The sequence below is a fragment of the Oreochromis niloticus genome, linkage group LG6, assembly GCF_001858045.2.
Source record: "Oreochromis niloticus isolate F11D_XX linkage group LG6, O_niloticus_UMD_NMBU, whole genome shotgun sequence".
NCBI classification, from domain to species: Eukaryota; Metazoa; Chordata; class Actinopteri; order Cichliformes; family Cichlidae; genus Oreochromis; species Oreochromis niloticus.
Window position 1 is genome coordinate 23350339 of NC_031971.2, and position 513336 is coordinate 23863674.

At 40.3% G+C, this 513336-nt stretch overlaps 13 protein-coding genes and 4 long non-coding RNA genes across 66 annotated transcripts; 9 read left to right on the forward strand and 8 right to left on the reverse strand.

Annotated features, from left to right (window-relative positions):
* Nucleotides 1–563: 563 nt before the first annotated feature.
* adgrl3.1 (adhesion G protein-coupled receptor L3.1) lies at nucleotides 564–115928 on the reverse strand. The gene is given in 27 exon segments (XM_025907760.1): nucleotides 564–3251; nucleotides 4282–4584; nucleotides 5081–5098; nucleotides 5715–5843; nucleotides 9039–9132; nucleotides 10299–10478; nucleotides 11884–12052; nucleotides 15981–16072; nucleotides 17131–17197; nucleotides 19787–20007; nucleotides 23524–23733; nucleotides 24722–24898; nucleotides 27670–27875; nucleotides 28039–28161; nucleotides 32163–32346; nucleotides 38847–38885; nucleotides 40465–40650; nucleotides 41808–41911; nucleotides 42236–42515; nucleotides 42518–42648; nucleotides 54039–54827; nucleotides 55949–55963; nucleotides 62401–62510; nucleotides 78414–78627; nucleotides 85413–85580; nucleotides 102373–102454; nucleotides 115277–115928. Coding segments are annotated over 25 exon segments (4740 nt in total). The 5' UTR covers nucleotides 85468–85580; nucleotides 102373–102454; nucleotides 115277–115928; the 3' UTR covers nucleotides 564–2607.
* LOC112847068 (uncharacterized) lies at nucleotides 24906–26996 on the forward strand. The gene is made up of 2 exons (XR_003220390.1): nucleotides 24906–26313; nucleotides 26665–26996. It is a non-coding gene; the product is annotated as an uncharacterized LOC112847068 (long non-coding RNA).
* A 203-nt stretch (nucleotides 115929–116131) lies between the features above and the next one.
* si:dkey-92j12.5 (multiple PDZ domain protein) lies at nucleotides 116132–160431 on the forward strand. Of its 3 annotated transcripts, none has more exons than XM_005456815.4 (44): nucleotides 116132–117595; nucleotides 118336–118429; nucleotides 119144–119310; nucleotides 120581–120796; nucleotides 121101–121169; nucleotides 121331–121453; nucleotides 121914–121997; nucleotides 122148–122255; nucleotides 123015–123117; nucleotides 123229–123320; nucleotides 123431–123644; nucleotides 123961–124035; nucleotides 124616–124695; nucleotides 124918–125064; nucleotides 127495–127680; nucleotides 127871–128032; nucleotides 128496–128705; nucleotides 130597–130767; nucleotides 133038–133152; nucleotides 135138–135336; nucleotides 141653–141958; nucleotides 143579–143761; nucleotides 144254–144431; nucleotides 145693–145803; nucleotides 146157–146222; nucleotides 146706–146777; nucleotides 147241–147334; nucleotides 148260–148468; nucleotides 148894–148985; nucleotides 149065–149194; nucleotides 150108–150200; nucleotides 150743–150817; nucleotides 150909–151259; nucleotides 151497–151580; nucleotides 153788–153981; nucleotides 154718–154865; nucleotides 154959–155030; nucleotides 155162–155285; nucleotides 155410–155450; nucleotides 155694–155816; nucleotides 156552–156656; nucleotides 157740–157843; nucleotides 158002–158125; nucleotides 158800–160431. In XM_005456815.4, the coding sequence occupies exons 2-44, from the start codon at nucleotides 118417–118419 to the stop codon at nucleotides 158944–158946; spliced, it is 5760 nt and encodes a 1919-aa protein (XP_005456872.1). In that variant the 5' UTR covers nucleotides 116132–117595; nucleotides 118336–118416; the 3' UTR covers nucleotides 158947–160431. The 3 variants fall into 3 exon arrangements, with proteins under 3 accessions (XP_005456872.1, XP_019215368.1, XP_013131189.1); XM_019359823.2 differs by having other exon boundaries at nucleotides 155189–155285; XM_013275735.3 differs by lacking the exon at nucleotides 146706–146777.
* Nucleotides 144365–150183, reverse strand: LOC102076801 (uncharacterized). The gene is made up of 4 exons (XR_266771.4): nucleotides 150088–150183; nucleotides 147784–147889; nucleotides 145407–145473; nucleotides 144365–144449 (listed from the first exon to the last, which is right to left on the reverse strand). It is a non-coding gene; the product is annotated as an uncharacterized LOC102076801 (long non-coding RNA).
* A 3344-nt stretch (nucleotides 160432–163775) lies between the features above and the next one.
* On the reverse strand, nucleotides 163776–169546 carry tyrp1b (tyrosinase-related protein 1b). The gene is made up of 9 exons (XM_003452161.4): nucleotides 169439–169546; nucleotides 168211–168566; nucleotides 167835–167943; nucleotides 166822–167035; nucleotides 166304–166508; nucleotides 164894–165061; nucleotides 164406–164585; nucleotides 164177–164323; nucleotides 163776–164093 (listed from the first exon to the last, which is right to left on the reverse strand). The coding sequence occupies exons 1-9, from the start codon at nucleotides 169450–169452 to the stop codon at nucleotides 163888–163890; spliced, it is 1599 nt and encodes a 532-aa protein (XP_003452209.1). The 5' UTR covers nucleotides 169453–169546; the 3' UTR covers nucleotides 163776–163887.
* On the forward strand, nucleotides 168389–174152 carry LOC112847122 (uncharacterized). The gene is made up of 3 exons (XR_003220483.1): nucleotides 168389–168521; nucleotides 172544–172673; nucleotides 172796–174152. It is a non-coding gene; the product is annotated as an uncharacterized LOC112847122 (long non-coding RNA).
* Nucleotides 171092–178946, reverse strand: si:dkeyp-118a3.2 (uncharacterized). Of its 2 annotated transcripts, XM_019359845.2 has the most exons (6): nucleotides 178741–178946; nucleotides 177225–178379; nucleotides 176209–176511; nucleotides 175276–175393; nucleotides 174430–174540; nucleotides 171092–171585 (listed from the first exon to the last, which is right to left on the reverse strand). In XM_019359845.2, the coding sequence occupies exons 1-6, from the start codon at nucleotides 178787–178789 to the stop codon at nucleotides 171411–171413; spliced, it is 1911 nt and encodes a 636-aa protein (XP_019215390.1). In that variant the 5' UTR covers nucleotides 178790–178946; the 3' UTR covers nucleotides 171092–171410. The 2 variants fall into 2 exon arrangements, with proteins under 2 accessions (XP_019215390.1, XP_025763798.1); XM_025908013.1 differs by lacking the exon at nucleotides 174430–174540.
* Nucleotides 178947–220879: 41933 nt separating this feature from the next.
* Nucleotides 220880–370144, forward strand: ptprdb (protein tyrosine phosphatase receptor type Db). 23 transcript variants are annotated; one of them, XM_019359824.2, is made up of 45 exons: nucleotides 220880–220992; nucleotides 242813–242838; nucleotides 261287–261362; nucleotides 262514–262558; nucleotides 299826–299972; nucleotides 311379–311524; nucleotides 314077–314218; nucleotides 320917–321105; nucleotides 322424–322432; nucleotides 324994–325011; nucleotides 326743–326853; nucleotides 327843–327854; nucleotides 328312–328581; nucleotides 330139–330248; nucleotides 331121–331318; nucleotides 333045–333170; nucleotides 333326–333473; nucleotides 333556–333704; nucleotides 335028–335172; nucleotides 335986–336288; nucleotides 337421–337614; nucleotides 339563–339589; nucleotides 340264–340381; nucleotides 340661–341248; nucleotides 341639–341733; nucleotides 342360–342616; nucleotides 345895–345988; nucleotides 346712–346936; nucleotides 347035–347195; nucleotides 349219–349230; nucleotides 349539–349651; nucleotides 349740–349781; nucleotides 350284–350381; nucleotides 352413–352536; nucleotides 354722–354897; nucleotides 356661–356684; nucleotides 358340–358459; nucleotides 358890–359044; nucleotides 360553–360838; nucleotides 363198–363376; nucleotides 363461–363587; nucleotides 365056–365181; nucleotides 365273–365427; nucleotides 366487–366622; nucleotides 366709–370144. In XM_019359824.2, exons 5-45 carry the CDS (start codon nucleotides 299891–299893, stop codon nucleotides 366775–366777), a joined length of 5859 nt encoding a protein of 1952 aa, XP_019215369.1. In that variant the 5' UTR covers nucleotides 220880–220992; nucleotides 242813–242838; nucleotides 261287–261362; nucleotides 262514–262558; nucleotides 299826–299890; the 3' UTR covers nucleotides 366778–370144. The 23 variants fall into 23 exon arrangements, with proteins under 23 accessions (XP_019215369.1, XP_019215373.1, XP_019215376.1 ...); XM_019359828.2 differs by lacking the exon at nucleotides 356661–356684; XM_019359831.2 differs by lacking the exon at nucleotides 349740–349781.
* Nucleotides 370145–370463: 319 nt separating this feature from the next.
* On the forward strand, nucleotides 370464–376314 carry LOC112847069 (uncharacterized). Its single transcript, XR_003220392.1, has 2 exons — nucleotides 370464–371370; nucleotides 374293–376314. It is a non-coding gene; the product is annotated as an uncharacterized LOC112847069 (long non-coding RNA).
* On the reverse strand, nucleotides 376114–406967 carry kdm4c (lysine (K)-specific demethylase 4C). Of its 7 annotated transcripts, none has more exons than XM_005456807.2 (22): nucleotides 406757–406964; nucleotides 404999–405165; nucleotides 404575–404750; nucleotides 403653–403767; nucleotides 402193–402386; nucleotides 399034–399083; nucleotides 397267–397370; nucleotides 396855–396992; nucleotides 396567–396760; nucleotides 395708–395928; nucleotides 393490–395528; nucleotides 393269–393380; nucleotides 391921–392102; nucleotides 391281–391524; nucleotides 389801–389877; nucleotides 389383–389438; nucleotides 389142–389250; nucleotides 382662–382856; nucleotides 379906–380076; nucleotides 378968–379087; nucleotides 377130–377222; nucleotides 376114–376986 (listed from the first exon to the last, which is right to left on the reverse strand). In XM_005456807.2, the coding sequence occupies exons 2-22, from the start codon at nucleotides 405140–405142 to the stop codon at nucleotides 376819–376821; spliced, it is 4902 nt and encodes a 1633-aa protein (XP_005456864.1). In that variant the 5' UTR covers nucleotides 405143–405165; nucleotides 406757–406964; the 3' UTR covers nucleotides 376114–376818. The 7 variants fall into 7 exon arrangements, 5 of the variants coding, with proteins under 5 accessions (XP_005456864.1, XP_005456865.1, XP_005456863.1 ...); XM_005456808.2 differs by having other exon boundaries at nucleotides 377145–377222; nucleotides 395708–395931; XM_005456806.2 differs by having other exon boundaries at nucleotides 395708–395931; nucleotides 406757–406963.
* A 1150-nt stretch (nucleotides 406968–408117) lies between these two features.
* ecpas (Ecm29 proteasome adaptor and scaffold) lies at nucleotides 408118–425450 on the forward strand. Of its 3 annotated transcripts, none has more exons than XM_005456810.4 (49): nucleotides 408118–408370; nucleotides 409429–409559; nucleotides 409833–409949; nucleotides 410255–410373; nucleotides 410499–410648; nucleotides 410766–410943; nucleotides 411798–411937; nucleotides 412174–412252; nucleotides 412364–412483; nucleotides 412647–412732; nucleotides 412829–412904; nucleotides 413005–413054; nucleotides 413154–413220; nucleotides 413369–413491; nucleotides 413603–413706; nucleotides 413895–414018; nucleotides 414112–414192; nucleotides 414840–415056; nucleotides 415339–415430; nucleotides 415606–415740; nucleotides 415844–416015; nucleotides 416235–416407; nucleotides 416593–416694; nucleotides 416972–417095; nucleotides 417406–417551; nucleotides 417804–417858; nucleotides 417962–418076; nucleotides 418690–418758; nucleotides 418924–419041; nucleotides 419123–419290; nucleotides 419417–419496; nucleotides 419632–419737; nucleotides 419857–419904; nucleotides 420006–420124; nucleotides 420585–420735; nucleotides 420821–420886; nucleotides 421001–421090; nucleotides 421241–421307; nucleotides 421400–421491; nucleotides 421581–421647; nucleotides 421773–421970; nucleotides 422184–422395; nucleotides 422478–422521; nucleotides 422606–422798; nucleotides 422905–423061; nucleotides 423399–423504; nucleotides 423625–423713; nucleotides 423799–423870; nucleotides 424595–425450. In XM_005456810.4, the coding sequence occupies exons 1-49, from the start codon at nucleotides 408349–408351 to the stop codon at nucleotides 424732–424734; spliced, it is 5550 nt and encodes a 1849-aa protein (XP_005456867.1). In that variant the 5' UTR covers nucleotides 408118–408348; the 3' UTR covers nucleotides 424735–425450. The 3 variants fall into 3 exon arrangements, with proteins under 3 accessions (XP_005456867.1, XP_003452194.1, XP_019215392.1); XM_003452146.5 differs by lacking the exon at nucleotides 408118–408370 and adding an exon at nucleotides 408582–408696; XM_019359847.2 differs by lacking the exon at nucleotides 408118–408370 and adding an exon at nucleotides 408784–408802.
* A 556-nt stretch (nucleotides 425451–426006) lies between these two features.
* Nucleotides 426007–435645, reverse strand: smc2 (structural maintenance of chromosomes 2). Its single transcript, XM_003452140.4, has 25 exons — nucleotides 435313–435645; nucleotides 434596–434745; nucleotides 434379–434501; nucleotides 434249–434287; nucleotides 434053–434163; nucleotides 433915–433959; nucleotides 433562–433795; nucleotides 433211–433360; nucleotides 432878–433111; nucleotides 432526–432685; nucleotides 432287–432404; nucleotides 431371–431509; nucleotides 431148–431267; nucleotides 430788–430992; nucleotides 430495–430630; nucleotides 430159–430283; nucleotides 429871–430064; nucleotides 429577–429720; nucleotides 428599–428673; nucleotides 428273–428392; nucleotides 427947–428147; nucleotides 427735–427851; nucleotides 426822–426982; nucleotides 426587–426734; nucleotides 426007–426445 (listed from the first exon to the last, which is right to left on the reverse strand). The coding sequence occupies exons 1-25, from the start codon at nucleotides 435478–435480 to the stop codon at nucleotides 426269–426271; spliced, it is 3594 nt and encodes a 1197-aa protein (XP_003452188.2). The 5' UTR covers nucleotides 435481–435645; the 3' UTR covers nucleotides 426007–426268.
* A 2023-nt stretch (nucleotides 435646–437668) lies between these two features.
* Nucleotides 437669–449711, reverse strand: exoc1l (exocyst complex component 1 like). Of its 4 annotated transcripts, none has more exons than XM_013275699.2 (4): nucleotides 449690–449711; nucleotides 439874–439996; nucleotides 439466–439641; nucleotides 437669–438367 (listed from the first exon to the last, which is right to left on the reverse strand). In XM_013275699.2, the coding sequence occupies exons 2-4, from the start codon at nucleotides 439992–439994 to the stop codon at nucleotides 438098–438100; spliced, it is 567 nt and encodes a 188-aa protein (XP_013131153.1). In that variant the 5' UTR covers nucleotides 439995–439996; nucleotides 449690–449711; the 3' UTR covers nucleotides 437669–438097. The 4 variants fall into 4 exon arrangements, with proteins under 4 accessions (XP_013131153.1, XP_025763550.1, XP_013131151.1 ...); XM_025907765.1 differs by lacking the exon at nucleotides 449690–449711 and adding an exon at nucleotides 446035–446097; XM_013275697.3 differs by lacking the exon at nucleotides 449690–449711 and adding an exon at nucleotides 446617–446742 and having other exon boundaries at nucleotides 437673–438367.
* On the forward strand, nucleotides 446182–463089 carry clockb (clock circadian regulator b). Of its 8 annotated transcripts, none has more exons than XM_005456801.4 (24): nucleotides 446182–446325; nucleotides 448114–448204; nucleotides 448699–448843; nucleotides 449153–449241; nucleotides 449788–449847; nucleotides 450161–450309; nucleotides 450944–451035; nucleotides 451247–451336; nucleotides 451515–451635; nucleotides 451986–452099; nucleotides 452354–452472; nucleotides 452585–452667; nucleotides 453086–453192; nucleotides 453297–453444; nucleotides 453656–453731; nucleotides 454079–454223; nucleotides 454389–454492; nucleotides 456072–456206; nucleotides 456509–456667; nucleotides 457329–457529; nucleotides 458208–458413; nucleotides 458536–458668; nucleotides 459254–459388; nucleotides 459658–463089. In XM_005456801.4, exons 4-24 carry the CDS (start codon nucleotides 449225–449227, stop codon nucleotides 459925–459927), a joined length of 2664 nt encoding a protein of 887 aa, XP_005456858.1. In that variant the 5' UTR covers nucleotides 446182–446325; nucleotides 448114–448204; nucleotides 448699–448843; nucleotides 449153–449224; the 3' UTR covers nucleotides 459928–463089. The 8 variants fall into 8 exon arrangements, with proteins under 8 accessions (XP_005456858.1, XP_005456862.1, XP_003452181.1 ...); XM_005456805.4 differs by having other exon boundaries at nucleotides 448702–448843; XM_003452133.5 differs by having other exon boundaries at nucleotides 446184–446285.
* Nucleotides 463090–464607: 1518 nt separating this feature from the next.
* kitb (KIT proto-oncogene, receptor tyrosine kinase b) lies at nucleotides 464608–483989 on the reverse strand. 3 transcript variants are annotated; one of them, XM_005456798.4, is made up of 21 exons: nucleotides 483729–483988; nucleotides 480676–480951; nucleotides 480299–480583; nucleotides 478436–478575; nucleotides 477136–477304; nucleotides 476752–476941; nucleotides 476543–476658; nucleotides 476135–476249; nucleotides 475131–475318; nucleotides 474581–474687; nucleotides 473735–473861; nucleotides 473532–473636; nucleotides 472857–472967; nucleotides 472117–472255; nucleotides 471958–472022; nucleotides 471725–471816; nucleotides 469369–469491; nucleotides 468868–468979; nucleotides 468550–468649; nucleotides 467757–467862; nucleotides 464608–467600 (listed from the first exon to the last, which is right to left on the reverse strand). In XM_005456798.4, exons 1-21 carry the CDS (start codon nucleotides 483781–483783, stop codon nucleotides 467457–467459), a joined length of 2865 nt encoding a protein of 954 aa, XP_005456855.1. In that variant the 5' UTR covers nucleotides 483784–483988; the 3' UTR covers nucleotides 464608–467456. The 3 variants fall into 3 exon arrangements, with proteins under 3 accessions (XP_005456855.1, XP_005456854.1, XP_005456856.1); XM_005456797.4 differs by having other exon boundaries at nucleotides 471958–472025; nucleotides 483729–483987; XM_005456799.4 differs by having other exon boundaries at nucleotides 467462–467617; nucleotides 471958–472025; nucleotides 483729–483989.
* A 9766-nt stretch (nucleotides 483990–493755) lies between these two features.
* fip1l1b (FIP1 like 1b (S. cerevisiae)) lies at nucleotides 493756–505897 on the forward strand. Of its 5 annotated transcripts, none has more exons than XM_005456794.4 (16): nucleotides 493756–494044; nucleotides 494413–494467; nucleotides 496381–496447; nucleotides 496556–496668; nucleotides 497366–497430; nucleotides 497549–497659; nucleotides 498651–498781; nucleotides 499461–499579; nucleotides 499941–499994; nucleotides 501334–501433; nucleotides 502189–502345; nucleotides 502483–502564; nucleotides 503151–503206; nucleotides 503358–503547; nucleotides 503908–504054; nucleotides 505233–505897. In XM_005456794.4, exons 1-16 carry the CDS (start codon nucleotides 493966–493968, stop codon nucleotides 505372–505374), a joined length of 1668 nt encoding a protein of 555 aa, XP_005456851.1. In that variant the 5' UTR covers nucleotides 493756–493965; the 3' UTR covers nucleotides 505375–505897. The 5 variants fall into 5 exon arrangements, with proteins under 5 accessions (XP_005456851.1, XP_013131186.1, XP_019215393.1 ...); XM_019359848.2 differs by having other exon boundaries at nucleotides 493757–494044; nucleotides 505230–505897; XM_005456793.4 differs by having other exon boundaries at nucleotides 493757–494044; nucleotides 503154–503206; nucleotides 505230–505897.
* Nucleotides 505898–507622: 1725 nt separating this feature from the next.
* LOC100705881 (uncharacterized) lies at nucleotides 507623–510256 on the forward strand. The gene is made up of 6 exons (XM_003452142.4): nucleotides 507623–507894; nucleotides 509053–509195; nucleotides 509318–509379; nucleotides 509492–509605; nucleotides 509747–509845; nucleotides 509932–510256. Exons 1-6 carry the CDS (start codon nucleotides 507790–507792, stop codon nucleotides 510057–510059), a joined length of 651 nt encoding a protein of 216 aa, XP_003452190.1. The 5' UTR covers nucleotides 507623–507789; the 3' UTR covers nucleotides 510060–510256.
* Nucleotides 510257–513336: the final 3080 nt, after the last annotated feature.

The following is a 513336-nucleotide window of genomic DNA, read 5'->3' on the forward strand; positions in this document are numbered from 1 at the left end:
AAATAAACTTGGAGGAAAGCTGGACCAATTTAAAATATTAACTGATTCCCACTTTGATAGACAGAGAGAAAAAAATGTGCAGCAGTGAGTTTCTGCTGGTGGCGTGACCACCGTGGGTTACTTGCAGAGGTTCATATCACACTTAGTTTTTGTGAAAGTAATTATTCATCAATCACATTACCCTTGAGGTTCAGTCCTTTATATGTATAGAATATGTAAATATATGTTAATCTCCAAACAATGGAGGACTAATGTATTCACTGACAGAAAGAATTCTTCAAAAATAAATTGCCTAATATGATTCTGTAAACTTCCCACACACTCAGCTATGGCACGCAAAAGCTTTAACTGGCAGAAGCTGTTCTGACAGATCTATAGGAAAGGGCAGAATTTCACCTCAGAACTAGACCCAAATGCATGCAGCGAGATGTTTGCATACTCATAGTCTCACCAAATGGTCAGAAACACACATCTGAAATGAAAACAGTGATGGGTTTAACTCTGTGTTTGTGTTTAATTTCAGCATAATCACTGAAAACACTCAAGAGGCAGAAACCCGCAAAGCTATGTCAGTAATTTATTTGTTGGCAAACAACTTTCACTGTTACAACAAATATTAGTTATGAGATCATTCAACGTGGAACCCATACAAAAAGAATAAATAATTAGCAGTAATATTGTAATAATAATCAAGATCATAATAATTTAAAAAAAGAAATGAAAAACCAAAAAAAATAAAAAATAAAAAAACAAACCCAGTGCCACTTTATTTACTCCTGCCAGTTTTCTTTCCTCCAAGCTTGTTTTGCTGTATTTAAACCAATAAACAGATAAATAAATAATTTCTCTCTTGGGGACATGGCGGGGTTTGTGGAATACATGTGCAAGCTACACTTCATACACTTATTCATTTTTCCTGCTAAATAAGTAAACATTGGCTTTCCACATTGGACAGTGCTGTTCTGTGCAGACTTTTCACATTTTCAGTACGCAAATATGGTGTAGCCATGACATTTCATTGGTAAGACTGACCCCTTTGTAAAATAGTAGATTCTCTGAGCATTCTTCTGTACAATAAGATCTCAAACAGCACTGTAAGGTATTATCAATTGCTAGAATATTTGGCAGAGGATATGTTTTTAAAAACTATTCTTGTGCTACTTCGTAAATCTGGCGTCTTTGTCATTTTTCACACCCAGGCCCCTCGTGCAGGGTCAAAATGAGATGAGATCCTCTTCCATCAAAAGTCTAAAATGTAGCATTTCCATAGTAATCACTTCCTTCGTCGCCTAACTACTTCAGTTTCCTGCTTGGTTTAAATCTACACAAGTGGCAAAGTATATAGTAACAACTAATTTGCAAAATGTACGTGACAGTGGTGTTGCTATAAAAAGGACCAGGATGAAGTGTGCGTAGGGTATATGCGTATTAATTAAGGAGTGCTTGACCGCCTCTGCATTACGAAAGAGTGACATGAAAGATTGTTTCTTGCTCGTTCTGCAGTCCTCTCGTGAACAGAACATATCATTGCATTTCAGAACGTTTTCACACACAAAAGGTTTGCAACTTAGGATTAGAAAATAAAAGACTTGGTCATATGCAACATTTGTATCTGTATCTGGATTCTGTACAATACATAGAAACAGTTTGTGATTTCTTCATAATCCTTTGATAACTGAAAACTTTTACAGAAGAAAGGAGAAGAAACAGAACTCGTTCTTTTTTTTCACTTCAGTCTGTTGTAATATGATCTTCCTTCTTTGTTTTCAGTGAAATACACAGTAGCCGCTGTCACTACGACTTGCAGGAATGTTACACCAGCCCAGACACAACTCCAGTTTAGCAGATACGAACAGGAAGAGAATTTCGAACATCAGTTTGATATGGTTACAGTTCAGTCGCCCAAATAATATCAGTGGTTCTTTTTCTTTTTTTCTTTTTTTTACTTTTTTTTGGGTGATTGTTAGTGAGGGCATTATCATACATCCTTCACTTGATTGGCAGGTAGCGGTGCTTCTTTGGGGCCAGTTTATGCTGTGAACACCAGAGTCTGACGTCCTGCTCTACCCTTTATTGTCGTGGAGACGTCATCCAACGTATGCGTCTTTAAGAGTTAGACAGATAGACAGACATACAGACAAACAGACAGGCAGCTCTTTTCACCCAGGGCTGGGGGCCTTGGCCCTGTTGTGGTGGTAGTGGAGACTATATGCTATAATCTGCTAGAGGTCCATATTGGTAAACTTGTAGGGCTACGGTCAATCCGAAGATTCCAAATAAAAGTAACAGGTACGGTAAAATTACAGAATCCCTCCCCGTTCCTTTTCTGTTCTGAGTTCAAACATTCCATTCTGGCTTGATGTTCACAAAAAGTCTTTTAGAGCTGCCCTCTCAGTCTGCACCTTTTATGACAGTACATTCAGTCCCTGCTTTTAACTGGCCAGTGATGTCTCAATCATATTGTCATGGGCCGCCGTTAATGTTACACGCAGTACCTCAATCCAGGGTCGGGCCAGCTCAGTCTGTCAGTCAACAACACAGAATGTTTTCACTGAAAGGTTGAAAGTGTAAAGGTGGGCTGGGGAGGGACAGAAGTCTCGACTGCCTCTATAGACTGGTAACCAGGTGAGAAGGGTCTACAGGCGGCTCCTCGGGTGATGAATCGGACTCATCCTTGCTCCCAGAGACCATATATCCATCACTGCCACCACGGCCCATGTGGTAGTAGCTCTGCAGCTCGTGAAGGTGATTCCTGGAGCCCAAGTTTGGCATGCTCTTATAATAGACATCATCCAGTTCAGGAGCAGTAGCACTCTTACAGGGCTGTAGCTCCCCGGAGCTGTCTTCCTCTCCGTCTGTTAAACCATTCATCTGCCCATCTGGGAGGTCCGTCAGCACTGGCATGCTGGTGTAGAGTGAGTCTCTGTGGTTTGGTGAGTGCGTGTGCTCATCAGTGTGCTCGTTTGTCAGCAGGGGAAAAAAGCTCTCGCTGGTCTCTTGAGGAATGCGCCGTGGCCGGGAGAAACTGTGAGGAGGCGGCGGCGGCGGGGGGTGGCTGTCTGGCGGAGGAGGCCGTGGCGGCAGGAGAGGTGCATTGGACTCCTCTCTGATAATCTCCAAACCCAGGTTCTCCTCATGGGGGAAGGCTACAGGGTTGTCTAGTACCATGGGGCCATTGTCCTCTTTACTGCCTCCCACACATCCACCAACTCCACTGCTGCTGCTGCTGCTGCTGCCCCCTGCCAGGCTCCCTGGAAGAACCAGGCAAGAATCATATTACACCACACATCTCAACATATTAGCCCACTGACGTTAAATCATTTTGAACAAAAAGCACTGCCACTGCTACCCAAGGCAGAAACTTTAACGTTACTAGTAAAACATGTATTCAATTTTTTTGAAGTCCCCAATGTAATTTTCAGAAATTAAAAACAGATTAAATTAGTGCTGTCAGCGTTAATGATGCTGGATGGCGCTAACGCGTTAACGAGCTAACCGCTCTAACGCGTTGACGCCGTGCAGCCCCACACACGGGGCAATCCACGTTAACTTGCTAACGGAGATTTAACGTCATTTTAACGAGATTAACGCTGACAGCACTACATTAAATTAGTCCTGCTATGTGTCACCTGACCCAAAGATGGCGATTTAAAGGATGTCAGCTCCTTGATGTCATTGTCCAGGTTGTCTGGCTTTCGAAATTACAGTTTTACTTGAGCTCACCAGTGCCATTTTCAACAGTGCCATTTTCACCAGCATCATATGTCTGCTATCCAGTAAAAAAACAAAAAACCCAAAAAACTACTGTCTGCTAGATCTGCCCACTACCAAATGTCAGACAGGCAAAGTCCAAAAAAGAAAAAATGATCAACTTCAGGTGAATCTGCGCTTCACAATACCTGCCAAAAGTGTAAAAGTTTTGTATTAACATATCAGCTGTGATAATATGTCGCAGTTGTTTAAGCTGTCTGCGAATGGTTAGAAATAATAATTATTGTAGATTTTAATATGTTACTCTCCACTTCTATTGTGCTGTTTTGCTGAGTTTACCTGAACCCTCAGAAGGAAGGGTCACTGCAAATCATTATAAACGACAGGCTTTTACTTAATTCAGTTTAATAATCACCTGTCTGCATAAATCATTGTAACCAGATAACACATTTATAATTACTCTAAGACTATTTGTGTTATAGTGAGTTAACAAGCAGTGCCACTTAATAAATTGAAATATTTACATCTGTTTATCAAAACCTTAAATTATATAAATGAAACCACATTCACCTCCATTGGCCATGCTGCTGTTCACCAGTTTGTTCATGAGGTTGTGATTGCGCTCTGTGGTTGCTCTCTCATGATTGTTGAGGTAAGATGGGATATAGTTGGACGTCAGCTCCTTGAGGATCTTCTTCTCTAGAGTTGTCTCCTTGTGGTTGCTGTGGGTGCCGTAGCCGGCGCTACGGTCGAGGATCTGGACACAGTCGCTCAAGTACTCACTGCTCGCCATGCTGTAGTTGTTGGCATGGTTACCATTAAGAGGGAGTGTATCCATAACACTGGAGTCTCTTGCGTTGTTCAGGATGCCCTCTGAGAAGCAAATAATTTTAAAAAGTGCTAATTATTAAGATGTAAGAAAAAAAATAACTCCCAAGTGGTTTTTTACAAATGAAAGATTTTAATTATTGTTTCACATCGTAGTGGGTGCTGTGAATTGAGGATTAAAAAATAGCAATGATAAATTTCTTGGAAAGAAAAATGCTTCAAGCGTCCATAATTCATTAAGGAGAATCTTCATAAGTACTCTTCTTTTTCAATTGCTGCTAGCGCTACAACAATACAAAAAGAAAAGTTAAAATTTCACTGAAAAATGTTTTAAGTAGAACTTCTGGTAATTATACAGGAGTTATTATCACATCTCATCTCCGTGCTTGTCGCCTAATACTATAGATACTGTATATCGACTGGAAAACTTTTTTGGGGAAAAAAAGTTTTGCATAGGTTGGATTTAAAACATTACATTGCTTTAAAGTCAAGAAAACAATTATGTAGCTGAAGTAGTTGGGAGTAATAATGTAGCCCATACTTGTGTCTCGGTATGGTGCTAATGGACAGCATGAGGGAGAGAGAGAGAAGAGAAACACAGATGTGAATTTAGACATTGACAGAAACACATTTCAGCCACCATTACATCAACAATTGCTCAACAACTAAAGGCAAGTTGACAAATTTTAAACACAAAAAATCTTACATAATGATTACAGAACAAAATATTTGTGCTTTGTTATAAAGACAGAGAAAGAAACATTAAAGCACAGCATAGGAATCACATTTAAAATGCTATATATGTAGATATTAAGGATACGCAGACACATGCTGTTGCACAAGCAACACATGGCCAAACTGACACATGCATGTAAAAATAAAAATAAAAGTAAATCTAACATTCATATAAAATGTAATATATAAGGAATATGGTTCCCAAGTAGCTTATTTAAGATATAGCAAATCTGCAAATAGTAATATAGATACAGGTTTATACGTATATTTCAGTGTCATTGATAATCTCACTTGGGAACCATAACATGCATGCATCAAAATAGAAAGCACCTTTTAAACTGAAAGAACCATGCAAACTAAATCAATAAATAGATAAAATAAAGCAACTCTATGCTACATTTAAAAATGTTGTATGTTCATAAATGGAACATCAGCCACACCTTGGGTGTTGTACATGCCCACAGCTGGGTTGTTATAGACTGCCGAGTCCCCCAGGAGCGTGTTATAAGGATTGTTAGTACCATGGGGACGAAGGAGAGCATTAGTTATAAGATGATTAGCCATGGCTCCTGGTACAGGCAGATAGAGAAAGAGAGAGGAAAAGCAATAGCCAAGTCGAGAGAGAAGGAGAGAGGAAAAGCAACAGCCAAGTCAAGAGAGAAAAAGAGAGAAGCACTCAGGAGAAAAAAACCCAAAAAAAACCCAGAGTGGAGATAGAGGTTAAAGGAGAGAACATGTAGCCATTGCAGAGTGGAAGTAAGGAAGAAGGAAAAAGAAGGGAGAGCGAGATGGAGAGTGAGTGTGTGGAAGAAAGAGGGAGAGAAGAGGACAAGTAAATCAAACAAGCTAACAGTTCGGGGAGAAAGGCAAGAAAAAGCTTGACAAGTCATTCTTGCAGCCATTGCATACAGGCTGAGGGAGGGAAAGGGAGAAGGAGACAGAGAGAGAGACAAAGAGAGAGTGCCATAGCTTGGAGCAGACTGTGCTGCAGTTCAATACGCTTGAGCAGAGAAGCATGACTACAGGACAGTTAATGGACAAAGGGGCCACAGAAAGTGTTTTCAGTGCATTTTCTGAGAGACTGCTCATATACACATTAAGACAATGCAAAAAATACAGGCAACAAATGAGCACGACAGCTCTTATGCATTCATCCTCATGATGCTATCGACGCTGTATGAAGCAGGCTGTGCTACCGCTGTCTGTGCATATCATCATATCATAGCTTTAAAACAGAGAGGGGAAAAACGGATATGTTCTAATATCTCTGTGGTTTCTGCATAAACTCAAAGCAAAACATAAGAAATAATTATCTTTATCATAGTTTCCTTTTCCTTTTAGCACGTTAGCAGCACCACTAATGAGGTGCAGCGATGTTATACACATGACCAACCACTGTGTATGTGACGACCTAGTGGTGAGTCTGCATCATGCAGTTTTTGTTTTTGCTTTTCTTTTCTGCTCTTTCTAGCAGCTTCAAATGCAATCCTGCTAATATTATACAGTTGTCACTGACTGTGTGGGATCTGAACTTATGGTTATGTAAACTAGCTACATCTACCATTATACGGATGCATCCCGTACCCAGTAAAATCATGTCTAAAGGCTAGTAAATCTATGAAAAATATAGGGGCACAGCAATTTTTCACTTCCCTAAGGCATTTTTTTCTCATTTCTACACAATGTAAACTATAAACTTATGATTCCTATGCCATTATAACCCAGCACTCAAGAACTACATAAGTCAAATATTGTCATAACATTCAAAAAAAGGGAATATATGCATTCTAGATCCTTTCCAATGTATGACTACACAAATTATTCTACAAAACTACAAATTATAGCGGCGTAAGAAATTGTAAGCTCTGACACATCAATCTGCTGCAAAATGGTAAAGGTGGAGGGAAATTTGTCATAGCTGGACACACTAAAATGAAAATCACGTTAAGGACCTGTTATCTTTAATTACTTGAACTGATCCCTCCTTTTCTCGGCGCTGCCAAAAGTCAGGTACGTGAATACATGAGTTATTTACTGGTTGATTATGTGACGTGATGTCATTAGTCCCAAGCTTCTGGAACTATCGTTGATCTTAGTGTTGCGGATGTTGTCTGTAGATTTCCAGTACTTATATATATATTTTGCCTCACTTTAACCTTCCGAGATTCTGGCTTACATAAGGCGTTTAGTTGGCCATGACAAAAAATTTAGGTTGCTTGAAAATGTGTGTATAGCATCTCCTAATGTTGTTACTGCACAAATGAACCAAAGAGAAAATGATTTCCTTTTTTTTCTCCTTCTGGTCAAGGATCCAAACAATCAATGTGGCATGTAGCTCAGTGATGTGCCTATTTTACAGCAGACTCTGTGAAAGCGTTGCCACATACACTAAGTAATATAACTACAGCTTCTTTAGTCTGACTCTGTTAGCGTAAGCTGGTACCGTCAGTGTTTAAGTGAAAAAGGTATTAGCTGATAGATAATTATCTTTTACTGCTAGGGTTCCAGATTTGCAACCCCCCCTCCCTTTTCTCTTTTTTAGATTAAGTAAAAACAAAATTTTTAATTAGAGAGTGTTTGTGTTTCACTAAAATGAAATACAGCCACATACTAACAACCGACTCCTATGTTCCTGAGCATACCACAGAACCTTTTTTTTTCGGTCACTGCTGTGTAGGTCTCTCTTCTTCATTATAGCTTAAATGACCTGGGCATAACAAGAAGTCGGTCTCTTATCTGACAATCCAATTTATTCCATTCCACCGTTATCCAATAAGTCAAAGTATGTAGTTATTTCAAAATCTACTGGCTAAGTAGCTCCGTGCGGCATTCTTTAAAGTGTGAGGGAAGGAGGAGGTGTGGGAGTCTTAAGCCCTGCCTCACTAAGTGTGTGATAATTCAAGCGCTGACACGCACCATGTCTGCTTTAGTATCAATCTGTCATGCTAACAGCTTATTAGTGGCCTGAAGAAAGTGAGGGCCACACCTCAGCTTAGAGTCTAACAAATGGCAGCATGTGTTCTCTTGCGTGTGTGTGTGCACGTATTTCAAACTGTGTGGCCATTTGGGTATCTATGCCCTCATTACCCTAGCCCTCGGATAGCCATACCCATTGAGTTCATTCCTACAGTCCATTACACTGTCCTACTCTGAAGGGACTGCAATACACAGCTCTAAATAAAGCAGGGATACACTGAACTAGGCTTATTCATTTAAAAGGTTTGAGACTACAATAGCGTACAGATTCTCAGGTGCAAAAGTTTCGCTCTACTTAAAATGAAATAGGATGCTATGTGATGTGTGGTGCTGTGAATTCATCTAAAAATGCAACACTAATCTGTATAGCATACTGTATTATAATAAAGGTGTTATTGGTGTTTAGTTTAAGGCTTAAAGGATTCAAACCTACAGCAGTTAAAGAAACATCTGTCCTTGCAAAAAGAAGATTGGTGCTACAGCACAGTTAGCGCTTCACTCTGTAGATTTATTATTGTGACAATAAAGTAGTTTCAGTTTTGACAGGAGCCTGCCCCTACCTCTCCTTCCTGCGAAAAAGCAGCTTTTGAAGCAGCAAAAATAAGTAAGTGATATTTACACTCTATCCTGCTAATCTTCCCATCTTCAAGAACAAAATACCATTATCAGTAGTCTGGACCGCAGCTACTTTGCTAAATGACAGCGTATGCTGCCTGTGCCTCCTGCTATTAATAAAGCAGATAGGGTGACAGTGATGAGGATGCAAATTGTAGGTATCCCGTGGTTACCTCTGTTGAGCGTAGCAGAGCTGTTGATGTCTCCAGTGATGAAGGAGGACTCCTGTTTCCTCACAGTGTCATTCCACATCCGCCTGATACGACTCTATACACATGAGAAAAGAAGCGAAAAAGAAAGAAAAGGGTAGAGATGGTATGGGCAAATTCGTAGAGGGGTAACAATAAAATGCAAGGGAAAAGAAATCAAAGGAAGAGCCAGGAACAGATCAAGGGAGAAAGGACACGACAACAAAGAAGGGAGAGAAATATAGTGAGAAAGTGTAATATATGGGAGGCGATTGGCAAAAAAAAAGGATCAAATTAGTGCAGGAGAGGCAGTAAATGGGAAAAAAAACCAAAGCAACATCCGACAAAAGAGAAACAGGCGGGGAAAAATAATCATACATCAGTGTCTTTTGTACTCCATATACATTTTTTTAAGCAACATTGTCTGTCACAGTCAGGGTTTTGGATCTCACACTTTCAACAAAACATCCATATTTTAAGTAGAGATGCACCGAATGTAATTTTACTGGACTATTGCATTTTTTTTGCATGTTTTCTAACCTTTCTTTCATGGAGAATTTCCATTTTTGCTCATAATAAAACATTGACTGTTTAAAAAACTTTTCTATGTTTTCCAGTACGACACCAGGTTACTGAACCTACTATCACTCCCACTCCAACAAACGCATAATCAAGTGCTCCAGGTTACTGGACACAATATTGAGCTTCTTCATTTACTGGCAAACAGTGCCAACAACAGTATATGATGCCAACTGAGCTGAGCAGATCGTGTCAGAGTTGGAGCTAATAAATGCTAAACAAAAGTTACTCTGACTTTGCTCTTATTGCAGAAAAGAGAGTTCTGAAATTACTAATGGATTGGCAGAACTATGAGAAAGAGGAAATGGCAGATGGCTACACTGGTAGATTACTGGCAACTGAGTTAGCAGTATGAGGAAGCCAGATACATTTACAGCTTATAAGATATTACATTTTGCTTCTCAGAAGAAATATATCTGCACAGCAATTACAGTTGTTTTTGTTGTCTAAGGTGCACTATCGGCTGTGGTGGATGGCAACGAAATCGGTTATACCCTTGCTCGGATATACTAGCCGATTGATCGGTGCATCTCTAATTGAAAGCCCTAAAATAAACTGAATGGCATTCCAACTTAAAGTCGCATTTAATGTGTTTGCCTAAAATATGAGATGAGTTGAAAGTGAACAGCGATGACCCAAAACCCTCATGGCGTTATCTGGCCTCACCTGAGAATCTGCTGTGCTGTAGCGTCCAGGTGTGCAGGCAGGTAAGCTCACCTGTGAGCCTGTGGAGTAGCGGCCCGGGGTCCGCGAGGTGGTGGTTTTACTGGAGGAGGAAATAGAAGTCTCCACGCTCTTCCCGCTGCAGCAGTGGGTGCGCAGACATTTGCCGTACTCTTTACGCACCTGGACCCCAGATGGTGGGAGGAGGAAAAAAGCGGCAGAAACTGTAAATGCACTCTCAGCCAGCGCGTACAAAAGAGGGGGAATTGATTGATGTTTTCACTTTGACGTTGCACATAATGATGCATATTTTCAAGATGACATGCCGGGAAAGAAGAGACAAACTCTTCTTCTACTCAACTTCCTTGTGCAAACACTAAACCCATAAATTTAGACATTAGAAGATTAGCTCCATAAACTTTCCCCCATCAACATTCTCCCCAAGCTGCCACATATTCATCTAAAATGGACATATTCCTTAGGGGGACATGTGATGCACTTGTACACACAGAACATCTGCATTTAGATCCCAATCAAGTTAGAACAAATACGACTGTAATTGCTTTTTAACAAGCTCGTTGGACTGGCAGGCATATATTGCCACATGCTCTGTTTGAACAGCTGTGTGGTGAGTTGCTCCATGCATCTTGGGAGAAACCAAGTTGGGTCGCAGCCAAAGAAAACCTCATCATTGTTCTGAGGACATCTCTCTGGATACCTGATCCCGTGACCTAGCACATACCTAAGTATACTGTGCACACAGACACACACACACACACACACACTGCACTTGTTTACTGGTCATGCACTTGAAACTAAAAATTGTCTGTGGGATGGCAGCCAGATGAGAGTATTAAGCATTTGATGAATCTTCTTTCCATATCCTACTCCTCTTCTGGAGTCCCAGGCACTGACAGTGTGTGGGAGACTGTAAAAATATCCCGGTGTGTGTAGGCTCTTCCTGGAAGCCACACATAACTCAAGTATAAAAAAAGTACACACATGTGCTCACAAATGCCAGTAATCCTTTAGGCCAACTAAACCCAAAAAATATACTGAAGAGTTTGTTTTTTTTTTAATTATAGAGGACTCGAAAGGCGAACCGTGTGTTAATGTGAGTCATAAAATCATAAAACTCACTTGAGGAAATTACCTGAAGCTTCAGCCAATTAGACTTCAAAACACTCATGCATGTCCTCATCCTGTGTCCAATATTTAAAACAATTAGAGCTGAATATTATCAAAGTGTATAACATGCTATTTCAGGTGCGATGACCCTGCCTGATGATGGAAAACTTTCTTTGCTGCTGCGAGAACAAGTCACACCGTAAGACAAGCAACTCAGTTTGTTACCTGCTGCCTCAAGGCAAGACAGACAGTGACAGCGAAAGAGAGTGTTAGGTAGCAAGAATGAAAAAGTGAGAGAATTGAGCAGTAGGGATACTGAATGACCAATCAAACCTCTGTGACAGCTCTGCAGATATTTTTGGTGTCCCTGCTGATCGTTTCTAGCTCGCATGTGTGCCTCTGTGTGTGTTTGTATGTCTGTCTGTCACTCTGGCAGCTTCTGTCTAGCTTTGTGCCTCACCTTTTTCTGCAGTATGCAGTGGAAGATGAAGATAAACATGCCCTGCAGAGAGTTGAAGATGGTGAAAAGGTAGGCCATGATCACGGTGCTCTCGTTGATGTACATTAGCCCGAACGCCCAGGTCAGACCAAGCAGACACAGCAGAGCTATGGCCCCAATCACCCAGGACCTACGTGAGAAGAGAAACAGTGGAAAATGAGAAATGCTCATCTTGTTACTCTGTGTCATTATCAAATGAAATTCAAACACGAGAAGTTTGTCTTTTCCCCCCGTGGTGAAAAAACTAATCAGTCAAGGCTGACGCATGAGGGACCATGAGGGGTTAGAAAGGGTTCATTATGAGCCCCAACACTGTAGGAGTAGACTGGAGAAAACAGCGGGAGTTTTGCTTAAAAGAATTAAAGCCTTATAAAAGGGTTTAGAGGAGGCAGTGCGAGTGGATCTTTTCATTTAGATCCAATCTCCAGAGAGCGAGGAGAGGTTATAAGCGAGCTGACGTCAGCCACGGGTATCACGAAGAAAAGCATTCTTCACCGAGCACACTTTTCCCAAGCTGCAGCCAAACTTTCTCAGTCAAAGTATATGACAGGAGGTAAAAATCATTTTCAGGCAGAAGTAGGTCCTGAAGTCTGTTAGCGCACTTGTGACTATAACAGTTTAACGGGAGTAGATTTGATAAGAGTTTTTAAGGCTGCAAACCTTCATTTCAAATAAAGGCTATGAAGAAGTGAGTCATAAAGGCCAAATGTCAGAGAAACCTGGTCATGTGGAGGCATGTGTATGCATCGTAAGTCCTGGTCTGAGAATGTGTGTGTGCGCGTGTGCACGTGTATGTGTGTGTGTCCACGTGAGTGTCTTCATCGGGCAGTAAGCAGAGGGACATTACAGCCATTATAAATGACATTTCCCACTAAAGGTCATAGGTTTGGGTCTGCCAGAGCCGAGATGATAGCTGTTAATTTGATTGGCTGACTGGGCAGTGATCACCTCTAACGCAAGTGATAGAGACAAAGAAAATGGGCAAGGAAAGAAAGAGCGGGAATGGAGAGAGAGAGAGAGCGAAAAAACACAGCGGGAGAGATATTAGGAGAGTCATGAGGAAGGAAGACAGACAGAGGAGGAGAGTAAGTGAGTGAGACTAAGGTGATTGATTCGATGTTTCCCTCTGTGGCACCATTCAGGCGAGACAGAACCTCCAATAAAGCTCGTCTGACGACCCTCTTCAATAAAGGGTATACTCATCTCTCTTTTCCATCCCACCATTTCACCTCTTCCTCCTGTGTTCCCTTGAGTCATGGTTTCTCTCTCAGCTCTGTTTCCATGAATTCACATCTCACCTTTATAATATTTCAATAGCACATTAGGTCTATAGGTCACAGGACCTCACAAATCACACATGAACAAGAAATCCATTTTACAAGACAGGTTCACGGTTAATTTGGGTGTGTGGATAAACTACAGGAAGACTCCACAGACACATGAATAACAAGCAAACCAAACAAAATGTCTCTAGGAAGACAACACTGATTGGAGAGTGGCCTTACCAGAGCCAGTCCACAACAAAGATAACTTATGATGGCTTGGAGTTAGAGAGACAAAGAAAACAAAAGGAAGAAAAAAATAAGACAAAAAGAGCATGATGGTGATTAACGAATAAATGAACCACAATAAGACATGACTAATGAAGTGAAATAGATTAAAATCTAGACAGCCTTCAGTGTTCTCAGAAAGACTAAGGAAAGTCATTAAGAAGAGGGGGGAAAGATCCAAAGCATCGTGTTTTAAACGATTCTTTGATTTCCATCTTTCATCAGGTTTTTTTCATTAGAGTACTTTCCCCTGAACTGCACTAAAGCAAAGATCAGCTGGCTTCGCCTTTGCTTCTGAAACACTTCCTGCTTGAAGTCCTACTTAAAAACTGCCTCCATGAAAGATACATTGGCAGTAATATTTAAATGATATGAGAACCGAGTCATTTTTGGGATTTACATTATAAATTCTGAGCTCGGATAGGCGTTGAACTCTGAGCCAAGGCATATTGTTTGAATTAGACTGAGCCTTTTTTGTCTTGAGCTGGACTCGAACAAGAAAATGACACAATCCCGATTAGTTAGCTTGGTAGAAAGAGTTTCAGTATTTAATGGAAGTGAAGTCATATTTCAGTGGCACTCTCTAAGGGTCTCATGAATAATAGGGACATGCCTGAGAATAATGATTTGAAGAATTTAGAGGGTAGCATCTCAAAATTATGTAAGATAAAGGTGAAAGGCGCTCCATGCGACAGGGTAGCATAAAAATGTAGAATTAATTGAATAGTTTGACTTTTTGGGAAATGTGCTCACTTTCTTGCAGAGATGAATGTGAACATTGATGCCACTCTTGCGTTTGTGCAGCCATGATGAAGTTGGAGCCAGCAGCTAATGAGCTTAGTGTAAAAACAATACTCCTGTTTCTGTCCAAAGGTAACATTCTAATGCTCACTAATTACCATGTTATAGCCTTTTGCTGACTCCATAAACAAAACAAACTGTGAAACCAACAATGCGAGAGGATGAGATTGTGTCTCTCTTGGCTGAGGAATAGTATTGCACCTTACCTCCATAAGTTGTGTTTATGCTTCCACTTATATATAAATTATACAAACAACAAAACATGAAAAATAATAAGCTGTAACTGAACTAAAGGTATCAACCTTTTGTTACCACTGGGCAGCGCCAGGCTTAGTGTTTCCACCCTATTCGAGTCTTATGTTAAGCTAAGCTAACCATCTGCAGCAACAGTACTGCGCAAAAGTTTAGAGTTATGCCTTGTTTTTTTGTATTTTGCAAGGAAATAGGAAGAAGTCGAATAGTTGAAGTGATTTAATGAAACGTGTGCAAACACACATACAGTATAAAAGGCGAAAACAAAGTTTGTACAAAGTGAAGTGAAGAGTTCAGGCTTTAACATAGCCTGAACTCTCTTATGCAAGTTTTCTTGTCATTTCTTCAATTAGTCTTCAGGAATAGTTCTCCAGACTTCTTGAATGACATTGACTCTTTTCTGTTCTCTGTCAAGATGATCACACACGGCTTCGATAATGTTGAGGTCCGGGCTCTGGGGAGGCCAATCCATCACTGACAGCATTCATTATGTGTTTCTCTATCCAGGTATACTTTTAATGCATTGACAGTATCTTTGGGATTATTGTCATGGTGTAAACTGAAGCTGTTTCCTATCAGGAGTTTTCCAGATGGTGGATCAAAATCAGGTCATACTGTAGAAACTCACTGTTGTACTTTTCTGCGAACCTCCTCAGAAAATATTGATAAAGATTAGAACAAAAAATGTGAAATTTTGATTCACCACACCTTAAGACCTGTTGCCGGTGATTTTCAGTCCAGTTATTGTTTAATGTTTCGAATTTCTGCCTTTTCTCTGTTTCCTTTCCTTATTACTTGCTTCTTGAAAACTATCCTTGCACCGAAACCATTTCTGATAATGCTTTAAATAATAATAGACGGATCAAATGAACGACCAGGTGTATTTTTGACTTGACTTTACTATTTATTTGCTGTAGATAGTTTTTCTAGGTGTGCTACTTCTTTTGTTCAGCCCTTGTCCAGTTTCCTGTTTCATGACACACTGCACACCATTGGGAGTCTTTGGGAATCATCTTGGGAATGCCAGTTCATTCCTTGAATTAGTCTGTTTATGCTCAAACGATTCATAAGTCAATGTTAAAAAAAAACAACATTTCACTGAAAATGGTGAGGTACGAGGACTGGATTGAAAATGGGTGTAAAAGCATTGGAAGAACTCTGGAAAGCCTGGAGAACTATTGCTCAAGACCCCTTAAAAATGGCAAGAAAGTCTGGCTTTCTCACTTTTTTCTATAAAGAAAAAAGTGTGGTTTCACAATACTGTTGTGTCTTTTTCACAATACTGCTTATAGATTGTACTGTACAGACATCTGTCTTCTATTAGTCCTCTCCCTTTTGCAAAAAAAAAAAAAGCACAGTTCCCAAATGTCAAACTATTCCTTCTGCTTTATTCACACAAGCATGCATGATCACAAATCAGATGCACAAGTGTAGTAGCAGGATTGAAGAACTTACTTGATGTTGTCCAGACACCCAGAGTCTGGTTTGAGAATGGCCGTATGATGGAACATCTTATAAAGAGCGATGCCGAGGAAGATTACATTCAGCTGAAACACACAGACATAAAATCACACAAGTTAATTTTCTGCAGCAAGTAGCCTAATTAAAGACACAATGTCACCACAGCCATTCACTCACACAATTCTTTATTTGCCTCTTCAACAGTAATTGGCTTAGGGACACCATATCAGGCCCTCAATCAACAAGCCTTTATGTTCTCAAAATACAGCAGCTTGAACATCAGGGAAAATTTCAGCAGTTCGGGATCATTGTTACAATGGTAACCCAATTCTCATAGATGTGTTCTGTTCTATTGGAGTACTAATGCATAAAGAGGGTGGTTTAATAATGACTGTCTGAAGCGATACACTGGGTCTCAGAGGCTGTATACATTACCACTAGGTGTGGTGTCATAACAGTGCAGTCCCACCTGAACTGCTCCCCACATGCAGGTCCTGCAAGATCTGTGATAGCCTGCCTGACATTTCAAAAATGAGTACAGTGGATTGGTTCACAGGCTACTGGGAATATGTCTCATTGCTTTAAATGTCTTTGTATGTGTGTCTGCCTAATCATCAAACTCTATTCCTGTCGTACTTTACTTGTTCAAGATAGGATCCCTGTTCCTGCTCCTCTGAACATTTCGATGACTGATGAAACATCAATCATTGGCATTGCTCAAACTCCCCGGGAGACTCTGTTCTCCAGTTTAATGTTCAATTTGGTGGCAAAGCAATAAAACAGCTAGATCAGGAGGAAAAACAGCACACAAATGAGTGCCTAATAGCAACATAACCTTGCTGAGTTTTTATCATAATCTGTGTGACGCACGGCGGCTTGCGCTCCATATCCCCTTCGAAGATTTCCAGGTTGCAGGAATACGTGCCCGCCTGAGAGTTAATCCATGAATGGGAGTTATTAAGTTGACATATAGAGTTGCTTCCACTTTTACTTGCACTTCTGAGGAGCTCAGGCAAGCCTTGTAGGAGATTAACAAATACCTTAATGTGAGCCATCACTGCTGCACGAACATCTATAGATCTACCTACTCAGAGATGAAGTGCTATGTCAAGGGTGTGTGAGTATGCACGTGTGTCCATCTTACCATAATGATGAGTGTAGCAGGGCCTATGAAGCTCCAGATAAAGTAAGTATCCAATCGCAGCCAGCACCTAGAGACAGGGAGAGATGGAGACAGAGAGAGACATCATGCACGAGGGACGCTGGGAAGAATAAAAGGGTTAAAAAAACATCTTCTTTAGATGGATGTAGAGTAGCAATCAGAGGATAGGACATGCATCACGGTTGCACACATATAATCACTGAGAGGACGCAAGCTGGAGAAAAAAAAAGGAGCAGATTATGACACGCAGTATATCAAATGCATCACGACAGAGCGAGGACAAAACGGAACTGGGGTGGATGTAAAAAGTGAAAGAGATGAAGAACAGGAAGAAAGGTGTTGCAGGATGGAGGAAAATAGCATATACACACACCTCGAACATACATCACACACAGAGGGGGGAGACAGCGAGGGATAAGCACCTGTGATAAATAAAGCTTTACTTCTCCCTAAGGGCACAGATATATGACATAGCCACATCCTGCAGTCGCAAAAATATGACATGACTGTGTTCATTTGAATACTGAGTTATGGATGCAGACCTCATACGAGGCTATTTATGGAGTCTGCGGATGGCTGTGTTGAGGTTAAAGGAGAAAGGAGGGACACAAGTGCATGCACATGCAGTGTGTATATGCACACAAGCACACTATCAGAAGACACGCATGAACATATAACCACAAACACACACACACTCACACACGTACGCGCAGGCAATCATTTTGGACCACAAGGTTAGGATTGGTTGTAAAAGATATACTGCTGTATGCAAAATTATATAACCCCAAAACACCTTGACTCATCAACTGCAGCAAGCAGGGGAAGGAGAAGAAGAAAAAAAGAGTGCCCTCCACTGAGGTCAGACCCAACTAGTTGCCGAAAAAGGTGCCAGAGAAAAACGGCTGGAGCAAAATGGCCAACTGATTCATGACCAGCTGCTTTTGAATTATTAATCTTTCAATTTCCACCACATTAGAGAACCCTCCATTATGGGTCCCTGACTGTGTCACAGTATCCTCCATTAGGGCTCCTTTGCTAACTCGTAGCCACCTTCATTACGGTACATGAATGAGACTCAGTGCCACTGGCTACTGTGAAGAAGAACAGCCTGTGTTATGTGACAAGGTGACACAGCAGGAATGGCAGATGATATTTTCAAAGGTTTTGTCTCAATGTGTTATGTCAAAAATGATACACAGTGTCATTTTCAAGCCTGGGCTGATAAATGGATCGTGTAAGTTCGTTTCTGCTTTTTAAAAATTTCCAATTTCAATTACTTTTCAGATCGACAAGGCCCATGGGGCACGAGGACATGACGAGCAAGAGCATTAATGGCCTGGATGCAACATTACAAAAGTAAATATTGATATATTCATGCATTTATTTTTGGTTATGTGCACCTTTTACATATAAGCTCTGCTTCATTGTCCCAAAATATTTCACATCATTTTGCATTTGAACTCGCAGCAGTTGTCTCAGGTCCTTTACGACACTCTGTTTGTGATTATTCACCCAAAGCTTGGCACTGAGACTCTCATGTTTTAATGATCATCAGGCAATGAAATATTGATCTAAGTGGCATGAGGACTGGTGTGGCTTGATGGTTAAACACTGCTAAATTCAACCCTTCTGTCGTCTTTCAGAGCTGGTCGAGTAGAGTGTAGCTTGTGGAAAGCTGCAATGTCAGAACGACAAAAGGTCCCCGAATGACCAGCGACTGGGAGCATTTTAGAAGGTGAATCATTTATATCTATAACCACACGTCATTTTTCACCCTCAACACGGAGCGACTCATTTATAAGCAGCTGAGGGATGAAACACCTCTAAAACTGTAGCCTTTCAGTGCAAAGTCCACATTGTTAGTGTTTAGTCTTATGGTTTGAACAGGTTATGAACATGACTGTGTCTAATATATATTATATAAGCAATATACATTTCATACGTATATGTATTTAATAATTAGACTGGCCTCTTTTCAGAGTCAAAGCATGAATGGAGTGTGTAGGTGAAACTGTTACGTTCACTCTCTTTGAATCTGTAGTTTGTCTATTATGCCTGTAATGAGACGCTGGCTGTCCTTTCTTGGATTCATCCTTTTTCTAGGGTTAGACAAGTCGAGCATGCATGAATACGTTACCTTGTGCTTTTAATGTATGTGCTTATCTTCCACTACTCTTCTCCAGAGAAGCTGCTTTTATTTTAACGCGCAAGCGCAAGCCAGTGTGGATGTGTGAACATCCTGACACACAACTCCATCTTTTCCTATCCCATCGCTCCATTCTCACACTTAAAGCAGTTTTTTTTCTCCCTCGGCATACTCCACTGTACACCCCCTCCTTCTGTCCCGCCTGTTAAATCCTTCCATATTCACACATTGTTGCTGCCGTGCTCATGCAGGCACTCTGTGGTGCATCCTCCCCCTGCGTGTCCCCAATACTTCTCTACCACTCTCCATCCTTCTCTGCCTCTCTCTCTCCACTCGTTCTCTCTGTATTGACTCTTCAGAAGTGCCACAGCTTGTTGAGTCCACTGTGGCAAACGCAGCCAAAATGACAGCAGGCACTTCAGCCTCCCTCCCTTTCCCTCCCTTGCCCCGTCATCCATCCTTCCTTCACGCATTCTTCAGCAGCATCCTTACACTCGGTCGGTGCCGTAGCTCCTGTAGTCCACGGCAGCGGAGACGGCCACTATGACAGCAGGTACTCCATATCCTGCCAGGTAGAAGTACTTAGTCCTGGAGTGTTCGCTCTCAAACACCTCTACCAGCATGATGTAGAGCTGTACCCCTTCCAGGAACATCCAGGTGAACGCTGCCAAGAAGAAGAAATGGAGCAGGGCCGCAAAGACTGCGCAGACAATCTGGTGAGGCAAATAAAGGATTGAGAGGGTTTAAAAATACAGTAACATTAAACTCAGGAAATATTTATTCTGCTGGACACTTGCACTGATGAGGCAGAAAAAAAAGATGCAAACAGTACAGGCAGTAAGGGTATGAGTCAGATTTAGAAAGCAATAATGTATCATATTCAGTTAAGGAAGAAAATGTAAGTGATTAAATATTGGACAGCCACTGCTTGAACAGGCAAGACAGGGGATAGAATAAGGCAACGTGAAATAGAAGTCACAATCATAGTGTGCTATGACAGAAATTTCAGGTGGCAGAATGACAAAAAAAAGTAAAAAATCACTTCAAAATAGCAATATTATTCGAGACCCCCCTCACACTTCACTCACAGTCTACAATCTACAAGTCATCCAGGAAGATAAATGAGAAAATATAAGTGACATGTTAGCGCCGCAGCCCGCGCTGATTGACCACATTTCAAAGAGATGTAGCGAAGCACTTTCAAAGGGGGCTGACAATGAGTTGTTGAGGAGGGCGAATTACTTGCCAGCGCTGTTGAAAATACAATATGATTTTTGTCAATGCCAAGGATGAACAAAATAAGTGGAACTGCTGCAAAAATGACTCAGCATCTTGGTTTGAAAGAGACAAAACAAAAATCACATAAAATTTGACAGATTTCGGAGCTCAGAAAAGGAAAAAAAAGCCCATAACTAACTTCGGTTTGGATGCTGAATAGTTGTGAAAACATACGGCTTTTTTACGCTTTTACTAATGCAGAACTAAATGTTTTACATAAGATAAACACTGTGCTTGTTAACGTACTTCCTAGAGAATTGCAATTATCAAACACAAAACACAAATTAGAGCGTTTTGCACCTACCTGAACCAACTCTGCGTTTATACACTGAAAGTGAGTAAATCTATTTTAAATGACGTGCCAGTGAACAGTGACGGATGAAAGAGATGTAAAAGTCTTTGAGTGATAGATGATAACATACTTAGAAAACCCTGTGAGAGACTCTGCTCATTCCAAAAAAGAGAAGAAAAAAAAACCCACAGAGGTGCAAAGAATGTGAATAAAAAAACAAAAGCCAGGGATCAAACCTAAAAAGACATTAATAATTTTGGCAATTCGATGGCAAAGAAAGAGTGTTGATTAGGAAAAAGAAAGGTGAAAAACGAATGGGCGCTGAAACTTGGTCAATCATGCCAATGTTCTAATCTAAAGAGTCACTCCTAAATCACTCAGTGGAAGCGCTAACAGACAGACTTTTATAATGGAGGGGTTTGCAACGACAGACAATTACCTAATGTCTGAGAGACAATGAGTTTAGGGGGTGAGGGAGTCACTCATTTCCATTTCTAATGATCGCAGAGTGTAGCTTTCACAGGCAAAGGCACACACATGCATGCACACACAGGTAAAAAAAAAAGAAAAAAAAAAGGTGGCTGCTTATGCAAAGTCATTTAGTTTTCCTGCTGGAATTACTGGCTTAACCGGCTTCGAGCTAAGTGACGCTGAAGATGTTAATGGAGGTCACGAATAGTCACCGGTAATTAACGGGAGAACAACACGCAAATACAGCAGCACACATACTAAAAACTCACAAAAACAAAACAACATGATCCCTCCCACGCAAACACACAGACAAAGAGAAACGCACAAGCGCCACGATCAAAACGCGCTCTCCATCCAATTTGCTTTGTCTCTTCATTTACAGTGAGAAGGTTTTCTCACTGAAAGCTCAGCAGGATGCAAATGCTTGAAGGTGTTCTGAGGCTTCTTGTATACTATGGGGGAGGTAAAGGATACAGCCTTGAGCCCTAACTTACAGAGAGAAGTGGTGAAAAAGCTCATGCTTTCCTGTGTGTTGATTATTATCTCCGCACAAGGACACCTAAATAATAAAGGCGAGAATCTCCTCTCAGAATCTGTCCCATAAGATTTGTGTGCAAAACGTCTGTACCCAAGTGAGGTTTAAAGTTCTAATCCATGACTGGCGTACTGAATGCGGACCATATGGATTATACATCTTGGGCTATGATTGGAATGCACACCATGTGGATCCCCCACTGTTGAGCCAAAAAACTGCACTGCACTGAATTCCTTCAGGGATAGAGTTTGATTGGTTGCTTAAGTGATACGTAAAGAAAATGCTTCGCAAATTGTGTCTCATGACTTTAAAAAGCCTCCACGCTCTCGAGGGAAGGGCTATTTGTTCTGAGTGTCACAAGGACTGGTGCAGTTAATGATGCATTTGTTGTTCTGAAAATGCACATTTCTATTCCGCATGCAGAAAAACACAATAGTGTTGCAAATGACACTACATTTGACAAACGTACCACTGCGACCAATTAGGCTAGAGTTACCATTACGCCTGCGGAGAGTAGAACCATTCTTAAAATAGTATATAGAGCATATTCAATAAGTTAGTACTTTGGCCCACAAAGATGTGACTTCATGAAAAGCTTCTATATAAATGTTTACCTGCATCGCAGGAAAATGTTCAAAATAATTCCCAGCTTTGCTCTAGATGTTTCACTTGGACTAGTCTGTCTCTGAGCCTGGTCGAGAGCAGATAACTTATAAATAGTCGGTGATGCTTAGGTTTAATCTTACTAAATACATCTATAATAATGGCATATTTAGTAATTAAATATTATTAATTACTAAATTAATTAAAATTAAATATATTAAAATTATAATATATTCTATTTTATATTGTACATAAAATCTGCTTCACTCAGTCTCAGGGGTATTTGACAAAAACGAATTGCCTACTTATAAGGAGGAAAAATAAAGAAAATACATAACACCACTTGACCAGAACTTTCAGTGTCAAGAGTAAACTTTTCAAAATAGCCATCTTTAATGGTCTTTATTTTACCTTGCATTTGTACAAGGTAACTCTACTGTTGGGTACTGATGCATACAGACTGAGGTCACAGCTGAAATCCAACAGCACTGAGGTGTTAATCAAAAGCAGTCTGAACTCATATTCACAAATCGGCCTCATATGAGCTGCATAAGGTTTAACACATTGTATGGCTGATCTTTGTGGGCGCTCTTTGCATTGTAAATCATGGCTGACTATGAATGGATTGCAAAGCAGGCAAATTAGGTTCTTTTTACATACGCACAAGTACGTACATGATTTTGATGACGGGATTACTTAACATGTTGAAGAAAAAATAAATACTTTTAATGATGCAAAACCATTACATAGAATAGTAAGAATGTTGTTTTGTTTCACAATCGCTATGAGAAACTACGGCTTTGATTTATTCCAAAGATCACTGTTACTGTACCACATCTCCTGTTTTATTCAGTAGTAGCACAAGTGTGGTAAACCACTGACACAAAGTTAATAAACAGTCTGATGATTTGTGGTATTGGCCAGTGGATAGTTATGCCAACATGTGCCGTGGATTTGTCTGAATTTATGGTCAAAGTAATATTCTTCCATACGCCACGTATACTGCACACACTCGCATAAGCTCACACAGGGGAACTGGACCCTTCTTACCGGCTGGTCGGCCTTGTTGATCCCATACAGAAACAGAGACTCAGCGATGAAGAGGCTTATGCAGAGGTTCTTGTGAATGGTGTTGCGATCGCTCTGAAGCCCTCTGAAGAAGCAGAAGGTGAAGATGCAGATAAGCAGGCAAACCAGTGACAACAGGATGCCCACCCACGTGATGACATCCAGGAGCACGTCATGCATGCTGTCTGTTTTCTGTGAAATGTGCAAACAGAGAGACAAGTTTAAGTTGACAATTCAATAATAACAATGTAATTTACAGCTACTATAGCTATGCATAGCCTTGGTATGCTAACATCATATATGAGTCATACTGTTGTAAGATGAAACAAACTGTAGGAGCAGACAGTTAAACCCCACCACCCCTGGCTTATGTGAGTCTGGCTGTGTGTCGTTGAGCGTTCAGGGCCACAGCGTTACGCTGTGTTGCACAGGTGTGCTGGCTCTATCCATCAGTGTCCTGCAAGCTGGCAGGTAGAGCAATGTTCAAGCTAGCGCTGTTGTGATGGATCTACTGCTCAGACCCTCACACTGCGTTCACACAGAGAAGCCGAGCTGGCTCTGACCATGACCCCTTTGGAAGTAACACACATCCTAGCCCACGGGGAGGGAATAGGTGTCACGCAATATCCAGAGTTACAAGGGCTGATTTGTGTAAAGAAACTTGGTCTTAACATAACAAAAGAGAGAGAGAGACAAAAAGTACTTATCCCACACACGGCGGGAGAATAATGCTTTTATTAACCACCCACTAAGGCTCATGGATATCTAAAAAAACCAAAACAAAACCAAAATCTGAAAAAAAAAAACATGTTTTCACTATCTGATCAGTCAAGCATCACTTTTAAAATGAAAATAAGACCTGAAGCTTATTTTTGTATCTGCTTTAGTAATCCAGAACTGTGAGATACTAATGTTTGAAGTACATTTTTTTCCCCTCAAATCAATGTCATCATGCAGCTTGACAAATCAATTGTAAAGATTTTCCCTGCCAACGTGGTTATTCAGACTCCAAAGATTCATAATCTACTTTTCAGATGTTGTGATCTTTCTCTCTTCTTTTCTTCCTCTCTTTCTATTTTCAGAATATGTTGACCAGCCACTGCTAATCAAATAATAAATAACTGACCCCCAGATATCGCCCACCCCCTTCTGGCATGCACAAGCAGAGAAAAATGCCTACCTTGACCTCCACGTGGGCCATGAGCACTGCAAAGCTGGTAAGGTGGGTGCAGGAGCAGCTGGTGTGTGTACGATTGGTGGCCAGCAGACGACAGTCCTGCGTAGACCAGAATCCCGTCATGGTGCGCTTGGAGTAGCTCCAGAATGAACAGTTGGGATTGAAATTCTTTTCTGAATGCTGGAAGAAGAGAGAGAGAGAGAAAGAGAGGCAGAGTGTGATTGAGAGAAACCCAGACAGACAGGAAGAAACTGAGAGACAAAAAAGCAGGAGGGTTGGGAGAACACGGGGACACGGAATAGATACTCGGTCATGGGGAGGTGGGAGGCAGAAAGCATGGAGTGGTCGGTGAGCCAAAAAAAAGTGAGAAACTGGTGGGAGGAATTGGTGGAAAAAGGATGTAGAGGAAGAAACACAGAGACAGAGTCAAATACACACAGCAACAAAACAACAAACAGAAGGGACAGAATGTGAGATTGCAGCAACAAATAAACATAGAGGCATGAGAGGAGGTGACAGAGCTGCGTCCATGCTTGTTGTGTGAGATTCTGGAGTGTAGGAGCTGTTTGTGTTGTGTAAACTGATGAAGCTGTGCGCGTTGGGTTGGTAACGCTACTCTCAAAAAGAGCAAGAGAAACAGTGAGGATTTTTGTTTTTTACTGCCAACAAGCTGGATCACCAACTGGATAAGTATTTGCTTTTTGGATGTGAAACACAAAATAAAACTGTGTTACTGACCACCCTAATTCATACTTATGAAATTCTTATAAAGTTATGTGGAATTCAGTCTGCAGTAATTGCTAATGTTATGATTTGGTCATTTGGGGCAAGTCAAAGCGAGTCGAGCCAAGTTAGTACACAAGTGATCAAAAATGGCTGCAAGACATTTCGATGTTTGAACATCATTCTGCAATGACACAGAAACAACATTTTAATATTTGAGCCTTTCCAGGGCTTCTATACGTCATTTCTTTTCATGTTTTTGTCTGAATCAGGCCCGAGTTTCATGCCTTATGTCTTTAGCTCTGGTTACTATAGTATTACTGCTACTATATATTGTCATTAAATGCAGGAAGTTTGGACCCAAATGCATACTGCAGAGGCGAACTAGAGGTTAACAAAAAACTAGCCTTTATTCAAACTATTTTAGTCATATAGTCAGGGCTGGATCAGCTAACCCTGAGTCACAGACCCAGGAACATGCAATATACAATGATTTAATACAGAAGAAGTCTGAAAACAACAAGTTTTCTTCAGTTCTTTTTAGACTTCCCTCACTTTCTGTGGAATTATCCACTAAACTAAACTAAAGTTCCAAGTTAAGAATGAAAATCAGTCCTAAATATACATTATATATATTAGGTACATGCTTGTACCGAACTAGATCTCTTTTTGCGTTCATAACTGCCTTAACTCTTTGCACAGATTCAACAAGGAGCTGGTACATCACTCTGAGATTTTGGTCCATGCTGACATCACAGCATCATCCAGTCGCTGCAGATTTGTCATCTGCACATCCATTATTCAAAGCTCTGAAAGGCGCTGGAGTAAAATCTGGTGATTGTGGATTGTCGTGTTCAAGAAATTAGTTTGAGGTGATTTGAGTTTTGTAACAAAGCGTGTTATCCTGCTGGAAGCAGTGATCAAAAGATGGGTACACTGTGGTCATGAAGGGATGGATGTAGTCAGCAACAACACTCAGTTAGGCTGTGGCATTAAAAATGATGCTCAACTGGAGCTAAGGGGGCCCAAAGTGTGACAAGAAATGATCCCCCACACAATTACATCACCGCTAGCCTTAACCATTGATACGAGGCAGGATGCATTTTATGTTGCTTACACTAACCCTTACCATCTAAATGTACTGGCAGAAATTGACATTTGGCAATATTTTCACAGTGTTCCTTTATCCAATTTTTCCTGTGCCTGTGTTTTTGTGTTCTCAGCTGACAGGTGTGGTGTTCTTCTGCTGCTGTAGCAGCAGGACATTTTCACCCAGAGAACTGCTGCTTACTGGATATTTTCTCCTTTTTGGACCTTTGTCTGTGAACCCTAGTGATGTGGGGAAATCCCAGTAGATCAGCAGCTTCTGAAATTCTCAGACCAGCCCGCCCGGCACCAACAGCCATGCCACGTTCAATGTCTAAGTCATTTTTCTTCTTCTTCATTTTGATGTTCAGTTTGAACTGCAGCAGACCGGCTTGATCAAACCGTGTAACTGGCTATTTGCGTTAATGAGCAGCTAAACAAGTGGTCCTAATAAAGCATCCAGGGAATATTTTTGATTCCTCTTTTAAAGCCTAACCTGAACTTATCCATTTTATACTCTTGTTACCTGTGCCTTTCAGCAAGTATGTTATTGACCTCACCTACTTGCTGAGTGGTTGTTGTTCCTCATTGCTCATCTTTTCACTCTTCACTTTCCTCTTACCCCAACTGGTAAAGGCAGACAGCCGCCCACCCTAAGTCTGGTTCTGTCGCAGGTTTCTTCCTGCTAAAAATATTTCTTTTTTTTCTCCCATGTTGGAGAACTGCAGGGTTTCTCTGCAAATATTGTCAGTCTCGACCTTAAAATGACCTATAATGACGTATGATATGATTTGGCATTACATGAATAAAGTAGAATTGACTGGAAATAAATCTTTTCTTTTTTTTTAATTGCTAAAGCCTGTAGATTGAAGCAAACATTACTCAAATAGGAGTAAGTAGTCAATTTTCTGGTAAGTGTTTCCAGCTGTGGACTCTTAGCGAGAATTTACAGCACCAGAACACTATACATGTGAAACGTTGATGGTGTAAACTACATTTCTCATATTGTTTCCTATAAAGCAACACTTTTTGGCACAACGATAGATTTCTATGGAACAGAGGACTTAACAATTTAAACTTTTGGCTACAAATGTTCAATTTCTAGCTGCTTTTGGTCTTTTGTGAGATTTTTTTTTACTCACCTGTAGATGTTTGACAGTGAAGACCACAGGCTCTGACAGGTAAACCTTATTGCTCTCCTTGTTAATGGATGCGGTGATGACCGGGGAGTTGACGATAACAGAGTAATTAGGATAGATGGCATCGCTGCTCAGTCTGACGCTGGCGTTCTCCGTGGACAGGTAGGAGCCCAAGTTCTTGTACAAGACAAACACCATCCTGATCTCACCTGTACGAAAGGGACACGAATAGTGCACTCGATAATTGTTGTAAAGCAATGATGACAGAAATTTGACACTTCAAGTGGGTGAGAAAAGAAGATTGAGAGGCACAGAGAGAGAGAGATCAGTGAGAGTAAGTGCAAGGAGGAAAACATGCGATTTCTCTGCTACCATTTCTGCCATGCTGTTTGAGAGTGCTGGCTGACAGCTGGATGGAGTTTCCGTGTTGTTCCGACTGAGGGAATGTCAGGTCTGCGAGGTTCCCATCCGTGCTCAGCCTGGCTACTTCCAGCACTGAAATACGTACACACAAACACACATGCACACAAAACACGCACGCCCTAATGGTAAGTTATAGCATAGCGCATTACATCAGATTTGTTTTGCAGACTCTTGTAATAACCATGTTTTCTCACTAAGTGCTTCACAGCACAGCACTGGCATGAGTCCCGAAACAGTTTCAAGCTTCTCCTAAACAAAGAAAATGAAAAAGCTGACAGATATCAAAGTGAAATAATGTAAATTTTTTTCCCCGCTAAAAAAGGTAACAATGTCTCCAGGCAACTGCTCCAACACTTTGAGGTAGATTATCCAGCCTCCTCTGCATTGTAGGAATTATTTCAGCGTCCAGGTTCGTTAGCACATTCCTGATTACAGCTGTGTAATGTATTAGATAAAGTTTCTAATTAAGAACTAATTATACCTTTGGTGTGTTGCTATCTTGTGTTTCTGAGCAAGTTGGTGATTTAGACTGATGCTTTCATGGTAAAAGAAAAAAAAAAAACCCTACCGCCCTGATCAAATAAACGACACAAGGACATCTCTGATGGAGATGAGGGTAAAAATGGGAGGCAGAGTGGGATAAAAGGTGGAAAAGAGAGACAGACGAAGAAGTCGTGGAGGAGTGGTTTAGAAAGGTAAAAAAGAGGGTAATCAGAGGAGCCGAATGGATGAGATAAGCAGATACACTTAAAGGAGAGGACTGGAGTCGAGATAGAAAGAAGACTATGTTCTCTCTCAGGCATACGATAGATAAGGCTTTACAGGCAAGAGATACTAACATATAGAAATGAGCAAATGGAGGATGAGTGAGGAAGATGGACATAAGCATAGACGTGGGTATGCATAAAGAAAGAGAAACATTGGCTGAGACCCCCCCCCCCCCCCCCACACGCACACTTCCACATGAGCTACATCGACCCACCCACACGCATGCATACACATGTACACACGCATCCACACCCACACACATCAGCGGGGTATCAAAACACGCTGAGTCTAATCTAATTAAAGCATCCTTGTCAAGACAATCCTCCTCCTAAGAAACACACTTGTTCATTATCGTTATCACACGCGCACGCTGTTACCGCTGCGTTATCCTTTCAAATCACTGTTTTGGTTCTAATAATAACACTATTTATTCATCTGCTTAATACTGTGGCTCATAGTCGCACACACACAATCTAACACAATAATATCACTTACAGTAGCTGCTGTGGCTCCTTTAAAATGCGTCAAATAATTTATTCTTGTCACTCACTCTCATCTCAAAGACTTGAGAAAAGAAAAAAAAAAAGGAGGAGGGAGCTTAAAAAGTGCACGGGAGAGAGCGGAGGAGAGAAGACTCAGAGAGAGCAGTGAGGATGAAGGGAGAGAACGAGAGAAATGACAGGCTGGTTATGAATAAAGGGGAGAGATAATCATGGTGGATCTGCCCACTGGATTAGCTGCGAGGGAAGATTAACAACACAAAAAAAGCAGAAGAATGTGGAGACAAAATTTCGCAGGAAAAAGATCACTTCCTGTTTTTTAAGTTCCTCGGAGAGGCAGTAGCCTACATCTCCACGACTGTTTACGTAATCACATTTATTTAGTGTGATCAGGAGAGAAAAGAAACACTGGAGGAGATGCAAGTTTGAAATGATGCAAGGTGAAACTGTGTAGGATGTCAGTTGTTGAAATGGACTGTTGTACTTAAACTTAAGCGAGAACATAAAGTCGTGTTGTAAGGAGTGACTTTGAGGAATCCTAACGGTCTTTGATTGGAAATGCAGTGATTTTATCACCATTATCTGTGACTGAAATAGCTGTAATTTCATTGCCTACTGATGTGAAAGTGAGCAAAAAGACCCCTCAGAGCATCATTTGACATTCCACCACCGCCGCCGCCCTCAAGCACGCGCTCATCCAGTCTTCCTTCTTATTTCGTTATCATCTTTATTTCTTCCTCCTCCATGGCTTTTTATCTCTAACTGAGTAACATACAAGCTCAGTGAATGTTGGTAATGGGGGAATGGCGCGGAGGAAATGTTAAAAAAAATTAAATTGGGTGGAGGGGCGGGGGAGTGTAAACAAGAGGATAACCAAGGGAAACATAACAGATTGCAACTCGCCGATCTGAGCAAAGATGAAACGATGCCTCCAAGTACATATTCCATGTAAAGAAATGAAAATCAAATAAAATTTTTACTCTCCATTAAAACGCGCTTATTCCAAGGTTCGATAATGAGATTAGTGAAAAAAATATGACAGAAAAGGAGAAGAGAAAGGGGGAAAGTGATGGACACAATGCTAGAATAACTATTGGCTATAATAAGCCAATATTTTTCAATGAGATTTTCACGTTGATGTCTTCACCATGACCTAAAACTAGCATGCAAAGCTTTATGTATTCTGTTGTATATGCTGCTCTGTGTCAAATATTTAGACATATTGCAAAGGAAATGTATACTAGGAGCTTTGTCAGTCCAACAGGTATAAGATTGTAGTGCCCTTTTGTGCACAGAATTGTAATTGCTTTGCTTGAATTAATAATATCTGTACACAGTCTACTTACAGTATTAAGAGGATTAAGCACTATAACAGTGGGATCAGTGTAACAGGTTGTTATGCTCAGTCCAGTCACATAGTCACATATTAGTGATACCATTTTGAGTCTTCAAGGAGTCCCTCAACACTCAGTGTCCCAAAATTCAGATACAAAATTCAGTGTTGTTTCAGCACTTTTTTTTTAGCATAACGGCTGCTATCCTAGAAAAAGAAAGTGTGCACTGTTGTTTCCCCTTTTTATCACTGCAGAAAGCAGTACTTCAGAATTCATATACTATGCGATATGTTTATGTTTAGCACATTTATCGACTGTAAAGCCTGCCATGGTTTTTTGTTTGTTTTCTGTGATAGGACATTTACAAAATAGAAACTTAATGTTATTAGATTTACATTTTTTTCCTGTGACTGTATTAATTCACATCAACATTCACTTGTGCAAGTATTCATGTAATCTTTTGTCTCAAACCTCTAAGAAATAACCCATTATTTGTTAACATCAGTCAGCCACAACATCAAAACCTGGCTGTAAACAGAGAGGTGAAGTGAATAATCTGTCACCTTGTTAAAATACTACTCTGGCTATTCTGCTCTGGTATTAGCAAGGCATTTTTGCTCTAAGAACCTTGGGCCCTGATAATTAGATTGATCTTATTTTTATATGTACAACTACTGTTACAAAGGAAATGTTCTGCAGTGGCCATGATACTCCATGATACACAGAAAGACAGTGCAACACAACAAATCACAAAAACTGCTCAGCAACAGCTTGATGATGTGACGCAGAGCTGAAGTCATTGTCAAACTTCCCAAATCACAATGCAACTGAGCATCACAGCAATCCACAGGACCCAACGGACGTGCTGCGAACATCGCAGAGGGGCTGTAACCATGCCCCGAAGGGGCAGAACTGTTTTGGCAGTATAAGAGCAAACAAGGATGTGGTTTTTATGTTGTGGCTGAACAGTGTACGTCCATTAAACGAAGGAAGATGCCATCTTTTGACATGTGAAGCTAGATACTAAGCCTTGCCTCTAATTTGTATTATGAAACATAGATCTCAGACATTGGGTTTGATAATGCCTGCTGTCAATGTTGCCTCTTACTATGATATTACATCATGTTCTTAGATCTTCAGCAGACTGAGCTCTTTCATGTTATTATAAGTTCTGTAAGAGGAAAAAACAAAAAAGAAAGAAAAACAGCGAAATCTAACAATTTCTTTCTAAAAAAAAGTTATTTCTTCTCTTACTTTGTATTTAGGCAAAGACGATGAACAAATGCTTTTGTTCCAGTCGAATCCTGCTTTGACCTTGTCCAAGCACCAAAACCTAAGACTTGACTGGCTCCCTCAACTCTTATGATCCACTGTAAGAGCTGGAGGCTGGACTAAAGGCTATCTCAATCGTCAGCACTCACAAGGTCCAACTGAGTTTAGAGGACAGGAAGGATCCTAACAATGTACTCACGGATGTAGTCAGTAGTCTCCTGCACAGTGTCAGTCTTCAGGAGGTTGTCAGCCAACATAAAAGCCCCGGTCTCCACGGTGTCGAGGAGCAGGGTAGCCGAGTGAAGCTGCTCACTGGTGGGCAGTTCTCGCCACGCTTTCTCCGCTCGTGGATGCAACAAATTATTCACGGTCTCCACCATGGCCTGGGGCAGCAGCAGAGACACAGAGGTCACAAAGAGGAAACGAACATATTTACCACTTATTTATTAAAGGAATGCAAATCCACTCGTAGTGCAAATAACACTGCTACACACCAACTACCGAAGTCAGCTGAATGCATCAGCGAGAATGCAGTTGATTTTCATTTATCATGTTAATAAATCATGATAATCAAGACCAAAAAACGGTTAGCAATGCAAATGTGGCATTCCCATGCAGACACAACAAAGACAAAAACAGTTATTAAATCTAAAGTACATCTTCAAAGTTGAAGTCTACACTTTTTAATGTTTATTACACCCTTTTCTTCTCTTTGTATGAGGATGCTGTGATAGGAAAGCCATCACAGATGTTATGAAAATCAAGCTAAGCTAATTAGCTGATTGCAATCACCATGTGTCGACACCCCCAAACCTGGTTCACTTTCTTTCTCCCTTTCTGTATTTTCTTTTTTTCAGCCAAAGTCTTATCTTCAAGTTTGAAAACTTGTGCTTGAGGGTCTGAGAAGAAATTAGAGTTTTATCAGATAATGCCTGCTGGGTCATATCCAGCCGTGCAGAACGGGTTTGAATCCAAAAATATTACCAAATTAAACGGAAAAGTGTTGGCTCACATAGATGAAATGTTCCCCATAAAACAATGCTTATTTTGTCTCCAGCTCATACTTTTTTTTTGTTATGCTTTTAAGAGTTCACCTCCTTATTTTCAGACATGAACGCCACACATACAGTGCAGACACGCACACACATCTTAGCAGACTCTGGGAGAGATAAAGAAACAAAAGAGAAAAGAGAGCTGGAGCAGAGGTGGACAGGAAGGGGAGGGCCATGTGAGAGTGATAAAACAGTCCAGTGAGTCCATGGTGACAGGCCTCCACTGGGAACAAGAGAGGCGGAAAAGCGACTACGGGTACTATCAAACACACACACCTCACACTCCGGTCTGTCTCTTTATTTTCTCTTTCGCTCGCTCTGTAAACCAGCCTTTCTGCAAAGAAACTCCAATCCCTCGCTCTGCCTTCACTCTTTCAATGCTCCTCTCTCTTGAGAAGCGTGGATGGCAAAGTGGGAAAAGTAACACAGGTGCGATTATACAAGCTAAGGGGGGACTTCAGCGGGGAATTGCAAGGGCAGGGAGGAAGAGTGAAAGACATCAGTTTATTGGCATTCACACATCCAGCGTTTGACTTCCTTTTTGTCCCTTTCACTCAGGGTTAAGGAGAAGTGAGGGAGCAGGAAGGAGGAGAGGAGACAGAAGCAGTAAACGATGTGTTTTGTGTGCGCGGTGGATAGGTAAAGCCTAAAGGAACAGTGGAGATGATGACTCATGCGAGTGTTGATGGCATGCGCTACAAAACACTTGCCTTTTTGAATTAAAACTAATCCTACCTGTTTCTTTATCCACGTGTAGTTACAGTATATCTCACGCAAGAAAAACTGGTGCTTAGCCAACAAACTAATATGATAATATTATGTCCTCTTTTAGCACTAGCAGTTAATTAGCTGGGATGCATATTGAATGAGTTTGGGAGGGCTACATGTAAACAAAAACTAATTAATCCACTGCTTCAGCAAACAACCAGAATAAGCAGGAGAGAATATGCAGCACACACGCAAAACATACAAACCAGTATCCCCCCCACCCCAAAAAAAGTTGGTTCGCTGTGTAAAACGCAAATAAAAACAGAATGTAATAATTTGCAGATCACTTCAAATCTGTATTTAATTTAAAGTAACACAAAGAGAGCATGTTAAATATTGGAGCTGAAAACATTTCATGATGTTCTTTTTAAAAAAAATAAACACTCATTTTGAATGTCAACAACTAGTAAAAAAAATGGACGAGAGCAAAAGAAGACAGGAAATGTGAAACATCTTGCAGCTGATCAGGTTTATGAGTAACATGATTAGGCGAAAAAAAGTGCCCTAGAGAATAAGACATGATGTATTAAGACTGATTTTTTTTAAGGGAAGGCCTATTTCAGCAAAACAAAAACTTAAAAAATACAACAAAGGAGGATCTGAATTGTGAGGTAGCTGAAATCATTTATCAAGCAAGACAGGGAAACGTTTTATTTTCAAAGCAGGTGCTGCTTTTGTCATTTCCCAAATGTATACAGTGTTAAGAACAAGCGATTTAACAATGGTAAATTGGTGACATCAACTAAAAATTGAACCTATATATAATAAAAAATAAATAATTTTTTTAGACTCAACCATTGTTACGTTGTCTTGTACTGTGTTTGATGAAATAAACAGTTTTTATGATGCAAATCATTTGATTCACATCGTGCACGTCATCTGTGTAAACCAGCAAATGCATTTCTATATCCACTCACTGATCTCACTGGTACTTTGACAAGAAGCTACAAGCTTCAGTTCCTTTCAAAGAGAAATGTCTTAGTTATTTTGCCCATTAATTCCCATTAGTTATGAAATCCACATTTAAGACATTAAAGTATTAAAATCTGGTAACAACCAGATGGGGAAAAACACCAGCAGTCAACTAAATGACTGATTATAATCAAGCTAATGCCGAGACGATTAACTCGTTGTGAGCAAGTAGTTCAATAATCAATTAATCATTCGAGCCATTTTTTGAAGCAAAAGATTCTTTGGTTTCAGCTTCTCAGTTTTTCACACTTGTACACTTCTCTAACATTTTAAAATGTTATTAGTTTGATTAATCTTAAAATTGTTGGATACTTGAAAATGTCGACAGATAGACCCTTCAACCGTCACTCAGTGATTAGATTCTTCTTGTTGGAGAGCATATCTAAAACGGCAGTGACAACAATTTTGAAAAGTGCATTGTGCAAAAAATCAGATGCACTTCTATTTACACTAAGCATTGTGGTCCAAGCTAACGCAGGAAGTTTTCCTCTCCCAAGTTTATTCTTCCCGCTCCATCTGACTTCTTTTTAGGGATACATGATCTGCAACAAACTACCTTAGCATATCCACAGAAACGATATTTGAAAATTCATGCATCAATCCATCCATTTTCTTATTTAATAACTTTGTTAGTTATTTCTGTGATTGATTTTATACTTTGCTATTTACTTTTGCCTATTTGTATTATTTTCTATCGCATCTGTCGTTGGGTAACAGGCCGGGCGAGCACAGAGAGAACAACCAGTCACACTCACATTCACACCAATTTAGAATCACAGATTAACTTTAGGATATCTTTGGACTGTGGATGAAAGCCAGACTAGCTGGAGAGAACCCATGGAGGCACAGGTGAAAACATACCGTCCCCACAGAAAGGCCCCAGCTTGGATTTAAACCCATTACATTCTTGCTGTGAGGCGACGGTGCTAACCACCACACTGCTGTGCTGCCCCGACAGCAAAACTATGCAATGAAATTTGTTTACAATCAGAATTTCATGTGATCTGTGCTTTATGAGAAAAGGATTTTTAACTTCTTCAGCTGTCTTAAAGTCACACTGAGTGTGGGAACGTGTATGTGCATATCTCATAAATATATGGTGTAGCAACATGTTAAAAAGGGACTGAGATACATGCTGCATGTAACGTATGTGTTCTCATGGCTGTGTGTTCAGTTGAGTGTGTGCACAAGTAGCTAAGAGAAGACTTGTAGTGCATCATTCTGCTCCACTTGCTGTACAGTAGCCGAACAGGCAAAGAGAGATGCTCAGAGGAGAGGATGTCCTGTAGACATGGCAGATATGAATGCAATGGTGCAGCTTTTCATTCATTCACACTACTGGTGCTTCTCCCAAGCGCTCACTTTGATGTGTTTCAGATAACCCCATTTTTCTACTCTCATTAAACTTTCCATTGCTTTTTATTGAACTTTTGATTATCGTGCATTTTCAATTTCATATAATTTTTTTTTCAATGAAATTTAATTCGCTGGCACTGAGATTATATCTGAAGAGGAGAAAGATAGGTGGGGAGAAGAAGGGGTATGATTTCCTTGAGGTCCAGACATCTCAGCATCAGAAAGTCAGAGATGGAATATATGTTTGGGTGCGCGCGTGTGCGTGTGTGTGCGCGCGCCTGTAAGCTCTGGTGCCGTTGGGTGACATTTCTATCCGCACAAGTATAAGGACTTGAGGGCTAAAATAGAGACAGGTTTTTTTTTAGGGGTCTTCAAAGAGGGGAGAGACTCTGCAGAGACAGATAAGAGTGTCATTCGTTTGTGTGTGTATGAGTGAATGTGTGCGTGTGTGAGGCCACGTATTTGCCGGGTAGGCGAGTGCATGTGTGCACACATATACACAGCACGCGTGCACGTACTCACATGCACACACCAGTAAATGGGGCAGAAGTGAAATGCTTTGAAGCGTTGGGGTAATCCAGCGTAAACAGCAGCAGCAAGACATCTAGAGCTGGGTTGGTCTCCTACTCCGAGCTACACAAGGGGATCGCGGGCACACGCTCGAGCGCGTGCGCGTGGATGTACAGTATGTGTACACTCACGCACGGTAACATGTAACCTGAAAGAGTTAGGACGTCTTGAAGCACGGAAAGATGTGAGACTGGAGAAAAGAATGGAATTTTTTTTTTTCCCTTTTACTCGCTTGGATGAGCTCTGAGAAGGTGCATGTTTTGAAAATGTTTTCATCAGAGAAGCAGGCTTATCTGTCAGTTGTTGTTTGAGTTTGTCTTCCCTGACAGGATGAGTTTGCAGCTAAATCAGGCTTTAAATTCACAGCATGCCATGTTCTGACCTGCCATCCATAAATGGAGGGCAAATTAGACATTGTCATTGAGCATCGCTGTCTTCTCACTGCCCCCTTTATTGTTTGGGGTTGTTTTTTTTTCGCTTTTCCTCACATTGCTGTTTCTGTAACTCTCTTCTCTTTTTCTGTTTAATTTCTGGTCCCTCCTTCCCTGTTTCTCATTTCCCTTCTACCTTACAGACTCTACCCCCCTCCATCAATCCACCCTAAAGCATCAAAGCCTCTCCACACCACCAACTTCATCATGAATAAATTGCCAATTTAGTATACATGAAACGAGTCCCCAGCTCCCCAAACGAAGTGAGAGAGGAGGGGAGATGGAGTGTGAGAGGGAGAGCGAAGGAGAGAGAGCGACAGAGAGAGAAAGAAAAGGAGAGAGAGAATTCAATTATTTTTTGTCTCTATTAAGAACCCAAACCTCCTGCCCACTCTCCTCACTTGGCAATTAGTGCTGTAGATAATTAACGAGAAGAGGGCAGCACCACACCACATCCCTAATCACGCGCATTTCTATCTGGCAGAGTAAGGGACTGTTGGTATAATTTTGTTTCACATTACTAAGGCTAATTATATAATCGATCACTCCCAGCCCCCTGCAGAACCCAAAGTGTGTGGTGGTTTTGATTTTAACCTGTAACAAGTTGTCTAAATGGTGCCGCTCTCTGAAACGTGGCACTTGTATTGGATTAAGGAGACACATCAAAAAGTCTGACGGTTGTGATGTGACAGCACAAGATCATTGTTGAAAATATATTTATATATTGCGTGTGCGTGCATGTGTGAGTTGTGTGTGTCAGCTTGCATATAGTCCTAAACCATGTTCTGTGATGTGACATTGCTGACTGGTGCTGACGTTAAGACTTTTCAGGGGGAGAGTGGGAAAAAAAGCCTGCATCAGGAGAAAAAGAGCTACCCCATCACTAGTGTGTGTGTGTGTGTGTGTGTGTGTGTGCGTGTGTGTGCGTCAGGGGTGCCGACAGAGAAAACGAGAGACTGCAGTCTATCTAGTCTACAGCTCATTGATGAGGAAGGTGGGGTCCTTTTGATGTTCTGAATAGTGATTTTAGCTGACCAGAAACATGCCTAAATGATGTTAGATTGTTGTGTTAGCAGTGTCGGCCCATGGCGTCAACACGTACAAACATCAATACAAGCAGACCAGCAAGGATGAAACATAAATGAATACTGAGCCACAAACATAAAGCCTCTATTATTTCTAAGGCAGCGAGGCCGTGATCAACAAATATGCAACAGCATATCCATCATACTCAGTTCTTTCTTTCTGATGCACCAACACAGAGGGCATTTCATTGAATGGAGATGGATAGGGAGTCGTTTGGTTTCAGGCGGGCCTGTTTACAATTCTGCAGACAGAACTGCAAAATAGATGAGCTATTATTGATATTGATCATGGCCTCTTATCAGTACTATCGATTCTGACTGCAAGAAAAAAAAAATTAAAGCTGAAAACAAAAGAATGTCAGCAAACCCTTTGAGGAGACTAAAACTTTACCGGGAGACACAAGTGGATATTCTCCCCTGTTAAAATGACCGCCCTCTTCAAAGGGTTGGGTTGCAAACCATAAGACAAATGCTGCAGCGTAGAATTCGAATTCTACGCAGAGCATTGTAATGTGTGATCACACGTACACACGCAAACACAAAAGCTCGCTTGCTGGATTACATGCTGAGTGTTAAAAAGAAAAGAAAAGAAAAACACGTGGGACTTTGGTGTGGCAAAGTAATCAACCATACCAGGAAACGGAAATACCTGTGCGAAAAACCTGCAGGACCTTTCTCTCTTCTGAAGCTGCAAATTCAAACAATTCAGCTGTTAGCGATATAACACCTCTCAATCATACACACGCGCAGACACACAAAGACAGTTACACCCACTTCATTACCACTGCACGAAAAAGGCTTTGATGGCTAAAATATATTGTTATTCTCCTCATTCGCCTCCTTTTGTCATTCCTTATACTCTAATTGTCTTTCATGCTTTTTTTCCCTCTATTCTTCTTCTCCCCTTTTCTTCCAGATTGTCTTAATAATTTCCTCTGTTCCTCCATTTCTTTCCCCCCCCCCAACCCTACTCATTCTGTGCATCTACTGTCAAGTGAATTGATGGCATTAATTACTGTGCCACTTGTGCGTCATTGGTCATATTTGATTTCCAAACAAAAATTTGCATAATATGCTAGCGTATTACTCAGTTAGATTTATACGTAATTGGCCCATTATTGAAATCAGGAGGAACACTTTTCTTTTTCAATGGAGGGCTTTTTTCCTCTCTACATATCTAACAGTTAACAGGCCATTTGGTCAACAGCAAAACACAGATTAATTGATTCCACTTACACGTGCTCCAGTATGTATCGACTTCCCACATGTTAATGAATTACTTAGAGGAAGGAGAAGAGATTTAAAGTGTGTGATAGTGAGACAATAAGAGGTAAACGGGGAAAAAGAGAAGACAACGCCGACAGAGGGACTCGGATGCTAAAGCTAAATAAAAAAGGCAGTGGCTGCCAAAGCGGTGGCAGCAGCTGTCAGTCTGGTGGCTAAACCCCGCCTATCACCGTTGACCTCAGCAGAGACAATCAAGAAACAGTCCAGCATCCACTCAGTCAGTCAATTAGCCAGCCAAGCCAGCCAGTCAACCATTCCCCTGTGATTTAACACACTTTAATTGAATGCCTACATGCCTGCACTAAATTTATCTACAGCCATAACAAAAAAGATCCTTTGCATACTTGGAATCGAGTTTCCATTAACGTAATCCCAAAGTGAGCGCTCGAGCCTAATTGTCAACAACGTCTTCGGAGTTGTAGCTCAAAGACTGAAGTTCATTAGAACAACGAGCTACGGCGTAAAACATGTCCGTATGTTTTAATGAGAATAACTCCTCGTGGCCTGAGACGGACTTTTATTAAATTTGGGTCCTGCTCCGAAAAGAGTTCAGGAACTATGCCAAAGACTAAAAGCAGTTATCTATCAGCCATAATGTCGAGCAAAACTTGTTACAAAGAGCCACACACAGAAGAAGATAAAATACTGTCTAAAAGCAGCTATTTATCATTTTGAAATCTACAGCTTTATGTATGGCTCTTCATCAAACTGTGCACGGAGAGACTTTCCTAACCCCTGAGAATGAGCGTAAGGCAAAAATACTAACAACTGCTGCTTTTCATCTTACTGTTAACATCAAAGAGTCCCTCTATCTACTCCCCTCTCTCTCTCTCCTCCCGCTCTCAATTCTCTTTTCTCTTAATTTACTTGCATTTAAACTGCAAAACCCCTCTATCCTAACGCTTGCAAGAAAACGTCGATTTTACTCACTCGCTCGCCCTACATTTACCTCTTTTACCTCTCATTTCTCAAGACAGTACCTTGGTGAGGCTGCGGGCAGCACTGTCCTTGCCCCCAGGGGTGAGATTTCTGAGTTGGACGTCCAGCAGTTCGACTAGTTGGACCATGGCCCGCACTGTAGATGGCACATCGCCAGGATGCAGAAGTCCTTTGGTCTGCTCTGCCAGTTCCCTGGCTACAATTGCTGCCGTCTCGCCCGACCGAAGCTGCGTGTCAGAGTGGATGACAGGGTATGGGAAAGTCACAATGTGCAAGAAGAGATGGATGGCAGTAAAGAAAAAAAAAACAAATAAAACAAAAAGGTGAGAAGTGAAGGGAAAGTTTGAGAAAGTAGAAAAAGTTTGTGAGGGCATTACAAGTACAACAGTAAGACGGAGGAAAAGGCAACAACGGATGGAGAAATAACAGGAGGGGAGAGGACGGATCGGGAGGTAAGAGATGTATATGCAAAAGAGTGTGTTGTGGAAGTTTTTCCACTTAAATAAAGCCTGCAGATGAGCGGTGAGCGGTAGCTAACATTCTTTAATCAAAACACTCAGAACAGAAAACCAAGCTTGGTGGAGAGCCTGCATGACCGCGGGGCAGGGTCAGCAGAGTCTCACTGAGAGTGGTGTGGCTCTCAGTTAAATACCTTCTCCAGGAACAAAAGGCAGTACACAGCTGTTTCACACCTTAAGGTTTACACCCCCTTTCTACCTCCCAGAGTCCTTGAAGAGACAAAAGACTCTCCCTCCTGTGGAGTTGTCTGCTTCCCCCAACTTCCTAAATAGACCCCCACCATTTGTCTTACTGTATGGGTGTCAGACATGTTAAAATCAGTGGCACCAAGGCATTATACAATAAAATAAAGTGATTAGTACATAAGTGAAAGAAATTCCATTACAATCGGAAGTTGAAAAAGACACAAGGAATAAAAAAAATAATACACTTGTAATATACTAACTAAGCATTATGATATAGAGAGAACTCCTATTTTAGCAGCTCAGATTTTCTCTGTTTTATCATAAAAAATGGGACAGCAAAAGTATAAGTAAGTATCAAACGCATTTTCCATAAAAAAAATGATGCACTGTATGTAAATAAGCCTATCATGAGGTCTGCTACCCTTTTAAGATAAGAGCCCACTGTGAATTAGGGATGCTATTGAGCATTTCCTCTTTCCTACAGCTATGGCATATCCCTCAAATCTCTAACAGGAGTTAGGGTTAACAAATGAGGATGGATACATAGCCTAAATCCTTCCCTGTGACCAGTGCCCCTTCATGCATGAGAAACATTGCTCCAGAACTATGTTCATCATGCGCTAATCTTAAACTGGGGCTTGATAGGAGCCACGAGGTCTGGGGGTAGCTTTCAGACTTACTTTCTGCATGATGTGGTTGACCCAAGGTGACGTGCAATTGCTGAGGTCAGGGCCTTGGGTATCCCAGTGGCCCAAATGAGCTACGCACACGTATGTAGCCACGCCTGCAAGATAAACAAAGGGAAGATAATATGACAGCGCTGACATTCACCAGGAGAAAGGAAGACTCTTGAGCTCTCTAGGGTTCGCTAAGCATTTTGTGTTTGCCTGTGTGTGTGTAATTGGTGGATCATTACTGATGTGTGTATTAACTGACCCAAACACGAATATTTGTCCTGACAAAGTGTTGTGTATGTGTGTGTGTGTTATATCATTTTTCCAATAATTACTTGGTAGGAGAAAACAACAAATAAAAGTAATATGTAGATTCACACACACTGTTACCATGTATAACAGTTTATGCCATATAAACTATTTAGCCTCCTTACCCAGTGTCCCTACAGGGCACGGCTGTTTGGCCATTTGGCCCTGCTGTGTGCGAGGCCATGATATGTCGGCTGTCACTACTGGATTACAGAAGTCTTGAGGAGGGAGGATTGGGGGCTGTGGGGGTGCTGGAGGGACTTTCACTGGAGGGGATCGACCCCCCACTTTCTGATTGGTGTCAGGAATCTGATTGCTGTCAGACGATGAACCTCCAGGAGGAACCAGAATGGGCTGGCGGACAGTGGTAGTCGTTCGATACCGCTGACCAGGGGATGTTGTCAGTAGAGGCCTTGGAGTGGTGTAGGAGGGGGGAGACCGTGTGGTGGTGGCGGCACGGCTGGTAGATGAAGAGGAACCTCCCCACCAATTGGTCCCCCTCCTCGGTTTGGGGGGATTATGGGAGGTGGGCGAAAGTCTAACAGGAGAGAGAAGACTCTGGTTAAACTCACAAACACACAAAGCCTGAGTTCTTAAACGAAAAGCCAGAAGCAAAAATATGTGCTGTGCACATTTGTGGATCCCCACAGTATTAGATTACAGGTGGTTTTATGAGCCCTGGACGCTAGGGCTTACACCTTCAAGGTTCATCCTTGGGATAAAAAACATAAGATGTACAGTGTTAAAAGACCCATCCGCATTAGCACCAAATGATTCGAGCAATCAAATAAGCATAAATAATGTAGCAACGGACACAAACACATTGCAGGGATTTGTTTACACGGCGCCAAATAGCTTTGACAGGGAGTAGCTCATGTTTCTGATGACTTCCCAATGTTAGTGTTTCATCCTTGTCAGTGTGGTCATGCGCCAGATCTTTGTGGGGTCGTTTCCTACTATCGAGTCCTATTTATTACCATCAATTGCAGGACATGTTTCTAAACAGTTCAGCCAACAACACTTATAACAGAACAAACTTGAACGTGTGTGGCAAAGTTGGGTTTGTGAAAAAGTTTCAGTGTATAAACTGCAAATCTCCAGCTCAAAGCAAGACCAGTGATTGGTTCTTCCCTGCATCGGTGTTTCCTATGGGGAAACTAATGGTTCTTGCTGCTTAAGCTGGCAGAAAAAACATTCTTTCAGTGGCATGCATGATTCATAGCACTATGACATCACAAGAGGTAGGAAGGCCACTTAAATGCATACGGCACACTCTTCTATTGTCAATATTTAATTGTAAAGAGGTTCAATTATTCACATTGACCCTGTTTAGGAGACAGAAATAAAGAATGAATGGATGAGATGATGGGAAGCGTACAGTATGTTGGTGACGTGTCGGTGCCATCGTGGAAGCAGAGGCTGTACCAGTCCATCTCACTCTCTTTGCAAAATCAGTCTTGCATGATTAAAAAAACGATATGAAGAAATGAACAATTTTATAATTTGATTTACAGTTAAATACTGTACACTGGAGGAGACTAATCTCTAAAGCTTAATTGTTACTTGCCTTTTAAAAAAGCACAGATTAGCCTCATCTGCCGCACATTTACTATACAGCTGAGCATATTTATATATGTAAAATATACACAAGAGCACTTTTTAGAAAATTGTAATTAAAGACATCTGTTTATTAAGTTTACATAGTCCACATTATGTGAGTTGCCTTGTCTCCAAACTACACTGTAATAATTTAATAATATTGCACTTTTGCACCTGGTATTTTTAGATTCAGCTACAACTTAGTTACTAAACAAAAATCAATAAAAATCTAAAAATGTGTTCTGACTTCACCCTGCTATTGAAATCCCAAAGTGTGTGATGCGCAAACACACACAGCACAGATCACAAGGCAACTCAAATATGAACTCTTCAATTTCACGTTATGCTACTTTCTTCAACACAAATATGTATTTTCTAATCTTTCTCCTCTGAGTCAGCTTGTGGACTTTTTTTAACACACAAAGCAATGACAACCAAAAACCTGTTTAGAGAAGACTGAGCTGCACGCGCCTTCAAACATTTCGTGTTTCTGATTTCTGCTTAACAGGGTTCTTTAAAAAGTTTCAGTATATTAGTAATAATATAACAATAAGCTTAAAAACTGCCTTCGCGTTAAAATGATTGATTTTACAATTTTCAGGAGACTTGTGTTTCTCATTGGCTTGCCTTAGGTCATAATACGTATTACACGGTGGTCACTGACACTGAAGGGTTGCAGATGTTTCACTGAAGAAAGGAGTGCAAGTCTGACATGAGCCTAAATGTAACTCCACACGTGTGTGTGTGTGTGACAGGTGTTGAGCTCTTATTGATTTTAATTTCACATTAATTTTCCACTGATTTGAATTAGACAGTGAACTTAGGTGATAAACGTAATAACAAGTGAAACAACCCATTAAGTTATAAATGGACTGTGCAAAAAATTAGCTTTACTGTTTGCATTGTTTTAATAAATGTTGTCTATTTTAATTTGTTCCTTGTTTTTGGGTAGGGGGCTTGTTGGGTAGATGGGAGTGGAGAATAAAGTGCGAGTGTGTGGGTTGTTGTTGAATGGAGTGGGTGTTTATATTGTTTCCTGTGAACTAAAGTTGTCCCTTCCTGTGGATCTTTTTTCTTTCTCACTTTAATTAAAAGACATCGGGCTGTGCTTCTCTCCATCATCCCGTCTTTCTCCCTTTCTGTCTGTCTGCTTGACTGACAGCCATCTTACATCCCGCTCCTCCTGTACGTTCTGTTCTGTTCCTTCACAACTCAATGGAGTGTTTCCGTACCTAAACTGCGCTGCTCCCCGTTCCTGAATCACTGCCGCCCTGCCTCATGCATTCTCCACGGAACATTGCCATCAATCATGCGTGGCGGCAGTGGCCTAGGGACTAGCTGTCAATCTGCGTGTGTTTGTATGAGTGTGTGTACTTATGAAGCAGAGACTGAGTATGTGTGTGTGCCTATCTGGACTCAAACGGGAAGCTCCATTAGGGCCTCTGCCACAACAATAGAAGAGTAATGGTGTGTGTGCATGTGTGTGTGTGCGTGACTGAGGTGGATGTCTGCTGTCATTCCAGTACAGGGCAGCAAACACACTGGCTGGCAGCTCCGGGTGAGGTAACACAAAAGTCTGCAAGCATCATAGGCAAGGGGCCACAGCACATCGCTCTCTATCTCTCTTGCTTCCTTCCTTCCTTCCTTCCTTCCTCAGCTGTTCTTTTAACATTTTTCACCCGATCTTATCTCTCACTCATAACTTTCTTCCACTTTCTGAGACATCTTGTAGCCTTTCTCAGCACTACTTTAAATGTGCACTGCACTATGTTTTCTTATTTTTTTATTTTGTCCTTCTTTTCCTTGTTGTTTTGCAGCATTTTGGCTAAAAACGACATTCTAATGCGATGAATTCATCACCGCTATCACTCAGGATGCTGTGTAAGAGGCCATAGGGAACTATAGGAGCATGACATAACAGGCCCATGAAACATTTATGAAGAAAGAAGGCTAGAGGTTGCAGTTGTGGGGACTGACATATCTCCCCGTATTTAAACCGAGGAAACCTTGAGGAAATGTGCTATGACAACTTCATGATGTCAGCTAACCTAAACACTGTGCTCTTTGCCAAAACTGGTGCCACAAAAACACTCCGACAAATTTAGTACAAGCTCGTCACTTAAGGATTTTGCACTTATCTAAGCCTTGCACATGCTTGTGGGTGACATATTTTAACACGTATATATTTTTAGGGCAAACCTCAGTCACTACCTTACCTGCCTTTGCATACCAAGATGAAAAATGGCCACATCGTGCAAAAGAAACGAGATTTTCTTTAGCATCTTAAACTGACCAATTTGCTGAAGCCTGGTCTGCAATCGCTCCTTTTTAAATTGAATTAGCTTTCTTTAAATCATTCATTCAAATAATACATATTTGTGCAACAATGCGATTACAGTTGCGCTGATGAATAAGATCAAATAATTGCCGAGCTCTAATCTCATTCAATTCTACTGTGCAAACTCCATCTGATGAGGAAGCGTAATATAACTGAAAGCAACAGATCAGTTACTAATGGACCCAGCGGGCTCGTAGTTGTGCTCTCTGTTGCTTCCTCGGACAAGAATAAACACTTAATCTCAGAAGTGCCTGAAGTGCATCTACACTTTCACGTCAATTGCCAAACTTCATCTGAAGAACATTTGGTATTCTATTCTATTTTATTCCATTCTATTTGTTTTTCTGACCTGTAGCAAGCCCAGGGGAAGGTGAGACAGAGACAATGGCAGGGTGGCAGTAAACTTGTTCCTGAAGTTGTCATCTGTCACCACACTGGAGGGGCCACAGAGATGCTGTCAGTCAGCCTGGGATGCTAGCACATGATCATCTGACATGCAGACAGGCACTGTGTTTGTGTGTGTGAGTGTGTTTGTGTGCGCCGTGATGTTTTTCTGTGTGGGTAAGACTGCCTGTCTCTGCCTCTGCTCTGTTGCCGAGAATGCTCTTGTTGACTTCTCACTTGGTAAACAGAGGGATCGTAAATCCACAACACAAAAGGTAGAAGGCAGGGAGGAGAGAGGAGAGGGAAAACGAACTTCCCCTGGCAAGTTTCCCACACTGTCAGAAAAAAAATGGCAGACAGGCGGCAAGAAGGAGAGGCAGAGTGAAACGGAAGCAAAGAGGGACTTGAATTAAGGGAGAAGTTTTGCAGAACTAGAATGAAGTGTCTATTACATTATCGAGAGTGTGAGACGATTTAGCGAAAATTTACTGAATCCGTGCGCTCACACATGCAAACACTATTCTGAGCAGTGGGGAAGGATGAATCTGCAGGGGTAAAGGCAAAACGATAGTCTGACTAGGGGCCCTAACGCTTTCTAGGCTTGATGGTAGCACACACACTCAATGGAACTGCATACAGCGATAACATGCCACCCCTATGGCTGAAGAGCACACACACACACACACACACACGTAATTTTTCCTCAGTTTTGTGCCAACACATACACACTTGAACAGAAATGTACTTTTTCCCCACTTTTCACTCACTTTTGTGCAATGCAACACACACACACACACACACACACACACACACACACAAAACCAGAGCTTGTGGCGAGTGGCTCAAGTCTGCTGATAAGACAGAATGGAGCACTTCAAAGCAGTGATACTTTCAAGATTAAAAACAAAAAACACACACACACAAAAACAACCCCCACTAATAGAGCCTCACTCAAAATGGCTGCCAGGGACCAGCACCACGTTCCACAGCTAATGTTTCACATGCAGACACATCCCTGCTCAGCCCTGTTGGCTTTCCAGTTGCATAATCATGTCATCCCTCTGCTGAGCTCTAAGGCACCTGCAGCAAGTTTTCCAATTACATGCTTCTTTCTTAATCAGAGGAAGCTCCCTTGTTCAAAGCAAAAAGCTAATGGGACAGACCAAATTGTCTTTTTTTAACCCTTTTTTTTAAAGTTTTAAAATATAAAGAATCATCAGCACATTCCTTTAAAGCCTCGATTGCTCCTTTTCCAGGGAGGCTATAAACTTATGTCAGTTATATGAGAACTGCAATGAATATTTATCTATAAGGCATCTAGTAAAATACTATGAATATATCTGAATGGGAGTGGTTTGCTTTGCCTCATATCTTTCAAAATTAAGGGCAACCCTGGCTGGCTTGCAAAGGTGAACCCAGGCGCAGTTCAACTGGGCATGTTGGGCATGATATGCATGTAGCGTGATTGCTATCCAAGCCCAAACATAGATCTGCAATGCTTCCTCGATATTGCTGTATTGTTGGTTCATTACAAATATGAGCCACAAAACACATAAAGTTGTGAAACTTGTACTCTAAATGCGGATTTTTCGGCCCTGCATTTGTGTTTGTCAAAGAAAGAGAAAACAAGCACAAGACAGGAATTCATACGCTGAGCCAAGCTGATGGAGATTTGGGCCTAGATCTTTGAGGCCAGTGTGAAAGCAGGCCAGCAGTGAGGTTGGGAGAGGCACCGGTCTTTCTAAGGCATAATACACGACAACCGGTCTCAGTACCCCGTTTTTTGACCTGCACATTTAATGTCAAAATGTCAAAAGTAAAATCCTAATACGTGTATGGGGACAGCGCTCTGATAACTGCTATTGTTTCTGTTTACTTTCTGCTGGGCTGTGGGTTTCCCTTCCACTCTATTGTCCAAGCTAGGCCTGCTTAATTTGGCATCTGCTCTTTGGCAGGAGGGAAGCAGTGCTGAGGCCAAATGCACGCAGAGGGCCTGGCAGAGGCTATCCAATCGATAAGGACACACTCCAGGCAAGGAACAGGTGCAGCAGACTCTCTGAAGCAGAGCTCGGTCTCTGCTGAGATGGCTGTGCTGTAATCTTTTTGGGAGTGAGGGAGATAGGCAGCGATTGAGGAACCGGTGAAAGATGCAGGTGTAGAAGACAAGAGTGGACAAATTCCTGAAAGTTACTATCTAATAAAGCATTTGATATTGGTGTACAAGAACGGTATTATGAAGAGAGCGTAGAAATAATCAGTTTACAATGTACTATCAAAAACTACATAGACATAAGTAACAGTTATATTCAGTAAAAATGACATACCTGAAAATGCTTTGATGCTACGACTTTTCACTTGAAAGCTGCATTATAAATTACTTTTACAAGATATTAAATTCTAAAGTTGTCCCTATCTAAACAATCATAAAACAAACTAAGTAACCTCCCTTCACTTTTGCAGAGCCGTGTTATCGTGTGATGTGAATAACTAAAGGACCTAACACAAAGAGAGTTTGCACACAGACTCTCTCTCACACACACAAACAGCTTGCTTTGATGGGCCAAAAATGTTCTGAGGGTTAGTCTAATCAGTGACCTGGTGGAAGATGGTCTCCACTTCAACCAGTAAGTATTTTTCTTTCTCCCCTTAAGCTGGCTTCCAACATTTCCTGCACTGCTAAGCACTGCAGCTTGATTGCAATCTGGTGTCAAGGAGGAGAGGAGAGGAGGGAAGAGGAAGAAGGAAGAAGAGAGAGGCGAGGAGAGGAGAGGAAACGAGAGGAGAAGAAAGGAAAGGAAACGAGAGGAGAGGAGAGGAAAAAGGTGGGGAAGGGATTAAGACAATAGATACTCAGTGCTTGACTTCCTTAGGAAATGTAACTATGCAATTTCAGCCATTAAGAGTTCAAAGGTGAACCTTTACATTTTGTTAACCTGACAATATTGAAAGCAAGGTCATCTTTATATACCAGAAGTAGTCCAGTGTTTAATTACTCTCAAGGACAGATCATTTTGACTCTCTGGTGTATATTTCATTATATTTTCATAAGAATGTTACTTATGAAAACATTTTCAGAGTTTTATTTTATTTTCTCCTTAGCCATTGCTTAAAGCAACGTGCCAATGTGAGAATTGTATTTTTATTAGTAAAACACTTGGAAGTAACTGTCAAACAATATGTTGTCTTTTTGTCTTCTAATTAACTTTTTTTTTCTGCTCTCCAGTTGCCAGAACAAAAAACAATCCACCAGGATTACTCCAAAAAGTTTCACGCAATGTTTCTTTTTTTAAAACCAATTTCAGTGTGTTGCATCTACCCCATAGAATATGCAATCAGACTGTCAGACATGAAATTAGGACCTCGGGTAGATCACAATCCTAAAGAGCTGTGAGTTAGCACTAGAAAGAGTATATATAGCACTTGTGAGAGTGCAGTAAGGTGGAGAAAAACCCCCACACAAGACAAAATGAGAAGAGAGTGAAGACAAGTAAAACAAAGACAGAGAAGGCAGTGCTTCTTAGTTTTAGCCATGTTTTTCCCTCCTACTCTGTAGATGCAGATAACATGAATAATTTTGTGACTTTGTTGGGAAAACTTTTTAAAGTGTGGCAAGGCAGACTGGAGGTGATAAATTATTCAAATGTTTCATCGGAGCCATGCCGCTTGCGTAGGGCAAGTCTCTATAATATGCATGTAAGAAGACGTGATGAAACAACTCCATAAACAGTAGAGAATGAGAGAACGTTTGGGGATTGTGAGGGAGGAGAAAAGGGTGATGCAGAGACAAGTGACTTTGACTTTACATAGGCATTCAGTAGGACTCTATAATATATAGATCTAAAGGACTCTCAATGAAATAGCTCTGTGTGATGTGGGAACTGGTTGGGAGCAGAAAAGGAGGACAGATTAGGCGCTAGATAAGGAAGACAGAGTGAAAAACAGGGGAAAAAATCCACTGACTGAAAGAGAAAGATGTATGAGCAGGACGGAGGAAATGTTAAGATTCCTGTCATTGTGAGGGCATGTGTTTGTGTGAGAGGCAGGGAGAGGAAGAATGTCGATTTAACAGAGAGAAATTCAAACATAACAATAAATGCAGAGGGTGCAGTTTACTTTCTCGTTAGGTACCAAGGGAGAAAAAAAAATGCATTTCAAATAGAAAAATTTCTGCTCCGTGTTACATCAATGACACGACAGAGACGACCTGCACATCATATGTTAGCCCGAGCTGAAATAAACCTGCTTATTTGTTTCTCCCCTGCGATCCCCTTTAAATCCTTCAATGTGAAACTAGACCCGATATTTTCAGCACCGGGGTAAATAAACATGACCTTTAAATACCTCAAACTTTGTATCTGTTAATTTAGGTTGTCAAAAATGTTTAGATCTGATATCCATTGTTGCATTGTTCACGTGTTCGGTGTGGACATTACTGGTGAAGGAAGCTGTGTTGAACGGCAATCTTTCCAAATGCAAATAAATAAATAAATAAAATCAAACATGGTTATATATGGGGATTATATTTCACATAATACAGATCTTTCTCTTGTACCTCCCTGTGATCCTTCCCAGTGAATCAAATCAAACACCCAAACTGCTGCATAGCTAACAGAAGCTAGCATCTAGCTAGAATACGTGGCTGATGTTGACTTCAACACTTAAAGGGAAACCTCCTCACCACCTTTCTGTGGCTTTTGACCAAATATATTTGTCAGAGTTCATGCTTCTTTTGTCTTTAGGGTGTAGTGAAACGGCGAGGCTGAAAGAAAAATAGGCTAAAGACGTGTCTTTGCTGTTGCTTTGTCCGAACAGGTGAATATAACAGCTATCAATCACTGGAGGAGAACATCAACAACCGCCAAATCGCCTGAAAACGCAGCTGTCTTTTTCTTATTCGTGACTGAGGTCATTAATACATCATCGGTGTTTGTGCAATTGTTCTCCCTGCCAGTAGAGGGAGCAAAACAAATCCACACTGCATGTTTAGCTGCTAGGTTGTTTTGCTAGTGTACAATGACCTCTGACTACACAGTAGCCTAATTCAGCATGCTAAAATAATATGATTGCAATATATTATTATTTTTTTAACCACAGCCTAATACAAGTCGGTTTATCTTTTCCATTTTTACTTTAAATAAGAGTACATTTACATGAGTTCAGTCTTTCAGCATGCCGTCCCTGCCCTGTTGTTCACATTGAAATGTGTGTTCCAAAAGCAAACAGTGCAAGCGCTTCAGACTGAATTCTTTTAAACCATTTGCCTTTTGTCATCCGGACGCAACAAAGTAATTGGTTCTCTCTGCGTTGTACCCCAATTACACTCAGCTCTCAGTGGCCTACCTCATCCTTCTCTCCGAGCATGGCCCATTTCCTGCCTCATTTTATATCTTAAGAAGTCCATATGAGCCGAAACAAAAACAAGGCGCGCATTAAGCCACATCAGTAATGAGTGGAAACCCTCAGAATGGCTCTTTTTCTTTGGTCTGTTTCCTGGACTGACTAAGAGACATGTGATCATACTCACAGCAGTATATGCTGAATGCATTTAGTTAGTGAATAAAATGGTCGAATACCTTCTCTAGTTTTGGAAGGCATGAAGGGCAAAACACTGTGCCAAAATGCAACAAAATAAAAATTTAATGAGCTATTGCCTCGCTTTAGGAAGAATGAGAGACTCGTGCAGTTAAGCCAGTTAAATTATTTCTTGTCTTCACTGAGTGACGGAGTGAAGCGAGGAGGAAAGTAAAAGTGTGGAGCAGCATTGATTGTATGTATTTATCCCCCGCTGGTCAGCAGTCTGGCTTGTTGCTGTGCACTGGAGGTCATTCTTCACATTGAATCCCCATTGATCTCCTCTTTAGAGCCTCCTGAGACACCCCGAGCTCTATTATGAGAGTGTTCACACTCACCAATAAACGCGAATGCACGCTCATGAATAGAGAAATAAACCCGTACTGTAAGTACATTAGCACATGGGTATGGATATTATTATGCATGTCTAAACACACACATAAGCATATTTTTACACCATGGCCCCCCTCCACATACAGCACACTGATCGGTAGAAACCAAGTTTAATGCTGCCTCTCTCTATAATTTCTTGTACTGTGCCTCCTAACTGCTTGTAAGAGCATGCGTTAATTCAGACATCATTTAATAAGACACGCAGCCAGACTGCCTTGACCACTCCATAGAAAGGTGCTGAAAGGCAATTACGCTGGGCAAATAGCCCTTCAGGCTCCAGGGGCCTAAGCCCTTCCATCCAGAGGGAAGGAAGAAGGGAGGGTGTACTCTAACCTCACACCAGAGTTATATGAGTCACCCTTGGTTAGATAGACAGAATTCCTAGTGCTTTTAAACAGATACAGCAATTCTATTTAAAACACGTGCTGCTTGTTAACCCTAATGAGTCACCTTATCAGCTGGATTTATGACCCTGTATCGAAGTACTTTGACCTTTATTTGACCTGATCCATGGATGACCCCGCCCCCTACGCTTAATCGTGTAAAGAATTTTGATTTGCATCTGTTATTTCTGACACAAAAACACAAAAATGAACCAGGTTTGCGGTGCTCAAAGAATTGAAAAGCTGCACTGGCTAGAAAAAGTGTCCTTTTGTGTACTCCAGTGTCAGGCTGTAATCATCTGCTGCTGTAATACAAACAACCTGTCTCTCAAGACATATACCTATTAAAATTTAAACTGCTTTCCTCTTTTAAAAGTAATAGTTTGCTTTGCGCTTTAGCACCGACACAGGGAAATTGCAGATTTTAGTCAGTTTGCATGGTGAGAACATTTGGTAGCAGATACATATGAATGGATAAAAAGCAAACAAAAAAGTGCATGTAACAGCTTAAAATGTGTTCAGATTGTCATCCTATATGGATGTGAAAGCACCATCAGTTCCCCCGCCTTCCAGATACTCCTGGCTCCACTCGAGAGGAATGCATTATGATTTGTTAAGCAGCTGGGGAAACTAAAGAGAAAGCTGGCAAGTGGTACATTAAAAGCCAAGAGGCATTTACGGTATTACATCATTGGAGATAGTATTCTTCTGAAGGTAGAGATCAAGGTAGCCTTTATGATATCTTTCTCATTTACGTGTAGAGGAATCTACTGCCATCTGACATCAACAGCTTCAGTGGCAGTGGTATATGTAGGACCAGCTGTAAAAGTTTTTCTTTTTTGACTTCTGAAAACATGCAGATATCACAAGTGGGGTGGTGGGGGAACAGTCGTAATTGAGAATCATGACAGCACAGATGGTGCTTTTCTTTTTCTTCCTCTTCAAGTTATTTTGAAGAATTAATTATTGGAGGCAGATTACTGCCTATAAGTATTCCTTATGTCACAAGAAAAATGATTTTTTTTCTTTAATGTTAACATTAAAAAAGCCAAGGTAGTTCACTCGAAGATTTAAAAGAAATCACATCACGGGCTGGTCATCACTTTCAGTACCAAAGACATTCTCTAACCGCCATAATTTTCTTCTGGCTCACACATATAGTAACGTGAAATTGGAAATCATTAAGAGAAGATGATAAAACGAGGTGGAGTGATGAGAAAGAGGTAGAGAAGGGAATCTTAGACTTTGGCTTGGACCTACCATTGTTGCCGAAGTCGAGCGAGTACTTGACCACGTGGTAGTTATTCCACACATACAGCAGGTTGTCTCTAGGGTTATAATCCACTGCAGCTATGTACTGGTAGGAATTAGGGAAGGGTATGTTAACCGTCATTTCTTTCCCCTTATCAGTGTTGTACATGTAGTCAATCTTGTTCCCCGTGCCTTCGTTGTCATCATCTTCGTAGACGGTTTTGACAACATAAAGGACTCCGCAGATCATGAACGCATTGGAGGCAGAGCGCTTGTCGTAGCTCGTGTCCCAGGAGCCTTCGATGCGCAGGGTGTAGGGATTGAGCTGGCTCACCACGATGCGCCCATTGTTCTGCTCCGTTGCGTAGATCACCCACAGACCGTTCTCATCCACCGCCAGGTCAATGTCCGACTTGCCCCCCCAGCGGTAGGGCGACGTGTCGTGGTAGTTGGCGTTGGCAATAATCGCCTCACCGCTCTTGATGCGCGTGCGCAGGTCAAACTTTACGATGTTGCGGGTCCGCTCCTTGTTGAAGAACAGCGCACCGTCATACACGACAAAGCCAGTGCCGTCCACGCGATGCGGCAGTTTGTATGTGGTGGTGGGACGGCCTGCGATGAAGTCCTCCTTCGATGAATACTCAGTCAGCGTGTCCGTGCGGTATGGTGTCCAGGGCATGTAGTAGATCTTGTCAGAGGCCTGCAGCGGGTCTTTGCACCAAGCACCAGACTGATGGTCCGATTCAAAGAGATGTTCGCTTTGGTAAACTCCCCGAAGAATGCCGGGGCACAGAAACACTGAGGAACAAAAGAAAACATTTTCACATTAGATAAGTTTAAATTACACGGCTGATGTAAAATGTCAACTGTTCTCAGTAGAGTTCCTGACAGAGCTTTTGAAATGTTTGCCTCCATTCATACGTGTTTCTAAAAAAACATAACAGAGTATTTTAACTTAACCACCGGTGAGTGATGATGACATGATAGGCTTACTGTGTTGTGATTTGGATGTTGTATAGTCACTGTCATTGTTAAGCACAGCAACAGTATGCCTTCTATTCAACAGATAATACGATGCTCTCACAGCGAAAAGATGAAGAGAAAATGGCACATTTTGTTCTACTTCCACCCTTTCCCTCTATTCCCATTTCTCCCTCCCTCCTCAGCTCCTCATTAGTCTCACAGCTCTTTCTTCCTTTCTCTCCCTTTCTATTTCTGTCAGGAACAACCAACTGTAGAACCAAACACATCTTTTATCGTCTGCTGTTTTTGCACTTGTTACAATAATTCTTTTCCCACTCCACGCTCACTATTCTCCTCTTGGAATACTGGGGTCATGTTTTATGAGGGATGTGGGAGAACTAGTAAATTCTGGGAAGCCAGTGCGACAAGAGTCATTGGAACCTTTGTAATTCAACTGGAATGTTGTCACATAAGCATATATATATATATCTACAGAGCAGATCCACATAGAGTTGCCAGATGTGCACTGTGGTTTTCCCATTTTCTCAAATAATATAATTCCAGATCCCACGCATAAGGCTCTGACTGTTGATTGAATTTTCACTGGCTATCTGTTTTCATTTCATGAGGGAAGCATTTTAAATATTAAACGTCCACGTAACTCTCTGATCATTGGCTCGTCACAAAAACGTGCTCGGCCCATTGGAGAGTTCGTTAAGAAGCATTCTACACATACCGCAGAATAACGTGAGCGGAGTGTGTCTAATGAGAACCAGTAGTTCTAAATTGCTTCTATATGCTGAGATCAAGCTGTCTTAATATAGCAGCAGTGACAATGAAGAGATGTCATGCTGCCACGAGGTACAAAACACTTCAAGCGCTGGCATCAAAAAGTGACGCCCAATCCCGGATTTTGAGCGTGTGCGAATGTGGGCGTGCTTGCTTCACAGACTTACCTTTTTGTTCTACTTCTGCACCAGCCATAGGCAAAAGATTTGAAGAAAAAAAGAAAGCACAAGAGCGAGAAAGAAAGAGATAGAGACAAGAGACAAAAATAGATTAATGATGCAATAATAAGGAAATCATGATAATACAATCTCAGATCTCCATAATCGGCCTCATATTTCATTCTAACCTTGTGAGAGTGCCAGGATGCTCTCCATGTGTGATTGGTAATAACATTACATAAGCGTCTGAGGAGACTGCACTGCAATGGGGAAGCTATTTGACAGTATTCAACTCACATATGTTGCACACGCGCATGTGGGCAGACAGAGATGCACATGTCAGGCAGACACAGAACGAGGGAGGGAAGACAAAATGAGAGCAAACACACAGGAGCATGGCACAACACGCTCAAGCACACATGTTCACGCTGTCCGCGGTGGTCCTCAACCCGATGCAGGACAAAATAGAGCAATGCAAAATGACCTGAGATAATGAGCTCTTTAATGTATGCTAATAGCGGCGGCGCAATGAAAACCAGAAAATTTATTTGATTACTGGGATTGCTTTTCAGTGGACCAGCCAAAACTGCCACATTAAAATGCTTTCTGGTGCACAGTGGGTGAGCTAATGCTTGGTGTATGTCATGTCATCTTGTGTGCCTCTGAAAATGAGAGTGAAGGCATCTCTTGGGCAAGCAGGAGCATACTAAAAGAGCTGGCTTGCTTCAATCCCAACACCAGTTCCCAGTCTATTACATTCAAAGCATTATCCTTAAAAATCTGCGAGGATTGTTCATGTTGCCCGGCAATGAAATGTGCACAATTGCCTGGAACCTCTTAAACATATGAATTCCATTCCACCTTGGTCCCAGAGGGACTGAGAGGAATGTGAACACGGCAGAAACTTAATCCTGCAGGCAGTGCCCTTGTGTCTTTCAAGACTTAGAGACCTGCTGAATGGAACTAGTCCCATGAGAAAGGTGTGTGTGTGGGTGTATGTGTGGGTGTGGGTAGGGGAGAGGAAGGCAGAGTCTTCAAAGGAAAAAACATTTGGAAGAACTTCCAGACCTCACATGTTTACATATATCACAGATGCACTACATACTGCACGCTGCATGTCTTAATTCTTTACTACATTAAACCCCAAACTTATCCTCAACCACAAGGCATACACAAACACATGTGGCACACAGAACACACACACACACACCTTCATACACAGGCAACCATTAAATCCTAAGCTCATGAAAAATGCATGGTAACTTGCGCGGCTTAGCACAACTCCCGATAAATAAGCAATCTCCGAAAGAAGATCATGTTAAACCTAAAACAAGTGTGTACATCCGTGTGTGCACGTGTGTGTGTGTGTGTGTCCCTGCGAGGTAAGATATAAAAAGGTTCGTCACAAGAAAACAGTTCCCTTGTGAGAAAATCTTGGAAAGAAAGCAGATAGTCTGTCTAGGCAGAGGGGTGTGCGCGATAGAACGACACACACACATCGGCATCCGTACATATAAATAACACAAAGAAAGGCATCGCAGTGGAGAAGACGAGGATTAATGACACCAAACAATGAGGCCTTCACATTACCTCAGGCTCTTACGGAGCCTCGCAGACACAGAGGAAAACACACAGAGTTCAAGGTTGCCAGCAACTAATAGATTTCAAATGAAAAAGTGTGGCAGCAACAAGTAAACCAAATGGCACACAAAATGTCAGACAAATGTCATTCAATTTGTACTGCTGCTCGTTGTTTCACCAGATTAATGGATATCTCTGTTGGTGAGCTCATTGCAGGGTTGTTCTGCGGTATCTCTCTTTTAATCTTGAGGACAAGGGTAAGAAATGAAAGTTTGTCATAACAGTCATTGATTTTTTTTTTTCCTCTCCAGTGCAGACGGTCTGACAGAGCGAATATAGGGTGGTCGGATATTTATTGAAACCTCAAGGTTTTCTCAAGGGCAGCTCGAGCATGCAAGATGATGCAAGAGATGAAAAGTCTTTTGTGCTACTGCTAATTAAACTGCTGAGTGTAGCTAAAAGAGAAAGAGGAGGGAAAAATATGGACTTATGACAACTTGCCAGAAACGCGTCCTTGTTTCCAAGAAAACGTCAACAAGAAAGCATCTTCTCTCACGCTGTGTTATTCATAATTGAATTCTGCAGAGGTAGCGGCGTGTTTTTATCTATCCAGTATCTTTGACTGATCATTTGCAAAAACCACTAGGACTGCACTATTGAATATTTAGCTATGCAGCTACTGTGAAAAAAACCCCAACTAATTTATTCCTAGCATGGCTTTGAATGAATATCAGCAATAACGCAAACTGCAACGGTGTGTTGTGAGGATGTGTCGCCTGACTAGTTTGATTTAATAAAAATCATGTAATTATTCATTAATATCTTCAGTAAAATGGTCTGAAAAAATCTGTAATTATACGAACAACTTTTACACCCATACCTTGCATGCCTTTCGTTTTAGTTCATTTCTCTGTTTTCTATTTTTATTTCTCATACACACACACACACACACACAGAGAAGCTGTGTTAACCTAACTGTGCTGCTGTGTAAAGATAATTAGCATTTTTATTGAAAATGTATGGTTTATTAAGTAGGTATTCGTCTAGGAGGAAAGACAGTGTGTGCTCACAAGTGTGTGTAATGTGTGTGTATGCGTGGGGGGCGCCGACATGCCCGTGTGTGTGTTTCTACAGACAACGAGTGGCGACAGCAGCCTTACCGCTATCATCTGTGATCTCCAATCAGCTCAGCCGGCTAAAGCCCAAGGTCGTTTATGGGCGCAGACGTTTTCTACTTTCTTTCTCTTTTTCATTATTCTATTCTTTTTCTCCTGTCCTCTCATCCTCACCTGCTATTCTATTGCATTATTTCATCCTGTTCTTTCACCCCTCCCACTCGCCTCGTTCATTCTCACCCAGTACCTCCTCTGTATCTCTCCTACTTCCCCCAAACCAAACCCTGTCCACCTCTCACCCTGTGTCTTTTATCAGTTAATTCATTCTTTCTGTTCCCTGTCTGCTGGCCTCGTCTAACCTATTTCTCTATTTCTCTCTCTATCTCTGTTTCAGCTGTCGCTCTGCCGTCTCTCCTTCTGTCTCATTGGTTCCTTTCCCATCTTCCCTTGCTCTCTCCGGGAAACAAAAAAAAATGCCTGCATATGTGCCCACATAAACACACACACACGCATATACTGTACATGCATGTACAGAGAGAGACACAAACACACAAGCACTTTCCCCCCACAAAACATGCACATATACACACACGCCCACACAAGGAAGCACACACAGACGCACACAAACAGGGCTTCTCATGTCACTGTGATGAAGTTATTCCAAGGGTCCAATCTGACAGAAGTCTTTAATTGGACAGACAAGAAGGTGATTTTATCTTTTAATTAGCTTTCCTATTGAGCCAAGTTCTATTGTCTAAAATAGACTGCATGGGTATTGCATAACATATCACTGGCTTTTCTGATTAATACACTAAATGTGGGAGTAGGCTAATTGCTTCATAACAGCAGCCGGGAGAGCCAGGGTATACCACATAAAGATGAGGAAACGGATAGACATAATCCTAAGTGTTCCTGGCTTTTTTAACGGACGAACATGAATGAAACAATACGTATCATGTGTCTGCTCTTCAGCAGCACACATTTGCTGAGATTGAATCTGTCCACGCACCAGAGTTGCCTTGGAGAAGCACTTTGTACAGCGGTGTGCTAATGTATGGATATTTATAGTCTGCCTGCAGTGCGATGAGCAAGTATACACAGGTGGCTAATTACTGCCAAAGCTAGCTGGCTAGTTTGGCACACGACTGCCACACACTCGTACCACAGAGAGTCGGAGAGAGAAAGAGACAGCACTTGATTGTAGCTTTGGACAAGAGCCAAAAACCTACAGTGCAGTGAAGAGAGATGAGGAGTTGCGAGGGGTAGCGCAAGCCAAAAAAAATCCTCGGGAAAAAAAAAAAAATTAAATAAAAGCAGGCGAGATGGAGGAGCAAAATTTCCCTGAAAACTGAACCGCACATAATTAAATTACCTGTTTTACAACCCACTTTGAGAATTGTTTACTATATCTATGCAGAGCGAAACGCACCTACTCTACTCGATTGGCAGCGCTCAGGCAAAGTATGCCTGCGCTTTAAAGTCGATCGGCTCATTTCCTTTCCATGCGGCTGGCCTGTGATAAGCAACACCTGGCCTTACAGGTGACTGCAAGGGTTCAGGTGGTTACACTCAACAGACAGCACCGCCACCAGCGCGCTCGACGTCAGGGGAGATCTGCTCGAGTGGATCCCTTGACGTTATAGTTATTTGAGCGCACAAAAGCCAAGCCTGCTTATAAATGATGACATATTAAAAATGCAGCTGGTATTCATTTCAGAACAAATTTCATTACACTATCATATAGTGAATCTATCATAGAAGCCCCTCCTCTATTGATCCATCTTGATTTACAACACTTTGCAGATATTTCATCACTTATTGTCTAACAAAATGCATCTTTCACGACGATGCCGCTGGCAGCATTGATTTGCGGTGTCAAACGCGCCAGTGTGAATGTTGACGACTGAAACTCCAGCCCAAATGTCAGGAGTGCCTTCTTCTAAGTTACAAGCAATATTATGACTTTTAAAAAAGAATTGATTTTATAAATATTTGATCCATTCCGTGTGAAGGTTATGTGAAAGGTTTCACTTTTTTTATACATCACATTTTTCCCCTGTTGGACTTTTCCCATGGCTAAGCACACACGCGAGCAAGGCAGTGTATCACACAGCTACCTGATCCAGCCTGAACTCTTCAATCAGTACACAGCAGATGCTAATGTACTGTCAAAAGCTCTCTCTCTCTCTCTCTCCTTCACTGTCTTTTTCTCCAATGCATCACCTCCCTCTCTCCATCCCGCCCTCTGTTAGCTGAGCTCGCTAATGACTTTGATTTCAGATACTGTGTATTTTCGTGGGGACACTGTTACCCTGACTGACCCATTGTTTATCAGATCCAAAAACACAACTCGTCTCCTTTTGCACTCTGTCGTTTTTTGAATCACTATTCTTTACACTGACAAATCCATTAAATAAGGAGCGCTGTATTTTCAAGCAGGTGTGCGGTTATATCAAATAAAAACACGGAACATGCAGACAAGTCTTGAATGAATGAGAGACGAGTGAAAACACACACTGCTACAGAGTCTTTTTTGATGCCTGCGTGTGTGTGCTGTGCGTGCGTGGTGGGGCATTAAGCAGGTATCAGGTTGTGTTTCCATCTGCTCCAGAGAGGGCTCTGATAGTCCTATTATTTAATCTGCTGGTCATTCTAGACGCCAGGCAAGAGCCGTTTAGCCAGACATAATTGAATGCTTCAGTGTGGGAGATCACCTTGGCCGTCTGTATGGACTGCGGTGCCAAGGCCGTAGACAAATCTAAAGTGCATCTGTTATTTCTTACTTTAGGAGGGCTTTTGCATAAAGCGTGTGTGGGTTATGAGGGCAAAGTTAAACTTCTTTACATCTCTTTGGAAATTGACCTTTTGATACAAAGAATGCAGAAATAAGCTTTTCAGTTCCAACTCTGTATGTCCTCTTGACTGTATTGCTTAGAACTGTTCTACCACAGTCATGTTTATAGCTTTACAAGCCAGACATGTATCACAGTCAGGTAAAAAAAAATAAAATTAATCTCCAATCCAATCTGACGGCAATGTTTGAAAATATCAAGCGGAATTTTCTAACTGATAAAGTAATATTTTGGCATCGTTACTTTGTTCACCTGAAATTTTTACTTGATGATTAACATATCTCTTCTCATTTCATTGGAGGTGCAATGTCATTTTGACGCATTCCCTTTTCATCTTTTATGCTTTACCTAACTTCTGTCGGGTTTTGTGGCTTTCACATATGCAACTGCAGCCTGAACAAAGTACCTGTTGATGCCTGTTGTGATGGGAAAATGACTGAGGGGCTAGTATTCGCATGAGATTTAACTTTTTCATTAAACAGACACAACCACCTGCATTCTAACTTTGCTGGAATGTAGTGAAAAATAAACATCAAGGACAAAAAAAAATCTAATCCACTAAGTCATCACGCTGATCCCTTATGCATTTGTTCTGAAGCGAGTTGTAACCCACATTCTAGTGGAAAAGATTTTTAAAAAGCCACTTTAAAAAGCCCTCTCAGTCTCTTACCACCTGGTCAAAGGTCACATCACCATCTGTAATCATCTGAGACTGCCCTTGTTTCTCATCCTTGCTACCTTTGACTTTCCCGGAGGGGGGGAGAGGCATAATATTATAACTTCCATGTAAAGTTACTGTGGCACCAAGCTGCTGAAGTTTTTGCTGCCTGGCATAACAAAAACTGCAATTTATTCATATACTGAAGAGTGGTGGAATATTTTTTTTAAAAAGAAAGAGAGAGAGAGTACTTACTGTAAGGAACGCACTCATACTGGACTTCAAGGTATTTGTATGTGCCGGGGCAGGGATCGGGAAAGACGTCGGGGCCGGCCACCACAGCACACTGCGTACGGTTGTTGCATCTACATAGACAGATAGATGGGATAGATGGATAGCGTCAGTTGAAAACATCCACAAATCAATTGAAAGACCTGTAACATGATACAATTCAGCAGCACCACAAACTACATTTTCCAAAATGATCGCGCAGCTGAATCAGCCTTCTGTAAAAGGTTTAAAACAAAAACGGAACACCACAGCCATCGAGGAGCCGGGATTTATTGCAGGGCTGTTGTACTGGGGTTGCATCATTTTTTTTTTTCAGCTGGATCCCAAGCACGCTACGCCGCAAAACGCATATCCTGATATCATGTGATATAATGTAGAGCGAGATCTATTTTATCCGCCGAGTCATCCTGACACTCGAGAGTCTTCTCTGCTTAAGGACTCTTCATGTTGACACTAGAGCAGACGATACGGCCTTACCCGGTACCTGAAGTGAACATAACAGTAATGGATTCACCGAGTTCACTTGTACACAAAGGTGGCCCACAATGGATACAGAAGAGCTGTGGCACAAGGACACTTCTGTGTTGAATGTATGTGGGTGTCTGTGTGCACCTGCACGAGTGTGTGAAGCAATAACCTATGCCTTTAAGATTATTTTGCCCCAGACTTTAGATAATTAATTCTAATTACCAGGGGGCCCTCTCCTCTGACACACAAAAAGTAAGTATTACTCACTCTTATTAACACAGGTTGTGCAAGGCAGCACACGATGTAGTATATACCCTGTGTGTCTTTTAGGGTTTCTGCTTACACGCGTGTATATGAGCAGCTGTGAAAATGCATACATGACATTTACGTGTCAGTTTCACTGAACATTTCATAGCTGCTCCTCACAACCACAAAAGATTTGCTGGTGCATGACTGAAGCGCATATGTTACGATGATGCATGCGTGTAATAACATAAAACGCGCACTTTATCTTAGTTGTACTTCCAAGTTTAAATGAGCTACAAAAGCGCACGACTGAAACATATTTCTTATACAAGAATAGCAACAACAGACAAATGAGAAAAAGCTATTTTTAAAATGTCGATGACCATCTCTTTCATATTAATTAGCACAACTTCTCTCTCCCTCTGTGCACACCTGTCATACAGAAGACATTTACATTCAAAACATTCATATTCTCCCATTGAGATATTTTTAATGAGCATACAGAACCCCTCAAGTCTCTTTTCCTACAATACCATTCAACAATTTGCATAATGAAATATTCATAGGAGCTAATTTAATTATTAGTTCAATATTCACATGTAACACAGAGAACTAATGTAGCCTAGAAAGAACTAACTCCCCTTAATTTTTTGGAGCTTGGCGTCTCTCGCTGACCAGCGTGTCTCTGATCACGTGAGGGTTTATTGGAATTTGTAATGGTTTCAAACTCTTTGTGTTGTGAAGTCTGTCATATTCTAACAATACCCACCCATCTTCTCTCCCTCCTCTCTTTTTTCTCGCCTCTGTGCTTTTTAATTTCTTGCCCTGGTACCTTCATCATCGGTCACCTGTCATCAGTGAGAGCTGTGGGCCGAGGGGGGGCGGGGGACACAAAACTGACACAGTGCCACAACTTTCCTCACAGCACCCACCAAAGGTCACGAATGGCTGGCACTCACTGGTGAATCAGAGCACAAAACTCCCTTTAACGACCTCACATAACTTTCTAAAGTTAAAAAAAAAACAACAACAACTAGCCGCTAGTTATGATGTCTTCACACTGAAGAGACACAGTGGCTGAGAAAGCTCAATATAAGAAAAGTGATGGAGCCAGCCAGGAATTGCTGTGAATTTAAGCTTATTTGCTAACAGCACAAATGAATAGCCAACTTTAATAGCTTCAAAAAGTCACAAAACACATCTATCTTCTTATCATGTGGGCTACTTAGAGCTTGTGTCTGGAAATATTTGCAGTGGTAGAGATGTCAACTTGATGAATGTTTTCTTAGTTATGTTGTGTTTCGAGTGTTTGCATGTGTTATCGTGGGCTGCGGCGCTTTGAACTCTCCGAGTCACTGAAGTGACAACCCGTCTGAAAAAAAGAGTAAAATATTCCAGTAAATGTTTATGTTTCATGTCTAAGTCCTGTAAGATTTCCATATCTCACACGATGATTTACACATGGAAGTGACATCACGTTTGATCACCTGTAGAATTATTTTGTGCCAGAAAGTGCAAAAAAGTAAACCGTAATATGAGACACAAAGATTATAGAAAACACATAATAGTGAAAACATTAAAATCGAACAAGTCTTTTTTTCTGTTTCTTGTACATATTATTAAAACTAACAACTGAAATCAATATATATATATGTATTTTATTACACTATATAGTGTGATAAATTACATTAAATCATGTATGCCTGATCCAGGGAATCCAGGGCTGAAGAAAACAACAGATAAAAATGAGTTTGAGGGAAAAGTGAGAGAAATGTTAGTCTTTGCAGTAGCCATGGGTATGTGTAATTGTCAATATATTTCTGCTTCATGTAAAAAAAATGGCTCAGGGCTCTCGTGGCTGAATCATGAGCACTGAAGGTTATTGACTATTATTTTAAATAAAAGCTATCAAGCAAAGATTTGGCATAATCTTCTCTTGCGAGCTATATCTCTCTGCTATCACTCCTTCTTTCTCTGTCTATTTTTGTCTGCACTACCTTTTTTCTTCCTCCCCACACTCTCTAAGCCAAGATAATAAACCAATTTCTTTTTTCAGCCTTTGTCCTCATCCTTCCCGCCTAGGAATTATTCCTCACTGTTCCTCCTTCTTTGTCTCTCATTCCGACTGCCTGTTTTTTTCCGTCTGTTTATCTGTCTTAAACCCACTTAGCAGCAGTTTCCTAAGTCACACCCAGATATATGTGGTAGGCTGCTTATTGCTGCTGCCGTTCTCTCTTTTTCTCTCCTCTCTCCCCGCTTAATACCTTTCTCATCCCCGCCTCCCTCAGGGCGTCATCTCCAGCCTCCCCCTGTTTCTCCCTCGATCCTTCCATCCTTAGTAAAGCCTCTGCTGACGTCACCGTTCTGTCTGAGGCAGTAGTCTGAGTCAGGTCCAAAAAAGACTCCCTTATGTTCCCAGTACCTCCATCTCATTCTTTATTTGTCAACGTTACTTTCATTTCCTCACTGCCAACATGTTTATCCAGAAGCCTAACAAAACACGAGAACATCAGCAAAAATTTACAATTCATGTCCTCTCTGCATTGTGACCCATGATTAATGGAGGAGATGCAGAACGTGCGCGCGCACACACACACACGCACCTTTACAATTTTTTTTTTTTTCCCAAACACCAAAATGGCTCTATATATTTTTTTTCTCTGTGTTTTTCTTAGAGTTGGCAGAAAAGCTCCTTTTTTAATTAGCATGACCACATCAAAACAAGGCAGTGGCCTGGATACCGCCTGGCCCGCTGGCTTTCTTCCTTGCAACGTGCAACACACACATGCACACAAACAAACTATTCACTAACAAAGCCGAGCTGTGGCAGGCAGGGAAAGAGAAAGCTGCTATGCTGCAGTGGGTGCTGCTGTTGTTCTTGTCTCTGATGTTTTTCACTTTGTTTGGCAGACCTCCCTTCACTCCATCTCTGTCTCTATCCCTCATATAACTGACTGATGATTTGATGAGGCTGACGCTGCCTGTTGGAGCGTGTGTGTGGGGTATGCTTATGCATATGTGCAAGCACATGTATGTCTGTGAGCAGATGCAAAATGGAATAAATATTTGAGTGTTTGTCTGCGAGTGTGTGCGCGTTTGAGCATGTGTGTGTGTGTGTGTGTGCTAGAATGCAGATGTGTTGAAGAACTATATAATTACAGAACAAGAGAGAGCTGGGAACTAATCCTCGTGAGTTGAAAGAAGTGTCTGAGAGTGAGTGACGCATAAAGCTTCTCCAAAGTCCTCTGGAATCAGTGTTCGAATACAGTGAAACCACTCCAGAGCACTCTGTGAGTGAACATGCTTAACACACACAAACGTTCTGAATATTAATCTAAAAAAAAACATCAACTGTGTTCACTAAGCATAAAAAAACAATTAAATGAACTTGAAGATACTTGAACTGGACTAATATAGACATACATGTATAGTACTTAAGCAACCAGTCATTTCTATATGTTTTTCTAAGAAAATGGGAAATAGAAACTGACTTTCTACTATTCGAACAATCTTGAAACTTAATACTTTGTATGACCGCCTTTATTTTTCAACACAGCCTGAAATTTCTTAGACAAGCGTTCTTTAGCATTAGTTTTCCAGGTTCCTTGAAGGACCTTCCGAGCTCATATTTGGATGTTGGCTGCCTTTTGTTTCATTCTCTGTCAAGATGATTCTTCACTGCTTCAATAATGTTCTGGGAAAGCCAATCCGACTGTTCCACTGTGTGTTTTTCTATCCAGGTATGCTTTTGCTGCATTGGCAGTGTGTTTGGGATCATTGTGATGCTGAAAAATGAAGTTGTTGCCAATCAGTTGCTTTCCAGATGGTATTTCATATCTGCATTCATGATTCAATCAGCTTTGACAAGATCCCCAACACCAATGGCTGAAATACAGCTCCAAACCACGACAAAGACTCCACCTTGTTTTACAGATGGCTGTAGACACTACTTTCTTCATCTCCTCCATACATATTGATGATGACTTGAGCCAGAAATTTCATATTTAGATTCTGCCCTCCACAAAACCTGTTGCCACTCATTTTCGTCCATTTCTTGTTTAAGCTTGTTGTCTTTTTGACCACGTCACTTCCACTGAGACTATTTCTAAAGACCCTTCAGTTAACAGTCGTTTTTTTCCTGTGTCTTAAGGACGTTTTCTAGTTTTTTAGGGATGACACGTCTTCTTTTGTTCTCCACTTGTTCAAATTCCTCATTTTTTTAAGGCTGCACATCATGCTGAGATATGCCAGCGTTTCAGCTAAAAGCTCTTTGGGAATCACCTTGTTGGTTTAAAAATGCTACTTTATGTCTTTTTCATAGACTCAGTTAAAGAAATGCAAATACGTTTCTGGTGATAGATCATTAGTGAAAAAGTGACATTATATACCATTTAAAACTGCTTCTTTGCTAACTTGTCTGTTATGTGTAGACACAACCCTGGTTAGGTGAGTTAGGTGCCTTTTTTATCCTTGAATAATTCATAGGTCAGTGTTATGTGGCTTAACCAGTAAAGCACCCATTCCTCTGAAAATGGTCAAGTACAAGGATTAGGATTATTACAAGGAAGAGAATATTGGAAAGAGCCAAACATTCACAAATAATGACGACATATTACAGGTACCTTGTGTTTCTGAGGGGCCATTTTAGGTTTAAGAGATCAGTATGATGATAAGACTCATGTATCCCTCCATGCCTCTGGCTAAGGCACACATAATGCCCAAAGCTGGAGCTCTCACAATGGATGTCTAAGTGTTAATGTAACATTTGTTTGCAGCTGTGTTGCCATCGAGGAAAAGTGCTCATTTGCAGCCACTTCAAAGCCATACAATTTTCTCAAAGAAAAGAATACAGTAAGGTGGTGTATCTTAAGCGCTCAAAAGCACAATTATGTGCCAAGAATAAAACATATTTATGTGAGTTAGCAAAATATGACATAAACTCTTCTCTCTATCATCACGTTTGAAAATGAATACCACTCAAAAGTGGTGGCTCAGGGAGGTTGGACATAGATAAGTCTCAAATGGATGATTCTGTGTCAGCATTGGCCTTGCAAGGTTCAGGGATTTAAAACAGGAGATGGCGTGTTAATGTAATTTCGACCCATTAAATGCCAAATTTAATAAAATTGGTAAAAATATCACCGTTACCACCAGTGCTGTGTTTCATCACAGTTGTTTACAGCACAGGGTGTGACTGGGTGCAGCACCTTTTTAAGGAGCAGGCTTTATTTCAGAAACTTTAATAGGGCCTTTTTTTAGCATCCATTTTTCCCTAATGCAACTATAGACACAACTCGAACTCTCAGTGATGACACTAAAACTATTACGTAATACAGAAAAAACGATTAAATGATGAGTAATATAAAGTTATGTTAATTTCTAATTGTTTATATTTACATGCATGCAAATGATTGTTGGAGGATTTTGCAACATGTTTGCATTATTGAGCATCTTTCCTTCTTTCTTTTCACACCTGCAGAGGCACTGAGGGTTTAGAATACTGAGACATCTCATGGTAGAGCTGCCTAGGAGTGCTGTGCAAAGCTTGGAGCATGCAACACGGACTCATGGTCTGCATAATGTCACCATCTTATTTTTGTCAGCTTGTTCACCCACACTGTGACGTAACTTGCAGAAAGACTGGATTTTTTTTTTTTTCGTTTTTGACAGCTGGACAGCTACACAAACCCAGAATCTGGCAGTTAGTGGATCCAATGATACAAGAGTCTGATATGGCTCAACATAAAAATATAGAAAAAATATAGAAATCTACCAAGAATGGTCCAGTTCCTGTAGCAAAGGAAGCGGCATTTTGTTCTTAAATACCCCATCAAGTTTATCTATTGCTATGATTTGTAACACTGGTTACTCTTGCAATGAATCAGATATATTTTTTGTGAGCTTTTAAAATATAAAGAAATTCAACTGAAATCTACAAAGTAGCAAAAATTAACCGGTGTGAGTTGAGTAGTCTTGTGTTTGTGAAAGTAAGGGGGGGAAAAAAGCCCAGAAGATGATTTCAGAGTGCTCTTCATCTCCTGTGCGAGTTCAGGAAAACCCATTTGACAGCAGATAGAGCCCATTCACTATATCTCACAACAGGATAAAAACCTGTTAGGCTGACCACTCACTCTGCCCCCCTCACACATCACATATGAGATTCCTCTTCTACTGGCCTCATTTCTACTTTATTAGCTCCCTGATGTGGTTATACACACATACACAGGCCTGTTTGGAGATGGACAAATGGAGTGATGGGAAAGGATGCCTAAAAGGACAAACACAAAAGGCAGGAAGTGTGGAAGGGTGCACAGGAAATGTGATTTAATATGTAATTGAAAAATGATGCGAGTGTTGTGAGTGACAGAGGTAAGGGAGCAAAAGAAGGCGCCTATATATGTGTTAGTGCAAGCCTGCGCACATGTGTACCATGGGGTATCGTGAAGCAGATGCAGCACATCCTCTGCCAGCCCCACCACACCACACTTATGAAGAAATGACAGATCTGCCTCTCTCTTTGTCTCTCTCCCACACACATAGACACAAACATTCCTCGGCAGTCCCCAAATGTGTTTCTGTCAGCTCTCGAACAGCCTGTCAAACAAGCCACAGGTAAAATAACGTTGTTTTCCCCACTGGGAAAAAACTTTGAAATGTGCTACATTATTAATATTTGGTTGGAGGATGCCACTCTCTCCTGTTTTCTCCCATATCTGTGTGTCATGTGATATTTTTAACTTTACAATATTCAATGCACAGCATAATATGGGATGTTGTTATTACTGTATGTTGAATGTGTGTAGCTCCTGTAAATGCAAAGCACCGCCTTGTTTACCTGTCATTGTCATCCATGCACAATAGGATATAATATGAAATGTATCCTGATAAAAAATGATAATCTGAAAATGTCTCATTTTAATTACTTAAGTATTATAGACTTTATTTACACATACTATTATACACTTCTACCAGATAAAGCTCTTCTTATCTTAGAAACAGGTTTTGTTCCTAAAAATTAAACCTAATTTAAATTTCAGTTCACTTATTACCGTTTTAATTTCAGCCCCTTGAGCAGTTTTGATCTTAGGAAGATTAGATATTAACTCTGCCATTTGAAAACAGCATGCACTTGGATTTGCAAATTTGAGTTTTTTGTACCACTTAAGGAGAATGAAAACAGATAACTGTGTTATTTGCATAAAAAAGAAATGCAGCATTTGATAAGTATCACAAAGATCAAGAAGAGCAGTGGTCCTAACGTCGACCCCTGGGGCACGCCTCTTTGATACAGGAAGAAAAGAGGAAGAAGATCCAGCAAAGTGGGCCTACTGTGTTCTATCTGACAAGTAATTTTAAAAACAACTGACAGCATTCCCAGAAAAGTCATTATTATGTAGTTTATCCACCAAAGTGGCATAGTCAACTGTGTCAAAAGCCTTCAGCAAATAAAGAAAAGCAGAAATGTTGTATGTTCCGCAGTCCATTGCCTCAATAATGTAATTTACCTCTTAAATAGCAGTGGCTATTGTGCTGTGCTGTTTTCTAAAACTTAGTAGTTAATATTTTCAGTATTTCTGCTATAGGCCTGCAATACACTGGCAACCTGCCTAGGGTGTACCACTGTTCTAGCTGCACAGGCTCTAATACACAAAACCCTGAACTAAATGGATGCATGGATGGATAATAGTTCTGCTATAATATCCGTAGCTAACTTGAGAAAATCTAGATCCAGTTTTTCAGGACTTGCAGTCTTATTAGCATTCAATTGCTTTAAAGCTCTACAGATCTGTTACATCGAAAGGAGAAAAGCTGAAAGACTGAGCTATAGATTCAATAAAAAGTGCCTGAGAGTGAGCCTTTTCTTCAACATCCTGTTTTAATTCTGGATGTAAAGTGTACTTGAACATTAAATACAATTTAGATTCTCAGTGCAATCCAACAACCTGCATTCAAGTCAGCAAAATCAACCACTGACACACTTCTGTGAACAGATAAAACATTCTTTAAAAATCAGCTACAGCAGTTGTAAGCTTGCTCTCATACAGAGAGCCATTTGTATGCAAATGACAAATGGCACACACATTTGTGAGCCTGCATAATGCCTGTGACATTGTTAAGATAATATATGATTTAAGAAATGATGACAACACTATCAGATTTCAGTATGGCAGGTAGAGATGTCATATATTGGATTTTTCCATTTCTTTTATGTCAGAAAAAAAGAAATGAGTATAACTCCAAGTGGAACGAGACTGAATGTGTAATGCATGTTAATTCATTGTTTAGAAAAGGGCCTAGTTTGGAGGTGTATGATATATGTTATGTGTGTGGATAACAAATGATTATTACAACTAAAAGACTGCTTAATAATAATAGCAATGATGATAATGTATGTCTTATCATAAACAGAGGCAAACAAACCCCTTTACCCTTCTAGCTTCTGAGCAGGCTGACTGCCAAGTATAGTTTTTGAGCTCCACCGTCTCTCCTTTCCTCTTCCACCGGTAGCCATGGCAACTTCCACGTCGTCCGATTCCAGGACACACTCGGAGAGTCTTTCTCCCGTTTCCACCTAGTAACATTCCTTAGCTGATATCCCTATGTCTCTCCCTACCTTGCCCTCTCTAAATTTAAATGTGACACCTCCAACTTCACATTTTAATCCAAACCACCTGCTTACACGAACCCCAAATCCTCCTAAAAGCTAAAAGATGAGCGCGTTTCAGACAGATGTGCTGTCTTCTTGATTGGTGAGATGCAGAGGAGCGTGGAAGACACCATCACCATCAAGACGACAGAGCAATGCTACATCAAGCAACTGACTAGTAGAATTTAGTCAGCCTCACCTCATAAAAAAATATGGGATGCTGTGCTTGTGCAGGGGAGACGAGGGCTGTTCCTTGTGTCCTGGTTTGGATTTGCGCTTCACTGTCAGCGTCAAAGTATCAAGTCAGTCAGGTAGTCAGTCACTGTCTACAGCACACCAGCATGTCTGAGGCACTGATTCACGTGCCGTGCTACTCTCTGGATGTGCCAGACTTTGTGTGGAAGAGAGAAAAAGAGAAAGCGTGTGGTGTCTCAGACCATTCTCAGGCAGCCATGCAGCTTTGGTGCTCAGTGAAGCATGATAACGAAGGTTAGCAGAGCCATGGTGAAAGGAGAACAGGGTCAGATGGTGGAGACTTTGACATGTGGAAATACAGAGGTTTTGGGAAAAGAGAACAGTTGTCAGTTTGGGTGAAAGTATATTTGCGTGGGTAGACGGAGAGGAATATATAAAGAACAATAGAAAGAACAAGATCATTGTTAAGATTATAAAGGACCCCGTGTGTTCACTCCTGTCACATATCTGAGGGAAAGTTTCTGTCAGTGTTTCAGTGTGCCAGAATCAGTCAGTCTTTAAGTTGGACTTTTCCTATTCGTCTATCTGTGTTTGCGTGTGCGTACGTATGTGTGTGGGTCCTAATTACCACACTGAGCAAGGGTGACAGTTGGGCCCCCAGGGTGCCGCAGGGCATCTCCTGTAGCCGTGGTGACTATGTTAGGGTGGTAGCACAAGCACAGACACTTGCATACACCAACATGCACACACACACATACACATTAAGTAGGACATTTCCAGATATGACCTCATTCAGTGGGAAGCAGGGTACAGTTAATGGAGGGAGGAGAGAAGAAGAGCGAACAGATCGAGACAGAGTAAGTCAGAGATAGATATAATAACAAGATATAATTGTTAATATCCTGGTGAGTCCACCTCTGCAAGATATCTCACACCCAGAGAAGAAACACAGTCACAGCCTCAGTTTCTGTGGTGAAAAACTTTAATTTAGCATTTTGTTTTTGGACTTCACGGCTTTAGATTAATGTAATGTTTGGAGCATTTATTTATCTGCCCCTCTGTCACTATCTGCTCCACCTCTCTCTTCTTATCCTTCAGCTTTTACAGAGATGGATTATATTCAAATGGAGAAGTAACATGAAGTGCAGGTATGCCTGGAAAAAAGTGCCAGACTGCATAGCATAGTTTGCTGGTTAGACAGTCTGAGACTGCAGCACACAGCTAACACTAGACTGCAGTCTGCGATTCAAGTGGTTTTCTATAATTCAGAGAGTCAAAGGAAAAGAACTTCAGAGGCTCCTTTAGAGTCTCCCACGTGTGTAGTTCAAGCTTGCTAGTGCATGCTCAATAACACATACGGACTCGTATGCAAATGCATACAGCTAAAGATGAACACACTCAGACATGTTCACACACAACCACATATTCAGTACATATGCACACAAATACATTCACATGCTACACTACTAGCCTGGAGCTTTGAAGGCTTAGATGCAGTTCTAAAGAGAAGAAGAAGTTGAGCAGGCTTACGAACTAAGAAGAAACTCTCTATTTCTTTCTGAGCGCAGTATGTGTATGGGCAAGAGAGAGCGTGAGTATGCATTTAAGAGCTGCCACGTGCATTCACATATGCATGTGCGCGCCTTCATCTGCATGTTAGTACGCAGCGGTGGTGTTAATATGTGTTTTTACAGCCATAGTGCACCTAGAATCTTTGGGGACGCACTGAAGGATTAATCTGCAGACCTGGGTTGTCACTCTGGCCGTCAACCCTAGCATCCTGGTTCGAAACAGGGAGAAAATATAGAATTCACTATAAAATACCGGAACCATGCAACCCATAAGGCCTTGCATTTTAGCCTCAACCTCATCTCTCCCCAGAGTTGAGGAAAGAAAAAAGCAAATGGAAAAACAGGAAAGCCAGTGAAAGCTAAAACAGATGGTGAGTGAGAAAGGAAAAGTGACAGTGAGGGTGGGAAACAGGGGGTGAGAAGCAATTTGAGGAATGAGGAGAGAGTAGAAAAAAAATACTAAGAATGGAGTGACAAAAATTGAGATATCAAGAGGGTGACAGATGGGAGAATAATAAATGAAGCATGTTGTTATTTAACACATCCAAAAGAGACGGGGAACAGAGGAGAAGGGAGAACAACTCCCCACCCTTGTCTCTCTTGTCAAAGTGCTTTCCCTTTGTGTTGAGAGGCGTCTTCAATAGGAATGGAAAAGGAGAGAAAACGAGAGCAATCGAGAAAAAGAGAGGTGAGAGCGGGAAAAAAAAGGCTGAAGGGCCAACAAGGTGACAAGGTGGGAAAGGTGGTATGGAGGTATCGAGGGAAAGTCTGTTTGAAGTCCAGAAGTAATTTTCTATCACGATAGCTGTGGCAGAGGCAACAAAACAGAGTTTGTGTGGCCGTGTGTAACGTCCACACGTTCTTCACACTATCGACACTTGCAGCCTCAAGAGCGCGAATGCATGTGTGTGAGATTAAGAGGGAAAATCTGAGAGAATGTGCTGAAAGGTACTTGGTCCAATTCTGTAGCATCTCCAGAGAACTCATCAAGTCATTTTTATGTGAATAAATCGCTATCCCCGAAGGCATTTCGGCATTTTGGCTTGCAGCTCTCTCCCAGTGTAGAACTGCACAGTCAACCATCAAATGTCTCCTCATATAAGTCACTAGTGACACATATGCATGCAACCCAGCCACACCCTAGCAGTAACCGGTACTGTGAAATTCATCCTGACATTTAGGAAACTAAGTATGAAGTGCAGTGCCAGTGGGGTGAGTCTAACAAAGAATTAAAAACTGAATTATACTCACAATGCCTTAATTTAATATCAAAGGTAAAACCTAAAAAAAGAAATAATTAAGCTGCAGAGACCTTAAAACAAAGGATTTTCAGTAGTCATTTTCAAATAAAGGTGCCTCTGTTCAAAACCTGATAAAACAGAGTGAGTCATTGAACTGAGGCCACTGTATCACTAAAACAGATTAAGCGTAACTTTCATGGCCACGGCTTCGTTTCCCCTTCAACCCAGTGTATCCCAATGGGGAGATAATCTGGGAAATGCAGCGGTATCAGGTCCTTTCTAGGTTGCCTGAGAAGCCTTGTGAGACCCTCTGGAGATATGAGGCTTTGATATCAAGACCAATTATGTGGTATAGGCGCACACATCCACGCACACAAACATTAGCGCACACACACACATGCGCACATTCACCAACACATACACACACTCATACATACACACTCATTGGCCTTGGAGAGTGGTGGGAGGAAAACAAAGAGAGAATGTGATACTGAGGAAACACTGGGCAGGCGGAACATGCTCTGATTTTATCAGCCAGTTGAGCGGAGCTTGAAAGCCAGAGACGATACAGACATAGAGGGAATGAGAGAGTGGAAACAAGACAGGCTGAAACAGACTGAAGAAAATGGATGTGAGAGTATGGGGAAGAGTTGAAAGTATATACATACACACATCCACGGTCAAACTCCCAGTGAAGCCTTCAATACCCGTTAACGTGCAAAAACGCATACAACGAACATGTGCATGAGCGCACACTAAAAGATTCACTGTCAGCATTTATGCCAAACATGGACACACATACTGTATGCAAGAGCATATCCGAGCTTTGCAGAGTATTGTGCAAGTAGACACAAAGGCCCACTCGCGGCATCTTGGAACTCGCAAACCGTTCACCACAAATATATGTGATAAACAGTTGTTTCCGGTCTGAGTCACCTCCACAGAGGATCCCTCAAGATTAAGTATGGCCTCTGGCTCTGCTAATTGGAGCTTAAAGTCTGGTGTAGCCCCTGGGCAGTGTATGCTGTGTGTGGTAGAAGCCATGTGTGTGTGTGCGGGCTTCCGTATAAATTATGGATGGAAAGGGCTGTAGGAAAGTGGCCACACAAGCTTCAGCTGCCAGAGCGAGAAGAGAGACCAAGCTAGGCCAAAGCAGTCGCAATCAGAGCACCACCACATGACACAGACAGGTGGTTTGATAGAGAAACAGAGCAGGGAGACGGATGGGGAAAGATGACAGCAATATTGAGATGGAAAAAAAGATGAGAGAAAATAATAGGACAGCAAGAAAGAGAACTGAAAGTGAGATTAACACAGGACCTGGAAAATCCAGATACTAATGGTGACATTAATGAATTATTTATAGCCAGACATTCTCATTACAGAGCACGGTGCTTTCCCTTTATTGCTATTTTTGTCATGCTATCATTTGCCAACTAGCTTTAACTAACTACCTGCCAAATACAAAATATATGTAAAGTGCAGAGACTACAACAGCATTAAAAACCATTTCCAGTAACCCTAAATCACAAGCTGGGTTCTCTTTTCTATTCTGCTACTCACCAACTAAATGTTAGGATAATCAGAGGAAAGTACCTGAACATGTTAGATAAAAGATGTTAGCTAAAACAGCACTCACTCATGTTAATAAAAGTATAGTCTCAAGTGAGGAGGAGATATGGAAATCTATTATTATTTTGCAGCCTAAATATTAAATATTGTATTTTTCGCAAAGACAGAAAAAGTGGAAAAATCAGTTGCTAAAATTCTAAAGTAAAGAAAATTTGCTTTACTATGTAAGCCTTAATTTGTGAGCTCCATGTATTATGACATAAAATGCTGTATGACATAATATATCATTATAATGTTTTTTTTAAACTATCCATATATTATAGCCTGTTGTTCAATGATAATTTTCCACGGAGCAGACGCTGAGATTGCTGTGTTCCTTTCAGCACCCTCAGAGGAGGAGGCAGGCACACCGGAGAGATGTGCAGGAGAAGTGTCACCTGAGTCGCTTCCATTGTCTGATAAGACTACACTGCTTTCTATAAATAATCCGTCACAATTGTCCTTTTCCCCCATTACAGTTTAGCAGTTCTGTCATTTTATGCTGCTGTTGTTTGGTGTAAACTTCTTGAAAGTGGGTAAATTCATAGTTAATTCAGAACTTGATATATAGTGTGGTGTGGGAAAAACACATGGGGGGATTTCGAGCATCTCAGTTGGATTAGAGCCACTCCAAAGTCTTCATTTTGTTTTATCTTCAGCCATTCAGAGGTGGACTTGCTGGTGTGGTTTGGATCATTTTCCTGCTGCAGAACCCAAGTGCGCTTAAGCTTGAGGTCACAAGCAGATTGCCGGACATTCTCCTTCAGGATGTTTTGGTAGACAGCAGAATTCATGGTTCCATTAACTACAGCAAGTCTTCCAGGTCCTGAGGCAGCAAAGCAGCCCCAGACCATCACACTACCACCACCATATTTTACTGTTGGTACGAACTTCCTTTTCTGACATGCTGTGTTAGTTTCATGCCACATGTAACAGGACTCAAACCTTCCAAAAAAGTTCAGCGTTTCTCTCTTCAGTCCACAGAGTATTTTCAAAGATGTCTTGGGGAGCATTAAGATTTTTTCTGGCAAATGTGAGGCGAGTCTTTGTGTAACTGTTTCCTCCTTGAACTCTCCAATGGGTGGTATTTTTTTCCCAGTTACTTTCTTATTGTTGAATAATAAACCCTGACCTTTTGTGACCTCTTGGATGAGTGTTCACTGCGCTTTGGGGGTCTTTTGGGTTGACCAGCGACTCCTGGGAAGGTTCACCACTGTTCCATATTTTCGCCATTTGTGGATAATGGCTCTCATTGTGGTTTGCTGGAGTCCCAAAGCCTTAAATATTGCTTGGTAACCCTTTCCAGACTGATAGATGTCAGTGACTTTGTTTCTTGTCTCTTGCGATTGTGACATGTTGTGTTGCATTTCTCAGCCTGCTTCAGTTTGTCAGACAGGTTCTGTTTAAGTGATTACAGGCAGTAATCAGGCCTTAAAGTGGGAGGGAAACTTACTTAGCTTTGTAAAAGACGTGGTTAATCACAGTTCATTCATGATTTAACAAAGTGGGGGCAATCACTTTTTCACACAGGGCCATTTAGGTTTGCATGTTTTACCCCTTAATGATAAAGTCCTTCATTTAAAAACTGCATTTTGTGTTTACTTTTGTTATCTTTGTGTAATATGTACATTTGTTGATCTGATGATCTGAAACATTTAAGTGTGACAAACATACAAAAAATCGGAAATCAGGAAGGGGGCAAACACTTTTTCATACCATGGTACTTAATGAGGATCAATACACCTGCTAAAGATAGGATCTCTGGGGTTTAGAGTAAGTAAAGCCATTCAGACTGTTCCTGTCTCGGCTCTGTCTTTGTGTCATGAGTCAGCCTTCAACATTGCACCAAAAGGATACCATGGGACGAACTTAATTAACAAAGCAACACAAAGAATTAATTATGTTCACTGTGGTTGTCAGTTTTGGTTTTACAGTTCTTCGAAAATGTTCCGCTCAGACACATCACACATTCACTCAAACACGTACATACAAACTGACCTGAGTGACATGATCTTGTATGCATCAGGCAGGTAGCACCGCGTGTTTTCCATCTGGACGGGGTCCGAGTCGCAGATCTTGTCATCAGTGCGGCCGTAGTTGGCACTTTCAATCATGATGACATCTGTGCCTGGGCAGCGTAACTCAATGGGGTAGGACTCACAGGACAGCTCCCTGCGGACTACTGCCATGGGGATGGGGGCACGGCCATAAACTGGACAGAAAAACACATGTATTGATGTTAAGCTGTTGTTTGGTGAAATACTCCACACGTCTTGGTAGAGCCATCTTTAATTTACTTGGACTGCAAGGCCTAAATTATTCAAGAATAGACTGTGTTCAACTAAAATTGCATTTGTACCCTTGTCATATAGACGTAATTATTCAGACCATATGAAAACAATAGCATAACAAAAGACTTCTTATAAGGGCACGTCCACTGTCGCGAGTGAACTGACTTGGTAATTAGTGCTTTGCAGTTAGCAGTTTTGGACATCGTTCTAGATAGAGAGTAATTGCCTGGCAATTTCAACAGATATTGAGTGCTGCAGATAATATTCAAAGATGGCAATGCCTAATTATTCTCACAAGTTGCAAATGTGATGCAAACATCCACTAGGCTGTACTGTAATAGGGAACATGTCATTAATTTCAATGAGTCTGAAGTTACCGAACATTCCCGATATTTTTTTACTTCACTGGCGGACGCTTTTGTGCCACACAACTCCCTTTCATCTTAAAACAAAATGAGCAAAAATAAGAAGAAAGGCAAACTCTTCTCATCAAAAGTATTCTTAACAGTGTCATGATTTTGGATTCTTCTTGTTATCGCGATTCCATCACTTCTTTTATTTTAATCCTTGCTTCCTGTGGATTCCAGTTAGTCCCCGCCAGCCAGCCCCCAGTGCCTGACGCACACAAATATTAAAAAAAAAAAAAAAAGTTTTCTGCTTGCTTATAAGCATTCAATCAGATCTGAAGTTTGTATTCCTAAAAGAATGAGTTTTCCTGCATTTGGACTTTTCTCCCCTTTCTCTCATTCTTTACTGTACTTTCATGTTCTTTATTTTCATGCTATTACATAGAAGTTGCAGTGACAATAGTGGTGCAGTTCTGGGTGTTAGTGTAGCATGGATTATTCTTGGTTCATGAGTGCAGCAATCCCTTAGAGCAACTGTTATCAGCCCTGAACGTATTATCAGTTGAGGTGCTCAATTGTATTGCCCATGTTTGAATCCACCTACCCCTTCCATAATAATAATGCAGATTTTATTACACTGTCCATCTAGACCATCTGAGAATTTTTGCTATACGGGGTGCAATATACATATTATGCATTTCCCACTTGAATAAACTAATAACATTTATTAAATCTACACAAAACTAATGTAGAAGGTTGCCAGACCCAGCGCTCTTTTTGGAAGACCATATCCTGTCAAATCATTTCTTAAAAGCAGAGAAACAAGCACATGTATACACACATGAATGTACGGACACAAAAGCAATTAAAAAGACACGGACTTACAACATCTGTGTAAAGCGAGGCAACGCTCCCTGTCATGGTAACCATAGTAACCCCGTCCTCCCTCCCTTGGCTCTCTCATTGGTTAGAGAAGCGTCATGGTTACACAAATGCAGCAAAGAATCTGAATGAGCTCAATGACACTGTGCCCGGGCTCAACTTAATACTGCCCTTCACCACATCACAGACGCACAAGCACGGAAGCACACACACACACACACACACACACACACACACACACACACACACACACACACACACACACACTCATGCATACAAATGCTCGGAGTGATGGAATGTAGAGGTGGAAATTCACAGCAAGCCAATATCAGTGTGGTGTTGGTACCTGAGGGAAAAACATTGATAATGGCAGGAGCTAGCTTAGAGATAAGACTGATATATAAGTGGCATTTACTGAAAATGTCTTCTCTAATGAACAGACACATGCACACACACGTATGTATACCACTGCAGGCTATGATTAGACCTTAAGCACACATTCAGACAGGATGTGTGTCTCCAAAGTAGCTGAGGATTTAACAGGGCATCATGCAGTTTTGTCTGTGTAAGCAGGGGGTCTTAGTGCACTGGGTCATTACTGTGTGAAAGTAAGTGTCAGTTTATTAGTTTTTCAATGGCTGCATCATGACTCTGTGAGCATGAATATAAATTCTGAAGTGAGGGTTAATTGGAGCATGCGGGGATCAATAAACAGCATTGTAAGGCAGCTGTCTAGACTAGCTTTGGATCAGATGTCTTACAGTGTTGCCTTACAGGGTCCCCTTTGGGCATAAAGCAAGCATTATGACACAAACTCACACACACACTATTCAAATGAGGGGTCTATCTGTATTCCCATTAAAAGCCACTCTGCCTTCGTAAGCAGGAGTAAATGAACTGACTCGTACATGCCATCCCGTCTCGTCTGTCACATTTTAATTTATCTTATTATATCAGCTGCCTCACCTATAAAGCTGCTGTGCTTAACCTGTCTCCAAAGGAGTCCCTCTACACATATTTCTGTCACCTGATACACATGCATTCACTCACACACACACAGTATGCGCACATATTTAGCTGTCTGTCTTTGACTACATGTAATAATGTGTGAGCTGGCAAGTCCATGTTAATGTGTCTGTCATTAGTTGTGTAAGTGGTGACAGAAACTTGGCAGCAACAGACAGTACGGACAATCTTATTCAGACACTCTCATTGCCTCGGGGGGCTGAAACAAAAGGATATTGATTTTTACATTTGGGCCAAGAACAAGAGAGTGGCGAAAGAGGTGGATAGATGGAAAGAAGGAATGGGTGAAAGGAAAGAGGAGAAAGATTTAAAAGGTGATCTCTCACTTGAACTGCCAAAGCATTTGGCCAATGCTGGTGTCTTAAATGTGGGGTGCTTTGAGTTAGAGGGAAAACAACTTATTTTAAGTGCATAAGATATTCTAAAGGTTAAGGCTAGCAATGCAATATATATATATATATAGATATATTTATATATCTATATATATAAATATATCTATCTATATATATATATCTATATCTTAGCTTGATAATTGTCAACCACCTAGGGGGTGTATCCCATTTTGACCGCAGTAACTCCCAGCCATATTTGGCACAGACGTTCCTGTATACTATGTCAGCTGCTTGGTTATGGCGTCCCATGTACGTCCTGCCTGCTAGCATCTCGCACCCTGTTATGTGCTGGATTGTCTCGGGGCATCTTTGCACAGCCTGCACCTGGGATCTTGCCTGGTGTGGTAGACCCCAGCCTCTATCAATCTTGCGCTTAGAGCTTGTGTCTGTGCTGCCACAATTAGTGCCTCCGTGCTGTCTTTCAGTCCAGCTTTGTCTAGCCATTTAGGACTTTTTTGATATCACACCTTTCTTTTACCTGCCAGTGAGACAATGGCATGCAGTAGCGTGTCCATCCATGATGCTTCCCCTTCTTACGCCTCTTCTTTCTTGGGTTTCTGCTGCCTGAGGTATTCACTAAGCCAGATCAGTTGTGGCCATCTGTCTGTGTGCTAATGGATCTTTGTTCTTTCTTTCCTGGATAGTGTTTCTGACACTCACTAGTCCTCAGCCTCCTTCTTTCCGCTTAGTGTACTCTTCTGGGGTTCCATGGCGATCAGGCCTTTTCAGCCTCCGGTTAGCCATTCCGGGTACACCTCATCCATTAGCAGCTGGTTAATTTGTGCTTCCAGGGGCTCACAAAGTGAAGTAAATCCTTGAGCCGGTAGGTATGGATCATGTCAGAGTCTGGTGCTGTCTGACTCTTTATATTTCCTGGATGGTGACTGGTGAACCCAGAAGACAGACGGATACAGACTGGTTACCTAAATGGAGATGACATATATGATGACACTGCCGCGGACTGCCAATGATTCATCCCCTGCTAATCCCAACCAGCCACACCTTTACCTGGAAAGCGCAAGAGTATAACTTGGATGGTTCATTGGAGAACACTTCGGGTTTATTCTCCCGACTTCTGGTATAACTGTTCAAGCTAATTGCTTTAAAAGGTATACCAGAGGCCATCACACTTCATCACTCCTTTCTGCAGATAGTTGGCTAACGTCCCTTTGTTCTGCCTTGATCTTGGCCACAAGTCTTTTTCTCCATGGAAGATACCGCTCCTTGTGGCTGTTGTTAATCTTATAGAGTTATATGTTTCATATGTTGCTGTGGTATAGATCAGCTGGTTGGTTTCGTTGATTGTTGCAGTAGGGGTCGTGCGTAATGTCGCATTCACATCTTCTAGTAGACTTTCAGAAGGTACTTCATTTAATCAGCTACAGAGGGTCCAGGTTCCCAGCTTAGCCATGGTCTTCTGTTTCAGGTCAGCTGCCCTTGCATTTAATCTGCCAGTTGTTTTCAGGAGTGTGGAGATGATGACATTCCCCCCTCGGACCTGACGTCTTTGTGTTGTAGGTCACTCAATGTGTTATACCTCAGTCTCTAGTTGCAACAGCAGCTGCTTCTTGCAGATGTTGATGATGTTGCAGCTAATGATTCGAAGCATACCGCGTCATCTGTCAAATATGGTGGAGGCAGTGTTATGGCATGAGCATGTATGACTGCCAGTCGAATTGGGTCACTACCGTTTACTGATAATGTGATAGCTTATAGAAGTAGCAGGGTGAATTCTGAAGTGCACAGGCCTAGACTCTCTGCTCAGAATAAGCCAAATTCTGCAAAACTGATTAGACAGAGCTTCACAGTGCAAATGGATACCCCAGGCATACTGCATAAGTGACACACAAGTTCCTTAAAGGAAAGAAACAGGATGTTCTTCAGTCAGTCACCTCATCCCCGTCCAATAGAGCATATAAAAAACCCATTAAAAAATCCAAAAAACAAACAAACAAAAAAACAAAACAAAAATGATTCCCAGATTCATGTTTACATTTCTTTTTGTTTGAACTTACAATCCTAAAATAATATAGTTCTGTGGTGAAGACTGAGTGGTTGCTGTTGTGTGCCCAGCTGGTGTCCTTGTTTCAGGTGTACAGGTTTCCTCACAAAGCAAAAGGAACATACTTTGCATATGTCAACTCATTCTTTAGACATCGATGCAAATATATTTAACTGAAACTCATCTCTTCCTGCAAAACCAAGCCCTTGGTGTTTATCTGCCTGACTATAAGCACTCCCTGTGTGCCTTTTAATTGCATCCATTAGTATTTAGGTGGGATCTCTGGCATCGTAGGTGCAAGTATATACTAGACGGTGTGTGTGTGTGTGGTCCGGGAATCACTTGCTGTAGAGACCTACATCTATTTAAAATGTGGATACGTATGTGTGTTTGTGCGTGAGTGCATGTTACAACGTTACACAATGTGAGTGACAGGACCTATTAATAGGACCGAGTTCAAATGGGCCAGAGCTCCCTCTCAGGGTCTTTTAAGCCTATGGTCATGTAGGAGAGGAGGAAATATGAAGTTGACCTACTGGATTGCACCTGCACTGTACATTTTGTATGTGTAAAAAGTTTCTGTGTGTGTGCAATAAAATGGTGCCCTAAGTTTTTATTCTTATTTTTGGTTTTATTGTTATTCTTTCTTATGCTCATATTTCCATGGTGTCCTCATGGTCTCGCCATCTTGCCCATCTCTGTCTGGTCTATGTGTTTATGCCTTTGTCCTCCTGGTTTCCACTTACCGTCTTATTTTGGTAATTGCTTTTTCTTGTGTGTCTCCTGTGCCTTTGCCTCTTCACTCCTTTATGATTGTCTCCGCTGTCCTGATTAGTTTCACTCTTGTTTTATATATCTTCACTTGTCTCTTTTTCATGCATTCATTATTTCAAGTCTGGACAATCTTAATTCATTATTATCAGGTGTCAGGGAATAGACAACGTTTCCTCTGTATTAGCATCTCTTCATTTGCTCCCTGTTAAATCCAGAACTGAATTTAAAATCTTTCTCCTCACATACAAACTCTCGAATAATCAGACCCCATCATATGTTAAAGACTCATAGTATCATATTATCCTAACAGAGGGCTTCACTCTCAGACAGTGTTTACTTCTGGTTCCTAGACTTTTTAAAAGTAGAATGGGAGGCAAAGCCTTCAGCTATCAGGTCCCTCTCTTGTCAAACTAACTCCCAGTTTGGATTTGGGAGACCAACGCTTTCTACTCTATTCATCACTTTCATTTTTGATAAGCTTATAGTATGGTTCTGCTGGGGGTTTCTTCCAGTTAAGAGGGAGTTTCTCGTTCCCACCATCACAAACTAATTGCTCATATGGGCTCCTTTGATTGTTAAGGTTCTCTCAGGAATACTGCAAGGTCTTTACCTTATAATATAAAGTGCCTTGAGGCATCTGTTGCTGTCATGTGGTGCTTTATAAGTAAACTTGAATTGAATTGAACAGTTCCCACCTTGCTTTGTAATCAGGCCATTGCTGTATGTAGTCTTGTGCATCCCTTTGTTGGCTTGTCTGTTTATCCACTGTGTGTCGGCCTCCTGTATCCCATCTGTGTTATTTCAAGACTCATTTGTATCCTTGCTTTTTTGTGCCTGCTGAGTAACAGCTCTTTGCAACAAATGCTATTTCTTTTTTGTAAGAAGTCCAGCAATAAGCCTTTATTTTAGCAGACAATTGTGACTGTTATAAAATTAACTAACATTACCTATAGCTCTTATCAATACAATTATTAAAAACACAGACTATAGCTTAAAATACTCAACATCTGTTTTATTTTAAGTTCTCCAGTGAGCCCAGTAAGCCACAGTAGTGCCTTATCAATTCAGTAATCAGGTGTTTTTCCTTCTGTAATATGACCAAAACTAGTCCCCTAATTTTTTTTTCTTGCTTTTGCCAAATGGACTTTAGTCACATAGATATCTGACTGAAAATCTTTAATGTAGCAATAGTAATAATTGAGCAATACAACACATTTAAATTAACAAATTAAATGTTGTTGTTTTTTTGGTTAGGGCAGTGCAATGAGTAATGTGTCCCTTACCAATGGCTATGGGGGAAAAGAAGGTTGAGATCAAGAGCAGGCATCTGGTCCACATGACGTCTGAGGATGACCTGGAAGTAGACATAGAGGTACTTCCTGCTGAGCCCAGACGGTCTTGTGGCGAGCTGTTTATAAGTCACAGCTCAGTCTTCCTGTCACCATACAGACCTGAGATTTGACACACAGAGAGAATCTGCTCATTTGGTTTGCCATAAGTATACACATTAGGATGCTTCATATAGGTCACAATACACAGATTTATTAACTATTCCAAAATTTTATCTGTTTCTTATCTTTTTTTCTTTCTAACAACAAATAAACAAGAAAACAACAACTGAGAAAGTTTATCCAGCAAATAAACAGATTTTCCTCAAAACATTCCTCAAAGAAAGAGAGGACTAAATGACAAACACTTGTACCTCAATCATCTTTTCAGAAAAATTTAAAAAAAGTGAAAGAAGACCAATTTTATGTGGATTTGCCTGCTAGGTAAGTAAATGATATTCTGCAGACACACAGAGAGGACCTACAAGCACATAAAACCACAAGATTATGGTAAAAATTGAAATTGATCATTTAATCATGAATGTATAAAAACACTTTGATAACATTTATTCTATAGCTTATTATTGTTAATCTCTGGATCTCTTCCACAGCATGTCTTTGTCCTGTCATCCTCCCCTCACCCCCAACTGGTCACAGAGATGGCCGCCCCTCCCTGAGCCTGGTTCTGCAAACCAGTTTCTTCCTTATAAAATTGAGTTTTTCCTTCCTACTGTCTCCAAAGCATTTGCTGATACAGGGTCATATGATTGCTGGGATTTTCTCTTTATTGTTTTATTACAATGGAAAGCGGCTTGCGGCAACTGTTGTTGTTATTTGGTGCTGTATAATTAAACTGAATTGAATTCAATTAAATTAAATAGCTTGGGGAGTTAAAAACTTCTGTCCCATATGTGATTATTTTTAAGATCCACAAATTCATATATTCTTCATTAGGTCATAATAAATATTTCTTCGAGTTCTCAAACTATCTCATCTGCTTTAAAAGATTCTAAAGGAATTAAAATCACATTTTTAAGCTCCAAAAAAAAAGCGATTACAGTATGTTAAACACAACAAGAACTGGATATTTTGTGCAAATCCATATCGTTAGCTTCATAGCATAATTGCCTAAGTCACTTTGACCAGACAATGACTTAGGCACTTATGCTATGAAGCTAACGATATTTCACATGGCAACAAACCAGATCCCAATTAATTCATACACAACACAAATCTTGGAAAATGCAAGACTACTGTTATATGCTGACCTTGTCTAAAAGAAATAGTAAAATAATACAATGGTGCTTAATGTTTGCATAATGATGCTTTTATTAGGATTCACTTCACTTGGTATTACACATCAGCATCAAAGTGTGAAATGTATTGATGTCCCAACCTAATTGTTCATTTCATGGTCCATCAGCAACAAACAATTAATACGGGGATGGTCTCTGAGATAAGTTATAGCAGTGACAGACTGGTAAGCGTCGTTTCTCCGTCTTTTTTCTGAACAGATTAAAAAGACCAGCACACTGTTCAATCACTTGCTCACCCGCCCACTCACTCTTATCTCAACTCAACTTTGTTTTTTTGCACTGCAAAATTCACTTTTTAAACAGGAAAAGCTGCAACATTTACATTTAATTTGCAGAATTATGTGCTTATGTCAAGTTTAAAGTGTGCATGACGTAAAGGATAATAAAATCTTCACAAATCATCCTTTTCAAACAAACATCGATTTTCAGGGAAGTAGTTCAAAGGTAGCAAAAGCCATCTTTGTGCCTAAATGTTCACTGTTCTCAAGGGAACTCATACTCAGCTCCAGAAAAACAAGCACATTAAGTTTGTAAGTGGGAGGGAGAGAGCGAGAGGGGCTGGAGAAATTTGCAACAGCCGGGGACAGATGGAGCAAAGCAGACAGCCACAGCCATGGGAGATACATCATGTGTAACAGAGATTATTGATCAGTGTGACCATATCATTTTTGTCCAGCAGAGACTGAGACAATAGCCAGCTATTTCCATCATGCCATGCTGTGAAGGCAATATCTGCTTTGGCACAATCCTCTGCCTTTGATATTTCTTATAACTAATGTTATCAAAAGCCTTTTAATTTATAGAAAATGCCAGAATCACACAGGCCCTTTTTTACCAGAATCAGACAACATATGTATAACGTATCTTCAGAGCATCTGAAATGACAAAAAGCCTCATTGCAGACCTGCAAACGGGACAGACAGCCACCCAGAGGCACATGCACACTGCAGAAACGAAATCTCTGAGAACAGAGCAGAAACACACAGACGATAAGGCCTGTGTAGTCATCTGGCATTTTATTGGTTCTGTTCTTTTTTGTATGTCAAAATAAATCCTTTAAATTGAAAATTCACTAAAACTAATGATAAAAACACAAGCCAAACCTAATTTAGTGAAGTCTGAAAAGTTGTAGAAAATTCAATTTGCATTCCAGCATAAAGTAGTCAAGCATTTTATCCAATCAGATTACTTTTATGGAGCATAATTCTTTAGCTCTGGATAATGGCAGAGACTTTAAATTTCCCTTTGATAAGCCTGTAAAAACTTAACAGACTTATCGACGCACTTAACTACAAACTGGGTTTTTTTTGCATTCAGAAGAAACTAATTGTAAACTGTAAGAAATCCTCTGGATGTGCTTCACAGTTACTGAAGCCGTGTTTTGGGGGGGGGGGGTTGTCGTTGTTTTTTTTGTGATTTCTAGTTTGCGATACAAAAAAATCATTTTAAAAGTATATAAAATGTATTGGTCAGCTGACAATAGCTGGCAAAACATAACTAATTTAAGTAAGAAAAGTCAAAGTTTGAATAATTTTCGTTTCTCACAACTGTCTGTTATAATCGACTTAATCCTTCTACTTAAAAAAAATCCTTCAATTTCTTTTTTTTATCTGCAAACCTATTCAGCTTTCTAAATACCAAGCGGTGCAACTGACTTCATTGGAGTGTGATTGCATATCTGTTAACAGTTCTTGACAAATCCCTAATGGCACTAAAGTGATAGACTCACAATAGACTCCTCTGTGTTATTCTTTCCTCCACTTAAACGACCGAACAAGCTGCCCCATTTTGATTGATTGGCCCCTAACTCAGTTGAACATGAGCAATCTGACCAGCTGTCCCCAGCTAGACAGAGAAGGCATACACTGACATATGGCCGGACGCCACCAGCCACAGCATTCCGCTGTTTCATAATTCAAAAGCTATTCCATCACCCCGTATGCTCCACCAGCATCTCACCCATCAGTTAATTAACCCTCTCATTTCCTCCATGCACACGGTGGCTACACAGACAATGGCTGCGTGTCAGTCAAGTTATGTTCATAATTCAACAGGGCTGCATGCTCCCATATGTTCAGATAATGACAAAAAAAAACTGTTCCCTCTACAAAGTCTGACAATAGCATAGACAATAGTGATTGCCCAAAGCATTGCCCTGTTTTCCTAACCTGTTTCCTTTAATTATCCTAATGTGTTGATTGGTTAATATATAATGAGCAAACAGACAGTAATGGTGCTAATTATCAGAACATATGTGTTGCGTTTACACTCTGTATTCATCAGCGCACATAAGGTTTTGCAAGCATCATAGGCCCCACCTGAACCTGCTCACTGCTAAAATGATGAAAATAATCAAATCTTTTTTCTTTTTTTTTTAAATGAGCTCAATATTTCCAATCCTGAACTAGTTATATCTCACTGGAGATGCTCTCTAGAAGATAAACAGCATCTGCATAAAACTGAGCAAAACATCAACAAAGAAACGAGATCAGACTGGATCCAAGTCTTTGGATGTACCTGCCGTTTCTATCCATCTCTGCTTAGTCATATCCGCTCAGCAGACACCTGCTAATTATGCTACAAATATAAACACACACTACATTTTTCAGCCTTGGCTATTTTGCCACCGCAGTTTTCCCAACATCTTGAAGAAAAAAATAGATTTATAATTTATGTTATAACCGCATCGTTAATGCAGTTAACAGTCTCAACAACACTGTATTATTTACTGTATCAATAGACAATCTTCTCCACATTAGTCTTACATGTATGTGTGACATGGCCTCGATGTCCCATATTTTTCTGCCCTGAATCTTCATTTCCTACAGGGCCGGCATTAACATAGCTGTCGCCAAAGCCGCCACACTCACACAGTCTATATTGCATGCATCCATGAACTAATTGATGTTGGGCTGATTCTGTGCACAAGGCAGCCTGACCCTACTGAGTGTGTGTGTGTGTGTGTGTGTGTGTGTGTGTGTGTGTGTGTGTGTGTGTTAAGTCCCCTAACGAGAGTCCTGCCTGTCACAGCACTCCTCATTCGGGGATTCTCTCTATCGCTAATGAATGCTGACCGGACTGGGCTACCTTGTCAACACGCGTCACAAGCACATGCACGCGCCTTCATACACACATTTTCACACACACATGCTTATCACTAGGAGACCAGATGCGCTACTCCCTCAGCCTCCAGGCAGAGTCTCAAATGTGTCCATGTTGCACTTGTAGTTTATCCTGTGAGCATGCCTTAAAGAATACCGTGTTGAAGCATGAGTATATGTGCATCATATTAGGCTAGCAGATAAGTGGTTGCAGTAGTTATATAAAACAAACCATAGAGAGCAAATGAATATTCGTTTAGATACTGTACTAAAATCAGTATTTTGTAATCTATCTTTATCTGTAGTTTTGCATTCACCATAATTAGAATAAAAGAAAATGGTTCAAAAATGGCTTTTAAAGAAAACATGCTCACTATTACTGAAGATATAAATAAAGAAAGAATAGGAGAAAAATGTAAATGCATGCATAGCCTGCTGAGGTTTTCTTCTTGTACTTATCTATCTATCTATCTATCTATCTATACATATATATATATATATATATATATATATATATATATATATATATATACATATATATGTATTTGGTGTGCTATAACAGCAGAGGAAGAGGACAACTTGTTTTTTTTCTCCTTTTTTCTTCACTTAGTTTTTCTTCACCTGTTCTTTTCTTTCCTCTTTTTAGTTTCTTCATTTGTTCATTCTTTGCTCTGTTGGAGAGAAGTCTGAGCGGAACAAAGCTCAGGGGGCTATGCACCATGTTCAGTAAAATGGCATGTGTCCGCCAAGCTACGGTAAATTACCTCCAGTTGGCTTGCTAGGGTAACCACCATGGACCATTTCTACGTGTGTGTGTCTGTGTGTGTGATGGAAAGGGTTGGAATAAGGTTGTGTGGGTGATAGAGTGTGAGTGGGTATAGGTAGTGTTTCAAATTATCATCAGCACAGGTAGACAGGCTGGGAGAATTTTGATTAGAGTGACCATGCACACACACACACACACACACACGCACATTTAGGTAGCTAATTTGGCAGTGTGGAGCTGAAGAGATGACTAATCAGGATAGAACCTGGTGGGAGTCTGGCCTGTGGCCTATAATGAGAGACATAAGAAACAAGCACACACATTCAAGCAACAGGCGCGTGTATACACACTCATAGCAATTATGCACTGTGCAAACAGACAAAAGACATTCACATGCAGCAGGCACGCACACATTCAAACACAGACCAGCATGAGTGATTGTGAATAGAAGGTCCTCCCTCATAATTGCTTGGTGCTGATGAAGCCTAAGATACTGATTAGCAGAGAGTGGCCCCTCAGTGTGACCAGAGGCTCAGGAAAAACATACTGTCAACTCCCAATAATGTGAATGTCTTGACGTCTCAACCACAACATGTATTCCTACTGTTGCATGTGTATGCATGTTTAGAGAAAGGGGGAGTTCACATACAAGCCCCCTCGGACCACATTAAAATCACAATTAAAATCAAGTCAGTGTCTCGTTGAGTTTAAATCTGGCCACCACAAACATGTGACAAACAGTCATGTCAGCTCATGTCTATTTTTTAAATCTATACATTTGACCACTGCAGCAAGATGCAGTATGGTTACTACCACTGGACATTTGTTTTTAGCATGCACAGTACATACATGCAGTCGAGCGCACACATGTCAGTACTCGGATGAAGGGAGGCTTCACTGTAGGAATGTGCACAATTGTCACCAGTGCCCCGAAGACAAGTGGCCTAGCTAGCAATTTATACAGTGCCAGTTGTAAATCCTTTGTATGTCAGTAGCCAAGAGCTGCAGAGTGCTTCAGCGTCGCCTTAAAGGTATAGGTCACCCCTACATCAGTATGGGTCACTGTGGTCTCAATTTGACATCCTCAGTGAAGTTGAACAACAGCTGTTTAGTACGATTTTTTTTTAATTCTCTATTTTTTTTTTAATTTATTTATTTTTTTTATAGCAGCAGGGGACTCTATTAATTTAACTGCAACATTTACTCTGTTTTAACATGTCACGATCAGGGATAATAGCCTGTGGCAGAGCAGATCATGGCTAATTCAAGCCACCTTTATATTTTGCATGAGAAAAAAACATGCAAAGAAGGCTGGACCGCCCTGACAGACTAGTTTCCTCTGTTGCTGTTCAAAGAAGATTCAAGATTTTTCCCACAAGTACATTTTTATTTTTTAAAAGCTACATTTTCTTTTCAAATTATTTTCACTCATAAGAGTTCAAAGCTTTGGGCTAAGCACCTCATCCTCTCCATCCATGTTAGACATGCTATGCCCGTCAGAAAATTGCGTCTAGGGAGTCTCTGGCTTTGACCGGACCACTGCAGTTTCCGCATGGCTGCCTCTGGCTGCTCTGAGAACGCTCACAGAAATCTGATGCACCAAAACCAGCCTGAAAATCCACCACCAATGACCTCGTCTGTAAGGCACAGGCGTTTTGATTCTGTCTGCCTGGCAGCTAGATACCACACTCTGTTCTGCTCTGCTTTGCTCTGAACTTTCTAATGCTCCAATCTAATCAACTCTATATGCCCTCCCTCCCTCATGAGACAAGACGGGCTAAGGTGGAGACGTGCAAGCAAGAATTGAGATAGGAGGAGAAGCGGAGAAGCGGGGAGGGGTGGAGAGAGGAAAAAGACGAAGGATTAAAGAGGAGGGAAGAAGATGGAGGAGGAGATTCGTGAAGAAGGTGAGGAAGGAAAACGGCTAAGAGAAATAGAGATAGAAAGATGGGATAAAGCGGGAGTGACACAGGGATGGAGACACAGAGGATGGCAGGAGGCAGTGAGAGAGAGGGAGTGCCAAAAGCGATCATAGCGATTTGAGCAGAATCTTAAAGCAAGTTAATAACGTAAGGCATTTATCTTTTTTCTCCTCCTTAGACTCTGCCCTAAAATATTTGAGGTTTCATAAAACACAGCTCTCTGACACTAGATAGTGATATAAAAAGTTCAACTGTCAAATGTAAAAAGAGACATAAAATTCAAACAGCACCAGTTCTGAAAGAAAAAAACACAATAACTATGGGTGAAAACTAGACATCACCTTTTTTAGACCAGCTTTTCAAAGAATTTCAAAGAAACACAATATCATGCCATGAAAAAATATTATTTTAGAAAAAAAAATGACTTAAGCATGCTAAATCTAATCAATTACAGTAGTAAATTAAGGCTAGCTAAGGCAAAGTAGACTTTTTCGACATGCTTTATCACTTTAAAATATTTAATTTCAAGACAGTAATCATTATGAGACAGATACTGATGCTGTGACATCTATAATGTTACGGGGGGAAGGTAACTAGCTAGCCTAGTTACAACAAAGTCTTTTTGGACTCTCGAGAACAGGAATGTCAAAGTCATCTTACATCGGGGGTCAAATACAAGCTATTTGGATGTTAAGTGGGGCGAACCAAAGAAACTCGCTTTTACATCAGTCTAACAGTCTTTAATTACACATTAACTACCCATTGTACGAAACAGACATTTCTATTGTATATAGTGAAAAAACAGGAACTTTTCTGTCATCTAATCATTTATTTATTACTTAATTACTTTGGTGTAATAAGAATAGCTATGGGGGAGGTCTTTGTGAGCAGGAAAAGTTATAAAACTTAGTCAAAGTCCTAAATTTATCCTCTATCCTTTACATTTTCCAATGCCACCCATTGGCCAGATTTCAGGGCCTTGTGTTTCACACCCATGCTGTATAAGATTTGTTTATAATGTCTCTGGGAGATATGTTCTTTACAGATTTTCTCTTACTGTAAAAGCTATTTAAAGTTTCATAATTAAGTAACAACTGTACAGTAAATAGCTAGGTCCTGATATGTTCCAATGAGATAAAATGCTACCCATATACTGTCTGTAAAAGATCATAATAACAAGTAATATAGCTTGTAACTTCCACTTTCTGGGCTTCTGGCTTTCTTAGGAGGCATTTGCTTTGAGTTTCTTCTCCGTAAACTAAATTTCATGAGTTTAACATCATTTTTCTGAAAACTTTCCATGTGTTTGTATTGAAAAAGTTAAGATGACAGATATAGATCAATTTTTACCTTTCTTAAGGTTTCTATTATAGCAAAATATATTTCTTTGAGTTTTGAGTTTTTTCACATGTCACGTATACATTGCCATATTTGATGTGATACACCACCAGTTGCTTGCCATTTTTGGATGAAATACTCACTAACTACTAGTCAAGAGGTAGTAAAAGCATGAAGATATGGAAAAGTGAAAATTGTGTCTCTTTTCCTTGGAACGGCAACAGTCTCCATTTCCGGTTTTTGTAGGACTTTTCACAGCTTCGCTACAGCTCAGAAAGCAGATGGATGGTGTTTATAGACAAGTCCATCACTTCCTTTCAAACCACGATTTCAGCAATCACAAGGAGGATTTCGTCTTACCATAGGGGGGAATACACATTTTTCCTTAGCAATAGGTGGTTGCCGGAGGGCCACTGATCAATCCGTAGGCCTGTATGACTGGAGGGCTTTAGCAATTGTTTTCCCAGTGACTCCCATCAACCTCTTGCCACCACTCTCAGCCATTCGGGGAAAACTCATTTTTCTAGAACGATTGGTGGTTGTCAGTTGGATGCTCACCACTCTCTAGGCCTAAATGACTGGAGTCTTATTCACTTGACCCTACATTGTCACCATGACTGTCACACATCTAAAATAGCAGACAAGTTAAGGTCACATGGTTAGTGTTCACATGTCCACATAACCTTAAAAAAGGGACATCAGAGCACCATGAAGCACTTTCCTTGTAAGAAAAACATAGGGTAGAACAGATCGAGGGTTTAGGTTGGGATAAGTTGGACACATAGCATCCTGGGATTCCCAGGTAGATCCAGATGTGGTTTAAAAAACCACATTTACAGGCAATCTGTGGGCTTGCCATCACTGTAAGTGATCACTCTATTAAGACTGCTGAGTATGGGAACTGCTAACCCCTGCAAACTAGTGTATTCTCACATATGTGGAACTGCAGCTTGTATGCTGAAAAATATTAAACAGCCCACTTGGCGGTGTCGAGATTCACCAGATTAGTCATGAAGAGCCAGTTTACTCAGTTCTCGACAGCTTTTAGCGCCTGTTAGTTTTGATTTACAGAAAAAAAAAAAATTAATAGCTTTTATGCTTTTACAGTTATTTCACTCATTATTTCCGCTCTCATCGTAATACTTTAGCTTTCAGATGAGTTAGAGTTTCGCTCATCCAATGCTAAGAATACGCAGAATCAAAACAATTATCAGTGAAAACTGATTTCATAACTTATCTGCTTTATACAACCCACAGATTAATGTGGAATACTATTTGACTCCCACCTCATACCAGCAAATTAGGTTAGTTCACTGAAATACTCAAAACACTCAAAATATATCAAAGTACTCAATGCATAGAGCAGAAGTCCAGTTTATGGTTGGCCTACTTTTAGGCTTAGCTAATGAAAAAAACAAAAATATAAATAAATCCATACCCCAAAAATGGCTGTGCCCCATGCAAATATCCAAATAACAAGCACACAGTCCCGTGCACACACGCACATGTAGCCATTCAATTCTGCATGGCATTACAGCTGAGTTCCCCCATAAGAGGGGAGTTAATAGTGTACAAAACTGCCTCTGATACAATCAATTATGTCAACTACAGACACAGTGATGCTGATTCCAGCGCCACTGATGTTGTTTTCCTCCCTTTGATTCATCTGTCTTCTCCTTCATACTACCTTTTTTTGCTCCCCCATTGCCGTCTCCCTCTCCTACTCCCTGTCACTGCTCTAAACCCAGTACTGTCACAACGGATCCATCAAAGGCTTGCCTTAAAGCCAGAGGCAGCGCGCGGCAGAGTTTGTGTATGCGTGTGATTGTGTTTGCGGGTGAAGAAGAGAGAGAGAGGGGAAGGGAGAAAGTTGTCCTGTACAGTACCGAGAACAGCCACCTCAGCAGTGAGTGATGCTGCATTAAAGCGGAGGCAGACAAACAGCCAGCAAACGACTCTCGTGACCTAGATTTAAACCCCCATGAACGAGCTGGGCTTGGTTAGCAAGAGAAAATGCTCAAAACCTCATCTTACATTTGAGCTTTATTATCCATTTGTCAATTACTTTTCTTCAATTCTGTTCTCTCCATCCATTTATTTTCATGCCCTACTGCTATTCTCCATCCAGCCTTGTTTACTTCTTTGCTTGCACTCTGTCTCTATGCTTTTTTTTCTTCTTGCTTACATGCTTGCATGTCCTTTCTATCCTCTGCCATCCACTTGCCCGCGTTGCTCTATGAACATTTAATATTCTCATCATCCTCAGGTGCTCTACACCCACTGTTTTCCATTTTAAACTACTGTAAGCTCACATGAAAGAGGCTGGTAGGACCAAAATAATGAGACTCCTGCTACTCTAATTTTAGACCCCAATACTCTTTCAGAAACACGTGCGTTCAAGTATTTCAAAGATTTGTTCAGAATCAGCAAACTCAGCAAACTCTGTGGTTTCCACTGATTCAGTTAGGAGGGGAAAAAAGTGATTTTTGCATAAGACATTAGGACCAAACCTTTGCTCTTGCATTATAGAGCAGATATGAACTGTGTATATCAGAGTCTTGAAATATTTATTCAAAAAGGCCTTTCTGGGGTGCTTACAGTGCTGTTCATAAATTAAAAATGCATAAGCACCAACACTGGTATATAAATATAAAAGGAGGCACTTAATGTTGGATTGTCTGACTGCTGAGAAAATGGCATCGGAAGCACAGAAAGATCTACCTAAGAGAAAAAGTACATCCGTTTGCAGACTGTCACCTTGACTTATGTGTAGGAAAATGCGCCTGGTGGACACAGATAGAAATTTCTCCCTTCACATATCACGGAACACATTAAACATTACAGTCTTTTTGAGTCACTATGACTGCAATGCTGCTCAGAGCCGTGATGCGTATAAAATGTCTCATGACAGATGTCCACACTGATAGGGGAGTATTTGTCAGCAAACACTTTTGTTAGATATTACATTTTCACTTCTCCCTGGAAACAAAAAAAAATAAAATCTAAACTGAGGAAGAGATTCTCTTCAAAGTTTACTGGGATTGAGGAAGCACAGTGGTGGTTATTCAGTGCTAGAACATCACCTGGAACATTATTGCATAAAAATCAAGACTTATTACTGTTCTCTGCAGGACTGAGGCTGAGCTTTAGTTTTCAGTTTGCAGGGCAAAATGGTTTGCCGCTGCATTCGATTTGAGTCCTAACCCTCATCAGTTTCACAGAGGAAGCTATAATAATCCTTCATGTTATCAAACATATGTTAAAGACCTATTCTGGAGTAAATCTGCACCCACGTGAATTGCATCTGCCATTTTTACAATGACATTCGATTCAATGAAATGCAACCAGTGTTTCGTGATTGCACGGCGACGTGGATATTTTTTGCACTGACACAAACCACAGCTGTTGCATTTTTGATAAGCTGCATCCATCACTTCTCCAAAATAGCATAAAACCGATGATACAATGAGCTCCAGCAGGATGTATGGGTGGTGATTTTGAAGCAATCAATGGGGACAGCAAAGGTAAACACAGTGCTAAATGTCAGCTATGGTGATTGCGCTGCCACAATATCACCTCGGGCGGGAGACCCAAATAACCAAAATCAATAATCTAATCATTTCATATTCAAATCACGCAGGGTAGAGGTCTGGATCTTATTGCAGTTTCATATCCCTGGTGTGCTGATATATTCCAATCAACAAACCAGAGCAAGCAGATGCATTTAAAATAGAATAATTCAATGAGGCTGGTGGGTGGTTCGCAATGTCTGAAATAAATGTCTATTATTTTCACTAGGCAGTGTTGAAACACATGTAATATGCAAATCTACACGTACATATACTTTAGTTGTTATCGCTGCAATGTAATAGACACATTTGAGTATGTGCAATTACACTGTCCGGACACAATGTAACGCCCATTTATGTTAAAAAAAAAATTACACATTAGTAAGTACAAAGTGACAGAATAAGTTATTTTATAGCGTTACAAAGTTCAAATAAAAGAAACCCAGGGTCTGCAAAACTATTCTCACTTGTTTCATCAATGCTTTATTGTGCCAGTAAGAAATATTTGATCAAAAATTAATCTTATGCCGCTCAGATCTTATATTCCGGTTGTAGCTAGAGGTCTTCAGCATCGATTCCCTTTCATAACTGTAGTCATTCTGGATAGATCCACGTTCCTAAAACATGAACTGAATGTGAGGATTACACGTGGATCCTTGTGAGGTCTGCGTCTTTCTTTACAATAACTGAATACACACACGCACATTCACCGCATTTAATCCTCTATGATAATGGATATATCTGTAGATTTGAAATGTGAAACACTGGCACAGCAACAGGTCTGCTTTTAAACTATTAACTAGAACAGTAAGATTTTAATCTCTGACCAATGCGTCTTTTCCAGCTGTTGCTTTCAAAACGCATTAGAGTGAAATAAAGCGTATTTCATGGTTTAGATGTCTGTGTGTGTGTGTGTTTAACCGTTGTCGTGCTCCCAGAGGTATCAAACAAGTCTGCTTGCATGAACAGAGTTACGATAACGCGTGTTTTTGTTGGAATCCATGCTGATGCATCCAAATAGAACAACAAATCTCTACAGTATACGATAGGGATAATTGAACTGGTAAACACACACATGGAAGGAAAACATCTGTGAGTGCATCTGCTCATCATCATACCAAGCCCGTTGGAAATCTGCATTCTCAATATAGTCTACTTTATAGAGTTTATTGACTCATAAGCAAAACATCCCAAATAGGAGAAGACACAGTAGGGAAGAAACAGTGATAGTAACTGCCATAACTTGTTTTGTTTCTTCGCACAAATAAGACGCCTTATCCTTCCTGGAATACGGTGGCCTTAAATAGCTGCCTTTTTTTCCAAGTTGTTGACTGAGAGCATCTCTGTGGGCTATTCCCTGTTGTCAAGTGTGTGTGTGTGCATGTACTTCTGTGTTGCACGGGGTGTGCTGGGGGTTGTACCAATCCACTCAGGTGGCAATGTATTTGTGCTTGTAAGGGGTATACATGTGGGTCTTTGTGCATTTACGTCAAAACCGCATGTGTATTTGATTATTGTGTAGGTGTGTGTGTGTGTTTGCTCCCCAGGTGCACTCGCTTGATCTTAGGAGGGATGAAAGAGTGCATGAAGGAAAGAATGATACTTTAAGCACAGTAAACAGGATGCAGAGCCACCAGACAGCAGCAAATATCAGACAGCAAACGCTAAGTCCAACAGAATTTCTCCAGACTGTCAGATGTGAATACACCAAATCAGCAAAGAAACTGTAAACACTCAAAGCTGAAATAATGGCTGAAAATGTACCACATTTGTAAGCTATCAAGCCACGCGCTTCATTTAGCCCGGCTCATTGACTGGGAAAGAACACGTTCATGTTTGCCTCAATGGCTGAGCAGGAAAGAAGGGTGGACCACATTCACGCATTAACTCAGTCACACCTGGGAGCTCGTTCAGCACAGCCACACAGTCTCACACTACTGGAGTTGGAGAAACAGTTAAAGGTTAATGCCCATAGGTCGCAGCCCTGATGGTAGTTGTTGAGGGATTTAAACTGCCGGGATTTTTCCAGCTACTGTACCCATACAGATTTTAAACCGTGACCTTTCAGTCACAAGCTCATTTCCTCTGAGCCTATCTGTCACCGCGGGTCAATACATGGCTGGTGAGGATAAATGCAGAGATGGTGTAGACATGGTCATGCAGTCTTTTATCATTTTTTTGTAACATTTTCTTCTTTGTTAATAGATAAATGGGACTGCAACTAATGATGATTCATTATCAAATTACAATACGTTTTCTGTTAAAGAAAAGCAGATTTATAATTTCTCACAGTATGAAAATACATGCTGAATAATGCTGAGTAATTCATTGCATTCAACGAAAACACTTCATACGTGCAAAACGAAAAAAAAAATATGCCTAATTATTGGATGATTTGCTCATTTGATCCATTTACAAATAATAATTAGATTTAATTTTGCTTGTTTTAGCATTTTTAGAAGAAGGAAACAAAAATGTGTTTATCTAATCTTACATTATCTTGATGAAATTCAATAATATATATTACCCCGTAGCCCCATTAGAGAGAAAGAACTCCTCATCTCCCAGGTCTAGTGCTTCAGAGACATCTGTGTCACACACAGCCCTGTGTATATTTTTCCGAGTATGCACTGGATGCGTGGGCTTGCGTGTGTCTGTTTGTGTGCAATGTGTACACAGAATAAGGCTGAGTCTAATTGCGCAAGTCCATCTGCTGATTTTGGAAACATGGCCTCTATCTAACAGACACAAACGGTACAGACAAAAACACACAAGCACAGACAACACACACACGCGCGCGCACGCCACAAGTGCCTGTCTCAAAGCCTCGACTTGGACCCTGGATAATTTGCACCCATTTTATGGCAGCTGTGTGGACCGCATTGACTGGCATGGTTTACAATATGGACCCTATTGTCTTTGAATAAAGGCCTCTCAACACAAGGCAAAGGTCACGTTATAAGACAATGAGCCTGCATTCACTGGGGTGGCAGCAAGGGAGAGTGTGTGTGTGTGTGTGTGTGTGTGTGTGTGCATACGGATCTGTGTAAGAGAGATTGAGAGAAAAAGAGAGAACAGAGGCTAATTTGTGTAAGTGGTGTTACAGCTAGAATTTGAATTATCTTTGTATTTTTCCCAAATTCGTTTTTTTCTTCAATCATAAACTTTCCAGAATATATTTTCTGTGTCAGGTTTACAGGTGCAAAGCTTGTCAAGACTGTCACTTTTCTTAAATTCAGTTTCACACTTGATATTTAAGTTTTGTTAACTTTGTAATGAGTGACTATATTGTGCATGACTGCACCATATCTCGCATTCATCTGCTCGTTTATCCAAGCGTACTGTTTGTGTACTGCTATGATGTGTTACTCAGTATACATGTAATGACTGTTTAACCAATGACACTTCACGGATTTCGTTTCAATCTGCACTCTCATTAGAAATGCGGTGAATGAAGGTTGTGTGTTTGTTCGTGTGGACCAGGAAACACCTGTTTGACGCAGAGAAAAAAAAAGCACATCCTCCATACGAAGAATGATATATCCCATTTCCTGTTGTTCTTTCTTTTTTACTTATTGTCTCAGTGAAATAAAGACAAAATGCGGCCTTGTGATCACAGAATTAGATTTCAAAGCAAGCGTTCAGAGTCATGTGAGAGTCGAGGAAGGAAAGCATGCAGAGTCACAAAGACCAGACAGGAAGGGCATTGAGGTGGTCACACTCACAAATGCTGCCTACACAATCAAAACTCAAACGGGCATGCACACAGTAACATTAATAATTACACAAATGAAAAATTTTAACATATTAAAATGGACTCAAATGTTTTTGTTGGGTTTTTTTGTGCTAAATGACCCACAAAATTTCTAAACTGGCTTACTGATTTATGCAAATGTTATCTTGGCTTGTCTTTTATTTCACATCCATGCAGTCGGAAACTTCAGTGAAATGAGAGATTAAACTTAACAATGTGACACAGAGACCCTAAAGACTAAATAAGGGAAGCAGAAGGAGTTTGAGAGAGAGACTGTCCTCAGTCTCATTACTCTGAGCCAATTCAATCAATAACAAATAGGATCTCACATGTAAACATGACCTCAGGGCTTTTTTTACAGCAAGGATGCAATATATTTTTTCTCTGAGTAAAAAAAAAGAAAATGTAAAAACTGATGGCAACCAGGATACTCCGATAAGCTGTCAGTACCCAGGAACTGCACCCTCCTCGATTACCAATAAACTGAATGTGCAATTCATCAGCCCAACTCTAGGAGACAGTATTTCTAATTAAAAGGAAGCTCGTAAATTCGACATTTTACAGGTCCTGCTCAGCTTGTAAATACACTGTAAATAACCCATGTTGAGTGGCTTCATGGGCAGATGAAGGTCTGGATTTGTGGCAAACTCCAGCTGATGCCTTCAATGAACACCAGGCTGATTGCAGTTAATTCAAATTCACTTTTATTCCCAGTGGGCTAACGGAACCCACTATCTTTACATATCTAAATCTATTCCTGTTACATTCACTGCATATTGCATGTTGTTCTGTATTCTTTTTGAAGCTTAGTTAAATCTGATTGGATTAGCAGTTTCAGAGGACACATTTGTTGGGCCAATTAGAGCACTTCCTGGCACAGATGGAACCATGAGACCTCCGGGGAGAACACTGGGTCATATTTGGGTTCTAAAAAAGCATAATGCATACTGTAGAGTCGGCAAAAACAACGCACCAGGTGTGTGTACATACTTGCGTGACTATACCCGTGGCTTAAAAAAGCCTGCTGTAAACAAGAAGGAATTCTGAGTCAACATCCCTGGTTAACCACTGTTTAAAAATTATTACAGTGTGAAATAGTGTGCATTCAATCTTGATGCACAAATACAGACACACGTGCCATTTTCTTACCTGTTACTGGTGTACTTTGCTTTGTCAAAGTGAAATGAAACTGCTGAGAATCACATCTCAGTGCCAGCCGGATGTTCCAGTTCTGCAGACACGGGAGAGAGAAGAGGGAGGGACACAAAGGGAGTAAGGAGGAAAGAGGAAGAGAGAGAGAGAGAAAACGGTGGGGGTTATTCGAGCTCAGTGAACTGAAATCCCTGTCATTTTTTACAATAGAGACAGATAGCTATAATATGTGGTGAATGTGGGGTTCAATGTGAATAATGGCCCCCCTCCAGATTGTGTGAATAGCCATAACCCACTCAACACAAGAACCAGACAGTTCACAAGCCACTTTTACTTCTGATTGCTTGTTTAGTATTTGTGTGTCCTTGTATGTGCATACACGTGCACACGTGTGTGTGCGTGTGTGCTCTGTCTCATAATGACCTCTTAAGTGTCAGGGTATCAAAGTCTATAATGGTCTGTCTATGCGCTCGCTGGCAGTTTACAGCTAAAAAGCTCTCTCATGCCATGATAACTGGTTTATATGGGTGGCATTTCACAGCCAAATGCCAGAGACACTTTTCAGAAAGGGAAATTGTTAGCTCTGTTTCCAGAATTCAGAGAGGCAGTTATGCATGGTTAGTGTTACGTATCTTTTTGTAAATTTGTTTTTTGTTCCTTTTTGTATTTGTCACTGCATCTTTCTTTGTATTTTTGTTTTCACGTCTTTCTCTCTCACACTCTCTCTTTCGTTATTATTATTAAGATTAGAACAACCTTTTTCTTTTTCCCTTTTCTCTCTCCCTTTCTCTTGCTCTCCACCTTCATCTCCACCTATAATCCCAACTTCTTTCGAGATAAACTTTGTACCAATATAACCAACCTCAGTGTGTGTGTGTGTGTGTGTATTTGTGTGTGTGTGTTATTACTCTGTGTACAGTGTCTGAAATCGCACATGGTTTATGCATGGGGAGGCTGATAAAACGAAAAGCAACAGTGTATATACTGTTTTGACTTGAATTTTCTTTTAGACAGTCTTTATCTGTGCGCATTTTCACTGTCATGCAAGACATTTGTCAGCCGCATTAACACACACCCATGCAACGTGTGAAACCTCTGTGGAGCGCTCAGGCAGGGCTGTGGAACTGGGTCTATCAGCCAGTAAAGCAGGCCATGAGCAATGTCTCTATGGTTGGGTGGGCAAAGACAACAAAAGATGGATTCACTGTTCTCTATTAATGTAGTTGCATGTGTCTCTATGTATTCATGTGACTAAAGTGCATGAATAGTGCTACAGACAACAGAGAACTAGTGACATTAATTTTGGTTTTAAGCTCCTTCGACTATCCAGCACCCTCATTCGTATCTCTGTGAACATGGTTAGTCATAAGGAGATGATCAAGAATGGTGGAATCGGCAAATAAGGAGTGGTGGAAGAGGGATCAAAAAGAATTGGTGAAAGACCATATTTGTGTAAGCAGCAAAACAGGGGAAGGGATTTTTTCATTACAACTCATAAACAGCAGCAAGTGCAAAAGAGGAAAAAGAAACAAAGATATAGCCAGCGCAATAGTGAGAGCACACAACACCGGTACACCACCAGTTTGTCGCATCCCTACAGAGGAAGTCTTAAATAAAGTCTAATTTAAGTTTCCATGAAACACACAGGGAAAACTACAACTAGATAAAGTAGATTTTTGGTATATTTTTTCCTTGCAATCACACTAACCCTGTAAACACTGGAATTACATTGACACTGAATGTAATTTACTTCCTATTTCCAGTGCCATTATAAGAAGTAATGTTCCCTTATTTAATTTGGAAAGTAGGTATGTTTAGTATGTGTTTGCTGATGGGCCCGTAGTAGAGCAGGTACCTGAATCAACACGTAGGATAACTATACCAAAATTCAAAAAATGCAACAGTTGCTTTCTGTAGCAGTTACCTTAGGCACCGTAAGTACAGAGGCTGCAATTTTTACGAAACTAATGCGGGCAGCATATGGCTACAAGCATTGTATTCTATCGCTGTATGCTGAAAAAGAAGGGCTGCCACAAGGACAAGAAAAACTGCAGATAGCAGAGGAAAAACAACATAGAAGACTGAGACTAATGCAGCTGTTGTGATAGCTCCATCAAGAATTGAGTATGGAAGTGCTTTGCGTTCAAGGCGGATGACCAAGGTGTGATAAGCTAATTCATTCACAAAAAGAACTGTACAAACAATACTATTGTGCTTTTCAAACCAAGGGTAGAAATGATTCCACTTTAGGGAAGCACCTAAATTGAAAATTGGGGAAGCATCTGGCATCTAGATCTTGGCAAAGAATTGAATCTGACTGGGAATCAGTTCATATTAACAACATCCAAAACATTATCTTTCTTACGCGATCCTGAAATAGCTCTTTTATTTTAACTTTTTTTTCTTGAGACAGAGAGAAAGAGAGACAGAGCTGGCATCACCCTAAAGCCAAACATGTTCCAAAGGCTAAGTGTTAGCTAACCTCAAATGTTTAAGCTAATGTAACGATGCTAACTTTATACCTCAGAGTAACAGGCCTAACCTAGGCCAATATAGGGCAGTTGAAAAATTTCTAGTTTCTCTCTTTAGTTGCTGGTGAGTGTTTCAAGAAAAGAGGGAACAGGAAAAGATTTAAAACAGTCTGAGTACACTTAAGGTGATAAATGCAGGACTTTGATCAAATGAATGTAAGAGGGGCCTCAGATAGAGAACAGTTGTAGCTATAGCTTCAGGCTAAGCAGGGGAACTGATCAAGAGGACTCTGGGGATGGGGTGAATGAACAATGGATGGATGAGGGGTTTTTTTAAGGTCTCAAGGCTCAATGTCTTTCTAAAAAAAAAAAAACAGAGTAGATTCTACATGATAGATGATCCCCATTTTCCCACAGTAAAACAATTGTGTTTTCTATTATGAGAGGCAGTGGCTGTATTGATGTCCAGTGTCATCCCCATTATTCATCAGCTCTCTGTATGTAATTAGGATGATGCTACAGTATGCTTTCATGATGGTTTTTTTCATGTATTACGCTCTGTAATTATGCTTTAAGCGACCAATTGCATCATAACACAATGGAAATTGTGCTGATGCCTGTTGGCGGAGATTTATGGCAAATCCAAGCCATCCAAGGCCTTTCTTTAAAGGGCGGAGTCCCCTATATATTCATTTTAAAACCGCAATTCTCTTCCTGTCCTTCAGCAGACTCTCTATAAGCACGGGGAATGTGGAGCAATAGTGTATATGGTTTACCCAGGCGTAAAATTAAAGACTCTTCTCTATGTGGCCCACATAAATCTTTGAAAGAGGGAGGGAAAGAAAGAAAGGGAATCAGGAACGTAGGTGTACATGATAAATAAAACTGGTTGATTTGTCCAGATACTGTGAACCGCTGAACTGTAATCAACTTTGCTTAACTCTGGACAATGAGATATTTCAATACATGATTGCACAGACACATCCAGACATTTCAGCACACGCATGCACCACATATATCATTTTAACCATTATACATAGTTTAGAGTAATTCCCAGACATATGTTTTCACGCAGAGATTGGTTTTATAAGACCAAATATAATTTATCAAACACTTCCTTTACTCTAAATATCCTCTCACACTCTTCTAGGTCCGTGTACTGAATGCCATCTCATTTATCACACGTACAGTCTGAGTGAGAACCAATCAGAGTGTTCAAAATGCATGTAAGCACACTTAAAGAGACTAAGAGTACAATGTCTCACATGGTTAGAAAATAGACATGCGGTGCATGGAAGTTATTGCTCCAGGCCAGTAAGTCGTAGTGGTAGTCATCTGTCTTTCGCGACACTACCATGTATCATGTAAAACTGAGACATGGCAAAAAAAGCGTGGTGGTTATATGTCAGATGAGTAGCACTGAACTGGATAAATTATTTTAGGGTCATAAGACATGTGTGTAAGTAACCAAGTAGATTTAAGCTCAGTTCTTGATTATTTTCTTCTTTTTTAGAATCAACCAGTTAAAAAGGATTCAACCTTGGACAGAGTAAAAGGCTATAATCACATTCCGCCCGCTCAATAACACTGGGACTGAGACAAAATGCCGCAAATAATGTAAACATATATTATCAAGGCATTGATCATTGCTACATCTGCTAATATCTTTGTTCCATCAAGAATGACTATCTAGTCACCCTTGCCCTTCTTCAGCCTATCATACTACACCACCAGCTAAGCTCCAGATCAATACTCCCTGGCATTCATTCACACTCTCAAAGACTTGGAATGAATATGCTATTCGATATCAATCATGATCACAACTGTGCCAATGAACAAGCACAAGAAATGACGGTTTTGTCTTTCCTTTTCCCTTTTTCTTATTTACCATCAATGACCAGTCCCATCAAAGTGCTTCAAGTCAGATCTTTCAGCCTGGTTTATGCTGAAAGGAACCAGATGAACAGGGAGTGGAAGATCTATGTAATGCAGTTAAAGTAAAAGCTCAGTAAGCAGGAAATTTAAGAGGGGCCTGGGGATGATGGTATTACAGCAGACGCTGATTGTGGACAATCTGCTGAAGAAGGAAAAGATATGGAAAATATCACTGCATGCAGTATTGTAGATATAAGAGACTGGCAACTCTTGAAAAGGATGAACTGCAGCTATTTAACAATATGAAATCATTTAAATGTGTAATAAAGTGTAAATGTTACTTGTAACAGTAAATAGTGCTCAAAAAACAATGAAAGCAGAATTCCCCTTCCATTGTCTTAGCACCTGAGTCAATGAAGGGAACCAACCAAGTCCTTTATTTGCACCACTGAATAAGCCTTTAAACAATCCTGCATTTCAAACGCTGCTGTAGTTTCCTCCATTGATAAGAAATACTGTGTTATATGATGGCGCTGAGAGATTTAGGCCCCCAGCATTGTGATGACCTCATTGTTCATTGCCCCATAATTCAAATCTATCCGCTGTGTTGCATCACATTGTGTATGACTCATTTCCATGCAACCTATTCTCTAAACAACCACGGCCTCCTCAGCACGCTATAGTCAACCACTCAAACAACAAAGCAGAGAAGTTCCCATCAATACTGTGGCGACTGGCTTAACACTTAACGCACACAACAGCGCAATGTTTAAATGAACTGAACTAGGAAGAGAAGGGGAGGTGATGGGTGCTATTGTAAATGATTTCCTGCAGAGACCAAAATAATCGGCAGACCTTTGAGTGGGCTTCTTACAATCACTCTGGCCTTGTACACTGATTCTCCGCTCGGCTCCCTAATGGCACCGTGTGTGTCACTAAATATACAGCTGCAGGCAATGTCTATGGACGTCTCTGTGTGAGTGTGTGAGCTTATGCATGCGTGTGTTTGCATACAAACGTAAACGTACGTGTGTTTGAGAGAACCAGAGAAAGTGGTTGGAGCTGATGTGTACAATATTAATGTGTGTTCAGAGTATCTGCAGGAAGAAATTCATGTGTATGTGTGCATTTCTGTTGAGTGGTGACAGCTCTGAGTGGTGCACAGGGAGGTGAAGCACACAGACGAAATGTGTGAAGATACGTAGACTGGAAGGACAAGCTCTCGCTTTGTAGAATAATAATAACAACTTCATAGTGAATGCAAGCTTTTAAAAATCGGTGGGGTGTGGACACATTTAAAAAGCAACAGCTTAGTCATAGACATTTATTGCAAGCTATCGACTTGTTTGACATGACCAAAGGTTTTAGCATCTTTCACTCAGTTCTTCCAGATAATGTCGATACTGTTTTTTAAAATAATTTACCACACAACAGATATCATTACATAGAAAAAGTAAATACATCCACGTCTGAAAGATGTTTAAGGGTTTGATTACATCATAAATATCCTATAAAACTCAATTTCATCTTTGCAAGCCATGCTGATTTCTCCATTGTCCTGTTCAACTTCAACTTTCAGACATATCTTCAGTCTTTGATATAATGCAGAATTCATAGTTGAACTACTTACTGCAATCTAATAAGGACAAACAATTCTGTCTGTCCAGAGAACATAGTTGTAAACTGCCTTTCCAGTTTGGGAAAACCATAAAATAATGAATATACAGGCAAAATATGACCGTCAACACACCCGCTTTGACATCAATAGTTACTTGGAGAGCCTAAGTTTCTTTCAGCATAAACACTCCACCGCTGGGACCTATTTGTTAGGGCTGCAGTACACAGGACAAACTCTAACATCGCTATAGATGAGCTTCCTGACAGCAAAAGTGAGTGATGACACTATAACAAAGATAACACCAGACTCTACATGTTAGAGGTCGGTCGACTTGGGATCTAACCCGAAATCTTGATTCTGATCCTGAACCTTGTGTGATAAATCTAGATATGTCTATGTCTATGCATTTTAAAAGTAAATTTAATATGTCAAGTTTATGTTTAATTTGTCTGAAAGCATCATCTTCATATTATTTTATGTATTAATACTGTTTCAAGTGTTTGCTTGTCTAAATACGTTCAAAAAGTCAACAACTTTCAAGGGCTGTGCTTATCTTTTCAAAGAACTGTAGTTTGCCGGCTTATATCAAATTTGGAGAGTAAAGCAGAAAAAGCCCAAAGACATAAACACAAACATTAATTCTCTTTATTCTTCTAGTCTTTGAGTTACTAAATTTCCAGTCATTGTAAACACACTTTTCAGACTGTTACCCATAATAATGGTGCACAAACCGAATAAATGTACCATGAACAGCCTCCTCTCTCCTCTTCAAGACAGCAGTATAGTGTGCAACCAATAAAACCATGTTAAATAAAACTCAATTATGACAACATAAAAGTTGGGTCTCAAATAAATTTTACACTGACTCAACAAACAAGACAAAAAAGTCAACTGGTCAGAAAAATGTATATACATCTGGCTTTGAAGAAACATAACTGTAAAATCTGACATTGATTTTACCCACTTAAGCACCTGAAATTGATTGGTTAAAAGGAAAGATGGTGCAGTGCAAGCCATCAGCCTGTTTAGATTATTTTAACGATGATGGAAAGCGTAGGCTATTTTATGTAATATTCAATCTCTTTAGGAGTTTTTATGTTTGGAAGGTTGGAAGGTAGGGGAGAGCCAGAAAACATCACCACAACACAAATTTATATTATCATAATAAATGGCTGAGGGGTGATCATTCTTAAAATTGATTTACACTGATTGATTTCTCAATTATTTTTATCCCACATGAGCCTTTTCACAACCCAAGGTCCTTGGGCTTGTTTGTCTGTTATAAAATTGTTGATTAAAAACAAAATGCAATCAAACCTTAAGGATGGTTCAGGGGTGCATCAAAGAACGTATCATTTTTTATCCATATGTCGACGAGTGACCCTGCTGTGTCTCTGAAAGTTATCAACTTAATAAAAACTGAAAATTAAAAGAAAAGCAGCAACATCGTGGTTCTTGAACATGAATCATACTGGATGTTTTTCAGCATATTCTAGTCTCATTTTAAATGGAACACCCATAAAGCTTTCTAACTAATGATTCTACCATAATGCATATTTAATGTATGAAAATAGCTGGAAACTGCCAGAAAATAGTCAAAATATCAATGTTTGGCATTTTTCTTGAAAAATATCTTAGATAATATGTTAATTTTCCTTTACTGAGGGGTAGCCTTTCTCAAAACTGATTTACACTGATTGATTTCTCAGTAACTTATCCCGTGTGAGACATTTCATAGCCTATGGTCCTTGGGTTTGTTTGTCTGTTAAAAAGAAACTTGGATTAAAAACAAAATGCAATCAAACCTTTAAATTGGTTCAGAGGTGCAACAGAGAACATCAGATTTTTTATCAACGTGTCTACTGACCCTCCTCTGTCTCTGAAAGTTGCTAACTCAATAAAAATTTAAATAATAAAAGCAATAATATCAGGTGATTTTTTTTTACCCTGGAACATAAATCAAACTGGCTCTTTTGCAACACGTTGGGGTCTCATTTTATATGCAGCTTTCATAAAGCTTCCTCACTAATGATTCCACCAAAGTTACATATTTTATGTATGAAAATAGAGATTGGAAACTGCAAGAAAATGGTCAAAACACTGATTCTGGTTTCCTGATATTCACTGACCTGATTTTAAGTGACCGCCACATACTGGAAACCCGCATTTATTAATTCACTATCATATTAGCAAAGAGAATCAAAGAGAAACTGAATTTAAAAAACTAGATAATAATGCTTATTAATTTTCATTTACTGAGGGGTAATCATTCTCAAAGCTGATTTACACTGAGTGATTTCTCAATTACTTTTAAACCATGTGAGGCATTTCACAACCTAAGGTCCTTGGGCTTGTTTGTCTGTTATCAAAAAAAAAAAGAAAAAAAGCTGTTGATTAAAATTAAAAATGCAATCAAAGTTTTAAGGGATGCTTCGAAGAATCATGCCTGAATCCCTGAATATCCGGGTGTCTACTACTGAGGGTCCTGTGAAAGCCCTTAACTCAATAAAAAAAATTTTTTGCTTTGTTGTTTTATTTAAAAAAGGAAAACAAAAGAATTAACATTGGGTGAAAATTTCCTCCTGAACATGGATCACACTTTCTCCCTGTCAATATGTTCTGGTCTCACTTTCTCTGCAACATCCATAAAAAGTATTGCCAGATGATTCCATCAATATTTCTTCTTTCACGTATTATTTCCAAGTATTCACTGACGTTATTTCAGCTGACTGAAACTTAATAAAAATCAGAATTTATCAATTCACTATCAAATTAGCAAAAACGAAAACACATTTTCCTGAATTTAAAAGCTAGATCTAAATAGTGTTTGGCATTTTATTTTCATATTAAGTCAATCAAAATATTGCTTAATAATTTTTCCTGTACGGAGGTGTAATCATTCTCAAAACGCATTTGCACCGACTGATTTCTCAACTGCTTTCATTCCACGTAAGATGTTTCACAACCTAAGTTCCTTGATCTTGTTTGATTTGTCTGTTTGAAAAATCTTTGATTAAAAACAAAGCAATCAAGCCTTTAAAATAGTTCAGGGGTGCTTCAAAGAACATATTGTCTATTCTGCTATAGACTCTCCTTTGTCTTTCAAAGCTCCTAATTAAATAAAAAAAATATAGTTCTTTTGAAAAGTAAAAAAAACTTTTCAAAAGTAAACAAAAGTGATAACATAAGGTGAATTTTTCTCATGACCATAGATCATGCTTGTTTATTGTACATGCTTTAGTCTCATTGTATACTTGGATAACTTGGATAAAGATTCCTATCTATTGAGCCCACTGATATTATTTATTTCATGTATTATTTCCAAGTATTCATTCACTCACCTTATTTCAACTGACCAAACCTTACAAAAAGCCCAAAATCATTATTTCACTATCAAATCAGCAAAAAGAAAACACAATGTGCAGAATTCAAAAGCTATTTTTTTTTAATTATTTTTGTTCAATAGAAAAATCTAAACAAAAAATAATACGTATTAATTCTAATTTAATTCTGGTTTTCTTCACAAACTTTACAAATATATCCTCTATATCTGAATTATCAATATATCCTCACCCCAGTGAGTTACAGTGAACCATGTGCATCATCTGTTTGTAGCCTGCGCTTTACAATCACTAGATGATTCTGCATCATAGTGCTGATGCTGTTTAATGGTATGATTATAATAGAGTGCTCAACAATGCAAAAACCACTGAGCAGAATGACAAAATGTATCACTTTCAGCGCCATACTAACACACTATATAACACATAATAACACACTGTATAAGCAAGCAGGCCAACAGTGTGCCTTTTTTCAGCCTGAAGGTACAGGCAGATAATAAGCCGTGGTGGTTCAAACAGAACATATTCCAAGAGTTTTTTAGGTAAAATAAGACATTTATATCTGCGGGACTATTCTAGGAGATCATAGCAGCAGCGAGTCAGTGAATGCTCTGAGATCTGACAGTCAGTCGTCTGCTATTAGCTTTCCCGTTTTCAGAGCACATATCTAATCAGAGCTCAAAGTAACTATGTGGGCCCGTCTCATGGTGAAACTCTGTTAGGGTTCAATGTTATGTGAGGTGTGTTTCACATATTAAGAGAGCTGGTAGTCTGGTGCAAAATGCAGAAAACTAGGGTTATTGTTTGAGGGAAGGAAAGGGTAGGAGGAAGGATGTGTTAACACATGGCCAGAGGTTTAGATGGCAGAGGAAGGCAAGCAAGGACCTAGTCTCATTGTTTTAAAATGGGAGATGTCGTATAGTGCAGGAAAGGGCTTTTGAATTAGGTTAAGCTCAGCACACAAAGTGGGGCTGAAACCAGGAATGTGAATCATCATCACGTTATGAAACAGAGCGCTGAAAGTCTATGGTTCTGTTATCATTGAAAATAATGTTTTATTATTACAGCGTTAGGATTTGTTGTTATTTTTTACAGCTTAAGCCAGGAAAGCGACAGTTTATTTCTGCAGGAAGGCTGGCTGTCAACCTCACTGAGCATAATAAACATCACCTTCTATCTACAAGGCTCTCTAACACAAACCTTTACTTTGCCATGCATAAATTAACTAAATAGCGAGCCGAATCCAAGAACCTGATTCTTTTTTGCAGAATCACTTGTTAAAACGCTTCTGGGGAAATCAGTATCTTATTCTGCATGCCTACTAAATGGAATTAATTGCACAAGTGCTTAAGTTAGACTCTCTATTAACCCTTGACAATATAAATAGAGACTTTAGTAAGCAAGCATGCTAACACTTATTACAAAACTGATTATATGCCTGCTTGTCTTAATAATCCCATGTGTATTTGTGTGTCTTGTTGTCTGTCTGCAACAGATTATATTGTCTGCCAAGTTGTGTTTTCATTTCTCGAGGTTTCCATATGAGCAGAAGATGCTTAACATACGATCCCTTATTTAAATTACAGGCTGCTTCCATTACAGGGTGAGACACTGTTATTGGAGCCTTCCAAATCTAAATCAAATATTGTGTTACGGTAACAGTGCCAAACAAAGAAAGTGAGGCCCTGGTCATTCAAGCAGAACAAACCAAATTAGCACAACCCTCCTAATTCATTCCATGTTTTCCCCAGCAAGGAGCTTTGTATGTCTTGTGCATCTAAACAGAAAGGAATCTGTGACCTAATTAAAAGAAGACAGATAGACCCACAGTCAGCAGAATGCTTGATTGCTGCGGTTGCACATTAAACAGCTTCAGGTGCTTCACAACATCAGTGCTGCGTGAGTGCCATTACTGAACGTGACCTAAGATGCTCTTTGACACATCTCGCATTCACAGTGTGATGTGGCTCTCTCTCCAGAGAGGCAGACTGAGACCGTCAGAAAAGTAAACCAAAAGCATCCCCCGCAGCAGGTGTGATTTTGGACAGGTAAACACTACTGAGTCCCCATCTTTCTGCACTGTTTTACAACTAATCTGAAAACAAACAATGAAAGCTTAGCAGACACCGACAATAAACTGCAATATTTGAAAAGAAAGCTATATTCTTACAACAGTTTGATGAATATTTACTGTAAAACAAATAATCACTTTAGTCTATAAAAGCAAAGCAAAGAACTGTGATAACACTTGGATATAAGCAGAAATATTAATGATATCCACAACATTCACAGTTCTTGAGCGTCCTGGAGACAGACCTTTCCTTTAACAGATAGAATGGCAAAAATTTCTTCACTGTAGACAGATGCACATCATCCAACGCTGACTATTGCTCACCTGCTTGGTGGATTCTGTTGAGACACCTATCTCAGCCGCAGCACTGACTCAACACAGCGTCAACCAGCAACCTACACTTTATCCACCCTTTGTTTAAACACTGAGATCCACACAAAGAGTTTACACTGAATCTCTTTGCTGATGACCATTTGGGTGCTGAAAGTCAAAAGGGCGAGCCTACAGCTACCCAAGCAGACACAGAACGCAAATGACTATTAAGGCTGTTTTAACTGTCAGACACCTGCAAGTATTTGGGAGGCAGACAACTTACAATGAACCATGTTGTTTATTATCAGTGTGGCTTTTTTTTCTTTTAAGGGTTAGGCTATGTTACTACTTCATTTTTCTTAGGGAGAGTACATGTCTGCGGTCACACGAATCTGACACAAGTTAATATTTATATATATTTTTTAAATGTATTTTTTCAGCGTGAGGTCAACATCGAAGGATTCTGCCGCCTTCACAGTTTCACATCAAGGTCATCTGCAACCCCGGACGCCTCTTCTGTAAATAAGAGCCAAGGCTTTCACTCATATATCCGCATGATTGACGTATCCTGAGGTGCACTGGCCTGCTGGATATTCCTTCTCTTACAAAGCCAATGGATTTACTCTGGATTTCAGACTGCGGTTGATCAAACCAGCACAGCCCCCAAATAAGCTCTAGCTGTACTCAAATGACAACCACATAAAATAGGAGAGGAAATACTGATGAGGTGAACACTTGGTCTGTCTGTCATCTATCATGCCAGAGCATGTGATTTGTCATTGCGCCCTGCAGTGAGGCAGGTACTTGCGGCTACAGAATAATAATTATGTGTACACCCTGGCCGAGAAGCCGTCATGGGATAATGTGATTGCATTGATTATATTCCGGAGCGGTTACGGGTATCACTGCTTATTACTTCGCTTCAGCGACGTCTCACATCCCAGCGACGCCCATGCAGCCACAAGCCTCTGGACCATCATCTGTACAAATGCTGGCACTATATTACATTTTACCCAATCGTCCATTAAGGCCAGTTTCCGCGCCCCGTAAGTACAATAATGGCAGGCCACATTCCCATGGGCACCAGTAACATCCAAAGTCAGCGCTTTCAGAGCATTTCAGTGACACGGGTTGACATAAAGCCAAGACGTTTACCAGTGATGTCTGGAAAAAATTCCCATCATTTGTGTCGGTACACAGAGCGGGCTCTTACCTTATCGCCAGTCGCAGCAGTATAGGCGCATGTATAGCTTACACATCCAGCGCAGAGAAGAGTCGGGAATAACCTTTCTTCTTCTTCTCCTTCTTCGCTCTATACAGTCACCAGAACGCAATTCTTGTGTACAAACGTATCTTCCTAGTCGATAAATTTCAGTGGCTGGTTTGTACCTCGACTCCGGCTCTAGTTAATTCTCGCGGCTGCAGAATGACATTGGCAAGTGTTCCTGAAAGAGGGAATGGAAATAAAGAAGCCGAGGGTGTAACAAACCAATAGCTGCGTGCTTAGTATCCCGATCAGCGCTCGCACAGTAGGAGGTATCACGTCCGTCCGTCCGTCCAAACGCACTGAGTCCAGCGGAGCGCCGGAGGAGGACAGAGGCGTATCTCTGTCTCTCCCGCTCTCTATCCGTCTGTCTGTATCCCTTCCTCCCTCCCTCCCTCTCTCTTTTTTATCTTTCTCGGCTGCCTTTATGTTCAGAGTGACTTCTGCTGAAGTCCACGGGCGCAGAGCGCAGCGGAGCAGAGGACCGTGGTCGGCGCAGAGAGAGAGAGGGGTCAGAAATGACAAACCAATTTGGAGGCGCGGTGAATGCTCGGTTGATCAGAGCGCAGCCCGGCGCGAGGAGCGTTGCGTTGCAGGCGGGCGGGGAGCAGGGTGGATGGAGGGCTGGGGAGAGGGTGATGATTCTTGCCTTGGGGATGCAGGGAGAGAAATAGGGAGACGTGAACTAGGGTGTGCGGTGGAAAACAAGGAACTGGATCTGACTCCTAAATATCTGGACCTAGAGCTCCACCTGCCGTGTGAGAACACGTAAGCGTTCCCACAAATTCCACATTGATAGCTAATCAAGAGGGACAAAGGGGGAAACCACAGGGCTGGTTTCTGCTAATCGCACCCTGGAACCCATTAAATGATTTTGCTCCGGTGACCTACATAAGTTATCCATATGCCTGCAGAAAGTCAGGCTGTGAGTTGGGGGGTTTACAGATCAGTCTGAACGGGTTTTCCCTGTAGCGGAAAACCTGACATTTTTTGGCACAGCAAAAACTTATTAAAATGAACTACAAATAAATTTGTAAATGTATTAAATTAAAATAAAAACAACTTTATTAATTGAAGCAAATATGGTTAATGTCCACGGCCTGCTTAACAAAGGCGCATAGGCCCACATAAACTGCGAAATAAATACGCCAATTTGTTTCCAACAACGTCAACCATCATTTTCTCAAAGTGCCCTACTGAAATGTGCTGAAAGCAACGACAAAGATGTATATTAGATTCTTTGCATAAGGAAAAGTAGTAGCATAAAAATGTAAATACATTACTAAATTAAGGTAACATTAAATTAAAGTAACGCATTATCGTAACATTTCTATATGAATGAAAAGCGCGACAGAAAAACAGCTACGAGATGAAAACGTGGTTAAAGTAGTAAAGTAGATACTATAGGTTTGGGGGGAAAGCCTGTGGTTTGGTTCTTCTAACAAATTTACTGTATGTAACATCATGATGTTATTAATAAGCGTGTGATAACGATTTCAAGCTCCCCATAAACAGATTTACGTAGCCTACAGGGACAGGACACAGATACTGAGGGTTCTTGAGATGATGACAGGAAGTCAAAAGGAGGAAAACGGCGTTCAAAAACGCTGTTTCCGGTCATTTTTGGCGAGATATCTCATTGGATCTGTTAAAAACTGAAAAACAGCCTCACACACATCCAGAATGTAACTGAGGCCACATACCGCTTTGTTTCTGCGATGCCAAAAAAAGTGTGTTGTATTTGAAAATCCTGTTATGTCATATAGAAGTCATCACTTAATAATTAAACAAAAAATTAAAACTTGTTAGCTTGTGTAAAATCTTCATCTTAGAAGTAACCAGAAGCTAAAGCTGTCAAAGAAAGTCTAATAAAGCTAATAGCGTAGAAAGTAGCAGAAAACATAAATACTCAAATTTGTACTGAGTGCCTAACTTAATTACTTCCCACCTGTGGCTACGGGATTACTGATGGCTAGCTCTTTATCAGTAGGGATGAGCCCTGTGCGCCTGAAGATCAGAGGGTGTGACATGCGCACTGCACGGAGCGCTCACAAGCTGCGGACACAATGCAGGAAAATAAAGCCCAGAGCTCGCTTCTTGACATTTTCCCGTCTCTCAATAAGCTGTTATGACTTATTCTATTAGGACAGACTCATTTCTTCTACTCGGCAAAGGCAAATCTGCCCCGTGTACTCTCGAAAGTGGTGTGTGTGCTGTGCTTGGAGCTCAGTGGGGACCTGTTGATCGTCCACAGGCGCTGCAATGGAGGTGAGATGAAGCTTTCTGCACATGGCGTTTCAGTGCTATGGATTAGAAATTTAAAAATAAATAAATAAATAGAAATTACCAGTCTTTTCGATTAAACATCAGGTGAACTGCTAATGGGGACGTGTAATTCTACTGTAAACCATTAATCTCTAATATATTTTAGTAATATTTGGAAGCTGTCAGCATTGCTTTAATATCAGCAGGGACAAGCTAAAGATTTAATTACCGTGCCGTGAAGGGTATGTATTACTGCGCATACCCCTCTTGCCTATCAATGGCTTCTAATTAGATTTAAGATGAGTCGTTGTCATTTCTAGTCGATCGTTTTGCAAATCAAATCATGCCACTGGTATCATGCTTCGAAGCCATACAGACTGCCCCCCCTCCTCCCCTCCTCAAGTCAGAATGATGGAGGCTATGTGTCGCTGTTAATTAGCATCATTGGTCGATAAAGCCTTTTGGAAAAGATTTAAATCCCGCTAAAGAGCATTAGGTGACAAGCAAGGCGCTTGCAAACAAGCATGGCACGGGCCTACAAGACGTAGGGTAAAAATGATACATGGTGCTGAACAGGTGTAAAAAGACACTATGAAGTAATATTACATTGTTACAGGATTCATAATTTACTAAACTTTATTGAAATCATCTTATGCATTCATCCCTTCCAGTTTCATTAAAAATGTGAAAAAGAACGTATTAAAAAATCTGCACAATCACCTTTGTTTTTATTCATCTTGCAGTTTTCAAACAGACAAGTATGACATTTAACTGAGGGAAGAAGTGGGAGGAAATTTTCACTCATACTGATCCGTGAGGCAACGATGGAAATCATAGGTAAGTGAATTCAAACAGCTGAAGATGTAGAGCACTCTCAGTTACCGCTGTCAGACTGCACACCACTGCCCTCATCAAGGTCTTACAATCAAGGTGTCAGGCATGTCTGCTTCAGCCAGAAGGTAAGGGAACAGTTACACGTGCAGGTGGCGAAAGAACTCACAATCTGGTCAGTAGTCAAAACTTTGCGGTGAAGAGTTACGGGGTTTTAACCTTCTGCCAAGTACAATTACTGCAGTTGTGGCTTGTGGTCATCAGCTGCTACTCAGCTAAATAAACAAGGGCAGTATGACCTGATGAAACGCTTCATCGTTTTGCGTTCGCTCTGCGGTGTTGTCGAACGCCTCCTTTAGTATGATGAAGTATAGGTTTTTGGTTTTTTTTTGTGTGTGTGTAATCACTTTACTTCAGTTTCTGCCTCCATATCAAGCCACAGATTTTAAATCAAAATAACTCACACTGTGGCAGCCTTGGTTCATGGATTTTTCTTTTTTCAGACAAGCACTCGAACCTCGAAAGCACAGTTGTTTTTATTGTTTACTCTTTTACTTTCCCACCGGTACTAGTAAGTGTTGACATTTAATAGCTTAATATCAAATACCTGGCTTTGTGTCACGGTCTCAGCAGCTGCCACAGCATGCGAAAACTAATGCAAAGCCAAATGGGATAAATCCTGTTTCTGAATGACACAAATAATCTACAATTTCTTCGCAGATACCCAGTGTGCCTTGGCGGCGGTGGAGAGACTGCAAGCCAAATTGAAGGAAAGAGGAGAGGCCCCCACTCAGGAGAAACTATCCCTGCTGAAGACTGTCCTGCAGAGCCCACTGTTCCTTCATATACTGAGCTTACAGCAAGCTCAACAGAAGCCTGCGGCGAAGGTATAGCGAAAAGCCAGAATGTGTGGGCGTTTGGTACGTTTGAATGGTGAGGAAGGAGCCCGGAATCATTCCCAAAATACTGAATGCAGGAACCAGACTGGATGAGTAATCAGCTTACCTAAGCTTACCACTAAAGCCCTGAGAAAGAGGGAGAGAGGGGAGGAGGAGGGAAGAAGTGGATATATCATGTTGAAGAGTTTACAGAAGTCGTCTGTAACATTGTCATAAGTTTTGAGCTGATGTGTGTGTCTGTTTGTGTGTGTGTGTGTGTGTGTGTGTGTTTGAGTTGTGAGGTATGCAGCTCTGGATGCTACTCATCCAAGAGTTTTTATGCATACAATCCTGCACTTCCATGGCGCATGTATCTGCGTACTCATTTGGTGTCTACCAGTTGTGACATCCTCTAATAGGCAAAGTTTAAACACACAGGGAATATTAGATTGCCATGTGGTTTGGGCTTGTAGCGTTCTGGCATCTTTGCATTCTGGGAAGCGCGGCACTGGAGTGTGTCAAAGATCTCTAGATATTTTTAACAGGACAGACGCTGACATGGTTTTTATTAGTTGGGATTCTTTGCACATTTCTTTTTTTATGCATAGCATTTGGAATGTGAGGGTAAAGTTTCCTGTTGGTATATTTTTTTAAAGCGTTCTCTGTTTAACGCTCTTTCTGCCATTTCAACAGGTGTCAAAATTGTTAGGCTGGAATACAAATCACAAATAGGCACCCACTGAAACTTGCTTTTAAACTCTGAAACAGAAAACCTTGCAGACAAAAGAGAACACTTTTGTGGTTATGTGGTATTGAAAAGAAGCCTTTATCTCAGATCCTTAAGTTTCCACTCTGCAATCTTTTCCCTCTCTGCTCCATTTTACATCTTTCTGTATTTTTTTCCCTTTCAGTTAACACACATTAACCCCACCCCCACCCAACCCATTCTTCTCTCTCCCTCTTCTCCTTCTCACATCTTTCTCCATTGTCTCACATTGGCCTCCTTTCTCAATTGCTCTATGCTTTTTAATTTGCCTCCATCGCTCTCTTACCATCACCCTGTTCCTCTCTGACTGCACGTCTCCATTCTTCAACTTGTGTCAACCCCGTTACCCATCTTCTTGTCACCCATCTTTTTTTCCTTCTTTCCCTTGTATCCTTCTCTTATATATCCTCTCTCCATGCACTCCACCCAATCCATCTCTTCTATATGCATTCTCTTCTGTTGCTTCATGCATTCAATTTAAACCCTTCCTTCCTGTTCTGTAAATCTAACCAGGGGAAGGGCATTTCCAAGTCCGTGTCCATGAACTGTGGCCCATGCCAGGGTGAAGCACTGGGCACAAAGACGCTGAGCCACAGTGACTCGTACACATGGGCCGTGGAGAACAGAAGGCCCAGCTCTGGCAGGGACGGCAGCATCTCCTCTCATGGCTCACAGGAGTTGTCCTTCTCAGACATCTACCCAGATAACAATGTTCCAACTGAATCTCAGGTATATAAAAATAGCCACGATAAAAGAGAGGTCACTCAGGAGTAGTTTAGCATTAGGGAGTCTTTTATTTTCAACATGCACAGACTACGAATCAATCAAATAATTTCTTTTATTCTGTTGTAAAAATGAGCACATTACTATTTGAAATGTCACATTTCACATTAGAGAATATCTCTTTGCATTTTGTACGTCAGGCCCAGTTGGCTATCATCAAATGAGAGTCTTATCTGATCATAAGAAGACTTCTCAGTTCACTTAATATAATTCCAGTTTGCTTTTATTTAACACGCGGCATTTCTTTTAGTACTGCACTCCACCTCGGATCTCCCGTACCATGTCAATGGGGAGAAACCTTTCTGCTTTTGCACACGAGGTACAGAAAGTCATAATACTTTTGTATCTCTTATGTATGTAAAAAATAACTGAATGAAACACCTAATACTCTTCTCCTTTTTCAAGCATTTAATGAGAAATTATTTATTCACTCCCCCTTTTCTGTCTCCCTCCCACTTATTGTAACCTGTGCCCTGTTAGAGGCGTCATGTGGAGATGATAGAGCTGACCAATGATGGGAAAGGACTTGGTTTTGGCATCATAGGAGGACGGAGCACAGGAGTCATGGTCAAGACCATTCTCCCTGGAGGAGCTGCTGGAAGGGTAAGTGAGCCTGTGACTGAATCACATAGCTAAAGTTTACATAGCCATTTACACAAAAAAATTCCTTTTTCTTTCCTTTCTTGTTTTTATTTTCACCATTACTTAGATGAGAAGACTAATCAAATGGAGAGTCAAGCTTTGGTTAGCCTACTCATAATTCAAGTCACTGACCTGGAAAGAAGCATAGAAAGAACCATAAATACCACCTTAGAGTTGTATGCAAATACATAAAACTGTAAGGTATAAAAAGATTAGAAAGAGGAGAAGCAGAGGGGAACCGCTAGCTTGGATCTTGTTCGATAATACAAATGAATCCTCTTATGATCAATTAATGAACTATTAGTCCTTTATGTCTCATTTATCTAATTTGTACACAAATAAAATGGTTCAATCAGCACAGTGTTGGATCCGTGTTTTTAGCCAAGCATTGTTATCAAAACAAGTTTCTTGTGCTCATCAGGATAAGCGCCTGCACAGCGGAGATCAGATCCTGCGCATTGGCGATACGGATTTGGCGGGCATGAACAGCGAGCAGGTGGCACAGGTGAGGCGTAATTTCAAATTATAATAACGCTTCGTGAAATTGGTGATTAAATCATTGTTTAATCTGTTTTTGCGGTTTCTCTGTTTGAGAATACGTGACTTTTAACTGGTTTTTCATTTCATCTTATTCATTTATGCTTGCCTGGCCTAGGTGCTGCGAAATGCTGGTACCAGGGTGAAATTGCTCATTGCTCGGGATAGTCCTAAGGACAACCACTGTTCCTCCCCTGTCTTTAACCAGGAAAACTTGGATGGCATGGTGGGTGTGTGTGTATGTGTGTGTGTGGAAGAGAAGGGGTGGGAGGGGAGGGGTATCAAAAATATTACAGTGTAATTCAAATCTAATTGATTACTCAGTGATTTAAATGGGGAATCAAATATTCTTCCAGCCCAAATATCTTTATGCATCTGTGCCAGGGAGGCTGATGTTTTCGGATATTCTGTCCCTTCTTCCTTTAGTACGTGGACTCAAGGAAGACCTGAATAGGCATATAATAGATGTAATGGTCAAAGGGCAGTTTCTCCGTGTCTTCTCATGTCCATCCCAAATTGATGATTGTAATGTGTTCGGAAAATCTGTAATTTCTTTACGTCATGCACAAATTTTTATAATTCAATTCTGAACTGATTTAAAATAGGTCATCTGGCTATAGCTCAAAAATTAATATGCTAATTCTGACAAAATATCACTCACATGTGCAATAGGGTAAAATGATGATGAGATTTGAATGTATTACCAAAGGGCTGAAAGTGAACGTCACTTTGATATAAAAATGCTCTTTGAAAACACTTTTCCTGTCTGCTGTGCTGTAACTTAGGAACAGAAGATGAGGTTGTGACCATATCATGACACTAATCTTTGGTGCCCACCTATTAAACTCCTTTAAATATCACGCTATATATTAGGCTGTATAAGTCTGGACAGACGTGGTTGCAAATGTCATCTTGACTGGTTGGTGAAGGCATACAACTGCAAGGTGGTAATTATGGGTTTTTTTTCTTCTGGACTTCTTTCCAGGTCAGTGACTTGAATGATGACTATGAGTTCAGTGTGCAGTTCACTAAGAACAATCGGGGCCTGGGATTCACTATCTCTAGCTATGTGGGTGACCTAAACTCAGGTAAGTTTCATCTTTATCCAATAAAAAATAAAAATACAGTGCCACATTTATGCAATCACTTCTCAGTTTCATTTCAGATTTTATATATTTCATATATTGTTCTTTCCTCAGTATACAGTGCCGGCGTGATGGTGAAGAGCATAGTAAAAGGCAGCACTGCTGATCAAGATGGACGCATACACGTTGGAGACATCATCTTGTCTGTGAGCTTCTCTTTCTCTCTCTCTTTTAACCTACACTGACATTAAATCTACTTGTAGTTGTGTACATCTATACGGTCTACTCCATCCACATCTTTTGTCACCTGACTCAGGTCGATGGGGTGAGCCTGCAGGGCTGCAGTGAACAGCGTGCCATGGAAGTGCTGAGGAGGACAGGTCCATTGGTCAGACTTAAGTTGCTGAGAAAAGCCGTCCGTCTTAGTAACATCCTGCCTCCAGTTCCTCCTCTGCAGCGCCTCAGACACTCCCACAGCTTCCATGAAGGGAATCCCTACAAATGGGGCCTCAACAAGATTCAGGAGACAGGTGATTTGTGAAGGGGAAACACATTGGCTCAGTGGTGTCATGGTCGAATCATTTTTGTTGTACCCGAGAAACTCAAGAACGTGTTGATTATTAATCTATAATTCAAAGGATCATTGATTATCTTGTGCTACCTTCATAGTTGAGTTAAACTGTGACCTAATTAACTTTGTAATATTGGATCGGAATATGATATTGAATCTCTGTACTGATGTTGAACTTGCTTGCTTGATTGCTGGGGAAAAACAGACCTTTTCTTTTGTGTGTTTGTGTGTTATGTCTGTTTGGATCCCTGCACGTGTGCTCAAACGTCTCCCAGGCATTTGCTCTCTGCGTGAAATCTCCAGGAGAGCAGCATACGCCAGCAGACGACCCAGACACGATTCCAAAAACAGTAAGCTCCGCTTCCCATACTGCACTGCAGTCTGGAACTAGATCATGGGACTTGGTGTGATATGCTGATTGGACTCAGGGAACAGCAATGTGCCAGTGAAGCGTGCTCTTTGATGGGAGTCTATTTATAGTATTGTGCAATCATGTGTTTATCCAACTCATTCAGCTAATTCCAGATGATTTGTCTCTCACCCCGCCTGTATATATGGCTTTATTTAGACAAGAATTTTTGGGCTTGATTAGAGAGCACAGTTAAATAAGCCCTGATTGCTGTGAGGCTTTATTAGATGAATGAGAAAACATTGGTTTGCCAAGAAATCACAAGATGGTGCATGTGAATATGCACATCCTATGTGCCTGAGCTGTGGGTGTATGTTGACATCCTGCTTTGCCACAAGGAGAATGATGCTGTCATCTCTCTATAATACAGCCAAGTGGATTCTTTCATATAGGATCCCATTATTTATTGATTGAGTCATCTGGGGGCTTGGGGTGATTTGAATTGGTGTGTATGTGCCTGGGTTCATATATCTCTACATATGTGGTGTGAGGCAGATTTTCTGTGTGTGCACATTTTACAGATGTGAAACTGACTCCAGCTGAGGAGGAAAACCTGAGAAAGAGGTGGCAGCAAGCAGTGGGGCCGCGATATGAAGTGGTTGTAAGTGTCACTGTAATGCTGAGTAACTCTCACGTGAATAAATTGAATATAAAAACGTGTATTTTATGTTTGTGAATATTTGTGCATCAGTACAAAGAAAAACAACCATTGAAAAATCACAGTTTTTTTGATGTAACAATGCTCAAACGTCTTCTCCGTCAGACTTACCCACTAAACGTAGCTTTCTTTGTTTCTATTTTCCCCAATCTCCACTTGTTTTAGGTGTGCCAGCTGGAGCGATTCAGTGAGACAAGCGGTCTGGGCATCAGTCTGGAGGCTCGGGCAGGGCATCACTATCTGTGTTCCATCTTACCTGAGGGGCCCGTCGGCCAAAGTGGCAAGATCTTCATAGGAGACCAGATATTAGAGGTAACTCTGATACTTCAGGCCCTTTCAGCCTCCGTATGTGGAACTCATCATTTTCTCATTTGATAACAATATGAGATTATGCAAACTAGGTTATAATACGATCTGTGTGGAACTGATTGATTTGTCACATCTGTGAGTTATTTTTGGATTACTTATTATATAAGGTTCCATCATTGATATGTTTTCATATCATATGGTTTCATACCACAGATAATCTTCCATTTAAAAAAATAATATGACCAAGTTATTGAGCTTATAAACTCATCACAAAAGTGTTTATAAAAGTCAAATCTTGACAACCATTTTCCCACCGACTTCTGTTGGTCCGGAAGTATCGTGAAACCATAGCTATCACCACCTGGTGACCCTCATATAGAATGCAGGCTTTAGGCACTTCTGCAATGGTTTAATTTTTCAAACCAATAAGCTTCGTCCATGTTTTTTACCAAGGCTTCTGGTGAAGCCTCTGGTGAAGCCTTCTGGTGATTGGCTGACCAGCCAATCACCAGTCAGAACAGAGAGCACTGTAAATGTTGCTGCGCTGGTCGATTGTTTCATTTCTACACATTGTTAATAAAATGGTAATGATAACATACACTCACCAGCTGTTTTATAAGGTCACGGTGTGTAGTATGGATGTAGTGAATTGCATTACTTTTAAAAGTGTTTTCTGAAAATCGTGGGCAAGACATTAGGAATACCACCACCTTCTTTTATGGCCGCTATGGCTCAGCTGGATTGGAGAGAAGCGACACAGAACCACATGTTGTCAGTTTCACTAAGGATATTTATTGCTCAACCACAAGATATAAAATCAAAAAATGACTTGGAAACAAACTACAGGGACAACATGGTCTATAGGTGTTTCCAGATCAGCAAAAGAAAATAGAAAGTAAACACAATCAACTCTCTGCCCAAAATAAAATACAGGTCAACCACATCTTTTTCTCTAATGTCTCTAAACAAAAGGACAACTAAAGTGTGTGTGTGTGTGTGTGTGCGTGTGTGTGTGTGTGTGTGTGTGTGTGTGAAACCTGTCTCAGCCTCAGGCAGTAACAAGCACCTTGAACATTAACGGTACCTAGTATCTGCATCCAACCTTAAACTGTATCATTCGAGTTTCTGCTTGTATCATACATAAACTAAATCAAAAAGCATTGAAGGCCACCTGCTCACATTATATTGCCGTTCACATCTATGGCAAATACTTCAGCAACCACGTGGATGCCCTGATTGCTGGGTTGGACTGGCAGGCTCCTGTCCAATCAGCAGCAAGTGCAACCAGGCACTAGACTAACACTAGTATCAGTGCCACAGTGTTTTTCACTGTCAGCTGCTGCCACTTGCATTTTATCCTCATCAGGTTACTGCTAAATAGATCAATTAAAAAAGCATGTATTAAATGTAATCTACAGTAGGATTCAAGAAGGATTTCAGCAATGTCATCCATTAAGAAAAGTGAAGAAATGTTTAACTGATGGACCTATACTGGCTAAAATCTAATCAATATAACTTATTAACTCCTTTCTCCTTAAGATAAATGTCACAGTCTAACTTCACTACTCTTTCTTTGCATGTTGCCATAGTAAAACATGCCATCAGACCTTCACTGATGAGGGTTTTTTGTTTTTGTCTTTCATTACTCACACACCCACATAAATCTGGATCAACATAGAGTTGATTGATCAGCTGCCTGAAACTTTTGAGTTTCCCATCTCAGGGTTAATTAACTCAGACTTGGACTTGGGGAAACCTGCAATCTGGAACAAATTGGGGGGGAAGGCAAACACATTAAAAAAAAGAAAAAAGGAATGAATCTAGGAATTAAAACAAAAATGTAAACCCAAACACGACACATCCACTTCTTTGGGGACAGGTTCACTCACATGTATCACTCATTGTGATGAGCAGTCGGATGAACTCTTGGATGAATTATAGCTGCTTTACTCGCTTTAAAGACACACTCCAGATTGTCTTTCATATCTTTGTGGGGACAAACCGACATCTGTGACGCAGCTCGACCCTTTGATCTCCTTCACATGGCTTAAGTGATGCCAAAGCCATTGTTCATCTCTGTTTTTAAATGAGCTTCACCCGGTTGGGTTATTGCTTCCAGCTTTAATTGTTTCTGCTGTGACTCGATGTACTGCAGCCAGCAATTTCTCCTTGATCCACAAAACAGAATTTTCAGCCAAGTATGCTCACACACATTCAGAGAGAAACGGAGTTAGGGATATACACAAACGTCAGATGATTTGCAGCCAGCGCTTTATGGGAAAACATTTTCACACACAGCATCTTTAACCTTGGGTACACAGCACAGTAAAGAGCACATTTTTTTAAAAGCTACAAACACGACTCAACCAATCCCTGACTACGAGAACGTGTATTTTTGAAATAATGTGTAATTTTTATGTATCTTGCTGGCAGGTGAATGGAATTCCTCTTATCGGAGAGACGCACAAGGAGGTGGTCAGTATTTTGAAGGAGCTGCCAGTGCACGTATACCTTGCGTGCGCTCGCATTATACCCCCTTCAGTTCCCAACAGTGATGAGGAAGACGATGATGATGTCTGTCTCAGCCTGAAAGAGCTGCTGGCTGGGTTCAATGATAAGGTAGGGACAGCCTGAAGAGGTGGTAAACTGAGAGGAGTAGATTTAATATTGAAATCCTTTAGCTTGAAAACAGCATGAATAACAGTAGATCAGCATGTAAAAAGAAACTCTGAAATACCGCTGATGTGCTCTACTGCTGTAAATCATTCTACATTTTGTGTTCTCTCTCTCTTCTTTCTGTTTGTTCCAGTTGGACCAGGGTTGTGTCATTCCCTGTCCTACAGCTGAGGACATCACCAAGCGTGGCGTGCCCCCCATGTCACCTCCTTTGGCCATGTGGGAGAGAGAGGCTCAGGTGGTCGAGCTGGAGAAAGGAGAGTCGGGCCTGGGCTTCAGTATCCTGGACTATCAGGTCAGAGACATGCCTCTGAGCCTTTCTACAAATAGAACTGGCTGTAATAGGCTGCAGTCTAAGAATATCAGTGTTCGAGTTTCTCAGTGAATACTAAGAAAATGGAAGAGTTGACTTCTGTATCCTGTAGGGAAGATTTTTGTATTTTGTGTTTTTGTACTCTAAATCACCGTCATATTGAAGTGCCCTGACGGTTTCTATTTAAATGTTAGATAATGAAACCTTTTTACACAACAAAAAATCAATCCTTTCAAAAGCTTTCAAGCTATAAAGAAAAAGCAACTGTAGCTGGTTTCCCTTCTGTGAAGCTAACCAATGCTTTTGCTTTTCATGTGTTAATTAAGCCCTCGTCACTTTGTTTACCTGCATTCACGCCTCATCTTCTCATTCTCATTTTTCTCGTTTTAACTTGAATTTTCTGTGCATATTTAAGCAAATCTTTCTTCTTTCTGTTTAACTCTAGGATCCAGAAGATGCCTCTAAAACAGTTCTGGTAATCCGGTCTTTGGTGCCTGGAGGTGTAGCCGATCGGGACGGTCGCCTCCTTCCTGGGGACCGGCTCATGTTTGTCAATGAAACTGACCTAGAAGGCTCCAGCCTGGATTATGCTGTGCATGTCCTAAAGTCCACAGGCTATGGCGCTGTCCGCATTGGTGTTGCCAAACCCCTGCCGGTATGTGCAGATAAATCATGAGGTTTTATGATTTTTATCACTGTACAGTATACATAAAAATTCAAGTACACCCCTGTGCCCTGTAAAACAGTAAATGATTAATGAAATATAGGGCATTTAATCTTAAGTATATTTAAAAGCATATCAATTGAAAAGACTACAAACGGCAAACTTAGTGAAAGAAAAGTGTGATCATTTTCAGCAAGCTGATTATATATATGATTTAAACATAAAGCTAAACGCAGGAGCAAGGTTAAATACTACCTGCCAAAACTAAAGCTTTTTGAATTTAATCCTGGGTTATAATGTCTAGTTCAACATGACACTGCATGGAAAGCAATAGTCTGTTCTCAGGATTGCCTCATATTTGTGCCCACGTTGTGTTTATGCCCAGGATGATATACAAAACACATAAAAATATGTAAAATAAGTAAAACGCCTAACTAAGGTTTTACTGTTGGGCCTCTCAAAGTAGTCAACCTGTTTTTATATATACTGTGCATAATGTTTGATACCCTATCATTTGATATAAAAATGACAGCAATATTGGAAGATTTTAAAATTTTGATTCGTAAAAATGTTTCGTAATATTGCATTGGAGCTAACTTGTATGCTGAATGCTGTGATAAAGTAAAAAGTAAACTGTGAATGAATAAACGGTTTATTAGAACATCACCTACAGCTAATCCTGCAAATACTAACAGTACTTTATTATACATTATTTATCATAACGGTCTAAATATACTGAAGTTTACTTAACAGTGTGCCATGTAAGATGTTGCCTTCCATAATAAATGGTATGGTACATCTTACATGGCATATACACTATATAGACAAAAAGTATTGGGCCACCTATACATTATGGCTAATTTATATTCAGAGTCTTTAGTGTAGCCTACACAGGTGGCCGCATGTTTGTGTATGATGGTCCATTATACGAAAAGTGAAGGGACCAATCATAATCATTGCATGCCGCATCCACGCATGGTGTATTTACATCTTTAGAGAGGATGTTAGGAGGTTTGTGTTTGCGATGTACCTGCATAGATTAAACACAGAAGCATCACACCTACAGGAGCCACTTGACCATGGAAACCCATGCATGAAGCTTCCAGCGCGTAGTTTTTGTGCTGATGTTAATGAACAAGCTGGTTTGGAACTCTGGCATTACTAAGTCAGCTGAACCTTGGTGACTTTTACACAATATGAGTCTCAATACCTGGCAAACCCACTCTGTAACTGTGTATAGCGTTCCACTTTGCAGTAATACCACTTACAGTTGATCGTGGAATAGCTAGGAGGGCACAAAATTCACAAACTGACTTGTTGCAATGGTGGCATCTCATTACAGTTCCACACTCAAATTCATTGAGCTCTTTACGTTCTCAAATGTTTGTGAGGCTGCTGCATGGTTAGGTGCTTGTATTCTGAGTCATACTCATTATCACACATTGCACATTCAAAACATACTTTCAGTTCAAGAGATATTTTATTTTACTGTTATGACTTCATTAAATCTTTATCAGTTTGGTGATGTATAATAAAATGTATTATAATTTGCAGAGATATGCAAGATCATTACTTGCATGTATGTTTTCTCTTAATAAGCACATTATTTCTTCTCCTTTTTGTTGTGGACTGTGGCTTAGTAACAAGGAACAGAGAATCTAGTTACAGGCCTTCTGAATTTTTAATGCTGCTGAGAGATAAACACAATGCTCGACCACTCTACAGATGGAGAGAAGGGGAGAGGAGTACAGGGTGTCTAATTTATAGTCACCCCCTTTAGCCTGTTTGCTTCGATGCAAATTTACTTTCAAAGCAACACAGCTACTTTTGCCTTTATTTTCTCAAAGTCCTAAATTTCAACTTTTGAATATTGTATTCTCAGCTGGAACTGTGCGGTGGCTTAACTCCCATCTCAGAGAGGAGCACACAGGCTTCCTGCGACGACAATGACAGCCACACTCAGGTCAGCCTGGTAGCTGAAGCAGCCGAGGCTAACGTCAACGCCACCGCTTCAAACTCAGAGGACAACAGCACCAGTCAGCTGTGTTACACGGTATGTTCAGCTAAACAAAATTAGCACCAGTCATGAAATGATATTTCTGCCATTGGGCAGTACTTGATAAATACTTTTTGCACACTTTATGAGGTAGAAAAATAATACAGAGGTAGAATTTGTCTATATTTGGGCTGTTTGTACATTTATTTATTTGTCAGCAGAAAGCAGAACAGGTTGTCTTGGTATTCTGTGTACCGTACATAGATCTGGATTAAATACAATTTTAAATAAAGTTTAAAATGTATTATTTGGTCCTTGATCTTAATAATATTTTGTATAATCATAAGCAAAATCCTCTCAGGATGCTTGTCAATGAGTATTTGCATATTTGCAGTATTTGCATAGTGTTTGCATATTTGCAGTGACACATACAGCGAAACTGCGGTGGTCTGGATCTTGTAATCTGTCACAGAGGAAACATTGCTCATTACCATGCAAACCTGAGATTCTGTGGGTAGCCATTTTAGCTGCTCTGAAGGAGATTACCATGTCAGTGTGTGTTCGCTTCATTCACATTCTATAGTGGGGAGATTAGACCTGGCTGTATCAGTATTACTGGGTTGGGGATAGAGAAAAGTACTCGGTGTCACAGAGTTGTTCCTGCATTGTGGCCTCAGCTCAGTCCTATTGAGCTGGCCTTTTGTACTCTACTTTGCTTAATTACCAACAATTGCCTCTCAATGAAAAGTGCTTACTGCTTGCACAGCTTTGGCACATGGTCGAACACAAGGACATACAGTTTTGTCTCACGCTCACGCATACACACACAAGAGACTCGGAGCAAGTGTCAGTGTTTTCATCAAAGATGGGCTTGTTGCAAAAGGTAGCCTCAGAACTTCAGTGCTGCTTTTACTTTCTGTAAAGATTCAAAGAAGATGTCTTTGTTGCCGTTTTTCTTTGTGAAGTGCCCGAGGGGACATTAAAACTCGAACTTCCTGCGTGTTTTACATTTAAGAGTAACTCCAAAGGCCTCAACCACAGAGAGTTACAGTAAAAGCTCTTTGAAATAATTACTGTGTCATACAAGAATGCTGGTAGTGGTAATGATAATTTCACATTTCAGTGCCAGGTTATCTTTGCAACACAATTCCTTGTTGAAGTGTTGCTGTTGTTGGCTGTGAAGGGTCCATTTCATTTCTTCTCTGACAAGTCATAAGTCATATTAAGTGTCTTTACTGAACTGAGTCCCATTAAAGGTGCTACATATACTCACAGACGCTATATTCGGTAAACCTTTCTAGTACCAGGTTGGATTGGTGGTTACCCTGTGGTCATCAAGGATGGACATGATTAGTGATAATACTCAGGCAGGCTGTGAGTTTTAAATGATGCTTAATTGGTACTAAAAATACCCCATACAGTTAGATCTCAATTAATCAAGGCAGGGTGGACCTTTTGTGATGTTTATGCCAAATTCTGACCCTGCCATCTGAATGTCGAAGCAAAAATCGAGACTCATTAGACCAGGAAACATGTTTCCAGTCTTCTGTTGGTGAACCTATGTGAACTGAACTCTCAGTTTCCTGTTCTTGGCTGACAGGAGGGGTACCCAGTGTGGCCTTCTGCTGCAGAAGCCCATCTTCTCAAAGGTTTAAAATGTTGTCCATTCATGTTTTTTTGCATACTTTGGTTGAAATAGGTGGTTATTTGAGTTGCTTTGTCCTTCCTATCAGCTTGGCCATTCTCCTTTGACCTCTCCTATTGACAAGGCATTTTCACACGGAGAACTGCCACTCTCCTATATTTATATTTCATATTATTTTATATTTTTTATATGTATATTTTCTCATTGTCTGACCATTATCTGTAAACCCTAGAGATGCTATGTGGGAAAACCCCAGTAGAAGCAGTTTCCTAAATACCTGTCTGATACCAACAATCATGACAGATTCAGATGATTCGATAATTGTGTGACTATGTCATTAACACCACCAGCAGGTCACTTTTCACCCATTTACTGGATGAATCACCCACAAAAATTTGGTGTCTAGGACAAAACATTCACCAAACACCTGCAGAATTATTGACCTTTCGATCAGCCTGCACTTCACTTTGTGTTTAGTTGTTTTAAAAGATGTTAGACTGCTAGTGTGCCAAACTGGAACACTGAAAAGTTGGTGAATATAAATCTGTTAACACTGTCGTTGTTAGCGTGGAACTCAAAGTGGAGCTGTGCTGCATTATTGTTCACTAGCATGAAAACACACTTTTATGCTCTCACTCACCCATGCCCCCTTGTCACTCTCTCTCTCTCTCTGGAACACCAGCTGCATCATCGCTTCACCAACATGGACGATGACGACATGCAGCAGCCGCCACCTCTGCCCCCCCGCACCAGCTTTGAGAGGACAATCACTGTTGTGCGGGGCAATCGTAGCCTTGGTATGTTCTCCGTCTTTCTCATGGTGGTGGTGTCTTGGTGTGTGTACCTCGCAGGCATGGCGATAATGACACTAATAGGAGGCGGTGATGACGACTGCCCTGAAGAGGAATGATGAAGCAATGTGTTCCTCATTCCTGAGAAAAATATGATCCGTGTGTGTACCGCATGTGTGTGTTTTTGGGGTAAGAAGCAATGAAGTGACATAAAAGAGAATGAAAACGTAACATTAATTTAAAAAATGACATATTAATTTGATTGTTGATCCTAATATATGATTATATTTTTTATACTCCAGTATTGAGACTGCATTGTCTTAACTGCTCCAAGAGAAATGTTTGGCTCTTCAAACACAGGAGGCGAACAAAGAGTGCAAGGCAGTCCTGCTCTATGCAAAGTATAAGGAAACAAAGTCATTTGTATTCTCCAAACGTGCTCTAATAAGGCACCACACTATGTGTGTGTGTGTGTGTGTGTGTGTGTGTGTGTGTGAAAGTTTGAAATTATGCAAATGTTCACAGGTAGAGAATATCAAGGTCATAACCTACAGTCTGTGTCTGTGTGTTGCACCACTGTATTCTTTGGTTTTTATCTGTTTAAAAATATTGTAGATCCTCTTACTGAGATATTTATTGAAGTTCTGTCTTCTGGATATCCAAGAATGGAGGGTTTGCATATTTAGTTTGTTTCTGGTTTTGTGAATTTACATATGTTTGATCTGAGGCAAAAGCCTCAGCATAGACAGGGTTACAGTGTTTATCCATAAGGCTTGAATATGGGCTTATTTTTATGAGCAATGGTAATGTAGTGCAACATTTTTTGTGCTACTTTACCATTTTCCAATAGGTGCCATGTGCAATGCGATCCATGACTATGACTTTTTACCCAAGTGAGACATGCACATACCGTATATGGCTGCTTTGTGCTAGAGTTTGGATATTCTTTAGAGCGGGTTGTCAAAGAAAAAGGTTTGATGGTGTGAAAAGGGTTTTTTTCTTGCCTTGCTCATCTAAAACATGACTATAAACAGCCAATTTAGTAGTTGCTTATTCCTGGCGTGAACCAGTTGGTGTGAATTTGTTTGACTTACTTTTTGAAGAGGTTTAGATTTCCATGTAGAATATTTCATTTGGATTTAACCGTAACGTATTTTAAGCATTGTTTTGGCAGAGTTTGTAATGTTTAAATCTGTCTGGTTAGAGTGTCATAGTATTCAGCACATTTAAAACATTCACCATAATTTCTTTGAATGTCTTTAAAACATGTGTCTTCTGTTTGTCCTGTCAAAATCGGTAGCTATGTCTTCTGTTGACTGTATTCCATGCACTATGATTGTATTGTAATTTGAATGTAATAAGAAAAAGACAATAAACTATTTATATGATCAAAAATAAGCACAAAGTCATTTCTTTGACGAATTTCAAATTATGTACGACCATAGTGTTGTGGATTGTAGTTAGATAGCACTGTAGTATGCCAGCAGCTATAGACCAGACTGCCTAATTCGTTGCAGGCTGGCTGGCTTCCCTTTCTGTGGTTTGTGTACGTGCGTGCGTGAGGCGTGCGTGTGCGTGGACGCCTGATTTACCTGCTTCTGTCTGTTTGCATTAATGAAGTGTTTGTGTAATCCTCCTAGTGTCCAAATTGATAATGCCAAAGTCGGGTGTTTATGTGACAGGCATGTGTTACTCCTCAGTCACCTGTGCCCTCTGCCCTCTGTGGATGTGAGTGCGCATGACGCTTTTTGTGCACCTTTTGTGGGTGTGACTGTGAGGGAAGATGTTGTGTAAATGTCAAGCATTTGTAGCCATGTTTGTGTGCTAATCTGCCTAGTGTCTGTCTTGATTATGCTGATTATACCACTGTCAGGTGTTTGTTTGGGCAACTGTCTCTGTGTTTGGCATGCATTCAAAGCAGCCTTAGCCAGCCCTCCGTTCACCTGTGTTTTTGTGTGCTTGTGTGTGTGTGTTAATGTGCGTGTTGGCAGGGATGACAGTGAGTGCTATCAAGGATGGTTCAGGCATGCTGGTGCGCAGTGTGGTCCAGGGGGGGGCTGTTAGCCAGGATGGCAGGCTCGGGGTGGGGGACGCCATCTTGGCCATCAATGGAGAATCTACCTCCAACCTGACCAGCGCCAAGGCCAGGGCCATGCTCCGCAGGCACTCTGTCATAGGTCCAGAAATGAGGTAAGGAGACAGTCACATCCCCGCAGCCCCCCAGAAAACATGGTCAAGCTCAACAAAAGTGCTAAAGCACTCTAGGGCTTTTTTTTACTGTACATAACAGAGCCCCTTTTTTTTCTCAGTAATCCTTAATCCCTAAACAAACACACTGTTTGACTGGCTGTGCAGTACTGTTTACATCCTTTACAGTGTTTCAAGTGCTGCTTGAACCTTTGGATTTCTTCTACTTAGTGCACATATTTAGTAATTGTGCTTGCAAAATTATTTTGACGATTGTGGCTCGAGTAAAGTATATTAAGAAACTAATTACATTTCTGAAGGTCTCTTGACAAAAAAACACAGCAGACATGATCTTACAGCAGAAATATCACAGGTGCAAATGAAAAAATGAACTACTTGTATCAAGCTGTCTCAGTTTCTTGCTCCAGGTGGGGTGTTTGGTATTTTGTGGTACAGTGACCTACTGGGACATTTTAATAAAAACAAAGAGCCATTGTTCTTGTGAAATGCCAAATTATCTCGTTTTAAAGAGCACTCACAAAAATATATTCAATATGGCTAATTAGACCTCTATTCAAGTTAAAACTGGGATAAGTCACTGCAAAAGAACCTCTGAAAATTAGGAAGATGTAGCTTCTCAACCTTAATGTAGCAAAACTGTCAGATCAGTATGATATTAGTCAAGAACATGGTCTAGTACACATGCCCACACAGTCCTCTGTGCAGGTCATCCACGAGAACTAAAAACACCTGAGTGGACAGTACTACTCTTTTTTACCCCTAAAAACCACTCACCTAAAGTATACACAAAACCTAAGAAACACAGACACTGCTGTTCTGCTTATTTCTTTCACTAACAGAAATAAGCTTCTGCAGTTTTCTCGCAGACTTTAATAAGACTGAAAGTGTATTGCAACTACAGCTGGTGTCATCTTGTAGACTTCAGGTAGCAGGTTTAACACACTTTCACACAGGCTTCATTTGTCAGGTTTGGGAGCTACATCCTTGTTTTATAATGTCTATAAATAATTTTTAAAAAAACAGGAAAAAATCAATAACTCTGTGTTTACTTTTTCACACTTTTTTACGTTTTATTTTAAAACCTAAAGCTAACCATGGCAGCTGACTTTCCTTGATTTCAGCTGTGTTATTTTTTTTACATTACATTCAGTACAGCTTTTTGAGATTACTTTTTATTTCATTTTACTCCAAATTACAAAAACTGTATTTTTTGAATTGCTTATTTCGATGTTTTAATATTTTTGCAGAGTGTAAAAAGCACAAAAAAAGTCTTGATGCTTGCTCAATCATCCAGGTAAAGAAATGTCAAAAAGTTGATACGTCCAGATGAACAGAATCAACTTTCTGGGATGTACAAAAAAAGGAAGTGTTCAGACCTCTTTGCTTTTTTCATACTTGTCCGGTAGATTTAATTTTGATTTTAAAAAATACCATAAATCATAATGACCATAAACTACAATGACCAAAAAATCTGTTTTTAGAACTGTACATTTTTTAAATTACATTTGAATTTTTCTACATTTACAAAGTCTTTTCTATCACATCCAAATTGCGGTCAGGTACAGCAGATTATTTTTGCTTTATCCTAAAGTTGTGTCAGTGTCATACAGATAAAAGGAATCCCAAAGTCACTCAAACAAAGCTTCAGAAGTCCTTTGTGGAGAACAGGCTTTTATAATATAGCAGCAAGATTGAAGCCACTCTTGATTAAAAAGCATACAACCTCCCACAAGGGATATTTAGAGGACTAAAGGAACAAGATTCTCCGGGATGATTCTCTTGCACATTTCTAAGCACCATCTCTGTTGGGCACTAGACACTGCTTATTGCTTATCACCTGTCTAAAACCAGTGACAAGGCAACACGCTGTGTGTGCTTCTCAGCTAAATACAGAGATGTTCCAAATGTAAATGACCTGAGTTTAGGGCAGTGATTCATCTTTCTGCTCAACAATGATCTGAAACAGACAGCCATGATAGCACTAGTGTGGTTTCAGGTCAGGTCAAGGACAGTCTTTAAGTTTAGCCTAAAACCACTTCAATATCTGTGGAGAAAGTTCAAGGCGACCGAAGGAGCTTGAGAAATCTGCCAGAAAAAATGGGATAACTGCCCAGACCCAGCTGTGTAGCAGTCCAGCGCACAACTAAGACTTACCCTAAAATCTGAAATACTTGAGGCTATAAACTGCTGCCAAAGGGATTCCTTCATATTTCTAAATTAAAGATCAGAAAATGTTTGTGTAAGATTTTAGTTTTTGATCTTCCATTTGCAAAAATGTCTAAAATATGTTTTATAGTTTTATCATTGTCGGTTATTGAGTATGTAGTGTATGCATACACAACAGAGAGGTTCCAAGTGTAAGTGATCTTAGTTTGGTGCAATGACTTACCTTTCTGCACAACAATGAACGGAGGCATACAGCGAGGCAGCATTAGAGTGGCTTCAGGTCAAGTAAAGGGCAGTCGTTGAGTCATCAAACCAAAGTTCTGGCTCAGACCACGTATGCATTTGTGTGGAAAAATGAAGATGACTGAAAGAGCTTGAGAACCCTGTCAGGAAGATTGGGATAACTGCCCAGATCAAGCTGTGTAGCAAACGAGCTGACTAAAGACTTACCCAAAAACACTTGAGGCTGTAATTGCTGCCAAAGGGATGCCTTCATAGTTCTAAATTAAAGATCAGAATACTTTAATATTTTTCACTTTTTGATTTTCAGTTTGCAAAAATGTCTAAAATATATCTTGATGCATGCTCAGTCATCCAGGTAAGTAAATCCAAAAAGGTTGATTCTGTGTTTTCAATGTTGGTCTTCAAGCAACTTCTTTAAGTTGCTTGAAGACGTTTCACCTCTCATCTGAGAAGCTTCTTCAGTTCTTCTCCAGAGCTGAAGAAGCTTCTTCAAGCAACTTAAAGAAGTCCAGACACTTTTCTTTCCAAGCTCCTTAGACTACGATGACCTGGATGACTGAGAACCTTCACAGACTTACTGATATGCTCCATCCAATATAAGTTTTATGTCATAGCTGCCCGTAATTAACAATATTTTTAATTACCACAATGTTTCTGTAAAGCTTAATCCACCATTCAATATTATTTTTGATTAAGATGCCAAATTACATTTATTTACTTGCATTTCTAAAGAGAAAACATGTGATGGTTCAATTGATACATTTCTGACTGAAGTCCAGATGTTCTCAGATTTTGGTATAAAAATGTGTGTTCAGCTGGTTATTTGCCAAATAAATAACAATATAATTATTAGTTTTAAACACTTTCTGAATTATTTGTGTTTGCTTGTTTTGTGATAGGTGGTTTAATACATTCGTTAAACAAGGCAGATACACAATTTAAGTTTTGGGGTTTCTTAAAGTTTTTCAGGCACCACTAAAAAAATAAAACTGTTTGTTTACTTAAAACTTGTGGTCCAAGGCCTCAGGCAATTACCAAAACTATAAAGTGAGTGTTTTTCCCAACTGAATACACCCTAGCGGGTTACAGTAGTTACTTAATGCAATTATTTATATTGCATTTATATGCACTTTCCGTGCTGTCATAGTTTAAAGACATTTTTGTTTGAGAAACAAGAAAACCAAAGGTATTAGTTTGGAGAGAACGAGGAACGGTCTTTTGGGAATGTTGAGAACAACCAACTGCTGAAAAAGTAACTGAATACCACTCGTATTTGTTAGATCTGCCCGTGCAAAATGTGACAACCTGCATCTGCAGTGTGTACAAGCATGTCATCAATATCGTCATCTCCGCAGTCACAACCATGACTTTGACCGCATCATCACCTATAAATGATCTCGTCTCACTTTGGATCTCCATTACCACCTTGTTTTTTTGACACTGCAGTCATCGCTGACTGAGGCAGTGCAGTCATGTTAGATTAGATTAGGTGATGAAATTTTAAAGATTGCCTAAGGGGAAATTGGATAAATTATTACTTGTTCTAACATCAGCAGTTATGGCTCCACATTGGCAATGCTTGTTTGGCTGATTGGAGATGTGCTCCACCCCCACCACCCCACTGCCCTGCAGAACACCCACTCACTTTCTCCCAGCCCCAGTGTCTCTCTCTCTCTTTCTCTCTCCCTCCCTCCCTCTCTCTCTTCCGCTCTGTGTTGCATTTATGGGCACACACATACAAACATTAACACACATACCAGCCTTTCAATGGTCTAACCTCCAAAAACACCTTTTCCTGCTATGGGAAATATCTCTGAATAATTCATCACTCATCTCACCTTGAACAGTGTGCTTCTGAATAAAAGAACGTTTTAAAGAGCCTCTCATAGATGCGCACACAATACACACGCGGACGAATACACACACGCGTTTTGCCTTTCTCTATCATATACACACAAAAACACTCATCAGTATACACATACCGTGTGCTCACACTGCCTCCTCCTAAACAGCACTTCAGATAAACTAAGAGCGAGTGGAGGCAGATGAGTTGCTTTGGCAGCCTCAGAATAAGACACATAGATGGGTGAGGGCTTGTCACCATCAAACTGCCTTCTTTCAGACAAGACAGGCTGTCCACATGGCTCAGTCACAACAGCTTAGTGTAGACTACCGTATTCAATCTACCACCCTGAATGAAACATAGAAATTGGCTTTTTCAGCAGATTCAAAAAGCATGTCTGCTAGTAGCATCACACCGTGTAAAAGAAGAAAAATAAAAGTGGGAGGAGGGGGCTGAATGATGTCCTTGACATCTTTTACAGCATGGCTTAGGCAGATCTGGGATTATGTAAAACAAAAACGCTGAGAAGATTTTTCCATTTTTCAGATGGAAAGGGACACATCCGTATTTTCAGAGCTCTAAATATCGTTTGACCGACAACTTCAGTTTTTGTTGTGGATTAGAGGTTGTTTGTAAAAGAAAAAAAATATATTCATGTATGACATACAAAAAGGGTTTATTATTAGTTGCTTAGCTATTATTTGGTATTTGTCCATCAATATAGCTTAATTTGTCTTCAGTTCAATGTTAAATTGTCAACAAGTAAAACTGTCTGAATAATAGTGGGGGTTTTGTTGTTAGTGCTGTTGCCTCACAGCAAGCAGGTCTGGGGTTTGAATACACTGGCTAGCTGGGCCTGTTTGTGGGGAGTTTGCATGTCTCCAGTTGCCTCCCACAGTCTAAAGCCATGTGTGGGTTTAGGTTAATTGGCAATTCTAAATTAGCTGCAGGTGAATGTAAGTATGAATGCTTGTCCGTCTTTCCACGTTAGCTTCTATCTATGATAAACTGGTGACCTGTCCACGAGGAACCCCACTTTTACCCTATGACAGCCAGGATAGTATCCAGGCTAATTGATGGATCTTTTGACAAAACAGACAGCTTACAAGAAAGCAAAATTTCTGAAAACACCCCCTAACCCTCTACTGGTTAGCCTAAATTGATCAGACATGTCTCCATGCTTGTAGGCAAGCTAGCTGGCTAATAGGCCAAGCTACTTGACAGCAGAAGTGGTTTATTTGCATTCTGAGAGAAGTGAGTGATTTCATGAAGACTGCCGTGATTTGTCAGTTTCTGTTTGGCAAAGGATGAAACAGCGAGTAATGTTTGACTGGCAAAATCATCTCTATATGTATTATTGTAAAATAATTTTACCATTTATAGCACATTTCTTTGCAGTTTTATTGGCTATGGTTTGTGTGTCTTGCTTAAGACCTCTGAGCAATCACAGATTTATTTTCCAGCTTTAAGGATGCATCCTTAAAGCTGGATCCTTAAATCCTGGATCCTTAAATCCTGCATCCTTAAAGCTGGAAAATAAACTAAAGATTTCTGGAAGTCACCACTTCTAGCTTCTTTATAAACTTAAAACAAAAAATAATCTATAACTTAATCTCTTTTAATAACTTAACTAACTGACACATTTTGTTTTATCTGTTATCTTTTGTGTGGATTTTGGACACACTGCTTTCCCCCTGCATGAGCTTTATGCTTAGCTAAGCTGGAGGTTGCTTAAAAATCCTCTTTATAGAAATGAAAATGTTACTAAACTCATCTTATCTTGATAAGACAGTGAATAAAAGTCATTTTAAAAACTTGCCATTACTTCAGAGGATAAAATGCAATTATTGCCTTATTCAATTGATATTTAATTTATGATTTATAGACGTTTCTCACTACTGGGACTGTTTTTTTGCTCATTCTTTGGTGAAGAAGTAAAGCAAATGTGCTGCTGAGAAAACAGTGTTGGTAAAACTCAAGTAAATAATGTTTATAATGCTTTCACCCCGTTCCCACACTTCTTTTCCCACATTCCCCTGCCCCCAGTATAACCTATGTCCCAGCCCACCAGGTGGATGAACACCGTACTCGACTGTGTTTGCCCCCTCTGGCATCAGTTGCAACAGACAGCCCCTCTTCCTCACCCACTCTAGCGACTGCTTCTCCGGAGCCAGCAGCAGACCCGGCCGGATCCTCGAGTCACCCGGCTTTGTCTATGCTCAAGCTTTCTTCCTCACTCAAGTTTAAAGCTACAACTCCGGATCCAACTTCAATCAGATCTTCTGCATCCTTCAGAACTCCCCATAAAGACCCGGTCACAGTTCCAACCATCACCCCAGCCTCAGACTCGAGGTAATATAAGAGCCAGAGGTCTTAGCCTATTATTTACGGTCACCTAATCCCTTCCCAGGTCCCAGAGTGCAAGATAAACCTGTCTAAAGGTTTATTAGACTTCAAGGCTCCAGTTTTATTACAAGTTGAAACATTTGCTGCAGGGAATTCAGACTAAGAAATAGCTATACATTCTTAATGCTTTAACCATAGGCTTTTGATTGCTGTAGCAGCTATGGTTTTATTACTGTAACACATCATTCAGTTACCCAGCTGCTTAAGTCATGCTAATGATCTGAATTATGATCTGACACTTTAATTAACCGTATCCATGAGGAAACAATTGTTTTCAGAATGCAGCCAGCTCGGTGTGAGTCTCCTCCAGCACGTATTTTCTCTTCTCCATTCTTCTGTGTTGTAAAGGCAAAAGCTTCTCTCACTGTTGAATCTCTGAGTTATATTTAGCTGTTCGCTTATGGATCTCAGTGCTGACTGTCAGCGAAAATGAATTGTTTCGCTTCTGTCTGTCCCTGCTTTCACTCTGTCTTCGTACCTCTGCCTTTCTCCTCCCTCCCTCACTCCCATTTTTCTCTGCAGCCTTTTCTTCGCTCTTATCTTTCAATGTGTTGTCTTTGTTTCTTTCTCTGTGTGTGCTTACATCTGTCTTTCATTTCTTTCGCACTCTCAGTCATCTTGCGCTGGTGTTTTTCTCTTCACCTCATTTTCCCTCTCCTCCCTGCCTGGCTCCTATCCCCCTTCTCCTCGCTCCTCTTTCAGCCCTGGTGGAACCATTTGTTCTGCCCTCTTCTGTAACTTAACTGGCTATAGGCTCCTGCTGTGCAGATAGCACCACTATCACTCACATCCATGGGCTTATTACAGCCCTCCACCGTTAAACATATTCATGAAAAATTCTCTGCTTTTGTACCTTTTTCTTCCACCCTTGCAGTATATGTGTGTGCGTGTGTGTGTGCATATATATATATGTGTATATATATATATGTATATATATATATATATATATATATATATGTGAATACATTTAGTACATTTTAGTATAACTATATATATATATATATAGTAAAGTAGTAGTAGTAAACTATATGTATATGGTTATATATATAGCAAACATAGAGTCACTACCTCATGATCAAATACAAATACAAGTGACAAGTGACTCACCAGTTCTGCTTGTGTGATGTTATTAGATTATTAATTTGCGATTGTTGGATTGGGAATTATCTTAAACTTAAAGATTTTTTTCTCCAAGCAGACTAAAAGCAAAGAACATTTAAATTTATATAACACAACACAAAAATGTTGATTCTCACTTCCGAAAGTTACCCAAGCACTTTTCGGAATAAATAAGCTAAATAATTCATTCAATGACAAATTAAGTGCCAGTTTTCTGTAAATCCATGTTATACCAATAGATGACTAATCAACAGTCACAGTAAACATAAATGTAATAGAAACATTTGCAATTAGAAAATGTCGGTAATGTATGTAAATAAAATATGTCTCTTTTTAAAAGAGATGATTTAAAATTTAGATGATTTAAGTCATTGTAGCACAAAAATAATCATTCAAAAACATACATTAAAACCCGTTATATAAAGTAATCTTTTTGTTCATCCCCAGCTGGCAGATAGCAAAATCTCTACCTCTGAAGAGCAAAGATGGAGATATTACAGCAGAGAAAAGGGTCAATGTTAATACAGGTGGAACAGCATCAAAGCCAGACGTGGAGATAAAGGTGGATGGTGCAGAAGAAGGAAAGGAGGAGGAGCTTCTTTCTACAGTGTCTTGGGACCAGCCTAAAAGGTTAGTGAATTTGTCATCTAATAATTATCATGAGATATTATTCAGATTTTCCTGGTGTGTTCAGGCAACTTCAGGTCATGATCACAGCAGCGCTAATGGTGCACAGCAGACTCTACATGCTCATATTTCTTGGGTTTAGAGAAAGCGACTACAGTACAGAATTTCATTTTCAGCTTGCATTTATTGCATTAAAGAATGCGTCCCACTTGGATACAAAAATTGCACTGCGTAAAAAAGAAGAAGAAAGAAAATCATTAAAAAAAAAACAACTATTCTGTGTTTCCCTATAAGTTTTATTTTATTGTTTGACTAAATCACTGAATCTCCATCTGCAACACTAAGCAGCAGATTGTGATTGTGAGACTGAAAAAACCAAAAATACACATTGGATAAATTATGCAGCACTGTTTTTAAAATACGTAAAGTAATGTTAGAACAATCTCAGCTCTGCAGTGTGCGGTGATGTTTCTTGCATTACACTCTGTGTTTCAGTGTGCGACTAACGCGAGCACCAGGTCAGTCCCTAGGTATCAGCATAATGGGAGGTAGAGGCATGGGCCGAAGACTGAGCAGCGGTGAGATGATGAGGGGAGTCTTCATCAAGAACATCAGCCCAGACAGCCCGGCAGCACGTAATGGGACCCTACGGGCTGGAGACAGGATACTGGAGGTACGCGAATGCCTGGAACTGACATGTGTGTTGGTGTGTAGCAGAGAAGGAGGCGCAGTTATCAGAAATTGCAGGAAAGAGGTCTCTGTGTGTGTGTGTGTGTTTGAGTACCCGGTGGTGTCTGTGTGTGGTAGAGAGAGAAGGTATTGTGCACACTGCATAAGCATGTATTTATATAATACATACTGTGTATGTGGTACTGGAATTCAATATTGTTTGTGGTCTCTGCTGTATTAAAAGGTGCCAATTTGATTGTAATATGACACACTAATGGCCAATTTGTTGTTTAAATGCCCATAAAATGTTATTCGCAGCAGCCCATTATTTGTTATTGGTCAAAGATTGAAGGTTCAGCTCCACTGTCATTATATAATACAGGACTGCACAATAAAATGCAGTTATACCCCCTCCGCCATAACATACTTGGTTATTCATGCAGTTATCCAATCAGGTAATCATGTAGCAGCAGTACAATGCATAAAATCATGCAAATGGAGGTCAGGAGCTTCAGTTAATGTTCACATCGCACATCAGATGGGGAAACACAGTCAAATTGACTTTGACTGTGGCTTGATTGATGGTGCCAGATGGGCTGGTTTGAATATTTCTGAAACTGCTGATCTCCTGGGATTTCTGTGCATGACAGTCTCTAGAGTTCATCGCGAATGGTGTGAAATATTTTTTCTGAAAAAGCATTCAATGAGCACTTCTGTGGACAGAAAGGCTTTGTTGATGTGAGAGGTCAGAAAAGAGCAGTCAGACTGATTGCAGGGAACAGAAAGACAGAAAAACAGTAGCTTAAATAAAAATTCTCTGTCCTTAAAGAAAAACACACATTGTAAGCACAATAGCATCAGAATGCACAACATGTCATGTTGAGGCAGATGGGCTGCAGCAGCAGAAGACTAATGTCAGGTTCCACTCCTGTCAGCCAAGAACAGAAATCTGAAGCTGCAGCGGCGGGCACACACTCACCAGAGTGAAGTGAAGACTGGGAAAACATGCCATTCTGCTGTATTAGGTTTGAGCTGTGTGTACAACACTGCAAGATAAAAGAAATTGTCAACTGTCAGAAATTTTGATATATAATTTTTCACTAGCTGTCTCTTCGAAAAAGACAGCCGACAGCATTGCAAATAAATGGGCATGGCTATTTTAAGGCAACTTGGATTTTAGATGATCAATGTGTTCTTTAAAAACAGATCTACACTGATCTGATCTGAAAATTGTATTTACGCGCATTTCTGTTGATGTTGCTAAGGTATGTGGTGTGGACCTGAGAAGTGCCAGCCATGAGCAAGCAGTGGAGGCCATCCGCAGAGCTGGAGACACTGTGACCTTTCTAGTGCAGTCTGGACAAGACAGATCTCAGGTACAGCGCCTCAGAAAACAACCAAAAATAGCAGATTTTTGGTGGCTTTATGCATCCTGCAGAGTCTGTATATTCTGACATGCATGCATGAATTTGAGTCTCCTGAGGTTCAGATTCTTTCACATTGAATCTCAACACTCAGTAAAGCGAAGGTGCAATGCATATTCTATTGGAAAGCCCCACCAGAAGTTGCAGCAGCGTTGTGCATGGGCGTTGCATTATTATGTCTTGTGGACACAATGCATATTAGGTAAAAATGCATTTGACTGACAGAATAAATAATTATTCAGCATTACGTGTATAGTTCTATAGAAAATCATATGCCTACTCTGCATCTTGTGTTTCGCCCACAGTCTCCTGCTCTCATCAACCATGAAAGACTAACTCCAACACTGCTGTCCAACTCACACAGCAGCAGGGTAACGCCGCTCTACTTCATATTTTAAGCTTCGCATTAAGGTTTTTCCTGTTTCAATGGCATACATAAATCTTATTTCAAATTTACACCAGCCTTGATATAATAGTGCTTTCCACTACTTTTCTAGTATAGACAATCATGTCCATTAGAATATGAAGTACTGCTCGTTGGAGCTAAAGAGCAGTAGCTACTTTTCATGTTTTTTAAAGGTTGCGACCACATCTTTAGTTTTCGCTGGGAGAGAACACAAGCTGTGAAGTTCTCACTTTGTGTTCCTACACAGTTACTGATATTTGGCTGTGTGTTGCTTTAGTGTATAGAAAATGTTTCGTGCACACCATATTATATATAGATAGATGAGTCATTAACACCTACACAGCAATCCAAAAAAGAATGGGGAAGCTTTAAAGAGCTTTTGTTTGAGACAGGGATTTCTTTTTTCATAGATATAGAGCTATGTCTGTGTTTCCCCACATGATACTAGGAAGCAGAGAACCTTGGTGGTCTGTTCCTTAGTCCTTCCCCTGCAAACCCCTTCATTCCCACCCCGTTTAAGGTTGGTGCACTGTGTGTGTATGTGTGTGTGTGTTACCACAAGTGTGCCACACTGTAAAAGCATTTTTGCATTTGCATCAAACCCACTTCCAGAAACTTAATTAACATGCATTTTTGTACATAGAACCCTTGTAGTCCCTCGCAGCTACCTTGTTTGTTTAAACCCTTTGTTTTTTGCCTTTGATGGAGATGCATGACTCTAAATAGAGTCAGTGCATTCTTTTGAAGTTATTTTTCCATCCACTTGTAAGTTAGTTGCAAAATAATGCATGATTCTGGTCATCTTTCATGTTATTTTTAGCTGACATTAAAACAGCGTTCATTAATTCATCCTCTTCATCAGTTATTTCCCAGTGCTTTATCAAGCGCACTGAACAAGCCTCAGGGGTAGTCCAACTTATGCCTGAAGGACCCCTGAGGCATCTCAAACTCTGCTTGTTCAATAATGCAAAATTTATCCCAAGGTACCTTCACCAGCATCCGATAGAATGGATCAGAGATGCCCTACGAATTTCACAACACCAGTCGCAGTTGAAGATGCTGACGACTCTGGCAGAAGTAAGACTCCATCATCAAGATGCCTCACACACACACATACATATATATATATATATATATGAATCCTCAAAAGCCCCATGGAACTAGAGCCTATGTACCAAACCCATCCATTATAGATTTTAATAGTGATAAACATTTTCTGACACTCACAGATGTTGAATTGTCAAATTCTGGGACATACTTTAAGCCATATGACACTTAAACCATCTTCATTTCAAGCCAGTTTGCATAAATAATGTACCAAGAACAGATTAAAGCGTAAGAAAAAACTTTTTAAAAATATTATTCCTGTATAGCATCATTTGAAAGAGAAACATCCCTCTGTATGAATACATTTTAGTTTCCAAATAATGTTTTTTCTGTCTATTTTTTGGCAGGAAAAAAAAAACCTGTATTCAAATTGCATCTATTGTTTTATTTCTTACGACCGTAACTATGAGACATATTACCTCGCCTGGATCAGGGTTATCAGGATCCCACTCTGGAGCTGGCTCTATTGTGTTTCAGCTTCAGGGTGATCATACTCCTCAGCCTCCCTTGTTATACTGCTTTATACTGTTGATTAGTAAAACAGTGTAAAACAATTGGAAGGAAACTGTGCGTCTCTTGCACATGGATGCAAGCAAACAAAATATGAATCCATTCATTAAAGCGTTGCCCCATGATGCTACAAGTGGTTTGAAATGCTTTGTATGCATATATAAATCACAGTCGTGCCACTATATTCCTTTTTCCTTGCACAGTTGTGCACACAAGGCGCATACTATCATGCTGTATATAGGCATTATACAAAAACACCCTCAACAAGTCCCTTGTCTCCATGTCTCCATGTGTCACTCATTACGTGTAGTTTGCCACACTTGTTTCTTGGCTTAACAATCATATCATTCTCCTAACAATTTTCTGTCTGCTAACTGTGTCCTAGAAAAGATGCTTCAGCGTTATGGCAGTCTGTCTGGAAAGCTCCAAATGATTGAGCTAGAGAAGGACCCTGCAGCTCACGGCCTGGGAATCAGCCTCACGGGCAACAAGGATGGCTCTAGGGCCCGTATGGGTGTCTATGTGGCAGATATAGACGCTCTAGGCCCCGCTGGTTTAGATGGGAGGATACAGATCGGGGATGAGCTTCTAGAGGTAAGGAAGACAGGCTATGGGAACAATACGGGAGAATGAGTGAGTAGGGATTAACAGATTAATGGTGTGAGATTGAAGACTCCAAGAATGGCTTGAGCCATTGGAGAGAGACAAAATAGTGAAGTCAAAAATTAAAGCAGGAGAAGAATAGAAGGGAGTTGGAGACATGGATGAGAGCGTTGAGCACCTGCACAGTAGATTTATCATGCAAATTACCATTTGAATGATAGTTGGTGCTGGGCTGGATTTTTGTAATGAACAACCGTGTAATAGAGATGAGGAGGAGAGTAGTGGGAGAGGAGCAGCTGATGAGTCGGCGGGGGAGGAGAGGTTAGAAGGAGATGACAGAAAGGAAGATTAATGTGGAGGTGAATAGGGGGGAAAAGGCGTTGAATAGGAACTACATGACGCTGTGTTTCTTCTAGATTAACGGTCAGATTTTGTACGGCCGGAGTCACCAGAATGCCTCCGCCATCATCAGTAATGCTCCATGTAAAGTCAAGATCATTCTCATCAGGTAACATGATTGCTTTTTGGTTTTACACACTAAAGGTTTTTGTAACCTGCTTCTAGAATAATTGCTGTTGTTTTACCAGAAATAAAGCAGCTCTAGGTGAAACGGTCCAGGGACTCAGGAAAGACTGTGAGGACACGATCGACTCCCAGTCTGACACTGGAGGCTGTGGACAAATCTCCAGTGACATTGAACACATTATTCTACCTCAGGTACAGTACATCCAGTAGGTCTCTGCAAACCACTGTCAGTTGTCTATACTGCACTTGCACATTTTTGTGTATCAAAGGCAGCCTGTAGAGTGATAGCAGGTACTTTTGTATCAAAATCTTGATAGATAGACGAGTACCTGTGTAATTGTACAAAATGAACAACATGTAACTTTAATCACAAAAACACATTTTGCAGACATGCTGTTATTGGTTTCACTAGTCTCATATTTCCATCTCTGTACCAGTATTCGCCTCCATCCATCTCTCATACCCAATAGTACTGCCATCCTCTAACTCCCTTCTCAAGTTCATTCATAAACTTCAACTGGTTCAGAATTCTGCCGCTTGGAGCATCACCAGATCTCCCTGCATTAGTCATGTCACGCCTGTCCTTCAGCAGCTTCACCGGCTCCCGGTTAAATGTCGTATTGATTTCAAGATTCCGCTCCTCACCTTTAAGGCAATCCATAACCTCGCTGCGCAGTACCTCTCTGAACTCCTCACTGTCCCTTCTGCCCTTTTGACTACACTGGGATCTACAACCTTCAGTTCCTTTGCTCCTCGCCTCTGGAATCCCCTCCCACCAGACATCTGTAACACTGACTCTCTTAACACTTTTAAATCCCATCTTAAATGTGCCGGTTTAGCAAAGTTGGATGAGCAGGCGACCACATGCCGCATGGCTGAGGTCGGCCGGCCCAGGTTCGAGTCCGGCCTGCGGCCCTTTGCTGCTTTTTTTCCTCCACTTTCCTGTCGCTCTTCACTGTCTGTCTAATAAAGCCAAAAAATCCCATCTTAAAGCGCACCTCTTAAAACTGGCACAGTCATTTTTTACATATGAGTATTATTATTTGTTTTTGATAAGAGGTAAGTGTTTAAGTTTTTTTTCTTACATTGTTGCTTCTCATTCCAGGATTATGCAGGTCTTGGCCTTTGCTTGGAAGAGGACAACTCTAAGGGAGGACTGGTGGTCACGTCCCTGATCCAGCACGGCACTGCCAGCAAAGTATGACATCATCAACATCATATGCCCATATATCATCTATACTATCTATACTATTTATAAGTATCTATACTATGTAAGCCTTTTAAGTAATTTAATCACTTTCAGTTTTCTTTTTGGTTCTCTCTGAGTAAATTTACTCGGTAATTTTTAAATGAATAAAAATGCTGTTATTAATAAATATGTATTATTCCTTTTTTACCCACAAAACGTATAATCGATTGCAATTTTGGCCTTCACCAGGGCAGAACTCGCCTGTCTCATAACATATTTGAATTATAAAGGGTTGCACAAGTCTGATGTGATGGTTCTGCCATCTTGGCATTATGAATATTATGTGAAACAGATGATGGTTGCCATTTTTTCAAGTGATGTCATCATGTACTAATACGTTTTCATGTCCGGCCTAAGGGAACAGTTATTCATATATTTGTCCAGAGGGTGTGTTTGATTTTTAATCACACTCCCCCACCATCTTTCTTCTACACACTCAGTTTCATACATTTTGCTTATCTTACATATTTTATTCATGCCTCTTTATGCAGGATGGCAGGATAAAGATTGGAGACAGAATCGTAGCAGTGGGTGATGAACCCGTGGCTGGACTGTCAGTAAAAAAGGTGCAAGCACACACGCGGGCTGTGAAATATATGCTCTTCAAGGTCAAGTTGATTTAATGATTTATGACTCAGCTGTCTTTTTTGTATTCAGGTGTCCAGTTTGATTCTCAAACACCGGGTCACTGTCAAGCTCTCCATCAACCGTTCCAAGAGTCTCTCCTCCTCCTCCTCTTCTTCTCTCCCTCTCCCTGCATCACTCTCCAGTCCCCGCTCACTCACTCCAGTGTCCTCTCTAAGCCTTCCTGTCGCCTCCTCCTCCTCTTCGTCTCTAAAACCCATGCAGACCTCTCCAGTGGAACAGTCTGATTGGCCAGGATCAGCTCCCACAACTTCCGACCCTGTCAGCTGTCCAATTGTTGCAGGAAAGGAAACTACCATAGAGATTTATAAAGGAAACGTAGGCCTGGGTCTCAGCATTGTAGGTGGATGTGACACTTTGCTGGTGAGAACAGCTAAATGATTTTTAACATAAAGATCTCGTTATTCATTATTTGTCATTGTGACATGAAGGGAAATTTATGTAATTTGTTTATGTTTGCAAATGAAAAATCCACAGATGGAAGCAAAGTTTGTACTCGAATTAGGCCAAAAAGTTGTGCATTTGTTTGTTTGTTTGTTGTTTCAATATTCAGTTGTGGAGTTGTGTAATGATGGAAGTGGTTTCTGGTTTTTACACCAGGGGGCAGTAATAATCCATGAAGTGAACGATGGAGGAGCAGCACAGAGAGATGGTAGACTGCAGGCTGGAGATCAGATATTAGAGGTATAACATTGATACATGTGCACACAACCACCAAAACAAACAGCGGTGCATGTGAATAAATTATTTCTAACCGCACAGCATTTATTTTTATTTCTGTTGTTTGTTTTTGCAATATTTTTCAGTATGAAGAACCCAGCAGTGATGCATCTGTGTTCTTTTTTATTTATGCACTATTTTTTTCCAATTCAGAAACTAATTTTTTCAGAACTCAAACTCAGATTGCTTTGCCAGATATAACAGAATCAAGCTTCAGTTTATAGTGAAAACCAGAAAGTCACAGAAATGAAACAAACAAACAAAAAAAACCTGAAAAAAAGAAATCTGCCTTAAAAATTGTTTACTCACATGATTAAAAAGCGAGGGGTTTAATGTTTACTACTGGTTACAAGCTCAAAAACCTGTTTTATAGAGAATGTGGTTCCCAGCGGTTAAAAATAAAGACCCCCAACTAGTGCATCCTCAGGGTTTTATATAAGGTCCACTACTTTTTGCTTCTTATGTAAATGACATTTTCCACTGGGCTGTGGAACACTAATAATACCATCTTGGATGCTACTGATCCCCCTAAAACCTTCTCGAGGGGACTGCTTTCAGCCATTTCAGAATATCAGTCTTTAATTTAATGTTTATACTAAACTCCAAAATGAAAAAAACTATATATATAAAAACTATAGAGAACAGATTGTCCTACTAAACTCATGAACATCTTGCTCAAAAACTGGATTCTGGGTAAATTAGATTCTTATACCACTACGCTACCTTCTAGTTTTTTTAAAAAACAGACAAATGATGATATTCAGTGTGCAGCATATTGTGCACGAATAACTATAAAGATATCATCTATGCAAAGATATTTAACATCTTTGGTGTTGTTTAGAGGTCATTTTCCTGTAACAGCTCATTGGAGAGATCATCACACAAACAGTGAATTGGAAAACTGGCTACCAGCACTGTATGCATCACTACTAAACAAACTGCAGTACAACTCGAGAAACACTAACAGAGATACTTGTTGAACTAAGAAACTGTAAAGCTCTGGTAGCTTCTGTCATCTCTCCTAGTTAAATAGAGCAACTAAAATAAATAAATACAAAATTCTAATAATAATCGTCCATTTATCTACCAACTTATCCAACTTAGAATTTGCAAAGAGGCTTGAGCCAGTCTCAGCTGTCATAGAATTAAAGAGGGAGTACAGAGAGGATAAGCAGGATTTCTCCAGGCAACTTCAGGGATACGAACTGCATATGAAAGGTTTACTTTAATATGGGCACATCACCATGGCTGCAGGCCTAACCTGCTACAGTTTAGGTTATGTTCACGATAAAGTCACCACCAAGAAAATAGTGTCACCATTCCTGGAATTTCCATTTAGACTAAAAAGCATTGAAGTCTTTATTTCTATGCAGCTTTACTCCTCCTTCCAATTTTACAACAATTTTATTGTTATATAAAGATTAATATATGATCCTAAAACAGAGCACCTAGAGCATTTGTATTTTTATAACTATACACTATGATAATATCTGCAATCCATCAGATTCGCCTGTGATTTAATGATAGCGCTATCATACTGATATGTCTGTTCACTTACATAATTGGCATTTTTCCTTTCAGTTTCAAATAGTCTAGACATTAAAGCACACACATTCACAAAGTGTTTTTAATGATGCACTTCTATTCAGTGCTTTTTCTCACATACACTAACACTGAGTGCAGCAGCTCTGTTGCTTTCAGTCTGTGTGTTTTATCTTACTATGTAAAATCAGTTGCTTTTCTACCAGCAGACTCTTCTATATTTCTGATTGGTCATCTATTACTACCAATATAACACAGCCTTACCTACATTGATAGACCACGGGTTAGCTTGTTGAGTTCATAACCACCTTCATGTGACTGCTTAGCTTAATGGCAGTGTTAGGGTAAGTGAAGCTGCGTAAGGAAAAGATACCCTGGGTATGCTGAGCAAACAGCTAGAAATAGAAAAACAACCACACTATCACCAGTTAATTTAACAATCATTTCTGAACTGTGAGAGAGAAACTGACATAGGTACAAATGCCACACCCCAGACCTTCTTTCTGTCAGTGTTAACTACTGCACAGCCTGATAATAATCTGTCTCTTTTTGTGTTTAGTGTTTTGTATCCACAGAATGTATTTTCATACATCTTTCCCCCTGTTTCTCTCACTGTCACTGTCTTCTAGGTAAATGGCATAGATATGCGGCAGGCCAGTCATGACGAAGCTATTGCCGTGCTACGGCTCACCACCCAGCGTGTCCAGCTGTGCGTCTTCAGGCACCAGGAATCCTACAGGGAGGAGGACCTGTGGGATGTGTTCAGTTTGGAGCTGAGGCCTCGTCCTGGAGAAGGACTGGGCTTCACTACTGTGGGGAAGAGGTACAGTCAGGATGCTTTTGAAACCTCCAACTTGGTATGTTCACAGCAGGTTTTAGCCCGTGTTATCTAACACTGTGCTTTAAAGTACAACAAAGACAAAATCAAATTTTGTTCAGAACCATCCTGTTCGCAACCTAGGTGATGTCACTTGCTGAAAGAGCCTGAAGCTGATGAAGTTGTAAATATATCGGCTTCAAATATAACATATGGCAAGTGGGAGTACTCCTCCTCGCAACCTTTAAAGATGAGAAATAGGTTAAAAATAAATAAATGCGACTATATTAGTGAGTGATTAGTCTTGTTGCCTATTTTTAACACAATTTTATTCTTAATCAACTTTTGTTTGTAAGCTGTAGTGAGGCTGCTTAGTTAGTTTAAATTGCAGAATTCCTGTTCCTTTTACGTATAATTCCGAAAATTATATCCTAAAAAAAACAAAAACCCCTTAATAGACCCTAGTAGATTGACTATTTTCATGGCAAACTCCTTTTACATGTTCTGTAACTACTTCACAGATCTCTCCAGCATTCAATAATTACCATAAAGGTTAGATAGGGTCTCACTGCAAAGAAGTCGCAAGACGCATCATTTCCAAAGAGCTCGGGTGCCAATTTTCTCACAGCTTTATGTATTTGCACAATCAGGTGTGACATTATGCAAAACAGGCGGTGCACAGGTCACATTATTTATAAGCCTGGGGCAGGCACAGCTTTTGACCTCTGTTTTCTTCCAACAGTAATGACACTGGCATCTTTGTGTCAGATATCATCAGAGGAGGTGTAGCAGATTCGGATGGCAGGTTGTTGCTAGGTGACCAGATTCTGTCAATCAATGGGGAAGACGTGCGTGCAGCATCACAGGAGCGTGCACAGACGCTTCTGCAGGTCTGCCGTATTCACAGTTTATAAACAAATGCACATATAGGTAGGCATTTTTGTGGCCTCATCAATATGTGCGATGTGTCACTTTGCTCTCAGAATTGCAGTGGAGGAGTCCACCTGGAGGTGGCTCGTTTTAAAGCCGGGGTGCAGTACACACTGCGGAGTCAGGTAAACTGTTTCTCTTGGCTACGTATTTCTTTAGTGATATGATTCCTAGTGAAATTATAGTTCAGACTGTAGTTTGTAGGTCAACTATTGTGTTTATACACTATTTTAACAATATTACTCTGTGAACGTAGGAGTACCTTAAGTTGTGTTTTATCCAGAGCGAAGACTCTGACTGCTCCACACTTACACCCTCAAGTGTATGCGATGCTTCTTTTGGCCACCAGAGGGAGACAGATAACAAAATAGGGAGCTACAGTGAGTGTCAGCTAAGTTCACGAGTATCCTCTGAGTTACAATGTCGAGTCCAACAATTTGCTTTGAATGGAAAATATACTCTTGCATCTTTCTATCCATAGTTATGTGTCATTTTCTTCTGCAGCATTCAAAGACTCTGACATCAGAAAAGTGATAATAAAAAAGGTAAAACACTCTTATAGTAATAAAAGCAATGTCTTTTTTGGCCCCATACTGTACTGGAGAAACTGAGTAGTGATAATTCAACTTATTTTTAGAAGTTACAAATTAGTATAAATTAGTTATATACTGAAAACAACCTGCTTCCTGACTGGATATCATGCTCGTGTAACGGGTGTTTATTTTATGCTCGAATCTGCCATTTGAAAAGGTTGCAAATGTGTGTGTTTGTGTGTCTGTGCGCTCCAGGGTCCATACGACTCCTTGGGCATCAGCGTAGCTGGAGGAGTGGGCAGTCCCCATGGCAACCTTCCTCTTTTTATTGCTACCATGGATACCAATGGACTGGCTGCCAAAACACAGAAATTACAGGTGGGGAGTGACCATGTACATACACCAGTGCGTGCATGCATGTGTGTCTCATGTATGCTTCACATTGTGACTAGTCGCATGTGGACTGGGCCTTAAATAAGGAAAATTGCACTTTCTTACTCTTACTGTGTCCCTTAGAGGCTGAAACATCTGCAAAAAGCTGTAAACTTAGACTCTCTGGTATGCATTGATAAATTTAAGGGCATCATAAAAAATAATGTGAAGGAGGCACAAGATGCCTTTTTCTTAAGAGGTGACTGTTGTTTTACTGTGTATTCTTCTGTAATCGCAGAGACATTTAGAATCTGAAGAGGCCGTTTTTCCTGGTTAACTAAAGGTTACCAAAATGAAGTTTTCCAACACTGAGACAAATATATGGACTGCCTTAACTGTGTTACATGTTTATTGGAAAAGAGGTCGATATTTTTACATCATTTTCTTCCTGAAATACATCTCATAAAACGAATATAAAGGTTGGAATAGATCGGGATGCAAGGGGCAGAGGACATAAATGTTTCTCCATGATCAAATTTCAGACACATGTAACATAAAATGCATTCTAGACATAAATATAGAAAATGGAGTGACATACCAAAAGTAAACCTTTATTAAATCCTGAAGAAAAAAAAGATAGTGACAGAAAAGAAAAGGAGACTTTGCAGGCAAAATGGAGAAGGGGGGATAGTGTTAAGTCTAGGACAAATGTGTGTTTGTGTTTGTGTGTGCATCATCTAGACGGGAGACAGGATCCTCAGTATCAATGATGTTTCCACTGAGGGAATGACTCATGTCCATGCTGAAGCCCTGCTCAAGAACACCACTGGAACCATCATTTTGCAGGTACTGTCACAGTGAGACATCCAGTAACTGATATGTAATGCCTGTAAGGCAGTAAGTTTCTGTGCGATAACGTCAGCAGGTTTTAGTTCTGTTTTGTCAGAGAAACACAGTAATGGTTCACAGCCAGCTCCCCGTAGGGCTTTTTATCATCTTCCATATTTCCCCAAGACATAATTTTACATACAGACAACTAAAAAAAAAAAGTCTTTAACAAAAAGGAGGCCCTTCATTATCAGGATTTTGCACAGTCAGTGTATGTTAATTTCAAGACAACAGTGTTTATGACATTGATTTCACACCATCTCCTCTAAAAAGACTTGTGCTGTAAGGGAAAAAACTTTATTTGTATCTATGGAAGCGCATGTCGCTTGTTTTTGGCAAGTAATTTGTGTTTAAAATAAACATCAAAAGGTTTTAGACTTGTATCACTCCTACTCTGCTAATATTTGGATGGGCATAAGACCGCTGTTGCATCAATAAGATATTTGATCATTGTCCAACTATAGAAATGTTAACTTTTTGTAGAAATCCTGATTAATCTGTTGTTAGCAAAACTTCTTCTGGATAAATACACGTTGTTGGTTTGCAATGCATCGGTTTTGCAGATTTGTTTGAGAAGCTTGTATTTTTAGTAGACATGTACTATACACTAGCTCAAATGTTACACATGTTCTGTTATGATGACTTCTCCTGTGTTGGTTTCATTGTTCCTTCATTGTCTTTTATTGAAGTGAAACTGACACCACATGTAGGCTGGTCTGCCAGATTACCTATTCAGCACAAATGGGCATTTTCAAAGTGATGCTCTGCATACTCCTAAAAGAAAGCTGTGAAGAAAAGCACTCCTGTCTTGCTGATGTCAGTCAGGAGAAACTCACTGTTCTCCAGAGTAATCGCATACAAGTCAAAAATAATGAGATATATTTTTAATTACATGTTACTGTCACTATTTGTAGATGTTATGTTATTCCTTGGATTCAGGCTGTCCTGCTTACTTTGGTCTCTTCGTGTAGTCCTAAATGGCTAGAACCTTTACACTTTGCACTCATAACATGCTGTTTGTGTGGATCTATGTTTGTCAAGGTGGCTGCAGCTTCTCAGGGATGCAGCACACAGGGTAACAGCGATGTGCATGCATGGTCATTAGGCCAGCCGAGCAGCCTGCCCTGCTTTCACAACAGCCTCTGGTAAGAAGTGGTTTGCTTTCTCCACTTTAATTAATGAAAAAAGACAAAAGCAGGCCTCAAACTTTACTAAACAGTTGGTGCAACGCTTATTTTTAAATGCATGCACATCGGTGCGCTCAGAAGCCGACATCCATTGTTTCGCATCGTATTCTTCACAGCGCTCGCATGTATAAGACCATCACTCTGGAGAGAGGCTCCTCAGGTCTCGGCTTCAGCATTGTAGGAGGTTTTGGCAGCCCTCACGGAGACCTGCCTATCTACATCAAAACTGTCTTTGACAAGGTGAGAAAGCATCTGCCAGGTCTCCTTTTGTTGTGAAAACTGAAGAGTTTTAATGTTAGGAAAGACAGTTTAGCAGCAGTCTGTATGTCACTCACTGAGTCACTCCCTCACATCTTCTTATAGCGTTTTCTCTGTTCAAAACAAAACTTTCTCCGATCATCAGCAATTCGGGTAAAAAAGCAGGCAGCAGGCAGTTTCACCGTTTGTGGTTTCGCTCTATATATGTTGTTGTTTTGTGACTACCTATGTAAGCCACATAGGAGACAGAGATTCTTGTGTGGTTTTAAGTTATAGTGCCTTTTTTTGTAATTCAACACATAAAAGTAGCAATTTGTCCCTAACTGCAATGCTCAATGTAAGAAACAAAGCAAAAAGGCCCCAGTTATAACTTGTTAAATAGCTTTTGTTTCGTAACAGGTGGTAAACTCTTAGTGCCATGCTGTAGTAAAGCATTCTGTTTTAATGCCACCTGTTGCATTATGTCAGTTTTTACCTGATTGCTTTCCTTTGTTTTGTTTCTTGATTCCATTTCTGAGCATCTGTTGCGACCAATTCCTTTGTGATCATTACCAACGTTCATTTAATCTCACATTCATTCTTTTCCCTAACATATGTGTTGCCATATTAGTGTTTAAAAGCTCTTGTTTATATATAATGATGACTTTGTACTTCAGGGTGCAGCCATTGAGGATGGCAGGCTGAAACGTGGCGATCAGATAATTGCTGTTAATGGACACTGCCTGGAAGGTGTGAGCCATGCTGAAGCTGTGGACATTCTGAAAAAGACCAAAGGAACTGTCGTCCTCACCGTGCTCTCATGAGACAACTGCCCACTGCACCTCAATTTCATGACATCTTCCTAAAACAGCTCTGGAGGGCTGTGGTTGTTTCCTATAAAGCTGTAGAGTGATTCTCCTCTTGTAGAGGACACTCTACATGTCAAAACAATACATATAAATATAAGAAGAGTATTTATTTTAAGTCTAAATTTACTTGCATTTAAGTTGTGAACTCTACCTCCAACTGCAAACACAGCTTTGTTGTATTTACACTCAGTATTTAAAAATATAGCAGAGCATGTCCAGTTAAATCCAGTTAAGCAGCCGGGTATTGGGCCGCCAAGGCCTCCATCTTGGGCTTTGTGGATTGGATGCCTGAGTCCAGTCTGAGTCCTTTCAGAATGACCACTAAGCTCAGTCATTCTGGAGGGACTCAGAGTAGAGACGCTACTCCTCCAGTCCAGAAGACCTAGAATGCCCTCTTGGTGAGGCGTTTTGTGGCATGTCTAACTGGCAGGAGACCCCAAGGGTGGACGCAGGACACACTAGAGAGATTTTATGCCTCAGGTGGCTTAGGTAAGCCCCAAGAAGAGCTGGAGAAGGAAATAGCTAAGGAGCCCCTGAGACCCTGACCCAGATGAGCGGAAGAAAATGGATGGATGGATAGTTCAGCATTGCTGTGCATTATTTTTCATGTAAACACACTCATCAATACGTTACGTGTTCATACTAATATATAAAATTGAAGCCTCAATTGACAGCAGCCTAGTGCTGGATTTTGATTATTACTTTAACAAACAAACAACTCCTAAGACTCAAAATATGCCAACTGCTTCTGCCAATCTTTTGTATGGCAATAGGTTTGAAAGACTGTCGTACTTTTCTTTTCATTGTTGTGTTCGAATAATTAAAAATGTGTCATGATTTCATGAATAATGAATGTCTTAAGCGGCATGTTGATAATTAGCAATGATGACGACCTTGTGTTAAACGGGACAAAGAATAGGAAAAACTGCATTTTGCTGCATCTGTTAGAAGCAGCTGCTGAGTATCGACTGTTATTTACCAGTGTAGTATTAATCAGTGTTTTCATAGTCTTTAACTTTAGCAGCTGTTTTTTTAGGACTTGATTGTTGATGTTAACAGTTCAGTGTGAAATTAGACACCGTCTCCGTTTTATATGAATTTATTTACCTGACTTCACACGGCTGTGATACTTATGTTTTCGTCACTGTAATTAATTTCATTAATATGAGAAGTCACTTCACACTTACATACACGCATGCACGCACACACTCGTTTTCATATCTTAGTGAGGACATCTAATTGACATAATGTTTTCCCTAGCTGCTTACTTTAACCCTAACCATCAAAAATGAATGCCTAACCCTGACCATTTGCGTTGGTCCTCACAAAGATATATAAACATGGTACACACGCACTGGTATTGTGTAACCAAATGTTCTGTAAGTGATCTTATTAAATGTTATTTGTTAAAATTTTGTATCCAAAACCTTTTGAAGTTCAGGACCTTGTGTTTCTGTTTTTCTTACCTTCTGATTTATCTCCGGATGCAATGTGTCAGTGAAACAGACGTTTTATATGATGAGTTTTTTTCCATCGTTTTTTTTAAACGAATAGCAACAAGTTATATTTTGTGATTTCTCTCACCGAGTAGGATAAACCTTTTTTTTTTCAGTTTTCAGATTTCACACATGCACGCCACACACCAGTATCTGAGAAAATCTCTGAACTGTTAAACAAGTACAACTGAGCTGAAAGTCACATTTTTAATGGATAGAAGAAGCAAGAGTCTTCTTTTCTTTTATACTTTATTTTTTGGCATATTTTTTGCATGTTTCCAAACCAGTGAACTGAATTTCGCCTTGGAGGTGTTTTCCTGTAGCGGTTATGCTCTTTGTCTTTATCCCTCTCTCGCACTTTTTCTCCGTCTTTGTCTGCCATGAGTACATATGCGGCATCACTCACGTTTAGTCAAGGTGACAGGATGAAGTGCGTGTCGTGCTTGGAATGACAGGCAGCTCTGAATTACGGAGGAGTCGTGAGGAGAGGAGAGAAGAAGGGGGATCAGCTAGATTAGAGAAAAGGCAACATTTTATAGAAGGTTAAGAAAATCAGTCTAAAGTTTGGACAAAGACATTTTAAACCTGAGGTCCGACAATCACAGAGGAAGTGGAAACCTGTGACTTTTTTTTAAAGGAAAATCCTCAGTACTTTCACTTTAATTACCAGAGTTACTGGTGACAACTTGATAAACAATACATTTGCACACAAATGTCTCATTTAGGAAATAGGAGGCATCTAGGGAGATCCTGTCTGGAGCCTCGGCATTAATCAAAGCCATCTGTTCACATTGCAAGCTTTATTGAAACCCAGCCATCGCGGTCTGCTTTATCCTTCTCCAGATGAACAATTGCTTCCCTGTTGGCACAAGGAGAAATGGAGAAATGGTGTAATGCTTTTTTTTCCTTTTTTTTTGCATTTCACTTGGATGTTTGCTGTAATATAAGAATAATAAATGTCATATTTGGTATTTTTTTTCATATCCACAAACATTTGACCTCTGTGGATTTCCAGTTCCGTACAAATAACTGACAGGGAAGCAGATGAAATTACATCTGTTTTTCTTCTTTTTCATTAAGAGGAAGCAAAAGGACTTAAATGCTGTTTTTTTCTCTTTTCAAAACCAGCCTCAAATTTCATGACAAACATTTTAAAGGGGAAGAGGTCCAGCCACAGGGAACAGGACATTTTTTCCTATCCTTAGTCATACACCATGTAGCACAGTAACTTCTTTGGCTGCAGAAACTGCAATGCATTTTTTTCTGCAGGTGACTTTCATGAGAGCATGCTTGAAAGGCACTAATGAGCCTCTGTCTCTGGAGGATAGCAGTGGCCAAATGATTGTTCTATGTGTGACTGTCACATCGATCCATATTCATAAACGTAGGGGACTGTGTTTTTTTGCTGTCAGTGTAACCTGGTGATACAGAAAGTACAGCCAACTTATGATGGGTCCAAAAAGTCTTCTTCTCCATCCTTTCCCATGAGGTCCTTTTTCAAGATATCAGCATGCACTGCAAAAATACCGGTCCTTTGAAATTCACTCCAGTCAGTGCTGAGTGTTAAAATCTTGATTCCCATAAAGCAAGATGTCCCAAAATATCCCAACAGGAAGAGTTAGGTGCCACTAAGTCCACGTCATTCCCAACAAATGAGCGAAAGACCTGGGCTGAGTTGGCATTTGGCACACAGACGCAAAAAAGCGTGCACGGTGGTGTGGCTTAGTGATATTCAGTGACATAGCCTAGAGCAAGAGATAGTTAGACCTAATCATGAAACCGCAGGCAAACACTGGATGACGTCATCCGATTAGGAGTTTGAAAACCGACCGAACAATGCTAATGAATAATGCTATTAATTTTACATACGGATGTTAAAATACAAGGGTTTCCTCTACATATCATATCTACACACATCTGTGCTTGGATTAATTTAGCAATAAATTCATCCAGAAATAAAGTAAATTTCAAGTGATGAAAGTTCCGTAGTCTACTGTGTAGTTATTACAGAAATCTTTTTAACGCTTATTCAATAAACCACTGAATTTCTAACGATTCACAAAAGCTTATTTATGAAATTCTTTTTGATACTCTGAATAAAAAAAAAAAAACATGTTCGTTTTTAAATGTCCGTTGATCACCCTCGGCTTAAACATCCTCAAATTTGAGGACACTGTGGTTAAGTGTTTGTTTTAGGGTGGGGAGTTTCTGCTGAAAATGCAGCCTTACATCAAAAAGATGAGACAGCATCTCCACCCTCCACTTCCATGACGTCCTTGCTGTAGGTACGAGCTTGAAGACTTTCTGTAAGCCTCCAAAGATGCAACGTAGGATCATAAATTGTGCATACTGTGCGCCTTCGTGGTAATTAGGCATGCAGTGACAGGTGGCCGCATTTTGTGACAGACAGGACAGGAATATTTATTTATTCAAGGCGAACGATATTATGTATGTAAAACTATCACACACACACAAAAGCCACAGTTATAAAAATAAAAGTAATAAATCTGTGCCAAAAGGGCAAACTAGTCTTACAACTCGAGGGTACTCGAACCCTGCTTTTTTATAGCTTATAGGTGTGGACAGTCTAGCAGTTTTATGGTGTCATGAAGATTTAAAATTCCACAGTGCGCTTAAAGTCATATTAAATTATGTCTTTGATATTCCCTACATGCTGTTTAAAAAAAAATCGGTCCAAATTTAGGATACGAGTGTAAATGAAGAAAAAAATCGATTTCCTCCTTTCGCAGTAATCCTTTAGATCCACTTGAGGGCGGTACATCTGCGGTTTTGAACACATGGAAATTTGCATGGGCTTGATTTGAGAAGTAACATTACGAGTGGTGTGATTTGCCAGTTGGCCTGAGGCTTGAGACAAGCAAATTTATGCCTGCGACAAAAAGGCCTGCAGTGGTGTTTTCACAAAATACTGCTTGTTCACACAAAAACGGAGTGAGTTATTTAAAAAGAAAAAAGGAATAGGAGCATAATCATATAGAAAGAGATCATTTCATCTGCACGGATAAATATATATTTGTCAGCTGAAAATGGGCAGCGAGGTGGAGTCACTAAATAGTGTAGCTCTGACATGTAGCTTTGGAGGGTTCAGTCCCAGTAGCTGCTCCTATGCTTGCTGTGTACTTATCTGAGCACTGGATATCAGCTCTTGCAGTTATTATAATCTTGGCTGCAGTCTGAAAATCTGCTGGATGTGCTCAACAAAAGATCCGCCAGACCCTCTCCGCCTTTCAATTCATAGATACAGACACACTCACAATTACGCCTGGGTTCAAAACCAGTTCACCTTTATTAGAAGAAATGGGGGAATCATTTTAAAAAAAGGAAAACAAGACAAATTTATGTATGTAAATGTTGGGTCCTCTCAAGATAATTGAAAATGTTAGACAACAGACTGTGATTTGTCCAGCCTGCGGTCTTCCTCTGAGTAGCGTCGGTAGGTTTCTGCCAGCAGCGGCTCCAGGGCCTCGGCAGAGTTGTAAGAGTGAGAACGCATGGCGCAGGCTATGATGATACCAACCACCACCACAACCAACACTGCAGCAATAACGGCTACGCTGATGATCTCAGAGAGGGTGAAGGTACGAGCTATGAAGGAAAAGAGCGGACGGTTATCAGGAATTCCTGGATTTTGTGGATCTGCACAAGCTTACACGTTCTCTGCTCCTCACCCGGCCACTGGACCTCATATGAGTATCCCAGGTTTTCTGGGGCAGGCACAAACATCTCAGCATTGGTGACAGGCGGCCAGAAAGGAACCATGTTGAACCTGCGGTTGTGTCCAATGGGAGCGTTCTCATCGGGGTAAACAGTGTCACCTGGAGAGAGTGAAGAATATGTCAATCCATTTATTCATTCTCCAAAGTGAATTTGGTTGTTTGAATATTCGCAAAGGTGTACCCGGTTGATGCCTGCGGAGCCACTCGTCAAAGATTGCATCGGTAAAGGTGTGAAGCAAGACAAAGATGGGATCATTGGGCGACAGGTGAGTCTGTCCACCCGTCCCGTTGAGGAAGAGGTGGGCCAGATTGTGAAGACTGCGGATCACCGGGTCGTACATCCCCTGGGGGGCGCTGTAGCCTTGAAATTATGGAACAGAAAAAAAGGAGAAAAAAAGGAAAACATTTAATGAAGACTCTGATTTACCAAAATTAGGAACAACAAATGTTGTGTTGGAGCTAACCATATGTGCATGTGGGTGGAGGATTGAGTGAGTGTTTTTCTGGCTTTGTGTTTCATCTATACACTCACACAGTATTCAGCAGCTTTATTTTCTGAGCTCAGCCCAAGTGAAACTGAATATTTCTTTGGATTGGGTTGATGGGAGGATGCTAAATCTTAGCTACCACTTTGGCTCTGACCTATGAGTCATGTTGAATGTGGATCACCTTCGATGGTGTTCCTGAAGCTCTCGGAGGAGGTGGAGTAGTAAGGAGGGGTATCAAAGGTGTTGATCTCCAGACAGTCCAGCACATCCTTGGGCTCCGGCAGCCTCTGCACCATGGGCCGCGCCACGTTGCCTGCTGGATTCCTCCTGATGGGACTGCTCTCTGTGCCTTGGAGATGAAGAAGGGACTCAATAAAACTGGGTTTAGTGAAATATAATTAGTTTAAAATAATAAAGATAACTTCTGATTACTGGCACACTAAGACCTAAGATCAGGCACAAAACAGAGGTCCCTACAGACATGGCTTGATTGAAAATGTATTATTTAACCACCTTCTAACTGTGTGGGGGAAACTCTACTAGTTTGATCAGCCTTAAACATGACAGGATGGCAGTTTTCTTTTTTAATTATTCAATAAAAGTCAACAGTAGTGAGTGGGAGCTTTGTGACTGAACAGAAGTTTTTTTTTCTTTTTTTGTCTCTCTTGCATGCATGATCTCTTTCTCTTTTTTCAGGCTTTCTCTCCTACACACAAGCACATAAACAGAAGGCTACATAACCGAGTTGTCTGTCTGTTTGAAGATTATTCCCTCAGATCAAAGGAACCAGTAGACTGTTAGATTCCTGTCTTCAACAAGCACATGCACAAATGAGGCAACCCCCTTAACCCATTTAAGGAGATGTTGCTTGTTGACGCAGGAAATACCAGGCCTGTCATGACTCTCTGGAGGGAATAACAAGATAGATCACTCACATGTTGGCCACTCACGTGTTCAACCTGTTACCAAACACTTCTTTTTCTTATGACCTCTTTTTATAAGTTTGTTGTTGAGGCTCCACGGGGAAAGATGATTGACGTTCCCAATTACTTGCCTATTCCAGATGAAAACCAAATCCTTTATAAATTAGGTGCATTTGAACACTGAAAGAAAGGTAGTGAATTAGGCTTGTAATCTGGTGCCAGTGCGGAATGAGAGCCAATCCCTGCAAATCTGATCACCTAAAGTCTAGGTTACGCAGTGTTATCTTATTACTGAATAAGAATTCCCTTATTCTAGGTTAAATCTTGTGACCAATCAGGAATTAACACTGAAAAACTAGGCTGATTGAATAAAAACAAAAAAATCTTTCAAACCGCAGTATTTAGAGATGTGTAGTACTTCAGTTACACACGGCAACAGAGAAGGCAATACTTAACAACTAGAGCAGTTTCAAACAAACTGAAGTAATAGCGAGCAATATCGAATTTAGCACAACAGCTGTGAGCTATTATTTATAGCAGCCTATGTTCTACATGCTCTCTTTATGAGCTCTTTGCCCTCTTTTCTGATGCAGCTGAGACGATGCCGTATATCAGCAGCGCTCGGCTGCGCGGCGAGGTATAGTGTGTGTTTCCGTGACTGTCTTTACTGTTGCAGATGGTGCCCAGAGTGTCGTAGTCATCCACACTCTCGCAGATGACCCTCCACTGTGAGAACACAGAGTTGGGGCTGATGGAGCTCATATCAAATGTGCTCCTGGCTCCCAGCAGGTCATCTGTGCAGATGTCGCATTCGCTGCCTCCAATGGCGAAGTTCCAGTAGGGCAGGGCAAAGGTGGGGTTGCCCAGCATGTCCTGTGAAGATCGAACAAGGGAAGGAGGCAGGTGTTCAGGGAAGGACTGTCTGTAAATGAACTGCTTTCTTGAATTGTTTATTTTTTGTCCCCTTCCTATATATTCCTGCTTTTGTTTTGCCTTTTTTATTTCCTCCTTGCATTAACCCATTCTCCTTCAGGCTAGCTTTTCACTCAGTGTCAGATCTTTTTTTTTTCCATCACCACTCCTCCTATCCTAACCTCCTCATCCATTTCTTTATCAGCCCAAAAGCTTGCTGTCTCTCCTCTTTTCCACTACCGCCCCTCTTTCTCCCTGCCTTCTCTCTGCTCACCTGCATGTCTCTCTCCAGTTGCAGCAGATGAAAACGATGCCAGGTGACAAAACCTGGGCCCTCGTGGGAGAAGTCTACACCTCCAAAGCTGGTCTGGCCTGGCCCCAGGTACGTCTTACTGACAGAGTAGTAGTGACTCCAAACAAAGTAATTATAAATGGTGATGTTCTCAAACTGTGGGGTGTTGCCATCAGGCCCAAACAACTCCTGGTACCTAAAGATAAAGGGTGAATGTCACGTTGTATTTTTTCCTCCACATTGCTCTGTCTGAATCCTCCAAACTCACCCTGATTGATTTGAAGTAAGAGAATGCGTGGCCTTAGATGAACTATGCATATATTATGCTCTGCTGTTGCATAAAGCTTTGCAATCTTAGTAGATCTACAAAGTGCTTTTCACAATTTTGTTTTCACTGATCCATTCACACACTGCTTCAGAACTTGGGGATGGTACTGGTGAATAACTCACTAATAGATATATAGATATTAATACACATTTTATTCTCTGTAGCTGGAATTCATTATGTGGCATGTAACTAAGAATCTTGAGCATGACCATTAGTAACAAGGGGAATTTTAATTGTTTTAACTGTCTGATCCAGAGGTTAAGAGATTTTCTTTGAGCTGCAGTCAAGAATGGCTTCAAAAATTAATCTATTGCAGTCCTCAGCTGATTTAGAAGGAGGTTATTCACAGATTCAGAAGACTGTATTTCCCTTTACTCATGCCAAAAGTGATCATTTGCTCAACTTTCTACAGCTTTTAAAGAAAGTTGCCATGAGAAATTCTCTGATTTTACAAATAATTTCAAAATCACAGCATGTGGTTCAGCCACAGATACTGGATATATATTTCTTTCAGCTGCCAGACTCAGCTGAGTCTGAGCGTGCAGGTCTTTGGGCAAAACATGCTGTGTTTTACACGTGTTGACCAGAGAATCACAGAGTAAAAATCAACCCTTTAAAATCATCTACTTATACTCAGCTTGATTATCATGTTATTTTTCCAATGTACCGTCTTGTACAGATGACGAGGTCAGGGTGGACAGTCCTTTTAGCTTGATCCAGAGCATTTACAAACGCCTGCTTCTCAGCTGTGCTCATCTGCATGATGTTTCTCCTTACTGGGGGGAGGTTAATGGGGTGGAGGAAGACAGGGAGCAAAAAAGAGAGACAATGAAGTGTTGTTAAAGTGTGGGGGGAACGAAGGAAGAGTAGAGGAAAGAAAGTGCTATTAAAAATTAACACTTTTTTTCCTGCTCCTAGCAATAAATGCTGCCTTCATTCCCCAGGCTGATGTAGACCTGTGAAATCTTGAAGGACACGGTAGAAGATAGAAATTTTAAGTCGTCATGAATTTTTAGGTCTTAAAAAAGCATCTGCTCTCTTACCCACAGAGATCCTCTGATCACAGTTTGGTCCAGTTAGCCCATGTCTGCATCGCCCACAGTTGTAGCCAGTGAAATTCCCATTACAGCGGCAAGTGCGATTGAAGAATCTCAGCGGCCACCTCTCTCTGTCATCGCGCCCGGCATAAGGGTACTGAGGTCCATGGCGCCGACTGTCAGCCTCAATGGTCACACACTGGCCTCTTCCTGTGCTGGAGCCACACTCGTCTCCTGCCACCCCTGTAGGGGATGGACAGCACTGGCCGCTCTGCAGCCCCTCAGGAGTGACACATTCCCTCGGGAACTGGGCCAAGGTGAGCGTGGTGCACAAGGTCCACACCAAACCCACACTCCACAAGCTGACAAAGTAGAGAATGAGGTGAAGTAAGGAGTTTTTTAGGGCCATGCAGTAATTTATATGTGAGAACAAGGTTAGAACAAAGTGTGTGGAAATCTTTTACATGTTGAGAATTGCTGTTATACAGCCCTCCTTCTTTTTTTAAAGGACTTGTCTTGTTCACGGTTGTGAAGGACCAGTGACCATCCCAGAACACATTTAGCAAGATGAAGATAAAAAAAACATCCCTACATACACGCCACATCCACTGAAATTAAGCTCCAGAACAACTTACTCAGTATGTGTTCTCTTGTTAAAGCCAATTGTCTTAACATTATTCCAAAACTTCAGTTCTTACACATCCCTGCAGGCAGCACAAGTCATTATTTATAATTCACAAAGCCATTAGCTTTCAACTCTTACAAGTTCAGAAATGCTTTCAACAATAGACAGCAAGCAATGATTTGCTTGAACCTTTTTTCTTTTTTCTTCCTTTTTTTTGCAGTTAGATTTGCTTGCCTTTTGTGCCTTTTGAAGTTTGTTGATTAGAAATGAATGAAGGAGTGGCTAATAATTTGCAGGAGCAATTATTTAACAAGAAATGCTACCAATATAAAAGGGGGAATAGCTCCACATGTTTGAGCATATTAAAAGTATTTGAATGCACGACTTAACGAGTCGGTGCATCACCTGCTGGGTTCTGTGGAAATCTGCTCTGTAACATCATATGAGACAAAACTTCACTTCTTCTGCAAAGATGTAGCGCATTAGTCCAATATACACTTTTAATTTGTAAAGGTGCTAAAGCAGTAAGTAATACCGCAGAGTTGTAAGACTTTTTGGATTCTACAGTTCATTTGGTGAAAAAGGAATAAGTATCATTTGTTCCCCTACCTCTGACTGTACATGCTGCTCCTCTGTTTGCAGAACTGAAGTCTCCCCCAAGAATCAGCCCGTTGCCCTTCTCTGTCTTAAATAGCTATTGAGCACATGAGCAGGCCTTTGTGCAGCTTGTGCAAGGAGAAACACACACACACACACACACACACACACACACACACACCGTACACATGTGTACACTTGAGGGTACTTGAGTTTTTTCAAAAACTCATTCATGAACCTTGTGATCATGGACCAAATGACGCCAGACTGTGGATACTCACACAACTATTGTTGACATTCATGCTGAAGTCTTACAAGAGAAAATTTCTGGGGTTTTAGCCAAGTTCTACATTTATGTAAATCATGGACGTAACTAGAAGTTAGTTCCATAATTGTGTTTTGTTTTTGTTTGTTTTCATTTTGTTTCTGTATACTCCAAAAGACGATTTTAAAGTAAGCAATCAAGAAGTGATTGAAGTACAGACTGTCAGCTTTAATTCCAGCAGTTTTACAGTATTTTTACACTAGCACTTTAGGAGATTCAGCCAATTTTATGCACAGTCCCTCGTTTTCAAAGGCTTAAAAATAATTGGACAATTGACTGACAAGTGGTTTCATGGTGACACAAGGCCTGGTCCCTTGTTATTTCACGATAAATGAAGCAAACATAATATCTGAAGTTGAGTCAATGTCCTAAGTTTGTATTTTTGTCACTTTTCTCTGTAGACAGGGAGGTATGTATTAGGCTGAAAATAAAATCTAAATAAATCTAACAGAGAGACAGCAAAAACTTTAGGAGTGGCCAAATCAACAATCTGGTGCATTCTAAAAAGGATGAATGCATTGGCCAACACAGCTAACCCAAGAGGCCTGAAAGACCATGCCTAAAGTGGATGATGACAGAATTATTTCAACTGTTAAGAAAAACAACTTTAAAAAATCTAACCAAGATGAGAACACTCTCAAAATGTTAGTGATATCATTGTTAACGTCCACAAACATGAAACACAGAGGGTTTACAACAAGGTGCAAACCACCGGTTACACTCAAGAACATGAAGGTCAGATAAGAGTTTTTTAGAAATCCTCTAAAAGAGTCTGCACAGTTCTGAGGAAAAAAAGGTCAGATGATTAACTTGCAGAAGAATGACGGGGAGAGAAAAATATGATAGGGGCAGGGTTGTGGTGTGTGGTTGCCAGTGGAACCCGGCACTGGAGTCAATGATTACTGATGATGTGACTACAGATAGAAATAGCAAAACTGGATTGGACAGAGCTTCACAATGCAAATGAATAAATAAGGTGTGTAGAGACAAAAATACAATAATCGAGCCTTTGTCAGACAATTTATGGACCTAGTTGCCTCTTTGGACACTTAATTTTGTTCTACTCAAAGCAAAACTTATGATACACAAGTCAAGACTTATGCAGAATAAAAATCAAATCCATTTTTAAAAAATCGTTTTACATTTTAAAGACTTTTCAGATGAGGCACATGTTGCAGCCAGCATTCTCAGACTTCAGACTTGCTGATAAAATGGGATGATTGCTCGTGGCAGTTCAGCAGCTTTGTACAGCATGAGCGATGTGGCCACTTTGAAAACCGTTGCTCAACAATTCCAGTGCAGCCTAAAGTGTTTATAGACATCAAACCACTAGACAGCAGTAGATACATAAAAGGTTTATCACATTTGCACACTTGCACATGTACACAGTATTTTCAAACACACATTTCTCTGTTCACTCAGTCACACAGTCATATATGCCAAAATTGTTAGGGGGGTTTTTTTCTTCAAATTTACACATGCAAAAACACAAATAAGTAATATGCACTAAGTGTAAGATGATTATACAGTAGTTAATACACTTGGGAATGTGAGACAGTCACTACTGGGTTTGGTTAGGGTGTGAAAGTTTTAGGTAATTCACTGGCTTTCTCTGTGTGCTCATTGAGCTTAGCATGAATGAGGAAACAGTTGGACCCCCTAGAGAAAGGAAGTCCTGAGGTCTTGTGAGGAATTTGGTCCTGGCCCAATATTGGCCCACTCATCTGTAGAGCTGGGCGGGAGGCCTGACATAGCTATTGCATGCTCATCTCCTTGCTGGTCATTTATTTTGGCCAGGGTTGAAGACATATTAGCTGGGTCAACTGCAGCAATCCTGGTGGAAAGGACAAAAGATCAGTTGGCAGTGATTAGACCAGCTGAAACAGAAAAAAAAGGAGAAAATACACAGCTGTTTGACAACAGGAACAACTCACATGGAGTACAATGGTATAATATTAGGGTAGTGCTAGCAGGAAAATGGGATAAATTTCACACAAATGAGAAAATCTATTTTGCTTTACACAAAAACAAAGACAGGCACCTTTCAAGCGATGAAATTGAAACACAGTTTCAAATGGCTTGTTCGTAATGGTTGTCAAACTGCTGTTAAGTATGCTGCTCTAAGCGAATGCTAATATTCTCACTGGAAGGTCTGTTTATTTAATGATTTCCACACCAGATGGAGAAGCTTACGAACTGTGCTGAAATGAGATACCTGGGAGCTAATGACACACCTAGATACAAACAGATCACTTGACATTATTGAATAATTGCAGGGAATACCGTCCTGGCTGAAATTTTTAATATGTCCTAGTAGACTACCCCTCAAGGACAACAATGCGGCTGTCCTAAGAGCAGTTCCATTATGTTGCCTGGGTGCTGAATATTTGCACATTTCCCAGAATCCCTAATGAGTTTAATGTTCACACAGCTGCTTTGGGTTTTGTGTTGGGCTCGGGTGAGGTTTACGTTGGTTATTGTCAAATGGATATTAAGACATTTCGGTCCTCTTGTCTCTGACTTTCAAGGTGATGTGCATCATGCATTTAAGTGTGGCAGGCAAACATTCAGTATGGATGGGAAGACTGAATAAGAGAGTGGGGCCTGTTAGGCCGAACCAGCTAAGCTAAAGGTGATCGTGTTAAAACTACCAGATGGAGGTGGGAGCTGGATTTGGTTTACAGTTTAAAGCTCACTGAAAAATAATCTTAGAGCACTGTGGAGTTAGATTTTTTTGTCAAGCTGTTTGCTTGAAGTTCCAAGGATAATAAAGTAAGATCTTTTTTCTGCAGCTATGAGTTCAGCTAAGCACCCTCTGAATTGTGCATCAAAGACAGATGCCGTCCTTCCAAGTGAAACCTCATGGACGCCAAGTTCAGTGCAATACCAAAGAGTTTGTAAATCCCGGCATCTTTTGTTCAGGTACAGTTGTTTACAGCTGCCTTGACTCTTGAAATACTTTTTTGGGGGGAAACATTTATTGCTAAAGAAGAGTTTAAAAAAAAAAAGTATTTTAAAAAGTGAATTTTGTTTTCTATTAACAGGAATTTCGGTTCTTCTGATGACGACTGGATTGTCACTGCTGCTGCAAAGACTCTTAACAAGGACACATTTCAAAATTACTGTGTCGACTGTTTAATAATTCAGTGTTGCTTTGTTATTGTCTGTGCAAGGCAGGCATCACATTTCTACTTGTGTCTTATAGACATTCACTCGCTGAAGCAGCACACAAACCGTCATCTGTGATGTTATACACAGACTCTCAATCTCTAAATCTCTGATTTTTTAGTATTTTTTGTTTACAGTTGATTTTCACCACATGCATATTTTTCACATGGTCTCTCACTGCAAGCACACAACTGTAGCTTAATTACTGATCCCAGCCCGCCAGTCTGATTAGCAAAAGCAGTGGTATTAGCCAGTAATGCTCTTGGTTCACGGGACTCACATTCTCATGTGACATTTTGAGCAGAATCCCGGGGCTATTACACTATAAAAGCGCCAAGAGGGAATCAGCTGAGAAGCACACAACTGGTGGCTCCTATGAGCCACAAGTTTGCAGGTCAGTACATGATATTTAGTCAGGTCACAATGGAAAAGTCTGACTACTAGTGTAAGTGGCAAAGAGACTGAAAAACTGTCAGAGTAAGTGTAGCCGAGGAAAGAAAGACAAAAGAAAGAGAAAGAACTCTCATACGATATAGGTTAATCTGTGATGAAGCCCAGCGAAGGCTGCCAATAAAATTTAAGCTTTGTTGCGTTCGATTATTTTTAAAGTTTAAAGTTAAGATTCCATTTTAATTCAACATCTGTGAAGGTTGTTTGCGCTTTCTGCTTGCTTGTCGGTCCTAAAATAGTTTAAGAGATGTCACTTTGTATAAATGCACTGCTCAAAAAAGTTAAGGGATCACTTAATGCATGCCATGCCCATGGAGTCTGGTCAGTAGCCCACTGGAGATCATTTTGTAGGGTGCTCCTATCATGCAAAAGAGCAGATATCAGTCATGCTACTGGGTCGAAGCCCTGCAAAGCTGTTCTCGTGTAATGGTCAGTATCTCTTCCTCAGTTCTGAGACTGTACAGGGAGACACAGTAAACCTTCTTATGGCGGCAAGCATGGATGTGTCCTGAATTGACTGCTGGTACTGTCTCATAGTAGCAGTAACAAGGACACTAACAAAAAGCAAAACTAGGAAAAAGGGAGGAAGGAGGGATAAGAAGAGAGCAAATCTTAGAAAGCCATTCTGTTTTTAGGGAGTCTTGTTATTGCCTCTGCAGCACGCCTGTTGTCATTTTCATTTGCACCAAAGCGGGTGAATTGGATTCACAATGGTTTATGACTTCTAACAAGACAGATTGATGTCCCTGAAGTTTAACTGGCTCTGTGTTATACTGTGAAAATGAAGCATTACCTTAATGTTCTTTTGAGCAGTGTAAGAAAAATAAAAAGGTTGGGAAGAGAGAAAAAAGGTTTTGAATGTGACTTTGCAGTCAGCAGATCTCAAGTCAAATAAACACCTGTGGAAGATTGTGTGTTAGGTTGTGTTAGATTGCAAGATGACACAATTCTGGCAGCATTTTATGACTCTTAATGTTGTCCCTTTCCTTTATTTTTGCAGATCCTCTCATGTGTGCTGTACGCATCTATAACACTGCAAGAAACACTGGTGAGAACATACTGTTGAGGGTCACCATTGCCCGCAGGCAGTGTATCATCACTGTAGTCATCTCCTGTAGTTGCCTCTGGTTCTACACACTCTTCCTCACATGCACGCTGTCGGGGCAGGCTGCTGCACGCACACAAACACATAAACAATATCCCTTTATCACTATTATTGCTCTTCTTGCTTACTCTTGACCTTCTACAAATTAACTGCACGTTGCAATGAGTCATGTAGAGAAATAAAAAAGTAGCCAAGTATATAACTGAAGCAAGACTATTCTCTTTTGTGAACAGAGGAGGAAATTCTGACCCAACACTGGATACAGCGGTCTGATTTCATCATGTATCAGTGTTGAAATGTTACCTTGAGCGCAGGCAACATCTAAAGCAATCATGTGCCAGTTCTGCTCCGAGTCCCATCTAGCACTTTTGTTGTTACAGGTAGCAATCAAATGGTTTGTTTCGGATATCAGAGAAGAAGAAGTGGAAGGTGGCTGACACTAGTGCAAATGCAACAAATATTAGTTGCATTCATGTTCACAAAAGTAATTAAAAAAGGGGGAAAGTCTGCTTTACAAATACGGAGTCAGACAGATATTCATGCAATGGTATTGTACAAATTTGTGTTGTAAAAGAAATGTGCTTTAAAATGGGGCTGTTTGATGTGTAGTCTAACCTAATCAAAGCATAATAATGGAAGGCAGGCTTTAAAGGAATACTGCTGGCTAGAGGTTAACAAGCAAAGCATTTTTGCTAACAAGCAAAGATTAGAGCTGTAATTTTAGGAACTCAGGGGCTATAAAAGAACTGTTTTGAATCAATGTTCCTGTAGATCAAGTGCACAGAAGCTGGTGCAACTTACTTGTTTTTGTGACAACGTTTGACGATATAGATAATGATGACAGCCGTCTGCAAAACCAGGAAAACTGCAGCAGTAACAACTCCGATTTTCCATGGTTCCAAGCCTAATCCAGTTGATTCTAAACAGATACAATAAGGCAGAGAGAGATAAATTGCAGGGCAGAGCAGGTGGAAGCATTAGATTTAATAAAAAGTTTGACATACTTGTGGCTGATGGGCAGCCACAAGTATGTCAACGTGTCCAGCAAATGTACAAACAGGAAGCTCTTATATGAAATATGTGCAGTCTAATTACACATAATGGTTTTTCATAGAAGAAAAGACCTTTTGTTTTTTGCTACCGCTACGTCATTTTAAACAATCTGCCAGTAAAATTGTGCCAGCCCAAACTGGCATGTGTGTAATGGCACTGGCTCCTACAAAAAATATGAAGCAAATACAAGAGGCAGAAAACAGCATGTTGTAGCCTGTGTGACAGGATGGTCCAAACTTGCTGGTGTTCCCCCACCAGTTAGGGTATAGTTAGCCTGCTCAATTGCTCAGTGAAATGGAAAAACATCAAGCTGGCCATCTGCATATTTTGCTGGCAGAATCATGATAATGATCTGTTTTCTTCTTTTTTATTCTGCCCAAGTTTTTAATGTGGAAAAAAAAATCTCCTGTTGAATATTTCCCAAAGTATTTATAGCCTAGGATGTGTTTCTAAAAGTGTTTGAGAACTACAGCAAATCTAATATATGACTTTTAGAGGGAAAAGTTACAGCTGCTATTGCGAGACTGCTGTGAAAATACACACACAGACAAAAAGGTGCAACAAAGTCTAGAGAGGTCAGTCCCGGGGCAAACGCAAAGACCACATTGCAATCACCAATCAATCTACCATGCATGTCTTTGGGCTATGTAAAATATACTATACTGTACGTTTAGCTTTTACCTGGATCTTTAACTAGCTCATTGGTCTCCCCCAGTGTCTCTCCTTCAGTCCTGGGGTGTTTGGCTAGATCATCATTCATAAAATTATCCAGTGTAGGATGGGCATCAGCTGAGTCATACGGGAAAAGGTCATTGGTCGGGTTGATGATCTCATTGCCGTTAAATTTCTCATCATCTAGGTTTCTTTCTTCAGTCTCCACATCAATGAGGAATAAATCGGCAGTGGAAGCCTGGTTCTCAGGGCTCTGCAATATGGTGGTTTCAGCACCATCATCAGGTTCTGGGCCAGAGATCCCCACCACATCTAGAAGTAAGGTTTGGTATGTGACACACACATGAAAATGAAGACTAGAGGCCTAGACTAAGATTTTGTCAAGTGGAGCAATGGAATGTAGATTAAAGTACAGATGTGCCGTAGCTAAAAGATGCTGTTGGGTCATGATTTGTATGGATTTGTAGCAGAAAGTGTGTTTTCTTTTTTGCATATGTCTCAATGACCAATGACCATAAAGGAATGGAGGATTAGACTGATAAAGGATTCATGTTTATATCAATGTACTCAGAGTAGAAATGTCAGTTTTCTACCAAAAGATTTTTCTGAGCAAAAACAACAGGACTAGCCAGTGTTAAATATTCTTATTTACATTATAGGGGTTTTCAGACATAGTCTGGTAACCAGCCTTTTTTTATTGCATTAAAAGCTGTTATAGTCCTAATTTAAGGTCTTTAGGTATGCTGTGATGCACACAATGCAATGCTCAACCAAATCTGCTGAGTCTTATGCAAATGCAATTTTAAAGACCATTGCAGTTTTTGTGACCCAAATTATGAGCTGGTTCTAGATATTCTACATTTCAGATATTTAACAGAGACAGATGAACTAAGAGTAAAGTTAATATGACAGATAAAACTTACTCTGTCTAAAAGATGAAAGATTATAGACTGAAACCTTATTTCTTAGTGTAGGTTACACTTCACTTCCTGTGCATTTTCTACATTTTTGCAACTCCACCTCACCTTGATCCTTTTTTGTAGTGTCAATTGAAGTCTCCGAAGCAAGCTGCTCCTCTTCTGCTTCTTTTTGGCCGTCTCTTTTATTCACCAGCACCTCGGATTCCCCCTTGATCACACTCTCTCCATCTCTGTCATCTACTTTTGCTTCCCCCACAGTTGTACCTCCTAATTCTACCTCTACTGAAGCTCCTTCCTCCACTAAATGACCTTGTTCTTGTTTTTCTTCTGGTCCATCTGGCTCTTTAGCTATGTTTACATCTTCCTCCTCAAGTACTGGCTCTCTGACTGCAGTTTGTGTGGCTTCTATCTGATAACTGTCCGAAAGCAGCGCTATTGTCTCACCTGCTGTTTTGTCTAGCTGAGTTTCCTCCTCATCTCCTATCTGTTCCACATCAGCCTCTCCAAGATTGAGTTCAGGCTCTCTGTGTACTGCCACCTCCTCAACATCCAGAGTTTCCTTTGTCTCCTGTATTTCTGTTAGTGTTGCACCTTTTTCTTCTGAGAGCACAGCCTGATCTTTGTTGTCCTCCTGAATTTTCTCCATTACAGCTGAATCCTCTCCTGTCTCGTCTAAAGTGGCTCCAACTCCCTCTACAACCTCATCACTGAATTCAGTTCCTAGAGTCTCATCAATAACCCTCACAGTGTCTGCTTCTCTGACTCCAGTTTCTACACCTGCTGTGGTTTTCTCCACAGATCCAGCCACTGTTTCATGCTTTTCGTTGACAACTCCTCTATCAGATACATCTTCAGATGCATCCACCCCTGCTTCATCCTGCTTCTCTTCAACACCAGCATCTTCTTCACTGATGCCCATATTTTCATCCTCCACTTTCTGCTCCAGCACTTCTGCCTCAAAGTCAGCTTCTTCCTCAGCTGCTTTCTGGACTGTGCCCGGATCCACTTTTGCATCACTCCCTCCATCCGCTCGTCCCAGAGCTACCTCCACCACCTTCTCCAGCAGCTGTTTCAGCACTTCCTCTGCCCTACGACCCTCCACCTGCTCTGAGGCTTCCTGCACAGCTTGCTGCACCTCCTTCAGGCTAGGAGGGGACAGTACTGCAGGTGCCACCCCTGCAGAGGTTAGCTCTGGTTCCTGTGGTGAGGTCCGTCCATAGTGGGTGCCCTCAGAGGAGGACTGGATAGAGGTCATCAGACCTGAGGACACAGTGAACAAACGGGAATATAGTACGTTTAATGACATTTAATTTTTATTGATAGTGATGAATATTGATAATTTAGCATACCTAAGGACTAGTTATGACATCTTTGTATATAATATGCATTACATCACATGTAATGAACATATAAAGTATATGTGGTAGCATTATCTCAGATTGCCAGTGGATCAATCTAAACAGATCTATTTATACTTGTTACTTCACTTTGTCATACTATTATTTATTCATTTTGTAGATTATAGTTAAATAAACTAGTGGTTTGGAATCAGTAAGCAGTTGTGACTCGTTCATCAGAACATCACTGTATACATAATCACACCTATGTATTACCTCCCTACCTTGTATTATTAAAACCACTAGGAATCCTTTCAAAGCGCAGTACTCCATGGGTACTCCAAATGTGTACTCCAAAGCAATCACAGTAATTTCCAGGAAGATCCGTTTAATGTCTTTTGTTTCTAGAAATCTTGCTCAAAATGCCAAGTGTGAGTGTGTACACCACCACAAGACATACACTGAGACTCCGGATGGTTGGACAGCAAATACCCGATGGAGTGTGATCCCAGCAGGTGACGAAGAAATGAGGGAGGGTGGAAAACAAACATCGCCATGTTAAATATTGTCACCTCAAGGTTTCTCTGTACCACCAGGTGTCCCTATGGTGTCGTTAGATGAAGTAGCACCGCAGCGCTAAATGGTTTCGAGACTCTTACAAGGGTTGTGGTGACGCATGGACGGCATGTCACACACACAGTGAACTCTGGAGGAGCAATTATAAGGACAGTGTGAGTGATGCAACCATTTAGGCCTGAAACAGTGCTAGAGAAAGCAGATCTGAGTTGTAGCCCAAAAGACTACAAACAAAATTTCACAATATTTTAAAATATTTAATGAGTTAGTTTACAGAGTAAAAAGAATCCCTTGTTGTTACCAGGTTTTTTATTATATAAAGCGTTTGTTTCTACTAAGATATAGCCCACTTCTCTGTTATCAGTCCAATGTGCACAGCTAGGATGTAGAACAGCACAGTGATGCCTTATGGTTTCCTATTGTTGCATCTAGGGTGTTTCTAGTCAGTCTCTTGATTGCATGATTAGTGTGGAAATCCAAGGAAATTGGAAGCAGGTGTTTCATTAATTGGGTTGTTTCTGTGAATGCACATAGTGTATGGCTAGAGGCAATGAAAAATCCCTAGGTGGGTTTTTTTTTTGCTGCAGTTTATTTATATTCATGTCTAGGTTAGCATCACAGAGGCACTCCAAGAGCACCAAACACCCACTTGAATAGTTTTGTTTTTTATATGGATACAGTCATTGAAGTAAGCATGCATATCCATATTGTAAGAGTACAATAGCCAAATAAAGTAACCAAACATTGTTCTGTTGCTACACCTAGTTTATCACATGCTAGCTCCATATATCTAGGGCTGCTTAGGCTGTCCACCTCTATATTACAGACAGCAATATCTGAGGACTTTTTGGATGGTTGGATGCATGTAAAGCTTGACTGTGGTGATCATCAGCCATTTGTATCTTTCTATTCATGCATGCATCCTAATGACTTTGCTTGCCCCTGAATTTCTCTATTGGCATTAGGAGATTCAGATTTATGTCTTTGAGTAAAGAGACAAATAATCTACAGTGACCAACTAATTTATCGGATGACCGTCAAATTTTGCTAATGCTTGAATTTGTTCAAGCATTAAATGCTTGCAAACTTTGCTTTGCAAACTATAAATGCAAAACTGTCAAACTTCCTGATTGTAGCATGCTGATGTCAGTGTCATAGCTCAAAAAAACAGCACACAGCACTAAGTCTGTGAAGTTTGTTAGTTTAAAACTGAGATCAATCATTAGTAAATAGTAATCTTAGCTGAAGAAATTAGACCAATGTACTGCCTAGGAAGACAGAAACATGACCAAAAAAACCCAGCAAATCCAAGTCAATGAGATTTTGGTGAAGAAACTTTCTGCTGCTCTCTTGACCCTGTGACGAGGGTCACCACAGCAGTTTTACACCAGATCCCCTCGCTCACACAACCCAAAAGGGGATTTGCATCTCTGGCTGGAACTGAACCGGCAACTTTTGCTTTCCAGGCAAATGTGTAAACACCACACTATGGAGCATATTCAGTGTGGTTTGGATTACATGACATCGTATGCACTTTCCATCTTTACACTTTAAAATAAGCTGAGTAATTTCATTAGCACAATTTATCGTCATGCTAGATTTTCGCTATCATCTCAACTTTGGTAGCATGACTAGAGCCATTCACTAAACATAAATACCTCTATTCATTCACCCCCACGTCAGTGTGTACTGGAATATAACATTTTTTTACCCCACCCCCGACGCAACCACACACACCACCACCACCACCCCCATTCCTCGACCTCTGTAAGAAAAAGTAGTGTCTTTGAAAGCTCATACCATAGCTGCATTGTGATCGGCCTAATAATAGCAGGACTTCTGGGAAACTTTAATGTATCTTGGTTTTCAATGAATCATCTGATCCTGACCAAAGGCTACACTGATTCTTTCACCACAGGACCAGCATGGCAAAATGATAAATTCCCGTCATCAAACCAGCAAGATTCCTTCATCTACCAGTTTATTATCTTTCAGACTCATCAGTCTATTGGTCTGTTCCGAGTTATGAAACCAAATATGGATATAATCATGTTTTTTTTTAAAAAACAAAACATCAATTTTATTATAAGATTGTGTCAGTGTAATTCTCTGTAGTTCTTTGTGTTGCTTTTGAAGCCACATGTAGTGCTGCGCAGTGCTCCCTGCTTCATTTTGATTTTCTTGACAATTCACTGCCAAATCTGCACTTCTGCATATTAAAGACACTCTGTGTCAAAACAAACCAGAGATAGAAACTGAGACTTGGTTGCTTCAGAGGAGCAACAAGACATAACTCAATTGTTTTGTTCTCTGCTTCCTTTGTTTCATGCTTTTAAAGTCTCTTCAACTTTTACTTTCTGATCTCGCTCGCTCTCATTCGTGACTCCAGGAGATTTGGTCTGAAAGGTTAATACAGTCACATGAGCTTCACATTGTGCTTTGTGCTACCAGGCAGTAGCACCTCATACTTAGCTTGTGACTGAGTCTGGGAGAGGGGAATTATTACCAAGATGCATACTGTATGCATCCTCACACATATTTCTGATACGTTTGATGATAGCTTAAAATAAGACAAATAAATGCGGACAAGACACAGGTGAAAGCAATCACCTAAAATGAAACCAAACAATATAGAAAAGGGTAACAAGCAAAAGCTAACTCACACACGAAACAAGAGGAACACAAACTTGTCTTGCTAAACCACAAGAAAAACAATGCAAAAACATGGGACCATGACAAGGCTAAAAATGAAATTAGATCTTTATTGATGTAAATGATCAGTGACCCATAGTTGACACTGTCCCTATTTATGCAACGGATTTCCCCGAAGGTGAATAAAATAGACCTTATTCTATTATTTTATCTTATTCCCATCATCTAACCAAAGGGAAACTCTAGAAAGTGCGCGGCCTCTGAAGCTGCTCTGTGTTTAGGGCTGAGGGCAGCAGCACCTTGTGCAGTGCTGTGAGTGCATAAGAGCTGCTGTCTGTATTTTGCATGTCAGTGTTGGAATTTCACAGGCGGTCTCTATGAAGAAAGGGCAGTGGAGGTGAGGAACCAACGTTAACCTCTACCTACACTTACATGACCTATTTGTTAGCAGCAGAAATACTAGAAAACAATCACTTTAAGCACATAGCACGCAGTTTTATGTGGTTCTATATTGATTTGAACAGAAAAGACTTACAGATTTCAATCATTCACAGATGTATTTTAATTTTGCACCAAAAAAGTTAACAAAAATGCTCAAGAAGCTTTTTGTTTAAGAAAACAGTGTTTTGGGCTCGAGTCATTGACACTTCTATAAAATATCAGAACATAAGGTCATTATTGTCAGGCCTACATTTTCAGATAGATGTAGCTCCACTCTAGGCTGTATCATTCTTATGCAAGAAAACAGCAGCAGCACTGTAGACTCCCTAATGAGTGTCAAGCACATAGAAGGAAAACAATGAATTTACTAGTTTTGAGACATTTGCCACATGTAGGCGATCCATGATCAATTTTTTTTTTAAATTCTTGTCTTTCTTCTTTATGTCTGCTAGTGGTGTGTGTGTTTTACACATATTTTATGTCATCGTGGGAAAGGATTTGTCCTCCTTTATTTCCTGGAGTGATGCACTTAGTTACTCTTCTTCAAAATATGTGGTCAGGGTCAAAGAAAATATTTTTTTTAAATGGAATGCACTTGCCCTTAAGCAGGCAGAATAACTGAAAACAATGAAGTGAAATTAAGACAAAAAAGAGCCCATGATTTTTCATTTATTACACCATTAAGCTACACCGTCTAAGCATATAGTCGACTCCTGCATCATCCGTTCCAGCCCATGGAAGACAAACTAAACACCAAAGAAACGGATAACATGTGAAATGACCAGTATCAAATAAATCTGAATTATTATATTATTAGAATATTTACAGTTGCTTTTACATGTCATAAACAGCTCAAGTAAGTAACGTTAAAGTTGATCTTAGTAAAATTTGCCTCTTCACCCGACATTGGACATTAAAACACCAGTTATACAAAAGGCAACAATGTGTTGAACTTAAAAAGACTCAAGATGTTTGGGAAATATAAGTTTTGATTTGTTTTCTTGTGTGAATATATTTTCCACATTGCATCAGGGAATTCGCTGAAGCGGAGTGCCAGTAGGACCACACCGAGACTAAGATGCTCATTCAGAGCAGGGCATCATGCTTGAATCATAGGTTAGTGTATCATAGGTTAGTCGTAGTTAATCTTCCATATGATTTTTCACTCGGTCTGGAAGTACTTAACATACCGAGTACAGATCTGGAGATAAACAAAGATTTTGTAGTCTAAATAGAACAATGTTTTTGACTGACATTGCAGGGAATTGTTTGAATTTCTAAGTCATTCGCGACACAGGGAGGCGTTCCATTTCATCAAATCTTTTCCTCTTCTATCTTTTCTCTGCCTTTTCTCCATTCTCTCTCTCTCCGTCTCTTCCCTCTGTTTCGCTGTCTGTAGTTTCAGGAATTTTTCAAAAGGATGTTCACCAAATATCTAGGACATCTTTTTGGGTCACCATTAAAATGATCCTCCAAACTTGTAAAGCATGTGGGGAAGTTACCTTTTTTTTTTCTTTTTGCATATATGGAGATCTGAGCCTTCCTGCCGACACAAACAACAACAACATCAACCAGTACCAACAACAGAAATAATGTATGCTCTCATTATTATTCCTATTTAGAGTTCTAATTTATTCGGCCTTAGTGGGGAACAGCAGTTTCAAAGGAAAAACCATGAAGAGTGGCTTGTTGATAACGCACGAAAGTTAAGTCAAATTATTCAGCCTTCCCCTCTGTTTTTTCCCCCTCTCGTTTTCTCTCACACATGAAAACACAAGCACACACTTTACATGCACACATCACTCAGCATCCCCACTTCAAGCGGTGACAATTTACAATTAATTAGAGAATCCATATTTTCTTGCTTGTTTATGCTTTTGCAAACACTCTATGATCTGCAGCTCAAAGCAGAGCAGCGAAGACAGAAGCCCGAAACCTTCCCCCGTCAGCTCCATATGCTTGGAACGTGCTTTATCACCCAAAGATTGACAGCCGAATATGAACTGCCAAATAAAACATCCCAGTCACTCCCCCTCATAAATGTACACCCAACAGCAGAGTAGAGCCCCACTAGTGATTAAGTCATCACTCATTTTGCTTTCATTTTCATTTGTTGTCTTATTTCTGAGAGGGGGATCTCTGACTGGAGCTCACTCTCGAATGTGGTTTACACTCGTGGTTAAGACATCTCACCCAAAGTGCTCACACATGTATCTTCAGTGCGAGCACTTTGGATAAGAGAGAACCGCAGGGAGGAAGAGGGAGTACATTTTCAACTGCTTTCAGCCAGTGCTCTCATATGCTCACACCATTGTCTGCCAACATACAACAGAGTTTCTTTCTCTTTCTGTGATGTTAAAAAAAGAAAAACAATACCTCCCTGCACACTTCTGCTTCTCCTTCTAAATGGAACACTTATATAAGGCACCATTGTGGATTACATAAATATCTCAAAGTTATCAATATTTCATCCTCTGTGCGTTTGATGTGTTTAGTAATTGGATATTTATGTTGTGGGCTTCCTCTCTCAAACTCCCCATTGCACTTTGGTATTTGTGCACGTGTGTGTATGTATAGTACATCTCTAGCTGCACTGTATAGGTGTGTGTTTGTTTTCATGTATAATGCATGTGTGTGCCTGCATGCCAACATGCACCAGCAAGCATATATTTGTTGTTGTTGTTGTTGTGTGTGTTATTTCCTCCTTTTGCTTTTGGAGTTTTCTTGGAAAGAAGGTTGACTTAGTGGTGAATTCATTGAAAAGAACAACTGCAAAGTGTGTGAGTGTACAGATGTTTGTGCATCTGTTTCTATGGCACTCTGAACTCTTTGTAATTTTAGACAGGTAAAGTCAAGGAGGCCACCCGGCAAGGCAAAGCAAAGCCTGCGAGAGAGCGTGCCTCTCTCTCTCTATTGGTGTGTGTGTGTGTGTTTTCTTTTTCTTTTTTTCTGCTCACGCTGGGATGGTCAAGTAGAGGAGAGGACTGGGAGGTTTGTCTGTCTCACTGTGATGTCTCCCGGGGGCAGAGAAAGCTGGTTGTTCTTCTTTGATGAAGACAGAGAACAAGGACAGAAGAAAAGAAAGGGGAGGAGAAAAGGAGGAGAAGCACTAGCATGGGACTCCTTAGTGGGAACTTGAGTCTAATTAATGTTTCACAATCTTGACAGCTAATGTGACAAAAGAACTGTCTGTGTTTAGAAAGTATCTGACAAACCATTTAAGGACTGATCTAGGTACAGCGTAACACCGAGTGGTGGCTGGCAACCGAATGAAATATCAGAAGGAAAAAAGGGGAGGGAGGAGCGCTGCGCGGCGTTATTATGTGTACATGAAGCATATGCACATGGAGACTAGGCAAGTAAGGGCCGACGTATCTAGATGTAATTCCCCTTTGTCACCAAGCGAGGGAGCTGTTGGGTTTGATTTCAGATATCCCAAAGGAATAGCAGGACTAGCCTGCCAAGACAAAAAGGAAAAGAAAAAAAAACAGAGATGGGAACAGAGAAGGGAGGGAGGGAGAAACAGTGAGACAGAGAGGGAGAGGAAGCAAAAAGGAGACTGACTAGTACCTTCACAGTCCATTACATCACTGTTCTCTATGAGAATACTCCTCTCTAGCTTACGTCAGTGGGAAAGACTCCAATCACACTTCTGGTACAGGAGCAACACCTTCATCATGCCACAAATCCAGTCCTAGACTGCTGAAGCTACAGACCTAACACTGGAGGAGATGTATGGCACACCTTCTATGCTTGTGAGATTTCGTGCTTTGACATTCAAAATCCATAAAGATGTTAAGGATAGTGTCGCTTAAAGGACTGCATTAAGCGGGGTTGGTAAACATAAGAGCAAATGCAGCTCCTCATAGCTATTCTGGTGTTGACAGCTTTACTGCTCATCAGACTAACAGCACCTCTGCCCCACTGCTGATGTGCCTGCTTACCTGCCTGCCTCCTCAGCAGTTCAGCAAAAACTTGTCTCAAAGTACCAGAGAGAAAGGGAGAGGAAAAAAGAGGCAGCACCAGAGTGCACAAGTGAGAGTTGATATGCAAAGGGGAATGTGATGGCACATATAGGCATTATTATGAGCACAGGTGTGACACATGCATGTAAATGTGGTTGGGGGAGTGATACAGCCCCCGTATGTGTGAGCTAATGATTCCAAACACTCTTCCTTTGTGAAAGGAGCTTAGTGCCTGGAGGTCCCAGATAACCTGTTTGTGTGTTTTTTGCTGTGGCTGCGGATATTCCGGTCTTATCATCAATCATTAGACTTTCTCACTGGCTGTTTGAATCAAGTTTACCCTGCTGTGAACACATTTAGTGTAACAGGATCTGTGTGGGTGTGTGTGTGTGTGTGTATGTGGGTTTGAGTGAGTGCGCACATGTGTGAAGGTCCTGCTGTGAACGCAAGTACAGCAGCACTCAGCACTGGACATCACAGCAGGCAGCACCTGAGAGAGATTGAGAAAGTGTGTGGATGCATGTGTGTGAGTGCGTGTGGTTGGAAAGGGCTGCTTTATGAAAAGGTGAAGGGTGGGGAAAGAGGATAGGAGAAGGGAATGAGAGTGCATTCACCGCTGAGAACCTAACAGAGCTGTGCGGTAATACTTGAGTTGCATATGGTGCATCGTTCCACAGGCACACATGAATACACACACACCTACAGTCACAGTCCAGGTGCAGTGGCTGGTGTCTGCTTGTGATGAACCATCTACTCCCAGGCAAAAATAGGTCAGACAGCCTCAAGGCCTCTAGAGTAAGGAAAGCCGGCCCTTTCTGCAGCTCTGTCCACGTCATGCACGCTCCCACACACATTACATCAGGATGCACAAAGTGTAAATTATACTCAGCTTACAAGTATACAAAATTAACTTGCTCCCTCATTTGGATGCAAAGTCCATAACTGCACTCATGCTGTCCTTGTGTCCTTTCACTGTCTCCATCACTGTCTCTGCAGGCGGATAAGGAATCATCGTCATCTGCACACACACGCACGCGTGTATATCAGTGTGCATTTACTATTTGCTTGCCACCTGTCAGGTCTAAATGTAAGTACAAATACAGTAAGTACTGTGACAATTTCATCACAAGGCAATACAATACATATAAGCACAGCTTTACCTGTCAAGTACCTGTCACTGCTGCAAACATAATATTATTACTTATTAATATTCCAGTGGGAGAGGGATTTGTTGTGCTAAATTACAGGCTTTTGGCTGAAATTGGCAGTAAAAAAAATACAATTAACATAAAAATACTGTGTTATCATTAAACATGTGAAATAATACGTCACACCAGGAGACCTGGTTTGCAATGATTTGCATTAAAGAATGTGGTTATACAAACTAATGACACGAGTAAGTATACAATTTGCATGCAAGTATATGAGTGAAAAGAATCTAGCCATACTTCACATGCAAACTCGCAGTGGGGCAAACACACCCGTGCTTTGGAACAACCATTTAAACCTGACAGCCTACAGAATGGCTGAATGAAAATAAAACAATACAAAATGATAAAAATGATTTTCTTATCAGCATGTTTGCTGATAAAGTAAAAACCATGAAACCTGGAAGAAAACAACTCTACTCGGTGTCAGGATTCATATTTGAAAATACCTGTGAACAGACAAATTGCAAGTGTATCAAGTATAATATGTTGGTTGCAATTATTTTTTGTTTTTTTTCTCATGTATTTTTCCATCCACCCATTTTTTAACCACTAACTAGAAAGAGGTAGGGACAGGTCGACCTGGACAGGTCACCAGTCTATCACAAGCCTAACACAGAGAGACACTCTGGAATTAACAGCATTGACAATTACCAAAATAAGTTTTTCTAAGTTTTGGTAGTGGTTAATTCAGCAGTATGCACTTAAATCAAACATGTTAATGTTAAAATATATTTATTGTTGTTTTTCCATCAACTTTCAAATCTGCAGTTGAGAAAACCCCCAAAAAATCAAAATACAAAAATGCAGCAAATTGTTGTTGTTATTTATTAAAATGCAAAATTACAGTTATTTGCTTACGTTCTTGAAGAGAACAATTTATTTTATTGGTTGAATATTACGCTTGGTTAGTTTCCAACTTCTCTGAGAAGTCCAGTGTGCCGGCTCAACAGTGGTAACCACTGCAACACATTATCATGCTTTCATGTTATTATCTAATCCAAAAATACATTTTTAACTTTAAGTCAATAACTTGGGGTTTAAACTGATAATTTTAGAAACTTAACCCCTTAATGTCAAGTGTATCATATTTAATACGAATAGTTTTGTGACTTGTACATCATCCGTGGGAGTTTTAAACACATTTTTAAGCAATAATACATACAATTTATTGTTTTGTTTTTTTAAATAATAAATTGCAAAAAAGGCAGATGTATCAAATATGATACAAATAAAAAAAATGCAATAATGCATCCTTTCAAATATTTGATGGTTCAGGCTTAAAGGGATTAAACTGTGATTTAATCTCTACCTATACAGAAAACAAATAAATCAACTGTGTACTGATGTTCACCAAGTTTAGCTTCATTTTAATTTCAAAATAATCAACAACACTCTGTTTACACAAGAATTTCTGTAACACCCACATTTCGACCTGCTGAAAGAAGTCAGCGACATTAGTCAACAACAGTTATATCATGGTTTTAATGTGGTGTCTACTGGCTCGACACAGGCAAACTAACACAAACACACAGAAAGTGCCAAACCCCCTCTCTTTCTTTCCCTAGTCTCTGTATCTGGAATTGGGATTAGCACTTCCGGGCGAGGTATGGGAATGAGGCTTACCTGCAAGTGGGAGCCTAGTGCTCAGTCCCTCAGCAGAAGAGAAGGAGATTAGCCCAGCACGTAAACATTCTGGGATTACTCACTACCAAGGATTAATGGATGCATGCATGTTTTATGTTATGAAATTTATATACTCTTGAAGCAAGGGCCTTCTCCCTCCATGTTCATGCTGCTTACTTGCACTGAGATTACCCCAGCAGAGAGGTGGGGTACTTAGAGCCTTTCCAATGTGGAAACTAACGGCAGGAGGATTAGTCAGCAAATCTAAATCGACACATGACAAACCGTTGCGATATCGCTCCTCCGTTCCTTATTTGAGTTGTGCTATTTTGTTTACTCACAGGTTGTGCCCATGTCAGTCAGTTTGTGGCTATTTGTTTGTTAGAATCAATACTGCTATTTTTTATTCTGTTTACTTGTAAGTTCTGCCCAGTCAGTGAGTCGGTGGCTATTTGTTTGTCCAGAATCAATATTTTTGTTACATCCTCACCTGCTAAGCAAAGCAGCTGCCATCACCGGGAAAAGACCTTATGTAACCACTCATGGAGTCCGCCAAAATGAACAGATGAGTTACTGTAGACAAAAACACATTTGTGTTTATGTGTGTGTGTGTGTTTGTGTATGCATGTGCTCGCATGCATATCGCCAAGGTTTGCTCTCATTTCTGCAAGAGCCAAATCAGGGAAGGGCAGTGTTTCGATGTGCCTCATTTGAAGTACAACTTGGAAATGTAATTGGTCTCCCGACACGTGCAATTGCACACAAACACACATATGCTTGGTCTTTAACTTGCTCATTCTGTTTTCCATGCCTTTGAACCCATCAGAATGCATTAGCCAGAGAACAAAGACTGTGTACTTTGGGTGATGTTGATTAGTCAATTACACAACAGGGAGCATGATAAGAAAACTCTGGTGGATCTCATGAATATAATGCCTCATTATATCCTCTACCAACTATTTCTCTTCAGAGGGATTCCCATACTTTTACACAGTACAACCTGTGTTTGGATAGTACTGTAAGTGTCAAGTCATGCTTTATTTACGCACGTAGTCCGACATCACAATTAACAAACTTGCCCCAGGCGGCTTTGCAATCAACAGTATAGTAATATGACTGCATGGGCAATAAGACTGACAAAATATAGGTAAATTATAAACAAGTATGAAAGGTATAACCCGGACAGCAGCATCTTTCAATGCTCCTTAGTTGTATTATTATTATTATTAATCAAAACAAGGTTTCTCGCAATCAAAATCTCAAAGCATTATAATTGCTTACTGAAATTTCCTCTCGTAGGAGAAGAAGAAAGGAAAATAGTTTCCTTTCTGCAACAGCGGCTCAGTCAAGAGCAACCTAATAAAATTGTACAATAAAATACAATATGAGCTCATCTTTCCTGCAAATCTGTTTTTGGTCCCTGGATACATATCTCTTGACTATCTGTCAAATATTAGGTCAGGCATTTCAGAGGAGCCTTCTTGTTTTTCCTTATTCTCCAGCTTACTGAGGGAGACATGAAGGAGCATCTTCTCCCTGCTTCAGGTTTCAAAGAAGTGTTACAGCTATGCACTGGAAACAAAGCAAATGTTTTCATCTCGACTTTTAAGAGAACCTACTTGCTATTTATATCCCGTCACGAGCAGAGGAAAGATGACAGCTCTCTCGTTTGCTGCTTTCTTTCTCTCTAAAATTCCTCTGATGAAAAAAGTAATCAGTCACTTTCTCTCCTCACAACAGCCCTTGCTGTTGCATAGCGTTGGCACGACGCGTGTGTCAGTGCGCGTGTTGTATCTGCGCTTGTAAATGTGTGTGTGTGTGTGTCTGTGTGTGTTCTACTTGGATGACAACTTCGGCATATCAAAGGCAGATCACACGTGTAACTTTGTGAAATACACAAATGCGTGTTTGACATTACATTTCAAATAAAGTGTCATTAGAATAATATTGGCTAACAAAATGAGTGTTTTCTGAGACACTAGGCGTGAGGAGGATTAAAGTAGCAATTCTGCTGTTATGCTAAGAAGGGTGGGGAAACACAGAAGCTCAAAGGAGGAAACAGGGAAGTGAGGACAGAAACGAGGACAGAAATATAAAGTCTGACAGGTGGCTGACTTTTTCTGCAGTGTTCCTCCCTGAAACAAATAATAGGGCACCGCATAAAGAAAGACATTTTTTTAAAATTGGTCATATAATCTTGTAAATCTTTTGTTGCAATGTTTATTTTTTACATTACAAAAAATGATGTCGGCTACAGGTTTTACCAGTATCTCTGCATCTTTTCAAATACATACCCTGCTGATAAGATGGTATAGCTAAAGATAATGTAGTTTTAGGAAAATGTGAGCTTTCACTGTTTTATTTTGAAGTTGAAGGGCCACAGATACAAACACTTCCATGAGCACAAACCAAGAGTAGCCTGTTGCGAAAGTCCTTGTACCCAGTGCTTCTTAAAATGTGGTAGGTGTCACAGTTCAGCTTTGTACCGTATATCATCCTTTCCACCTACATATGTCCTCACCTCAGTTGTCCTTACCTACCTGGCACAGCGCCCTCACATGGGGAACCTAATTCCCCAAGTACCTCCCCTGTTTATATACTGTTCTCTACTTGCCTGCTAATTTTCTAGACTTTCATAGTGTTTCTGTTTATTGCATTTTTCATTAAACCACTTAAGAGCCATACCACTTCCTCCCTGCTGGGGTTATCCATACTTGGGACCTAGTCCTTGCTTTACTAAATGTCAAGGGGATGGAGGCACTGGGGTATCTAAACCTATTGTTACTTAATAACATGGTTCCTATAGCTGTGATTGTACATGACTGAATAAGAAGGCTTTGTTGACAGCTCCTTCACTGTACTTAAAACATGTTTTTATGGCTAAAATTACATTTTCAACTATTTATCAGTATTCGAATTATGTAAAACATTAAGTACAGGTGGCATTCTTGATAAAGATCACATTCTTGATAATATTATTCACACCTTAAATTCTTTTAACTTGTTTTTCTACTAAGTTTTACAATGTTCCTATTAGTTTTGACTGGACCTCTTCTAAGGCAAATGAAAAGAAAAATTCAAGATAGAAGGATAATCTCTGCAACAGTTACAACAATTAATAATGATTTTCCGGCCATTGAGTGTAACACATCCTCGTATAATGGGATTAATTTAATTACACTGTTTTCTGGTTGTTGCCTTGCCTCAGGGCTCCCTAACTGTTAAGTTCTCTCGCTCTATCTCCCCTCGAGGAGCTCTGTAGACTTAAAGATCACAGACCCTGAGGAGGATTTTAATGGGTGCAAAATGAGCATTTCTTTAGGCAACAACTCAACTTTCTCCCACTCAGAAACTTTCCTGGAGCATTACCTCCAACCCACCAAGTACTTCTTCACTGTTGCTTACTCTCTTTGTTTCATGCACAGTCCTCCCACTGATGCCCACATCCTGTCTTTAATAGTAAGTGGAGAAGAGCTGGGAGTTCTTCTCATTTGAAGTACCTCAAAGACCATCTGCTGCTTAATTATCTTTAGGGTTTTGTGGTGTTTTATACTTCTCATAGACCCTTCACTGTAGAGGCAGTAATGCAATATACTGTACATACAGTTTAGAAACTAGCCTGAAATAATATTGTTAGAGAGTGTCCTCTTTCAAAACTACAAACATGAAAGAACCCCTCTGGTCATGCAGACACGCCTGTAGTATTAAACATGATTGGCTAAATAATGTCACTGTGGTGTAGCATAGCTTTATAGCATCTGAGTGGAGACATAGATGAACAAGTATACTTAAGCCTCCAGCTAATGTTGGAGATGTTAGAGTTGTTAGATGTAGCGTTAGAGGCAAGGACCCATTTGCATATACACCTATTAGCCTCGGTACAATAACCTTAATCTAATATTATGCGGGTTCACCTTGTGCAGCCGAAGGCAATTGTAACTCACTGGGGCATATAGATGGAGTCTCTGGGGACACCCGTGGTGTGTGCCACAGAGATGTTCAATCGGGACTGAGATCTGCAAGTCTGGAGGCCATTTTCCTGAGATGCTTTTATAGCATGGCTTTCCAATAAATATACAATAACCATAAAATGTTTTCTCACATTACAAGACTGTAAAAACACAATCAGAAAATAAAGCATATATATATAAAATATAGCAAATATAGCAAATATACAATTTCATGACTATGAGATTTTTATTTAATAGGTAAATGAGAACCAGAAGAATTTAATAATCCCTATGGAAATTATGTCAATCTACAGGCATTAAAGAAGTGAAAAAAAACTTTAAACAAATTGATTAATAAAAAAGTAAAATAAATATAGGTTTTGTAATTGTACGTAATTTTTTTTTTGTTAGATAACACATATCTTGTTTAATTATGAAGTTTACATAAAAAAATTCTTACAATTGGAAACAGCTATAGTTACTGTAATTTCAAACTGTACCTTTTAGTAGCATTATTGACCAAAATTATTAAAATTACACACAGGTTATTGTAATGGGTAATGGAAAGGGTACTATATGTGGACAGTACAGCCTAATGAATGCCACGAACCAAGGTTATAGTGCAAAACTTCGCATATTAACTAGATGATAAATACTTCTATCTTCATCTTTTAGTAGTTGTAATATTGTGGCTGGTTGACATAGCTCTGTGCATACTAAAAGAGGCAAAGGTGAAGAGGTACAATAAATCTAAGCCATTTGAAGGCATGGAGGCCTGTGATCCAGAGGTCAGGCCACAGAAAATAATGGAGCGACAGATAAATCTCCATACAAATCTGGCATGGGAGAAATAAGTTTAAAAAAACACACACACAAAAAACAGGGGTTGTTAATACACATTTGCAGATTTCCTATTTATAAATCATATTTCACAGAAATAAACTGAAATATTTTTTAGACAAGTCTGCATACAGATCTTCAGACATTTCTGTTGCATTAATAGCTCCAATGAGTTGGGATCAATAGCCATGAATTCTTCAATATGTAACTTAGCTTAGCAACAGTGCGTGCACATGGCGTGAGTGAGATATTGGTCACCTAAGACTTATCAACAAAACACTAGTAACTGCAACACATATACTATAACAGTGAAAAGCCTAAAAGCCCTCCCTTCATTTAAAAAAAGTTACATAGCTAAAAGTAGAATTTTCTGTATTCCATATTTCACCACCCATGATATCAAACTGGCCACAACACACACAGTTTACACTTGTAAGCTGAGGTGCACAATCACATTTACAAATAAGAAACAACAGTAGTAACTGAATTGTTTCTTGAAAGCCATTAATGAGTCCTAGCATGGAGGACAAGATTGGTTCTAACAGTAAATGCCATTTGTTTTTACATACTGTAAATAGGTGAGCTGTCACATACAGTCGTCCTATCTTTACTGTTAAAATCACATTTGCTACACAGCAGGTGTCCTCCCCCATCTGCAGAAGGTTGTTGCTTTCCAAAGGAGTTTCCCATTTCTTCAGTCATTTCTCCTAATCCACTCACATGCATTTTTTTTTTATTTAGTCTGGACACTTATGGCCTCATAATGGTGTCTGTTACACCGGCACCCCTACAGCTCTCTGTGCATGTGCTTTATTCCATATGATATCTGCTAAAGCACAGCTGCTAACTTTCTCTCTGTTGGCACTTTTTTAGTTTCTCTTTCTGATCTGCTGGAAATGAAGGCATTCTCAATTCCAGTAAAAGAAAGTTGAAGACACTGAAAATATGCAAAACATAGCATAATTTACTCTCAAAAAGTGATAACATAGATCAATCATTTGAGATCCTCAGTGGTGCTGCTTTTGCTTTTTAGCCCAACTTTCACTGATTTTTACTGTGCATAAAAACTCAGACAGCAACAGCACAGAAGCAATTAAACAACAACAAACTTGATCTACTGATGATCTGCTGGAGAGCTGAAGCATTTCACATTGTTTAATGCCGTTAGCCAGTGTGCAAGAGAGTACACATGCTAAAAATAAGCCCTCTAGCTTGTTGGCTCTGCTAATCCTGCTGTCCTGTTTCATTCATTAATTGCCTGTCCTTCAAAAAGATTAACAAGAGATCAAAATCAAAGACTGCTCTGCTCTGCTTGTTCTTCCTCTCATGTTAGACTGAGGGCAGACAGTGCATTGACTCGCTGTATCTCATCTTGAGCTACAATCAGTGTACAGGACCATGCTACTAACTACAGTAGATATTTCTGCAACACATTACACAGGCATCTTTACCACAGCATCATGGCAGTTGCTTTTAGAAATACTTCCCATTAACTTTAGCACTTTTTTTTTGCGTTCATTAATTTTTAAAAGCTAAAACCAAAAAACTACATAATATACACCAAAAATAGACATGTGGTTAATAGGCCATGTTTATAATGTTGGCGTCATTATTATCCTTGGCAGAGATCATCTTTTATGTGCTATAATTTTCAGTTTGCAACAATACAACTATTCTACTCCACTGAGATGCAGACAGGAGCAGCAGGACAGCATTGATGCACAGCAGCTAACTTAAAACATAAAACTTTTCAAGGCACAGCTTTGCACGTATTTATACCTTTGTAAATATTATACATTTCTTTCACTGTATGGTGATTATATTGGACTTTACCATTACAGAGCTGTGGCAAGAGCATGTAGCCTTCACTGGTTGTGTTTCAGTCCAACATACTGTTGTCAGGCAACAGAAGACAAATATGTAAATAAGCTGATGATAATAACTTTGGCCATATCTGTTAAGACTAAATATCCTCTTCTGCATAAGGGGTCTTGTAGCCACCAACAGAACATTTGGTGTGACATCCTTGTGGCTGACACATTTTAGACTAAGTTTGAAGAGGCATCTCTATCAAGTAAATAGCAATGACAGACTTCTGAGTCTTACCATAAGAGGTACGAGGTCTGTTCAGCAGCCAGAGCAGGTGCTATACACAGGATTCTAACCAGAAAGGTTTGTTTAGAGACAGTCTTCCTGATTTATAGAGGAGAGACACAACGTTATCTCCCAAAACAATAAAAAAAAGAGTTGATTTTGCATAATATTCCTCCTTAAAATAAATGAACTACATTCATAGAATCAGGCTCAGATGAATCTGTCATCTCTTATAAAGAGCTATGTGTGTGTTTCAACATTTGTTGTTGTCTAATTTTTATCTGAACTGTCTGACTGATTCTGATTTTAAAAAAAATATAATTTAGTGCGAAGTTTAGATAAAATTACATTCACGTTTATGTTGACAAAAGGAGCCACAACCATGAATTTTATTCCTTATTAGACCCGAGCGGCTTCTTAAAAAAACAAAACACTGACTGTTTTAATCATGCGCTTGATCTTGTTCTCGTTTAGTGGTATTTCCTGAAAAACCTAATTATTTGGATTTTTTAAAATTATCCTAGAATTAACAAAAATTGAAAGAAATCATTACTTCCTTCAGAGAGCAGCTACTCTCAGTAAATGTTAATCCCACACAGCTTGATTATCTTGTTTGAGAAATAAAGCAATTATCAGAGAAGTCTGACTCATGGTGCAGTTCACCAGTGAAAATCTACAGATGACACCATGAAAGCATGTGCTTTTCCAAATAGACTACTTAAATTATTTACATCAAAACAATCCTCTCTAAAGCTAAGACCACTACTCATTTGTTTATTAGAATAATAGACAAATAATTAATAATGATGTTGTTGCTGTTATGTCTAAATGTCCTATTATTGATGGAGGTAAACAAAAATAAACCCTGGCTTCTTTCTAGGCTCTGTTGAGCCTTGTATTCCTTCAACTCAGTAGTTATGGCTTCATGAGTCAAATTTTAACTAAATACACCAGGACATAGTTCATGTCTACTATGTTGTCTAGACAAAATTGGGACTGTGTCACCATGGCAACCAACAAAAAAAGTTGTAGTCTTTTGTTATAAACTTACCCAGTATCATAACCAAGGCATGTTTAGTGCCTAAACCTAATCAAATGTCTTTTTAAGGCCTAAAAATAAGATAATATAAAATGATGTGTGAATATCTGTAACATGTATGGGTCAAACTTGTCTTGGGTGTAAGTGGTGAAATGATTTGCTCCACCATCCACTGACCCCTCCATCCTAGAAAATGTGAACCTTTTCACCTTTTAAAAGTGGAAGATATTGATTTCGTGTACATGGACATGAATCAGTACAAATGAGACTGGACAGATGAAAAATCTTGTTCAAGGACATGAAAATGACATTGGAAAATTCATGTTTAGGAACATGTTACATTTGTGCCCAGAAACACAAATCAGTGGATTAGCGGTTGTGACTATTTCACAAACAGAGACTGCTTGCCCCATCTTATCTTAAACCCTCATTATCCCCATTGAGCTTTTGGCTCTAAGAGTGCAGGCTTAATTGTGCTGTATCCAAAGGTACAGTGTAGGAAGAGCCTTCAGCTATCAGGCTCCTATCCTGCAAAACCAGCGCTCAGTTTGGGTTTGCAAGAGACAGTCTCTCCCCCTCTAATTTTAAGATTAGGCTAAAACTTTCCTTTTTGCTTTTAGGTAATGCTGAATCAGGTGACAATGAACCATCCCTTAATTCTCTTGCTATAGGCTCAGTCTGCTGGGAGACCTGCAGTAATGTACTGAGCACACTGCACTCCCCTCCTTTACGCTCCCCATGCCACCTCATGCAGCTCTTTAACTTTTGTCTATGCTTTCTATGCATACTCGTTGCATGTCTTTAATATTGTAGCATATTTAGCTTATAAAATTGAGAGCACAGAGATGAGTGCAGTGAGAAAAGATGGGATCAACTCAACTGAAGGTAAACTGGTTGCCTGAGAGGTTTTCTTGCTTCCAGGTCCAGGTTTGCCATGAATTTCAGAATTCCCTTTTGCCTTCTATTACAGCCCATTCAGAGGATAATTCCAAGTCTGCAATTGTTGTGCAATGTCCAGGCAGTGTTGCAGATCAGAGTTTCCTTTAGTTCGACTTTGACTGTGACCCTTTGCTATTCTGAGTGAATCCTTTCTGGTTTTAATTAGACGGCATTAACTAAATATCTGCAATCCTCCTATCATGTTATTACATTGCCAGTTTTTGGAGAAATTTAAAGGCAAAATATCAAATAGAACTTTACTAATGGCTTTGCAATAGCAATAAATTACTGGTGACATCTGAAAAAAGATGAGAGGGTAACTAATCATGACAAGATAATAATAATCATGAACACAGTGAAACTTGCTGTCCTCAAGAGAAAGCCTTTCTCATTCTTCCCACTCAGCATGTGTGTGTTGATTTGCTTCTTCAACTTGGCAACCACACGAAACATTTGCATGTTTATACACTATATTTGGTTATTTGAAATGTATCCTTTACTATTTGGTAGCAAAATCCTGGTGTCTGGCCTGGGTTGCACACTTTTAGTGATGTAATGTTTAAAACATTTCCTTTCATTCAATCCACAGTCAGATCTTTAGAAAGAGAGTAGATGTTACTGGTACGTCACCTACTTTCAAAATGCACAGAGGAGAGGTTAAAGTCTGATGTGGTTAAATATTCAGCATCACTTGTAGTGTAAAGAACAATTTTCTTATTTGACAAAGATGTGTGAAGCATGAGTTCACACTCATTCTGACTTCTTTCTGCCAAACTATTACTGTGTCATGTATTGTTTTGTAAATCTGTGCCAGATTTGGGAAAAACAAATCCTCTTGGATTTCCTCAGAGCATAAAAATTGAGGCCTGAAAACAATATTAAACATTAAATCACATCAGTGGACTATTAAAAGTAAAGCATTGCATGATTCTGTTTTACTGTAAATTTTTGTAGTTATCTGGATAGAGCAAGAATTATATGACCTACTGCTAACCATATTTTTCACAAGAATATCAGCGCTTATATTAGCTTTTCCCTCTTCAATGCAATGGAATTATAATTTTAGTACTACTTTGCTGTTGGCAATCCAAGACCATTTAACTAATCGAAGATTTAATGGCAGCTGTAATGTAGGACTGCTAAACTAATCCGTGTTAGGCATATTCAGCAATGATTTCAGCTATATCGTGGCTGCAGAAGTGACAGTAGCTAAGATAAACCTTTCCAAACTGTTAAAAGCTAAGAAAAGCTTGTAATGCTTGTAATCCTTGACAAGTAATACCAGCACAGTACACCAAAACTGGAGATGTTAAAAACATGCTTTCACACATCAGCAGCGATACGTGCATAAATTATTTGGCAGGAAATGCTTCAACACAGTTGCAATGTGATTATCATGGCGTACAGAAGTAAGAAGTAAACACAGATCATTAATCTTTTTTTTATTTATTTACTAGCACAAATAAAAAATTAAAAAAAACAACAGCAGCACTGAGTGTCATCAACTTCTGTTTGTGGCTTTTAATCAAGCTCATTTTCCCTTATAGTAAATGGAGTAAGCTGGTTTTCTTCACTGCTAAAATTCCCCTTGAAGTGTGTCTCCTCGTGCACCTCTGGAATGCTCCTGCCACTGATACTGAACCCTGTGTTGAAGGTCTGACCTGGGAGAAATGTGCCAAACGTAATGCACAAGAAAATTAAGCAAGCACTGGCCACAGGCAACAGAACAATGTAGGCTCTTTCACTTAAACATTGATCATCTTTGACATAAACAGTCAGTGGGACCCAGATGTTGATGTTTAGGTGCATGGTGAAGTTGGAGATGTTGCAAGCTGCCAAAATGGACCTTGGATGTCTGCTTTTTGTCAGTATAGTCATGAAAACTTTTACCCCTCACACAACAGATGCACTTTCTAAGATAGATAAGTAGATAGATGCAGCTTTTGGTGGCATGTAGCTACACAGTATTAGGGAGGGGGTTTATTGTTATGGCTGATCATATTTGTTGTATTAATTACTGTTCTATAAGTTTGCGGGTGCCTTGTTGTTGTAAGAGCTTTCAAACATTTCTGCTCTGGCAGTTGGGACAGGTGTGATTAACAACACTTTCGTCAATTTCATTTTTTCAATAACCCTTGTTGCACTGATTAATTACATTCCATACATTGTGATCACTCATTCTCTTATGGGGGCATTAATCTCAAGAGACTTACTCCCTACATTTATTATACTGAGTATTTTCTCCTCTATCTCAAAATGGCTGGAAAACCATTCTCTATCACTGTGATCAGTGAGGCCTAAAAAGAGTAAGCCTTCTTCTTCAAAGTCCCAAAGGTTTTGTTCATCCATTAAACCAAACAAGTGGGTGCTTTGTAAATGTTAGTGAATGCTGTGCTACTCATCTAAAGTTGTGTTTCCTATCCACCTCTTCTTGCTTGAACTTTCTAGTAGTTATGTATACATGCAAATCTGAAACTACAGTTGTGGTCAGAAGTTTGCACACCCTCATTATGGACATGACTGCCATGGTCATTTCGGGCTTTTAATTATTTATTTTATTCATTTGCTGAAGGTTCTACAATATCTAATGTTGACCAGGCTGAGGCATATTAACTTAGTGGTCATCACTGACCACAAAAACAAAATTGCTTGACGCTACTGATTGGACTGAACAATACTGAGAACAACTGTCAACGTCCGGAAGAAAAGCCTATCTGTCACTCTCAGATGAGAGGAAATTGGTTGCAGGACGTTCAAGAACAACCCAGGAAACACCAAGACGCAAACCTATCATTAACTGGAACGCCAGAGTCACTGTCCACAGTGAAGCGAATTTTACATATCCATTCAGCAAGTAAGAAGTCCCTGCTTAAAAAGTGACACCTTCAAGCTCAAATAAAATTTGCAGCTGGTCACATGGACACACCAAATGCCTTCTGTAGAAATGTTTTATACTAATTCCAAACTGCCATGGTACGGCTGTGTGGCAGGCAGGATGAGGACCCAAATGCAGGACTCAAAAAGAATTAGCTAAGAAAGCCAGCTTTATTTTTGCTGTAAGAAATAACACCAGATACAAGAAAAACTCAAACTAGAAACTGGAAGACTGAGAAACCAGAAACACAGAGACACTCACACAGCTACATGAAGTAGTGTGATGGTACAACGCAACGGACAGAGGAAAACACAGGGATAACAAGAGAATCAGACACAGCTGGGATTAATCTGACACAACGAGACGGGGAGGAAGCAAAACTGAATATACTGAACACAGGACAAGGAACTATCAAAATAAAACAGGAACATGACACATTCACAAATAGGCAGACTTGACAGTGAGACAGAAACATGACTGACTAGTGGAACAGAGGGAACATGAGACACAGAGATGTGGAACACAGGAAAGGCATAGCAACAGAAAACTAGAAATAGGAACTATAAATATCACACAAGTAAAACACAATAAAGAAAACCAAAACCATAAAAAACAACATATCAAATAATATAACTTAAACTGGAATTACACATACTGGGTCACAGACCCAGAACCGTGACACAAATATACTTCACAACTAGTTTTGAAGTGGGTAAAGCTTGTGGAATGGCCTTCCCAAAGCCCCAATCTCAACCCTATTAAAAATTTGTGGACATCTGGTCAAGGTGCATTTAGTGACATTTAACCAAATATTATTGGGAATAAAAAATTAAGCCTGTGTGTATACTTTTGACCCTATTTGGATCATAGAAACAACAACAAAAACCCCCCACAAATTATCTTTATCCATGCTCATGACGAGTGTATGTAAACTTCTGACCAGAGCTATATGAGCCACAGAGTGTTTGTTTTCTGCTCACTTTGAAGACCATGTGCACTAAAGTGCAAGTCATTGTTCTTGCAAATTCTTACTGGACAATTTACACTTGAATTTTCATGGATGAAACTTGTAAACACAGGTGCAGTGCTAGGTGTCCCACATTCCAGTGTAACGCATTACTGTAATCAGTGCTGGTGTCATTACTTTAAAAAGTTGCTTCTCTTACAAGTAATGACTTTTCATAAAAGGAATTACTTGCCAGCAAAAGTTATTTGTATTACTCCATAAAATGACCTGAAATGCATTGTCTTATAAACATCACTTAACAATAAAAACATGGGCTCCAGTCCCACACACCAACACAAAAGCTACACAACAGCAAAAGTAGTACATTTTTCAGTAATGTAGTAACATTATGCAGGACAAGAGCATGATGGTAAAGTACAAACTTTGACCAGGACAGAAACAACTGCAATATACTGCTAATGCAGCTTTGGCTCTTTGCAAGCATCTGTGCAGATGGCATGCTAAGACAAAGCTAGCAAAGAACCCAGAGTGATGTTAAAGCTCAGTGTTTGCTTTGCTAATCCAAGCAGCAAGACCCTGAATTTCAACAGGTAACCAAAGCAATGGTGAGCAGTCAGACTTGTGGCACTGAAGCCCCCATTTCTACCTCTTCATGTTTCTAAAAACAGAATCATGATAGCAACCACTTTGACATCTCTTTGGGCTGGTTTTATACGTTTTTGTGTTCAAACTTTAAAAGACAGATGTTGTGTGTCCTCATTAGGATACAGGTTTGTGTTGTGGAACTGTAGCCCAAGATTTAAGTTGTTAACTGGTAATTATGTGACAGTGCATTTCACAGCATGTTAGGGACCAGCGTGAAGGTAATGTCATGAGAAGTGTAACTAATGACTTTCGCCAATGACTAATTAAGTAATGTACTGCTAACACATGTAGTAGTACATTACTTATAAGAAAAGTAACAAGTAATGTGTAATATGTTACTTTTATTGAGTAGTAAAAGTACGGCAGAGGTGTGGTTGTTAAATGGATTTTTCCACTTTTCCAGGTGTGCAAATTCAAACCCATCATTTTAAAATTGTTTAAATGAATTTATCAACAACAGTCTCTTCTGTCTCTACACTAATCTAAACTGCCACAGACTCTTTCACATTTTTCACCACATCTACAGTAACTGTGAGCCACAACGCTTAAAACATTACTGATTAGAATACTTGCATGGTGTTTATTATTCATTACGTATAAGCAAGGCTTGTGTTGGTCTACATAAATTATTGTTCGTGTATTTGGTGTGAGATGTGAGATTTTTAACAGCTAGACCATGCAGTGTTGGCTACTGAAACGTACCTCCTGTCAGTCCGTTTAGTTCAACTGCTTCTGTCTTGTGATTTCTGCTGTGCATTTAACCTGAGTGTCCCGTTTTCGGTGGCAAGCAGCAAAGATTTAACTCCTCTCAAACATTTCATCTTCATGTCACCCACGGAAAATAAGACTTCAGCGTAAAACAGCTGTAGGAAACACTCTCCAATAGCAATTTTATGATGATTTTTGTGGTACCGTGCTTTATTTATTCTTTATGAAAAATGTATTTCTTCCAGAACTTGTATGAATTAACCGGAGTATAATATCAAAACAGACACAAACTGGCGTCACTGTGACTTGAAAAGAAATATATCCCCTTCTGAGCCTGTGCAGGGAGTCCGTGGTAGGCACAAGCTGGTTGCACATAACTATAAAGTTGAAGATATGCAGTAATGGTAGACCCAAACATTCAGTATGATGAGGTATAGTGTTAATATGCTGAGTAATCCTGATTGATCAGTAGGATTTTCCTCTCTTACAAGCATTTCCCATATGCTTTTCACATGTCTGGACAGAGGCAGGACATGGAGTCAAAGAAGTCCTCTTTAAAACTTCAATCAGAGAGCAACTGGAAAGAGCTGTAATCATAGGGAGTTAGTCTTTGGTCCCTAAAAGCTGGTGTCCAGTAACCAACTGTGAGCGGCAATGACAGGAAAAGTAGAATGAACCAAACTGGCTGTTGGCTTCTGATTATTCCATTTTCAGCAGAGGTGTAACTTTTAGGTGACTTGTATAACCCAGTGCAGATGTCATATGTGATGTAGTTTGAGTTTCTTGATTGAAAGTCATTTTTATCTGAGCAGCTTTGTTTAGAAAAACAGAGAGTGAGAGTATGGCAGTCTTAGCTTGATGCTGTGACTGTAACCACAGAGTGACGAAAGTGGTCTATGCACCATGCAAGTATTTGCATAGTATTAGCTGTGCAAACTGCATTTATTGGGGAAGTTTTGAGCATGGAAGGCACAAGTTAAGAAGATCAAGAAGTGTAAGGCATCAACACTACAGGTTTGGTAAAGGATTTTTATTTTCATTTTTCAATAATCTAACATAGTTTGGATTGTTTTGGCATCATACTGCATTTAACAGTTATCACTAAGGAAAATGTATGCTACTTAGTAATGAGAATGTTTGGATATCAGTTCTTTATGTAAGTGAAATTAAAAAGCTGTCTTCAGTCTTCAGATTTGATCAGTTTCAGTTAGACATCAATCCCAAAAATTCATTAAAATGAGCACATAAAAAATAGGATAGATTCAGAATTTGTGAAAGAGAAATGTGATTAATATTTACAACTGTACCAAAAACATCCATCAAAAGAACATGCTGCTCTGGGTGACATTAACTTTATAATCATATGTTTCATGTTTTTGTCCAGAGACCTTCAGGATGAACAACACTACTCTTGGAAACAGCGCTTCACTCTTCTTAAGAGATCATCTAATAGTGATATGCAAATTAACCAGCATGATCATCCGACTCCCTGTCAATATCTACATGGTGCATGTAATAATATCAAGAGGCTGGATCACATCAGAGTTCTACACTCTGAAAAAGGCTATTTTTGAACTTGTCATCTGTCTTCAAGATACTTTAGGATTATTTGACTTGTTTTTCTCAAACATATATCTGACTGGCATGAAACATTTCTTCCTGGGATTCACAGTCGTTGGCCGTCCATATGTTCTGACGTTGATCTGTGTGGAGTGTTATCTGGCAACAGTTAAACCTGTGGTTTTCTTGCGGTTTAAGCCACTGAGGTACAAACTATTCTTGTCTGGGATAGTCTGGTTTTTGACATTGGTTTCTTGCTTTGGCAGTGCATTTGTGGCTTTCGTGTTTCCCCCAACTTCTGTAGTGCTGGTTGCAATGTGCTGTGCAGTACAAATTTACTGTTGTGTTTGTACTCTTCTGATCCTCAAACAGCCTGGTCCGGGAGAGGGGATCAGGCAGGAGCAGGGGATGAACAGCAAGAAACAGAAGGCTTTTAGGACAATCTTGGTAACGACAGTATCCGTTATCCTCGCTTATTTCCCATTGATGATTCTCATAATTTTAAATTTTTTCGTGGAAGTCAAAATGCTTATTGTTGTTCTCAATCTGTGCTACATATTCACGTTCTTTTCGGGCTTTGCCCATTCTTTTCTGTTCCTACAAAGGTCTGGTAAGCTGCCATGCATCACTTGTCCATGACATGCCAGTCTGGGTGTCAACTCGATGCTTGTGGAGTTTACACATTACATTGTTGCTAATCACCAGGTACAAGATGAAATATGAAAAATCTGAACATGTCATTATAAAAACTTTCAATAACATAGCAGACTTAAGATTACAAGATACATGCAAAACTGTAACGGCTTCCTTAAATCAGTAAAACAGCTGGACAGCTCTGTCTGCACACAGTAAAACTGATTTTTAGCTGAATTCTTCACTAGTTGAAAGATGATAAACAACTGTTACAGAAGTTAAACTTCTCAAACCACTTAGACTAATTTAAAAAAGGTTTAAATAATTGGTGTAGGGGTGCAGTTGGGGGAAACGGTACATTTAGAAAGTCACTTCATAATTTCTATCTTAACCTTCAGTAGATTTGTTTTCTTTCTACACAGGCTGTGATAAGATGACCTGTGCAGTTGCTGGTTCTCAGATTTACTGCTATGTGTGGATTTAGCCATCTGCATTCTACATAAGCAGAGGCCACATGAGCCATAACCATCGCAATCTAACCCTTAGCTAGTATGAAGCTGATGTTACGAAAGAGCACAATAAACTTAAGTGCAAACATCTAGATGGAAATTCTATTGAAACACATCTTTGCACTTATTAGGGCAGTTATTTTAAGCATTATCTAAATTAATGTTACTCTTTGTGAAATACAGGGTATATCAAAAAGAATCACCTGATTTCAAAGTGCTTTATTTCCACAGCTTCCACAGCCACCAGTAATGATCAAAACACGTACTGTTAGAACGATGAGATTTTCATGTGGTTGCCTAGCATACATGTAACAATAGCAGTCACTGCAGTTACTCCAGACGTGCTCACAAAAGTCTGGGACAAGTTTGACTATCATATGAACATGTGGCTGTACAGAAACAAGAAAACTTAGCGTTTGAAATGACCTTACACTTCCCAATAAAGGTGACTATTTTATGCCTCCTCCTCCTTTCAATAGAGCTACCTTGATGGTAAAGTGACTGGACCTTTACTGACATCTGCATTAATAAAGACATGACAGAGATGAGAAAAGGATGTGTGCTGGCAGGCCAGCATTTTGTATTAAACTACCTATAAGCTTTAATAATGACAGGTACCCACTGTATTTTTTGTGTAATTGTGACAGGGTTTTGGATATTGTCATATTTATTCTATAGATAATTGAAACTATAAACGTAAATCACATACATGTTAATTTCGTAGCGATCCAACATGTTCAAAGACTCACTAACTGTCATGTACTCTAAATACTGTATCTCTGCTTCAGTGTTTAAGCTTCTTTATTCTGCTCTACTTTTTCTCATCTATTCATTTTGCATTTTGAATGGTTCTACAACTTGAGCCTTGTTTAGTTTTAAGGCTGGATGAATCATGTTAGCGGTATGAGCAACACATTCACAACTGATCATTTGATTACAAACACTTAAAACAATATAACAATTTGAGAAAATAGCCCTTTGTAACTTAAAGTGGGAGGAAAAACCGCTCAGCGACATCACTGACATTACACATTATACTGACATTACATTCATTATGGCATGCAGTATAATGAATGCCTGAATGAATGTCATTTGAAGAGTCATTAGCAATCAACCGATTCTGTCATTTATGTATGATGATGCGTTTTTATAATACATATTACGTGTGAGGTTTGCATCTTAAAAGAGTGGTTCAAATATACTTCTGTCGCAGTGTTAAAGGTTTACAGATGTTAAGACACAGCTCAGTTAATGATGATTATGATTATGTGACTGTTGTGTTGTTACAAGCTAATGAAAAGATGCTACTGTAAATCTGTTGTCACATGAAGGACGCATTCAAAGCCGCCGGTCTGTTATTACAGAGAGCTGCCTGGTTCTTTCTCTGTAACTCAGCTGAGTGCAGTTTCTGATGACTAAGACTGAGAGAGACTGTTCACTCGAGACCCTGCTCGCAACCCTCCACCACCACTACCACCACCACCACCACCACCACAGCCACCTGCTTGTCATGAACGAAGTCTTTGTGATTGACACGACTCCCTCATCTGCCTTCTCCTCACGTCCGGTAAACACCGTGGCCAAAAAGCAGTGACCTAGTCTCTTTGATGAAAGCAGATGATAAACTTGATAGTAAAGTGTTTCCAGGGATGGCATTTTCATTTTAATTTTGAGTTGGAAATCATCTCAATTAAATCGGCTCCCAGCGCCAAATTACAACTGCTGTCATTGACTCACAGTTCTCCTTGAAAACATGGGAAATGTCTCAATGTCATTTTCACGCCCTTGCTCTTCTTTGAAAGCTTCTATTCTGTACTTGGCAACAACACAATGTATTTTACTCTTTCAGACAGGATACAGAATTGCAAACATACCAATAAGCTATATGTCAAGCTATGCACCGTGCATCACGAAGTATCAAGCCACACTGACAAGGTGTGAGATATAGCTTCAAACCAATATTAACAAAAACATCATAAGTTTCTCATATTGTTCGTCATCATGTGCGCATTGTGTAGGAATAAAGGAACCAGTTCATTTGATTTAACTGACAATCATTAATACTCTGTATGCTTGACATTTTCAACCTTTACTACTGATAAATATTAGAAATAAAACATACTGTATCTTCCCGGTTGTACTATTTATTTAAATCCAGTTTTTTCTTAGTGTTAGTAATTCAAACGGTGGCAATATAGTACTTGTAGGTGTGTAGATGTACGTATTATTACCACATACCCAGGTCGTTTGTATTAGGCTGTGTATTTGGTATTCAAGTGGTAAAGAAATGCAAGGCAGTCACTTGGTTTTGTGTTTCTTGCGTTGTTTTGTTGCTTTATTTTTGGAAGGAAACTAAAGGCTTTAAGTGCAGCTGCAGGCTGGCCTGTTGGCAGCTGTATGCTAATGGCTTGCCTTGTTTGTGACTTTGAAATCAAAGCAAGTCTTATTCTGGTCAGTGCTGGCCTTAAGGCTGTCAGTTTTACGAATGTAGTGGGAAAAGAAGCAAACGGAATAAAACAAATGTAGTTGCAAACCAAATGGAGATTCCTGCCAACACTCGGGAAACTATACGCCAGGTATATGCGAAAACCTTGCGTTTAATTCAGGTACAGAGGTTCCAGTCATAAATGTTTAGGCAGTGTGAGTACATCATGCAAAAACAAGACATTTAGAGCATAAGACTCCAAAACAAAAATAATGACAAAATCCCATGACGGCTGATGCAGATGAAGTGATTGTCACTGCATTTTTCTCTAATCAAGTGAGTTCTGTCACTCTTTCTTTGCATCTCACACTTCCTTACGCTACCTTCCTTCCTGTCCCGATTCTTTACCTTTCACTTTCTTTTTGAGAGCTTTTTAGTCCTCCTTTAGTTTTCTTTTTCTATCTCTGAATCAACTCCCCTTCCATCTTCCACTTTCTCTACCTTCCTCTGTTCCCTATCTTTCATCCCTCCTTCCCTTCCACTCCTTGTAGGCTGTGATATGTAAATGCGCAGACAGCTGCTCTCATTCCCCGAGTTTTGATTCAGCCGTTGGCGTAATTAACAGCTCTGCGAACTGTGACTCATCCCGAACTAGGTGAGAGCAGCTCTGTCAGCCAATAAGCGCATTCTTTTTCCCTCTCTGTGCTCTCTTCTTTATGTCACTCTCACTTTCTCACATGCAGAGACACATAAACTCACAATGCAAAGTATTATTCATTTATTGGACACTTGCACAGGCATCGCCAGAACTAATCGTCTGGGGTCATCTCCCAGCAGCTGACTGGTGCATTGTTTTCCTGCTCTCTCTTTTTCCCCTAAACATCCTGTTATCTTCTTTCTCATCTTCCTCTTCCTCGCCGTTCTCTTTTCGGCTACACCTTGCAGTAACTTCTCTGCTCTCTGGCTCTCTTCTTTTCCCCAAGCCTACTTATCTCTTTAATGGGGATATCAATTAACATTGGAAACTGGGACCTCAAGGCCCCTTAGAGAATTAATGCATAACATCTTAAACCACAGAGACAGGCTCCAAAGCGCTTGCTCTCCTGCACATTTTCTTTTTTCCCTTCTTTCCATTTTTTATATGATGCTTTGCTTCTGCAAAAGAAATAATATTTCTGCGAGCACTCATTCTGGCTTGGTTTATACAGTAGCTGAAAGTTTTGTGTCACATTTTCATAATTTGGCAGGGGTCGGCGAGCAAGATGGAACACCTATCTCAGTGTGTTGCAAACATATACTGTGTTTCAACAACATGGCAGGTGTTGAAATTGAACTATGGTAATGGCCTAGAATGCATGAGCGCAGTGAAGGCAAAAATATTTTATAATTATATTTTTAATATAAAATTACTTGAAGAACAGAATAAATATTTTCATTTTGTTCCTAGTAGGACTTCATTGATACAAAGTTTAATTTAAGGTGTTTATGATTTTTTTTTCTTTTTTATCGAGGCAATTTCCCCTGCGGCTGTAAACACACGTGGTAAAAATACTCCTGAGTTGGACAAAATAGCTTAGGCTTCAGTCACACGATTGCAGAGAGGCTGCTGGTTGTCACAAAGTGAAATTAGTTGCAAAGAGGGTGCTCCACAAAAAAAAACAAAAAAAAAAAAACACCTTTTGAATGGTTTGGTTGTTGGCAGATAGTAGTCACACTTTTCACAGTTTCACTCCCACTTGGAGAGTGGTTGACAGGTGTTTGCAGACGTCTCCTATGAAAACTACAGGACACCACAGCACTCTGCTAGCAACCAAAGCAATCACAAGGAGGTTTTTGGTGCAGAACCGTATGTCTCTTTGTAAATAGTTTCACCTCGTGACTGCCAGAAACCTCTGGCAACCATTCATCAATGTGTTGCTACATTTTCCTAGCGAATGGTGGTTGCTAGATGGTCACTGACCCTTGTCTAGGCTTGTCTGACTAGGGTCTTAGATTTTAGTGATCTATAGCTTAAAATGTAACGCAATGCAAGGCTGAATGGGGAGCTTTCAAGATAATAGATCCAGTCTGACAGAGTTCAGTAGGATTCCTTTAACTGCTGAAATAGATGCCAAAGAAATAGATGATCAAAAATGATCTACTGGAGAAGCTTGTTGCAGATTAACGTTGCAGATCCTGTTTATCTTTGCATGGTCAAATAGTTTTAAACCAAACAATGTTATTTTCTTCAATTTAACCACTTCATTTTAGTGCTTACACCTAACAATACAGTGACAGAAAAGGTAAGAGATAGGTCAAAGTAAAAACAAGGTTTGCAGGTTGATATTCTTCCTCGTGCCGGAAAATTATGCTAAAGCGCTGTCGTGGTGCATCGGAAAATGACTCTAAGGGCCTTGCATTAAAATAGTGAGAACAGGATTCTGAAGAAGATAGTATGTGATGAATGAGCGATGAGAATGGAAAGTGCAATTTTAAACAAAAAGTACGTTTGTGGGGTTTTATTTGGGGTGGTTGTTTTTTTGAGGGGGGAGCGGGTTAATGTACACAAAGACATGTGTACATGTATATTTATATAAATAATATAATGAATTTATTATTTCAATGGAAATAATAAATTCATTATATTGATGATACTGATAGTGGGTCAGCCATTGCACCGAAATTCAGAGAAAGGACACTAGAGAGAGGCCTGTGGTTGGCTCAGCAATCAACACCAGAACACTGCAAACTCAACAAAGAGAGCATTAAAAAAGGATATTTATTAAAGCCTATTCACTCTAACAGTTTTTATATTTTTTCCCATACATTATGACTAATTATGCCTATAAAAGAAGGAGGCTCATGGTATGAAGAAACCATGCTCTGAAACCCACCATAAACCCGGGCCTTCACACCAAGACTTTACATAAACACCACATTCTGTTCTCTGTGCATCTGCTGGAAAAGTAAGAATCTAACTAAATAAATTAATAAGTCACCGTGACATGAAACCACCATCAAACTTTACATTTGTTCTCACCGGGTATTATGATGAGAGAAGCGGGTGAAAACAGATAAAAATATTCTTTAGGTGACTCCCAGGAAGATACGGTAGTGTCACACCGTGCCAGCTTTTTTTTTTCTTTACTTGCAGACATGTTGACATGTCATAGCAGGGAAGTCGAAGGTGTATTTTACAGTATTTCAGTTAAGGAAGATCCTGCATTCATGCATGCTGGTTTACTGCCATGCCGTACTGCGATACTTAATGGAACTGAGTCAGCAGTAGTGTTATTAATTCCACCCGCGCTTTTCCTGCTGTGACAAGTCAAAATGTCTGCTGTGATAAATTTCCACACGAGGGCCATGGAACTGAAGCAGCTGATGAAATGTATTATTTACTCCCGTGAATCTTGTCCTGTGACATGTCTGTCAGTTTGATTTGTGTTGTGACCTCAAGTTAAGACACAGAACAGGCAGTGGACAAATGCTTTAGCGCTGAGGTGGACTAATTTCTGAGTAGGCACTTTGTCACGTTGTTTACATAACCTAGCTACCAACTTATTTTGAAGCTAGATAGCTTAAACTCAGTATTACTGGCTTTTGTTTTGTCTTTGGGACCAAAAAAGATATTATCTATAACAGCCAACCACAATAAAACCACTTGCCTAATACTGGGAAGTTCCCCAGTGTTCATCCAGGGGAAGAAGAGCTAGCTGCAGAAGATTGCAACCCTACAGGACAAGGCCTAGAATAACCCTGCATCTTGGAGTGACATTTTTGATTATCTTTTTACCAATTACAAAACAAAAGAAACAAAAAAATCCAGGAAAAATTAGTCATAGTTTGTTTAGACAACATATTTTTATCATTGCTAAAGATGCATCTTTTTGATCTAAGCTAACTGGCCATCTTCTCAATACATGAAATCTCTGGGTGTCTGTCCCTGTTATTTTAATTCCCATTTTCCTGCTTTTTTCTCCCACTCTACCTGTCTCTCTCAGTTCTAGTTTCGGGATATTCCATCCTTGGGCGGGGCTGCCTTACCTTCTTATCTAGTCTACAGACGTGCTTCCCGTATACTCATCACTCCTCCGGATGAAAAGCCAGCTGAAACCTTCACTCTTTGCCACATCATTGTCACCCTTGTGATGTTTTTCTCCAGTGTGTGGGCTTTGGCTGGATTCAAGTTTCTTGCAACTGGAAGAAATCCTTCAAAACCCTCTGCTTCAAGTTGGACTTACCTGCAGACCAAAACCTTGCAATCCCTCATCAATACTCACCTTGGAAAGCTCACCCGTACGACCACTCTCTGCCACTTCAGTCTTCCCGAACAGTCGCCTGACTCCCCTATGTGCAATTCAATAAAAGGACTCGAGTAAGAACTCGAGCCAGTTCCAACATACACAATTCAATCCCCAGACTTACTGAAACATCACTAACCCGTGATCTCCTCTCTCACAGAGCTCTGCCGCTACACTGCTCAGCCCCTTCCTGTGCTGCAAACGCTCACCTGCATCATACTTGCCTGTATACAGACAGTATTCCTTGCTTGTGTCGGTAGAAGAGTTAAACTTGTGTTGGTCTTCATGGTTTTACTATTGAGTTCAATCATTCTTGTGATTATGACACCAACTCCTACACAATCAGGAGTTGAGAAACCAAGTTTGGCACCCAGGTACATCTTAGGGCCCTGAAGCTTCTTATATACATCAGATATTATGACATCGGCAGGTTGAATAGCAACCACTTAGCAACAAGTCAAAATTGCCCGTTTCTCAGCATTTATAAACCTTTAAACCTTATGAAAGCAATCTTATCATTCTTTTAATTTCACAGCAATAACACCTAATTTATATCCACAAAAGCTGAATTATATATGATATAATGTCATCTAGCAACCACCTAGTAACGGGCTAAAATCTTATGCACCTACTTCACCTTATAAAAGCATAATATAATTTTAATTTCATGGCCACACTGCAAAAAATAGGCCAAATAATATGGAAGCCCGTTTCCACCACTAAAAAAAACAGTATCCATAATTCGAAATTTCGAGTTATCTTTCTCTAAATTTCAAGATAAGTCGAAATTTCGAGAAAGATAACTCGAAATTTTGACTTATTGTCTCAAAATTTTGAGAAAAGTAACTTGAAATTTTGACTTGTTGTCTCAAAATTTTAAGAAAAGTAACTCAAAATTTCGAGTTAGCGCTGCCAATGAATGTCATTTTGTTGTTACCGGGAAGGATATCGTGCAGAGGAATGCACACTCAAAACCGAATCACGAGCTACCAACGTATAGCAACAAATTAGCGCTTTCGAGAATACGTTTGCTGATAGTAACGACATGTGATTCAGCTTATAACACAAAGATTTCATCATTTGTGAAGCCACCCTGAAAATACTCAGCAATTTGTGCATTCATGACTGGCTGTAATACTGGTAGCTTAACTGTAGCATTTGTAGCTGAGGCCTTCAGCTTCTGGGTAACAAGGAAATGATGTCATTCAAGTAAATTGCTGATTGGCAGCGCTAACTCAAAATTTCGAGTTACTTTTCTCAAAATTTTGAGTTAATAAGTCAAAATTTCAAGTTAATAATTTGACATTTTTTTTAGTGGCGGAAGCGGGCTTCTATAAAATAATACTGTAGCATGTGCATGGAGTTTTAGGAACATTAAAAGATATAGACTAAAGGCTTGTATTGCTTATAATAACAAGGACAGAAGACAAATTGCTGCTACTCTAAGCTACATATCACTTTAGAATGTTTAAATAGTCTTTCTAACATAAATAAATGGATGAATATTCTCCTCACTATTGTTAACAGAAATCCTCAGAACTACATATACAATTATCAGTATTACTCTAACATTAGTTTACACCGAAAATATAAAACGTAAAATAAATATTTCTAACTAGTGTGTGTAATGAAAGCTGTGTTAAGAAACCTTGTATGTGTGGAAATTAGAAATGTATCTGTATTTACCACACTCACTGAAATGGCAGGTGCCTTTATACTCTTATGACCTTCCCAAATCCTATTTTTTATTTCTGTTTGAATCTCAGTTAGTTTAAACTCAGTTAGCTTCTAATAAATTGTAATAATTTTAACTTGCTTATTGTTAGATTTTTTAGTTATATTTCATGTGCTCCACACACACACACACAGTTGGGGTATTTATTAATCAAGTTCTTTGCAGTAAATTTCAGTACACAAGAAACAAAATACCCTAAATCTTATTAATCTTTGGTTTAGTTGAAAAGAAAGTACAGTCCGCAATCTTCAGGATTACTTATGGTGTTAAGGTGCTCCCTCCTCTTCCTCAGCTGAAAGAAGATATCGTAAATATTTATTTTAATCTTCTATATCCAACAGATTGACTTGGCCTTACAGTTTAAGGTCACATTAAGCTTTTATTTTCCGCTGACTCAGTAACTAAGGTCTTAAGGTAAACAGTGAAATGACATAATCAATATCTAAATGGAGTAACAGTTGAGAGGTGATGAACTGTAGTGGCAGCGCAGGATACGGGCTCATATTAATGGCATTATCGATTTTCAGATTCATCTAGAGATGTTCTTAAAACTCACCCCCACTTCACCTTCTTACGCATAAACAACCTCTGGCATTATAGGTTTGGACTAATTGTCTGAGATATTAAATGTTTGCCAAAGCAAAATTTCCTCCCACCAAATATTTCATATTTAAAAAAAATAACAAATGCCAAAAAAAAAGAAGAAGAAAAAGAAAAAAGAAAATATATACCTATAAAACTTTAGCAAAACACACAACGAAAACTTTTTACTTAAACCATCCAACCACAAAAGGCTCGGTCCCATTCATATCCATTACACTCCGAATTGGATCAATAGTGACAGGATCTGCTTATTCCTCAAAGGATGTCAGCAGGAGAGACCCTAATCTATACAAAAAATGTCTGGCCACCAGTGTAAGCTGGAAGGGTAACATATAAATATATAAGGGTGCTTATCTCGCTGATATGTGTGTGATTACGTGCTTGATGTTACTGTGAATACAACATAAGCCAGAGGTTTATCAGATGGGAGGGGTGCCCGTTTCTCTGTGTGTGTGTGTGCATATTTGCTCGCGTGCGTGAGAATGTGCACATGCGTTGTCTCTTTTCCCCTTTTATGGCGTTTGAAACATTTTTTTCTTACTTAAACCATGTTGCTTTGGTACCCCCTGAGCTTTCAAACCCCTGGGTGGTCGATATGGCCTAGTTTTTGAATTTCCTGCTGCACACGGAGAGGTACACAAACAACTGGCACACATACAATGCACCGTCAGCCCCACTCGCACAGCACAGATACACGCACACAGCAATACAGACGTTGTAAGTGAATCGACAGAACATGTATGACAGGGCTTTGTTCTTTCCTTTTTGGATTCCACGGAGGACAAGAAAAGCATCTGAAGAGGGAACGGGAAGATGGAGGAAGGGAGGAGGTGAATGTAGAGGAAGGGGAGGAGATGAGGAGGGAAGAAAAAGGAGAAGGAAGAAAAGGGGAATAAAGTATAATAATGTGTCACAGTATATGGAGCCGAGCCAAGGCACACACTGTGAATAATCTGTGGTGGGTTTCTGCTGAGCCGGTTGTTGTAGCATTAAAAATATAATGCCAAATATGTCCCAGTGTCTGGCTTGCCTTAATGATGACAGCCCAGGGGATGGATAATTAAGGCAGAGGAATGGGGAGTTTGCCTCTATACAGCTTTAATAGTCTTCCAATGAGTCCTATTCAAAGGTATTGTGGAGAAAATTGAAATTTTGACCCTATTTATGCTACTTTATAGAAAAAAAAACAATCTATAACAGAATATTCTTCACTGAGCAGATTAAATTGTTTTAAGAGTGTTTTGTATGTACAAAACGTACATACTGGTTTATGTAACCCAAAAGGTGAAATTGCTCTTGTCCTATTTTTATACAAAAAATATAGTACATGCACACTCATCGCATACTCATCTAAACCTGAAACATGGGCAACGAATTACCGCTTATTATTTGGGTATTTCATGAAAGAGAATGAAGATGGACCGATGGATTGGAGTGCAACAGTAGGCGCATAGCAATAAGATTCTTCACCTTGAAATCCAGGTTTAGACCTAAATCTACTGAAGAGTTGAGTCCCAGAGTGTCTTAAATAAACCGCTCTGAAGCCAACACAGCTTTATCAAGGAAGAGAAGGAGTCTTAGACTCTAAATCCAAAAAGTAAAAGCTTTTAATGTGCACTTCTGCCCTTCTGTACGACTTCCATTGTGTGTCTTTTCAAGGAGAAATTAAGATGACTTCATTGATTAGCCAAGTATGTAATCAATCACTTGACTCTTTGATTCACTTACAGTGAATATATCTTAGCACTATTGTCTCTCTTGGTAAAGTTTAATTTAATTAAAAACAGAGCACTGTACATATGCTGTGGAACCTACAGAGCTCTAATTACAGAATATAATCATTTTCACACTCCTGCTTATCGTACAATGCAAAAAACATGTTTAAAAAAGCAGAATAATGGAGACATACACTGACAGTTTTCATTCAAAAGAGAGCACTCAGATGTTTTAATCACCTTATGCACACACATCCCTTTCAAAACCCCTCCTAACCCAAGAGCTGAGCCCAGGAGAGTCCCTTATCTCAGCTCTTTCTCCCCTTTTCGTAGACATACTGAATCATCTCACAACAACACTGCTTTTAAAAAAACACCTATCAGAATGAAGCCAAATTACAGTGTAATGTAAAAAAAAATACTATAAGTAGAATACTCGGAAGAAGAAACTAAGAGTCAAAGCAAATCAGAATGGTATCTGCCCCAAAAAACATTATAAATTGGCAGAACATCTCTCTACTACCCAGGATGAAAAGAAGCAAACAGCAGAGACAGCTCCTGAACAAGTGCAGGCTCAGTGAGCACAATTTGGCAATAGCAAAGCCAAAAACATCATGACAACCAATAGAAATATGTCACCGTCAGACAGGTAAAGTGGAGACACAGATACAATTTCTGCTCAAAGAACACTTTTATTAACAAGTTCAACTGTGACTTCAGAATTCAAACAGCTAAGGTCTCAAAAGTATGAATACTTCTAATGGAGCCTCATATCTTCTTGCACATATGTATGTAGGTATGCATCCACACGATAGACCCTCAGGGATGTTGAATGCACAGTAAAGTACGACTGAATTGAAATGAAATGGATTGAGCTTGAATAAAAGGAACCAAATTGTTATTATTTGGATATTGATGGATGGATGGATGGATGGATGGATGGATGGATGGATGGATGGATGGATGGATGGATGGATGGGCCATACCGTTAAGGCAAAGAAAAAAAAGCAACAGTACAATGTATCCACATACTCAACCTATACGTAAGAATACAGAGAGTTATACAAGTACAAAGCTGACTCGCACATACACGCGCGCACACACACAAACACGCACATTTCATCCCACATGCTCTGTAAATAGAGAACAGGATGTTGCAGACATTTGGGTGTATGAACAAACAAGTGATGCTCCTTGTAAGAGAGTAAGAACGCAAGGAAGGAAGGACAGATGAGAGCGAGTGGTAGAGAGGCACACAGAATCAAGACAGAGAGAGAAACAGGAAAAGCAAGCTGGGGTAGGTGGACAGATGAAGTGGTGAGTCAGGAATGAGATATGAAAAGAACAAGAATCAGCACTTGGAATAATTCTCCTCCTCCTCATTTCTCCTCTCCCATTCTTTCTTTAGCCAGGAAAAGTAGGATGAGAGGGTCATGGATCTCATCCTGGACCCAACTCTTCCTCTTCCTCTTCTTCTTTCCATTTTCTCTCCATTCTCTCTCTCTCTCTCCTTTTTCTGTTTTTTATTCATTTCATCCTTATTTACATTGCCACTCTACTACTGTGACTAGCAGCTGTCACAGTGCATTCTTATAAAAAAGAAACAGAAAAAAAAGAATGTTCACGAGATATAGCAGGAGACAAATCATCTGCGGGCACATTTTTTAAAAAAAAAAAATATGAAAGTGTAATTCAAAAGTCAAATAAAAAAATAGTGCTAGTACAATAAAATACATAACAGCGGTTGGTACTGTTGTCTCACACCAAAAAAGAATCTGTTTGAAAATGAAATAATACACCTACACATATTTTTGTAGCTTTTACATCCTGCTATCATTGTTATACCCCTGTAATAATTCTGCAGTTTTTGACCACAGTACAAAGATCTGTTTGTTCTCTGGGGATCCCGCCTTTGGCTGTGGAACAACAGTCAAGCCCAGAGGGAGATATAAAGTGTCACCTGTGGGGTGGAGATGACAGTCAGATAAATGAAACACATTTGTTTCTGATGAATGAACATTTCTGATGTCCAAGAATGTTGATCCTGCTAGACTAGCAGACATTTTTACATGGGGCATTTCTGGAAGTAATCACTTTAAGCTTGTATGAAGGTGTGAATAATGGGTGTGAATAATTTAAGCATATATAGCATTTGATATACATTGTGGCTGTGACACCATATGTTTGCTTTCTTGCATTTGTCATGTACACACAGGATTTCCTTCATGTAAAATGTGTAGTTGTGGCCCTCAAGCGGTCTTAAAATCATCTGGTCAGCTGGTCTTAGGACGGGGTAAATACAACCTCTGATGAACATCAACACATGATATATTACACTGTGTCGTTATTTATTTAGTGAAAATTAAGGCAAAATGTGTGTGTAAAATGAAGTGCCCCCGTTATAGATTTTGGTGGATTTAAGAGGGTAAGTAGCAGTCAGATGCTGTACTGATCATCTGAATTGATCACCAGCAAAGTTTGGGTAGTTTGCTGGTCTGGAGCATTCGACTGTGTGTTAACACAATGCCAAGGATGAAAAACATCAGCAATGGTCCTAGAAATTGTTGCTGCCCGTCGATCTGAGAAGGGTTATAAGGCCATTTCCAAACAATTTCAAGTCCATCATTCTACAGTGAGAGTGACTGTTCACAAAACACTCAGTATAGCTGACAATCTTCCCAGGAGTGGACATCCCAGCAAATTCACCCCAAGGTTTTACGCAGCAATGCTCAGAGAAATTGCAAAAACCCAAACGCTACATCTCAGACTCTACAGGTCTCAGTTAGCAAGTGAAATGTCAAAGTTCATGACAGTACAATTAGAAAGACTACGCACGTATGGTTTGTTTGGAGAGGCTGCCAGGAGAAAGACTCTTCTCTCTAAACAAAACGCGGCAGCATTGCTTACGCTTGCAAAGATGCATGTGACCAAACCACTAAACTTCTGGAACAATGTCCTTTGGACAGACGAGACCAAAGTGGAGATGCTTGGCCATAGTGCACAGCTCCACAAATGTGAGGCCATCTGCCTGACAGATAAAACTTGGCGGAAAGTGGGTCACAAAACAGGACAATGGTTCCAAGCACAGCAGCAAATCAGTGACAGCTGAAAAAGCATCAAGGTGTTTCAATGGCCCAGTCAAAGTCCAGAACTCGACCTTATTGACAAGCGGTGGCAGGGCCCTATGAGAACTGGGCATAGATGAATGCCCACAAGCCTCAATAAACTGAAGCAATGTTGTCAAGACGTGTGGGCCAAAATTTCTCCACAGCAATGTGAGAGACTGATAGTCATACAGAAACCCATTATTTCAAGTTATTGCTGCTAAAGGTGGTTCTACAAACCATAGGATGCACTCTATTCCCCCCCACACACACTGCTTCTGAATTTCGGCTTAGTTTTTGTTGATTAAATAAACGTAACGTGTGATAACCTGATAAGACTCAGATAATTTTTTCCCTTTTGTGTCCTGATAGATAAAGTCTTAGAACAGAAAGAGGGTGTACTGTCTGTTTCACATTATTACATACTGTATATGTAAATATTTGAAACAGTGCATTTGTGATTTGTGTTTTACTTTTTTAAAACTTTTTTTTGAGACCAGAACTGTCATCAACTGAGGTACAAAAGGTTTACTAAAAGGTCCCAGATTTCTCTAAAGCAACATTTGTACCTTGAAGAACATGAATTGTGTATAAAATATAGTTATTACTACTCTTTCGCTCTCTGTCTTTCTCCCTTTTTGTGTTATCCAAGTCAGACTTTCTGTGTAAGGGAAATAATTGGCAGGCTGTATAATTATTGCTAATCTGTGTGTGTGTCTGTGCGTGTGTGTGTGTGTTTGGCAAGACCATCAGCCCCTTGTGGTTAGAGCGTGCATATTGACTATTACTATTATTATTATTACTATTTTATTCTTGTAGCATTTTTAGTGCAACCCTAAACATGCCCGAGTCGAATTGGAAATAATGTTCTAAGACCTTCCATCAGCTCCTGTGATATCATTTCTGGAGCAAAGATGTTCTGTGCTCATATTTCGACCTACTAGAGAAACTTTCAAGTGGTGAATTTTTATAATTCACTTCCGTGGGCTCGTCTCTCTCTCTCGTTCTCTCTCTCTCCCTCTCTCGCTCTCTCTTTCTCTCTCTCTCTCCCCTCCGGAGCTTATCTCTGTGCGCATCGTCAGCATCAGTTTGAAGTCAAATCTGACAGCCGCTGCCTTTCCCGGTCCTTTAACGGTCTCTTTTACTCTCTGGTGGTCATCCCGCCTCGTTTAAGAGGTACAGCCCCGGATTACAAAGCTATACGTGTGTAATTATTGATCTACTTTTCGGGTGGGTAGGTGGGGGGAGATTGACCTCGATTGCCGCCCGGGATGTGGGAATCTGGCTGACGTGCTTTTTTGTCAATGTGGTCTTACCTTTTCTCTTTGCAGTTCAGTCGGGACTGTGGGACCGCATCTGATCGCTGTCTTCAACTTGGGGCGAAGAAAGACACGGGAAACTCCTCGGGATTCTCCATACACCGTGCGCTGATCTGGATATTGTGGTGAGTACACTTTGGCCGGAATTGTTGCTTGATTTTTTTTTTTTCCCTTCCTCATTTTTTGCGGAAAACATCCCAAAGTGCCCCTTCTGGTTCGCTGTAATGGTCCATATCGGCAGTGTGTTTAAACACCGAGTACTTTTTTTCTTTTTCTTTTTCGTTTATTCTTTTAATGATCACCATCAGATACTTCAAGAAGTGTTTTATGAATTGTCTTTTTGTGCCAAAAGCGGAAAACGAGCGTGTGCAGCGCAGCTCCTCCGCTGCTCCCTCTACATTTTAACTTCTCGCTTATTATGCATGGGACTTAAACGTGGCTATTTGTGACAATTAGAAGTGGTGTCAGTATTCCACTCACGGACGGCGGTGAGAGTAAAATACAGCCGGCCGGGTGAGGGAGTTGAGGGGTGGGGGGGAGAGATTAGGTGAGATGAGTGAGGAGTGTGAGAAGAAAGGAACGCAGGGATCCCTCAGGGAAAGCGCTGCTTCCCTCCTCTTTATGAGGGGGATTTTATTAGTCTTTTTATTCCCTACAATGATGACATTATCTGATAGTGTTCTGAAGCCTCTACTTAATATGCTATTATTGTCAGTGCCATTACTACTCATTATATATATAGTGACATCCTACAGTACAACTGCCTGTGCTGTAGGCACAAATCTATGAGGCCATTTTCTGCTTTTATTGTCCTGTTTATCAATTAAGCTTGTCTATAATGGAAATATCACACTTCCTCCAACATAAAACATTACTCTCCCACACACCATCCGTTAGCATCTCACCTCCCACATAGCCACACTTGCTGTCCACAGCCGATTATCTGGTGATGTGCCACCATTTGCACTAATAGAGAGTCCCTACTTAATGTAATGACAACTCTATCTGTCAGGCCATGCACAACAGAGGGCTGCTTAAAGGCTCATAAGCGGTGTCATCAAGGCCAGATTGAGAGGCCATAAAGACACAGAAGACAAGACAAAGTGCCTTCAGAGGTTGTCTGAGTAGTTTTGTGATGTGGTTTATTGTCCGAGTACAGTATGGGGCTGTCATTGTGAAGCATGCACCCCAGAATGTGTGTGCCCCGATGTGTGTGCGTCTTAGTGGCTGTTTGTGTGAGCCGGATCTGCTCAGTCATGTGTGTGCAAGGAAAGAATAAGTGAGCATAAAGAAAAGAGGGAAAGAGAGAAGGGGAGAGAGGGGGAGAGATTATGCTAACTCGAAGTATTGAAGGAAAAAGGAAAACCCATGTAAGCAGTTTTTCTTTTTAGCCTATATATATTTATATATTTAGCTGTCAGGGTCTTCACTGAAACACACTTGGTTCTTTTGGCTTTGACATGCTTGTCACCAGCTTGAGGTTTATATGAAAGAAGGCCACTGCTTATTTTAGCTATACAACCTGCAAGCATAAACAAGAAGAGGCTAAGAGGATTGACCAAACAAGAGCATAGATTTAAACACATGTGAACGCAGCTTGTAACTCAGGTGACACGAGTGGAAAGTGCCGGGGTTCACTTGCTTTTACGCTGCACTGGCCGAAAAGCCGAGGTGAAAACGCACGAAGGCCACCGTCTCGCCGCCGGTCGGCGGGCTCAGGATATTTAATAATCAGAATTTATTTCGTGTTGTCTAGCTACATTTACCGTAACAGTAATAATGTATCAAAGAAAATTCATTTCAGTGGGAAAGTGTCCTCTGTCGTACCTCCTCAATTTGCCTCCTGCACTCTGTTTAGATGAGTTTCAGTTCTGGGATTCACACAGATGTTTCAGTGGAGATTTTGAACCTCATTGTAGACGTGGACAGGCAATCATGCAACGAGCCAAACATTTAGCCTTTATAACCCCCATCAGTTTTTTTTTCGTCAGGTGAAAATGAGATGTAGTCTCAGATGATGTGCTGATATGCTGCCGCTGATGGCAGTCAAGATGATGATGATGATGGCAGTCCTATTGTGGTGCTTCTTAATGATAGCTATAATGCTGACCAGTTGATTATCGCTAACGCTGAAGGAGGTAGGTATATTACATCACGGTTATGATGCTGTGATGGTAATGCACTACATCCTAAAACAGAAGAAGATTAAAAGCACTTCATTTCCCACAGTGCTTTTCATTTTGAGATATGTGCAAGTTCCAGTGTCTTTGAGCAGAGGCAAACACCAGGTTAAAGGAAGAAGTTAAGTATCTTGACAGCAGGACAAATGTCCCTGCTTGTATTTGGTGTCGTTATTAAGATGGTGGGCTGAGAGAACCACCACAGTTTTTTAGAACATGACAACCCATGCAAAATGGTAGAGGCATACAAAGCAAATCCTGATTTTTTCCATGTGACAGATTGGGTATGTTTTTCTTTTTTTCCTTTCCTCCGGATGTTGTTTGTTCTCTCAGATGCACACTTACTAAATCACACATAACAGTGCATGCACACTCAAATGTACTTATGCGCATTATCTAATTTTCAGCGTGGACAAATATGACGATGAGGAATGAAGAATTTAACACCAAAAACTAATTGATGCGGGCCCGCAGTCACATTTGGCTACATACTTAGGTAAAACCTCATTGTGTCTTTTGCTTATCCTCCACCCATTCTGTCAAACAGAACACGGCCTTGGGCTTAAAAATATCTGAGTACAAACACAGTCATACTCACACGGACACACACAGTTTTTGCAGGGACAGCCCTGGCGAGCTGGCACCAAACCAAAGAGGTGGTGATAACGAGGCTGAAGTTAGTTAGGATTTTAGCTGCGCCTGAACCTCCTAACACCCTTTCTAAATCTGATTCATCCCAAAATGAGATGTTTTTCCAAGAGAAGGAGATGAAAATACTCTCTCTCCCTCTGTTTTTCCTCTCCCTCTCTTCTTCCCTTGCCAGTTGAGCTCATCCTCCACCCCCCCCCCCCCCCCCACCCCCCAATCCACCCAGCCTTCTATTACTCTCATACTCTCACACACTATCTGTTTCACACCCCGTTCCTCCCTCCCGTTCTCTCACATCTCTCTCCTCCCCTGGCACCTCGATGTGTTTCTCTTTAATTGAGATGCATTTCAATGTGGTGCAAATTAGCTTTCTACAGCTCCAGCCTAAACTTGCAACGTATGTAAGCGTGTGCCCGTGCATGTATGCATGCATGTGCATGTGCGCGTGCGTGTGTGTCAAAAAATTCCCACGGTTAAAAGTGAAGGCGTTATACCTTCCTATTCATTTCTCCATTGTGTCTACTGATGCCTCATCTCTCCCACAAATTTACATTTTTAGTACAGCGCTAATAACGTTCGCTGGTTTGGAATGCTTTAGTTTGTCTCTTTTGGCTGGAAGAATTCACTTGGCCACCCTCTATGGATTTGAATTCTGATCTGTGCCTCTGAGAGATGACAGTGCATGGCAGCTCATTAGGGAGAGGGATGGAAGTCAGGAGGGTCAGGAAGGTTATAGAGACATGTTTCAGTTATCCACTGCTTGTCTTCCTCTTTCCTGATCTGATCGAGCGCTGTTTTGCTAAAGGGGAAAGCTGCTTGGTGATATTCCGTACACATTGCACCATGAGGGCAGTGGTACAGTGTGCGTCATTTAACACGGTAGTGGACTGATAGACTGTTAAAAATGTTTTTCAGTAAGAAAAAGAAGGAAATTTGTGCATTTTAAGAAAATTATAGAAAATTAGAGGAGTGTTTTGCAGCCTGGGGATTCACAATCCAAAAGGTCAGAAGATAAATATCAGGGGTAGGGGGGCTTAGTGTAAGGTGATTAACAAGATTACAAGATTAGTAACACACATTTTGATATTGCAAATTCAGCTGACCTTTTCTGACTTCTCAGAAATGTTCTATTCTAACCTGTGTTGTGACCATATGAACTTTTCACATCTTTAAAACTCTTCAGACTCTCCTTTAACATATACTCACTGGCTGAAATGATTGCCCTGCCTGACACTATGTCCCAGGTACGTCTAGCATCAAAACATTAACCTTGTTTAAGTTAAATGATTTTTTTTAATCCCAAATGAGAGTAATGAAAGAAAAATAACATTTTCAAAATAAAAGCCTCATGTAGGACTTGCATGCTTAATACCATTCCTTGCAACATTCAGCTCTGCTATACAACTCCTGCTACTATAACACTCTTTAAAACACTATCTAAGACTGTTATCTAGCTAAGAGATAATGTCTTTTACTGAAAATGTGAATGACAGAGGTGCTTTGAAAAAAGGATTTCCCATCTTACGCTAAAGAGAATCGAGAACCAGGCTTTTCCCAGTGGCCTCTGGTGTGTGCACATCTCTGTTTATATGCACATGTGTAGGTGAGAGGTATATGACTGTGAACATGGTGGGGTGCACTTTGTGTGTGCCGATGTATGTGCACATGCATGTGTGTATGTGCTGGAGCAAGAGAAGTCATTAGGGAGAGTGATGCTGACAGTGGGGTGACCTTGGGGCTCCCAGTCTTCCTCCTGTCGATGAAGGGGATGACTTAGTGCCTCCCTCCCCACCCATGATGGCTCATTTATTATCATTAGGCACACAGTCAAAAGATGCTGCTCAGACCCTCAAGACAGAGAGGTACGTCTGTGCATGTGTGTGCGTGTGCTTGTCTGTGCGTGCATGTTTATGTCACTGAGAGTGAGAGACAACAGGATGGAGACAGAACAGGAAGCCTTATCTCTTATAACTGCTGCATGTCTGAGCATGTGTTTGTCAGCCTGTGCTTGTCACAGGTACGCTTGCCTTCGCGTTAGCTTGTGAACATGTGTTTATCCGTATCTTGACGGCAGACGCGTTGCCTGTCAGTCCACATCTGGCCGTGTGCTTCACTTCTCTGCCTGCGCACCACGCAGTATAAATAAGGGTCTGTGCCATAACCCTAACCTTACGTCACCTTAGCCAGCCAGCGAGCAACATCAGTGGTATATGGCTACATCAGGGCGGCCTCGCTGCTATCGTTTCTCAGCGTGATGGATGGAGACTTCTGCAGGCCAGTCAATACCCAATCTGAGCCCCACTGTCCTGATTTAAGATACAGCAGCACCCAGGTGACACACTCAGAAGCATGCCACTTTAATCACTCTGAACATCAACTCTACACTGCCAAGATTGGTGTGTGGGTGGGTTAGTGTACGTGCATAAGTGTGTGTGTGTGTTTTTGTGTTAGTATCTCACTCAGTCCAGCAGTACTGTAATCACACAACGATCGGCAAGTGCTTGCACTTCTGACAGAGTTAACATTTCTTTAGAATGTAAAGGGAGTGACATAAATAACGTATACGAGGTGGGATTTATGCTGCGTGTAGCTTGAAAGGTAGGATAAAACATATATTATATAACGGGGGGTAAAAATTGCACCAAGCCTTATATGAGGTGAACATACCCATCTGTAACCCCCATCACCCATAAAATATACTTCTAACAGCTTTGAAAAGGACTAAATGTATCTATTGTCTTTATTTGATTCACTGGAGTCATAACAATGTTGGAGTGTGATGTCGTACTACTATATAAGAAAAAGTAGGCAGGGGGGAGATAACTAGACACAGAAGAGACCTGAGAGCACAGTCTGGGTTAACGGTTAACGTTGATTTTAATGTTGATTTCTTGAGAAATCATCTTAATTTTCAACATTCAACCCAGAACTCGACTTTCCCCTGATCGAGTACCTTAACAAGCCTGTGAAAGCATTACTTATTCTTTAGCTGCTAGGAGCGAAGGTGTTATATGAAATGAAAAGGTGAACATCTAACTGATGTATTCATCTGTACCTATTCACTATGTGCTTACACACCACTCTGCGTTCAATCATTAGTTATTATTAATCTCTGGCTCTCTTCTTCAGAGTGTTTTTCATCCTGTCTTCCTCCCATCACCCCCAACCGGTCGCGACAGATGGCCACCCCCTCCCTGAGCCTGGTTCTGTCAGAGGTTTCTTCCTGTTAAAAGGGAGTTTTTCCTTCCTACTGTTGCCAAGTGTTTGCTCAAATGAGGTCGCTTGATTGCTGGGTTTTCTCTCTATTATCTTTACCTTACAATATGGCGCCATATAAATAAAACCGAACTGAATTGTCTCTGAACATTTTGCACGGGCAGTGAGTTTAGTTTACATTTAATATGTCCTTGCTATTTTATTAACGAAACTTAATTCATGTAATTCAGTTAATTTGTTTTTTTAGTCTAATGCATCTCACATTAATTCTGCTTTAAGGTAAAACGTACTATTAGTGAAAAAGGTGGGCAACTTAAATTCAGCATCCTCGATGTGTAACGGTGTTTCAGTTTACGAGCGCACCGTGCAGGGGAAAAAGCTTCAGTGTGTGCAGTAATCAAGGGAAGATTGTGTTTGCATGAGTAAGCGGCTGGATATCACTGCTTTATCAGAGTAATCTGTTTGCACTGGTTCAAATTGTTCCCTCTTGACATGTCATCATTCACATACTATACATGCACAAAGCATACTTAGTTGTGTATACAAAAACATGCTTGCACACGCACACACACACACACACACACGCAAACACAGCCCCTCCCATCCAGCCCCTCCGATTTGGCTGTTAGTCTAATTTATGAGGTGCCGTTAATTTGGCCTAAACGCTCGTTGCGAGACCTCCCTCCACTCTCATCCCTTCATCTCTGTATCCCTCCTTCTCTTCCTCCCTCTCATCAGTCACCCGGCAGAGTAAATCAGAGGGGTGGTATTGCACAGCAGGCAATACATAGACTGGACACCTTGACTAATATACCGCTGTCCTTCTCCCTTCCTCTCTCTCCCCGAGTCTATCGAACTTCTCCATCCCTCCCTTTCTCCATGTCTCCTGGCCGCTGTCTAAATCAAATTTGGCTCTTCTCCTTTTCTCTTTTCCCCCCTCTGCTCTCCTTTTAGATTTGCTTCCTCCTTATTTCTGTCTACACTTCTTTTACCTCCCCTGTGCACTTTCTCTTCGCTCGTGTCCTTTTCCCTCCCCCATACTTCTTTCGTCCACCACTCTTCCTCCACTCTCTTTCTTCGCTCTCTTACCTTGCTTCTCCTCTTCCCCCATTCTCATGCTCGTGTTAGGTGTAAATTTAGAACAGAAGGCATGAGGGAATGCTATGTGTGTTTGTGTGTGCCTACGTGTGTATGTGTGTGAGCGTGAGAGAAACTCTACATGAAAGCTTTTCAGACTCGCCATAAAGCGTTCAGATGGGGCTGATTAAAATCCTAAAGCCTTGGTTTTCATCCACATTTAGGATTCACATGAAATCGAATATACACACTCACGTGCACTCACTTATACACACGTGCACATGCAACTGCACATTAACACGCACAAAACGCATGCACACACAAGTTTCCCTTCTCATTATCTTCCTTTTATTACCCTCTCTTGCTGCCTACTTGTCTTTTTTTCCCTCTCTCGCTCTGTCAAACACAAACACACTAGTGGAAGGTGTTCCCTTCCGATGCAGTGGAAGCGAACAGAAACAACATCAGGCATCCGAGTCTCCCTCATCACTTTACGTCACATTGTTCTTTCTAATTCCATACATTGCACACACTTGGGAGTAAACCTGCGCTCCGTTCAGCCGCTCGGCACACCTATACATCACTGTCCATCTTTCCACCTTTCACCCCCTCCCTCCATCTCAATTGCTCCTGGTTTTGTGTCTATTTATTTTCCTTCTTTTCTCTTCTCATTTCTCACCCTCGCTCTCTCATGCACGCCTATCTATTGGCCCAATCTTTGTCCTTTCTCATCTCTTTTCTTCAAAGTTCCGGAGCACAGAGGGTTTTAGCTGTTTTTCAGTAAATGTAACAACATCTAGCCTTCTGTTCTGTTCAACACTCCCCCCAACCCTCCACCCCCCTGCCCCCTTTTCACAATCTCTACCAGCCCCTCTCTCCTCTTTCTGTCACTTCTACCTCTCTCAGCAGTCTGCTAGTGCACACTTACAGTCGCAAGATAAAACATGCTACCTCTGCCTTATCCCTCTGTGTATTACATAAATCCACCATGGGTATCATTAAGCAAGGCCACCTCCAAACAGTACCTCATTCCATATAAAGCTCAGACTCTTTGGACCAAATTGACTTGAACTGGATTAATTAGAACAGAATAGAATATTTTTTTAAGAATAATACAAAAAACATATATATTTTTAGATCATGTTTACTTAACAAGTAGGAGTAGGTTTATTGCAGTAGCAACAACTAACACTTAAGGTTCATGTATGACCGCTGGGATCCAGTGATGCTCCAGCTAATGCGCTAAAAATGTAAAAGAAGCTAACAGCTGCAGTGAATTTCAACTTCTTGCCTGTATTTTAAGCAAAGTTAAAACAGACCGACCCTCACATCAGTACTCTAAAACATAATTTAAATCATAGTCGGAATGTTCCAGGTACCTGTACAGCCTTGCCAACATTTTGCTTTAGCAGTCATTAATACAGCTTAGCTTGGCTCGTTGCAATCCTGAGAATGTTTCGGTCTTTTTTTTCCTAACTAAAATTTAACTGCACTAACTGCTCTAAAGTGAAAGTGAACCAAACTCCCTGGTCCGAAATCTAACATAAGACTTAAAAGGAGAGTGGAGGCTCACATCGTTGAGTCAGTAATACAAGTTGCTACAGAAGAGCTTACTTAAGCAGTTGCTGGCACAAAAATTTGGCTGTTAATTAAAAATGATATACTGAATGTAGCGAGAGCAATTCTGAAAAGTTAAAAAAAAAATCTGTGAAAACAAAATATTAGGTGTGTTTGTTTTGACTTTTAATAAGTTAGCTAAAAGTTAGGAAATGCATGCAAATGTACACTATCTCCATCTTCAATAAAGCACTTATTTGCTGCTTTTATACATTAGAACTGTTTCAGTAAATGAGAGATTATTAGGTAAGATGATCATTCGACTAAACATTTATAACCATATATCTATGACAAGCCAGTATCATCTAGAATAGAATAGAGATGTTCTGCATGCTTTATACTGTGCAGAAGAGCAAAGATAATCAAGTGTTGCTTTCATTTGCTTGTTTGAATTATATTGTGTGCTTCCTCATAGAACTGACTTATGAAATTTTATTCACCAGTAAATATATTCAGGTCTTGTTCATAAGATTCAGTGTCATAAATCAGGGGTTATCTGCTTCTGGTAGTGCTGGCTGCCTGCTAACGCAGTCAGGTAAGAGCAGAATGATGAATTATTATTATTGTATAAAAATATTTTCTCTAACTTGACCCCAACTTGATTGTTAGAGATCACTGGACCCACTCAAGTGTGAAGCATTAAAGAAAAGGCAGCTATTTTAATGTGGTAACGCATGGATTTGCATGTGTTAAACACAAGCGTCGAACTCCCCAGTCACTATGGGTCAACACTTTCAACTTAAATAATTGTCAAATTCATAGACAGACACAGAACCTGCAAATCAAGTATGAATCAGATGTGTTTTCTTGTGTGAATCCATTATGTGGCTGTAACTCTGCGAGATCTCTGGGAGGCAGGCCAAGTGTCTCTGGCTGAGTCGCCTCCATTCGCTGTATGTCTGTTCAGTCAGCCACACAGAAGACAGATAGAACTACCAGTCTGCTCACCCCTCCAGTCACATCAATGTAATCAGACCTCAGCAGCCATAAACCACCGGCTATGGACACTCTGCCCAGCCCGCTGTCACACACACACACACACATAGAAACACAATCTCAAGTACACAGAAACCAATGCAAGTGTAGACTCATGCACAAGGACAGATCTGTGTGCGTAAACAGAAATGAAAGCACACAGACGAGAGATGCATGTACGCAAATCTGTACATGCTGACACATACATGCGCAGACTCGCAGCTTTGAGTGAATCATCGAGAGCTGAGTGGTGGGCCTCCATAAGTTTGAGCTTTTTGCCCAAGGAGCTTAGTCCAAGACATTCCTCTCTGCTTGGGCAGGAAGGATGTCTTCTGACCCAAAGGGAATTTTAATCATACTGCTAAGTGCCACACTCTGCGTGTCTATGTGTGTGTGCGTGTGTGTGTGTAAGGATGGACTACTGTCTGCTCTGTGTGAGTTACAGTAAGTGAAAGCGTGTGTCTTTATCTCCCTCCCGCACTGTCTCTTCCCTTCCATCACTCCTTTAGCACTTCCATCAGTGTCTGTTTCCCCCTCACCACCGCCTGCGTCTCAGGCCATTTTGTGTCTGTTTGTCTTTTTGTTATCTTGTATCTTTTGTTCTCCTTCTCAACAAACTACCGTTCAATGTCTCCCTCGCCCATCTCACTGTCTTTCTTCACTCTCTCTCTACCTCTCCAGCTTTGTGGTGTGAACAATGGTGGATGACTGTGCTTTAGGAGATTTACTGCTGGATCCTCTCTCTGTCAGGTGTCGAGACGAAAGGAAAGCGATGACGAGGGGGGGGCTGAGGGGCCGGGTGGGTTGGTGGGGGGAGCAGATGGAAGATAGAGCAGTACACAGGGAGATGAAGAAGGCCGAGAGGGGAGGGAAATGGAATCAGAGGATGACGGCAAAGAAAAGGATGAGACAGAGAAGATTATGCAGGGGAGCATAGAATGAGATAGAATAAGAAAAATGTGAACAGAGTATAGAATAGAAGGAGAGGCTACACTATGCTTTTTAAAAGAGTCTCTGAATATAGTTTGACAGATCAGCCCTGTTTCTCCCTTACTTTCCCTCCTTTTCTCACTTTAGCCGCCTAAACATTAACACATCGCAGACATTGGGGCACAAAGGAATTCATTCTGTCAGTTTCAGGTGAAACATGCATTCGCACGCTGACCAGAAAGCAATTTGTGTTCTTTGATAAGCATAAAGATTTCCCCATGTCTCATTTTTATTTAAAACCAACCCTCTCAACAGTCAAGCCCCGAGGGCCTTGTGAGGGGCAGAAGTTGAAGCTAAATGGTCACTGTGAATGTTTTTCACCCACTAATAGACTAGTTACACACTATACTGACCCCAAAGAGGAAACACGGATACATCTTTAAAGATCTGGCTGACTGCCATAATGAAAAACAGAACATATATTCACAGATTCACATAAGCATCCATTACTCCTGCTGCACATATGAAGACTATCCACTGATGCCATCATTGTGTAATTCTAACATTGTAACTTACTTACAGGATGAAATAACCATAGCTTTATTGGATTAGGTCATACATTTTATTTTAAAGATGACGTCACCTACCATCACCTTGTGAGCTCTCAAACGGTGATCATATGTGAATGAAAAGCTACAGCACTTAGTTATAGGGTTACACTTCATCCATCGACTGTGCAGGTGTATCACACCGACACCTGCTAATTAGTGCTAAGTAACATAAATACTAACATTTTACTCACCTAAACTGAAGCATGCGGGATATTACATCAGTTCAGTTAAACATACTGTAATTATGTTTTCAGATTTATAAATATATAACAAGTGTGTCATGAAGAAATTTCTCATATAGTGCAACTTATCCTGCAAATCCAAAAATAACTCTACATCATAACAACACAACGTTCTGCATTGGAATGGGTGAGCGGCTACAGGTACCAGTGAGAAAATGAGATGCAAACAAGGAAGTCACCACTGACGCCTGATTATACAACAAGGCAGGCAATTTATCCTGTTTTGAGGACAGATTTTACATCTCTGCAAAGGTAAAACATCAGAAGATATTTGCTCCTTCTGGATGTTTGTAGAGATAAGCAGTAGGACTATTATACAGCTATAAGCTCAGTGCAACAGATTTGCAGATCATACAGCACTCTGTAGGACTGAGTCTTCAGTACATTGGAAACACATGATTATTTGTGCACCAGTGGTAATAGTTGTGTTTTCAGGTGGCTTAATCTGTGATCACACCTGGATGCATTTATTGTGAAGTGTGTTCACTGACTTGGAGTGATGTTTGCACTATTTAGTCCTGTCAGGGACCACACACTCTGTAAGCACACTCTGCTTAGACTGACAACTATTTTCCAAGGAGTAATAATAATAATTCACTTATTATGGAATGACTTTATTTAGTAAAGAAATGCGTACCAAGTGTTCAGATCTCGTCTGCATATTAAGAACCAGACAGGATTGAGTTATACAATATTATATAATTATCCATATTTCTAGCTTGGATAATATAGTTATCTAATGGTCCTTGGACCTCAAGGACTTTTTCTCTTCCGTGATATCATCTCAAGACTGGAGCTGCATTAGCTCAGCACTGCTTTCTTAAAAGTGGTTGAAAGCACAATTCCTTAAGATTATGACCTGCTTGCTCTTTTATTCCTTTTCCAAGATAATAAAGTGTCCAGTGCTGTTTGGCTGCTTGTCAGCAGGATAAGAATAAACTACACGGCCAAATTTTAAAAATCTTGGTGAAAAGGTGGAACTCGGGCACTGAAGTACTCATTAACTTTTGGCACACCTCCAAATCCTTTATGTGAACAATAGGAAGCAGGACATTGTCCTTGGATCACTCTCTGAGTGCCGTTGTTGTTACTTTAATTCCTGTGCAGAGGCACTGGTACGACTGATACCATTTGCGTTTGTCTTTTAGCAAGATGATTCAAAAACTATCACTCTGTATTTCATGAAAATGGTTTAGAGACGTGGAGGATAGGCAAAAAAGGAAACCCGTTACATTTTGGTGTAGATCCAGATCACTTTCTTTAAAACTGTGGAATAATAGTTAGAGCTGCACTTACTTTCTGCCTAGTTTCAATCAAATATGTTATATTTGACTCCACTTATAAACACGTTACCTAAAAAAACTTCAATCCAAGCTTGGCATCCACATACGAGGAGGTTTAATCCAGCACCAATTTGAATAACTGAACAAATAGCACTACTTGTTAAGCAGTAATTCTATTTTAGGTTTCTTTTTAACATCTTAAAACTCATTTTAACGTTTAAAACCATTAACAGCATGCACTTATTTCACAGTCAAAGTCTAAAATACCTTTTTTTGCATTTTTTTAGAGACAGCAAAACAATAACAGTCATGAAGCCACATTTAAACAGACAGATGTTTGACACACATTCATCACAAATGTGTGCATGCATGAATGACCACCATAGTGTGCTTTGAAGAAAACTAGAAAACCAAAGAAAGGACATGCACTGCGATAGAGAGAAAACAGAAACAGAAATGCTTTGAGGCACCCATCTGTCATAGAGAAAGAGGAGAGGCAAGCTGAGAGACAGACAGTGACTGCGAATGGTGGTGGTGGTGGTGGTGGTGGTGGTAGGGCAGGGAGGGGGGTTCACAAACTGAAAAACAGCATGTGAGTGTACAGACGTGGACTGTGAGACAGACAAAAAAAGAGAGAGACAAGGAGAAATGAAGAGATGGAGAGGAGACAGAGACAGGAAGAGGGAGTGAAAGACAGTCAGCCTGAGAGAGTGACAGAGTGCAGTCCTGAGAGGGAGAGTGTGTGGGTGAATGTGAGAGCAGCGCTAGCTAACTCGTCTGTCAATCTAAATCTGTGATTGACACCTCGGGGTCCAACATTCCCCACGTAGCCTGCTGGCTCTTCCTGTCAGGATGTAGGGCATGGGGTCACGCGCACACATGCGACATATAAACGAAGGATCACATACCTACTGTGAGCTTTGTGATTGGCACACACACACACACACATCCATAACTGAAATGTGATGTAAATGTGCATATGTATGACTGTGACACGCATGCACTTCCACCATACACACACACACATACGCTTGCAGGCGGAGGGCTGGTAGAGGTGAGGTCTCCTGCGAGGTTCAGTCTTGCTGACTGGGTCTTAACTCTTGACACATGACCTCTGACCTTTACACCGTCAGCAACGCTGCTTTTCTCCAGATCTCTCTCTTTTCACCAGATTGTGTGTGTGCGATTAGCCAGGCTCTATTTGTGTTTTTATATTTAAGATCATTATACAGCCATTATGTTATTTATTATTCAGCTTCCTGCCCTTGTGTTTTCCTTCTGCCTCACTTTCTCTCACAATATCCTTCTCTCTCTCTCTCTCTTTCGTGCCAGGAAACGACGATTCTATTAACGTGCATGAAACTACTTTAACTACTCGCAGCGTAGTACGAAGAAGATAACAAGGTGTCAAACTGGGTGAAATTGCTGTACATTTGAATATGATTCTGCACGTCCTTCCAAGTACACTCAGGGTGTTTTCTTTTTTGTCCTGTGTTTTTTTTTTCTAAGTCCTTTCTTACAGCCTGAAAGTCAAATGGAAACTTCTTTTGTGCATGCATACAATTAAGTGCATACATAAAAGATATTTTCAAAACAAAAGACACATTTATGCATATTTAATGAGATTCACACTGCTATAGATAAAAAAAAAACCACAATCATATTGAAAAAAGGTTCAAGGTCAAATTTGAATAAGAACTGAGGACTTAAAACCTAATGGTGGATAAGTTTTACCACAGACTCCGACCTTACTGAAATTCAGTGACATAACTCTGCTGAAATGACATGACACGTTTTTTTAAAAATCTGTGCGGCGGCATTGTCGATGGTGTGAAAACGACTGATTTCTCCAAGCGTCTTTTGGTTCACGGATAAAAATGAGACGAACCAAGTGTTATACGTTGCATTTTGTGTCTGTATAGCTTTCGTGTCCCTTTAGTAAATGTCACATGTGATTTACATGCACATACACACAAACAGTAATAAGAGGAGGTGTCCATCTGGCAGTCTGTGTATGTGTGCGTTTAAGTTTGTGTGTATGAGTGTGCACCAGTAGGGGTTTGTGACTAATGGGGTCATTATTGATGCTGAGTCAAGATTACTGCTGATAGCAATGGTTGGATGCCGACCTAACGAGTATACAAATACACACATAAATGCACACACACACACACACACAGTTCCCTCCCTCTGTCTCTCGCTCACAAACACACACCCACATTTTCATTTTTTCAGGTTCTCGGAGGTGCACTTATGCACATAAACCTTCCACCTCAGCTAATAAACTTACTCACCCAGACATCCCCCTCGCAACCTCTCGAGACCCCCTTTGTTCTTGCACACACACACACACACACACACACACACACACACACACACATGCACACACATACAAATATTCGCATGCTTACACATTTAGACATGCACATCACGCTCTGCATAACCAGACAGGCAGCAAGTGTTTTGTGCACTAATCAGTCACTTCATTATTTTTCCTAGTTTTCCAAGTGCAATATCCATACTCAGCCCCATTCCGTGCATACGCTAACATACAGTGTAGCCGAAAGGAAACTGTGTTTGTTACCAAACAGCTGCGTGTAATGTCCACTCTGCTAAGTGTGCCCTGGCAGATATGCTGTGACAGTTAACCGTGTGCAGGTAATGGGTGAAAGATTAGAGATGGAAAATTTAATCTCAGAGAATCGGAGCGGTGCAGAAAAAAAAAGAAGAAAGAAAGAAAAAATCATTACTATGAAGAATGTGAACAAAATCAAATGGGAGCACTTGTTGTGTAGAGTTCAGCGGTGTGGTTAGAGGATATCTTTAAGTTTTGTGGTTTGGTAACTGTTTGCAATATCATGCATGAAATATGAGTTTTTGGATGCCCCCTTTGAATGTAATAGAATTCAAGGATATTCTTAAAGAAGATGAAGTGAGATGTTATGAAAAGACTCTGCTAGATGCTGTCTTTGTGCATGTGTGTGAGTATTGGTGTCCATCCAAGAGTGATAATCTTGACTCAAACCTCACCCTCAAATATACTGCTCAAAAACATTAAGGGAACACTTACATCATACATTGGATCTTGAATGAAATATTCAACCTGAAAATCTTTACTGGCATGCATTGTGTAACCTTTTGAGAACAAAATGATGTAAGAGTAGTCAGTGGAGGTGATAGCAGAGTTTAAAATCGCACCAAAAATAAAGTTTCAATTGTTCCCTTAATTTGTTTTAGGAGCATAAACATAAATGTTTGAGCACTTACAAGGCTCATTCACCTATTCCTCTATGCCTGAGCACTTTTAACCCAACTCACACTCCAGAAGAAACTAAGAAGTCAGTACTTGCCCAAGGATAATTCAATATGCAGACTAGAGGAGTCGGGGATTGAACCACCAGCCTTCCAACTAGTAGACAACTCCCTCCATCTCCCGAGCCACGGCCACATGTGTGCCTCTCTCTGTGTGCTACGGCAATTTTCGTTGTTCCTGAAAGCCTCTGTAGTTTCTAAATCAAGACTTTTATGAAGTTCTGCTGCCCTGAGCAGACCATTAACATTTCATATCACCCTGGCTCACTCCCTGTGTTGCTCCCATGGGCATGTAGCTGAAATTCCCTCTTTGTATAATCCCTACAGACTTTAAAAGCAGACCACGGTGACCACACTTTTATTATCGGACCTCAGCTGTGTTTTTTCCAGTTTTTTTCAGGGGTTTTTTTTATGAAAAAGATGACAATCAGTGTTAAGCATTGACCCCAAGCACAATCTTTTTTACATGGACTGCACTCTAGTAAATGCTCATTTTGACAAACTGATTTGCATAAAGCCTATGGAAAAAGAGGTGTTTTTTTTTTTTAATCAGAGTAGAGCCGTAGGAAGAATTTTTTTCTCTTAAGTTTCATCACTTTGCCAGACTTTATAGTCTTTTTTCTCTCACTATGTCCTCACTTTCTTAACATTCACCACTCACTTGACAGTTCTGAAGCACAGCTTGCCTTAAGTATCGGGGTTCAGCATGTAAGCTCATCTCATTATCCCCGTTTGTGTGTGTGTATGTGTTTGTGGGTGTGTGTGTGTGTGCGCGCGCTTCATGTATGAGTGTATAACTGACTGTGAGAGTGTGAGTGAGTGATGGGTGTGTAAGCCTCCCTCTCTTGCGCTCTGTTTGAAATAAAGCGACAGATAATCGCAGGGCTCTGGTGAAGCGAGCTCATCTGAGCGCCAATCGATACGGGTGCCATAGCTTCAAAGCAACCCTTCAAAGAGGAGAGAAATAGCCATATGCTCTTCGCGTTGCTGTGTGTGTGTGTGTGTGTGTGTGTGTGTGTGTGTGTGTGTGTGTGTGTGTGTGTGTGTGTGTGTGCCAGAGAGCCAGAGCAAATGTGTGGGGAGAGAGAGAGTGAGATCGGGAGTGAGAGAACAAAAGGAGGAGATGAAATCAGGGAGTCTCTGTGTGTGCAGATGAAGCTGTTTTCATTTGGTAGCAAACATTATCATATCACAGTTGACACGCAAAGTGGTTGTGATGCAACTGATGTCACTATTTAAATTGGACAAAATCATTGTTTCGTTAGCTGGTAATCTCCTGATATTATGGCTCTGTCATCTTTTATTCAGCAAACCGGCAGCAGCTGTGGCCTTTGTTGAGGAAATGGGCTAGGAGGAGAGAGACACACTCTCTGTCTCTGTCTCACACACACACACACACACCGAGGCGAAGTTTAAAGACTGGAAGATTGTGCGTGTCGCGTAAGCGAAGAAGTGAATAAACTATACACTGTACCGAGAGACAGTGGGAACTGAACGCTTGCAGGAAGGAAGAGTGTGAGGACGAGAGAATGACAGTGAGAAAGGGAGACGGAGGTGTACAGAGATGTGTTCGTAAGTGAGACTAAAAGAGGGAAAGGGGGGAGAGAGAGATCCCCGAACCACGCTGTGTTTAGCAGTGCCATCTCACCTTCCGGAAAGTGAAAATGAGAATGTATTTTTGACTCGTCGGTGGAAAAAAAAAAAAAAAAAAGTCTAGAAGTTTGTGCTTGGGAGTGAGTGTTACAAAAAATGTGTTTTCTGTGCACTCAGACATGTGTAATTCTATTAAGTGTGTGTGCGTTTGTGTGTGTGTGTGTGTGTGTGTGTGTGTGCAAGTTGAGAAAACAAGAGAATGTATGTGTATACAGCATGTGTGTGTGTCAGCATGTCTAATTAGCTGAGACATGCAGGTGTAAAACAGTAATTAATGGCACAACTGACTGACTTCATTATCTCCACATGAGCTTCTCATCCTGGCTCAACACACACGCGCGAGCACGCGCACGCACACATACAGAAACATTACAACATGCTTCTGAATGTACAGTAGTGTGAGAGAATGTGTGTTTTACTACAAAATAGCAGCGCTGTGTTGACTAGATGAAGTGGACACAATCATTGCACACGTCGCCGTCCGGACACTCAGACACTCATTTAGTTTGCAAATGGACTCATTACTAATGAATCACAAGCTGCTTTAGAGCAGGCTGAGCACACAGTAATGGTTTGGCCATCCTCCAGAATTTAGACACTACAGCGCACACATACACTCAGACACACACAAACACACACACTTGCATTGACAGAGATTGAGAGTGAGTGTCCAAAAGCGCCAATTACCTTCACATCCAATGTAAGAGAACAAGCTGGAAAGCTAATTATAAGTCCCCCACATGTAGATGGAAACCGTTCAAGCTCTCTCTTACACACACACACAGACACACACACTTAGGCCCGTGATATGTGACCAGCAATAGCATTTTCTTGTTTTCGTCTGTGGTTGTTAGCGTTTACAATGAGCTTGTTATGGGAAATATGGTTGTGACATTGGATCATTAGCATAAGTCATGATACAACCTCTGAGCCCAACTAGCTTTATTGAATCATCAATAAGACTGTATAATTTAGTGATTCCAGTTTTAGCCAGATTGATTTACACTTCAGTACCCTGCCAGGCTTGAATGGGATCAAATGAAATTAGATGCCACAAAATGCACCATGTTGTCACTCAGTAAGTGGAATAAATATGTTTTTTATTTATCATTGAAGTACTATCAATCTTTTCTCATGGTGGTCTGCCAAGACATAAATATTGCTGATGGTCTCTCTCTCTCTTTGTGTCTCTACCCTCTCTGGTGAGTGAGTGATATGGCAGTGATTGGACAGAGTAATTGGTCCTAATGAACATGTCAACAGACTGTTTCTTTCTCTTTCCATTAAACACAACTGGATTAGATTTACTGTGCTTACTCTAACAGCTTAAAGACTCCATCAGTAGGCCACTTTCCACATGCACACACAGACACACACACACACACACACAGAATGGCTTAGCTCAGTAGATCAATGGCCCCTTGGTCAATGTCTCCTTAGGGAGGGTTATCTATCTGCTCCTCACTAATGAAACACTCTGATCGTGAGTGTGTGTGTGTGTGGGTTTGAATGTCTGCATGCACTCATTGGTAAGATTGATTTTAAATTATATGGATATGGAGTCATGTAGCTTAGTCTTAGGTTAATTACAGAGTGCACCATCATGTATATGTGTGTATGTTGTCAACGTTCTTATGAATATTTAATTTAATTTAAGGAAAACAACATTAGTACCAGTACCAACGTAAAATTACCTTTGATTTTCTAACCCTGTTTCACTGGTAAGCACTCAAGATGAAAACTGTAATATACAAATATAAGGACTATTTCTTACGGTTTACATTTCAGCCACACTTCTTTTTTTGTTGTTGTTGTTGTTACTCTTTACTCAGTGGCCATGTTTTAAATATGCCATGCTGCTACCTGGTTAGGCTCCCTCTTGCCTTCTGAACGTTCTTAAGTCTCTGTGTCATAGATTCAGCAACGTGCTGGAAACAGTTGGTCCATGCTGACATGAGAGCATCACACAGTTGCTGTTGATTTGTTGGCTGCACATCCATGATAGAAGTCTCCTGCTGAATTGAGATCTGGTGTCTTTGGAGGCCATTTGGGTATGGTGAACTGTTCAAGTGTCCTATTCAAGAAACCAGTTTGACATTTGGTGCATTATCCTGCTGGAAGCAACCATCAAAAGAAGGGGTACATAGTCCTATATGGTCAGCAACAATACTCAGGTAGACTTTTGGCAGTTAAACGATGCTGATTTGGTACTAAAAGGCACAACATGTGCAAAGAAAATTTCCCTGACACGATTACACCACCACCGCAACCCTGAATCTTTGGTACAGGGCTGGATGAATCCATGCTTTCATGTTGTGGATGCCAATTTTTGACCCTAACATCTGAATTTTGCTACAGAAATTAGTCCAGGTAACATTTTTCCAGGTTTCTACTGCCCAATTTTGGTGCATTCATGTGAATTGAAGGCTCAATTTCTTGCTCTTAGCTGACAGGAGTGGCGCCCAGTGTGGTCTTCTGCTGCTTAGGTTCTCTGCTTCAATGTTTGATGCAGAAATGCACACTTTTGTTGTGGTTATTTGAATTAGTGTGGTCTGCCTATGAGCCCGAAGCAGTCGGGCCATTCTCCTCTGGCCTCTGGCATCAACAAGCCATTTTTCACCTAAAGAACTGCCACTCATTGGATATTTTCTATTTTTCCTGTAAACCCCAGAGATGTTGGTGTGGGAAAATCCCAGTAGAAAAGCAGTTTCTGAAATATTCAGAACAGCTAGTCTCACGGCAACAGCCATGCCACGTTCAAAATGACTTCATCTTTCTTCCTCCTTCTTTGAACTTTAGCATCATGTGATTAGATATTTGTGTTAATGAGCAGCTAAACACCTGCACCTACTGTAATGACTGACTGTAAATATGACTGTAAATATATGTATATGTAGATATATATATATGTATTTATATATGTACACTTGCAGACATTCATATATATATATATATATATGAAGAAAGTTTCCAATACAGTTATTGGAAACTTTCTTTTCAGCTTTATGTTCAATCTTTCTTGGAGTTGTACTCTTTTGTACAGTTGGGCTAAAGATTCATTACACAACTTCTCTTCATATTAAGTGAATAAAATGAAACCTGGGTTCTATTTTAGTAATCTATTTTAATGTTGCAAACTCAGCTAGAAGTTTGGTCAACCTTTATAATATCTATGTCAGCATTTCTTACTTTAGCATCTGCTTGTTACAGTTTTTTAATTAGGAAGCAGTTTTCTTGGTCAGTCTTTGTTTATTTTGTTTGGGTTTCTTTCTTTTTTTTCTTTTTTAGGCATGTCACTGTGTTTTAGCAGTGTGAATGTGTGTGCTATCTCTCTCCAAAGCTTCATGAATTGCAGCCAGGAGAATGTGACAGTGTGAAGTAGAGAAAGTCAGTATTTGGCAATGGATAAGAGAGAAGAACAATACCTAGCAAAGTAGTATTTTCTGCTTTAAACTCAGGTTTGAAGAAAGGGAAGAAGAATATAATGCCTTACAATTTTTTTTCTTTGTTTAAATTCTGTTTAAATTTGAGCAGTCCCATCAAAAGCAAACTTAAGAGCAGCTTCTTTTATTTTTTATTTTTTGAAGAAAACAACTGTCAAGTGACATTCGGAGCAGCAGAAATGGTTTCACTTTGTTTCCTCTTGTAAATCTTCTCCATATTCTTAGTCAAACCTGTCAAAGCACAGCTGCTCGACAAATAAAGTTTTAAATAAAATCACAGTCATTTTATCGTATTTTTAATTTCATGTAATCTATCAGTGTAAAACACTGATTAAGTGATGTCATTAAAAAAATACTCAAAACTGAACTCAAGAGGTAATTGTGCTTTTGATAACTATGTCCAAATGAATTTCATTGGACTTCTTGGAAATTGTTGAAATGACTCTTTACATCCTCACGAAGAATTATTTTTCAAAATGCATGCAGGCCAGTCAACTATAAATACTCAGTACTGTATGTGTTGCCGAAGGCAAGGGAATGAAATTGCAGAGAAATGCACAACAGCACTGCTTGTGAAATTAAATCACCTCTTCAAAAAATGTCTGTAGTTTTATCTCAGATGTTCTCTTGTAAAGTGGAAAGTTGTTGCACCCTATGGTAATCTAATTTCAGTCTCTCTTTTTTTCCCCTCTCGTCTCCCCTCTTGTCCCTCCCTCTCTCCTTCTGCCTCTCCCCTGTTTCGCTCCTTTTCTTTGCAGTTTGAAGTGCTGAAGTGCTTCTTAAGGTAAGAGTGTCTCATTTCGTGTTTTCCTTTTCTTGTTCAGTACTTTTCTTCGTCTGATTTTCTACCCATAAAACACAGCATGCCATCAGCACTTGGCACAGTGTGTGTTTCACGGAACAGTCTGCGTCCTCAAAATTTATTTGGCTCAGTATTCTGCTCACTGAAACACAATGAAATTGTGTTAAGATAACAAAGAGACACTCTGGGTAGCACTCCCACTGCACTCAGCTGGTATAGCCATGGTCTGAAATGTACAGAGCAGAATCAGCAGCCAGGATTACACTTTCCATTGGGATTTTATAGCACGTGTGATATATTTTCATCCTTGTATTAGGCAATAAATATTTTTAAATCAACATATAATGAGAAGCTGTTTGGCAATTCCAGACACAAACTATAATAAAACACGGTAAGTCCTCTTCTGTGGTGTCTTACGACTGAATCTGAACCCGTCTGCAAATCAACAAGAGCAAAAAATAAATAAATAAATAAAAATACCTTACAGTTTTTAAGAGGCAATGCCAATATTGTTGTTTATTTGTAGACTACAGGTTTCAGCTTTAGTAAATCTCAAACTTATTACTTTCAGGCTGCAATGTTCTGTAATAATATCAGCAGACTCACAATACTTTCAAAAGAAAATTAAATGTGCCACAATGCCATACAGCTGGGTTTGACCTTGTGTTTGAGCATAAAAGATGTCTCTGTAATATCTGCAATGTCACTGTTATGTGGAGTTCTGGTAAGAGGACACCAAGCACAGGCACTCAGGCAGCATGAATAGGAAAAATAACTTTAATAAACTAACTAGCGAAAGCAACAAAAGCTGGAATGGACAAAAAACCTGTAAAGGCCAGACGGCGTTGATAACAAAGACAAATGGCAAAGTAATCAGAAGACTAGAGATGCAACGCTCAACTGGGATGCAACTGGAATCAGATAGCTTCCAGTGTTCTTGGCCTGGAAGGGCACGTTACCTTTTCATGTATGCAATACACGTGAACAGCAGCGCCACAGCCACATGCTAACATCTTGTTAGTGTGGAAGCTCCTCACTTTGAGTGGAGACAGTATGGAAAGTTTCAAATAAGCCATAGGGGGACTACCATGAAAATGTTTGTAATAACAAACTTAATAAGACACTGAAATGACTATCATCCAGCTGAATGTGAACATTTTAAAGATGCTAACGAAGGCAAAGTTGCTAAAGCTAAAGCTATCCCGAGCTCAGCCAGCAGCCTCAGTCTGAGCAGTGAAAGGATGAAAGCAGAGATGATGGGACAGGTGAAAAAGACAAAATGGTTAATATTCTGTTATCTTTTGAACTTAAAATCATAAGCATACCGAAAATGGATGCAAGTAAATGATGCTCCTGTTTGGTAAGATAAAATACAGGTAAAGATGATTGTACAACAACTCAAATATTTCTACCCCTTTTCTAAGAGCAGAACTCTTTTTTTTCAGCTGTTTAAGTGAGAGAAAATCCAGTGACTCACTAAAGTTCAGGGTAAAAGTTCAGTTATTTTATTATGAAAATAAATTTTTGCATTGAAGAAAAGTTTGCTTTTGCTTGCATATCCTGTCAATTATGTTTCTTTAAAAGAAAACATTAATCGACAAATTTCAGTATTGGCAGGTCACACTTACAAAAAAAAGAATCTGAATCAGCCAAGAAAATTGCAATTAGAGCATTTTTACAGAATCTGACACATGAGGAGTAAGTAAATCATACATCGTGCAATTTCTCCTTTTTTTCACTCTGTTGAACAACATGGTAAAAATGAGTAATAATAGGTTAACTAAAATAAAGTCACCATGCATGAGTTCTGTACAGAGTGCACATGTACATTCACTTTCAGCTAAAGTAAGCAGCGTGTGCTGGGTAAACTACAGTTCAAAGGAATTCTTTCTCTGTGATAGAGCAGAAATCATATTGGGAAAGTTATTCATAGTTACAGAAAATGGACAAAGCAGCATTTTACAAAAAAAAAACATCATTTGAAAGATGTTGAAAGAATTTTTAGGTTTAACAGTGAAAAGAACAAAAGGTTGTTAAAGGTTTATCCTTTGATTTTGAATGCTTAACACTGGAGCATGTCAGTAACAGTGGAATAAAATGCTAATAATCATGGCAGGCTTTGTCACATCTACTTCAGAAGGACAAGCAGAGAGGGATGCCAATCCACCAAAGAGTTTAAGAAGGTTTTTTACCAAAGGTGCAATGTTAATCTTTGGTACAAACCTTAATTATTTGTGTATGTGTGTGTGTGTGTGCTTGCGTTTTATTGTTACCCGAGGTTGTGTGAAAAAGCACGTGTGTGTGTGTGCATGTGTGCTTGGGAGGGCATATGCCTACATCTTAGTCTCTGTGTCTTCCTTGTGTTTGTGTCTGGTTCAGTGTTTTGAGTGGGCTCTGCTGGGACTTTGTGTGGAGCCTCATTAGTGGCTAAGGTTTGGCTGGCGTGCTGCTACTGAAGATACTCGGGGCACAAAGTCATATGTTACTCTACTGCTGGCCCATCTGCCACATTGGCCCTCACTTGATACTCTTGAGTTTTGTTTAATTTTTTTGTGCACGTAAATCTTTGTAAGCAAAAATTCACCAGGCAGTGTACTTAAGTACAGTTATGAGGTATTTGTGCTTTACATGTATTTAAAAAAAATACAGTTCAAAAGGAAAAAGTGCTCCTTACGCACTATTAAATGCGAAAAATATAATAAAATATGATTATTATGGAACAAATGTTTTGAACATTTGATACTGGATTTCCTAAAACAAAACTGGGACAACCATGTACCCCTCTGCTATGTCAGCCCTCCTATGTTAAAAAGTAAGATAATAAACATCTGTGTTAATAATTCCTTGTCCTGCCAAGAAGCATATTATAAAACTGCTATGAATTTAGTCAGTAGTCTACAACTCAAGCTGTATTTCTTAAGTCAGTGTTTGTTTTCAGTAACCTAGCACCTTTAAAATTAAGCTATTAACTATTATATGCCATACATGCACTGAAGTGTAAATAATTATGATAGGATTACTTTGATGAGAGACTAATAAACATCATGCAAATGATTTTTCTTTTAATTGTAGACATAATTATATAGATATTTGTTTGCATTTTTCATAAAGGTGTTTGTTTTTTTTACAGTATTTCTATTAAACACTGCTATTATGTGCAAAACCAACCGCTTTGGGTCAGTTTAATACACTGTCCTCCCTAATCATGATGTAATAGGAAAGATATTGCACTATATTCATAAGGATGACCCACAGCAAAATCGGGGCTAGTAAGCGTCAACCATTTACCAAGACAAGAGGTGTTGTTTAAAATAAATTTAAAAGGCTTAATGATCTGCAATACTACTGGAAAACCAATATTTAGTTTTTCTCAGTTGATCAGAACTGATACCGAAAGGAAACAATGTGTCTATTGATCTTAGTGACAGCATAAAGACAAAAGGTTACATTGTACGATAAGAGAAGTTGAATCATAATGTATTTATCCATGACTTCTTGCATTAAAAAAAAATAAAGGTGAAGTAGGCAACATGTTTTGCCTCATTGGCTAAAAAAACATCTATATTAACTTTTCAGTATATTAGAACTTAAGTGGTCCTTGAGAGAACGAGACTCTTGGCAGTTAATGAGGTTTTCATGAAATAATTAATGGCTTTTTGTGCATTAAGTCATTTTTGATTTTGTGATCATTCATGTACCTACACACAGCACCTGTTAAATATTTTATTTACAGCTTTGTTTTTTTTTAAGGGAAAAAAATGTCTGAGGGCTTCAATCAATTTGATCCAAATGAGTGTTTGCCTTGGTGTTAAATGATACAACCAATAAAAAATTAATTTACATTTACGTTGGGTTAGAAGATCCAGATATTTGAGCCAAATCAATGATTTTGGAAGGTCACAGTCCTGGGTCAAAACCAGTGCTTAGACCTTAACCTCTAAGTTTTATGTGTCATGCCTAACTTACGCTTTTGAAGTGTGTTTTTGTCTCTTTCCTCCTTCCTCATTTATTTTCTCCATATTTCTCGATTTGTATCTCTGCTGTCATATCAAGTTTTCGCCTGTTTTTTTTTCTGTCATCAGTAATTCATCTCTTCATAATCTCATTTGTGTTTTTATTCTTCAGACAGAAACTTGTACCCAGCAATATTCAACTGTAAAATCATCACATTAATGTAGAATTTATGGAGGCATAATGTTTTCTCTAGCACACTGAAATCATTTACTATTAGCATTAAATATAAAATAGACTACATCTAAGAACCTGACAGTTATGCGTATATACAGTTCTGGGTATACTGGGCAATCCAGATGCATCTCTGGATTGCCCAGTATACCCAGAATCAATTAAATTAATCCATTAATTTCCACCTGCATTTAGTTGCATAGAGTTGTAGCTAAACGTTGGCAGAGACAGTGGACAATCAATATTTTGTTTCAAAATTATCTGTCTTTGAGGAGCACAATCATGTTGGTATATTGATTAAATTAGCCCATGCACAGATTGTTAATATTATGCATGTGTTTGAGAACATACACACCTGCAGGAGCTGTGCTGCCATGGAAACCCATGCCATCAAGCTCCTGGTTCACAGTTTTATGCTGATGTTAATGCCAGAGCGGGTTAAAAACTCGGCAGAGCATTAGGAGCTCTGTAGAGCACTGGAGACTCTCCAAAGTCTCCACAATGCACTTCAGTTCTGAAACTCTGTAACTTTACATGGTTTGCCACTTTGCGACTTTGATTTGTTTCAGTTGTATGCATATTTATGTAGTTTTCTGAGCGCCAATCTATAAAACCCATGTTATATTTCACTGTCACTTATACTGTCAGTTAAAGCTCTGGAAGTTTAAGTCAGATTCAGGGAGGCAAAGAGATCCACTTCCCAGCTAGACCAGCAAACCTGAAATAACAGAGAGGGCAAAATGCAAGCTAGCACTTTAACTTAAACCCACTGCTGTCTGCTATTAAACCTGCTAAGGGAGGAAGAGTAGTGACCCTGCTATTTCCAAAATTCCCTCATATTTATTTTTTCTTGTGTTCGGACCAGAAGGACTGTTCAACTCCCCTAACGGAAGTCGAAGGAGCTTGGAAAGAAAGCAACTGGTTTCTTGAAGATGTTCAACCTCTCATCCAAGAGGTCTTCACGAAACTCAAAGAAGTCTAGTTGCTTTCTTTCCAAGCTGCTTAGAATACCATGACCTGGATGACTGAGAACCTACACAGACATATTCCCCTAACTAAAGTTGTACGCATTGATAAAAATAATTATTTTCTACAGAAAAAAGTAATTTTTAAACTTATCAAAGCATTTATATATTAACTTTGACCACAGCAATTTCAATCTAAGCACATAATTGTGTTATGTTGTGAAATTGCTGCCAGTAAATCTAGTAGTTTTCATCCCTCCGCGCGGCAGGTAAGAGGGAAAAAAAGGTTAAAAAAAGAAAGAAAAGCCAAATCATGAATTTGGATGTCAACAGATAGTACAGAAATTTGAATAATTCTATTTGATTTTAAAGTAAAAGGTTTCTCCAGTAGGTCTGGCCATGAATTTGAAGTGACAGGTAAGTAAGCTCACATAAAGATAAACACAGATAGACATGAGCAGACAGAATGGCCTCTGCATGAACCAGTCCAATTTACAATTTCGCTCTAAATGTACAACAGCTCTAAACAAGTGAAGTTGTGTAATATGTTGTTTTCGTGATAAGATTCATTTACAGCCCTAGCTTTAATAGCGGCGCTCAGCAGGAGAAAGGTTAATTATCACATCCTGCTACAGACAGGACACCTCCTCCTGTCAAGCGCACACACATAACACTCTGAACCACACAAACAAGCGAGCCATCAAACAAAACTCTCTCTCAGTGTGTAACTGCCATATAAAGATGTAATCCAGCATCTGTTTGTCCTCATTTCCTTCATCATTTAGTCGAGGCCCTTTTTTTTTGTATTTTTCTTCACTCATCCCTTCTTCTAATCCCACCACACGTACTGTATGCGTGGTGATATGCCTGGACTGATGGCACAAATTTCAGTCATGTTGTTCATAAGGAAGAAACGGAGAAAAGTCCTCTCAGATCACGCTCCTTCGCTTTGATACAATGTGTGACTTGGGTAGGTTTCTCAGATCAAAAATGAAATTACAGATGGGTAGACAGAGGTGTTCAGTGGGTGTGAAGCAGTGAACCATAAAAAATGATTGCTGCTGTGTTGTCTGGAAGAAGCCAAACAATTTAGAATGAAAAAAAAAATCTGAAAGTGACAGCTGAAAAGAAACCACCGTGAAGTAGTAAATCTTTTTTCTGCTAAAAGTGGACAACAATCAGTTCGGTTTAAATTGCGAACCTATTTACAACATATCTGCATTCCTCATGACATCCACTCATTCTTCAAACCATTTTCTGTTTTTACTCAAACATTTCCGCCCTTTATCTTTGCTCTCCGTACTTTTCTTGTCTTTTATCCTCCTATTTGTGCACATATGCACCACCTCCTCCCCCCTCTCTCCATCCTCATTTCATTGCCGGTCTAGACATCTTCAGCAGCAGGTGTTAGGGCTGGGAGGGAAAAAAAAGAGGGTGAGAAAAGAGGGAGGCAGGGAAGGAAGGAGGCTAGGAGAAGGCAGGAGAGGAGTCAAGGGGATAGGGAAGAGTGATCGAGAGCAGAGAGGTAACTAGATCAGCCACAGAGGCATATGATGGAAAGGAAAGGAAAGAGTTAAGATAGGATTGGAGCAGGGAGGCAAGAGTGGAGGTGTAAAGGGAAAGAAGAGCTTTGACTAAATCAGGTAGGTGCCATGCTGAAGAAAGAGGTGCGGAAGAGGCTATTTTAATTCAGGGTAGAAATCAGGTGCTTGAGGTGGGATGCCAAAGAAAAGAGGTAGGAGGGGAGATGTGGAGCAAAGGAGTAAATGAGGTAAAGAGAAAATAAGTGCGGAGGAAGGGAGAATAGTAGAAAGAAAGCAGAATGTGAAGGCAAAAAAGTCCCAGGAAAACATTAGGGCAATGTTGAAAAGAGGAGGGAGCATGGATGGATGGATGGATGATGTGTAGGAGAGAGGATAGGAACACTGTTGTGCTTTTACGGGAGGACACCGGCTGCTAGGAAGTGAGGTGGGTAATAAGGCCATAGCTCATTCCTGTGGAGGTGTCTGCGAGTGTGAATGTCTCCAACAGTCTATGTGTGCAGAAGTTATGTGTCTGTGTGCTTACGTTGCGAAGAAGGAGCAGGCTCGATCCTATTAGTGACTACTTCTCACCAGATGACTTATATTCACCTCGTTTTTCACCAACTGGTTGACAGCAGATGCTTGAGAAGAAGAAAAAAAAACACATGTAAGCACATACACACAAGCAGAATTGTGCAGCTACAGGAGCAGTGACACGTGAAATCTGCTCCTCCTTACTGATGTGAAGGCCATCAGTGCAGAGGAAAAACAGCTTATGCCGGTGGGCGGGGTTGGGGGGATAAAAAGAATTACCTTAGATAACAGAAACAACAGTAATAATAATAGCAGTAAAATAATAATAGATTTTATTTATAGGTGTGTTTAAAGACCTGCAAGGTAACACTGCAAACCAACAAATTTAGCCTGCACTACCTAGTACTGTCATAAAATAGACAATTTAAACAATACAACATGATTGACATTTCTGTGCATGAAAGTACCAGAGAACTTCAGGAACATGACATGCTCAAATCCAGCGTTTAATTTAAAAAGCTAAGACTGCAGGCATGACAGTAAGGGAGATGCAAATGGCAATTAAGAAATATTTTATTATTTGCATTTATATAGTGCTTTTCTAGTCTAATTGATCCCTCAAAGTGCTTTAGACTGTAAGTTGCATTTAATCATACATTCATACTGTGCTTCTCTGGAAGCCAGAGAAATCTAGGTGACCCATGCGAGCACGGGTTCACATAGAAACGCCTCAGCCAACCAGGAGATTCAAATCTGTAACCTTCTTCCTGTGAGGTGACAATACTAACCATTGCATAATCATTCCACTCAAGGGTGGGTGACGTTAGCAGGGCAAGTGAATGTATGAGTGGAGAAGTGTTAAATGCAGTGTTGTATAATGCAAGAAATTGAAAACTGTAGCAGCAAATCTAATTGGGTGCCTCATAAAGGAGAGGTGCACAGCAGCCGAGCTCCCAGGACTTTTTTAGAGCAGTGACACATTGGGCCCAGGTATTGCCAGTGTTGCTGTTTGGGAAAAAGCCACACCTCCTCTGCAGTGTCTACAACGCCAGCTGCCAGACAGACTGCCACAAATGTCACTTGCTGAGCAGTTCTTAAACTTACCTTCTCTCGTGTCCTTTCTTTCTCATATCTTGCTCCAAATCTGAGAGTGCAGTTAACACAACATTTTGTTTCATTCTGTAACATACAGTTTAAGCTACCAGACAGAATTACTATCAAGCTGCACAGAAACAGTTTGGTGCTATTTAGTGAGCTGTTTGAAAGTTTGCATTTGAAAAAAACCTACTACTTAAAAAATAAATACTTTTTTTTTTTTTAATGGTTTTGTGCTCACAATTGTTTAGGCTCACTGTAGTGGTAACTAGCTCCTAAAGCACAACTTTATTGACATGAACCATCATCATCCATCATTATAGTTACATCATGGATGAGTGACAGGGATGAGAAAGTTTGTTTTTAAAAAAAAAACCAACTGTGTAGAGTGGCATTACTTATGATTATTTATGATTCGTAGCATTTTGTATTACTCTGCCTAGTGGAATACAAAATTTAATCACATTGCTCATTGACTGAAGGTATAAGAAATGCCCAATTTTAACCACGTGGTTATATTATTAAAGTTAGATACAAAAACAATGATGGTTTAACAAACAGGCTGCCTTTAAAAAAGTATCTACTGACTGACAGGAGCTACACTGCAAAAACTCAAAATCTTACCAAGTATATTTGTCTAATTTATAGTCAAAAAATATCTCGTCACACTTAAAATTACTTACTTTTTCTGCTTTTTCGTAAAACATTAAATCCTAACAACAACAATAATTACATTTTGTCAATAAAGATATTATTTTGACTAAAGTTCTTGCACATGCTGGTTTACTAACTATTACAGAAACATGAAAATGATTTAGGTAGTTATCAGTAATTTGGTACTAAACCTGTTTTGCACTGTATGTATAACATGTTTCCGTGATGCCTAAACTTCAGTCACTCCTACTTACAGCATTAATGCACTGCTAGTACAAAAACATTTTGATTATTGTCGTCTACGCTGTGGGCTGTAATCGAAAGTGTGACAAAAATATAGTATGCTCCTGGATAAGACAAACGAGTAGAAGTGCTGAAGAAGTTATCATAAGAAAATAGGTACAAGCAAACTGTGGCTTAATTATTGAATTTTAAAATACAGTGCCTTCAGTACTCATAACTGAAAAAGTAGCCTTATTACTGGACGTTATTGCTAAAAATACTTATAGGAGAAAAGGTAAACTATGTGAATCGAGCTGTGTTTTCCCTTTGGTTTGTTTATGTTTTAAATAAGGGAAATGTGATTTTCTTTCCCTGTTCATTTCCCCCTGTTTGTATGTGTTTAAAAAAAGGCAGTTGTAAAGTGTTTATAAATCATTTCTTATCTGAGAAGGTGGGAAATTAAAAACACCATCCTCTTCATGCTGTCCAAGCCCCTTGGTAGAGCACAGTCTATCTGAAGCATGGAAATAGAGCATCTTCTATTGAACTAACAACCTTGTGCACTTACACTGGGTGTCTGAGTACTGTATAATCAGTTGCCCACGGGAATTTTGTAATTGCAAGATATTTAACAAAATCCCCATCTATCTTGCAATGGTTTGCAATTTGGACTAGTCCCCACACTTTACTTCATAAACCCTCCAAAATCCGTTTCTTATTTCTAAAAGTTTTGCAGAAACCCATCAGGAAAAATCAATTCATCCATCCATACATAAAAAACACACATTTTCAATCCCATCTTGTCCTTTAAAGTGAAAGTTCATTTGTGTTATTGTAATTTACCATTTTCACTGTGACATTTTCTTCCAAGAAAGAGGACTGACCCCATCAGACTCCTCACCTGCCATAGTCCGAGCAAGCCCAAGAACTAATGGTTTAGAGGGAGGATATACGAATCTCACCCAATAATTTTGGTTATTTTAATTAAATTTATGCATATTCTTCCCTCTGAAGAATTTGGGGCATCTGTATTAGTGAGAGAAGGAAGAAAAAGAGAGAGGAAGAGAAAATGGGTCACCTAAACAGAGGGACTGAGAGGCTTCATTAGGATACCCGTTGCAGTCATTCTGTGGTCATTCTAATTCTGCCTCAGCATTCCCATTCAGCGCTCGTGGGAATCCAATATCTGCCTAACATTTGTGACCTCGTCAAAAACAAGAAATAACCAGGAGTCAGGTCACGCCGGTCTCACCCGCCACCACAGTTGTGACATCCTGCCACCGCTTTCTATTTATTCTGCCTAAATTAGCACTTCATCTCGCTCGCCTTGGAAAGAAAAATGTCAGGTTGTTTCTAATCCAAAACTTTGCAGGTTCTTGGTGGAAAGAAAAAAAATGCACCCTTTGTCTTTATCAGTGAAAGAATTAGGATGTTAGCGCTGAGACAATTTGATGTTAACTGTGCAAAGGAATTAGATGTACCATGTAATTTTGCCTTTCAAATATGATAGCTGAGCAGATGGAACAGGGCAAAGCTCTGTCAAAGTTTCTGCACTTCAGAAGTTCCTCCTCCCTCTCACATATCATTTGCCCTTTCTCATTAGCTATAATTCTCCGTATCGCCCTCTCTCTTCTTCACCCGATAACGCCCGTTCATTTTTCTCCGTTCCCCTCTGTGTTGTAGACGCTTCCTTTCACTTGTTTCACTCCCTCAGTCAGCGCTCTCTTGGCCCCGAGCGCAGTAGACTCTAATATGTCTTTAAAAGTAGGACACCACTGAGTAATTTGTTGCACCTAGCAAATGAAAATTCACAATTGTCACCATATATCCATGACTACAGGGCCACCCCAAGCACACAATAGCATCTGCTTCTCAGGAGAACAGCCATTGTGCTTTTTTTTTACATCATTGTATTGTTGAATTGAATTTGAAAATATAGGATTATTTCACAAAGGCATGACACCGTTTCACAGCAGGGATGTTTGTACCCTTTGTGTAAGCTGCGTCATTTCACTGCCATTACATGGAATTTGCTGTGTTCTAGATTGCTTACAGCCACCTTCTGTTGTAGCTGCTCTTCCTGGCAGTAAGCGTGAAAATATATCTGCCTTAATTTTAAGCTTTTATGCTGTAATGTTGAAGGCTTAGTAAAAGCAGTTTCACAAGGTTTGGCCTCTCAAGAGACTGAATGCCAACATTTAGTATTAGTATCAGCAATATGTAAGCAATAATGTTACTTGTATTATTTAACTGTCAGTTTTATGGTTTTGGTGCTTCTTTGTTAGTGTACAGTTTAAAGGGGGTGAAAAAGGTATTAACAAGTCAAATACAGATGCAGGTCAGTAGCATTTGAGGTGGCCTTGACCCATAGTAGCAGTTAGTAAAAGCTTTTCAGTCTGCCGTCTTAGTCTTATGGAAGTCTATAAATAGAGTATTCCTACTGTTACAGCTTCTGAAACACAGGATTGCACTTAAGCTCACATTCATACATTTAGATTTAAATACGTTTTTTCCAAGATGCAGCACAACAGGCTGTCAACATAAGGCTGGCATGTTCTTGCCCAACAAAAGTTGACACTGTCAATCCATTATTACCCAAAGAAAGTCATGTATTACACATTTCTTAAAGGTAATGCAGTCTGTTATATAATATTTATTACTCCCCATGTAAAGTAATTTATATGGTACTATGCTACTCGTTACATTATTTCTGCTTATTCCGTCATATAAAATGAAATGCATTTACTGTAGTACAGTAACTGGAAGTGTGGTGTGATTATAGTAACACGTCATCACACCCAGCACTGTTTATGATGTGCTTTGTTCCGTACCAGCTCTTCTCCCTAAATGGACATATCTTCATCTTTAATGGCTAAACACTCCACTGTGTTCACTTCTAGTCAAGCTATTCTTGATCTCTTGTCTATACTGCTTTCTAGGAAGATCACACATAATGTGGTGCGTTAAACAATCAAAGGCCTGCACTGTGAAGCCAGATTTTATCTCTTTTTCGCACCTTTTTTAAGATCACCAGGTTTAACCCTGCTTGTATGGTTACTGCTCTGAAGCACATCAGAGATCAACATGTGTGAAATTACTACCTATTTGCCAGTCAGTTCAATCAAAATATGATCAAAATTCATGAAAGATTCCTTGAACCTTTGTGCATGGATAGTAGGACTATCTAAAGTTTTTGTGTTTCCATGATGAGCTTCAGTAATAAATATAGATTCTTAGACGCGGCTTTATTTCTTTATTTTTTCCCTGGTGGCTGCAAACAATTACTTTTAAACTATTTTACTTTTTGTATGCATTAATATATGATGTACTTTCTGACCTTACATCAAATTGGAGACAGTCTATGCTTGAACTGAAAAAATAAAAACTAAAACTGTATTTTAAACATTCATTTACTGTCAGATTCTCTTGTGTCTTTAAGATAAAGTTGTTGTTTTTCGACTTGCAGTACAAAGTTTGCGCTTTTGCCAGATTTCTTTTAAGGCTTCAAATAGGCTAGATTTTATTGATCTGAGGTCTTTTCCAGTCTCACTAATCAAAAACTTTTCAACCACACACACATTCCTACAGTTTTTTTCTATCATACTGTTCAGTGTTTGTGCTCTCAGACTCTACAGACTTTGTCTGCAGCAGCAGTGCTACTTTCAGCCTGTGTTATGTGTTTAACCTCTTCCTAGTTTTCCATAGTGCAGGCTGCCAGTGCACTTATTCATATTTTTGATTGGGCTGATGCTTCCTGCGTCACCTCTTTTGTGTGAATGCGCAGAGGAAACCCCGGGTTAATTTAGGGAGCTGATAATCAGCTTCATGTGCCTGCTTATTCTGATTGCCAGTGTTGGTGTAACTGAATTCAGATAAGGGAAAGGTACCCAGCATATGTTCAGTTCACTTCATAGTAGCACAGGCCCCAGGTCAGGTTTTTTTTGTTTTGTTTTTTGAGAACTGGACCAAAATCTGTGCAGTATAATCTTCTTTATTAATTTCCTGTATTGTTGTTGTTGTTGTTGTTTTTGTTGTTATAGGAGGTGGAAGTAAGATTATAACTTTTTGTATATGTATTCCTCTTGAAGCATATGTACTAATTATTTTAGCTTGTGTGGCAGTACACAGCTATTAATTACATTATTAATGAAAGCTACTGTTTTGAATCTACAGCTTTTTATTGAGTGGCCTTTTGGGCACGTCAGTCTCAGGTTGGGTTGGACTGGACACTAATTTATACTAACCCTGATGATCTGAAATAAGGTTCATGAACGTTGTGAGACTGAACCACAAACAAAGCCTAGTTTGCTTTTTTGTTGTTGTTGGGGGGTTTTCGGTTGTCAGGTGCATTTGATTGAAAGACGTGCTCCTGTTTCAGTCAATAAAAGTGTCTACGCAGGCTGTGCAGCCTGACACGTGAAATGTAGATTGAGCTCTTGCTGGTCTTTTGATGGAACGCTTTAGTCACAAAATTTTACACAGGCTGTTTATAAAATTCAGATGATTAATCTAAAACTACAAATTTAAAAAGCAGAAAAAGATAATATGATATGCTATAGAACTGCTTAAGTACACAGGCACTACCACTTCTGTTAATTAAAAATAAATATTAGCACAGGAAATCCAGTTAAAATGGACAAAAAAAACCCTTTCACCATATAATGAAAAGCTTTATATGTGGAACTCCTTTACTGTGATCTAACATAAAGGCAGCTGTCTATCATTTTTTTGTTTCTGTGCGTGCTTCACAATAACTTGTCATTTGTTCAAGGTTATTCTGTATCGTCTCTATTAGAGTGACAGTTTGAAATTGACTTTAAATTCCAAGGCATTTTTTGAGTGAAATACTAAACTACAATATCTGCATCCTGTTGAAGAAAATGAAGTAACAGAGCACTTTATAGAAGAAAAGGAAATCATTTGTATGCATTGAGCCCAGTGGAAAATTAAACAAGTATAGCGAAGGGGTGCTTATAACCAACAATGTAATGCTTGAACCAGATCATTTGCTGAAATAGAAATAGTCACACAGATATGAGATATAAACTGGGTGAATGACAGCCAATGACAGTTTCATCTAAAGCGTATGGCAAGAGTTTATATAAGAAGAAAACTTAAGCTGGGCTTCTTGCATCAGCAAGGTCTCTGACAGGCAGAAAGCGTTGTTCAATGAAAGTGAGTATGGCAGATGAAAAATACAAAAAGCTGACTTACTGTTCTCTGAATCTAAAAGATGCCCGGCAGCACCATCAGCACAGAACTGGCAGAAACAAGTGGGTACATCCATCTAATGTGTACAGTCTGGTCATAAGTAGACTTTACTGAATCAGTGCTTATTAAAGTTGTATTTATGGAAGTCTTTATGAATGTGGAAATAAAGCAAAGTGACGCTTGAAAATATAAAAACTGGGTCTAACTGAAGGCAATTTCGTTGGCAAAGTGCTGAAGAACGATGTTTTTACCGGGAAACACAGTAGAGGGTCTCTGAATGCTTTAGAAATCAGTTGCTGCAAATGGAGCGAGGGGCTTGGTCAGAATTAGTGACCTCCTCATTAATAAGAAACATAGACAAAATCTCATTTGTCGTCCAATACCACCAGAGAGGCATCTGTTTGTCCCCAACCTTGAAAATGAGTCATAAAGAATTATTTTAGTGGCACGAAAAAGAGCCGAGTCGTGTAACAGATTGTTTGCCCAACACAGAACCCTTCAGTCAACATCAGTGAGTCAGTCTGGGGATTCACAAAGAGGCAGAAGTGACTTAGAGTCCCTAAACAGACGTAAAAACTGTAGCAGGTTCACAGGGATGCTAACAACATGGGTAAAAAACTGTACCCTGGTGGACCTGGGGAGAATTCATGTTTTGGGGGTTTTCTTGTAAACCATGGTCACAAAAAAACTGATTATAGTGGATAGAGATTATGTTTTTCCTTTTCTGCATTTTTATTGAATAATAAAAATGGTCCCCTCTTACTAAAAATATCCTCACTTTACAGCAAGTGCTTAAAGATTTTACTCACTATTCTCACCTGGATGTACGGTGGGGATAAATGTCTGAGAATGCCAATAGAGGAATCAAATTTTAACTCACTGTTTTGAATCAAATCCCAAGAGACCCAGCTGCATTTGCTATAATAAACCGAGACGTGAAGGAACACCAGAGCTTTGTAATCCGACCCAACTTGAAACGCCAGACAGCTGTACTTACTTTTGATTTTTCAGAAGTGGTAATTTTATGTAGTTTAGGATTAAAGTGAGTGTGTGTCTGAACTGCCTACCTGTCATCTTGCTTCTTCTTATACAGGTTGTTCAATGGGTGGAGGAACAATTGGGTTTTGAATGCAGCTGACTCATTATTTTACTGTATACCTTTTCAGCTTAAAAAGTTCAAGAGCAGCAGGTCAGTTTTGAAGTTTCATTTGAATTATGCAGGCATTTTGAATCCTCTCAAGATGTTTGATCATCCTTGTGGGGTCAGATTTAATCCTCACCCACTTTATTCCCTTTGTGTAAACTCTTAAACACTAGAGGTGCACACACACACGCACACACAAGTATGCAAGTTGTAAACAAGTTGGAGAAGTTGTTTAAGCAAGACTGTGCCATTCCACTCTGAGAGTCCCTGTTGCCAGCTTGACCTGCAACAACCTCCTTAACGTTCTGGGCCAATTTTGATCAGTGCCGCACATACACTTCGAAAGAGTAAACATGTTTACAAACTGAAGTATGCTGCTGAAATATATTTCTCTAAAAGGGAATGACACTTCTGGTGAACATATGATCTTGAAAGATTTCACACTTTACTGACACTGTAAAAAGAGATGGCGCAGCTTGAGGACGGTTGCGTCTGCAGATAAAGTTTGTAGGTAATCATGTCAGTGTTGTCCGTGGCTTAACTGTGACACTGCATTTAAAATAGGCTTAAGAGACATCTGATGCCCACTCTGCTGCCCCGCTTCCCCACTTGCCTTGATTTTGAGTCTGAGTGACAGAAGCCTATGAAGAGTGTTTCATACATGCTGAGTGAAGCCAAACCAAAGTAAGCGGAGTTCCACTGAGCTGCCCTGGTTAGGGTTAGACATCAAAAAATTATCTGGGCCATTGCTGTGCAGATCAGTGCAGAAATAGTTTGGTTCATGGTGTGAAAGGGCCATGTGAAAGCACTTCAGTGACCTAAATAATATGCTACCATGCCCAGAACCATTTCCACCACCAGCAGAAACCTTTAAGGTGACGTCCAGACGTAGCACCTAGAGATGAATTCCCTTCAAATTACTATCAACATTTTGACTCTCTCTGAATAATCACTTTCAGCCATTAACATAAAAGGGCTTCAAAGGCTGCTCTGAAGGGTTCCCATGGGAGTCCTCTCAGAGTTTCAAAGCAGCAAAAAAGGTTTGCAGACAGGCTTTCACCAGTGGGTGCCACTTCATTGCATAAAAGTCACAGAAGAATCTAAAGTAACGCCATGTCCACCAATGCAGGACAAACATAACTCGTCCTATGTCGCTGTGCAAGATCTGTAAACTGAATTGGTTGCACCAACACAAGCTTTCTCACTGATCTAGTTTCCAGACTCTCCCTTTCCTGCACAAAGCTGCTGAGGCTTTAATTACTTCTGCTGGGCCAGCACAGGTGAAGCACATTCTCACTAACAAGGTGGTTTCCAACCAGGGAGTACTGAAACCCAACAGGAAAACAACATGATTGAGGGGGAAACCAGTTCCCGCAATAGAGGGTAACCGATGCTTATAATAATCCTCTGCACAACTCATTTCACCAGCACTGTAAGATCATTACAGAGGAAACATGTTGCAAGTGGATGGGAATCGAGGGAGGAATGTGTCATCGACTGAAAATAAAATGCTAGCTTGCCTCCACACGTGATGCATGTTCATTTGCAACAGTGCACATATATGCAAGCGAACACAAGTCTGAACTCAGATCACACACTTAGATCGTCAAAGTCAGACAAAGAAACACAATCTTCAAATTTTGCATCATTGAAGATCTCACCTTTATAACCTAAAAGCAACTTGTGATTACAGGCCAAGGAACGCACAGCATGACCTGGTTATGATTTGCAAACAAATCAATCTTGATATTTACATCACCAGATTCTGCAGTTAATGTATGCTGCCATCACCGTCTTTGCCCTTGTTTGGTAAGTCGGTCAGCAGCACAAACACAGGAGTGGTGTAATAGCACAGACCAGTGGTGACTCTTTGTTATGGCATCTTTTGCCTTTTGCCAGGGACTGATTTATTCTAATCATCTTGATATTATTAATAGGCTTTTCTATAGCATTATTTCAATTTGATTTTAATGTATTTATTGCTCATTATATTATTTATTTGGGGATATGCAGAATTTATAGGCTAGCCTGACTTACAGTGCTTACAGTGGCCATCCCATCAGATACACCAGAAGTAGTAGAAAATAAGAAGAAGAAGAAGAATTATAGATTTAAGTTGAAAATGTTCAAAATGTTCTTTTTTTTTAAGTGGCTGATTCACAGCATGTGTGTAGAGGACTTTTTGTCAGATTATTTAAGTTCAATAAAAGACAAATATCATCATCAACAGAAGCAGTTGTGGAAAAAACCTTTCAGATCCACACTGATTTCCCTCCACCAGTGATTTCTTCTTTGCTACATCTTGATGTCACTGGAGTCACAAAACACGGAAAAACGCTGAAGAGTGACATCTGTATATCTGTGTGCAGGTCTGTGTGTGCACATGCATGTATGGTCTGTTACATTAAACATGCCTCCTTGCTAGTATTCTCACATGGACCTTTAATCTGCGAGTGTGTACTTTTCATACCGAGGTGCTGCATGCTTTTCCCACTTGGGCATTTCAGCCCCTGTTCCACTCACAGCCTGTACGTCTTGCTGGCATGGAAGCCTTAAAAGCCTTAAAAGCTCCCGGTGTAGAAGTTGAGCCACGGCTGTCCATTTGACCCAGACTGCTTTTGGAACAACTGAGCTGCACTATCTGAACTTGGGTTTCAGATTGGAAGCTTTGATCTGAATGCAATGATATAAACACACACACACACACACGTATCAATGCAAAAATGAGTGCAGGAAGAACATGGAGAACTTAGTTGAAAGTCAGAGTTGTCTTTAAGATCAGTGACTTCTTTAAAGCTAAAGCTCTGCTCTTAATTCCTTTCCTTCTCCTTCTTTCTCTTCTCTTTCCTTCCCCAACCCCTTTGCTTTCTCACTGTATCCTCTCTTCTCTCTTGCAGGAGAATTCTGGGGAGATTTCTTACTCTTTCATTCCTCAAGGATGAAGCAGCACAGTGTGTCTGTGCATTGAAACAGGTAGGCAATGATTACCACACTGAACGTCAAACAGACACATGCACACACATGAACATTTACTGTCAGAAGCCCTTTTTTCCCCAGGTGAGTTTTGTGTATGATCTCTTTTGCTAAAAGGCTGCACCATGACCACTAAGGAAGACACAGCAAGGGAGCACACAAAGATAAAGAAAGGAATGGAACCTTTCTTCTGAGAGAGTGTAGAAAACTCAGAGGGAGATTCATCATAAGGCCCAGAGAAAAATCAAGTGAAGACGTTGATAGGATGAAAGTTTAACCAAACATCAGCTCCCCACAGGAGTAGCAAATCTGCTGCCGTCGCAGTGGACGGACCGGGAGAAAGACATGCAAAGAGACAGACTGACAGACGGGACAAGACAGAGCGGCGATCCCCAGCTGTTTTTAAAATGCTGCCTCTGATACATTATTGAATATGCGGCTCTCTAACGCATCGCTGAGCTTTCCTCTCATGTTAGTGCTCAAGTTTGCATAGCGTCACCATTCTAAATATAAAGCATTCACTCACCCCCTTTTATTTTTTGCTAAAAAATGCAGAGGCTGCACGTAGGCTGTGTGTTGCTCTGAGAGCCACTTTCCTTTTCTGAGGCTATAGCTGGAGTTTGAGTTGAGTTTGTGTGTGACTCATTTTGGTACCAAGCCTCAGCAAACTTTACAAAAACCAAAATAGATATCATCAAACTCCTTGAAAGCTGGCTAGATGGTGCATAGAGTATACTGAAGCACGATGAGCGCTTCACTGGGACTCGTATGTACTGTTTGCTGAAGGAAGGGGATTGATTTTGCTGCTCAGCAGCAGGAGGAATACGGCAGATCTAAGACACCTCATTTTCCTTAGTTCATATTTTTCTAATATTATTTAATATTGTGAATTTCCGTGGATGTTGCGAGGCCAGAGTCCTGAGACTTATATGTTTATATTGTGGAGTACCAGGTGTAATCTACAGGTGGCAGCAGAGCAGCATACCCAGCAGAAATGTTTCTGGAGCAGACTTTATTGGCTCATTTTTAAGCGGCAAGGGCTTTTGTACAGTAGGGCCTTCATAAACCTCTGTGGCATCATTGCAAGTTTTCAAGCAGATCATTCTTCCGGTCCTAGAAAAACAATATTCTTCAATAATCTTCTCTTGCAGCTCCCACTTTCAAACTTCATGTGACAGGATGAACCATGAACAAAGGTAATAAAGTTTGCTTTCTTTAACTGTTTCTGTGCTTGTGCGCTTCATTAGCGTATGCAGTGGCATGCACATTTTAAGGGCGTGTGTCTCTGTTGTCTGACAGATGTTGCAATGGCATGATTAGTCCTCTGTGTGTGAGGTTGCTATAGTGACTGTGGGTTGAGTGTTGGGGAGGCCAGAGTGGAATAGAAGGGGTGCTGAGGATGAGAAGAGGGGGCGGAATAGGAAATGAAGTGCTTGTTGCCTCCGGCCTGCGTGTGTTTCTTTTTCTCGTTTTGTATGTGAGAGTGGGTGTGTTTGTGTGATGTTTATGTCTGTTTGTTTGTGTATCTGTATAAAGAGCACAGCATTGAAGAGACACTCGTCTGTGTAATTGGGAATTTGATCAAGATAACTCACTCGAATACACAGTCAATCATGTGCGCACACACACATATTCTTTCTGCGTAGGAGCGACATAGACAGGGATCCTGTGATGGCTGGAGCGTGGGCTTGGGGTAACCTGTTCTGCCTCACAGACCAACACTATGAGTGGGTCATACTTATCACTTAAACTGCCACGTCAATGGAGCTGTTTAGCAAACTGGTACAAGCAAAAGAAATGCCCTCTGGTTCTGTGAGCACAGAGATTGTACAACACTAGTCTGAAGCACTTAAATGTAAGGCTGCAGAGTAGGACAGTATCAACAGTATTACCCTGAGGGTACCATCTTCCATGAGGCCTTGTCAGACCAAAGTGGGGATCCCTGAGATTGACTTTTAGATGTTTTGTAACCTTTTGTTTTTCCTTTTGTGAAGTAAGAGACGGTTTTGGAGTTCTTAAACATATCTTGTTGGTTGAACTGCATAAAACTCAGACATGATTTACAGGTTTGTTTTAACGGGAAGTCAAAAGCCACATAGAGATGATTGTGAACTCCTTTATCATTTTTGTGTTGCTATTGTTGTCTGTAGGGATAACAATAGTGAGATCAACTTTTTATTACTTGATACTCTTTCAAGTACTTGAGCTCTCTCTGTGTTTGGTGTTGATTCTGAGTACTGACCCACAACCTGTGCATTCCTAACCCTTGTATGAGGTTCATGGTTTTGTTGCGCTCATGTTTACTGATCTGGTGGAGAAGCAATAATTTAGAGAGTATATTGAAAGGTTGAGTAATGTTATCTTATCTTCAATTACAACATATGAAGAAAGAATTCATGATTAGTTTCTTCTTTTTTCTGCATTGGTAATTTTTCGTCTTATTTTGAAATTGCCATTTGTTAGGGAATTCTTAGAAAAAGCTGTAGAAAGTCTATTCAGATCCTTATTACGCAAATTAGATTTTTTCCCAACCTATTACAATCTGGCTTTCAAAAGCAGCACTGCACTGAGACTGCTCTTTTGAAATTCTATAACAGTCTTTTGATGGCTTCTAATGCAGGGATTTGTTCTGGACTCATTCTACTTGACCTCAGTTCCGCCTTTGATACTGTTGATCATAAAATTTTACTTAATAGGCTTAAGTTTCTGGCTGGTCTCTTTGGCTCTGTGTTACATTGGTTTTTTTCCTATTTATATATTCCTCTGACAAGACTTTCTCTGTTAGGATGAACAAGTTCTTCTCTGATTATGCCTCCCTAACCTGTGGGGGTTCCACAAGGTTCAGTACTGGGTCCATTATTATTTTCTTTTTACATTCTTCTCCTAGTTGGCACCATTAAGTATTTTTCTGATGTTTCTTAACGTTTCTATGCAGATGACGTTTAGCTGTATATGTCTTTAAAACCTCACCAGCTGAATTGGCTGTTCGCTCTAGTCTCCTCTTTAACCCACATTAGTGACTGGCTCTCAAGCTATTATTTTGTTCTAAACACCGCAAGACTGAGGCTATGATTATAGCTTCTCCTCTATTATATACGAAAATCAGTCAGGCTCATGCTTCTATTTGTTCATCTGCTAGGTCCATCATTTGAAATATTGGCATAATATTTGATTCCTCTCTATTTATTGTTCCTGTTTCTTTCATATCAGGAACATTTTAAAATGCTACATATGGTCTCTTTGGCCAAACCACAGATAATTGTTCATGCATTTGTGTTATCATGCTTAGATTATTGTAATGCCCTGTTTACTGACTTAGATAAACCATCTTTTTGGGGGCCTCAAACAGGCAAAAAACGCTGCAGCCAGACTATTAACCCATTCTAGTAAGGGAGCTCTGCACATTATTGCTATTTTATTTATTAATTATTATTTAATATTTATCTATTATTTTATTTTATTTCTTTACCAGTAGATTTTAAAATCTTTTTTAAAATTCTTGTACTTAGATACAGAGCACTAAATGGCCAGGATCCATAGTATTTATATAAACTTTTTACTAAACACACCGGTCCTTCCAGTATTCGATCACAGGCTCAGAATTTGTTAGTTGTTTCTTGTATAAGATTAAAAACTAGGGCAATGGACAGCCTGTGGCACCAAGTCTCCCATTTTGTATTGCTATTACAGCACTTGATTTTCTTGTTTATTTTACTCTGTCTTGTTGTACAGCGCTTTGTGATTGCTTGTCTGTGAAAGCGCTTTATAAATAAACTGCTGTGGTGGTTAACATGTTTACCGTAGATATGAAAGTTCCCCCGTTTGATTCCAGAAGGACACACAAACTCAGCCTCAGCTAGTGTACTATTAGTAAATGGTAAATGGTAAATGGCCTGTATTTATATAGCGCTTTACTAGTCCCTAAGGACCCCAAAGCGCTTTACATATCCAGACATCCACCCATTCACACACACATTCACACACTGGTGATGGCAAGCTACATTGTAGCCACAGCCACCCTGGGGCGCACTGACAGAGGCGAGGCTGCCGAACACTGGCGCCACCGGGCCCTCTGACCACCACCAGTAGGCAACGGGTGAAGTGTCTTGCCCACGGACACAACGACCGAGACTGTCCAAGCCGGGGGCTCGAACCGGCAACCTTCCGATTACAAGGCGAACTCCCAACTCTTGAGCCACGATCGCCCCAAGACAGTTGAGAGGGTTGTGTTAGGAAGGGCATCCGGCATAAAATCTGTGCCAAATCAAACATGTGGATCCATCCGCTGTGGCAACCACTTGGGAAATAAGGGAGCAACCAAAAGAAATTAGTGGTATTTTTGTCAGCTGCAGTGCACTTATCAATACAAATACAGTTCTGGTTTGGGATAAACCACTAAATGTTTGCCCTTTTTAAAATGCACTGTAGGTTTATGGGGTGCACAATCTCTGATCCCAGATTCTTGATTTTGATAATAAATAAAGAATAAGTGAATAATTAAAGATATGATATTCAAAACCAAACGTACTCCCATATAGGAGACTTGTCTAAAATATGAATAGGGAAGCATGTTAAAATATCTGGAAATCTGTATTCCTTTATGTAAGGATTTCTCTGGTAATAAAAACTGACTCAGCTGCTCACTACTCGAGCAGTAGATGAATACAGAATGTTTTTATCTGTGCATCACTACTTCCATACTTTGTAGCATTCTTCATGACTTTAATCAAAGGATGAACGGATTAGAAATTTGTAGTCAAAGATCAAGGTCACTATGATCTTACAGAACTGAGTTTGGGGATAACTCAAGACAATTCCACACCATTGTTTGATATGATAAACTGGTGATGTTTACCTTCAAGGTCAAAGGTCATTGTCACATCATAAAGCATTTTCTCACCTGTACTCCAGTCTGACATTACCCAGGGGAATTCACATACCCTCCACTGTCAGAGCAGATTTTTGATGGTTACCACTATCTCCTCACAGAAAGAAGGTTCTGTCTTGTTTCTTTTATGAGTTTGCACATTCTCCTCTTACCTCAATAGACTTCCTTTGGTTGGTGATAACCCCTTGTGATGGGCGGGTGACCATGTTGTTCCCCAACCCTCACCCTAGGACACCTGGGATAAGCTATCATCATATTTAACTAACTACTTAATGCAATTTAATTCATATATACACATATAGATGCATTTTGGCTTATACACATTAGTTTTTCCTTCTATAAATATCTGATTGTCTGTAAAGTTTTTCATTATTTTTGTTATTCAACTGTTTGTTTTTGATTTATAGGCACATTCGGTTTATTTGCCCTTATTTCTTTATTTCTTTCTTGATTTTTTTCTCCCTGCACATTCAACAGAAAGGGAAATGGAAAAATGCAAATGTTAAATGTTAATGCAAATGTAGAAAATGGGAGACAGGATTACTAAAGAAATATGTGACAGAGTGTATTAAAATGTTAATATTTTAATCACCTAGGTGTGGAAAAACAACTTGCCAGAATTAGCTGATCTCTTCCCAGGAGGGCCCACCTTAACTGAGCCAATCTCACTTCACATAACAAACCCTTAAGGTCCTTTGCCTATGCACAGCACATCGCCCTTGTGCTTGTCTCCAGTATCTCCAGAGTGCACAGCCTGATGTGAATAATAGTCATTGTGAGAGATATAATGTGCTGTACCATACAGGGCTGGCTTCACACAGGGATTACACCTAGATGATTCTTCAATAGAGAATTTAGTCTCGGGTAGCCGAGCTTAATCCGCGGCTGTGGAAGCAGACCACGGTACTGTGGAGCCATGGCCAGATATGACAAAGAACAGAGAGCAGCCAGATTAGTTCATACTAGGAAAAGGGCTGAGCTTGAAGCTGCCTGACAGAGCGTCTCTTGACAGCTCCTCCCAAATCTCTCTGCTCTCTCTAATGCAGACTGAGGGAAACATTGTTCCCCTTTCTGTCTTTTGGCTTTCTCTCTTTCTTTTGCTCTGTCCCTGTGTCTCTATGTGAGGTAAGACCAACACATAGAGAGAAACAGTGTGTGTGTGTATGTGTGTGTGTGTTATCGCTTCATTAGCCTGTGGATTTCTGGGTCAGTCATAGCCTTGTTCCCACTGTCTCAGATGCGGTAATTACCCTCACGTGAGCCTCGTCTGATAATTAGGATGGTCCAAGCGGGACTCAGCCATACACGCACATATACACCCTTCATGCTCATACATGTGAGTTATTAGTGGAGAGCTTAACATGCAGTACAGTACTAATGGGATTATCATTGCTAAGGGTTCCACTCATCAAGCTCTCACTCCTCTCTCTACTCATCATCAAGCAGAATTCTCAAACAATGAGAAGACTCAGTGCTTTCTATGCAATGTAATTCTTTCTCTTTTTCATGTTTCTTTCTTCATTACCTTTAAGGACATTTTAATGAAAGTTGATTCAATGGATTCTATGGATGGATGGCAGCACAGGGGCCGTCACAGATGTGCATGCTACTCATGCCAAGACCACTAATGCACATCCACAGCATCACAAATACTGGCTTTTCAATTGCGCTGTGGAAAAAAATTTATGGTCCCTCTCCTCTTTAGCCTGAAGGACGCAGCCTTCATAATTTCCAAAAAGAATCTCAAATCGTGATTTGTCAGGGAACAAAATCATCTTCTACTTTACTCTGGTCTCCATCTTAAATGAACTCAAGCCCAGACCATGCCCTTTTCATGTTTATGCATGGATGTTCTTTGAATAGCAGTTTTAACTTGTATTTGTTATTGCAGGGACATTTTTTGTTCATAAGGATTTTCTAAAGCTATTGACCCCATTCTCTGATTTCCACAACAGAATTCCATCTGGTTTTAGTTGAAATTTCAAAAATCACAGCCACCTAAATATTGTTTTTCAGCCATGTCCAAGAATTATCCAGCTCATAATCATTCAATAATATTGTGACATCGTTCCCAGTGTCTTTGGCAGCCTTGGCCTACTTTGAAGGGCAGCTGGCTGACATGAATCACAAACAGTGTGTGCATGTTCAAATTCCCTCTGGCTTCCATCCACCTAAATTTCCCCTTTTTATTTTTTGTTTGTACCATCAACAGGTTTGCAGGACGTATGACACACAATCAATGCTTGCATCACTGATGTTACTGACTTCTTCTAAGATTAATTCCTATTGACTTAACCAAATCTCTTGCATTGACTTTCTACTAGGCACTTTATTAGAGTCATTTTTTGCAAATGCCATGTGGCTCATTGGTAGTCACTATATATCACTCATCACAGGAAGCTTTAACATAACCACATAGGTTTGACTGACCCGGACAAGCCCCCATTTATCTAAAACTTGTACTAACAAACTGACAAGCAGGGAGTCCATGCAAGAGCTTTCTTTGACCCACCAGGAGAGAGTGAGCGTTTGAGAGAGAAATACAAGCGCTTTTATAGCCTCCATTAGCTGACAGCCTGTGTTACTGTTTTATGTACAGCATATACCGAAGTCTCAAAGTCGTAATAGTTTTATGTTAAATTGTTGAACTGCTTTTCAATGCACCCATCTTTAATTCTTATTTTGAAAGGCTGAGCTTCACTGAGATGCTCTGTTAAGCTGATGCACTGTTACTGAATTGTGATCAAGTAGGTTTTTTTATTTGTTTATTTATTTATTTATTCATTTATTGTTAGAGTTGCACAACTTTTTCAGTCTTTTTTTACCCCATCTCAGCTTTTTGAAAAGTGTTCCTGGGATCAGATTAAAATGACCTTACATTTTTTAAAGAAATGTGGTTCTCAATGATTGAATTCTGTTTTTTTCCATTATTTTTCTCATCATTCCCTGTCTGTTTCTGCTGTTGGGTTTAAACAAAATATCTAAAACACCCAAATAAGATCTAAATTCGTTTCTATCTATGACTATATAGTAGTATTTTCCAAGCTTTTTGGTCAGTGACTCCATGCAAACAAAGAGTCTTTTGTACAAATCCTTATCTCAGATTGCACATGCAGTTCTGACCACTTAAACCAGACTGTTTTGTTTGTTTTTTCTGTGTATCTGAATCTGTTTAGAAGCACTGAGAATGGAAACAATCTCATATTTAACCAGAAAACATAGGAAGAGCAAAATATTTTGTGCAAGAAATAGTTTTTTGCTTTATTGCCATAAACCCACATGTTGTCTTGCAACCACCTGGCCACTCTGAACACCAAACTAGGAATTACTGGTTTATAAGCTTGCATATTACAGCCTGTGCAAAAGTGCACAGGCACTTGAACAGGTTGTCCTACTCAAGGTGATGCATGAAAAAAATCCTTACATTTGAATAAGAATATGAAACCAAAACAGAAGAGAAAAGACTGTGAGGAAAAGTAATACTGATTTGTTGGTCTGTTCATGTATCTTTTAGTTAAAATGACATATTAACCTCTCCTCATCTGAGCCACTCTCGGCCCTCTCTCCCATCGCCACTGCACCCATTTCATCAGCTCATTTAAAAGTAATATAACCCATAACCATTCAATTTTCACTGTGTTTATTCTGTTGACAGAAATGGTAATGGAGATATTGACTGCAGAGCGATTGTGTCTAGGCCATTGTGCTGAGTGGTTCGATGGAGTGGAGTGGATGACTGGAGGGCTATCTATCTGTGATATTACATATAGTGTTGAAGCCATGGGAAAGAGAGACCCTCTGAAAGCCACGAGCTTAAATACCATGCATAACACACACAAACATAAAAGGACAGCACAGACACACACACAGGCAGACACACAGGCAGTGGATTAGGATGGGGATTATCAAAGCATAGCTGTAAAACAGGCAGAGACAGATCAGTGTCATACTTCATAAGCACTCGCACACACACATTGAATGTGTATTAAGAGTGTACAGTAAGATGGATTTATTTTGATGTGGATGGTATGATGACTTTGGTTCACGCATCATGACTGAGCACCATTCAAGCTTAAATAGGAGGACAGTTCGGTTTAACAGTAGAGAAGCTTTAGCAATCAATTATAGAGCTATAGAGCTCGAATGGAGGGAACATAAAGCTGCAGATATTTCCTGTCTGGGTCTTGAAGCATTTTACAGTGTGTGTTTTTACTTTCTACTAAATGACCAAAGTGAAAAATTACAGTGAAGCATACATTTGAGAGCTTTATATGTTTCTATTACATCCATAAAAAGAAAAAGAAAAAACCTCAGATGATGAGCTGTGATCCAGCTAGAGTCTGACAAAAAGTCAAAGAATGCCAAGCAGATCATATTTGACCCTATGGGTAGAAGGGATTGTGATCAAGGTTAAGTTTAAACTGGAATGTCAAAACGAGTAGTCCCTAATCACTACCTTTATAGCTGTATAAGCTGCTATGGTTGTCACCTGATTAGTCACTTTGTTAATTCTTAGTAGAAATTTTTTTTTCCCTATATCTAAAGACATAAATGCTTTCTGTGTCACTGTGGTCTGATTAACATCTATAACATCTAGACATACAATAATTGTTATTTTCATGGTTGATTTTGGTTTTTCTGAGCGTGACCTGCTTTTCTTTCAAAGAACTATAACTGCCATCATGTACAAACAAAAATGAACTTTTCTTCTCTTCTAAAATATCATATTTTCTTCTCTTATTAAAATTACAGAAAACAAAGTTCTCTGCTTCTCGAAAGAGGTACAGATAATTAACTGAAAATGAGCTGCTGTACTTTTATCTGATGATTTTACCTTATTAAACAAAAGCAGGTGCAGTTGATCTATGTAACAAGACAAGCCTCAGTTACTTACATCATTTCAGAGTACATTTCACCAGATAACAGGACATCAACCTTTTTCTCTTGTCTCCATCATTTTGCTTATATCTGCTTTGGTTCTTTCACTGCTGATACCCAGGCTCATAATGAGGCTGCTGACTTTAGCTTTAGCTTCTTCAAACAAGGCATGTTGAGCTGGGTGATGGTGATGTTCACCTACGGTTTACTAAAGCTAAATTTGTGGCTTGCTCAGTAACAGTAAAGAATTTGCTAATAGCCATGGCCGCATTCAAACCACATGATAGCATATTGGGACTGTTTGTCTGCACCACTCTGCGTGTATTGCACATGCATGAAACAGACAGGTGCGTTATTGGATATAGGTGAGAGCGAAAAAAGTCTGAGCTTAGCTCGCTGAAAATCTGTTCAGTTCTGGTCTCCAGCAGGTTGATCGGTGCGTCTTTAATGATGGCTGGTGGACTTTGTAACCAATCTTGACCTAAGTTGTCATGCTGAGCGTGGAAGACATAGACACAAACTCACATTATCAGAAAATGAGAGCTCTCAAACACTCACCTTGTTAGTTTGTAACAGTCTCTGATTCTGTGCACTGCTGTGAATCAGAGTGCATATGAGCTTTATACTGTGTGCTGTTTCTGATGAATTTCAAAGTAAATGGTAAATGGGCTGCATTTATCTTTTCTAGTCTTATCGACTACTGAAAGTGCTTTTCACTTGAAGCCACATTCAACAAATCCCACACACTTTCATACAGCGCTTTATTGAATACATACAAAGCTTTATCACACACAGTGACATATCCAAGGCAGTATTGGGGTTCAGGATCTTGCCCAAGGGCACTTTGATATGGCTACTGAACCATAGACCTTCCAGTTAGGCAGGTCTGTACTCATCCTAAATATTGCGATGGTACCTTTTGAAATGTGTCCACACTAGTCACAGCTCAGTCACACACTTCATATATGATGAAGCACCAGTCATATGCTGACTGAGAGCCTCAATCTCCAGCCATCTAAACTTTAGCCCTGCCGCATCAGGCATGTCGGTCACCAGACTGTCATCAGCATGCAGCTCAGCGGAGGTCTGTGGCTCCTCCGTGATCCCATCTTCTCTACTACTGTCAAATATAATAATCAATCTCTTCTTTGCTTCCTTTTATATTCACTCTGCATATTTCTGCCTGGTCTACTCAAACTCTCCCCTCTTACCCTCCTCTTTCTCCTCCTCCACATTTCTCCTCTCTTCTTTCAGCATGCTGAAATATATAACTAGCAATTTGCCAATCTCTCCCACTATGACACACATGCACGCTCGCGCAGACGCTCATGCACACACAGACACATGCAGAGCTATCCAGACCGCAAGAGCTTCTGTGGTGTATAATGACAGATAATTGGCTATTGTGGGTTTGCCCTCGGCAGCAGGAACCAATCACAGTGACAGCCACTTCTCTGTGACCCGTGCGTGCGCGCGTGAGCGTGTGTGCTCATGCAAGTATGAGTCTCTGTGTGTGTGAAGCGCTGATAGTATTTTATTTTGCTGTCTGCTTTTGTTGCTCCGTGCATAGAAGTAATTGCTTGTCGAGTGTGTACAGCAAGTAACTGACAGCTCTCTTTATAGTTCACAGTAATGCATTTATGTAAACATAAATAAGCTGTTCGGCGGCAGCAGTTTGTGTGACAGTGTGCGGGTGTGTGTGCGGGAGCGCGATTGTGTGAGTGTGAATATGCAGGTACAGCCTCCTTATATAGCACAAATTTCTTTTGCTCCTCGTTTTACATTTTCAGGGTTTATACACCCAACTTGAGAATCTACAGCCTAACACAGTGCAGCCTTGCCAACAACCATCAGTACTGTGATCATTTGCCACTCATTTTGAGTCAGCATCCATGGGTAATGGTCTGTCTGCTTGACATTTGTATAGAACCTGTTGAATCCAGCTGTTCCTAACAGTAGAATAATGATTTTCTTTTTTTTCTTTTTTTTGGGTGAAAAACAATCCTGATGTGTTTCACGCTGGAGTGAATTGTCGCCACATCAGCAACACCTTCAGCTCCTACACTGGTGCTAATGAAGGGTATCTCACTCTTTTTGGTTTTTTCATGATTCACTCATTTATTCCTCAATCCTGCTTTCTGTCTCTCTTTCTCTGCCACTTCCTCTTCTCTTGCTGTCTCTTCACTCTTTTATCTCTCTCCCTGTTTGCACCGATTCTCATTTCCGCTCTTTCAATAGTGGGAAGTGCTGATCTAACCCATGCACACAGACTAAATGAGATCCTGTGTGCGCGTGTGCGTGCAACGTGTGCATGTAGCTCTGTGAGCATGATTGTTCCTGTATTGCTAATACACTGTACCATAAAAATGTATTTGTGTGCGCGTGTGGAGGAGGAGTTGTGTACTTCATCATGCCAGCCAGTTCAATATTCCCAAATGCAATTTCCTCAATGTGAAAAGCTCAGGCTGGGTGTTCATCATTCTATACTCCCTTCTTAGTGTTCAATAAAAGCTTCTTTAGAACTGCCAGGCTGCTCGTGCTGTGGCTCTTCCTATTTTGTCACGCCTTCATTTTCAGTCTTTCTGACCATGCACAGTCAAGCACACGTGCACGCACGCACACTTTGAAGTGTCATACCTTTGTGGCCTTTGTTAAACAGATCAGTCTCAGGTGCACGGTTACAATGTGTATCATAGCATGTTTCCTGAATACTTCTTTGTAATTCTGCTCAACATTCTGAGCCTGTAACATGTCATTCAGACCACCCAAGCTCATCTGCATTGTATTTGCAAAAATCGATTCTAGTTATGGAGGTTTTAACAGTTATATATAAATGAAAACACATTTTGAGAAATCGATCAATTCCCGTTGCGAAAGCTCTGAAATACCTTTTCCAGCAGCTATTTCAGAGGGGACTGACATCGTCAGAGCTAAATCAACATGTTTACAGTAGTAAAAAAGAAAAAATGCTCAATCCCTTTAAGACTGAATAGCAAAGAATTCATAAAAGAAAATGGTAGGTGTAGAGTGAATTGGACAATACAAATGTGTTGTTATCCTTGTTTATCCTTTTAGCGTGATTCCGATATACGACTGCAGAAAAGAATATAGCTTTCATACACTACAATAAACAAGTCAACAGCATTTCCCCTGACATCCCCCTGACTGTTTATGCCCGCCTTATTAACTGCATTAGCGTCTCCCGCTATGAAATTATAGTCGTAATTGTCCAGGTGCAACTAGAGAAGGTGCCATCTCCAATACCAGCCAAAGTCGCTAACGGTTAGCAGTCCACTGCAGCCTCTAATGTCTGTGTAGAAAACAAATGACAGGAGCACTAGCAAATGCCAAGTTGGTGCCTAAAGGAAGGAAGGGATAATGATGTGTTATGCAGTCATAGATGTGCAAATTATACAAAACTAATTTTCCATGTACACTAAGAGAAAGATGCCCGTGCGTGTCATTGACTTGTCAGTGTTTAGCTTCTGATCCATCTGGCAATCCCACCGTACTAAAAATGACCTAAAACACGCAGCTGGAGTCATAAAAACACAATCTTAAGCTACAAGGACTGGGATTCCTGCAACAGATTATAAATATCCTGAGCACAGACCTCTGATCTCAAGATCATAGAGTCAATCTGGGAGTACAGAAAGAGACAGGAGCGACCGAGAATCCACTACACAAGGGGGAAGTCTTTCTTTGAGCAAGTTCAAGCCTGAACTGTGTAACATTTTCCTGTGTGTTTAGTGAACCTCCATGAAATTTAAAAAATAATCAATTAAATATAAATTTGCATATATGAGTTTTAATTTGTATCATAGTTGCTACATCAGGCATTTTCTTGCAGATTACTCCTTTAAAATTTATCTTGCAATTTTAAAAAATTGAAAAAGTCAACCTGATGATGACCAAATCTCCCAAAAACGTATGTATCAAGGGATAATGGATAAATACGGCGAAAACTATTCTTCTCAGTATCTAGAGTCATACAGTTTGCATAGCATGTACACGTTGTACGGCATGTGTGTGTATGTATGTGGGAGTCGAGTGTGTTGGGAGGGGACATTAATCATTAAGATCATTAAGGTTAAAGAATGTGTGAGTGTGTGTCTTTGCGAGTAGTGCAAGTGGGTGGTACTGTGACTCTCTGTGATGCTGAGATTGGAGGCAATTATTGAAATGTCATGGCTTTAATGGGCTTCTGCTCTGTTCCCCCCTCATAAGTCATGACTTGAACTTTCAAAGTGATGAAACAAGAGCCCGTATGCTGCGACGCTGTGTGTTTATTAAATGCTTTTTTGTTTAGCATACTCTATCTTTCCTTTGTAGCCTCCTTTTACCTTCATTTATGTGGTTTTCTTTCTCTCGCAGGCTGTCTTGTGGCAAACCTTTTCAACTCGTCAAGCGTGCATGTCAGCAACAGAATTAATGATGACTGATTTCTAAATATAATTAATGAATTAATCCCCTTTATGTTATCTTTTAGAAGATGAAAGCGCCACATGCCGCAGGTGGCGTGATGCAATCGGCTTCTTTAGATTGATACTTTTTCTCGTTTTGCCTCTTTAGCTTGGACTTGAAACGAAGTAGTCAAGGAATTATTAAAGTGTAGACCACATTGTTGTTTTGACCAGTCCTAAAGCTCCTGTTATCTTTCTGATAGGTTTTTTTTTGTTGTTGTTGTTATTTTTGCAGCCTAATTACGCCCTCTTGCACTTGCTAGTCTTTGTACAGCTTATTGAGATTTCTCATTAAGCTGCTACCAAATGCAAATTACACAATAATAATGAACTCGAGACCTTTATCGCCTTAATTTGTCATGAAGTAATGAGGCAGAAGGCCGCACCTGACCATGAGACTTTTTGTCAGTGAACTTATTATTAATAAGCTTGTGAAAATGGAGGGATGATGTTAAAAGGAAAACATGGCTTTAATTCTTGAATGGCAAAAGAAATATTTGTGTTAAACATCTTGAATTAAAGCTGAAAGTCTCACACTTCTTTCTAATTACTTCGTTTTAAATCCCATGGTGTCGCACAGAGTGAAACGTACAAAAACTGTGCTACCATCCCGATATTTATGGAGCTCGCTACTATCTCTACACCACAGGAGTAAATCCATAAGTGAGCAGGACACTTTGTATTACAATCACATTCTTTTCACTTATTTAAAAAAGAAAATTTGCCGCCCTTAGAGCCTGGAGTACAACCAGCTTTCCCAGAACTGTTGGGACTTTTCGTAAAATTAAAACATATTGGAACAATTTGCACATCATTTAAGCTCCATATTTAATTGGAAATGGTACAGAGACAAGATATGAAATGTCAAAAACTAAACTATTATTGTTCTTATCCTCACTTTGAATTTTATTCTTATTTACATTTCACAGAGTCCCCAAATTTGGAAAATGGGATTTTAATTTGTTCTATCTGCTTGTTAACAGTTTCGCTGAGAATATTATTGTTCCAGTTTGTGCCACAGTGGAGCACTGATATGTTCATCGGGGTTAATAAGTGCATTTAAACAGTGCTCAGTAAAAGGCACGGTTCATGCATGGCTTTAAAGCTGATAAATAAATTGGCTCAAAGTGTGCACAGTGCCTGCGGGGAGCATGTGAACCACAGTGCATGTGTGTGTGTGTGTGTAGACAATCTTGCGTTTTCACATACAGAAAGCATCCATGTATAAACACACACTGAACGTTGAGCGCACAAATCCATACATATTTATTAGAGGATCAGTTGACTATTTTATCAAGAGCTGTTTGAGGGTACTATGGACTTGATAAAGGGGCGGGGTGAAATGAAGCAAAACAATAGCAACAATAGTTGCAAACAATAGTATAGGAAACAAACTGAAACATTAGCGCATGTGTATTGTGCAAATGTGGTGCTGTGTCTTGAAGCTTATCAAACGCAGCTCTGAATTCTATTTCAGCCAGTGACGCTATCTTGATGGCAAACCCTTTATCTCCTATGTGCTGAGTTGTTATCTTTTGAGTGTCCTTGCATGTGCCTGTGCATCATCATGCACGTATGGGCATTCACATCGGTCTCCCATGCGCCTCTGCGAGAGAAACAGAGCTTTGCATCTGTGTGGGTGTGAGTCCGTGTATGCCCCAGCCCTGCCTGAGGTTGTGTTTTCTTTCGCCCAGCGAGCTGAGGACTTTCTGCAACAAAAGCACGTTTACGGCTCTCCATCTCATTTACATTGTGCTGATGGGAATCTGCTGAACGACTGATTGTGTTTGGTGTTCTAGGTCAGCACACACAGATAAGTCTGTGCGCATCTAAGTGTTTCCCTATGTGTGTGAGCGGCGCACGCGTGTCTTAAGGCCCGTCTCGCCGGCTGACTTTGCTGACTTTCTGTCTCTTTGTCACTGTTAGCTTTTTACACGCCATCTATATTATTTTCACACAAAAATTGCTCTGCAGCTCATCATAAAAATGAAATGTAGAAACACTGTAAGCCACAGTGTGTTTAGCCTCACACGCTATTATAGGCCTATACATAATTATTGATTTGATCTCCTTATTAGAGTGAATTGTTGAAGCTGCTCAGAACACGTTGTTGCCTGCGAGGATGACTTTATGACCATTGTGGCATATGAATAAACAGCAATGCATTAAATTAACACCAAACTAAATCACTAACATCCATACTGGCATAATCTTGTTAGAAGCATGTAATCGCTGTAAGCAGTTCCATCTGGTAAGCTTTTGGATTTGATCTTGCACTCATCATACAGTTAACTAAGCTGTAGTCAGAGCAGTTCATCTGTTTGGCAAAATTAAGGTGAAAATGATTTTGTTTCTTCTATGCCTTGAAATCACCCCGTTGGACTCGTTTTTCTGTGTCTGTATAATAGCACAATTTGACGACTGCTGGCCTAATACCATGAAATGTTCAGGCAATAGCCTGAGTTTATCTGGGAACTGCTCCTAGCTGCAGATAAGATCAACACCACTTGTCCACAGATAAATTGCTCCTGTGATTGCACCCCTCCCTCTAAAATTCTGCATTTTATCCCAGAGAGCCTTTTGACAAAAGAAGAAAAAAAAAGATTAAATCTAAACATGAAGTTTTAATTTTCCCAAAATAATTGAGAACACTGACATTGCCAGTGTTTGACATAATCCCCCCCCCCCAAGACGGAGGAGATGATGGATGCCATATCTTCCTTCTGTTGTGATATAACACGTAACGCACAAACTGCATTAAAAGTCAGCTCACTGCTTATTTCACTCCTGTCAATTTGATAAGACACCGAAACTGAATATGTGACTACTGCCGAGCTCCTTATCCACCAGCCCTTTCTCGCCACTCGTTTGCCTGGACGATCTCATCTCTTGCCGGGCGAGGGAGTGACGATAACGGGAGTTGAAGCCTTTTGGCGATTCCATATCGCTGTATGGAACTATGCAACGGACTCCCCAGAAATAGCGTCGCAAACATTATGAGCGGCGCCTGCGGCTTTAAATCTGCCCCAACTTCACTCCAGCCACCACACCGGGGGACTTAAGCAGCTACCTTACCGAGTCACACACACCGGGTAGGAAATTATTGGAGCGAGAGAGAGAGAGAGAGAGAGAAAGAGAGAGAGAGAGCAGACGCACGGCGCTGGATTATTTGGGCAAAGCGGCTGCAGCCACGGTGGATGTTACACGGGGAGACGAGTGACGGAGAGCTTGAATCTATTGAGACTGTGAGTTTTTCCCAACGACGGCGCCTGGCAGGACGCTGATATGGTGAGCGCGCCTCTCGTCATTTTGCCCTTAGTTGCTTTTTGTTGTTGTTGTTGTTGTTGTGCACAGCCGAGCCTTAACTTCTTGTCATTATGCGTTCCCTTTGCAAAGCGTCCATTCGCATCTTTCCGCTCGCGGTGTGTGCGCGTGTGGGTGCATGCGTGCGCGTCCGTCCTCCGGCGTTAAACACGTATGACCGGCGATATAATCAGACTATTTTGGCGGATCCGTCCTGTCCAGCATGAGCAGGTACTTGTTTTACGGGTGTTTCAGATGCAAGCCCTGGCTTTGAATTCGCACCATTTGGGAAATCATTGTGATATTTCTGTTATATTTAGGACTTGGAGCTTGTCGTGGAGAGTCAATGGAGAGTTCGTGCTTATCTTAATTTGTCCTGATCAATTTTATTAATTGTGATCGGTTTATTAGAGCCTGTCCTTTTCTGTGGGAGGCTAATCTCTCGTTGTGTTATTCCTATAGGGGCTTTACAGGACCAGATGACTGTTGCCCATTGATCTTTGTGCTCTTTATTTTATGTCACAGCCATATAAATATACACTTAATAGATTGTTAGTCAGAATTGCATTTCTGTCTGTTTTGCTGCGAGATGATCACAGTTCTTTTCGCTTTAGGGCGGCCCATGAAATGAGGTTTTTAATGCTGATTAGAGATTAAGGAGGCTGTAAACCGCTTGGTTTCCACCGGGGTTGATGCCTGCCTGGGGTTGGGTGCTCCCCCTCTAAACATGCTCAGAGGTATTTTCCCATGACTGGACCGATGCCACCGGCACAGAGGAGACTGGATGGACTGCTAATGGTGTAGACTCAAAGCAACAGGACTTGTTAATGGCTGTCAGTCACCTCAACCTGTACTGAGTTGGCTCCTTGCGAATTTATGCAAAATTGCGTGAACATTTTAGACTCTAGCAGGCTACAGTGGATTATAGAGGGCGAATTTCTGCCTGTGGATTTCACTGCCAGCCTGCATCCAGTCCATTGGACACATATAAGAGGTAATTCGAAACACAGCTGATCTTCGTGAAGCATGTCCAGGTTATCAAGTCTGCAGTATGCTCTCACCTGTGAGAGATGTAATGACCGCATACAGTTTTGCTGCTATATTGCTGTATTTATGCCATAACTCAAAGACTCTAATGTGCTGTAATGTGCTGATGGCTGTGTGTGTGTGTTTTTGTGTATGCGTGTTTGACAGCAGTCAGCAGTCTTGCTCAAACACTGTCTATGGCAGCATTACAGACCTCACTAGCTTACAAATCAATCATGCAAGTACTTTTACAGCAATTAGGTTTGAGGACGTGAGAGAGAGATGTACATAGAGAAGGTGAGTGAGTAAGAGAGGTGCCTGCATGTGCTTGACTGATATCACATATACAGTTGTTTCTCTGCCCCCACTATCTACATTTAGTATTGCTATAAAAAAAACTACACATATTTTTTTTTTTAACGATGCATCTAAGTTATATTTAATGACCAGGTGTTCATTGCATTAATATGCTATGCAAAGAACTTGTGAAAGGTCTTTTAACACGTAAGTGTGAGCACTTCCTAAAGTGTATCTTAAAACTGAAAGCTGAAACCAAATAATTCCCTTCCCTAAACACTGATGAACACTATGACGCCTATGATTAGCTGCCTGTTTGATTTGAACTGTTAAAAAGAAAAAGGAATACACGCATACATGCATCACAAGACCTGCTAGCAGATACTTTTTGGGCACATTAAGCAGTGACTGCTACCGCTTTTACGACCACAGGCTGCTACTCTCAGGTCAGAGGTGCCCTGTGACATGCCAGTCTACAGATGAACAAGTTTACTCCAGCTGATCTTCTGCTGTTTTCCTGAGCTGTGTGTGATTGTGCACATATGTGGGCGCGTGTGCACGTGTACATGCGTGGCTCTGCAGCTGTTCCACCTTGCAGAGAGATTAAGTTTCACAAGATGTGATGGATGCCAGTGTCTGCAGAGCCAGCTGTGTGTGTGCATGTGTTTGTGTGTGTATCTTGCATGCTTGTCAGCACTTTTCTGTGTACACATATGCACTAAGCTGTGACATGATTGCCTATACATGCAGCAAATGTTGGACCAGGTTGGGTGAAGTTAAGGTCAGGGATGTTGGGCTGGTAATTATAGTGGCTGTGCTATTGGTCCCCACACCCCAGCCTACACAGTCTAAACCAGGAAAACATGAGCGGGTCAACAGTGCCAGATTGCTGCCCGAGTCAAGCTGTTCTGCTGATAACAAAAGACAGAGTCAAGAAAAAAAAGTTATACAGAGGAAGAAGACGACAGGATGGCCTTATTGTAAGGAAAAAAAGGTTCTTGTTAAAAATATCTAGCTAGATATTTCTTATATTTATTGCCTGGTGTGGTGGAAGAGTGAAAAAGTAAGCGTGCTTACAATTATATTCCCCTTCATTTATGAACCTGTAAATGTTTTAGAAGAGGCTATTTTGAGAGACACGCTTGTGGTGAAAGGAAGCCGTAAGTCTAAAGGGATGAGCAGGAGGCGCTTGCTTCAGCTACAGTTAGCCAGCATCCAGCTGTGCCGCTGCTTGCAACAGTGATAAGATGACGAGCCGAGAGGAGTGGAATAGGTGGACGAGCAGCTGAGACAAGTGGAAGAGGCACAGCGATGCTATTGATTTACTTTGCAGTTGGAGGGGACAGCTTCCAATCTATATCGGCTTTCCCTATCCTCTGTCCATCGGTTCACCCCCCATCTCAGCCTTCCCCTCTTTTTCTATGTCTGATATCTAGATTGCCCCCTGCTTTCACTTTCCCACACTCCTCCCAGCATCTGAGGCTAATCGATACTATACGTGTCATGTCTCTGTTTAATTGGTTTGTTCTCTGCTTGATCTGCTTGTTCATGTTACACCTAATTTTTGTCTTTTCGTCGCCCCTTTTTCTTTTCCGTGCTCACTCATCCTTCACTTTGCCTCGTTATTTTTGTGTTTATCCGTCCATCACGCAATCACACCCACATACAGGCTGTGAATTGTTAATTAATAGGGAAGATGTCTTCACCTGTGGAGACGAGCATATGGCTAGATATTAAAAATTTAACTTAAGACTTTCCTAGCTTCATCTGTTCTCCACTCAGGTGGGCGTGTTCTTCATGTCTCTTCTTTTTGTGCTTCTGTATTACTGAAAAACAAAACTGTTTGGTTGTATCCCGTTTTTATTTGGATTTTTTTTTTTTTTTTAAATCAAAGCAAGCAAACATTTTTTTCTGCTCATGGACATTTTTAGCAGTGCTCTGCTTATTATTCCATAACAGAGAAGCACTGGCATCAGATTTCCATATTTATTACATGGATTGTGTATTCCCTATGTGTGTGTGCGCGTGTGTGTGTGTGTGTGTGTGTGTGTGTGTGTGTGTGTGTGAGTGAGAGAGAGAGGGAGGCTGTGTGTCTGGGTATGAGATATGGAGTGTATGGAATAAAGAAGAATAAAGAAAAATGAAGGAGAGATTCAGAGAGTGTGTGAAAGAGAGCGAAAGAGATTGTGTTTGGGGTTATCCCTTTACAGATCCCCTTCATGTACCAATCACAGGGAGACACCCTGAAGGAGCCAGGCACAACCACAACAATTCTGTTTTCCAACCACACTTGCACACATAAAATCACATGAGCGCACAATCTGAGCCAAACGTCCACAGTCAAGACTTAAGTGTTTCTTACGCACTGTTTTCAGGTTCACATTTATTGTTTCTGTCTTCTTTTCCCTGCCCTCTACTTCACTTATTGTCTCCTCTGTGTGTGTGTGTGTGTGTGTGTGTGTGTGTGTGTGTGTGTGTGTGTGTGTGTTGTTGTGCTCTTTCTTCCTCATCTTCTATCCCCGTGGCGCGCATGATGGTTTAACATAGCAAACTGGTGCCAGACCACAAAGCTTTATTTTCTCTTTACAGTTCTTTCTCTTTTTTGGCTCTCTCTTTATCTGTCTCTCCCCTCCTTTCCTTCCCTCCCCTGCTTACTACTGTACAGTTTAATCTGCAGTGGGGGCTTAGTGGCACGGCTGCAGGACTTCCACATCACTTCTTTTTTTGCTGCCAGAGAATCTGCTTCTGTTTGCAGCCATTTTTTCCCTATTGCCCTCTTTGCCTTAGGTCCTCTAAAGCTATGAATTTATTTAATCATTTATTCATTTTCAGATTTCCTCAGAAACTGACTTCACGGGAGCGCCTGAGTGACACACGTTTGCATTAAAATATTATTCTATCTTTAGCCACCATTCAGTTGACACAGCGGTAAAACTCAGGTGATGTCTGTGAAATCACTGCTATGAGTTTTTGCACCACATATAGCTGCAAAGACAGGGCTTCCAACCACTGCTTGATCCGCTTTTGAATATATAACTTTGACGACTGATTGTCATCTAAACATTTGTTCTTTCTTCCATTTTTTTCTTTGGCAGTCATCCATTACTGCTGTGGTATTTTCCCAGAGATTACTTGTCAGTCAGACAGTGTTGGCACTCTGTCTTGGAATTTATCCACTGATTGTAAATAAAAGATGGGCACAGCCCTGAGTTTGAAAAGTGAAGCCAGTGATGGATTGCCTTAAACATACATTCTTTCTAACGGCCAGCAGGAGGCGCCGCATCTGGCTGGAGCAAACTAAAAACTAAAGTAGGGTAAACTCGGGTGTGACTATCATTGGTACTGACAAATTACCAGCACATGAGTGTACAGTGTCATGTCATGTTTAAAAAATGCTTAAGTCAAGATTTCAGGATGGCACAAACCAGTGTGTGAGGTGACAGTGGCTATGTCCATTTTCTGTAAGTCACACACTTTTTTCTCATTTTTTCCCCTTGCAAGCAGATGTTTCCCATCATATATTTTTAATGTCAACCCAATACACATTACTGCTGTTTTATATAAATCAGAAATAGAGCAGCAAAGTCCACACTGGACACAAACATCTCACAGCTGACTATTCCATTCTGCAGTGAGTAATTATCCAGGTCATTACATATATGAAGGCGTAGTCTTTGCTCTGTCCTCTGGAGTCTGTTGTTCTAGCCACAATGACAGCGTTTCAGTACTTTACCTACTTTCACAACCTCTCCATTCCCAAACAAAAGGCCAAACCGCAACTAGAAACCTAAAATTGGTTTCCACCAATCACCCACAGCTCATTAATTCTATTAGTCTCTCTTAGCTCCTAATTCTTCTGCCTGTCCAGGATTAGCCTTCACTGCTGCTTGTCTGTTGATTTATAATTAATAACTTTGATTGTCTTCGTTGTTTGTTTTTGCCGATTGAATCAGAAGAGGTCTTTTGAACTGAGCTTTTTCTTTTGTTCTCATGATCATTCTTCATCCTGTTGTCTTTCATTTTCTCTCGGCTTCTCTCTGGGGGGGCTGAAAGTCCAACACAAATCCTATTTCTTGTTGTTCATGTTCAGGAATTACGTTCAGCCGTGCTATTTCCCTCAGACTCCCTAAGGCACCTGGGATTAAATGATGCGTGATATGTGATGTGTGTGTTTGTGCGCGCGCTTGTGTGTGTGTGTGCATATGCAGTTTTTTGTCAGCCTTTACTGTTAGTTTTGATTGTATAAGGGTTTTCTGTGTGTAACAGCCACAGTAAGACTCACCTTTGGTGTTCTAAAAGATTCGGGGTTTGTAGGCTGTGGATTCATTGAGTGTGTGGGAGCATGTGTAAGTCTGGGCGTAGCCATTCTTATAAACCTCTATTTGTGTGTGTGTGTGTGTGTGTGTGTGTGTGTGCGCGTGCGCATGGGGATGGGGATGAATATGAATAATTCTCTTTACATGCACCAAACATTTGAATTTACGTAGCATTTTTTGTCCTTAGAAGACCTGAGACACCAGGGAGCAAATGTTGCAGGCATGACCTAAGATTTTGCCATATCAGATGGACTTAGTTCACAATAAGTGTTTCATTTATTTCAGAATGCATTTTTTATTATGCATATTATAGACAGTGACCTCACCCATTTTTATATTTGGATTAAAGAAACCAAGAAGTGGCCATATGTGTTTTTAATATGGGACTCTATGCCGATCGACTCGCTTTATGAGCCTGCCTCTAGTGGAGACCTGAGGAACTGCAGTTTTTTGCACTTCCAAGTCAGTTCTCAGCCTGCATATGCACAAATCATCTTCAAAATGTAGTGTCTACTGGATAACATAAATTTAGCCATGTCATACCTTAAATTTATATAGTAGCTATAACACTAATATCAATATCAATATTAGGAGATGCTATCTCTAAATAGATACTAGATCAACACTGAACCAACAGAAAAGCTTTGCATACTGTGCTCATCATTCTTCTTATAAACATGTGCTATGAAATCATTGCCTTTCCTCTCTAATGTATCCCAAACCACCTACTCAGCAATCCCCAACTACTCCATTCCTGGATGCCCTTTAGACACAGGAAGTGCCTTAGCAGGTTTCTCAATATCTCGATATTAAATTAGACTGGTCATTTAATACATCCCTTGGTGTACAGATTGGCATCATTTTCCCTGTGCATACTCTGAATCTCTCGGCCAAAGCAAAGAGACACCTAACCTACTGCGGCCTTTCATAAAAAGCTCCTGTAATAGGTTTATTGAAAATAACAAGGTTGTCTTCTAGAGTTACAGACGGGGCTCTGCCGCTGTCTCGGCTCGAACATCAATAAACTGTGGAGTATTTTTTTTCAATGGAGTGATTTATTTTTTTTTTTAGGCGCGTTTCGACTGCTTACCAAGGTATCCAGCCTAATGCTGAGAAATGTGAGCGTCCTGAGACGGTTCGTAAGAAGGCATGAAACAAACCATAGAACAAAGCACAAAGTTGAATGGGGAAGGAGTTTTATTCTTAATCATTTGTGAATAAGAAGCTATGAAACATACATCTCTACATAAATACCATCTATTTGTGTCGATACTCAAACTCTCAAAGCATTGGATAAGATAATTTATATATATCTACAAGCAGCTGCTGATAATCACATAAGTTAATTGCACAACTGGTCTTCAGTTGTTTCAGCAGTGTGGTTTTTTTAAAGCAACACAGGGACACTTGAGTCGGGTTCAGAAATCAGTCACGTCACAGATTGATCCCCTTCCTCCTGCACAGCTTTGTCACCGCCTGAGCCTGAGACTGTCTGTGTTCCCCAGTGGGTGTGTGCATGTCCAAGTGTGTGTGAGCCTCTGTGTCGGCATCTGTGTTGCCTCCCTTTTCACAGAAAGGCAGACATAATAGGCCAGTGTAAAAACTATGCCACAAAGACACACGCAAATATATATGTGTATGGAGTTAAAGGCACTAAAACGCGGGATTATAACATAATCTGACATTTCTTGGCTGATATGCTGATTCGCCGATTAGAAACCAGTCTGCCATGCCAGGGGTGAGTGTGTGTGTTTGTGTGTAAAAACAGAGACATAATAACAGATAATGTGTGTGCATGGGTATGCGGTGTTAGCTTTTTTGGCTAGATGATATGAAAGAGAGCGATCATCCAAAAGACAATTGTAAAACTACATCCCTCTTTGATTAGAACTAGAAACCTCTGTATTGTCATCAACTCACTCGGGCAAAACGCACTCTGTCATTCTCACACATGCTCGCATACAAGCGAGCGAGTTATGATAAGCTTGCTTACCCCAAATGGGCTTCCCCGCCCATGCGCACACAACTCCATCTGCACAAGCAGCATACATTAAGCTTGCTCAAATTGGCTGCCCAGCACAGACACACACATACTGCATCACAGAGATATTTTTTTTTTGTTTTCCTGTTGTGACGTGTGCTCATTTTAAGCAGCCTAGCTATGCCGTTCTACTCTCCTCACAGACAATTTAGCTGCCTCTCTGCTGCCCTGGGTGGCAGCCAGTAAAATGGTGGCGCTCATTGTGGAAGGCTGCTGGCTGCTATTGATTTGGCCCAGCAGGTCTCTGAGGATACACACTGTTGCCCTGCCGGCTAGGCCCAGGGAAGGGGACTGTAGTGTTTGTACGTGTGTGTGTGTCAGATATAAAGGGAGAAGGGATTTTCAAGTGTACATTGGTGCAGTTTGTGACGACAACTCTCCTAAATCCTATTCTGCAGCAAGGCTGCAGTAACTATATGCTCTGAACTGTTTAAACCCCTTTGGGAAACTATAGGAAAGTCCAAAGTGATCAATTAGCTGGAATATTTTTGATGTGATTTCTTGTGTTTACTCAGAGAACAGATTTACCCGAAAAGTGCTGCTTTCTGCAATATTTCACTGTCATCTCACCTCCCTTTTCCTCACTTTCTTCCACCACTTCAGCTCCTTATACAAGCTTTGAAAAACAAACAAAGGGAAGCTGGCTTCAGACTATAAATAATGCAGAGACAGAGATTGGGGTCAAATGCTTTGGATTCCACAACACATATCGCTGAATGGATGCTTATGCACATACGTTTCGCAGATCACATAAAGCATTGCGTTTTTCTTTGTTAAGGGCAAAATTTATTCCCCGGTGATCAGTCAGTGTAGTAATTAAGTGCACTTGCACAGTGTCACATATGTAGCAGAGCACTAGACGACCCTCTCGCACACAGTTACTACTGTATAGGTGCAGAAGCTGTTGACTGCCGTGATGTCCCTCGATGGCAACGCGTGACAAACGAGTCTGTTCAGAACACATTTAGGTCTCGTTGCATCCTATCCCCCCTCCGCCTGTACCTCTCCTTTTCATAACTTCGACAAGGGCAACTCAGCCATCCTCTCCATCCACAGCTCCTATCCATCAGCACACTGCCATAATCTGCCGCTGCCCCGTGATAAATTACTTTTCACGTGCTGATGTATGAGCCTATCAGCCTTTGAGGAAATGACAGATTAGATCATTATGCCTCTTTATGATTATATGAGCGTTGTTGTTTTTTTTCTATACGTTGGTGTTTATCACGTGCAAGTTTGCGTTGTGTTATATGAGATTCATTATTTCACTGAGTTTTCAAGGAGGGTGAAAAGAAGGAGATGAGATGAGCTGGGTGTTTATGAAGGTGGGCTGTAGTGGAAGAAGCCAGTGCACATGAAACAGGATTTCTTCTAAAGAAAAGCCTTTCAAGGAAAACACCTTAAAGTCTTGAAGTCTATGCTATGGTGTGGACTCAAAATTTCACAACCAATCTAAGCAGTAGAGAAATTTGGTATTGGTGACTATTTTAAAGTGAATTCCCTCCAGCGCATTAGGCAGAAATCAGTGCAGAATGCTGGTTGTTCTAGAGGGAAGCTCTTTGAATCTTAAAGACAACATTGATTTTATATGGAAACAAAACATTCTGTAATAAACCTTGATTATGCTGTCGGTCCAATGCCAAATTATCTGTATTTGGAAAACTTTTGTACCCTCAATTTGTGATTTGTAGTTCACATTTGAATAAGAAGAGTTAGTTGACACTGAATGCATTGGATGTGTGTAGTTTATAACCACATTGTGAAAGGAGCAATATGTGCTCAAATATTTATTATATTTATTTATTCTTCCTGCTTTGTGCTCATGTGGAACCAAAGTGTACAAATGTAATGGACATCTGCAACAGTCTAGCATTATTTTTGTCATATATACCACATACTGCTTACTGCTCATTTAAAGTGTGCATGCATCTAATATTGGAAAAGTATACTTTATGTTTTATATTTCTATATAAACATAAACTATCATTCTAGGTTGAAATGATTGTGCAGCATCCATCTTTAATTACTTTAAAAAAAAACAGGAATTAAAGGTACAAGTCGGAGTTTTTTATAAAATCCACACAGGGTCAAAGTATGCATACACGCTCAGATATATACATTTAAATCTTTTAATAAGCAGTGCTGAAGGTTCTTCAACATCTTCTGACTACAGCTTTATATAACCGTCACATCAGACAGCTTGCTCCCTTAACTTATGGTACAACATTCAGCAACATAAAATATTATATATATATGGGTGTTTTTTTCAGCTCTAGCCCTGAAAAACTAGTGCTAGCAATAAAAAAAGCACCCAGTGTCAGATTATTGTGTTCTCAGATTCAGCACGTGAACAGCGTACCCCATGAGCCCTGTTTTACGTAAACCAACCCTGCAATTAATTCGTCGAGTGATGCGTGTCTCCAGCAATCACAAGCAAAGAAGGTCTTGTTTTACCTCCTGTAGAAACAGTTTATATAGTAGAGAGTATGTACTGTACATGTTTACTCTGTGAGTGTTCGTTTCATTCAGCCAAATGCTTTCTCCCTGACCCCTGATTTCTGAATCCTCTCCAGTTGTATGTCATTCTGAGCATCAATGGCTCATAGAAACTAGGACATGCCTTGACAGACAGCAGGCTTTTCACATTCATCTTTCCCTAGCATGTGGAGGTGTTAGGGTCCATTTAACAAGCCTGAAGCTGCAAGATTGCAACATGCAAGATTTTCCATCACTGCCTTCATCGTTATCACCAAACAACCAAGATTATTGCTGTGTTAGTGCCTGTGAGAAAGCACTACAGGCCACATATCTGTGCACCTGCAGTATTCTCTTCATGGTGCCTAGTCTCCTCTGCTGTAAGACAACCTCTGCACTGCTGTCACTAGCCATTATATAGTGTGCACCACCATACAGGTCTTTTCTCCTCACAAGCCAACACTCACACACACATAAACACACAGAAGGAAGCACATGCATATATTCTCCATATTTTATACATGCACAGCATCACACGCATCATAGATTCTTGCTCTTGTTTGAGCTCACATCTTGCAGTTTTTATCCACTCTCACATACAAGCAGTAGCATCTTATTCTTTTTACAGCTGCTCCATTTAGGGGTCACTACAGCAGCTTCCTCCCTGAATCCTTATCCCCAGCATCCTCCTCTGTCACACCAACCCTCTGCATGTCCTCCAAAACAATGATTAAAAGTATCTAAGTACACTTTTTCTAGTGTTGTATAGATGTGTGCACAGTTTTCAGGAACTTTACTGGAGTATTTTTGCTTATGCTGATTATACTGATTTTTTTTTGTGATGCTGCTTCTTTTATGGGTGCATCATGGGTGCAGATTTCCTGCTTTCTCGAACAACACAGTAAGTCTGTATCGAAAAGGTGATGTTAATTAATACACTCAAGCACTTTATTGCTGCTCGCTATGACTCCCATGATAAGCTAGTTTATCACTACAGCTGAAAACAACAGTAGACAGTTCACCTGTCTCTGAAGAAAGATAACAAAATCTAGCTAACAGCGCCCTTAAAGCCCCTCCTTCTTCTTCCCCTCCATCCAGTCATATTGCTAAGCTAACTGGCCGCTGGGTGTTACTTCATATTTAATGGTCAGATATGAGGGCGGTTTCAATCTTCTCACCCAAATGTCCACCAGAAAGCAAATAAGCAAATATCCTAGTTCTTTTAGGAAAGTCTCCGGGTTCCACCACTGCTCCCTCTCTAAAACAAAATATTCTTTTCTTTCTCTGAAAAGTCTCAACGCATTTGGATAAACATGCATCACTGATAGATCTGGGACGCAAGTCATATTTTGAAGTCATGGCGCAATAAGATCCTTATCTGTTTAACACTCCACTGTATTCATCTTACTCTAGGAACTCAAACAAGCAAGCCTGCTGTTATATAAAACGCTGGATCCAGTTGAGACAAATGGAGCACTGATACTAACAAGCAGAACTTTTTAAGGGCTGGTTGGGAAATCATGTTAATCTCCCTGCCTCTTGGATTTCTTGCTCTTCAAACCACACACACACACACACACACACACACACACACACTGCAGGTCCAAACTTCCTTTCTTGGTGACATCATTGTGTTGCGGTGCCCCCAGCGGCAGCAACCCAACGAAGGGCGGAGGTGCTGTGATGTCTGATTTGATTCACCCTGACAACCAAGGACCATTTGGGAACCCTGTAACCACGGCAACTCCCATCACAACATTCAGGGTGGTTGGTCGACAGGGCCAGTCAGGGTTCCTTGCATCCATTTTTAATGGCCAATGTGCTTAGTTGCTCTTCCCGGGCCTGTCTCCCCGCGGTCCCATCTCCAAGAAGGAGAGGCAGCCGCACTTGGTGGAAAAAGCCCCCATTACATATTTATTGTCCCCACTCTTAATTATTGAGCCAAAGGATATATAGCCAGGCTCTCTCTCTGTCTCGCTCTCCCGTCTTTCTTTTTAACTCGTAGCGATCAGATCTTCTTTCTCCTGTCTTTTTTTGCTCTCCCATCTCTCCATTTGTCAGACCTCTGTCCTTTCAAACTATGTAACTTCATATCCATATAAAGTAACCACCAATGGAAAATATGAGGTTTTGTGTAAACTGTAGTCTCAGCAGCTTGTGTTGTGGAAAGTCACCCAGCATGTTTGAATTTTCCTGCAGAAAACCAATGGAACTGGCACATGTGACAAATGTGTGATGTTGCATGTGTCACAGCTCGAAGCAAAGCGTCTTCTTATTTCTCAGTTTATACACACACCTCATTAAGCAATTTTGCATGTGTACAACTTGGTCTTTCTGCTCTTCTTTACCTTCTTTAAATTGGCAGCAGCATATGCAAGACATAATCAAGATTCTGGCACATGTTTCCTTCCTAATTATAATAGTTATGGTTGATTATATAGTTGGAAAGAATCCTTTAAGATGCTGCCACGTGCTCAAAGAAACAATTATTTAAAAATCCACGCATGGTGTTCACATCGTTGCTTTTCCCTGCATGTTATTTTGAGTCATACCCATGTACTCCCACTACTCTGCTGGCCAAAATCAATCTGAGGAAAAAAGCTTTGGTAACCCCATCCTTCTCGTTCAGACATTGTAACATGACATTGGAGAAGATTGATCTAGAAATGTATTTTTGGACTCCCTTTGACCTTGAGGGTAGTTACTCTTTACGACTTTTTAAAATCCCCTTTGTCTCTGTTTCATTGTTGCTAGGAATATTTTTTGTGTGTGTGTGTGTTTTTTCCAGTAATCAGTAGGTTTCAGCCTTCTCCAAAGTTTCCCTGAGCTTGTACAGATGAATAGTTGAAAAGGAAAGATTAGGATTTGATTTAATTTGCCCACTTTGCATGAAATCAGCCGGAGGGAAGCGTGGAAAAAGCATGACTTTTTACATTCAAATGGAGCTCGCTTTTATCTAGTCAGCAGTCACTCCTGCTCATTGACGAAAAAAGTGGTTTTCTCTCACAATAGGAAGGCCATCTCTTGACTTGTGGTGCACCGTGGAATTCAGTGAATGTGTGAAGTAGAGTTTATGAGCTGCTGCGTGGTTCCTCTGCCGCCTCCTCCTCCTCCTCCTCGTCCTCCTCAGTGTCAAAAGGAAACAGGAGGTTCGCTCAGTTGTTGAGCACCACTGGACATGTGAGTGGCTGTTTCTGTGAATGGTTGCATGTTTTGAGACCACAGGTACTGTAAGTGCATTCACTGGACTCTCAGGGGAAGTGAGCAGAATGTAAAGGACTGCGCTGAGTGAGCTCTCAGGCTGATGAACCTATTGAGCACCCTGGTTAGATAGTATATAAAAGAAGAGGATTTGGGAGATAGGTTATAGCTGTGGATAAAAGGTCCAGTTACAGAAGGGTTAGCCCGCTTCTGGAGGAAATCCATATTTTATTTGACGTGAGAGCTGTTCAAAGGGCTGTAAATTATTACTGCCATATTCCTGCTTTTAGAGGTCACCCTGGCAGCTAGATAGATATTTGTGTATGTGTGTTTGTGGATGTGGATGTGTGCCTGTGTTAGCACTCATGTTCACCCTGATGTGTATCCAGTTCTGCTAGACATGTGTAGCATGTCACAGGGCTGCAGCAGGAGTCACACCATAACCATACTGCAGGCCCATCGATCCATAGATCTATCCTCTCTCCATCCATCCATATACTAAAACACATTACAGAGATGACTGCCTCTGATGTGACACTTTACCTCCAGCGATAAAGGCTTTCCGCTGTACAGTGAATGCCGCCGGAGGAAGGTATCGTTGCCAAAATGAGCACACTTGGAAGCACGACAATACGAAAAATATGACATAACCACATTTTGAAGTACTGTACACGAGTGCCGTTTTGACTGTTTCTGAGGCTCATTGCAGATATATCAGTGTTCAGTACACTGCGGCACAATTTTGTTGTTGTTTACAAGACTTGATTGAGAAAATGAGAAGTGGTGTAATTCAGAGGTGGTGTGCAGAGACACTATAACCAAGGTGACGGTGGTGCAGTGTCCTGGTAAGTTGCTAAACTACATTGCTGGGACATTGCCAGTTCTTTCAGTTGACTAATGAGTTAGTCGGCTTATAGTTTCTGCTCTAATGTGAATTTTAAATCACAAGATTTTTTCTTTTTTACAGCTCCTGCTGCACTTTTTAAAAAAAAAAAGACATTTAATGAAAACAGGATACGTGTAAAACATGGCTGGAAATGTTTCCACTGTGGTGCCGCTACTTAAAATAAGGCATCGGAGCTCCAGTTACACGGGCGCAGACATAAAATTACCACACCGAAGTAACCGCATTGCTGTACTTTCTCTGTCTCCTTCCAGCTCTTGGTTTGTGTGCCACTGAAATCCCTCTCTTTAACCTTCATGGCCCTCAGCTGGTGCTCATCTCTCATCTTCTTCCCAGTTCCTCCCTCCATCCCTCCCTGCTGCTATCTTTACAGCCCTTTTACTAATGCACCGCTCAATTAGCCTTCGATGAGGCTTCCACTAAAGGCTGGATAAATAGGTAATTACATGTTGTCATCCCCCCACCTCTTGCTAATCCACTCAACTTCACTCCACTCCTCTCTGTCTACTTCTCTTTCCCTCTTGCTGTCTCGATATCATGGGTGGCTGCCAGAGATGGTCCAATAGAAACTCAAGAGTGGGTCTGTTAGTCACAGCTGGCTTAACCCGTCGACTGGCCATATTCAGCAGTCTGCTTAGTGCACAGTTTCCCCCCTTTTTTTCCTCCCTGTTATTTGGTGAAATGTATAATCATAATGGGAAAACTGGAACCACCCACTGGCTAAATGATGACAAAATCTTGCCTGCTAATAGACTGTATGCAGTCCGGGGTATTTTGGCCTGTCAGAAAGAGGTGACATAAATGGTCAGCGGTGGAGAGCAATAGTTGCACTTTTTGTGAGACTGACAATCAGAAAAGCACTCGCTTTGGCTCAGCACTCTAACGGCTATTAAAGCAATCAAATCGCCTGCCTGAAGGCAACAGTCCACAGGCAGTCGGTGAAGCTAGTGGGATGTATTATTGTGCCGAGGCCAAAAAAAAAATAGAAACAAACTATTCATCAGCTTCAGAGCGACTGAAATAAATAATTGCAACCATGTTGTCTTTGAGTTGTCATCTGTTACATCAGTGATAACAGTGTTTACCATAATACATGAATGGCTATTAAACAGTATTGAGCCGGTCAGGCTCGTGAAGTTTGCCATTCTCGAGGTCTGCCCATTATTCAGCAATGTCGCAGCAATATGGATTTTCATCTTTCATGTGTTAAGAACAGACTGCTTTCACGCAAGGAGCTGCTGAAAAGGGCCAGGCTTCCTTTTGGGAGAACCAACTCAAAAGCTTTTATTCTAACATCAAGGAAACAGAACAGAGAAGGAAGGGAAAAAAGGGTAATGCCTGCAAATTAAAATAAAAATGTGTTCTGAAATGAAATAGAAGCCCGTCTCGCAATCTGAAATAGGCACTCTTTGCCTCTTTGAGTATGAAATTTGCTCTTATTTTTATTCAAGAAAATCCAAAATCCCCTCTCGCCCACCTGATAAGACACTTGATTGACATTGCAGTCCTCCTTAAGAGAGGTAAGATGTTGGTGAGACCATCTTACAAAGGCAAAAAAAAATGATAGTTTGTTTGAGAGTTTGGGATTGGATGAAAGTTTGGGGTAGCGAAAGGAGAGAGAAAAGACGAAAAGGGGAGGCAGAGAGAGAAGCAGCCAGGCTGAAGAAAGATATAAAGGGAGGCAGAAAGAAAGGATAAGAGGCATGTCGGGAGGGGAGGAGGACAGAGTGTTTGGTGAACCGGGGGAAGTGATAAGTTGAGTACAGCCAGATAGCCTAAATCCTCATCTCAATCAATCACATTTTCTCTTCCTCCCCTCTCAGTTTGTCTTATTGATTTCTTGTTGCTGCCAGTGTCCTGAAAGCCAGCTCAAATGACTTTTCAGAGTTTTGGGGGGCTCCATTTCCCAGTGAAAACTGGTATTTGGTCATTTGTTCTCATAGCTATATATAGCTATATGAGCAGCAGCTCACTGTTCCACATTGTACTCACATTAAAGTGCTTGACGTGTGTTATGGTGTGAACTGAGGAAATTGGAGCGTTTTTTTTTTTTTATCTTTAAGAGCAAGTAAATCATATGTCCTCTTAAACAAATGGAGATGTAAAGCTTGCTTATTTTGAAAATGTGGAGATTAATATCACAAATACATGTGATTTCAATTCATCATCTAAAATCTATTGCTCTTCACTTCTCCGTCATTATACCTGGTGAGGTCAATAAGTACGGCAGCAGTCAAGTTTCAAGTGTATTGCTCCGATTTGGATTTACAGGCTTAAAACATTGATGCAAGAGGTGCAGCATCTTAAAGTTTTTTGGTAAAAACTGCAACCAAGTTCACAAATTTATGTGGTTTTTGATCTGTCATGCATGGCTAATGTGGAAAACATTAAAAAAAGTTGAGGCACAGATGGCCTTAATTTTTTGAAAAAATGTCATCAGTAATGAAAAACAATAATTGAATATAAGCATTTGAATCTTTGGGATATGCAGCTGATGTATACAGTTTGTGCGTCTCAGCGCCCACACGATACCACCGTCTGAGTCACTTTTGAAAAGGCCAGCGAGGTGGCTCGGCAGAGCACTTTCTCTGTTTCTTGTCTTGTGTTTTTCTCACACTGACAAATAATAACACACGGGCATATGATGTATCTACCTGCATACAGCGGCTGCTCTTGAACGCTCAAAGGTGGGTGAGTTATCCTCTGCAGAGGCAATTAAAATGTGCCAGCGCAACGTTAAGTTTTGTGCCTTTAAAGATCATAATTTCTCTTAAAAAATGCTCAGGGCGTACTTCTGGAGTCTGTTTGAGTTTGTTTGTGTACACTTGGGAAGATGACGGATAACTGGTAATCAGCATGTGTATGAGTTTATGTGCACGCACATGCTCAGTAGTCATATACATCAAACAAACACTCTCCCTTCAAGCTATATCCAGCTGTGTTTTCTTTGTTGTGCTAGGAGACAGTTTGACAATTTGCTCTTTTTTTTTCTTTTTCTTATTTTATACTGCTTGTTATCTATCCGCTATGTCAGTGAGTGCTTTCAGATCCTCTGTTAGTGACAAGGCAGCATCTTCAACTTCGCCGTTAAGCCGTGGTATTAGTTTAAGGAGCTGTTAAATAATCAAACGACGTGTTGCCGTCAAAACCGCCTACACTGAGATGGAGGAAAAGCTGAGAATTGAAGTCCTTTAGGAATTAAGTTAGTCATCTTGAGAAGAAGAAAAAAAGCCAGTTTTGCCACACGAGTGCTTTCAAGGAACCACCAGGTGTTACCGTGGTTACCAAATGAGCTCATACAGGTCATTTGTAAGATCACTTTCTTGATAAACTAACAGCACCAGGGATGAGCTGACAGCTTTCACTCCAGAGTTCGTATGAGCTGATCCATAAAACTTACTGCATGTGTGAAAGCAGCCCGAGATAATCAAAATATGGTCTTTGAGAAAACTTGAGCTCGCTGCTGAGGAGTGCAACAAAAACCTTGCTGTTGCCACTTAGCTTATCTTGTTTTTTCTCGTGCGGCGCTATGATGCAACAAACACAAATTGTCTCTTCATTGACATTTCTGTCAGTCTGCCACCATTTCAACAGGGCAAATAGAATAAGTTAATTAGTATGTCTAATTGCATTTGGTGGCTCAGCTTTTGGAATATCAAATCAAATTAGGATTCTCAGTGTTCTCTTCCGTGGCACACGGTTTGCCTTAAGCTATGCTTTTTAGGATCTGTCTTTTGTCTTTGTCTCTATCTTTCTCAACATCCCTTCCAGCTGTACTAGGCTCTCGCTTTGTAGTCTCCCCTCCTCTCTCTCATCATCCGCCCACACTTTCTTTTCCTTTTCTTTCTGTTTTTGGATCAGATTTTCACTTTCTTTTAATTTGTTTTTTTTTCCTTTTGACTTGCACTTCCTCAGCTCTCAACTTTTGATCTCTTAATGAATTGTTTCTGTTATAAATTGACTCTGTAACAACTGGAAGAATGCAATAGATAAAAATTAATGCTATAAATAGCACTTAAATGAATTTACCCTTGTTTTTTCTAATATGTTTTCTTGATTATTATTATTATTATTACTGAAACAAGGCTGTGGACATATTTTCTAATCCTGTTCACTTTTCTACGTCCGTCTGTCTGTACCGGACGTAGAAGCATAAGCCGGTCTGCCACTCTTCAGTTAGTCTTTGTTCTGTCAGAAGCTATTCCGGCGATAAGTGTAACAGATAGCTGCAGGCCCAGGCAGACAGACAGTGTATAATTGAGTGATAGGGACTAATGTAAGTGAATGGCTTAGGGCCGACTGTGATCTACAGCAGCAGCAGAAGCTCGGGCATAGAGGGAGGCTTTCTGTTAGGCCGTCAGTAATACTAGCAACAACAGCCACCAGATGACAATCTGGTGACTACCTGGCTGTGTGTGTATGATTGTCCGTGTGTGTGTGTGTAAGTTTGTATTTTGGGCTCAGGTTATCTTCCTTTTGTCTTTTTTTTCCATTACGGGTTCCCTTCTTGTCTGTTTACCGCTCGTCTTTTATTTCTCCTCTCTCCACACACCTTTTCTCATATCTTTTTATTTATCACTACCTCCATCACTGCCACCCCCTAAACCACCCCGAGTTAGCTCTTTAATTAACGTGACACGCTGTGAAGTGAGTTACTAAATAATGCAGGCTTTTCCAGTGACAGTGAATAAGCTGCAGTGATTAGTGGGCATACACGGCACACACACACACACATAAAAAAAGATCCATCTTTACCAATATTGAATTTTCTGCAAATTAGACTTAATTACACAAATGTGCATATGAATGCTCTGTCAAGAATGCTCCTTCTGTTATGAGTATGCATTTAGAATGACAACAGCAGTCACCCTGTAGTTAGTACAATAAGTAGAGTTTGTGTAATTGAGAGCCATTTTTACAGCTAATAACAAAATAACTTGTGAATTAATTAGTAAGAACACACAAAAAAACGTGTTTTTCTTTTGGGTAGATCCTCAAGAAACCCAATAAGTATTGTGCCCGGCCATACTGTACTAGAGTAGTGTAAATCAGTGCAGGACTTAATTTGTGCAGGGAGAGATCTAGGTTATCCCAAAGCAATTGTTCCAAACCAAACCAAGTGGAAAATCCAGCGAGGGTTTTAGTTGTTTGCTGCCTTAGCTGCAGGGATGCAAAGAGCTCTGGGTTCCAGTCTTCCACCCCACCCCCCTTGTCTTTTTTTAATCAGATGGCTTGTTCACGAGTGGAGGGGATTAAGACTGCTGCTGCCGTCGCTGATGAATCTGTCCAGTTTTGGAAGGCACACAAACACATGCACATACCCTCTCAGTCACACAGCTGCAGGCGCGCACAGATGCATATGTAGATGCACACAGAAACAGTTCAGTTACAGGCACCTGCAGTCAGAGTTAGCGAACACAGGGATTCACGTAAAGCAGCGTGAGCATGAACCCGCACATATGCTTGCATGTACACTACAGCGCAGGCCTATCCTGCTCTCCTGCTTCTGCTCACTTTCAGTGTCTCTCATTCAACACCGTCAGCTTCTGGACAGCAGCAGTGATCTGCCATGTCTCATTGTGTCATGTGATTTGAGCTGTGAGATTTCTGACACACAGACTGACGCCTGTCTCTTCTAATGCCAAACACTCACACCAGGCGCTCCAGATGGCACAAAGACAGATAGACAGACAGACAGACAGACAGACAGTTAGAGGGACGGAGAGTTAGGAATAATACAAAAAAAATCGACTGATGGAAAGGAGAAAGGATGACGCAAGGGAGAGAGTAATAGCAAATGACAGGAAAAGGGAAGGAACGTAAGTTAAAGAGAAAGGATATGAGGAAGTGACGAGGGAACGTTTTGGAGACTAAAGACTTTAAAAGCAGGAAAGGACCTGACAGAGTGTAAGGAAGGAAGGAGGCTTAAGATGAAGGGATAGAGACATTGAGCTGTATGTTGATCCAACACTGTGTGCAACATAGCCAGCAGATAACACTAGTCAGTCTCCTCCCACTTTAATCTGCCCATCATCCATCAATCCCTTGCTCTAGCCTTCCACCCCTCCATCTTAAAGCCAGTCATTCCTTTTTTATCAATTTCAAATCATGACGATATGACGCACATTTGGAAGAAATCCATTACTGAAGTACTTTGTAGTACTTTAAAGCTTTGTAGATTATATAATGGGCAAAAAAATAAAGTAGAAAAACTCAGGCCATTGCTTGCTTGGGAGATTTAAAAAAAAAAAAAATCATAACTGAACTTTAGAAGTCGCTGATTTTTTTAATGCCAAATGTTTGCCATAAGTTGAAATTCATCAGCTACTTAGTCAACTCCCTCTCTCTCTCTCTCAAACACACACACAAGTGCACACACATCAAAACACACCTCTGGCAATGAGTGTATGGTCCTAATGAAGCGAGAAGGGGAGAGGCAGCTGCATAACTGGAGTGTGAGGCCCAGAGGGAACTCACACACTTCAAGTCAGTGTGTGCCCGTGTACGTGTATGTGTGTGTGTGTGTGTGTGTGTGTGTGTGTGTGTGTGTGTGTGTGTGTGTGTGTGTACCCACAGTTGATATAATGTCTGAAATTCTCTAAAAATTGGACTTTCTGTAATAACTCTGTTTCCTTTTCTTTCTTTCTCTGACTCCCTGATTCTCTCCCCAGGTTGTGAGAGCCTGTTTCTATTGTCCTGTTGTACAGTGAGGCAGTGAGCTCACGGCTGATACAGCATGCATGTGTCGACATATCCCATGATGCACTCCTGTCCAGGCCTGCTCCTCCTCAGCTTCCTCTTCCTCGCTGATGCTGACAGTGAGTGCTTTCACACTCTGCACTACTACAGACACAGCCACACACACATGCACGTATATAATATTGTGCAGAGGTTTATGGCCATTATATGTTTGGATTTGTGTACATTGAGGAGTCTGAATTTAATTTGGTTTATTCTGATGAAATCAAACCAAACAAACAGCCAGAGTCATGAAAGCAGAACAAACAGATCTGCAGTAGATGCCATGGACTCAACAGAGCCCTGATCTCATTAACATTTAGCTACTCTGAGATTACTTGAGGTTCTTCAAGATACACGTGACAACAAACCTCCAAAGTATGTAGAGTGTAAAAAATATAATAAAATGCTTTTTTATAAACTGTTGCTGTAATTTATTGTACCTTGTGATTCATTGCTTCATTGCTTAAGCTAATTGTATATATTATATATGTTATATATAGCTGTTTGTGTTTCATAGACCACTATTCCAGATATCAAATCCTTACTATACGTGTGTGTGTGTGTGTGTGTGTTTGTGTGAGTTTGTACATCTGTGCATGACTGTATGTTTGGTAGCAGGTTTGATACAAGGCCAGATGTTTTTGTCCATCCCAGTATTACTTGGCATGGATAGACAGACCGCATATGGCAAATCAGATAATTTCCCTACTGCTTGTGTAATTGTGATTATACCATGTGCATGTGTGTGTGTGTTTGTGTGTATCCATGTGTGATCCCCGTGGCTCATCACATCATCCAATCCTCATCCGATATATTTATCAAGGAAGTTTACATGCACATTAGCATACTGGGTATAGTCACATCCGGGCTGAAACTACAGCTGCAATTACTGCAAATCGTTACTTTCATTGTTACTGAACAAAAAATTCATTTATTTATTTATTGTTTGTTTGTTTGTTTGTTTGTTTAATCATCTGGTTTATAAAAGGATGGATTTTCCCACAGCCTAAGGTGATGTCATCAAAATGCTTATTATGTGTAACCACAGGCTAAATTAAAACTGAAAGACAATTAGTTTATTAATAGTCCATTTTGGAATTTTCAAATTTAGATTTTTTTTTAATCTGTGCTCTAATGATTACAAGATAGTTGGTGATTCATTTTCTTAAGCATGAGCTAATTTACCAATAGTTTAAGCTTAGCTTGTATAACTGAATGAATTTACAAGATCAAATCTGTACAAAAATCTGTACTGAGACACATATTTGATCTTATGAAGAACATGTCATTGCATGTTAAGTGTAAAATAGCCTACCAACATTATTAATAAGTGCAAATAATAGAAATCTTTACCAGGTGTTTCTTGTCTCCAGTAATTGTTCACAAAATTTTGGGTACTTTAAATGAACATTTTCATCTGCATTTATGAAATTGGGGAACCAAAAAAGCTACATTTCAGTGTTGTAAGTTTTTTCATTACCAACAAAACTGAATATTTGTGATATGGAGGAAGGTCAGTTCTATCTATTTGTGCCGATACAAAAAATTAAAAGCAGCCTTCTCTGATAATAAATAAAATATATCGCAGGCTAATAACAAAAGCTTAAAAAACGCCAGTTTCAGTTAAATTTGGAGTAAAATCCAGCCGCAGATCCACAGAATTCTCAATTTTTCTCCTCTTTTTTTTGGATTTGGAAACTAAAAGAGCCGTCAATATGTATACATCCATGTTAAACACAGCTGTTGAGGTTCTACCGAATTAAGTGGCAAACACACAAGGTAATAGATCAGGTTATGATTAGGTTATGACACAATTTTTAGGTGACAAATTTTTGTTTTCTCTGTTTTCATTTATTGGTTTTAGGCTACACTTTTTTTAAATAACTGGAGGCTGTATAGATGACAGGGAGCTGTTGAGAGGGACAAACGTGGCTCTGGAGGTTTTGGAATCCAAAAACGTTGTGTTAAGTTGATGTGCTTGGAAATATATCCAGACTTTTTGAGAGAGAGACATGGCCAGGTCTGACTATTCAGGTTGACAATTAGCAATGAGAATCTTATAGCAGAGATGATGAAATGCTCCGGTCTGAGTTGAGACTAAGCATAAAAGACATTAAGGCATAAGAGGAATGTGGGAGTACTAAAAGACTCAGGGAGTACTCAGAAAGGGAATAATGTAAGAGAAAAAGGCTGCTAGTCAAGCTTTATGGGTCTTTTAAACATCCAGGAGTTATACTTTTTCAGTCAAAATGGTATCTAGTGGAAATTTCATTGCGTGTATTTGTTTTGAAATGCTTGTTGCATAAGTATATAATACATGAAGCATGCGTAGCTGTTTGTTGGAAGGAGAATGGAGCGTAGTTCCAAGCAAGCTTGCGGTTATACAATACAGCACATTTTTCATCACCACCTTCTAAAGCAGGCATACATATGCACAAAGCTGCTGTAATGACACACAAGTGCAGGCTTCAGTCAGCCATTTCCATCCTGCAATGTTTTAAAAGTACACAGTCACCCAGAGCACAGTTATAGCACACACACGCACACATATCCGCAAACCACTCTTGTTTTCCTTTCAGCCTCCTGCCCTCTTGTCCCACGTGTAAGTTCCAGGGTCGGCCAGTTAAGGCCCAGTCATCCATCAAAACAATGATGCTCCCACAGTTCCTCTATGAGAGTTCGGGGAGCAGCGCAGATGCGACAAGAGGGGAAAGGATTCATACTTTGCCTTCTCTGTCTATGTTTTTCTTTTCTCCTGCCCTCATCTCATTCGTTGTGACTTTCTCCATTGCTCTTTTCGCGCTCGCTCTCTGCCTCCTCTCAGCACATCCATGTAATCTGGTGAGAAAGGAGGGACAGAGGGCTTGAAAGGGGGCGGTGGGATGCTTCTTCCTCTTTTTATCTCATTGTGTATGACATTCAGAGCTTCTTTTAATATCAACAGTAGGGACTCTGAGATTTGAATTCCGAGGATTCAAACAGGGGGTGCTGGGACACACTGACATCTTTGGTCTTCATAATGTGGCGACATGTTTTGAAATGTTAAATCCCCTCTAAAAAATTGCTTTCAGTTGTGCTTATCTCTCCTCAAACTTAATGCAGAATGAATGAAATACATTTGAAGGATAATAGGGTTTTCTCAAAAAAGAGGCCACATTTTTTTATGTATATGTGGCATAAAATGCTACTAAATTCTAGAAATCCCGACGACATCGACGCCCTTGCTCGACACCCAAGTTACTCGTATAGTTACACTAGAGTGTTATGACGCAATCAAATGGAACAGTATCCCATGTGCATAGCTGGAAACCTTGCATGACTTCACCATATGTGCATTCTGCACACAAGCGCTGGTACGACTGTGCAAGCAGTGCACTGAGCTTGCATATGTGATTTCATGTTTTTATTTTTTTAATTCACCCTCTTTTACCCCCCCCCCCCCACACACACACACACACACACACACTTTTCTTTCTCGGTGTTTCTGTGCGCGTGCATGTATATGACATCTATCTGGTGGATTAAGAGTAATGCCCTGATCCTGTCACAATCTAGGCCACTGCCACACGTACGCATCGAGATACAAGAAACTCCATCTCTCTCGTATCATTCAGGGTGAGCGGGAACAAAACAACAACAGGGTTTCTTTCTGCTGGCCTGCATTTGCCCCCCAAAACCACCGAGTTGCCATGCTTCCCCGTGTGGCTTGGATGTATCAGTGAAAACTCCAGCCCGCAGTATGTGAAACACAACACAAAGAAACAGCTCATGTTTCAGAGGCTTACAGTAGGGATGGCATTATCGAGTCGCAGCCATGTGCTTTCGTAAGAGGACTGTACATTTTGAAACCAAGCAAGAGTTTTTTAAGATTATGCCTCAGGAAGATTTGAGTAATGTGAAACTCTTCTCCGATTTATCTATTCTGAAAGCTTTTTGTATAAACTCAATAAACTCCTAAGTCTTTTTGTTCTTGTTGTTTTTTACTAGAAAAAATAATCTTTTCATTCATATTAGACAAGTGCACAACACTGGAAACAAAGAACTTGCTCATGTGGTGACTGATTGACCCGTCACCCTCTGAACACATTGCCATTGCCAGCATTCACTTGGCCTTTTGGATGAGCTTAATGTGAGAGATGGTTGGCTCAGAATGCAACAGTGACGGCAGAGCTAGCTTTTCTTACTTTCTTCACACACTTTCATCAACTGCAAGAACAGCGACCAGGTGTGGGGACAGATTTCACAGTCCCCACACCTGTACACTAAGCTACACCTTAAATAGTGTTAAATAGTTTTTACATTTTTGCATTGCTTATTTTGTAAATCACACACACACACATAGCTTTTCCTCCGTTTTGACATTTTGTCCACATACATTTTATTTTAGGTCACTGAGAAAAGAGATTTTGAAAAACCAGGGTGAAGATTTTGCTTTCCAACATCAAATGTTTGTGCCTTTATCTCCTTTTTTGTTAGCAGACTGCGTGTTCAGTATTTTTTCAGGCTCCTGAATCGCTGACATTTCGACACAGTTGAGGTTATTTTGCCACCTGTTGCTTTGGCATGCAGTTGATGACAACTGACATCGTTTTTTGCATTTTCATTTTCATGGAAATGGTCAGAGATATTTTAGAAAACTAAAGTGGAAAATTCCAATATGTGTGGATGCAGCTATAGTCAGGATTCATTGGATCAGGGTGAAGAAACAGGGTCACAGAGGTCAGGTTAGCCTAAAGGTTAGGGTCAGCGGGTTGAGCCCAAAGAATTTGTTAAGTGCGTGAAAGATATACAAGCAATTTACTTTAAGGGATCTTGTTTCTTTTGTGATTTGTATCGCTTTGCTCACTGAAAGAAGAGAGTAAAGCCCCGACCCTGGTTGACATGACTGGTTATAACGTCTGTTCAAAATGTCACAGTGTCAGCACCTGCCCATGGCAGTTCGGGCCATGATGCAGACAGTTGCCGAATTCCTCTGTAGGCTCAGATTTTCAAATGACTGGCGCACTAGTGATCAATAACAGTGTCCAACTGTTCAAAGTATAGCCCCAAACTTTATGTATGCATTTAAACTTTGTACCTATTTAGGTATGTAGCTGACATATAAATGAGTGATGTCATTCATTATTGGGTGAGGTCCAAGAAATTAAACTGGTATGATCACGCTTGTGAAACTCTCTGTAGTTTGTTATTAACATACAGTTTTTGTGAGAAGTCATTGCCATCAATGACACTTTTTTGTACTATATACAAAGATTTTTGTAGAAATAAATGAATATTATAGGACTACTCTAACAGCTCCCCATTCAGTATTAAGCAAGATCCAGCAGTTGTTTTGTATAAACTGAACAGGCAGATCTAACACATAATACATCTTTTTAATTTTATCTTCGTTGTGAGTAACCCTTCTCTGTACAATCACAATGGTTTAGTTTTACATTTGAGCTTTTGTAACACTTAAAAAAAGATCTTTCATTGCTTTTGAGTCGACACTGTTGGTCTCCACATGAAATCGAAAAAGTACATGCCCCTCCGGTCCTCCGCTCTACTTCAGAGCTATCAAAGGAAGCAAAGTGTAAAGCAGGTTATTTAATGGATAAAGTCTTTGCTTTAAAACTGACTTCAATTCTTTACTAATACCTACATTTATATATGATACATTTTTTTTAATGAAAATTAGTATAGACCAATAGGCGGTCTATTTACATTAGGTCCTCTGCTCCTGTATCCTAAAAATGAAAAATGCAATATATACAATTTTTTTAGGAAGTAATGGATTTATGGATTTATGGACACATGGACAGTAGAAGGATTAACAGTTTTCAGAAATCTGCTCCGACAGTGGAGAAAAGGATTGGTTATAAGAAATGTGTGCAGCTCATTATTAAATGAAAAATGCCATCCATCAACTTAAGTAATTTTTAGTCATTATCCAAATAATTCATGGTATGTTTTCTGAAATAATTCATTATATTGTATTAAAATTCATTTTCAGTGATGATGTGTCACCTCATGCTCATCTGCTCATTTTAAATCTTTGATCTGTGCAGCAGAAGGTGACAGAAATGGGCCACATCACAAACAATTTCCAAAGTCATTAACGCACGAAACTAAAATGCCAATCAAAGTTGTGTGACTTTATTTTAACTAGCTCACGCTAGGATTCAGGGTCTTACTGTTTCTGGTAAATTAGCCTGTTAAATTATTGTTAAATTGACTATTTGTGATCCCTCGATTTGTTCTTTATTGTTATTAATGTCAAACCATGAGTAAGGTGATAGGCTGAGAGCAGGACAGTGTATGTGAATCTGAAGAAATGTGAAGCTTCTCAGTTTTGTGCTATCACAGGCACTGTAGCTATTAGCAGCTAGCATAGCTGTGCGCTCATCTGTGAGTAACAGAATCTGACTACCTTGTCTTAGCATTAGCTTAGCAGGTGCACTCATCTGTGTTGAGGCCTGGATAATGTTAGCTTTGCTGTAACGTAACTGACCAGTGGTCTGTAACTAATGCAGTGCGACCAGCACTGAAAAAACCCTCTGTTCCTCTTTATGGGAAGCCAGCTCTGACCCAGTAAAGTAGTATACCCAGTGGGAAGCCCATGTGCTTCTAATGACCTGTGTATAAAAAGAGATCCTGTTTGATTAATTCCTCCCCTTGTGTTTCTAACAAATTAACCCTGATTAACTCGGCACTAGCCAAACCCTGCGGCAGCTTGGGTGGGTAAGTGTCATGCTAATTGGATGTGCGTTAACTATCAGGAATAAAAGTGCATTTTGTCTTTTCCTGCATTAGTGTAAAAATCACAATGTTTCATTAATGCTTGTTAACATCAGCTGGCTGGTTTTTCAGAAACTCCTAATCTATGTCAAATAAGTCAAATAATAAGTTCACCCAAAAAACTGCAGGGCTTTGAGTTTAAAGAAAGATGTAATACTTTGTTTTGGCTTGGTTCAAATAGACACTTAAACTTTGTGCAACCTGAATAACATCATATTTTAATGTGAAATTGTTCCAAATGTTACGGCACTTTATTGTGTAAAATTTAATTTTGCTAAGTTGAAATTGCCCATTTTGCCAAATAATTTCCAATTAATGTTTCTGTGTTCTACAGAAGGATGATAGCTGTCTCTGTGTTTATTGGCCCAAGCAATCCAATTTCATTACCAGGACGAAAGCGAGCAGCTGATAATTTGCTCTTAATGTGTCCGTTTGATGTTAATGTGTTTTAAGTTATGGTTCTGGCCAGCTGCCCACCCATTCTCGCCTGACTATCATGGCCCTGGCTCAGTCCTCTATATTGGCCTCGTTCCTCAACTTGTCTGACAAGCCTGATTCAGTCCTCTTTTGGGTACTGATCTTTTCCCTTTATCCCTAACATACTAATGAATCTGAGGTGCAGCACAGATGCTCGGTAAGATCTAGTCAGCGTTTTTAGACATGATCAAAACTTCCAACACAAGTACTCACATAACCTGTTCATATGCGTGATTACACGTCCACACACAACTAGACACCCAGGATTATCTATGAGTATGTAGATGAAGATGCCCCTGATTTTGATGTGATCGTAAAGGTTAAAAACAATTTGATCCACATTTCCAAACATTAGCCAGCACATAGGAAAAGCTGACCTCAGTGTCTGCTCCTTTTAGCTGAAATCTTAGTCTTTCACTAATGAAAACTCAGCTTACTCCCGCTATATTTTTATATTGTTTATATTAGTTTTTCTTTTCCAATTGATATCTGCAGTATCAGGCAGAATAGTCCCATTTCGTGCTGCTCAATCCATTGCTTTTTGTTGATTTGATTTGTTCGGATCCGCCTGTCTGCTTTATGGCTTTTTCGTATCGGATCAGCTAAGTGATTGCGGGCACACAAGATGAGACATGAGGGCACATAATTTGCAGCATTTTAAAAGATGTGTAGGAATGAGTCAAGAGCCCTTAGCCTGTCCAAAATATATTGCTATTTAAGGGTTACTTTTAGTAGAAAATGTAATCAAATGAATGTATCACTCCTCCTAGGTTTCCTTAATCTTTATTGTAATCAAATGCATGAGTCTTGAGAATAAAATATACATTTCAGTCGTTGTCCATTACTCAGCACATATTCATGAATTTCTCTGCGCAATAAAAGTAGACTTTTATTTATCAACCCTTTAAAGTTCCACTACTTTCCATCTGTTTTCCTTGCCCAACATCAGCTCTCCATTCTTATATCTAATCACATTCCCAATCCTAGTACACTATATCCGTAAATCATGCTCCCTAAAGGTTTGTGCTAGCATCTGTTCTTACAAACCCGATCTCTCTCTCTCTCTCCCTCCCTCTAGGTTAAGACAGCATCTGCCAGCTATAATATGCCCCCATAGTCTCCTACACGGTGCCATTAGCTTCCTTTAGTCTGGCTAGTTGTCTTTTCAAAGTGCTTCTTCACTGATCCCCCATCACCCCATTGTAGTTAATTCCAAAACGGCATAATATTTGTCACCATTTACAAAATTAAAACTAAAAATTGGACGGAAAAGACAATGTCTAAATGTGAAAGCATGTGTGAAGAAGTCAAAATTATTCAGGTTATAAATCTTTAGTTCTATTTGGTGGTACCCAAATTCTTATGTTTCTTTTATTTTTAATTACAGGGAAGATCTGAAGATTATCTTTTTGTTTACCGTAGATCTTCAGCCGTGACTCAGAAGTGGTGCAGGGACAGGAGCTGATTTCAGGAGTCATTTCTGCAATCTGTTGTGTAGATTAGGTCCCACTATATGGATTGCTATGTAGGCCACCCTTCTTCCACCCCACACACACACACCAGAGTGAAAAGATTGGCACCGTCTAATTCCCTCTAAATCTCTCTCTGTGGACCACTTAGTAGTTTTCCTTCACTTCCATCTTGGATCACATTGAAGGATGGTGTGAGGAAATGTGGTAACATATGGTAACATTCATGAGCACCTTCTCGCTGTAATTGTTCTTCATTTTTCCGAGTCCATCTATATCACCAAACAATGAACCTGTACATATTCTGTCCCTCCTGAAAAAACATGTACAAATATTTAAGTTTCCTTTTGAGTTTCAGCTTCCCTCCTTTGGCCCAGATGTCAATGCTTAATCCCACCAAGTGGCACAGTCACAAAAAAAACCCCTGATGATCAAGGCAAAAGACAGACCAGTTAGGACACCCAGAGGGAGGAAACCAGAGGAGGAGAACAGAGAAGATGAATTCAGAGAAAAGACAGTGAAGTAACTGAAAGGGAAATCAAAGAAAAGAGAATAAGGATGAGAGCCAATAAAGAGAGGGGAGGAGAGAAGAGATGGGGAATTGCGAGGAGAGAGTAGGGAGAAGTGTGGAGCATACGGTTGGAACCCCACCTCCCTTCATAAAGTCAGTCAATGTGACAGGAAGACTTATGTAACACCCCAGAGATGGAGGGAGGAGATGGGGAAAGAGTAACAAGGAGGAGGATGAAAGATGGAGGAAGGAGAGCAGCTGTGAAGCGGGAGAAAGAAGGGATTCAGTGGTTAAAAAAACTGGGATGGGGTAGAGAGAGAGAGAGAGGCAAAGCATAACGTAAGACAATTAAACACGAGATATATGAAGAGAATGATCAGGGTTAGGGTGGGTAAAAAAGAAGAGGGGGATAGATAAAAAAAAAAAAGCAATTGGAAAGATCTACCGTGCCTTTTAGTATGGCCCTGCTGGCTTTACACTTTTCATTTGTTTTGTGGGGGAGAGATTAGCAAGAGGATTAAGAGAGAGATTCTCCTGCTCTTCATTCTTTCTCTTTCTCTCATGCCCTCTCTCTCTCAGAGGGACACACCCATCTACTCGCTCATGCATCACACACACATGCATTATAATGACACACGCAAAAAATGTTGCACAGACTTTACATGTTATGGCTGCAGGCAGGTCATTATTTCTGTTCTCTGTTAACCTGCAGACTGGTTTTCTGCTTGACTGATTTGTCAACTAAGATACTAAAAAAAAATTTTTTTTTATTTTTTTGGTTTATTTGTTTGTTTTACATACTTGTTTACCAGGAGGATCTGCAAGTTTTCTTATTTTAAAAGCCTGGCCCGATGAAAGTATTTCTTGCCCCGCAGCTGACTGAAATAAATAAACGACTAATAGATTGTCAATTTTTTTTTGTCAGTCACCTCGAGCCTGTCGATAAGCATTTAGTAGCCTAATCGTAACCCGAAACATGCGGTTTGCATGTAATGTGGCACGGAGGATGAAGAAGAACCCGGAAACATGCACACGTTACCTTTTTGTGGCATTCTGACACAGATGCACACACACACACATTGTTTTAGTCAGCCATTGAGGTAGATTTGGCTGCGAGCCAGTGAGGTGTAGAGGTGATTGGGCAGCTTGGGGCTCTCCGGCTATGTTTGCCAGTACATCTGGCTCGCTCGCTCTCCGTCTCACCCCTCGGTGTCTTGCTCGCTCCCTCTGCTGCTCTCCATCTGTCTCTCTCACTCGTTCCTTTTATCTCATTCACTCCTCTGTTCATTTCTCCCCACTCTTTCACACACACACTCACTCTCTCTCTCTCTCTGTTTCCTTCTCTTTTCTGAAGAGCTTAGCTTTTCTCCCTTACTCCCTCCCTCCTTTTAAACAGCAAAAAGCAATTTCTCTCCCTTTGTCAGGGCGGTTGGCGGTAAGCCCTTAAGTAGGGATTTTCTGGTTTGGCTGGAATGCCATTAGGCAAGCTGGTGGTGACGTGCCGTGACTGACGTGCCGAATCTATTTGATGTCATGATGTCACAATCCAGCGGAGGCTGCGGTTATGATATTGTTGGCGTCCCTGGAACGAGGGGCTTTAGTGGTCATGTCAGGAGTAAGTCTTCATAAATCCTTTATGGCACAGAAATATTAAGCTTCTTTGGTGGTACAGGGACAGAGGAAAAACATGGTGGAACGTACACACACATGTACAGAAAAAAAAGGACACGCACAGACAAAGCCAACCTCGTGAACATCCAACAGAAAGATGTGCTGAAGGTGTAGAGCTACTTCAAGAAGTAACTGACATTATACCACACACACACACACACACACACACACACAATTGGATTGTTGAAATCGTTTCCAGGCTGCATCATTGTCCTTAATTTTTCCTCCTTAAACTGCATAACACATACACAGCTGGTGTCCCTCTTTCACACTCTGTTTAAGTGCAGCACAGATCACAATCACACTTTAACTGTTACTGATGTGTAAGCAGAAGTTTGTGGTTTTATATGAAGTGATATTTGGGTGCTAAACAACAAAGCAGAGAACAGGAAAAAACATAATAATCTATTAGAGAATATTTATAGGAGTGCCTGCAAATAGTAGTGGTGCAAATTCTATCAAGATTGTAACTGTCTGTCACAACTTATCGTTTTGCTTTCCGGCATGTGGATGTGCATCCACACAGAGTAACACGGTCGGTGTGAACCTGATGTTTGATTTATTTTTTTCCCATACAGCACCTCCTAGATTCACACGAACCCCAGAGGACCAGACAGGAGTCCAGGGGGGAGTCGCTTCCTTTGTGTGCCAGGCCACAGGAGATCCACAGCCTAAGATTGTCTGGAACAAGAAAGGCAAAAAAGTCAGCAACCAGCGATTTGAGGTAAAGAAGCTGAGATACTGATGGGATTTGAAACTTTGTGTCTCCTGTAACATTAACTAACTTTTTCCCGTGGTGAAGTGCTGTGAAAGAAAATAGATTAGTGTCCAACAACAGAGATTTATTGGCTGCGTGGAAGCAGCTGTGTTTGCAGTGAGTGGCCACACAGAGCACTGAGGCAAGATGACTGCTGCTACTGTCAGTTCTTGTTAGCATTTTCCTGTCTTGTTTTCTTTATAATTTTTCCCACAGCCCACGATGTTTTTTTTTTTAGGAAAAAAACTGCTTTGGGATGTTCACCATGGCAGACCATCTGCCTCCATCTTACCCCATCCCTAGCATCCTCCTTCACTACATCCATGAAGCTTCTCTGTGGTCTACCTCTTTTCCTCCTGCCTGAGAGCTCCATCTTCAACACCGTGTGTCTAATATTCACCACCATCCTTCCTCTCTATAGCTGTCCCTCTGATATATTCATCATTTCTAACCTTGTCCATTCTAGTCACTCACATCGAAAATCTTTGCATCTTCAACTCTGCCACCTCCGGCTCGACCTCCTGTCTTTTTGTCAAACATACATCACAGCAGGTCTCACTACCATCTTGTAATCCTTCCGATTCACTCTTGCTGCTATCCTTCTGTCACAAATCATCCGCAACACTCGTCTCCACCCACTCTCCCTGCACTCACCTCTTCACCTCTCTGACGTGAGGTATTTCAACTAATCTACCTTCGCTACTTCTGCTCCTTAAATATAGCTGTAAAAAGCACTGATATAATTGGCAATCAGCTGAAATCATTTTCAGTTGTTCTCGTAATCACTTAATTGTTCAAAGTACTAATAAGAATTGTGGAAAATAGAGGAGGAACCAGAAGATAATGTGTAATTTTTCTAGTTTATTGCTTATACTGAGATGTCAAATATTAATAGGTCAGTTTATAATCTTTAAATAATGCCAGGTTAGCTGTTTATGCTGTCATACAACATAGTATGAAAGCGAAAAAGGATATTCCCAAAACTATTCCTCTAAAAAACTTTGTAAGCACAGATGCCAAACATTATAGTCCCAGCCGGCTGACAGGGAGGATTTTTTTTGTCTTATGTAACAAAACCCTTTGATGTTGGACTGTTTGATGAGAAAAAGAATAATAGCTGATGAAGTCACACCGGCCTCCTGAAAACTGTCTAAACATTCTTTAAATTTCCTGACATTTTAACAGAGCAAACGATCAATTATTTAAGAAACGTATTCATGAACAAGTATAATTCCAGAGCGTCAGAGCACTTCTATTGTAAAAGCTACTGACTCACTCGTTGTCTAAATATAACAGGACTAGTTCATGACACACTAGATTCCCCACTGGGAGAAAGGTGTGCTGTTTGTACAAAAATTGACATGTAGCTGTATAATGAGTGCCCTTCGCTATTATTATGGGATCATCTGATTGGTAGGGTTTTCTCTGCAGTAATGTAGGGTTTTGCAGCATAAAGTACCTTGAGGCAACTGTTGTTGTCGTCTGTCCCCATTAAAAATAAATTGGAATTGTGTATATATATATATATATATATACACATATATATATATATATATATATATATATATATATATATATATATATATATATACATATATATATATATATATATATATATATATATATATATACATATATATACATATCATCCAATGCATACATCTGTTTGCATACAACAAAAACTGTCAATTTGACCTGTTTTTTTATACTCCCACTATCATACAGATGTCTGGAATGCTTCAACTTTTTCATATGTCAGTTGATGCCTGGGGCTACACTATATGAGATTCTTATATGATCAGCCTTATTAGTTTCCCGTAGGCTCTAACCTTTGCTTTATTTCCCCACCCCACAAGTTACTCTTAGATGGAGATGTTGAATCAGCCTTGGTCCTGCTCAGCCAGTGTCACCCTGAGCTCAGGGTGCTTTTCCACTTTAATAAGTGGAGTTTCCTTCCAGGTTTAAGTTCACCTCAGTGTCTTCCTGTTCATGATTAAATCACTCGAGGAGATATTTTATTTTTAATCCAGACTATATAACATTTGGGCTACCTGCTGTATATTTCCCATTGACGTCCTGTAGGTCAGGACTTGTTGTGGGATTTATTTTTATTGGATTTCAGTCAGTGGAAACATTCCCAGAATTCAGAATCCAGATCAATTACATGCATGTATTAGACTTATGCAACAGCAGTTATAATGTGCAGTCCAGCAGATCTGAAAAATCCGGTCATTACATGTGAAAAAGAACATGAGAGATATTCAAGTGTAAGTTCTTTGCTTTTCTCCAAACCTGAGATCTGTTTTAAGCTGTGTTTTCAATGACCTCATACTTTGGATTCAGCCTTAAAAACCTTTTCCTTTGCAAATACAAATGATCCAAACAAATTTGCTGCCACTGAATTTTGAGAACTGCACATCATGCACTCCTTCATTAAGGAAGTCTTTGACCTTGCGCATTCTCCAATCTATAATAGAAATAGAAATTTTAGCCGCTTTAACATATTCCCCCACTAACAGGTTATAGAGTTTGATGATGGATCCGGCTCAGTCCTGAGGATCCAGCCGCTGAGGACCCCCAGAGACGAGGCAGTTTATGAATGTCACGCCTCCAGCTCTGCAGGAGAGATTACTGCCACTGCCAGACTCACTGTGTTACGAGGTCAGTGTGAACACCCCCACACAGTTTTTCCATCCAGCTGTCTCACATCTTAGGTGGCGTTTATAATCTGTACATAAACAGCTAATAAATTGTTTATGACACACTTTATTTCATAACAAATGGGGTTTTCCTGGCTCAGAGTGAACCTTTGAGGGCAACATGAGAATTTTTGTTGAAGAAAAACAAAAGCATTTGTCTTTTCAGGAGTTTAGAAAGACATCTAAAAATGACCAAATTTGGTAGTAGTCTAGTAAGCGTCTGCATCACACATTAGCTGTGCCATTTCATTTGATTGAGAATTGATCAGGCAGCAACGCGCCGTCCACTCTAGGTATGCAGACTAGTAGTTCATCCATCAATCCATCTATTCTCTTCTGCTTATCCATTTCAGGGTTGCGGGAAGGGGAATGCTGAAGTATATTATGCAATTTATATACGTGTGTGTGTGTGTGTGTGTGTGTGTGTGTGTGTGTGTGTGTGTGTGTGAGAGAGAGCGAGAGACTTCAGTGGTTAAGAAGTTTGCCTCACAGTGAGAGGCGTGTGGGTCTGAATCTCCTGCTCCTCATCTTTCAAAACTGAAAGGAACTCTTTTCACTTTTCAACCAAATTTCTTCAATAACCTAAAGAAACAAGGGTTTCATTTTTAACTGAATGTCAGTGTCATTTAGACTTCTGCAAAAGTCATCTTTTCAACAGCTTTTCAGTGGCTTTTTACTGGATTGATTGGCCCTGTTTAAAAACCCATCCTTTTGTTCCTAGTAATACTTCTATGCCAAAAAATTCTCCATCCATTCAACCAACCTGGTAGCTGGGATAGGCTCCAGTCCCCCCAGCGGCCAGAGAGCGAGAGGCGGGGTACACACTGGACAGTGTTAACCATCGCACCACCATGCTGCCCTGCAAGAAGATTCTTCCCTAGCTTAATAACTATAAGGACAAAAGTGCTGGACCATCTGCACATTGTCCCCACAGGAGCTGCTCGGCCATGGAAACCCATGCCATAAAGCTCCTGATTCACAGTTTTTGTACTGATGTTAATCCCAGAGGTTTGGAGCTCTTAAATTATTAAGTTACCAAAGTGTTAAATGACCTGCCACTTCAAAACTGAGTTGCGGTGTTTCCTAAGCGCTTCCACTATCCAATAAAACCACTTACAGTTGATTTTGGAATATCTAGGAGACTGACTTGTTGCAATAGTAGTATCTTATTACAGTACCAATGAATCCAGTGACCTCTTTAGAACAACGATATATATTCTTTTGCAAATCTTTGTAAAGGCAGGCTCCATGCCCATGTGCTTGATTTTATACACCTGTGGCAATAAGGCTGAAAATATGTTCATCCAAAGATTAAGTAGTGCGCCTGTTTTGTCCATGTAGTATATTTGTATATACGTATACAGTATATACATCACCTCACCTTTAAAAAAAGGTGAGTTGCCTCAAGGCACTTTATATTGTAAGGTAAAGACCCTACAATAATACAGAACAAAACAGGAAACCCCCATGTGAGCAAGCACTTTGGCAACAGTGGGAAAGAAAAACTCTTTTAACAGGAAGAAACCTCCAGCAGAACCAAACTCGGGGAAGAACATTTTTTGACTTTTAGACTAACCTAACATGCATGCATGTGTGGGAGGAAGCCAGAGCACCGGGACATGTATATACATATATATATATATATGTGTGTAATATATATATTTATTTATTTATTTTTTAAACAATCATTGTTTTTTCCAGGTTTTCTTAACTAACTAATTGAAGAACTATTTAAAAAGAAATAGTTGCAATGGTTAACTGCTCCTCTGATAATTTAGTGACAATGATTTGCAAATGACTATTCCTGTTTGTAACCCAGAATAACAGGATAAAGTGGGTGTAACTAATGGATGGCTGACTGAATGGATGGAAATTGGAGGCTTGGGGGATTCTTCGCATGCGGCTATATATTCAAGTGTGAGCCTGGATCCGCTGCAGTAGACGGTTTAGTGTTCGCAAGAGTCCATTAATGCAGATAGTGATGTTAGTGTTAGTGGAATCCATTAGGAGAACATTATGTACCAGTTGTTTGAAGCTCAAGAGTGTCTTAGTGAGTGAAGTTGCTCAAGTGTGGATAATCACATTGCCTGCCTTTACAGTACATGCTCATGGGGAAGGGACATGCAGCCTATTGTTCTGTCTTCTCATGCTTTCTCTCCCCTTCTGTCTTTCTCTTTCTCTCTGTGTCCCTCTTGTCTGTCTGATGGGTGATAGCATAGTTTGCAGTTCTTCCTGTTTCTCTTATACTTGTTTTTGTTTGTTTCCAAGTCCATCCCTGCTACTTTTACTCTTTCCCTTTCCTCTCTTTATCTTTTCAAACATTCCTCCTTTTCCCAAGCTCTCGCTCATTCTGTCTCTCCACATGCTCTTACGTCTACTACACAGCAGCCTCTAAATTATTCACATCAGACCACTCTTTGCATCTTCTGTGCTGTTCCGCTCCATCCATCCAGAATTTTTCCTGTCTCACATGGTCGTCTTTGTGCGTGTTTGTGCACTTGTCCATCTGAGTGCAAGCAGGCATGCTTACTTTTGTGTGTGTGTGTGTGTGTGTGTCTATTTTTGATTTTTGTTTTACTCTTGATGGATGAATACACTCATTTCCAGGTTTTTTTTCCTTATCAAGACCATAACCACTCAAGCGCACACACACTCACATAGAGACATACAAACGTATCCTCAATCTAAAACAGTCAGCCTTTATGTAGTGATTAGCCTCTTTCTGTTCCTCTGAGGACTCATTGTGTTGTGGATGAATAAAAGGCCACCTGGGAGCAGCTAATAGTCCCCGATAGACTGTCAGTCCAAATGTACCCACACAAATACACACACACACACTTAAACAAAAGCACTCAAACACACATGCGGTCTTGTCAGTCATGTCTCCATGCCTCCCCTCTGGCTCTCTAAAGACACAGCTCCGGTGACTGACTGACTGACTGACTGACTCTCTGACAGGAGGGATCCGGTGTTAAGGTCAGCTGGCTTAATTACTGAGGATTAGAACCAGGCTAATTGAAATCTGGGCTTCCAGTAAATGGCTGTGATTGGCAGTGGTTGAAATAATAATGAAGCTGAGAGCAATTATGTGCTTTAGTATCCGTGGCACAATCAGGTGTTGTATAACTAGTGGTTGAAGACAAAGCTTGTGCGTGTGTGAGAAGATATTTTAGGTACTCGAGCCCAAAAAAATAAAGTTAATGATGGAGTTTTGTAGTTCCAACTTATTTACTTTCTTCTGTTTGTGTTCAGCGACAACTTCTTGTTGTCATGTGGTGCTTTTTGCAACAATAAATGACTTGTAACAGTGCTGTAGTGTTGCAGGCACACCTCACAAACCAATCACAGACAGAAGGAAGAGGTTATCACGTCAGAAACACAACATTTTATTAGAAAATCTAAAGTGAAGTGTTTTATAAGCATTCACTGTTTATGCTGTGCGGCAGTCGTGAATGGCAGAAACAGGTTTGTTTGCAGGTGCACTCTGGGTTCTGATACAGCAGCCAGCTCATTCTTCCCATGATTATAAAACCAGGCTTGACTTCCAAATTTACAGATGACAAACCCAGAAAGCAATGTGTGCAGAATTCATTTTGGAGGTCTTATATAAAGGGGACAGTGTTCGCGCAGTGGTTCCCATGATTGCGAGAGCGGGGCTTTTTCGATGAGCTGTGAAATTATCTGGGTGGCTCTCAGTGGAAATGGTGAAGTAGGGAGCACATCCAAATGAAACAATGTGATGTGTGCAAGGCCACGTCAACAAGGGAGTGTAGGGTTACTAATCTACCCTGACCTCAGGGGGTTCTTAGCTGTTACCATTCAGCAGCCCAGTCTCAAATACACATGCTGCAGCGGCTTTGACCCAAACACACTGCGGTGTTGCTTACACCTGTCGCTATCATGGATGGGGGAATGCTGATTGTGTGCACACGTTAACTTGTGTGTGTGCTTTAGCCAATTGAAACCTCCCTCAACCTTTCATTTACATCACTTTCCACCTTGTCAACTTTAAACTTGTGTGTGTGTGTTTGTCTTTGCGGTGTTTTTTGTACATATACTTCTATGTGTGTGCAAATATTTTCAGCTAGTACATGAGCATACTTGTGTGTTTTGCAAGGCTTTAAACGCTTCTACCAGCAGTGGTACATTTCCAACTTTTTTTTCTTTGCACACATGCTAAGTGGTTGTAGGAAAGGGGCAGAGAAAGATGCACGTTCTCAGGGAGTAGCATTCTGACTGTGCATCCTCAATGTTCAGTGCAGTGTCCCACCCCAGGTAGATGAAATAGAATGCATTATTCCTGCCTACAAGGGGCTGGCTTTGAAGTAAGCGTTTGCATAATGAAAGCAGAGAGAATCATGATTGTTATGCTGTATAGGTCCCTTGTGCTCTCTCTCCCTCTCTATTTCTCTCTCTCGTTCTCTCGTTCTCTCTTTCTCTCTCGCTGTGTTTTCCTTTCTGTCACTCTTTCTTTGTCCCACTCTGTTTCAATCTATTCTGGTCTATTCTCCTTCTCTCTCTTTTTTCTTCGCACTTTCGCCCTCTTCGCCACCCATGCTCACTGGCACGCTCGTACACACAAACACCTTCTCATCTTGTTCTCTTGGTTTATTATGTCCGTGTTTCCATTTGTCGGGCGTGGTGATTGATTGAAACCGGAGCTGTTAAAAGGCCACACACGCACTCATGAAACCGGCGTCTCACGACCTATCAGCCATGGTTCGATGGGCTGGTACCAGAATTAGCATCTCCTTGGCGAGGTTCAGCGCTAGGATTTCCCGTTAATGAGGTTCTGTTTGGCGTAGAGGGATAAAGTCACAAGGGATTCTGGGTAAAACAAAAAATATATGTGTGTGTGTGTGTGTGTGTGGGATTGTGGAGGGGTGAGGGTTTAAAATAAACTTGTCTTCTATATAAATATTCCTTGTTCGTCTGACTTTATTTAACGATTTTATTCCCTGTGTTATAGATGACTCACAAATGTGGCATTCGTTGTGTAGCCTTGAACAAAGTTTTAAAAACCTGGTTTGCTCTGTAGCTTTTTGATTCAAAGGGGGGATAACGTATCCTTTCAGTTTTTAGTGAGCTGGGTTCACTCGTCTTTGATCCCCTACTTCCTCGAAGCCATTGTCCCCCCCTTCTCTTAAATCTCCTACTTCAGTTGAATGAAGTTGGTTCGCTGCCTTTGATTTCCTCTCTCACAGTGAAATGACTCTCCGTGTTTGATTTAATTGATTTAATGAATTCACATTTGATTTGCTATCCCAAAAGAGTGCAAGTCCCAGTAGATAAGTCTTTATAGGGCTCACCCATTTCACTTTATGCAACCTGCTCGTGCTGTACAAAACGCGGCGCTACAGAAACTGTAGCTCAACTGATTCCTGTTCAAAAAGCTGTTGCCTAAAGCATTAGTGAATTTGTCAGGTAGGATGAAATGTTACTTATGCTATTTGACCTCACTATTGGATTCTTCAAAAGTCTTGCCTCTGGACTCAAGGCTGATGAAACATATTTTGACTTAAACTGAATCCAAATTAGAGTCTTTTACCATTTAGCTCGCAAGTTTTCCCCTGAAAGTTCCTCTGAGACTGGACTAGCATTTGAACCTCCCCGATGTCATTTCGGTGCTTAAGCTGTGTGTCTTCAGGCCTCAGGAATTTCTTATATTGAGCACAGACTGATCAATGTGTGAGAGCTTTCTCAATAGCCAAAATTGCACTGCTCGCAGACAGGCGGGACAATCTCAAGTATTAGTTTGACGTTTGGGGAAACACGGTTATTTGTCTTCATGCTGAAATCTTGGAGAGTTAAGTAAAGGGGGGGAGGATGATTGGCTGCTTTTTCACTTCACGTCCTTGTACCTGACCATTTTAAGAGGATTGCTTGTTTGTCTGTTTCTTGATCCACTTAACACTGATCTCATTTAAGCATAAAACGATGCCTAACTCAAGGGATGAATCACTGTTGTGTCTACACATAACAGACAACTTAGGAAAGAAACAGTTTCAAATTGTATCTTTAGGCTTTTTGCCTAACAGCCTGTAACAAAAACACATCATTTGTTCCAATTTCTTTAGCTGAATCCACAAAAAATCCAAACATAACACAATTTTACAGGCATAAAATTGTATTTTTGCACCAACAAGGTCATTCCCAAAGAGTTATTAGTACAAACTAAGCATATCTCTGTGTGGTCTGCAGTGTGGGCTGAAAAAAATGAGCAAACTGGACAGCTGAGGACAAACAAAGTGTTTGGCCTCAGTAACTATCTACCGTCGATGAACAGTATCTGAAAGTCATGGCCTTAAGAAACAGGAACAAAATCCAGCAAGGACCTGAGAGATGCATCTGGCCCTTCAATCGATCCAACTACTGTTCGCTTAATCCTTATCAGAATGCTCTCAGTGGGAGGGTGGTTTTTAAGGAGTCGGGGAAACAGGGAGAAATAGCCAAGGTATTTCAAATTGAAGAACTGGACAAAAATCAGAAAACAATCAGTCTTATGGAACAATGGATTCAAATCTATTCAGCACAATCAAAACATGACAAATGGTGTAAGTGAGGGTGAAAAGACTGCAGGAAGATGTTAGAAGAAAGCTTGATAACTGCTACTCTGTCTTACCAGGTTAAATATTTTACTTGTGTACCTAATCCTTCCAGAGGATCAGCTGCCCTCAGGGTTTCCCACCATTGACATGGGTCCCCAGCTGAAAGTGGTGGAGCGTTCTCGGACTGCCACTATGCTATGCGCCGCTAGCGGCAACCCTGACCCAGAAATTACCTGGTTCAAGGATTTCCTCCCGGTCAACACGTCCAATAACAATGGAAGAATCAAGCAGCTCCGCTCAGGTAACCAGTGCTTTTATCCCTCCATTCTTTTGCCTTCTCTTCAATCCCAGATTTTATTTCCACCTTAAGGGTTTTTCCTCCACCATTTCGTTTTATATCCCCTTCTTAATATCTGCCCCTTAAACCCATTATTTATTTCCCGTTCCTACGAAGTTTCTGTTTTTCTTGCCCTTGTTAACCCATTTTCTTACTCCACACTCCTCCTGCTATGGATACTGGCTGTATTTCTCAGCTGCCTCTCTTTCTGCTGCTGCTGTTGCTGCTGCTGTTTCTGCTGCTATGTTATGAGTTGACTGTATACGGTTGCCAACCCTTCTAAACTCTTCTAAGCCTTTAAAAGTGGACTCCCAACTTTTCTCCTAACTCTGAGGTCTTCCTGTGCAAGTCACCATCACAGACAGTTAAAGTTTCTGTAAAATGTTTCTGTAAAACTAAAAATGCCCCTGAGATTCATCAGTGGGCTACATCTCTAGTAAAAACTCAAAAACTGTATCTACAGACAAGATTTAGCAAAACCAAGTGGCGGTGGCATGTACTGACTGAATGGCCTCTCTAACATAGAGCTCACTGCTGTGACTTACTTGAATAACATTTTGCTTTTCCTGATTTGTCGGAAAGTGCGTCCTGGGTGGATGTGACACTGAGCCCAAGATCATGTATTCGTGTTATCTGAGGAAATCTGATAACAGAATTTCAAAAACCAAAATTGAATAATACGAGGACAGTTTATTCTGTTCCAGTCAAATCATTAATCCATTTCAATCAGGTTTTTTTTTACATTTTTTTTGTTTTTTTCTCGAGCCACAGTAGTGTGTGAGTCCGCTCCCTCCTCAGTCCTCCTTCTGCTTTCAGGGACCGACTCTGGACCTAAAACCCCCTTTCTTGTGATTGGACTCCCAAGTCTCTGGCTTCTGTGTGGATATACCAACCTATTTGTTTGTGTCCCTGCTTTTTTTTATTATCATTATTATTATTATTATCTGGCTCAACCCCTAAGACCCTGCACTGGATTCTTTCTTATCTTAATTTATAAAGAAATAGAAAAAAAAAAAATTTAAAGGATGTAGAAAAATTGTTACAACTTAAATTGTAAAATATTTGATAGTTAGCCATGTTAGCTTTTTTAAGTGGTTATTATTATGATGCAAAATAGCGTGACTTGTATGATTCTTTAAAGTATAAATTTCCATATCCATTACTTTTTTTTGTGGAGTTTTCAAGGTGTTTCTACTAAGTCAACTCCTCTGTGTAACTAATGGCCCGATTGTAATGCAATGTCTATGCTGTTTCTTTTCTCTTTGTATCTTTTTAACCACAGAGTCCTTTGGTAAGTGCTTCTGTTCCGAGGCCCACACCCTCACTGTCCACTTTTCTATATACTGTTCACTAATGTTGCTACTGATTTTGCTGCTGCTCACTTTTACAACTATTGCAGTGTTATTAAAATGCATGGCATGCATTTTACTAACAGTTTTTACACAGCACGAAGCATAGATGTGCACACACCCACTGTAATACACGCACTGTACATTGTACTGGCTAAAGGTAGATGCCACAAAGAGGACGTACAAACACACACACAGACATGAACATAGAAAGACACACACACTCTCTGTCAACCTAGATGTAGCTGACCTCACCCTCACCTGTGCACCTGCAGCCCTTCCACGCCCAGAGAATAATAATTTTTCTCCTCACACTCACCTATTTACTTTTCCACTCCTTCACTAATTCAAATATTCTTTCCCTCACTCACTCACTCACCCTGCCTTTCACTCATCCACTTACTATCTCCAGTCTGCTGTATAAAGTTACCAGTCAATAGCTATGAGCTCTAGATGGCCGCTGGTGGAGCCAGGATAAAGAAATCAATCGAGACCACGTTTCAGCCTTCTAGACATTAGCTGTGCATTGTGATATGCATATATGAAAACATATAAGTCTAGCTGCTGTGGTGTAAAAGTAGTGGTCGGACGTTACACTGCATTAGTGTAAAAAAGAGCTTAGTAAGGATTAACTGTTTTAAAAAGAAGAAGAAGAAACAATCGCTTGTCTGTTCAGTTTATGGATAGTTGAAAATTTAGTGATTAAATGCTGTAATTTCCACTAATTTTCCAATAATCACGTGAACTGTTTTAGACATTTGAATCGTTTACTTGATTTAGAAAACCTTCTTTGGCATATAAATGCACAGTGGGCCAAATATGTGATTACTACAGCTTAAATTTTCCTGTAATGTGAGGACTCAGACCTTAGTTTTTCCTCATGTTATACCTTTAAAGGCAGAGTGTTATCTGTTAAATTGCAAATCTAGTTTCTGACATATAGTTTAATCTGATTAAAACTGATGTTTTTTGTCATGTTAGTTTATAAATTTTAAAATTTCATTATAAGACTGAGGGGGAAAAATGTAGAGGCTGGCTTTAGCTTTCATTTCTCTTAGGTAGTATTAGCTTAAAATACTTTACTACACTTTTTTAATACATTTTCAATTTAGATACTTTAAGATGAGCCTAAGAGACATCAGCTCGACACATGCGTCTGATTTCAGTCGAGCATTTCTCGGCTGACAGTTGATGCCCTGCTGAAAGCGCTCTGATGCGATAATCCCTATTTTTGTGGTGGCACAACAGCTTGCTCTTCATCGGTTTGGTAATTTCCTAACCTTTAAATGACTTTACTTCGCCGTGCGACCACACTGTGTGCACGTCACACAAACAGGTGTGAGTTCATTCAAATAAGTCAGCGCCGAGCGGGGTGTCTGCATTTTTGGTGGAAAATATGTATAGACGTGCTGGGAAAAGTTATCTGAGAACCACGCTGTTGTGATTTCATCAGCGAGAGCAAATTAAATACGTAGCGCCGTGACAGTGTATGAAAATATGTATTTATGATTTATGCAAATACATCACCTTAATTAATCGCTCTCCAGACAGTTGAGTCTTTTAAATCACTATAAAAAATGTTTATTTTGTGCAAAGCCGCATGTCAGCATTTATCATTTAAGGTAGTTCAGAGAGATTAGGGCACATCAAAGGCTTCAGCCACGTTTTTATTGTTTGTTTCTGGTATTATTCCACAACTTGAATAAAAACCCACACCATCTGCCTTTGGCTGCAAATTTGATGTGTTGTGTGTTTAGGATGTGCCTTTCGGCACCACCCAGACAATAATAACATTTTTTAATCAGCCTCTTGCTGTTTTCGGAGCCGTTGTCATCATGCATCACTGTAATTGGCACAGCTGTTTCAGAGAACAGAGACCTGTGATGTGACTGGCTAAGAGTGAATTTACTAGTAAGTCACTGCTCAGATGAACTCAGAAGCCACGAACTAAAATAGCGGGTGCTTGCCTTGCATGGGGCAAATATCGCATTATCTAATAGAGGTTTTAACACACTTTGCAACTAGCAGGATTAAACCTGGTTTCGAGCCTTTTAGAGGACAAGAGCAGTTAAAAGCTCATAGTAGTTAATGGACTTAGAGTTCGCCAGTACACTTTTTAGACACCCAGATGAGTGTAGTGCAGACACCCTTCTCCTATAGCCACATCCACCCCTGCTACAAGTCAATAAAGTCCAATCAATAACCCATCTCCTTATAGCTCTGTCACTGTCTATCGCTCTATCTCAGATCAGTTTTTCCTCTTCTCAGGCTTATTCTGTCTTAGTTTATTCTATTTCCTTTATGCCTCTTCTTCCTCTCGCTCTGTAAGGATCTATATTTTGAGTCTTTCTCTCTAATTTGATTCTTCTCCTTGCCAAGTTACTCCCCCCCCCCCCTCCCCCTTCCCCCAGTCCCTCCCTCACTTATCCCCTTCTCCTTCTGTGGTACTAACATTTTCTTCTTCTTCTCCTTCTCTAATCTCGTGCATTCATTGCCCACTCAGGTGGCACGCCCATACGAGGTAAGACTGCTGGGAGGACCAACATGACACAGTGGCCTGATTCCTTTTCAACCCCTGGTTCCTACTTGTCTCACAGATCTGAAAAGCAGCCCCGGGTGGGTTAATCAATATGGGGTTTAGTCCAAAAGACTCAAGACTCTGTGACATTGGTAAAACTCATCCAACTGCTTCAGATCTGCAGTAGGTGCAAGAGGAGGAATTGGAGTTGAGCAAGCAACTCATTATACTATGACTGTCACCTCCCCTCTTCTCATCCTTCATCCCCTCTTCACACTTTAATTTTTCCATCTCAGCCTCAGCGTTCACTCTGTAACAAAGAAGTCCATTGCTTCCTTCCTCGTCATGTTGTGATCTCTCTTTTGTACCCATCAGTTTAACCACCGTTTAACCGTTCACATCGACCGTGTTTCCAATCAAACGCATGATATGTTTACAACTTGGTTTTCTTTCTTTGTTGCTTAGTTTGAGGTGAAAAAGCGTACTCACTTCTACCTCTGTTTGTTTGTTTGTTGCTTTTTAAATTTTTGTGACCTGAATTTCTTTTCTTTTTTTTTCCTTGTTTTTTTTTTTCTTTTTTTCTCAGAGGTCTTGACCTAAGCTTGGCCTGGCCTCTCCTTCTACCTTGTCTCTATTTGCCCAATCAAACGTCCCAGTTTTGTTTTTCCTCCCAGCTGTTATTCGCTCAGGCTGAAAAGTCCAGATGGCAAAGACTCAGACACACACTTGCAAACATGAGTGCGCTCACACGCACACATAAATTCTCAAATCTCCACGCACACACACAGAAACACACATACTTTCATGGTTTTTACCCATTACTTTCTCTTTTCTCTCTCATTACCGATAAAAAGCCCCAAACAACCACTTTTTTGATAAAGTTTTTATGGGCGCTTTTTTGCCTTACCACACCATCTTTAAAGAACCTCTGGTTGACTCTTTTTTGACAGTTTTTCTATTTTCAGGGAGCGAGAAAACATCGGTCCCTTCCCGAGGCTTTGCGTATGTCGTTCTTTTTTTTTTTTCCCATCTGTTGGCCTTGACGGAGGTCGGTTGATGTCTTTACCTCCTTATTGGGTGTGTTTTAAATTGACATCACACTCCTGATCCCATTGGTGGATCCGAAAGGGTTGGGGATATCTTATTGCCATGGCAATATCTTTTGTCAGACGTTATCCTTGGAAAATGAAACATGATTTGTTGCTTAATGTAACTGCATCTCAATTTTCAGCAATTTTTTTTTTCTTCTCAAAATACAGTGACTGGATTTCTGCGCATTCTAGCTGTTTGTTTCATTTGCTTTGCATGAAGACCGCATTCTCCGTTTTTGTAGGTTTTGTTTTGGTCTTTTGGGTTGTTTTTCTCTTTTTTTCTTTTTTCTTTTTTTCATATTTTCAAATCAGGAAGCTGACCCTTGTTTTGGGCAGTTTCTTGCTGAAAGTGGTAGAAACATGTTAAAGTCGCTCTACAGATTTGGCTCTGTTTGTACCCCTACTTTCCTCAGAATGAGTTCAGCCTGTTTGTTTTCTGAAAATGCCCACAGACTCATTTATTCTTATTCTTTCTGCAGTTTTTTTTTTTACCATTTATATGTTAATGTATATACTTACTGTATCAAATTTCCTAATGTCTTCCACTTCTGTGTGATTGCTCTTTCTTCTGTCTGTCTGTCTGTGTGACTCTCTGTCCTCTCTTTATCTTTTGCTCTTCCTCTCCATCCCTCCATGCATCCAGGTGCCCTCCAGATAGAGATGAGTGAGGAGTCAGACCAGGGGAAGTATGAGTGTGTCGCTACCAACAGGGATGGGACACGTTATTCCACCCCAGCTAACCTTTATGTAAGAGGTAAGAGTTTGAACACTTTTTTTATGATGATGCAACGGTTCTAATGATTATGTATGGATGAGATGAAATTTACACATATGTATCAGTAGATAGACCTGTATTAGGAATATATCTTATTAACATGATACAATGCTTTTAAGCTGACTATATTTTATAGTTTTTAGCTATCGAGCAATGAAACTGGATGGTTTAAGAATGAGCGCTCTTAAGGCTGGCCTAAATGTTTCACTCGAGTCATTTATCTCTTTGCCCTGCCTTCTTAGCCTTTAGACCTCAGAGAAAAACCAAATCATTGTCTGGTTAAAACTTGTATATCTCTCCAAATCTGACAGGCATCTCACCTCCTCAGGCGCTGTCTTCCCCTCTGCTCCTTCAGCACACGCACGTTCACACGCATACCCATGAAATGTTTGAATCTCGGAGACATTTTTATTCCTGGGGCCTTTTGCTCTGTTGTCTGCCTTCAACCCAACCCTTAAAAAAAAGGTCTTAAACAGTGGAGCATGTTTTTTTTCGTTTTTTTTTCTGACTCCAACATGGCTCATGGGGATACAAAGCAAACACTGAATTCACACACATTAGGATACACACCTATGTCATATATAAAATCCACATGCGCATACACATGAACACAAACAGCATACAGTCAGTGATGTGTGTCTAACAGTGCTTGCAGGGCCAGCGAAATCTTGCAGAGCTGCTCAGTGAGTGTTTGACAGGCAGTCTATGGAGACAGCTGGCAGAGGAGCCTGCCTTAAACAGGAACGCTTTCACCAACATTGGCCATGTATGGCCTCCTTTTCTTTCCTGTCCTCCCCTCACACGTTCTTGCCCTTCCTTCCTCTTTCTCTTGTCCTTTCTGTCTTTTGCCACCTTGCAAAGCTCTTTTTGTCTAACGTATCCCTCTTTGTCTTGTATTCTCTTTCTGATATTTTGCATTTTCCTGTCTTTTCTCTGCTCCTCCCGCCATGTCATATCTCCCACTGCAGAGCTGCGAGAAGGTTGGTACTGTAACGACCGAGTGGTTCTCTCGAGTCTTTCCTGAGTTGTTGTTTTTTGCCTTTTTTCTTCCATTAAACTGACACTTTCTGTTTGTGTGGCTCAGCTGTGGGATGTGTGCAGTACTGAAAGTCTAAACCCGCCTGTACATTTTACTCCAGAGTAATATACCATGTGCTGTTTTTCCATGTGAATGCATGTGTGTGTGTTGTGATTTTTTTTCTCCTTTTTTTCTGTCTTTTGTGTTCATAAAATTTTAAAATTCACATTAATAAAACATCTTGATATCACATGCACCCTAATGGTAGTGTACCAGACTGTTCAAATGCTTGTACTCTAGCTTGAATGTCATAAAACTTTATCTCAGAGCTCCAACCTCCTGATTGTTCCCCGCCGCTCTGCACAATCATTAAATCGTAATTGTTTCTCTTCTCTTGCCTTCTTTGCCGTTTGGTCCAGTGCGCCGTGTCCCCCCTCGCTTTTCCATTCCTCCGGCGGATAGCGAAATCATGCCAGGAGGGAACGTCAACATCACCTGCGTGGCGGTAGGCTCACCCATGCCATATGTGAAATGGATGCTGGGAGCAGAAGACCTGACGCCAGAGGACGACATGCCCATTGGCCGCAATGTACTGGAACTGACTGACGTACGCCAGTCCAACAATTACACGTGCGTTGCCATGTCAACGCTAGGTGTGATTGAGGCAGTGGCACAGATTATAGTTAAAGGTGAGTAGTGGAAAGGATAGGAACAAAAGAGTTATACACCAACCTTAATCAACAGTGATTTTGCTTATGACTTTGTAATAAGGCAGAACTGCAGTGCTCTCTCTCTCTCTCTCTCTCTCTCTCTCTCTCTCTCTCTCTCTCTCTCTTTGACGTGTATTTTTATTACAAAAGAATTAAAAAGTAAGACAGTAAAGAAACTTATTTCTATGAGAGCTCCTTTATATATACAGATGTTAAAAAATATGTATTGAAGAGGAAAGTAATGAGTGCATGTAATGAATACACTAAAGATGCAGTTCTGTACAATATGGAAGCAGACAAATAGTCACTGAATACATTTGAAGCAGATACAAAGACAACAACATGTTTTACAGTTAATTTAAAATTAAGAAGAAACTATGATCTTGGACTTATGACAAAGCATAGATTTAGTTAGATTTGTTTTGTTATGGTTTACATTGGAAAAGGCTCTTCTTATTGCTGTAACAGCTGTATCACTGTGAATGCTTAATTATTTTGGGAGGTCAATTTAATTTCAAATACAACTCTATTCCTTATGGAGCTGCTTTAAGCAAATGTAAATCAAAAGACAGTGTAGTGATTTGCAAATTTAAATGCATTTTTGAATTTAGCACCTGTAACTCACAGAAAAGTTGGGACAGGAGTAAGAAAGAAAATGTGTGTTCTAAGAAAGTTCTTAGGAATAACACCTGTTGGAGTATCTTCCACCTATTTAGGCAAATTGGTAACAGGTACCTAATGTAATTATATATGAAAAGAGCATCCACAGAGACTTTTAAAGTCTTTCAGAAGGAAAAATGGGGATTTTCATCACAAAAATGAAAAAAATGTTGAAATTTAAAGAGCTTGTGGTAAATCTATCTACTCAAGGGACAAGACCTAGAACAATATTGAATTACTGTGATCTTCATGGCCTCAAGTGGCACTACATTAAAAACTGACCTAATGGTTTTGTGAAAATCTCTCTTTGAGCTCATTGAACAATGTTTGTCATGGTTTCTACTGTAAGACTTCACCATGCAATGAATAAATAAACATATACAAAATGTAAAGAAGATCCAGAAAGAGCTGCACGAGTTACACTGCATGAGTTTTGGGCCTGAACTCATCTAAGATTGTAAGACTCAGTCAAAAATTTGAAATTCAAGAAGTGCATCCTGTGGGCTACCAGACAACTTGCCTTGTCTTACTTCTGTCAGCAAGACAATACCAAGCCATGTCTATAAAACTAGCACAGCTTTGCAGTAAAATGCTGTTAAGTAGTCTTAAATTCATTGCGTGTTTCTCTTCAAGAGAAAATATTTAGAGAATTAATTGTAACAAATATATAAATGACAAAAAATGCCCTGATCTGCTGAGCAGCTTAAATCCTATCAAGAAACACTGAGAACACGTTTGCTTTCAAAACTAAAGCAGCGGTTTTGCTTGGGGCGCTTAAAAAAAAGAGGTGATGCTCTAGAGTGCTAAACACGTCTCTGCCCAGCTGTCTATTAGAATAAACAGTAAAATATGTCTCATCTTTTTTCCACACTTAAGCTTTGCCAAAGGCTCCTGGCACCCCTGTGGTGACAGAGAGAACTGCAACAAGCATCACTCTCACCTGGGATTCTGGAAACCCTGAACCCGTCTCCTACTATATCATACAGGTATGACAGACTTGTAAGGACGTAAACATTACCTACCTCACAGCACTATATGTACACAAATTGCTGAGACACACATAATACAACCCCAATTCCAAGAAACCTGAGATGTTGCATAAAGTGTACATAAAAACAGAATCCAGTGAATTCAAGATCTCATAAACCAATATTTTCAGAACAATGCACAGAAAGCATATGAAATGTTTGAATTGAGGCATTTTATCATTTTATTAAAAATACAAATTGTGGAACAATTTCTAAATAATGTTCCTCAATGTAAAAGCGTAAAGACTTTGAATATCTCGTTATCTAGAATAAGTAATATCGTTAAAGGATTTAGAAAATGTCATGTTTTCTATGTTCTGTTGTAAATAAAAAATGCTATTTATGAATTATTGCATTCTCTTCATACCCAGAGTCTTAGAGCACTAGGATTTATCAATATAAACTGTTATTATGTTAGCCTCAAGCCTACTTAGTATGGCTGACAAAGGCAGGAATCCCTGTTTCTCCCAATACTAATAACCTCCCTGGAAGTGTTCAAAGTAAATCTGGTATCCTGTGAATACTCCCTGCTGACAGTGGTAAATTCATAAAAGAGAATGAATTAACAGTACTATGGTTAACAGTAGTATTGAAATACTCAATTTCTAAAATGCAGGACTCCTGCATGAAACATGAATTGCCTCAAATTTCACTCTGTACATTTCAATGTAAATCTAAATAAGTAAATACAAGTATGGTTTTAGATAGTTTTGATGTATTTATGTATACAGACACAGCTGTAGCTGTTCCTCAATACAGAGTTGTTTATTGCAGCTTGAATTCAGTCTGTACTTCTTCTTCTTCCCCTTTTCATCTCTTGTTTCATCTAGCATCGCGCCAAAGGCTCAGAGGACCCCTATAAAGAGATTGATGGCATTGCTACAACACGCTATAGTGTGGGCGGCCTGAGTCCTTACTCTCACTATGACTTTCGGGTGGCAGCTGTCAACACCATTGGTCAGGGCCCCTCCAGCGAGGTGGTGGAGGCTCGCACAGCTGAGCAGGCCCCCTCCTCGCCTCCTCGCCAGGTCAGGATGATGCCTTTATTTGACAAAGTGGAAAGCAGTTTTTACAGTGATAAAAATGTTCTTTCCAAATATGGATTGAGGCTATTTTTGACTCTGAGACAGCCGTTGCTGGAGCTGTCTGTCCATCCTGTTCCATTCTCATAAAAGCTTTGAGGGAATTTCAAATTTAGTACAAGCATACATACTGGAATGAATAGAATTTGTTCAAAGGGCCATATACCAGGATTTATTTCACTAATTATTGCAAACTATGGAATACAAAAATGTGGAATTGGATAAAATACCACAGTGATGACATTTTAGCCAAAAGAAATCATCATAATTTTCTATAAAATACATGTTTCTTATATTTATATAGGACTTTAAATCATTTACATTTGGTCAGAGACCAAATTGGTGATCACCAAATTTTCTAAGGCTTCAGTTCACATATTATACATTTTACATATCATATCATTGCATATTACATCTAGAGATATGGATGTAATATGTAACTTGACTAGTTAGGCATATAAATAAAAATTGGTATTTCTGGTTGAATATGTGGATGCATTATTCAACCTCTATTTTAATGCATTTCAGTGTCTGCTGTTTTCCAGTTCTGTGGAAAAAGTTTGATTTTTGTTTTATTTTTTGCATATTTGTCATATTTACATGTCTCCAATCATCAAACAACGTTTAATATTAGACTAAGATAAGTAAATACAAAATGCACTTTTTACACAATGATTTCATTTCTTAATGGAAAAACATATCAAACTTCCCAGGTTCTGTATCAAAAAGTAATCAGTCCTCCTTTTTCAATTATTAATTAACTGTGATTAATCATGTCTTTGCAAAGAGTTCAGTTGATCTAGTCACATCCAGACCTGATTACTTCTAGGACTGCTGAATCAAGAAACCCCTTACATATCTGACACCTGTCTGACAAAATGAAGTAGGCTAAAAGATTTTTTTAAGTAACACATTGTGCACAATCTACAAACAACTCAATAATAGCTGACAAACAAAGACACTGACATCTATCAGTCTGGAAGATGTTACAAAGCCATTTTTAAGGCTTTAGGACCCCAATGAACCGTGATGTAAACCATTATTTACAAACGGAGAAAACTTGGAACAGTGGTGAACCTTCCCAGGATTGGCCACCCTACCGAAATTACTCCAAGAGTACATCGATGACTTATCCAGGAGGGCGCAAAAGAACCCAGAATAACATCTAAAGAACTGCCAGCTCACTTGTCTCAGTTAAGGTCAGTCTTCAAGATTCAACAATAGGAAATAGATTGGTGGGAAAGCATCCATGGAGGAGTTCCAAGGAAAAAACGCTGCTGACCAAAAAGAACACAAACGTTTCCCAGTTGCCAAAAAGCATCTTGATGATCTCCAAGACTTTTGGAAAAGTATTCTGTTGACTGATGAGACAAAAGTTGGTTTTTGAAGGCCTGAATCTTATAACAGCTGATGTAAAACTAACACAATTTCAATACAAAGAACTTACCAACAGTCAAACATGGTGGTGGTAGTGCGATGGCACTTTCACACTCGCGCAATAGTGACATGTCAACCAAGGGTCTTTTCCTCATAGACTTAAATGCAATCACTCTCCGTTTGGCAACCACATAAACTGTCCCCTGTTGCCTATTAGCAGAATCCAGGTTTAAACTTTCTCCACATTTGTGTCACTTTTGCACTTGTTGGTTAATTTTACTCTTTTTATTTGTAGGTCATAGGTCGGATGCTGAGCGCCACAACAGCAATGATCCACTGGGATGAGCCTGAGGAACCTAATGGACAGGTGGTCGGTTACAGAGTGTACTACACCTCTGACAGTTCGCTGCCAGTCAACCAGGTGTGTATTCCTGTGTGCGTGCTTTGGCTTAATGTTATTGTTACTATTTATGCATAACAGATGATAACTTGTGTTGCCAAGATGTATAAGGCATGAGAGTGTATCTGTGTGCCTGCTTGCATTCATGCATTGTGTTTTGCGCCGGTGTTGTGCAGTGGGAGAAGCAGATGGTCCGTGGATCCAGCTTCATCACCATCCAGGATTTGACTCCTAACAAGACTTATTACATCCGAGTGCTGGCCTTTACCTCTGTAGGAGATGGCCCCTTGTCCCAGGACCTGCAGATCATAGCCAAGACTGGAGGTAAAATAAGAGAAGTAAATGGCATATAATGGTTAAGATTATGTAGTCTTTGTGTTCTTTTAACAATCCTCTTTCCCTTTAGTTCCTTCTCAACCATTAGATTTTAAGGGTGAGGCAAAATCTGAAACCAGTATCCTGTTGTCCTGGGTGGCTCCAACGACCCAGGGTGGCCCAGATAACCAGATTACAGGATATGAACTTGTTTACCGACGAGCTGACGACACAGAAGAGGTAAAGAGGGAGAGACAGAAAAATTTGTCATTAAATGAGCTGTTTTCATAGATTTATAATTTTATAGTTGTGGTCAGACGTTTACATAAACCCATCATGCGTATGAATGTCATGATCATTTTGGACCTTTAGTGATTTCTTTGAACTGTTCGGTTTTCATGGTGGTATGATTGTACAGAAAAGAAAACTTTAATGACTTTAAAAAACGTGAATCGAGTGCACAAGTTTGAATTTAATGATTTATTTATTTCTCGAGTCCACACAGGCTCAACGGGGTATGCAAACAGGCTCAATTTGAATCTTGATTCTTGTAATCGTTGGTGATCGTGACTGATTACAACTGGTAGTTTCTCTTTGCCCGCATAACAAGGATTAGTTTCACAGCATTTGTTGGATTGACCAGTTTTTTAAAACAATGGGAAAATCGAGTAAAGAGCTATAAAAAGGGGAATTGTAGATTCAAACAATTTGGGAAGATCTCTTGGAGCCATTTGTAAACTGCAGATTCTAAGATCAGTTCAAATAACTGTACATAATTACAAGTTATTCTGATGTGTCACTGCCAAATTCAGGAAGGAGACCCAAACTGTCACCCACATGGAGAAGGCACATGCTTTGTAGAGAAAAGTTTTATGGTCAGGCGAGACCAAGATTGAGCTGTTTGGCCGCTATCATAAGAGGTATGTTTGGTTTGATTAAAGGGGAGGCTTTCAAATCAAGAACACATTACCAGCTGTCAAGTATAGCGGTGGTAGCATCATGCTTTGGGGCTGTTTTGCTGCCAGTGGTACTGGTACATTGCAAAAATTGAATCATGAAGAAGGAGGACCTCCAGATTCTTTAACTTCACCTCACATCAGCAGCTAGATGATTGAAACTTGAACACAATTGTGTATTTGAACAGGACAATGATCCCAAACACACATCAAAACTGTTTTTGAAATGTTTGATGTTACATTTTTGGAAGGGCTTCCCAAAGCCCCAACCTCAACTCTTTTGAAAATTTGTGGATCAGCCAGTTCTGTCTCAGGAAACCAACCATTTCAAACAAACTCTGCTAATTCTGCCAGTTCAGCAAACAGTCACTAGAGATGTATGCTGTAAAATCAGTGCACCTGAAAAAATGAAAAGTTGAAAGAAATCATTCAAAGCTCCAAGATACCATGACATCCATGCCCATGATGAGTGTCCCTAAACTTCTGATCACATTGGTAGGTGGATAGACAAGAACAAATTTAAATACGATTGTGTAAAGTGATAACAATTTGATATCATTATTGATTTAGTTATTAAAAGTTAACTCTTATGTTTTTGTCCCTTCAGAAAAAAGTGAGCTTTGAGCCCGCCACATCCTACCTGCTCAAGAACTTGAAGCCCTTTTCCACCTACACCTTCCAGCTAGCTGCCAAAAGCAAAAATGGAATTGGGGCATATACCAATGAAGTGTCCATTGACACACCACAGACACGTAGGTCTACCTGCACAGACTGCAGTGTGTGAAAGTGTGAAGGTGTTTGTGAGAGCGAAAGAGAAACAAGATCCAGTTTTGACAATGCAAATGCAAATACATGTAATGCTAAATCACATAGGTTTCTATGCTGTAATTTTAATTAGACACATATGCGGCATTGTTGCATTGTCAAAAAGGGGCCATCATGAATCAAGACCTTAGCTGGAGCTGACCTCAGAATTGATATTTCAACAAATATATAAAAGACCAATAATTATTTCAAGAACTTGGCTTTAGTTGATGTATTTTGCATACAGTACCAAGCAATTCTTTTAAGATTGCCAGAACAACTTCATTTGTTGGCTACCAATCTGAGGTCCGTAAGAGACTCAGTAAAACAAGGTAAGACGAGGTTTGCAGATAGACATGAGAAGTCCAACATGGATCACAGAGGCTTGTAGGCTGTAAGGACAAATTATGGGAAGGTATGTGTGTTTCAAGCTCTAGTCAGTGTTTTTGTCATTCACTCGTTTTCATTAATCAAACATTGCTACCAAACAGAAGTTGACACCCATCATTTCAGTATCTCTGTTCAACCATCTTTTAATTTCTATGGTCATTTTTCAAAAGAGCTTCAGTTCTCCAGTGTTTTGTTTTCATTTTGTGTTTCTTTGTCTTTTGCTCTCTGTCTCTCATCTGCTCAATTTCACCCCCATGGCAAACCTCACTTCTCCATTCACCTCTCCACCCACCAATAACAACTTGTACACACACCCAAATAACATTTACCCAAACAACCCCTACTGTGCCTCCTCAAAACTGGCCAATCAGTTCCTTCAGCACCTCCCCAGGACATCAAATGCACCAGTCCCAGTTCTACCAGCGTCCTGGTAAGTTGGGCACCACCACCTGTGGAGTTTCAGAACGGCATCATTACAGGATACTCCATCCAGTATGCCACTACAGAGGGCAACAAAACATCAAAAAGAATTGATGGAATTTCTCCGGAAAGTTCTCCGTATCTCCTGGAAAACCTAGAGAAATGGACTGAGTACGGCATAACCGTGCGGGCACAGACGGAAGCTGGGGATGGACCAGAAAGTTTACAGCTGCTTATCCGCACTGAGGAAGATGGTATGTTCCCAACAAAAGACACAAATAAAAATAGGATGGTCCTCCCTACTAATAGTCGCTACCTCTAACTCACTAACCAAGCAGCACCCTAAACTAACAGCAAGCTTGTTCTACTGGCCAGTAAACTCATTTATTCTGTTCTTGAGCTGCAGTTTAAACGGACAATGCATTTGTGAACCACTGTCAGACCCTCCAGTGAAAACCTCCTCTTTATTTTTCCTTTGTAACCACCAGAATCTGCCAACATACAGAATCTCCTCCTGCAACCCCCTCACCACTGCTTTCTCTTGTCAGCAGCAGTCCCCTTTTTTCCTCCAGCAGCTGGCATTATCCTCTTTTATTTTTTTGAACCGGCATCTTTTTTCCTCACCTTTCCCTTTCTTCTAAAAGCCCCTCTTTTTACAAAAAGGAATGCTGAGATTTTCCTGTCGAAAGCTAGCAATAGTCCCCTCTAACAATGCCAAGGCTGTCGGTGTACCTCAATCTTTCCTCACCTTGGCTTTTCTCACCAGTAATCTGTCCTACCAAATCATTTCCAGTACCTTTACAATTATTTTGATACATCTAATATAAACCAGTGCGGTATGTCTTATTGTATCTAGAGTAATTTGTTATATTTTTGATTCCAGTTCTCTTTGTGCTTGTGGGTGGGTCTGTCAAATAGATAAAGGTGCTGGAGTTTTTTCCTTCTTTTTGTATATTTTTGCTTTTTGGGGGAAGAAGTGTAGTTCTTGGCAGTACGGGAGAGGTTTTTCTTGATAACAGTATTTTCTCTTTGACTGCCTGCCACTATTTATCTGCCCCTGGCAACAAATCCTTTTCTATCTGCCATTCTTATCTTTTCTACATTTGCTTCTTATCCTCCACTGCTTTTTTCCTCCATGTTTTTCCTCAAGCGCTCTCATTTTTTTACTATTTTGACTTTTTTTCCCTGACATCAGAGCTGTTTTAGACTTTTTGTAGGGTTGTAGTTTTTCACCTTTTTTTAGCTTTTGGCTGTTTTTTATCTGCCCCTGAAAGCTTTTTTTTTTTTTACTAGAAAGAAACTTCACTAAAGTGAAGTCCTTTAACTGAGAGGTTTAAATGCCCATCATCTGTGACCCTTGACTTCTATCCAAAAATGCATTTTTAGTTCCAAGTGGTCCTCCGCGAGGGGTGGAGGCAGAAACTGTGAACGCCTCGGCTGTTAGGGTGAAATGGCGAGCCCCTGCACCTGAAAGACAGCACGGTCTGATCCGAGGCTACCAAGTCCATTATGTGAGGATGAACTACGGAGAACCTCAGGGTCAGCCCTTCATCAAGGACATCCTTATAGATGATTCACAGGTAACCCGAGAATATTACCTTAATGGGTAATCTGTAAATAAGTAATCTATAAATGCAATATAAAACATTATGAGATAAATTATATTACATGGTAATGCTGATTGTTGGCATAGTCAGCTCAGTTCAGCAGCACGTGGGTTTACCGGGACACATTATACAGATGTCAAAAACCAATATGTGGCCATTAAGACATTAAAGTATCTTATTTCAATTGTGCAAACACCATCTGTCATAGAAGGTGTTGTGCTGGAGTTAGGACCCAAATATAGGACAATATAGGCTTTTTATTCAAGTCCAAAATAAATTAACACAAGTTCAGAAACACAAAGAGAACCATAAGAAACACCAAAGAGCGAACAGAAGAGAGGGCAGTGAGGACTAACTAGGGACTAGACTCAGACGTGTATAATCAGCACAGGTGACGACAATCAAGTAGGGAGGAAAAGAACACAAGAGAGGACCAACTTTTTAAAGTAAAACAGGAAATGCGCAACAACTGTTTAAAAAAAAAAAAAAAGCAGCCACTGAAACATGAAAAACGAAAAATCAATTTGAATGATTATAATTGACTGGAGAGCAAAGAAGGACAACAAGACAGAGGCCAAGGAAGTAAAATTAACCCAGCAAAGCAGGAAATGACTAGAAGACAATTAAAACCTAAGAAGACATCAGACTAGGTAGCACTGGGGAGCCACGACATTAATATAGAAACCTGACCTGAAAACACTGAAGAAACTAAACATGTTAGAAAGAAAAACAAATTAAAAAATTAACTCAAATTCAATATTAACCAAGCACAAAAAACCTAACACTTGAACAGCAACTTCACGGGTATTCAGAAAACTAAACGAAAGCTAGAACTTAAATTATATAGTGAAACTAAAGCTCAGCTTTACTGGAACAATAAAAACACAACAGGGATCCAATATTACTAGAATAGCAGGAAACAACACTATGACAACAGAAAAATCTAAACAGAAAGCCAAACTCAAAGGACCACAACAGTAATACATAATGCAGCAGTCTGTATCAACTTTCTATAGGATGAATTAGTGACTACACATTTGCTAAATAAGAAGCTAACTCTCATATCTGTCTGTAATATATCTAATACCTTCAACCAGTACGCTTAGCTTAGCATAAATACGGGAAACAAGCTAGTCCATCTTTGTGCAGGTCGGCGAATGTCAGACTCTTTCTACCCTTTAGAAACCAAAAAACCTTGAAACCCTCACCACAATTCTAAAGAATCAACAGATATAGAGACATCAACTAAAAAGGATCCAAATTAAATTTTGCTCAAGTGCATCCTCTCTGTTGTCTGTCTAAATCTCTTTACTCCTATTTGAGAATCAGTGTTTTCTCCTGATTGTGCTAAGTCAACAGTCCGCAGCCTGTAGCTAAACACTTAGCAAACAGACGTGAGAACAAAATCATTATTCTCATCACATGTTATGTAAGTGCACTAATGTCCAAGTAGTAATAACAGCTAGCAACTCATGTTATGTGCCAGCAAAAGCAAGCAAATCTCATGTCAGCCAAAGTCCGTTGGTAAAGAAAATACCACAGTGTTAAATATCGTACTTTGCATCTTTAACATCTAAACTCAACATTAAAAATGCACTTTTTTTCAGTAAGGGTAAACTATTTTCTGACTCTTTCAAGTAAATGGAGCTAGCATTTGTTTCTTCTTGTTTTGTTTTCTGGTAAATGTGAGAATTTTTCCCATCGCAACTCCCAAATAATGTGAACACAGCCTGACTCACAGAATTCCTAAAATAAGATTTACAATCTGATAAGGTTAAACAGCCTTAATGTGTGTTATTACGTTTTATTTAAATTAAACTGGAGATTTTGTTAAATGCAGATAAAAAAAAAAGTCCTTTTGACTATTACTCATAATGTGTTTCTCTCTTTTTTTTTTTCCTCCTGCTGCTCCATCATTCAGTGGGAATACGATGACTCAACAGTATATGTGAGTAAACATTTATTTGTGCATATTATTTGATGTTAGAAAAAGAAAAAAAAGTAGATGAGTCATATTTATGAGACTGGAGCTTTAAAATTAAGTCTTTAAACATCGTGCAAGAACACATTTCTATTTCTGTATTGCGTGTTCACCAGGAACATAGAAAAAAGAATATATTTAATAAAGGGACCTAAAAAAAACACAGATGACTGATAATATGAGTCATTTTTTGTATCACCAAAATATTCTTGTTATATATATGATTTACACACATGCTAAGAATTTACAAAATATATGTGTTTATACGGAGACAAATCAGTTTTTAATGTCTCTGTAGGTAAACAATATTTTGAGTTAAAAAAATGATTTAAACTCGTATCATTTGGTAGTTTTCCAGGACTTTGGGGTTTGTTTTGATAATCACAAACTCTATCCTCAAAAAGTCAAATACAGTGTATGAGAGTATCCGTATACACCTTTGTATACGGATACAAAGGTGTATAACTGCACAGACACACTGTCAGGCAAAAAGACTATACTCTTCTGCTATACCTCTATGTGTTGCTTTAACCGCACCCTCCTTGAGTCTCTTTCTGTTGAGCAGTGACTGCTCATTATCCCGAGGACACACAAAAATTAGTGGCCTTTTGTCGCTGACAATGCTTTTTGTTGTTCTGCAGGAAGTGGTGCTTGGGGACCTGAAGGCAGATACTGCCTACTCTGTATCAGTAGGGGCTTACACTGCCAAGGGCGATGGCGCTCGCAGCAAACCTGTTACTGTGTGCACCGCCCCGCCATGTAAGTGTGTCTGCACAGACCCAACCATACACAAAGACACAGAGGTTGAAATAAACGACACACGTAGTTGATTGTCTTTGAGAGTTTGGCATCATTAATGATAATTATTGCCCATTGAAATGGTCTCACACCTTGCTGTGCCACAAGAAGCCACGGGTGTTGTATTAATCGTATTGTGCAGTTTTGCTCGAGGTAATGAATAATGTGCTTTGTAATTACCGTCTAATTATCTTTTCATTATTCTCTCCCTCTCTCCTGTTTCTTTCCTTTCCCTCGTAGTGCCCGAGAAGCCCAAACTGCAAGTGAGTGCCACTGACTCAGGTACGGCCCTGCTTCAGTGGTACCCCCCTCCCAGTCCACCCACCCCGCTCCTGGGGTACCGCCTCACCTTCGGCCGCGTTGACGTTCTTCCCTTTACAGTGGTTGAGTTTCCCCCCAAGGAAAACCGCTACACTGCCCAGGATATCCACAAGGGTGCTAACTATGTGTTCAGACTGTCAGCCCGCAACAAGATGGGCTATGGAGAAGAGGCTGTAAAAGAGGTGACTACTCCAGAAGACGTCCCAAGTGGATATCCAGAAAATATTATCTCAGAAGAGGCGTCTGCCACCTCGCTTCGGCTGGCGTGGAAAACAGTCCCGCTGATCGAGCAAAATGGGAAAATTTTGAAGTACTCAGTGCTATACAAGGATATAAACAGTCGGGGAAACGCTACAGAGGTTGTGGTGCCCACTCAAAGGTCGAGTGTTTTGTTGGAGGGTCTGAGTGCCGATACTGTGTATGATGTCAGGGTGTGTGCGTTCACAGCTGTCGGTCCTGGGCCTTACAGCCCCAGTGTCCAATTTAGGACCCAACGGCTAGACCAAGGTAGGCTCACACTCACATTCTAACAACCCATCTTCACCAGGCTCAGGATGCTAGACACACTTCCAAACAGCACATTTGAGAGTATATCAAGCAAAGTCCCACATGAACACGAGACATCTTGTGACTGCATCCTAAGTGTCCTTTTTCGTTGTCTTGTCACTGTAGCCTTAGACCCAACATCCTTTTCCTAAAGCAAGGTAAGAGTTTTGGGTCTTGGGCAGGAATCACAGTCCTGTGTGTTAATAAGAGCAAATAGCTAGCATGAGGCTGGTACTAGAGAATGATACGCAGGTAAGACCAGTAGGATTGGACAGTAGAGACCATAACTGAGAATGTTGAGCCACATTAATACTCCTTTTTTTTTTTTTTTTTTTTTTTTCTGTGCCGTAGTTTTTGCCACCAATTTCAGAGTAAAAGCATCCATGAAGAACTCTGTCCTGCTGTCCTGGGAGATCCGAGACAAGAACCCTGCCCAGCCGTTCACTGTAAGGAGATGTATATTTGTTTGTTAGTAGGTATAAAAAGTAGCCGTGTCTCATGCAGTTTACTTCTTATAAGCTGAAAAAGCAGGACCTTGATAAAAGCCTGGGATTAAATTCAGAATTGCATGTTTTGTATTTGTTCATGGCAGATTAATTGTGAGGTATCATATTTCCAACCACTCATTATCTATGAAACTTCACTCTTCCTGTCAAGAAAAGATAATGAAGTCTGGCTCCCTAACAGACAAAGGAAGATACCGTTACTTTTATCTCACAATTGCCACAATTTATGTCAAAATCTTTTCACTCTATCTTGGAGTCATAATGTAGTTAAATGTAAATACACAGACATTTGATACATATTTACAGATTAAATATGAAGAGAAATTTCATAGGACATCAAAACCTCTCACCTCTGTGGTAAACAAATATTTGCAAACTGGTATTTTTCATAACAAAATAGCATCACAACTTGGTTTTCTTCATTGTCAGTGCAATCCATCCTTTGTTGTTTCTACTTCCATTGGAGGAACTGCACAATAAAAGCATAATTTTAGCCTAATCAGCTAAGTTTAAGGCAAAACTGGGCTTCCTATTTAGACCCATATGTGCATTTTTGGTGTTTTCAGATCCTGTACGGGAAGGGCCAGTCTGTGGAAGTGGACGGCAAACAAACTCAGAAGCTGATCACCGGTTTGGAGCCAGACACTCAGTACTCTTTTCTGCTAACCAACCGAGCCAACAGCGCTGGGGGCCTGCAGCACCGTGTCACTACTACCACCGCTCCAGACATCCTGAAAACCAAACCTATTGTAGTGGGAAAGACTAATGCAGATGGCATGGTGACTGTGCAGCTACCGACTGTACAGACCACAGCTAAAGTCAGGTAGGAAAGACTTACAGCATGTAGATAGAGTGGATTTGTTATTCTAAATACCAAATGTGAAGGCTTTAAATTGTAACTTTGTATCAATTTGCCAGGCTGAGTTATCTATGGACCCTGTGAGGTCATTTTACTATGTCTTGGAGCTGACAGCAAAGCAAGTCTGATAACTCCCTCAACAGGCCAAGAGAATCCCCAATACTGATCATTTCATCTGCTTTTTGGCAACAATAATAAATATAGATACAAAGTCCAAATAGCCATACATGTTTAAATATGCATACTGCTTCTCACAGCTATTTTCCAGGAGTCTGTCTTTCTCTGTCACTTCAGTAGTGTTTAGGGGTGGGTTTTTTCACTCTTTTATTGTATACAAGATGGTCACTCAAAATGTCAAAATAATCCAAAAACACAAGCTGGATTTAAATACGTATCGATTTGGATACTATTCCTTCTTTACAAATTCTTATTGTCAGATTCAACATGACGCTGTATACTGTATGCTGTACAAAGTGCAAGCACTGATTTCTGAAATGAGTGATCCACTAAGGACACATGGAGATTTGTCTTTTCCCTCATTACATAGTTGCTCAATCCTGTAATATTGCATTCCACATCCTGTTTAAGATGCGACCAGTTTTCTCCCAGCAGATGCCACACAGTTTCAACGTACTATACTGTTTCACAGCAGCTACAACTACAGCAACATACTAATGCATATTAGTATAATGTATATCATATTGATGGTCAGATACTGCATACTCTTTTAAAGTAGAGATAACACCCAGAGTTAGATGAGAGGATCAATAGCACTTTTCTGTCACCAGCAGCCACTTAGCTTAGCTAAGCACTTGAAACAGCCTGAGTCTGTCTGTAATAGAAATTCCCAACCACTATTTCTTATGCTCAGAAAGTAACTACATTTTATTTAGCTTTTCATAAAATTAATTTTGAAAGAATCAAATGGATAAAAAATCTATGAAAAAATGTAAATCGCTACAATTTAGGTCCAGGCTATTTATTTAGCCCTTTTATGCAATTAAAGTTACGACTGCTCTTGTAAACAACACATTTGTACATTTGAATTTGGCTGCATTCATCTTCCCTACAGTTCTGTCCTCTCTCCTTTTTCCTTCTTCTGAGAGGCAATGTCATAGTGTTGCCTCCACTATGCTTTACTATAGAGATGATATGAGTCGGTGCATTGTGTTTGCCAGATGCTTGGAGATCTGATTTCACAGTGCACCATTTGGCAAACTCCAAGTACGCATTTTTCAGCTGTGGTCAGCCCAAATGATTACAGGCCTGTTGCACTTACACCTGTAGTGATGAAGTGCTTTGAGAGACTGGTCTGTCAGCACATCAGGGCCGGTCTGCCTCCCACTTTGGACCCCCACCAATTTGCCTACAGGACAAATCGATCCACCGAGGATGCTATCACCATAGCGCTCCACACTGCGCTGAGTCACCTGGAGCACAGAGGAAGCTATGTGAGAATGCTCTTCCTGGACTTCAGCTCAGCATTCAATCACATCATCCCGGAGATCCTGGTCCAGAAACTGTCTCACCTGGGACTCTCCACCCCCATCTGCCTCTGGATTAAGGACTTCCTGACAAATAGACCACAGTCTGTCAGACTCGGCCCCCACCTGTCCAGCACCATCACACTCAGCACCGGGTCTCCACAAGGATGTGTTCTGAGTCCCCTCCTGTTTACACTCTACACATCCGACTGCTCCCCTACCCATCTCTCAAACACCATCTTAAAGTTTGCGGATGACACCACCGTGGTTGGACTCATCTCAAGGGGGGATGAGTCGGACTACAGAGATGAGGTCAACAGACTGACTGAGTGGTGTTCAGTTAATAACCTCCAACTGAACACCACGAAAACTAAAGAACTTATCTTCGACTTCAGGAAGGGCAGAGCAGACCCGGCCCCACTGTACATTCACGGGAGCTGTGTGGAGAGGGTGCACTCCATGAGGTTTCTGGGCGTGCAGATCTCTGATGATCTCTCCTGGACTGCAAATACCACGGCGGTGGTAAAAAAGGCCCAGCAGCGTCTCCACTTTCTGAGAGTGCTCAGGAGGAACAACCTGGAGGAGAGGCTGCTGGTGACATTCTACAGAGCCACCATAGAGAGCATCCTAACGTACGGCATAACAACATGGTATGCAGGGTGCTCAGTTGCAGACAGGAAAGCACTGCAGAGGGTCATCAACACAGCCCAGAAGATCACTGGCTGCTCTCTGCCCAGCCTGGAGGTCATTGCAAACTCTCGGTACCTCAGCAGAGCCGGCAATATCATCAAGGACCATTCTCACCCCAGCAATCAAGTGTTTGAACTATTACCATCAGGCCGACGGTACAGGTCACATAAAACCAGAACAAACAGATTCCGGGATAGCTTCTTTCCCAGAGCTATCACCGTAGTAAATAAGCATAAAAACAATTGAAACTGCTTAGCTACACCATACTGTCACCGTCATTTATTATGCTGCTATCCATACTGTCATTATATTAATGCTGCTATCCTGTATATATTGTGCTATCCTGTATATATTGCACTTACTATTGTTTGTTTTAATGTACCTTTTATATTCTACATTTATATTTATTATTGTATTTTTGCACCAAGGGAGTGGCACTCCAATTTCGTTGTACCCTGTACAATGACAATAAAGGCTATTCTATTCTATTCTATTCAGAAGTGACTTCTGTCTTGCTTCTCTACCATGAAGGCCAGCTTAATGGAGTTCTACTTCCAGGGAGTTTCCTTCATCTTTGAAGAGCACTTTTAAAGTTTCGTTTCGATCTTGTGGTTTTAAGTCACTTTCCAGACCAAGATGATTCCTGCTCAGTTATTCCACTTGACCTGACAACCATCCTTATGATTTCAGTCTTTTATTCCAAAATTGTACATGGCCTTCGTGCCTGTGGTACCACTGATAGCGTTAGAAAGTTTCATGCCCCTATCCTTTTCTGTGCCTTAAAACAATATTATAATTGCTGGCTTAAGAGAGTTTCTTAACTTAATGGCTTGTTTTTGTGAATTATGGGTCTTTATATAGACAGGTGTGTCCATCATGTTCCATACACATCAAGAATAAATAAAGTGTAACATCAATCGCCTCCATACTTTCGTGTCTGAAATTCTTTTAAAGTATTCTGTTAAATTTCACAACACTGACGGTTCTGCAGAAACTGAAATGTTGAAAAAGTGTGCAGTTTGGAGTGTGCTTCCTCAGGCCTGATCCCAGTTGCATGCTGTGTTTCAGGGGTTATTTTGTGGTGGTGGTGCCGCTGAAGAAGCAGAGAGGGGGGAAATTCTTGAATCCTTGGGAGGACCCTGACCAAATGAACCTAGATGAGGTGAGACATGCAGCAGGCAGGAAAAATAAAAAGCTAAATAATGGTCACGCTTGTTACAAGGTAATACCGATGCTGGGGGGAATGATTATGTTAATCGGGGTGATGGAGGTAATAACTGTTAAATGCGATGCAGATTTTTTGTCTGTTGTATCAGACTTATCAGACTGTGCCTTATTACGTGAAGGCAAACGGCCTAACCATCCATTGCTTGCTCACTCTAAACAATACTTTCACATGCCATTTCCCATCTAATTCCACTTCCTGCCTTTTTTCTAAAGACTTCACCACCTCATTATTCTACTCTGAAAGCAATTGAGTCAATAGAGTTTTATGGCGCCTACTGTCTCAGTGGATAAATGTGGCAGCAATTCAGTTGATGAACACATTTGGGCTAAGGTGATATTGCACTGTACAGTCCATTGTTTCTACAATAATGAGGGTTTTGTGTGGGGTAAAATGGTCAAAACTGACCTTTTTTCTGAAGGTTTTTTTGTATGTGGGTTGGGATGGGAGGGGGGAGTTTGAAGCAGACTGATGATCTGGTCATGCGCTTTGTTTGAACTTGCAACCAGCACTTGCAGGTTGTTGTCCCATTTTTTTGTCACGTATTTGAGTCAGACTGTTTTTTTGTTTCTTTATTTCCGTTCTGTCAATTTTCCCCATCTCCTCTAAACTGTGAACCTGCTTGAATGCTCATTTTCTCTGTTTTGTTTTTCCTCATAGCTCCTCAGAGAGATCAACAGAACCAGCGTCAGCCGAGCCCTTCGCATCCGCAGACAGGCTAGCCAGTCAGATCCCAGGGCCTATGTCACAGCTCACTTCAAGACTCTGCCCCTTGAATTCACATTAGGCGACGGCCGAAACTACGGCGACTTTCGCAACCGTCCACTGCAGAACGGACAAGAATATGTTTTCTTTGTGCTGGCGCTGCTCGACCTCTCCGAGAATGTGAGTGCAGACGCAAACACACCCGCACAAATCTACCGTCTCAGTACACTGGTGTTTAATTTATACATGTAAATGCATAAACCCTTGGCCTCTTGCAGACTATGTATTCAACCAGCCCTTACTCTGATCCTGTGACATCATCATATGTGGATCCTCAGCCAATTGTTGATGAGGAGGAGGGTCTTTTGTGGGTGGTGGGGCCTGTGCTGGCTGTGATCTTCATTGTCTGCATCGTCATTGCCATTCTCCTCTTCAAGAGGTAAGATCAGCACGATGGAGGAAGACAGAAATAAACGCTGTTCAGTAATACATTTGAATGCTGAGACAAAGAAAGCTGTAAACAAAAGAGATTTTGAGTTTTGCTGAATATGGAGAAAAGAATTTAAAGTTCCACATTAGTCTTTATAGTAGGGACAGCAGTTATTCTGCAGGGGTTTATCCATTTTCATCACTTAATTTATCTTTTTTGTTCATTTCATGAATATTTGCTACAAGTTATCAAGCAGTGTGTGACAGAAAAAGATCCTAATCGGCAGACAGTGTCAGTTTTCTTTCAGAGATGTGCATACAGGTTATTATCGTTTATATAAGTTGTCAGATCTATCGATTTTGTGTGAACATAATTTATATTTCTAAATGAATAAAAACTCAGCATTTCCTTGTTGCTTTAAAGGTTAAACCAGTGGGTTAAATGTATGGTGAAATATTTATAATTATTTATACTAATAATAGCTAAGCTTAAATTTGAGGTTATCATAGATATGTATTTTTTCTGTCATCATCAGTACTGTGCAAAAGTCATAAGCCGTGCTTCTGATGATGATTGGTGATTCCCAAAGAGCTGAACATTTTGCATATCTCATAATGGTGTGCGGTCTGCCCTTAAAAAAACTGAGAAAACTGGACAAGTGTACAGGCTTAAAAAACATTTGAAATGATCTCTTTAAGAAGTAAGAGAATTTCCAGGACCTCAGAGATGCATCTGGTCCTTCAGGTGATCCATCTACTGTTTGCTGAAGCCTTATGAGAAATGGCTTCAGTTGAAGAGTGGCTGTCAAGAAGCATCTCGTAAGGAAGGAGAAGTGGAGAAAAGAACTGGACCTAAAATCAGTGGCAACAGGTCTTCTGGAGTGACAGGAATGACTGTTTTCAGCCATCGTTCACTATAAACGGCCTCTGTCATGGTTTGGAGCTTCATTTCCGCTGGTGATGTCAAAATTGATGGAATCATGAAAACTACCATCAAATTTTGATCCAACAGGCATCTAAATGCCAACAGCATCATTTTTCAGCGTGACAATGACGCCCAAACACACTGCCAGTGCAACAAAAACAAACCTGGAGAGAAAAACAGACAACAGAGCACTATGAGTCATGGATTGGCCTCCCCAGAGCCCGAACGTCAACATTATTGACAATATTGAAGCAGCGCGGGATCCTCTTGACAGAGAATGGAACAAAAATGAAGCCAACATCCAAACAAGAGACTTGAAAGCCCTTCAAGAAGCCTGGAGAACTATTCCTGACGACTACTTAATGAAACTACAAGAAAGCTGCCTAAGAGATTTCCCGCTGTGTAGAGGAATAAAGATGGCAACACCAAATAATGACTTTCAAGCTCATTAGAAGCAAAGTCTGTTTTTGTCTTACATACTGAGTGTATATACTTTCAATAAATTGTTGCAACAATTTCCCATTTTTGAAGAAAACTGCAAATAAATGAAAAGTGGCTTAAGATTTTTGCACAGTAACGCCCATTTAAAGCCAAATATGGGGAGCAGTGTTAGCTAACATGAGAGAAAAGTGAAAGATAACATTATCACCCATTAGCACTATTCACGATCAGCTCGCCAGCCAATCTTCTAGCTAGAGGTTAGTTAATGCACATGAAAAATTAGTGTGACTGATGCAGCTCAGCAAAATTATTAACCTTGATGGTAATAATCTAATACTCAGTACAGCCCTAGAGTGTAACTCCTGGTGATTTCTAGCTATTCATTTCACACTTGTTCTTAAGCTGTACCATTCCAGGGCAGAGGTGCTGGGTGTTGATATGTATGCAGTGTCCTTGTGTTTAGATTTACATCCGCTGATGATCTTTATAGCTACAGGAGGTGCTGTTTTGCATATTTAAGATTATATTACTATTCCTATCCATTTAAATGAGAGGAAGAGAATGATGAGTTCAGCAATGCTTCAGTCCCTGATGTTTGTTGATTGGACACTAATGTTATTCATCCTTGTCTCTGCTTTTATCTACACGTCTTCCTACGTGGATCCAGCAAACCTGACAGGTAAACAAACACTGCTCATTACCATTTCCTCTGTCCTGCGGGTACAATTTCCTTGCAAAGAATCATTTAGAAAATTGAACCCAGAAGAGTCAGGATTATTGCCGTGTGCCTTTATTGACAATATATTAACTAGAAGTATACTGGCTGAATTGTACATTTGTAATCCCCCAAGCTCACTTTATTCAGTGTGTTGGATAAAGATATGTATGGAAAGAGTGACAGCTGCACTGCATCGGCTGGTTTATGTCCATCATTTTAAGTGCATTTTAAGTAGATCAGGTTGAGGTAAATTATGTTTGTTCTTCCAGGAAAAGAGCCGAGGCTGAAGGAAGAAAGGGCAGTTTTCCCTGCAGCAAAGCGATGTCCTCCCACCATCCCACTGATCCTGTGGAGCTACGCAGAATCAACTTCCAGACTCCAGGTAGATTGGGGAGAAATATCCACACGCAAAATATGCTATATGTGGCCAGTGTTGATGAGATTAACTGTGGTGTTGTTTCCCTTTTCAGCCTACCGTGTATCAGTGTACCGCGGTTATCGGCGTCTGTCAAGTTAGTTGGTCCTTGTCCCCCTCTTCCTTTCTTTCTCTTTCTTTTTCTGTCTTTCTATTTTTTTCTACTCTTTTCCTTCTCCATATCCATGCTAACTAACCATCCATCCCGTATAGGATGAAGCTGCTTGACATTTCATCAAACGCCTCTGGAATACTTCTACTGAAAAAAAACAAAATTAAAATCATGCTAAATGTTTTATTGCCTGTGTCATAGCCTTTTTTTAATCTTCACCAGCAGTGTGCGTATCCTCTGAAGACGTGTTATTGTGCCTCAGTAACTTTCTGAACATGCACATTGTTCCTTCTGTCTGCCTGGAGAGAAAACGGTCACTTAACCAAAAAAAAAAAAGACAACACTTCCATTTGCTTCCTCCACTGTCCATGGACCGAGCACTAAACAACACCTCCTTTGAGAATCCTAACTCTTAACATTTTCCTCCAAAGGAGTTCAATTGTGTGTGTATCAAAACCGCCTCTTTTTCTGTTTCTGTGCTCGGCAGGCATGGCAAGTCACCCACCCGTCCCCATCTCTGAGCTGGCAGATCACATTGAGCGCCTCAAGGCAAATGACAATCTCAAGTTCTCTCAAGAGTACGAGGTATGAATGCTGATTATCTGTCCCTGAAAATCACTAACTTGGGAAATTCATGCGGGCTTGGTGCACATAAGCACACACACACTCGCATATTTATTGTTGACCTGCCGTTTCTTGCTCAGTTCCAGTTGTGATAGCGAGCGCGAGTAGATTTAAAGCCTCACATTGACTATACAGTTAAGTTACGTTTGGATTCGTCTCCGTCGAATGATACAAAATCGAGCGCATCTCCCTCTCTCTGCTGTCTTGTTGTTATCTATACAAATATAAGAGGAAAATTGAAATTGCAAGCTCAAAGAGAGTTTGCTTACAGCCAGATGGTTATCAAGCCCTCATTTCTATGCTCTGGTGGAGAAAAGGGGAGTTAGAAATAAAGCGGCAGCCACAGAGAGCAGACTCGCCGAGAGATGCGAGAGGCAAATGTTCTCTGTAAAACAGACGCTTCTTGATTAGTTTCCTTCAACTTACAGAAGAGTTAATGTGGAACAACAACAGAAAAGCCATCTACTTGGAGATAACAGTTTGGCTGAACTTGTCGTGCTGAACTGTAGCCCTCAAAAAAAAGACATTAGCAGAAATATTATGGCTGTGTCGCAAATAGCGCTACAATGAGCTCCGCGGAGAGCTGTTAAAAGAGTAAAAATGTTTTCTTTTCCCTGCATAAAAAAATGCGTTTAGGCCAAGGGCTTCTGGGTGGAGGAGACGGCATAAGGCCCTAATTGGTTGCTGCAAAAGAGAGACAAATTGTGTGTGACAGATATATAGTACGTATATAGAGAAAGACAAGGACACATTATGCAAAAAGTAGAAAAACAGAGCAAGAATGTTTTTGGGGGCGGAGAGTGTTGGGAGAGAGGATAAAGGAGGATGGAGGAGACATTGAGGGAGAAGCTGTATGCAATTGTGGTGTGAGCTGGAACCACTCTGTTGAGCCTCACATTCTCTCTGCATGACTGTGTGCTTTGTTCGGTACTGAAGCTTTAACGAAGGAACAAGAGAGATGGATGGAAGAGGGACTGAGAGAGAGAGAGCGAGAGAGAGAGAGGTCAGAAATGATTGCGGTGTAATAATCAGGCACACATGATGTCGGCAGCTCATGGAAAGCAGTCTTAAACACACACACACACACAGATACGTGCACGTATCCAGTACCGCTCCTGTCCACTTTTTCCTCAACCAAACCATAATTATGTGTCGTAAAATATTCAGAATTGCTAAATTGCTCTGGCTCTCTCCTCTTCGTCCCTCTCCATTGACAGCCCTATAATGACCTCATGTCTGCCTCTCCCAGCTAACAGCAATGGTTGCACTGTAATTACCCTCTAGGAACTTAATGTGTTGGTCTAACACAACCATCCCCTCTCTCCCAGGGTTATTGGTTGCGCTTTTATCGTCTTTCTCTTTTAGATAGTTTTGAAAGTGGAAAGGCTTTCTTGAAAAGGGATATCATGGGTGCCCACGCTCCTATACAGTATCAATAATACCGTCTTAATTTTCAGGTTCTTGTTGGCTTTAACATTGGGTTTTGCTGCAACGATCCTGCCCCGGTGCCTGTGAGCTCAGATTCTTGGAACTGTTAAAATCTTCCTGTTCTGGATGCCAATTTCTTGCACATTGAGGTTCAGTTTAAGAGATAGCGATATCGATGCCAGCAGTAAATTTTAAGTGCTAATGCTCGGTGCTTATGTGTGATTTTAGAGAATCAGCCAATGCTGTGCACGCATAAGCAGCGTATCGTATCTTACAATCATACGGGGATTAAAAGTGGTATGCAGCAAGATTGTTTTTTCCTCATTGCAAGTCCTGTGAATCATTCGTGCCACGGCCATTTATCTTAATCTAATGTTTTTGACAGACTGCATGCTAGTTTCACTGTCTGAAACCCACTTGCTTTAATAATGCCAAAATATTTCTGGTAACAAAAACATGATTCAGCACAGAACAACTGTGGTAAGCCACATGAAACGATATAACTGCAACAGCTTCTCGTTGATGTTTGTTCTTTGCGCTGACCTTCGCTTGCGTGTCTTGCAGTCAGTCGATCCTGGTCAACAGTTCACGTGGGAGAACTCCAACTTGGAGGTCAACAAACCAAAGAACCGCTACGCGAACGTCATTGCCTACGATCACTCCAGAGTTATACTCTCCAGCATCGAGGGTAAGACACGCTTCCGCTGTGTTTGTGTGCGTGTGTGGGTGTGCGTGACCTGTTACCTCCGTCTTTGTATGGCTACGGTAATGGTTTCAGGAAATGAGGCCATTCTGGTCACTTTCTCAGGGCCGATTAAGGTTTACAATTTGGTTGCAGAGTTATGGTTTGGGCTAGGCTTTAAATTGGGCATGAAGTTGTGATTCTTGAGTTTGGGTGTGGAGGCAAAGTAGTGCGTTATGTCATACTGTGCATGTGTGTATGACTGTGTGAACCTGTGCGTGAGAGCTTCTATCCGTGAAAGATGGGATGTTAATAGTTCGAAGCTGTGCTGCACTGGCTGTTCCCATGCATCACAAACCAAGTGCTGTGCCTACGTAAACACAATGAAAACAAAAAGTATTTCCCATCTAACCAACTGCTGTGTTTTACCCCACTGTGTTACCACATCATATGACTGGTTTGGACCCGGCCTGACCAATTTAATATCTGAGGAGATAGCGTGCGATCGTGCTTTATTTAGACTGTTTACCGATTTATTCATGGTGTGCCCATTTTCCTGGATTTGGGCTTTCTGAATGGTTTAAAATGAGAAGAAACAAATAGTTCTGTACTCAGTGTGCATTTTGAAGCGCACTCACCCACCTCAGCTGGGAAAGACCCGAGGCAGAGAAACTGGCAGCTCCAATGTGGAGAGAGGGAGGCAGTGGGAGGCCAAGCCCAAACAGATGAGCCTTATCTGGGCAGAGCATGTGTGAGCAGCCCCTCCGCCCCCGCCTGTCCTGGAGCCCTGGCTGTCTGTCTTTCTTCCAGCTAAGAAAATGCAAATACTGTTGAGCATGTCCAAACACACGCGCGCGCGCTTTCATGCACGCACAAACACACACACACAAAAAAAACATATATGCCCAGATGTGGACGAGCACAAACATATACTCTCCTCGCAGCCACTTCCACACGTTGCTGAACGCAGACCTTCTGCCAAGCCAGCATTCCCACCAAGTGACTGGAAAGTGCGAGTGCGTGTTTTATCTGCAGATTGCTTCTGTTGTAGTCCATTGCAGTAAAGTTGTAGCGCATCAAAGAATTTAGGCAAGCTGTCTTTTAAAGACTGGGGTTGATAAACATATGTTAGAAGCTCTTCTTACCGTCTGTCCACATCCCATTTAAAGTAAGTTGTATAAGCACCCCCTTGCTCCTCTGTCATTTGAGTGTGTGTGTCTGCTGTCTGTGTGTGTGTGTGTTTGCGATGTTGGCGTGGGATTTTACAACTGTACGGGACTGATTCGTGCTCGTAAAATAAGCTGCGGGAGGAGAATCGGCTGCAGGAGTTTCTTCCTGTCAGCATCCCACTGTTCATTGATTTCGATCTGTTTAAACATAAACTGCCATCTGAAGGCTCAAAAGGAGTTTTAGGTCCCATTTCGGCAGAATCGGGTCACAGCTGAACGTACGCATGTGTGCCTGAGTGTATGTGTGTGTGTGTACTTTGGTGTTTTTGGCGTATGTGTGCATGTTTGAGCTGTGACTCAGTGATTTTTGGGATTATGGTATTAGGCCCTAGATGAGCAGGCCTGATCCTAAATCAAACACACACAGACAGTCTTTCACATCTCTCACACACACACACACACACACACACACAATCCCTTCCAGGACAAGCAGTGTCAGCCGAGTCTTACACAGAGACGGCCTTACAGTCATATTGCCATTCAAAGCGACACATCCAGAGTATACTCAGATTAGGCCCATGATCGTCTTAGCATGTATTATAAAACAAGACGGCTGAACAATCCAACACCAAAGGCCTCTGGGCCCTGTGAAAACATTAATCTCCCTGCCATGACCTCAGATGATCCTCACCCTTTATTACTTGCACATAAACCTGCCTTTATAGTAGTAGACTTTAAATAATCCTTAAAGATTATTTCAACATGGAACAGAATAAGAATCAGGTTCATCTGCAGGCAGTAATTTGATGCAATCAGTGCCATGCATCATTCACATACTCTCAGCATACAGACTTAGAATTGAGTGTTTCATCACCGCCTGTATCTTTTGCTCCCATCTGTTTTTCTGTCTTTTCCCTTATTTGCTTTTTCCATCTAATCCATTCTCCAGTTCAGCTTGCACACATGTGTTTCTATTCTTTTCTCCACCTTAAATAACATCCACTTTTTCTCTTATTACTCAGGTGTCCCGGGCAGTGACTACATCAACGCTAACTATATTGATGGCTACCGCCGTCAGAATGCCTATATTGCCACTCAGGGCGCCCTTCCCGAGACCTTCGGGGACTTCTGGAGGATGGTCTGGGAGCAGCACACAGCCAACATCATCATGATGACCAAGCTGGAAGAGAAATCACGGGTAAGAAAATGGAATAAGGTGGGAGTGTGCACGACTGCAGAACTGAATACAGAGAGCATCACAGAGGATGAGTACAAATACAATATTACAGACGAAGCCAAAGACTAGAGCAGGACATGATGAAGCATAAGGCTAGGTAAGGCTAGATGAGAGAAATTGTGGTTTTTATTATTGGATTAAATTTATCAAATGTAGTATAAGAACTGGATAAGCTCTATTGTGAGGTCCACTGCATAAAATAGGAGAAAAGTTACACGTTTGGTGAGATTATCTATTTGCCTTTGATTATGAAGCATCTACCTTTTCACAAGCTGAAAAGAATATGATATATAGAGTTCATCTGCAACAATAAATATATTATAGCAGCCTCCATTACAGCTCAGTAATGTTCTTATAGTTGGGTAATAGTTTCATAACAACAACATAATCAGATAATAAAATAATAACCAAGATATTAAGCAAGTAATACAAAGGTATTAACCGTTTGCATATCTCTGTAAACTTAATATTTACATTTATTAACCAAGGATGCCAGTGAGGTAGAACTATTTGGTAACGTTATAGAAATATTTTGGTCACCATGTGTTAAGGTGGTAACAAGAAAATGTTTTGGCTTAAAAACTTACTGTTATTACATTATTGTGGTAATAAGCTGATAATAACACGGTAATATTGGCTGGTGTTTTCACTGGATAGCTTCAAATGAAAATTGTGTCTAAATTGGTATCCACAAAATCATAATCATTGAAACCTAAATTAATCACTTAATTTAAAATACTAAATAACATCAAAAGGCCACCTCATAGATTTTCTCTTTTTATTAGTGAGAATGTGCAGGCCAACAAAAGCTGCTGTTTTATACCAAATGTAATGCTGTCCAGTCACTCCGAACTGGAAGCTAATGTTCTGTGGCTGAATTAACTTAATTACTGGTATTATTTAGTTGTTAGGCAAGTACTGAAATATTGTTAGTGAGCTCCTAAATATTTTTCAGCATTAGCAGGCATGCTGACGGACAAACATTTTTCATCATCTGTATCGTCAGTATTTTTGCTTTCTATGTGCAACGTGCAGCTAATGCATAAGCTGTCGTGATGGAGGTGTATATACAACTGAAGGTTAGAGTGACATAATGAGTGAGAAATGCAAAACAGCAAAATTACAGCTAAGGTGTTATGGCATGTTGTGAGGAGATACAGAGAGACTAGAAAAAGACATGAGTTTTATTTTATTTTATTTTATTTTATTTCGATGCACGAGGACAATAGATTGTAGGTGGAGTGAACAGAATAGGCTAGAAGAGGACACGCGAGGAATCGCTGGAATACAACATTTAGTGCATGACGACCAAGCTAAATGTTCTTGGGAAGTCAGAATGGGCATGTAGTGTATCAGAATAGAAGGCAAAAGAATAGCGTGGATTGATGAACCAGACCTGGAGGAATTACAAGTACAGCTAAATTGGGGTAAGTAATGAATTAGAAAATAATCTGGCTTCGAGGCATTTGCTGTTGTTAACAGAATGTGCACTTGAGTAAAAATTCAATGTAATGAGAATGTCATGTCAGAGTAAAATGAACAAGAATGGCTTGCGGTATGAATCATGACTGAAGTGCTAACCAATTATGTCCAAAGACCTTTTCAGAAAATTATCCTTTCTTCCCATTTGTGCTTCTTTTCCTATTAACCTGTGCCTTGTGTTAAAACGCTGTTTCCTTTTCAACTTTTTCCAACTGTCTCTGTTGTGTCTGTTTGACCCTCAGATGCCCTCTTATTTCTTCTCTAAGGCAAGATCTCTCTTTCTCTCCTTTGCTAAAATCCCTTTATAAGTGCAAACTCACTCCTCATGGTTTTCTCCTTACCTTTATCCACCGTTTTGTTATAGTTTTTCTGCTCCCTCCCCACCTCCTCTTTTTTTTTCTCCAAGCAATAGCAAAATGCATTGGATGATAATGCAAAAATTGTATTGTAAACTGATCACATAGTTAACTAGTTGAAAATGTTATTTTTTGCTTTTAATATGGTTCATAAAGAGTTTACATAAGTGTTTATGGTTTGCATGATCGCACCCACAATGGGCATTTTCCTCCACTTCCTGTCTTGTGACTGTGTAGTATATTACGTAGTCCTTATTTTCAGGCTACATCGTCATAAGGTTTATTTTTTGGTTGTTTTTCGGTTGGGTTTTTTGGGTTTTTTTCCACTGCAGAGCAAGTTTGTGTTGAGCTTGTGAAGCTGTAAATTGTCAAAATTCAATAAGCTGGTTACAGCGTTATGAAATGAAAACATTCAATTTGAAGATATTTAGCTGTTTATTATCAGCCCACTAGCTCTGCACGTACTGTTTGAGTGAGTAGTGGGCTGCTTGTTGGAGAAAATTATTTAATCTCATTTAACACCTCTCAACATTATGCCATTATGTGTTTACGCATTAAGCGCACAGATGATCACAGATGGTCCCACTGTGGGAACGATGCCAGCATCCTTCCTTTTAGCACCAATCAAACCACGCTAGAACAGGGCACAGTTATGCTGCTAGCCTCATAAATCAATGGATAATATAGTCTTCACACCAGGGATTTTATTTTTTTTGCGATCCTGTTTATGCTCTGTCAGTGTGAGCCCCCCCCCTCCTCCTTACACAGGCAACCGTTCCTGTCCCCACAGTGTCTCAAGGTCTGGTGGGAAAACAACAGTTGAAAAGCTGTAATTACAGCCTGAACATCACGGGCCAAAACGCATAATCCCCAGTCTGGAGCAGTGGAATGCAGAGCAAGCTGAGCTGAGCTCCCTGCAGTCTTTGATGTGAGGACTGGAGGGATCAGCACATAACGTTTGGTTTGGCCTGATTCTGCCAAGCCCCCCCTCATCTCCTCTGGGATTTTTTTTTCCTCCCTCCTCTGTGGTCTCCGAAGCCGATTCGAAGAACTACAAATATGACTGCCGGGTGCAGGGGAAATCAAAGTGTTTTGCTTGATAGGGATGCTGGGATTTTGTGTGTGCTACGATTGGTTATGTAGGGATTTGTGAGGCTGCGATGTATTAGCAATGTACAGCATCAAATATGTGAAGGATGAGTTTTAGGTATCTCTTGGCTTTTCTGAGCACTGGTGTGGATCTTTGAGAGAGCCCACCAACCTATAGCAGTTAACTAGCAGGATCAAACGCCCACCCCACCCGACACAGACACACACTTACTAAAACCCCTTTTCACATGCTGGGTTGTCTCTGTATGTACATTACTGTCTGATACTCTCAAATTCTCTCACTGATCTGCTTTAGCACTCCTCTCCCCCTTCTTTTCTTTTTTTTTTGTTCCCTCTACACATGCACTCGAAGTCACGTCAGCTCTTTTCTTTCTCTTTTCTTTCACCAAAATCTTTGCAAAGAAATATACAACCTGCTCTTCGTCTCTCACAGCTTCTCCCCTCTTCCATTTTAGGTGAAGTGCGATCAGTACTGGCCAACACGTGGCACAGAGACCTACGGCCTGATCCAGGTCACTCTGCTTGACACGGTGGAGCTGGCCACCTACTCTGTCAGGACCTTCGCTCTTTACAAGGTACTGAAACATGGCATGTATAATGGAGTGTGCGTAATTGATCTGCTCAAATATTTATACATACTTCTTTGCAGGTCTATAAACAAAATTTCATTCCCAGCATGGTTGGATAGCATATTTTTAGAGCTAGTTCTGAGAGCTCACACTGTAAACCATCCTGCTGCTGTAAGGAGTGAACAAACCACATCAGCGTATTAATCATTGGCTGAAGAGAGCGCCAACTAATACACTTTCTTTATATTTGAGCAGTGTTCTCCAAAAACTATAGTGCCCTGCAGATTTTTTTAAAAATAAACTAGACTAAACCTGATAGCCTGGGCAGCTCATGACATGTTTGTTTACATTTTTTACTGGGATTTTTGGACATTTAGAAAAATAACAGAATAACTAAATCTTTATATTTAACCTCACGTCTAATCTGCTCAACCAGAGCGGCTCCAATGAGAAGCGTGAAGTCCGTCACTTCCAGTTTACAGCCTGGCCAGACCACGGGGTGCCTGAACATCCCACCCCCTTCCTGGCCTTCCTTCGCCGGGTCAAGGCCTGCAATCCTCCAGATGCGGGACCCATGGTTGTCCATTGCAGGTATGTGTCTGTGTATTTTCAGTTCGGCTCATCCATTCTTATTATTCACTGAACCAGAATTATTTATGATATCCATCCACGACCATAAAGGAAACAGGTCTGCTCCGTGACTGTGCGTTTGTGAGTTTGCATGAAACACTTATGCGTTATTTTGGCATTTATGAGTTAATAACATTTTCAAAAGCCTGGCAGTCGGTGAAAATCAACAAGAGTCCAAGGGCGCTTGTATAAAATCGTTCAGAGGCGCTGAAGTAAAATAAGATTGACCTGCCATTATGCAAACCCCAAACATCCTGGCTGGCTTAGACACCCACATTCCTCCCATCATCAGCTACCATGCTGACCCTATTTTCCATAATTAGCTTTCACAGTTGACAATATACCATTTAGGCCGGGGGTACATCTGGGTTCACAAGTTTATATTCAAATGAGCTGCTGTCTGAGCAGCAGGAGGCCAATGTGTTGGATGGAGAAGAGACTCTGGGAGCTTGTCATTACGGGCTTGGCACAGCGTTTAGCTCCAGAGCTCGAATGAAGCTTCTGTTTGCTCTTACCGGCAATCGCAGAGAAAAGAAGATAGAGCAGGGCAGTGGGAATATGGAGCAGAAACTCTCGGGAGGAAGAATTAGTGAGGTATAGATGTGGAGGAGAATGAAGGAGGGGAAGGGGGTGAGCCTGAGACAATGATGGAGAGGGAAAGGTAGCGAGGGACTGGGAGTTAGAGGAGGAGATGTGTGCAGAGTGAGAAAAAAGAAGGTGAGGTCAAATCCAGGACACAGTGAATGAAAATGATGAATTAAGGAAAAGGAAAAATGGAGAGAAAATGGTTTCCAAGAAGGAAAAAAAAGGACAAATGTGAGTGTGAAAAAGTGTCGGGGCTGGCGTGAGAGGGTACTTATGGAGAAGAAAAAGAGGCAGAGCGACGGGGGCGGGACGCAGCGGAGAAGGTTGGCAGGAGAGCAGCTCTTCCTAATCTTCCGTAGCAGTCAGATGGAGTATCTAACAGGATTATCAGTCAAATTTAATTATCCTGGCAAGACTCCATCATAATGTGCTTTTACATTTCAACCAAACAACGGACCAAATCTCATTCCACCTCGACAACGCGCTCGCGCATGCACACCGATATTCATTTAACCACATAAAGAATTTTCTATTCACTTGCACAAACTTGCTTGGTCAGGTTGTCTCACCGTTTACTAGCACAGCAAAAATGTGAAGTGTTTGGGTGGGCAGCTAACGGTATTATATTTCCGGATTGTGTGTCGATAGGGAGGATATCTTCTTAATGCCAGCGAGACAGTGTTGCTGACTCATCGCTGATGTCAATTTTTACCTGCTTTGTCGGAAATATTGCTGGCTGGGATCTTGATGATAGTTAGCTGATTTAGGCAAAGCATGGTATGTTTGAGCTCCGCGGGGCCAGTTTTGCACCAGGACACAGCGCCCACACTGCATGTTATGTGAGAAAATAACCTCACTATCTGGTTCTCTTTTCCTATTTCCAGTGCTGGAGTGGGCCGCACTGGCTGTTTCATCGTGATCGATGCCATGACAGAGCGAATCAAGCATGAGAAGACCATCGACATCTACGGTCATGTCACACTGATGCGCTCCCAGAGGAACTACATGGTGCAGACGGAAGACCAGTACATCTTCATTCACGATGCACTGCTGGAGGCGGTGACCTGCGGGAACACCGAAGTCCCGGCGAGGAACTTGTACTCCTACATCCAGAGGCTGACGCAGATTGAACCAGGAGAAAATGTCACCGGCATGGAGCTGGAGTTCAAGGTGAGGAGGATTCACTTTGTTCCCCCGAAGGCTGTAAAATTAAGCCCTACGGATTTATGGAGGTTCATAAAACCGATTCATGATAATAATGTAACACTTCACTGGTTTCTGTAAGGCCGAGTTGTCTTTTTCGTGCCCTTCGCCACCTAAAAGGTTAACAGTAAGAGCCAGTGAAAGCTCTTTTGAAGCACTGCAGATCTTCAGGGCCTGCTCAGAGATATCCAGCAGGATAAATCACTGTCTGAAGACTTTACCTACTGGCCATTCTGTCCATACAAAGAATAGAGCAAACATTCATATTTAATTCTTGAACTTGAAAGCCATAGTTGACCAAAAACAAAGCTGCACTTCAGGTCCCATGCTGAAGGTTTTCATAAGATGGTTCTTACCACCAAAGCTTGGGAAGAACGTTGTCTAAAATGACATACAGAATGTTTAATTCAGGAAGCTTTGACTTTGATAGCCCCTGAGCATCTTTCCCAGGGCTGTTAGTGGTTCTTACAGTTTCAATCCCCCTCTGAGAGATTCATATAGATGGTTGGATTTGAAGGGGATTATGGGATTGCACCTTTTGAATCTAAGGTAAGAGAGTTAGCTCTTCTGAGGGTTTCTGAAAGCATCGCAGTTTGGGAAGTTTGATAGACATGCACGTAAAGACCAAATAATGTAGGCCAGAAAGTTGAAGTTTGTAATAAAATCTTAGGGGGGCGGAAGTTATAGCAGCTTTTTCAAAACTTTAGGGAGCTGATTAGAATATAAAGTGAGAACAGCAAATGTAGGCATCATAAACAATCGCAGTGAGAACATAAGGGATTCAAAGTGTTGCTGGGAAGTGTTATTTTCATTATATTCTAGTTGTTATTTTGTTTACTGTGTTGTTTACCTCATGCCAGATGAGTTCTCTGCAGACCTGACTGGCCTGGCTGGGTGAAAAAGAGAGAATCGGTTGTAGCTTTACAGGTATAGATTGAAAGCAGGTGGATTAATTTTTCCCAAGAATGGCTTGTGTCTGCTCAGACAATCAGAGGGCAAGGTAAACACAAAGTGACTCTGAGCAATCTCCCTCATCCTATGCCCCAGCTTTCCTCCCTCCCTCTAATAGGAGCGCTCCCCTCAGAATGACAATGAACTGAGCGCTCGCTCTATTGTTTTCACAGCCTTAGATTGATGTGAAACACATGGCAGGGTTGTCCCACTCACCATATTTCATCTCACTTGAACTCGCGTGGTTTATCACAGCCCACCGTCTGAAAGATTACTTTCCACCTCCGTCAACAAAACACCAAAAGGTTGGAACTTCTCGTGTAAGAGAGGCGTCATGTCCCTCAAATAAAATCGCAAAGTTGTAGCAAGCGTGTGAGAAAAAGGGAGAGGTGAATGTTTTCTGGCTGCTTTTGGTAATCCAACACCTTAATACGCCGTGTTTTTGTTTCCTTTCACAGAGAGTTTATTGGTGGAGTTCTCGGAGCTTGCCAAGAGGGCATGATTTTCTCCTTGGTGAAAAATATTGGCATGTATCGAAGCAGTGAAAAGCTTTGTTTTTGCCAGGCTTTATTGATAAGACCGCGTCAAATTCAAACCAAATGACATGAAGAATTAGTATTGTTGATGCTGGAAACTGGGTTCAGAGTACCCAGAATGAACTGGTGAACTTGTGGTTAGTGGGGATTTTCCAGCTCAGTCTGTCTGTAAGAAAATAAGGTACTGCTGTTTCTCCCACAGCGCTCCGGTAGCCGCTGATGGTAGACGTTGGGTTCATGAGACCCCATTGTTTCCCCCTGAGTCTGCGGTTTCCCTATGCCTATTCTCTGTTTCTCTGTGTTTCTTTTTAAAGCGTGTCATCCAATGGTCGAGTGTGAGCGAGTGTACGGCATGTACTTACGTCTGCCTGTCTGCACATATCTACATATGAATGTGTGTGTTCCAGTTTTTCTTTTTTTTTTTTGACTGGATCAACTGTGGTTCACATGTGTGTGTTGAGACAGTGTGGGGCCCTGTGGTTTCCTGCCCCCTGACTTTTGATTTTCTCCTTCCTTTCTTTATTCATCTTTATTCTTCCCTCTTCCATTCCCTACCGCTGCCCTCGTCCCCTATATCGGCCCTGCTTTGTTGATTCAGTTGAGTAAATATCCTGAGGCCTGCAGATTAAAGATGATTTTCTAATTCCACTTGTCCATTAAAAAACCAAGCCTTGTGCTTTTTTAAAAAAGTACTTTGTTTTCTTTTACTTCCTTGCTTAACCGTCCTTTTTTATTTCGCCATCACTTTAGTGCTCTCATCAATGCTACTTGTAATTTTTTTTCTGTAATTTTCATCTGCACAATATTACAGCATATTTCCTTTATTTCTTATATTTCAGCGTCTGGCCAGTGCCAAGGCCCACACATCACGGTTTGTGAGTGCCAATCTGCCGTGCAACAAGTTCAAAAACCGGCTGGTGAACATCATGCCCTACGAGACCACGCGTGTGTGTCTGCAGCCAATCAGAGGAGTGGAAGGATCCGACTACATCAATGCCAGCTTCATTGATGGATACAGGTCAGTTTAACATCAGTCACTTTATAATGTTCTCACGCATGGGGAGAAATGTATTTTCATTTATACTTATCCATGTGTTTATAGGCAGCAGAAGGCCTATATAGCAACCCAGGGCCCACTGGCTGAGACCACAGAGGACTACTGGAGGATGCTGTGGGAACATAACTCCACCATTGTTGTCATGCTAACCAAACTGAGAGAAATGGGACGGGTACGGATAAACGCACTCAAACACACTCAAATGTAATACATGCATTGGTCCTACAGAATAAAAACATATAGCTGTACTGGTTAAATGTCTTTTTAATTAGCGTATCACAGCACTGTGCAAAAGTCTTGAGGTACATGGGGGTTTTTTTCCTTTGGACACTGGCAGCTTTTCTACTCATTTTCAGTCCAGTGTTTGACCATTTCAGAGGAATGTTGAGCTCCTGAACACTGACCTATGAACCGTTCAAGGATAAAAAGGAACTGAACTCAAGAGATGAACCAGTGTTGGGTCTACACAAAGCAGACGACTTAGCAAAGAAGCAATTTTAAATTGTAGCTTCAGGCACTTTGTTACTAACAACCCGTCACAAAAACAGACAAAATTTGTTCCAATTTCTTTAGTTGAAATTACATAAAATGCCAAAAAATTACACAGCCCATTATCATAAAATAGCTTTTTTGCACTAACAAGGTGACTTTCAAAGGACTATTAACTGAAAACCTGTTAGCACCTGACAGTCATGTCCTGGAGAAATAGGAAAAAAATGCAGCAAAGACCTGACACAGGGCCTGAGAGACGCATCTGGCCCTTCAGTCGATCCACCCACTGTTACCTGAAGCTTCATCAGGATGGTCTCAGTGAAGCTTCATCAGGATGGTCTCATATTTTAGACCAAAGGAACCTGAAGAGGTTACAAATAACTTCAGTTAAGAACAAAAAAGCACGTCACTTCACAGAAGGAAAGCAGACCATCCTATTCAGCTACTACCAGTATGGAGATGTGTGTAGGGGTACAAGCTCTTAACTAAAATCTAGACAAAGAATTTACAAATTCTTTGAAACTCACATTAATTAAATGTGTTTGGGCTAGCTGCAGCTTTTAAACAATAGACCCACATTTTTCCCTTGATTAAGTGATCGTTTTTGCCTAAGCATGTACTATAACATGCAGTATCACACAATATATTGTAATTTGAGCTAATTATTTTCAGAAAAAGAATATATTGAAGGGCTGACTGAATAGCAGCATAATCAGCAGCTCCCTGTTTTGTTGTTGCAGAAGTTTACATCAGGAGAGGACTGAACTGTGAATAACAATGTCCTCTTAAAATGGGCAGCAGAATAGCTTTTGATGCCTGCAACAGAAAAAAAGCGAATGTTTCGTGATTAATAATTTGCGATTTTGGTGGAAAAAAATCTATCAAAAATTTAATATAATGAATTAAATATAATAAATGTTTGGGCGTTATGAAGCATTATGCATGGCACAGTGAGAGTGATATGACTTTCAGTATTAATTCAGTGAACATAATATCTCATCTGCATTGAGATGGTCTTGAAATGAATAATGAATATCACAAGTTATGGTGACATTTTCGTTATAAATTGCCTAGAAATGGTTCTCCTCACACACTGAGTACTTTAAATATGATGCAGCGCTCTGAAGAGAAGCCTTTGTACTCTACAGGAGAAGTGTCACCAGTACTGGCCTGCAGAGCGCTCAGCCAGGTACCAGTACTTTGTGGTGGATCCCATGGCTGAGTACAACATGCCCCAGTACATCTTGAGAGAATTCAAAGTCACTGATGCCAGGGTGAGTCGTCAGCCTGTGAGCAAGACAGACTAATTTGTACTGGCTTCCAGAATTTTCTGAGTTTCAAATTACCATATTTTCTTTCACCCAGGATGGCCAGTCACGGACAGTTCGTCAGTTCCAGTTCACAGACTGGCCCGAGCAAGGAGTGCCAAAGTCAGGAGAAGGATTTATTGATTTTATTGGCCAAGTGCATAAAACTAAAGAACAGTTTGGCCAGGACGGGCCAATTACTGTGCACTGCAGGTAAGGTCTAGGCTGCCTACAAATACCTCAACATTTCACATATTGTTCATTAAGTTGTGCAGACTAGATAAAAAAGAATACCTACACATTCACCAGATGACCTGTGAGAGATTTTTGGAACATTTTGTTTCTACTTGAGTAAAGACTCGGAGAATCTTTTACGTTAAATTTATTCCACTCCTGTTAAATATATACAGTGCTTTAATATCAGACAAAGATAAATGAAAAATGCCGTTTTTAAATAATGATTTCATTTAGTAAGGGAAAAACCAAACCTTCCTGCTCCTATGTGAAAAAGTAGTTAAATGATAGATTAACTGTGATTAACCCCGTTTTTTGGGAAGCTAAGTTAAGTTAAATTTCAATACCACCCTCTGGCCTGATTACTCCCAGACCGGTTGAATCAAGAAATCACTTGGAGCCTTTCTGATAAAGTGATGTTGCTAAAAGATCTAAAAAAACACAACACATCATGCCACGATCTAAAGAAACAGCTGAGATATAAAGCCACTAACATCTATCAGTCTGAAAAGGATTACAAAGCCATTTCTAAGGCTTTGGGACTCCAGGGAACCACAGTGAAGGCCATAAATGGAGAAAACTTGGAGAACCATCCTAGGAATGACAGGGCTACCAGAATTACCATGCTGATGACCTAGAGGTCACAAAAGATCCCAGAAAAACATCTAAACAACTGTAATCCTCACTTGTCACGATTGAAGAATAAGAAAGAGACTGGGCAAAAACCATCATTTAAAAAGTCCATTTTGTATTTACTCAGTTATCTTTGTCTAATATTAAAACTTCTTTGATGAGTTGAAACACCTAGCTGTGACAGATATTGGAAAAATATGAAATGAGGAAGAGGGAAATAGTTTTTCACAGCACTGGACTTTTTTTCTTGCCGATACGCTAATAAAGCACCACCACCGCTTGCTGCACCACGTGTGAGCAAATATTCAGAATAACACGACTAGTAGCAAACTGAGCTAGTGCATGATGCATACAGAAGCAGATGTATTTCCAGCTCTGAATACGTTTCCACCTGTGCTCCAACAGTGCTGGTGTAGGAAGGACCGGTGTGTTCATCACCCTCAGCATCGTGCTAGAGAGGATGAGGTACGAGGGAGTGGTGGATATCTTCCAGACTGTCAAGATGCTGCGCACCCAGAGACCAGCCACCGTTCAGACAGAGGTGAGCTTTCTAAACCACTTCACATCTTCAAAGAACACTTGCATGTTCGTTTATTCTTTCTTCACAACTCTTCTGCTTCCCTCTAGGACCAGTACCAGTTCTGCTACCGCGCCAGTCTGGAGTACCTGGGAAGCTTTGATCACTATGCAACATAAACCCAGTGGCTGTCGATCATGCGCACGTTCAACCGAGTGCATTTTTCTCATGTTATGCACAGCCAGAATAAATGCACTAGGTTGCGATGTGCAGGTATGAAGACTTTGCCACTGCATGCAGAGTGAAGGGGGACCATCGGCTTATCCGTACCCAGAAACAGCACCTCTAACTGAGCCATAGCAACCTGCTTGACAAGGGTGTTTTCCTGCCACCCTCAGCCCAAACACACCCATTGGTCAGTCTGAAGCAGCAACTTCAACCACTGTTCCAATCAGAATACTTGATCAAATATAGATTTTTTTTTTATTCCTTTCAGTGCTTTTCCGAGCACCCAGATTGCGTTTTTTGTTGTTTGGGTGTGGAACTCTCACCTCGTCCACCACCAGTGTAGCATCACCAACCTAAATACGGGACCCAGCTACAGCATTTTTTTCTGTCACAGGAAATTTCGATTTTTCTATCTGGAGGACAGTTCAGAAGGAGACTACAAATCCATCTTATGGAAATCTCGTGGACAAGAAAGAACTGGGATATCAAGCACCAGAGAATTGCCAACAGGAGCCTGAAAACACAGAGCACACAGTATTAAAAAGACCAAGAACACGCAACTTAAAAAAAAAAAGACACAAGAAGTGTGGGTTAGTTTTTTTTCTCTTATTTTGGAAACAGACTCTTGTTTCCTGTGAATGAAAAAGAAGACATTTCTACCATACAGTAATAAACACCACCAGTTCAACCTTATGCTTCACGATTTAAGATAAGGGAAGGTTTACTGAGGTCTAAAAATGCATACCGCAAAGTAAAACATTAATTTAGTTTTCTAGAAAAATATGTGACTATATTGTTTTTTAAAAAACTGGATATTCCATATGGCACGTTCTGTTTTTTCATTCTTATAGGTTTATGATTTTGTCACCATTGAGCATACATGGGCAAAGTTACATTTTTTTTTTTGTGTAATCCAATGAGCTGTAGCCATTTTCTTTTTTTTTGTTAAAGTGATACGGTACTGTTTTAAAGTGTACAATCAAATCTAGTGTGGAAAATGTTCACAGTTCTATGAAAAAAATTGAGTGTCACTCTCCTGTATTCTCCACCCACACGTTTCGCATGCACACAGGACTCTCAACCTCATTACTGTCTCACTTGCGACGTTTAAAGACGCGAAGACGGTAATTTCTCAATTCCCGAGGGCCCGCCAGGGTACAGTATTAACACTGCTGCTACCAGAAAGTCCCGAGAATAACCCCGCCACGTTGTTCTGCGCGTAGGCCAAAAGAAAGCCGGGCGGACCACGAGTGAAGCTAGTAAGCGCTGAGAGCAGACGAAATATTAGGTGTCCAAATAAGCTTCACTAAGATTTACTAAGTAGAAAGCGAGATGAGCGAGCAGGAAAGGGGTGGGAAAAGGAGAACAATTTTCTTACTGGAATGCTCACCGTTGACTTTTCTCTGTGTCTGATTCAGTGTGCAATAAGTAGATGTATTATATATTTTTGTGTCAAGTCACTAACTGCAGTTATATGCCATGATGATGATGACGGTGATGATGACGACGATAATACTGATGATGGTGCATCATTTTCCAGACACAAGGATGTTACACTTGATGTTCCCTCCACCATTTAAAAGTGTTAGAGAAATAACCTCTGACCTCTTAGGAAGTCGATTTTTTTTTTTTTTAAATCAAGTCACATGTCCAGTAGATGATGTCATCCTTCTTTGTGTCACGGCGAGCAACGAATGATCGAAGTCATATTACAAACTGCATCTAATAAGTATTTTAATTTTAGATTTCTAGTGCCTTATATTACACGCCTATTTTGATAAAGTTACTTTAAAGGGTTTTTGTGTATTTTATGTATGCTTGTCTGCGTGTGTGAACCGAATGTGTGTGTGCGTTTTTGTTATGTTACAGTATGTGAAAAAGTATTTTGTGGGATTTTTTTGTTTTGTTTTGTTCTTTTTTTGTTCTTTGTTGTTGTTTTGTTGTTTTTGGCTGTGAAATTTTGAATGGAAGGGTTTGTGTAGGCTGGACAGTTGTACTCACATTTTAAACCCAGCAACTGCATCATCATATCTCTTTTCATTCAAAAGAAAAAAAGCATATGTTACAAGAGACTCAACTGCAGAAAAATGTGGTTTTAAAGTAGGTTATTAGCAAGACAGACTGATCATTTTTTAAGGTTCTACGTCAAGCTTTCCATCTTTTCCTCACAGGACACTTACACAGGCTTTGTGGATATACTGTCATTACGGACACTTTTCTTTTACCCGCCATGAAATTTTGGTGCAGACTTTGAGCTGGCTCGAACAAGTCATACTTGCTCGGCTTTATAGAAATCTGTAAACGCTGAATGGCTCTTTGTCAGTCTGTTGGAAAGGAGGAGCATCAGCCTGTAAGAGTATGCTTAAGTATCCCACCTGAAGCCATTCACCTAAAATCAGTCAGAGTAGTTCATCTGTGTTCCTCATTCTGCTGTTCCGCATTTTTCCTTTTCTTTCAAAAACGAAGGCTGAGAGAAGTTCAGGTGCTTTGTCTCCGCTGACACAGAACTACAGTATATACTCATTTTTTTGTAAGTCCATTAACTCTTGGCCATATGAGGGATTGTTGACAGTTTTCCACCATCTTAAAGTAACCTTGTTGTTGTTTGTATGCATGGTACCACTTTCGAGATGCCCCTTTGGTCGCACCTGTTACGGGAAGACTTGCACTTTCTCTCTTTGTACTATGCACTAATATTTAGTATCCTGTTAACTCTGATAGCCCCGGCCTCCCCCCCTCAAAAAAAGGAGTCTTACTTGAACTCAGCAAAGATGGACCCTGCAATGCTCACACGGTTGTGTATATGTAAATAACACAAAACACAGAGAGTAATTGAAATGCATAAATAGATGACTACGTAAAAGTAAATGAATTAACTGATGATAAAGGCAAAGAATGAATAGAGATTTATCAGATATACAGAGCGATATAATAAAAGGATGCACCACAAGTCACAGTTTTTATGGCACAGCAGTATGTGCAATACATCACATTGTGGATTTGTTGTACCACAAAAGAAAAGTTTCACAAAACAAAGTGTTCTATTTTACCCCGATGTATCATGTAGATGGATTAAACTGGAGTTTATAAATTGTATAAAAAATGAAAATATGGTGTGTTATTGGGATCAGTTACCTCCAATTGGTCTGTACATGTAAACCTTTTTGTTTCCGTTTTCTGCTCCGAGTCAACAAGTGCTTTTTATTTTCTTACATTGGTTCTCGGAGCGCGTGAAAACTGAAAAACAGGTCTGTATGGATTTCTGTTCTTTATCGACACAAGTTTCATTTGTTACAAATAAACTCAAGTGAAAATGACTGTTACCGCTCTCGTTTTTAAATGTTGAGTCAACCTCTGAATTCCAAATTTGGGCTACAAATGAAGGTTATCTGTGATAAATCAGCAAAAACAGCAAATCTGTTGGTGTCTACGTACACAGAAATTTTAATTAACCACTTACATACAGAATCTAGTCAGAACTGCCGAGACCTGAAACAGGGATTGATATTATTTATAGATTTACGTAGCTACTGCAGGATGGTGATTTTAGTGAAAAATGACACGATGACCTCCAGCAGGCCACAAGTGGGAATGTGTTTGACCAAACAATCAGACTTCAAGTCAAGTCAAGTGGTTTTATTGTCATTTCAATCAGTGGTACCTTACACAGTGAAACAAGACAGTGTTCCTCCAAGACCATGGTGTTACATATAACAGACGATCAACACAGGACTGCATAAAGTGCAAGTGTGCAAAAATTGCAAACCAGACAGAACAAAGCAATACGGACACAAGAAAGTGCAGACACAACAGTGCGATAGAAAGTTCATGAGGGTGACCTAAGGATCCGATGTCCTTTAGTGAGGCCTGTGCCTGGCATCCTGAATGTTGTCCTGTGCTTTTTACAGCAAGTTCACCCTGAGCACATGTGACACATGACCATGAATAATGTTCAGCATGATCGATTAATGTGATGGGATGGGAAGGCATAAGCATGATGGGACACAAAGACCTCTATAGGCTAGGCATTAGGTATTGGGATGAAACAATGTACCCAGCCCATATCAGTGTAGATATCCAGCATGATTTTTTCCCCATTGAAGGCTGATGTGTTTTTAAAGTGTTCCTTTAATTATTTTGAGCAATGTGTATATACCTTAATATGCAGAGGTAAGTCTGATTCTTTTCAGTAATTTATGCATAATGTGTGGATTTTATGAGATGTCGGTATAAAAAATTAATAATACACTGTTGAGAACTGTTTTCAGTACAGTCTATGGGCTACAAGAAAACAACAGTGCTTACAGGTTGTTATTCAAGGAGCAACAGAAAACCAAATTCAGACAAACTCCACCGACAGGACTTAGCAAGCTAATGGAGTCCTTCAACGATTTAGCTAGCTAAAAGCAGCTAACTTGGGTACTCAGAACTAACCATAAAAACTAAATTAGCAAACAGTAAAGCTATTGTTTTTTTGTTTGTTTTTTATAAATGTGAGCACCTCCAAATGGGCTCCAGCAAAAGCAGGAGGGAAATAGATGCAGGTGAGTATTTTCTTGTACACATTTTCAACAAAACTGTCATGCTAATAGCAACTCAATCTCCACAAAAGGGCAAACAAAGGTGCGTTTACAGCTCATAACAAACGTGATTTTCCATAGTTTTTCCCTTCAAAACATCTTTACACTGGCAGCAGCCAAAACAACAATATCATCCTACATGGAGACAATTACATTTCATGTTAATACACCACTTTATTAGGTACACTTGCTCTACTGTTTGCCAACAAAAATCTACAATCAGCCAATCACATGGCAATACATCAGTTCATTTAGGCATGAAGACATGGTTTAGACCACCTGTTGAAGTTCAAACCATGCATCAGAATGGGGAAGAAAGGTGATTTAAGTGGTGCCAGATGGCCTGGCCTGAGTTTTACAGAAATTGCTGATCTACCCACCCACGATTTTCCCGGACAAGCATCTCTCTAGGGTTCATAAAGAAAAAAGCCGAAAAAGGCAGAATATCTGGTAAGCAGCAGTTCTCTGGGCCAAAATGCCTTGTTGATGCCAAAAGTGAGAGGAAGGCAGCAGTAACTGAAATAACCACTGGACAGCACCCCCTCACTCCAATATTAAACCTCTGGATTCAGACCCATTCCTGTGTCTGTGTGTGGGGGGGGATTTCCCTGTGAGCTATGCTACCTGTGACTGATGAAAAATACTGATCCAAGATGAAAACATGGGCGATCATCTCTTCTAGTCTTGTAATTTGCTCAGCTCTTGTAACGATTCTCTTTAAGTTTGATTTATTTGATTCCTTTTGAGATGTTATATTTTGCTAGGCCAACTGTGGTGTGGTAGTTATTGTGGTTGTTGTGAAAGCTTCATTTACTGCTGGTTAATTAACTGCTTCTTTGAAATGATTCCTTTCTTATTTCCTCTTTAAACTAATGTGTTTCTTATTATATGAATGGCACGGAGCCCTTATCAGCCATAAACCACTGTTGAGGCGTTTCTAAAACCAAGATAATAATAATATAGTAATTAAATCACAATATTTTACAGCAGCTTAACTTATTCTGACTGCAGAGCTGAGCCTGATGTACTAATATGGTCATTGTACAGACAGACAGCCTTTCATGCCACCCTCTGGTCATACCAAAAACATTTTACTCCCTGGCTAATGGAAAAATGTTCAGAATAGCAACATTATTTCTCCTTTTTTTCTCTCTTTTTTTTAATCTCAGTGCTTTATATCCAGCAGTTTATCAGCAATAATGTGTTTGGATGTGCAATGAGCATTGCAGCCTCACGGGACTTTGTGCTATTCTTTTAGTCTTGTTAAAGTCATATTAGAAAACAGATTCAGGCAATAAGTGGAAAGAGCTGAAGCTGATGCTTATTCATGTCTGGCTCATGATACTACAGTATAGGCACAGAAAATAAATGAGCCATTTTTTCTGAGGGAACATTTGAGAGCTGTCTTTTGCTAAATCACCAATGTTTTAATGTTTGCATTTGCTATGAACTATCATCTCACTTCCCCTCGTTTGGCCTTTTCCATCATTACACTTCTCCCTGTGCTCTCTGTTTTGCCTGGGTTTTGCCTTCAGAACTGCCTTAATTTTTTCCGTGTTGTTTACACATTGTTCAACTGATACGCAAAAGCCCCAAGTGTGCCAAGAAAATGTGCCCCATCCCGTTACACCCCAACTACCAGCCTGAACTGTTGATACAAGAAAGGATCCATACTTTCATGTTGTTTGTTGCACCGTGCAAATTGGGACGCCAATATCTGAATTCCAAGACAGACACTCTTTAGACCTGGGAATATTTTTTCAATCATCTATTGTCCAACGTTGATGAGCTGGTGTGAGTTGTCAGGTCAGTTTCCTGTTCTTGGCTGACAGGAGTGGCACCACATGTGGTCTTTGCTGCTGTAACCGAAACATGTTGTGCATTTGCAGATGCTCTTCTGCCTTCCTTGGGCATTTATTTTAAGTTATTGTTGCCTTCCTATGAGCTCAAAGGTCATTCTCCTCTGGCCTCTAACACCAACAAGGCATTTTTCACCAAGAGAACAGCCGTTTATTCTATCTTTTATCTTCCTCTGACCATTCCCTGTAAACCCTGGAGACGCATGTGTGGGAAAATCCCAGCAGTTTATGAAATACTCAGACCAAGCTGTCTAGCTAAAATAAACTTCCATCTTTGTGAGAGGTTAAGCAAGTACAAATAGAGGTCTGGCTTACCTAAATAACCCTGCCCATTATCCTGTCACACTTGATAGTGTGATAATAGAGCAAAAGTAATTCAACACTTTCTGACTGACTGTGAAGCATAATGTAAAGAGAAAGCACTGAGTGCATAAATTTTATGCACTCAGTGCATGAAATTGCTAAATAAGTTATAGCTTGACGTTTGAGCTGACCTGTGAGTTCTGACAGGTTAGTTAGAATAATAAATAATCGACTCATAACGTGTGATAGATTGACATATGATGCACTAATTTTTTTAAAGCTTTGCAGTGACAAGACAACGATAACCACCTTACAACTCAACCTATGCAAATAATAAAATATATCTACAATTAGATTTGAATTGTCTGTTCAAACCTTCAGTTTAACTTTTCCTCTTTATTCTCAAGAAGGATCCAAAAATTCTAATATAGCTGGCCAAAACATTAGACTCCTAACAAAGTCTACCCTGGTAAAAGGAGTAAACCTTTTCAATAGCACAGCACCCAGTGCATAACTTTGAATATTTACCAGCAGCTAAAAGGCCTGCTCGGGTATGTTTTTGTCAAAGGTTTAGAAAAAAAGTCCTACAGGACTTGAAAGAACAGCAGGGGTAGCGTGATTGGGTATTATGGCCGCACAAAAGAACGGTGTTAAAAGGATGTTTAGCTCTCTCTTTTTTGGCACTTTTCATCAAAGCTGACTTGTCTTCTTGCTTTGGCTTCAGTATCACAAAGAGCCATCTGAAGCTGGCTGTGACGTGGTTTCCATGGGAGTACAAAGCTTTTTGAAGCCAGTTAAGATACCGCCTGGATTTCACTTCCCGTTTGTTCTGCCAAGCTGCTGGGAACACTCTGCTCCTTATCGTTCAGCGTGAGGCGCCCTTATACAGTATGTACCTGCAAGGGCTGACCCCATAGCTCAGAGTATCCCAGATTAAAAATATATAACCGGTACTTCTGACTTGCACTTGAAGCTTTGGTTTCTAAAAGCATTTATGAAAACCTTAACACATCAGAAAAGTTTAATATTTAAACATAATTTACTGTTATATCTTTGAAAGCATAACAAATTTAAACCACTGTGCAAAGAGGTGAGAGCACGACAAAAATAATGGTTTGAAATAAATTCAGTGATATTACTGAAGACAATAATTGATCATGTGACGACTTCCTGACATCAGCCTCTTTTCATCTACTCTGCAGTCGTGTGACAAAGAAAGTTTCACATGGTTCTTTGCAGTCATGTGCTGGAATTAAAAGGTTAAGTAGCAGCACTTAACTGACTGTCAGCAAGTGTGAGCACCTCTGCAAAGCAGAAGTTTGCGGATCAATCTGGGACAGGTTACAATGCCAATTCCAAACAATTTCAAGATGATCATTCTACTAGGAAAAAGATTATTTCCAAATGGAAAACATTCGAGACACTCACCAGTCTTCCTGGGAATAAATCCCAAGGTCAGACTGTGCAATGCTCAGAAAAATTGCAAAAAACACCAGAAGTACATCTCAGAGTGTACAGCCCTCAGTTAGCAGTACAATTATAAAAAGATTAAAGAAGTATGGCTTGTTTGGAAGGGATGCCAGGACAAAGCTTCTTCTCTCTAAGAAGAACACGACAGCACAGCTTAGGTTTGCAAAGTTGCATCTGGCTTGTTTTGCAGTCACAGGACCTGGGCACCCTGCAGTCTCCGAATTAACCATAAACTCCTCTGTATACCAAAGTATTCTAGAATCAAATGTGAGGCCAGCTGTCTGATAGTCTGGCCAAAACTGGGTCATGCAATAGGAGAGGATGCCAAGCACAGCAGCAAATCTACAACAGAGTGGCAAGAAAAGAATCAAGGTGTTGCAGTGATGCAGTCAAAGTCCAGAGCTCAGCCCAACTGAAATGCTGTGGTGGAACCTTAACAGAGCTGTCATAGACAAATGCACACAAACCTCAATGAAGTGAAGCAACACTGTAAAGAAGAGTGGACCAGAATTCCTCAACAACAATGTGAGAGACTGATAAAGTGATACAGAAAACGACTGCTGCAGGTTATTGCTGCTAAAGGTGCTTCTACACACATATGAATCATGGGGTGGACTTTTTATTTTTCCCAACTATAGATGATTTAATGTCAGTACCCAGTGGCAATGCCCACAAACCCATAATCAGTCACTAGTTTTAAAACCTTACATTGTATACTCTAATGCATATACTATTAAACACACAGGTATTGTTTCAGTATTCGTGTTCATAATAGCTCTGAAAAGCTTTTCAGCGGCTCCTAAATTATCATTTCTTTTGGAGTTAAAATAACTGAAAACTGAATAGAAAAACATATGTAATGTTTTATTGTTTTCCTTACAGCAGTTAGCAATAGCTTAACTATAGCAAGCCAAAAATAAATACAAATTTTAAATAATTTCAACAATGTGTTTCATTCAAGAGGGCAACAGTAGCATTTCACGTTAATTGGACACAAAGTCCAACACAAAGCTATGGCTTCCTGTCCGTTTTTCCCCACAGGAAGTTATGAGCACATGGTCATTTTTCTTAATGCTTTTAAACTTGAAATTACACAATTCACATATTTATTCATTTTTTTTTAATCTGTAAGGGAATTTTAAAAAATGGGCAGAGAGGAAGCCATTCTTGCGTAATTGGACTCGGCCCGGCAGAAGCAGTTAGGAGACGATGCTGAACATGCATAAGACATGAGGAAAATACTACAGGCAAAGAACATAAACATTGAAAATCAAAACTTAAAGATCACCCAAAAGGCTACCGTATGTGGGCTAATTAGAAAAATCGCTTTTTGAAGTTTTCATGTACAAAGCAAAAAATGTTATTCCAAAAAAGGGTGATGTGACCATTATAAGTCACAATTATTTCCCTGACGGTTGTGAGAGCATTAGGCAACTGAGGCAACAATGCCCTCTGTTAGCCCATTCTGTAAGAGTCCAATCAAAACTCCTCCCCTGCCTGTTACACCATTCAATCACTGATGTAAAATGTAGAAGCACACGCAAGTCAACATCCACCTAATCCACATCACCTCATTCAACCCCCCTTTACATCATTTCCTCAGAACTTTTCACAGGAAACTTGTGTGGGCAAGAGTTAAGATGTAAATAGCAATCCCCAAATCCCCAAAACGTACAAGCTTACTCACACACACACACACACACACACACACAAACAACCTCCCCTCTACATCCACTGTTAACTCAGTGCATTCATTTGTCATTGATGCTTCTCCATGACTTCATTTCCCTTTGTGGCTGCGTTGCTCCCATGTGCTTTTGGCAGTTGTACGGAGGCCTGGCAGGGCCACATAGTCTTTCTGGAAGCGTGAATTTGGCGTTCTCTGTCGTTTCCTCTCCCCCTGCGTGGTGAAGAAAGCATCCTGGAAACGCATGCTCGAGGCCGTTGACTAGAAAACAAGACATGAGAAAGCACCAATGAGTAATAGCAAAATGTTCCACATGGCATGAGAATATTCTGTTTGTTTATGCCAATGAAGTTTGAAACTTATGCTTTTAAAGTTTGTGTAAATCTTGTAAATCTAATACTTACAAGTCTGCGCTTCACCTTTTTGGGGAGGTCTTCGTCTAAGGTGTAGACATCTTCTCTTTTGGCCAGCACCTGAGAGCCGTCTTCAAACTCCACCTGAGATGAGGTGAAACCAATCAGCAGCCATCCGAGAGGTTGCATTTATACAGCTTTGATACTATTCATGCACATGCACACTCAAAATCTTACCACCAAAAAAAAAAAGCCAAAAAACTCCTATTTACATTTAAACTGTCTTCTAAATATTTTTTACTTAATCATCTTTGATACAGCAGTTACATATGGTGGTATCTGTAGGTTTGTTGCATTAATAATACAGAAGCTTATATAACAGTCTAAGGAGCTGGGAAAGAAGGTAACTGGGCTTCTTTAAGTTTCTTGAAGACATTTCACTGCTCATCCAAGAGGCTTCTTCAGATCTAAAACCAAATGCTGGAGTCTCCCAGGTATTTAAACCCTACTATTAATCATACGCCTTGTCACATGAGCCCAGGTGTCAAAAAAGCCATTTCCCTCATTGCCGAGCTTCAAAAGTGGCGGTTTTGATTCTTGTGAAGGAGTCCGAGTTTGGATTTCAACTCAGCTCAGTTGGAGCCCTGGCCAAGCAGGTACTAAAAAACACCTAATAGAAAATCCAAAAGAGAGCAGGTGCTAGTGGCTTTTGGTTACAGCAGATGGCCGCATCTCCCAGAGGCTGATTCTGCTGGAGGTTTCTTCCCGTTAAAAGGAGCTTTTCCTTCCCACTGTCAACAAAGCGCTAGCTCAAAGGGAGTCATATGATTTTTGAGATTTTCTCTTTTCTTTGTATTACTGTAGGTCTTTACCCTACAATAAAAAGCACCCTCAGGCAACTGGTGCTATATAAATAAAATTGAATTAAAAATTGAATTTGGTGTCATAAGCCACCCCCTCTGCTCAATGATGGTCGTTCATGGTGGAAGTCCAGTCGCTTTCTTTCCAAGCCCCTTAGAGTACCATGACCTGGATAGCTGAGAACCTACACAGGCATTTATATAACTCAGGCTTTTTTCTGTGTGTTTTTCAGGCTACCATTATTACAGATCATAAGAGGCCACAAAGAATTTCTTTCCCCTCACTTTAACAGCATTCTTGCCAGAGTGCACTAGTGTGCAGTTCTAACCCTTAGCTCTAATAAAAAAAGATCAAATGAAGACCATCTTCATGTTACCTCTGCTCTTTAAACATTAACGCTGGAGTTCTTGGAAAAAAGCAGGGGCTTCATCTCTAAAACACACCTTGACAATGGAAAGTTCTTGTTCAGCCATTTTTTTCCTTCTTAATCTGACCTATATTAAACCGTCTTTGCGTCACGGGTGCATTTGTGCATAAGTAATGGTTAACGCCCAGCTCGCCTAAATAAAGCTTAAATGGAACCCGCAAGAGTCTTAGCTTAGTTAATATTTCAGTGAGTTTGAATAATGCAGATTGTCACCTCCTTCTCTTCCTCCTCCCCTTTTCGCTTTCTCACTCTCCGTCTTTTTCCCCCTCTACCCATTTTCTATCACTCTATGTCCGAACAGCTTTTGCTTCCTACGTCTGTCTTTTACCCTCCCATCATCTTCAATCTCCTCTTGAGTCATCGTGACTTCAGCGCTTCCCTCAATCTCCGTCTTTTCTGTCCACACGCAGACCAGGGGACATTAACAACGTCAGCGGAGGCGCATGTTGAGGGAGTTCAACAAGTTTACTGCTATGCTGCTTTGACCTACAACTATGCCTGAAAGTCTATTCAGCACAACGTGGCCATTTGTTTGTCCGCCCATGCTCACTCACTGCTGTCGTGACTGAGTAGTTTACTGATGGATTGCACGTTCGTGTACCTGGTACATGTAGGAGACGTTGGATCCCAGGTATTTGGCACTGTAGAACAGCCCATCAGGCCATTTTACTTGAACAGCTTCCCCCACTTCAGGAGCACCCAGGTTCACACAATCTCTGCTCTGAAATACAAGAGAGTAGTAGTTGGTCTGTAAGTGCCTGAGTGTTTCAAAACGATTTCAAAAAGACAGAAGAAGTCATTCAAAGTGGGTGTCAGGATAACTGCTAAAGAGAGTAATTCCCTTTGATATATTTACCTGCTAAAAAAACTCAAGTGGACTGAAAACAGCTTTTGCTATAGTCGAGAATTTGACAGTCGAGTGCTGTTGAGATCTAAACTCAATAAAGCTGAGTACAAAACTTCTCAGCCCAAAATGGTTGAGACGTTATGATCATGTAAAGAGCACATGGTTTTGTTTCAGTGCTCAGACAGCAGGACCTCGTGAATGCTTTGTGCTACCGTGACACACTGAATATCCCCGTGAAGCTTGTTTTCTTGTCTTGTATGTAAGGGGCTTCAACACTAGACAATCAACAAGCTTTAAGGTGTACACAGCTTTTTAACAAAACAAGCACAAGGCTTCAAAACATACACATTCAAATGGAATTTTACAGTTATTTTGGTGTAATATACAATATTGTAGGTAGCTAGCTGAGGCTCAGGACTGAATGCACTTAACTTTAATGCGCTCTTAAATATAGAAACACACATTTAGCTGTCAGTTTCCATACTCCCATGGAAACTCTTTCTCTGAAAGGCCCTTTCAGAAACCTGCTTTGTTTAAAAAAAAAAAACAATTTACAATGAGAAACACTGGAGCGTATTTTCAAAGGAGAAAAAGAAGTTCCTTTCTAATAAGGGGGATTTAAACAACTGGTTTGACCTCATACAACTACGCAGTGACCTCTTGAGTGTGCGTCTAATTAAACATATCCTCACCACTATGTCCTCGGGGTACGTGTCATTAGAGAAAGAGCCATCATCAAACATGACCTCGTAGAACGTCTGGGAGGTGATCTGCGTGACCTTGGAGCTGTAGTAGCGCAGGTTCTTGTGTTTGGAGATCACCGTCTGGCCAAGTGAGATAGAAGCTTGGTTTGCTTGCTGCTTCTAGTGTAGACAGAGAGTAGCAATTAGACTAATGTATGGCAATACAGAGTGAAGTCAAACTAAATTCCACTGGGGTACAGCAATGTTATATAATTAGTGACAACTGAAATGTTCTGTTAGATTTATTTGCATTATAAAAGGCTCTGATACCCAAATCTCTGCTTTTAATACAATCAGGTTTATAGATCTGTCTCTGAAGTCATCTCGACAGCTTCTTGTACCGAGGTACAACTTTTACTTTTAATTAAGCTCAGTACGAATAGAGTATGGTTGTTATCTTTGCATTTAGAAGGGAAAAAATTGCACCATGCAAGTTAGTTGCAGCATAGTGAAGACAAACCTTAAATTAGTGTGAGTTTAAGTGTAAGTTGGGCATCAGCTCTAACAAGACCCCAAAGAAAACTTTTCTTCAGTACCAGCACAAAGAACTCATTTGTGAAATTACATCCTTGACATTTTAGATACTGGCATTCACTCACACCACTGTGGCACAGTGCGAATGTATTCTGCGCTCACTTAAAGCGGGAACTTTCTAAAACAGCAATTAGTCTTCTAAACCAGCAGTTAATTCTGTACGGCTGTTCCAGCAGAATAACTGTTAAATAACTGAAATCAATAATAATGATCTGTTGTGTCTTGAGGTGGTTTATCCATAAAAAATAGAAAAAAATCCCCAAAGCTTAAAAAACAAAACAACCCCCCCCCCCCCCCCCCCATCCCATAATGTTGCACTACTAACCGCACTGTCATGGACAATGTTTCAGTTGATACGTTTAATTCAGTTACCAGCATTATTATAGATGATGCAAGTGAACAAAGCAAAAAGCTGAACTTGAACCTACAAGTGACTGCAGTAATGACTTAACGTCAAACTACATTTACTACCGCAATTCCCCCCAAAAAACAAAAAATGCTGCTGGAACACTGTTAAAAATGTGACTATAACCAGAATGCAATGATTTACCAAATGTCATGTGGCTCATCTTCACATATGGCTTCTTCTTGCATGACAGAGCTTTAGCGTGCATTTATAGATGGCACAATGACTGTGTTCACAGACAATGATTTCTGACAGCAGTGTTTCCATGACAGAAACATTTCTGTTTTAAATGAAGTGCCATCTGAGGGACCAAACATCAGCGGCATCCAATAGAATCGGATTTTTCAGCCCTGTCCATTGTCCACAGAGATTTCTCCAGATTCTCTAAATATTTTGGTATTCTGAACTATAGAGGATTAGACATTTATTTTGCAGAACACTATTCTGAAATCGGTTCACAAATTATAGACATCATTTTTTGCAATGCTCTTTTTATTCCCCAAATTGTGGCTGACCAGTTTCCAATTAACATAATTAGTTGCAAATTGTTCATCCAGCTCCTTCTTTTCAGCACCTTTTACTTTCCCAGCCTTTTGTTGCCCCTTGCCTCAGTGTTAAGAGATTATTTAGAGTGCTGCTGCCCTCAAATTCAAAATGAGCTGCTATTTTTCATGAAATATTACCATGTCTTAAGTTTTAACATTTCATATGTTTTCTTTATTCTACTGTCAATAAAATATAAATTTATGAGGTTTTTAAATCACTGCATTCTGTTTTTATTTATATTTTACACAGCATCTCAATTTTGGAGGAAATGGATTTCTAAATTCCACAAGTTCAATTTTATTTGGGGTCAAATGAGAATATGTTTTGTGTAAAATGCTTTACACATTTTTGAGTGACAATTATACAGGTAAATATGGCCAAAAGTCGCATCACAGCTTTCATCTTTAACGTGTTAATAGAGATTTTAATCAGACATCACAAGCTGAGCAGTGCAGAGCAGCAGTTTGTAAAGTGGGGACATTAGTCCTAATGGGTCGCATTTGTGTCACTATCTTACGCTTGATTTGTTTCAACTGAAACAAAGTATCAAATGACTTTATTATGAGCTTGTTTGTATTAAAATATAGTACATGTACATTAGAGAAGGAGGAGACTGACGCCGATCTCACGCTAACACAGTATAAAGTGTAAGGATTTTCCTGGTGTTGCAGAGACATTCACATCAGAAATAAAAGTAATCCATTGGATCTTCATCTTCTTTTATGCCAAGAGTAAATGAACATGCTTATGTTCATTCTTGCAGCCAACAACAGAACATTTGGTGTGCTTCATTAATAGAATATAGAGTTAAGAGTTGGCAGAAAAAGCTTCTAGCAAGGAAATAGTAGTTGTTCATTCTTTGTTTGAGTGCAAACAAGCCACTGTGCACACATCACGCCAATGTGTTGTTACACAGTGCTTTGTATAAGTCATGGAAGAAAGACTCGACTACAAACAAGGTGATTCAGGCAGTTCAGCTGTAGTATATGCAACAGGTAAAACAGAGACAAAGGCATAACATAAAGGGGCCCCTTTAACAAGCTGTTTTCAATTATCTGGCGAGTAGTCATTTGTGCCACTTCCTTAATTACATTAACACAAATTATTAGGTGCTTATAAATGAGTCAGTTATTTCAAGCGTGTCAAAAACAATAATATGTCTATTTTTTCCGGGCACTTGTTCAGATCAGCTGTAGCAAACACCTGTCCTATAACTTACAGCTGACGAACTCCGCGACTGGTGTCTATGGCAGGTGATTGATACAACATACGGCCAATCATCGGGCTCCATGATAACACCGGCAGCATGGGCACAGGTCACATGAAAGGAGGTGGGACACCGGCCACATGAGCACTGGATACAAGCCCCTGAGTGCCGCTTTCCCGCACAGCGTTTACGACAATAGATGCACTTCTGTAAACACATAAGGACTGTCAATAGGCCTGAATTAACTTAGGTTGCACACGAAAAGCTGAGAAAATGTTAATACTGCAAAGGAATTATAAAAACAATTGAGAGACGCCAAGAACCAAAAAATGGCCAATGGTCTAGAACGATCAGCAGCTGCTTTTAGACAAACCGAAGGTGTTTTTAGACTGTATGCAGCTTGTTTTTTTTAAATATAACTAGATTTAAAATGCTGTCAAACTGTTCTTCAAAAAACTTTTTTCTGTAAACAATAAGCATGTTCTTTAAGTACGTCTTTACCAAAATGTTTTCAAGCCTAACTGGAAATTATCCAAAACGATGTCACATATACACAACGAATAAATAAAATCTCTAGCCTTGTCGTTACAACAGGAGTATTTGTCCTCTATATATCGTTATGGCTTGCATTCTAAAAACACATAAAAACAACAGCTGTGTCGCCACTCTTGGCTTTTAGAATATATGGTCGTTTTAAAAGCATGTTGCTAATGGTTTAATAACACTAAAGTATGAATAGGATGGCCAAGCTCATCGCAACCAAGAAAACTTGGTGGTTGAGCAGTGATTGCATTGAATTTTTTTTGCTGTTGGAAACTGATTGCAAGTACATGTTGTGAAAAACTTGTTGCCCAGAGGTCAAGGATGAAACACCCTCAACTTGTGGACAACACAAGATAATTGCACAGGTCGCACTGTGGGAGGCAACAATCACAGTACAGCTCAGACTGACTGCAATCACTCTCAGACAGATTAGCAAAGGATTCCAAAAAACTACCATCTAATTTATAATTGCAGATGGGGACTCAACTCAACTGGTTGCTAGCTGATTTATTTTCTAGTTATATTCTTATATAAAAGCAATGTCACTGAGTATCTATATCATTTTGCAGTTAAATTGATGTCACTATTTGTGAAAGAATTACTGAAACAGTTTCAAAACTGATGTTCTAGCTGGACTCTGAATTTAAGTAGTTCATTTCTGTAAATGTAGACAGCGACAGATTTGCAACAGATAGCAATAGATTTGCGATTTTCACCAGTGTATCAGTAAAATGCTGTATTATCCATAACAGACTGCATGTAACAGCCAGTCAGTCGCAGTCTGGCAGCAGACTGACTCCATCTTCCTGTTGCTTTATCACCATCCTGACCAAAGTTACTTTGAAGAAATGAATGAAAAGACCAAAACAGCTCCGTGTTGCTTTATATTAAGAAAGATTTCTTGATCAGTACCCAGGAGAAGTAACATATTATCTACATAACAGTTTCCAACAGCAGCTGCTGACTGATACTGGACCGTCATATGGGATATCTCCACGACACCACTTTTGGATCTTGGCACTGCTGACATCAGTCTGATGAACGATGAACACTGATCAGACTTTTTGGTTAATTAATACATTTGTTGTTGTTGTTGTTTTTTTATATATAGAAAATCAAAAAACACTGATAGAAAAGATGAAATACTGTGCTTCCAGAGATGAAAGGAGGAAGTTGTGATGGACAGCAACATCCTACACACACTTAGTGTGGCTGATGTGCTCTGTATATACAAAAAGGGCAGACTGAGGATATGATTTACACAAAGGGTAAATCATTTTAACCCAAGGGTAATAAATAAATAAAAATTCACATTGTAAATGGAAGACCTTCAGTCAGATGTTCTCCTTTTTAAATTTCAAAAGCAAACTACTGCACAATACACCTACTCCCAGTGACTGCCTTTAGTGCTGTGGAGGAAACCTGACCTTATTCACTAAAGCACCCATGTATGGGGTAAAATAAATTTAAAAAAAATAAAGTAATTTAACATTTGCATTTCCACTCCAGACTTTAAATGTTGGCTAAGAAAAACAGCAAATTAGTGACAATAGACTGCTAAGTGAATCAACGCTCAGCTGTGCCGTGAACCTCTAACATAATTTAAAGCCAATATGTGCTCCAAAAAACTTATATCTGTGAAATCTGCTGTTATTGGATACGGTATGTAAACAAGTCATTGATAGCAGAAAATAAAATGAGAGACCCCAGTTTAATAGTCAACAGAAACATGTTATTGGACTGCTGCAATACAAAGAAACCCTCAAGTTAAGCCAATCAGATGACATCATTTACGCTTTCCACAAATAAAAAGTGCTTCAATCTGTATGTTGTGGTATTTTCTTTCCTCGTTTAAGCTCTGTGAAGAGTACACAACTGCACACTGGCGAGCATAATACACATACACATCCTACACACAAACACTGCCATGCATCCATGCACAAACACACTTGAAGCTAAATTTTGTAAAAGACTATCTCTCGGGTTTCTGCACTAAACAGCCCATCAAGTCAGTTCCCTCTACTGTGGCATCTCTCTTGTCCGTCCTCTCCAACTAAAGGGAAAATATGACGACATGCCTCCCATTATAACCCCACTCGCTCCCTCTTCCTCTTTCACCCCCTTTGCACGCCTTCCATCTCACTCCATTTTCTCTAGTCTGCTCTTAATAAAACACCCATCTACGCTCTCTTCTTCGCTTCACTTCCCTGCCCTGGCTTCTGTCTTTGCAGCTTGGTTTCACATCTTACTGAAAGTAATTTATTCATTAATCTAATTCCCTGGAAATCCATGCTATAATATCGACATGTAATACGTCTATATGCAGACACGTTCCAGTGCCTCAGTGAGTTTAAGTGGGAATTAGCTGGTTTTTTAATATCTATTTCTATAAAAGGTTCTAAATTACCATATCACTGCTATATCTTGTGCATAATATTGTTGTTTACATATTGTTTAAACAGCACGTGTTGAAATATTAAGAAAATACAATATCAAAAGCACCTTATGACAGTTTAATTCTCCCGTGTATATTTCTATATAACAGGATGTGATGATGCCCAGAAACAAGAGCAAGGCATCTGAGAGGTGAATAAGAAGGTGACGCTGCGCAAGTACGAACCTTTCTTAAAGTCTCTGTCCTTATCAGCTAAGCCACTGCCCTTTGTTCATTTATTTGAACAAATCAATAACTGATCTAATTAGTTGGCTCAGCATTAATTAAATTTAACCTCTACAGCAGGGCTGGCTTCGTCTTTACAATTATCAGCTTAGCCCTCTTAATGCAGATATCAGTTGGGGATCAGTAGGTATTGTGTATAGTGAGAGACTACCCTCTTTTCCTCTTGTGAGGAAAACCAAAAGGCAATGTAAAACTCTGATTTTAAAATGGGGTGAAAATCCTAAGTTTATCCTTTTTTTCCCCCTAATAATGAAGTTTCTTGTCCTTTCTGTTCCTGAGCTGAGGGAGAAGCAGTCAGTGCTTTTCTCAGTGACTAACTTGGCCTACATTTCGTAAAGCCTTTTCCCATACCTCCTACATTATGGACAGCACTGCACAGATGAACTGGCCCGACTGTCTAGTCCACTTATTGAGGCCAGCATAACAAGATTCTAGCTGGCATGCACTGTGTGCAAAGTCTGTGTGTTTGTATTTCTGCAAATGAGCACTTATGTACATATATTAGCGGGGGGGGGGGGGAACAAAACAAAATAACGCCCATTAGATCAGAAAGTAATATAAACATGTAAGAATAATTGTATGTTTTAATGCCTGTGTAAACTTCGCCAATTTTTCCCCTGTGAGTTCTGCAGGGTGTATTCGGGTGCCTGTGTTGAGCCATGCGTTAAGAACATTCCCACAGTAAATTATAAATGTGTATGTGTGCACATCGGTGTGCGTGTGTTGTATGATAGTAAATTATGAATGTACTGAGCTGCCGCAGTGGCAACGGGTCCAATGCGAACTTCAGGACACGTGGCTCGGGGAGTGAATCTACAAATGACAACACCGACAAAACAGAAAGGTAGTCTGTACGCCATCCTCAAAAACTTTAAGTGTGCATCACAGGAGCACACTTTGTACTGGTGTACATGTGAAGGACATATTGGTTATTCACGCATACTGTGCAGTTTTTCATGTTTTACCACCTAATGAAGTATGGGTACTTCTGTGACTGCGCTAATTAATGAAAACTTGAAAACTAAATCTAAAGATTTTGTGTCATTGTGTTAAGTAGGAAACACTTTAACATATAACTGATTCTCAAATAATCCACTTTAAGATTTATAGCTACAAAGACCCATGGGAGGTATCCAGCATTGATTGGCACTGTGATAAAGAAAGCATTTAACATCTAAAGCAAGGAAGTATCACTTCCTCTAAAATGAATTTAGGTCCTTCTTATACTTACATTTTGGCCATCACACAGGTCATGTCAGAGGCTTTTATGAGCACCCCGCCTCTTCCCGTCTGGACTATAATTTTCATTTTGTTCAGATTTCAGCCCGTGGATATGGAAACTGACTTTGTGGTTTGTGCTTTCATATCCAAATGAGCTTAATTTCAATGTGGTGTGAGAAGATATGAACCATATCCCTGTAAATACCCTATGGGTAATGTCACTGTGTCCACAGAGTTAGCATCCCATTCAGTGTCAGTGCAGCAATATTCCTTGAACTATTTTTGGGTAAGCAGTCATGTATAAACCTAAATTGGCTGGTTCCCTGTGGTGAAGTATGACATTTTAGTTATAACTGAAGTCTATTCACTCAGATGCCGTTTTCTGAGGGACTGATAACTAAACTCAAACTGGATATCATTGTGTTACACTGAAAAGTCTTCTTACCATTTCTTTAATTTGGAAAGAAAGGCCAGATGATAAGAGCCAAAGGACTTTATCTGGAATTTAACTGCCAAAGTTATAGTTTGAGGCTGGATCATTGGGCCAACAGGTTTTCTCTTAACAGTGAGAGTAAAGCCTCAGTCACATAAGACTGGTCAGTGACCCTCTCTCGACCTCTGGTCACCGGGGAAAAAGGGTGCATTCCCCAATTGGTTAGCAAGTGATTGCTGGCTGTCGCAAGGTGAAACTGGTTGCAAAGAGTATGCTGCTCCAAAACTTCCTTGGGCTTGCTTTGGTCACTAGCATTTGCCCTGACTGCAACCTCCAGCAACCACTCACCAGCCAGGTGTAGAAAACACACCTTTCCCAAGTGACTGGTGGTTAGCAGGGGGTCACCGACCCGTCATTGGGCCTGCATGGCCGAGGCTTTAGGAATCAATTTCAACGGAGCTACCAGCAACCTCCAGCAACCACGTGCAACCTTATCAGGGAATACCTCTTTTTCCCTCATGACCGGAGGTTGCCAGATGGTTGCCAACAGGTCTCTAGATCTTTGTGTCCGAGGCCTATACTACCTTTTTCACAAGCCTTCTTAGAACCCCAGATCTGTCCAGTTCATCTGTGCATTTGCAGTTTCACTATGGACAAACACTAACTTCATTTTATGTCGGGGGACAAATGAGATCTAATTCTCTGGCTATGAGCTAGAAACCCCTGAGACCTGATTCATCTTCCTTTTTTTCTTTTAAATATCATTCATGGTGTTGTATATTCTTCCTTCTTTGTGACTGTGTAGGCATGGACTTTTACTGTAACATCCTCAGGCCATCGCAGCTGTGCTGTGCTGTAACGAAAGCTCAAAACAAGACTTCTAAAAACAGCAGCAGGGCTGGAAGTGGCGCATCACTGCATTCAAAGACAACTTTGGAAGGGACAACGGCCAGTGTTAAATTGGGCATGGCTTTTAATTTTTGTTGTATAACTTTGTAATCTCAGCTCATATATATTAATGATGTATTCACATCATTGTTACTTTCAGCTCACGCAATCCATTTTGAACAATAAACTGATTTATTAATGTATCTTTTGTCATGAGCTGTTTTAAGGAGTCCTAAACTGTGATTTATTACATATGCTTCTAAGAAGAATGGAACTCATCACATCTCTGTGATCCATCTTATGTGAGGATGTGCTTCTCCAACACTTTGCTTTCTGCTGAGTTATCACAGTGCCTGCAGCAGAAAGCTAAGTATAGTGGCAACATGTCAGGTCTGCTGAGACACACTGCAGCTCCCTCATTAAGCAAACACATACACACTTACTAAATGCACAAACACATGCACATGCACTCAGGGAGGCAGACATACACCTGCACACATATAGACAAACATCAGCACACAGAGAGTCTTAAACACACACATACACACACACACATACACACACACAAACCCCCCACTCCCACCCACCAGTGGTTAATTATCTAGCTTTGATTGCGGGCATGTTCGTCTCACATTGTTAATTAGAACTGTGAACACTTCATTAATTAGACCAGGACAGTCCTCAAGGAGTGTGTGTGGTGTGCGGGTGTGTGTCTGTGTGTTCTCACCAGTTTATATCGCTGCATGGGGATCCTGCTGGTGTCGATGGGACTCCTCTTGGATTCATTGCTGAACCTCGCCTCTGGCAGTGCTACTGCACACATCACGTGAGCCCATCTATACACACATATACACACAAACAAATTAATACATTGTGATGATTAAGATACCCAGACAATTCATTTGGCTGAGCTCTGGAGATGAGGGATAAGTGTGCAGAGCTAATCGCAGAACAAAAGCTTGTCTCACTTGTCGTTTTGGGTTTTCTTTAGAGCGCCACCTCTGAGGTTACAGAGACAGCATTCCTGGGAAAAGAGAAAAATGAGTGAGAAAGACGAAACAAAGATATTTTTCTTCTAGTCACCAAAATCTATACACGTGCCACAGAGGAAGATATTTCTGCTTATTAAATAGTCAGAAAGAAGAAGAAATTAGTTATCTCTTTATTGTATACAGTGATCACACTGCCATGTGTCAACTACCACATATGAATGTGGTCATCTATATGCTTAAGATATTACTGACTGTTCTGACTGGGTGAGCCATCATCATCAGTTATAACGTATAATTATTTTAACACTAGTTCACATTAAAATTTCAGGATATCACTGCTATTTTCCTGATACACCATGGTCATACTTGAATCAAAGGTATAAAATTGTCTTACCGCTGTTAAGTTTCCCTCGGTACAGCGATCACATGACCATTGTTCACTGATGTCGTCTGCAGCAACACCGTAACAACCTAAAGTAAGAAAGGATGGATCAAAAATCTGTGGCAAAAATACTCACTGACTCCTCAAATGCTATTAAACTGTTGTTTCAATGGGCCGGGAGAAAAACAGCAGACTTGACAGTAAATGGCAAGATAATTTTATGTTATTAAGGAAAAAAATGTCACAACAAAAGAAAGAGTTGGTGTACAATTCATCGTTGTTTACGAAGGCGTCCGTCTGTGTGGGTTTATCTCATATTAACGTGTGTCATAGCTCGCTGTCATTTTAGACACTTCACAGCAGCAACTTTGCTTTTTGGTCTGAGTCCTCGCATCCAAATGTTTTTCCAAAATAAAAAATGGCCTTGAACAGAAAAACACTGGAATCTCATTTAGTAAAACAAACGTGATCTTATTCAAAGCTGGCAGCTGATTACAATCCATGAGCTAGAGGCTTTAGACACGTAGGTTGGGAGGAATTTTTATTTGAAAAAACACACTTGAAGTCTGTATATGTGTGCATGTCACTATTCTTTTCCTGCATTATCCATCAGAAAACCAAAAATAAAATCTAAGCCCACCTCTGTTTCCTTTCCAGAGTTCAAATAACAGAACGGGCAGAAAGCTACATCAACGTGTACTTATTGTTGGGCCTCAAAACCGAACTTGTGGCTTTTTCATCAGTGTCAAATGACATACACTTCATCTCTAACTCCCACCCCACCAGACTTACAGACACACACAATAAATACATAACATCCTAGACCCAGCAGACTAAAAATATGGCAAAGTGAACATTAGTAAGAGTGACTCAAACTGACTGAAAGCTGCACATACTGCTCTCTAAGTCTTTTAAAAGTAGCTGTGTGTGTGTGTGTGTGTGTGTGTGCGCGCACGCACGCACGCGTGCGTAAGGCCGGCTGGAGGCTTAAGATATCGAAATGTGCATGATTGGGACAGAGATCCGTGTGAATGAGGGATTACGACAATGCACAATGTATCGTGTCTGAGTAGCTTGGAAAAGAAAAGCTCTAGGGATTTTTTTTTTTCCCTTTTTTAAGAGAATGTGTGAGAGCTTGTTACTGGCTTGGGGATTCTGAACAGGAACTGTGTGTGGCGAAAACAGAGGATTCACCCCCAGTCTGACGAGGGAAATAAAATACTCCAAACCACAAAGAAAGGGGGGAGAAAGGGAAACAGAGAGAGGGTGGAACATACAGAAGAAATGAGTCAGGATTTAAACCCACTGACCCTCTAATAATGACATCAGTAACACAAGCACAACATGTGAAAACGAAGAAAGTCGCCTGGTGGTAAGTGGTAAACAGATGGCATGAAGTTTAAAAACTATACACATCAGTTTGTATCTTCTACCCCCCTCTCTCACACACAAACTCAAATATATGTGCTACTGTTGCCTTGTGCATACATACTTGCATGGACTTGCAAGCAACAGCTCTGGCAGTAGAGCAGAGGGGAGGTGCCATCTTCCTGCATCAGAGGGTTAGTGGGAGTAGGGGGGCAATTCTCCTCCCGAAAAGAAAAGCAGATCTCTGGGATCAGGGGCTTGCTTCTCCTAAACCCTCCACCATGAGGTGAGGGACCCTCCATTGGAGATGAAGATTGGGAGATGTCTTTAGCTACCATAGGCTTATTGTCCTCTGCTTTGTCTTCCGCCTAGGGGAGGAAGAGACTGTAACTTTCATGTATAAAAACCTCTGGCAGACTAAAAACTCAAAATTGTCTCTCCAGACTGAACTTTAATTACATTTAGAGCTGGAAATGTGCTGAAAAACTGTAAGCTGTAATTATCAGTAAAGTGGTTGGATAAAAATCACAGACATATGAGCTCAACACAGGATAAGAATCACTGACCAGTGCAATATTGAAACAACCTCTACTTAGAGTAGCAAAAATGCTAGCCAAATAAGGCAAATGATGTATACACAGAATGAAATGTGATCTTTCAACATTCTCAAGAGAGGAAAGTTGCAATGCGCACTCAATTTACACCAGTGGAACTGTGCATTTTAAAGACAATCATCTCCCAATTTGTGCTGACCTCCCCTTTACCTGATAGTAGGGCATGAAGAGTGTGCACACTGCACAGTATGGCTGCATGGTGGCTGCATGAGCATTGTACTCCCTCTCTGTTGAGAAGCAGCTCTTTTTGTTCTGCCACAGGTAGACAAGCGGCTTTGCCCACGCTTCCATTTCCTGCCCCTCTTCTTCTGCCAAGCTTACTTCAGGTGGCTCTAAATTGAGACAAAATAAAGCCTTACTGACACTGTAATCACTCATCTATTCAAATGGTGGTTTCTTTTACTGGGGCGCGGACAATGATTCATGCAATTCCAACCACGAATCTCTTGCCTGGTAGTTTGTTAATTAAGCCTTTTCTGAATGTGAAATAATCATCTGGCCAGAATATCAAAAAACACAACACAAAACACAAAATTGCTCTCACAAAGTGAATTCTGCAGCATTTTCTGCACAGAATCGCTGCAGAAGTCAGAGCTAATCCAGCCGCTGTGGTGACAATTTCCTCCAGTGACTTGAAAAACATTTTCACGGAATAGACGCCTGTCAGCTTCCAAAATTGCCCAAAAATAATTAAGCACTCTCATGATCATAAAACAGGCTTCTCACAGCCATGGTCATTTCTTACTCGCGGATAAACAACTACAACGGCTGCTGAATTATTCATCCTTTCTCACAACTACAGAGATGATAAATGTGACTGTGTGTGTATATGCACATTAGTGGTTGTTAATGGAGCCCCCACCTACCCCCACCCAAAACCCCACCCCATTAAAACCATGAAAACAAATAGAATATCTATCACTAGATCATTTTACTGTGGTAGGCCCAAGAATTAAATGTGTTTGGTTTATGTGTGCATTGACGTCAAAAGAATCATTTCGGAGGGACATAAAATTTGAAAAATGAGGAGGGGAAGTATGGACCACAGGGTGGAATGGCTCACTGTGGGAAAACACAAATTTTACCTGAGTGTACTTTATATTTGTCAAGACTGTTGCTCATGCTGCTAACAGAGTCCGTTCTATTACTTCTGAGTATATTGTGTTAGAAATACAAACTTTTACAAAGAATGCGTTTTTGTTTTTGGACTACAAAGCGGATTAATATCTAAATGTTGTGATGATTGCATTCTTGTTTTACTCCAGTGCAACCAAAAAGAAGTCTAACGATCGTGGGTTCTGGCCCGGTGCCACCCACCATGCAGTACTAACCACAACAGGAAATGTCCCTGGGTTTTTTATTGAAATAAGCTTGACTCTTGGCTTATACTGTGTGCATGTGTTGCTGTCTAAATGTCTTTTTTAAGCTCAACCATAGCAATAGCTTTCATTGAACTGTGTTAACTGTATATATGTGTGTGTTTTTTCAGTGTGCCCACCGTCGTCACTGGCGACCTGTTGTTTGACAGCAGTTGGTACAGCCCTTGCGGTGGGTTTCCTGAGTGGGTGACGCCAGCTCTTAGTGGTCCTCTTCATTGACAGGGCAGGATACTGGCATAGACAGGGATTGATTGAAGGTGTTAACTTTTTTTTTTTCATTTCTGTAATGTGTAAACTATTATAATTGACTATTTAAAAAAAAAACAAAAAAAACACTCACAGCACAAACCTCCCCAGGCTCCAGGCCTGATTCATTGCACTCATAATTATTTGTATCATTTATTTCTTCTTCTTCTTCATCATCATCATCATCGTCGTCATCAGAGGAGTCACTACTGCTCTCTTCCTTGGCACTGTGCTGCTCTGCCTCATCGCCATCAGATCCTCCTTCTTCCATATCAGACACCCTATCCCGTTCTCCATCTCCTGTTCCGAGAGGTGAAACAGCAGTATCCGAATGGAGTCTCTCCTCAGCTTCCCTTTGTCTCCCCAGCTCCCTGCACAGGGACAGCGCGTCAGCCCCATCTGCATCATCTCTTTGCAATTCATACTCTCCACAAAGCCCCAAAGGCTCCATAGCACCAACTGAAACTAGAGAAGTGGGCTCGAGTTGAGCCCAGGTGAGAGGCCCACTTTCTCCTTCCTGGTTTTCTGACTCACGTAGTTCTTGTTCAGGGTTTTCCAGGTCAGTGACCTCTTTGCACTGAGGTTCAGTCCACATGGTGTAAGGTAGAGGGTCGTGGGTAAAGTCAGAAGGGAGCTCTGGGTGCAGACTTTGGATAAGGACTGCAGGATTTTGGGAATTAAAGTTTTTCCAGATGCTACTGGAGAATGTTTTAGGCTCTGTGTATGGGTGCTGGGGTGTACAAAAGGAAGAGGAGTATGTAGTGTGATGCTGTAGTTGTAATGCTGAGTGGCTGTCACTTTGAGTGCATAATGGAGGGGCAGGGGCTGGGATGTTTTTGTTCGAGGTACTGAATCCGCCTTCTCTTTGAAATGGATCTTTGGAGTTATCTTTATTTGCAAACTCTTGTAAGTTGGGTTTCTGCTCTCTTTGAGGTGCAGTGCTCTGAACAAGCAGCCCAAGGGAGGCATCGCTCGGTCCAGTAAGATTTTCCAGCTTTGCGTGATCCTTGTCGGCAGCAACTGCAGGCATTATCATCATTTCATGGACACCACCAGATGTTATTTTGTGCATACCACTGGCAGTTAAATGAGCCGTTTTTCCTTCTGAACCAGACACCGCTGCCCCTTCGCAATTATATGGGGAATTTAAATGCCAGTTGTTGGCATGTTCTCCTGTATGAAGTTCTGCTGACATCATTAAATCAGCCTCTTTCTCTTCTTGTCTGGCTCCATGTGAGGATGAAGAGCCAGTTGGCATCTCCCTCTGAAGCACAGGTGCAATCTGGTGACTACACGATCGAGATTTTGAAAAATCAGTCAGGCCATCATCAGCAGGCGTTAGCGAGGGCATCTCTTGGGTCAGTACAGGTGGCAAAGGGCAAATTCCAACCTTATCTGCAGGCTCCGGAGTGAGTTGTGGCATATCCACTGCATTCCTCTGCAGGAGAGGGGGAGGAAGATTTTCCTCAGTGTTGCTTTTGAAAATGCGATTGTGTGTAGAAGGGGAGCTACATGATGTGCAGCTACCCCCCTCTACTGGCTCACTTTTTAGATCATAAAGTGCTTCTGTAGTGGAGTGTGGATTGATAGGCTTCGAATCAACAACTGCGTCCGTTCTCTCTGCTTTAAAGCTGTTGTTAGCGTAACTTTCTGTACCCGTGTCCATGCTGCAATCAGTGTTGAATATTTCACTTAAAGTGTCTTCTCTACATACTGAAGCAGATGTGTGAGCTTTAGAAACAGGGGAACACAAGTTCACCACAGTCTCATCAGAAGTGCTTGTGTGGGAAGTTGAGTTGTGTTCACTGGCTTCCACGGGAGGCATCCTGATTGAGCAGTCTTTATGAGATGAGAGGTCTCTTTGTTCAGAAGAGGGACACCTTGGCTCGTTAATTCCTGGATCCGCCTGAGTAGCCTCAGGCCTTTGTCTGAGACTTTCAGCAGTTCTGCTTGTGAGACCTGGCCCTGAGAGGTATTGTGGGTCAATATGAGTGTCTGTTTCTGCCTTAAGGTCATCCTTCAAAGGTGAGGCAGGGGGGCTGTCGTGAGAGTCATGAGAGTGCTCTTTAGAAACCCCCAAACTTTTACTCTCTACACGATTTACCTTGACCACACACATCTGTCTGCAAGGACCTGTTGAGAATAAAAGAATTGCTGGCTAAAAAATGAAAAACAGTCACTGCCGAAAGTTTTTACAGACCTCACATGAAGGAGTTTACAAATATAAGAAACCAGAAACACAGACAGCTATGTACATAAAGAAATTAAAGTAATATCTCAAATATTTTCTTTATCATCTGTCAGGTTCTTACCAGAGAGCTGAACAGAGTTTTGACTCTGGTTGTGCTTTGACTCGGCTTCCTTTTTCTTCTCTTTCTGCTCTCTTTTGCTGGTTGTCCCAGCCACAGACCTTCGCACCTTCGGGCCGGGGGGACCTGCCGAACTTTTCCTCTTGCTTTTCAGCGCTGAGGAGCCATCCAGGTCAACGGGCTCTTCTGTGGTCCTGAGGCGCTTGGAGCGCATACGAGAGTGGCTGCTGTCAGAAGTTAAAGAGATCAAAGAAGATTAAAACTCAAAACTGAATGAAACCGAAAAGCAATGAAAGCATTAAAAGCAAATGTAGAAAGATGTGCCTTTTGAGATAAGGGCAAATACTTCTAGCCACAAATATCAGATCACCAGTGACTGCACCAAAGCCACCAGTTGTTAAATTATCACAATTATCACAGAGAGTGCATATATGCACTCTCTCTTTCCTACTCCAAATGAAATGCCCACTACCACCATTAACCCTACTCGATGTAATAATGTGCCACAAGCTGTTTACGCATGAATTCAAGAGGACAATATTGGGCGAAGAATATTGGGACATTGTCTGAAATTGTCAGCCGCATTATCACTTCTGAAAATAGCCCATTTGGCTAAGACGAGGGTGTAGCATGGATAGTATTTGCAGCAGGCAGGACACACGCCACCGACTTTCTCGCTGTGAATGCTATCTGACATATATACAATCAGACATTACACGGACTTTCTACTACAAAGCTGGAATGTTAGAAACTCACGTGTACTTCCTGTTTTTATATCTAGAAAAGTTCAGGTTTTCAGTGAAGGTGTAAAAAAATAACTAAAGAAAAGAGAAGAAACATTGCATGAATATAAACAAAGTACCCTTTGTTTCCAGAATTGGTCTTGCGGCGCCTCTGCAACCAGCTCTGCAGCTCTGGTGTTGTACTGGGAGTGGCAAGTGTGTGGTCAATAAACGTTGAATCTTTACCCAGCATCCAGTTAGCATATCTGTCAGGCTGAAAACGCTTCACAAAAGGCTCCATTGATATCTTTACCATGTCTTTGCTACACGTGCACTACAAGAGGAAAAAAAGATGAGATCTCAGACTCAAGGCTAAACGGCAAGATATTCATTTTTTGTGATGATCTTTGACTGAATTAAGTTGTTACCTGTGTAGCAACCTTTCCATAGTCTATCCAACGTAAAGTGGCAAAGTTGGTCGACTCTGCGCAGTTGAATCCATGATTGAACCCAGCATGGTAACCGTAAGGGAAGGTGATCATAAACTCTCCGGCTTCCTGAGTAATCTGGCAATTTGTCATATAAGAAGGAAAGAAAGAGGAGCAAAAGATTGGTTTATAGGTGTGTATGTGAGTGATCGACCTTTAAATGTCCTCGTGGTTTTCAAAAAGATATTAATACAGAAAAGAAATGACAAGTTTAAAATAAACCACTGAGGATTTCTGCAACCAATAAAAATTAACACTGCCTATTTTATAAGCAGGAAAAGCTGTCTTCACACAGGTGGTAAATAAAGGAACTAAGACTGAGAGTAATTCCTCAAAGGGACTGAGAACCTACCTTATCAAAGGGAATACCATACTTCTTCAGTACAGAAGGGGAGATTAGAGTCATCTTATGACGAAGGAAAGCTTCACAACCCTTGATGCTACTGGGAAAAAAACCTGACAGAAACACACACATACACAAAGACACAAAAAAACCCATTAGAGAGACTTAATCTGTCAGAGAGAAATAAAAAAAAAAAAAACAGGTGAATAAAAAAGCCGAACCGAAAAGCTGTGTGAGAAGTGGCCTATTACCGACTGCTACATTTTAAATATTTATCGAGTAGAGTGACATTTTTTTCCATTATGGAAACCAAAGATTATTTCAATTATTAGCTTATCTTAAACATAATTACTTTCCCTGATGAATGGTGAAAGAAATACAGCAGTATTCAGTTTAGAATGAATGCAACTACAGCCAGAAAAAAACCCCTAAAACATTGCACTTAAACAACAGTCAGCAATTAATTTTATATCTGTCAATTCGTTAATGCATTGTGCAATCACTTCAGTACCATCTATCCTACAGAAAGAACTGCAATTATTTAAGTGTTTTTTTTACAATTTAGCATAGTGGAGTGGACTCTCATATATGAGAAATTGGAAATGGCTGTCTGTAACAAAATTATTTTGGGTCATAAACCACTTTTGGATTTGCAGTTTCATGTGCAAACCATGGCTGTAATGTGCAAATACTAAATGACACAGTTTCTCTTAGTAAAGCTGTTCCAGCTGCAAAACAAACAAATGCAATACATTCTACTAAAAGACACAGTTTTGCGTAGCTTTACTAACGTCCATGAAAATGCTGTGTGGAGGTGTCTTGGGGATAGCAGGCTTTAATGGAACAATAAGACAAAAAGATCTCTGTCTCTGTTCATCTAGTCAAAAAAGAAGATCATTGCAGCAACCAGTGCATTGTTTACAGTGGTCTATATATTCTGACAAAGCAAAGATGGTAAACTAGACAATGACTTCAAGTTTAATTATTCAGACACCATTCCAGCAGAAAAAAAAAAGATTAACATTTAGCTCATCTGATTTGTAAGGGTGACCTTAATATATACAATACAATCCAGGATACAATCCAGCTTTATAAGTCGCTGAGACCCCAAGCAACATCAGTACTCTCAACAATTTATGAAATAGATAAAGTGAGATATGCAGACAAAGAAAAACATAACAAAAACCATCAGTAATAATAATTGGTAACTAATATTAAGTCATTTAAATGCCATACTGAAACCGAAATGTATAGACATGGACATACGGCTAAACCAAATATTGTGTGGTTTTTCATTAAAACTAGGTGCTGATACAAAAAAGTGCATTTGATTGGTTGGATTGGTTCAGAGATTTGTTTGAATGTCTTGATGTGACACATGAATAAACACAAAAACAAATGTAGGACATGAGTATCTATCAGCAGCTTTCATTTTGTAATACAGCTTTCAGTTTAAAGGAGGCTGGAGAACCCTGATCTATATGTATTTGTCTTTCTTCTCAAATTAGTTGTTTTTCAACTTACTGAGTGACCGAATCGGCATTTCAACTGCATTTTACATCTAATTTACATGGGCTTATGTGTTTATGGATTTGTCAGGTTACATCTCTTTGCAGCCAGAGTTCATTAGCATGCTACATCTAGGTTGTTCTCTCGAGCGCACTCAGATTAATTATGAGATGGATGTTGTTGTTTAATGCAGACCTGCCTCTGTATGCTGTGATCACGATTCAATATTTGTTAAATTACCCAACCCAACTCCTTTTAATCTTTTACCTGTAGCCAGGCGCTCCAGTCTCTTCCCATGCTCGGGGGGGATGGCATACCTGTTAAAGACAGAGATATGGAGCAGAGAGTTATTTTTGACTGTGTATGAACATGCTCTGTTAATTATGTCTACAGGGCACCATGTGCTGACAGTTGCAAACAAACTTTCAATGAGCATTTGCAGTTTCAAGACTGCCATCAAGTGGTGGGACAAGTGAAAAACTTCAGAAAGGTGGATCAAGCTTTTAAAACACTGCGCTGTTATTTTATATGTAATCTTAACAACATACAGCATTATGCTATCATTAATCACCCACCTGTGCTCACACTCCTTTACAATTACCCATATTTTTCCAGAATATGTGACCATTTAAGGTTTGGTCTTCATACTATATTAAATCTTAGCCACTATAATATTTCAAAATTCAAGCCCAGTTATGTGTCCGATAAGGACACAGTAACCATCGCTGATTGCTGCTGAGTTATGAGTTTGCAGAATTTCAAGATGACCTTATTCTGCGTCTTCTCGTTCATGCTGCTGATGCAATCTGAATATATAATCTTCCCAAACTTCCCAGCAAGAAATCCATGAAGCGTGACAAGATTCCCTCTAGGTTTGACTAGGCATTCCATTTGACTAGTACCATCCGCCCTCAGGTGTGTGGAATTTCTATCATCATACCACCTGTCAGTTTAACACGGCAGTGAGAGACAGGGTGAGAAAAGGAAGCAAACCTCAGGTAGAGGTGACACGGGGAGTTTGGGAGAGGAGGGGGAGGGTATACGGGATTGAGAAGAGGTGAGAGAAGTGCATCTTTTAAGCTGCTCCCCTCCAGGGACAAGATGTCAACACATCAGTGAGATGAAAGAGTCTACGTCAGTGAGTGTGTGTGTGTATGAGAGAGTACTAGATGATAAGGGTATGCATGTGTGTGGGTATTCGGTACACCAGGCTGCTCTTTGTGAGTGTGTATGACTGTTTCTGTGTGTCTGGCTGTGACACTGATCCCTGTGGGGTTGCAGGGCTCACTGCTCTAATGAGCAAAACTCCCTCCAGGGCAAGAGAGAGAAATGGAACAACCAAGCTGACAAAGAAATGAAAAGCAAACTTCATTCTGATCTACCTGCATTTCCACTTCTTCTTTACCTTTATTACTCTAGTCCTAACCTCCTAATGACTAAGCTCTGATAATTCCGTTCACAAATACCAATCAGACCTGTGCAATAGGCACTCTGTGATGGATCATGATACCTTTCACTGTGGTCAATAAAGTACGTTCTCTAAAATGCGAAGAAGATAGTTTGACAAATTGAAAAAAAGAAAAATCTGTTCATTAAGCTGGCTCAATGAAAGAGTAACAACAGAGAAAATTCCAGTAATTATATCCCCAGACCCCAATTAATCTGTAAGAAAAAAAAAATCAATGATGTTTGCTGGGATGCCACAGTTTCTAAGTATGAGACAAAACCCTCCAACACCACCACATGATCAGCACGGACGATTTGGAGCTCTAATTGTCCGTACTAATGCAGTTCCATTCAATTCAAGGACAATGAGAAATCTCAGGTTTAACAAACTACTACTGCTAAGAGTTTATGGTTTTGATCTGTGTTAAGCTTTTGTGCTAACTGTGTACCGTATTGATTGACTTGCTAAAATACTAAATTTCTCCTTGGTCTGTTGTACATACAGGAAAGACAGCTGCCGAGAAGTCAATTTAAATGCTTGCACCCGTGGAGAATAGCACAGCTGCCGCACATTCACTGCCTGCACATGTAGCCTAATTGCTTCATCTGTTGTTCCTTTGCAGCTCTCACCACTACTTAGAGACTCCTAACACTCATTTATTTCTTTGTGTGCCAAAAACAACCACAGGAAGAAACCTCTGGGGTCTCTATGCATTTGAATTGGCATGTAAATCAAATTAAACCTGTAACACTGTAAATACTTGCTATTTAAATCCACTTTGGACATGATAAAAGCTATTTTCCAGCTCTGATAGAAATGTAAAGGATATGCACCTCCTCTATACTTTCTCAGCCTTAAAATAGTCCCCGCTATGCCCTGTATTTGTTTATACATGTCACATAAAATTGTTTCTCTGATTACTCACAAATGCACAAAACTTGAGTTAACACTTTACCTTGCAAACAAAAAGTATAGACAATTATCTGCAAACACAGCCACTTTTTACTGGGACCAAACTCATTTAACATGATTTGAAGCTAAGAGGAAAACTTTCCTCTTTTTTGTGAATAGTATTTATAATAGTGTCCTCTAGCTTAAAGGAGAGACTTGTTAACAAAGTTAAAGTGTTTAATGTATTGTATTATTGCACTCCAGAATTCCCCTTTTCTTTGTGCACTTGGTTCCTCTACTGAAACCTAGAATTTGGCTTTCCAAACCATCTAGCCATCCACCTTCAATCACTTATCTGGGTTTGGGTTGGTGGGGTGAGCAGTCTAAGCAGAGAAGTCAAGACCCCGCTCTATCTGGACACAGCCTCCAGCTCATCCAAAGGGATGCTGAGATGATTCCAAGACAGTTGAGAGATATCATCTCTCCAACCAGTCCTGGGTCTGCCCCAGGGCCTCCTCCAGGTAGGAAGTGCCTGAAACACCTCGCCTGGAAAGCATTTGGGAGGTATCCCAATTAGATGCTTAAACCACCTCAACTGGCTCCTTTCCAGTGTGGAAGAGTAAAGACTCCAAGTTCCTCCTGAATGACCAAGTGTCCTCACCCTGTCTCGAAAGCAACCCAGCCACCACTCAAAGGAAGCTCAGTGTAACCATGAGGTCATCCTTTCGTCTCACAAGACAGCCTGTGGCCAAAAGTAAGGGTGGGAACAAAGATTGACTGGGGAAAAAAACTATTTGACTATTCTTTAATGATCAACGCCTTCTGTGCTCTGAACCTTGATTGCATTTATTATTTAAAGGACTTTGTTGTAATGCTTTTAAAGGGCTGTAGTCACCTTTAGCTTCACATTTCTCATTTTTGTCTAATTTGTCTGCCTGGTTAGTAGAAAAGAGAAAAAGGACTGATACAGTGTGTGAAACATTGTTAGATTAGACCTTCTTGCTGTAGGAGTCAAGATTATAACTCAGTGACTAATAGAAAACACAAAAATGATTCCATCTCCTACTAAATCACTCTTCCTTACTCACCAAGATTTGGGCTCTCCAAAGTGAAGGTAGTTGATGCTGTAAAGGTCCATATCCTCAGTGTGCCAGGAGAAGGTGGTCTTCCACATACCAAAGTATAGATATGGAGTGTTGACACCCTGAATGGAAACACCGCAGTCCTCCTCTATAACATCCAGGATAGAGTTCAGGTGGGCAATGTTCCACTCATCCACGTCCTAGAAAATGAGAAACAGGCTTTAGACCTGGGTTACAGATTGGTACTGCAGTTGATGATGGCATTTTAAATCCAATCACTATCAGCTCAGCTACACAAAGAGACAAGTGCGCTGTGCCGCTAAAGTGCTGCTCGACATGTTTTGACCTTCAGTTGTTCAAGCCAGCAATGAAGAAATGTTACCCAGGCTTCCAATCACTCTATATTAATAGAAACCACACTATTCACCGATTTTACTGGGGGTCAACAATGCAGTGCAAAACTGGAGGATTTGTAATGACTATTGAAGTCCCTGTGTACAAAATCCTTCTGATTACTTTCATTATTCTGTTGTATTTGTGTGCATGTAGAAATGTCAAACAGTTCCAATATTGATATACAGTAAAGTCTGTAAGTTGTTGGACAGTGACACGTTTAAAATGACAATTTTACCTTTGTACTCCACCACAGTGGATTTTAAATCAAGCAATCGAGATATGATCAAAGTGCAGACTTTCAGCTTTTATTTAACAAAACTATTTGCATGACCAAACTAGAAATTGCAGCTATTTTTATACATAGTACCTCATTTTTAAAGGCTCAGAACTAATCGGTGAAAAAAAACCTAACCATTGTTAAATATAAGGATTGGTTTTAACACTTGTCCAAAAATCCTTTGGAGTCAATCGTCACCAAATATGAATGATGTCCCATTTCTTTCCATTGCTTTTGCAGTATGCTTTGTCATTATCCACGTGGACTGTGAAGTGCTGCCTAGTCAGCTTTGCAGTATTTGCCAGAATCTGTTTCTTCCTTTCTCAATACTCTTCTCTACCCATCATTGTGGTAAAAGTTAATCTTGGTTTCATGTGTCCAAATGATTTTTCCAGGACTGTTCTGGCTATTTTAGATGTTTTCTGTCAAAGTTTAATCCAGACTTCTTGTTTTTGAGTGTAACCAGTGATTTGCACCTTGTTGTAACTCTCTGTACTTCCATTCATGAAGGTAGACTTTGACACTTGTTTCACAAGGCACTGAATACATGTTCCACACTCATTAAGTCCAAATATTATCTGCTTCATTCGTCATGAAATAACAAAGGAACAGGCCATGAACCTGATCATCAGTCAATTTAATTTTGCTATTATTTTGCTAATGATAAAACGAATTGTAAAAACTGAGCAGGGAATGTAATAAGAGAAAGCTAAACTAGAAAGGTTGGCTTTAGCATCAACATGCATGAAAAAAAAAAAAAGAGCAAAAACAGAGAGATGAAAGATCCATCTACCTCATCGTAGAGGCTGCCACTGACATCAGCACCATATATGGGTGAAACAAAAGTGAGGTTCTTCCAATACTTCCTCTCAAGGTCTTCATAATTCAGGTAGCGAGGCGTACAGTACCTGTGAGAAAAAGAAAGAAATTTCATTTGACATTAGACAGCGATCCTTGAAGTTGTACAAGTACTTTGCTGTGGTCTAAACCGGAGACGCAGAATCAGAGCCAATGAGACCAACACCAAAGCAACTTATTTCTACTCTTAACCACACTTTACACTTGGGTACGTGGACTTTGTTTTAATAATATTTGCTATGCTTGTGTTTTTTTTGCTAGATTTAGTAACCTATTTTTATTTTACTTTACTGATTGTGAGCTTCTTTACATCGTACTTACTTCTCTATTCAGTTTTTAACATAGTCTTTCATTTAAACATTTACCTTTTTTTAAAATTCACTTTTATTGTATTTTTGATTTTTAATTATTGACCGGCTTTTTGTATATTAAGCTTTTTACATTGCTTTCTATGGTATGTGTGTATTTTTTTAACATATTGAGCTTCTTTGTTTGATTCATGTATATTTACTGCTCTTTCCGTTTACTTGACCTCCTTTTTATGTAATTTTAACCTTATTACGCTTTCATTCATTTCATTTCATTCGATCATATTTGAGTTATTCTCCTTTATTCTATTTTGTTAATGGTCATGTTTAATACTGTTTTTGCCAGCTTGTGGTCAATTTCTCTTTATTAGTATAAGTATACAAAACCTTACAGGCCTTTTACAAAGGTTTGTAAATAGTCATAAACTCTGAAGAAATTTGGTTTTTTGCTGTGACAACATCAAAATGAAACATTTGTGTGAATTTAAGAACTCTTGCTCCTGATTATTAGAGTTAACGAAGCATGTAAACCAGCTAGCTAAAACTCACATGTCACTGTTGGCCAATCGTCTGAACTCCTGCACTGTCAGAGGTTTTTTCTGGATGTTGTATTGAATGAAGAGCCCTGATTGGCCGGCTACCATCTGCTGAATTGGAGCATCGATGACCAAATCATCTATGTCATCATAGGTGCGACGGGGCTTCCAGCCTTTAGGAGGAATTACCTGAAGGATAAACAGAGGAATCAAAAACAACGATGTAGGAAATGTATCTGTCCAAAACAAAAAGTCAGTTCCTTGTGCATTTACATATGTCACACTATACATCATTCTCCTTTTCCTTCTTTTGATTGACTAAATCCATCTTCGGTTCAAACTATGTATAAAATGTAAACCCACTCACTAAGATATAGTAACTATATGATAAGTTTAAAAAAATAGCTGTCCAAGGTCTGATTCAACTCACTACTTACCTTAGCCAGGCCTGCCCGATGTGCACCCTGAGACTCCATGTAAACCAGATACTTGTTGAAGTCCTTGAACTCTTCCATAGTGGGCCTGAAGGTCATAATCTTGCAGGTGGGGTTTGCAGCGGTATGCACCTCTGCTCCCGCCATCCTGCCACCTTACCAGGTAAAACCTGAGGAGAAAGAAAAACAGAAAATATTGATGATGTTCCAACATTAATGTGAATTTTGTATGAATTTTAAAATTCACATAAAAAGTATCTGTATCTGTCAAAATACTTTACCCCTATACTGTCTATGGTTAGTAAAAATGCAGGGTATTAGTTATTTAGAATGAATTTCAGGAGTAGAGCAACAAGGGGACAGATGGTTTTGCACCCCCCAGCACCAACTCTTGTTACAAATACAAAATACAATACAAAATGCCATTTAACAACTGTTCACCTCCCATTTCACTTTTTCCACACTCATCACAATGATATATAATTTCAAATAGCTTCATTATAGTTATAGTGTTAGAAATTCTTCAGTTTTTCTGACGACTGCAAAAAATACAAATCGCATTACTTGGAGATCTTGTGCTCATTAGCAGTTTTAACCCATTGGGTAACTGACTTGCGTGTAACTGACAGGTTCGCCACTAGATGGAGATAGAGATTCGACAAATGTGGATATGATCTATTGATCCTTGCTCATGCCAACAACCCTTTTCAGATTTTTGTCCCATCCACCCATCCCACTCCCAACTCTGAGGTTCCTGTGTATCCAGACAAAGGATCAACGGGTGAAGCTGTTGTGTTTGTTTGGCCTTATATTTCTTTATAAGGCTACTTCACTGCAATCTACATTACATGAGACCCAATTAGTGGCATGCGACCTAATTATGTAATAGGCAATCACAGGCTGGAACAAGTTTTCTGGGTTGAGAGATTAAAAATCCTTAAGCACAATGTTTACATCCTTACTCTTTGTCAGAGTGTTAAAACAATCGTTTTAAAACCCTGCATAACCTCCGTCTGGCATAATATATATATTGGGATAAATAAATATCTCCATTAAATCACAGCAGAATTGTATGTACGCATTAATAACACTGCCTGAACGCCTCTGGCTTTGCTGATCTTTGTTGTCTGCCAACAAGCTAACTAGCCAGCTAGCCTACGTTTTGTTAGGATGCCAAATAATGGCTGAACAAACAGCGCAGCTTGCTAGCTCGGCTGACTAGCTCGCTTATATTTAAATGATACCCACCGGCTTTAATTTAATGTGTGTTCGTGGGGCATTGCGGCTCAACAGTATTTGGTGCTAACAGTTAGAGAGGGCAAAGCATTTCTAACTGTTAAGTTAAGCCACCTATCGCGTTAGCTAACTTCTTACTGCACGAGTCAATGGGATTTAAATGCCCCTCACAAGAAGGCTGCACACAGGCCTGTAGCTACCCCCTTCGCCACTTTATGTAGTGCAGAACATTTCATCTAGCACTTCTCTACTGTTATTTCTTATGCAAGTTTAGCAACAGACCAACAAACAAAGCCAAAGCATACAGCGCGAGATGTCCAGTGGCATGAGAGCGTGCCAACTTATGTTTGTGGCAGTGCTAACGCTTAGCTGTTGATAGCTCGGCTAATTCTGCACAGGAGTCACGAAATGCACCCTGCTTTCACACAAACTGGCGCAAAGCTAGCTTCCTCTGCACAATTTTCGCCGGTATTTCACATCATGTCCGCATTAAAGTGTACAGAGTTTTATTTTATTTTATTTTACCTTGATTTAGAAAGACTCGGGTCGTGTTGTTGTTTATCCCCTTCCTTGTTCGTACAGCTGATTCACATGACAGCTGCTGCTGATTCGTGCCGTGCAGCACGGCGGTGTCCCACACCGCCTCCACAGGCACGGCCGTGGTGCAGTAACCTATCCAGGCGCTGTGAGATCTGCGGATCGGGAGGCGAGCCCGTGAACTGGAACGCAGCCACAGACGTAGGTAGTAAGTGCACGTGCATCCCCAGCGCTAAAAAGTAAAAAAAGTGCTGGTCTAATATTTTGTCATTTCTATAGCTGCACCTTGAGACCCAGAGGAGAAAGTTATTTTTGTTTTTAAATCTATAAATAAATTTTAAAAAAAATCTGGAGTTAATTGTGCAATTTGTAATATCAAGAGCTAAAACAATTAAGCTTAAATTAAATCCCAAAGGATTTTTTAATAGTAGCTTAACTTAGCCTAGGCTGCCTTTTTGGCATCTGATGAAAATAACTTTTGGGTTGCCTGGTTGTGAGAGGTTTGTTAGGTTGGGATTTAATGCTCCAGAATTAGTACTGAATTAGTAATTTGTGAATAATTGTACAAAGAAGTTATTTCGTGTATCCCCTGGACTGAGGAGAGTAGACAATGAGACTTTGGTGGTGGAAGGAAAGGGTACAAGAACTCATTTGAAGGAAGAGGATGACGAAGAAAGAGGGGGGACAGCAGTACTGGAACAAAAGCAAAGGACACAGCTTATAGTGAGTTGTATGCAAGGCTGGACACTAAAGAATAGATAACTTGTACTGGTTGACTGGCAAAGATTTTGACCTGGAAAGGATGTGCAGCTGGTTAGAGTGATTTAGGACAGAGCTGCTAATGAGTGTGCTAGGAAGATGGAAGGAGTACTTTGAGGAGCTGATGGATGAAGAAAACGAGAGAGAGAGGAGGAAAGTTGGTGAATCATTAAGTGCAGAGGATTAGTAAGGAGGAAGTGAGGACAGCTATGAAAAGAAGGTGTCTGTGAAGGTTCTCAGTCATCCAGGTCATGGTAATGTAAGGAGCTTGTAAAGAAAAGCAAGTGGACTGGAAACTTAAAGAAGCCCAGTGTATTTGTAGTGAAGTGAAATGAAGTAGTGTGTTGGACATGTATGAGAAAAGTGAGAGAGTGGTGAGGTGTGCAGTAGCAGTGACAGATAGGTTCATGGTGGGGCTGGGATTAAATCGGGAGTATAGGGTCTTACAAGCTTCTTCTGGGTTGTAGTAGCAATGGATAGGTTGACTGATGAGGTCAGGCATGTCTCCATGGAGTTTCCATGGACTCCTGTTGGATAAGTTTAAATACCAGCCAAAACCATGGATAGTGTACGAGAGAGAGTGTATTTGTGTCAGGGGTGAGCTGTGAAAGAACAATAGCAGCAAGAATAAATGGGAAATGTGAGACATGCTATGATGTATGGTTTGGAGATGATGGTGCTGACAAAAAAAGAGACGGGTGGAGCTAAAGAGGTTAAGAATTTCAATGGAAGTGAGTAGATCAGAAGGACAACTCAAGTTGAGCAGTTTGGAGACAAAGTCAGAGAGGACATGTGCAGAGGAAGGATATATTTGACAAAGGATGCTGGATAACAAGGTGCCAGGTAGGAGGAAAAGAGGAAGACCACAGAGAAGATTCATGGATGTAATGAAGGGGACATGCAGACGATTGGTGTGACAGAAAAGGATGCCAGTGATAGGGCGATCTATCTCGTTGTATTTGTCGTGAGAGCCTGTAGAATAAGAGCATGTAGGCTCTCTTAAATGTACAAAACTTCCTTGTGATTTCTTGTGTGTCATTTAATCGTTTTTGGTGTCTGGGGTGATGAAGCAGTAGCTTAGGAGTGGCGCCGGTGGACGCAGTAACACTCTCTAAACTGGGGGGTCGCTGATTGACTTTCTGCAAACATGGCTGCCCAGGATGAACTCAGTAAGTTTCTTTTTGGGTTATTGGCGATTCATATTTTGTCAAATGTCGCACTCGTGGTTTCTAAAAACGTATCCAGGAAAATGCCTGATCCGCCCTGACAGTTGAGGTGCTTTTTTGTGTAACGCTAAAGCTTCTTTTAGTTAAAAACCAGGGGTAGGTGCGATAGCTAGCTACTAAGCTAACCAGAATGCTATCGTCAGGAGGCCGTTTGCCCAGTCATGGTCAAAATGAAACTATCACGTAGGCTATTAATATATATAATTTTATGAAACTTTGAAAGTGCGCAGTAACTGCTAGGATATTCGGGGTATTGGGGATTTGACCTGCAGGATGTGACCTTAAGTGAAAAGCTAGTTGAATAATACAGAAACGATCAAATGCGTGAATAGTCTTGTCAGTTGTTGTAGCTAGCTGGGTGCTTGGTGAGCCATGCCAGGAGAAGGAAGGCAGGGCTGGGTGATGGTCGCACCAGCACAGCAGCTGACAGGACGAACTTATCAGCAGAACTGCAGCAACATGCCCGTAAGACCGTTTTAAGCATGCATGTTGCTCTCCCTCTATATTAAACTGAAGGTCGTAGTCTCTGTGTTACAGACACCTCTTTGGGGTGTATTGTGAGATACTTGAATAGAAAGATATTGCGAAATTAGCCATGATGGGGCCAATAATTAGCGTGTGACAAATGCCGCCTGGAAAATGTGTTAACAAGGGTATTATATGTGTTTTTGACAGATCAACTGGAACGTGTGTTCCTTCGCCTGGGCCATGCAGAGACAGATGAACAGCTGCAGGACATTATCTCCAAGTTCCTACCCCCTGTTCTCCTCAAGCTTTCCAGCGTTCAAGAGGGGGTGCGGAAGAAAGTAAGAAGGGTGTAGCCTGTCTCTGTTACTTAAGAGATTATAATGACTGCATTACAAGGGAGATGTGTTTATAAAGTATCAGCAGTATCATTAGCAGTATCATTACTTCAAAGTTCAGCCCAGAAAAAAATTATTTGAAGGTGTAGCAGAGATATAGACTCAGTTCTCTAGATGCAAAGGTTCTTCAAGGAGCTTAGTTCCCTTTCACTTTGTTTATGCATCTGTCTAATTTAACTACGTAATAAAATGTGGAAACTGCACCTTCTCTGCTAGGTAATGGAGTTGTTGGTCCACCTGAATAAGAGGATAAAAAGCCGGCCTAAGATTCAACTTCCAGTAGAAACTTTGCTTGTGCAGTACCAAGACCCTGCAGCTGCCTCTTTCGTTACGGTAAGAATCTCATATTAGGATGTTTGCCATGTAGTGGAGGATGTCGTGTTTGCCTTGTGGGCGTGATTGCCTTATGGGCTAATGAACAGCGTTGGTAAGGTATCACACAGTTACCACATGGGATTTAATCAGATCAGTGTTTTTGTCCCTTTGTTTTTTTTTAAAAAACACACCATTTAATACACATGATTGAGTTGACGTTTATGTGGTTTTTTTAATCTAGTTAGTGATCCTAGATTGACTTGGGTTTTTAAAAATTGGCCTATTATTGAGAGCAGAGTTTTGATGGTCACATTTATACACAGAATTTCACCATCATCTACATTAAAATGGGCTACCCTCGTCTGGAGGTGGTAAAACAGTGTGAGCTAGCCCCGACCCTCATCACTGCCATGGAAGGAAAACCACAGCCACAGCAGGACAGGTGAGGGGATGCATCCAAACACGCATTTTGGATGTGGTTGTGTAACGTGTGTTAAGCAATCTTGAGATATCAGCTTATTATTCTTAATTTAAAATGACTTGTCCATACTCTATTTTCTCTCTTAGTCTGATGCACCTGCTGATCCCTACTCTTTACCACATAAAGTATCCTACTGACACCTCCAAGAGTGCTTCTCTGTTTAACCTAACTGAGCGGCCAAAGACAATGCACCTGCTGTTGGAGTTCATGTTAGATGTTTTACTGATGCCTTATGGGTGAGTTGATGATTCATAAGCGAATAAGGGTTGCAGACCTACCTCTGGTGAAATTATTTGCTTTTGAGAAGTATTTTTACCACAAATTGCTGACCTGTAGTGTCCTTCTCCTCCTAGCTTTGTGCTGAATGAATCTCCAACTCGCCCCGCTCCCTCCTCCTCCCAGGGTACTTCTGGAGATGGGACAGTGGCTGCGAGTAGTCAGGGTCTCCCTCAGCCTCCTCCGGGGATGAGTGTTTATGCTGCCAAGAGGGTGATTGGAGAAGCTCAGTGGAATGCTGAACAGCTGGAGCAGGTATACAAACTGAACTGGGAGGATGAGTACTGGCTTTATATGTTTATCTGTTTGGAAAGATAATATGCTCAGTGTTTGGGCAGGCCGACCAAGTATATTTATGCCCATCCAAGTATGTTTGGTGACTTGTTTTTGTCTGTCTGCGTGGATAGCTCAATGCCCTGTTGATTTGGTAGATTTGGTCCCCCTTGCCAATGTTTTGAAAGTTCAGTTGTTTACCAACTAATCTAGGCCATCCCAGTCTTTTGCTAGTCAGGTGACTATAATGACAATCCTGAATATCATTCAGTGTCATTCATTGGAATAGTGTCCAACTCTACCATTGTACACTACAGTTAACAAAGACGGTCCCTGTTCTCCTCTGAAGAGCCGATGCAAACTGGGTTTCATTGTAACTGAGTTTCATGTTCATCAAAACATGCAGCAGATGGACAACCATACTGAGATCACAGATGATGCAGCGAATGACAAAAACGACCAGCTGCAGTTCAGCACCGTGCATTTGAAGTCCATCTGCAGGCATAAAGAGTAACTGGAGATGATTATTGCTATACACATGCAGTGCTTGTGCCTCCGCTTGTGGATACATACAGGTTATCGGCACAAAAATATTCGAATCTGCGGGAAACACTGATATGGAGGTATATTTTTGTAAGGCAAATCTTTGAATAGCTGGGCCCACATTCAGTTTAGAATCAATTATGTCTATACATTTTCCACCTTCATCCCTAATTTGACTGTTTGGCAATTTCTTCTGTAATGTATATTTTTTAATATAAATGTGGACGATGAAGCACCATGTGTCATGTTAACTATGACTAAATAGTTCCTTGTTGTGTACTTGGTTCCAACAGTGTAAACTGGGTATAGTGAAGTTCATTGAGGCAAAGCAAGTCCCAGAAGTGGAGACGGTGGTCCACCTGGTGGTGGCGTCAAGTGACACCAGACACAGTGTGGCCACTGCAGCTGATCTGGAGCTGAAGAGCAAACAAAGGTAGGCCATGAAACTTGATTTATGTCTGTGTTTGTATTTGCATCACCAAGTCCTCCACTTCTAAGTGCTCCTTTTGTCTGGTAGTTTATATAACTTAACAGTTTCCTAGATTTTGTAAAAAAAAAAAAAATTTAAACTCAGACTTTTTCAAGTATTTCTCAGGAGCTGAATAAACTGTCAAACTGTCAAACTGTCATTCCTGTCATTAGTAATGCACTTGTTTTGTAATGTTTCAGCATCATTGACTGGAACAATCCTCTAATTATCAACAAGATGTTCAAAGTGTATCTAGGGGATGTCCCTCTTAAAACAAAGGTTTGTCAACTCAAACTCAACATTTAAACTTTCTTTTTTTAACATAACCTGTGAACATAAGTATTTTCTTGACACGTAGAAATGTAAAATACCTTTATATGTATACTGTAGGGGGGCGGCATGAAGCAAGAGCTGAAACATGAGCCAGTAAGCACAAGAGTTAAGCTGAAGATCCTGCCGCATCTTCTACGCTCACGTCTGGCTGCAGAGTGCTTTCCAGCTAATATCCAGGTACGATCTGTGATGCTTCTGGCCATGTTTTCTTTTTTATTCAGTGTGAAGTTTGTTTTAGTGTATCCAGATAACTCTGATATGTGGGTATTTTTCAGGTACTGCCATGCAAAACAGTAAAATTTCCAGTTTTTCTCACTAGTTTGCTGTCTGTCCTCTGTAGGTTGTTTATGACGGTCTGTTTGGGGCCAACACAAACAACAAACTGCTGTCTCTCACCTTACAGTTTGTCCATCATATCTGCATGGTGTAAGTCTTTTCTTCGTCTTCCTACAGACACATCTGTCTTCATCAGTGTGTTTCAAGTAATTAAAAGCTGATTCTATCTCTCTGATTTTTCATTAGATGCCCTGACACTAATAAGCCTTTAGGGCTAATGTTGCTTAATGGTCTTACCAAACTCATCAATGAATACAAGGAGGTAAAGTGCAAATGGCATCAGACATAAATAATGTGAAGTTCATACAGGTTTGCGCACTTTAATTTGAAATATACTTACTGGGAAACACTTGTCTTTGCAGGATCCTAAGTTACTATGTGTTGCTTACTCTGCTGTTGGAAAGCTGTCAAGGTATAAGGAAATAATGAATTTTTTTTAAATTTAAACATTTCCAGTCTTGCATTGTATTTCATATGATCTAATACAAAATATCTCGGTCCTCTGTTTTAGTCGTATGCCTCAGCTCTTCACAAAGGACATTGCACTTGTGCAGCAGTTCTTTGAGTCCATGTGTAAGGTAGGGGAAAGACGCTGCTTGCAGTGAAAACTGAGTACCAAGCAACTAATGCTTTACAAGATAATGGCACTCACAGTCGATATATAATTATTGGCTTAAACTGTATTCTTGTGCATCTGGTATTGAAATTTCTAAAATTCCTCTCCAGGAGGAAGCTGATGTCCGTCTAGCCATTCAGGAGGCTTTGTCTATGATGGTTGGAGCTTACGCTAACCTCCAAGGAGCACTGCTCAACCTAATGGAGGCCCTGGTGGCTGCGTATATTGGAAAGGTGAGAGGCAGAACTGGTAGAATAAACGTTAATCTTGGTGGGTTTAATAAGTAGAAATGAGGCAAATCGAGCACTGATATTGTTCTTTTTTTTTGTTTTGGTTTGTAACAGCCGGAGGTGCAGGTTCGCCAGGTGGCCATGAAGTTTGCCAGCACAGTCTTTGCTCCTGATCATGTGCCATCAAGATACCTACTGCTGCTGGCTGCTGGAGACCCGTAAGTTTGAAAAACACAGCAATCTTTTGTGTAGTGGTGAATAAATGATAAGAACACACAGTAAACATTTTACTGGGTCATAAAATTATTGTTAGTACGAACAAGAAGCTTTGAGCTTAAACTAAAATGTTTCCTAGGTGTACTTACCTGCAGAAAAGCTTGAAGTGTCTTATTTTTCTGTGTTGTAGAAGAGAAGAGGTGTCTGGGGAGGCCCAGAGGGTGCTGAGGGCTTTCCATGCCAAGAGCTCAGAGAAGGAGGGACCAAAACCTATGCCCTCCTTTCCTGATATGGTGGCTTATGTCCAGGAGAAAGTGAGGCTCTGAGCATGTTCTCCAAGTTTCTCATGATGGCGTTTTTACTAAGACGTTTTAAATCTTAAATCTCTGCGCTTTTGTCTTTATTAGGCCGCTCAGCGAATCAAGACTCCGGCTAAGTACATTGTGGGAACTTCCACAATTCCTTTCAACCCCTCTGCATTTGGCGAGGTAAATATGAATTTGTTATGACCTCACGGCATCTATTAATCGTGACACTAGCACAGGGGTCGGCAACCTGTGGCTCCGGAGCCACATGCGGCTCTTTAGTCCTTATACTGCGGCTCCGGGTGGTTTGGGAAAATAAATTAGAAGTATTTAGCTGAAGTGTATTTTATTTGTGTTTAGTTCTTTTTTAACTTGTAGTTCTAAATTGGAAGATTATTGTGATATTGAAATATAAAAATAAAATTATATTTTATTATTTTTCGTCGTTCAAAATAAGCATCACACTCGCGGAAACCGGTATATCCGCCGAAACGCCGTGCATTTATTGAGACTTTCAACCCCAGGTAGGCCAATTATGGATCTTTGGATCCACATTATGTCAGCAGCTGTTCTCCACCGTGAACTATTTTAAAAACAAACACCGCTCACACCTCACAGATGACAGCTTACAGTCCTGCGTAAAGATGAAAGTGACTTCGTACAGCCCCGATTTGCAGACGCTGTGCGCAGAGGTTCGGGTCCAAGTGGCTCTTTGGATGTTAAAGGTTGCTGAGCCCTGCACTAGACCATCTTATACTCTTATACCTTCTTATACCTATGCTAGATGCTTGTCTTCTAATCCGTCTCATTTCCGTTTCCTGTTGTCCCAGATCATGCTCTACCTGAGGATGTGTTTAGCCCACAGTGCCGGGGCCATGCCCATGTCCACACGCTTGTCAGACATGCAGGATGATGCCCCTGCCATTGGCCACTATGTCCACACACTGCTGTTTTCTGACTCTCAGCCCTCAGGGTCAAAGGGCTCTGAAGCAAATCCTGTACATGTCTACATGGATCTTCTGCAGCAGCTGCTCTCTGCTGTAGGAGGTGAGGAAGCACTTACAGTTATTATGTGTTTCTTAAGCAATCAAGCAGTTTTTGGAACATATATTTTTTTGCTCTGCATCAATGCAGTGCAGTGAATATTTAAGTAACAAAAAAATCTCTTGACTCTTCAAAAGAAGACTGTCTCTGATAGAAGACTGCAAAATTCAATTTGTGCTTAATGTAAATAAGTTCTGCTAGAAGTGTTCCTTTAAGAATCCATGTGCATTTCCAGGTATTTATGTTTATCAGGAAATTGTACTTAATGTAATAATCTCTTAACAGGAATCCCTGTCATGTACTGTTTACTGGAGGTTGTGTCTGTGTGCCCGGAGAAACTGGCTCCCAGATTTGCTGATAAAATCGACTGGATTAAAGTGAGTATCATAAACATGTGGGATGTTAGTGCCAATATTGGTATTTACTATTTCACAAATGAGACAGATACCAGATAATCCAACTGCTCAGCTGTGTTGTGATATTGTAAAACCATCAGCCTAGTGCACATTTTACAGATCTCATCGCTGTAATAGCAGATGTTTTTTCCCCCAGAGTCTGATGAACACAAACAAGGAGGACATGAGGGAGCTGGCAGCCCAGCTGTATGCTGTTGTGGTTTCGACTATGACTGGCAACGAGTTGCAGAAGGCCGTGCAGAACCTCGTCAAAATCACCAAAGACAACCACGTAATGCCACTTTGTTGCTACACAGCCGTTCGTAGCTTCATTTATTTTATAGGTGTGGGAAATTTACCTTGCATTAATGTTTATTTGCTTTGTCAAATCACAGAGCCCTGAAACTCAGCATGGTGCCATCTTGGCTCTTGGCTATATGGTCGGAAGGAACATGAGCAGGAAAAAAGCTGCCACATCCATTGATTCGACAGAAAACATGGGGCAGCAGATGAACATCTCTTCCCAGGAAGATGATGAACTTGCTGCCATGGCAACAAAGACAATTGGTATATAATTATTTCACATCAGCTTCATTTATTTACTGACCTGGTAACTGTTGGAGTACCAAAAACTGATGCTAAATTTTATTTTGCCTAGACTGCAATGATTATACAGTATTTTTTTTAATTCCTTAGTTTTTAGTTGGCAGTTTTAAAGTTTATATCATAAATAATGATTTGCTTCTGTGTATGCTGTTTGACCCACTTTTGTTCATGTGCGTTAAGGTTCCTTTCTGGACAACAGCAGTGCAATGCTGGCTATAGCAGCCTGTACAGCTCTGGGGGAAATTGGGCGTAATGGCCCCCTGCTGATCCCTGCAGAGGGAGAGGGCTTGACTAAACTCTCTGTTGTAGAAAACCTGCTGGCCCGCATTCCCTCTGGCAAGGAGAGTACAAAGGTATTCTAGAAATCTAATTGAAAAAATGGCTGCTGACAGGCACTTTCCAGTGATCGTTACTGGCACACATTATATCAGTGGTTTATTTGCACTGTATGAATTAATGATGTCGGGTCTTCAGATTTTCTTGCCTGCTTTTTTATCTTGATCAACATGTTTGTGTCTTTTTTGTGTATTTGTTCCAGATGAAGGAACGAGCCATCATGACCTTGGGTTATCTGCCAGTGGGAGATGAAGATTTCCCTCATCAGAAGAAGCTGCTGCAGGGACTTATGGACTCTGTAGAGGTATGAAACATACTGATGGATAGTACATGTTTAAAAGACTAGGTTCAAATGAACAGGTGTAATTGGTAGCTTAATGTTTGATTGTTTTTTAATATTTTACTTTTTGAGGTCAGGGTAATGAATCGGGCTGTGTTGAGGTCGTTACTTTTGCAAGCACAGATATGCTGGTATTGTCTCTAAAAATTTCTACTTGAGCTGTCATTCGGCTTAACGACTCGTTGCTGGCAGCAGTACTCAAGTTTGTTTTTGTTTTTTTTGCATTCTCAATCTTTCCAAGGCCAAGCAGGTGGAGCTACAATTCACAGTAGGAGAGGCCATAACAAGTGGTGCAGTAGGGACCAGTTCTGGAGCTGCCAGAGACCCATGGACCTGCACCGAGGACCATTACACTCCACCACAGAGTACGTTTCTAAAATGTAGTCCCAGCTTGTATTGTGCTTTGACATTTTTTTAGCTGTTAATGAATTATGCCATGTCTGAAGTTCACACTACTCTGATTTGGTTCTCCAGTATGGTGGCAGGCTCGCTCTGCATGACCATATTCAGCTTTATACCAGCAGTTGTCCCAATGAAATGCATGATTATCTTTTCTGTCTGAATATTATTTTGAATTTTCTGAGCATATATTCGACTGGAACAGTCCATTTTTATGTAAACACTGAATGTTTTATCCACAAAGGTTTTAATTTCCACTTTTTCCTTTCCTGACAGATGTAAAAAACAATGATGTGGTTCCCTGGGTCCTCAACGCCATCCTGACCAAGTATATAACCAGCCAGAACCCCCACGTCCGGCAGGCAGCCTGCATCTGGCTGCTTTCCCTTGTCAAGAAACTCAGCCAGCACAAGGAGATTACGGTGTGTATTTATAACCCCAAACTTTGAGACTCGGGATGAAATGTAAATTAAAAACAGAATGCAAATATTTGCAGATCTTGTGAGCTCATGTTTTGTTCACAATAGGCCGTAGAAAACATATCAGATGTTTGAACTGTGAAATTGTACTTTCCTGGGAAAAATATTCATGTGCCAAAGTCTTTAGTGTGCAAATTTCTTTATGCACGTATGTCAAATACCTGTAATTTTATTTCTCTTCTTTTACTCTTACAGTCACATTTGAAAGAGATTCAGGGGGCCTTTATCTCTGTTCTCTCAGACCCTGACGGTAAGATCAGAGTCAAGTTTAAGTGAACTGTTTGATCAGCTCATTACTTGCTAGCTTTGTGCCTGTGTACTTCCTCACGCTTCACTCTTCCTCTCTCATTCAGAGTTGAGTCAGGATGTGGCATCTAAAGGCCTTGGTCTGGTCTATGAGATGGGGGGAGAGGGTGACCAGCAGGAACTGGTGTCCACTCTTGTTGAAACGCTCATGACTGGTAAAAGGTGAGTGGATGGTTGGGTTGAGTAACATTCAACAGCTTCAAGCTTGTGTATGAAGGAGGGAAAAATCTAGAAACAGGTTTATTATTTCGAAACAAACTGTTAGAGTAGTGCATGTTGAATGAGGTCCTCCACATACCCTGCTGAAAGCTAAAATGGTCTAAAAATACATTATTTTTTTTTTAATAATGCAAGTGTTGATAAGTTTGTGAGCAGAATAAAAAATGAGAAGAAAGGGGAATGGAATATTATGGACTCACAAAGATGCTGCTCAGTTTTCTGGGGTAAGACCTGTGAATGTATCTGTTTCACAGAGCTGACTGACTCAACTTGGATCATAAAGCAGTGGATTCACAAAATGTTTAGAAAGGGGGAAAAATAAATAATGTAAATGGTCCGTTAAGCACCGTGGGAGGACTAATGATTAGCTAATGTGCACCATGGGCAGGATGAACACATGCATTGAGCAAATTTTGCACTTTTAAAAATAGAACAAAAGCAGTATATTGTTGTGGGTGTCCTTCAGTTTCCACCTAAAGTTGTGTTCGATCCAGGCAAGCTCACAATCATGTCTTGCATTGGGCTAATTTTTAAATATAATTTTTTTTGTAAACAGAGTGAAACATGCAGTCTCAGGGGATACAGAGGTGTTCCAGGGAGAAGGTTTGGGGAAAACACCTGATGGGTAAGGCATATCACCTCTACTGGCCTTTTTAGCTCCTCTTTCAGTGAAAGTGTAATAAATATATTTAGGCTTTTTAAAATGTATTTAATTTTTGTGTTCAGTTTGAACACATTCACCCTTCTTGGCCTACTTCTGTACATAATCTATATTCGTGGTTTCTGGCAGTCACGGTTTGTCCACATACAAGGAGCTGTGTTCATTGGCCAGCGACCTGAACCAACCAGATCTTGTGTACAAATTTATGAACCTAGCCAATCATCATGCCATGTGGAACTCTCGCAAGGTATCGTGTTTGTATTCACCAGTTTTTACATCCCTGACATCCATGCCCCTTCCAACCTGATCATACCTATCCTACTTTCAGGGAGCAGCTTTTGGTTTCCACATGATCGCAGCTAAAGCCGGGGAACAGCTGGCTCCATTCCTGCCTCAGATAATTCCTCGTCTGTACCGCTACCAGTTTGATCCCAACCTTAGCATTCGCCAGGCCATGACAAGCATCTGGGATGCTTTGGTCACTGATAAGACCCTGGTAAGAACTGATTCTTGTACATTTGCATTTATTAAAAAACAAACATTATTTGTAATTTAAAAAACTGTTGACTGTAGACAGATGTTAAGTAATGTGTGTATGCTTGCTTGTTCTGATTTATTACAGGTGGATAAGTATCTCAAAGAGATCCTTCAGGATGTAATTTCTAATTTGACCAACAACGCCTGGAGAGTGCGAGAGTCCAGGTGCATGTACACTTATATTAAAAAAAGAAGATCATCAGCTTTGGCTTTTGACTTTTTTTTAACTCTGTTAATATGTTTGCAGTTTGTTCAGAATAAGATTTAAAGGCTAAAAGCTTATGTGGATTTTTCTTTCAGCTGCCTGGCCTTAAATGACCTGATTCGAGGCCGTCAGGCTGATGACCTCATTGATCACCTGGCAGAAATATGGGAGACCCTGTTTAGAGTCCTTGATGACATCAAGGTAGGAAGGAAGTGATCAGAAATCAGTGTTTCTTTCATTGATGTGGCACAAAGGTTTGAATTTGTTCACTGTTTCTGATGCATAACAAAAAAATAAAACGTACATTTTTTTCTGTTTAGGAGTCTGTGAGGAAGGCTGCAGACCTAACACTGAAAACACTCAGTAAGGTAAAGCTGTTTCCCACAACTTTGGACTGTGTGTATGTGTTTGTGTGTACATGTGTGCTTGTCTAAGTACCTTTTCTAAAGCAGACTTTTTCTCTCTCCAGGTGTGCACTCGTATGTGTGAGTCTACAGGCTCTGGAGCCCAGAGAACTGTGGCGGTGATTTTACCCACCCTACTGGAAAAAGGCATTGTTAGCAACGTCGCAGAGGTTCGCTCACTCAGGTAATGTCTTCTTCTATAACTTTGGTTTGGTTTTTCTTCCGTGGCAGTCGTTGCTTTTAATGTAAACTTGTGCTTTAATTCTAGTTTTAATTCTAGTAAAATATTTTAGTAGTAAGAGATTAACAGCAAAATTGGTTTGGGTTTTTTTGGTTTGTTTTTTTGTTTTTCAAGCATAATTAAACCAGAAATTTAGCAGCTTGCTGTATACCAATATATGATCCTGCACAAATTATGTTAGGTAATGTCTTAGTAAGTATTTGCAGTTGACTCCTAGGTTGTTTTTCTTTTCTTTCACTTGTTAAAAATTAACAAAGACAATGGGAAATTTACCTTTCCGCTTGTCCAACATGGCATGATGCTAACTTTAATTCATCATTCGGTCATCACGTTACCAGGTCGTAATTTTTTGCTGTATAGTTGTGTGTTCTGTTCTCTCAACAATCTCTTTTTTCCAAATCAGTATCCAGACCCTGGTGAAGATCAGTAAGACTGCCGGTGCCAGACTAAAGCCCCATGCTTCCCGGTTAATCCCAGCTCTGTTGGAGTCCCTCAGCACTCTGGAGCCTCAGGTCCTCAACTACCTGAGTCTCCGAGCCACAGAGCAGGAAAAGGTAGCCTCAGCACTCACCTCTATAAAAAATTGAAGCCTATAAGTTTATTAAAAGTTGTCATGAGTTATTATTACTGTACTTCTAGAGTGCCATGGATGCTGCCAGACTGAGTGCTGCCAAAGCCTCTCCAATGATGGAGACTGTTAACATGGTAAAAAAAAAATTACTAATTAATTAAGTAGATGTGTCACAAAAAGGGTGCCTTATTTAAAGTGCTACAAAAGCATGTGACATATATTTGATGTTTTGCTGTCTTTATATTCAGTGTCTGCAGCACCTGGATGTTGCTGTTCTGGGAGAACTGGTTCCCAGACTCTGTGACCTGCTTAAGAGTGGAGTAGGCTTGGGCACCAAGGTAAAAAACACAGTTATTTAGCTTTCTTTGCATCATCACACCAATCTTTCTTACATTTGCCTATTTTTCCACAGAGTGGCTCTTTCCTTTCTATTTTCTTTCTACCAAGGTGTTCCAAGTTTACCTGCTACTCTTTGTCTCTCCTCACAGGGTGGCTGTGCTAGTGTAATTGTTTCCCTCACAGTGCAGTGTCCACAGGATCTGACCCCACACTCAGGTACAGGACAAGTTTGAATCTGTTCATCTAGTTTGTGTATTGTATGATGGAAGTGTGGCGATAACCGTGATAACTGTTTTTTGTTTCCTCAGGAAAACTTATGAGCTCCCTGCTGAATGGCATCCATGACAGAAGCACTGTAGTACAGAAAGCTTATGCCTTTGCTTTGGGACACCTGGTCAGGGTGAGCAGCAATTGTGATAAGTAATCTTGTTGATGATTTAGAAATAATGATTTGTTAAAGTCATAAGGACATCTGTTTTCTCCCATCAGACAGCAAAAGACAGCAGTGTAGAAAAACTGCTGCTGAAACTCAACACCTGGTACTTGGAGAAAGAAGGTGAGAAAGTGTAAAATATGCCTATATTTTTCCCAGCTGCTCTGGATTTAAAAAACACAAGAAGTTGGTCTACTAAATTCAGTGCTAGCTTTCAGACACTGCTCTTTGTGTTTTCTTGCTCCCAGAGCCTGTGTACAAGTCATCCTGTGCACTGACAGTACATGCAATCAGCCACTACAGTCCAGATGTGCTGAAAGGCCATGCGGGAGTGGCGCTGCCACTGGCTTTCCTGGGCATGCATCAGGCACCGGGTCCCGATGAGGAGAAAGGAGAGAGCCATGATGCCACGCTGTGGTCTGAGGTGTGGCAGGAGAACGTTCCAGGTGAGGAAAATCCAGACAGCATTAATGAAAATGATGCATTACTGATTAATCTGCTGCAATACACTGACAATATAAAGGAAACAAAGCAAATCTTCCTGTTTTACCAACTAATCCTTTCAGCTTCAGATGTACTCTATATTTGTGATGGTATCTTTTTGTGATGACATAAAGATTTAATTTTGTTTCCACTTCTTTAAACTTTTTTCTAATCAGGAAGCTTTGGAGGCATCAGACTGTACATGACCGAGCTGATTGCCATCACACAGAAAGCGCTGCAGTCCCAGTCCTGGAAGATGAAGGCTCAGGGTGCAGCTGCCATGGCAACTGTTGCCAAGGAACAGACAGGCTCACTGGTGGCGCCACACCTTGGCTTGGTGCTGACAGCTTTAATGCAGGGTCTATCTGGGCGCACGTGGGCCGGCAAGGTAATGATATGTAATATACCTAAAGAAAACATAAAAGTGTTCATTTTATTTTTCTATTTTAAACTATTTCTTTTTGTTCCAGGAGGAGCTTTTGAAAGCTATTGGATCTGTAGTGTCCAAATGCAGGTAAAAAGTCTCTCACAGCCTCTTCTTTGTATGTTTTCTTCCAAGTACATCACAAAATTTCTTATCACACTTCTTTCTTTTCAGCACGGAGCTACAGAAGCCTTGCAGCGGCCAGCCCACCATCTCTGAGGTGTTGGAAGTTGTGCTGAAGGAATGTCGTAAGGAGAGTCTCGTGTACAAAATTGCTGCTCTGCGCTGTGCTGGAGATGTGCTCCACAGCAGCCAGGAGGACCGTTTTGCCGACATGGCAGAGATCCTTTTCCCTCTAATCAAGAAGGTTAAAACCTCCCTACTGCCTCTTGAATATGAATATTAAAATATCGATGCCATATTTTGAAAAAGTCTTTTAATGAACTCAACCTGTCTTAATAATTTTTTAACAGAGAAGTCCAGAGAGTGGTGCTGGATCCCCAAGATCACTGGAAGACGACGATGATGATGATGATAAAGATGTGAAGGAGAAAGAGCTGCAGACCGAAGCTATTATTTGTGCTTTTGAGACTCTTGGAAAAAGTTGGCCCAGAAAGCCCGAGACTCAGAGTAAGTTTATTCTCACAAGAGACAAAACTGAATCCCAAATTTGTTTTGACATATTGTATATGGCATTTAAAGAGATGGGAATGTAGGACCAGCTCAAAAATGGTTTCCTTTAATGGACACTATTCTTTCCCTTTGTCTACTTTTTAGACGTATTTTAAGCCACTTAATGTTTCTTGGATTTTTAAGTTATCTGGCAGAACTTCCACAAATTTCTTACCACAGAATGGGCAAGAAATGTGTTTGAGCTGATTGAAAGATCATCAAGTAATGTTCTCAACTGTGTGTGTGTGTGTGTGTGTGTGTGTGTGTGTGTGTGTGTGTGTGTGTGTGTGTATAGCACGTTTCCAGGCAGAGGTGTGCAATCTGATGTGTGAGAAGCTTAAGCTGAGCACCTGGAAAGTGCAGCTGGCTGTTCTTCAGTCTATGAAGGCATACTTCCAGGGGTAAGCAGCGAAACAAAGAAAGGGTGTTCGACTGGCTGTAAAAAAAAAAAAAAAAAAAAAAAAAAAAAATAATAAAAAAAAAAAATTATTAAAAGGTATTGAGCTGTTTTTTCGTTGCAGGTTACTGCTGCTAGAGAAGGGTAATGAAGACTTGAATTCACTGTCAGAGATTCTCACAGAGACCTGTGCTGCTCTCACATATCCTTTAGGTAAGCCCTTCACTACTTCCTGGTACTTTGTTTTATAGTTTATACGCATGCGTTTCATGCCCAACTGTGCTGCTTTTCTATCCAGAAAACAAGAGTTACTCCTCTGTGAGGACCGAGGCCCTGTCAGTCGTGGATCTGATCGTCAAGAGAACTGGAGGTGAATATCGATTCCTGCGTACTGACTCTTTGCACTCTACAGCCAAGAGCGGAAATGTCACATATGAGCAGTATTATCATTTGCCAGGTTCAGTGACTTGTCCACCATCAATTTGCACCACTCTGTAGTAACTCAACAAGCATGGATTTTGTTTTTCAGTTTTATTCCTGGGCGATGTAGCATTATTCTTTTTATAGCATCTCCATTCGATCATAAAGTTTTACAGTAGTGAAGTTTGCTCTGAATTAAGGTTCAGACTTGTTCCTCATATTATACATAGAGTTTACAGCAGCTTTTAGAGAAAATCATAACAGAAAAGAATAAGTTCAAATGTGCTTTGATATGAACAAATAGTCACTAAATTTAAACAAAAGAAAGATTATTTGGTAAGGAAAGAGCTAAATGTAAAAAAAACAAAGTATAGAGAGCAATGAGGAGCATGTGTAGTCTTATAAAGCACTATATGGATGAAGTAGAGTATTAAAAATGTATGTAGTTGTATTATACATTAAAAATTGATAATTCTATATAATTACATATTATGAAAAGGAACGCTTTTGGATTGCTGTAGTTAAATAATTATAGATCGTGTGTACATATGCGTGTTTGAGTGATTTCATGTTTTGATTTTTTTAATGTGTGATTACATTTATTACTCATATGTTGAAATAAAGATTTGATTGATTGACTGATGATATCTTTGTGCTTTCTCTGATATGAACAGAGAGTGAACAGTGGGATTGTGTGTCTGTGAAGAGCCGGGAGCAGCTGCAGCGCTCCCTGTCAACGCTGCAGTCCGACAGCAGACCTGACTTGCGGGATAAGGCCCAGGAGCTGCGCAGACACATCCAAAGCCAACCTTGAGCGCACAGCGGCAAGAACATACGGCATCGGCGTCTCTTTTTTTCCTTCTTCATCAGCGACCATACATTAGCACACTTCCCCGACCTCTTTGATACTCGGAGATTCACAAATATCCCACTCTATAATAATAATTCCCATGAGCTGCGATGCTGGTTTGTCCAAGAGACTCCCACCTGTTTATGCAGACGGTTTCATGTTTATGGCTGGCAAAGCTTGAAGAGACTAACAAACCTTGCTCTACATCTGCACTCAGTGACATGTTGAAGGGCGAGGCTGTTATCATAACGTGTTGAGGTTTATTTGGTTTGTTTAAATGGACAGTAAGCTGATGATAAATGATATATAAACCAGTGTGTTAGGTTTGTGGACACTGTATTCCTGTAGCCCCAATTTTGGGAGCTTTACTGCTGTCATGAGTTTGCCTAACATTGGAAACTACAGAAGGCTGCGCACCTTAGTCGACATGGTGGGTGGGGGAGGGCTTTTGAGGGTTGTGAACACCATCACTGCTGAGTAGTGTTGAAAGGACGGGGGCTACTCGAGAACTCTTGTGATCTTAAAAAAAGATTAAGGTTTTATTTGCCTGATGAATGAGCAAGATGTAAGGCTATTTTGTGAAGTCTTTTAAAAACAAAAAACCTGCTGTCAACTTCAAAGAGATGCTATAGTTGTTTGAATTTGTCCCTGAATAAATAAAATTCCCTTAATAATTTACACCAATGACTTTTATTTTCACTTAATTCAGATAAGTTCTGTATTAAAACCACATGTATAAGTGCTTTCAGCCTCAGTGGAAGGCACTAGGAACAAACACACTCAGTGAGTGCAACTCTCCTAGAAAGGCAAGACACCTTACGATTTGCTTTTTTTATGGCGATATCAGCCTGCTATGGTGTCACTACTGTCATAGGGCAGGGGTGGGGGAACTCCAGGTTTTAAGGGCCAGTGTCCTGCAGGTTGTAGATGTGTCCTTGATCCAAAACAGCTGATTTAAATCGCTAAATTTGCCCCTAAACATGTCTTGAAGAGGCCTGGTAATGAACTAATTGATTCAGGTGTGTTGACCCAGGGTGATATCTAACACGTGCAGGACACCGGCCTGGGGTTCCCCACCCCTGTTGTAGGGTTTTGTATTGAAAAAGATTGAAGTGTGTCGTACAGGTTTCTCCATGCCCTTTTATATCACATACTACTCAATATGGTTGAGTAACAAATTGAAGTGATTATGTACTCCCTCCCTTCGATGGGAGAGCTAATGAGACCAGACAAAAATGCATTTATTGCTTTATTTACTAAAATATAAACTGCACATAAATCAGATGACAGGAAGCAAGGGGACATGAACCACAAAAGAGACAGGATAAATAAGGACAGTTCAGACAAAAAGCTCGTTATTGTTTGAAATGCAAAGATGTAAACAAAGAAAGAAGAACACATGGCATGAAAGACAAAACTCTTATTAACCAATACCTCCTTAGATTATGTTACAAGGTTTTTAGATGACATAATGTGTGATGAAATTTCAGTGCAATGATTAGCTGATGAGCTGCTTGCTCCTCTTCTCTTTGTGTGACGGCTTTTCTTGGATTTTCTTGGGGTCGCTCTGGCTGAGCGCGGTCCGCGTCACTGTGGACATGCCATCGACAAACTTCGTCTTGAATAGGACGTTGGCGTTTGTGAACATGCCGTCCTTTAGTGACACGACCACAAACTGCAAAGACAATAAAAATAACAAGGTGTGGAAAAACTTTACCCATTAACTTGGTTTAAAAGAGGAATAATGGTTTACGGTACTTCACGGCAGGAAGTGTCTTCTGCGCAATAAAGTGAAAACCTTCATGCTTTAACTTACCTGAGAGTGTCTAAAATGCGTCCGCAGCATCTGTCCAATATTTTGTGTGTGAGACAGATCCAGAGCAGCGTCCACCTCATCTAAGATGTAGATGGGAGCGGGTTTGAACAGCAGCATGGCCAGGATGAGAGACAGGGCCACCAGTGATCTGAAAACAGACACACAACTTATTTACAGTATTGTTTAGGTGCAATCGAAGTGACACTAAAAGGCCATACTGAATGATGTTACTCACCTTTGCCCACCACTGAGCTCTGTGAGATTCTCCTTCCAGGTGTTACCCAAGGCCACTTTGAACTCGAGGCCCTCCAGGACACCGCCGCCCTGCGGAGGAGCCAGCTTTGCTGTGGCTCCTGGCAACAGGGTGGAGAAGATGGAGCCAAAGTCCTTGTTTACCTACAGTGAGAGATAATGGGCAATAAATTAATTTAAATTAATTATTCTAAAGTTAAACAAAAAAGGAACGCAACCAAAAGCCAGCATCTGACATGCCACAACTACAGGATACTGAGGATAATAATAATGATAATTAAAACAAACAAAGAAAACTACACCAACAACAACAAGACAGGAAGGAGGTAATGATCTACGTGTCATATGGAAGCCAGAAAAAGAAACTAAGAAGTGCAGGTGACTCCTGTACAAAAGGCAGCCAACCTGCTTTCTTCTTAATGGCCACCAGGGGGCAAAACCTAAGGCATCAAACAGATTTTCAGTCCTATAGAAGCCTAGAAGTTTCCTGATGTGATTCTTGGCTCAGTCACCCGTTTTGGATCAGACTGAATAAAATGTTAGGATGACTAAATATACAAAAATGACCTGAGTGTAAGAAAGGAGGATTACCTAACATATGTACGGTTTCACTGTCTGACCCAATTTTAAAGATGGGGGTAGTGATACTCTTCATACAGCCTATGATCCTAACACCTTTTTATATTCATAGTGACTGAAACCTATTAGAGAAAGAAGCAGAAGTGGCTGCTGCACAAAATAAGTCCTGTTCACTGACATTACTGATTTATACCATCCACAGATATTAGATTTATTGAAAATCCTGCAATGGTTTAAAATTTAAAACAAAGCAAGTTGACAATAAAAATATACAAGTAAAGGAGAAAAAAATAAATAAAAGGTGCTCAGAAGTTTACCTTCTGCCATGCCACGTTAAGAGCCTCGTTTTTCTTTTGGTCCAGCTCCTCAATGGTCTGCAAAATCTTTGCTTTGTCATTCTCCACAATCCTCTTCTTCTTCATCAGATCATTGTACTGCAGAAGGGAATGAAGTTACATGGAGGAACAGATAGTAGCTGAGGCCTTTGAGTTACAAATGTACTTTTTCGTCCCTCCCCCTCCCTCCTCACCCTTTCCTCTGCCTCGTTCAGCATGTTCATGGCCCTCTTGTTAACGTTCCTCTCTAGCTTGCTGGTGGTCTCCTCCAGCTTCTTGAGCCGCTGGCCTGCTTCACGCGGGTTGTTGGTCTTGAAATCATAAGAAGTGTTCGGCTGACCGAAAAAGTGGCGCTCTGAATTGATCCAGTCATGCTCCTCCAGCATCCGAGTCACCTGAGAGATGGAAACATGTTTATGATGCTCAAGGCATACGAGATGAGATGAAACTCACTCCAATCTTCTGGATCAAGTGTTACTGCAGCGGGGAGGACTGTGGGCTAATGAGAGTTTACGTGTACCTTGTCAGCAGCATCCTGGCTGTCTTTGCGGTGTTTGCTGATGTTATGCTCCAGCTCCTTGATCTTCAGCTGGACCTCATTGTTTTGTTCTCTGAGCTTATTGGCCTCAGTGGACTTTGTCTGGAGCGTTGAGATGGATAGACAATTCAGTTAATCAGTCATATCTGAAAGTTCTAAACAGTTGTGAAGCTCTCAGTGCTGAGGAGTGTGAAATGCTTTAAAGTATTTCAGTCAGAAACTGAAACTGTTGCAGTTACAACAACAATCCTCCTGTGAAGGGCTTGTAACATTATATAATATATATATATATAGGTAACAGTATTTACCTTGAGCTCTTTGTCTTGTGCCACAATCACTTCCTTCTGTTTGACCAGCTCCTCATGGGCTTTACGCACTGCCTCCTACATTACAACAGAAAAAATAAACAAATAAAAAATTAGGAAAGTATTTGGATACTTAAATTTATAAACATCACATTAGATGGTGTTTTTTGTTTTGTTTTTTTTAAATAGAAAGATGGCACATCCTCAGCCAAATGATCCACAAGAAGAGTACAACACTACAATTCATAATGAGGACCAAAACAACTACGTGGAAACCCTCTAACAGCCTCGTTAAAGTTGCAAAATGCTTGTATTTGCTTGTACTGCTGGGGCATTGAACTTTTTTAAATATTAATTATTAAATTATTTAAGCAGGTAATCATTTTCAAATCAACATCTCTTTTTCAACAGAGACCTGTGTACAAAAAACATATTGAGACAGACAACCACATAATAAAACTGCACATCATACATGAGCAGTTGTAGATAAAAAATTTAACAGCATCAAAATTTGGGTTATTTTTGTAGCTCCTTCTATTTACAGGCAGCTAAATATTTGAAACCAGTTATTCTTCCAAGTTCAGGGAGGTACAGCTAATATTAATGTGTCCTGTGACCTGACACAAATTCAATCAAGAAGTGGGGGAAGCAGGCGGTTTTTGAAGTGGAGCTCTTGTCAACTCCCTAGAAAGAACCAGCACACTTTTACTTATAAGATCTGAGTTAATAATCGACTGGGATTCTTAAGAGCTTAACAAAAGAAGGGGAGTCCAGTTGTCCCCTTTTTTCAAGCTCTTAAGACTGTCATGACCTGGATGACTGAGAATCCACGCAGACAAATTGATTGTGATAAATTGTAACACTTTTTAAGTTCACATGAACGAGTTCCACCCCTGGAGTGGAGCAGTAATAAACTCATCTAAGTCTATTTGCCAAAAGCCTTCTGGGAGCTACTCTGCACGTTCAAAATGGCCCAAATACCTTGTTTTGGGATACAGTGCAAGCCATGCTGTCGATCTGCTCCTGGATAGCCTTCATCGCCTCATCTACAGCCTGAATCTGCTGCTCGTAGCCAGCCTGCTCCCTCTGCAGCTCCTCCAGCTCCAGGGCCACTGCATCAGCCTCCTGCAAACATGAGCAAAGCAAGAGTTAAAAAAATAAAAAGCAAAACAAAACAGACCCACACACACCAGCTGACGAAAATTCTGGCTAAAAATAAAAATATGTTATTGTATATTATAGTAATTATTCAAAGCAGTCAAAAGTTCATTTAACCTGCTGCTTCTGCTTCAGCTTCTTGTTGAAGGCATCGGCTTTGGCCTTGGCTGTATTGAGTTTCTGCTGGGCAGCTTTCAGCTCCTTCTCCCTCTCAGCTTCAGCATTCTTCATCTTGTTCTCCAGCACCTTGTACTTCTCTTCAGCCCGCTTTTGCACCTCTTTAGTAACACGCAACGTCTCCTCACTCTCCTCTGGATTAACAAACAGCGCATTTGATCAAGTTAGAAAACATAAAATGCAGACTGGACGTTTTTTTCTTGCCCCACATATTTTGATTTCTCTGACCAATTGCTTTGCGCAGCCTCTCAAGCTCCTCTTGCTGCTGGTGGAAGGAGCTCTGCTGCACCTTGGCCTGCAGAATCTGTTCTTCCTCCACCTTCAGTTCATACTGCTGCTTCAGCTGACGGTACCTAAAAGAGAGAGAGGGAGGAAATGTACTGGGTAGGTGCTGGCAGCTACATCACAGTGTGTTTCTGTTGTGTTTTTTTCCACTGCTTTTAAATACTAAATGGTGTTGTGGTGCATCAAGTCTTAAAAACGAAGCTTTTAAGAGTTTTGCTGTAAACATACATGTGAACAGTTAAAACATGGGCATATTTTTTTGTGTTTGCATGTGCATACTTCTCAGCGGTTCCCTTCAGGCTGGCCAGTTGCCGTTCAGTATCCTGAAGTTGGGCCTCCTTTTCATTCAGGTTGTCCTGAACCTCCTTCACCTCCTTCAGGCTGGACAGAACTGATGCAGACTGGGAACGAGCACCTGAGAGGGGAAAAAAGCCAGTTTACTTTTTGAGTGCTTGAGTAAGTTAAAATAAAACCATCTCTGCAGGTATAACGTTCAAAATTATCATAAAACAGTGGCAACAAAATCCAATAAGTAACACATGACAGAGCACACGTGTCCTCCCTGCTCTCACCTCCACTCAGAGTTCCCTGTGGGTCAAAGATGTCCCCACCGAGTGTGACTGTCTTGGTCATCACCTGCTTATCAAAAGCCACTTTTTTGGCATTGTCCAGAGTGTCGCAAACCAGTGTGGCGCCGAACACATACTCCATGGCTTTACGTAGGTCAGACTCATAGCCAACTAAGGACAGAGCTGTGTGAACATTGTCCACTCCAACCTGGATGAAGATAAGACAGAAAGAAGTCAAAAAAGAGTCAATGGTAAGTTTCAGTAAACAGGGGGAGAAAAAAAAAAAAATAAAAAAAAAAATCAGTGCACTTTTCCAACTTCTCCAAAGATTTTCAAACCCAAACACTCAGAAGATTCTCTCACCAGGCTCTTGGCAGCATTGATCACTCTGTCATTAAGTGTCTTGGCAGAGATCTTGTTCAGGGGAATGATGGTGTACCTTCGCTGGAGCTCTCCCTTCTCTAGCAACTTTTTGCCTGTCACCTACAAAAAACCAAAATCAATAACTCCAGTTATGCCGTCCCACTGATCTGCGAATGAAAATAAATAAATAAAAAACACACACGCACTGCTCACACACGCCTACCTCTGTGTCAACAACAATGTTATAAAGCCGTCCTCCTGCCACGACCTCCAGTGCTGTTGAGTAGGAGATGTCGCTGACTGTGATCAGGTTAGCTAGAAGCCCCTTCACTTTGCTGCGGTCCCATCCTCGCTCAGGGTCCCTAAAGAAAGGGAAAAAACAACAACATTAACACACCAGAGTTCATTAAGTAGTGTTCACTCCCTCTGAAAACATTAATCTCTAACGACTTTTTTTAAAATCCCATTTTCAAGCATTGGCCAAACAAAATATGTTTTAAAAGTCTATGAGATAAGTTTAACAAAGAAATCTGATGATGATATCAATTAACAGAGGTGCCTTGAAAATTACAATTCCCAAAGATATTCTCATAAATGTCATTTTGGGCTTTATTGGGGATTTATCCTTCAGTGGGAAATTTACGCTGTAGCATTATCATAACTGCAAAACACTTTGAAACCCTACGACCCAGAAATGTAACTACATGTTTTTTGCCGCACACCAGAACTATTATCATTGGAGTTCAGTACTGTTGGGGAGAGAAGAGAAAAAATGAAACAACAACAACAACAACAACTGAGAGAGTGGGGACCCAGGAGAGAAAAAATGTCTTAGCTTGTGTCCTCTGGCACCCCATAAAAACCCATACATATCTGCCATCATATCAATATATTAACAAATAGCTAAGACTCCTCTTCACAGGTACAATACAACAAACAAAGTTAAAGGTGAGGGAACTGTCAGCCAAGTGTGCAAAGGAATGCAAGTTTATTAAAAAAAATAAATAAATTAATAAATTTACACACCTCTACATTTTTAACATGAAATCGTTTCTCAATACTACTTCTTTTATCAGAAAATCATTAAATGTCTTTATAAAATTATACGTAATATAATGTGATGAGATCTGAGTTCTTACTTGTAGTCAAAGCGCAGGTTGGGGAAACGTGACATGAGACGCTCATGGGTCTCTTTAAGTTTAGCGATCTCTCTGGACAGCTGCCTTCTTTTTTCCAGCAGACTTTCTTCCTTCCCATCTGCAGAAGGACATAAAAAAAACCTCCTGTCAGTACACAGGTTTATACAGAAAAGGCATCTCATACGTGACTGCAGGTGACTCCAGTTTAAACAAATACATAAATAATCATGAATTAGTACCTTCGTAGTTGAGCTTGGCTAGCTCAGCCTCTAGTTTCTCCCTGCTGTTTTTGACAGCTTTCAGAGTGTCCTGGTCTTTTTTGTAGCCACTGTCCATCTTTTTCACCTCTGCTTGTTTGGTCTTCAGCTCAGCCTGGGCATGCTTAAGCGTCATTTGGGCCTGAGCATAAATAAGGAAGAAAAAAGAAATTGTTGGAAATTCATGATAAAATAAGAACCCAGGGAATAAGGTCAGTGAAAAAAATGTTTTCTAGTCACAGAAGCATATACGTGTAATCAGCCTTCTGCAAAAATATTTATTCTTAAAGCAAGACTCTGACTCTAAAGACATCTGTCCGTCTGCTTTCGTCACCTGCTTGGCCTCTGTATCTGCTTTGCTCATGTCATTCTTGCAGGTCATCATCTGGCCTGCGAGTGTGGCTTCCTCTCCATCCTCATTGGTAGAAAGACCTGCAGACACAGCTTTGAAATGCTGTTCAGCTGCTTCAAGGGCAGCGCTGTCATTCTTTCCTTCCTCCTGCAGAGCCTGAAGCTGCTTGGTCAACACAGAAACCTCTTTTTCCTTCACCACAAGCATTTTCTTGTCCTGTGGATGAAGGAAAACAACAGTTTGAATAAATGATTCAGATGTACAGATTACCCTTGTTTGCAAGTCATAGAATAACACGATTTATCAGTCTGTTACCTCCTCCATGTTCTTTACAAGCTCCTTCCTCTTCTTGGTTTCATCTTTGAGATTTGATTTTTTTAAGTCAAGTGCACTCTGAGCTTTGGCATCCACACGCTGAACATCAGCTAGAGCCTCCTCAAGGGACTTTAATACTCCATTTACTTCCTACAGACGAGCAGATTGATATGGATTACTTTGCTGCAGTTCGATTAAAACATACAAAGAATGGACCTATAGCATACAAATTATTTTAAAGACTTCAACAAAGGTATTGCAAAATCTGCCCACTATTATATAAAAATTCAAATTGTGATAAAATTTTTTAAATTACTCTTATCGCTCCCTTTCTTCTCCAGTGTAAAGTACCTGGTCTTTTTCCTTTTGCAGCTCCTGAATCTGGGCTGTGAGCTCCTGGACTTTGCTCTCGTTCTCTGCCATGCTAGCTTGCATCTTGGCGATGTTGTCCTGCATCACTTTTAGATTCTCTGCTGACTTCAGCTTGGTCTCCTCCGCACACACAAACAGCCAGGCCACATACAGCCGCGACAAGTGCTGGATCTCACGCATCAGCTTCTGGTATTCCAGGTATGATGATCGTTCCTGCGGACAGAGGAAGGTTCAGAAATGGATATTACAACAGTAAAAACAAAAAGAACACAGGCTTCACAGGTTGAACCTGTGGAGAGAGATAGTCAGTTCAAATCTTAATGCCAAACTACCTCCTGCAGTTTCTGCATGGTTGGAGTGATTTCCTCATCCAAAATCTGTAAGAGCAAACAAAATAAATGGTTTGCTTCAGCAGCAGTTTGCTGACGAACAAGTATAGATAGTGATATAGTCAGAGTGACTTAACATACAGTCTGAATCTCCTTCAGCTTGGCCTCTTTCTTCTCGATGGTCTTCTGAGCGCTAATCTTTTTACATTCATACATCCTGGTACCTGCTGCTTCCTCGATCATGGCAAGGATCTGAAAGAATAAAAGTATTCAATATTAGAAGTCCTAAGAAGGGAGGGAAATATGGTCCTCCTAATGGGCAACGTGTTTGTCTTACCTCTGGTGGTTTCATATTCAGAACTTTGGTAATCCTCCCCTAATGTATTAAAACAAAAGGAAAATCTATGAATGGGGTGACAGATCATATCTATTCACAACCACAACTACACAGCTGACACAAGACTGACCTGCATGATGAGAAAATGTGGGTTGTTGACATTAAGACCAACAGAGCAGAATAAGTCCTGCACTCGGGTGTTGTTGGCATTGACTCCATTGATGAGATACTTGTTCCTGCCACCAATTACCACCTTAAAAAAAAAAAAAAAAGTATATCCGTGTTAATACAAGCACTGCATAATAACCCTAAAGCCAGAGACTTTCCTCCTTTATTTCTTTCCCCACCTGTCTCGTAACAGTGATCTCATCATGTGTTTCAAACCCCAGAGGACTCTGGCTTTTGTTGGAGTTGTCAAAGGTAATGGACACAGTGGCCTTTGTGATGCCACCCTGTCCGTTCTTGTACACCAAGTCCTGGAGGTTGGAGGCTCGCACCTGTCAGATGAGATGAAACAAAAAGGGATGCAAGTTTTGAATGAGAAACAACTACACATGCTTCTTACTTAGTTAACCTCAGTTCAGAGTCACTGCAGCTTCGTATTTTTCAACAGTTGTTCTTCATATTTTGTTTCTCACTTTTGTGGCAGTTCAGTTTGACCTGAGTCAGTTTTCAGAAAGGATATGTTTATTTTATTGTATTATTTTTTGTCACTTGCTATGAGAGAACCATATTGTTATAAACAAATCGTGACGGCTATTTACTTCCAGTCACGAAGCGACCGCAGTCTCAAAGTGTCGATGCCTCCTTATGCTTACTCTATTGACAGCTTCTACGAAACTAAAACTAGATGTATTTCTTGTATTCATACTTCATTTTATTTTAAATTTGTTTCGCAAAATACAGTAGTTTTAAGCACTATAACAATTTGTGACTTTCGCTTGTTACTGACAGGAATACAACCACTGCCAAACTCTACAAAAACTCTAAGTAATCAAATATAAACAACTGTAACACTGGATTTGATAGCTTTTAAGCTATCTTACGCACAACAGCACACTTACATGGGTGAGATTTGAAATACCCAAAAGGAAACATATCGAGTCCAAAATATTGGACTTGCCGCTGCCGTTCAGTCCTGTGATGGCGTTGAAGAGTGGGTCAAAGCCGTTGATCTCCGTCCTTTGCGCGTAGGACTTGAATCCTTCGATAATAATAGACTTGATGTACATTTTTCGAGTTTCTTCTCTCCGCTGATTCCGGAGGCAAGACTTGTTATAGCCAAGTGACAAACCACCACCTTAAACGGAAAGCATCAAATATTAGCCCCGTGTTTACAACCGACAACTGGGAAACTGCTTCTTCTCTCCTCTAACTTGAATTTTGGCGGCAGGCGTGCAGACCCTGAGCCGCGAGTGCGTGCGTCCGTTGTGTGCCGGAAACAAAACAAAGAAAACTTACTACATGAAAAATATGCAGACACACAACAAGTATATTATAATGATGAAATTTTAAAATAAATAAACGTCAATGTAAAATCAAAGAAATGACGATTCTTAAATATTTATTGCGACATATATTTATTTTCGTCAGGCAACTTCTAAGGCAACTAAAACTCTTAGACGTGTGTGTTGGCGCCACCTGTAGTAGATACGAATATGAAGTACAAGTGCATTAGTAAAATCGTCCCGAGTCAACCTGTCCGGTCGAGAAAATACTGCATTATACTAAAAATAGTTTTAGTTAATAAAGATAATTTAATGACGCTAATATCTAGCGTCATTAAATATTAAATATTTCTTTATATAAAATCCGAAATATTAAATGAAATTGAAAAACCTGTCACTTAGAAGCGCTATGAGGCTGCTCTCCCGCTTGGGATTTAGAGAAATCGGTGGTATGACTGTTAAATAACGAAAAGTAGCTCCTCTCGCTAAAAGCATTGACTAGAAGTTATAGCCTTGAATTCAAATACTAATTATTCCCACAGTTATTTAACCTATGTAACCTATTGTGCAAAAGTCTTGACCCACCCCTAATTTCTTTATCTTTTGCTTCCAAGCCGCCAGAACTTCTTGTAATTGTAATATAATGCCAAAGATAACACAGTTGAACAGGCATGAAGTAATATTTTCTGATTTACCTATTAACTGAAAACTTTGCACGTCTTGGCATGGTGTGTAGTGTGTGTGTGTGTATATATATATATATATATATATGCACACACATATGTGTGTGTGTGTGTGTGTGTGTGTGTGTGTGTGTGTGTGTGTGTGTGTGTGCGTCTGCAGCACATCTGAAAATAATGTCCTAAAGAAATACTGTTTGAAGAAGGTCTGGCCGAGACCTCAGAGATATCTGGCTGAGCCCTCATCAGAAATGGTCTCAGTGGAGGGGTGAATTTCAAGAAGCAATTCTTAAGGAAGGAAAACGGGGAGAAAATGCTGAGGTATGCTAAATTACATAAGAACTGTACTGAAAATCAGTGGTAAGAGGTCTTATGAAGTGATGAAACCATTTTTAAAAAAATCATTGTTAATATGTAGAGAAGAAGTCAGGAAAAAGGTACAACAGCATGTACAGCCATCTGTAAAACACCGTACAGACTCTGTCATGGTTTGGGACTACAATTCAGCCAGTGGTGTTGGGATCATGTCAAAATGAATGGAATTATTAACACAGAAAAGTTCCATAAGAGTCTGATCCACCACGCAGGCATCTTGAAAGCATCTGATTTGTAGGGGCTTCAGCATGACAGTCATTTCAAACACACTGCCAATGCACTAAAAGCATATCTGGATAGAAAAACCTACAGTGGAACACTATCAGCTATGGAGCGACCTCCCTAGAGTCTGGCCCTCAACATTATTGAAGCAGTGTGGAATCGTCTTGACAGAGAATGGAAGAAAAGGCAGCCAACATACAAAGAAGAGTTTTGGATGTCCTTCAAGAAGCCCAGAGAACTATTCCTAAAGACTACTTACAGAAATTACAAGTTTTCCTAAGAGAATTCAGGCTATGCTAAAGAAAAAAGCTGGTCATACAGAATAATAACTTAGTATTAACTAACTTAACTCAGGCTCACTGGAATTGTACAAACTCGTTTTTTTTACACTGTTTATTGTATTTCTGTGCGTGTTTGCAGATGTTTAAAAAATTGTTGCATCTATTTCCCATTTTCCTAGTAAAATGTAAAGAAATGACAGGGTGGCTTAAGACTTTTGCACAGTAGTGCATGTACTCAAATGTTGCTTGAAAGCCTCTCGTCATTGGAGTAATACATCTAGTGAGGAAATACCTAATCATTTATTTATCTAGAAATGGCATAGAGTATACTGGAATCAGACACTGAAATATCCACCAAATACATTTTAAGGTTCATTAAAATAAATGAGATTTTTGCAGCGCAGCTCCCTGTGACATATACTGTTAACAGTACTATGCACTGCATAAAGAGCATAGGGTAAATGATTCGTACCCTATGTTTAAAAGGGTAAAGGGAGAAAGAAGCGCAAGAATTTGCAGTTGCTTTATTTGTTTTGTGCTACATTTATTTTGAAATTCAGCACATGGAATATAATACTTTCAGGGTTATATAATTAAAAGTTCACAAAATTAGATGATAAATATAGCACATAGCTAGCATTTGCCATGAAGATACATTCAGCAGAGCATTAATGCAAAACATATTTCATTGTAAGTTCTTCAAAGCCCAGCTTACTGAAGCTACGAGCCTACATTTGCTTCTCACTAACTGATATAAGTAATATACACGTACAGTATTTGCTGCAACTTTGTAATATAAACACCCACCTTAACTGGCACTCTCACAACAACTGTGTACTTTTATTATCCATCCAGAGGCACATGACACATGGAGAGACAAACCAAATTGATCGCATAGAAGCATATCTGTGACAGAACAGCGCAGTCCCCTTTGTTTGAGTAGAAGGAGGTGGGCTTGATGTAAGGCCAGTCAAAGTTCCTCAGGTTCAGTGACCTTTGACAGTACCGGTCACTGAGGGCAACCAGGGCACGCACGATAGCGTATTTGGCTGAGCAGCTGATGGCCGTCACTGTACGCACCTCGTCGAAGTGCAGCAGGAAACAAGGGTCATCCTGAAACCAAAGCAAATTATATTTATGGAGCACCTTTAAGAATCACTGCATTTTTTTTATTGTGTTTGTTCTGTAGAAAGCCTACATTATTATAGGGCAACTAAAGCCAAATGACCACAGACCATTCTTCTTTACCTTGTCCCTAGTCCACAAATATTATGTGTTTAAGCAACTGTAGAAATTTTGCAACCGATTAATTAAAATGTGAAAAATAGATAAATAACACTGTCAAATTTATTGCTGATGAGTCACGGGAGGGTGCCAGAGCAGGAGTAAAGATTTTAATAACATGACTCATCTAAGATTAAATAGCTAAGTAGCTTCTGATAAAACTTTGGTATTATCTTAAATTCATTTATTTATTTTTTCTTAATGTATTTACATGCCTGTGTGTGTATGTGGGATACATACAATGCTTAACAAATTTATTAGACCACTTGTCATAAAAACATGAAAGCACCAATATTTTAGAAATCTGTCAAAAACGTGTTTAAAAGTAAAAGTTATATCATTATTTATTAGGCAAACACAAAATTTGTGTTCACATTTTTATATTCGAAAAACGCCAGTACACCGCATAACATTAAATCACTAAACCTTTTCTGTTTAGGAATGCAATCACTGTAATTTGCCATCTTAATAAAATAAAATAAAAAATTTGTGTGCTTTAATATAAATCACAGCTAAAAATAATAATAACAACAGCAATTTTAGCATTAAAAATATCATTTTCATTAAAGAGCTTGTTACTTACTGGTAGATTAAACATGACAGAAACATAGAAAATGACATGAATAATTACAAACACTGTTAATTTAGTGCGGCTGTGGCATAAACCGAACATTATGGTGGTGGTCAAAGGTCAGTGACTTTGTGCAGCACTTTGGTTGGTGAAAACTGTGTTTAAATGCGCTTTACAAATACATTTTAATTACTTAGTTAATAGGTACTGATAAAGCAAAATGTCTACAAATCTTTATTATGCGTTCTATGCGCTCATCAAGAATGCCATCCACATACAGTTACCCAAAAGACAGTTTGTCTCTATTTGTAGCCAGTTAAGAACAGTGGAAGTTACAGAAGAATTTGGCTAATTACCACGTCAGGATTTCTTCCATCAATCAGGGTAAGGTCTTTCAGGGACCAGATCTCTGTCCTCTGGTAGCACTCTTGTATGCAGGAGCGTTTGGTGAAGGATCTCTTGGATGCAGACTTTAGGGGCACAGACATCTGACAGTGCACTATGCATAGCTGGACTTCTTTGTTTTTTGCAACTGCGGAAAAATGGAAAAACATCACAAACAGGTGCACTGCAGCACCGGGCTTTTCATCAGCAAGCCAGCCTTATAGATTTAACACACCCTGTGTGGTGCAGGTATACACAGCTTTTAAGGAAGTGAGTTATTAAAGACATTAAAAATGTACATTTACATTTTAAGGAGGAAGATATTTACTCCTGTGTAAAAATCAAATGCATATTTCTGAGTCAACAATCAAGCTGTTTACCTGAGGCACAGAGAAAATGTCTTCCGTGCGATGGCTCTTCAATTTCAATGAACTCCACCAGTCTCTGTTTTGCAGGTCGAAACAAAACTCTCTGCATCTCCTCCCTCAGAAGAGACGACATCACTGGAGAGAGGGGGGAGAAGAATCAGAGCGTCCCAAAAACAGCAACGGCAAGAAGAGAGACCAAAGAGAGCGAGAGAAACTCAAAAGAAAGGAATGAGATATCCCCCCAAAAATACTGTGACACTGGAGAACCCTGGAATCCAGCAGTGGCGGGAGGGGAGGGAAGTGATGATGCTCCTTGTGCTCAGACCTTCTGAAAGCATGCAGGGTTTGTGGGTTGGTTCTGTGTGAAATAAGCTCTTACTCTACCGACAAATGCGCACACACACACAGTCCACTCTGGATCGGCATGGTTTGATGATGTATGTTAATCTTTGATTGAAGTGCTGTGTTCATACCAACTTGCCCAGGAGGGAGTGAGTAGAAAGGGGGCAATAAAAGGCCAAGCTCTTCATCATTTGCGTTTTTATTGCTTCAATTAAGATCCATTATGTTATGACGGTTTCCTGCAAATATGGATTTCACTCTTGCATTTGTAGCTGACAAAAATATCTTAGATACTGTTTGTATATCATGGTTGGATAAGCATTTGAAATTTATATTTAGCATTAACTATATAACTATATATTAACTATATATGCTCAGTAACTACGGGGTGGGGGTGGGGGGGTACAAAGCAGCTCTTCTCATATAAGATCAATCTTTTTTTGTGCATGTTCCCTGGCAGATGGAATATTAAACTAAAAACTAAATTAACTGCGGTTCCATGTGGTTGCATGGCTCCATTACATCGCACATGTAACAGACGGTCTCACTTTTTTTTTTCTTTTTGTGGTCTTTTGGCCTCTTCTCCACTCACTCACATATAGACACTGATACATATTGTGGCAAACAGCCCAGTGTTTGTCCGTGATTAAACGGTTGTTGTGTGGGAAACGGATGTCCCACAGCACTCTGCATGGTTTCCATTACCGTGTAGTAATTCAATCTCTGACAATATGTACAAGTACAGTGAAGCACTTATATGGGGAGATGAGGGGTGGGGAGGTGGGGTGGGGGGTGATTTTTATAAGCATATAAAGGAAGCTGTTCTACTGATCATGGCTCCACAAGGTAATTTGCTAGACATGCCGGTGGCTGTAGAGGACATCATTTTGCACCTATGAACGAATCCCAGCTGTTGGCAGATTTGTCAAAACATTGTGGGAGGACTTCTCTACGGGCCAAAACCACGCCAGAATGAACCAGACCGGAGCTCTGATTCAATTTGTTAGCACTAAAAAGTGTGGCTCCATTGGATTTGTCACATTTGTGAAAACAAAAATGGGTCGCTCCTCTGCTAAGTGCTTTATTGTTGTTGTTGTTGTTGATGGTTTTTGTGGGTGTTCGCTTGAAAGGCTTTTTGCCTCTGAGATGGAAAAATGAGCGGAGAGGCAGGAAGTATAGGGAGGAAAGCAAATACATACAAGTGTTGAATCTTATGAATAACACATGAGGTTTTTTTGTACTTACTTATCATTGATTTATCCAAGTATATCTGACACATACATTGAAAAGATTCACATTTGCACATTTGCTGGGGTAATCCAAGGTTTAGAGTTTTGGAGGTTTTTTTGCAGCGTATGCTGGAATACACAAATGCACGTAAGAAATGGAAATCATTGGGATAAAACTGCTATAATACGGTTATAAGGTAACATGGGGGGAGTTTGGAAATGCAGGTAAGCCTAATTGAAGAGGACAAAGAGATAATGAATAAAATGGAACATATAGCAGCAAGGATGAGGAAATCAACTATGTGATGCTGGAAGCCTAAATAATGAAGGCTGGGGGGGAAATGAAAAGAAGAAGGAAGCAGCTGAAGAAGCAAGGAATGAATAAAGTTGCTGAGAAACCCACAAGGTGATTGACACGAAGGGTGCAGAACAAGTGTTAAAGTGGAACGCTGGAGAAAGCAGGACGCAAGAAGGAAGACGAAAGCGAGAAAGAAAGAAGGAACAGAACACATTGAGTAAAGGAAACCCAGAATGTGAACGCGACAAGAAGAGATCAATTACAGAATGACTGAATCGTGCATATTATGCAGGGGTGCTGTGTGAGGGAAAGAGCAGAAAGGAGAGAAAATAATAGATAGGAAAACGGGGATAATCCTTTAAAAAACAGATAAGGACTAATCTGAACGTACAGCGAGAAAAGTGAAAGTGATGACAGAGAGGAAAGTGGAGGAGCAATTGGAGTTCAGAGGAAGGAGCTTGACAACGGGAATAAGAAGCTGAGAGACTGAGAAAAATGAGCCCAGGCAGAAGGAATGAATTAATGAGATATATGCTGTATAAGAGAGCTCAAGAAATAGTCCAATATACATACCACATTCTATGAATTATAATTATAATAATAACAAGAGCACTCAGAGAATGCAACACCCCCGGAATAGCAAGGGCTATACTAAAACTCTTTTATGATGTCTTTCGTTTTATGATGTTTTGATTACAGTACGATGACAACGGCCGATTATGGCTTCATTGTGACGTCCCAGGGCGTCATATTGATCAAATAAAAAGTGTGCTGTACAGCTCTCCCCATGCCCTTTCATATGACACATTACTCAATATGGATTCTTCAAATTTCTTTTACAAGGTCAACTTTGACCTAAAACGCTAATGAAGGTCAACCCAAGTACTCATGTCTCCGAAAGGCTTCATATATTGTTGTGAAGTTTGACCCATAAAAATGTTATTACTTATTTCCTCCTTTGCTCTGACCTTTACAGAATTTTCACCAAAATGATATCAGCTTGAGCTGTTACTGGTATCTACCACTGCACAAAATTAGAAAATGATATCTTGAAAACTGTGGATGCTATCCATCCAATCATCCATCCATGCATCCATCCATCATCATCTTTTGCTTATCCGGGGCCGAGTTGCGGGGGAGAGATATAATCTCTCCAGCGTGTCCTGGGGTCTCCCCCGGGGCATCCTCCCGGTGGTACATGCCCGGAACACCTCACCAAGGAGGCACCCAGGAGGCATCCTTATCAGATGCCTGAACCACATCAACTGGCTCCTTTCGATGTGGAGGAGCAGCAGCTCTACTCTGAGCCCCTCATGGATGGGCTGAATAGCTTGACCTATCTCTAAGGGAGAGGCCAGCCACCCTTCGGAGGAAGCTCACTTCTGCCGCTTGTATCTGCGATCTCATTCTTTCGGTCAGTACCCACAGCTCGTGACCATAGGCAAGGGTAGGGACGTAGATTGACCGGTAAATTGAGAGCTTCGCTTTTACACTCAGCTCCCTCTTCACCACAATAGACCGGTACAGTGTCTGCATCACGGCAGCCGCAGCATCAATCCGTCTGTCGATCTCCCACTCCCTTCTTCCGTCACTTGTGAACAAGATCCCGAGATACTTAAACTCCTCCACTTGGGGCAGGAGCTCATCCCTGACCTGGGGTGGCCACTCCACCCTTTTCCAGCTGAGGACCATGGCCTCAGATTGATTGATTTTATGATTGTTTGCACTGTGAAAACCATTAATGGATGATTGTTTTCATGTTATGTCTTATTATAGCATGTCGTTTTCACCCGGAGGCATTAGCGAGGAATGAGTAATGGACACAGAGAGTTACGCTGAATGAAGTCAGCGTGATCAAGAGACCATCAAACCGGTGAGATGCTCAAATGGAAGAAAAGGGCAGGTGGATTAGCATAGATTTGCAGGAAGGGAACAACAAGCTAACTCACGATAATTGTCTAATTTAGAGGTACCTTTGGTTGTAAAATTACAAAAGTTATTTAAAAAAAAGTGTTCCTCTGTTTTTTTCATGTCACAGAATTGAAATCTTTACTCCTGTCATAGAGTTGCTCATGGAAAGTTTTTCACGTTTATTTCATAATTTCTTTTTGGTTTTCTTTTTTAGTTTTAAAAAATGTTGGATGTATGTATATTATGGGTGACACAATGATGGAGTGGTTAGCACTGTTACCACAGCCAGGTTGGAAACCTAAATAATGGCTTTCATGAAATTGTGTGGGGTTTGCAAGCTCTCCCTGTGTCTGCGTGGATGATAACGTGCTTGTAGTGGAAGTGAAGGGGAATGGGTTTAAATACCTGGGATAAACGATTCAAAGCAATGGACAGTGTATAACAGAGGTGAAGAAGAAAGTGCAGGCAGGATGGAGATTGTGATTGTATGGGTGATTTGTAACGAACCAAGAGCAGCACAAGTGAAAGGGAAGGTTTACAAGGTGATAGTGAGACCTTCTATGGTATATGGTTTGTAGACTGTGGCACAGAAAGAAAATCAGGAGGCTGAGCAGACATGGCGGAATTGATCAGAGGGACAGCTCAGTTTGAGTGGGTTGAAGGCACAGTTAGAGAAAAGGCTCAGATTGTTTCCACATGTGCAGAGGAGGGATAGTGGATGTAAAATGTGGAGCTGCGAGAAAAGGAGGAAGACCATAGAGAAAGTTCATGGATGTAGTGAAGGAGGACATGCAGAGGGCTGGAGTGACAGAGAAGACTGCTATAGATAGGGAGGCAGATGATCTGCTGTGGTGAACCCTAAAGGGAGCAGCTGAATAAGAAAGAAAGAAACAGCAGAATAAATGCACAGAACATAGCACTGTATGAAAGTTATATATGAGTGAATGAGCTTATGGTATTGTTGGATTAAAAAAAAATACTTTAATAAGTTTTAGCAAGTAACAAAGAGTCTGACACACATGCAAAAGAATGACCAGCCCACCCAACATCCCACTGCAGTCCTATTACATAGTTAGCAAATTCACAAACATAAATAAATAAATAAGTTAACTTGTCATCAACAGCCATCAAGCTAACAATCAGAGATTCTGGGATATTACCGAGTACTCCAGAAGCAAGTATTTCAAGCCAGAAGGTGGATAGTGTAGACAGAGTGACCAGACCCTCAAAAACAATTTGTCATGACCCTTTATAGTCGCATGTAGTCTTTCATGTGGAAGAGCATTAAAGATTTCCCGGTTCCCAATGGTAACACTAGAACCTTTGATCCAGTTGAGTGAAATACATTTTCTGGCAATTAGAAGAAGCTTCTCCAGAAATCTGTAGTGTGCTACCAGTAGCTGCAACTCCCTAGAGGGTAGGCCTAAGAGGAAAACACCAGGATCTTAAAAAAAATAAATAAAGAAGCTTATTTTAAACATTCCACTAATTTCCTTAGACATAACTTTCCAGAACCTGGAAATCAATTTAGACTCCCAGATCCAGTGAAAATATGTTCCCCTATCAGAAAAGCACTTAATGCACAGAGGAGAGAGAGAGGGAGAGAGAGAGAGAGAGAGAGAGAGAGAGAGGAGTTTATCTTGTGCAAAACAACAGCGGTGATATGCAATCTGTGAACACTATTATACTGAGTCTCTTGCATATGAAGGTAGATTTGATCAGGGTCATAGTTTCCTGCCAGTCATCCTCTATTTATTCTGTGCCTAAATCCTTCCCCCACTTATGAGTAATATTTACAGCTCACATCCATCAGAGGAACAGAGAAGGAAGTAGACTAGTGAAATAAAATGTCTCCCAGTTTGGTGATATTGTTCAATTTATGGTGTAACATTTTTATATAATTTGTACTGTCTTGATAGCATCTTGTCCATAAAGACAGTAACCAGTATAGTGTAGATATCTACTGCAAACACATGAAATTGATGTAAAATTCCAGATTATACCTCATAAAAAGAATTTCTAACACCTAAAAGCACCTTTAGAAAAAGTTAGGAGGAACCTCGACACAAAATACGGATAACGTCATGGCCTTGAATGCCTGCGATTGAATGTCGATAAAAGGGGAAACCCCTTGTCACCAGGAGGGCCGTCCCTAACCTGCTTCTGCACCCCTGTGGCGACCGTCCAATGTCACATTCATAGTTAATACGCTGCAACCCAAATTACAGCCAATAGAGATATTATTAGTTTATGTAAATATATTATTTAAATATTGCTATCGAAGTGCTTTTAAAACACGAGTAAGCTGTGTATCTATATTTATATATCACTATTATCCAGACTGGCGCCAGCCATTTTTACACATTTTAAATGCCTTTATTTTTAATCGCTACCTCGGTCGCTCGGACAGTGGAGTAGTTTGTGTGGAAAAGCCACAAAAAAAAAAAAAACGCGGAGTCATTTCCCCTTTCGAAGATCACTCAGCGATTCCCTCGATTTTCCCTCGGCTACTGTACTTGCAAAATAGTGCGCCCTGCTGTCTCTATTGCGCATGACTGTACGTCGTAATATGAAGTAGGCCTCCTGTTTTTCTCCCCAACCCGAAGTCCTCCTGGCCCCCACCACCTCGCTGCAACGCTCACAAGTAAGCAAAACACGGAGGCTGCTCTCGATTATTCGTGAAGGTAAGGGTTTTTAGTGCATACGCGAAGCTGGTGGCGGTTACCAATTGTGAAATAGCACGGCAGCCGTGGTTTGTAGACTGTGTTTTCGGCGTGCGGAAGCGGTCGGACTGCAGAGCAGGCTTCGGGACTGTTTCCGCACGCTTGAGGGAGAGCAAGGCCCAGTGACCCACATTTGGAGCAGCCAGTGTCTATGTGTACGAGTGGGCGAGCGCGTGCGCGTATCCTTACCAGTGTGTGTGTGAGCGCCCGCGCGTGTGTGCCCGGGCATAGTGTACGTATGTGTGTACGTACATCTGCCGCGAAAATGTTTCCACCGTCGTTGGTTTTATAGATGTCTCCGCGGTGGATAGGCATGTTTTTGTCGGTTTACGCGAGGACCTTCCCCCCGCGCGGATGTTTATGCTCTGCTGTCGCGCGGCGTTTGAGGACCCGACGGTAATATTTTAGATTATTTCGTCTTCAATGTCAGTTGTTGCGTGACAGCTTCGGGCTCGGCGCCAGCTTGCTATGATAGAGACACATTTTTCCTCTTGTTTATTTTTGACAAACGTGAAATGCTTTACCCGTGAGTGTCATTCAGTGTTTTCCGAGTGTGAGCAGGAGGAAACTGGGGCAGTAAGAGCATTAAATCTCTTGAGTTAAATTAGCAGTTTTCGGTAGCAAGCTTAGTTAGCCTGTTAGCTAGCTATATGGGTTGCTCTCTTTTGGTTGTATAACTGACACCTGTGGCATTAAATTGTATATGTTAAACGCTAGCTCGCCTTATCTTATGGCTCGTTGCTGTTTTGGGAGACGGAAAAACATTCGGCCATGTTGCTCATATGAGAGTTAATTCATTGGGAATGGTTTACAGCGTCTTCGTCCAATGAAGAAGCTCAGTTTAACGAGGCTTCACTTATTGGCCATGAGGAGAACAACAACTGGAGGTCAGCATCCCGAAATATAGCCTCGGGACCACCAGTGTGATCTCCTTATGATGGTTTTATACACATGAGGGAGATATGAGAGAGCATCTCTCCTAGTATGCTGTCCATAGGTGTTAGTGTAGTCTTCGTGACCTCTCTGCCCACACTTATATACAGCAAAATCCTCTTAGAAGGCGTTGATTAAGTGGTGGTCTGTTGTCCCTGTGACGGTGGGACTACTTGACGAGTTTGGGAGCGACTCCTATAGACTAATCTTTTAAGACTTTAACAAATGCTGAAAATGATTATTCGACTCTTGTGCATGAGTTTGCTTGTAGAAAAAAGTACTAACACTCACAAGTTATTGCTGTTCAGTTGTGGTGCTGGTTGGTGTTAATGTAAAGAGGATGTAAAAAGGAAAACGCACATTGAGTATTAATGCGAAGACTAGATTGGCCATAACAGTTTGAGAATCAAAACAACAGAATTGTTGATTAACAGGAAAACAATCAGCAACTACTCTGATAAGTCATCACCAGTCATTTTTCATGGCAAAATGCCAAGGTTATATTGGGTCCAGCACCTCAGTTGTGATCCTATATCTCTGTAAAATGATTGGACTGTTGCTGAGATAATGGGGGTATTTGTTGTTAATTTTTTATATGAAAGAAGTGTTAAACCCCTTTTACTTTTAACTGTTTCTTAGACAGAGCAGACTTGTTTTTGGCATTTTACAGTGGTATGACAAAGCTATGTATAAAAACTGATTACTTGCAGCTCAAGTTTCCTGTTTTGTACTTTGCAGCAACTAACATCTGTATTTTTCGGGTAACTTCTAGAATTTCTGTGCATGGTAAACAGTGGGTGTATGTTTGTGTTGCAGGTGAGGTGTGGTTTGCACACACAAGATTTGTCAGCAACTCAAAGGCTGCGATCCCAACAGCTAATTATACCAACAAGTGACATTCCAGAAGGTAAGTTACATGAAAAATATTGTAAGTGCAGAAGTAAATTTCATTTCAGGGTATTCTTTCTGTATTGGTTTATGTTATTCACACTTTGAAGATGCTGTGGCATGTTATACTGTAATTTAATAATATTCTTAATTCATAAAATACATTTGTCCATAATGTATATTGTACCAAAATTAAAGGGAAGAAACTGATGTTAAATGGGGGGAAAAAAAAGAATAAATAAAAATAAATCTTGGTTCAAGAAAGACAATGCACTTGAAGATGGTTATTAAAGTGAAACTGAAATTTAAAAAAAATAGGAAATTTAGCCTTTTTTAAATATCACTCTTGATTTGTAATAGAATTTCTGTGTCTCATTTCAAAACACAAGCACATAAGGAAACATAGTTCCCTGTTCTTATAGCTCCAATAAAGATGTAAAATGACTAGAAGATGTTTCCAAACTCTCTGGTTGGTCTCCTCATGACCCTTAGTTTCTGCTGTGATTTCTCCAGCAGGTTTGCTTGACCACCATGTCCTTCCTGTGGCCTGGTGCCCTCTCATGACCCCAATGACCTCAGCTCCACTTTTGACCCCAAACCCCTTCTACAACCCCCTCAGAAAATACGTTAACTGAGCACGTGCATAGGCTGCAGTGAGGTGAGAAGTGACTACACAGACACACAGATTTAATCTGGTGCATGGAAAAGTGTTTATTAAATGTGAGATATTATTATTATTATTATTATTATTTAGTGTGTGTGTGCATGCATGTATGGAGATGTAACGGTGTTTTTAAAAAGAAAGGAACTAGTTGAGAGAAAAGATGCAATCTGCAAATGTTATGGTTAGAAAAGGGACTACCCTTTCAGGCTTTCACTTCAAAGCCCTTTTTAGTGCCTTCATATACAATATGAAATATAACTGGGAGTTAAACTAATAAACTACCTGCTCTTTTTGTCTCAACAGGTGGTCTTCCAAATGCCTACCTCACGCCTAAAGAACAAATCACTGCAGCCACAGCCCTGATTAGCAGCCACCATGACATCAAGCATAGGGTATAATGCCACACACAATACCTTAAAATGTTGCCTCTACTGTATACAGAATATGTTCATAGTCACATGTACAAAATCACAAAATATATGTATGTAACATCTGGCTCAAAAATTAAAACTCATTATTTTAACTCTTTATATTTCTTTACTTTTGAAAGAATATTTTTCCATTTGAAGAAAAAAGTTATGGATAGCATCTATGGGTCCCCATCAAATTATTTTTTTGACCCATATTAATTGAAACGTAGTCAAGAAACACACCCTATTACACAAATGCGCTTAATCTTCTTGGCAAACAAAACGCATTCCTTCTACCGCTCTCTCTCTCTCTCTCTGTCTGTCTCACCCGTTTTCTGTGTGACCCAAAAATAAACCTGCTGCTGGCATGTACAATAGGAATTCTCTTATTAGCCAACATCAGTCATTGGTTATTATTAACAATGCATACCTGCCTTCAAAGGCCACCGCACATGCAGGAAAACGTAAACAAGTAAGTCTTGAAAGCTGTGAATGGCTGTAAATATGTTTCCTTTCTTCCTTCTTTAGGGATGATTGTAGCATCTTTGATGGGTTGATGGAAGAAGATGAAAAGGACAAAGCGAAACGGTAAGATAAACAAACTGGAGAGGAGATTAGTGTAGTATGGACTTAAAAAAGTCATAGAATATTGATTAAACATGAGTTAGTACATTTTTAGCTCCTCTGAAGAATACACAGTATCAGAGCTGACTTTGTCCTAATGCCATTCACACAACAGTCATTCTGCCTTGACTTTCACATAACCAGGGTCACTTATGATAAAGTTACATTACTGTTTTTTTTAAAGGTTATTTTTTAAAACCCAGTCAAAACATTGGATGAAAACAGAACCAAATAAAATGTCTTAAACCTTCTATTTCAAAACTATTTTGGCTTGCAGTGTGTCCCGTAACAAGTCTGAGAAGAGACGGCGAGACCAGTTCAATGTCCTCATCAAGGAACTCGGCACAATGTTGCCTGGCAACACTAGAAAGATGGACAAGTCCACCATCCTGCAGAAAAGCATCGACTTCCTGTGCAAACACAAAGGTCAGAGCTTTCTGCCATGCTCGTCTCACTTCCTGTTTTTGCTGAACACCTCACAGGGTGGATGTTTTTGTATATTTAGCTTGATCATTCAGACTTAGCCACACTTATCAGGGTTTGTTTACCATCATCACTAGAAAGTGAAAGCATGTTTTTATTGCCTTTTTATGAGACATTGGTGCTGTAATTTTACAGTACAAAATGGTAACTGTTTTAACCAGTTGTGTATTTTTGACCTAACAAATTATTGCCATGTTTGAAATCTACCTTTAAGTCTTTTAATAATTTTAAGTGTTTCAGCAGTTTTAACTTTTTATGAACACTGATATTGTGTTTATGTTAAATTATTTCATCACTGTATATAGGTCAGTGATCCTTTTGCTTTTATCTAGTGTCATTGACTTGCAAGATAATAAAATACCAGCTTCCGCTTCACGTGCACTCCTAGTATGTCTTGTTTTCATTGTGGACATAGCAGTCTCAAAACATTTTTCCACCCAGTTGTTTACTGTTAACTTTATGCTATTCTTGTTGTCTTTTTACGTGCCCTCACCTCATGTGCTCTTATTTCTCCTTGACGTTTTCCACTATGCCTGTATTTCTTTAAGTTCTAACTGAATTCTCTTTCCTTCATCAGAGATTGCAGCTCAGTCTGAGTCGAGTGAGATCAGGCAAGACTGGAAGCCTCCATTTCTTAGCAATGAGGAATTCACCCAGCTCATGCTGGAGGTCAGAAATCTTAGATTTCGTTCTGTAATCCTGCCTGTTGTGTAAAAACACAGGGGCTTTAACCACAGTTATATTAATGCAGTGGTCAGTGTCACCTCATTTTGTACTGTATAGGTATATTTGAAGTTAAACTTACAATTTTAAGTTTGTCCTTATGGGATTTCACACTGTTTTTTTTTTTTTTTTGTTGTTGTTGTGTTTTTTTTAACAGGCTCTTGATGGGTTCTTTATAGCAATAATGACTGATGGCAACATCCTCTACGTGTCCGAGAGTGTCACCTCACTACTAGAACACCTCCCGGTAAATCACCTCCCCCCGCAACTGCTCTGTATTAGTCATACACTTTATTATAACAAAAGCTTTCATAGGATCTTTTGTGTGGTTCAGATTAAACATGTCAGGCTGACCAGTGTGTATTGAAAAGGGCTTGTCTTCATTTGTATTCTTCTTGAATGTGTGTGTGTGGGTGTTTTATCAGGCGGATTTGGTGGACCAGAACTTGTTAAACTTCCTGCCGGTTGGGGAACACTCCGAAGTGTACAAGGCTCTGTCCACACACCCCTCTGAGCTAGAGAACCTTAGCACTGATTACCTAAAGTGTGAGTAACACACCGTCATCTTGTACCATAAAACCTGCTTATTTGAAATGATATGGTTTACTTTTTTTTTTTTTTTTTTTTTTTGTATGTCTGATGATTAAACAGGTTATTTATTATTATCAGATTAAAAATGCTCACAAGTAAAAGTATTTCTCAAATAAATAAATAATTTTTAAAATCATTCAAATTTCAAAAATGTCACCATAGTGTGAAGACACAGCTTGTCAGAGTGAAGCAGCTGGCCTGGACTGGACATGAACTTTGTGGAGCACATGAACAACATGTTTTTACAAGCAGTTGTAATTTTTTTTCCTAGGTAATTATATTCTCTTTTTCTTTTTTGTCTCCAGCTAAGAATCACATGGAGTTCTGCTGTCATATGCTGCGAGGGGCCATTGACCCCAAAGAATCCCCTGTTTATGAATATGTTAAGTTCATCGGCAACTTCAAGTCTCTCAATAACGGTATGTCCCTCGCACTGCATGCGAGGAATTTCAGAAGAAGTTTTTTTTTGATATACTATTTTCCAAACAAGCTTGCATGTACAGATACAAACCAGCATTAAACTTGTGTGTTAAACCCATTAAATGTAAAAGTCAAAAAGTGGAAAATAAGCATGTTTTTAAGATATCAATCATTTACTAACCTAGAAAGATATTATTCTGTGAACTACATTTTATATTCTTTGACATGCTGAGTAAGTAACTCTGTTGTGCAGTTCCCAACGTGACTAGGAACGGTCTGGCAGGGGTGTTACAGCGGTCGCTACAACCTGCCTTTGATGACCAGGTGTGCTTTGTAGCCACGGTCCGGCTAGCTAAGCCTCAGTTTATCAAGGTATTATCCAGACATGAACTTACTTTACTTATTAGATTGTCATGTATTTATTTATTAATTAGCTATTAATTAGCTCTCAAAACATCTAATTTTCACAATTTTATTTTCATAGGAAATGTGTACGGTGGAGGAGCCCAATGAAGAGTTCACGTCAAGACACAGTCTAGAATGGAAATTCCTCTTTTTAGACCATCGGTAGGCACACAGATCTAGTTCTTCTTATGTATATGCAATCACAACGGGTTGTTGGGTGGTTGAGTTGCACTCACATGGCTGGGTCATATACAGATGGCTGAAACACACATTCACACACTTTATGATTGGTCGGTTGAGTAAATGTGAGAATTTATTCATGGATCTAACCAGTTAAGTTCTGTTTTCATTCATTATTGACAAATTTAAATGTGAACTAGAGTATAGTTAGTACTGTGTTTTTCCAGGTCACAGTTTCACCTTTTCATTGACATCTTCCTCCACATTTCTAGTTTTACTTCTCAGGACACCAGAAGTTAAGAAATCACATAAATGTACATGAAAATAAAGCATTTCTCTAGAAAATGTATCCGTTCAGCATTGTTACATCAGAGTAAGAAAATTCTTTTACCTTTTACAGAGCGCCACCAATTATTGGCTACCTGCCTTTTGAGGTTTTGGGGACATCAGGGTACGACTATTACCATGTGGATGACCTGGAGACGCTAGCGAAATGTCATGAACACTGTGAGCACTTACGTTTAGTCAAACTAGCAAAAAGCTTTTGTAAAAGCCTTTCTCTGAATGTTATTGGTAACATCTTTGGCTGTTTCTGCCCCCCTTCTGTTCAGTAATGCAATATGGTAAAGGGAAGTCATGCTACTACCGTTTCCTGACGAAAGGTCAACAGTGGATCTGGCTGCAGACACACTACTACATCACCTACCATCAGTGGAACTCTCGACCTGAGTTTATTGTCTGCACGCACACAGTAGTCAGGTACAAGTAATTGTATGTTTATTTTATTTCCCTTTTCCATGAAAATGTTATTGAAGATTGCTGATCACTGGACTTTCAGGAACATTGTTGAGTCTGTGATAACAAAAGACTCTTTATGTATCTATTTTTATAATGTTTTTATTGGTCAACCGTCTTCTCAAACCCCCCCCTGTTTTTTTTGTTGTTTTTTTTCTTTTGGTCTAAAATGCAGCTATGCAGAGGTGAGGGCAGAACAGCGCAGAGAGCTGGGCATCGAGGAGGCAAATCCAGAGGTCACTGCAGATAAGGTGAGAAATAAATAAAACATGTAGCATGGTTCTTATAATTACAAACATGCCAAGCACAGGAGTAAAATTGAGTCTAAAAACAACAGTGTGGTAGAAGTTGTTGGATAAGCCTAACTGAAACTGATGAAAGCAAAAATACTTTACTGGAAATATATTACATGTTGAAGTACAATATTCAGCTTCATTAGGAGCTGTTATAATGTTAGATCATGAAATTTATGCTTCAGATTTTCTGCTGATACCTTCTCAATTAGCTTTTAGGCCTGTAATTTCCACTTGTATGCACTCCATTAGTTACAATGGATAGGCTTTGTTGTTAAATCTTTGGTATTTTCTTATTTTTCCAGAGTCAAGACTCTGGCTCAGAGTCACAGCTCAATACGTCCAGCCTGAAGGAGGCGCTGGAGCGATTTGACCACAGTAGAACACCTTCGACGTCCTCACGGAGTTCCCGCAAGTCCTCATCGCATGTCTCTGACAACACCTGCACTTGTAAGGACACACACAGTCACACAAATAATGTGACATTATACACTGACATACTGTTAAGGGGAGGTGGTGACATATCCTCTCTGCATTAAAATTCAGTGGCTAACTCCTGTAGTAAAGTGATATCATCTAAAAATAACCATTGACCACCAATGACTTTCTCTGCAGCGACGGCTCCCAAGTTACACATGGACACGGCCACGCCCCCTCGGCAGTCGTTGGCATCCACCATGGAGATGACATCACAGCGCCGGTCATCTATCAGCAGCCAGGTGAGACAAGACACACCTGGCTAATGCATAGAAAATCCTATAACTTACAAAAACAAGTTATAGGCTGTAACTAACACAGAAATCTGTCAGGAAAACACTGTTTTCTTTTTGTTTGATGGATTGGCATATCTGGTTCTTGGTGGAACTTTTGTGTTGGTATTTGACTATTTCTTGAAGCTTTCTTACACAATCTGACCACTAGGCTCAGACAAAGACATCCCACTTTAAGACCAGTGTTAATTTTGCTGACTAATAATTTTTGTCATAGTTTTTGTCAACAACCTTTTTCTTCCTGATGAAAACAAAATAAATAAATAAAAAAACTAATGCATGAGGATTAAAACTGTGAAATCTACGGACACTTTTATCAATGAATAAAAACGAGATGAAAATGTTCTGAGAGGCAGTTCGAGTTTGGAAGCAATCCTGTCAGAAGTATTCTCTTTGTGCAGCAAAGTTGGATGCGCAGAATTTGATCTGCCCTCAACAAACAGGGTGTGGGGGAAGCTCCCCGTTTCTCATGAAAACATGACAAAATTTAGAGCAGACATATGGACACATTTCGCATTTTAAGTCTAGGAAAATAAGATGCTTTGTAAACCTTGTGGAGTAAAAACACAACAAACGTTTACACTTTATATTTTAGTCAAATAAATCAACTTCAGATTTGGACTTTGATAATCTTGTGATATGTAGTCGACTAAAACGAAAAGAATTTAGATCCCTAAATTATAACTAAAACTAAATGACTCTTTAAAAATTCAAAAAATTGCTGTCATAAAAACACTTGTTAAAGACAGAGAGCTAAACCAGAGTTACAGTGAAGGCCTGAAAGCGCATCACTGGGGAAGTTATAAAGCATCTGTTCAGCTGCTTAAAGTCTGGGTTGTACATAAAACCCGTACGCGAGTTTAAATTTCCATTATATCACATTATGTTGAATGTGACCTGATTTTACCACCATAATTTTCACCACATGTAATCAAATTTCTCGGCTACAGTTTTAATTTTAAACTTCAGTGGAGAGCAACAGGCAGGGTTAATATGCTGATGAGGTTTCAGTAGGCCAGCGGTTAGCATCAAGACAGTGCTGCAGTGGGATGCTGGGATGGTGAGAGGTTCATTGTTGAAGTGAAGATATGCAAAACAATCGTTCAATCAGAAATGCATAATTACCACAAAATCTGTGTTTTTCAACTTACTAAAGTTGGTGTGCTTTGAATGGGCGTTAAGCGGCGTCAAAATACAGAGACGTGTGTAGCACTTTTGCCTCACAGCAAGAAAGTTCCTGGTTTAAACCTCAGCTAGGGACTTTCTGTGTGGAGTGTGCATATTTTCTCTGTTCCTGTGTGGGTTTCCTCAGGGTACTCTGGCTTCCTCTCACAGTCCAAAAACATAAATACTAGGTTAACTGTTATTCTAAATTTTCCAGTGTAGATGTATGTATCTGTAAAATTAGAAAAACACTATATAAATGCAAGTGTATTTCAGTTTTCAGTCTTGAACATGTGCATATAAAGTGGTGTAATACAATGGAAAATGCCTGTAATCATGGTTTTTATTTTCATTATATTTGCAGTCTATGAGCTCTCAGACTACAGGGCAGAGTGTAGCTCCTGGTATGATCAATCAGCAACAACAACAACAGCAGCAGCAGCAGCAGCAGCAGCAGCAACAACAACAACAACAACAGCAGCTCCAGACAAATGTGCAGGTGAGACATAATAATGTGGAGAAGAGCTCAAATGGTTTGTCACCAATTAACCTGTTGTCAACAAACGTTTTTTCAAATCCTTGTATAATGTGGATGTGGCAGGGCATGGCTTGCAGTGCCATGCAGGGAAGGCAGACGCACCTGCTCGGCATCCGCAAGCCACGCCCCGCCACAGTGGACTTTGAGGTCTTGGACCTTGTGGCATTTAATTAACTGTGCAACCCAACTATGGAGTTCGATTAGCCAGTGTATCCTAATTGCATACACATTGCACGGTTTGTTGTTTTTCTCTCCGTCTGCAGCCGGTGATGGAGTTCTCAGCGCAGGTGAATGCCATGCAGCACTTAAAGGAGCAGCTGGAGCAGAGGACCAGAATGATCCAGGCTAACATTCAGCGGCAGCAGGAGGAGCTCAGACACATCCAGGAGCAGCTGCAGAGAGTCCAGGGGCAGGGTATACAGGTAGGCTGTAGATGCATGCATATGCAAGATTACTTTCAGGTCAGCACTGCTTTATGACATAAAAGCCTTTTCTTACAGTAGGTGTGTTTAAGTCCACTTTACTCAGTGTCTATTTATATCTCTAATGTTACATACCTTGTGTCATCCTCTATTACTTTGCTTTATTTCTCTCTATTCATGACTCTTTCTCTGTCTTCATGTCGAAGTTAACATCTGTATATTGACAAAATGGTGTGTATGACTGCACCCAGTGTTTACAGCAAAATAAAATTAATTATAACAATAAACCAACAGGGTGGATTCTGTTCACAGGATACAGTTAGAGCCAAGAAGTAGTATTGATGTAATATTTTCCAAATGTGGGGAAAAAAAAAAATCACTTAATCGAACAAGAAATGTGACGTCTGTTCAGACCAGTGGGTGAATTGTGCTGTATCTGGTTTTGCTTGACCTAAATCAGGACTGGAATCCTGCATGCATTATATATATTTCTTCTATTCATAGAAAACAGTAAACTGCCATCTCCTGATTGTGTAAAGATAAATTATTTCTGTTGATTATTCTGTTGTCACGCACAGATCTGGTAAAAGTAACACGCGCACATTGTAAATCTCCTTACTAGCTGAATGTTGCCTGACTTTTCATGTGTCCATTCTAACAGATGTTGCTGCAGCAGCAGGGTGGACCCATGAATGTACAGCTTCCTCAAGTAGGATCAGTCCAGCAGACAACTACGTTGACCAATCAGGTCCAGCAAACAACAATTAACCCCGTCCATTCGGGAACTCAGCAGCTCACCATCCAGCAGCAGGCTCCTCCCACTCAACAGAGCTTACAACAGCAGACCAACACCCTTACACAGGTGCGATACCTGCAGACACACGCAAGCAGACAGGCTATGGAAATACTATGAAAATGGTTTTGAAAGTTCAGATCAGATGAAAATGTTTGTCTGTTTCCTTTGCATGTCCATGATTTTGTCATTTCCTTTTAATGTCAGAAGTTGCCTGTGTGTGCATGTAGTCTTCTTTCAGTGTTCTCTGTGAACAGTAATCTTACCTAAATTTGGGACAGTATTAGTCACTTTTATGCAGAGATTTCAGTGCTATGCTGTGAGGATAAAATGTTAAAATCTCATGCTGTTTGCATTTTTAATAATGTGACACTTTAGGGGTCACTCCGTGATAGTGGAGTCTTTCATTAAACCCCGCCTTTCCTCTGAATAGACAGTTTAAATTTCCATGTTGTGAATTATTGATTATCTCATGCAATTTTGAACTCAGCTCAAAATGGTGAGTGTGACAGCAGCAAGACATTTCACTGATTTCATTTATGTGTCTCAAAGTTAGAAGACAGAAAACTTATGAAAAACCACTTCGACTTACACGCTGATTTATGTGTAAATTTCACACATGACAGCGTAAAAGTGGGGAAAGTGAAGCTGGAGAACGAATCCACAGAAAATCTTCAAATAATCTTGTTAATGCTTCTTTAACTTAAAAGACATAATGTCATGGCCTTTGCTGTTGCTCTTCTGTAGCCCCAGCGTCAGACTCAGCAAGCTTCTCAGCCTCAGCCCCAGCCTCAACCCCAGACCCAGGGCTCTGTATCTGCTCCTTTATACAACACAATGATGATTTCCCAGCCAGGACAGCCAAATGTGCTGCAGATCAGCACCAGCCTGCCGCAGAATAACACCCAGCAAGGCACAGCTGTGGCCACTTTCACCCAGGACCGACAGATCCGGTTAGTGCAGAACAATCAAACCTGATTCCCATTATAATGACAATCTGACAGTTTGTACATTTGAAAAGCTTATATTTACTATGATGGATAAATATATCTATTTCTTTCTCCACTTTATCCAGCTTCCCAGCAGGGCAGCAGCTTGTGACCAAGCTCGTGACAGCTCCAATGCATGCATGTGGTGCAGTCATGGTTCCCACTTCTATGTTTATGGGGCAGGTGGTTACCGCATACAACCCCTTTGGGAGCCAGCAGGTAAACACAGTCTGAATTAAGTCTGTTTTTCTTTGCCTCTCTCTGTGTAAGATCAAAACTATTTGGAGTGGAGCCCGTTTAAGTGATTATATCTGAGCCACTCAGGGCTGATAAACTGCTCCTGGGAGAGCATGTTAAAGAACACACATTTTACTGTTTGGTGTAATGGTTCTGGCACAATAGCCTTGCAAATGCACATTAGCAATAATTTTCTAGGTGTTTGTAACTGGAATGAAAAGGGGAGGGAGGAAAAAAAGACTAGTTAACACAACAGTGTGGATCTGGAAGTAGTTAACGGAGAGATTCAGGATGATAGAAAAAGTATTTGGGGTTTAAAAAAAATAGCTAAACCCTTTTAATAATTATTGAAACCCAAAACCACGCTTGAAAAACCAAAGACTTGCAGGTTGTTGGGTAATTACTTAAATAGTGAAAAAATGGGACACACATTTTAATAATTGATAACGATAAAACTAAGAGTAGCTGCTCATTCACCCTGAAACCAGCGAGTGAGTGAACTTTGTAATTCATTTTTATTCCTTTACTTCAACATATTCCCTTTGTTAACCCTCTGTACCACTTCAGCAAGGGGGGCAGACCCAAACGCTGACTCTGCAGCCCGCCCAAGCACCTCAAGGACAACCAGACGGCCAAAACCAGACGGCTGTAGTGGCACAAAGCAACCAGCAGGGGCAGCAGCAACAACAGCAATTCCTACAGGTATCACTAGAGGGCAGAAGATGTCATTGATTTAAAATATTGTAGAGGCATGGTATGATAGGATAGCATTCATGTTTAATTTTACTGTGCAGATTTTTCATTTTTATGATATTGCGAATAATTATGAAATTATATGAAGTGTGTCTTAAGTGTACGCAGTGTCATTTACACTTGTAGATGTTTATGAGGCTTTCAGTGACTCTAGAGAATGAGCAGAGGGAGAAGAATTTCCTTCATTGTCTAATATCATTGCATTGTCTTGCTGCCAGGGCCCTCGTCTTCTCCACAACAACCAGTCTACGCAGCTGATCCTGCAGGCAGCTTTCCCACTCCAGCAGCAGGGAACCTTCACCCAGGCAACACATCCACAGCAGCAGCAACAACTGCAGCAACAACAACAACAACCGCAGCAACAGCAACAGCAGCAACAACAATCTCACCACCAGAGGCACCAGCAGCAGCTTAAACCACAGCCCCAGAAACAGCAGAAAGCCCCGTCATCGCACAGGACTGACGCTGTCAGCAGCCAACAGCAGTGAAGCGAGGAGGGGAGTGTGTACAGCGAGAACATGTGGGGAATCGAAGCTCTTAAGGGATTGCTGCATACGTTTGTTTTTTTGTTGTTGTTTTTTCCCCCCGAAATCGTTCCTCCATCTGAAAGAAACAAATCATAGGAAAGAGGAAAATGAGTCCACAAGGAACTCACCAAAAGACTGTCACCATGGCAACAGGATTCAAATCCCCATTTCCTCTCATGAGAAGCGGTGTTGTGAGGGAAGCTTCACTTTCCGTGAAAACCTGAATTAATTACTTTATGGCCACTTTTTTTTGTTGTTTTTTGTTTTTCTGAGAAGCGTGTCAAAGCGAACTGGCCTTGTACAGATTTACTGTATGATAAAAACAAAAACTTGTAAATATCCACCATAGCCTAACAGAAAACAGAAATGTAGTATTTTATATGATTGCATGGAAAAAATAACTGTGTAAGCTTTTATTAGTTGCTTTAAAAAAATGAAAAAAAAAACAAAACTTTTTACTTTGGTCAAGTGTGGTCAAAGATGGAGCACTGACTCCTCTCTTAGACCTCCCCGCCCTACCACCACCACCACCACCCCTCCCAGGAAAAAATTAAGTCCAGAACAAGGTTTTAAAGTTCTGAGTGTTTTAAAAAATGGTTGGGCTTGGGTGTTTTTTGTGGAAGTTGTTTTTTGAACACTGTGTCTCTGAGACAAAAAAAGGCTCTCTTTCTAATTACAGATCATGTTTGGCAAGAAACTAGATTGCAGTTTAACTGTATTATTTACAGGATAATTACTGTACATATGACGGGTTTAGTGATTCCAAGTGCCAATAACATAGTCAAATTTTTTTTTTTTACTTTAAATTTCAAGCAGACTATTCAAAGGCATATATTTTCCAACAAGCTATTACCCCTATTAAAATTAGTGCGTGTGTATATAGTAGGGATTATTTTTTAAAAGTAAAAGAGCCCTATATGTAACAAACAGTATATCCTCAAGCTCCTCAACTTTAGCACTTAACGTGGTTGTGTACGATAAATCACTGTCGACCCTGTTGTTTGTAATCTGTGGTGTGATTCTTTGAGCTAATGAGTGTTTCCGAGAAAACAATCTTTGTGTGAATGAGTGACAAGAGTGTCTGTGGCTGGTGTGTGTGTGTGTGTGTGTGTGTGTGTGTGTGTGTTGCCCCTTGTGTCTTACAATTGACTTAGTAAAGGGTTTGAAGTTGTTGGATGGTACTTGTATTCTCAGGAATGTGGAAAGTTTTTGCTTCTGCCTCAGTCTGGAACCAGACCAGAAGGATTAGACAGTGATGCTGCAAAGACCATAGGAAGAAGATTCATAAAGGAAGTGGTGACTGAATCAAATTTGCCCCAGATTTCTTTAGCGCCTTCATTGTTTATTTATCAAAGCAGAAAGGGGGGGTCTCCAAAGAGATGTAAAAATATGCTGTTGTGTTTTTTTTGTTTGTTTGTTTGTTTTTTATTTTTGTGGGGGTAGATGTTGACACTCAGTAGAGCAGAATTACAGAGAAATCCTTCTGTTGTCACTCTTATTGGAATAGGTTAACTTCACTCTACCCAAGCATCTGAATTTCAGCTAACTGTCTTAAGGTCTCCTGTATCATCAGTGTTTTGTCCTTCTTTATCTTCCTAGGCCTCAGAAAACCTCATGCAGTCCAGTTCACTTGACTCTCGGTTCTCAAATAGCAGTCAAAAACCAGGACAGGGTCCCGCTCCACTTTAAATGGGTTTGGGCTCGGCCTGTGTACTTCAGTGATTAAGCCATATCATACAGAAAAGCCTTGGTTTGGAGGAAGTGAAATGTTGGCAAAGGAGCATCTAGAATGTGTTTTGTCTCAGAGTGTAGTAAAAGTGTGCATGTGGGTTTGTGTGAATATAACATCTCCTGTCCTTGATCCTACTTCTTATATCACTTGGGGGTCAGTATTTGTTTCCCCTGGCGATAGCCAATCAGTTCTTGCGTTGCAGTATAAAGGAATTGTAATTTTCAAGGAACGTCTGCTCTCGTTGGGCGCAGTATTGTGCGAGCCCGTTTGTGGGACAGCTCAACTTGAATATGTTTATGTGATTGAGTCTGTGTGCATGTTAGCTGTCGTTTTAACCCAGTATATTTTCATACACAGAAGTGTGACTGGAAAGTGGTTATTAGGCATTGCAGAGCACTGGTCACCTGCCAGGCTAAAGAAGATGGGTACTGTTATTGTTCTGCAATAACAGACTGCTCGCAGTGACTATAGTACTATTTGACAAGTCTCAAATGTTAACCCTTGGAGATAAGCTTAACTTAGACTAAATTGCTGTTAGCGGGGATAAAACCTCATTTCTTGTTTTCCCCCTTACAAATAAGGAATAGTGGCGAGATTACACAGTGAGGGCTTTAATATTTGAATCAAGTCTTCCACTTGTCTCACATTAATTGTTTGTCGTGTGTGTGTGTGTGTGTGTGTGTGTGTGTGTGTGTGTGTGTGTGTGTGTGTGTGTTTTAAGGCATCTCTAAAGGGTAATGAAATGTTTATAGTTTGTGTCACTGATACCCAGCCCAAAGAATGTAATGGTGTTTTAAAGAGACTAATGGATGTTGTAACTGTGCGCCTGTTTGACAGGCTTTTATGATGAAGGAAATGGAGGGGTGTGAACGAAACTCACGATTCACTGCAAGAATCCAGAACTTACAATCTGAAATTCAGTCTATTGTAAAAGAACCTCTGAATGTTTCACCATTACAGACTTTATTGGTTTACAGCAATATGTTTCTGACAACATCTTGGTTGGGAAAAGGGTTCAAAATCCCTTCAAAGTTGAGGTCTAGGATATTTGATATGGGACCCCATTGACAAGGCGGCGAGCTCCCCCTTCCACACAGATACACAGGTCACCTTTCCACTACACCGTTTGGTTCTAAACAGTTCTAGATCTAGTATAATACTGTACACATACACAAAGTTAAAAACACCAGTATTCAGTGTAAAAACGGTGCTATGCTAACATGTACTGTATGTATTTCTATCCCTTCTGCTCTTGAACTGTGCTCCTTTATCTACCCCAAAGTCAGATGTAATCAATATTTTGAAGCAAAATGTTTGCTAACATTATTATTATAATCCCCTCTTCTCCCCTCTTGGTCAATTTGAAAATAAAAACAGTTGCAAATATTAAATGTGACATGTGTGCATTGTACTCTGTTTTTAGCCAGGGATGGCATTCCTTTTGACCCACAGTAAAGTACACTTATTGCCGGTCGTTTACCTTCATGTGCATATGAACTTCTTAATCCATAAGGTTTAAATATGATGTCGCCCAAACCTTTGCAGCTCTAATAGCTTCATGTCTTCTGGGAAGGCTTTCCACAAGGTTTAGGAGTTCGTCTATGGGAATTTTTGGCCATTCTTTCAGAAGCATATTTGTGAGGTCAGAAAATGAATGTTGGACGAGAAGACCTGGCTCACAGTCTCTGTTCTAATTCATCCCAAAGGTGATCTATAGAGTTGAGGTCAGGACTCTGTGCAGGCCAGTCAAGTTCTTCCACACCAAACTCACACATCCATGTCTATATGGACCTTGCTTTGTGCACTGCTGTGCAGTCATTTTGGAATAGGAAGGGGTCACTCCCAAGCTGTTCCCACAAAGTTGGGGCCAAGATGTCCAAAATTTCTTGGTATTCTCAAGCATTAAGAGTTCATTTCACTGAAACCAAGGGGTTGAGCCCAACTCCTAAAAAAACCCCAAAAAACCAAAAAAAAAACCCCATCCCTACATCATAATCCCCCCTCCACCAAACCTAACACTTGGCAAATTGCACTGAGACAAGTACCGTTCTCCTGGCAACTACCAAGCCCAGACTTGGTCATCAGATTACTAGATGGAGAAGCATGAATCCCCCAGAGAACACGTCTCCTCTTGTTTAGAGTCCAGTGGCGCCGTGCTATACACCGCCCATCCGATACTTTGCATTTTGCTTGATGATGTAAGGCTTGGATGCAGCTGCACGGCCATGGAAACCCATTCCATGAAGCTCTCTACACACTATTCTAGAGGTAATCTGAAGACCGGGTGAAGTTAGGAGGTCTGTAGTGACTGAATTTGCAGATGGTGCGCAGAGGTCACCAACGATGCGCCTCAGCTTCCACTGACTCCACACTGTGATTTTATGTGATCTACCACTTCATAGCTAAGTTGGTCTCGTTCTCAATCGCTTCCACTTTGCTATAACACCACTAACAGCTGGAATATTTAGTAGTGAGGAAATTTCACCACTGGAGTTGTTGCACAGAATTGCTGGAATTCACTGAGCTCCTGAGGTGACCCATTCATTCACAAATGTTTATAGAAGCTGTCTGCATGCCTAGGTGCTTCATTTTTTACACTCGTGGCCATGCAAGTGACTGAAACACCTGAAGTCAGTATGGGTGAGTGAGTACTTTTGGCTGGCAATCCTAGTGCCCATCTGAGGTTCAGATTAGAAGTTTGACTGAAAAGTGCTATTACTCCTACAGTAATTACTGCCATGAAAATGCATAGAGGCATGCATGTCTTTAATGGAACAGGAGTGCCAACCTTTCATCAAGAAGCATCATGCGACACCTGATGGTTGGACCATGTTGGCAACATTTTCCCCCCAAGAGTTTCTTTTACGACTCCATGTTGTTTCACAGAAAACAATAAAAGACTCATTGCAGTTAGTTCGACCATCACAGGTACATTCTTTATTATTACAAGTCAACCAACTGTATCAAAACTGCAAGAACCCGAAAGCCAGAGAGCAGAAACATTTTTCTGCTCTCTCACCAATAACTGTCACAAACAAATGCATTCACTTAAAAAAAAAAAGTCTAAAGGCACATCTCTAAGATATTTACATTGCATACAGGTTTGACATACAGTAAAAAGCACACAATCAGTCCTAAATCCTTGGCCACACTGGCTTTGCTAAAGAGACTAAAGTTATCCATAAAAACATACAGCAATTGTTGTTTATAAGTCACAGTTTTCAAAGCTACAACGCACAGGTGGAAATTCGTGTTTATGTAACTTTTATGGCTTTTTCTTTTTCATTAGGAATTATCGCTCGCATGCCACTCTGCTATGGCTTCTCTTCTTTTTTTTTGTTTCCTCTTCAAAGACACTTTGTACTTCCTTAGAGAAACATGTTCATTTAAAGGCCTGCTGAAAACAAGTTTTAAGGTTTTAGGATTTGACATTTTGGGAAAATATTTTTGCTGAGTGAGATAAGAACAATTAACCTTTCCAACATCCAGTCTGCCCTCATAGGCAGAACTTTTTAAGCAAGATGTGTGGATTGAAAGGCTATGCCTCCTAAACACAGCAGCAACACAGGGCTGTGTGCTCCTCACGCTTCTCCTTTACTCCCTCTTCATGACATGTTCTCCATTTCAACCCTCCAGCGCCACCACGGGCGACTTCATGACGTCAGTGATGCACTATCAACCATGGAAGAACCCTGAGACCTATTCTTGGTTTTGTGTGTAGCCAGCGGATGGGGCAGCATGTGATTGATGGAATACCTTAAACAATGGCAGTGTCCTGGTTTCTAAATCATATGATTCCTACATTACTCTGTAATGCAGAGGTATTTCCGGATAGGCAGAGGTTATGTAGAAACTTCAGGAAGGATACAAATGATGCTCACGCTCCAGTGTGTCCACACAAACAGCAAGAACTCCTGGAGGGATCTTTGTCAGAGTTCTTCAGGCACCGAGCCACTCTGGGTTGGCAGTGTTGCTCTGAATGACCTCATCTCTCCTCAGTGAGTTCAACAGCAGAATCAACCTCCTCTAGAAAAACAAGAATCTTTCCCTCACCGAAGTCCAGCAGCAATTTGTCAAAAATCTTCTTCAATCCCAACATTCCTCCACAAGATTAAGCTCTTCAAGCGCCATCACAGTGCAGCTACCATGTCTCATAAGAAGGATCTGCCCCAAGTCACCACTGAATACCAGCTTGAAGCCACCGAATAGCTTCTGTACAATCTGGTGCCTCTAATGTGCAAAAATCCATTACTGAGACTTCATTAACTACCATGGCAACTTGTAATGAGTGCTGCAGTGCCATCATCTTTGCTCACATTGCATTGGAGTCACAGAGAATGAGAAGGCACTTCTAATGGTAGCCTTTAATATAAGCTGTATCATTTTAGTCTAATCTTAATGGCAGAGATGGCGTCAGCCAACCAAACACATAGTAGGAGCTGGTTCCACGGATCTTGTTTTAAGTTCCTTCCTGCAGGAATTTTGATCAAGTGGATGCTTTTTTTGGGCATATATTGCAATTACATATTAGTCCAGACTAGAATTAACAAATGTGCAGACTAGTTTTCAGCATCCCTCTAAGGCAGGGTCTCCTAACTTTGACAATCTTGTGCAGATTAGAGAAGGCACTCCTAAACATTTCTTGAATGTCTGTGTTAAAATATCTATCGTAATAATGAAGGCCAAAGTGATGCCATCCAAAGCAAGTATCTGGTTAGATGCCTTGTTTCTTGGGCCAAATTCTTATAGGCCTTAAAGTCTTTAAGACAAACTTGTAGTTCAACTGATTGGTTTTATCGGCTTTCACTGGTAAATACTGATAGACAGCCATAAAGAACATATGGAGACGAGTTAAAGACTGCACAGACTGATAATTTCTATGAACCACACCATTCAACACCTACAACAGCAGCATGGTGACAGTTACGTAAGCACAACTCAAAGCTGTACACTCTAAACAGGCAAAACTACCACAGGCATGCAGCTCAGGGGCTATTCTACTATCTTACATATCTTTTACTCAATGTTTAGCAACTGCACAAGTGTCCAAGCTTTAGAAATGCTGGTGTGCAGATTTTGTTACCATTGGACAAAGCCAGACAAGCTGATTACCTGTGTATTGTGTCTCCTAAACTAGAAACTACAGTTTTTAAGCTTTATTTCCTCATTTGCATGCAGCGACACGAGGATGGTATAATTCTTCTCATCTATCTCTCAACAAGAAAGTCCCAAAATGTCAAAAATATTTCTATGAAATGGCAGACAAGTCTGATACAAAGAGGTCCTCTAGTCACAGCATCAACTCTGTTTATTTATTTATCAGTTCACTATCATCTCCCCTGTGCAGGTATGTACATGTACTGGCAGCCTTTTGTTTTCCCCAAAGCATCTTAAGATGTAATCTAAGGCTGAATGTGAGCCAAGACTCTTCCCACTGCTGATGGGTGATGTATCTGATGGCCGGTTAGTGCTGAGGTCTGCTTTATTTAGACGTGCACCTGAAATACCTACCATGGAGATCAATATTGCAAGGGCAAGAGTAGATAGAGGCTGAGAGCCAAGTGCAGCCCTCAATATGTACAATATCTATATGTGTGTGTGTTTCTGTATGTGTGAGTGTGTGTGTCTATGGAAGATGCAGGAAGGCCAGCATTGTTTAAAATGATCAGCTGTTAGTTGTAGTAGAGTGGAGTGTAGTTTGTGTGGTATGAGGTGAGGAAGGTCAGGAAGGTGGGGATTTATGTATCTGTCCAATCAGTCAGACATAGTCCAGGAAGACGTCAGCTGTGTTCTGCAGTAAAGGTTGGTTGGGGGCTGTTGTGCTGCAGACTGAGCTCAGTCTCCGAGACGGCGCCCTCTGCTGCTCTGGAGGACCTGAAGCATTACTCAGGGTCAGGTACACCTGAGGAGTAACACAGACTTGTGTTTTACGAAAGAAAGAAAGAAAAAAAGACATATAACATAATTTTTGTGCTTTGGAGACAAAATGTAGGGAAATGAGTGAAAAACAAAAAAGACAGATTACAAAAGTAAGACTAAGGGTCGTTCTTGCACTTACATTCTTGGTATTTTCTGACAGCAGCAGCTCGGTTTTCTCCACCAGCTTTTTGAAGGAAGGCCTTTTCAGAGGATCGTGGTTCCAGCAGGACAGCATCATGTCATACCTACACCACAGGTCACACTGGTATTAGTTTATATGTCTGGACACAGAAACAGCCAGCAGAACGAAAAAACAATCTAGCTAATAATTATAAATCTAAACTACAGGCTGACAGGCTCATAGCCTGTAACAGCTCATATTACATAAGTCATGCTGTATAAAATGACTTTAGTCATTGATATAAGGCAGCAACGAACAAATATTCAGGTGGTCTATAAAATATATAAAAATTGTTACTGTTATTAATTTTTCAATTTTTTTTTTTTACTCCCCATACTGTCCAAGAAGCAGGAAATTTAACATATTTGGCTTTTACACCTTAACTGCTGCTGATTTAGTTCAAGTACCCACTGATGGAAAACAACATATAAATTAGATCCAAATAATTTATTTAAATAACTGATCATGTAAAATTATGATCAAAGAAATCCAGGTTATAAATAAAAACAAAAAATTATTAATTGATCACCACAAAACAGACTGATAATTTGTTTTGAATAGAACAGTTCTCTGCTTTTAGCTTCTACAGTGTTGGTGTTGTTGGTACTGCCTTGATTATTTCATCAAAGAAAAAGGTTTGGATGAAGTAAGTGCTTGATCAAGGCCCAGAACAAAATAGTCTGTTTATCGCCTGATAGTAAAAAAAACCCCACGACTTTCTGCAATATATACTGCACAAATATGCACTTACATCTCAGTGGGGGCATACTCAGGCCTGCTCATCCTGTGGCCTTCCTGAATCATCCTATAAAATGCAGATCCCACCTGCATCCCAGGGTACGGGCTGTTACCTGCAACAACAACTTTGCATCATTTTTAAAGGAAAAAAATATTGATTTGCACGGTACTGTTGGCTTCTCAATCAATACCACTTTGCATGATTCACTGCCCTAAGCTATGTTGCTGCTTGTGAGCATTAATAAGCCTCTACTAAGGCCCCCGGTCAAATGGATGACAATGATGATTTGAAACAGTAAAAGGAAAGTAAAGCATAAAATGGAAAAGTTACCGAGGGAGAATATTTCCCAGAGCAGGATGCCGTAGGACCACACGTCACTCTCAATCGTGTAGACGCAGTCAAAAATACTCTCAGGTGACATCCACTTGACGGGCAGACGAGCCTGAAGGAGGGAGAGATAGCCATGAACTCTTGTCCTCATTTATAAGAATACAAAATATAGCTCATCAAAAAGCATCTAAATTTTCAGTGTGAGAAAAAGAAGCATGTTTTATAAAATACAATTCAATAAATAATGCCTTCGTGTACAAAATGAAGAGAAATTTCTTCTTGTTTGGCCAATGTAACTGCAAACTTTTTATCTTTTCCTTTTTAGCTTGCTGTCCAACTTTCCTCACAAAAATTCTGCATGTATTGTTTCATAGAGCAGTTCAGACTCAGTAAAAAGAAGCGAGCGTGGGAGTTTTCCTGTCTTGATTTGCGGAGATGGAGCGGGAACAAAGAACAAAGGAGGAGGGAGCGAAAGACTGACAGACGGAAAGACAGACTCACGTTTCCACGGAGCACATAGCTGGCATCGGTGGTGATGTCTCGTGCCAAGCCAAAGTCGCAGATCTTCGCCACCCTGCCGTGAGTCAGCAGAATGTTTCTAGCTGCAAGATCCCTGTGGATGCACTGCGCACACAAACGCGGCAGCAGAAACAAACACAGCGATGAGTATTGACACAGCAACCGGTTTCTGCAGTGAATGACAGGACACGCTTACAAAGGAGGCGAGGCCGGTAAAGCTTGTGGCAAACACAAAAGGCGAACTGACGTGTTTACGAAAGAAGAAGTAGTAGAAGAAGGAGAAACAATGACTCAATATGACCAAACAAAATTCAATAAAGCATGTGTGGGTCAACGGTTGCCACGTTTTACAGGATCATTCTAAACAGTTACTTATGTCTTTTTTAAGATTTTAACTGGTTACTAAAACTGTTTTAAGATTGCATCGTAGAGGGAAGTAAAACACTTTTTTTCATCTTTATGTTACAAAGAGAAAGTGTCACCAGCTTGGGCTCTCTGTTGGCCTGCCACCAGTTTGTGTCTGTGAGAAACGAATCAGCTGTGGTGAAAGACACCGTTAAAGCTGTGTTTGAGTACAGTTTCTTTACGCAACAAAAGGGGAATCGTGTTATTACAACCGTAATTCTAAAAAAGTTGGGCTGCTATGTAAAAAGAGAATGCATGGATTTGCAAATCTCTTGAGTCCATATTTGAATGACAACACAATATAGGAAAAACATCAAACGTTTAAACAAAGAAAATGCATTTAAGAAAAATCTAGCTCTTTTTGAATTTGATGGCAACAGATCAGTAACATGAAATAAAGATGGGGAAAGGTTCACCAATCTGCAAACTGTGGAACAATTTCAGAGTAATGGTCTTCAATTCCAAAGAATGTGGAGAAATCTGTATGTGCAATGGACGAGGCTGAAAATCATATGAAACTGGATGCCTGTGATCTTCGGGTCCTCGGGCAGCACTACATTTAAAACAGGCACGATCCTGTTATGGAAATCCCTGCATGGGCTCGTGAGCACTGTGAACACAGTTCACCGTGCACTCCACAAATACAGGTTAAAGCTCTATCATGCACATGATACAGAGACCCTGCTGTCTTCTCTGGGCCAAAGCTCGTTTAAAGTGGACTGAGGCAAAGGGGAAAACTGATCTGAGGGCGGATGAATCGAAATTTGGAATTCTCTTTGGACGCCAAGTCCTGTGGACTAAAGAGGAGAGGGATCATCCAGTTTCATATCACTAGCACTCAATTCAAAAGCCTCTGATGGTACTGGGGGCAAAACGGTGCCCAACTTTTTTGGACTTTTTTGTAATTCATGTCATATTTTCTTTTAACTGTTCAGGTAACCTGGGCACAGAAGCCATGTTTCTACTGAAATCATGAAAAAATATAGTAGGGAATGCAAGCCAAATGGATAAATTAGTAGAAAAAGCCAATAAACTATGCATAAATTAAATAAATAAATAAAAGTACAGTCTGAGCAATTGAAGTGGTCTAAGGCTGACAGTTTGTGTGTAACGAACGTGGAGCTTCTTCAAACTTTAATTCATTTAATTCCAGATGGTGTCATCATTTGGAGTCATGTTCCTGTCCACCAGATCACTCTTGTAAGATTTAATTTCTGCTCCGTCTACGTTTGTGTAGTCCTACAACTACCAAGTGCACTACCTGTCATTGATCAGGAGGCTGATCGATGACAGGTAGCGCATGTAAGACTGTAAGACTGCTTCTACCTGATTGTTTGAAAGTTGCTGCGAGAAATGCTGTAAATCAGCAGGCACTAATGCAGTGTGCAAAACATCAATGTTTGGATTGTGCAGCTTGCAGCTTGAGTGTTTTATGGTTGTATGGGTGTGTCAGCAAATACAGAAGTTTGCAAAGACAACACTGGTTCTGAGATGCAATCCAGATATATGACATTAACTCGATTTGATTTATACGCCTAGTCGACTTTGTGCTTCGAATCTAAATATGGCATAAAACAAAGCAGTGCCTTAATGGCTAAAATGCTCCACACAGCCTGGGGGAAGATGCACAGTTATGTGATAACTGAACAGATTCTCTGTAACATCATCATTACATTTGGCATTTTTTTTCATTGCTGAATTGACAGCATTAAATAGAGACGCCTAATCGTTTAATCTACTTGTGTGCAGTATACGTTTGAAATGCAGCAATGCCGTGGTTTCCTACTATAATGATGCCATTAGCTGAAAGCAAAGGTTCTGCACGAATATTGGCCCTGAGCCATGCCATGATTTATGAACTAGGAACAGCACTTTTAAATCTCTCCCATGACGAGTCTATATACTGTTTATTAACAGTCTGTAAAAGCCTTACATTCCTGGAAGTAATGTACTCCATTCCTTTGGCCACCTGGTAGGAAAAGCTGAGGAGATCTTCAGCATCCAAGGACAGCTCATCTATGTCATCTAGGCACACAATGCACTTCAGTTATATCCGAGAATTCAAGTTTTGATTCATTTGTAGGGAATTTTCATCCTTTGTGGAGGTATGCTATTGGTTATCCAGTGTATTGTAATTAGAAATGTAAAGAGAGAGCGATGTTGTACCTGACTCAGAGGACCTTTCTTTCTCAGAGGGACGCATGGGCATATATCCTGTACCAGTAGCCTCACTGCTACAGAAATACACACAGATACACACACGTAAGTACAGAAATTAGCCACTTTCAGCTGTCATCGCCGTGAAGCATTCCTGCACATACGCACCTTGTGGACTCTGTTGGGTTCGAGACATTGTGGTAGTAACCATCCCCAGCTCTGGAGTTTAGGAAGGACTCTCTTTTCCTTCTGAGGAAGTTTAGGAGGTCCCCATAGCAACAGTACTCTGTGATTACCAAAATTGGTCCTGGCAGAATACAGGGACAAAAACCAAAACAATACAAAGACAACAACCATCAGTCACTGATTTTTAAACCATGACAGCACAATGAAAATGAGAAAGAAAGACAGGCAGTTCTGACACAGTGATGAGGCTTGACAACAAGGGTGTTTAAAAGCTGATCATGTTTAAACAGAGGAAACAATGTCACTATTCCCTGTTTCTCTCACAACATGTGCTTATGCATACATCTGTGGAAAAAAAACGCAAACTAAATTATAATCAATACTGAGGTCTAGACAGCTAAATAATATTGAACACACACAGCAGATTTGTTGCAAGGTAAAATGAATCACGTCTTCACATCGAAGGCAGATGCGGGCTGTTCAGTAACTGATAATGGCCGGGTACAGCGGTGAGTCACCACATGAGGATACGGCAAATGTGTCTCCCAGACAATATTCATAATCATAAATCATAACAGTCAACAATAAAACAAGACTGCAGATGCGTAAGGTTTATGTTGCCCCGACAAATGCGCCCAATACGACAAATACCAATCCACAAATATCTCACATGCAAATCTGATTCTGAGTGAACTAAATGTGCTCGTAGTGACTCCTCTCACCTCCGACGGTGCAGGCTCCCAGCAGGTTAACGATGTTAACGTGGTTTCCAAGGTAAATGAGAACCTTCAGCTCAGACATCAGCGCCTCCTTCTCCGTGGAGTGAGCGTTGGCTGAGATGACATCATCACAACATTAAAGTGGAAGACGTATAAGCACAAAATCAAAGGCCGTAAAGTGAAAGTATTCCTTTGTGACTGGCGTATTCTCATATTTAAAAGCCTAATGGCAATCAGAAATACTGAAGCATGAAGATCAAACAGTTTCAGTAGTGACACTAGTGGTGGTGTAGCAGTTATTTTGTTTTCAGGTTAGGACGAGCAGGTGGCTTCCATATAACTAACTTTAAGTCTTGCAAGTATCAAAATGAGTTATTAAAAATAAAAAACAAAAAGCCCCACTGTATTCATTAAAGATATCTGTGGAGACCAATATAGAGGATTTTAACACAGAGTCTGTGTGCACTGACTTGCTTTCGGAGCCACCCTCAAGTGGCCACTTAAGGAACTGCAATCTCTGGGACTTCCAGGTTAGATTTATTTTTCATCTCCGGAAGTTTTAATTTTAAACATAGGATTGCAGTCAAACACTTCTTTGAATTGTGGTGTTTTCACTCTTTAAGCACAGTACTGAGTACTTTGTATCAAGAGACAGTGATGGGGAAAACATAGACTTACGTTTCAGCATCTTAACAGCGACGGTTGTCACAGCGTCTGCAGAACACAATCCGTATGCCGTGGCCCTCACTACCTTTCCAAACGCCCCAGAGCCCAAGGTTTTACCTTCAAATAAACACAAAAAACAATCTTTAACATTTCATTCGTGCTCTAAAAGTGATAACAGTCGCTGCACATTTGGACTCTCACACACACTGTCCTACCAAAGCGCAGTTTCTGCCTGGGGAACTCCCATTTGGAGTCATATGGCAGCTGGGTGGGGTCAATATATATATGGTTGTTTCCATGGACAGTCTCGATCACCTTCCACTGAATCTGGAACTTCGGTTTCTGTTAAAGTTTGGAGGGGAGAGAAAAAGTGATGTCAGATCAGCTTCCCGGGACTGTTTGTTGTGTTCGACTGTATAGCTCATATTCCCTTTCACGTTGCTCTTTTACAAAGATGCACTTTAGTTGTCAGCCCGAGTCTAGACTTTCCCCCTGACGATCCCACTGCAGATGCGTGAGCTACTTCTCAAGGAGTCTGACTCATCTGAGAGCAATAAGCGCAGCATGCTCAGGGGGGCAAATTAATGGCTGGAGGCGTGATCGCAGTGTCAAAAATCCTTTAACTACAGCATGTCTGCACTTTAAATGGTTGACTGATTCAACTGAAATTCATTAGGACACATTCATGTTGATTAAAAGAACTTACCGTCACTCTTGCGTGCAAAACATCACTGCCAAACGCAGAAAGAAAGAAAGATGCTTCTAACTTTAACGTACTCTAAACACGATGGAGGCATGAGTCATTAGTAAATGAGAATGGGCCCTTTGCCAGAAACTCCCGAAGCCATTTACTTTCCTGGGATGCAAAGTGTATGTCAATGCTGCTTGATGATCCTGATTTGAGATTGATGTTTATAATCTTTGAAACTGATTCATGGGTTTGAAAGGGGCTGATGGCCAAAGAGTTTTGTGATTTACGTCAAATCTGTGACCCTACTTAAACCCAGGCTTAAAATCACAATAATCATAAGGCATGCACAGTTTATTTCCTTTTCCCTTACCTGCAAGTACTTATAGAGCAGCACCACTAACACGAGGCTGAGTATAACCCCAGTAGCCACCATGCCGGTTAGAAGAGGCGTGAAGAGTTTATGGGGGACCACACGCTCTGAGAATGAACACCAACAAACCCACAGTGAGAAATCTCATGGAGCATTGAAGTAACCAAGTTTTGGTAGTCACACACACACACACACACACACACACACACACACACACACACACACACACACACACACGGAGTGACATCCTCTACCATTAAAACAGACAGCTGCGGCAGTGGTGTTTGTTTGTGTGACAAGGATTAGTGAGTCTACACCATATAATCCCAGCTTGCATAGTCAGCATACACTAATCTCATTCAATCTGTACCCAGTAACCACACACCTGGCCTGTGCAGACAAAGGGTCAATGGGTTTGTGTGTCTGTTTGAATTCTTACACAACGTATTTGTGGCGCGCTATATAAGACAAATCCCCACCACGCAGACACTGACGCTTCACCTGTGTTACTCTCCCTGCAGCTCTATATGTGATCGGTACAGTGTCTTACCACTGATGGAGAACAGGGTGAAGGCCTCTGCCTCCTCTGTAGAAGCGACACACTCCAGGGTGTGGTACTGAGTGAACTCTTTGCTGACATTCAGTCGGCTTTCCACTTGACTCCTACCAAAGGTTGACTCTGAAAGGACAGTGATCTCCGAGGTCTCCCACTGGGTGGCATTGGGCAGTTGTGAGCACCTGTTGAGACATTAAGGCTGCTTAAGATCACTCCGTGTAAGAGCAGGTTTCAGCCTTTACAAATCAATTTATTGATTCAGTGCCTTTGGATCCACTCCAGTAGGAGAGGTAGGAAAAGTAAGACATAATAAACTTGATGACAGCTACTTACTCTAAGTGCATTAAAAGCTTTTCCATCAATTGCTAAATTGTCTAAAACAAATTTAAAAAGATGGAAAGATTAAAGCAATTTTAAGTCTAATAGCTGGGAAACTAGAGCACAGTTCTGCATCTGAGTTACAGCTGAACCAGCCAACAAACACATCAGAGGTGGCGCTGCTGTAGATCACCCAGTGGAAACCTGGTGCTGTTTCTGCAGCTCCTTCTAGCAATTGTCTCCATTACTTCTGTTCTAATGGAATAAAATAACCCTTTCTGTTCATATGATCCTAAAACCTAGCACATATCTTCATGTGGACCTGTAATATAGCTGCTTCTCGTCAGTGGGGCCAAATCACTATTTATATCTTAGTTGCTAACCTGAGAACGGAAATATGTGAAATATAGTGTGTATATGGTTTGTTAGGATAAGAAAAGCTTTAAAACTTTTATTAAAAGGCATAAAGTTTTAAAAAAAAAGAGCTAAAGAGCTAAAAAAGCACAATGTACTTGAAGGCTTGGTTAGATATTTACTTAATAATATGTTACTAATAAATCAAATTTCAAAGGCAAACTGATTTCCTGTTTCATGATCAGTTTTTCAGAATTCTGATTTTAATTTCAGTGGGCCTAATCCTCTTCTGTAAGATCTTGATATCAGCTGCGTTTCTGGGATACCTTGTGCGCGGCAGCTCACAGAAGTACCAGCTGATCTTAGGGACGGGGTATCCTGCTGCAATGCACCGTACTTGTCCATCAACAGGCCCTTCCTGAGCAGTAATGACAGGCTTACCTTACGGAGAAAAAAGAAAGTCGTATATGAAGCATACAGCACATGTACAAAGCATCTCCTGTTGACTCCCAGTATACTGGCTACCTGCTACTACAGAAAAGCAGCATTCAGAGAATCATGATGGCTTAAAATGACAAAATGAGGTTTCCTTTAACTAAAATCAATGCAGGCGAAACATTTGTAAAACTCTGATTTATCCTGCTACTCTTCTGTACAGATTATTATTTCAGCTTTCAGCTACTAACTGTGTTCTAAATATACAACCCAAATGAACAAATGTGAGAGCTACTTACTGTTGACGTACACATGAAACGAGTGATCAACAGATGCATCTTTGTGACTGGCTGAGAAGTTGTAGATCCCGCCCTCGGAGCCAAGAACCCTCACTAGTCTCAGCTTGCTGCTGTATCTGATAGAACAAGCGTACTTGTAAAATCTTTCAACCCACAGTGAAATACTAGAGTACTGGTTACTTGAAGTACTCACTTTTAACTAACTGTACCTGTATTTGTTTCGGTGGAGAGTGATGACGTGCTCTGTGGTGTTGTGGAGAATCTTCCCATTGTAAGACCAGGACATGAAGCTTGGTGCAGGATAGGCATCGAATTCAACTTTTAGGCTCAGGCTCTCTCCCTCTTTAACCTCTTCCTGGACTGGACTTTGACTTACTAACATTTTAATGAACCCCTGATCTGAAGAGCAGAAATATGTAAGTTTAATATGTTTTATGAATATAGGTTGATAACATGACACCTCTGTGTAGACCTCTTATTCTGCACACATCCAGGTATGTGTGGTCTCAGAAATAACTATAACATTACTGGGGCAACTTTAAATGATTGAAAATAAATTTTTGAGTATAAATACAAAACCCCCAAATTCTTACCGTAAACTTTGAGCTCCATCGCTTCGTCACTGCGGCCTCTTTCGTTGTGAGCATGGCAGCGGTAAGTCCCTGAGTCTGATTGGTTAACAGCTGGGATCAAGAGTGAGGTTGAACGCTCGTAACCCAAACCCCCGGACAGGATGTGTGAGGTTTGTGTTTCAAAAGGATGCTGCAAAGTGGCAAAGAGGAGGCAAAGAGGCATGCTTTACAGGTGTAACACGACACAGATCTGGTGTTTTCTACATAATCCAGCAACTGTTGTCTTACTGTAACACACAAAGTCTGGCTGTCAGCATCTCCTCCCTATGATCAACAGTTGAGCGACCAAGCTCAGTACACAGTAACGTCTTAGCCTCCTTAAGTTTCTTATCTAGATCAGATGTTATGACATCACCTACCAAGGAGTTAAAATGACCCATTTGTAACATTTATGCACCTGCAACACTTCAAATAATAGTATCATTTTAATTTAATGACAGTAACATCTCATTTATATCCACAAAGACTCAATTTTGTATTTAGCACATTATGATGCCATCATGTTGCCTAGCAACCACCTAACAATGGGTTAAAATTACAGATCAAGCAATACTGTAGCAGTGGCACGTACTAGTATATAAAATATGTCTATACTGGTAACTAACAAATTGTAAGTAACAACCATATCCAAAGTGTGGAATTTGTGTCAAATATGAATAAAAAGCACAATGTATCTATTTGCTATTCACAAGCTGCCACCCCAGCCCCCCCTCTGGACACTCCTCTGCATGTCAAAGGTTGAACCTCCAGCAACACTTGCAGTATGAAGAGCAACTTTGTTACTTCAGTCTATACTCTTTGTCAGTGATGACGGGAACAGGCTGCTGAAATGTTCTGGCAGAACCAGAAAGTTGCTCTTCATGCTTCAAATGTTGCTGGACCATCAGCCTCTTCACATGTTTGCTCTTCTCCGTGCACCTTGGAAGTAGGCGAAGTTACGACCTGTTTCCAAAACTTTTACAAATTTCTTTCTTTTTTTTGTCTTCATTCAAACTTTTATTAAAATATTGGGTATAATTCTTCACAGAAAATATAGTTCTGCTTTTTGTTTACATGTTAAACAGCATCACAAATGTTTTTGGAAACATGTTTCTTGAATGAAAAGTCTCTAAAACATTACTTGGGATATGAACTCACTTTTCTCCACGTTAGCTTTGTGAAAAATGAAGTCATTTCTAAAGGACGTTACAAACTGTTTGACAAGTAGGCAGCCAGCCATCCCTGACAAAGAACTGCAAATAAATCCCTGAATCATTCTCACCGCTGTTGACGGGAAGTCCCACTTGAGAATGACGTCTGCGTTGACATTGGAGGAGCTGCAGGTAAGCTCGAACTGTTCTCCTGTCCTCAGTATGACTTTGTCTTTCTGGGACAGCGTGATCACTGGGCGTAACTCTGGCACTGAATCAAGGGATTCAAAAAGCAACTGTATCAAACTGCTGTATTTGTGAGTTCATCTAAACCAGCATCATATCATTTTTTCACCCGTGCATTGTCACACAGACACTTCTAACGGCACGATATATGTGAGCCTGAAATCATTCTGCTGAACTGCAATAACTCTGGATTGGTATGATCTGAAATCATGAATCCCAAACAGTGGCTTTTCATCTGACCTGAAACAGAAAATGTGGTGGTTTTGTGCTAAAATGTAATAAATGATAAGTAAATTGCTTATTTAAACGCCATAATAAAATACCCTAATGCGGTTTGTACTGTGCAGCTTTATACTGACATGAGCAGCATGTCCAAATGCAGACACTTGTCCCCACGTAGGCAGGACGATTAATTTCCAGCATTAAATGCCTGCAGACGCCGCTTCGGTTGCTGTGTTTGTGCTGGACTAATTCTATTTAACCCAAACACAGCCTTCATGCTCTGTTACAGAGCTTTGTTCACTGGGGGAATCAAATCCCTCGGCTCCTCCCTTCCTCAACGTACTTCTCTCTTTCTCCCTCTTCCCATCATTCAAAAGGACACCACGCTGTACTGCCCCTCAGCTTGTCCACATAAAGAGTGCTGATGTAATGCAGAGGACAGAAGCACAAACTTAAATTGTATCTATGGTCGATTTTATTTTATTATGATGCACGTAGCTCGTAAAAATGTAATATCTCCTTGTGGCTAAAAAAGAAAGTGAACAGAAGGCTTTTGGACTGTCTATTATTAGCCATGCTAGCTGCTCTGCATTTGCCAGTGTTGGTCCGCTATCATGTTCCAGTCTTAACCAAGACTGGATGGATTTCCCATAGGATGAATGCTTATTGCATCTGCTCATGCTCTGGCTTTTTACGATGCTACAATTTCGCTTATTTGTGATATTGAGCAAAATGTCAATAGCTGCCAAAGTCTAGGCAGCTACTGACTGATGATTTCATGAATTAAAATCCTTCAGTTTGCATCAAACCAAATTCCTGCAGAACTAATGACATGCCATTATGCTTTTAGAGGCATCAGTGAAAGCAAATGCTGTGGTTTTAACTTCCAATTACTAATTACGGGTGAAGTATGGACGTTTTTTCCACTTCACCATCGCCTGCTAGTGACTTTGCAGTTTTCCCTTTTCCTAATTCAAACAGTTCCTCTAAAGATGCTTCTGTTCCCTGAGCAGCTGCTCATAGATGGAGGTTTTCGTATTTCAGGCATGAAGAGAAATATGAATGTGGCAGTAAACCCATTGTTTTCTTCCTCCACATTTAGCTTCATTAACACCAGTGAAACAACTTAAACATGGTGTTCATTTAGGCACGCTGCAAACGTCAAGCTCCGATCACAATCTGGATAGATTAGGTGATAACAACAACATCTGAGTGCCAGCCCACATCAGCTGATGGCTCAGCTGATACTCTTCCATACATCAGGCAGCTGCTGGACATCTTCCAGCTGCTTTGAATCCCACTTCCTTCCTCAGTCCTCTTGTTCAAGCCGTGTCTGACTTAATTAGGGTCCTGCCTGTTGTCACTGATGCCTGCTCTGTTCTGTAACAAGACCTTGTATTTTCTATATATGCACACTGAAGGGGATATACCACCAGTAATTAATTACTCTGGACAAAAGTGACTAATCTCTTATTAACACGAATGGTAATTTCATGCTTTTTTCATGCTTTTTGACTTTTACTTACCGAGTCGTACTTCCAGATTGTATTTACTTGACATCACTTTGACTCCATGAAGAAGTCCCACACATACGTAGCAGCCATCGTATTCCTTCTGAATGTTGTTGATGGTGATGCCTTCCTGAAGGTCACTCTTATATCTCATACCAGAGGGCAGAGGTCGTCCGTCACAGGTCTCCAAACCCAGGTGGGTGACCTCAGGGTCAGTAACAAGGCAGGGAATGGTGCAGCTATCGCCTTCTCGCACCAGTTTGATGTTTATCATGATGTGCAGGAAAGCATTGTAGGGGTCTAGGGAGATGACAGAAAGGTAAAGATTTGGATTAATGTTGTGAAGACAAACATCCAAACGCCATTCCCCCCACCCCACGTTAAACACCCACCTTTCACGTATACGTAGATAGAGCTCTGTTCCAGTGTGATGTTATTCACACATATATAGCGACCCATGTGGTTAAGCTGGGTGGCTGACAGCTTGACAAAAGCCACGTTGCCCTCCTGCACCTCTCCATCCAGCTTGCGAGACTTGTCCCTGTACCACCTTAACCTGGGCGGGGCGCCAGACGTTGTGGCATTGTCATAGCAGCGCAGCTCTAGCTTCCCCCTCTTGGGAACTACGATGTGAGGCCCACTGGGGGAGATGAGTGGCTCTGACCACACTGGAAGAGAGGAAGAACATTAAGGGTGATGGATGGTGGACCTGTTGCTAATTTTGAATGGGTTCAGCTTGGATAAAAATCCACACCAGAAGGAAAAGAAATGCTACTGCTTTCAGGTGTATTAATATACATTATATAATTAAATACAAGCTCTGAAAAAAAAAACAGTGAAGACATAGCGGAGATGTTGTTCTTAATCTAAACATTTTTTCAACATATAGCCCCTTTAAAACTGCTTTCATTGTTTTTGGTACAGATTCAGCAAAGTGCTGGAAGCGTTCCTCAGAGATTCTGGTCCATGTTGAAATGATAGCATCACACGGTTGCTGCAGATCTCTCAGCTACACATGCATGGTATAAATTTGCTGTTCCACCAAATCCCAAAGGTGCTCTATTGGATTGCTATCTGGTGACTATGGAGGCCATTTAAGTACAGTGAACAGTGAATGGTTTGAGATTGCTTTAGCTTTATAGGGGCAGGGGCATTAGAAGATGGGTGCACTGTTGTCATAACTATTGATACAAGGTGGGATGGATGTATGCATTCATGCTGTTTTATGTAAAATTCTGACCCTGAAATCTGAATTATGCGGCAGAAATTTATTCTGATCCGACCCAACAACATTTTACCAATCCTCTAATGTCAAATTTAATTAGCCTGTGGATTGTAGCCACAGTTTCCTGTTCTTAGCTGACAGCAATGGCACCCGGCGTGGTCTTCTGCTGTAGCCCATCTGCTTCAAGGTTTAATATCTTATGCAATCGGAGATGATCTTCTGCATACCAGAGTTCTAACAAACAGTCATGTGACTTACTGTTCCCCTTAGCTCAAAGCAGTCTGGCCATTCTCATCTGACCTCTGGCATCAACAAGGCATTCGCAGAGAAAATTCCAGTAGATCAGCAGTTTCTGAAACACTCAGACCAGACCGTCTGGCACCAACAACCACGCCAGGTCCAAATCACTTACACCGCTGTCCTTCCCCATTCTCATACTCTGTTTCAAATTAAGCAGACTGTCTCAATCGCTGCTATACGCCAAAATGCAGTGAGCTGCTGCCAAGTGATTATTTAATTAGGTATCTGCATTAACGAGCAGGTGAACAGGTGTACAGATTAGAGCTGATGTAGATTTTTTCCTGATTATTCCATTAATAGCTTGGTTTCTAAAGGGTCAGAAAATTGTGAAAATAGCTACCAGGAATCAGAAATCCTGAAGTACATGTAACAAAAAACAGCATTTTCTGTTTGTTGTGTTAGCAGACTGCCACTCCAGAGATCTAAAAATACTACCACATGAGACTAAAAAGCAAACAATTCCTCATAGCTGAAATGCTGTAAGAAAGCAGCACAGTATCCTGGCTTGACTAGGACTCAAAATATCAAAATAATTGCTGTTGTTTTTCTTTTGATTGATCGTTTAAGATCAGAGTGCCCAGTGTGGTGGTTAAACAGGATGGCATGATTGACAGAGACTCCCTGAAGAGAGAGTGCTATCTAACCACGACAGCTCAATTGAAGAATCAATAATTATGAGTTATACAGCCGCTGAGTAATCATGCATCAAGGTCCCTAAACCTATTCCCTTAAGATGAGTAAACCCAGCTGACATTTTAGTTTAAGCTCCACCAGTCAACTCCCCCTTTTCCCCATTTCCCCCCACTTTCTTTCTCTCTTTCCCCCGTAGATTTGCACATGATAAGAGCCATTTCAAAAACAGGATTTTCATGTGACTGTTGTGCCTTCAGGCTCAAGCAGAGCTCAGAAAGCAAAAAGGAGAAGGATGTGAATCCCCCCTCCCTTCCAAAATATCCACATCTGTGTTTGCGCGGGGTGTGAGGGCATGTTTTTAATGCTGCATCTCTCAGAATATGAGTTTGGCAACCAGTGATTTGAACTATTTGAACAAGCGAACGGTTTCAGTATTAAAAAAAAACAAAAAACAAAACCCGAGGCAGTTATGTGACTAAACACAAAGCTTTGATCCTAACATCCAGAGCTGTTAGATGTCAAGATGCTGCGGGTGCTTTGTGGTAGAAGATGCGTATCTTTTTCTTTCTTTCTTCTTCTTCTTCTTCTCTTTCTTCTTTGTTTCTTTTGCTGTTCTGGTAGGATGCTCAACCTTATCCTCTTCGTTTGGGTGGAATAAATAATTAATCCTCTTCAAACAAAACACTCAGGCACACACAGGGACACACACACACACACACACACACACACTTGTTGCCCGCCAAAGGTATTTCCAGCGCACCACTAAACAGTTATGCATACAAATGATTTGTAGACTTAAGCTGGCGGGTTGGCAAGAGCTTTACATTTACCTTTAGCACTAAATGACTGACTTGAAACAGTCCGGAAAAACAGTAAACGGACAGGAGGTTGCGCTAAACATGCGCAAAGATACACGCTGTTTTCCTCGGCTGTTTACGTCTATACTCTGAAGTAAAGGCAAAAAAGACTCTTTAATGGTGACAGCAGCACATGTCGCACAGGTGGGAGACGGAATAAGAGCTGAAGAAGCACTGACTCTAAAATAATGCACGAAAAAAGTACAGAAATAAATAATTTGAATTATTACCATAGGGTGACAAGCATTAAGGATGCCGTGATAGAAATTCCACCACTATAACAGCAGTAAAACGTAAGAATATCTGAAACTACCCACTCAAAGAGTTGGAAGGAAAAAACATAACAAAGAAATAAAGTCAACACTGAGAATAAAAAAAACACACACATCCACACGGTGCGCTGAAATAACATCGCAAGTGGTTTTCTTACCGGTTAGTGGCAGCAAAATAAAATACGAGGCACAAAGAGCCCAGCGGATTCTCATTGTCGGGTGATTTTCAAGTCTTTCACTCTACTCCATGCGTTTCAAGCGCAGACAAAACCATCCTGTGTCTAAAACAATCAGACCTCGTCCAGCGCGATAACGCGGCACAGGTTCCTCCAACGTAATGAGCGCACGGACACAATGATCCAGCAGCCTGGCTCCCCCTGATGGATTTCATTGGAGCTTAAAGACACAGTGCAGCGCCTCTCTCCCTCCCTCCTGCTCTGGCTCATTGCCACTCCTTTCTGTCCCGCATTGGTTGGAGTCTGGCCAAGGTGATGAGTCCGTTATTACTGGAAAAAAACCCCGTAAAAATCATCTTCACTCAGTCGTTTGGAAGAATAAGTAAATTTTCCATCAATAAAAGTCCTGGGTGGTGCAGGGATACAGAGGATCAACTGTTCTGTTAAATAACATGATCCTTTTTTATATTACAGACATTGTAATAAAGTATTATTATGGCGGCAGCCTGTCCTCACACTTCGACTGGGCCAGCGTGTCCTGTTGTGATGATGACAGCTCTCGCTTGGCAGGAGTTTCCCCGCAGGAGCTCTTTCAGTTTGCGATGCACTTCATAGTGTCACATTTCCCAACTCTAATCAGCATTATGGCGGTCTCACTTTTCCCAGATTTAATCAACTCTGTAGCCCCGAAAGAGCCAATAAACGCTCTTAATTTGGCCATGTGCAAGGTCAGGCAAACGTTTTTAACCAGAATATGATGGAGGTTGACGTGGTCACTTTTCCACATTAGATCTTTAGATGCCAGTAGGGACACAGGTCTGACTTAACGGGCGCTGTAATTATACACACTGTTTACCACCAACATCATTAGAAATAGGAACTGATCTTTTAATGCTCGAGAACAGCAGGAAGGATTACAGCAAGCATGAATTGCTTCAAGGCTCGTGTGGTCTCCTGACTATTCTAACACAGATTTATAAAATGTGACCTTATTCTTAAAAAATCTCTTTAAGTTTGTAGACATCATCAAGTGTATTGACTTCGTTATGTTATAATCTGAGATTTGCACGATGCACCTTCAAATACGCCTTTCTTGTGCAGAAGAAGTCTTACTGACAGATGTTCAAGTTATGGTCGTGGTTTTGGATTTTGGTGCAGTTTCTGCTCCTGTTTTTACTCCCCGTTAAGCTTCTAGTCGCTTCCTCTCTTACTTTCTCTGTGTGCCTTTTGTAGTTTTGCTGTCTATCTTTGTATTTTCTCCCACTTTCACGCACAATTTTTGGGTTTTATTGCTTCCACCTGAACAGTTTGTTCTGTGTGTGGTTTTTTTTGGGAGGGGATGAAATTTTGGCTTTTCCTGGAATCTTGTGGTCTTCATTTTGGGTTTCATTTAAAAAAAAATGTGTAAACACAAACCCCCTAAACCCCAAAAGCATCATCTAAAACATTGAAAATCCTGGAAATCTTGCTCCTTTTATACTCTCACATCTGGACATTAAGCTCATCATAAATAAATATGAGTTTTTTGCGAGAACAAAGCCTAAAAGGCTAAATGAAGCTCATTTTATTCGATGGTATCACAAAACATTTAGCAGGGAATGCTGAAAAGAAATTTGCCCTTCTAATTTGTTTTTAGGGCCTCCTGGTGGCTGAGAGACCATAAATAGGTGTTTAATTTGTTTTATGCCTTTCGGTTAGCTCTCCGTGTTTAAGTGTGTGTGGTTATGTGTTGGTTTCATGTGCCTCTTTTAGATAGATCAATAGATAGATACTTTATTGATCCCACAAGAGAAATTATTGAATGTTATGTTTTTTTCTGTAGGTGTGCGTGTTTCCTGGTGCTCAAGAGTAATATTTGAGAAGACACTGGGATTGTTTGTGTGAAATTCTTATACACATGATTATCTCTAACCTCACTGCATCTCCCTGCAGCTGTTTGTGCCTTTTATAGCACATGATGGCGGGATGAGGCTAAACAAACTGGAACAGAGGCATAACATTGCTTTTTATAGACTTTTTAAAGAAATGATTTATCTGTTTGTGTTATTTGTTTCTGGAAAATGCGACCAGTGATGGTGGTATCAGTTGAATATCATTAAGGCAGAAAAATCACTGCAGGGGAAATCCATTTGGTTGCGCAGCCTTTCCTGACATGTATAAAGAAGGGCCAGAGCAGAAGACCAGCAGCAGTCATACATTTGTTGTGTCAGATGGGGTTATGGGGTAGTTCAAATCTGAGATGATGAATGATCCGTCTGAGACCTGCAGCCTGTGGGGAGTGGGGATGGTGTGGGAGAATGGGAATGGGGAGTAGACCAGCAGCAGTCGGAAATGGATGCATTTGGTTATCTATATCTATAGTCCTGCTGGAACCTTTGATTCATTGACTAGAAACTGGAAACTGAAATCCCCTGAAATGCTGACAAAACCATTGTTTTCAAGACAACTCCATCCAGCTGGCAGTGACGACCTTCGGTTGAATGTTCTCCACCTGTGGACAAACACAAACCTCAAGGTGCCGGTGTACAATCCACCTGTTCACCCGCCCATAGTCCAGCTGCTCATGTGCTCTGTGAAGATGTCACTGTGTGCGTCCATCAGGATCATCCATATGTCTACTATCCACTGAGTTCACATGTTATTTGAGCAGTTTATATGCCTTTCCCTATTTCATTATTCATTATTGAGGTGAGCCTCTATAGCAGATCTGGGCTGACTCACTGTGACTTGGCGTGTGTGTGTGTGCGTTGTGAGTGTGTATAGCCCTACAGCATGACTCACTCACTGCTTTTAGACAGATGAGGACAGCGGTCTCATTGAGGGCAGCCCAGGTTTTATACAAGAAAAATAGCCACTTAGATTAGATTACGTGATGCATTCTTCTCTCTCCTCCTTCTTTCTCTTTCACCTTTCCCCCTGCCTCTCTCTCTCTCTTTCTCTCTCTCTCTCTCTTCTTTTTAGTGACACACACACACACACACACACACACACACACACACACACACACACACACACACAGAGTTGTGTTTTCATATTCTTGTGGGGACATCTAGGTGACATAATGATTTCCCCAGCTGCTTCTCCTAACCCTAACCATCAAAAATTAATGTGCTTAAACTTAACCATAACCTAATTGTAACCCTGACACTAAAACCACATTTTGAGTCTCACAAATGTCTTCACACTAATGGGGACGGGTACTTTGTCCCCATGAGGGCTGCTGGTCCCCACAAGTATAGTAAACTTCCAATTTTTGGTCCCCACAAAGATATGTAAACATGGCACACACACACATACAGATAGACACACAAACACACATCTATTCGCCCAAACTCAATCACCTACAAATGGAGCTATCTTCACGCCCTCAGGCAGGTGTCTATGTACACCTTTGCCTGTTGGCACAAACACACATACAAACACACACACACACTCAGACACACGCAGACATTTAAACCCAAAGAATACCTCATCATTTCTCCTTCTGATGATGGACTAAAAGCTCAGTATAATCTTTTTTTCCAATGCAATCCAACACTCTTCTCTGTCTGCTGACTGGGCATTATAAACCTGATATCTGTGTCCATTTTGTTTTTACCCCCTCTGTGTGGTTGTTAAGTGTCCATCCATGGTTCAGTTGTGGTGTTTTGTATATCAATTATGACCACTGAGCAGATCAGACAAAAAGCTAAGTAAAAAAAATAATCAAAAAGACACATTTATAAGTATAAAAAACACTTTTAAGAAGAAAACACTGTCTTACATTTATTTTCATATAACTGATTGGATACACTGATGGATTTTACAGTTTAGATGATTTTTCTTGGTTATGGCATGAATAAACACTATAACTCTGAATAAGTAGCATCATGGTTTTAAAAAAGTATTTTGGTGGTGAATTAAGCCTTTGTTAAGCTTTGTCCATCTAAATAAGTTTTGTCTTCAGAGGATGTTCACGAGGATGTTTGTGTACCCTGAAATTTATGGTCACCATATATTTGTCTGCACAGCCACTGCACTAAAATTACACACGAGTTTTCCAAGCAAAAAGTAGCACAAGGCCAGGATTATACTCACTTGTTTTTGTTTTACTGCTTTCTAGTTCACATGGAGACAGCTTGGAGGAAGCATGCTCAGTGGGTGCCCTTGTAGTTAAGTGGCTGCATAAAGAAATGTGCACTGAAACACTCGTGGACCCTTTGTACTCACTGAGACAGAAAACATGCTGCTGGGGTAATGTGAAGAACTACTTGTCCTTGGTGTGTGCAGCTGTCAGAGAGCATCTCTGCACGGGAGTACAACCCTTAAATCCTTGAATGCAATTGATATCATAGCCATATCTGTTGTGTGTGTGTGTGTGTGTGTGTGTGTGTGGTGTGTGTTTTGTTGCAATCTGTAGAAAAACTGCTTGGAAAAATAGGAGAGGTTGTGTATTGGTCTGGGCTATGTACGAAGTCAGTCACTCCCAGTTTTCTGCGCTACATCAAGTGTCTTTAATTAATGTTTGAATTTTCAGTCTGTGCACTTGTTCATTATATAGTGACTAAAATCAAAGCAATCTTGCTGTATGCATTGTGGCGCTGTGGCTCAGGAGATAAAGGTAGGCATCTACCAATCAGAAAATTGGTGGTTTGATCCCTGATTCCTCCTTGGCCTTGGACAAGATAGTGAACCCCAAAGTGCCCACAATGCATCCATTGCAGTGCGACTTTATGCTCTGTTTGTTAGAAAGCACTTATGAATGTGGCTTGTAGTAAAAAGCACTTTGACTGCTAAGTTAGAGTAGCAATCCATCAATGCACAGTGCACTGTTGGACAACCGTATTCTGTCTCAAAGATAAATAATGACAACATTTTAAACAACAATTAGTGTCAAATATCATCCAAATAAATACTGGAACAATCACTAGAACTGGAGCATAGACCTGTTAGTTTATTAACCAAACTACAAACCATAATTTTGGTTTAATTCAAGTATTAAAAACTCTCTGTAAAACACCAACACCACAATCAAGGTGCACAGGTCCAGTTCTGTAACCTGTATTAGCTCCAGCCTGTTACCTAATGTGATCATGGCCCTAACCATGTAATCTTTTAGCTTAAATAAAATGTACATTAAATTCAACAGTTGCCTTGAGGCACTTCATATTGTAAGGTAAAGATGGTCCTGTAAGGTTTATACTACTGTATTTATGTGCCACAGTCTGGATGTATTGGATTAGTGTTATTTCTATGTTAGGATCCTTGAGTTAATTTTAGGATATTATTGGTATGATTACGTATGTCGAATATTATATATTTATTTGGTGTGTTTGGGTCCTTGTTTATAAGCTGATGATAGCTTTTCGAAAGTGCCATTTCATAACTATTTTATATATTAGCATACTAGTATTTGCATTTTAATTGATTTGTAAATAAGCTGAAACCTACAATACAGAAAGCTCACACGAGTCAGGCTTTCTGTTTCCTTGTTTCTAGTGTTTGTGCTAAGTTAAGCTAACTGCCTGCTGTCTGGAGCTTCATATTTAACAAACACACATGAAACTGAAAGAGATCTTTTCATCTTTTTCCAATAGATGAAAAACCCTAAAATGTCGAACTTTTGCTTGAAACAACAGCAGAGAAAACACAAGTTTTATATTCTGAATTTTCACATTAAAACAGTTTAAAACAAACTCAGATCTTTTATTTTGTAAGGCCTTAGCTTGAATGAAATGTCCGTAATTAAAGAACAGATGGATCTTTGTATTGCAAAACAAAGAAGGAGAAAATGCCACGTTAAGCTGTCATTGCATCATACCGTTGATATAACCATTTGTTTGATCCAAAGAGATGATGTGGATTGAAAATGTGCCAGGGTGCATATCAGGGGAAGCTAATATCAGCGTGTGTAATTACTGATAGCCCAACGATCGCCCTCTGCTTGGATAAACCCGATTAGGATCGACTAGGCTGTAAGCCTCTCTAATCCACCGTAAGGAGAGAGGGATGGATGCAGGGAGGGAGGAAACTCAGAGAGAGACAGGGTGGCACATAGGGTGAAGGGGAGAAAGGGAAATAAGGATAAACAAGGTGCAAGAGGATGAAAAGCAGACAGGAACAAGACAGAGAGAGAGAGGAGAGAGAAGGCAGAGGAATCGTCAGGGAAAAACAGGCGAAGAGAAGCTGCACAGTGTGTCAAAGCAGATCACTGCCCGCAGGAAAAACACAGGCAACAACACAGCAAACTGAACTCCCTCCAAACCGCTTTTATCTCCTTCCACTGTGGTTTTGACCTTTGCCACTGCATCCAAGAGTTCAACCACATTTTATTTTAAATCACGTTCCTGCTCTGTTTGACAAATGTGGTTTTTTTTCCTTTCATTCTCATTATATTCTGCAGATCTCTGTGCATGGTTGTTGTATGCACAGACTGTGGATAAAAGATGAAATGCAAAGTGCCTGAGTGCTGACTCCTCCTCCTCTGGCTGCATAATAAAGTCCAGTTTGTAAGTTTATCGGGTCACAGGGGCAGCTACTTAAGCAGAAAAACACGGAGATCCATGCCCAGTTACCAAAATAAGTTTGTAAGTCTGTAAGAAAAAAAGGCCCAGGTCTTTGATGGCACCTGTAAATGCTGAAGCAGGGTTTACCTTGAGAGTGGCAAGGTGAGAATTAAGTTGGTGGTAAGTGATTAACACTGTCTATCAGCAAGATTACACAAAAACTACTAAGCAAAATTCAATGAACGGATGGACAGGTGGGAATGACAGAGGAACTCTTAGATCTGTGTCGTTTCTCTCAAGAAACAGGACTCTGGCACTGAACCTCGGGGAGGATGTGCTTTTCTACTTTAAATGCTGCTTTGTTGTCTTTTTGTCTCAAAAGATGCTTTGCAAGACTTTATCCAATTACGATCATCTCAGTTAAGTAAATTTGACTTTAAATAGCTCTTGAGTACATGGAAAGGAAAAGAGAAAAGGGAGAAAAGAGCATGAAAAGCAGGTGGGGGTATAAAGAAAACAAAGGGAGGGAATGTGATCAGAAAACACAGAGGAGTAACAGACTGGAAGAGAGACGCGTGAGAGGGAGAGAGAGTGAATGAAATAAATGCAATTTCCATGATCAGTTTAAGTTTGAGACCATTAGTCCCTGTACGTGTGTGTGTGTGTGTTTGTGTGGTGTGTGTGTGAATACACCGTAAACTTGGGGGAGCCGCACAAAAGCTCACACATATGATGTGATACAGTAGATTCCCGTGATATGAACCCCTGTGTGGTTCTCACATACGGTATGGGGGGGAAAAAAATCAATATAATCACAACTATAGTGTTACCATCCCATTTTTCACTCTCCCTGTGAGAGAGAGCACGCACTACATAAAAATTAATTTCATTTCAGCCTCAGATAAACCAGTGAGCGTCAGAACTCAGGCCACGCCTCTGTGTAATTTCCACTGTAAAAACTGAGGGAGAGTGAGAGAATCCACAGATTTCCTTGTCCTTTACTGACAAAGCTAAAGTGGCTCCACTTAACTGGTCAGAGGCCATAAATGCATTAAGAGTTTTCTTTGCATTAGCAGGCAACTTCTTGTGCAAACAACCACAACAGCAATCATGAGAAGTCATTTCGCTGCTGATGAGTCTGCAGCTGCTTCTTGAGGTTATAAACTTATAAAAGCTCTTTGAGAGAGGCAAAGTTTAAGTCTTTATTCCTTTTCTAAGGCAGGAGCTGATGCGGAGGTATGTCTCTAGTGGCATTCGTTTGTTTGTCGGCAAGATTACACGAAAACCATCGAGCTGAACTTCATGAAACCTGGTGGAGAAGTGGATAGCGACCAGAGAAATACCTCAATAAATTTTGTTGTGAATCTGGATTACTTTTCTTAAAATTACAATATAGTACATTGGCTTTGGTGAAGAGCTCTTTTGTTTTCACAACCTCTGGCTTACACATAACATTGTTTAACATCATTTATTTATTGCTTATAATTTGCATTAGTAACAACTTACTTGCTATAACCCAAAAAAATAAAGAATACAGATAAAATAGTCAAAAACTAGGAAATAACAACCTTAAAATTGTGCTTTATTGAAGTAGCCTGCATAAGGAAATGTACTTAGTTGCTTCTACTGCTTTTCCAGAGATGGCTTAGCTGTAAAACTTGCATTGTCCTTGGAAAACCTGCAATTCTGCCCTCACAACTTCTTTGTGTTTTGGTTTTTTATGATTACCTTGTCCAGTGAAGTTTCATTTCTATCAAAGCCAACTAGAGGCAGGGAAATGCTTACTGTCCAGAATAGACAGATTATGAGAACCATCAAAACATTTCGAAGGACTAAATAGTTCAGCTGAAAACACATTAGACTATCTTAAGTGTGGCATCCCATGATATACTAAAAACAAAAGTAGATTTATTTATGTCAATTTACCAGGCGGAAATGCAAACAAATAGAAGGCTGAAGCGTCTACATGGCCTTTTACATGAGGTACAGTGTGTGCCCCAGGCCACTGGCTGTACTGCCTTCAGACTCAGACACAACTTTCTTAAACAGATCAGGCACTTTGATCATTTACAGCATAAGTGCAGGGGGAGCTAATTTAATGAACGATGAAAGCACCATGGTAAGACGTGACACTGAGCCTTCGTGCAGGACAAGGAGCTTGAAACTCACTCAGCTAAATGGAGTACACAGTGTTTTTTTTTAATCATCTGGACATGTGCTTATCCTGCCCTGCTATGCTTCGCATGTGCTGAGGCCCTGAGGGGCATCATTTTTCCCAATGCATGTGGAGATAGGAATATGAGAAAATTTCCTACCAGGGTTTGGCTGTCAGTCTGTTCTTTACATCACTTCCATTTTCCCACGCTGCAAAACTCAGTGCTGACATAATTGCTCTAGTCCAGTCATCTTTCTGCCAATCAGCTTCCACTCTACGTACTTTACATCGCACTGGCCATCTTTCATTCTTCCTTGCAGATTCCTTCATGCAACCCACCTCCTCCCCAACTCCACCTCATGCAAACCACTCATCCAAGCCTCCATCTTATCTTCACCACCACGAGAGTCTAGACTCCAGAGCGAAAAACTTGACATACGGATATGGATAATGGATATGTGCAGGGTATCCATTAAAACCATTTGAGGAAACTGGAATAGAACAGTAAAAAAATAATAAGTGGAAGGCCTAAAAAACTCTCTACAGCAGATAAACAGTATCTGAATGCCATGTCCTTAAGAAATAGAAGAAAATCCCACAAAGACCTGACCCAGGAGCTGAGGGTTGCATCTGGCCTCTTCAGAAATGTTCTCAGTGGAAGGGCGGATAGCAAGAAGCCTTTCTTAGTGAAGGAAGGGAAGAGAAACAGGGACAAAAGGCCAAGGTATGCCAGATTACATGAGGGCTGGTCTGAAAATGAGTGCCAACAGATCTTGGAGTGATGAATCCAGATTTGAAAATTTTGATTCGAATTGTCACTATGTACAGAGGAGGTCAGGAGAGAGGTACAACAGTGAGTCTCTAGGGCCAACCATAAAACATGATGGAGGCTCTGTCTGTCTGACTGGCATCGGCTTCATTTCTCATAATAACGATGATCCCAAGTACAGTGCCAATGCACTAACAGTATACCTGGATTCAAAAACACAGAAGGATCACCATCAGTCATGGATTGGCCTCCCCAGAACCCAAACCTCAACATCATTAAAGCAGTGTGGGATCATCTTCACAGATAACAGAACAAAAAGGCAGCAGAAGAGCTTTAAATGCCCTTCAGGTTGTACTGAGTAATAAAGTTTGTAGCAAAGTTTCACTTTCTCCTAGAAGAAAAGCAGAGCTGGAAAAGAGAGTGAAGAAGCACTTTCGGGCATGTATTTGGGTGGTTACTTTGAAAAAACAATCTAACTAATTGTCACAGCACAAAATAACGTTTTATTTAATTCTTTCACTGTCGTGTTAAAAAAAAAACGCGACATAAAAAAGGAGCCGTTAGTTTGCCCGCTGGGGGCGCTGTGTTTTCTCCCATCACCCTTGACATTAGCGGGATGCCACCAATCTCTTCCGGGTTCACTCCGACTCGCAAAGGTTGGAAATGAACCTATGAAGACATAATTTATGTACATAACCACGTTTCCACGATAAAGGGAGAAGTTTTACTGTTATTTTTGCACCTGTGAGCTTTATTGAAGCTTGTAGTTGTTGAAGCCGCTGCTGGTTTAGCTCTCCGTGTAAGTTTAACATGTCTGCGGAGGAAGCGGACAAAACAGCCACCACTGATGCCAGCGCCGGAGACGAGGAGGAGGAATGGCTGTATGGAGGTAAAAACAACCACCTGACGTCCACAGAAACGGTTCCTTCGAACAGACAGAGACGTGGAACACGATGTCTCTCGCTATGTTCCTAATTAACTGCTAACAACAGATATCACTGTGCGCTATCCCGTTAATCACGAGCGTTAGCCTGGAAGCTAAGCTAGCAGCGGGATTTTGGTCGGCCTGTTGTGGCTGCACCGCTCGAGTCAAATCATTTGAGTATTACTCTGGCTTGTTATAACGTTTAACTGGACTATGAAGTGGCGTATGTATTTTCTGCAGCTCACCTTGTTAGTTAAAAAAAACAACAACTTCAGTTAAATATATATTAGATAACGATAAATGAACTCAGTTGCTTTTAATTTCTGTTCCAGATGAGTCAGAGAGCAAAGACGAGGATGAAGAAGCCAAGCTGAACGCTGCTGTCAGGTAACTATAATTCAGTCCTAGCCTGGATTTAAAAAAACAAAAAACCCTCTGTGTGTACCACATTTCAGGGTCAACGAGCGTTGGCAGAGTAACTAGCAAAGGTAATATAGTTCAGTACAGCTATCAGAAAATCTTCTCACGAACTCTAGAAGTATTTCAATTTCTAATAATTTTTAGATTTATTGAGGTGGATTTCAGCTGATGCTGTATCCCTGGGAACGGATAAAAGGCACTATTAATACACACGCAGAGGTCACTTTATTAGCTGCACCTTGCAAGTAACTGGGTTGGGCCGCCTTTTGCTGTCAGAACTGCTTTAATCCTTTGTGGCATAGATTCAGCAAAGTGATGGATGCATTCATCTGAGATTTTGGTCCATGTTGACGTCATGACATCACACAGTTGCTACTGATGAATCGCTGTACATCCATGAGAATCTGATGAGATATAGGTAGGCTGTATCCTACCTGAGAACCTACCAATATTCAGGTAGGATATGGTGTTTAAATAATGCTCAGTTGGTGTTATGGGAGCCAAACTGAAAATATCTCCCACTCCATTACATCACTAACAACGCTAAGCGGCAGCTACAAGGCAGGATTTGTCAATGCTGTCATGATATTCGTGCGTACCATCTGAATGTTGCAGCAGAAATCAATTCTTTGGTTGGTTATTTGGTTATATGATCTACTGCTGCCGTCCTCAGCTTGAATCAACCCGACCATTTACCTTTGACCTTTGGCACTGAGAGAACTGGATAGTTTTTCTTTCCTTATTTTCCCAAGCCCATTCTCTGTAAACCCTAGAAATGGTTGTATGGGAAAATCCCAGTGGATTTCTGAAATCAGCCATGTCATGCTGATCCATCCAAACTAAAATCACATGCGAGATGCATTTACTGCTATGTGATTGACTGATTAGATTGCTTTACATCTAGTATGTTAGAATATTATTGAAAAGAGAAAATTATGAGGATGTTGTTTGTCAGTCGTTAACTGTACACCTCATCTCTTCATTTATACTCATCCACATGTGCTGCAGATGCTGATGACACTATTGCTGCTGTCATAGATTCATTGATCCTACGGGGGAAACTCTGTTACAGCAGCAGCACAAAGAATAAAATTAGTGTAATATAATCTAATCTTGTTTAGTAAAGGTACCTCTGGCTCATAGTGAATGCTTTATAATGACACCGTTATTAAATTATCCCCAGCCTTAGACAGATTCATCTAACATATCTGTGACAGACCAAAAATAATTTTGGCTTACTAATATATCATCACCTGGGCTCCACCTAACATACAGACATCTTACAGTTACATTATGTGCTTAAATTTGAATAACAAAAGTGGTTAAACATATTTAAAAAAAAAACCAAAACAAAAAAAGTCAGCAGGTCACATGAGTACGTGTAAATATCTAGTTTAATTAAAAGTTACTAAAGGAGACTTAAAAACAAACTAATAGTCTTTTGAAACATAATTTTCTCCTAGTGTTTTACATACAGATAGATTAAAGGAAAAATGTAACACCTTGACCTCTACAGTGAGGTCATGCTGTGGCAGCTTTATGTTTTAAGTGACATTTTGGTGGCATGTTTTGTTTTTTTAATACTTGTTCTCTTTAAGATAAGGGTCACTGCAAGTAAATATAGTGTTTCTAAAAGATCCCCTTTATCCTTTGATTAAATTTTCCTTCCTTATTAGAATGGCCTCTGTTAGGATGTCAGTGCTCTGATGACTGAATAGTTTAAAGAGTATGAAAATGATGTAAATCAGATGTTGTGGCCTTCACAGTCACCAGATCTCCACCAAGGTGAAAAAACTTTGTGAGATTTTGGACCCAGAAACTTTGGACTGAGAAGAAATTTTATATTTGGTCTGTTGTGTCTAATGTTTTCATATCTGTAGTGCCCCTGCTGATGCTTCAACAGATGATGCTGCTGCGCACGCTACAGGAAATGGAGTTGCCTCTGAGGTGTGTAGCTTACATGCACAGTTTCAATAATTTTTGTTTGTTTTTATTACGAACCTAGATTCAACTCACTGAATGTTTCTTGTGTTGTTTTTGTTTCTGGATTTTCAGGCCACAGGTGAGGCTGCAGGCGAGGATGTGGAGAGCGACAGCGACAGTGACGATGACGACGATGATGTCCGTGTCACGATTGGAGACATAAAAACCGGAGCGCCACAGTACACGTACGTTTGAGGCAAATTGTGGTGCTGTACATATTTTTATAGTTTGTGGCTGGTTTAAATAAAAGCTGCTGGGTGAGGTTTCTGATTCGGAGATGGCTCATCACCTTGCTTGTACCTTCCTTGTGATGTAGCGTGGTGGTGTCAGCATCGTGCTCTGTGGGGTGCTTCTCAGTAGCAGGAGCAGGAAAACTGTTTAGAATTTAACAAATAAATAATTCAAAAAGAACCTGAAAGCAAACCTCACAGTGCAGCAACTTTAGATTAGGCTATCAGTGCCACAGTAAGTGTAAGGAAACTACGAACGTGGAGTTGCTTCAGGAAAATTCTGACTGTCCTTGAGTCTCTGAGATCCCAATTGAACATTTGTGGAGAGATCTGTAAGCTCCTCCTGAGAGGATCTGCCAGGAAGAATCTCAAATGTCATAATGACTTGATATGGAATCCTAATGAGTGAGTCAACACTAGCTGTTTGTACTACAAGCTTCTTAATGCTTTGACATGACGGAGTTAATGGACTTTTTGATCCACTTATAAAACAGGATGCTTCAGTGAACACATAAGTTCAAGTGAGCTATCAACAGCTAAATAAATCAATTTGCTGAAAAACTGAAAGGGTGATGTGAATATGGTAATTGTAATTTGGAGTTTATGTTGGGATGCTTCATTCAGAGTCTTAATACTGTTGTTTTCCTCCCAGAACTTATGGAGCCCCACCTGTCAACCTCAACATCAAATCAACAGGCTCCCGACCTTATGGACAAGGTGTCGTTCTCTACTGGCTTAATCTCTTTTTTCCTGAATAAAAACATACAATAAAGACAGTTTGCCTGTTTCATTACTGTGATGTCTTCTCGTAACTTGTTGTATTGTTTATTTTCAGTTTCCGCAAAGCTGAAGGGAGTGGATCTCGATGCACCTGGAAACATCAATGGTGTTCCAGTGCTAGAGGTGGACATGGAGTCTTTTGAAGAGAAACCATGGAGGAAACCAGGTGCGTGTGTGCTTGTGTTTGTGTCTTTGCTTTTATAGACAAAATATTTAAAAGCCAGAGGCTGCCTCCAAAAGTAAGTAAATAAGCATTTTATATCATATGGCAAAAAAAAAAAAGTCTTGCAGATTTCATTTTTTCTACCGATCTCTCTTTTTTAATGCTTTTTATTGTGTTATAAATCAAACACACGATTTCTTTTCTTTTTTTACTCTAGTGTGCCCCCTTCCCTAAAATCTTCTATAGTAGAACAGCTCCAGCTAAAATGACCGAAAGAAAACATTGAGTCTACGAGATCTATGTAGAAGAAATAAAACTTGCAATATTTCCGTAGGTGAATCTATGAAAAGATTGTAAAGAGTAGCCTGCTGTGGTGTTTGTCTATAGAGCCATCATCTTTCCACTTTCTGTAGCTGTACGACTCATGGTTGCCTACCCTGTTGGGCTTCCAAGTATTGCCAGCCTTAACAAAACGCTACGTGGTGGAGGCACTCTTGCTTTGAGGTCATTAACACCCTTTAATCAGAGCCTAAAATGACTAGCGTGGTTGTGCGTTAGTCCTATGCACAGCTCTGCAGATCATTGTCTACATTTTGTATCTGCTTAATGTCACTGTCTGTGACAAGCAGGAGAAGTCACTGCTCCTTTTATCTTTTACATCAAGTTTGTAGTAGAGATTTTCTTAATATCTTAGACACCACAGTGTGCAAGTTGCAGGATGTTTGCTGTTTAGTAGACAAATATGACCATGTGTCTCTAATTCCATTCCATAATCCATAATTGTTAGTCAACAGAAATATGGTATTAATTTTTTAAACTGCTTGCTGTTCCTTCCTTTTTGAAAATTGCAAGGTTGACATCGTGGATCCAGTCTTAGCCGAATCTGTAAATCCATATTTGCTCCTCAGTTTATAAAAGGAAAAGAAAAAAAGAGCACCTCTGATGATTTTTGTACAGAATTTCATAAAATGTGTGAATGTTTTTTTTTATGTAGGAGCCGATCTGTCAGACTACTTCAACTACGGCTTCAATGAAGACACATGGAAGGCTTACTGTGAAAAACAGAAGAGGCTGCGTATGGGCCTCGAGGTCTCTACAGTTGGCTCAGTGACAAGCAAGATCACTGTAAGATATCACTGCACCACTGCTGGCTCTGTCTTTGTTTGTTTTTGTACTTCAGCTCCTGCTTCCACCAACCCTCAGTTTCTTTTTGAGCATTTTATTTCACTTTATACAACATGTAAATGCCTAAACGTTAGCAGATCTAACAGCTAAATGTTTCATAGCTGTTCCATACAGGTCACGGGACCACATACCTTAAAGGGGAAAGCTGTGTGACCTCACTACGTGTTTTAGCTTTTGTCTTCAGTTAACCACCAACGCAGAGCATGTGGTAATGTGGATAAATGAGTAAGGGCTTGCATTTTTAGGAGGCAGCTTCTACAGGGCGTTCACGCAGGAAGCGATTAGCGATGAGGTAGCAACCAGAGTCAGTGACATACTTTGATGTCAGATGACTTACAGAAGAAAGAACAAAGACATTTATGTCATGTTATTTTTGTATCTAGGTATTTTCCTGGAAATCTACCAGCATCTGAATTTTAATTGTAAGAAATATAGCCAATGTGTTTCCAAAAACATGCAACTACACAGTGACTTCAAAACCATGATGAAAAATTTAGAATTTTGTGTTCTGCTGCATGACCATTGCTTGACTGTACTTTAAAATCAGCACCTTCGTTCTCCTTCAGAAGACACATGAAATGTGCTAATAGGCTGATTTTTTTTTGTCTCTCTTTTCCAGGTTCAGCAGGGCAGAACTGGTAATGAAAAAGACATACCCAGTTTGCCAGTTCACACCTCAAAGCCAGACTTCACATCTCCTGTCAACTTGTACAAGTCTGCTGTCAGTCAGGTCACCAGGTAAGACTCCTGCCTCTACATTCACATGTTAAATATCTGGTAGAGAAACACACTTACAGTTTTTCAGTAGAGATTAAGCGCACAATGAAATACATAATCCAGTTACGGGGCTAGGGAGGGTTGGATGAAGATGCTTAAAACAACCACATACAGTTAACTGGCCATCTTTAACGGAAGGATGAGGAGTAAATTGTTGATAGTTTTGGTACAAGAAAGTTAAAATTTCTTCAGTTTATTGTGTTAACAGTTTTTAAATCCAACATTCTCAGACACCATCTTGGGGTTAAAATGAGGCGCCTTCCCATGGTTTTTATTATGTGTGTTACTCTCATTACCCCTGTCCTTTGTCTCAAAATGGTAGGATCTCTCCCCCTCTTTGGACTGGCCCGCCTGCTCAGGACATGTCTTATTATACGTAAGTGGGCATGGCCTTGTCCCTCCGAGGTTAAGGGGGCCTGATGGGAAATGCATAGATGTTTAAGGAATGGGCTCCTCTGGGTGCTTTTGAAGCCTCAAAGACAGCTTGATTTTCACCCTTGTTTCTTTCTTTTTGTGTAGTTGACTTGCATGTGTCTTTGTAGCTTTACAGCTTAAGCAAAAGAGAAGAAATACTAACAGCAGGCCAGTTAACTATGTGAGGTTCTCATATCATATTAAAAAGGTTATTAGTTTCCTTAATAATGATATTTATTTTAGTTGTATTGTAACAGTATCAGAAACTAGTTTAATTTTATATTTTAAAGTTAAACCTCCTAGGACCTGGCATATGTGGACATCACATTTTGGGTTGTCTAGACAAAAATACTAAATTGTGCTCTACAAGGGCCTGATATCCATTTACGGGGACATTACCTTGCCACTGTTCTATCAAAATTTAAAACCAGTGTCCTCATTTGTGGATCTCATTTTTCTCAGAAACAAAAATCAGGTAATTCTTTGGGACCTGATGAATGTAAAACAATCAGCCCAAATAGCAAAGAGAAATGGAAAATGCATGGCATGAAAGAGTTCGGGTCTTAGGAGGTTAAAGCTAATAAAAATGACAAGTACTTTCAACACAAATAGGTGGAAAGTCCATTTAAAGATGTCTTCTCTTTTTAAACCACTATTTTTTTTTAAGTGTGTTCTTTAAGGGTATTATAGTTTTTATCTGAGACCCAAAAGGCTGATTTAAAACAAGCTTAAAAAGAAAGTTACAAATTGTTTTAGTTCTAAACTTTGGCTGATTGTTGCAGATATGATGGTGTCATGGTGGCTCTGCAGTTAATTGAATTTTAATTTCAGTTAGAATGATGGCTTCTGCTGATTTATCAAAACAAGATAATCGAAATAAAACAATAATTGTGCCAATTTCTTTAGTGTTGTAATGCTCTAAAAGTCCTAAATCACTTCATGGCAAGTTCAAATTAACTTATAATTTAACTTAAAAATTACATTAATAATGTTTACCTCTAAATTTAAAAAGAAAGTGTGAGAGTATTCATGGTAAGTAGCCTTTATCTCTGTGTTGTTGTTTTTGCCATAGTTAATGAGTACTGTCGTTATGTATGCTGGTAAAACAGCATACATAACGATACGTACCCCTGGATTACTAAATTATCAGACAGAAACTGACACTTTTTGGTGAATTTGGCTTATAGTTTATTTTGCTCATTATTTTTGATTGTAGTACATTTGAAAGTAGCTGGAGCCCATTTTCTTTGGCTCCTGCTCGGTACCTTAATGTACATTTTTAAAAAATTGTCTTTTTTTAGGAAATCGAGCGGCACAATCGATGTGATTGGTGGACAGTTGGCAACTATCAGCAGAGTTGAGGGTCGACGCCGACATAATCTAGAGGGCAACAATATTCAGGTACAAGCAAAAACAGAAACTCACAAAAAAACCCTCCAGTTATAGTTTATTTATGCGTCTTTCACAGTGAACAAAACACCGCATAAGGCCTGATTTAGATTTCTGTGGGGAGTCTTTGTGTAGCTTATGATGTAACCTACATAAGTGGCCAGCATTGTTGTTGGCATTTATGCTCGTGCTGGTGTGTTAATTATCTTGTGGTCGCGCCCCAGTGTTTTATATGCACACCCAGCCGTTAGAAACAAATAAAATGCTTGGACTTTTTTCCTTCATGGGTTCCCGCTCTTTGTTGTGGGTTTTTGTTTTGTTTTTCGTTTTTAGAGGCAAACATTTTTTTCCTCTTCTTTGTATGTTCTCTCACATCCATTAGGATGGTTTCAGCAATCTCCCTCCAGGAATTTGCTGACATTTGTGAGTCTTTCTATGAATCGTATTCCTTATACTGAGCAGTGATTGTTATTCTCTCACTGATGAACTCAAAAACAGCAGGGAAAAAGTAACTGGAAATGCACAAGAGGAGTAGTACTGACAGTAGTTCGACACTTTGTCCACCCGACATGTTTCTAGTGAGGTGCACGCTGGGTTACGCCTCAGGGCTTCAGAAGACTTTGTGGTTACGGAGTATGGCAAACTCAACTTCTGATCATGAAAAAGCATCAGGCAGCTGTTTTTAGTATGTTGACAGACATTAAAACTGTGTGATGTTTGCTCTCTTGGTGTTCCTCCTCACCTCTCACCTCTCTGTTGTTGTGCAGGTAATCTCTGAGCACTCGACATCAGAGGCTGAGCCTGCTCCGGCTAAGATTCCCACATTCTTCCCTCCCGGACCACTTCCTCCAAACATTCCCCCACCGCCATTTCTCCCTCCGCCACCAAACGTCAGTACTGCACCCCCACTCATCCCCCCACCCAGTAAGTTCAGTTTCCTGTTTTAATGTTTATCGTCATTATTATCATCATTATTATTATTATTATTATTATTGTTATTATTATTGTTATGCAATATTTTCAGCATGTTTACTCTCTTCGCTCCTTCTGCTTCTTTGTAGGGTTGCCCATTACTGTCCCTCCTCCTAGTTTTCCTCCACCAACTAGTGGGCCTCCTCCTTCTATCATCCCCACTATGGACAGGTAATGCATCTGTACACACACACACACAGTTGCAGTTCAACTCTAGCACTTTTTAAATATGGATGTTTTTAAAGCTAGTGCAACATTTTAAATGTATAGCTTGAAAAAAACTTGACATAGACATAGTGAATAGACATGTATTCACAAGTGTTTTCAGCTGCATTTTACACCTGTGCACACACTTTAAGTCCGTTTTCTTCTATTTACAACCCCAAACATGTGCACTGGCGCACTGACCTGCAGTTCAGTGACACTGTATAGATATTATATAAAAGGTTTGCTTTGGCCTTTTTTTTCCTTTTTGTTTTTGGTGCAAAGTTTAAAGTAACCCCACCCCCCACTTAGTTATTCAAGCTGTGTACCCTAGGGTTAATCTGTAAGGAAACACAGCCTCATCTTTTTTAATGTGTTTTCATTCAGTTCTAAAACTTGAGAAAAGGTAGGACGATTATATAACGAAACATAACAATGCCATTTGGTGTTATATGACTTTGTTTGAACAGTAATCGTTGCGTCAGTGAAAAGACAACACGCACACACATACACATTCTGAAGTAATATGTTTCCTTTCTCTGTGTTTTCAAAGCAGCCATCCAGGAGGTTATGATGGACGCTCTGTTCCTCCGTATCCGTTTCCTCAAGGTACAGACCAATGTAATCTGGTGCTGTCAGTGACAGATGTGGCAAACGCTACAAAAATGCATGTTCAAATGCATACATTTGCGCTATCATCATTCGTAGTTACATATTTTTATTTAAATGAACTCCAGCTTTCCCTCTTATTTGTTTTCAGGTGCTTACCCTCCCCCCATGGTTGGAGGTGTGCCTCCTCCTTGGCCTCCAATGATAGATAACTCCAAACCTTGGGATTATTATTCCCGCCGAGATGACAAAAGAGACAAGGACAGAGAAAGACCCAGAGAGAGGACACATGAGCGGGAGCGAGAGAGGGAGCACAGCCCTTCAGCTATGAGCTATACCAGGTACACCAGCGGGACAAAAACAGAGTAGTGAATGGGCTGCTGGGGGATTTGAATGGCATCTGTAAAGCCACAGAAAGGGATAAACAAATAATTTGAACAGTTTGTTTTCAGCTGTTTGTGGGTATTGGTGTATCAGTGATCATACATATAGTCATCACACGGTTGTCAAACTCATCACAAATATTACCGAGAGCACAGACAGAGAAGCTTTTTAAAGAACTAATAAACAGCATCTAGGAGAGAAATTAAGAGTAATAAAAGAAAAGTGAACAATTGATGTTAAGACGCTGCTTTAACCAGAGACTGAGCTGTTTTACATGTAAATGAAGTAAATTCTTCTTTCCTTTTCGTCTTCTAAAGCGACGACGAGCGGTTTCGGTACCGTGAATATCAAGAGCGTGGTTACGCAGAACGCCACCGTGACCGTGCAAGCCGAGAGAAAGAGGAAAGACACAGAGAGAGGCGGCACAGAGAGAAAGAAGAGGGGCGCCACAAGTCCTCACGCAGGTAAATGAACACACAGTTTTTCTTTCACCCCTGTTGTGTAACTAGTTTATTTCCCAAACTATGGGACATTTTATTTATTGGTTAGTTTACTGGTCTTTTTAAAAGTGAAAGCCTGTCACATAGTTAACGCTGATGAAAGATGCTCTCTGTTTTATTTATTGGGCTTAGTTTAACCCCTGTAAATACTGGAAATAGATACTTTATGTAAATATTCATGTATTTCTGCAGACAAAGAATTTTGATTCTGGAGGTTCTGTGGTTTCCTGTTCTAGGCCAATCATATATGAGCAGGCAAACACAGGAGGCAAAAAACGGATTGCATTAAATAAACACTATTGCATATTTTTTTTTTTTTTTTTTTTTTTTTTTTTTAGAATTAATGAATTATATCTGTATCCTTAAACACTGATCACTGGGAGGAACAGGAAGTATTGTTCCTGAGGCACACCGACTAAACCAGAAGCCATTAAATATTGGCTGTTATTGCGTAGACACTCACAGACAACACACACAGGGTTCCAAGATGATTGGACTTTTAATCACGCAGCGTTGGTGTTCTAGGGCTAAGCTTATGTTGTGAAATGAAATGTAAACATGTGAGTTAAACAGAAATATTTTAGCTTTTACGAATTTTCAGTTGTTACATATGAAAATACAGTTTAAAGTAAAAGAAGTAGCAGCTCATGAAGTGTTAGTTTTATCGAGATCTGACCTTTAAAACGTTGAGAGATTCAGTGTTCAGCTGTAAACTGTGAAGTCACAGAGCTAACATCAGCAGTCGCAGACTTCTCATTAACAACAACAACAACAAAAACCCCCCAAGAATTTTCAGACAATTTGATGTCGTCATTAAAAATGTCATGTGTGTGATGTGAGGATCGAAATATCAGAGGAACAAAAATGCTCAACTGACAAACCCTGAAAGGTTTTTAATACTTTTTCTTTCTACCTCTCTGCCCTGTCTAACCCACGCTTCCTCTCTTAATTCTCCTTTGTCTTTGCCCTCTCGTCTCTATTTCTCTTCTTCTCACCTTTCATCTGTATTGATCTCGACCTTTCTTTGTCCGTGTCTCTTTCTCACCTCCTACCTCCTCTTCCTTCCCGTCTCCTTACACCTGCCCTTTACTTCTCTTCCGATCATTTTTTTCTCTCCTGTCCTCTTCACCTTTCATTAGCAGCAGTAGCAGGAGGAGGCACGACAGCGAGGAGGGGGACAGCCACCGGCGGCACAAACACAAGAAGAGCAAGAGGAGCAAGGAGGGCAAAGAGGCCAGCGAGGAGATCAGCGGAGACCAAGAGAATCAGGAAGCCATGGAGTAGCGATGACCACCTTCCATCTTTCATCCCTTCATTTGTCTCCATGCTGACTAGAAAGGGAGAAAATGAACGAGAGACCAAGAAAACCAGAAAGTGGCTGAGTGACAGATGGCCCTGTCACTCTCCTCTCCATCAGTCTCCATTCTCCTCCACCCTGCTGTCATTCACCCTCACCATCACTTCAGAATAAATGGAGCAAAGGAGAAGGAGGTGGAGGAGGAATGGTCATTCTCCTAACCCATCTTTTCCATCTGATCAGGCAAAACATCATTTGGTCTTTAACCACCTCATTTCTCTCTCTCTGCCCCTTCTTTCAGAGCACTGCTGTAAATTAGGCTCAAAGATTTCACTGTATAGTCGCTATGATCAGCAGAATTTGCTCTTCTTCTGTTGTTTGTATGTTGTCCATTTGTTCTTGTCCCCAATGAAGACTTCCTTAGAAAGCTGTCAGTTAAGTTCAATTAAACACTTTTTGATAAGATGTCTTTTTGTGACTTTTCTTGGAATAAATACTTCATTGTCTACATTTTCATTTCTCCAGAGCCTAATAATGTTTATCATTTTTCATTTTATAGTCTCCCTATTATGCATCTTTAGTTCACAAATTTATAAAGTAGAAAATACGTATAGTTCTTTTCAGATTAATTAAAGAGGACTTAATACACACTTTTCTATATTTTTATTCCTGGACTCTTTTTACAAAAAAAAAAAAACTTTGCATGATTCAGTCTAAAAATAATCCTTATTTATGTAACAATGAACTTTGGAGGAGCCCGTCAGTTCATCCAGCACCTGAATTCAGACTTGGGTCTTTAGACAGCTTTCTTCTGACTGACTGCATCATAAAAGACGGAGGTCAGGTGGGTTGGTTTTTCTCTGCTCATGAGGGGAAAAAATGTCTTAAGCTGAGCATTTTGAAGTTGATGTGTATTCTATGCATACAGACTTTATTTAAAAAAGGAAACTTTAATGTGAGGATCAACCATTGGAAAAGTACATGACAAAATAAAAATCACAATGGACCCTCTTTAACTTCAATTTTTGAGTTCATGTAGAACAGGTGTTCCAGGCCTCAAAGGCCGGCGTCCTGGGTCAACACACCTGAATCAAATGATTAGTTCATTACCAGACCTCTGGAGAACTTCAAGACATGTTGAGGAGGTCATTTAGCCATTTAAAGTTACGTTGGATCAAGGACACCAGCCCTTGAGACGTGGTGTAGAATAATATACAGAGTTTTACACCAGAAAGCCTTCAAATATTAAAAGCCGCTCATTATATATCAATTTAAGACTGGGCTTGTCAGTTAAGTTGGGAGCATCTTGTGTCCAGCAGTTAAAATATTGAAATGAAAACATTGTGTTCTTTTTGTCTTTCCAAGCATTTTCCGCATCTTAAAACGACTCTTCAAAATGTGACATTTTTTTCTGAATTTGCTTTAAAAAGTTTTAAAGTATTGGGTTGCAAACTTCTCTACTTTGATCTTGTCTCACATGGTCTCTGAAGTCTTCTGGTTTGTTGCAAACCTAAGACAAAAGCTTTCTGCTGGTAACCCTTTCAAACAAGCCATACTTGTTTGTCTATTTTCTAATTATACCCATATGAACTTTAACATTTGGCATGCTAAGGCCTGTAGCTCTTGGGTTTTTTGCATTTTCTCTGATCCTTAACTGAATTTGCCAGGATATCCACTGCTTTTTTTGTGAATAATCTTGCTTTTTGTAGAATACTTAAAATTGTTTGGAAATGAATAACCCTTCCTAGATCGATGTGCATCAACAGTTGCATCTCTAAGATCATTGCTGATGTCTTTCCTCTTTGGTGTTTTTCTCCTGAATGCTCCAGACCTGCAAACTGCTAAAGGTTTGTGCTTTTATAGTCTGTATTTGGATGGAGTCAATTTTTTTTCTTTAATTTGTCATTTGTTATGTCTCCAATTACGGATGACTACCGTATGAGTTCTGACAACAATAAACATGCCTGTTTTCAGCTACCGTAGAGTCAGTTAAATGCAAATAGAGGGTGTTACAGATACCCGAGTAACACTTGCAATAGTCCTAATTTTACTAACATAAAAGGATAAACTTGTGATCTCGTGTATCCTTGAGTATCAGTGACTAATCGGGGAAGATTATCTCAGTGAATAAAGAAAACATCAAACGCACTTTATTACAGCCCACACAATGCTCCCTGTTGCATGTGATTGGATCGATATTCCTCAAAGAGGTCAAAGTCTTCCTTCGATCATCCCCTGCTGTTTGCCTTTGCTGCAAAGGTTCACAGCACAAGTGAATAAATGCTGCATCCAGAGAAATCTGTGAGGCTGTGAAGTCAAAATAGAGCTTGGAGGCAAACAGGGAGGCAGTAACAAAAGAAGAAGAAGGAAATCTTGAAAAGGAGAAAGGAGACAGTTAAAAGATGAAGTGTGTTGTTTTGTTGCTGAGTCTGCTCTCGGTGGGACGCTCAGCTCCTGTGAGCAGCTGTGACACTCTGATAAACCCAATAACTGTCAGCACGGAAGAGGTAAGTTGCTTTGGAGCAAACGCGTCCCTCTTGGAGGGAGAAAATTTAGAAAAAACAATCCATTGTCAGAATTGCAATACAATTAAAGACTACATATTGAAATTTAAGGGTAGTGAAGTCCTGGGATTGCATCCAGCAACTGGCTGGTTGGTCTGTGTGGAATTTGCATGTTCTCAACGTGTTTACATGGGCGCTCTCGAAGTACTCCGGCTTCCTCCCACAGTCTAAAGACATGCATGTTACATTAAGTGCTGATTGTAATTTGGCTGTAGGTGTAGATGTGGGTATAAACGGTTGTCTCTCTATGTTAGCCCTGCGACAAACTGGTCACCTTTCCAGGGTTTACCGCACCTTTTGTGATGTGACTGCTGGGATGTTATTCACAATAGAACACAGAAAACACATAAAATGTTTAAAGTGAGAAAATGTCCTATTTAAAGAAACATATTAGCTCATTTCAAATTTTCTGGCAGAAACGCATCTCAAAAAAGTTGGGATGAGCTCCTGTTTACCACTCTGCAGCATCCCCCGTTCATTTAACAACAGTTTGTAGACATCAAAATGTTTCCAACTGGTGAAAGCTCTGGACTGCAGGCAGACCTTTATTCTGAAATTGTTCCACAGTTCCATCTTTGCGTCTCTGAAACTCTGCCTAAGATGTTCTTTTTATACCCAATCATGTTACTGACCTGTTGCCATTTATTCTACTTAGTTACAAGATGTTCCTCCAGCCCTTTCTTCTTAGTACCAATGACTTTTCCACCCTTTTGTTTCCCCCCATCCTGACTTTTTAAAGACGTCTTGTTGCCATCCAATTCATAATGAGCTAATTTTTTTTCATTTCATTTTCAATGGCTCATTCGATTTGGGGTTTTTGATGTTCTGTTGTAAATAAAATATAGGGTTTTGATATTGATTGATTGTTAATTTATTTCAAACATGTAAACAATATACAGGTACATTTAGAAAAGAAAATAAGAGAGAAAAAAATACTATACAAAAGACAATACGTTTCAATATTGCTACTGTTCTGATTCATTTACATTCACAAATAATTGCATTCTGCCTAAATTAACATTTTTCACAGAATCCCAACTTTTTTGCAAGTGGGTTTGTATTTTAAACATACTTAATTCAACTTGTGCCTGTGTGCTGCAGATATTGGGAAAATGGATATACATTGGGGGAAGCTCTGACCTCCCGGGAAGTCGTTCCTTGGGCTTCCTGCTGACCAGCGTCTGGTTGAATCTTACTACAACTGCCAACAGTAACGTCCTCAATATCCTGCAGACTCAGAGAATGTAAATGCTCCCTTAAGCAATTTTAACACAATAGCTGAAGTCATTTATACATATTTATTTTCTTTATTTTGCTATGTTTATCTTGACATCAAGTTCTGATGCTTTTATTTTCTTCCTCACAGAAATGGTGACTGTTCGAGCATGACGTATAATGTGATCTTTGAAAACAGCACAATGTTAATCAGTGAGTAAAGAATGGCCACAGAGGTTTTACGTGCAGAGGAAACCTGCAATCACGTAGTTTCTTGTGATTTCCAATTTCAAGAAACTGTTTTTTTTTGGTTTGTTTTATACAGAGGAGCCTTTTTACCTAAAGGAGGTCTACCTGCCAACTGGCTGCTCGGACTGTCTGCTTGCTTATGAAGAAGTCATCTCTGGGAAAGATACTTTTACCAGCCTTCTTCTATTCAGTAAGAAACACACATCCCACTATACCATATGTGAATCCAGAACACTTTTTTCTTCATACTATAGTTTTTTTGAAGCATGAAAATCTGTAGAAAAACTTTTAGTTACCTGTTTTTTTCCCTCTTTTTGTTCTTTATTTCCAGGCAGGAAAACGAGTGTCTCTCCCGACGTTGTGGAGAGGTTAAAGAAACAAGCAGAATGTCTCCAGATGTCATCACCCATTATGATGGACCCAAACAACGGTGAGTTTCAGCACATTTCTTAACATACTGTGTCACTATTATGTCATAAAAGCTGTTTGTTTTATTTGTATTCTTTGCATACACAGAAATCTGCCCCGACAACCTCCCGCCCTCTGAGGGGCTCAGTGCCCTCAACAGCTTATTAGAAAACAAGATGGCACATCGAGTTGCGAGAGTCCTGGATGTTCTGTTTGATGTGTTTGTGAACTGGTAGTTTATTATTTTTAATCTCTGCTAAATGTACCTTTAAATGGGAGAGATTGGCCAGTTTTTTGTTTTTTGCTTTTACTTTAATTCACATTATTTCACTTCTGTAAAACATATTGAGACAAAGTTATACGTGTTAGAACACAAAGCAGAAAACAAACTATGTCAAAACAACCATTAAAGGTGAGGAAATTATGAAATTTTGTCAAAGTCTGTGTTTTAATAGTTCATTATTTTCTTTGTTTTTCCTTTTCTTTCACTGTTCCCATGTTATTTTGGTTTTATTTATTTTTGCTTGTTTTTATTTTTGGTCTCTCTTTTAGTTGCTGACAGTTCATCATATGAAACCTAAGGTTTGCTATGATGTAAACCTGTTACAAATCTTGAAAACCATGTCACTTGACACTGGGATTGAAAAGGATCTGTAGGAAGTCTGTTACATCAATGTACCTCTTAGTAAACTCAGTACACAATCTTGCAGTCCACAGTAAGTGGTTTTAAATCAAAGGCTTTAATTTGAAAGCAACAGAATTTTTCTGCCTGACGTGCATGAATGAGCATATATGGAGAAAGGTAAACACATATCTAGTGAAGGATCTGAAGTTTTGAACTGAATCTGTGAAAACTGTATAAAACTGACAACTCCAAACAGGACAGAAATGTCTTATAGGATAAAAGTGATCAGTTAAAATAACTTTGTATTAATTTCTAGATTTTTACTCTGTGCCAGCAAAATACCAAAGATCATCTCACTCTATATGGGTCATCCAGTCTGAAATAGCGTAGACATCCACTCGTAAGAGTAATTAAGGACATGATTTTTCTACATTAACAGGTTTGTATTTGTGCCAAAACAAAACTGTCCATTGTAATACTGAATTAAATTAATGACTTCTTAAAAATTATGTGTGAAACTATGGAAAAAGCATAACAAAACAAACAAACAAACAAACAAAAATGCCTAAATGTAGCTTCTGATTTCTTCTGCTTTATTTGGATGAACGATCACTTTTATGTTGTTACTGTATGTCTTTACTGGAACAAAAGACAAGTCCAGTTCAATTACTGGATGAGTATCATTAATGCTAATAATGATATCTAAGCAGCATTTAAAAACTGCTACTTGGAGGAATAATTGGCAGCTGAAAATAGCTTCCTCCAGATGGTGGCTGGTGGTCTCTCTTAGTGATAGAGTGAGGAGCATGGCCATTTGGGAGGGACTCATAATTTATCACTATTATGACTAAATATCAAAATAAGTCAGGTGAGGTCGTTCACCCCAGTGGTTGGATGTTTGTTGGGTCACTGGTATGAATAATATGTATCTGATAAATTCCCATATGTGCATGTAAATGGGGTGTCTTCTTCACACAGAAGGACTAGTCACAGTTGCAATGCTTAGTCCCTTTAAATGGGAGAGTTTGGCCAGTTTTTCACTTTAAGATAAAAGTAGATTGTAGCTCATTTTAATATGATGGAACTATTATTTTTATATTGTTAGTGGGGGAAGTAGTAAAATTTATACATGCTTCTCTTAGGCAATGTTATTAGAAAACACTACACATATATTTATTGCTATGCAGATGACACCCAGCTTTATTTATCAATGAAGCCATGTGATAAAAATCAACTAGTTAAACTACAGCCGTGTCTTAAAGACATAAAAACCTGGATCAGCTGTAATTTTCTGCTTCTAAATTCAGACAAAACGTAGGTGATTGCACTCAGTCCTGAAAATCTGAGAAACACAGTGTCTAACCAGATACTCACTCTAGATCACACTATCTTGGTCTCCAGTAACATTGTTATCACTGAAATTAGAAACACGCGGTCTCAGAGTGATGGTGAAAAGCCAGTTTGTGTGTTTATTACTTCTAGCTTGTGAATTAGTATTATCAAGTTGCTCTAAAACCCCCTTGGAAAACCTTTGGTCAATCCAGCATGCTGCAACAATTTGCTTTCCGTTAAATTCAGAATCAAATTTAAAATCCACCTCCTCATATCTTTAAGACCTCACAGTTCCTTGTGAGAGCGCCTCACTTTCAGACTGCAGTCTTACTTGTGGTTCCCAGAGTTCCTGGAACGCAAAGCAGGCCCCTCTTCTGTGGAACCAGTTCCCAGTTTGGATTTGAGGGACAGACACTCTCTCTACTTTTAAGATTGGTCTTAAAATTTGTCTTTTGGATAAAGCTTATAGTCAGGGCTGGATCACATGACCCTGAACCCTCCATTATGCTGCAGTAAGGAGTGGTAGGTAGTGATTCTTCTCGGATCTGGATCTTTCTCCTTGCCTTTGACCTGTCACACTCTGCTGTTTGCTTTCTTCCCCTCACATCTAACTGTTTGCAGCACATGACTATTACCTGATGAGCATGTTTCTGCTGGAAGGTAGGGTCTTTACCTTTCAATATAGTGCCTTTAGTTGATTGTTGCTGTGAATTGGCACTATATTAAAAAACTGAATTGCCAGGAATAGCATTTTAGTTCAATTCAATAGAAATAGTGTAAGGGAGGTGGATAGTGTCATTATGGATTGCTGGCACAATACTTCAGCATTTTTTCATTACTTAGGTTAATGCAGTTTTTCTGTCATCTTCCTTTAACTCAGATTAAAACACAAAAACAGACGAATACGTCATCTAAACTGGGCTGAGCCTCATAACTAGAGAACACACTTTGAAGTCTGAACCCACACTATCAGCAGATGAGCCATGATGGAGTTTATTCATGTTGCTGTCACTGTTCTCAGCCTTCTCCCTCTTGGGCGCTCAGCTCCTGTGACAAGCTGTGAGAATCTAATCCAGCCTCGTGAAATCCCCGGAAATCAAGTCAGACTCTCTCTTACATCATCAAACCAACCACTGAACGCAGTGCTTGTGCTCTCCTGTAACGGCTTATAAATGTCCTGGTTATGATTCATGTTTTCTGCATGTACACCGTTGCTCTCCCTACTTGGGATCATTGGGCTTCTACTGTAGCTTAGATTCTCTCCATACAGTAATGTTTTTAGTTTTGCATCCATAGCCATATCCTCTCTTGTCAAGAGAGGAACTTTGAGACTTCTCTGATTCACAAGTTGTGCGACTTGAACCAAAGTCTCGGACTACCAAATACCATCCATGATATGTTCAAAAGAACCTTTCACATTTTCTTGTGTAACCTCTGTCCTCTTATGCTGAAACAACACATTCCATCAGTCACCAATCTTTTTGATATTTGGTTGGGAACCTATGACTTTGACTTCCTTCTGGGCCAGCCTCAGGATCCTGTGCGTAAAGAAGTAC

Bases quoted from the DNA above. Each gene is read 5' to 3' on its own strand.
- si:dkey-92j12.5 (XM_005456815.4), top strand. The intron at 120,797-121,100 runs GTATATAAAAAT...CATTTCTTTTAG, and splicing joins ATGTTCCAACTGAATCTCAG to TACTGCACTCCACCTCGGAT. The intron at 121,998-122,147 runs GTGAGGCGTAAT...TGCCTGGCCTAG, and splicing joins ACAGCGAGCAGGTGGCACAG to GTGCTGCGAAATGCTGGTAC.
- tyrp1b (XM_003452161.4), bottom strand. The intron at 166,509-166,821 runs GTGAGCAGAGAG...CGATCTTCACAG, and splicing joins AACTGGAGAGAGACATGCAG to GACATGCTGGGCAACCCCAC. The intron at 164,324-164,405 runs GTACACCTTTGC...CACTCTCTCCAG, and splicing joins GCTCCGCAGGCATCAACCGG to GTGACACTGTTTACCCCGAT.
- si:dkeyp-118a3.2 (XM_019359845.2), bottom strand. From the start codon at position 178,789: ATGGAGTACTGCGCTTTGAAAGGATTCCTAGTGGTTTTAATAATACAA. The intron at 176,512-177,224 runs GTGAGGTGGAGT...CCTTACTTCTAG, and splicing joins CACTACAAAAAAGGATCAAG to ATGTGGTGGGGATCTCTGGC. The intron at 174,541-175,275 runs GTAAGTTGCACC...GTGTGCGTGCAG, and splicing joins AAACGTTGTCACAAAAACAA to CAGCCTGCCCCGACAGCGTG.
- ptprdb (XM_019359824.2), top strand. From the start codon at position 299,891: ATGCATGTGTCGACATATCCCATGATGCACTCCTGTCCAGGCCTGCTC. The intron at 336,289-337,420 runs GTATGTTCCCAA...ATGCATTTTTAG, and splicing joins TATCCGCACTGAGGAAGATG to TTCCAAGTGGTCCTCCGCGA. The intron at 342,617-345,894 runs GTAGGAAAGACT...GCTGTGTTTCAG, and splicing joins CAGACCACAGCTAAAGTCAG to GGGTTATTTTGTGGTGGTGG.
- kdm4c (XM_005456806.2), bottom strand. From the start codon at position 405,142: ATGGCGGGAGCAGAGGTGCATACCGCTGCAAACCCCACCTGCAAGATT. The intron at 389,439-389,800 runs GTAAGACAATTT...CTCTTTTCCCAG, and splicing joins CCGAGGGAAACTTAACAGCG to GAATGCTGTCTCTGTAACCT. The intron at 382,857-389,141 runs GTGAGAACACAC...ATGTGTTTACAG, and splicing joins CCATGCAGCGATATAAACTG to AAGTGCATCTATTGTCGTAA.
- ecpas (XM_005456810.4), top strand. From the start codon at position 408,349: ATGCTGGATAACAAGGTGCCAG. The intron at 410,649-410,765 runs GTGAGTTGATGA...TTCTCCTCCTAG, and splicing joins GTTTTACTGATGCCTTATGG to CTTTGTGCTGAATGAATCTC. The intron at 421,091-421,240 runs GTAAAAAACACA...CTCTCCTCACAG, and splicing joins GAGTAGGCTTGGGCACCAAG to GGTGGCTGTGCTAGTGTAAT.
- smc2 (XM_003452140.4), bottom strand. From the start codon at position 435,480: ATGTACATCAAGTCTATTATTATCGAAGGATTCAAGTCCTACGCGCAA. The intron at 433,796-433,914 runs GTAGTTTGGCAT...CTCTGTCCGCAG, and splicing joins CCATGCAGAAACTGCAGGAG to GAACGATCATCATACCTGGA. The intron at 426,983-427,734 runs GTAAACTTCTGA...CTCTCACTGTAG, and splicing joins TTAACGTGGCATGGCAGAAG to GTAAACAAGGACTTTGGCTC.
- exoc1l (XM_005456800.3), bottom strand. From the start codon at position 446,593: ATGCCCGGGCACACACGCGCGGGCGCTCACACACACACTG. The intron at 439,997-446,553 runs GTAAGGATACGC...CCCTCTCTCCAG, and splicing joins GGGCGCTCACACACACACTG to TGATGTCGTCTCTTCTGAGG. The intron at 438,368-439,465 runs GTAATTAGCCAA...CTTTGGTTTCAG, and splicing joins ATGGAAGAAATCCTGACGTG to GATGACCCTTGTTTCCTGCT.
- clockb (XM_005456801.4), top strand. The intron at 451,636-451,985 runs GTGAGTAACACA...TTTTGTCTCCAG, and splicing joins TAGCACTGATTACCTAAAGT to CTAAGAATCACATGGAGTTC. The intron at 453,193-453,296 runs GTGAGCACTTAC...CCTTCTGTTCAG, and splicing joins AGCGAAATGTCATGAACACT to TAATGCAATATGGTAAAGGG.
- kitb (XM_005456797.4), bottom strand. From the start codon at position 483,783: ATGAGAATCCGCTGGGCTCTTTGTGCCTCGTATTTTATTTTGCTGCCA. The intron at 473,862-474,580 runs GTAAGGGAAAAG...AAACTTTAACAG, and splicing joins TGCTCTATAAGTACTTGCAG to AAACCGAAGTTCCAGATTCA. The intron at 467,863-468,549 runs GTAAGTGCATAT...CCTGTGGTGTAG, and splicing joins GAGTATGCCCCCACTGAGAT to GTATGACATGATGCTGTCCT.
- fip1l1b (XM_019359848.2), top strand. From the start codon at position 493,966: ATGTCTGCGGAGGAAGCGGACAAAACAGCCACCACTGATGCCAGCGCC. The intron at 496,669-497,365 runs GTACGTTTGAGG...TTTTCCTCCCAG, and splicing joins ACCGGAGCGCCACAGTACAC to AACTTATGGAGCCCCACCTG. The intron at 502,565-503,150 runs GTAATGCATCTG...GTGTTTTCAAAG, and splicing joins ATCATCCCCACTATGGACAG to CAGCCATCCAGGAGGTTATG.
- LOC100705881 (XM_003452142.4), top strand. From the start codon at position 507,790: ATGAAGTGTGTTGTTTTGTTGCTGAGTCTGCTCTCGGTGGGACGCTCA. The intron at 509,196-509,317 runs GTAAATGCTCCC...TCTTCCTCACAG, and splicing joins ATCCTGCAGACTCAGAGAAT to AAATGGTGACTGTTCGAGCA. The intron at 509,380-509,491 runs GTGAGTAAAGAA...TGTTTTATACAG, and splicing joins AAACAGCACAATGTTAATCA to AGGAGCCTTTTTACCTAAAG.